The sequence below is a fragment of the Emys orbicularis genome, chromosome 9, assembly GCF_028017835.1.
Source record: "Emys orbicularis isolate rEmyOrb1 chromosome 9, rEmyOrb1.hap1, whole genome shotgun sequence".
NCBI lineage: Eukaryota > Metazoa > Chordata > Testudines > Emydidae > Emys > Emys orbicularis.
Window position 1 is genome coordinate 82,408,086 of NC_088691.1, and position 482,345 is coordinate 82,890,430.

A 482,345-nucleotide genomic window follows, 5' to 3' on the forward strand; every position below is an offset into this window, starting at 1 on the left:
CTGTTGGAGTATGCAGTTCTTTGGAAATGGAAATGTCTGCACAATTGGGTTCATTTTGACTGAATTTCATTTTGAAAGAAAACAAGAAAAAAAATCAGATAATGCCATTTCAACGTGTTGGGAATGAAATATTTCAAGCTTTTGTTTTGAAATGTTTTATACTTTGTATTATTATACAAAATAAAGTTAAAATTAAAACTGTTCTTTAGATCATCCTGAAACCATTTTCCTTCACGGAAACTTTGAAATAGCCAAATCCTTTGTGAAACTGAATTTCCATCCTCCACACAGCTCTAATTTTCACATATTTAATTATTGAATAAAGCTAGTGAAGAAATTAATTATAATTAAAGCTTTAGGAAGTAAGCTGCTTAAAAAGTTGTTTATAAAATACATTTATAGGCGGCCATTCTTTTACTTTCAAACAGGTACATAACTCATTTTGAAGTGTGGTTTAAAGGATAGTTTGCCAGATTTGATTAGATAACCCGTATCATGTTCTTGATTAAAAACATGCACTGATTGATTACTCTTGTGATGCATGATCCAAGTATGACTATCACATGAGGGAGCTCACACACAAGCACTCTGTTGATAGTAATCTTCAACATGCAGCCAGAAAGAAGAATGTTCTATTGCAACTATAAATGTGACATCCTGGAAGCATGATAAGATAATGTTATGCTTCTTAGGGAAAATTACAAGAAGAAAGCATCCCAAAGAGCTGTAGTTGTTGCTTTCATTGAAGTCAACAGGAGCTTTGCCACTGAGTGGAGTCAGAGTAGGACTGAGTTTAAGATTTGACACCTCCAAATATTCTTGCACTGTAGAATCAGTCAACTTTAGGAAGAAGATTTTAATCACTGTGGGTGGGATTTGCAAAGGCGCCTAAGCAAGTTAGGTGCCCAACTCCCACTGAAAATCAGTAGTCTCCTCAAAGGTACTTAGGTGCCTAACTCTCATTAAAATGAATAGGAGTTAGGTGTCTACATACTTTTCAACAACTGAGTCTAGGGGACAAACAATTAGGTGCTTTTGAAAAATCCCATTGTGGGTCTTTTTAGTGTGCATTAAAAACATTGTTTTAGGAACAATGTAATTTTTTAACACCTCTAAGTACTTTGGATTGGACTTACTATGGCTTTGCCTGCTGCGCACCCAAATCAGTAGTAAATCTGGAGGAAGATGGCATATGTTTGTGGACCAGAAGGAAGTTTTTCCTATGTAAATAATTCAAATGGTCCTATACTCTATGGACTACATGTTACAATAGTAGAAATACACTGAAAAATGCATAAAACTAAATCTCTTTTTTACTTGTGTTTTGTCCTTTCTAGGGAGGTCTTGGATAAGTGTACTCACACAGTACAACGCTGTATTGTGTAAATGTTTACATGAAAACTGCATGTTCATTGTCATTTTAAAAGAGGTAGCAGTAAAACAACTTCAGATACATTGGGTGTGATCATTTCTAATGCCTTTGGCATTGTATTAACAATAATAATATTTTTATTGTAGAAGAATGTACTTTTTTTGTGCTGGAGGGAAAATGCAGCCATATATACTACATACACACATATGTCATGCAAGTAATTTATCACAATGAAAATATTAAGTGATGTTAAACGTTAATGATTTAGAAGTAGGTTGAATTTTTATTCACAAAATTTTGAAAATTAAAAACACATCCCTTAGGATTTTACCATCAAGTAGCTACATGAATTAAGAGGCAGGAGCAGCAGCTTATAAGTAATTAATGACAGAGAGATATTAACACAATGCCTTGACTACGTGATTATTTAAGATCCTTTTTTTTCCCCTCCCAGAGAGAGGTGTGTTTGCCTTGCTCTCCTGGCCAGATTCCAACTCTGTAATATTGCATATATTTCTTATCTAGGTGGATAAGACTAAGATTATGCTTGAACGGGGTAGACATTGGTCAATTATATTTGGGTGAAAGTGTCTGTTTTTTTGGGATCACCAAAATCTTGAAGCTGGACCTTTCATTGTGCACTCATGGACCCACACAACATTTATCTGCCCAATTTCATATGATCCTTCATCCTATCACCTGAGTAGAGTTTCACCTCTATTATAGTTACGTATATAAAGAATGGCAGCTTTTTGTAAAGGACTGCAGGTGCAGGATGAGTAGCCACTTTAATTTAATAATACTTTACTTATATGCACCTTCAGAGTCCTTTCAAAATTAGTTACATTTCACAATACTCCTGTGAATGAGGTAAGTGGTGTTATCCTACTTTACAGATGAAGGACCTGAGATAGACTGGCTAATTGACTTGTCCAAGGTCACACAAGAGGTCAGTGGCAGAGCCTGGATTAGAACCTAGGAGTGGTGTCTCCTTGTCCCTTGCTCAAACCACTAGAATACACTGGAAAAGCTGTAATGAGACAGTGCCTCTTGTAAGTAGCTGTGGATAATGTTTGAACGTAGCATTTGTCATAGTACTTTTGAGGTAACTTTATTCCACTGCACTATAGTAGACTCTCTGTGGACTTGTACCTACTACTGGATGAATGTAATTAAGTGGTACTGTGTCAAGCAGCCCTGCAATGAACCTTTGATTCTAAGAAAGATATTTCTGTGGCTGATGGGAAGGGGACAGTATTAGAGACTAATTAGTTACCAAGGACAAATTAGCACATCAGTGACTTGGCTCATCTTGCTTGTTGCATTTCACTTTTCTTCCAAAGAAGGAAATAGAGCACATCTGTCTCCTTGAGACCTGAGGATTCAGTGACTTTTAATAGACCCTCTTAGATATAGTTTGTTGTTTTCTTAAGGCTAAAGATCACCTATTGATTGATGAAATCATTCCATGCTAAAGTATTCTAGTTAATCTATAGCTATGTTCTTAAACCTGAATAAACCTAGATCTACACTTAAAAAGTTGCAGTGGCACAGCTGCAGCACTTTAGTGAAGAAGCTACTATGCCTACAGGAGAGCTTATCTGGTTAGTGTAGTTAATTCACCCCCCCACTAGAGGCGGTAGTTGTGTCAACGTGAGAAGCCCTCCTGTGGACATAGCGCTGTCTACACCAGGCGTTAGGTCAATATAACTGTGTCGCTTAGGGGTGTGGATCTTCAAACCCCTGAGCTATGTAGTTATATTGATGTGAGTTTATAGTGTTGACCTGGCCCTAGTTAGACAATTTGGTGAAGCCCAGTTGAGTGAATTCGGTACATGAAATACTATGCAGTACATAAGATCCCTAGGAGAGAAAAGTATTACTGTGCACCACACATACACACATGAGATTTATTGTGTAAGTCAGATAAAGAAATACCAGATAAAGGATAGATTTAATAGCTTTAGAAAAAAGCATAAAGTGATGCCATCAGTGCAGCCAGCCATAAGGACCAAACACAGTGGAAATACAGCAGTTCTGGTATGCTAGTGAGTCAGAAGAACATCAACTCTCTCAGAGAAACTCCCATCCCTGCACACCAAAAAGCAGGCCCCTGTGGCTGCTCTCTGCTGAAGCAAGCCATGTCAGTTATTTCCTCATGTGCTGCACTAGTTGGGCATGTGCCAAATACATGGCTTACAGGCTCTGAAGCACAGTCTGGGGTTGAGGATTCATTCCCTCAACTTGCTGCACTTCAGAAAGACCCTTGGAACAAAGCCCATTTACTCTCCGCCTTGGATCAGTAGTGTAGTCATAGATTGTGAGTTACTCACGTCAGGGATTGTATTTGTCCCCTATGTTTGTACAGGGCCAAGCATGCTGCTGATGTTCAATACATAGCAGTAGGAGGAGGACTTGTAGGCTTTGATCGAACACTAGCGCAGTTCCAACATTCCACCAGTAGAGCCTGCAGTGCACATATTTAGCACATTAGTCTGTATACTACACTAGCTCCCATTAAGGTTATTTAGAGGTTCCTTGCCCCTAGGAGTGTTCTCCTTCCTGCCTCAGGCTCCCAGTATTTGTGGGAATCATATGGCTAAATTGTCACAATGCTGACTAAATATTTACCCCAAAACGTGGACAAAAACTAAGCTATTGCCGGATAAGGAGCTGATGGTGCCATTTATCTGTCTATGGATCTGTGCCTGCCTCTGAGACCTGTGTAGATTTAAATAGTCCTGATTTACCTACAGCACATCTCTCTCGAACTGTGAAAGCATCAGTTTCCACTATGGGAGGACAAAGGAAAACTAAAAAACAGATCCACACAATAGAACGCCAGTTTTCCACTCTATCTTGGGTATCCTGTTCTCCTGCATGACATGGAAGATGGCAATGGTGGCTTTTCTTCCCAAGATGATGATGTAGTTCTGATATTACATTGTCAAGGCCACAGGCTTTCTGTGTTTCCATTGATTTCAGTGCCGCTTCTATTTCTTCCCTAGAGAATGGTTGGAAGTTTTCATCCTGGGTGAGCTGCGGAAATGGTAGCATTGATGCCACTCTTTTTTGTATGGGTTTTCAAAAACATTATCTTTGTGTGCTTTAGCAAGGTGGGTCAGGTGTGTGGCAATGCTGGTTGCAGAGCCCTTCTGTAACTGGTGGATTTTGTGCTGCCTGATAAGTGTCCCTGTTTTCCTGCTAGATCGTGATGTCCATTTCTAAGATTCCTTTTTCCCAGCATGCTCTTTGAGCTGCATTCAGGCTCTCTAGGAAGTGGTTGGCTATTTCTGGATCACCAGATTTTTTTGTACTGTTTAAGGAAGTCTGCATGTTCTTCATGCAGACTGGTGTATAGATATTTTGGCAGCCATGTGGAATGGACTTGAAGATTGCTTTTGGTAAACCTTAAGTATGATTGATCTATTGAGATGTTCTGCAGGATACAGACTGTATTTTGATCAATGAACTTAGTGTAAAATTGTCTCAGTCTGCCTTCCTGTAGTTCCAACCTAGCCTTGGGCTAGTGGTCACTATAGGTCTGGTAACCCCGATTAAGATGAGAATGGGGCAATGCTGGCTATGGTGAAAATTTCCAAACCCCCTGACAGTGGTTGGTAAGGTGAGGCCTCCAGCAGAAGTGACCAAACTGAGATCAGGGGAGTAGCCCTGGTTCCAGCGGGGGCAGAGTGAAAAGTTGCTGGTTGCTTAAGGTCACGAAGAAGGTGTAGTCCATTAAGGGATGCCTCATTTTGGACCTATCCCACTTTGATCAAATTCTCTATAGCCCCAGGTAGCCTGCTACAGCAATTACAGTCTCCTGCATAGATGGCAGGATGTTGCAGTGATGATAGAGCAGAAGCAGGCCACAATTGAGCAGAGAGCTAGTATATATTAGCTACATTAAACTGACTCATATGATGTCACAGTAGTCTGCTGTAGGTGGTAAAATCTCCACATTAGCTAAGTTGGATCTTACATAAGGGGTTCAGCCATATTTTTCATGCAGGCTGTTTTTCGTACTTTATCAGGTCAAACACAGGGATCTGTGAACTGACGGGCAATAAGGGAATTAACATGGGTTTCCTAAAGGCAAATGACATAGGCATTGTGTTGGGAAGCAATGTTTTCCAGAACAGAGCACTTTGCAGCCGATAGGCTACAAGGCAGCTACGTTCTTGTTGTGTACCCTGTGATTACCCTTAGTGGGGAACCAAAGCAGCAACCAGAGAGCCAAATCTACTGTGGACTCAGACAAGGACAAGGAAATTGCTATTGTCTGTTCCTAAACACTGAGGGCTCAGTCCTGCCAGGTTCTGAGCACTGTGTCTCCAGTCCAACAAAACACTCAAGCACATGCTTAACTTTAACAATGAACTCGATGGGACTGCTCAAGTGCTTGAAATTAAGTGTCAGACCAGAGGAAGCGTGCTCAGCACCTAGCTGGTTCAAGCTCTCAGAGAGCATTATTCTCTTATAATATAGCTGTGTAATCATGAATGAATTATGACTTACGCCATCCCTATAAAGGAGGTGAGGATTATAATTAAGATTGCTGGGAAAAACTAGACCTAGATCCAGACACTCTTGCAAAAAAAAAAAAAACACGGTACGTTTTTGTTTTTTGTTTTAAGAGTCAGGTTTGTCAGGCTGAAACAATTTATCCAAACCCTCCTGAACTCTGGAGATCCAATCTTGTTCACCTCCAGTTTTGGCCAAGTGCACTGTGGAGTGGACGGTTTGGATTTTTTGCTTCCTCTGCTGAAGTAACAATCCAAAAAAAAATGAACCAAGAGGTTTGGTAAGGGGTTCTGTGTTGATTTTAGGAAAACATTTTAGAAAAGATTTTAGATGCTCCTCGGAGCCTTCTGAAACTCACTCATTACTGCAGTCCTCCCTCCCCCGCATCATGTCCATTCATAAGAAAGAAGATGACTTAGTGATTTACACATGAGGTCTGATATGCATCGACTTCTGGGAACCATAGGTTCCTATCCTGGCAGAGGTAAGTATGAGCCCGTCATCCTCCTGAGGCAGTAAAACCGAGTGCAATGCAGTTTTACAGTGTGAGTCTTTTGGATGAAACCTTGCACACTGAGGTTCTGCATGGACTTTTGGTATTCTTCAGGAAGGTGCTGTTTAAATGTGTTCTCTCCCATAGCCCAGCTGTACAACAGTACAATGGTGCAAGCAGAATCCAAAGACTAATAGATGGAATCTAAGAGGGGGGGAAAAAACCCAAAAAACCTGGGAGCTGACACAGACCTGAGAGAAACCTATGATATTCATTAAGCCTGCACCTGTATAGTGCATCTCCCCATATTAAGTCCTAAATTGAAATATGCTGAGATGGACAAGCAGTGAGTCCCTTGAACTGTTATATGAGTGGCATATAAAGGAGAGAGGCAATAATCTTCCTGCTGTGTCATTTCTCCATGGGACTATATAGGTTTTAATGAGGAATTAAACAGTGCCAAAGATCCCCACGATACTTCCTACAGGTGTGAAGATTGAATCATTATTTAAATTCTGATAGCAATACACCTGGGAAGAAAAAAAAAAATCAAATTCATGTTGGAAAGGGTAACTCAGGGAGTAAAGTTTGTTCTTCTGTCTGCCAGCTATTGATTCCAGCCATTGGAGCAGACTGCCAATTACCAGATCCTTTTGGTGACTGGATTAAATTAGTGTATGTCCTACAGTTTATTCCATCTGAGACTCATATCAGGATTCTCCAAAGGACCTGTGGACCACCAGAGACCAAATCAAGGATCTGTATTCAAACATCTTTGAAATTTGGGGAGTTCAGAATCAAAACTTAGGCCTAGTTCTAAATTTCATGGCTGGTCCCAGATCTCCAGCCAATCTATTCTGTCCAAAAGCTGCAGAAGTATGAGGAATTCAAAATCCAGACCTGAATACTGCAGTTTGGGTCCTTCTCTATGTAAAACTGCGATATGCACCAAGGAACGCCACATTTGATTTTTAAAGTTCTGTTGCGTGCTAGACCAACCAATGCAGTACTGGCGCCATCTTGTGTTACAAAAGAAGAATAACAAAGTTCAGTAGCTAGCTATTGTGATGTTAGATTAGAAAAAACTGAAATGTGAACAAAAGTTAATGCTTCTATATAGAAAAGCCAGATAATCACCGTAGTCAGTTGTGTTAGATTTCTCACCATTTCATTAAAAGAAAGGACTGGTTCACACTAACCCCCCAGTTCGAACTAAGATACGTGAATAACGTAGCTGAAGTCTAAGTATCTTAGTTCGAACTACAAGGTACTTACCACTGGTCCACACGCGGCAGGCAGGCTCCCCCATCGACTCCGCGTACTCCTCTCACGGAGCAGGAGTACCGGTGTCGACGGCGAGCACTTCCGGGATCAATTTATCGCGTCTAGACAAGATGCGATAAATTGATCCCAGAAGATCGATTGCTTACCGCCGAACCCGGAGGTAAGTATAGACGTACCCAAAGACCTGGATTTCGAAGGGGATTCACTAAATTGCTGGAGTCACAGAATGCCTTTAGTTGTGGATTCTGAGGAGCACCCAGTGGCAAGAGCAGCAGGCAGGAGATAGGGGAAACATGATGGGGATAGGAAGGAGCAATGTGTGATCTCCCCGGAATAGTGTTTTGTGATGCCTAAGCTCACTTTCCTTATGGTGAGATGTATGTTAAATGATGGCTTTTGCAGGATTCAATGCTAAATCAAAGCAATATTCAGGAATGTAACATTCTGGAGAAAAGACTAGAACTGATTTTTATTCCAAGGGATAGCTCAGTGCAGTCTTCTCTGGTAAAAATCGTAGGGAAAATATCACATCCAAATAGAATGATTTTTTTCATCAGCCATTCCGAATGAATTACAACAATCTCCAGTATCCGAGTTAGTGATGGAATGAAGAGTGACCAAGAGTTGTGTATTGATTCATCGTCATTGTTATTCTCTCTCCAGGTAATTCATTGTTGTTCACTGGCTGGCAGGGAATGAGGATGTTTTGGTGACAGTGCATTTAGACTGTAAGGTCTTTGGAGCAGGGACTGTCTCTTTGTTGTGTGTTTGTACAATGCCTAGAACAATGGGGCTCTTCAGTCTAACAGAGAAAAGGAAAACATGATCCAATGGCTGGATGTTGAAGCTAGACAAATTCAGATTGGAAATAAGGCAAAAAATTTTAACAGAGTAATTAACCATTGGACCAGTTTACCAAGGGTCGTGGTGGATTCTCCATCACTAACCATTTTTAAACTGGATTGGATGTTTTGTCTTAAAAAAAAAAACGCTCTAGGAATTATTTTGGGGAAGTTCTCTGGACTGTGTTATACAGGAGGTCAGACTAGATGATCACAATGGTCCCTTCTGGCCTTGGAATCGATGATTACTGACTGCTATGGAGGCAGCAAAGTAACACAATCATCCCATAATGCATTTAACACTGTGTGCAATTTAGAATACACAAATCTCACAGCAATAATAAGGGAGCCACAGGAGACCCTTCCACAAGCACTGGCAAGAAACCCTCTGATATTTCAAATCCTACAGGAGTTCCCAAGAAGATCAGGGCTGAGGTGAACCTACTTGTCAGACAAACATTTATTTATACTTGTTTCATGCAGATAAATTAAGGAGATGTAGCAGCACAATGATCACTATTTGAAATGCTAAACATGTTGAATAGAAATCACTGCTGATGTCCATTAATAATTTTAAAAGCTTTGCAAACATCACTAAAACCCTTTTCCATTTTACTACTGCTAAAAAGCATATATTTCTTCTCAGTGAATAGAAAGGTCAACTCTAACCATGGCCTCATCCTGCTCCCTTTACTCATTCACTTAGGATATGTCTACACAGCAAATGAAGGAGTAATTGTAATGCAGAATACCTGTGCTAGCTTTAATCTAGCTAGCACGCGGAACAGTAGTAATGAAGATGTGGTGGCACAGACTTCAATATGGGCTAGCAACCCGAGTACATACCCAGGGTCCCTGGCAGGCTTGTTCTGGGTCACCTTCCCCATGCTGAAGCCTGGCCACCATGTCTACTCTATTATTATTATCCTCTCTAGCTAGGTTAAAGCTAGTAGGGGTATGCCAGCCTGTGCTACAATCACACCTTCATTTGCTGAGTAGATATACCCATAAACCCAAGGCAATGGGACTGAGTGCAAGCAGGATTTGAGACCACTATGGGGTCCCTCATATGGGATTTGTAAAGATAACCAGTATCTGTATAAAGTTGTAACTGCAATACACTACTGCTGTGTTTTCCTGTCATTCTTCTCTTGCAGGGATAGGCAGCTACGTTAAACTACTCATGTTTAAGAGCTTACAAGGAGCTTTTTCAGGCAAATAATATGATCTTCCTTGAAAGAGTTAATAAGGCACTCAAAGTAAATACTGTACCAAGCACAGCAGCATTTAATTTCCCATAATTGTTCTGTCCCCTGTTGCCTAAAATGCTTTTCATATCCTTCTGGGTTCAGGTGTTTCTGTTGCTGGAAGGTAAAGACAAGTAGTGACAAGTATATTGTATTGTGTTAAAAACTAAGAAGATCATATGACCTAGAAAGAGTGAGAGAGAGGCTCACGCACACACAGTGTTAGAGCCCATCAGCACATTAAACAATGGAGAAATGGTTTGTAGCTGATAGGAATGAAGAGCAGTTAATATGCAGCAGGAGAAGCAAAACCAGAGAAGAATCTGCACCTATTTCTGCATGCATTGAACAAGCAGCACATTTCTCTAGCCTTTAATTTATCCTTTTAAAAAATGGTGTGGAAATTTAGTGCTTGCGTAAGGTCTAAACTGAAAAACCAGGAGACTGATGTCCTCGAGCCACAGGACAGGTACAGCACAAGGCAGCAGCAGCACAAACTTCACCCACATTGCCCTGGCATGGTGTCTCCATTCTCACCCAGAGCAACCATCTCTAAGCCTGAGACAATATAGCAGTCTACGTGCCCATTCAATCCATGGCCTCTCTGTTAAGGTCAGCAAAAATGCCAAGTAGTGTCAGTTATGAAGGGTTTTAGACATTTTAAATGGACATTTGCATCTGATCCAAATCCCAACAAAGTCAATGGAAGTCTTTCCCCTGCCTTCAGTGTGCTTAGGAAATGGCATGTGTTCTTCAGGAACTGTACTGAGATCGCCAAACTCATGGCATGGCCACTGAACAGTATTTTTCTAGTTTCTGTGGTGGGCCCTGTGGTGGAGTTCCACTTACATTTACATAACATTTCAAATAACAGTTAATTAGATGTAATGCTCACAAATCACTAATGTTCCCCTTCGAAAAGAAACTAAAATAGAAATCACGAATTGCATGTTTTGAAGGTCATTCCCAGTTCAGCTCTTTTGTGTCTTATTTGTCTCATGATTTCTCCCTGCATTTTTGTGCATACTTAGGTGATTCTGTGTTAACTGAATTTGCAAGTGGGTGGTAATGTTTTCCACAAGAACAGAAAACACATTCTCAAAGGCACTAGGAGTTTCTCTTTCAACAAAATATAGAGCGTGATTGAAAGAGCGAAGGAGGCTGATGGTAGCTGAGCTGTGCCACAAGTTTCAAGTGTTATGTGCCACAATTCGGAAACCCAGTAGTCGTGATGAGCAGTATTTTTTCTAAAATCTGGACATTATAAATCAAAATATTTAGCCAGACTACAGTGAAAAGATGAACTAGTTTTTAGGGACAAGGTACCCAGGTGCTGAGGTATTGGTGAATCTGATTGTTGAAGCTCAAATGGGGAGCAGCTGGCTCTCAAATCCTCTGGAGCCTGATCCTTATTCTAATCTTGTCAACATCTATCTTTAAAGAAACACACCCATAATATGTGGGGAGAGGTTCATCCACACCAGCAGGATCTCTGATGAAGGAAGTAGGTAGGCACCCCCCAGTGCATCCCTATCATCACCAGACCTCAACTGCTTGTTTTACTGAGTGTCTAATGCCTGCAGCGGACACATCTGTATAAAACATAATAGGATCAGACCTGTTTGTCTCCTTCTGGGATGTGTATTAAAAGGAAGTGCTTGATCCTGCACAGTTTTCCTACTTACCTCAGTAATAGCTCACCTGAATAAGACTTATGAAGAGATAATTAAAAAACATTCTCCTGGTACCTTCCAAAAAGGATCCCTAAGTGTCCTAACTCATTATGGAAACATCAGAGCCAGAATTCTGTCACTTCAGCAGTAGAGAGCACACAAAATAATACAAATAACTTGTTTCTAGCACTTTATTTGGTTATTAAGGAACAGGGCAAATTTTAGGTACTTTTCAAAATAACAGCATAACCCTCACTCTATATAGCGCCTTGCAAATGGGATGTGACTTGACAGTTAGGTAGTGAGGACAGCAAGCTATGTCCCTGGGGAACCTACTTATTCTTTCATAGGCTAGTAGACGTAAATATATGTTCAAGGGCCTCATAAAGGCTTGAATATTTTTTTACATTGATCATTTCCCCAAATTGGCTCCTAATAAAATGGCCAGCATGAAGTTGTACTTGCTTCTAGGATTGTTTGCATTCTTTCTGCGTATGCTGGTCATTCAAGGTGCAGAAGGTACATGTAGATTGCTAGGAAAATTTGATTTACATGGCTATGTGGAATCTGAGAACCATATGCTGATAATAGGAGGAATGTTTCCCATTCACTTCAGGACTATACCAGAAAAAGAACCAACTACTTCAGAGCCAGTGTCACCAAAATGTGAAGGGTAAGACATTTCCCCTCCTGTGCAGGTAGCAGCTTGGCAGATAAATAAGGTGTGTGTGTGTGTGTGTGTGTGTGTGTGCCAGTGCAGGTGTTTTAGTACTGGCTAAAAATGGTAGAATTCGTAAGATGTGCAAACAGTGGCTTCCACTTAAGAGGAGTTGAAGGGTAGCTTTGAGTGGCTTGACCAAGGAAGAACTCTTTTAGACTCACCCGTCAGAAATGCTATCTACAGACTAGACATGGCTCCTTTGGGTATAAGAGACAGATACAGCAAGTGCATCCATTTTTATGGAAGATTTTGCTCAATATTGTGCATAAAGCTGACTCCAGTGTCTAGCCACCAATATGCAGTCAGCAGAATGCCTGTGTTAAAACCTGAATTTTCTAGCGTCATTTATTAATTATTCTGAGCAGTTGTGATGTTCAGCATCTGGCCGGAGGGTACTGGGGATGCTCAATAGTTCCCGGACCCAACAAAGCACTTAAACGGATGCCTAACTTTATGCACACAGCTAATCCCAATGATTTAAGTGGGAATATAAATGAGTTTTAAATTAAGCATCTGCTTAAATGCAGTGCTGGATCAGAGTCTAGGTGCTCAAACACCACTGCAGCGGTTGCAGCATGAAAAACTTGATGGAATAAGGTAGAATAGCCAATACACTAGAAAGGTGTAATTTCTTCTCTAACGCCCCATCATTTACAACACAGAGTAAAATCACACCTGTTTTTGTTGTCCAGTAACCATGAAATAGTGTCTACATTGTGGGGGCACTAAAATGTCACAGATTTTATTGATACATCTTTGTGCTGTTCTGGAAAGGCCATTCTCAGCAAAGAGAGAGCATTATGTACGCTTAAGGGGTTTAAGACTCAGTTTAAGCCAGGGCTATTCACTGCATTCAGTGAACTGTATGGTAGTCTGTACTGTGAATTGCCCAGGGGGACTCTACTAAGACCACTGCAGCGAGATTATGAATAAAGGTAATTGCATACCATGTATTAACCATATTTTGTTCTGTATGTCTTAGGAGCCAATAAAGTTGATTCTGAAAGGAGACAAAAATGGCACAGAACACTTTGCTATTGCTAGTATCATGTGTCCAATGCAGGCAGGTGCTGTGTTCCTGAAGTTTCCATTGCTGTCAATGGGGATTGCAGGTGGTCAGCACCCCTTTTCAGGATCAGACCCATATTGCATACTATTTGAATATAGAACAAGGACCTAATCTTCTTCCCACTGACTTCAATGGATGCTGGTTGGAGGCTATATAGACCCTTGTTTCTTGCACAGAACTTCCATTGAAGTCAACAGGAATTTTGCACAAAAACTGACAATAGAATATGGGCCATAAAAAAGAATCCTTGTAGCCTCAAGCCTGAAAAATGCTAATAACACTTTGTTCCACTAATTTTATTGCATTGTCCTTTTAAACAATATGTAATTTTTATACTTGTTAAAGTTTGCTAGCGAGTAATTCCCTGTAAACCTGCCACTATGATTACTTTGTTGCAAAATGTTTTCTATTATTCTGTAGTGGTAAATAAAGAATCCTAATTCTGAGAAATGCTGAGTGCCAGCAACTCCCAAAGAATTAATTGTGAGTTACATGGGTTTAGCACCCCTCAGGATTTTATCCCCAGTAACTATCACAATAAAGTATTTGTTAAAGCTTCTGGCATTGCTTTAGAAAATAGCAGCAGTATTGCTGGAAATAATATCACATTTCTGAATGTATTGTAAAACAATTGTGCACACATCCCACAGAATGCAAAACAGAGCAGAAATTATGCTTTCTTCTTCTCTAAGGTAACTACAACATAGATTGGAATAGCAATAGATCCGTTTATGTTTCCTCAGGGATTTCTATTGCTGCTTTTGAGAAAGAGGAAGCATATCATATGGAAATAGGATTGGTATATGAGTTGTTTAGATTTTTTTTTCCTTCTCAGAACAAATTGCAAGTAAAGCTGGGTGAATAATTCATAGTGTATAGTTTACATGATGAATCTCACCCCTTTTTCAGTGTGAATTGTCTGTGAAGAGCCATTTTTCTCAAGTGTATTTATTATTTGAAATTGTTCACCATGAATAAGGTCTATAGATTGCATCTGAGCATTTCATTAAAATTTTCATTAGAATTTTGTATCCTGTGTTGGTGAGTCTGGATTGAGCACAAAGGACACATATTTGTGTTAGGTTTCTATTCCCTAACTGAATGAATGTAGTTCTTTGAAATAAAAGTACGGATATAAAAACTCAGGCTTTCAGTATCAGAATTCACTTTCCATTAAGGTGAATTCTCCAGATGGCATGGGTCTTTGGAAATGTTTCCTCCTGTTTCAATCAACAAGGTTTTGCACAAGTGCTTAATTTGTAATTGTGATAAATGAAGGGGGGGGAGGGGATAGCTCTCTTTTATGGACACCCAGCCAGTTAGCTACAAAATCCCTGTTCGTAGCTATTCTTTACTTGCTTTACCTGTAAAAGGTTAAAAAAAACCATAGGTAAAAGAAAGGGAGTGGGCACCTGATCAAAAGAGCCAATGGGAGGGCTAGAAATTTTTAAAATTGGGGGGAAAAAAACATCCCTTTGTCTGTTGTTGTTCTCCGGTCAGAGCAGGACAGGGCTGGAGCTATGCTGTAAAAAGCTTTAAAACCAGGTATGAAAAAGCATCAAATCATACCTCAACCCTACTTATCTGAAACGCCAATTATGTAGTAAATCAGGGAATGTCTAGGAAAACACAATTAGGGTTATTTCTCTTATTTCTTATAGGCTTGTGGACTCCTCTGTGCTAACCCCAGATGCTTTTGTTTTGCTTGTAACCTTTAAGCTGAACCTCAAGAGAGCTATCTTGAGACTTAATTTTTGTAATTGTGTTTTTTAAATCTAGCAAAAGCCTAAGTTCCAAATGTATTTTCTTTCTTTTTTGTTTTTAATAAAATTTACCTTTTTTAAAGAATGGGATTGGATTTTTGGTGCCCTAAGAGGTTTGTGCACATGTTGTTTAATTAGCTGGTGGCAACAGCTGATTTCCTTTGCTTTTCTTTCTCAGCTCTTCCCTGGAGCGGGGTGAAAGGGCTTGAGGGTACCCCACAGGAAGGAATTCCCAAGTGCGGCTTCTGGGTTCTCTAAAAAGGGTTTTTTTGCACTTGGGTGGTGGCAGCATCTACCCATCCAAGGTCAGAGAGAAGCTGTGACCTTGGGAGTTTAATACCAGCCTGGAGTGGCCAGTATTAATTTTTAAAATCCTTGCAGGCCCCCATCTTCTGCACTCGAAGTGCCAGAGTGGGGAATCAGCCTTGACAGTAATGAAAGAGGTGCTGGAGCTAAAGCAATTTTTTACATTCATAACTGATGCAGCAAGCCCAGAGGTCTTGGGACTATGAACTGCCAAGCCTAGAGGTGCCCTGGCACAAATTAAGCACTGGTTTGCACTAAAAAGTGGTTTTAACCAAAATGCCCAGATCTGAGCATCTCTGAAATGTTTGTAGATCTTTGTAAATTTTCCAACCAGTCTGGCTTGAGTTTTCAAGGAAAGCTAAAACTAAGCAGATTTCATGTTTCATGATGACAGCTTCTAATTATTCTAATTATAGCCTGGTCAGAAAGGCTGAGAGAAAATTCAAACAATCTGACTAATCTGCTGAGGGCTTTATCTTTCAAAGTGCAGAGGGCCCTCTACTGTCATTGGAGTCCAACAGAAGTTGAAGGCACTCAGCCGCTGTCAGGATTAGCCCTCATTCTCTGGAAAGGCACTGCATATTTATGACAAGTGAATTAAATTCATCGGCCACAGTCTTTGGTCTGGCTGTGCCATGCTTGGCACAAGACTGGGAGGTGGGAAGAGATAGAAGGGGTAAGAATATTTTCTGATAGTGATTTGTTGTGTTAGTGGAGTTTTGTTTGAGTGTAAATTTATCCTGGGATCGATCAATCTATCCTTCCTTCCTGGAAATACAAATCCCATCACCAGTGGGCCCCTCAGGATTGTTGTCCAGTCATGGGCACATCTTGGCCATGTCAGCTGAACATGTCACAAATAGCAGGTCTGCTGCTGCTACTGCTTCCTGAAGTCCAATAAAAGCAGCAGGGGCTGGAATGCTTCTGCTAGATTTTCTTGGTGACATCCTGGCTTCTTTTTCTGTTTCCCAGGAAGCACCAACATCAAGTGTAGGTTTTAACCCAGAGTGCTAGTTCCAGGCACAGTTTGGACTGTGACTCCATTAGAATGGATTGCATGGATGTGATTGTGGCAACTGGTGCTCCACCTAGAACAGTTAAAGGTTTAAAGAGAGGAAAGACTTGAAGCCTAGGAAAACACTCCTAGGTTTGAATTCATGTAACTTTCCCAGAACATTTCCAGGGGATTGGTGTACATGGTTTCATAATCTCTGAGTTTCTTATTGAATCTCAAGACAAAACTCAGAGGGAAAGGGCACGTTTAGTTAATTAATTAGTTGTAATATTGGAGGAGTATATTGGTTCATATTGAAACCTCAGAGATGAAACATTACAGCTTCTCTATTTTGGTTCTACTTTCCATAGGCAGGACTTTTACAAATTATTATCATTATTAAAGCTTCTAGGGTGTTTGTCTGTGTAGTACCTGGGCACCATTGCACCAATACATAAGCACATCAGCTTTCTCCAGAACAGGAACAAAACTTTCCTTTACTGCTTTACAGATCAAAGCCACTTTAGAAGAGTCACATTGAAGTGGGTTATTTGGTGGCTTATTACCTCCAAGCTCATCACTGAGTCAGTATTTTCCTTATGAGCGGTTTGTAGCACATGCAGTCTGTTAGTGAAGAGAGAGCAGAAGTTGGTTTTAAATCTCAGAATCACATGTTATATAGAAATCAGACAAGTACAATTGTTTCTAATTATGGTGATCTTTCTCCCCTTAACTCTTTATTAAAATAGTTACAATGTAAGAAATGTACTTTTGACTCTCGTGCAACCAACAGCAGTGATTGCTTCTTTTTGTTTTGGTGTCTTGAAAGACTCATAAGGTGCAGTATGAAATAATTAAAGCATTTTCCCTCTGGGTTTGCCCAAATGATGGCAAAGCAGAACAGTAGGGCTTTGAGTGGAGCATGGATTTACACTCAGTTCTGAATAAACCATAATTTCAAAGGCTGAAAGTAAGACAAAGACAAAATTCATAATTTATAAGTTTGCACAGAGCTCCCGCTAAGCTACTGAGGAGATGTAGGTAAAGGCACATGTCCATGGGAGATAGCTGTGAAGAATAAAGGCAATGTCAACTTTGCTTCTGTTTACATTGTGACCTCCTATGTTTCTCTACTTGAAAGAAATCATCTACTGGGATTCTTGGGAGGAACTCCACTGCTGGTCTGATGCTAATGACAAGCTTTTGTCGAGGTGTTCTTAATATAAGATGAGGTGGGTGAGAACAAAGTGTTACTAGAAAATGACGTATCAAAAAAAAGTGGCTGGTTCTCAGCCAGTTTGGCTCTGAGGATGATGGAGTGACTACAAAATAAGGACCTGCTCCTGTAGTCATTACTCAGCTGAATGGTCAGTGATTGCAATAGGATAACAAAGATAATGAGACTACTCATGAGTAAGGGCTGCAGGATTAGACCCTCCATGATCATTCACTTAGTATTCATTTTGGAGCTGATCCTGGGAGGTGCTGAGTGCCTTCTAGGAAGTTTCTGAACATTCTCCAAACAGATCAACTTTTACAGGATCAGATTTCATCAAAACCCATTACTTTTCAGGGAAAACCATGCACTCACAAAATGTGTTGCTTTGCTTTCAGGAATGACACAAGACGTGCGTTCCATGTGAAGTGCTTTTGGCAAATGTATTCAGCACTGACAAATACTTTGTCTTTGCAGGTTTAACTTCCGAGGTTTCCGTTGGGCCAGAGCTATGCTACATGCCATCCAAGAGGTGAACAATAGGCTAGATATTCTACCAAATATAACACTGGGTTATCACATCTATGATACCTGCTTTACAACATCCAAAACTGTTGAAGGGACTTTGGCATACTTGACTGGACAGAATGAAACAATGCCCAACTTCAGATGCAGTGCTGGTGCACCTCTTGTAGCAGTCATTGGAGCTGGTGGATCAACATTGACTATTGCTTCTTCAAGAATCGTAGGGCTCTATTATTTCCCTGAGGTAACTGAAGGTTGTATTTGTTTAAAATCTAAATATAATGAGCAATATTTGAGACAAAGTGGGTGAAGAAATATCTGTTATTGAACCAACTTCTGCTGATGAATGAGACAAGCTTTCGAGCTACACAGAGCTCTTTTTCAGGTCTGGGAAAGGTGCTCAGAGTGTCACAGTTAAACACAAGGTGGAATTTCCCAGACCTGAAGAAGAGCTCTGTGTAAGCTCAAAAGCTTGTCTTCACCAACGGAAGTTGGTCCAATAGAAAAGTTATCTCATCCAACTTGTCTCTCTGAGTTAAGACACCATTCAAGGTGAAGTGGCCAGTCAACACCTTGAATGCTCTTCACTTTGAATGATCTAACACATATTGTAAGAACTTTCCACCATCTTACTGGCTACAAAACAGGCTTAACTGGCCGCTGGAGGACCACTTCTGTGTAGGGGAATCCTTGGCTGGCTCAAAGCCACCCAGTAGCTCATACACTGTTTCCTTCCCAGCAGACAGTGCAGGGACCATGGCTGGGCAAAGAGTGGTGTGACCAAGACTTCTCTGAGTGCTGGTGACCCCTGGCTCCTCATAATTACATTTTCATTGCTAGGCTTCAGAGTGCACACCCAGTTGACTTGGAGCATTCACACTTCTCTCAGCGCTATTGTTTCACGCTGTCTGTATTGCATTGGTTTACACTTGGTTTACCTTTTGAAATTTTTCACCATAACCATAAAGGCTTGTTATTTAGTTTTATTTGAAATGAAAATTTAGGTTCTGGAATACACATACACAGCAACATAAAAATAATCTCTAATGATGCAGCCTATAAAAGCGGCCGCCCAGCCAGGCAGCGGCACAGGAGCCGGCAAACAGGGCTGCTAACAGGGGAGTTTGCGTGGGAGTTGGAAGGGGAGGCAGGAGGGCGCGGTGTCCCGTGTGCTGTGTTCCCCCAGGTGCAGTGGGCAGAGACCACAGCAGCCATGAGCCAAGCAGTGGGGGACACAATGCAGATGATTGCATGTGGCAGCTGCGGTATGTACATGGTCCTAGCGGGGGTGCCTGACCAGAGGTATGTCTGCATGAAATGCCGCCTAATAGAGCTGCTGGAAGAAAAGATCCGAGGTTTGGAGATGCAGGTAGATACCCTGGTAGAGTTTAGAAGGGGGTTCGAGCAGCTAATGGAGCAAAGGCAAGGAGTGGCTGAAGGGGAATGCTCAGGGGTACAGGTGGAAGCAGGGGATAAGGTCTGTGAGGGGGGAATGTCGGGGGGAGAACAAGGGCAGTGGAAGCATGTGACCGTGAGAAGCAGGCCAAGGAAAAGGAGGGCCAGTGAAGGAGAAATAGAGCTCAGGAACAGGTTTGGGTGTTTGGATAACGGGGAAGGGGTGCAGCAGGTGGTAACTGTAGGGGGAAGGGTGAGGAAGAAGAGAAGAGCGGCTAGTCCCATAGAAAGAGGGGAGGAGTTGATGGAGACAGCACCAAATCTGGGCCCCGGGAGGATACAGAATGGCATAAGGGGGACTATAAGGGGAAATAGGAACGGACAGGGGTTGCGACTAGAGGGAACAGGGGATAGATTAGTAGATCGCACTGTCACCAGGCAAAGGCAGGTTTATGTGATTGGGGACTCCTTACTGAGGAGGTTAGACAGGCCTGTGACCAGGGCGGACCCAGAGAACAGAAGGGTGTGCTGTCTGCCGGGCGCTAAGATACGGGATGTGGACCTGCGGTTGAAAAGGATCCTAAAAGGAGCAGGTAAGAACCCCTTGATCATCCTTCACGTAGGAATGAATGACACGGCTAGGTTCTTGCTAGAGAGAATCAAGGGAGATTATGCCAGGCTGGGGAAGACGCTTAAGGAAATCGAGGCTCAGATAATTTTCAGTGGGATTCTGCCTGTTCCAAGAGAAAGGCAGCAAAGGGCTGACAGGATTGTGATGATAAATAGTTGGCTAAGGGAGTGGTGCTATAAGGAGGGCTTTGGGATGTATGGCCACTGGGAGGCTTTCGGGGACAGACAACTGTTCTCACGGGATGGACTTCACCTAAGTAGGGAAGGAAATAGACTTCTGGGAGGGAGGCTGGCTCATCTCATCAAAAGAGCTTTAAACTAGGAACTTGGGGGAGATGGTTGGGAGATGTCCAGTTAATCTCCACGCCAAATTACAACATTGAGAAGGAGGGTGACGAGACAAGAACTGATATAGCCGGGGGGAAGAGATTGGACATAAGAAAGACGGGGGGGGGGGATGGATACTAGACTAATAGGTCATACTGGTGGTACGGTGTCCGTACCAAATCGGATAACTAATGTGAGGGAGGCTAAACGGCATAAATTAAGATGTTTATACACCAATGCGAGAAGCTTAGGTAACAAAATGGAGGAATTGGAGCTCCTGGTCCGAGAAATGAGACCGGATATTGTAGGAATAACCGAAACGTGGTGGAACGGTAGTCATGACTGGAGTACAGGTATGGAAGGGTATGTGCTGTTTAGGAACGACCGGAACAAAGGTAAAGGTGGGGGAGTAGCATTGTATGTCAATAATGAGGTAAACTGTAAAGAAATAATAAGTGATGGAATGGATAAGACGGAGTCTGTCTGGGCAATGCTCACATTGGGTAAAAAAACTACTAGAGCCTCCCCTGGGATAGTGCTTGGGGTGTGCTATAGACCGCCGGGATCTACCCTGGATATGGACACAGAACTCTTTAATGTTTTTAGGGAAGTAAATACTAATAGGAACTGTGTAATCATGGGAGACTTTAACTTCCCGGATATAGATTGGGGAACAAATGCTAGTAACAATAATAGGGCTCAGATTTTCCTAGACGTGATAGCTGATGAATTCCTTCATCAAGTAGTTGCTGAACTGACGAGGGGGGATGCCATTTTAGATTTGGTTTTGGTGAGTAGTGAGGACCTCGTTGAGGAAATGGTTGTAGGAGACAACCTTGGCTCAAGTGATCATGAGCTAATTCGGTTTAAACTAAATGGAAGGATTAACAGAATTAAATCGGAGACTAGGGTTTACGATTTCAAAAGGGCTAACTTTAATAAATTAAGGCGACTAATTAGGGAAGTGGATTGGACTAACATATTTATGGATCTAAAGGCGGAAGGCGCCTGGGATTATTTCAAGTTGAAGTTGCAGGAGCTGTCGGAGGCCTGTATCCTGAGAAAGGGAAAACGGATCGTAGGCAGGACATTTAGACCGAGCTGGGTGAACGAGCGTCTCAGAGGGGTGATTAAGAAAAAACAGAAATCGTACAAAGAGTGGAAGAGGGGAGGGATCAGCAAAGAAACCTACCTTATTGAGGTCAGAGCATGTAGAGATGGAGTGAGAAAGGCCAAAAGCCGTGTAGAGTTGGACCTTGCGATGGGAATTAAAACCAATAGTAAGAGGTTTTATAGCCATATAAATAGGAAGAAAACAAAGAAAGAAGAAGTGGGACCGCCGAAGACTGTAGATGGAGTGGAGATTAAGGATAATCTAGGCATGGCACAATGTCTAAACGAATATTTTGCATCGGTCTTTAATGAGGCTAATGAAGGGTTTAGTAATAGAGGCAGCGTGACAGAGGGGAATAAAGGAGGGGGGGTTGACATTACAGTATCCGAGGTAGAAGCCAAACTCGAACAGCTTAACGGGACTAAATCGGGCGGACCAGATGATCTTCATCCGAGAATATTAAAGGAACTGGCACGAGAAATTGCAAGCCCGTTAGCGATAATTTTTAATGAATCTGTAAACTCGGGGGTGGTACCGTTGGACTGGAGAATAGCTAATGTGGTTCCTATTTTCAAGAAGGGGGAAAAAAGTGATCCGGGTAACTACAGGCCTGTTAGTTTAACATCTGTAATATGCAAGGTCTTGGAAAAATTTTTGAAGGAGAAAGTAGTTAAGGACCTTGAGGTCAATGGCAATTGGGACAAATTACAACATGGTTTTACGAAAGGCAGATCGTGCCAAACCAACCTGATCTCCTTCTTTGAGAAAGTAACAGATTTTTTAGATAAAGGAAATGCGGTGGATCTAATATACCTCGATTTCAGTAAAGCGTTTGATACGGTACCACATGAGGAATTATTGGTTAAATTGGAAAAGATGGGGATCGATATGAAAATCCAGAGGTGGATAAAGAACTGGTTAAAGGAGAGACTGCAGCGGGTTGTACTGAAAGGTGAACTGTCAGGTTGGAGGGAGGTTACCAGTGGAGTTCCTCAAGGTTCGGTTTTGGGTCCGATTTTATTTAATCTATTTATTACTGACCTCGGAACCGAATGTAGAAGTGGGCTGATAAAGTCTGCGGATGACACAAAGTTGGGAGGTATTGCCAATTCGGAGAAGGATCGGGATATCCTGCAGGGAGACTTGGATGACCTTGTAAACTGGAGTAATAGTAACAGGATGAAATTTAATAGTGAGAAGTGTAAGGTGATGCATTTAGGGATGACTAACAAGAATTTTAGTTATAAGCTGGGGACGCATCGGTTGGAAGTGACGGAGGAGGAGAAGGACCTCGGAGTCCTGGTTGATCGCAGGATGACTATGAGTCGGCAATGTGACGTGGCCGTGAAAAAAGCGAATGCGGTCTTGGGATGCATTAGGCGAGGTATTTCTAGTAGGGAAAAGGAGGTGCTGCTTCCGTTATACAAGGCACTGGTGAGACCTCATTTGGAGTACTGTGTGCAGTTCTGGTCTCCCATGTTTAAAAAGGATGAACTCAAACTGTAATGGGTACAGAGAAGGGCCACTAGGATGATCAGAGGAATGGAAAACCTGTCGTATGAAAGGAGACTCGAGGAGCTCGGTTTGTTTACCCTAACCAAAAGGAGGCTGAGGGGGGATATGATTGCTCTCTTTAAATATATCAGAGGGATAAATACCAGGGAGGGAAGAGGAATTATTTCAGCTTAGTACTAATGTGGACACGAGAACAAATGGATATAAACTGGCCGTCGGGAAGTTTAGGCTTGAAATTAGACGACGGTTTCTAACTGTCAGAGGGGTGAAGTTCTGGAACAGCCTTCAGAGGGAAACAGTGGGGGCGAAAGACCTCTCTGGCTTTAAGATTAAGCTTGATAAGTTTATGGAGGGGATGGTTTGATGGGATAACGTGATTTTAGTCAATAAATCAATAACATGCCAGCGCTGGTAATTAGTATCAATGGTCAATGTGGGTCTGGCTGGAGAATCTTGCCCGCATGCTCGGGGTTCTGCTGATCGCCATATTTGGGGCCGGGAAGGAATTTTCCTCCAGGGTAGATTGGCAGAGGCCCTGGAGATTTTTCGCCTTCCTCCGCAGCATGGGGCAGGGGTCGCTTGCTGGAGGATTCTCTGCGACTTGAAGTCTTTAAATCATGATTTGGGGACTTCAACAGCTGAGTCAAGGGAGAGAATTATTCCAGGAGTGGATGGGTCAGATTTTGTGGCCTGCATCATGCGGGAGGTCAGACTAGATGATCATAATGGTCCCTTCTGACCTTAAAGTCTATGAGTCTATGAGCAGTTTGAGGCTGCATAGTCACATTATACACTGGGCCCCCGCTTTGGTGAATGTTGCCCTATAAATACCAAAGATAGCTAAATAGAAGAAAGTGAAAAACAAAGCGGTAACTGGGCCAGTAATCCCTGCCTCAATCCTTTTTTTTTTTTTTTTTTTTTTGTAGGTTGGTTATTCCTCCTCCTGCTCGGTTCTTTCTGACAAATACCAGTTCCCTTCCTTTCTGCGCACTATACCGAATGATAACCATCAGTCACTGGCTATGGCAGAACTTGTTCGACATTTTGGTTGGGTATGGATAGGAACAATAGCAGCAGATGACGACTATGGAAAATATGGAATCAAGTATTTTAAACAAAATGTAGAGAAATCTGGAATCTGCATTGCTTTCTCTGAGACCATTCCAAAAATATTTTCCAGGGAAAAAATACTAGCAGTTGTGGAAGCTATAAAAGAATCCACAGCAAATATCATTGTAGTGTATTCCTCTGATATTGACCTCAGTCCCTTAATGGAAGAAATTGCAAACAGTAACATTACTGGCAAAACCTGGATTGCAAGTGAGGCCTGGGTTACATCAGCACTAATTGCTAAACCTGAATATTTTTCATTCCTTGGTGGGATCATTGGTTTTGGAGTACGGAGAGGTGACATACCAGGATTAAAAGACTTTCTGCTTGATGTGCATCCAGATAATGATGCTAGTGATGACTTGACTATTGAGTTCTGGCAGACTGCTTTCAATTGCACTTGGCCTAACAGCACGGTACCTTATAATACAGATTTTAGAATAAATGTAACAGGTCGAGAGAGTGGAGTACATCCTGTTTCTGATCTGCTCTGTACTGGAAAGGAGAAACTAGAGGACATAAAAAATACCTACCTGGATGTTTCAGAGCTCAGAATAACATATAATGTCTATAAAGCTGTGTTCACTGTGGCCCATGCCCTTAACAATTTAGACACCTGTGTAGAAGGAAATGGACCATTTCCAAAAAATTCCTGTGCAATTATATATGATTTTGAGCCCTGGCAGGTAAGCATTGCTTTTCCCTATCATAATTTTACATAATGAATTAAAGAGAGAACTTTAATGTGGTATCTGCAATTGCATTTAACTTTCTTTTAATTTTTAAAAGTGTAGCTATAAAGAAAATAAATTCAATATTAATAGCAGAAAAATTAAATATAAAATGAGTAATAGGTAAATTTGAAATATATGCTGAAATCAAGTGACGAGTTATGGTTTGCACTAAATGAGCCTGATTCAGATTTTGCTTACACCTGTGTAAACCGGGTGGAAGGATGGTATTGTGGTTAGGGCCTCTACCCTAAGAGTCAGGAGACCTGGCTTCAGTTCCTTGCCCAACCACAGACTTCCTGTATGACCTTGGGCTAGTCAGTCTATATATGAGTTAATAATAGCACTTCCCTATCCCACAGGGATGATGTGAGGTGCTCAGATATTATTATTTGATTTACCATAAGACCAGGAGCCTCAGTCATGGACCAGGACCCCGTTGTGCGAGGTGCTGTACAAACATAGAACAAAAAGATAGTCCTTTCCCTAAAGAGCTTACAGTCATGGGTCAGACAAAAGATCAATGGCTACAGACAGACCGATAGGGGAGTACAAGGAAACAATGAGACAATATTGGTCAGCATGATAGGCTGTAAGTAGATAACAGAATGGAGTTATGCTGGTGTGAAATCAGAATCAGGCCCTTTGAACATAAGGTCGTCATTAGCTGAGACTGTGTTTATTATGTTGTCTGTGCGCATTTTGTGATGTCTTTTCCTTGCTTTCAAGTTCTTGGGTTTTGTAAATGATGTGAGAGATAACTACTCTAGGCCAGAGTCTGATACTCTTACACTGAGTAGCACCTTGCTCCACAAGTAGCCTCACTGATTTCATGGGGACTAGTTGAGGAGTAAGGTTCTACCCAACATGAGTAAGGGTGGCAGAAATTGGTACAATGTTATCACTTGGACACACCAGACATAGAAGGTATATATGTGATGGGTTGGATCACAGAAAACCCCTTGGGAACTGCCAACTGATGTGCTGGGACTACCTCTGAGCCCGCTTTCCCTAGCAGCTTGGGACTTCAGAGCTCTGCCTGGTTTGAGCCAGACATGCTAGCCTGCTACAAACTTGGATCCAGGTCTGAACAACGTCCCCCAAAAGTTGCAGGCTTAACTGAAAACAGCTTAAGAAGTGTTCCTGTCCCCAACACTCAGATGCCCAGCTCCCAATGGGGTCCAAACCCCAAATAAATCCGTTTTACCCTGTATAAAGCTTTATCCAGGGTAAACTCATAAATTGTCCCCCCCCCCCAGTATTAATACATACTCTGGGTTAACTAATACAGGGTTACCATTCGTCCGAATTCCCCCGGACATGTCCGGCTTTTAGAGTTAAAAATAGCGTCCGGGGGGAATTTGTAAATGTCCAGACTTCCCCCCCATGCAGAGCGCGCGCGGCTGACAGGGCAGCTGGCCGGATGGTGCCACTTACATGGGGCTCCGACAGCCAGAGAGAGCCCCTCCTCCACTTCCCCCTCCTCTCCCCTGCAGCTGAGAGCACTCCCTCCCTCCCTCCCTGCATTCACAGATCACCAGCCGGCCGCACCGGCAGTCTGGAGCTCCTCCCCCTGCTCCTCCTCCCCAGCACGCTGGTCGGAGCGGCAGGGTAAGGGGGCCAGGGGGTCGGAGAAGGGGCAGGGAGGTTCTGGAGTGGGCAGTCAAGAGACAGGGAGCGGGGGGGGGGGGGGGGTCGGGAGTGCGGGGGGGGGCTTTCTGGGGGGTGTGAATAAGGTTTTGGGCAGTCAGGGTACAGGTAGGGGGTAGGGTCCGGGGGGGGCAGTTAGGGTGGGGGGGTCTCAGGAGGGGGCAGTTAGGGGACAAGGAACAGGGAGGCTTAGGTAGGGGATGGGGTTCTGGAGGGCAGTTAAGAGCAGGGGTCCCAGGAGGGGTGGTCAGGGGACAAGGAGCGGGGGGGGGGGTTGGGAGTTCTGGGGGGGGGCTGTCAGGGGGCAGGGGTGGGGAGAGGGATCGGAGCAGTCAGGGGACAGGAAGCAGAGGGGTTTAGATGGGTCGGGAGTTCTGGAGGGGGCTGTCAGGGGGTGGGGAGTGGTTGGATGGGGCGTGGGAGTCCCAGGGGTCTGTCTGGGGGTGTGGATAAGGGTTGGGGCAGTCAAGGGACAGGTAGGGGGTAGGGTCCTAGGGGGCCAGTTAGGATGGGGGGAGGGTCTCAGGAGTGGGCAGTCAGGGGACAAGAGGCAGGGAGGCTTAGGTAGGGGGTGGAGTCCTGGGGGGCAGTTAGGGGCAGGGGGTCCCAGGAGGGGTCAGTCAGGGGACAAGGAGCGGGGGGGAGGGTTGGGGGTTCTGAGGGGGGCGGGAAGTGGGAGGGGCGGGGCTAGGGCAGGACAGGGGCGGGGCTAGGGCAGGGCTCCTCCCATCCTCTTTTTTGCTTGCTGAAATATGGTAACCCTAACTAATAAGTAAAAAGTGATTTTATTAAATACAAAAAGTAGGATTTAAGTGGTTCCAAGTAATAACAGACAGAACAAAGTGTGTATTATTACCCAGCAAAATAAAATAAAACACGCAAGTCTAAACCTAATACAGTAAGAAAGTGATCACAGATGAAACCTCACCCTCAGAGATGTTCCAGTAAGCTTCTTTTACAGACTAGCCTCCTTCTAGCCTGGGTCCAGCAATCACTCACACCCCTGTGGTTACTGTCCTTTGTTCCAGTTTCTTTCAGGTATCCTTTGGGGGCGGAGAGGCTATCTCTTGAGCCAGCTGAAGACAAAATGGAGGGGTCTCCCAGGGGCTTAAATAGACTTTCTTTTGTGGGTGGAGACCCCCTCCTCTCTCCTATGCAGAATCCAGCTCCAAGATGGAGTTTTGGAGTCGCATGGGCAAGTCACATGTCCATGCATGACTCAGTTCCTTACAAGTAGCAGCCATTGCTTACATGCTACCTTGAACGTCCCCAGGGAGACTTCTTATTTGGATTAGAGTCTTCCAAGGTTCCTATGTCTCTTAAGTGTTTCTTGATTGGGCACTTAACTTGCAAATTCCTTTCTTAAGAAGCTGACCAAATGCCTTACTAAGGCTACTTAAAATCAAACAAGTACACAGCCAATATGTATAACTTCGAATACAAAAATGATACATGCATACAAATAGGATGAATATATTCAGTAGATCATAACCTTTTGAATGGCATATGTAGCATAAAACATATTCCAGTTATATATATTCCAGGGAATGAAGCAGCTCCTTAGCTATGTAAATTTGTCACAGGCCCACTTAAATTAATGGGTTTAGGATAATTTATACTAGATGAGGATCTGCCCCAATATATGTCAGAGGAACTTGAGGCCATTATTTTTCCCAGAGAGTGGAGAATGCTGTAGGTGAAATGAACTTCCATCTGAGGTGGTAAAATCAAGTAGTATTAATGGACCTGAGCAGAATTACACAGAAGTTTTACTACATAGAATTTAATGAGTTAAAAGGAATATTATTCAGTTTGGTAGCGTAATAAGCAGCAAGCAGCCCATCCTTTTGGGGACACGGAAGGGGATTTTTCATCAGTCATGCTTTTCTTCCTATGGGAGGGATTACTTGACCACTTATCTGGCACAAGATTATATGTACATATATTTTAAAACTTATCTTACTTTAAGTTTTTAAAATCTTTGAGGCAATTCTAGACATGACAGGTCCATGTCCTACTTCAGATCCTTCCCAGCTATGTAACTAGTGTACATAACTCTGTAAATTAATTTGACAATCACTTTCCCCCTGTTTTATAGTTAATGTACTATCTGAAGAATGTTAAATTTACCACCTTTGACAATGAGCTAGTAAAGATAGATGACAATGGAGATGTGTATGCGTCATATGACATTATAAACTGGCAGTTGAATGAGACTGGAGAAATCTCCTTTGTGAAGATTGGAATCTATAATGATACAAAAGATGGGCATGAGATGAAGATATATAATAACGACTCCATATTCTGGAACACTCCAACATTAAAAGTTAGTAATCTTTGCCTCTTTTCTTCTTAATGGACCTCTGTGACTACTGAGACTGGTGTTATGCAAATTAATTTTTTTTACTGTTACTTTGCCTGCTGTTATCCCACCTCCTAGTCATTTCCCTACCTCTATTTGTCTGTTTATTTAATTGCTGTGTATAGTCAAAATACTAGATTGTAAAATCTCTGGGGCAGGGATTGTAATTTGTGTTGTGTGCACAGAGTATAGGTACAAATGGGGCTCTTATCCCTAATTATGGTCAGTAGGCACTGCTGCGATAGAAATAAATAATAATAATAATAATGATTAATAAAAGACAGTGCAGACTAGCCTGTGATTACTTAGTGTTGGCCATATCATGAAGTCCTTACTCACTGACTTAATGGGAGTGTTGCCTGAGTAAGGATTGCAGGTTTTGGCCCCTTAGAAAGCTTTTTTGAACATTTTTCAATGTGTTTGAAGTCACATATTTAATAAACAAATATATCTGTTTGTTCAAATACATATATAATATCTTTGTTTAGAAACCAATCTTATCTAGAAACCAGTCTGTTTGGTTATGTACAGAGCTATAGAGCTTTTTGTACAGGATATTATTTTCATTTAAAATACAACCTGTTTCTTCTTTATAAAAATGTATTCTTTTACTCTTTGGGTGACGTTTGCTTCCTCTCTCAGTAATGGATAACTTTTTTTTTTTTTGCATTTTTAATGTTCCAGCAGCACATTAATTATTTAGTACACACTGCTGTACTTTAGTCTGGCCAGCACATCTGGTGGAAAAATAACAAATAATACATTTGATCTGGAGCACAAAGCCGAGCTCTTAAGTTTTAGGGGTGGAAAAAAGATGACAAGGTTCCAATGATAATAAATGAACTTTTTTGGGAGCCCAGGTTTGCACATTGGGAATGATCCATTTTTAGCTACATATTTATATACCTAATGCATTTCTCTGTAGAAGAAATAGATTTGACATTGTATTCTGTTCCTTTTAGCCTCCTCGTTCTGTATGTACTGAAAACTGCCAACCTGGTGCTAGAAAGGGGATCCGACACGGGGTGCCTGCATGCTGTTTTGTCTGTATTCCATGTGCAGATGGAGAGATAAGTAATGAAACAGGTACAGCACAAAAGCCTCATGCAGGGCCGGCTCCAGGCACCAGGCACCCAAGCACATGCTTGGGGCGCAACTGATAAGGTGCGGCGGGGGGAGCGCGGCACGGCATTCCGCGGGGGGGGCGCTCCGTTGGCGCGGCGCTCGGCGGGGGGGCGGCGCGGGTGCGGTGCTGGGGGGGGGGGGTGTTCCGGCGGCGCCCGGCGGGGGGCGGGGGCGGGCTCCGGCGGCGCGGCGCTCGGGGGGGGGGTGTTCCGGCGGCGCTCGGCGGGGGGCGGCGCTTTTTTTTGCTGCTTGGGGCAGCAAAAAAGTTAGAGCCGGCCCTGGCCTCATGTAAGAATAAATAGGTATAGACATATCACTGATTTCATCCAGATAATATAATAGATCATTCAGATCTATATGAGATAAAATTAGAATGACCAGAGTCCTTTCAGATACGGTAGAATTTTTGTAACAGGCAAACTCAGGGCTTCATAAAATCTCTCTCTGTCTACGGTATTTCTAGAACACCCTTCACCATTGTATTGAGGTACTTATACCTAAACACTCCAATTCAGTATGAAAATATTTCTGAAAACTCAACATTTTCCACAAAACTGAAATTCAGTTTCCCAGCTAGCTCTATTTTAAATACCAGCTGTTAATTCATAGATTATACAGCCAGAAGTGACCATTTTGATCATCTAGTCTGATCTCCTAGGCCATAGGACTTCTGAATTAATTCCTGGTTGAACTAGAGTAATCTTTTAGAAAAATATCCAGTCTGATTTAAAAATTGCCAGTGATGGAGAATCTACCACAACCTTTGGTAAGTTGTTCCAATGGTTAATTATCTTCACTGTTAAACATTTGCACCCTATTTTGAGTCTGAATTTCTTTAGCTTCAACTTCTAGCCATTGGATCTTGTTATATCTTTGTCTGCTAGACTGAAGAGCCCTCAGTTACCAAATTTCTGACCCCCATGTAGGTACTTAGAGTGTGATCAATCACCCTTAACCTTCTCTTTGGGTAGTAAAGAGATTGAGCTTCTTGAGTCTTTCACTGTAAAGTATGTTTACCAATCATTTTATCAGTCTCATGGCACTTCTCTGAACCCTCTACAATCCTTCAACTATTAGGAACATGTCAACATGAAGAATGCTATTTAAATGACATAGCATGCCTTATACCAGCTATTTTCAATTAATGAAATGCATTGGCTAAATTTTATCCCCAGCAGCTATCCCAGTTAAGTGGGGGTGAGATTCCATTAGCAGGCGGAATCCATCTGCCCAAACTTCTTAGTGGTTAACTTCTGTGCTTCACCGGACTGGAAAAAGCTTTATTTTGTATCTCCCCGCCCCCAGAAAACACACATCTGTAGCAAACTTGGTAATGAGAGTCTTTTTCAAACAGATACATTTAACAGTCCATGCCTAAATCAATTAAAAATATTTTATGTATTTAACAGATGCAAGAGAATGCTTTCCATGTCCTGATGATTACTGTTCCAATACACTCAAGAATGAATGTGTGCTAAAGGAGGTGGAGTTTCTGGCTTATGATGAAGCTTTAGGGACCACACTGGTAGCTCTCTCTCTATTTGGAGCTTGTATTGTCCTTTCTGTGACCATTGTTTATAGGATGCACAGGGACACTGCTCTTGTGAAAGCCAATGACCGAGGGTTGAGCTTTCTCATTCAGCTATCTCTTGTCATTACTTTGTTAACTTCCTTCCTTTTTGTTGGTAAACCAAAAGAATGGTCGTGTCAGATCCGCCAAGTGACTCTTGCCCTGGGGTTTTCTCTTTGCTTGTCCTGTATACTGGGAAAAACTATTGCACTCCTGTTAACATATAGAGGTAGCAAGTTGAAGGCTGCAGAGAAGCATGACCATATATCCATGCAATCTTTTCATCAAAAACTTCTTGTGCTAATTTCTATGATAATTGAAGTGTGTATTTGCACGGCCTATCTCACATGTATACCTCCATATGTGTACAAAAATATGGAATTCCAAAATGTAAAGATAATTCTTGAGTGTAATGAAGGCTCCATAGAATTTTTATGTACTATGTTTGGGTTTGATGTATTTCTTGCTGTATTATGCTTCATCACTGCCTTCATAGCTCGCAAGTTACCAGATAATTTTAATGAAGCTAAATTTATCACTTTTGGGATGCTGGTATTCTTCATAGTCTGGATTTCTTTTGTTCCAGCCTATTTAAGCACAAGAGGGAAATTCAAAGTAGTTGTTGAGATATTTGCAATTTTGGCCTCAAGCTTTGGTTTGCTTGGTTGCATATTTCTGCCAAAATGTTACATTATTTTATTGAAGCCAGAAAGGAATACAGAGGAAATAATCTCGGGCAAAGCCACCACTAATGACAAGAGTGCTCCATCCACCTCAGCTTCATGCACCAGTGAGGTTACCAACAGTACCCTCTCCACAATGGTACTTGATGAGTAGTAGTAGGTTATTTTAGTCCTTGCTCTTCAGCATTTACTGTGATGATGTGCTTTATCTTCCTCAGTACTGATAGACAATTCCAGTGGATTCTCATGTATCATCAAATTGCCATTATTTCCAGTGGAAGTTATGGATTCTGGTTCTCGATGACACAACCAAATTCACACCATATTACATGTGCTGAGAAAATAATGCAGGTCATCACTGGGGAGCTTTTATGGTTGGATTTTTGCTTTTCTGATAAATAAATAGGGGTGTGTGTGGACAGTGCAGGGTGAGAGAGATGGAATGAGAGAAGCATATGTTCTTGTGGGATATTAAATGCTTGTCTTTAGGGCTGTGTGAAACCTACTTGCTCTGATTATGTGTTTCAGCAAACGTTACCTTTAGGTATGCTTGCCAACTTTCTAATTGCAAAAAACCGAACACTATTGCCCCACCCCTTCTATGAGGCCCCACCCCTTCTCCGAGGCCCTGCAACTGCTCACTCCACCCCACCTCCCTCTGTGGCTCACTCTCCCCCACCCTCACTCACTCACTCATTTTCACCGGGTTGAGGCAGGGGATTGGGGTGTGTGGGGGGGTGAGGGCTCTGGCTGGGGGTGAGGGCTCTGGGGTAGTGCTGGGAATGAGGGGTTTGGGATGCAGGAGGGGGCTCAGGAGTTGGGATGTGGGAGGGGGTTCGGGGTGGAGGCTCCAGGTGGCGCTTACCTCAGGTGGCTCCCAGGAAGCAGTGACATGTCTCTCCAGCTCCATGCACTGCCCCCGCCCACAGGTGCCACTCCTGTAGCTCCCATTGGCCACGGTTCCTGGCCAATGGGAACTGCGGAGCCAGCACTCGGGGTGGGGCGGTGCGCGGAGCCCCCATGGCCACCCTTATGCCTAGGAGCTGGAGGGACATGCGAGCTGCTTCCTGGGAGCCATGCAGAGCTGGGTAGGGAGCCTGCCAGCCCTGCGCCAACCGGACTTTTAAAGGCCCAGTCACCAGAGCCACCAGCATCCCTTTTTGACCAGGTTTTCCAGTTGCACAGGTTTGGTTTACACAGGTTTGGGACAATCAAAATTGATATTAAATTTTGGCTTCATTTCAAAAAAATTAAAAGGGTCAGATAAATCTGTGCAAACATTCTGAGCTTTATCAGTTCAATTTAGAAACTAACAAAACTCACTTGGATTCCCCTACCAAAGTTCCTTCCCTTCCCCTAGCAGGCTGTGGGCTCCTCCCTTTTCTTTAGTTGTCTTCCAGCATCAGAAGTCCAGTGGCCTTCTGTTCCTCTGATGTATTCAAGGGATTTGCACTTTTCCCTAATCTGGCTTTTTCCAGCCGTGTAGGGTTTGTTTTCCATCTAATTTAATTTTTGGGACAGGAAAAGGGATGTAAACTGATAGGACGATTCCCTCCACACAACTTTGTGTTTCCCAGTGGATCTGTGCCTCAGCTGCCAGAGAATTAAAGGGCTACTAGCAGCAGCAGTTTGTAATTGTGATACGAGATTGCTTTACAATAACTACAGAAAATAAATGTTAAGTTAAAAAATTAAACATATCAAACTTGTATAATTCCATTTTAACTATCTGCATAAAATGCACACTTGTAGTATTTTATAATAAATATAATCTATAGTTACGTATTGCTCTTTGTGGTTTGTAAATTTTTTGTAGAAGCTTGAAGGTAATATTTCTTTTGTAGTTGATTTTTGTCCTCCTAGTTGCTTGGATAAATATTGAACTTTGCTGCATTTCTAATGGAGCATAAACCTCAAGACTTACACTGTTTTTAAACTTCTCCATCTATATATATTTCCAGTTCTGGGTTTAGCACTTGTTAAAACAGCAGGGAAATGCATGCAGTGTTTTCTAGTGTGTCATATCAAAATGTCAACTAGTGGTTATATTTTTAATTTTTTCAGCAATAAAGAAAAGAGTTTCTAAATAGCAATTATACCTCCAGATACAGGATATGTGACTTTGGAATCTGTGCAACTTGTGAAGGTAGCTTGAAATAAAACCTGTTCCCAATAAACCAAGCCAATAAACAGAACTACTATTAGCCTGATCTGTCTGCTTGTCTGTCTAGCTTTTTATACTGTGCCCATTACCTTAGTATTTGAGCAACTTACTCTAAAATATTCCTTTTGTCATGTATCTATTATTGTACTTTGTGATTATAACCATGTAATTATGTGCTAAAATCTGTCCTCTGATCAACATACCTACCCTTCACCACAGGAAAACACGTTTAGGCTTCCTCCTTCCTTTCCTTTAAGATTACGTGTTGTCCTTTTGTCAGATAATCTCAGTGAACTGTGGAAGATGTGAGGAATTAAAATCACCTCTATGCCCATTAGACTATGCTGTGGTGGCACTTGCAGTGCTGTGGTATTTGCTGTTTTCTGTAAACACAGACACACAATTCTACTCAGAGAGCTTGCAAAGCCATCTAGCCAAAACACTGAAGACCAATTCCTCCCCCCCCCCCAGTCACAAATATTGTAAAAACATAGATTTTGGTCCTTCCCTTTTTCTTAGGACTATAGGTACCAGCCAGGCAGCCTCCTCCTGACAATACATAAGACTATGTCTCTGGGAAAGACCAATACATTTTATACATAAAATATTTCATTCACATTTTCCCTTAATAAAAAAGAAATAATTTTAAACAGTTATTATTTATGAGCGCTGAAAATATAGTCAATCAATGCAACCAGATCATAAGCATTAGACTCTTCGCTACCTTACTGAAAATGTGACCTCATCATACACCTTAGACAAAGATTTTGCTACTTTATTTCAGTGAAAGCAACAAGAAACATAATATAGGGAAGAGTTAAGGTTAACTTATGTTCTCAGTTCTGGACTCTGTTAACTTCTAGTGACCTCAAGGTATTAGTAATGGATACAAGGTTGTGCCCTCAGTGCATTAGTGATAAATTAAATACAAACATGGTGATACCGACTGATATGAAATTTCTCATATTTAGAGATAGTATCACCAATGATTTAATAATGCCTGTGATATACAGTATCATGTCACCTGATGAACCCAGGCTACTTGCATATCATAGCACTGTGGCCAAGATACCTCAATGGAAATAAATAAGCCATAACAAGTCAGCGTCATATCCTGTGCATTAAGGTTCTGTTGATTTTCTTTATGCAATGCTGATAGACCGATAAGCCATGTCAAACATCTGTGTCTCAGACTCTTGTGCAGCGTTTGACACTTCCATACCCACTACTAGAATGGACTATGGATAGTCAGTGTGGCTATCACAGTTTATTTTGTGGATATTTTTTATCCTGGCCTTCCCCAAGTGACTTCAGTATCTTTAATCATTGACTGAATCACTTTCCCCCACAATGGGACATCATATTCAGTATTGGTTTGGTTGCGCTGTTTGAGAAGACAGGCAGAGCTGCGTGAACCCTGATGGGATCTGGTTACAAGCTGAACTCTGCTGTTTGATTTGCAAAAGTGGGAAGTAGAGAAAACCCTGCAGGTTTGCTTGAAGATTAGAGTTGTTTGAACTCTAACTTCCACAAGGAACATCCCATAGAAGTGGCTAGCTATGGGCTTGTTGGGGGTGGAGACACGCAGTTGTTAGTGGGGAAGGGAGGTTAGCTGGACTTCACATGAGGGACACCTGTGTGACAAAAAATGTCCCATCTTCACAAACTTTTGTTTAATGGACAAGATAGTTGTGTGTGAGGATTGCTTCTGTGCATCAAAAATACAAAAAACCAAAAACCCCTTCAAGAACAGTAAAGTGTGATGACTTCAGCTTCCACTTGTATTTATTGGGAGAGAGATTATCAGGGGGTATGGGGAACTATCTGTCTTAGATTCAACTTGCAATCAGGGGGACAAGGCTACAATTTCACCTGCACAATGCATGCACAGTAAGCACAGATATATGTTGCATGTGTATTTTTGTGTGTATTCAGTAAATATAGGTGCAATATATGTGCATACATTTGAAAATTTCACCATAATGTGTTGAAATCTACCCATTTTACTGCATTAAAAAAGGGAAAGCTAAAAAGAAATAAAGTTTGTTTTCATGTAGAAAATTAAGCCTGGCAGTAACCAAAACTGCTGCTTCAGGTTTACATTTAGCAGAGCCTGTTGCATAATATCTGTTTCAACTCTATGTACTGTATATTGTGAAGAAGCTTAATGGCACTTCTGACACACTATATAGTTTCCAGGTGCAGAATTCTGTTTCAGTACACCTAGAAATCCAATACTTGTCCCCGAGTCTCAGTGGAACCTTGGCAACTGACAGCAGACTTTGGTGTGGTAATCTGTTGCTGTGGTATTCTCGGGGCACATACACCAGAATGGTTCAGTGACTTTCCAAGTTTATGCTGAAGTTCAATACTTCAGTACAAGACTTGTTATATTAGGCAGTCACAGAGTAGTTCTAACTCCACAGACATCCACTAAATGTTCTCATTATGACATTTATCTCCTGACTTCTTAAAAAGGACCTTGCAAAGAGGAGATTATGTATTTCAGCAAAGATAATTCAGGAAGGCATATCTTGGAATGTAGTAGGTAAGTTAGGGCATTGTTTGGCCCAGTCAAAAATTGGAACATTCACTTTGCTTGGCATTTAGCTTTTAGTGATCCTGCCAGCTGGTACACTGCACACAGATCCAGTAAAATAACCATGCTAATAACTGTTAATAAGGAATAATGTATTACTGTCTCTATAGAGAATTTTAAGTAAACTTTTTCCAGTTTTGAAGATCCTCATAACAGTGACTGGCAACGATTCCTAAAGTTTCTAGATTCCAAAGAGAAGCATTTACACATTTAAAAACAACAAAAACTACTGATTAATGTGATAGGAATTACTGATTTTAAAATAGCATCACAAAACAACCAGGAAATCTTCAGGGTTCTAAGGCCATAATTAGATTATTAAAAATAATAGTGTTGAGATCCATGTGGTACAACCACTTTTTCTTAGACTACTATTGACTTTCAATGAGAGTTGGTCATCTAACTGCTCTTTGTGTCTTTGACAATCTCCCCCATAATTGTCATGGAGTTTCTAATGAACAATGGATATAGCCATCCTTCAGTGTTTTCTACTGAAGGATCAGCAAGGAAAAGAAATATGCTAATTAAAACCCTCAAGAATTCTTCTTTGACTGGTATTTGAGGTGGGCAGTATTTGACCCAGAGGCTTTTTGACTAGAAACTGCATGGAGGAGATACAAATAAATTCTCAAACTATGCAACAGACAACTGATTTCCACTGCAGTGTCTTAATTACATGAGATTAATTTGCTGCAGCTGAAGATTCTTATGTACATACAAAGTTGACCAACTTCATTATACCCTACAAAATGATGAAAGCCAAGAACAGAGAATTTTTCAGGGCACAATCTTCAGTATTTATTGCACATATTGTAACACACAAGTTCTGCATCTTTGTTTGGTGAAGAAATAAGGCCCTTTTCATAGTCTTTCACTGTTAATTACACTGGTCTTTCCATCAAATGTAATAAATCTAATTGGAGCAACAAGCTAGCAACAGTGCAGCAAATAGTAAATGGCTGTAATTATCAGCAGATTGGTTCTAATGATCTTCCTTTGCTGTTCAGATTCCATGGACCATCAGTGGGTTAATTTGCTGACAGTATTATTTACTATGTACTGCAGTGCACAGAACACTATCTACATGAGATATGTCATGACAGTAACCAAAGTGTGCATTTCTTTTCCATTGCCCTGTGGTCGGTAACTGGATCATTAATACAGGTATTTTTTTGGAAAACACTTTCATATCAGACTTAATCTGTGGAGAGGGACAAATTTCATTTTTAATTATGATCCGTGGTCTTTGAGATTACATACTGTGATGTGGTGTAAACGCCATACTAGCACTGAAAAGGTTAAAGGGCACTGTGACCTCAATTAGTGCACCGGATTGCACATGGAGGCTGGGCCAGGACCAATTTAAGATGAGACCCAGCTGGAGAGGAGCTGCGTGGCTCTATAAAGGAAGGATTTCAGGCTAAGTACTTTGCTGGGAGATTATACCTTAGGATCTTTTACTAAGAAGTGCTGGCACAGGGTCAGCTGAGATAGGCAGCTGCTACTAAATGGGACAGGGGTATGCTCTAGTGGTGAGCCCTGATAAGAGCAGGATCTGGACTTTTGGGAAGAGAGCCCTGGCAGGTAGTCAGCAGAGGAATAAAGCAGAGGGAACTTGAAAAACAAAAGCTCAAGCCTGAGATGGGCAGAAAGTAAAAATTTGTATCCACTACAGGTGGGATATATTGGAGGATTGGGGCAGGGGGGTAAGCCCTCTGAGCCCAGCCCTCAAAGAAGGGTGAATCTTGAGTCTATGGAGCCTGAGAAGAAGAATACAGGTACACAGTGGGGCCAGCAAGGGGCTGTGGGAGAGGGGGAAGGAGAGTCTGACTAGACAGACTTTGCCTGCTCACTACAGGGCCCCTACAGTGGAACCCAGAAGAGAGGGTGGGCTTGGGTTCCCTTGCCAGCTACCAGGGAATGTGGTGTGAAGCCCCTGATATAAGGTGATAAGGACTTTTGGAAATCTGGAGGGGAGAAGGTGTAAGGACCACAGGGCCCAGAGGCAGAAGATCTCCAGTAAGGACACTGGACTCTTGTTTGCTGAACTCTGTTAGCCTGGAAGAGGAGAAACTTTAAAGTAACCTGGCTAGAGGGCTGAGTCATGAAATGAGACCAGTTGCCACAGGGCTGAAGGAGGTGATCTCTGGCCATGAGGGGAGGTGCCTTTGGTGAGTTCACTCTTCTACTCGGCTCCTTTTCAATCTATGGGGGGGTCTCCTAATGATGTCAGTGGGAGCCTTGTGCAAAATTCAGTTTGTAGAATATTGTCTCTAGGGGTTGACTTTTTTGAGTGACATGATTTTGGCTGTGGCTGGAGCCAGGCTCATGAGGTGAGAAACTCCAGCCCTCTAATGAAATTGAGCTTTGCATAGACTGTCTGGCCCCCTGCCTCCTGGGGCAGAATAAGCACCTAGTGCTGCTGTGAGCAGAGCTCTCTCCTCCTCCTAGCAACCCAAAGCTAAAGAGCCCAGCTGCTCAGGACCGCTCTACTCCTTCTTCCCTTTCTGTTCCTGGGAGCAATGGTGATGGGCCTGCTCCTCCTTCCCTGCAGCACCCGCCTCTGAAGGGGGTGGGGGCTGTTAAGAGACCCTGCTGTAGCTTGGAAGGGGCACAGGAGACCCGGTGTCTGAAGAACAGAGGTGAGGATTGGGGAGAGGCTGAATTGATAGGGATGGGGGATCAGAATAAATTGCCGTGCAGGGGATGGGCAGCTGTGGGGATGAGAGCTCTGTCAGTAGGGCCAAATACCTTACTCAATACATTTTTGGAGAGTGGACAATGCTAATTCACACCCACCTGCTAGGGATGGGCAGGGGGAGGTAAAACATCAAGACAGACTGACCCCTCCCATATAGTCTCTTAAAAAAGCCTGATTCTTTTTGGTCCAATTTATGACTTTATGATCTCTTGAGGTTGGCAGGACTGTCTTTACATGGTAACTGAGGCATGTAACAGGACACTGGCTCTTAGGGCACATGCATGTATCCCATGGTGCTTGCTATGGCCCTTGAGCCTTTTAAGACTGGGAGGTATAATTGCAGGTCACACGCATGCTCCTGGTCATGTGTCTGTAACTTTAGCACCCTCGTGGCCAAGATGGAGTCTGCTCTGCAGGCAGCTCTGGCCAAGAGACGGCGCGTGCAGGAATGCAGCAGGAAAAATCCCTTCCACCCCAGGGGCACCTGTTCCAAACCCGCCAGAGTGAACACATACCCCCACAGAAAAAGTACAATGGATATAAGAAAAGGACATATTTAGTTACAGAGGGATGAGAGGAGAAAAACAACAAGGGGAAATATAGGGGGAGCAGTAAAACAGGGATGCATCCAAGCCGAGGGCCCAGTGGTAGCACAGTCTGGAAGGGCAGACACTGAGCAATGTGTCTGCACACAGAGTTCAGGAGTCCTGAGCAAAGTTCCAGTCCAGTGGTGAGCCTTGGGTACTCCTGGTCGTCTTCGGTGCCAGTGAACTTTCCCTCAACAAACCCCTCCGGTGCCCTCTTCTGCTGCTCTCTGCAAAACCACACAGAGCGACCACCTCCCCACTTAACTAGCTACAGCCTCCCTCCTTGTTCCCAATGCAGAGTTACAAGCCCCAGTACTCTCAGCCCCATGCAGCTCTGGGCAGCCATGATACTGGGTCCAGCTCTGGCCTGTCCTTCTCGGGCAATTCCTCCCTGACACAGTGCTGCTCCTGTCCTGGGGTATCCCCGATCGGCCGCCCTGCCCTTCCCAGGCTTCAGGCAAGTTCTCTGCTGCTTCCTTTGCGAGGGCCTGCAGGCTGCTCCCTCTCTCTCCCCCTCTCTGCTCCAGAGCCCCCTGGAGTTTCCCTCCTTTTTTCTCACTCTTCCCCTACCCCCCCAGGAAAAAGATTTAAAGGGGTTACATGTCCTATAAACCCCAAAGGGGTTACATATCCTCTCTCTAAACCCCAAAGGGGTTACATGTCCTATAAGATGAATGTAGATTTTCCTGCCTCTTCAGCAGGGGAGACCCTTAGTCAGGGAAAGTCCCAGCAGGGTGCTCTTGCATCTGCCTGTCAGGCAGAATCCCAGAGAGAGTCACCTGCAGTGAGCAAGAGCCAGCTGTGGGGCAAGGCTCAGCTGGGGAGGGTGGTTGTAGTAAAGTGGCTACAATGGGGTTACTTGGGATACCCAGAGTATTCTGAGATGGAGCCATGCGCCACCCCTCCCTTATGTCCTGTTTTGTAAGTGTTGGGCAGTAGGGAAAAAGTAGCAAGTTCCCAGCCTGCAGTACTGTAAGAGTTTTTGTTGGACTGGGTAGTACTGTCACCAAATGGCAGCTTATGGGAAAAACGAGATCAATGCAGTAAACTAGAATAGGCAGCAATATATTGAAAGACTGAGCCATTCTTCTTGCAAGTGAGATTACCAGTAAGGACATGCAGAAATCAATATTCCTCTGCATCTGTAGCATTAAAACCGAAACTCTCTAGAATTTGGTTACAAACTCAGAAACCAGAAGATGAAGGTTTAGAAGACCTGCAAAATGTCTTGACCGAGCACTAGGCACCAAAGCCAAACAATACAATACAGAATTTAAAGTCTCATGGTTGGATGAGAAGGCAAGGTGAAACTGTAGCTGTGTATGTTGTAGAGCTAAAAGACTAACTGAATATTGCTCATTTGGAAACTTCCCTAGCAGATGTACTGTGGGACAGATTGGCTTGTGTTATTAAGGAGAGACTACAGAGATGATTGCTGGCAGAAGGGAACTTAACTTGACCCAAAGTACAGGTTGACCCTCTCTAGTCCAGCACCCTCGGAACCTGACTGGTGCTGAACCATGGAAGGTCAATGCAGAGTGCCCATGGGTCTCCATAGGTGCAGGAAGTGTGTGTGCGCAGCGCCCCCCCCCCCGGCTTTGTGCCCAGCGTGGCCCCCGTGGTCCCGGCTGCTGGCCCTCCACCCGGAGGCTCCGGTGCTGGTCCTAGCTGCCGGTCCCAGGTCCTCCCCCTCTCTCCCGGAGCTTGAATGCTGTGAATCAGCTGTTTGCTGCGCTTCAGAAGTGCTGGGAGGGAAGAGTGCGAGGCTACTGGCGCACAAGAGGTGATGGGGGAGGTGGCAGCTTGGTGCCGGTGTATGCTCTGCACCCACTAATTTTTCCCCATGAGTGCTCCAGCCCCGGAGCACTCACTGAGTTGGTGCCTATGCTGGACCATGGATGTTGCTGGACCAGGGAATGCTGGATTAGAGAGGTTCAACCTGTAGTAGAACTAGCAACAGCAATAGAAGCAGCTGAAAATTCCCTCCCCCCCACCCCCCCAAGATTTGCACTTAGAAAATAGGGCCAATCAAGCTGACTAACCAAACAAATGCAAAACGGGTTAAAAAGGGGGTCAAGCTTCTAAGGGGGTTTTCTTCTGTGGAGAAGCTCATTTTGTATCTATTTGTAAACTTCTTATGGCCCAGTGTCCTAAATTCCTCAAGATTGGACACTTAGTCACCTTTGCGTTTTCTGGCTATAAAACAGCATCTCAAGCTGAAGAGATTAAATCTCATAAAACCAGAAGTAAATGAATAAAGCAGAGGGGATTTTATGGGGGGGAAGAGGAGAGGTGGAGGCGGTACACTTTGTGTATGGTCAAAAGGGAAAGAATGAGACCTTACAAAGTAATGGTAGAGTGAACGCCTAGTGACTTTGGGCTACTGGATAGACAAGGAGGGAATGCACCCTGTGGCAGACAAAGTCTTAGCAATTGAATAGGTCCCAGGCCCCTAGAACACAATTGAACTATGAGCATATGTTTCAGCTCTTAAAGTACTTTATCTCCTGGGGAAGGAGACCCCCTGCTATTGGGGAAAGACCAGAGAGCTTTTAGAGTCCAAAAAGCTATTGAAGCTCTCGGCGCTCGCTGTTCTTTTTGGCCCAGGCAAAGAATTAATGCTGTCATGATAAAGTGTCACATATGGGGTAAGGGCAGTTTTGTCTTATAACAGGGGTTCTCAAACTGGGGGTCAGGACCCCTCAGAGGGTCACGAGTTTATTAAATAGGGGGTCGCAAGCTGTCAACCTCCACCCCAAACTCTGCTTTGCCTCCAGCATTTATAATGGCGGTTAAATATAAAAAAAGGGTGTTGAATTCATAAGGGGGGTGGGGGTCGCACTCAGAGGCTTGCTATGTGAAAGAGGTCACCAGTAAAAAAGTTGGAGAGCCACTGTCCTAGAACATGAGGGATGTCCGAATGACCAATTGGATACGTTCCCGGTCACTGACTAACTGGGAGTAAACCCATTCACTTTTAGTCTAGCTAGTTTTGGAATACCAAACTTCCCTCACTACCTGTATGGGAAGCCTTTTATCATTCCAACAGATAACCCACTTGTGGGACTCTTCTGTGAAAACACAGGCATGTTGGCAATAGCAGGTGCCTAGCTACAGCTCTGAGCTTTGATCTTAACTTCCTATGAGTGTAGGATAGTCTCTGAAGGCATATGCCTTGGCCCTGCCTTAATCAGTTGTTCTTACCAGAACAATGTGTTTCTATGCATCTTCCAGGAGAGATTGGAACACATTGACCCCTAGACACCAGTAAAGGCTTCTCAAATAAGGTAATGAACCAGGCAGGATCCTGTCCTGGCTGCAGCAGCACCTACCAGAAGGTTGGCCAAAACATTAGGGGAAAGAGTTCTACCTTTTAGTGCTAAGAGTACAGAACTGGATATATTGTGTGGCACAGGAGTTGTTGATCTTATCCTTGTGGGGGGAGAGGGGGAACCAAGTCCTGACAGAATTGTACCCTGGCATTTCTTGTTCGACTCCTTTGACCTGGAGCTATGTGTCATGGCCAAATATGGATGAGAACCTTGAAAAAGTAGTGAAGAGATGTCACCAATGTCAAGTACACCAGCAGACTCCACAGTGGAACCCCCTTTCCCTGAGAATGGCTGGAACGCCCATAGTTTGCACGCATGGAGACATGGCAGGACTAGACATGGGAAGAATGTTTGAAATGGCTAGAAGTGTTTGTGATGACCTCTGCTGGGCTGTGCTACACATGAACTACTGAGTAGTACTTGTCATTGTTAGAGCAAAGGTCAACTACTCGCCTATTATCCCAGCTGTTCCCACATGCACATAGCCCCGTTTCCCGGATATATGTATAGCAAGACAATCAATCAAGGAAGTCGGACATATGCATCCTGAAGACCCCCTGAAGAATAATCAATCAAGGAGGTCCAACAGATGTATCCTATTTACCCCTAGAAAGGAATTTAAAAATTCCATAGGTTAGCAGAATGTATGCACGCTAAGTTGTTTGTTACTGGGTATAAAAAGGCCTGCTTTGCGCTTGTAAGGTGTGTCTCTCTCTCTGGCACTAGCCGAGGAGAGCACCCACTCAGCTGACTGATCAATAAAGAACTTGAAGCCGTCTTCTAGACTCCCGTGCCTCCTTGGGGTAATTGGGCAGCTCCAGGGGGAAACGAGCCCATTTGGCTAACATCATGGGCAAGAAACCAAATTTTACAAGCGGGGAGCTTAAAGACTTTCTGAACAAGAATAGGATTCAGCCTATTCAAACTTACCAGTGTTATCCAGATTCCGAAAGCCTAGCGCAGAGGGCTGTTGGCCCTTTTAATAGGGCATGAAGAAAAGGATTAACGGGAGCTTGGAAATCAAGCTGGATTGATTTCTTTGATTAATGGAGAATAACTCCTCAAACTATGAAGGCACAGTTCTGGCCCTGCTTTTGATGGGAAGTAAGGTGAGAACTCACTGGAATTTAACACTTCCTCCCTTTGTGCTGGGATGGATTAAGGATGCAAGCTGGTCAAAAACAAAACCATGACTATCTTGCCAAAGAGTTGGCTCAAAGAACATAGCCTATACCAAAAGTTTCAATATTCACCAGCCAACAGAGGCAGATTTACAGTGAAACACAGGGTGCCCTGGCATGGGGCCCCCCAATGACAGCAGACCCCAGGGCCAGGCAGCTGCAGGGGCAGAAGCTTGGTCCTGCTGGCTCCTGGGGCTCCTGCTGCAGGCTCCACACCCACTGGAAGACAAGCTCCCTCCTACCCTGAGTGGGCTGTGTTTCCCCCCCCCCCCCCCCCCGTCTCTCTCCCAGCACTTCCCCTGCTGCCAAACAGCTGTTTGCCAGTGCTCAGGTCGCTTCGGGAGGGAGGGGGAGGAGCGGGGCTGCAGCACACTCGGGAGGAGGCGGAGAAGAGAAGGGGACAGGGCCTTGGGGAAGGGGGTGGAATTGGGGCAGGGAAGAACAAAGGGGGGGCCCCCCTGCACTCTCCCTATACATAACCCCCCCTTCCTGCCATGAGCTGCAGGGGACTGAGGCAGGGAGTACCCCCAGCCCCCTATCCTGACTCCTGAAGCCCTCCACATCCCCCCCACCCTGAGCACCAAATGGGAGCTGCCCCTGGTAAGCGCTCCACACCCTAACCTTCTGCCCCAGCCCTGGGCCCCTTTCTACATCCTAACTCCTGGCCCCCTGCACCCCAGCCTGCTCCTGCACCTTAACTCCCTCCCAGACCCTGCACCCCCATCCTTGACTCTTGCACCCCTCTCATGCACCCCCTGCCCACTCTGACTCCTGCCCTCCCTCCCCCCCCCTGCTCACCTGCATCCCTTGCACCAAACAGGAACTACCTCAGGTAAGCGCTCCATGCCCCAGCCCTGAGCCCCCTCCCACACCCTAGCTCCTGGCCAGACCCTGCACCCCAACCCCCAGCCTGCTCCTGCACCCTAACTCACTCCCAGCCCTGAGCTGCCTCCTGCACCAAAAGTCCGGGCCAGACCTGCACCCAAATGCTTTTTTACTTTTTTATTTATTTATTTATTTATTTATTTTAAAAGCACTCTTATCCAAAGGGCTTTACAATAGTTCGCTAACAGTACAAATAATATTTGGAAAGATCATTAAGTGGTCCACTGAGACCCTCAGTGATTTCCCCCCCCCCCCCAAGTGGTCTCTGGAAAAATAACTTGGACTATAAGAACAATCAAGGTACCTCACTTTATTTTCATTTTCCTCCTATTAGTTATAGGAGGAGGATGAAGGGGGAAAAAATGAAAAATGAGGGGAGGAGGTAAGAGACTGTTTGTTTTTTCTTGGCTGGGTGGGTCCCAAGGAGGGGCCCCACTAACTCTAAATCCACCACTGCCAGCCAACATGGATTTCAGGTACTAGCTGAGAGCAAACCAGACTCTTGTCTTCAGAGTATCCATACTGCAGCTGGAAGCCACCTTCCAACCTGGGTGTACAGATTTTCACTAGCTCTGCTTAATGCTAGTGTGTTTAAAAATAGCAGTGTGGATATTACAGCATAGGTGATGGCTTGGGATAGCCACCGAGCTTGGACCAGTACGGAGGAAGAGGCAGGTAGGCTTGGACTTGGGTGGCTAGCTCAAGCTACTGCCTATGCCAGATCATCCACACTTATCGTTCGCATGCTAGCTTTAGGAGAACCAGCATGAATTTCTTGGAGGCATGCTCCTGGCTGCAGTGGAGGCATACCCTTAAAGTCCATGTGGTGGTCAGTGTGAAAGAACATGAGGCTTGTGCTTGCTTGTGGAGCAACATGCAGACACTGAAGACTTTGGCCATCATCTGGAGGAGCAGAACCAGAACAGAGCGCCGTTTTGCCAGGAATACAGTAACTCCTCACTTAAAGTCATCCTGGTTAACGTTGTTTCGTTGCTGATCAATTAGGGAACATGCTCATTTAAAGTTGTGCAATGCTCCCTTCTAATGTCGTTTGGCAGCTGCCTGCTTTGTCCACTGCTTGCAGGAAGAGCAGCCCGTTGCAGCTTGCTGGTGGGGGCTTGGAACCAGCGTGGACTGGCAGACCCCCTATCAGCTCCCTGCTCCCCTAAGTTCCCTGTGCAGCAGCTGCCCAGCAGGCTATCAATTGCCAGTAGTTCAGCTGTCCCTCCCCCCACTGCCATGGGCTGCTCCTGCCCTCTGCCTTGAAGCTGCTCCCTGAGACTCCTGCTTGCTGTGCAGGGGAGGGAGGCCTGTCAGAGTGTCCCCCTCTCCCTGCTCCTGCACCCAGCTTACCCCATCTTCAATAGAGCAGGGGGGACACACAACAGGGCTCAGGATGGAGGGAGCTGTCTTAGCAAGCTGATCTAATTAATGAAGCAGTGTACTTAACAGTAGGGTCAGCGTACTTAAAGGGGAAATGTGCATCTCTCTCTCACATGGTGCGTGTCTCTCTGTCTGTGATGGTGTCTCCCCTCCCTCCATTCCTGCCTCCTTGTAAAGTGTGAGAGTTAACCCTTGAGGGCTCCGCCAATTGCTAGTTCATCATTTAGCAGTAAGGCATTCCCTGGGAAATATCCCACCCTGTGACTCCTCCACCTCAACCAAGCTTCACAATCATCCTCACTGTGTACCAGTATTATATAAGTTTTTAAACAATTTATAATATAGCTTTTTGTCTGGTGAAAACAATTTCCCTGGAACCTAACCCCCTCATTTACATTAATTCTTATGGGGAAATTGGATTCGCTTAACATAGTTTCGCTTAAAGTCGCATTTTTCAGGAACATAACTACAATGTTAAGTGAGGAGTTGGGGGTATCTACTGAGCTGTTGGACTAGGAGACTGAGAAATGAATCTCTGCCCTCAGAGGTGGCCCTGGCTGCTGTGCAGAGGTGCCTGTTAGAGGGAGGAGAGACTTAATTTGACACCATCTGGGCTATAAATTATAAGGGAGAGATGTAGTGAAGTGGCCATAAAGGGGTTAATTGAGCTGCTCAGAATATTATGGGCTGGAGCCATGCTCCACTCCCTGGCTTCTTGTTTTGTGGGGAGAACTTCCCCCCCAGTGACTATACTGTACAGCTGAATAAAGAAGCAAGTTCCCATCCTGTGGTACTGTAAGCAGTTTTTGTTGCAGAGCCTTCCCTTTACAAAAGCAAAGCACTGAAGCCTTCCAGACAAGGGCTAGAAAATCCTCTGATGGGAGGTGATGCATGTTTGGGTTGCTTTGTTTTGCACTGTTTAAGAAAAGCCTTGGGGATGGGTGGGGCAGGAGGGGACAATCATTGCTGGAAGCATGATTTCACCTTTGCTTGCTGTGGGATTGTCCTACTAGCCTACAGGGAGATTTTTTGAAGGCACAAATTGCTGTGTTGCTGCTTTTTGGCTAATGACTCAGCTCAGTATTCAGGGCCTTGCTGGGTTGTTTCTGTTGCCAGGAGACATTGATTACATAAGTCAGCTATTTCATAGTGCAATTCTGTTATCTTACAAAATGTATACATTTCCTGCATCCACCTTTCTGTCCCTGAAAAAGGTGGAAACAAACACCAGCTATTTTCCTTGCTTACAGTTTTCAAGCCTGCCTCTTCAGCCAGTTCTGAGCTCTTTCTCCCTGCTTGCTTCTTCACAGGGCCACTTGAATATCCACTGCTGCTTCCTACTTACTTTCTGCCTCAGACACACAGCTGCAGCCAATGAGTCCCCTGGCCCCTCCACTTGCAGTCAGTCCCAGGAAACCCCCTCGACCACCTGGCTTAACTCTGCTCAGGCTTTGCCATGTGCTCTAGTGCTTGGGTGGTAGCTGTCTTCTTTTCAGCTCTAACTAAATGAAAGGTCTATGGCTCCTTCATTCAGGCTAACCAGGGGGGTTAGCACACCCATCCGCTTCCACCAGTTCTGTGATTAATGGCTGCTATTAATACAGTGCCACATAACAGGAAGTTAGGTGCCTAGCTCCCATTGACTTCCCTTTGAAAATTTTCCCCTGAGTTTTTTAGGGCTAGATTCACAAGGGGAACATATGCCTGGTCTACAATAGGAATTTACTTATGTATACCTACGTCATTCAGGGATGTGAAAAATCCACCCCCTGGAAGAGGCAGCTATACTGACCTAACCTTCACTGTAGACCAGCAGTAGGTTGATGGAAGAGTTCTTCTGTTGACCTAGCTACCACCTCTCAGGAAAGTGGAGTACCTATGCAGATGGGAAAAACCCTCCATTGGGGTAGGTAGTGTCTATCCTGAAGCAGCTACAGCTGTGCTGCTGCAGCATTTTAGTGTAGACCAGCCTTTAGGTGCCTAAACTTCCTCTTCCCCACTGGGAAACTTTTGCTATTCGTCATGCCTAAAGCTGCCAAAATCCAGACTCTACAGAGTTGCTTGGTGCCTAACTCGCACCTAAGTGGGATTCACAAACTAGACCCTCCCTGCCCAGCAGCACCTGCTCTGGTACAAGTGCTCAGAGCATGCTGAACTTGCACATGTGATGTGGGGGTAGGTAGGAGGGGACTCTGCTATAATAGGGCATCCTGGGATGGTGTCAAGCTCTCCTGTTGAAGCTATTCTACTTCCTGAAATACTTCAATGTACATTGGGTCAGTGAGAGGGACACTAATGCCTGGTGATTAGGGTACTCGTGTGGGAGGTGGGAGCCCTGGGTTCAACTCCCTGTTTTGAATCAGGCAGAGGAAGGATTTGGACCCACATCCTGGCTGGGAGTAACTACTGTGAATGGGGCGTAAGGGGGTGGTACTACCTCCGCCTTGCCCTTTTGTGGGGAAAGACTGACTCAGCTTATGCGCCTAACACTCCAGGAGAGGGTTGGTGGCTGTGAATCCTGAGCAACAATGGGCGCCTCCCTCTGGCCTGCAGTTGGGATTCTGACTCCCTTTGAGGGCTTAGGCATTTCTGACAGAGTAGCTTAGATTACACCCAAAGTGAGGAGCTGGTTTATGGGAATCCCTTTTTCAGGTGCCTACCTCTCCCCATATATTGTATATGGAGCCTGTCTTGGGGCTGTGAATTCCACTGGCCAGCAGGGACCTAAAGGTTTGGGATTGCAACTCCTAAAACCCCTTGTGGAATCAAGCCCTTAGTTACTATCATTTATAACTTATTCAGGCCCCTATTGTCTCCTTAATGGATGACGTGCCCACCATTCCAACCACTATTGTCTTTGCATCTCTCCCCAGTAAACTAGAGAGAACTATTTTTATCTTTATAAAACACTTTGAGATCTGGGGATGATAGATGCCGTCTAAATGCCAAATATTATGGAACTTGATCATATCCTTAGGCATTAATATGTAAGTGACTTATTGATGTGAATAACATGGCTTGTAATAAATCTGAGTGAGCCGATTAATCTCCTATCAGGTATCTTCTGTACACTGAGGAAAATATATACTATATGAGATGAAACATTGAGTCCCACAGGGAAATCTTTTCCAATAAAATCTCTTCCATAACGAATGTCTGTGTGGAGAGACTGTGGTATTAAATTCTCCAAAGAGCAGAAGGTAATAAAATCTATAAGGAGAATCTCCTGAATTAACTGCAAAATTCACATTTTTCTTCTGACTAGAAGACCCAGAATGGAATAACACCAATCTAGTTGGGGGGGGAAATAGGATTTAATTGAAGATTAATTTTTAAATTTTTGACCCTTGACCTTCAATTTGAAATGTTGCATGCGTAGGGTCAGAACACTAAGAGAATTTTACTATCTTCTCAGCTTTGAACACAAGGTCGCTTTCTCCAGATAGAGGTTTTTTTATTTGCTATTTTGTTTAAAAACAAATTTAATTTTTTTATTTTTTGGCTTTTATTACCCTGTTGCAGCCATAACCTTTGGTTTTTATTTAAAACATTTTAAATTTTATAAAGCATTAAGTTACTTTAAGGATTAAATGCTAAATACCATATTAAACAACACTAGTTTTTTGTGTTTTGCAAAAGTATTTTTGGTTTTGCAATTTTAAATAATATTAATTTATTTTAAACTTATAAAATACAGATTGTACACAGCAGGAGTGGTTTTTTTTAGCAAATTTGATTAACTTATTTATAGTTGAATAATTTTACTTAAATAATTTTTTGCTTGGATTACTTACAGACATTTTTACCAAGTTTTATTGCTTGATTATTTTTTAGCAACTATAGAGTTAATTTTTTACTTTTTTTTAAATTATTTGCTTGTTTTTTAAAATGACACTTAATTAATTTAGATTTTATTATTTTAATTGTTTTGGGGATTTGAAATTGTTATGCTTATAGTTTTTTACTTTTTTTTATTATGCTCTTAAAGTTTTTAATTTGTTTTTTAATTTTTTTATTTGTTGCCTGCCCACTTGGGCTTGATTTTGCATTTTTTGCTCAACCGTTTTTTTATGGGCACTGGCTTGTTTTAGTACCAATTTAGCTAGGAGGGTGGGCTTTATAACTAGCCCCCACCTTTTTTTTTATTATTATTATTTTTTATATTTTTACTTATAAGGCTATCCAAGTGTGTGTGTGTGTGTGTGTGTGGTTTTTTTTTTTTTTGTCTTTTTGTCTTTTTGTTGTTTTTTTTTGTGAGGTTTGCCACCTGGGCAAAAACGCATGGCCCATTGGCGTTTGTTTATTTAATTTTTTTATTGCTTCGTTTTATTATGATTGGGTATGACAGATGTTAGCGTGACTCTTGCTAACAAACCAAACTGGCATAACAAAAAGTACAAGTGGTACACGGTAGCGCTGCTCTTTCCCTCGCATTCCTTGCCTAGGTTTTGGTTAGCACCTCTTAGTTCTTTGCCTCATTCACACTAGGCAGCTCCAGCTGCTACACCTTCCATGAGTTGCTTCTGAATGCTGGCTGGCTGGGAGTTAACACCCACAGCTCTTAAAAATCCCACTGGAAAGGGAGACAGGAGCAAATGCAGAAGACTGGTTACGCTCTCAGTTGCACTTGCTAAATATACACCTCATGTAAAGCAGTAACTGCATGTGCATAATGAGCAGTAGCATGTTCAAACCCCCTCTCTCTCCCCAACCACTCACTTTTGCATTTTACAGCATATTTCATAGGCACAATGCAGTAATGTGGCAACCTTAGGGGCTGACTCGGTCTGTAATATGTAAAATCACATGGAAGGTGATAAAATATTTCTATGACTGTGAAGCCACAGAAAACAGAACAGACATCACCTTCGGGGAGGGTCTTGTAGGCTCCTGGTGGCTGTGGGGAAAGGGGCCAAGTTCCCAGTGGACAGCTGAGTGGAGGATAACAGTTCTGGAGAAGGAGCTTAAACAACCGGCAGCATTAAACTTTGTGGGCATATAGAGAGCCTGCCTTCCAACTGCAGCCTTCCTCAGTGCTAGTAGGGTCACCTCTAGAACTCATGGAGTGGCAAGGTCAACTGAGCTGTAACTACCATGGCTTCGTTTGTTTGAGAAATGCTACTGCTTTGCTGTGTTAAGATCTGCCATTCTAGTCTTTGGGATGTGCTGAAGTGTGTGTGTGTGTGGGGGGGGGGGGGGGGAGAACAATGGTCCCATCTCTTTCCATCACTAGAAGCTTTATGTTTGACTTGCTCAGTGAATCTAACCATGTGTGCCAATATTACAATGATTCTTTAGTCTAATGTGCTAGGCCATCCTGCTTCCATTCATATTCTCAGAGGAAGATGTTTGTGGCGTAACTTTAAAATATCCTATAGCTAGGCAAATAGGTGTGTGTGTGTGTATGTGTGTATATGTATATGTGTATATATATGTGTATATGTGTGTGTGTGTGTGTGTGTGTATATATATATATATATATATATATATATATATATATATATATATATATATATATATATATATATATATATATATATATGTGTATATATGTGTGTATATGTATATATGACTGCAGCATATTTTCTATGATGTATCGAGCAGTCTTAAGTATCTAATGTGCATACACTTAAAGCTTAATACCATTCAGATCTCTGTGCTAAAGGCCAAAATTGACAAATGTTTTTTAGGCACCCAAATCCATAAGAGTAGTTATGTAACAAGTTAGCAGAGTTCTCAGATATAGGGCATTTATTATCCTGTGATCAGAGGGATTTATTTGAAAACTTTGGTTTTATCACATCTGAATAAAATGAAATTTTTAGCTTATACATGTGAGCTCCCTGGATGGAAGTGACACAGCATAGAAATGGAATGGCTGAGGTGAGACTTACACACTTGGAGAGAGAATGTTTTAAACATAAGCCAGAGATTAAACATTTAAAACATAAAACAAAGCTGTGTCCTACCATCTAGTTATTTGCAATGTCACACAGTGAAAATGCACTTTGCTTTACCTGGGAGATTCATTCTCAGAAAAATCTGCATTTTTCTGTAGCTGTGATCTATTTCCCGTGCCCCACCCCTTCACTGAAAATGACTCCGCTTGAGGTCACTATGATTTATCAGGGGTTCTGTCTACAATGTGTCGTCACTAGGCTTTGGCAGTTAAATGAGGGCGTTTATTTATGGTCCATGAGCATAGCTGAAGTAAAAATACTGTAGCTGGGAGCCAGAGGAGACCTACTGGTGGCCAGGAGTAGTTCCTGTATTAGCAAAACTGTAGTCTTCAGCCACAGTAAGTTTGTGTGGAGCCCCAGATTAACACTTGTCTAATGATAGCTCAGTGGTTTGAGCACTGGCCTGCTAAACTCAGGGTTGTGAATTCAATCCTTGAGGGGGCCATTTAGGGAACTGGGGAAAAAAATCTGTCTGGGATTGGTCCTGCTTTGAGCAGGGGGTTGGACTAGATGATCTCCTGAGGTCCCTTCCAACCCTGATATTCTATGATTCTAAGGTGACTGAGAGTCTGCAGTTTCATATGCGTAGTACAGTATGTCTCAGACTTGAGTTATCCCACTTGGAAATGACTCCCTCATTTATTCCCAAAAATCTAATGAACCCAATGGTCAGAGGGGGTATGGTGAGCTGACTTTGAATTCAGTTCAAGGGAGGTCTCCAATGTGCACTAACTTCTTTGTCTTCTAGGCAAGTGTTCTAACATCCCTCTTCTGACAAACCCTGATTTACTCTATCTAAGATGAGTGTCCTAAACAAACATGGATTTCTCAAACAATGCTAGTTGAATTCTGAAGACCTTCTTCTTTGCTAGTAACTCTTTTCTTGTTCTGATAGTTGGGAGAAGAGTAGAGCCAGATGTCATCTAACTGGGTGTGCACACTTTGCAGTGAGACTGATACAAGAGTCACTTTTGTCAAGGGAATGGGTCACTTTGTTACACCAATAAAATAATACCAACAGGATCTTATAAGAGGGACAAGGCAAAATGCCACATTTATTGCAAATACAACAAAATACTTTTGTCTGTTGTTATAATCATTCACTCACACAAGCATTCACATAGGTTCTGCAAAGATGATTATAGTTACCAGCCTAAGAGTTGTTCGTGCCAAGTCACTGGCCAGGTGCCCTGGACATGAGGGTGGAGCCGAGTCGTGTCAGATGCGCATCCGATGCTCCTGGAGGGTGGTCACAGAACCAGACTCAAAAAGCTCAGTCCCCTGGTTCTGTTCTTATAGGTCCTTGGTTCAATGTATGTCTATGGAAGTTGCTTCATCATGCTGAATTCATGATTGGGGTAACCATTAATCAGCTTGATCAGCAGATGGCACGTCCATGCCGGTTAGGCGTTATCTTCGAGTCTTCTATCTCTCCTTGATGCGCTTGGGTGGGTTCCGGCATGCCCTCCGGGAGTCATCCAGTTGCCTCTGCCCTGCATTATCTTCAGCCCATTGATACTGGTGTTGCAGTTCTTGGGTTTCAGCTGGTACCAGTTTCTGATCAATTATTTACCTGTCACAAACACTCACTCCCATGCACTCAGCATTCTTCCATGATTTTCCAGATTTAACAAGTTTGATTTAATTCTTTTTCCCTCTTTCCATTACTAAAAGATGTACATAAGCATAATCACGCTCCCATGGAATAAGAGGATCATTGGGTGTTGCTTAAGAAAACATCATTGTTTTCCCAAAGTCCTTATCATTCCTTGGTACAGACTTTCTATCCAGTAACAGCATTCTTATCGGTTACTTCACATATTCAATCCCTGTACAGGCCTTAGATCATTGGTATTTTGGCCTTGGGCTTGTTACAGAGATTCATTCAGCAGAAGGCAGACAGAAGTTGACTTAATGCAAAGATTCATTTACCAGAATACAAAAATCCCTTTAATAATATTACTTCTTCTAACATCTATTCTTATTCTCTTTTACCATTATATCGGGGGGGCATGGGCATGGTCCAATAACTTTGACACTATTAGAGCGGATAGCATGATCTTTAGGGATGGAAGCTACGATGAAAACAAACCATTTGTTGAACCCTAATAACAAAGTTCTACATTATTCCTTCTGGGGGAAATCCTGGCCCCACTTAAGTCAATGGGAATCTTGCTATCCAGTTCCATAGGGCCAGGCTTTCACCCTCTAAATTATGTCTTAACTGTCACATGGCTTCAATGTCATGTCCTTTCTCGTGTGTGTGTGTGTGTGTATACACACAAATCCCACTTACCAAAGGACAAAAGAGAGCAAAGTAATCACATGATACAGGACTCCAAAATCTGTGGCCTGTTCTGGCAAAAAGGCTTTGGGCCAGATCCTTTGCTGATGTGATTTGGTGTCGCTCCATTGTTATCTGGTAGGGAACTGGGTCAGCTTGCACCAGCTGAGGCTCTGGCTCTCTGTTTATACAAGTTTACTAATCAGCTACTTGTAGACCCTGCCCAGTCCAAACACCTTAAATGAAAACCATGGCCCAGCTCATCCTCTTCATCCCATCTTCTTTCCAATCATGGAGGGCCCTCCACTGGGGGACTGAGCTGTGCAGGATTTTGAGGGCAGGGGGTAGAAGGGAACTGAGTAGGGCCTATTCTTTCTTTGCAGTAAAGACCTCTGCTCTACCTCTGTTAATGCTACTTGAATCCCCTCTTTGACTGCTACTGAGCTGCTCCAAGGGACTCTGCTAGCATGGCTTGTGCTGGAGCTGTGTTGCCAGGGGAAATATGGGCCAGTGAAGCCACATAAAGGAGCAGCTATCCATACAGGAAGGCTCCTGCCTTTGCGGTAGGGTTGCTAACCCTCCAAGATTGGCCTGCAGTCTCTAGGAATTAAAGATTGTCATGTGACACAAGCTCCAGGAATACGTCCCACCAAAATTGGCAACCCTGCTCAGCAGATTTCTCACTGGACCTTGAAGCAAATTTAAAAAAGAAAAAATTCTCAAGATCAAGGCAAATACAGCACTTAGTCTTGCCCCTAATTCTTTTGTGACCATTTTCTGGGACAAAACCCTGTCACTTGTGTTGCTGTTACCAAAAAATAACACTACTTCCCCCAAATAAAAACAGGGCTAGAGTCTGATTTCAATTGCTCAGGTTTGCCAAGTCAGTGGTTAATCCAGCTTTACAGCTGTGCAGCTGGAATTGGAACCTGGCCATTTAAATACCTCAATATAGTCATGGCAGGGAAGAATGCAGCTCAGTATTTTCTAGTTGAATGGCATCGTTATGAGCCCCATTTGGAATTGTCTTTAATTTATGGTAGAAATATTTGAGTCTTCTTGCCAGCAGAGGGCCAGATAACCCAGAAGAAATGATTATTCCATTTATTGTATAATGTATACTTTTAAAATTCTTGGATACATTTGGGTTTTTCTAATTCATTCATAGCAGTTATCTGAGGAGAGCAGTTTTTCACTTTCCAATACGTGCTGCACTTACTTCTGACAGTAGGTCCTGTGAGGCTATGGTGTACTTGGAATCATAGAAGATGAGGGTTGGAAGGGACCTCAGGAGGTCATCTAGTCGAACCCCCTCCTCAAAGCAGGACCAACCCCAACTAAATCATCCCAGCCAGGGCTTTGTCAAGCCTGACCTTAAAAACCTCTAAGGATGGAGATTCCACCACCTCCCTAGGTAACCCATTCCAGTGCTTCCCCACACTCCTAGTGAAATAGTTTTCGTAATATCCAACCTAGACCTCCCCCACTGCAATTTGAGCCCATTGCTACTTGTTCTGTCATCTGCCACCAATGAGAACAGCCTAGCTCCATCTTCTTTGGAACCCCCCTTGAGGTAGTTGAAGGTTGCTATCAAATCCCCCCCCCTCGCTCTTCTGCAGACTAAATAAGCCCAGTTCCCTCAGCCTCGCCTCATAAGTCATGCTCCAGACCCCTAATAATTTCCATTGCCCTCTGCTGGACTCACTCCAATTTGCCTGCATCCTTTCTGTAGTGGGGGGGCCCAAAACTGGACACAATACTCCAGATGTGGCCTCACCAGTGCCGAATAGAGGGGAATAATCACTTCCCTTGATCTGCAGGCAATGCTCCTACTAATACAGCCCAATATGTCATTAGCCTTATTGGCAACAAGGGCACACTGTTGATTCATATCCAGCTTCTTGTCCACTGTAATCCCCAGGTCCTTTTCTGCAGAACTACTGCTTGGCCAGTTGGTCCCCAGCCTGTAGCAGTGCATGGGATTCTTCCGTCCTAAGTGCAGGACTTCAAGTACTGTATGTTCACTTAATGGGAACTATGCAGTAAGAAAAGGGATCTCCAAAATTTTCAAAAGATTGTGTGGTGGAGCGGCATGGGAGCTAATATGAACAACTCATGTCTGCAAGGATGCATCTTATATTTCAGCTCTGATCCCAAACCTTTCATATAGACATTTTAGAAAAAGCCACAATGCAGATGGGATATTTACTGCTTTGGAAAAAAACACTTCAGAAAATGAACCATTTACTCCAGTAAAATAAGACAGTTAGGTTTACTTTGTCTTGTCTCCTGGAGTTCATCCACTGATTAATGCGAACTCTACACAAGATCAGGGGATAAATTAGTTGAAGTTAAATAAGCAATATTCATCCATTGATCTCGGGCACAGAAACTACCCCAAAAAGGAGCAGAAAATGTCACTAATATACTAAGTAGCCTTAAAGAGCCTATTAATGTATTCTTTTCTCTGTCACCTCCTACAGCCAACCTCTACAAGTAAAACTAACTGTGTTGGAGAATGCTGGCTGGGGGGACTCTGGTTCCTGGCATCCTTTGCTCTGATGTATTGCTAGACCAGGGGTGGGCAAACTTTTTGGCCTGAGGGCCACATTGGGGTTGTAAAACAGTATGGAGGGCTGGGTAGGGAAGGCTGTGCCTCCCCAAACAGCCTGCCCCCCGCCCCCTATCAGCCCCCTCCCACTTCCTGCTCCCTGACTGCCCCCCTCAGAGCCCCCAACCCATCCAACCCCCACTGCTCCTTGTCCCCCCTGACCACCTCCTCCCAGGACTGCCCCCTATCCAACCCCTCCCCCCTGCTCCCTGTCCCCTGACTGCCCCGACCCCTATCCACACTCCCGCCCCCTGACAGGCCCCCCGGGACTCCCACGCCCTATCCAACCCCCCCCTGTTCCCCCATCCCCTGACTGTCCCCCCCCCCCCCAGAACCTCCACCCCATCCAACTGCCCCCTGCCCCTAACCGCCCCCAGGACCCCACCCCCTATCCAACTGTCCCGATTGCCCCCCAGGACTCCCTGCCCCTCATCCAACCCCACCGCTCCCTACCCCCTTACCATGCCGCTCAGAGCAGCAGGACTGTCTTTTTGGAAAGTCTGGGAGGTGGGCGGGTGCAAGCCACGCAGCCCGGCAGGAGCAGCGGGCCAGAGCGCTCCCTGCGCGGCAGCATGGCTGCGGGGGAGGGGCTGGGGGCTAGCCTCCCCAGCTAGGAGCTCAGGGGCCGGGCAGGACGGTCCCGTGGGCTGGATGTGGCCCGCAGGCCGTAGTTTGCCCACCTCTGTGCTAGACTATATCTCCTCTAAGCAATGGTGCTCTGGGTTAAATGTTATCTGAATAAGTCTTCTCCGGTGGAAGGAGTGGATTTACGGTAGACTGTCCATAAGGCTAGGAATGAGTTAGACATTATGGGCCTGATCCTGCACCACTGAAGTCAATGGGAGTTTTGCCAGTGACTTCAGAGTCCTGGATCTGGCCCTACATATTTTTCTTTTAATGTGGAAGGAATATTCAGAACATTTAGTTCCAATTCTGAATATCATACATATGGCAAACAGTGGCTCAAATCCTTCACCCCACTGGCTGATTTACATCGTACTGATAGTGCAAAGCAGTCATAAAGCTGGCCGATTCAGTTCCCTGAAGAGTCCCCTGACTGGAGGTATCAAGTGGTGTTGTAGAACTGGTGTAGGAAATGTGGCCAGGGAGAAGTGACTAGCCACAATGTTCCTCTGCCCCAGCGATCTCTGACTCCTGGACCAGCCCTGGGGGCTATAGGCAGCAAGTCAGATCATCTGCATTTGCCAACTTCTGGGCTTGCACTGACAACAGCTTGGCCGACCAAAGGATCTGGCCATGTCAGTTTTATAATCGTAACTGTGCTGCAGAATCAGCACTCAGAACACGTGCTCTCACATGGCTCCCACATGGGAGTGAGGTAAGTGGCTTTAGTTTATGCTTGTTTCTCCATAGAAGTCCAGTTGACAGACTGCTGAACAGATGCACTGATCAGCAGATCCTACGGACACTTGGTCATGCCCAACACCATTATTTCTTTTCCAGCTGTACTGGCTCCATACAGAATTTGCAGGCCAGGGAGATTATAGGCACTTTCTGCTGCCATAGTCTGCTTCAGAGAAGGCTTTCTTTTTTGGGGCTCCTCACTGCAATTTGCCAGCATAAATGATGGGTGAATTTTGAGCCCCGTTCTAGGGAGGGAAAACTTTTACCTAATGGATTTGACCTCAATTATAAGAGAAACTCTTGATCTGTTTTCACACAGATTGCTGTAACTTCAGATTATTTGTGCTGACGGTCACTTTGCTCTGCAGAGCATACAGTTCTGTGCAGCTACTGCAAAGCTCAATAACTGGAAAGGATTGACATAATTAAAAAAAAAAAGTACTTTAAACTCTCAACTATGCCAACTTCAGTTGGATACAGATAATCCCTTTGGCTGTAATCCACAAAAACTCTAACTCCTTTGTAGTGCATTAAATCTGTAAAGGTGAAAAATATGGATCTTTAGAGTCTGATCTCATAGGATCTTTGTTTTCTAACATCTCTAAGATAAGGCCAGATTCTGATACAGAATAACCGCAGCAGTTTCTCCAGGAAGATGAACAGAAGTGTATAATCCAATCTAGATTTATTTCCCACCTGCCGTGCTGATCTGTCTTCTATATGCATCACTTTCCAAGGAGATGGCAGGATCATTTCTAGAATAAGACCAGCCTCCCAAAATCCTCTTGACAATTTAGTTTTTCTCTGATAGCAAATTTCTTGGTGTGCTCTATACACTAAAACAATCTTTCCTAATCTAAACCTAAGCAGAACAGCAGCGTGGGGGGAACAGCATGTATGTTGCGGAGGAAAGCTGCTGCTACTGTCTGTTTTGGAAGGATAGATTTTTAGATATATTTTTTTTCTACAAATGTCAGCGGGGCCACTAGAGCATGCAGGGGCTGTGCCTGCTTCCTCCTCCATTGTTGTGGGTTACTGTCAGACTTTGCTCTGCAATCCAGAAATCTCTTAAACTCAGAGCTGATGAAGCGTCTACATGAGAATGTGAAATGCACTGAATCTGCTTGCTCTTTTGTGCTGCTGAATGGAACTCTGACTTGAAAACCTGAATCTAATACATGCCAACATTCTCTACTCTGATTCTACAGTCCCTATGCAAGCAAAACTACTATCTATCTCCAAGGAGAAGCTCTGCCCATGTAAGGACTTTGGGATCAAAGCCTTTGTTTACAGAGGGAAGCTGATTTTTGAAAAGCACAAACTCAACTTATAACATTTATTATTTTCTAAGTTCCTGATCAGCTCAGCCTTATATAAACTTTGCCTAGTGTCCCTTCTACTCTTAACCTTTTAAAAAGATGACCGACAAAGGAAAGCTCATGTGTATGACTCATAATTCTGATAACTTTGCTAGCCAGTTACCAAGGCAGTGAAAGCTGATTCAGAGGGGTAATGACTTTTTAATTCAGTTTTAACACTTATTTGACTCAAATATTGGAATAAATGGAAGAAAAGCTGTTTCTCTAAAGATGCAACACCTTCCCTTCCAACTAAAAGCTGAGAGCTTCCAAGTCCCATATCTGCAAACATCTACAGTGCCACTTAAAATGCAATTGTAACATGCGTAGGCATCACTGCGTGAGCTTTCATGGGGATAACAATAGCTTTGAAGACCTGGTGGCACTGGCTTCCATGCAGGCTAGCCACCCCAGTAGAAGTCTAGTGGGGAGCCCAGGTACATTCTCAGGTTGCTAGTTCATGCTGGGGTCTGTGCTGCATGGCTTCAATGCTACTTTTACCCATGCTAGCTAGATTAAAACTAGTGCTGGTGTGCTTAAGTTACCTGTGCTTCAATCATGCCTTAAATCCTGTAGACAGTCATGCCTGTAGACATAACGGCTGGGTTGTCCAAGAAAGACTAAAACAGGGAAGATCATGCCTGACATTTCTAAGGGCTTGTCTACACATGGAATAACTATTCTGGAATAACATCCTGTGTAAATACTCTTATTTCAGTACAGCTACTGCAGTAATTTTCCACATGTAGACAAGTCCTGATGTAAGGAGAAATAGAAGTAATAAACTTTTTCTTATACGTCCTAAAGAAGCAAAAACAGGCATAAGTTCCTGGCCTCTAATTAATACAATTCAGTGCTAATTAATGAGCATTGTTTCCTTACAAACTGACAGCTCAGCTGAGACTTTTATTGAATATTCAGAGTTAGTCTCAAGCAGCCACTTGCTGTCTAGTCTTACATTTCTCTTAGATACTAATTTTATTAAAGCTGCTGTAAAAATTTCTTCTGATCAACAAGGTTTCAAAGATTGGATTTAAAAACCAACCCTAGCTAAAGTAGAAATAAAATCTGTTTGACTTCCCAAACTGTAGAGTGCGAAAAACTAAAGTCAAGTGTGCTGGGTTCTGATGAACTTTTTCTCTCCAATAACTAAAAACTGTCTTGATTTGCTAAATCAACTGTAGTCTGACCCCACATACATGGGCGGCTCTATGTATTTTGCCGCCCCAAGCATGGCAGGCAGGCGGCTTTCAGTGGCGCGTCTGCGGGCGGTCCGCTGGTAACGCGGATTCGGCGGCATGCCTGCGGGAGGTCCGCCGGTCCCGCGCCTTCGGTGTGCCCGCCACTGAATTGCCGCCGAAGTTGCGGGACCGGTGGACCTCCCGCAGGCATGCCGCCAAAGGCAACCTGACTGCCGGCCTCACGGCAACTGGCAGGCCGCCCCCCGCGGCTTGCTGCCCCAGGCACACGCCTGGTGCGCTGGTGCCTGGAGCCACCCCTGCCCACATACCACTAGGGTTGCCAACTTTCTAATCGCACCAAACCAAACAACCTTGCCCCAGCCCTTCCTGAGGCCCTGCCCCTGCTTACTCCATACCCCTCCCTCGGTCACTTGCTCTCCCTCACCCTCACTCACTTTCACCTGGTTGGGGCAGGGGGTTGGGGGTGCAGGCTCTGGGGTTGTGCCAGAAATGTGGGGTTCAGGATGCAGGAGGGGTCTCTGGGCAGGGATGTGGGAGGGAATGAGGGCTCTGGGTGTGGGAAGGGTCTCTGGGCAGGGGGTTGGGATGCAGGAGGGGGTGCAGGCTCTGGCTGGGAATGGGGGCTCTGGGGTGTAGGAGGGGGCTTAGGGTTGGGATGCAGGAGGGGATTTGGGGTATGGGCTCCGGCTTGGCAGCTTTTACCTCACACGGCTCCCAGAAGTGGCTGGCATGTCCGGCTCTTAAGTGTAGGTGCGGCCAGGGGGCTCTGCCTGTTCCCACAGGCACCACCCCCGCAGCTCCCCCTGGCCTCAGTTCATGGCCAATGGGAGTTGCGGAGCTGGCGCTCAGGGAGGGGGCAGCCTGCAGAGCCCCAGTGGCCTCCCCTGTTCCTAGGAGCTGAACATGCTGGCCGCTTCCGGGAGCTGCATGGAGCCAGTGGCAGCAGGGAGCCTGCCTTAGCCCTGCTGTGCTGCTGACCGGACTTCTAACAGCCCGGTCAGAGGTGCTGACCAGAGCCGCCAGGGTCCCTTTTCAACTGGGCATTCCGGTAAAAACCAGACACCTGGCAACCCTACTTACCACTACCGTGTGGTGGTCCAAGCTGGAGTCCTGAGAACAGTTCCTCGCTTCCTGGGGCAAAAGGTTGTGGGGGTGTTGCAGAGGCCTTGAAACATTCCCTGAGTGGATGAGGTCTGGCATCACATGCCAGTATAATCTCCCCATACAGCTGAGTGACTGCAGGAGCAGAGCTAATAGACTGTAGAAGGGACACCTTATAGTGGACTGGGACCGCTCCAAAGGCAGTGGTCGTTCAAGTGGAAAAAATGTTTTGAGGATTGTCCAGTTACCTAGTCCAATGAGCCCAGAGGAATATCAGCAGGACATATGCATCTTTCAAGTTGCTCTTGCAGCTCTGCAGTTTAGTGGCTCCCCAAAGTTTTCTCTCTTCTGTGACTTGGAAGCTTGGTGCCTGAAAACAAGGGCCGTTAGGCAAGTACTGTGTGTGTTTTCTGTCATGTTCACAGCATGCTCATAGAGAAGTTAGATAAAAATATAAAATACTCTTGCTGGAAGGCTGCAATGTAACATTACCTTAGTTCTTAAAATCCAGAACTCTAACATACAAGAACCAAAAACAGAAGTAAAGCAGGCTGTTATTTAAGGCAGAGGTGTACAACTCACCCCATCTCACTCCATCTTTCTCTAAGCTCACTTCTTGTAGAAGTGAAGATCCAGAATTACATGCTTCCCTACAGACCCCTCTAGCCTGCACGGAGCACCAGGAAACCCCTTACTCTTAAAGTGATAGCTTGTAGTTTTAACAGTTTTCCATACACTACAAATTCAACCTCCAAAAGTAAAAACTGAACACCCTGAAGTAAGCTCTAAAGGGTATGAATCTTGGTACTCCCATCTGGGAACAGAGCTGCTTCAGAATTCTTGGTGAGCAGAATCTCCAGAGGGGAGGGAGCTCTCTGCTGGCATATCTTAGTGGACTGGATGGGCCAGGCCTCATTTTCATTTATGTTGTGACAGGTTAGGGTATTTGGTCAAAATTCAGTTTAAGTTCTAAGGGTAATAAAATAGTAGTATTCCTGCGGGGAAATGAAAGGACAGGAGAACGGTATTGGAAGTGCCTGGGGCGAGGGCTCTCTTACCCAAGTGTGCCAGCCTATGGTTTTGGGAAGGGAGCCAAGAGAAGCCAGAAAGGGGGGCTCCTGTTGTCCAGTTGGTGTCAGTCTTTCACTGTCTGTCTAGCATGTTAAGCATTAGTTTTAAAAACAAAAAAATTCCAAATAACTATCAACAAAGGCTTTAGATTTTGACTCTGGCTGGGTGCGTGGACAAGGGGCATGAGGGAGAGTAAGAAGCCTTAGGCCTTTGGACAGGCTACCTGAACCATTGAACCAGCTGCAGATGGGTCAGGGGTCTTGCACACCCACTAACTCTACTCCCCCTGAACAAGTGGAGTGGGTGGGGAGTAGGTGAGGTGTTGTCCCTGTCCCTGATTGTGCTAGTCAAGAGAGGTGAGCTGGATGTGTAGGGAAGGCAAAGTTGTTGTGAGACAGGAGTAAATAGTAGGTGGCATCGACCTGGAGTAAGCAGGAAGTAGGGAGGGAATCATGACTCCCAAAGCTACACTTCCTTCCCTGGGATGCTCCTGGGGCAGTACAGCTCTATGCTACTGTAACCCACACACCTTCTGGGTGTGGTGCTATGTCTCATGTAGTGGCACCAAGACCACTTAGAGATAAAATGGTTTTTAGTTCATGCGGTAGAGGCTCATGCACTAGGCTCCAGAGGTCCCAGGTTTGATCCTGCCTGCTGATGGGTGGGGTCTGTTGGCGTTACAATACCCCTTGCTATGAGTTTGTCCTTGAGACACAACTGAGCTCAAACTAATTTGAAAGTGTCTTGAAATACCAGAGACTGCAGATTTAATAGAGCAAAAGGCGGGTTTCAGCCTAAAGAACCTAATCCACAAGCTCATTGTGAGTAAAAGGCAGGCAGATACCTACAGCATCTTCCCCCAGAAATATTTTCCATCTCTTACAATAATTTTCTAATTTTTTGCCTCCAGATGTGGACTCCACTAGTTCACTTCCCCCTCAGGCGATCACTGATACATCCCTGTGAAACCAGGTCATGAAGGAATAGAGGCCTTTGAGAGAAAAGAATTAACAGAGTCTAGCAGACATTGTAGGAAAAGTGTGAGTGGGTCACATTAAGGGCTTGTTTACATGAGAAATTCACCGGGAAGTTAGTGAGGAAAAGGTAAGCTGTGAATTTAAAGCTCAACAATGACTTTTCACTAAATTCCTGTATGGACACTCTTATTCTGCACTTAGTGGTATGAAGTGTCAACATAGCCTGGCAGTGGAAGGTAGGGTACATGTGGGACTACACACTGCAGTGAAATGCAGGCTGAGTCCATACTGTGCTGTGTAGCTATATATGTCAATGAAAGGCTCTGGTGGGGGAGGCAGCGGGGGAAAAGCTCGGCAGTGGGTGTTATTGGAGCCTTCCCCTTAGCCCCGGCGGAGCCTTCCCAAAAGTGGGGGGGTAGGGACCGGGGCCACGCCCCCTCTGTGGTGCTGTCCTGCCCCTTCTGCCTGAGGTTCCGCCCCCGGGAAGGCTGGAAGCCAGAGCAGGCTGGGAGCCGCAGATCCTCCGTCTGCCCGGGGTGAAGGGGCTGAGAGCAGCCCCCAGCCCGTGTCCCTGCCCAGGACAGGTGGAGGGTTCAGAGCTCCTCACAGCTGCCTGCGTGGCTCTTACCCCAACCCAGCTCTGGTCAGCGGACGGGGCTTCAGAGCCGCAGCCTGGCCATGGTAAGACCAGCTCGGCCAGGCAGCTGTGAGGAGATGTGGATGCTCCACCTGCCTGGGGCGAAGGGGGCCCAGGCGTGGGGGAACAGGCCAGGGGCTGATCTCAGCCCCCCCCCCAGGCAGATGGAGGGTCCGCAGCACCCCCCACTGCTTGGGCTCCCTGGATGGGCTCCAGCGGCTGGCGGGGCAGGGCTTCAGGGAGGAAGGGGGGGCATGGTGAAAAGTGGACAGGCCAGGCCCATCCACTTTCAAAAAGTGGGAGGGCCATGGCCCCCTGGCTCCCCCCATTCTGTGCTGATGCTTCTGCTGCTCTAGGAATCTTTTCCTGCTGTGGGGAAAGGTTCCTGCAGGTCCCTTTGGAGGGGAAAGCCTTTTGCTGCTGCTGAAGCCTCTTGCTGCAGCAAGGAAAAACTTCAGTAGCAGGACAAATACTGCTATTTTTAGCAGTTAATGGGGGTGGGGGCACTGCTTGAGGGAGTAGAAATACATGCAAGGTACATACTCACAGGGTTGAGGCATGTCTTTACTTGCTTAAGCAGTGCCTCACCATCTACACTATTCATATCCCTGCTCGGGGAAGTGTAGTGTATATACTCTACACACTGCCAAATGGCGCGTACAGTTAGATGTACCTTAAGAGTGCCTTTGTGTGGTTCAGCTTAATCCACGTCCAAAGCTATTCTGGGCTTTTTCACCATGACTACAAGCCCCAAGTGAAGCAGAGATTTACCATGTGATCTATGAAATTGTGGAACTATCTACAGTAATGTTTTCTCAGTTTCAGGACATGGCACAGGCATTTTTTGCCACACTGTCTACACTAGCACTTCTCCAGTTGCTACCCCAAGTGGAGCTGCACCAGGGCTAGACAGGTGGGCAGAGCTGGTCAAAATGTTTTTGATGGAACAGTTTTCCATTTGAAAAAATGCAGTTTCTTCAAAATCTAAATGTTTCACAAGAACATGTTTTAGATGAAATTTGTCAGTGGCAAAAAGTTGAAACGTGTTTTGACTTTTATCCTATATTAAAATTTTATATTTAAAAGTGCCAAATATGATAAAGTAGAAATGAAACATTTTGGTCCCAAATAAAAAAATTGGAATTTTTTAGTGGGACACTTTTGAAACTTTAGCTTTTTGTTCCAAACTGGAACAAGTTTTTTAAATGTTGGAATTTCCCATGGACCAGGAATTCCAGTTCCTGACCAGCTTTACTGGTGGGAGATGTACTGAAAATTCCCTGTCTAGGAACCTCCCTTGTGTCATATGATGAAATCCTGTCAGGTGTTCTGGGTATCTAAGTGAATCCTCTTGGCACAGTGAACCTCATCAGTGTGGTCTAAACACCTGCCTATTCCCAGAACAGTCACTGGCCCCGAAGTAATGAAGAGCAGAATCCTAACTCTTCCAGCAGTCAACAAGCAAAATAAATATTCATATCTCTAAACGTCATCAGAGCAGGGTGAACACCTTTATAAACAATTACAGTAATGAATCCTCCCTTACTGGGGTTTCAATTACTCTAAGTAGAAGATAATACAGAGCAAGATTGCTGCTCAGCCCCTACCAGGGCTTCTCTCAACAAATATTTTGGTGACCTCACAGTGCGGCCACCAACTCTTGCTGGTGGCTGCACTGCCACTTTTTCCTAAAAGACTTAATTAACTTTAGGAAAAACAAATGTGCACATATACACCTCCAAATCGTTGTAATTTATTTATGTAGGTTCTTTTTGCAGACTAAATAATAAAAATAATGCTATGAAAAGTGATATTTGTGTGGTTAATATCACTTTTCACAGGACACTTATTAGCTACCTGGGAGCAGGGCCGGCTCTACTGTTTTTGCCGCCCCAAGCAGCGCGCCGAATTGCCGCTGCGGATGGCGGGGGCAGTCCGTGTGCCGTTAGGGCGGCACGCGTGTTTCCGTGGCGGCGGCAATTCGGCAGCAGCTTCTGTCTTCAGCCGGAAGACAGAAGCTGCGCCGCCATGGGCAGCTGAACATAGAAGCTGCCGCCGAATTGCCGCCGCCGCGGAAACGCGCGTGCCGCCCTAACAGCACACGGACTGCCCCCACCATCCGCGGCAGCAATTCGGCACGCTGCTTGGGGCAGCAGAAACGCACAGACTGCCGCCCCTTGCAGATTGCTGCCACAAGCACCTGCTTGGAATGCTGGTGCCTGGAGCCGGCCCTGCCTGGGAGCCTGTGAAAAGTGATATTAACAAACATGCATGTATCACTTTTCACTGCAAGTTTGTTAATATCACTTTTCTCAGCAAGCCCCAGGACAAATTAAGCCCTGGATGCGGGGGTTGGAGATGAGGACAGTGATGGGACAGATGCAGGCCGGGGGAGGCAGTGGGGGGCCAGGTGAAATGGGGGTGAGTGGTGACCCCCACTGCCATATGACCAGAACCAGGAGTCAGTGCCCACAGCCAGAGCCCATGGTTGGAGTCAGGGATTGGGGCCTGCTGCTGCATGGCCAGAGCTGTGGGTTGCACCCAAGGCCAATGCCCGCTGCCGCACAGCCAGAGCCCGGAGCTGGATGCCGGAGCCATTTTGCCAAAGCTGGGGGTCCGTGCCTGTTGCTGTGTAGCTGGAGCTGGCACTTGTGGCTGTGTGGCCGGGGCCAGGGGATCCGCGCCAGGGGCCAGGACCATGTGGTCAGAGCCTGAAGCTCCATGGCTGGAGACCAGGGCAGTGTGGCTGGGGGCAGAGGATCAGTGCCAGGGGCCATGCGGCCAGAACCAGGGGTCGGCACCCAAAGCTCCACAGTTGGAGCCTGCTGCCGTGTGGCTGGCACTGGGGGTTGGCGCCTGGAGTCAGCACCTGCCACCACATAACTGGAACCAAGGGCTGAAGCCCAGAGCCCCACAGCTGGAGGATAGGGCTGTGTGGCCAGAGCTGGAGACCAGAGACTATAGCTTCGACTTTTTTCTCACTGTACCATGCATTTGAATGTGTTTGCCTATAGGATACAATGGATATTATGTGTAACTGTCTGAGGTTTGATTTTCTTTATTTATTAAAAGCACCTTGTTAAATATAGTCTCACAAGATACCTCCTGCTCCTGGCTTATGTCGAGGAGCTGTGCTTATTGAACTGGCTCACTTGCGGTGATAGTCTATACAATATGTGTATATATTCTAATCCTAGATATTACCGCAAGAAATTAATGGGGAACCTGAATGGATAGGAGGACTGCAGAGGGATGGACTTTAGACCAATGTATATTAGAACTGCTGAAATTTGGAATTCCCATCTCTTGGGGAAACTTTAACATCTTGAAATTTGTCTTGTTTTGAAATAGCTTAAAAACAAAATTTTGAAATTTCCTGCAAAATGAAAATTCTGGAAAAAAAAATTTCAATTTGATTTTTTTTTTTTTTTTTTGCAGTATATACATCCAAATCATGACTTCACAAAAATGTTTGGTTTAGTCAAATCCGCTTTTTTCTGTTGGCAAACTTTTGATGGAAATTTTATGGTCGGATCTAATGCTTTTTTGCATGAAGTAAAAGTCAGTGATGAGAACCCATTCTCATAACTAGGTGAGAACCTTGCAGTGGATTTTTGAGGAATTTTATATAAGGCACTGTTTAGAAATATAAAAAGGATCATGTCTCTCACAATAACTGAAAATAAGTTAAGCTTAATGAAAACGGTACCTGACCTGGAGGAAAACATATTCAAGTTCCAGTCTGACAATTTGCTGGGCCTATTTACCAAGGCAGTGTTCTGCTGGAAAAAGTGATGGAACTATATATATATTTTTTTCTAATGACTTTTCAACAGAACAGGATTGTGGAGAACAGTTATTCTGTATGTTGAGGGGCACTTTATTATCCCTTTGAAGTGGGTGGGGTGGTGATGGATTCACCTAAACGATGTGCATTTTAATACAGCTATATGCCAGGCATTATATCTAGGAACCAAACTCTCGTAGGAAGGCACTGTAGTTTGGAAATCAGTGACACAGAGAAGAACCTAGGTGATATGGTCAATGACCAATGGAACATGCGTTCATAGTGCTGGCTAAGGCAGCAAGTATGATCCACAAATGTATAAGTAAGGAAATATCAAGTAGGAGTTGGATGGTAGTATTACCTCTGTATATAGCATTAGTGAGATCGTTACTGGAACACTGTATCTGTATTAGCAACACTTGAAAAGGAATGCTGTCAAATTGGAAAAGGTTCACAAAGAGCTACAAGAATGACTTGAGGTCTGGAAACCCTGCTTTGCAGTGATAGTCTTAAAAAGAAACTCAATCTGTTTAGCTTAATAAAGAGAAGGTTAAGAGGTGACCTGAGCACAATCTAGAATATCTACAAGGGGAGAAGACTTTCTCTAGTAGAGGGCTTTTTAATCTAGCAGACAAAAGCACAAGAGCCAATGGTGGAAACTGAAGCTAAACAAATTTAAGGTGCAATTTTTAGTGAGGGTAATTAGCCAAACAACTTACTGAGGGAAGCAGTGGATTCTCAATCACTGGAAGTATTTAAATCAGGACTGAATACCTTTCCAAAAGATAAGCAATAACTCTACCAATATTTATGGGCTCAATGCAAGAATCATGGTGAAATTCTATAGCCTGTGTTATACAGGAGGGCAAACTAAATGATCATATCAGTCCCTTCTAGCTTTAGAAATCTGTGACTCAACCAGGTACAACTATGAGCTTTCAGGTATGAAGCCATATGTTGCACAGTACAGCTTAGTTCGGATTCTTCTGGGTTAAGCTCTTTTATCTAGTCAGTAAATCCTTGCTTTGTGTTTTAGGCTTGGTATCCTAGTGCCAGCTCCTGTTGCAGTGTGGCAAAATCTTCTGAACTTCCAAAACAGGATTCACTCTGATAGGAGTGTCTCACTCACAAGGGAAGTGAAGCTTAACCAATTTATTTAGAGCTACCTACAAATTAACTAAACTATTGTGTTGCAAACATGTGGGTTTGAAACTTAATAATCAAGGTTACTACTGAGGACCAGAGAATTCTGAACACCATTTTACCATATACGTCTTTCAGGCGCAGCTGAACCTTTTAGATATTGAGGATAAATTTACTGATCCATAGCATTCTACACTGCCTGCAGTGCCTTCGGCAGCAAGGCTTGTCTTAGGCCTACATTCTCATTCCCTGCTTTTCTTACTCTAAAAGGAGAATCCCTCCTCCCTCTTGCATCCCCGACTCCTCCCATCAGTGTTTATTATAATACTTATCCCTTCTGTAGCTGCTTCCATCTAAATACTGCAAAGCGCTTAGCAAACCATAAATTAAGCCTCCCCGCACTTGTGTGGCAAGTAGGCCTTAGCTGTCCCATTTTTTCAGAGTGGGAAGCTGGACATCAAGAAGTTAAATCCGTTGGCATATTGTGTGACCGTAGGAAACTAGCATGTCAGTAACAGAGCTGGGAATAGAATCTGGATTTCCTAATTGCTAGTCCTGAGCGTGAACCCCAGGTCACAACTTCCTGACTTCACACATTCCTGGTGCTGATCCAGGCCACTTGCCCCTTCTGCTTCTTGCCTTGAAGGACGGAGCAGGAAGGACCCTGCGAACAGGGAGAGGCAGGGTCTGTAACTTAGGACACTCCTTATGTAAGAGTCTTGATGTGGCTGTCTCCCAAAAGCCTCAGATCTTCTCTTCTTGCTGCAGCACCCTTAGGGTCCACTTATCCCTTTGGGAAACTAGCCAGCAGCAGGTGACTAGGAGAGCAGTATTAGCTTTGTGCAGGCGTGCGGGCGGGGAGGGGGGGAGCTCATTGTTTGTTCTAGCATAAATTATATTGAAAGTTTGGCCACCATTGCTGTGTTGTCTGATAATAAACCAAAGTATGTGTTTGAATACAGTGGCAGAGTCCTGGTATCAATATTTAAATATAATGTTGCTTCCAGAAAAGCAATCCAGCTATCTGCTCACTTTTCAGAGGTAGGTCAATTACCTTCTCTGGCTAATAAGATACTGTCACTTGGACAATTTATACGTGCTATAATGTTACCTAGCTAAACTGACAAGTTAAGGGAACATCTACTTTGACAAGTCTATTATAAAACGAACAATGCCCTGTTTAGAGGGGAACTAATTGCAAGCATGTGCTTTTGATTTATTTCATTTATTTTTGGTGTGATCATTACCTTTTTAAGGTCTGTACTGCATTCAAGAACAAGTAGTGTCCGTTTAATGTAACGGAAAACCTGAAACCAAATGCCAGCTTGCTTTATGAATACATACTCAAGAATTTGTTTGAGCTGTGAGTAGTCAGCTTTCCAATGAAGGAATCTAAAGAAGTTTGTAAGGTTTGAAACTGGACATCTGTAATTTGAGTATACTTATACTTTAGTTTAGAAATGTGGGGTCTGATCCAAAGCCCATGGAAGTTAGTGGAAAGTCTCTCATTGATTTCAATGGGCTCTTGCTCCGGCCTTAACCCTTATGGGGAAGTGGTGTAGGAGTTAACGACACATCCTGTAAAGGTCTATAATAGGGATAGAATACTTTTATATTTTTAAAGATGGTTTAAAAATTCTATAGAAAGGAGATCATTCTCTGTTACATTTGGGAGGGTTTTAGAGTAATTTTTATAGAATCTCTATTTAATTTTCAGGAGACTTATTAGTTTAATCATTCCTCTTTCCATAAAGGAATGGACCTGATTTATTAAACAAAATTCCAAATGTTTTTTTATTTGTGTGAAAACTGTTTGTTATGCAAATACCAGAAAAATAAAATAACAGGTAGAACAACAAGCCTCAGAAGCAATTGGTGAAGGAATTGTGGGGGAGGGACAGAAGGCGTAGGTGGGTATACTATACACTGCTACCTCAATATAACGCGACCCGATATAACACGAATTCTGATATAACACGGTAAAGCAGTGCTCCGGGGGGGCGGGGCTGCGCACTCTGGTGGATCAAAGCAAGTTCAATATAATGCGGTTTCACCTATAACGTGGTAAGATTTTTTTGGCTCCCGAGGACAGCGTTATATCGAGGTAGAGGTGTAGTTCTGTTTCTCTTTGCTGTCACTCAAAAAATAGGGGTGGGGGGAGCAAGTTTTAAGTAGGAATAATGCCCAAGCCACCCCAAAGGGGGCAGAGAAGAAGGGAAACCCTGAAGCTGCTCCCTTGTTTCACCAGCTGAGAGATAGGTTGACCATATTTCCCAAAGGGAAAATGGGACATTGTTTGGGACTAACCCGAGCCCCCTTCCCTATGTGGGCCTGGCCCCCGCGCCAGGCTGAGGCTGGTGTCGCTGCTCGCCCAAGCCATGCCTGACCCCTACCCCAGTCTTCCCTCACCCCTTGCGTAGGGCTGGCATCACCACTCACTCTCCCTCACATGTTCCTCCGCACCCCATTTTTTGACAAAAGTGGGCATTTGTCCCATTTGCTTTTGCCAACTGATCAAGTTGGCAAGAACAAACGGGACAAATGCCTCCTTTTGCCAAAAAAGTAGGGACGGCCAGGACAGGGCTTAAAGGGACTGCCCCGGACAAAACAGGATCTATGGTTACCTTACTCAGAGGTAACCTAGCACACAGTGGAGTAAGGCACAGTCCCCATCCTGATCAGTGGGCTTCAGGAAGCACAGTCCCACCCAGCATTCCTCCTGTACCCGGGTAGCTCTGACAGATCTCCAGAGTTCAGCATATAAGGGCCAGGCACAATTGGTGTTCCTTCACTCAGGGCACTCTGGAGCTGCCTTATCTGTGTGGTCTGTTAGGGCACAGGGTGCCCCATAGTGGATGGGGAGGGGTAGGATTATGGCCCTTTTCCCCAGAAACAACCTGTAGAGAGGGACTAGTGTGCATGGAAGGAGACACTCTGCACCCTAAGAAGCAGTGCAGAGCAGACCAGAATGCCTCCTTGTTCTTCCCCTGGGCAGAGAAGCTCTGTACCAACATCATTGCAGGTCTGTGTCACAAGGCCCATAAAGTAGCCGCAAATATACATGCACCCAAAGAATACTCACTCATGCAAGTAGACCTCTTCAAGGCAGATGAATTACTTGCCTGAGTAAGCCCTAATCTTGTAAGAAAAGGTTGTGGGACCCAACATATGAATGGAGACTACAAAAGTTACAAACAGGTTATAGAATATTAAACCTGAAAGATGGGGACTACTCAGCGGTAACTGTAAAACTGTATCATGAAAGCTTATCAGCCCATATAGAAAACTCACTTGATCATGATGAAAAAATAATCTGCTTCTTGTCAAGACTGTCTAGGGACAGTGAATAGAATTTTAAATGCCCCCTCTACAGAAACAGGATCTAAGCGAACTTGAAACTTCCAAGAAATGTCCTGACCCAAAGACAGGCTGTCCACATTAGGGAACTCTATCAAATAATTCCCAGTGGTACTACCGCTGATTCAATTTTATCAGCTGTTTGCACTAGTGGCAACCCTAGTCTATACAAGACTGGACTGGCTACCAGTGTAGTTAACCTCTGTCAGTTAAAGCTTCAGGTATTCGCCTTAAAAATGAATAACATGATATGGTCCAATGTGGGGATTAGTTCTAGAGCTGGAGACTTTTCATCCTTCAAACCCAATGAACAACTGGATGATTTGTCCAAAATGTTTATTTTTTCCCTGGGATATTTTCATGGGTTCCAAATATCACTCTCACAGCTGATCTGTGCAATAAGCAGACTGCATTCAAATCTCTCTACCATCTTTTATATCCTAATAGTGAGAAGGAAATGGATCCAGCTTTGGGATCCATTCTTTTTATTTACGATATTTTTACTTGCCCTAAGGCCCAGTTGATAATCTCTGGATATCAGAATAACCATTAACAAGCATAACCTTCTATCATCATGTCCAGAGGTATTAAATTATTTTTCTCAATCTTCAGAATTCTTCTGTGGAATATGAAAAAATTGCTACAATATGAAAGAAGCCAGGGAACCAGAGGACTGATTACTTTTTTCAGTAATTTCATTCAGCAGGATTTCTCTTTATTTAAAAGGGAGTAAACGTAAAATTAAAGCCCAATCTTGTGAAAACTTATACACGCAATTAACTTTACACACTGTAATTTTCCCCATTGACTTCAGTGTGACTATTCACATTATATAAAGTTAAGCACATGTTAAATCTTTGCATAGTTGGGGTCTAAACTGCTAAAGTTGTTTTCAGCTGGATCTCAATTTCAAATACACATGATGAAAAAGCAATTCAGTGAAACATATGCAGGTGAAATTGTTTGCTTTAGTTGTAACTATACATAAAAGGTTATCCACATCAAACAAAATTGTTCTTGTAAAATGATAGTGTGTTTACCAGTGGTATTTGTTTATTATGAAACCTGGGATACTACTACTTTGTGTATTCAAGTATGTCAACAGGTAGGAAGTTTACAGATTTTCCCTATGAAAAGGTTACAGCTATTCTTTCTGGCTAAGCCCTGTAGACACATATCTAATTACAGCTTTGTGGCCAGGATAAGGTTATAGAGGGAGGAAAGTGCATGCTGAAATCAGTTTAAATGACTTGCAGACAGTGACTTAGTGCTAGGTGGTTCCTTTGCAGACAGGCAAGACACAAAAATGTTTGCAGCACGCACTGGGACAGTGGGAAGTAAAAATCTTGATGAGACAGCCAAGTTAAGGAAACACTCTGTCCTTTCTTTAGGGAGTAGAGAAAAAGCCCCAAAGAGCTCCTCTGAAAGCAGCAAGGACAATAGACTCAACACCACAGGTCAGACACAGCAAAGGGGCTGGAGACTGGCACTCATGCGAGAACTGGAGATGAACTGGTATCTGAAAATATGTAACTTATCGTATGAGCATACGATCGCGTACACCACCGGAATGCCTCACAGGTAAGAAAGCTAAACTTATTCTTCTTCAAAAGACATTTCAAATAAGTGTTTCCACCCACAGCCCCTTCCCCCCTCCCTACCCCCCCCCAAAAAAACAACAACAACAAACAAACCCATAAGGCTCTGTGTTTTGTACCTGGTTGGTTGTTAGACCATTTTCTAACCACTTTACAGTGGGGCTGGTGGCAGGGGGGTACTGTTACATGCAAACTACAAAAGTGACAATTATAGGCAATTGATTATTAGTCACTTGAATGTCACAAAGTTGCTGAATCCTCAGACTTGTATCTCATCAGCTATCTTGTCAATGTGACCGATTTCAATTGAGTTTAGTGCACAATATACTGCGAATGTGCAAGGATTATGGAGGCGAACTGAGAATATTGAATGAAAGCAATTGCAAACCCTTGTTGTGAGTTTTCCCTAAATTGTGAGGGAGTGTATGAATGCCAGCTTGAAAGCAAACCACTTCTGGGAAAGAAGAGAACATTTTCATTTTATTCAGTAAATTGCTTCTAATCTAAGCCCTTGTAAAATCTCAAAGCATAGGGGAGCCTGATTTTCATTAATTCTAAATGTAAAGGGGCCTCACCAGTGCAAATAAGACCCAGGCTTAGTTTTATGGGTCTCTAATATTGAATCTCTGAGTCTTAATTAGGTAGGGCTTTTATATAAATTGGTTATTAATGTTTCAGCCCAGCTGTCAGAAAATGATACAATCAGTAGGCTAGGTTCTGCCACCCCTATCCATATTGAGTGGGATCTTACTTGATAACCCTACTTACTTCAGTAGGTGGCAGAAGGAAAGAATTTAACAAGCATTTTTATCTAGTCCATCTCTGAATCCATGACTGTTGGAGTGTCGGGTGTGTGTGGTGTTTTGCCCTGCCCAGCTCTAATACGTTTAGCAGACAACCAGGCTTCTAACCCCATTGCCAGGCAAAATCATCCTAAATCTCAAAGCGAAGTGTCTAAAGTGACTGACGTGAACGTGAGATCTTTCCACAGACACTAGAATCAGTAAGATTTCATCGGGAGGAAAAAAGGTTGAAAATAGAAAGTAGCTAAAAGGAAAATGTGTGCAAGTTAGTACAGAAATGAGAGGTTTTGCATACACTATTGCTAAGAAATTAGTAGCCGACCACATCCAATAAGGAAAATGTTATTCCAGTGGCTAAATTTAGTTGTCAAATAAATGTGGTGTGAAAAACACGTTAAACCAGATTGATTACTTATGTGAAACTCATGGTCAAGCTACCTAAACACTGAATGTTGTGTTAACAGAACACTATGAAGGATGCAATTATTTGCAGCGCTTGAGTTGCTAATGTTAATGTAGTAAAGTCTTTACATATACTTCTAAAAATACAATAGTCTCATATTTTAAAACTCATGAAGAACCAGTAGTAATATTTACTTACCACTGGAGTAAAGCTGCATGCAGGATGCAACGTTAAGGAAAATACAATCAAGCCCTTCAGGATGTGGTAACCAGGGAACAGAAGATCTTTTTGAGGTGTTAAGGACATGTTTGGATGAAGGGAGGCATGGCTGAGCAAGGATGAGTTTATCAGAATTAAGCTGCAGGAAAGTGTGTAGACAAAATCATAAGTTTTACACTATAGTGACAAAACCCAGAAGATGGAGATATTTGGGGCCAAAAGAGTTGAAAACCAAGGGAAGTGTTTTCTTTTGGCAACCTATTGAGCATGCTTGTGTATTAAAAATGTATAATGCAGCTTGAAAATATTTAAACTACATTGGCGTTGATTGCTAGTGATTCCCAGTGAGTCAAAGCAAGGAACACTCACTTGAGTTGAGGCCAAGATGTATTACTTGTATTTGCATTTCCAGCCCACCAAAAATGTGGGTTTAGACCAGGGGTTGGCAACCTTTGGCCCGCCGCCCGCCAGGGTAAGCGCCCTGGTGGACCGGGCCGGTTTGTTTACCTGCCGCGTCCGCAGGTTTGGCCGATTGCGGCTCCCACTGGCCGTGGTTTGCTGCTCCAGGCCAATGGGGGCTGCGGGAAGCGGCGGCCAGCACATCCCTCGGCCCGCGCCACTTCCCGCAGCCCCCATTGGCCTGGAGCAGCAAACCAAACCTACGGACGCGGCAGGTAAACAAACTGGCCTGGCCCGCCACGGCACTTACCCTGGCGAGCCGTGTGCCAAAGGTTGCCGATCCCTGGTTTAGACCAAAGAGTTTTGTTTGAGTCCTTGTAGAGGTAGGGTCTGATAGTGAAAGATCAGATGTAGAACCATGTTTGTCTCGCCCAGGGACGCTCCGATGTAGTGTTTTGGTTTGGTCAATGCAGAGAGACATGCCAATGGTAAAACTCTAATTTGGGTCCGGTTTTGGATTCTGAATCTCCCTTCCCCCAAAGTCTGGTAGTGTCTGGATGTGGGGTTTGGTTCTAACCCAGGTGTCTTCTTTATAGAAGCAATTTCTTTGTAAACTGGATATGAACTGGACTTCCAAATTTTCAGCCTCCTTTTCTTTAAACTGAACTCTGAAAGCTATCCAATATACAGCTCCATGATAAGTCTCTGCTATTTCTAGCTAGGATAACCAGTTACATTATGCTGTTACACTGCATTGCCATGAAAATATTTGTATATTTTTTATGTTACCTGAGTGGTAGTAAAAATAAGGCCGATTGGTAAATGATATATTTAGAAACAATGCCAGTGACTTCCCTAGATCATGATCATTTTAACTGCTGTGAAATCTAATTTCAGAGAATACAAAAGGATCAGATTGGCACATGGATGTAACTTGTTGGAAACAATCTCCAATGCCAGTGTTAATAACCTGTTCCCTGAAGCTCCATGTGTTTTAGTATGCCTTTCAGAGAGCAGTAAACAGAACTTACTGTTACTTGAATCTGAACCAGTTTTTATATGCAGATCTTATAAGGTCCTAAACTATTTTTAGAAGATAACATAGAATTGACTGAATCTGAATATAAGACATTGATGAACCATTACAGCAACTGGTGCTGACAAGGTCATCTGAATTCCTTAGGTCTTTGGTCACCCACAGTTTGCAGAGCCAGAATAATTGGAGTCATCCAAATTTCCATGCAAAAATCACCCTCTGTGGCATTGAATTACAATCTTTTCAAATATGTTCTCTTCTGAGATCAGTCTGTTTATCTGCTTTGAAGGATTTGAGGATTAGCTGAATCCATGGCACATTAATCTTTTGATGATCTAATCATACTCTGTACTAGTGATTGAAAGAGAGTTGTAACAAAGGGCTGCAGAACTGTGATTCTGTGAGATGACAAAGTAAAGGTATTCCTTCTTGCATTATATTGATTCATGCTCATTGAGCTGTTTGTTTGGCTTGGGTGGCTAATCTGGGATCTCTTAATTCTCTTGATATAATAATTCAGGTGCTCTATAAATATAAAATATCTTAAACACATTACAAATTACATACTGTGGGTACCATTAAAAAGCTAACATTTATCTATCTTTGGCACACAGTGGGGTCTGAAATACCAACAATTCTCTAGCTTTAAGACTAGAGAATTATCTGCTGATTCGTTTGACAAGTGTTGATTTTTTGGGGGAGTGTGTATGGGGGGGTTTAAAGGCAACTCGTGTGTGTATGTGTGTGTGTATATACCTCCTCTGAAACACTGTCTAGACTCTAGGCTAAAGGGTGAAGGAAGGCAGTAAGACTGACAATTGATGCATTGCATGCAGGGCCGGCTGTAGGCACCAGCGCTCCAAGCATGTGCTTGGGGCGGCACTTTCCAAAGGGGCAGCACTCCGGCTCCTTATTTTTTTTTTTTTTGCTTGGGGCGCAAAAAGCCGGGAGGCGGCCCTGAGTGGAGGTGAGCTGTGGCGGTGGGGGGCGCGGGGAGGGCCGCAGGAAGTAACCTGGGGGGGGGGCAGAGGAACCACTCTCCCCCAGCTCACCTCTGCTCCCCCACCGCCTGCTCCCCCGAGCGCGCAGTCACTCCGCTTCTCCCCCCTCCCTCCCAGGCTTGCCGCGTGAATCAGCTGTTTTGCGGCAAGCCTGGGAGGGAGGGGTAAGGAGGGGAAATGTGGCACGCCCGGGGGAGGAGGCAGGGCCTGGGATTTGGGGAAGGGGTTGGAATGGGGTGGGGAAGGGGCGGAGTTGGGGTGGGGCCGGGGGGGCACAGGAAATTTTTTTTGCTTGGGGCGGCAAAAAACGTGGAGCCGTCCCTGATTGCATGCTACACAAAAATGCAGGGGAAAGGGAAATTTTGGCTAAGAATGCAGGGACAACCCCCCTAATCTTGTTAAAGCACTGTGGAATCTTTAGGGTTCATACAGAACACATGGGGCCTTGTTTTTACAGACCCAACTGTAAACCCTGCTATCTACATAGTCTACAGAAAAACTGCATCGTACTCTGCTCTTCTCCCTCAGAAGGATGAAGAGCTGAATTAATACTGACAGGATTTCAGTTTGATTCCAAAGAATCTGGGTATATCAAATCTGAGGCTTAAACCACTAAGCCAACCCCTTGGTTTACTTCCTCTGAAGGCAGAGCAACATGCCAACAGACAAGGCACTTAGAGGCATATGCAAATATTCTCCTCTGGAGCCTGTCAGTACTATTCAAAGCTCCAGGCAAAATAAGTCCCAAGAGAGCCGGCAGCTGCTGAATAGCCCACCCAGCTGCTGAGCATGCTGCTACAGCCCATTCCCAGTTCCTAGCAGGCTAGCAGCAAAAGACCACTCTCAGCTGGCATGTGCTACCACTAGACTGCCCCCCAGCCACAGCTGCACGTTAATTAACCGTCTGTCCGTGTCCAGAAAAAGAAAAGTGTTTCAATCTTAGGGAGAATTTGTATTGATTACAATTATAGAAAAGTTTTTGATTTAGGCACACTAGCTTCTAAAAATCCCAAGACGTTATTTGTGTTACAAAGGCCTAGAGACACCATTTATGATCCAGCCCCCTTTGCAGTAGGCACTGCACAAACAAAATAAGTCTCTGCCCCAAAGAACTTACATTCTAAGTAGACCAGACAGGATTGTGGGAGCTGCAGAGCTGGCAAGAAACTGGAGCTGTTGCTCCTTAACTATCTCCCAGCCCTGTGCTTGCAGAGATGGGGAGGGAGCACTGCCTGCTGCTGCACGCGCTGAGGGTCCAGGATGTCCAGTGCCATATGCAGCAGGTCTAATTGGCTGGGGGTAAGCTGACATTTCATAGTGCACATTTTCACAGGAACTTTTCTCTTCCCGCTTCTGACATTCCTGACCCTTTGGCCCCTCCCCAGTTCTGCCATTTGCATAATGGTCAAGAACCCTGAATGGACCTTTTGATAATAGGAAAAGAAATTGAGAGCCCAACACACCTGATTTATGTGAGGCTATAATGTACTCTGAGAAACCAAATTGCCTTGATGATTTGACTAAGGGTATGTCTACACGACGAGAGTAGTTCGATTTTACTTAAATCGAATATGTGGAATCGCTATTACAAAGTCGAATGTGTGTGTCCACACTAAGGACAGTAATTCGACTTTGTGAGTCCACACTAACGGGGAAAGCGTCGACATTAGAAGCGGTGCACTGTGGGCAGCTATCCCACAGTTCCCGCAGTCCCCGCTGCCCATTGGAATTCTGGGTCGAGCCGCCAATGCCTTCTGGGTAAAAAAAATGTGTCGAGGGTGCTTTTGGGTAACTGTCGTCATCCGACCGTCACTCCTGCCCTCCCTCCCTGAAAGCGCCGGCGGGAAATCAGTTCACGCACTTTTCTGGTCAGTGACAGCGCGGACGCCACAGCACTGCGAGCATGGAGCCTGCTGCGACCATCGCTGCAGTTATGGCCGTTGTCAACACCTCGCACCTTATCATCCACCTTTCCCAGAGGCAGATGCTGAGAAATCGGGCGAGGAGGCTACGGCAGCGCGGTGAGGACCTGAAGTCTGAGAGTGGCACAGACCTGTCACAAAGCACGGGATCCCGCGCCGAGGACATCATGGTGGCAATGGGTCATGTTGATGTTGTGGAACGGCGATTCTGGGCCCGGGAAACAAGCACGGACTGGTGGGACCGCATAGTGCTGCAGGTCTGGGATGAATCACAGTGGCTGCGAAACTTTCGCATGCGGAAGGGGACTTTCATGGAACTTTGTGAGTTGCTGTCCCCTGCCCTGAAGCGCAATGACACCCGGATGCGAGCAGCCATGACTGTCCAGAAGCGAGTAGCCATAGCCCTCTGGAAGCTTGCAACGCCAGACAGCTACCGGTCAGTCACGAACCACTTTGGCGTGGGCAAATCTACCGTGGGGGTTGTTGTCATGCAAGTAGCCAACGCAATCGTTGAGGTACTGCTCTCAAAGGTAGTGACCCTGGGAAACGCGCAGGTCATCATAGATGGCTTAGCCGCGATGGGATTCCCAAACTGCGGTGGGGCTATAGATGGAACTCACATCCCTATCCTGGGACCGGACCACCAGGCTAGCCAGTACATCAACCGGAAGGGCTACTTTTCAATGGTGCTGCAAGCACTGGTGGACCATAGGGGACGTTTTACAAACATCAACGTCGGATGGCCGGGCAAGGTTCATGACGCTCGTGTTTTCAGGAACTCAGGTCTGTTTAGACGGCTGCAGGAAGGTATTTACTTCCCGGACCACAAAATAACTCTTGGGGATGTGGAGATGCCTATAGTCATCCTCGGGGATCCAGCCTACCCGCTAATGCCCTGGCTCATGAAGCCCTATACTGGCGCCCTGGACACTGAAAAAGAACTCTTCAACTACCGGCTGAGCAAGTGCAGAATGGTGGTGGAGTGTGCTTTTGGACGTCTCAAGGGGAGATGGAGAAGCTTACTGACTCGCTGTGATCTCAGCGAAACCAATATCCCCATTGTTATTGCAGCTTGCTGTGTGCTCCACAATCTCTGTGAGAGCAAGGGGGAGACCTTTATGGCGGGGTGGGAGGTTGAGGCAAATAGCCTGGCTGCTGATTACGCCCAGCCAGACAGCCGGGCGATTAGAAGAGCCCAGCAGGACGCGCTGTGCATCCGGGAGGCTTTGAAAGCTGGGTTCCTGAGTGAGCAGGGTAACCTGTGACTTTTAAGTTTGTGTACAGAGAAGCTGAACCTGCCCCCGTTTCTTTACCCAGTAAATGTTCAGTATCCTCTCCAGTTACATACCCCGTTCCCCCCCTTTCAACACACGTTTAAAAATAAAATCACTTGAATTTTGTTAATGAACACTGTTTTCTTTATTACTGTTTTCGCGGGAAAGTGTTGAACCTGGGACGTAGACTGTGGTGGGGAGCGGGTGTAGTGTAGTGATGCAAATGACGCTTCTAAACTCCAGGAATGACAGGCTCCGCAGTGGTGGACTGGTTGTTTCAACGGAGCCTGCCACCCCTCCTGTTCGGGACTCTGTGTGTGTGGGGGCTATGTGACTTTGTGGCAGGGGGAGGACGGTTACAGATCCCCTGCTGTGTGGCTCTGTGATCCAGGATAAGGACCGCTGCATAAGATCAATAACTGCCCTCCCCTGCCACAAAGTCACAGAGCCCCCCCCCTCCCTCACAGAACATGAAAACCACCTCCAGGGTAACTAGTGACTGCAATGTGTGTGTGCCCTGCTGCTGAACCTGCCCCCGCCTCTGTACCCTGGTAAAGGTGACTGTCCTGTCCAATTACCAACCCCCTTCCCCCCCTTCAGACAGACTCTCCTCTAAAAGAACATGATGGAAACAGTAATTAACAGAAACGTATTTTTTATTAGCAACTACACATGAAACTGGGGGGTGAAACTTGGATGGGGGCTTGGGTGAGGCGGGAAGGAAAGGACTTGTCAAATTTTGGGGAATGAGAGCCTTCTGGTACTTGAGCAGTCTGCAGGGGTGGAGTGAGAGTTTTCACGGACTCTGCCGCCCCTCCTTCTTTGGACTTTGGGTGAGGGGGGTATGGGACTTGGTGGCGGGGGAGGGCGGTTACAGATACACTGCAGCGGGGCTCTGTCCTCCTGCCTCCGGTCCTGCAGAACATCCACAAGGCGCCGGAGCGTGTCCGTTTGCTCCCTCATTAGTCCAAGCAGCGTTTGAGTCGCTTGCTGGTCTTCCTGCCGCCACCTCTCCTCCCGTTCCATGTGTGATCGGTGCATTTGGGACAAGTTATCCCTCCACTGGGTCTGCTGGGCTGCCTGGGCTCGGGAGCAGCCCATAAGTTCCGAGAACATGTCCTCCCGTGTCCTCTTCTTCCTACGCCTAATCTGTGCTAGCCTCTGGGAGTGTGATGCCAGGCTACGTTGGGAGACAGTCGCAGCTGTGGGATGGGAAAAAGGGAGTGAATTCCTCAGAAAGATAAATTTAGTTGTGAACAAAGAACATAGTCTTTCTCTGTGAACAAGACCATGCACAGCACGTATCACATGCGCACTCAGGACAAGGTCGAATTTTCGGCCTTCGCATTCAGTGCCTGGGGTCTTGCAGTGCAGATCAGAGAAGCGGGGCAGGACACCGGAATTTGTGTAGCAGGCTGACATGGTAAGCCGTAGACTTGTGGCTGCTTAAAAGTTTAATAATAGCACTAGCCTCCTTTCACGTTCAAAGCAATGCCAGTCCCTGCTGCCAGCAATCCGGCAAGCATGAACTCTGCCCCTGTCCCACCCCCTCGCGGCTGTCCCAGGGAAAGATCCCTGTATGCTGCTCCTCTCCCGCCTCCACCGCGTGGCTGTAAACCGCCGGTTACAGTTCTGTAAAGGAGCAGGCAAGCAGTCCCAATACTAACATTCCCCTACCTAATTCAAAGCAGGTCACCATGAGCGACATCACTCTGATGAGGATTTCAGAGACGGAAAAAGAAAGGATGCTTCGGGAAAGCCTGCAAAGACCAGGGCCGTATGCCGCCATGCTCTGCAAGGCAATGATCCCGGAGTACTTGCTTGTCTCCTGGCGCGGAAATGTTTCCTACTACGGAGGACCCAATAAGGCCGCTCTCCCCAGGAACCTGATGCAAAGGCTTTCCAATTACCTCCAGGAGAGCTTCGTGGAGATGTCCCTGGAGGATTTCAGCTCTATCCCCGGACATATAGACCGGATTTTACTGTAGCTGCACTGGCAGGGACTAAACAGTAGAGCGGCTTGGGCAGAACAATCATGCTAAACCGGACATTGTTAGATTTTTTTCAGTAGTTGCACTGCCAGGGACTGAAACGTTAAGCGCCTAGGGCAAAGTAATCATGCAAAACCCATTGTTAATATTGTTAATATTCCTGTTCTGTTAAAAATAAATGTTTAGATGTTTTAAACACTTACTGAGTGATCCTTCCCCTGATCCTGTGTCCGGGTTAACGCCTGGGGATGGTTGGTAGGGGATCTCTGTAAGGGTGATGAAGAGATCCTGGCTGTCAGGGAAATCAGCGCTGTCGACTGCCTCGTCCTCCTCATCTCCTTCCTCATCTTCCCCGTCCGCTAACATGTCCGAGGAAGCGGCCGTCGACAATATCCCATCCTCAGAGTCCACGGTCAGTGGTGGGGTAGTGGTGGCGGCCGCACCTAGGATGGAATGCAGTGCCTCGTAGAAATGGGATGTCTGGGGCTGGGATCCGGAGCGTCCGTTTGCCTCTTTGGTCTTCTGGTAGCCTTGTCTCAGCTCCTTGATTTTCACGCGGCACTGCGTTGCATCCCGGCTGTATCCTCTCTCTGCCATGGCTTTAGAGATCTTCTCGTAGATCTTTGCATTCTGTCTTTTCGATCGCAGCTCGGAAAGCACGGACTCATCGCCCCACACAGCGATCAGATCCAAGACTTCCCGATCAGTCCATGCTGGGGCCCTCTTTCTATTCTGAGATTGCATGGCCATCTCTGCTGGAGAGCTCTGCATCGTTGCCAGTGCTGCTGAGCTCGCCACGATGTCCAAACAGGAAATGAGATTCAAACTGCCCAGACAGGAAAAGGAATTCAAATTTTCCCGGGGCTTTTCCTGTGTGGCTGGTCAGAACATCCGAGCTCGGACTGCTGTCCAGAGCGTCAACAGAGTGGTGCACTGTGGGATAGCTCCCGGAGCTATTAGCGTCGATTTCCATCCACACCTAGCCTAATTCGACATGGCCATGTCGAATTTAGCGCTACTCCCCTCGTTGGGGAGGAGTACAGAAGTCGAATTTAAGAGACCTGTATGTCGAACTAAATAGCTTTGTGGTGTGGACGGGTGCAGAGTTAATTCGATGTAACGGTGCTAAATTCGACATAAACTCCTAGTGTAGACCAGGCCTAAGGGACATTACAACATTCAAGTATCCTGCCCAAGGCCTTAAATAAACCCCATGAGAACTTGCATTTATCAGCCTTGTACTGAATCCAGAACAAATATTTTTTTGTCTAAATATAAGACATGGGAAAGAGTTGGCATTCTCCTCCCAGTGGCAATACACAGTCCCTTTTGAGTAGTTGACCATGAGAGGTTTCAACTGATGGGGGGGGGGGGGGGGGAAGAGAAAGGTCACTGATTCTGGCTAGGATATATCTTAGGCACCAATTAAAAGGAGCCAGTAGCAATAAGGTACGGAGTGACTGGGAGGAAAACTCTTTATAGTCCCATGGTGCTATTAGGCAGACATAACTAAGTTAAAGCTGCATCTCCTAATAGAAATATAATGGCAACAGACTAGCATTCCAAAAGAACATAGAGAAGCCAGAAAAGCAGAAACTACCAAGAATCTAAATCTCAAATGCTTCATTGGACTTTGAGAATCCTTGTGATCAGCTTTTATCTTGGAATATGCATTTGTACAGACCTTCCTGCACGGAAATCCCACCCCACAAGCCAAGTGTGCCGAAATCCATTGAAGCACCGTTGAGGGGTAAAAGGCAAAGCGCCACCCTTAAAGTCTGCCTTCCAGCAAAATGCTGGGCTGGAAGGCTAAGTGGAGCAGCAGAACTGAAACAACTAGAGAAGTTTTTGCATATGCATGGAGTGTCCTTACATGAAACTGTCAAAGCTGGGACAGGAATGATATACAGGTACTTTCATATACCCGTTGTCAGATTATTTCATAGTCAAGTACAGTAAGAAACAGCTGAAATGAGGGGAGGTCTGGCCCAATAAAACTCTTGCAGCAAAGAATGACAACAAAATGGCTATAAATAGATTATATGTACATTATACATAATGTCTTAAAGAACATATCTTTGCAGTGTTGTAGCCATGTTGATCCCAGGATGTTAGAGAGACTTGGTGGATGTGGTAATATCTTTTACTGGACCAATTCTGTTGGTGAAAGAGACAAACTTTTGAGCTATACAGAACTTTTCTGGTGTGGGAAATGTACTTAATGTCACAGCTAAATACAAATATATCCATTTATAAATGTCTTTGATAGAACATATCTATAGTTCATTTACATAGTATATGTACCTTTAAAATCTGTCTGCCTGTTCGTGTGCTCTCTCTCTTACATATACATTTGTTGTTCATTGTCTAGAGTAAATGTACTCTGCATAAGGGATCATCTAAATTCAGATCTTAAATTTCCTTGGCAAAACTAGGACAAAAGAAAAATACAATGAAAAACATGTAAGTAAAATGTTGATTCCAAGGAGTATGACACTTTACATTCTAGCCAATTGTTATTGAATGCATAATGCAGCGCCTGTCTAAAACAGACATATGTATAGAATTATGAAATTTGACTGTTTTTGTGCGCTAATTTGCAGCTTTTATTGAATTTGTTTATTGCATGCTTTTTAATGGATATATTGCAGGTGTGTACCTCACTTTAGATAGTCACTTGTTGAAGAAACACACATTACCAATTCTCTTAAAAATAGTATTTGACATTAAAAGGGAAGAGAATATTATTCCTTTTTGTCTGGATATGTTGAACTGTCCCTGAGAATTGGAGGGGGGGAGTGGGGGGAGAGGGACAGAAACTTAAGAGAGAAATTACCATAGACCACTATGTGCTCTAGTCTAGATGGTGCTACCAATCTAGACTTGGAATCAGAAACCTATCAGTTAACACTGATTTTAAACAGTACGCTTAATCTTTCTGTTGCTAGCCTTATTAATATCACAGCACCAGTGCAGACCGAGCTTTGGTTAATTATATTATCACTAGGGAACTGGGAAACAGATTGAAAGGTATATCTCACAAGTGGAGTCCAATTGAGATAATTGTCTTTTTTTGAATACACAGGGATTTATTGTGACCTGTTAATGTTGTAGTGAGTGTGTTGTCTTGCTTGCTGGTCCAATGGCGCAACCTTTTGGGTGAAAGTGGAGGGCCTGATATTGAATGCTTATTCATGTTGAGTAGTTCCTAACTCCATGAGTATAGTCCCATTGACCTCAGTAGGACTAACCAAGGAGTAAGGTACGACTCATTGTAAATGTCAGAATCAGGCCCTTAGTGTCTCATCATTCAGGTAGGGCTGATGGGGTGAGGTATGTCTTACATGACTAGCCAGGGAAGAAACATGCCTCTGTGCATTTTACAGTTCTTCATGGGCCAAATTATAAAGAGACTGTTTCCATATTTCACATAATGTGTTCTTAAACAGGTATCCTGCTTAAGGCTAACGTTTAGTCAGGGGTATTTTTTGTAAAAGTCATGGCCAGGTCATGGGCAATAAACAAAAATTCATGGCTTGTGACCTGTCCGTGACTTTATGAAAAATACCCCTGACTAAATCTTAGCTGCTCTGGGGGTGGGAGGTGGGGGGCGAAGGCTGGGGCGCCGCTGCTCGGGGAGGGGAGAGGGGTGCACCAGTCGCTGCAGCTGTGGAAGTCCATGGAGGTCCCAGAAAGTCATGAATTCTGTGACTTTCTCAAGATCAATCTTATCCTTCATCTCACATTCTCTAGTCAACACAATCAGAAGTGATGTGCTAAACTGGGACATGGAAAAACCATAGAAAAGTGATCAAAGGAGGAAAGGAAACTTGCTAATATGATTTTTGGCAACAGTATTATTCTGCGCAACTTTGCAAACACAAGCCAGAGAAAATGTGAAAAATCAAATCAACAATCTAATTGTTCACTGAAATTAATCAGTAAGGATCCTGTACCATCTTATGGCACTCCAGAATCTGCCTGGAATCCATTTGCATCTGGGAGAGACTCTAGCTAAAGTAAGCCTATATTAGCACTGGGTAAGCATGAGTGACCCAAGAACCTCTTAATGCCAGCTGGCAAGGGGGTGCAAAGGGGTTACAGGCATCTCTTTTGGGTTTGGCATGTCATTCTAGTTAACCAAAGAGTGTCATGCGGGGGTCTCAAAAGTCACACTGGTCACTGATACCATTGTGAAATGCATGTTTGGTTGTTGCTTGAGGAGTTACATTTATACCATGAACATTATGTTCTTAGTCTTTCTTGGGACTCATCACCAGCAAAGAGGGGGAAAAAAACTTTGCTGTCAGACAAATGTTTATCTAACTGGCTGTTTATAGGTAAACTAAGTATTGTATGTTTCACAAGGGGTCTCCTATCACCAGTCTAAACTGAATGTAAATGAGGTATTGTGAGAACTTCAAAGAAAAAATAACAGGAAGAGAAAATGGGGGAGGAAGGATATCTAGAGGTACATATCACAGGTTTGCTTCGCTATATTTGGGGGACAAAGAAGATGCCTTACCATCTCTCACCTAGAAAGTAAATGGACAGTAAATTTGTTTCATGAAAGTGAGATCTCAAGCAGGCTTGGATGAAAATGCTGGATAGAACTTTGGGTGAAAAGTTTTAACCCGTTAGTTGAGTGTTGTCTGATTTTGTTTTATATGTAACCATTTATTTCCAATATTCTTAGTTGATATCACCTGAATCTCTAATCTTTGATAAACTTTATTCTTGTTTTCACTATAATAAGTGCTGTGGTGTTAAGCAAAGTGCTGGTCTTGAGTTGAATCTTAGAAGCTGGTGGGTTCTGTTCCTTTGGGAACATCAGGCCTGGTAATTCTGGGAGTGTTCAGTGGATAAGGGGCTGAACACAGCAGGGACACTCTGAGGACTTAGGCATTGGTGTATGATGATTGCTATCTACGCAGAGAGAGCGAGGCCTGCGGGAGCTGAAAGGCAGTGCTTGTGCTGCTGGAGGCTAGTGTTTCAAGGAGCTAATCCACAGCAAGCACAGACAAGACTTTTTTACACTAAAGGCAGGTGGTGTTGAGGTGTCTCACAACCATGCATGCTCCTGGGGAGCACAATGAGATGCCACTGGCCTACTTAGTGCTCCCCCTTCTGCTTGTGCCTACGTATACTGCACTTGGACATGCTGTGCAGAACCTATCCAAGCCTCATTCCCCCATGGGTCCCTTGATAACTTTCCTGTACACTGAAGAGCAGCAGCAGGTATCAGGCAGTCATCTGTTCTTACCCTGGGCCCTGAGGCGGGGCTAAGTCAGAACTGTTTCTGCCACCTGGGGCCGCCTGTCCACATGTAGATTGTTCAGTTTTCAATCTTCATGGGTGAAATTAATTCCAAGTGCAAATCTCTCTGAAAGCCCTTTGCACCACACAAACTCCACTTACACCAGATTTATACCTTATGACTTATAAATGCCACAAAAGGCCTTGCGCTGCTCTTCTACATAGGGGTGAAATTAACTTTTTGGAGAACATGAGGGTTTTCTTACAATCTAAGGCTCTGATTTGTATAGAAATATACCTGCGCAGAGGACAGGAAACTCTTTGACATTACCATCACAGATGTCTCCCTTGCATTCTTCTATAGGGCCATTTCCATCTAGTTCTCCTAGCTAATTAGCATTCATGTTGGATTACTTGATGAAAGTTAGTTTGCAGTTTAAACTAAACAGCAAAACTCAGGCCTTGTCTTGTATGCGAGTTGCACTTTTTTAACTAAATCATTCTTTTCTTAAACCCCCTTGTTGGACACTTAAACTGGTTTTAAGATTTCCTTGTATTGACTTAGCTTACATCCATTCCTTACAAATTTAAGCTAACTGGATACAAGGTGCTCTAAAACGGATTTCTGAGTGTCTGTGCAAGTTGCATGGATTTAACTAAACAGATTTCTAAACTGGTTAGGTTAAATCAGTGGAACTCTGTGTAGACAAGGTCTTGGGATCTTATCCTGCTGAAGTTCATGGCAAAACTCCCATGGACTTCTATGGGGACAGGATTGGCAGGGGCGGGGGGGGGGGGGGAGAGAGGGCAGAGGAAAAGGGTGACATTCTGAGGTTCTTTCCTGGTCTTTTCTCTGGCAATGGGACTCTGGGTAACAACTGCCTAAAACCTAGAAGAAAAATTAGTGAAGACTTGAATAGTTTCTGATTTAAAAACCCAAGCTTCCTTAGGGCACAATCCAACTCCCACAATGGGAGTCCTTGCTGTTTCCTCCCCTTCTCCCATTGTTTTCTTTCCCCCTCTAATCATACTTACTCTAGTGCATACAGATAAGGAAAGGACTGAGCTCCCTGAGCTGAGATGAGGAATCTGCACAGCTGAAGGAAAATACAGTTTATAATTACTTGATAAAAAGTTAGTTTCTGCAGCCTAAGTGAGAGAGGAACTTTTATAGTGAGCAATGAAACATAGTGAATTGTGGAAATAACCAATACAAAATAGATGTTTTTAGACACGTTACTAAAAACATCTAATAGGTCTGAATTTATTGCCTATTTTGTGGTAAGCAGAGTGATAGCTGTGTTTATCTCAAAATGTCAAGTGCATATCCTGCATTAACTGATATTACAATTTTCAGACTGTTAAATGTCTATTGCTTGAAAATGAATGTTAGGTGGTTGAGTTTATTCTTTTATCTTGTAAAAGGGTCTTTACATTCTACAGTTGATTTATCTTTGGAAAGAATCTGCTTTAATCCTCTACAGTTCATTGACCTTGGTGTTAAAGTGGGGAGATTTTGTTACCAAGGCATGTGCATGTGTGTGTGATTAAGCCCTGCAAATATGGACAGGTCAAACTTTTTGTGTGTGTGTGGCTGTTCCTTAAAGATGGGCTTGAGCCACAAAATTAGGATCCAAACTTCCCCAATGGGAGTCTTGCTCGAGTAAGATTCTGCAAGATCAGGCCTTTAAACTCTAGTGCCCCCCCCCCAAGTTAGCAAGCTGACTTTTGGTTCAACATTTAGGTTTACACTGATGCACAAGCTGAAAAAATAGGACCAAAATAGTTCTCATTCCCATATATCTCCTAAGACTGCATCAGGAAGCATATAGTCCAAAATATCCACCAAAAACTATCCTATTGATCCACAAAATCATCTCAAACTACACACGAGCCAATAGTGCTACTGAAACCATAAGGAAACTTTCAGAACATAATTTTATCTTGAGCTCTTCTTGCCTATGATTATTTTGTTTGGGTTAGGTTCTGATCTCATTCACATCAGTGTAAATTTGAGTACCTTCTTTGTCTTCAGTGGATTCACCCTGAATGTGCAGCAATGTAAGTGACACCAGAATCTAGCTCAGCCTTTTTGTGTTGTGAAGATGTTGCTTGCATTAGAGAAACAGAAAGCATGGGGAGGACCGCTTTCTCCTTGCTGTGTGGGGTTGGTGATGAGGGCACTGGTTAGGCTGGGAGAAAGAAGGTGAACTGAGGGAGGGAGAAATGAATACATGAATGACCTCCCCCTCTTCTCTTCCCCCCCCCCCCCGCCCGTGCGAAAGATTCATTTAACTGATATTTTACATCGAACAGGGATGGCAAATAACTTTTCTGTACTCACAATAAAAGGAAAATGGCTTTTCAAAATGTTTACTTTCCTTGGAGATTCCTTTTGCCTGAGACCAGTCAGAAAACTGTGAGAAAATTGAAATAAGAGAGCATATTTTCTTATTTAAAGCTGTCACACAGTTCTACTGTTTACTTGCCAGCCAGGGAAATGTGGTCTTTTTCAGAGACTGACTGCCCAGGAAAAGAGCAGCAAAGCCAGGAAAGCCCATGTGATCTTGAAGCAGTATAAAGAGGCAACACAGCCAATGGCAATAAAACAATGCCACATAAATGTGATAAACAGTTCCAGGAGTTGAATGGGGCTACTTTAAAAATATGGGGCAGAATTTATCCCTGGTATAAATCCATTAACTTTATTGGAGATGCACTGTCCATGCATTTGTCCCCAAATGCACTGACTAACCAATTCTCTTACACTTTTCTCTCTTCATTGAGAGAGTTTCTTTTAGCTCCCCCAAAGATTGGTCTTTCATCCTTAAATAATTTCTGATTTGAATTGGTTGGTTCAAGTATAAATTTAAAAAGAAAAATGGCTTCCCCTTATTAGCTTTATTACTTCAACAATAATTCCCCACTTTCCATTTTGTCCTGCCGTTTCCATTCATACATTGGACACTGATTTTTTTTTATTTTTATTTTTTTATTTTTTTTAAAAGGCAAAGGGTCAGGTGAGCACCCCAGTTCCTGACCTGCTGGCAGTTTTTTAAATTATACAAGCAACTGACTGTAGGGCTGCAGCCACTTCATAGTCACGTCTTGCTTCCAAAAATGCAGCTGTGGCACGCTCTCAATTAAGTTTATTCCATTAGAGGTTATCCTGCAAATGCATGTTTTACATATACCCTGCTGATGGAGGGATTGGGTTCCCACAAAGTTAACAAGATATTAGGCCAAAAATATGAAGACCTCTCTATCTCCGCCCCATGCCATATAGAAAACATACCTAAAATAGAAGAGCCAGCTCTAGTCTAAGATTAGAGAGAAATTTTCTATAGGGGTTCCCAATACCAAAACCCACTCAAGGTTCCATTTATAACACAACAGAGCAAAAGCCTCTGAGATCTGTAATTCTAAGGTTTATAGGAGACACATTGCATCTGTACCTTGTATACTTACACTAGTCAGACAGCATTTTGCTCAGTGATTGGGTTCTATGCCTGGCTCTGCACTGGTTCACTGTACCACCATTAGCAAGTCACTGTCTCTCTGTGCCTCCATTTCCCCATTTATAAAATGGAGGCTTTGCCTTTTGTAAAGCTCTTTGGCCCTGGTAAGAGCATGCTTTTCTTTAAGTCCCATTGAAGTGAGTGGGATTTAGGCACATATATACGTTTTGTCCTAAATTTGAGACTTTAAGATCTACCGATTAAAAGTTATATAACTTTTATATTGATTTATATTTTTTCTTATTTTCAGTTATAAGAGTGTGTGCGAAGTATTGACTATGAAATATAAAACTATCAGAAAATCAATGTTTCATATTTCATTGAGAGCATTGACCTATTTTTGCTGCAAGATACTGAGATGCTAACTTTTTTGTGTGCAACAATGGGTCCACTTTGCTTGAAGATAAATTTATTTTCCAGGTGGCCTTTGTGTTTGAAAATGGGTACTTTAACATATTTAATAAGAACATGCAGTTTGATGAAAGCAAGAAAAGGACTTGGGGATGTGGGGCGGATGCAGGGTACACAAGGCCAAATAATTTTTAAAAAATCCTGTGAAAATGTGTAATATGAATGTCAACTTACAGCCAATTCTAGAAAGAAATTGTTAGAAGTGAAGTAGGAGTCTGAAAATTTTAAACGACTGCGATAGTTAGCTCATATTTTATAAATTATATACACCAGGCCATGCCTTAATAGTAGGAATTTTGCAGTAAGATTTCCTACATCATTGTGAAAGACCGATCACTTTGACACTCCAAGTGAATGAAGTGAGTGAATGTGTGAAAGCAGAGGTGGTGTTACACTGAACTAAGTACTGGGAAATCGACATAAGAAACATTTTAAAACAAATAGTGAATGAAGTTGAGAATGTTTAAGATTGGGTCTCACTGGTGACACTACAGAGGCAAACAGGCATTTGTGACGAGCAGACTTCTAAAGGCTTGATTCAGAATAGATTAAGCACCTCAAGGTTTAGATGCTTATTGGAACTAGATCAGTACCTCTTGGGTCTCTCACTTAAACTAGTGTAACAAGATCAGAATTGGGCTGTCTGCCTCTGCACCATACACTGTTCTGCCTCCTCCATTAGATCATCTGGGAGCCAGTCCCAGACTGCTTTTCTTTAATTAATTAATTAATTAATAAAAGGGGGAGGGGCAGGTAAGTGGGATGATAGAGTTTGACAGCAAAAAACTCAACTGGTGGTGGCATTTGTCACATTGCTGAGGATTATTAACATCCTTCCTGGACTACAAATAAGTGCAAATAAGTGATGGTCACATAAACACCACCCTATACCGGAAACCTACTGACCGCTATACGTACCTACATGCCTCCAGCTTCCATCCAAGACACATCACACGATCCATTGTCTACAGCCAAGCCCTAAGATACCCTTCCCTTTATAGTTATGACAGTTGTAACAGCTCTCCTGTGTACAGTACTATAAAATCCCTCCTGGCCAGAGACTCCAAAATCCTTTTACCTGTAAAGGGTTAAGAAGCTCGGGTAACCTGGCTGACACCTGACCCAAAGGACCAATAAGGGGACAAGATACTTTCAAATCTTGGGGGGGGGGGGGAAGGCTTTTGTTTGTGCTTTTTGTTTAAGGGGTTGTTCGCTCTTGGGACTGAGAGGGACCAGACATCAATCCAGGTTCTCCCCATCTTTCTAAACAAGTCTCTCATATTTCAAACTTGTAAGTAAAAAGCCAGGCAAGGCGTCTTAGTTTTACTTTGTTTTCTCAACTTGTAAATGTACCTTTTACTAGAGTGTTTATCTTTGTTTGCTGTACTTTGAACCTAAGACAGAGGGGGGTCCTCTGAGCTCTTTTAGTTTGATTACCCTGTAAAGTTATTTTCCATACTGATTTTACAGAGATGATTTTTACCTTTTTCTTTAATTAAAAGCCTTCTTTTTAAGAACCTGATTGATTTCTCCTTGTTTTAAGATCCAAGGGGGTTTGGATCTGTATTCACCAGGAGTTGGTGAAAGGAAGGAGGGGGGAAGGGTCAATTTCTCCTTGTTTAAGATCCAAGGAGTTTGGATCTGTATTCACCAGGGAATTGGTGAGAAGTTTCTAAAAGCTTCCCAGGGAAGGGAATGGTGGCAGCGGACCAGAACTAAGCTGGTAGTTAAGCTTAGAAGTCCTCATGCAGGCCCCCACACTTGTACCCTAAAGTTCAAAGTGGGGATACAGCCTTGACAACAACCGAATTTGCTCCAACCCCTCAGACAGAGACAAACACCTACAAGATCTTTATCAAGCATTCTTAAAACTACAATACCCACCTGGGGAAGTGAGGAAACAGATTGACAGAGCAAGACGGGTACCCAGAAATCACCTACTACAGGACAGACCCAACAAGGACAATAACAGAACACCACTGGCCATCACATACAGCCCCCAGCTAAATCCTCTCCAGCGCATTATCCACAATCTACAACCTATCCTGGAAAATTATCCCTCACTCTCACAGACCTTGGGAGGCAGGCCAGTCCTCGCTTACAGACAACCCCCCAACCTGAAGCAAATACTCACCAGCAACTACACACCACACCACAGAAACACCAACCCAGGAACCAATCCCTGTAGCAAACTTCATTGCCTACTCTGTCCCCATATGTACTCTGGCGACACCATCAGAGGACCCAACCACATCAGCCACACCATCAAGGGCTCATTCACCTGCACATCTACTAATGTTATATATGCCATCATGTGCCAGCAATGCCCCTCTGCCATGTACATTGGCCAAACCGGACAGTCCCTCCGCAAAAGAATAAATGGACACAAATCGGACATCAGGAATGGTAACATACAAAAGCCAGTAGGTGAACACTTCAATCTCCCTGGTCATTCTATTACAGATTTAAAAGTCACTATCATTGAACAAAAAAACTTCAGAAACAGACTTCAAAGAGAAACAGCAGAACTAAAATTCATTTGCAAATTTAACACCATTAATCTGGGCTTGAATAGGGACTGGGAGTGGCTGGCTCATTACAGAAGCAGCTTTTCCTCTCCTGGAATTGACACCTCCTCATCTATTATTGGGAGTGGACTACATCCACCCTGATTGAATTGGCCCTGTCAACACTGGTTCTCCACTTGCGAAGTAACTCCCTTCTTTCCATGTGTCAGTATATAATGCCTGCATCTGTAACTTTCACTCTATGCATTTGAAGAAGTGAGGTTTTTACCCACGAAAGCTTATGCCCAAATAAATCTGTTAGTCTTTAAGGTGCCACCAGACTCCTTGTTGTTCTTCCTGGACTCGAGATTTATAGAGATGGATTTTTCGGGGGGCAGGGGATTGCACTCTCCTCTATCTTTTCCTTACTATCTATGAAGAAAATGCTCTTTCCTTTCTGATTTAATTATTGACAGGTTGCTGTAGTTTATAGCTCTGCCTTTCTTATGAGGGGAAAACTAGACTTTCATTTTTTTTTAAATGAAGTATAAAAGCAGGGTTGGTTTGAAGGAAAGCTAGTGCCCTTTGTGAAGCCATTGGCTCCAGGATTGAGGCCCTGACTGAGGATGAGTGCTTGGCACAATTCAGGACAGGGGTGCCCCTCCCTGATCCTAGTCCACTCCTCCGGGGAAGGTTACAGCTGCTTTAAGGACTTCTCTATCATTTGCTGACTGTCAACAGGCCAAAGGGCTGTTGTAGCACCCAGGGATTGCTGAGGTGTAGTAATGTCCTAGCCACTCCTCTTTTCCCCCCAGCACCCCTCTTGTGCCATTTGCAGGGAGTGATGTAGGGAGCCTCTACTACACCCAAGGATTCCACTGTGCAGGAAAGTTCCACTAGGCACCAGAATGCCAGATGTAGGGCTGTTTTGGGCCCTTGGAAAAATGCTAAGTGTTCAACTAGGGTTAACTAACTTTAACTAGATGGGCACTAACTTCTGTGCATCATATACTCTCACCTGTAGGTTTTTCTAACTAGGTTAAAATTGGGCTCAATATATGGTCCAGCCATGCCCCCCAACAGCATTACTGTAAATAGTTTGCACCAGGACTCCAATATTATATGTACAACATCCATTTCCAGCCGTACGTACACAATAAAAATTGTTGGCTCAGAGCGTTTACAAACCTTACCAAGACCAGCTCTAGGCATTTTTAGTATGGTTTTTGACATGGTCCTAGGTGACATTCTCATAAGCAAACTAGGGAAATGAGGACTAGATGAAATGTCCTCTAGATGAGGACTATAAGGTGTGATATTACTCTGAGTATAATCTTTCATCAGTGGCTCATTGTTGAACTGGGCAGGCTTCTCAAATTGGGGTCCTGCAGGGGTTAGTCCTAATGTCTGGAACCAGTCAATATTTCCCTTAATAACTTGGATAAGGGAGTGAAGAGTGTGCTCATAAAATCTGCAGATGATACCAACCTGGGAGGGGTTGCAAGCACTTTGGAGGACACAATTAGAATTCAAAATGACTTTGACAAATTGGAGAGCTAGGGAAAGGACATTGGACCAAATCTTGAAGCTTTTACACAGGCCTTATTCATATCAGGTGAAACCCTGTGCAGAGGGCTGGCACAAGGCCTATGCAATTCTCAAAATAGGGCTCAAGTCATGTATAGGCTTTGTATTGGCTCTGTACACAGTGGCAAATTTCAGCCATTCTGAAGGGCTGAATAAGGACTTTTTGGACCATTGGTTTGGAAGGAGAGAACACTGCTCCTCCCATTGAGGATCTGGAGATGGTTTTAAATAGCTCTGTAGTAGGGTGACGACTCACTGGCGCGGCGCCTCCTGCTGGCCGTCTTGGGAATTAGCTCCTTCCAGCCCAGAGCACCCTCTGCAGGCTCAAGTCTCGCCTGCTGCTGGACCCTCCTGCCCTTTGCCCAGGGGTTCTGCCCACTGCAGTACCCCCTCACTCTGGGTCTCCCCTCCCAGGGAAACCCCAACCCCCTATCCCCACCTCGCCTCAGTGGCTACTGCCAGTCATCATCTAGCCCCTGCTCCCTGGGGCAGACTGCAGTTTGTAAACCACTTGTCATCAGCAAGGGGGGCTGGACCAGCTGCCTCTGCCTACATCTGGGCTGCCCCTCTGCAGCCCCAGTACCCTTTTGTGGGCCCTTAGCTCAGCCTGCGGCTTTGCTAGGCTGGAGCTCCCCAGCTCCCTCTACCCTTCCCCAGCACTGCTGCACCCTAGATACCCTTCTCAGCTTCCCAGGCAACCAGGTCCTTCTCCCTCAGAAGCTAGAGAGAGAGTCTCTGCTTCTGGCCCACTGCCCTCTTATAAGGGCCAGCTGGGCCCTGATTGCACTGGCTACAGCTGTGGCTTCTTTCTCAATCAGCCCAGCCTTTCCCCTGCCACAGCCCTCTCCCAGGGCTGTTTTAAGCCCTTCAGGGCAGGAGCGGGGTAACCACCCTGCTACAAGCTCTTTCTACCTTCCCCTCCCCCCCCCCCCAACCTGTATTCAATTTAGAGTTCTGCTAAGCTGAGATCTTTGCTGGGTTTGTGGTGACTTTGGAGCTTTTCTTTTTACTTTTTTTTTTTTTTTTTTTTTTTAATATGCTTGTTTACCTGCCAGATCTGTTTCCCAGATTTTCACAGGTCTAAACTCACTTAAGTTATCTTATCTCACTTAGGTAAAGGTAAGAAGAAAACTCTTTTGTTATTAAAAGCTGTTTAATTTAATATGGAAAGTAATGAATTTTTAATAAGGAACACTCATTATATACCCATAAGCTGGTTTATTTATAAGTCTTTTTTTCCTTTCATTGCCTTAACAAATGCAGCTTAGTTCAGCCTATCTTTGAATATCTGAAACTACACCAGTGTTAATTTTGCTTCTGATAATAGTATCCCTCTTTGATGGCTTTCAGTACATAGCACCAATTGCCTTATATGGCAGGGCTTTTATTACATATAGATTTCTTCTACATAGTTGTTTAACCTTCTAAAGACTGAAACAACCTGGGCTGGAACTGAACTTGTATCAGGTGCCAATTTAGTACTATCAGGTTTAGAAAAAACACCAATGTGCATTCTGACTTTACAGGGTTACGGTGGATAATGGGGCCATAGATTGCCATAGTGTTATATCTTGCACAAATACACTCGGCTCAGTATTTTAACAAGTGTGCCAAGGCAACGTGTGCAAAATGTGCAGTTCCATGTGAATATATGCAGTTCCTAAGTTTTACCTATTACTATGAATTCACTTTTTATAAAATGCTTGTAATGTCTAACGCACATTGACCCTTAACCTAATCCTCACAACAGCCCTATGAAGTAGGGAGGCATTATCATCATCTCTATCTGGCAGATGAGGAAACTGAGGGAGAAAAGTTGAGTGAGCAGGCCAAGGCCCAAAAGGAATAATTGCAAGAACTAAGAAATGTTTGATCCTAAGCCTGCCTTGCTTGTGTAATTGCATGTTTCTGCAGAGATGACCGATACCTGCCGATAGCGGAGTGGGGGGCCCAATTTAAAGGTTTGGCCACACCTAGAACAGCTCGAGTCTGGCCCCTCCCTGCAGCTGCCAACTGTTGCTCCTGCCTCTCCACACTGGGTGCAGCTCGCAGGCTCTGGCAGCTGTTGCACAGGGAGCAGCGGCGGCTCCAGGCACCAGCGCTCCAAGCGCGTGCCTGGGGCGGCAAGCCGCGGGGGGCGGCCTGCCGGTCCCTGCGAGGGCGGCAGTCAGGCAGCCTTTGGCGGCTTGCCTGCGGGAGGTCCGCCGGTCCCGTGGATTCGGCGGCAATTCAGCGGCGGGTACGGCGAAGCCGCGGGACCGGCAGACCTCCCGCAGGCATGCCGCCGAATCCGCGGGACCGGGGACCTCCCACAGGCATGCCGCCGAAGGCAGCCTGCCTGCTATGCTTGGGGCGGCAAAAAAGCTAGAGCCGCCCCTGACAGAGAGGGGGCCCAACTGCACCGTGTGACCAAGCAGGGCACGGCAGAAATTTCAGGGGCATGTGACCCTGTGTGTGCCCTCATGTGTTGCCTCTATGTTTACAACATAGGTTGACTACCCTACTTAATTTATATGGGCCATGGGCCAGTAGGGTTACCACATGTCCCAATTTTATAGGGACAGTCCTGATATTTGGGGCTTTCTTATATAGGCACCTATTAACCTCCACTCCCATCCCGATTTTTCACACTTGTTATCTGGTCACCCTATGGACCAGCGTAAAAACACAGAATGGCCCTATCTGCAAAATGAGTCAGATGCCTTGTTATAGACATGTAGGGCTGGAAATGGCCTTGAGGTCATCTAGTCCAGCCCCTGTGCTGAGGCAGGACCAAGTATACCTAGACCTTGTCTGACCTGTGCTTAAAAACCTCCAATGATGAGGATTCCACAACCTCCCTTGGAAGCCTATTGTAGAGCTTAACTGCTCCTATTGTTAAAGTTTTTCTTAATATCTAATCTAATCTCCCTTGCTGCAGACAGATAGTCCTACCTTCAGTGGACATGGAGAACAAATGATCTTTATGGGGAGGGATAGCTCAGTGGTTTGAGCATTGGCCTGCTAAACCGAGGGTTGTGAGTTCAATCCTTGAGGGGGCCATTTAGGGAACTGGGATAAAAATCTGTCTGGGGATTGGTCCTGCTTTGAGCAGGGGGTTGGACTAGATGATCTCCTGAGGTCCCTTCCAACCCTGTGATATTCTATGATTATAGCAGCTCTTAACATATTTGAAGACTGTCAGATTCCCACTCGGCCATCTTTTCTCAAGACTAAACAAGTTTTTTAAAACTTTACTCATAGGTCAGCTTCTCTAAACCTTTTATCATTTTTTGTTGCTCTCTTCTTCACTTTTTTTTCTAATTTGTCCACACCTTTCCTAAAGTGTGGTGCACAGAACTGAACACAGCTGAGGCTTCACCATTGCCAAGTAAAGCAGGACAACTGCCTCCCATGACTGACTTACAACACCCCTGTTAACACATGCCAGAATATTAGCCTATTTCACAACTGTATCACATTGACTCTCATTCAATTTGTGATCCACTATAATCCCCCAAATCCTTTTCAGCAGTACTAGCACCTAAGCCTGTTCCCATTTTGTAGTTGAGCACTTCATTTTTTCCCTAAGTGTAGTACTTTGCATTGTCTTTATGGAATTTCATCTTGTTGATTTCAGACCAATTCTCCAATTTGTCAAGGTTGTCTTGAATTCTAATCCTATCCTCCAAAATTCTTGCAGCCCCTCCCAGTTTAGTGTCATCTGCAGATTTTATGGCATCTGCCCATTAAACTTCATGGCCTGCTCAAAGAACATGTTTATCCTTATTCCATTCTTTCACAAGATTTTTAAAGAATGAGTGCTAAATTTCTGTCCGTAAGTACATATTGAAGCACCTAAATAAATGGCCTGATTTTCAAAAAATGAGCACCTTGTAGCTCCTTTTGGCTCCAGTAAGAGTTATTTGCTGTTCAGTGTTTTTCCCCCAAAAAATAAAATAAATCAAGTTGTATATTTGAGTGCTTAAATATGATTTTAGGATACTAATGCTTGGCTCCTGAGCTGGGATTTTCAAAGGAGTCTAAGATTGTTGGGCAACTGCCACTGAAATTCTTGAGTTCCTTTGAAAATGCCAGCTTTTTTTTTTTTTAATCTTAGTCCAACTATTTGGGTTTTGTCCAGGAAAATGAATGTCATTCTAGGGGAATTCAGAAAAACATTGGCAAAGTCCATTTGTTTTTGCAGAGTATAAATATTCTTTTCTCTTCCAAAATTTGCTCCAGTAAGTCTCTTAAGAGAATTGGAAACTATAATTATTCAATTATGAAAATATTAAAAGAGAGCCTGTAAAAAGCATCAGACATCTACAAATATATATTGCTTTTCTTCAAGCTAATTAAACCAGGAAAATTAGATTTGTCACCATATAGTTATACAATGAACATATAGTCAATATTTTAAGTCCTAACATTTGTATTTCTTTATCAGATCAAAGCAATAAACTCCCGATGCTACAGAATTAGGGCACAAAAAGTCCATAGGTTGAACAGAAGTTAAGTATTTTTCAGTTATTGGATGTTTGACAATTGTAGAGGGTATATGAAGGTATAGGAATTCCATATTAGTGACTCTATAGCAGGGGTAGGCAACCTATGGCACGTGTGCCGAAGGCAGCACGCGAGCTGATTTTGAGTGGCACTCACACTGCCTGGGACCTGGCCACCGGTCCCGGGGGCTCTGCATTTTAATTTAATTTTAAATGAAGCTTAAACATTTTAAAAACCTTATTTACTTTACATACAACAATAATTTAGTTATATATTATAGACGTATAGAAAGAGAACTTCTAAAAACATTAAAATGTATTACTGGCACGCGAAACCTTAAATTAGAGTGAATAAATGAAGACTCGGCACAGCACTTCTGAAAGGTTGCTGGCCCCTGCTCTATAGAACGAGTTGTAAATAGAGCTGGTCAGGGAATTTTTTTGACAAAAATTTTCATTGGAAAATACAGATTTGTCAAAACCAAAACTTTTGCCAAAACATCAGTTTTGATGAAACATTAGTCAGGATGGTTTCTCAGGTCCAGGATAGAATTTCTGGTCAAAACCAAACAGAGAGATCCCAACCCCAGAATAGTCAATAGCTCAATGGTTAGGGCACTCACCTGGATTCTGGGAGACCCTATTTCAAGTCCCCAGCCCACATTAAGGGACTTAATCTACCTTTCCTACATTCCAGATGTGAATCCTAACTGCCAGGCTATTGACTACTCAGTGGTGGGTCACTTTTTTTTTAAGTCTTGGTATTGTTCCATTGTGGAACAAAACCAAATGCCAAAATCTCAAGCTTTCACAACATGCAATTCTTGCTTTCCAGCCAGCCTTAATTGCAAATGTTACTGTTACATAGTGAAATTCACTCCTGTCTCACATATGCCCTGTTTTGAGGCCTAAGTGGGATTTAGCACAAGGGCTAGGCAGTACCTAATTCTGAAGAGAGGTGAATTTTACCCATTGTGAAAACAAACTCCTAAAGGCAGACACAAATCAATGGCTGGATTTAAATGACTGTATCCCTACTGCAGTGTGTTACCACCCACATATACAACATTGTACAATAATGCTGAACATTGAATTGCAGAAGCAAGGAATTGCAGCCAATATTAAGTTTAAAGAAAAGATGAGTAATCATACTGCCATGATGTCCAATAATTCTGTATATTTGGGTACACCTACTAGAAGTGAGGGTCCACAGGCGAAGGGGTGGATTAAAGGGTGTTTCTATCAGTGAAACTTGTATTAAAGTCTGCATACTAAAACTCTTCAGGAATGTTTACCTTAAAGAACAGAGGTGATGTCAGAGTGTCTTTGGATGGTTTTCTTTCCAAAATAATAAAGATGTCTTCAGTTCACATAATGGACTATCCAGCACATGCTGGTGCAGACCCTTGGCACAGGTGTCAAACAACAACACTGTCAGTTTGCAGAGACACAGAGAGGACATAATCTCAGTTATGGGGTAGGACGGGAGGGCTGAGGGGGAACAAAAGAAGTTAAAGCTGTGGAGTGCAAGGCGTTTTCTCTGGCAGAGAGAAGTGAAATTTGTATTCTTGTTGCAAAAGCTTTGCTGAATTTGGCCCAGTAGTTGTAAAACACTGTATTCTCCCCTTATTTTTATGCTGTTATTGTTACACAAAAATGATCAAATTGCTTTAATCAAATATCTGCAGTCTATCTAGCCTAGCTACTACTTCCTTGCAGTTAGAGATGTGATGCAATTAAATAGCAAGGAGACTGTCCCTAGATAGTTTCACCTATTAAACATCCATAGACTGTGTGACAGGCATAGAAGCTGGCAGGACCTGGGGGAAGATCCACCTAATAAACAAAGTTTATTTTGGGTGAAAAATACCCTGAGAATAACTTGTTCTATCCTCATTGTTCTGTTCTAATATAAGTGAGACTAATTGAAATCAATGAAGAATTTGAAAGTAAAGAAAAACATCAGAACAGCAAGAAATAATATATGTTGCGCTAAAAGAAATTCAGGAAAAGCCAGAGGGGCCTCATGCCAACTGTCATTGATTGCAAAGGATGGAGTATATCAATTGTAAAGAAATTCATAAGGGACTTGTGATGCAGAATGGGGAAGTGTCCAAAATGTTCAAATACAGTTAAGCAGCTAGAGGAATTTTTCAAAAGCACCTATATTCATCTTGGCTCCTAAATACCTTTAAAGATCTGGCCTTTGCTGTTGATCTAGTTAGCAATACTAATAGATATTCCACCTATTCCCCACCCAATCTTAGCCCAGCTGTAAATGAACAAGGGCCTTGATGTAGCTAAGAAATTCCAAAAGAAACCAGTTCTCAGATTTGCAGTTTACTGATTTACTAGAAAGGGTGGGTGAACATGCTTGGATTAAATAAGAACCAACTCAAACCAAAACACATCTGTTTTGATGTAAAAGTTTTTTTGATCAGTTTAATATCTGTATATTAAATGCAAACAATTAAGCTGATGTGTATTGCAACCTTAACTGTACAATTAAAAACTGGGAAGGGTGAAAGCTAAGATTCTTACAATGTAAACTGCCACATTGCACATATGTAGTATTCTCTAATGCCGCTTTTCTTATTTAATATTTAACTACATATTTTTCTAAGAGACATAATCTCTCCCAGAGCTCCTCTTGAGGCAGGAAGACTTTGCACCAACCCCTACTCAATGGCATGTCTTACTGACACTGTCCCAGGGGCAAGAGGGGGTGCATTGCACGAGGGGGAGCCCTATCCAAGAACAGTGGATCAGAGAGTGAAATCGTTTCCCTGTTGGAATCAATGGACGTTTTGCCATTACTTTCAACAGGAGCCAGGATTTCACCTTGCTCCAATGGGGAAGTAACTTAACACTCCTGTACAGGATGTAGCTTACTTTCCTGTTCAGTTCTGCTGGTCAACACCTTTGAGACTTGTGCAGAGCCAAGGCTTCACCCACGTCCGGCTTTTTGGTCCTCAAATCCCTGTTCGGGAGGAATTTCCAAAAAGCCGAACATGTCCGTGAAAATAGGGAGGCATGGTAAGGGGACCCCGAGTGCGAGTGGCTGCAGCAAAACTTACAACTCCTGCGATCTGCCAGGGCACAGAGGCGGCGGGTGGAATCCGAGCACGCAGCCGCCTCCTCCCCGGGCTCCAACTTTCCCGGCTCCCGCCGCTCTCCACCGCGCGCTGGGGCCGAAGCAACTTCCCCAGCGCAGCAGCAGCCGGAGCCCGGGGGGCGGGAGGTAGGAGGGGGAATGCGGGGTGCTCAGGGGAGGGGGTGGAGTTGGGGCGGGGCTAGGGTGGGAAAGGGGTGGAGTTGGGCGGGGCTGGGGGCGGGGAAGGGGCAGGGAAGGGGCGGAGTTGGGGTGGGGCCTGGGCCCCCGTGGAGTGTCCTCTTTTTTCAGTGTTGAAATATGGTAACCCTATATTCACTAGCCTGGTATGCAGTCTGGCTGCTATTCTATCTTTAAAACACAATTGGCCCCAGGCAGGCAAGGCACTGTAGAAACACACATGAAAACATGATCCCTGCCTCAAAGATCTCTCAGCTATTAAGAAGTGACGGATCAGTGCTTTGTTTTCTTTTATTGGTGGTATTTTATCTATTTATTTTTACAGTGCTCGTGGTGCTAGGCCCTTTGCTTTGGCTTTGAGATACTAACCTCAGTTCTCAAACAGCTTCACATCGCGCACTGTATTTTACCAAAGAGGGACTGATGCTTTAGGTGACAGAAAGAATGGGAAACTGCTGTTTCCCCTCAGCCTCCTAATTATGTCAGTCAGAAATTTAAATGCTGCTAACAGGCTACAATAGTGTGATGTCTTTTTAAGAAGTCACTGTAATGAAAGATTCCATGGGCCTGAGTCACCCCTCAGGTCAGATTTAAACTGCTGTATCTCTACTGAATCCTGATTTACATCAGCATAAGTAAGAGAAGAGTCAATCCCAGTGTCTCTTTTCCTTAGAGAATGACTTGATTACAATTGTCCTACCATGACTGATTGAAAAGATTACTGGGGCTGGTTAAACAGCATTTCTTTGTTCTGAAAAATAAAAGTACACACAGAGATTAAAACAAATACAATTAGAATGAAAAATTCAAGGGACAATAATATTGCAAAAGGGTAGGATTTGTTTTTAATTTCATGTACAAACTAGTTTTTGCAATTGTATTTTACTAAGACCAGCGAACAAGGAAAATATGCAGTTCTGCAATACTAAAACGAGTGCTTTACCTTGTCAACAAAGTTAACTACTTTAACTAAAGCAATTACAAAAAGACAGCATGTGCTCACTTTGCTAAGTCCATTAGAACAGTGGTTCTCAGGTAGGGGCCCGGGGCCCCCTTGGGGGCTGCGAGTAGGTTTCAGGGGGTCCACCAAAATGAACTAGAGAGCAGGGCCGGCGTTAGACTTGCTGGGGCCCAGGGCAGAAAGCCAAAGCCCGAGCCCCGCTGTGCATGGCTAAACCCGCAGACTGAGCAACAAAGCCTCGAGGGGCCCCCTGTGGTGTGGGGCCCCAGGTAGTTCAGGGCCGCCCGGGGGGGGGGGGCAAGTGGGACAATTTGCCTCGGGCCCCACAGGGGCCCCCACGAGAGTTTTACGGGGCCCCTAGAGAGGGGTCCTTCACTTGCTCCGGGGGCCCCGGAAAAATCTCGTGGGGCCCAGGCCCCACGAGCTTCTTCCGCTCTGGGTCTTCGGTGGCAATTCGGCGGTGGGGGGTCCTTCCGCTCCGGGACCTGTCGCCGAAGTGCCCTGAAGACCCGCAGTGGGGGGTCCTTCCACCCCGGGACCCGCCGCCAAAGCACCGGGTCTTCGGTGGCAATTCAGCGGCAGGGGCCCCCTGCCGCTGAAGACCCCAAGCCCCCGAATCCTCTGGGCGGCCCTGAGGTAGTTGCCCTGCTTGCTATCCCCTAATGCTGGTCCTGACCTTTAAGCTACTGGATACGCACAAAAAGAGTGGTGGCACAGGCAGGCCGAGGAATTTTTATAGCATGTTGGGGGACCTCAGGAAGAAAAAAGTTGAGAACCCTTGTACTAGAACAGCTTGCTATTTTCCTAGCTTACCGGACAGATTTGTAACACTTCAACAAAAAGGTCAAATACTAACTTAATATGCGACAAAAGATACCTTTAGAGCCACATTGTCTAGTGGTGAGCACAGGATTGGGAGCCAGGAAAGATATAGGGTATTTATCAAAAACATGAAAATACAAGATACTCCTGAGGGTTGCAGATGAGGAGGGAATATCAATGAAAAGACTGACCAAGTTTCTCAGAGTCAAGCCTCTTCTTGGTTGCTGGCTTTACCTTTGCAGTGGCCACACACTGAGAAATGGAAGTTGGAAGCTGTGAGTCATTGCAGTTTTGTTTTCTTGTTTTCTTATTTGTATTTGATAGAGCTTTTCTATTCTAGAGGAGGACCTGAATGAAAACCCTGCTGCTCAATACCCCCAAATTTGGGCTGCTCGAAAACTGGATCTGAATTCTGTAGCTATGACCATCTCAGCTCTGTTCATGCAAACTAGCAATTCCAAAGAGGCTTGTACAAAGAGCATCTGTCTTGCATAATCCTGGATACTTTGGCAAACCTCTATCCATTTCTTCCTCCACACTCAGAAAGGAGTAGCTCAGAGAAGGGCTGTTCGAGGGCTCTCCATGGCTGTGCATCCATGGTGGTGCTGGGGTGGCCCCTGCCTCTACCCAAATACGAAGAGCAGGGTAGTGCCCCCCTTCCCTTCCAACAGTAATGGCAGCAGCAGGGCCCCCCTCTCTCCTACAGAGAGGCTGGGCTGGTAGCAGGATGGCCCCCAGTATGTACCCCAGCATCAGGAAGAGAGTAACATGTCTGTGCAAGTGGGCTAGGCCAGCTGCATATTCTTTTCCTGTGACACACAGCCCTCAGGTGTTGTGGAGTTGGCACTGCGGGGCTCCCCAGGACAGTGGGCCTTGGTATCTAACACTCCATTGAGATGAATGGGGCAGCAGTTCACATCAGTCAGAGCCATGGTTTTGGGGGCCTCTGGCAGACACCGCTGCATTGGTAATGCTCATTTCACAGTTCAAAGCTTTCTTCACAACCATGAAGGCTAGATACTTTAATTTTAAAGCTCAGATTCTGATGTAATCACATGACGCCAAGGCCCTAGACATGAGCCTATAATACCTGTGAGATAATCCAGCCCTAATTCAGACATCTGTAACATTGGTCTCGGTTTCTTTGGGTTCAAATGAAAATGTATCATGATGGGTTTTTTGTGTGTGTGTCCCTTTGAAAGTCTCTGAGCCATCAGTTCAATGAACCTTGGCGCTTCCTGATCCATTCAACTGACAGCACAGTCACACTCATATTCATTTCAATTTGGCTTCAATTGTTTAACTGTTTTCTTTTCCCCCTATACTGATTGGTCCCTTTATCCACATGTTTTCTTCTTTAAATATTTAGTCTTTAGTCTCCACAGGTCTTCTTTTATTTTCCAGCTGTAGGATCCAAAATAAACCCACCCATCCGGGTCTCCAGCTCTCTTTACCCCCCCCCTCTTCCAGTTAGACCCCTATTCTCCTCTCTCCTTTTCTAACTGCCTTCCCTTTCACTACCATTGTCCCTGGCTTTCCCCCCTCCCATTTGAAAACAAAGCATGTAATTGAAAACCAGGCACAATGGAGACAGGAACAGTATTGGGGTGAGGGTGAGGAGAGAGCATCCATTAAGACATTCTGTTTGTATATGGTTCATTTCACATAGCACTAAACCAAATTCCCTAGTTTGACTTTCAGCAGGAGGAGCTCTTTAGCTAAGAGAACTTGCTTGTTCGTATATAATCATGATGGCCAGCTTTTTTAAATAAAATGCTTCTATAACTGAAAGTACATCACCAATGCCTCTGAATGTGCTACAACAGAACAACAAAATGTGCATATATAAGTCTGTCTAACTCTGCTGTACATCAGGCACTCATTTCCATACTTATTCACAAATATGCCAGGCAGGGTTGAAGTATATAGATGCCATTTTTCCATGGTAAACATGGGAAATGTGATTTCTTCATAACTTATTTCTGAAAAAGTCACAACTGCACCCTTAGCATTATGTAGAGAAACAGCTTGTGCTGGTGGCAAGTGATTTGCCTGCTTGCTCTTATTTGTCACATACCTTCTGGCTCTGTCAGAAACTCTAGTTTTAAAGCTTACTTTGCCAGATACTGAAAGAGTCATCAGCAATGTAGGCAGAATACTGCCTGTTGACTGCATTTCACTAGTGTCCATGGAGTCGTTTGGACAGGATTTGTTGTTTTGTAGTATTTTTCCAGCAGGTAGACTTGAAAGTTTTGGACATTTTGATGTAAAAATGACCTAGCCCATCAGAACAAAAATATAAAGGTTTTTAATCCTTGAATAAACTTATTTTCTTCTAAGCACTACTGAGCGTTTGGCTATTCTATGCAAAGTGAGATAAGTGACTTACAGCTCTCTTTTGTTGTCCATGTGGACAGACTTTCAAGTCTATTGGACTTGTCAGGTAATGGAAATTCTCTATGGGTGAAAATCATCCTTATTTTGAAGGCTTAAGCAGTGGCCAGGGGTGAATTTTGCCTTTAGTGTGCATGCTATGGGGCCAAATTCAGTTAAATGCAGCCTGGAGTAAACTGTTGCCTTCCTTTGGAAGTTACTGAACTGAATTCAGCAGTGATATAAATGGGGGTGCTAAATACACATTGAATGAAAGTTTATCATAAAATGGTTGTAAATGTAGCTTGCTGTTGGCAGCAGAGCCCATGCCTAGACATTTTGCACATTAGTATTTTGTGATATAAAGAAGAAAGTTGTTGCTTATAATAGAGACTGACAATAAGAATACCAAGCATTTCTATAGCTATGTTAAAGTCCTATGGCCCTGGGCCTATACATAACATACACAGCAACTAATGACTATCATGACTGAGTGGAAGATAACTGAAATGCTACAAAAATGTAAAGGCTTTTTAAAATTTCTTAAATGCCTTGGTGTAGTAAAGTACAGTATCACGCCTCAAACAGGTTTCAACTAAAATAATTTCACTGTAAATTACACTGACACAAGTAGACTAACAGAATAATTTTAAAAAAATGTTAAATGCATGATGCATTTTCCATCAGCTAGCAAGTATGTTAGCTTACTCAAGAGTGTCAGTAGAGTTCAGTATAAAATACAGGCTCTGCAAAGGTTTTGAGAAGTGTGTTTTGATGGTGTAATTCCTAGCTTCATTCTTGTCCAAGTGCCTTTCTCTGTACTACCAGCTATAATGTATGTTCTGATGATTGAATCTGAGTCTCTTATCACAGCTGGCTGAACTTCTTCAGATGAAATAAAAATTTAGACCCAAACTTCAGCACAAATCTTGTATTGATGCAAGCTCAAGACTTTTGGAAGCTTTGATTAATTCAAGTAAATAAAATAAACCCAATTAAAAACTGCTGTCTCTAAATCTTTCTCCTTTCCAGCAGTTAGATCCTTCCTTCCTTTCCCCATCTATGTCCTTTTCTTCAAAACAACTCTATTCCCTCTCTTTCTGCTAGTTATGCCAGTATTTTCATACAAATGCCTCTTAACACTTAGCCTAAGATAAATCCAATGTACCAGGAGTTTATATGCTCCAAAAGCTACTCTATTTATTTGTTTTCTCACTAAATGAAGCAATACCACTTTGCAAACAAATGTATATTAGTGCATTGGCTGGAAGCATTTGGAGTTTGTTCCTGAAAACTATACTGAGCATATGATAGTCCAGCAAAATTGTGGATAATGTGGCTAGAAGGCAAAGTGAAGGGGGGCTGAGGACTTCTTTACTTGATAAACTATATGGAAATATCTGACACTTTTTTCCAAGCTCGCCTATTCCAAAGGCAAAACATTTGCTCATAATTTAGTCCTGAAGCTCATTTAAATACTTCATCTCTGGTATGGATTTAGCAGAATCCAAAGAATTGGTCCTACCTGAGTTAGGGAAATAGCAACAACCCGCCATTCAGTTTTGTGACAGAACATTTTTAAATGGCTCTGTGAGCCCCCATCAGTACATCATTCCTTTCCCTTTCCTAGGAATCAGACAGGGTCCAGATCAGGAGAATAAATACGATGATGAGCAAGAGAATCTGTCTAGAATTGGAGAACAAAGAAGACAGTAAGGACTAGGAGGCAGCAGAGTCAAGCCAGTGCTTGTTGTGAAGTATGACATAATTTAGGATAAGGGTAGGAGAGTGAGGAGAGAGCCAGAGGAAGAGAGAAGTATCAAAGTCAGAGAGGAAGGTGGAGGCAGACTTCTGGGGACAGTAGATTATGGTCACCCCTAGTAAGAAAGGAGAGAGGAGTAGGTGTGTGGACACTTCAAATGAAGAGAGAGGGTGGGGAGGAGGGTTGAGTGGCTGTAAGTGGCAAGTGCAGGAGTCCCACGAGCAGGGTTGTGGGAAAAGAAACCTCCAAACAGGGGCACAATAAGGGGGGGGGAAGGGGGCACAGCCCCTATTTCCACCTTTGGCCCATGCGTCAAACTGGAAATTTGGCCAGGTTGTATTGCCACTCACTCAGATTTGGCTTGGTTGCCCCTCTGTCATGAAGGAGAGGTGGTGGGCCAAATTTAAGTGAGGAGCATTGCAAACACACATGCCTGCTTGGCACCCCAAACTCTAGAGTCTTTCCAGTGCCCATGGGCAGTGGGCACCCCCAGGAGGGTGGCAGGACTGGATCTGGGCTTTTGGTGCTTCCTGGGAAAGTAGAGGTACAGAAGGAGGATGGGATCTTGGGCTGCCAGAACTGCCTGGCCCCTGGTGCATATGGGGTTTTTCGGCCTGACCATCTCTCTGGGTAAGAGCTTGGGGCTGGATGTGGGGGGAGGCTGGGAAAGAACTTGGGGCTGTGGGGAGGGGAGGGAGAGCTCTGGGCCATCTCATTAGGAAAATTCTGGTTGTGCCCCTGCCTCCCAAGGAGAAGGCTGCAATGGGAGGAAGGGTTGCCTTATGATCAAGGCATTAGACTTGATATTCCATTGTTTGCTCTACCATAGGCTTCCTGCATGACCTTGGGCAAGTCATTTAATCTTTCTGGGCCTCCATTTGCCAACTGGATAAATGAGGATGATAGTCCTTCCCTACTCCCATTCTTAGGTTGTCTTCCCTATTTAGACTGTAAGCTCTTCAGAGGTGGAACTCTTTCGTGTGTTTGTACAGTGACTAGCACAATGGGGCCCTGATCTCAGGTTGGGCCTCTGGGTGCTTTGTAATAACTATACAAATAAATAATAATGTAGAATCAGAGGGAGGCCACCAGATTCCATTACATTAGAAGGTTGGTGCAGAGTGTTCATCCCCAAACATTGAATAAATGATTCCACTTTTAATCTCATTTTAAAGTATACAATAATATTTCCTTTAAAACGTGCAAGAATTTTGTTGCAAGAAATCTCATATAGTGAAGGCACACTTGCACGACTTCTGTATATATTGCTTCCTAGGAATTATTATACATAATCCACTGAGGAATAGGCGAGATCTAATTTTATCATTATTTTTCATCTTCCGGGCTATCTGTCATTCACAATCTGAATATGTATCTTTTTTGTGTATTTATATAAAAACTGCAGCTCACTCTGTATCACCAGTGAATGAGTGATGTAAACACAGTGATTGCATGTGCGATTTGTTAAATTATAGATTGCATTTTTACAGCTTGATTTGGTTTCTTTTGACCTACACAAATGCATTTATTCCTCATTTTTGTCAGAACTGGATATGCATAAAAATGTTAAGCTGGTTATTTGTCACAGTAACATTGGAAAGGCCACTCAGAAGCTCCAATCACAGGCTTAAAAATGGTGTTTCTCAAATTCTAAGTAGTTCTCTATATTCTGCTGTTTAAGAAAATTGACTTGAAAGGCAATTTTTCACTACTTTGTGTGGCTGAGATGCCTGCTGAAGAACTGCTCTTTGCTGATATGGTTTTACTAGTTTGTTCTCCTCCTGTTTAGTATTTTCCTGTGCAAGAAGAAACCCAGAAGACAAAATTCCAGGCATTTGTGTAATTCCAGTAGCACAAAAACCATTTCTTAAGGAGTCATTTAGAGACACTCTGGAGCAGTTGGACCTAGGGTGACCAGATGCCCTGATTTTATAGGGACAGTCCCGATTTTTGGGTCTTTTTCTTATATAGGCTCCTATTACCCACCACCCCCATTCCAATTTTTCACATTTGCTGTCTGGTCATCCTAATTGGAGCTTGTTCTGGAGAGGCATAGCTTTAAAATTAGCAATGGACTGGACCAGTTTAGAAAATCAATGTGTGTCCAAGGGTGAGGTAATACTGACTAATAATTAATAAAAGCAAGCAGTGAAAATGAGAGCAGATTAAAGGAATTATTAACTATAGAGCACAAAATTTTATTCTTTTATGGTCCATTTTAGAAGTGTAGCGGCTCATTTACATAACCTTCTAATGCTACTTGCAAAAAAACCACCCCCAATCTATCACAGCTTTCCAAGTGTATCTGGATCATTTTCTACCCAGAACACCTTTATCTCATTACACCTCAGCAAATTCAAGTGGTGGATTTAAGTTAAAAATGTAATATCTCAACTTGGCTGTACAAATGCTCATTAAAGGCACTTTTGAAAGTGCTTCACAATGCTCTGTTCTGGTTGGTGGGCTATTCAATGATGTTGCTGATGCAACTTTGGAACCTTCTACAGGAATTTGTGTGATACATTCTGGACCATTGGAGCAGTGTCCAATATGTACAATCTGGAAGCGCTATTCTGTTAATTTAACAGCTCTGAGTAACACCTAGACTAGGGATGAATGTAAATTGATTTTACTGATTTTATTTTGTTTCTGAGTGGGACAGTCTCCCACATACCTCAGTGGCAGAACCACTGCTGACCCAAACTTATTTTTCAGTTCACCTGCAATTTGGCAAGTCTTTTGACACTCTGGTTCAAAGCTGACATTGGAAAACATATTTTGTTACATTGTAGAAATGCAGAAATAAAGGCACAACATAAAGTGCAAGAATGTTTATTCTCGGCTTTTTGTAGCTAACACGAATCCAGCCTGCTTCCTACCCCCAGTGAACAGACATAAAGGAATACTGAGTCCCAAAGTCATCATAATTTGGAAATAGCCCAATCTCTCATCATAAACACCTGTGCTAAGTAAATATGCACTGATCCAGTGTGAAAATGTGATCAGAGTACAAAATCATTCAAAATCACTTCTACTTTGCCTGTAGGAGAGATGGGCGCTTGTCTTGTGGCTGTACCATTTGCTGCAGTATGAAATGTGGGACAATATTGGCTCATGACTATTGAAAAGCTCTTACATAATCTGAAAGGCCCAGTAAAAATCATCATCTTATATCCCTCAATACCCTATTTCACTCTTCCCACCTCGCCCTCCACCCCATCAATAACTCAGGAAACACCTGCTAGATATACCTTTCGGCATGCCCTGAGGTACCAAAAAAATAAAATAAAGCTCAGCTGTCTTGGGGAAAGGAGGGAAGTAAGTTGCAGAATTGAGGACCTCTCACAACAAATGAAGTGCTGCCAGCTCGCCCCCTTTTCACCAAGCGGCAGGGCTGTTAACTTGAGCACCTCCTCTGATCACAACTTCTGCTGTATCACAAGAGAGGAGTGGTGGCCTTCTCCACAGCCAGCTCCCAAATTGTACAGCTTGACCATAATAATGTTCCACACTTTTAACAGGCTGTAGATGCCTTTGTATTGTATGCAATTGTACACTCCAGTTGTTCCCAAACTGGGGTTCGTGAACCCTTGGGGGTTCGCGAAATGTTACAGGGGGTTCTCAGGAAAAAAATTCCCTAATGGCGGACAGAGCTGTCCCTAGGGACCGCGGGCAGCACAGGGCCAGCAGCCCGGAGCCCCTGGACTTCCAAGAGCTAAGCAGATCAAAGCAAGCATATCTATCACACTGAGGAGATTTAAACTTCAAGACTCCTTATAAGAAATGGAAAGGGAGGGGGATATATTTTGCTGTTTTTAAAATTAAATAGGCAGCTAGTATTGTTTTTAAAATTATTATGAAGAACAAGTTTTAAGCTTTGTTGTAACGTGCGTTGTTTGCCTGGACTGTTCAAGACCTGAATGCTTGTGTAGGAGGAACTCTTTGAGTTGGCTTCTTAAATACCTTCATGCTGTTTCACATCTAGGAGCCTTGTCTTAGAACAAGCTTATTCAAAGCGATACAAGCTACAAAAGTGAGATCCTGGAAGAGTGTTGCCGTTTTCATAATGTAATAAAAATACTGTAATGATCAATAATAATTAAAAATAAATAGTGTGTAATAAGCATGCCATAAATACAAATTTTATATTTCCAAGATCACTGCTTTTATAATTTATACTCAGGTAAAGGAGAAAATCCCTGGAAATATTCATTTTTAGGAGGGGGTTCGCGAGACTTGATATTTTCGTGAAAGGGGTTCACAGGTTGTTAAAGTTTGGGAACCACTGTGTTAGACTAATAGGATTGGCCCATGAATGTGTACCACTGTGTGGAGCATGATATGTGGGATATTTTAGGTGAAGGCAGGGGCTTTGCCTTGAAGTCTGTTTTAGGAGCAGTCACATTCTTTTGTATGTTACTGGCTTTCTATTAGTACAACACCGCTTATTTTAGCAGCCCCAATTCAGCTTTGAATGTTAGTGTTCAAACTCAATAGAAAATGGGGAACAAGATTCTGATCCCTGCTGCAGCATTATATATCCAGAGTAACTCAGTTGATTTCAGTGGAGTTACTGGATTTACACCAAGATCTGAATATGGTCCATAAATTACTTCTTGAGAGCAAATGTACATCTTTATGTTTTGCTTGTTTGGCAATATTTAAAAAGCTCTTGCTTGTTTAAGTTATAAGTGCTCTGAAGTAAAGTATACCCCCACACAATTCAGATATTCACTCATTTAGAACATTCTATAGCTATTTAAAGACTACTGTTTCTGTGCTGCTTGCAAATAAAAGTAATAATGGAGGCTTTTGCTTTTTATTACTTTAAGTGGTTTTAGCAGCAATGGATGTTGCCTGATGATTTGCAGATACATACATATATATGAAGTATTCTTTTTGTGTGTGCAGCCTTTTACTGCAATTGGTGCTATAAACACATGTAAAGACTTCATGATTGAGCTTCAGTGTGTATAGTTAATATTAAGACCCTAATTCTCAAGTCTAGCTGTACCTCTTCATGGCATCTTTGCTTTCACTGAACCTGGGGCCTGCGAAGGGGCGGTTCATTCCCAGCCACAGCTTGGGCTATTTCTACACTACACACCACTTTTGGTGGCATGTAGGGTCTGTGTAGCTGCACACTACTGTGAAAAGCACACCAGGTATTCACTGTGGTGTGCGTCTATGTGTGTCAGTGAAAGGCTCTGGCAAGAGGAAGGCAGTGGGGAAAAGCTGAACCTGTTCCTCACTGCCTTCCCTGCTGTTGGAGCCTTTCCCTGTGGACGAGAGATGCTCCAGCAGCGGGGAGCTAGCAGCCATTCCCCACTGTTCCACCACCTGCTGCCAGAGCCTTTTCCTGCAGAGGAGAAGGGGACTTTACAGTGCTCAGAATAGTAGTGGAGATGGGAGGTCTGGCTTGGGCCAGCAGAGAATATGTAGGGTATGCACTCTGGGTACAAACCCATGCCCCTCAGCTGTGTCTTTGCTGACTTAATCCATGCCTCGCTATCTATACTGAAATTTGTACCCATACTAGGAGCGTTACAGATGTAATGTACACGATGCCCTGCTGAACCCTGCAGCGTAGATGCACCCTTAGGGGAGTACCAGGGCTGTGGTAAATTGTGCCTGGCTGACTGTGGACCTAAAGGGCTGTTCTGGCAATTGGGGAATGCCAGAGTTCAGAAGCCCACTGCTATCACATCATACTGAGGGCTGAAGACGGGGTGTAATTTCCAGAAGGGTATTTAAGCTAACTCTCTGGGCACTTTGCACTTTTATTCTACCCAACTTACACATTTTTTTCCTCAACAAAATTTGCAAAATATATGTAATAAAAATATTCAGAGAGTTATTAGCCTTCCTTTTTCTCCCTGTGATTCTCATGGGGCCCTGTGGCAGATCCACTTCTTTTATTAATTAAGCTTTTTAAGACTTCCCAAAATATTTTTTCTTTGAAATAAGATAACCTTTACAACAGATTTCTATTACTGTGAATGGTATTTCCCCCCTACATAGTCTTTGCTCATTTTTCTTGAGAGATTCCTTGAAAGAAGCATTTTCAAATATCTGGGTGTTCTAATGTTCCTTCTGCATTGTGAGCAGAAGACTTGGCAAAGATTGTCTTGAAAACATTTCAGAACTAGTCAAGAGTGTTCCTTAGGCATACTCTAAACCCTCTCCTGACCTACAGAATCTTAGCAAAAGCAGAGCTTGCAAATCTTGATGCACCTCTGTAACCACAGAGGAGTCCAGATGTGTTTGACCTTGTGAAATTCCACTGAACAAAGGGAAGCTCCCTCATTTTCTTGTACTGTGGGTATTGGGGACAGAAATGAGCTGGAAAGAGAAGCAGCTTGGGCTACTCAGCTTCCTTTCCCTCCCCAGCTTCTGTAGAACCCTTCTGCTCCAAGCCCAGCAACTCTTGCTTAGTGTGGTAAGGGAGGGGCTAAAGGATTGGAACTTAAACATGCCAGTAGACAGGGCTTCATGGGATTTTTAGGCTGAGCACATTCTAATTTATCCCTGGTTAAAAGACGCAGAACTTGAGTCAAAATCAGACATCTGAGTTCTCCTCTTCCACTGAACCAAAATTTCACATCTTCAATCCCGATGTCTTAAAACCCTACTCCTAGGTTTAGCAGTCTACAAAAGTTCCTCATAAAATTATTCACTGATTGAAGATTGTTTCTGAGGCTTGCTTAGCATTTGATGCATTTCAGCAAATTATTATATTCTGGTTTACATGGTAATTATCTGTAGAGATTAATTTACGCAATGCACATTTAAAATTTTTTTTAGACACCTGGCCAACTTGATGGGCTTTCTTTCTACAGTGTGGAATCAGCTATTGTATCAGTTAAATAGTAGATTAAGCAGATACAGCCACATGGATTTTTTTTGTCATAATGGACTGCATTCTTATATAATTGCACTTAGTTTAATAACTGCAACTGTTACACTGATAGAAAATGCCAAAATGAGAGAGAGAGAGAGACACTCTTTTTACAAAAGGCTCTGTATGAAGAAACTGCTACTTTAATAGCACTCGACTATTGTGTGTTAGTTTAAACACAGCCTTATCCAACTCTGAGTCACTGGAAAGACTCCATTGACTTGAGTAGGAGTTGGACAGGGCTTTTGTCAGTTTGCATGTAACCCCTATGTCCTTTAGCCTATAATGTGAAGCTAAATATCAAGGGAAGCTCAATTAAAAGCCAAAGGTATATGAACAAATGTGACATTTGACTGGGATGTATAGTATGAACAATTTTATTCTAAAGAATATAATCTCAGATGCCTCGCTTTACTTCTAAATTCTGCCAGACCTTATATCAAATCAGTTTTTCTCAATTATCAGGCATGCAGCTGCATGCAGCGTGTCCAGGCGAAGAAGTAGAGTGGAGTTTTCTTACTATTCAGTATATGAGACTGAGACCTTAGCTACATCTTTCATTATATACCCTGACTTAGGGGTTTAATATCTCAGCATTTTCAAACGATGCCGAGCTGGTATTTGATTATTCATATGTCAAAGGTTAGGCACATGTGCTTAAAACATCATCTGTTCCTGATGAGAAAGGGTGTAGTGGGTTCTGCTTGTTCTCAAGGAGATGGCTTGTTACCCCTACCTGAATAGAAGGGAGGTGGGAGTGATTCCCTGGAGAGACACAGGATCAAGGGCAGTTCTGAGGGAGACAACATAAAAGCAGCCAAGTCTGATATCATTGTTAACCATTCCAACTTTTCCAAGCCTCAGGAAGAGGTTGAGTTTTTGACTTTATATGGTGTGTGGAACTTGCTCTAGAGCAGGTTGGAAAGAAACCTGCTTATGACATGTTATCAGCTTGGATGCATGTCCTGAACCCCCAAATCATGTAATATCATTATGGCTTTTTACATTAGAGAAAACAGTGGACTTCTTTTCAGACATTTTTCTTAAAATTACCAGCCAAAAATATTTAGCTGTTTTTTGTTTTTTTTTTAATCCTTTTTGAGAACAATAGACATGTGACTCACTGATGAAAAATACTTGAGCTGATCATGTTGTAGCTGCTCCCTAGGCTAAAACACTGTCAGCTCAGTGTTCTTAAAAGTGTTAACCTGTGTCCACATGGCTGTTAGGGGTTTTTTCAATTGATTCAGTTTAGCTCATTTGAAAGCTCTTTTTTTTTGCTTGTGCAGATATGGTCCATGTGGTGCAATGCTACAGGCCTAGCAGAGCTATATTTGCAGGCACTTTGCAGCTTCAAACTATCACTTTATAATGCAACTACTTTAATATATAGTGATTGGAATACCATATAATTTTTAAATAAATGAACAAGTAAAATCAAAATGCAATGATTCACTGAGTTTCAAACTATATGCATTATTGCAGCATAGTTGCAATGACTGAAATGTAAATCTCAATACACCACATTTATACTAAAGAAAAACAATAAAATAAAGCTTCAGTTAGGCTTTCACGCTGAGACCACCATCAACTGATAGCTTTGAAAACATTGTATATCAATGTGCACCACTTATAAGAAATATAAATCAATCAATACCTTGGAGTCACAATAGGGATTATTTTGTCCCATAATGTAGGAGATGTGCAAAAATGCCCATTGTAACTGGTATGCTCTAGGGTTGTTAGATAATATATTATAGATGATAATGTAGACAATAGTAAGGGAATTCAAAAATCATTGTGTTTCCTAAGGCCTTTCCGCAGTTCCCCTCCAGATAAAGTTTTAGCAGGTCTGCTGACGAGTAATACCAGAACTAGTGCATCTACTGGTATATAGCATTGTGCTTGGAATTCCCTCCCTCGGAGAATGTATGTGGCTCTGCGCTGCTCCTGATTCTGGCCTATGCCTTAATGGCAGAACAGATTGATTGTTTTTATCACCTATAGATTGGACTACTGCAAAGCATTTTGCTTCGGGCTACTTAATCTATTTGACGCTACTCATGAGCTCGAGCCAATGCAGAATGCAGTAACATATCTGCTTAGCAGTATAAGCCTTTTAAATCAGACATCAGCTGTGCTGCTTGTACTGTCTGTGTGTTGCGTCGGGAGCTCACGATATACTGTTCCTTATTTCCTGGCCCCAGTCAGATGACATAGTCAGGGTGACAAAAGCTGTCTCTTGACTCCTCTGGCCGCAGTTACACTCCTTAAGCTGCTTTGGCTTATTTGCTTCCAGCTGCAGTTCAAGATGGGTACATCAAGATACAGCTATATATGGGTCAGGGCCTGTCCACATCAGAAACCATCCCTGCAGTAGAAATCCGCTGAAATGCCCCTGGTGATATCTCTTATATGTGAACGTAGAGGGGAGGAGGTGAAAGTGTTTTCAATAGCGGGTCCTCCACACTCTGTATTTTATTTTCCACTTCTGGTGCAAGAAATCCTGAGTAGTTTGACCTTTTGGACACGTTATACGGTCCATTTGATCATTTTTTGCTCAGCGGGGCTGGGAGGATGGAGTGTGTGGGGGGTCATCCCTGGAATAGATGTTATAGGGTCATATTGTTTAATTTAGTAATCTTGAATATTTGTTTGTTTTATTAATCGTGATACAAATTATATCAGAGAAATGGGAGCTGCCATTTATAGGGTGGGAGCATAGTGAGTGAGCTCCAGAGTGTAGAGAGCATACTGCTGCGGCTGGCTTGTAGAAGTGCACAGAGGAGGTATTTGTCTGCAAGGAGCTTTTAAAGAAAAAGCTTTGGATTCCAGTATAAATGAAGTTCTCCTTAAAAACCCTTCATCACAAGATTCAGCTATAACAGGTGCAGAATGCAGTGGAAAGGTGGCATAGAGCTACCTTTCCCTTCGCTCTCCTATGCTGCGTCACATGTAAACTAGAGGGCCTCAGGCTAGGGTTAGGGAGTAAGACTGGGTGATGAATCTGCTATGCAGCACATGACGACTCGCATGAGCCCCCTCCCCACCGCACATCCTTTTCCTATGGCCGGGTAGGGGGAAAGGTCTCGTGGCAGGAAGTGGTTGGGCTGTATTGGGAAGCAGCAGCTGCATGGTGAGCCAGGAGCTGCAGAGAAGCTGGATGCAGAGAGGGACCCCCGGGAACTGTATGCAGGGCCATGTGCAGAACAGGTTGTGACTTCTGGACCTTACAGCAGAGTGCAGGTCTGTGTGGGACTTGGCGGGGGGGGGGGGGGGGAGGGGAGCAGCAGTAGCTGTAATATTAATAATTGCTCCCTAAGCGCATGTAGTGTCTTTTAAAACTATTATGCAGGATCATTGTTGGGGCTGGATGAAAGCAATTCAGGGCCCTAGGCACACCTTCATGGGTCTCTCCACTGCCCATCACAATACTGAAACCCCTTCCCTCTTTAGGGTTGCAGAGGACACTCATACAAGAACTGTCTGCTAGACTGCCATCTTTTTGGGTAGGCGGTTAAGCAGATGATCCAGTCCTTCCTCCCCAATCTCCGGACTGCTGCTGCTTCTCTTTAGGAAAACTGGGATCTGTCCTGCCCCCATGAGCAAAGGACTGTGTGTATGGGGGGGTTCCCTGCTGATACCACACTAGCAGAGCCATGATTGGATGGTAGCAGCAAAGTTTTCCAGCCCACATGCACAGAGCTCTCTGCTGGGGTAGTGTTAGTGCGGGCACCACCAGAGCAGAGCAGCAGGCATCAGAGTTAAATGAAAATGAATGAGTTAAATGAACAGAGCTATTGGCTCAGGCTTTCTGCAGAGTCTGACAGATGTTATTGCATTGATTAAACTTGGATCATGTTTTTGAGTTTGTCTTTGCAGCCATCAGGACCCAGAAACAAGCTCTTTTTAAAAATGAAAGCGGAGACTATGACCTTCTCAGGTAACTCCAGTAACTAGGCTCCTTGGCAAGGGCATATGCTTTGATCCAGCCATGAGTCATATGCAGAGCCAGATGGCTCAATAATGAAACACTGAATATTTTACTAAAAACACTGGATTCTGTAAATATTAGAATTAATTAAATGTTTATAAAATTGTTTGAAATTCAATTGGTGCACTGCCACATGCCATGGCTTCAAGGGCATTTTTGTTTGTTAAAATTCTCAGGCCTTTATTGAAGCATGAGACCCTTCTATCATTTCTATTAAAAACCCTGTCCCCCCCTCCCCAACAAAACAAATCAGTTTCAATTATTTGCTGCAACTTGTAGAGAAAAGAAAGTATTCATAATGAATTGTATGCACATAATAATGTGGAATCCATGGATACAATTCAGTATTATCTTACTGATTCTAAAGTTGATTATCAGATATTTTATTTGTGAAAAGACTTGTTGTGTTCATCCTTAGCGTTTGAGCAATAAGGGAGTTGCAGGAAATTTTTTCTTGCTGACAATATTAGGGAACAGGACCTTTTGAAGTTTTTTATGTTCACTTTGTGTTGTCTTTTGCTCATTACGCAACAATAATTTGAAGAAACCACACTTGCACAGCTAAGTTCCAAATAACCATGTTTACCAACTATGCACAGACACACAAGTCCCAGCTATATATATCCTGCTGCTCTGCTGGTTTCTAAAACATAGAACATAGTGAGTGCCACTAGAGGGCTCTCACACTATGGAAAGCTTGCTCTTCCTCCCTCTTTATGAAAAGGGACATAAAGAAGTTACAAACACATTACTAACAAAACTGCTGTCACTAAATATACGACCTGCTACAAAATGAGTCCCAGAGATGGTTTCTGACTTCCTTCTGGATAATGCCTTGTAGACATCACAACAATATTTGGGCAGTGGCTGCATTTTCTGATGTAGTTGAATCAGTAACATCTTCCTGCTCTATAATGTTAGAATCACAAGTAGCAGAAACAGGGATAGGTTCACCGGTATCATCTATGGCGATGTTGTAGGCTCGGTGTTTTTCATAGGTGTTATTGGTGTAGAACATCCTGCTGAAATTGTGTTTTAAAAACTAGTTTATGTATCTTCTCCAGGATACATTTGGTGCCATTTCTATCTGATAAGACAGAGTGGACCATTCTGATGTGATAAATCCAGATTTCTTGAATTATCTCTTAATAAACATTTTTCTCCTTTGCAAACTGCACAGTTGAGTGTGACTGTGGCCATTTCATCACACTCTTTCTTTTGAATGTCTCTCTGTAGATTGAACTTTAACAAGTTCAGGTGAGATCTTAAATTCCATCCCATAAAACATTGCTGCTGTCTGATTTGTAGTAACATGGACGGTGTTTCTGTAGGTTGGTAGAAAATTTGCAATCTTGTATTGTAAGCTGCATTTATCTGGGATTGTAGCATTAATTGCTCACTTGGCTGTCTGGATAAATCTTTCAGCCAATCACTTTTTTGTGATGGTAGGGAGCTGATGCACCATGTATGATACCTTTTTTTTTTTTTTTGACAAACAACTGAAACTCTTTTTGGATGTGAATTGAGTTTCATTGTCACTAAACTCCAGCCGTCCAAAAAAAAAATCATAATACTTCTATCATCTGCACTAAATTAGTTGAATTCATACCAAATACTTTGGGCCATTTAGAATGGGCATCTACTGCAATCAAAAGCATGTTCCATGTATGGTCCATTGTAATCTATGTATAAACTTGTTGCCACAGAATCCTGGTCTCTCTCAAGGAATGAAGGAGCATGTTTAGCATATGTTATTTGCTGACAACTTTGACATTGTTTTGTTTTTCCTCTATTTGTGTATCAGTCCCTGGCCATCACAAATAGCTCTTGGCAAGGATTATCATTTCCCAGAAGGCCTTATTGTAATTCTTGAAGTACTCATGACCTAAGGAGTTTTGTGGGAATAACTGCTCTGGTGTCACTCACAGGCAATCTTGATATACACAAAACTGTTGTTTTTAGAGCAAAGAATGTTGGAAATGGTTGTTTTTGTGCATAATTCCGTCCATTCATCATACTGTGCACTTCAGCTGTCACTGGAACATTGCTTAGTTTTGTGTTGGACTGTGGTAGTTGTTACTGGCAAGGATTCGATTAGAGCTTTATAGAACATGTCTACTCTGTCTGGTTCAATTTCAGTATCCTTACCTACTGCTTCCAAAGGCAAGCTTGACAAGTGATAGACATTCACATGTTGTTCAGTACCTTTGAACTCAATATCATCACAGTGAATGCTGAAGAATAGAATCCATCTCTGTGATTGTACGGCTGCCGTTACTGGTACGCCTTTCTTTGGGTTAAACATTGATGATCTGTAACCGGAATAAATTGTTTCCCACGTAGATATTGGTTAAACTTTTTAACTCCCCAGACTAAACTTGGATCCTCTACATTTGAGTATAGTGTTGAGCTGGGTTAAACGTTGTTATGGATTGGGTGCAACCACGAAATTCATCCTGAAGGAAAGGCAAAGTGATTGAAATAACAGCACAACAACAACCCAAAGCACAGGTGCATGTCTCTGCCCAAAACAAAGGCAAGTTCAAGTCTGCTCAGAAGTGTGTGTGTGTGAGAGAGAAAATCAGGAGACCGCACACAGGGTGAGACAGAGGGTATGTCTACACTGCAAATTACCTCCTGTGGCAGCGAGTCTCAGAGCCCAGGTCAACTGATTCGAGCTCATGCTTGGGGCTAAAAATAGCTGTGTAGATGTTCCCACTTGGGCTGAAGCCTGGGCTCTGAAACCCAAATGTGGAGTGCCTTAGAGCCCCGGTTCCAGCTTGAGCTGGAACATCTACACGGCTGTTTTTAGGCATGTAATGTGAGCCCTGTGAGCTTAAGCCAGTTGACCTATGCTCGGAGACTCAGTGCTGCACGTTTTTTATATTTTTGTTTTGCGGTGTAGATGTACCCTGAGACAGAGACCGCCTGGACAAGCACAGTGTGTGACCCTGAGAGCAGCCTAGCGAGGGGGCTTCTGGGTGTGGTGCTGGCTAAAGAGGCTTGGGGCTATAAGCAAAGAACTTATCTCCTGTGTAGCTCCTCCTGTGTTTGGGGAAATAGGTGTCGGGGCAGGGTCTGGGCAGCCTGGCTTAGGGGTTAGCATCAGATGCGGGTACAGGAGCCAATTGTCAGGAATCAGGCTGGGTTGGAACACCAGATCAGAATTGAGAGACATACAAGAGCAGGAATCAAGAGTCAGTCCAAATCAGGATACCAGCAGGCCAGTTTTGGGTGACAGAACTAGAGAGCAGGAACCAGGAGGCAGTTACCAAGAGTCAGGCTGAGAGTAAGGATACCAGGAAGGCAGGAACAGGTAAACACCAGACCAGCAGTCTGTAGCAAGATGAAGCCTAGCTCTACAAACAACTTCCTGTTTCCTCCCCTGGCTTGAATAGGAGCTAAGGCCCCAAATCAGGAGCATTGGAACTCTCCTAATTGGGACGTAGGGGCAGGGCTAGTGCTACCTAGATCCTATCCCAGTATGTCCCTTGGCCCGTGCCGCTTCCAGCAGCTCCCATTGGCCCAGAGCAGCGAACCGCGGCCAGTGGGAGCCGCGATCGGCCGGACCTGCGGAGGGGGCAGGTAAACAAACCGGCCCGGCCCGCCAGGGGCTTTCCCTACACAAGCGGCGACCCCAGTTTGAGAAACACTGATCTAGACAGAGGAAAAAAGTTCACAAAATTTTAAGAGAGATCTGGTGGGCATAATTTTTTTTGAAAAACTGTTAATGGTAGCAAGTATCAGAGGGGTAGCCATGTTAGTTTGGATCTGTAAAAGCAGCAAAGAGTCCTGTGGCACCTTATAGACTAACAGACGTATTGGAGCATGAGCTTTCGTGGGTGAATACCCACTTCGTCGGATGCGACGAAGTGGGTATTCACCCACGAAAGCTCATGCTCCAATACGTCTGTTAGTCTATAAGGTGCCACAGGACTCTTTGCTGCTGTTAATGGTAGAAAACTCAGTGGAACCTCAAGCCAAAGTTGATCTGAAATATGCGTGACGGGTCTCTAGATGATGGTGTCATTCAAAAGCAAGCAACCTGAGATGTTCTGAGAAATAAGATATTTTTCTAATAACCTATTTTTTGAGTCTGTGACCTCCACTAAGGCTTAGTTACAGCATCACTCAATGCCATGGTGATGGGCACAATATCTGAATATAAAGCAATGGAACTTCCATAAAAGCTTTATGAAGCTTCATAACATATTTTTGGCTAAATTTCAAGTGAATTTTTACTAACTTTTGATTTAACCGGGGCTACTGTATGGCGTCAAGTGAAAAACATGCAAACTTCTGAATTTTCACAAGCCATTCCAGGCAAAGTGTGGTCACTCAAGTTTTGCTTTGGGAGTTTAACCTTGTTTGGGTCTGAAACCATCGAGTGTGAACACACTAAAACTGAAAAGGGAAAAAGAAACTTGAGTCAAGCCCTGTCCACTCTAACCAGTGAGTTAGAGGTGGCTATAGTCACAATGCATTTCTTACTTAAATTCAGATTTAACCTAGACAAATCAATAATTTTACATTAAAACAATGGTCAATTCTGGTTCCAATCCTGCAAACCCCTGCCCAGAACTGCCAAATCAGGCTTTTAGTCTTCAGGAATATGAAATGAATAATGCAGATAAATTGAACTGCCAGCCCTGGAATAGGCAGCAGAATAGTTAATATTGTAAATGGTATCAGTGGTGGTTTTTTCCTGCATATTATCAATTGTTGATTAATCATATTCTGTCCAATAATTTTTTTGTGTCAGATATTAAAAGCTATACGTCTATGTATTCCATCATTGAATCTTCGGAGGTACAAGCTCAGCTCATTGCATTATTTAAGTAGTGTTGGCAGTAGAGCTGGGTGAATAATGCAAAACACTTACACAATTACCCTCTCAATTTATTAAAAATGGCTGCACTTTGATTATATTCTCATCCCTTTATCATGTTCGCTTTCTGTGAATATTCCAGCAGATGACTTTACTGACAGGAATGGTCAAAGAAACTGAATTATGTAGCATATGTGAATTCATGATAAGTTTTCACAAAAGAAATCTTATTTTAAGAGTTCTCCAGTTGGATAACTGAAACAAACCATGCAACCTCTGTGTCTAGTCCAAACAGTTTGCATATAAATATTGAATACCCTCAGTGTAAACCAGGTCAGGCCAATAATTATATGCAAAATTATACAATAATTTCAAATATCAGATTAATTCAAGCAAATTGTGCTGTTCATGAAAAATTCATGAATTGCAACAGAGATTAAATTGAATGTATAGCTATTTTCTGATCTATTTGCTCAAGTCTAGTTAGCATTGAGATGTTAGAGAGAAAATCCAACGTGTAATTAGAAAACCTGATAATTAAAATATTTTTTTCTCTTCACTTTTCTGGTCTTTTATCCAAAAATTGTGCTGAGGCAGATTCCAGTCTACAATTCTACTGTTATCGAAAGTGCCAAATCTATAGTGACGTGTAATAGAAATGCTGAATCAGATTCTTGTCTTGTGCTGTGTCTACACTGCACTGCACTTCACTTCCTGAAGGGTGCTTTAAAATTTGCCTTTGGCCATAAACTGTGCATTGAGGAGCATATTGGGTCATTGCTGCTATTACCATCTGGGGCTATACTTGTGGGCAGAATATGGCCTTATGGCTGCTCTCTGGGTTGGGGAGCATTCCATAGCTACATGCATACTTTCCTGGATTCCAAGGCCAGAAGGCACCATTGTGATCATCTATTCTGGCCTCCTATATTACACAGGCCATAGCACTTCTCCAAAGTAATTCCTAGGGCAGATCTTTTAGAAAAACATCCAATCTTGATTTAAAAATTGTCAGTGATGGAGAATCTACCATGACCCTTGGTAAATTGTGCCAATGGTTAATTACCCTCCCAGTCAAAAATTTATGCCTTATTTCCATTCTGAATTTATCTAGCTCAATTTCCAGCCATTGGATCGTGTTGTATCTTTTTTTGCTAGATTGAAGAGTCCATTATTAAATATTTGTTCCCCATGTAGGTACTTATAGACTGTAATCAAGTCCCCCCTCAGCTGACTTTGGAATAGATTGAGCTCTTTCAGTCTCTCTTCGTGTTTTCTAAACCATTAACCATTCTCATGGCTCTTCTCTGAACCCTCTCCAATTTATCAACATCATTCTTGAATTGTGGGCACCAGAATTGGACACACTATTCCAGCAGTGGTCACACCAGTGCCAAATATAGAGGTAAAATAATCCCTCTATTCCTACTTGAGATTCCCCTGTTTATGCATCGCAGTGTCATATTGGGAGCTCAGGTTCAGTGGATTGTCCTCCATGATCTGCAAATCTCATTCAGAGTCACTGCTTCCCAGGATAGAGTCCTCCATCCTGTAAGCATGGCCTACTTTTTGTGTCTAGATGTATACATTTACATTTAGCTGTATTAAAATGCATATTGTTTGCTTGATAAACTGGGTGCAAGCAATTTACATCACTCTGATGCAGTGACATATCCTTTTCGTTATTTTACCACTCCCCCAATTTGTGTCACAGCAAACTTTATCAGTGATTATATTATTCTTGGTCATTGATAAAAATGTGAACTAGCATAGGGCCAAGAGCCGATCCATGTGGGGCCCACTGGAAATACACCTGCTTGATGATGATTCCCTGTTTACAGTTACATTTTGAGACCTATCAGTTAGCCAGTTTTTAATCCATTTAATGTGTGCCATGTTAATTTGATATCATTCTAGATTTTTAGTCAAAATGTCATGTGGAACCAAGTCAGTGCCTTACAGAAGTCTAAGTTTATTAAGTCAACACTATTGTCTTTATTAACCAAACTTGTAATCTCATCAAAAAAGATATCAAGTTAGCTTGACTGGCTCTATTTTCCATAATCTCATAATCTCATATTGACTTGCATTAATTAAACTACCCTCCTTTTAGCTCTTTTAATTGAGTCCTGTATCATCCCCTCCACTATCTTGGCTGGGACTGATGTCAGGCTGACAAGCCTTATAATTGGGTCATCCCATTTACCCTTTTAAAAAATTGACACAACATTAGCTTTCTTCCAGTCTTCTGGAGCTTCCCCAGTGCACCAAGACTTATTGAAAATCAGCTTTAGTGGTCCAATGAGCTCCTCAGCCAGTTCTTTTAAAACTCTTGGATGCAAGTTATCTGGATCTGCTGATTTTAAAATGTCTAACTTTCATAGCTTCTGTTTAACATCCTCCAGAGATTAGTGGAATGGAAAGAGTGTTATCACCATTTATGAACTGAGTACTGTAACAAGTGCTCCATTATCTTGTCTGGGATGGATGTCAGGCTGACATAATCACTTAACAAATGGGGGTGAAGTGGAGTGGGGTGGTTGGTTGATGTAAGGAAGTGATTGAAGTATGGATTGATATGCCTACATTTCAAAAAGTGGTCACCAGTCCTTGATTGCCTGCTCTTTCCAAATTGGCCATACATTCTGTTGCCACAGCTTCCTGTGATCTGCTGTGTGGGTGGGAGGCTGAAGAATTGCTAATAATGGGAGATGCCCACTATAGGACAAAGCTATACTGCTGATGTGAAACCTATCTTCTTGTCTGGCTGTGGCTTATTGATATCCATGCTTGTCCTGAAACAATTTCTTCCCCATTAGCCAATATACTATTAGCACTGTTACTGCTGCTGGTGCGACTTCATTTCTTCAACGTATGTAGATAGCTCAGTTGAACAGAAACTATGGAGGGCATTTGCCCTTAGGTCTCAGTATTCTAATTGTGACAAAGGTAGGAGATAGTTAAAATATGAAACCAGTGGCAATGCCATAGACTGTCAGGGTATGTCTACACTACATTGTAAGCCCAAGGTTAGTGGATTTGAGTCAGCTAATGGTGGGTTAGGAACTCAGGGTTTGAACGTCTACACTGATAGTTAACCATATGTTAAGAATTTTCTAACCCAGGTTGGAACCTGGGGTTCTGGCATCCCTAAAGCAGCACATAGACTCCCTATCACCTTCCTGAAACGTGCCCACTTCAGCCCTTTGACTGTGGTGCACTGTGGGAAAACTTGACTGTCCACTCTGCATGTTACAGGAAGCAGCCCACCAAAACATTCTGCAGAGTGCTTGCTTTGGTCTATGCGTGTCCAGCTGCTAGTGTCAGCAACATGGAGAAAGGCGCATTTTTGAAGAACTTTTCTTGCTTGTGCTTTCACTCCTGTGACAGGAAATGGGCAGAGCTTCTGAGGCACACTGGTGGACGTTTTGGTGGCGTTTTCTGACCCACCAATGGCACTTGACAGAGCGTATGGAGGAAGAGGACACAGACATGGTAAACTCAGATTGGCTGATGCTGTTCATGACACTCTGCACAACCGCTGATGCCCCCTGCATAGACTGGAACTTCTGGAGCAGGGCCACAAGTGCATACTGGTGGAACCGCATCATCATGCAGACATGGGGTGAACAGCAGTGGGTCCAGCACTTTTGCATGAAGAAGCTACATGGAGCGTTATGAGCTGCTTCCTCCGACCCTCCAGTGTGAAGACACACAAGAGGGCGGCCATCCCGGTCCAGAAGCGGATTCCTAAAGCCATCTGGAAGCTGGCTCCCCTAGGCTGCTACAGGTCCATTGCCAACCTGTTTGCCATTGGAAAGTTGACTGCGGGTAAAGTGGGAGTGGAAGTTTCTGAGGCAATCAGGCATGTGGTTTATCCCAAGGTGGCAGGCATAAAAGGTATTTATGAAGTAATTGCTGGCTTTGAGAGAATGGAGTTTCCAAACCGCTCCAGGGCCATTGATGAGACTCTCATGTGCCCATCGTTTGCCCTCCTCAAGGAGCACATGAGCCAATAAACCACAAAGGGTACTACTCCATTCTTATGCAGGCCCTCATGGACTACAGAAGTCTATTTATGAATATCAATGTGGGTGGCACCTGGAAAGTTCATGACGCCAGTGTTTTGCCGATTGGGAGTCTATTGACATGGACAGCCTAGAACACTATTCCCACTGAATGACATTGTCATACACGGAGTTACTGTCCCCACCATTATTCTGGGGGACCCCACATACTTCCTTTTGCCTTTGCTTATGAAACCATGTCTGATTTCAGAGGCCCTGGCAAAAGGTTTAATTTCACTCTCAGGTGAAGTGGTCATTGTAGCTTTAGATATACAGTGAATGAAGAGCAGATAGATATGGCGTCTGTACTGTTGGTGACTTCAAAGGGGACAACTTGTGCTTAAATACTTAGCTGAATCAGGGCCCATGCCATTAACTGAAATTAATACACTGATAATTTTATTTGGGAAATGCACTGAAATTTAGAATGGCTGTGGTTTTTGTCAGTGGTCAGTTTTTTAGATGGTAAAGTTCAGATGATTGTACTTATAAAAGGTTTTAATGTTCTACTCAATCATTTATTGGAACATACATGTAATGTAACTGGCGTGTTGATATGCCCTGCTGCTCTCTATATAAATGATTATCCAAAACATTGAAAATAAATTGGTTCTTGATATTACATTGATAACTGTTATAATGTATCCCCGTCTTGAGAACTCCCGTTCAGAAGAAAAGACTGAGATGTTCATTGAAGTGAGACAAAATGTAAAAAGACAGTGCATTGTGGATTTTGGAAATGCTACTGAGGGAACACAGCTGCATAAATGTATAGTCCCTTACACAATCAAATCAACTTAAAGATCTTTTGAAATATGAATTTAGAATTGAAAAGCTCCCTGAGCAGAACTGTGGTTCCATGGGCAAGATCATGTAGTAGTTACACAGCTGACTAAATTTTCTCATCCATTCCATGAACATTTATAAAGTTTAGCTGATCCAATTATGCTGCAAGTGAAGCCCTGCAGAGAACCTGTCAAAACATCTAACGTAGTTAAAATTATAGTACAAATGATGAATTCATATTTTTAATGTGCATCAAACCTGAAAGTAGCTACAGTTTTATTTTTGTCTTACTGCAATTTACCAGTGACTTCTTCTGGTTTAGACCCTGGAGCAAAGTGCAGGTATAGTTCAGTGTTTTATGCTGTGTGTATCCTAATTTTAAATGATGAACTAGAGCCTTTATTCTCCTGTCACTTTTATGCCATGTACCACTACAGTTGGTTTGGATCTTTGAGAGAGACATGGAATAGGATTGTCATTAAGTGTGCAACAGGTACTGTGCCACTGTAAATGCCCACACTTCAGAGCTCTGTGTCAAACAGCAAGAAAGAATCTCTTAGGAATTGGTCTCTTGACCAAAAAGGAAATTTTCTCACTCAGAATCTCTTCTTTTAGAATATAGATGTTTTTACACACTTGCACCTCCTCAGCCCCCAAAAACATTTTAATTAGCGCTCCCCCATGTCACCTCTAGCTTACATATAACAAACAACTTTTAATTGTACGCAGTATGGCATTGCTGTGGGAAACAAATAGAAAATAACAGTAATGATGGGACGTGAAAAGTTGCTTTAGGCTGGGTACATGTCACCTTCATTTATACCATTACAATCTCAAGTTCTGCTCTCAGATACGTGGGCAGAGGCTTTGCTGCAGATCTTTTAAATACAGTTACAGTGGAATGCAGTGGCTGACTTTACAAACTCTGGTGCAGCATGTACCTGTGCATCTGAGAGCAAGATAGTGTCCTAAATCAGAGGCGCTGTGCTTTTCTACAGAAATAAATGGTCTTGAAATTTCCAAGTTGCTCAGCTGACACACGTAATTAAGTTGAGATATGTTGCCAAAATGCATCTAGAGAGGAATAGTAACCAAAAGGAGAAGGCCATTTCTTAGGCAGTGAGGAAAGTGGTTTAGATTTCCCATTTAATGTTGCATGTAATTACATAGCACTGATGTTAATGTGGATCATATACATCCCCTGTATAAAGTAATGTTAACCCTAAACATTTAATTGCATACAATAGTGCAGTGACCTGGAAAATGCAAAGGGTAAGAATTGTTGTTTTCTCTACAAGCATTTACATACATGTAAGACAGCATTATAGGAAAATATTAAGTCAATTGTTGTTTAGGGCTTAATCATACCATTTAGGCACAGCACAGTGTAAGGAACTCTGCAGAGGTGCACTGGACCAAGGGCGGCTCTGGGGGCAATTGTGCTTCAGGAATTGTTCTTGGAACTTTCTGGCAGGTAGGGGGAGCTCCACACCCATAGTTACAACCTATCCAGGGGTACAGCATACTCCTTCCTGTGTGTCAGACCAGTTCTTCTGGCCACTGTCCTGGAGTATGTTTATGCTTTTGGTACTGGTTATTTTAGAAACCATCCTTCCCCTTTGCCTTTTCCTCTATTCATCGTCCAGGCAGTTTGATTGCCACATGAGCATTATAAAATAGGGATAAGCAGACTGGTTAGGAGGAAACCATGACTTTATTGAACCAAATCCTAGCCATATTGAAGCTTTAGCTCTCTCTTCAGATAAAACATCCTCTTCTAATATTTCTTGAGACCAGAGAAAATAGAAGAAATAGCACTCCTAATATCACTCATTCTCCCGACTTTGAATAACTTGAGTGGTTAGTGTTTGCCACTATTTGCTTTAATATAAGGAGGGCAAGTATTAGTGGTAGCTCTTCTCTGGTTCCTCATGTGGTCCTGCAGTGTTTCCTCCACTGCATTCACTAATTCTTGTAGGTCTCAACTTGTATTTTGATGTTTCTAGTCCTTTTTTACATTAGACATGAGAAATAAAGGCAGTCAGGATACTCCTCATTCAGTAGTCAGAGTTTGTGCTCCTGCTCCATGAAAACAGCCTTTAACACGTGGTAACTTGACCTTGCACATCAGCAGTTCAGAGGCAGAAAATGTAGGCATGTCTGTTTTGAGTAGAAGAACCACAGATTAAATCAAAAGCGAGCTACACTGGGACAGAAGATACAGAGTCTAGAACTACTACTATGCAATATTTAAAGGGGGGGGAGAAGAGAGAAGTCTAGTGTATTGTGGGTATGTCCCTGCCAGTGTGCCTTTACTTCTGACCGTGAATAATAGGGTTTTTCTAAAGCCCAGTTGAGGATGTCCTATTAAAAACGTCAGGGATCAAATTCAAAATCCTTCAAGAAACCTGTAAACAGCCAATTTAAGACAAATTAGGAAGAACATGAAGCATCATAATGTGTATTTGTCTCCAACCTTCCTGTCCAGGTACTCATACTGCCCCTGTTAGCATAGTCTGTTGATACCTCCCAGAGATTAATGAAATACCAGCTTGACACCTCTGTGAGGTAAGGAAGCGTTGCTTTCCCCGTCTGACAGATGAGGTCCAGTGACTTGCCCAAAATCACACAGGAGATCAATTGTAGAACTGGACAGAGTTCACCTCTCCTGAGTTCCACAGCAGTGCCGTACACACAAGATCATCCTTCCTCCAGTGCCACATGAAGTAACCTTAACAAGCATTCAGACGTGTTCAGTGGAGAATAACATATTTAAATATGCCACTCTACATGTTAACTTACCAATTTTCATAAGAATTTATTAGCAGTTCTTTTTGACTGATTCAGTAAGTTAGCCTTACATTTTTATAGAAGAGTTTTTGAAAAAAAGGAGGACCTGATTCTTCTCCCACTTCCACTCTTTTCATGTTGAGAAGACTCCATTGACTTCAGTTGAGCTACTTTAGATTTACATTAGTGTAAGGGAAGGCAAAATAGGGCACTTAGTGTTCAGAACAAATGCTTTTAGCTGAAATAGCAACCTTTCATTTCTGTCTATTTTCCTAGCCATAAAGCAGATGGATTATTAGCTGCTGTGAACTTGGCTAGGGGTTCTGGCCCTATTCCCACTGCTGTTATATAGTTAACCTTATAATAGGTGATCTGAAGATAACGTTTTTCAATGTTATTTTCTTACTAAGTAGGAATTCAGTACCTACAGGGTAACAAAGTGAAACTTCAATTCTGTATCTTAAAATGGCTGACACTGCACCCTTATCTTGGACAGTTGTATGGTATGGACTGCTGTTTACAATCCAAAACCTTTAACTAGTTAAGGAAATTAATGATTGGTGTTTAGATGCCATTAGCATGGGAGATTGATGACACACACACACACACTGCAGCACTCAGCCCTTAATGAAGTCAATTAAACTGCAGATAGCAATAATTAGGGACCTACCAAATTCAAGGCCATGAAAAATGCATCACAGACTGAAATCTGAGCTCCCCCATGAAATATGGTCTCTTGTGTGCTTTTACTCTATACTATATAGATTTCACGGGGGAGACCATCATTTCTCAAATTGGGGGTCCTGATCCAAAAGGAAATTGCAAGGGGGTGGGGGGATCACAAGGTTATTTTAGGGGGGCCGCGGTATTGCCACCCTTACTTTTATGCTGCCTTCAGAGCTGGGCGGCCGGAGAGCAGTGGCTGTTGGCTGGGTGCCTAGCTGTGAAGGCAGCACCCCACCAGCAGCAGTGCAGAAGTAAGGTGGCAATACCATACCATGACACCCTTACTTCTGTGCTGCTGCCTTTCAGAGCTGGGCAGCCAGAGAGGGGCAGCTGCTGACCAAGAGCCCAGCTCTGCCGGCAGCAGCGCAGAAGTAAAGGTGGCAATACCCTACTGCTGGCAGCGGCTCTGCCTTCAGAGCTGGGCTCCCGGCCAGCTGCCCAGCTCTGACGACAGCGCCGTCGCCAGCAGCAGCAGCGCAGAAGTAAGGGAAGCAGTACCATAACTCCCGCTACAATAACCTTGCGACCCCCCCTCCAACTCCTTTTGGGTCAGGACCCCTTCAATTACAACACCGTGAAGTTTCAGATTTAAATAGCTAAAATCATGAAATTTTCAATTTTTAAACCCTATGACTGTGAAATTGACGAAAATGGACTATGAATTTGGTAGGGCCCTAGCAATAAGAAGATGCCAGCATATCAGGACGATATTGTACTATCAGTCAGAACATCCCAATAGACACATGAGGCTTAGCCCTCTTACTCTTCTTTGAGGCTTGCTCACTCGCATTTCTGTAGCATCTGTGTGGGTGGAAGGGTTTCATCCCAGTGTTTTATAAAGAGAATCCATCAACTTGAGATGTGCCCATCACAAATTTCTGTTTCTGTTGAAAAGTCAGAACGGATTAAGTTGATCGGGGTGATGTTGGCAGTTGTCTGTAACATTAAGGATAGCTCTGAGAGGATTTTTTTGGGCCTAACCCTAGACTTAACCATCTCCTATCCACACAGTGATCATACTGGCCTGTGACATTTGTATGGTGGCAATGTGTCAGACAGGGAAATGATGTGCCTACATGCCCATTCAGTCCAGAGAACTTGGATCCATACTTTTAAAAGACAGACTACAAAACTGATGGGATTAAGGATCATTCTGACCAGCTCTGTAAGAGAACAGACAGTTCAGTTGTACCGAACAATTACAACTGCTGCTCAACATTCTAAACTGGAGACCATTTTATAGCAAAAAGACGTATGTTTTTTTTTTACTAACAAATCTATGGGGTCTGCTTGCCACAAGATTAATCACACAACATGGGAAGTTATAGACACTCTGCTGCACTTTATGCCTCATAATGTCCCAAAAGAACAATTATCTGATGATAACCCCATTCCCTATTCAGCACATATTGCTTAATTAAGGAATCTTGCTATTGCTAATACTGTCTGCTGTGGAATTCTAAGCACAAGAAACAATAATGTTAAGACCTGCCATGTTAAATGATCAACATACATTTCTATAGTCTGTATGCAGCATATCAATACATTCCGAATACTGGTCTAGCTAACAACCAGTTAGTTGATTTTTGTTTGTTGATATGCTTCATTTCAAAATGGAGCTAAGGCAACACAAACAGATTAAATGGTCTGTAAATGAGCCACTGCAAAGCAAAATCTGAGATCAGATGCAAACTGTGAGGTCAGAGAGCCACATTAATACCATTAAATTTTTATAATGTTGGGATGTATCCTAGCAGTAGGAAGTCATTTTTTACAGTTCTTCATCGGTGAAAAAGGTGCTAGTCTAACCTTCTTAGTTTAGGACTAACAGGTACCTTAAAAAATAATGCTATGATATTGGAGGTAGGATCAATATTTTTCAATTATGTAATTGCTTTCTTGAAGGAAAGGAAAAAGAGATTTACAAAAATTAGAATGGGAGAGATTAGAGAAGACTGACCAGTTTAAAATAAGCTTTTGGCTGAGGAATGTCTCAGGACTTTCACTTTTAAGTTTATAAATCACATTCTATCGAACAAGACAAAGGCAGTAACTCTCAGTAAAGGTACTCAAAGCCTTAGAAAAGATGACTCAGGGCCCAATACTTTTTCTCTTTAAATCAATGGTAAAAGCACTCATTGTCTTCAGTGAGCTAGGATCTGTCTCGCTGTCTCCCACAACAGTGTATTAGTCTGATGGGGATCTCTTGGAATAACTCACGGGATGTTTATGACAAGGCTGAACAGTAGGGCAGATTCTCAGCTAGTGTAAACTGTCACAGCTTCATCAAAGTCAATGGAACTATGACAATTTACACTAGTTGAGAATCTGCCCCTAGAAATCACCTGCCTATGCAGAGTGAAACATACAAATCCACTTCATATCCATTCAACCTCAGTATACTTGACTGGGCCCAACCCCTTCTCATGCCAGTAATCTTTAGTCATGTGACTAGTCCTTGGCACTCATTGGAAACTAGAAAATTGAGAATCGTTTCCCCCCTCCCCATTTTCACTAAAATTTTCCAACCAGATCGAGTAGTCCCATTGCCTCACCCATCTTTAAAAAAAAAATTACAAGTTGAGGCTTTTAGCAGGAAAGCAAGGCCTATGTTCTGAAATCCATTGCGAGACTACTAAAAGGGCTGGAATAGAGCAGACTGGCGCAAGCAGGTAGGAGACAGAGGTGGAGAGGGGAAGAGAGAATGGTGGGGGGAGGGAGAGAAGTGAAGGAAAGCAAGAAAAGAAAGCAAACACTAAAGATATAAAAGAGACAGGAGGAGAGAGGCCAAATCAGAAAAGAGAGGTTTGTAGGGGAAAAAATTAAAATTCCAAATGGATGTCAAATTGTAGAGCATGCCCATGAGAGAGACCATGGGTCTGAAGTGAAAACACAGCAAGCTACAGAAGGAAAAGTGGGCAACTCTTTCCTCATTCAAATCCCTCCTAAGAACTCACTTAATCTATGATGTCCACAACTAGTGCATTCATAATAAGTTATATATACACTTATGCTGTGTGTGTGTGTGTGGGTGGGTACGCACGACTGAAGGATTGACAGAAGGATAATTGTTGTTGCAAGTGTTGTGATTTTGCTTGACCCTTGTGAGAGCAGTGTAAGGGAGGGGAAGGAAAGCCCCTGCCATTGCTCTCAATAAGTAACTAACCACACTGAGAGACACAACTCTTCTACTTTTCAAGCTATCCCTGGTGGTAGAGGAGAGCGCTTGTTTATTGTTAATTTCAACTGCACTCAGACAATATGGTGAGGAGGACTATATAGGTACCTGGTTAGGTTAGATAGAACTGCACCCCAGGGGTATGTCTAAGCGTGGAGCTGGAGATGTAAATTCCAACTTGAGGAGACATACCTACGCTAGCTCTGACTGGGCTCACGTGCTAAAAATACTGTAGCTGTGGTAGTGTGAGCAGTGGAAGGGGCTAGCTACTCTAAATATGTACCCATCCAAGACAGTAGGTATATACTAGCTCGTCTCACCACTTGCACCAATTGAGCTACACTCTACTTTTAGTGCACTCTCTCAATCGGAGCTACTGCAGGTGTGTCTCATCGAGCTGGAGTTTACAACTTTCCAGCTCAAGGTGTAGACATATCCCAGGAGCAGGCCAGGCACATCTGGTCTGAAGAAAATTTTCTGTCCAGAGACCTCCACCCAACCCTCCAACCATCCCAGCCCTCCCCAGAATCCTGAGCAAAGAAAGGGACTTTGCAGCAAGTCAACAAATTTATAATAAATACAGGGGTGAAAGTAAAGCCGAAGACTTACTGGTATGGGGGCTGGCTCTGGCCCCTGGAAGGGGCGGGGCCTTGGGCAGAAGAGGCGGGGCTGGGGGGTCAGCATCCCCCAGCCAGCCCTTCCACGCTGCCTGGCCCGTGCCACCCGGGGCTCCAGCAGTGATTTAAAGGGCCCGGGGCTCCGGCCGCTGCTGCGGGCCCTTTTAAATTGCCAGCCCCAGGACAGCTGCTCCTTTTGCCCCCCCACCCCTCCGTCGGCGGCTGGGGGGAGAGGGGGAAAGGGGCAACAACATTAATGGGCTGTCGCGGCAGTGCTTTAAGGACCCTGGTTAAAGTGCTGGGTTAATGTCATTGCTCCTTTTGTGGGCCCCCCCCCCCCTCCGTCGGTGGCCCTGCCGGTAGGGACCCAGCAGGGCCACCGACGGGGGGTGCAAAAGGGCAGCGATGTTAAAGGGCTGCTGCAGCAGTGCTTTAAGCAGGGCGCTTTAAAGTCAGCTGAGTACGGGCTGGTACTGGTGGCCACTTTTTCCGGTACACCGTACCAGCCTGTACCGCCTTACTTTCACCCCTGAATAAATACATATAAAACTGAAACTATTTTCGCTTCTGAATTTCCCAGAGTATCCTATCTTCTTTATGTTTGTTTGGCAGACACAGCTTTTATGTTTGTGTTAGTACAGCAATGAGTGCATTGCCATGAATAGCAAATAATAAATAGTAGTAACAGAGAAAATGGAAAAAGTAAAACAGGGAAATATAATTAGCTCTTGTATGTTATAGAACATTTGCTTTATATTGCATTTTGAATCTATTATTTAAGGGATGATTTGGCTATTTGTACTGGGGGAAGAAATTGGAATGTTTTCCTGGACAATATTTCCCTACCTAGCAGTTTGGTATAAGTATAAAAGAAATGCAAAGGGATTGACTTGAGAGAGCTAGGAAGCTGATAGTTAAGTCTGAAACTCCATCCTTGAATGAGCCTTTTGTGTCTAAGTACTGCTGGGGGCCATTATATCTCTCTGAGATATAATACAAATTACTTTTCCTATGAACAGTGAGGTTAGATAGAGATGCAATTCTACCATTTATTTAAAATCTACTTGCTCTGGTATGTTGTAAATAGACATTTAGGGACAGATTTATTTTTTTAAAATCTGGCTTGTTTATGCACTTGGAGACCCACATTTTTACCAGCCCCATTTTTCACTCCAAGGAACTTGTGAGGACCTCTATTGTCACTTAGATGTGTAACCACACTACTTGACTATGTCTGTGAAGAGCAAAAAGCACAAACCAGGAGGCAAAGTTGTGACCCTTTTAAAAATAACACCCTCAATGTCAGTTTAACAGTTGGTATCACCTTTTCGAAGTGGACTCAACAAGGCCTCTGTTTTGTGCATATCTATAGCTACATGTGCCACTTACTGTTCAGTGTGCTTTGTGTCTCCCTGCTAACGGCTGGTTGACAGGGATAGCTGGCTGTCACAGCTGCCACGTGTTGGATTTAGCCCTTTAGCTCAATCTATAGGCTCATGGTCATCACTAGGGAGCTCTATAGGATGAAGAGTTTTTGACAACAAGTTTTGCTTAATCAAAGTTTTGTTTTTTGTTTAATACCTGTAAGTTTCCAGAGACAGCAGGAGTGGGCACTTCATCTGCATGTGAGTCACTGCAAAACACCTAGGATTACGTTTGTAGACACGTACGATATGCAACCCACGCACCCACTCTCCCTTAAGATACACTTCAGGTTGTCAACAAATATTAGTTATACTAGAACACCACTGTCTGAATCTTTAAAAATGTAAAGCACTGGAAATTCAGGTTAAGATACAAGATAGAAAATGAGTGTTTGAAAATCAGAAAATGCAGCCAGTCCTGGAACCCACATGGGGAGAGGCCATTCTTGCCTTAGTCTTAAGTGGAGCACAGGATCTGGCCTAAGAGGTGAATATAGCTCAACCGCTATGACAATAATGTCATTAAATTTAACATCCTTGTTGGGGGGGAAATACCAAAGAAGGCCATCACAGTCATAAGCGCCAACTCCGTGGGTGCTCTGGGGCTGGAGCACCCAGGGAAAAAAAAAAGTGGGTGCTCAGCACCCACTGGCAGCCTCCTGATCAGCCCCTCCCCCCAGCGCCTCCTGCCTGCCAGCGGCCCCGCCGATCAGCTCTTCCCCCTCCCTCGTAGTCCCTCCTGTCCACCGTGGATCAGCTGTTCAGCGGTGTGCAGGAGGTGCTGGGGAGGGAGGGGGAGGAGCAAGGGTGGGGCGCATTCTGGGGGAGGGGGCAGAATGAGGCGGGAAGAGGCGGGGTAGGGGTGGGACTTGGGGGAAGGGGTGGAGTGGGGGCAGGCCCTGGGGCAGAGTGGGGGTTGAGCACTCCCTGGCAACTCAGAAAGACAGCACCTCTGATCACAGTAGCATTTAAATTCAAAAAGGGGAACCACACAAAAATGAGGAAGCTAGTAAAATGGAAACTAAAAGGAACAGTCACAAGAGTTAAATACCTCCAAGCTGCATGGAAATTTTTAAAGACACCACAATAGAGGGTCAAAATAAATGTATACCCCAAATAAAAAAAACCCAGTAAGAGGGCCAAAAAAATGCCACCATGGTTAAGAGTAAAAGAGGCAGTTAGAGGCAAAAAGGCATTCTTTAAAAATTGGAAGTCAAATCCTACTGAAGAAAAGAGAAAGGAGCATAAACTGGCAAGTCAAGTATAAAAGTTATAATTAGGCAGTACAAAAAAGAATTTGAAGAGCAACTAACAAAAAACTCTAACAGCAAAATGTTTTTTAAGTACATCAGAAGCAGGAATGCTGCCAAACAATCAGTGGGGCCACTGGGTGATCAGGTGCTAAAAGGGAAGAAAAGGCTGTTGCATAGAAGCTAAATGAATTCTTTGCATCAGTCTTCACTGCAAAGGATGTGAGGGAGATTCCAACAGCTGAGCCATTCTGTTTAGCTGATAAATCTGAGGAACTGTCCCAGACTGAGGTGTCAATAGAGGAGGTATTGGAATAAATTGGTAAGTTAAACAGTAATAAGTCACCAGGACCAGGTGGTATCCACCCAAGAGTTCTGAAGGAACTCAAATATGAAATTGCAGAACTACACCTCTACCCCGATATAACGCGGTCCTCGAGAGACAAAAAATCTCACCGCTTTATAGGTGAGACCGCGTTATATCGAACTTGCTTTGGCCCCCCCCGTTCCTTGTTCCCTGACGCCCCCTCCAGAGACCCCCGTCCTTAATCACCCCCAGGACCTCATCCCCTACCCAACCTCCCCTGCTTCCTGTCCCCTGACTGCTCCGACCTCTATCCACCCCCCACCCCCGCGCTCCCTGACAGGCACTCACCGGCAGTGGCGGGAAGTGGAGCAGCCCGGCCCCAGCCCTCTCCACTCCGCCACCTCGCAGCCGCGGCGCTCCACTTCCCGCCACCAGTGAGTGCGGGGAGGTTGGGGAAAGGACGCCCCCCGTACTCACCTGCGGCGGAAAGCGGAGTGCGCGGCTGGGAGCTGGCAGAGTAGACCGAGCTGGGGCTGGGCTGCTCCGCTTCCCACCACTGGTGCGTGCAGGGAGGTTGGGGAAAGGACACCCTCCGCACTCACCGGCAGCAGGAAGTGGAATGACGTAGCCCCAGCCCACTCCGCTTTCCTTGCCCCGGCCCCAGCCGTGTCGCTGGGCGGGGGTGTGTGTGTGTGTTGGGGAAAGGTCCCGCACTCACCTGCGGCAGGAAGCGGAACGCCGTGGCTGGGAGCTGGCGGAGTGGAGCGGGCTGGGGCCGGGCTGCTCCACTTCCGCCGCTGCCGGTGAGTGCGGGGGGGATCCCTTCCCCCAAGGCCCCTCCCCCGAGCGACATGGCTGGAGCCGGGGTGAGGGAAGCGGACTGCTCCTGGGCCCCCCGCTAATCCCCCGGACCACTCTGGAACTGCGGGGCCCCAAAAAGTGCCCCCCCACAGCTCCTGCCTCCCAGACCCTGGGGGGGAAGCCCCTGACCGCTCCCGAGACCCTCTGCTCCTTATCCAACCCCTCAGCCCTGGCCCGGCACCCTTAACATGCTGCTCAGAGCAGCGTGTGAGAGCTTTACCACGTTGTATGCGAACCCACGTTATATCAGGGTAGAGGTGTACTTACTGTGGCATAAAGAACAGGAGTACTTGTGGCACCTTAGAGACTAACAAATTTATTAGAGCATAAGCTTTTGTGGGCTACAGCCCACTTCTTCAGATGCATATAGAATGGAACATATATTGAGCAGATATATATACACACATACAGAGAGCATGAACAGGTGGGAGTTGTCTTACCAACTCTGAGAGGCCAATTAAGTAAGTGGAAAAAAAACTTTTGAAGTGATAATCAAGATAGCCCAGTACAGACAGTTTGATAAGAAGTGTGAGAATACTTACAAGGGGAGATAGATTCAATGTTTGTAATGGCTCAGCCATTCCTAGTCCTTATTCAATCCTAAATTGATTGTATCTAGTTTGCATATCAATTCCAGCTCAGCAGTCTCTCGTTGGAGTCTGTTTTTGAAGTTTTTCTGTTGTAAGATAGCCACCCGCAGGTCTGTCATTGAATGACCAGACAGGTTAAAGTGTTCTCCCACTGGTTTTTGAGTATTATGATTCCTGATGTCAGATTTGTGTCCATTAATTCTTTTGCGTAGAGACTGTCCGGTTTGGCCAATGTACATGGCAGAAGGGCATTGCTGGCACATGATGGCATATATCACATTGGTAGATGTGCAGGTGAACGAGCCCCTGGTGGTATGGCTGATGTGATTAGGTCCTATGATGATGTCACTTGAATAGATATGTGGACAGAGTTGGCATCGGGCTTTGTTACAAGGATAGGTTCCTGGGTCAGTGTTTTTGTTCAGTGATGTGTGGTTGCTGGTGAGTATTTGCTTTAGGTTGGGGGGTTGTCTGTAAGCGAGGACAGGTCTGTCTCCCAAGATCCGTGAGAGTGAGGGATCATCTTTCAGGATAGGTTGTAGATCTTTGATGATGCGCTGGAGAGGTTTTAGTTGGGGGCTGAAGGTGACAGCTAGTGGTGTTCTGTTATTTTTTTTGTTGGTCCTGTCTTGTAGGAGGTGACTTCTGGGTACTCGTCTGGCTCTGTCAATCTGTTTTTTCACTTCAGCAGGTGGGTATTGTAGTTTTAAGAATGCTTGATAGAGATCTTGTAGGTGCTTGTCTCTGTCTGAGGGATTGGAGCAAATGCGGTTATATCTTAGAGCTTGGCTGTAGACAATGGATCGTGTGGTGTGTCCTGGATGGAAGCTGGAGGCATGTAGGTAAGTGTAGCGGTCAGTAGGTTTCCGGTATAGGGTGGTATTTATGTGACCATCGCTTATTAGCACAGTAGTGTCCAGGAAATGGACCGCTTGTGTGGATTGATCTAGGCTGAGGTTGATGGTGGGATGGAAATTATTGAAATCATGGTGGAATTCCTCAAGGGCTTCTTTTCCATGGGTCCAGATGATGAAGATGTCATCAATGTAGCGCAAGTAGAGTAGGGGCGTTAGGGGACGAGAGCTAAGGAAGCGTTGTTCTAAGTCAGCCATAAAAATGTTGGCATACTGTGGGGCCATGCAGGTACCTAACTATCACTTAAATCAGCCTCTGTACCAGATGACAGGAGGTTACCTAATGAAATGCCAATTTTTAAAAAAGACTTCAGAGGTGATCCTGGCAATTAGACTGGTAAGCCTAACTTCAGTAACAGGCAAATTGGTTGAAACTACAGTAAAGAACAGAATTATCACACACATAGGTGAACACAATTTGTTGGAAGAGTCAAGTTGGCTTTTGTAAAAGGAAATCATGGCTCAGCAACCTGTTAGAATTCTTTGAGAAGGTCCAAGTATTAAGAGTATTACCACTGGTACTACGCGCAGAGTAATGCACTACTGCCCATGAACAAGGGTAGCAGAATAAGGCTGATAGTCGCACAAAGAAAATAAAAATAAAAAAGCTCAAAAGCTTGTATTTTCCCCCAGCAGAAGTTGGTCCAATAAAAGATACCTCACCTACCTTGTCTCTCTCGTGTTCAGGTAACAGATTTTAAAAAATCTAAACAAGATTCTTCAAGCCTATTTGTGTTACAATTTAAACAGTTCAAATCTAATTTTTTCAGTTTAATTAACATGTGACCTGTTAGTGCAAGGTGATGAGGGCTGAAAGCTTTTAACACTGAATGTTAGATTTCTGTGCTCTAAAGACTGGTTGCTTCATTTCTACAGAAAGCACCTGTGTCTGTAGTATCATCATCAAAGCTGCTGGCTTGATACCAGATTACCCCTTTCAAAGCTTAAAACAACACACTAAATTCTAAATAAGTTTAGTTTGGGATGATCATGTTACTCTGTCCTTTGACAGAGCTTTGATTCTCTTCATTAGATATATGGTAAACATCAGAAACATGACTGGAAATAAGCTTGCAAAATAACATTTTTAATAACCTTTTTTTTTCTTTCCTGGGCATTCAGCAACAGATGTTTGTATTTTAGACTTCTGTCTAGTTAGTCAGCTCATAACCTGCTTGGCTCAAAGTTAACTTGCATCAGAGAGTAAGGCTTACAAAGCATAACTATAACTTGGGGTTGAACCCATCAAACCAGGTCAGCCTTGCTCTCTCACTCGGTTTCATCTATTTAGACTGTAAGCTGTTGGGGGACAGGGACTGTCTTCTACCCTGTGTTTATACAGAGCCTACACAATGTGGCCCTTATCTTGGTGTGGCCTTTATGTGCTACTGGTAATACAACTAATTACACTCTAAGAACCCTCCTCCCCATTTTGAAAAATAACAAGAACAATTCTTAACACTACTATAGTGCTGTTCATCTTAGAAGCAATGTACTGTACACACATTAACTAATCATTAAGTAAATAGGCTGAATAACTTATTAAGACTCCTCTACAACCAGTCAGCATTAGTGTGGCTCTTCCATGTTCACTGTTGAGTTGACATTAATCTGCTAAAGGCTAAGCTGTCACAAAGAGCCCTGCTTTAAAAGGTCCAGATACACATGTGTACTGCGTCCTGTAGGTGGTCACTCTCCTGTACCTCCAAGGAAACAATCGTTTTGAATGGGTTTTGAATGGCTGAAAATAACCTTTAATCAGTGATTCCAAGGTGTATGTAACCCATGCCTTCTTTGTGTGGCGCTCTGTCTCCATCTAGTGGCAGCCAGGCCAGCTAGATGATGAGTCTGTTGATTGTAAATTGATGAGTCTATAAATTGATGTCTGCTACAGCCATGGTGAAGAGCTATGTGCCTTTTAGCTCATGCAGTCGAGGGTGACCAGATGTCCCAATTTTACAGGGACAGTCCCGATTTTTGGGTCTTTTTCTTATATAGGCTCCTATTACCCCTCACCTCCTGTCCCGATTTTTCACACTTGCTGTCTGGTCACCCTATGCAGTCGAGGCTTATATGCTGAGCTTCAGAGGTCCCAGGTTTGATCCTGCCCGATGACTGGGGTCTGTTGGTGTTACATGTGCACTCAGAGTTCGGCTGTGCTTACAACACAGGCATTTTGAAGATTTGGTCTGCTTCTCTGTGCCTCTTCAGGGCATCTCCACCTCTACACCCATGCTGGTCCCTGCAGTCCCAGGAGTATGTGAGGTGCCACTCAGTTGTTCTTGTTCTGCCCTTTTCGCTACTCTCTAGACTTTCTTTATATATGTACCAGGAAGCTAGGTAGAAGGGGATGGGGAAGATTCTTGGCAGAACTTTTGTGGAAAAGCAGAGTCACAGGAAATCTGCAAGCCTCACAACAGCCAAGGAACCGCTTGCAGGGCCTCCTGAGAGGCCAGTTTTTAGAAACTGTGCCCTACTCTGGCTGAATGAGTAGGGCTCTGTTAGCCAAGCCCCTACATGGTTCATAACATTTGCTTCTAAGAAGGGTTGCCAACTGTCCAGGATTGCCCGGGAGTCTCCTGGAATTAAAGATTAATCTTTAATTAAAGAGTATGTAATGTGAGGAAACCTCCAGGAATATGTCAACCAAAATTGACAACCCTACTTCTAGGTCACTATCATTTTAATTGCTGCATCCCTAAACAAGTACAATGCAAGATATGCTGGGATTGAATTAGGTTGGATTGTGGCAGCTCAGAGAGTGGGTTTTCAGTTGGTTGGTTTTTTGGACACTGCTGCCTTGTATTCCAGAATCGTAGCTTTCTTTTTTTAAGCATCTTAGTCCTTTTGAAGATAGCTTTGAACACGTGACCTGAGTGTTACTGATCGCTGCTTGACTCTCAGTTGTGTGGACTTAGGGGTAATTAACATTGGAGCCTAGCAATCATTATTTAAATGTTAATATAGTTAATTGTTTCATTGATGATCAAAATGCACGAGGAAGAGGAGGGCCAGGCATCTCATTTTGACCTATGAGCAGATGGCACTTGAGTTGTGAGTGAAGTTAGGCAGAGTACACGTAATCACTTTGTACCGACTCTGTTGGCCCATTACTGAGCACTGTGTTTACCCCCAGATCAATGTCCAGCCAGCAGAGGGGCTCCATAATCCCTCCAGCACAGGAAAGGGAAGAACTACAATAGAGCAGAAGGGGGCCGGTTTGAGAGAGTGACAGAGGCTGCATGAGACTAGGAACAGCAGGCCAGAGGCAGACGTCTGGGAGCTGGCTCTGGACGGAAACGTCTGATAACAGGCCTGCGAGCTGGGCTGAGGACACACCCTGTTGCTGACAAGGGCCAGCAGTAGCTGCATTTGCCGATACCTGGCTGCGGCTTGTTGTCAAGAAGACAATGCAGAGGGATTATACCAGGACCTTGTTACATCTTATCCCCCTGGCTTGGGCTTCCGGCTAGGAGATGAGTTGGGAACTGTTGAGATTATCTCATTTGTTTATAACTGTTAAAGTTGCTGCATCAAGGGTACTTGCAACTTTTCTTTCTGGCAGCGCTAACAAAGGAATCCTTAGTTAAGCAAAGTGTGTGAGTGTCCACCCTGGGCTAGACCCTGAAGAGCCCATGCCTGGAGCACCTCCGGCACGTGCACCCAGCATGCTGCCAGACACCTACGAGCTGGTGTAGCACAGCACTCACCACAACAACTTGCTGTGGGGTTGGGTGCAATAGACTGAACATCTGTACAACCTGCTGTGAGTGAGGTCTCATTTTTATTTTTGCATCTCCAGGAGTTTAAGGCTGGAACGTGATTTATGGGCGGAGCTTGGGAAAGTACCACTGCTTATTTTTTCCAGTTCGACATGCCAGGTAAAAGGTATGAGGCTGGAGCTTCCTAACCACTTTCTTCCAGTGGTTTTGAACTACTGTGCTTCCTCTAACTCATTCACCTCCGAGCGAACAATTCCAGTATTGCTCTTGGCGCTGAGCTCCCCCTCCAAAAATCTTGCTTGCCTCTATCTCCCACAACCATCTCCACCCCAAGAATCTTTTCTTTCTCCTACAGCCACATACAGAGAGCCTGTCTGTCTTCCACATCTAATCCATAACACTGTCGCAGTTCTTGTGCTCATCACCATAGGGGCTGGAACTAGTGGGTGCTGCTAAACCCCCTGGCTCGAAGTGGTTTCCATCATATACAGGGTTTACAGTTTGGTTCAATGGCTCTCAAATTGTTCCAGCATCCCTGCTCATCACCATGGTATCTGAGCCCCTACTATCTCCTACCACTACTCTGCCCCCATCTCATCATCCTCCAGATTCTGTCTCTTTTATATTGTAGTGGTTGGCAGCAGCGAATGGAGGGCTAATAAGAATCTATCTATGTCTCTGCTTTACACCTACCTGGCCTGTGACTAGTTCTTAAGCATACCCTGAGGGGGTCCTGGACAATTCTGAAAATAGGTTTTATGTGCCTACCCCCTGGGCTATGCCCACAACTCAGCCATTTGAAAGCACCTCCTCAATGTGCCCAGCATGCACATTGAAAATGTGGCTCCATAGCAGGGTGGAGGATGGTCAATGACTTGTCAGCTTTGTGCCAGTCTTTCTTTGTTTAATTGCAACCTGATTTGCAGCAAGTTGAGAGTCAGAATTGGTTTGAAGAGTTTGTACCACAGCTAATTTAGCTGGGATTCTTATATGAAGAAAAGATTAACACTGGCATGCTGATACCATGGGATTTAAAGCAGTATTTTAGTGAGCCAGACAAGGGATTAATGTGTTAATTCACCAGCACACATTAGCAGAGTGTTTCCCCCCCTATTTTTATAGTTAACGTGTTTTAACGTCAATTTGTTCTGTCACTGTGATGAGTCCTCTCCTTGATTAGCAGTGCTGCCAATTATTTTTATGGGAAAAATCTGCTTCTAGTGCCTGTCTCTATGTTGCACACAAAAGAAAAAGCAACCGTTCCCATGCTTTCTGCATGCTTCTTACAGGGAGCTCTGCATGTTCCACAGAGCAGCTGCAAAACCGTATCGGTGCAGACTTACAGCTTTGTCTTTACCGGGCTTGAAACTAAGAATGTGTGAAAAGGGTCCTGATTAGATGTTGTATTTTGCAGCATCTGACAGAGAATAGATGGATATTCCTGGTCTTTAGAGACTTGCTTGTGATTAGATATTTCTTCAGTCCAAAGCTTGCCTGTTCAGCATTTTGTGATCCAGAGGGTGTTCAAGATACATCTTGCAGTATGCCTGCATTGATTTAAAACCAGCAAGCAGATGCAAGCCTGCATCAAGACGGAGTGGATGCTGCTTCTTGTGGTTAATCATGAAGGTACAGCTTTATGTTTCTGAAAGCACTTGACTAGATGGATGTTTTTGTCTAAGCAGTAGATATTATTGCAAAGGAAGATTTTGAAAATCAAGTTGTCTGCTCTCTTGCTTGTTTTACCAAGTTCAGTGCTTATCTGTTTACTTGTATCCCAGGGACACCGTACTGTTCTCCTCTGCCTGCACCATCTACCACTGCTGCTTCTACTACTTTCAGTCATCTTTTGAGTCCAGATTTGAAGACTCGTTTAGCAGCATTTGGGACTAAAAACGCCAGCCATTCAGTGTCCTATAGCCCTGTTCTCAGAGTCTGAGAAGGTTTGAGTACTCTCTAAGATTTGGATTGTGAATAAAGATTTATTGCGGGAGCAATGCAAGTTTCCATAGCTTGTACAGAACATAACTTGAAGAATCGAAATGGTGAAGACAGGCTTATCAGCAAACAGAACACCACTACCCCAAACGTAGTGAATGCAGCCCGGGCAAAATTCCGGACGGTGGCTATTATTGCTCGCAGTCTGGGGACATTTACCCCTCAGCACCATATCTCTTTAAAAGAATCAACTGCAAAGCAGACTGGCATGAAATATAGGTATGGGCACAATATTCACTGTTCGTAATGTGTGTCATATCTCTTTACCCTAGGTGAGTCATCTGCTTACAAAGGAATTCCCTTTTCCAAAATCCCAGAGTCTTTTTAAAAAGGGACATTAAAAAAATCCTACTAAAATACTAAGTTTTAAACTTACAAGAAAACTAGCTCTCTTTAGTGGAATTTGGGTCCTAGTGTTTCTGCAGGCATACGCGTTTGCTATTTGATACAAAGAGTTTTCTTTTCTTTAGTTATGATACCAAACATAAATAAATTGAGCACCATTATTTGTGGATGGTGTTTGTTTCATATAGCTCGTTAGTATTTATATGTAAAAAGACTGAATTACAAATGATGTTCAAATATCTGCATAGAAAAAGTTTTCATTTTTACAGCACATGTTGGGTAGAATGTCTCTAAATTAGTTACTGTGTCTTATCCTAAAGATCACTTACAGACCTTTCATCTGACTTGCTAAGTGAGGACAAGGCGGAATCTATTTTAAATGAAATGCAGACAAAATCATAACCATGTTCCTAGAAAATCTAATGCTTCTTACAAAATTTTTTCTTAACACAGAAATGTACAAGAGTGTAATTAAGAGTGTCACTTTAATCTTTCTCAGATGTTCAGTCTGCTATATCTGGAAAGCTTCCTTGTATCAACTAATACAAGTACTTATTAAGGACTTACTTTAATTTGGAAAATTTAGCATTTTTGTATTTTAATTTGTATGTATTCGAGACGTTAGCATATCTGTTCTGCTAGACCTTGAACGTATCCTTTGTGTGGTGTCGGAATTACTTGATTCCTAGAAAGGAGGAGGTGGCAATCTAAGGTCAGATTCTGCTCTGAATTATTCCATAAGTAGCCCCATTGAAATCAGCAAGGCTATTTGTACAATGGTACTACTCAATAGGCGTATGAATGGCAGAATCTTGTCCTTAGGAGTAGGGGATGGAGTGTGACTGTGTGTTTAGAGTTACTGGTAACTTTTCTTTTGCATATTTGCAATTGATTAATTTTCATGCCCAGCAATTTCTGCCCTTGCAAGCTACCCTTTTTTTATGGAAGAGGTATTTGGATACAATGGAATTTAACGTGACCAAATTAAGGCCAAATTCTACTTTTATTTAGACTGATGTAAATCCAGACTGACTGTACTGAAGTTACTCCAAATTTACACGTGTGTGTACCTGAGCACAGAGTTTAACGTAAGGCATTTGTGCAGTTATGATAGTTTAACAGAAATGGCACAAAAGGTTGGCCCTTAAGGGATTGCATTTGAGGGGCAACATAACTTCCTAATTTACACGGTCAGGTGTAATTTGTCATTGTAGAATCTGGAATTGCTAGTAAGTAATATCCCCAAAGGATCTGGGAGACTCTGAAGAACCCCAGTTGTCCAGAATAATTTCTCAGTGAGTTCGGGTAGTTTAATCTGAGCACCATTGTTGAAAGATCATTGGACACCCTCACAGATTGGGTTATTTTTAACACCAGTGTTATAAGTAAGTACAGGCAACACAGGTAGTGGATCTGTAAATGACATTGCAGAGTCAGAAACCTGCTGATTAATTTTGACTGTGACAGATTCCCAGAAATACTGCCCTCTGAGAATGACATCACAGTCTGGCTGATCAGGCTCACTGGGCATGCATGGGTTTTCAAAGAGGGGAGGTGGGTAAACCAAAGCTTACCACACAGAGCAGCTCTTAAACCCTGGTGCATCAGACTCTCTTATACCAAGACCTGATCTTGCAGTTCTTATGTTTGCAAAGCTCCTGTTAACTCTAATGGGGATAATATGCAGGTGACAGTTGTAGGATCTGGCCTCTGCCAGGCAACACTAAAGAGGTTATCGCATCAATAGAATGCTCTTTTGTAACTGTTTGATAGCTCAGTAGATTCTAATAGCCTTAGTATGAAGTGAGAGACAGTATAGGCTAGTGGAATGAGCGCAGATTTGGAGTCAGGAACTCCTATCCATGCCATTTTCTCATTGTGTAGCCTTGGCCAAATCACTTCACTTCTGTGCCTTAGTTTCTCCGGTACATGCCTACCTACATGGCAGGGGTGTTGAGAGAATGTTTGTTTGTAGAGAAAATAAAATCACAGCTTCCTATGAGAAGTGCAGCTGTTACATTTACAGCCTACAGTGTTTAAATTGGTAGTAATTATTCCTGTTGGTTTTCCAAAGGAACATTATGCTGCAGATGCATGAATGCAAATAACTGCCCCTCTCTTACTCACCCCATTCAGGGACCCACACAGGAAAAGATCTTTGGCCCCTTTCAGAGACATTTATAGCTTATTTCTAGAAAAATTCTGAAATCTGAGGCTAAATTCTGCAGACCTTATTCAGGCTAAACTGCTGTCGACTTCAATGGGAGTTTTGACTTCTTATTTTCTGAGTAAGGACTGCATGATTTGGACCTAATTTGTAACCAGGTTGATGTCCATCCTTATGATTAATCCTTATTTACAATCCCAAATATACCCAGAACTGGAAACAGTGAGAAGCAATTCCTTCCTGAGGAGAAGAAATGGGCAGGAAGTTTGGAGAAAGAGATGATCCAACTGTAAAGGATAATTCTGACATTGGTGAAAGGACACAAGGAGAACCCTAAGTCTGAGGAGATGTTGAAGCTGATACATGTTAATAAATGCACTCTGGCTCCTCTGCAAACGACATGATTATCACACAGATTTAAGGCCTGATCCAACTCTCACTGAAGTCAAATGGAGTGTTTCGATTGACTTTAATGGGAATTGTGCCAGGTCCTTCCTTCCCTTATATTTCAGGTTGAAGATTCTTGTTCTTCCCAGATAATTTTCTGCTTTAATTAGGTCATTTATGACAAACTTGAATGCTCTCTAAAATGATGTGCTAATGAAGATGCCTTGTTTTATGCTAAAAACAAATACTTCCCCCTCCCCCTTAAAGCCTCTGTAGATAACTAGATAACTTTAAAGATATAGCTGGCTGTGTTGCCATGCATATTTCACAGCATGATTTTTAATGCTTCTATCTCAGCCACAGCGCTTTGCCTCCTACGACTGCTTGGCAGTTTTTGATTTTAGGCAGTTGAAGAGAATGATCCTGTCAGTGGATTATGTAAAAGAGAGAGACAGTGAGTATGTGTGTGACAGAAGTGGAGGTGGGAGAAGAACCAGTTCTGAGGCTCCTTATCAAGTCAGTGTTTTTGAGCCAGTCCAGATCAGAAACCAGCTTGGAATTTTAAGTGCAAAGTGTACTGAAAATAAATAAATGCACCGTGGAATCTTTAAAATATTAGGACCCGGTCCTGTTCCCATTGACATCACTGGGAGCGTTGCTGTTGGCTTCACTGGGAGCATGATCAGGACCTTACTTTTAAGATTTTATTTAATTTCATTTCAGTGGATTGGAGGCATCAAGTTGCCATCAAAGAGACTGGTGGCAGGAGGGCAATCTGATAGTTGGCCAGCTGCTGGCTCCCAGTTCCTTTGCGTTTGAAGCATAATGGAAATTAAGCAGCACATGCACCCAGCTTCTGTGTGAGTGCTCCACTTGCAGGCTGCAGAGACAGATGGGGTGTGGCTTAAACCAATGCTGTTCAGGCAGAGCCCTCTCCAAGAACAAGCACATATTGGGGGGAGGGAAGGGGGACATTTTATTTTATTTTAAAGGCATTGTTACCACCAATTACATTTGCATGGCTATTGGTTTTACATTCTTTGTGAAAAATGGAAAAACTGTGGCCTGACAAACAAGTGAAAATGGCTACACTCCTTTTCATTCCATTAATATTACAGTTCAGTTACGCTGGAGAATCTGCCCATATGCTCAGATAATGTTCTCTAGAGCGCTGCAAATCTTTCCTTGAACATAATTTCGTGATGCTTGGCTTGGAAAATTTCAATCTGCTGCCTAATTTTTCAAAACAAATAATATATTTCTACATCCATCTGATGTACAGCATATAAGGAGAGACAGAAAACGAGGGCAGGAAAAAAGACGAGTACTGGGACTCAGCAGTTTTTCGAAGAACAAAAGATCTATCCTGACTTCTCCTCCTTCCTAACTTCCAACTCTGGTGGGTTTCCCCCCCAGATTTCTATATTTGATGCTCTATATACAAATTTAAGCAGATCTTTGTCAATGCAGGACCCTCACTGGACTTGGTACACAAGATTATTTGGAATATCAGTCATTACAATTAAAAAAACAACCCAAACAAACCTCAGACTTCTGCCAGCATCAAACAGCTGTGCAAGCCTTAACATTGCCTGATCTGTCTGGGATGAAAACTCAACTGTGTGATTTTCAGTCCTGAGCTCTAATTCTGTAGTTTCCTCATTCACTTTGCTGATGATTAAGGGTCTATCAGCATTTCTAAAATAGGCCTTTATTCCCACTGCTTCTTGAAGCTGGCTGAAACTTGACATAAAGAGCCCGCTTTATAAAACTAACCTCCCTGTTTGTAGCCAAAAATAACTGATGCTATCTCAACTTCTGGCTCAAATGAGGGCATATAGAAAACCAACTACACCTCTACCCCGATATAACGCTGTTTTCGGGAGCCAAAAAATCTTACCGCGTTATAGGTGAAACTGCGTTATATCGAACTTGCTTTGATTCGCCGGAGTGCGTAGGCCCCCCCCCCCCGGAGCACTGCTTTTTCGTGTTATATCGGGTCACGTTATATTGGGGTAGAGGTGTACTTGATTATACCCGCAAAAAAATTACATTTTTTCAGTCATTATTAATTGGCATGTCATTTATTTAAATGCAGACAGTGATCTTGGTCCTATACAAGACACAAAATGGATACAGTCCCCAATCTAAATAAGACAGCATAGATAGTTTAGAGAAGGATGGATGGGCTAATAGGGGACTGTTCTGGAACTCCAGACCTAGCTTTGATGCCTAGCTCAGCCATAGACTTCCTATGTGTCCTCAGGCAAGTCACTTAATCCATTTGGTGCCTTAGTTTTCCAACTGTAAAATGGGTACAGTACCTCCCGACAGCTATTATGGTATCATCCTGACACAAGTGTTGTGAGGATGAAATTCTTTAGTTATTGTGAGGCACGTGGATACTCTAATGACGAGGGCCATATACGTCAAAGAGATAGGTAGGAGATGAACCAAATAGCTTAACGAGCCCAGCTGTTCAGTGCCACAGAGCCACCACTATCTCCCACTCCTTTTGGTGGTAATATGGCTTAGCTGTTCTCTTTGCACAGTTTCCCTTCAAGGTACCTTTAGCTTTAGCTTTGCCTCGGGATCACCAAATTCTTCTTCCAGTTCAGACATCTCCTCTATCTCCATCAGTTCCCCCTAATTGCTCATCCACAGGATCTAAGCTATATTCTACAGATTGAGGGTCTGAGAAATCACTGCAACTTGTGTTACCTGGTGAGGCAGCTGTACATGAGTGTGTCCTAATGTGTAATATTTGCTGCAACATATCTTTATCATGTTCACTTAGAACTTTTAACTGGGAATTAGGAGATGTTTAGAGAAAATTAATAGCAAAGCTTGGGAAATCCATATGGAGGAAGTAGTAACTCAAATACTTGCAGTAAGGACTGCCAGTGTATTTCATGACACTTTAATCCAGGCGTCTAGCCTGGCTGCTTCTAGCTAACAGGGATAAATAACATTTATTTTATTTATTCAGTGTGCATCTAATACGTGGGGATTATATAGCACATCATGTAACCCATCAAGGAACTATGGACAATTTCAGAACATTTCACCACAGCTCTGATGTACACAGATGCCTTCCTAAATACTAATATTACAAACACTTTATTACACTTGCTATTAAAGTGTCCCAGAGATGGGGGTTGGGGAGTGGTGGTGGTGGTGAAGGAGATAGAGTTCAACTGCAGAGATGGCAAATGCTTTTTTGACCCTTTCTTCTTCTTCTTCTTCTTCTTCCTCTTCCTTGTGCAAACTTCCTGAAATGGGGTCTGCTCTACAAGCCCTCTCCCTCCAAAGTGTTCTGTTCAATGCCATATCCTCGCTCACACCACATGCTGACATGTCTTTCTTTATGACATCCCACCACTTCTTCTTGGGTTGGCCTCTCTCCCTTTTTGTTTCAGTATTGATCGGTTGGACTCTCTTACCCACATAATTGTCAGGACTGCACTTTACATGACCGACCCATCTGAGTCTGTAGTCCCCTAATTTTTTCGTTTATGGGTGTTACTTTGAGCATGTCTCTAACTACGTGTTCCTCACATGGTGTTTCTTACTTACATCCTTCATCCATCTCAACATTCACACCTCCGTTGAACCGATCATTTGCTTATGCTTCTTCTTTGTTGCCCAATGCTCAGTGCGACACACTAAAACTGGGCAGACCATGGTTTTATAGACTTTCCATTTTAATCTAACTCGTATCTTCCTGTCACGTACTACTACATGATTTATCTCTCTCCACTTGAGCCAGGCACTTATTATTGTAGTCCTAACTTTGTCCATTTTCTTACTTGAATCCTGATAATCTGAATGTCAGTATAACAAGTGCTTCTGTGTAAATGGTATTTTAATAGACATTGCCGTTTATTCAGAAAGAGGGAGTGAGACCTTTTGCTATTAATCATGACCATATGGCTTAGTTTAAAAGTGCCTTGTATTTATAAAGATTCTGTTATAGTTTTTCTTTAGCTGGTTGATCTGGGTCCATTTCACAGAGACCTGGATATCTGTTGATGAAACTCAACAGTCACAAGTTCTTCTGTCATACTGCATAAAAAAGACAGACTGTACATTATGAACCTAATCCTATTCTCCCTGGAGACGCAAGAGCAGCTGGCATCATATTGTTACTCAATGAAATATGGGGGTGTGCACTTACAAAAATCTATGCTAAGGGTCTGGATTAAACAAAGATAATTTAGAGCTAAAGGATGAAACTCTGTATCAGTGCAATTTCTTCCGCCTAAGCACCATTGGTGTCTGAACAGTGCGTCATTATACGCACACTGCTGTGCCTAGGTAGTACAGGGTAGGTTAAGAGTCTTTCAGCCTTAACTGGCTGTTCGCCTGTTTTCTTTGGACTTGTTTACAAGCTGCAGATGTAGCAGTTTGCACTGCAATCCTGTCTGATCTCACAAACTAAAAACACCATTGGGGCACATCAGTATTTAGCGGCAAGACCTTCTAGGAAGTGCTCAAGGAGAGTCAGTGGCTCTCTGAGCCACTGTTGAACTGGTGCCTCAACATGGTGATATCAGGGGACACTGCTGCTGGAGGTGCTGTGCTTTGCATGAGATGTAAAATGGAGGTCTTGACCACTTGTGATATTGATGTTCCCAAGTCTCTTTCTGTGTCAGCAGTGGTGTAGAGTCTGGTGTCCTGGCCCAGTGCCAACATGGATAATTACATTCTGCCTCCTTAAACTCCTTTTGCAGTTTTAAGTGGGTAAGGCATTTTTCTTCACTGCTTGCCCTACAATGTTGGGTTATATTGTGAATTATTAAATGGACACAAATGAGTTTTGCCCCCGTGGTGGATGCATTTCACTGGTGGATACAGTGATCACCATTAAGCTTATAAAGCTCTTTATTTAGGTTTATAAAAGCCTCTATATGTGCCCATCCTATCTCCTGGGCATACTTAAGATATACAACAGAAAGAAATGTTCTGACTTTGCACATAATTATATTTGCAGATGGATATTTATTTAATAATATAGTTAACTCAAACCTCTCCAGTCCTTGGGGCCACTCTAACCCCAGAAGTATGTGTGTGTGTGTTGGGGGAGGGGATAGATAAGTTTTTCAGTGTGTCTAGAAGATTAACAAATCTGAGATCTAGAAGACCAAGGTGGGCAAGGAGTTGGAACGTCGAAGACCCCTCTTGCAGAATGCCCTGCTAGCATTCCGCTCCTCGATGGAGTGTGGGAACATCAGCTTGAGCATCCCCACTGATCACAAGTGTGACCACGTGAGTACTTCGCTTTGATTTTTAATAAGGATGATAATATGGATTAATTAATTAATTAATATGCATGAAGGCAGTACAACTGATGGAAATGAGTGCCTAGAAATAAAAATTACCACATCTGAGATGGAAGAAAAACATAGAGCTTAATGTGCTCAAACCAGGGGGGCCAGATAATTTCCATTCCAGAATACTGAAAGAACAGCACATGAGAGTGCTAGTTTGGTAGCAAGGATTTTGAATCAATGTATCTATTTGGGGATAGTACCATATGAGTAGAGAATCGCTAACATCATATCTCATAAACAGTGATCCAGGAACTCAGGCCTGTTTGTCTGACATCAGTAGAATGCAAGACTTTAGAATAAATTGTGAAGGAAAGACTAATTAAATTCATGGAGGTAAATGGGAAAAGAGGATGTAATGCAACATTGTTTTACCAAAGGTAGATTATGTCAGACTAATCTGATAAATTGGAGAGGGTTCAGAGAAGAGCCACAAGAATGATTAAAAGATTAGAAAATCTTATGGTGATACATTCAAAGAGCTCAGTCTATTTATGTTAACAAAAAGAAGGTTAAGGGATGACTTGATTAGTCTGTAAGTACCTACATGGGGAACAAATATTTAATAATGGCTCTTTAATCTAGCAGATAAGGGTATAACATGATCCTATGGCTGAAAGATGAAGTTAGACAAATTCAGACCGGAAATAAGGTGTAAATTTTTTAATCATTTGAACAATTTACCAAGGGTTGTGGTAGATTGTTCTTCACTAACCATTTTAAAATCAAGATTGGATGTTTTTTCTGAAAGATCTGCTCTAGGAACTATTTGGGGCCAATTCTATGGCCTGTGTTATACAGGAGGTCAGACTAGATGATCACAGTGGGACACTCTTAGTTAAATTAGGGAAAATCTGTATCAGACTAGAGGAAGGTTACTAGTGTAGTTCCTCAAGGATCCGTTTTAGAATCAATCTTATTTAATACTTTTATGAATGACCTTGACACAAAACGTAAATGTGCATCTATGAAGTTTGCTGATGATACAAAGTTGGGAGGCATCGTCAATACAGAGGAGGATCGGAATATTATACAGGAAGATCTGGATGACCTTGAAGACTGGAGAGATAGAAATGGGATTAAATTCAGAATTACACAGTACAAGGTCATATACACTTAGGGTTTAATAAGAATTTCTCTCATAAACTGGGGGTTCATTAGTTGGAAACAACAGAGCCGATTGCCTGGATATGTGCATTGGTCACAGGATGACTATGAGGAAAAAGGCAAATGAGATCCTAGTGTAACACTGTTGCAAAAAAAGCAAACACCATTCTGGGATTTATTAGCAGGAGTGTTGTAAGCAAGACGGGAAAAGTAATTCTTCGCTTACTCCACGCTAATTAGGCCTCAACTAGAGTATTGTGTTCAGTTCTGGGCTGTTTCAGGAAAGATGTGAACAAATTGGAGAAACTCCAGAGAAGAGCAACAAAAATGATTAAAGGTGTAGAAAACATGACTTATGAGAGAAGACTGAAAAAAATGGATTTATTTCTTCTGGAGAAGAGAAGATTGAGAGGGGACATAACAGTTTTCAAGTACATAAAAGGTTGTTACAAGGAGGAGGGAGAAAAATAGTTCTCCTTAACCTCTGAGGATAGGACAAGAGGCAATGAGCTTAAATTGCAGCAAGGGAGGTTTAGGTTGGATATTAATTCCCAGACAATGCTGGGACCTCAGGCATTGATGCACCTCTGCCCCTCCTATTCTATGCCTGTGGCACCAATAGTCTAATCTCCTGTGACCTATAATACTTTGATCTGATTTTGGGTGTCAGGTTTAGTGTGTGGGCGCTGGGTGGTGTTGGTGGCCTGTGATATACAGGAGGTGAGACAAGATGAGCTGGTGGTCCCATCTGTCCCTAAACTCTATGACTCAATCTCTCAGGTAATCAGGTCCCAAACCATGACTGTAACACCTTGTAGTCCACCCAGAAACCTGCTGGCAGCCAGTGCATATTCCAGAACACTGGAGTGACAAACTGTTGACATGAAGTTGTGTAATAAGCTGTCCACTGCATTCTGCATTAGCTTCAGTTTCTGAGTTGTCTCAAAAGGTAGCCCCCACACAGAGTACATTACAGCAATCTAATCTAACCTCAAGGTGAGAGAGAGAGAATTGTGTCAAGATCCCTGCATTGGACAACATAAGTCACACTCCTTGTCAGGAGCTGATGGGGGGGAAAATGCCTTTGGCCACACATGCCAAATACTTTATGGGAAATATTTGCTGCACTCTGAGAATGGAGCTTTGCAAACATTCAAGGCCATTTATGATATTACCACCAGGTAAGTAATTTTTGCACCCATTATTGCAAGTAATTTCTTCCATGCATTACAGTGTGCATTGCATGAGCAGCACTGGGCTATGGCCAAAAATTGTTTAAACACAATTAAGATACAATATTGTCATGTAGAAGGGTTAGTAGTTTATTAACTGAGCACTAATATTGTGCTCTGCGCTGTGCAAATTCAGGGGAAGATGTACTCCTAGTCCCATGTTTTTTTTAAATATTGTTTTGCATGTGGAGTCTATGAAATATACATGGAAGTACAACACCCTATAAGTGAGGTGTTTAGATGTTATAAGCAAACTTCGGCTGATTCTGTCAGGTTTGGATAAACACACACAATTTTAGATGCTTCTCTAAACCTTAGGAAATACTCTTTGGTCTGCAAAATTGGTTTGGAAATAAGAGAAAATACTCTCATGAGATTTCAGGTATCTCATGCTTCCAGAGAAATGGCAATGTTGTGAGGAAAAGCTTCCTCACTGATTTCAGGACTTGTCTTCCATCCCCACATATTATACTTCATGCAGTGGTCATAGCAGCCATCACGTAAATTCAGAGATTCATATTATGAATACCTTTGTATGGCAGGTGGGAATGTTAATACGCCCCTCCCATCCAAATGCCATAATTTTTTCCAAAGCCCCCTATCCTGAAGTCTTTGTAGAGTTAATCCTCAGGCATGGGGAAACTTCCAAAATAAGCCTGACTTTCTTCAAAATCTGACCTCACTTATATGGGTGAAAATCCAGAGCAACTCCAGCAAAGCCAATGGACTTACTCTGGATTTACACTGAGGTTGGCCCAATGACTAGAGCCATAGTAATTAACATACTTGAAACAGGTTAAAGAGGAAGGAGACATAAAATTAAAATGAAAAATGAATAACTGAATAAACAACATTTGTACTGGTTTGCACTGCTATGAAATTCTTATTGCTACCACTTTGAGGAGACCTGAATAACTCCCTCCACCACTCATAAACCCATCCCACACTTGTGTTAATAAAAACTGTTTAGTACCTACACCACACACTATATATTTGGCTTGATTTTGATCTCATGTACACCAGTCTTGCACCAATAACTTCATAATGTTCATGTGCCTGGCTCTCCTCTGAGGGCTTGTTTCCATTAACATTTAGTTCGCAGCAAGCTGGGGTGTAAATCTATACTGTCCTACCTTGCCGCACACTAAGTGTCTGTGAACTATGCACTAATGGGTTCCTAGTGTGCTTTGATCTATCTACTGGGTTTCAAAGTGGAGTAGATCGAAGTGCACTAGGGAACTGTTAGTACACATCAGCAGGGTCCACACCGACGCTTAGTGTGGGGTAGAGTTACAGTCAAGCTTGCCAAGAACTAAATGTTTGTGTATGCAAGCCCTGAGTTACCCCAGTGTAAATTGGGAGTAACTACACAGCAGTCAGTGGTGTTTCACTGAAGAGAATTAGGACTGTTGGCTTCAATGGGAGTTACTCTGGATTTACATTAGCATAAGGCCTTGTCTTCACTAGGAGAAAATGTGTGTTTTTAACACGGTAAGTAACAATGTTAAATACTAATGTAAACAAGGCACATTGTAGTTTTAATGTATTAGTTGGTCAAGGTAAACTCTAAACTTAACCAACTAAAATGTTAAAACTACAATGCACCTTGTCTACGTTAGGATTTTAACACGTTAGCTAATGTGTTTAAGACATGCCTCATTTCCTAGTGTAGACCTGGCCTGTTTTTTCCTGCATTCTGGCTACTAAGGTAATGCATACGCTTTCAAAATGATGCATGAAGAGCTACAGTACGGTGCATACTCTGTCAAAGGTATTTATTTTATCTATGTATAAGTACCTCTGTGGTGCTCATGACTGCAGTAAATAAAACTTTTGCAATTAATAGGCACACAGATTGAAAATGTACCTCTTCTTGCATGTTCCACAAATAAAGGTTTAAAAATTAAGGTTTCAGACAGAAAGTGAAGGGGATATGTAGATATGGCTAATAGATCTAGCACAGGAGTTCTCAAACTGGGGGCCAGGACCCCTCAGGGCATCATGAGGTTATTACATGGGGGGTCACGAGCTGTCAACTTCCACCCCAAACCCTGCTTTGCCCCCAGCATTTATAATGGTGTTAAATTAAAAACACTTCTAAATATATTTATAAGGGGGGGGGTCGCACTCAGGGGCTTGCTGTGTGAAAGGGGTCACCAGTACAAAAGTTTGAGAACCACTGAAGCAGGAGGGTAACAATTCCATTTTGCAGCACTTTTAGGGTTTTAGAAATTTTGTTTTTGTTCTACCCTGGAAGGAAAACAAAACCTTTCATATGTTTTCAAGAGGGAGAGGAGGAGAGTGTCTTTCTCTTTCTCCCCTGGTGGTTAGTGCACTGGCCTGGGATATAGGAGACCCAGGTTTAAGTCCCTGCTCTTCCTGATTCAGAGCAGTTTTTCGTTCCAGACCACTCAGTCAGGACAAGCAGGGAGCTATATAGCCTCTCTCTCTCCCCAGGCCCAAAACCCTTCCCAACAAAAGTTCTGTGGAAACAGGTCAACTTAGATGAAACAGTATATTTCACCATAATGAAATTTTGGAAAAAATGTTCCAGTTAGGGTGACAAGACAGCAAGTGTGAAAAATCGGGACGGGGGTGGGGGGTATTAGGAGCCTATATAAGAAAAAGACCCCAAAATCATGACTGTCCCTATAAAATCGGGACATCTGGTCACCCTAGTTCCAGACATCTCTAATGGCTACCTTTTCTTTGCCTCCTTTAAAGGCAAGGAAACAAAAATAGGCACCTGACTCACAGGAAGCTGTAGCAAGTGGCAAATTATGATCCAGCAGCACCTCACATCTGCTATACAATTTGTGACATACAGTAATGTTCTAAATTCCACATTAAAATGTTTCCAAATCATTAGGCTCATTGAATATACCTGTCAAACAAGCTTAATTATATATTCTCTGGAAAGGTTCCAGTTTATGGAGAAGTACAATACAGTACTGAGTGACATACATTATTAGCATATAGGGATGGTTATATTAGTACATGGGGCTGGATTTTGCCATTTTATATAAATTCAGTAACATCTCTTCTCTATGGCAAAAGCATTTCTAGTTAGCTAGATCTAATACAGTATGGCATACAAAATACTTCTCTTGTCAAATGAGCCACTATCCTCTCCGAGTCATAGAAGACTTGCACAATAATTCCCATTCAGAAATTGGAAGGCAGTACTAGCTGACTAACAAAATTTGTTGGTCCCTTGACTTGCCAAAGTGGTTACTTTGTGGACATACTTGGTGCTGTGGGAAACATTGTTACTGACAAAGGGATTCTGCTCACTTACAAAACATGCAGATTCCTGAACATTCTGCTCCTGAAAATGGCTCCCAAAGACTAGGCTGATGTGGTTCTATCTGTCTGAGAGAGAAACTGTTTGAAGTTCAGTACTAACCATAAAGAAAATAAAGATTTTGAAGTTTTCCCTTGTGCCATCCTTATTTTGCTGTTGCAGCAAAAGATGGCTACTATACAGTAAATATAAAATATGGCTGAGCATAAATTCATGCCACTGACTACATGACCAGCATTACCTCCTTTCTGTGTTATATGTGGGTTGATCTTGTTTAGCATACATATATAACACACAATGTCCTTATGTGCAGGGCCGGCTCCAGGGTTTTTGCCGCCCCAAGCGGCAAAAAAAAAAAAAAAAAAAAAAAAAAAAAGCCGCGATCGCGATCTGTGGCGGCAATTCGGCGGAAGGTCCTTCGCTCCAAATGGGAGTGAGGGACCGTCCGCCGAATTGCTGCCGAATAGCTGGACATGCCGCCCCTCTCCAGAGTGGCCGCCCCAAGCACCTGCTTGGCAAGCTGGTTCCTGGAGCCGACCCTGCTTATGTGGCTGTGCAAATCACTATTTAATGGCTTTTTTTAAATTGCTACATAATTGGGCTCCAGAACATAAACATTTATTTATTTATTTACATCTCTAGCTCTCATAGTTGCCGAGGTGATCTTCAATATGTGAAGTGAATGAAGGCAAGATAGTGATGTCTACCCCAGTCTACAAACAGCTGTGCTACCTGGTGAATGGGGAGGTCAGAAGGCAGAGCGAAGGCTCTCCTCAATCTTCCACTTCCATGCCCCTGTGTTTAGAGGGGGAGTATTTGGCAAGCAGATGTTGCTCAACTTTGCTGCACTCCATCTAGGAAGCAGGGAACATGGGAGGGGACTTGGTCCCTCTCCTCCATAAAGACCCCATTCTCATGGTCTTCTGTCTTAGGCAGGTCCTTGCATCGTAATCTTCCCAAGGGTTTGACAAATGAGGACCTTAATGTTCAGTTCCTCCCCCACCCCTTGTGGAGGGAGTGTAAGGAATATCTGCATAGTTGTTCACCAGCAATTTCATCCTGCTCCCTGTAGGGTTTCTGGAACGGTTCCTTAGATAGCTCCTTGCCAGACCACTGCTGAGGAACTTCCCTGAGGTAGTTCACAGCCTCTCTGGCAGCCACCCACTTCTGCCTGAACTGAAGCTAGTCAGTTAATTAGTAACCAGGTGCGGAAGTAGCTGTTTTGTCCATTAACTCTTTCGCTGTTGCAGCACAGGATTTATACATCTCGTAACTGAGCACTAATGTGGTTGTATAGAGGGGTCTTACTCCCCTTTGCTCCCCAGTGGGTGACTGCATTAGGGTCAGTCATAATTTGGTGATAAGTGAGTACAGTAGATGGCCTTCCCTATTTAACTACTGCTGACACCACGATGGCAAGATGAAGTTAAGGACAGTAAGGGCCCACATATTTTTCAGAAAGTGAGCAGAAAAGGATGGCTAAAGACTCATGAGTAACTGTGATAGGACATAATTCACCATTGACTTGCATACCATCTCAAATTATAGTCACAACAAAAAACTTAATTTAACATTAATTAAGGTTGCTCTTCTCAATAAACTCAACAATAAAAAAAATGAATAGAAATAGAAAGTTAAGAATTAAAAAGTATTAAAAGGTTGCAAATCAAGCACTCTCAAGTTTGGAAATGCCAGAATGAACATTGTTCTTGCAACCTTAATTTGCTCCCCTTGTATGTGTGCATTATGATAGTCTTTTATTACATTATCCCATATTCTTTTTGCCCCTGGTTCTTCATTCATTGCACAGGACGGATCTGCTCAGGGGATGAATCGGGGTTGTATAGTGCAGGAGTCTGCTGTCTGTAGGACCCTTACCTCTTTTGTGCAGAAGTTGGAAGGTTTGTAGTGAATGAGGAAGGTGATTGCAGAAACAGAAATGATATTTTCTTGGTTAAGGCAGTTGAATGCTGACATGGAGACTTGGATTCTATCCATGCCTCTGCCCCTGAGTTCCTATGTGATGCTGGGAAAGTCACTGACATCAAATTTTTCATAGATAGTTATTTCTTTATGCAATTAAAGATTGTATCCTAATGCATATGTGCAATGGAGCTGAATTAAGCTTGTATGGGCAATGTTCATTTGGCATTTCCTAACCTGAGTGCAGCTTTTTAATCCTTAACTTTGTATTTCCCAAGTTTTTGTTCAGTTAAGGTTGCTCTCATAAAACAAATGAAGCTTTTTGTTTGTGAATTTTTGTTTTTAATAAAAGGAATATCTTTTATATATGTGCTGTTTAAATAATAAAGCACTTACGCATTTGTGGCCTTCAATGTGTATTTTATTGCTATTGTAAAATTTTTGAAGCTCCATAACTTTACCGCTCAGTGCCATATTGACCAATATATTGAAAGCGATTGAATTCAAACAAAACATTTTGAATGCAACTTCTGGTTTACTGCAACTTCTAAATTACATCTTTAAAATAATGTATAACAGAAAATTGAGTAGGGGCTGGTAGCTATAATGTCCCACTTTTTAAAAAAGAGAAATATTCAGAAAGCCGTAACCCCCCAATTTGTAAGAAGCGGATACAAAATTCCAGCTTTTTCCTGTATGTTTTATCTTATTTTAATGTAACCTTTTTTTGAAGAAAATAACAATTACCCTTTGAAAAGAAACCGTGTAATGTACCATAGTACAAACCCGCAGGAACTTATTTAGACCCAACCTGCTTCCATTACAGCTCCTCCTGGGTCCCTCCTTTGTAATAATATTGTGGTTGTCTGAGGCAAATTGGTTGTCAAAGGCAGCCATTCCCATGACAACCAGGGCAATAGTGACTCTCTCCAAGTATGCAGGTGAACTGGAGGGAGTGACTGATGAGTGGCCGATTATCTCCGATGTCACCAAGTTACTGCTCGGACAGCAGCATGGGGCAAAAAACATGCATTGTGTGTGGGGGGTGGGAGTCAGGCTGTTCCAGTGTTCCTTTTCCCATTTTTCCTTTAAAAAGAAAACAACAAAAATCCACCAACATATAAACACAAACAGCACGTTGGAGAGCATTCCACACACACAAAAATTAGTGGCTGTAATTTGATTCAAATTCCCTATGGCATGATTCATCCCGTAAAACAGAAAATTCTGATGCAACATTAACTATGGTCTCCCTACTGTGAGACCATAATATCCATATGTCAGAGTGGAAAAGCAAAGCCTGCCCTATTCTGTGAGTCTACATTGGCACAGTTCATGGCTATGTTTTCAACAGAAGGCAGGAAAATAGTTTGTAGACAGTGCATGATATCGCATCTGCTTGCTGCAATGGAAATGATACTTAATTTTTCTAAACTTTTCTAAATTTTTCCAGTTTACAACTGCAAGACAACATCAATGCTTAAATGGATGGAAGAAAAGGTTTAATGTAGAAATACCAATAATTTAGTTACTTGTGTGGTACATAGTTCAAAGTATTTTAAAGTATTATATTATCCAGTTTGAATTTTGAACAGCTTTATTTTTATTTTAGACTGAAACCATAAAAAGGTAATCTGTGGAAGATGTGCCCTAAGAAATTAATTTTTGGTTCAGTGAAAGAAAGTGCTCCACCTGAAATATCAGATGTGATCCCAGAGATTAAATTTGTAGAGAGGCTTTAGAGAGAGAGACAGTTGTTGTGCTATGCAAAGATACAAGCTTTGGGACTATGGCTGGATCCTCAGCTGATGTACGTAGGCTTCGCTGACTTAATTGGAGCTATGTTGCTTTAGATCAGCTCAGAATCTGTCTTAAGAGTTGAATAGTTGTACTTTATACATTTCCTGTAGAAATTATTTGTAGATGTTTGCGGTGAAAACCTTGCCCTATTGAAGTTGGTGGGATTTTTTTCTATTGATTTCAGCAGGGCCAGGATTTTACCTCGATCTTTTTCAAAGTGATTGGCACACAAGTTATTGGGATTCTTAGCACAAACATTCTGTTTTCAACCTGATGATTCATTTACCTCCCTAATCCTTTCTTCCAAAGAACGAGGCCTCCCCCATGTGTGTAATTACTCATGTCAGGCCAGGCCTACCTACGCAAGTAAGCATGTGAATGGATTTGGGCGGCTACAGCAGAGAAACATGGAAACAAATATGTGGGACAGAGAGGAAATGACTATATGGATCCAGTTCTGCAGTCATTATTTGGTCAGTACTCCATCAATTTCATTGGAAGTTTTGCCTGACAAAGAATGGCAAACTTGGGCCCTGTGTCATTTAACTATTAGGCAGAAACCTAATGTCCGACACAAAAATTCAGGAATCCAAACCCTTCCTGTTTCTATAGTTCTAGTTTCCATGTGACTGCAAAACGTACTCCTTCCAGTACCTTTGAATACTTAGTGTTTGGTGGATAAAGGGAACTTCTAGTCACCCATGAGAGCTGGTTTTGTGACACACCATGACAAAATGTTGCCAAGCAAAGATAAAACCCTGCCTTTTTTTGTAGTGCACTGAAGAAATTTAGAATAAGCATCTCCACCAATTCAGTTCAAAGGAATACTGGCATTTCAACTGGCTTTTATAAGCCCAGTTTTGCTAGTCTTACTACTAAGTAGTACCTCGCTCCCTGGTGAGTTCCACTGAACTCAGTGAGATAACTTGTGGAGTAAGGTACTACTCAAAGTGAGTAAAGTGGCAGAACAGGGATCTATGTTTACAAGATGGCATCTCTGATTTTCAGTGCAGTTGTATACCTAGCCATTCAAGGAAAAAAATGTATCAGGCTGACAACAATATAATTGGATGAGAGACTATAGATAAGTCCGACTGGATCTTGCTAATGTGAAAGTATGTTAGTAACATTGTTCCATTACTTACAAATAGCCCGTGTTGTACATTTTGTCAGTTGGCTGGAGCAATAATACCTAATTAACTGAGTATTGAATATTGAAAAGGGTCAATCAAACACATTTGTGCATAGTGGATTTTAAAGTATAAAGTAAACATTGTTGTCTTTTAAAGGCTAATGCCAAAGCCCTTCTCTGCCTGTATCTGTAATAGTTGTGTTTGCTACTTCTAAAGTACTGGAAATGGCAGCTAGGAAGTAAGAATATAGCAGGCCCCAGGCTAAATATGGAGACTCTAGAGTCTAGGTATTAAACAGATATCATACATGTTTAGGGACAGATTGGGCAAATCCATATATGATCTGAAATAACTGGGAGTGAGTGAATGCTGAAACTAGGGTTACCATATTTCCACAATCAAAAAAGAGGACACTTGGGGGGGGGAGCCCTTCCCCCATCCACTCCCTCCCACTTCCCACTCCCTGACTGCCCCCCTCAGAACCCCAACCCCCCCGCTTCTTGTCCCCTGACTGGTCCCTGCTGAGAACCCCCACCCTAACTGCCCCCCTAGGACCCTACCTGTCCCCTGACTGCCCCGACCCTTATCCACTTGCATGGGTGGCAGGGTTGTAGAAATTTTGGTGGGAAGGGGGAGGGGGTTTGGGAGGGAGTTTGGGGATAGGAGGGGATGCAGGGGTGAGGGCTGTGGGTCTGAGGATGAGGGGTTCATGATGCAGGAGGAGGCTCAGGGCTGGGGCAGAGGATTAGGGTGCGGGGGGATGAGGGCTGGGGCTGAGGGGTTTGGGACGTTGGAGAGGCTCAGGGCCAGGGTGGAAGGGCAGGGTAAGGGCAGCCTGTCTTCCCATTAGTGGATGGGGGACGCTAGGACCCGGGGGCAGCAGACAGCAGTTGCTGGTGGCTCTGGCAGTACAAGCAGGCAAGGGAGAGGCAGGCAGGGAGGGGGGTGCCCACGGGGGGGGGGACGCGCAGAGGGGGGGGCAGGTGGAGGCTGGGAACCCATCCAACACTCCCCGCTCCCTGACTGCCCCCCCCCCGGACTCCCCTTACCATTCTGGCTCCACGTGTAGGCAAAACACGCTGCCTGGTGGGTCGGTTTGTGTGTTACACAGGGCTGCAGACAGAGGGAAGGGGGAGCAGGGGAGGGCTCTGGCTGCTGGAGACCAATGGGAGCGGCTCAATCGGCCCAGCCACCCAATCAGCAGCCGCACTCTGCATGGAAGGGAGGGAGGGAGGCGAGGGAGAAAAAACCCCCGGACATTTTAACCTTGTTACCAATTCCTCCCGGACGGCTATTTAGAGACGCAAAAGCCGGACATGTCCGGGGAAATACGGACGGATGGTAACCCTACTGAAACACTCTGCCCATGTGTCCCAAAGCAATTATTCTGACCTTTTACTATGGGACATTACCATAGGACAGGGGTGGGCAAACGTTTTGGCCTGAGGGCCACATCTGGGTGGGGAAATTGCATGCAGGGCCATGAATGTAGAGGGTTGAGGTGTGGGAGGGAATACGGGGTGTGGGAGGGGGTGCGGTGTGCAGGAAGGGGCTCAGGGCAAAGGGTTGGGGCAGAGGAGGGGTGCAGGGTTTATGAGGGAGCTCAGGGAAGGGGGTTGGGGTGCAGGAGGGGGTGTGGAGTGCAGGAGGGGGCTCGGTGCAGGGAGGAGTGCAGGAGGGGGCTCAGGGCAGGGGGTTGGGATGCAGGAGAGGTGCAGGGTGCAGCAGGTGGTTGGGGTGCAGGCAGAGGGCTCAGGGCAGGGGGTTGGGGTGCAGGAGGGGTGCAGGGTGCAGCTGGGGGCTCCAGGCAGGGGGCTGGGGTGTAAGAGGGGTGCAGGGTGTAGCAGGGGGCTCAGGGCAGGGAGCTGGGGTGCGGGGTGCAGGAGGGGTGCGGGCTCTGGCTCGGCGCTGCTTACCTGGAGCAGCTCCGGGGTGGCAGCGGTGCGCACCGGGGCCAGGGCTCTGAGAGGCGGACGGCACCACGTCCCTGCGGCCCCTCGGGGAGTGGCGGGGCAGAGGGCTCCGTACACTGCCCTTGCCTGTGGGTACCTCCCCCGAAGCTCCCATTGGCTGCGGTTCCCCGTGGTTCTCCGTTCCCGGCCAATGGGCACTTCGGGGGAGGTACCCACAGGCAAGGGCAGCGTGCGGAGCTCTCTGCCTGCCCTCCCCCGGGGGCCACAGGGACGTGGTGCCAGCCGCTTCCCGGAGCACGCAGAGCCCATGGCACCATGGGGGTGGCAATCCTGCAGGCCAGATCCAAGCCCTGAGGGGCCGGATCCAGCCCGCGGGCCTTAGTTTGCCCACCCCTGCCATAGCAGCTTCACCCTCAATGCCACAAAAGACGCACACATTATCATGCATTCATCAAATTGACACCAGTCCCTCATGGTATTTAAATTTTTAAATAATATTTCTCTAAAACTATGCAGTGGAAAGAATTGTTCCTAGTATGTGGGTTTGTAGAATGGGTTAATAAATTCAAGAACTATTGCTGTAAAGAATGAGTGAGTGACTAGAGGAAGCTTTGATTACATCTGCACTTAAAGCTGGGGGGGTGTTGTTCCCTGCTTGAGTAGACATGCTCATGCTAGTTCTCAGAGATGCCAACGGTTGGCTGTCCTTAAGAGTGAGATTTAAGGCCAAAGAGTTAGACTTTCCATGTGGTGTGTTAGGTCATAACTTAAGGCATCTCATCTTTGGTCCTTGGTGACATCCAATAGTCCAGGTTTTTAATCCAACCAGCACTTAATAGTTCGTTTTAAAATGTAAAGTGCTTAATAGTGCATATGAAACACTTAAATGTCCTAATTCAGACTATAGTCGAGGGCACACGAGAATTCTATATGCAATGCAAACCATAATTATTAAACAGTCAACTTCCTTTATCAGGGAGGGGATCCACCAAAGGTACAAAAAGAATTTGTGGTTGTGAAGACACTGCTCTGCTATTTGTGCAGTGTATTTCACTTTCCAGATGACAAATTACATCTTTGTCTTCTTGATGGCCACAGGACAGCTCCCAGCAACACATTGCATATTTAAAAAAAGAAATCTTGCCTGCTACCAGGACAATGAAGGGCCATGAATTTGTCCAGTGTGGTTTAAATTTTGAACTGTATTTTGCAGAACCCACAAACTTTCAATCAAGTCCTGCTCATTTTTGGGGTAAACTCATTTTTTTTGGACTGTCAAGTATTCTCACACACAACAATTCTTCCTGCCCCTTCCTCATGTAGCCTCCTCTGATGCATGTATAGATAGAGCCCTGCGCAGATAAAAAATTGTGTCTCCGCATCCGAGCCGCAAAAATTGTCTGCAGATATCCGCGTATGTGGATGCAAATATCTGTGGATTTGCAGGGTTCTATTTACTGTGGCTGGGCTGAGGCTCTGAGGCACAGCCCCTCCCACCCTGCCGGAGCCGGGTTGGGGGAAGCCGCGCGGGCAGCTATGGGGAGCTGGAGCGGAGTCGCGGACCCTCCACCGGCCCTCGGCTGGGCAGGGAGCCTGGGAGGCAAGGATACGGCCGGGGGCTGATCTCAGCCCCTCCCACACCACGGACAGATGGAGTGTCCACCGCAGCTCCCCATGGTTCCCGGGCTAGTCTCCACGCTGGCCTGGCCACGAATAAGGGAGGGAGCTCAGGGGGGGAAGAGGAGGAGAAGGGGGAGGAGTCCACCCCTGAGAAGAATGGATGGGTGCGGCCCCCTCGGTCCCCCCATTCCGGTGCCACTGGTCACTGCTGTGCGGTGACCTGTGGGGCTGCCTGGGCACCCCGCACAGGGCAGGTGGAGGGTCCACCGCGGCTTCCCACAGCTGCCAGGCTGCAGCTGCGGAGCTGGGTCGGGGAGAGCTATGCTGGCAGCTGTGGGGAGCCATGGCAAACCCTCCACTTGCCGTGGGCGGGGGGCCCAAGCATCCTCTGGCCCATGTCCCTGCCCCCCAGGCCACCCACTGGGAGCTTTGGGAGCAGCAGCGGACCCTCCCCTGGGTGGGGGGGCCCAATCAGCCCCCAGCTCGTGTCCCTGCCCCTCAGGCCCAACGTCCAGGGCAGGTAGAGGGTCCGCACCGTGGTTCCTCACAACTGCCCTCCCAGCTCTTACCTTCAGAGCCTTGCACGGATACAAAATTTGTATCTGCATCTGAGCAGCTATCCGCAAAAATGGTCCACGGATATAAAGCAGATACCGCGGATTTGCAGGGCTCTATAGAATGTGGGTCTGTATTCTCCATGGTTAGCAGAGTACACAAGCTTGGAAAACGGCTTTCCAAGCTCTACACCCCAGGCCTGAGGCCCCGGATGTATTGTTGTTTCTTTCAGTGCCCAAGTAAACATATTTTAAATCTTTATATATTTACTCAAAATGAGTGAGATAAGCTTAGGAATTGTATGAGAGTGAGATAGCATGCTAATGAGTGAGTCTCACACCCAGTGAGTGAGACTTTGCACATCTGAGCTCTCATTGAGCAAGCATGCTAAAAACAGTAGCGTAGCTGCGTTAACATCTGTAGTGGCAAGTGACCGCACAGATTGGCTGCCCTGACGATGTACCCAAAGCATCCAGGCCATGCTGCTATTTAAATGCAGCTATTTGAAACTGTTCAATGGGTGGAATGATATAGCAATTCAAGCAGAGAAGTGCAAAGCCAAAACTCAAAGCAAATTTCAGGAGATATAAACCCACATGAAATGAAACCAATTAAAATATTCCTATGAACCCTGCTAAGCAAAACCATGGAGTTTCTCACAGCTGTAATGCTTATCTCGGAGTGCCCTAGATTGATTAGAGGAAGGTTGTCATGCTTGCTTCAACCTGATTTGGATATAATTAATCTGAATAATTCAACTAACTGTCCATTGACATAAAGAAGATAGAAAAGGACTAACCTAGGGTTAGGGAGTAATGCACATGGTGAGCCATGGTATTTGTTTCTACTGAGCTACTATAATGTATTGTCTAGTGTGTGGAAATACTGGGTGGAAATGGAAAGACCCAAATGTAAAACACAGGGCCTGATACTGCTGCAGCTAAAGAAGGCTTTATTTTAGCTCAAGTGATAGGGGCCTGTTGATGGGAAGTGGAAGGCTCTGAGTTGTTACGCTACTGACACTAATGGTCATGGTCATGAGTAATATATTTAATGGTCATGATATGTACAATGTATTTCTGACTGTAAAGTTCTAGGCCTCTCTGTCCACTTCTGTTTTGGTCAGGAACCTTATATTGGAATGGGAAAAGGTTCAGAAAAGGGCAACAAAAATTATTAGGGATATGGAATGGCTTCCGTATGAGGAGAGATTAATAAGATTGGGACTTTTCTACTTGGAAAAGAGATGACTAAGGGAGGATATGATTGAGGTCTATAAAATCATGACTGGTGTGGAAAAAGTAAATAAGGAAGTGTTATTTACTCCTTTTCATAACACAAGAACTGGGGGTCACCAAATGAAATTAATAGGCAGCAAGTTTAAAACAAACAAAAGGAAGTACGTCTTCACTCAACACCCAGTCAATCTGTGGAACTCTTTCCAGAGGATGTTGTGAAGGCCAAGACTATAACTGGGTTCAAAAAAGAACTAGATAAATTCATGGAGGATACGTCCATCAATAGCTATTAGCCAGGATGGGCAGGGATGGTGTTCCTAGCCTCTGTTTGCCAGATGCTGGGAATGGGCGACAGGGGATGGATCACTTGATGATTACCTGTTCTGTTCATTCCCTCTGGGGCACCTGGCATTGGCTACTGTCAGAAGACTGGATACTGGGCAAGATGGACCTTTGGTCTGACCCAGTATTTCCGTTCTTATGTTCTTAACCTTCAGTTGCCTGGTTCTTGAGTCCAAGACAGAAGCTCTTATGAGGTGATCTTTGCTGAGAAATGTTTCTCATTTCCCCCCAATTTGCAGAATACTCCCTTTCCAAGAAGATTTGCACCTGCCTCCCAGAATCAATACTGTCTAGATAAGTCACCAAGCATTTATTTTTGAATTTCTTTGCTCTACCTAGAACATATGAATGGACATATACACTGCAGGGTGTGTGTGTGTGTGTGTGTGTGTGTGTGTGTGTGTGTGTGTGTGTGTGTGTGTGTGTGTGTGTGTGTGTGTAAAAAAAAAAAAAAAAAGAACATCCTTCATGCAGTGTATCACAAAAAGATGGCAACAATAAGATGAAGAGGAAACCGGTTTTAGAACAAGATTTAAAAGGCTGCTGATGGAGGAAAAGAATGAATGAATGGTTGGCATCTCTGAAGGGGGACTCCTTACAAATGACAGAATGTGCCTTTAATAACACATTTATTACATGCATTTTTGATAACAGGGATCTGCAGATACATAATGTTGCATTACTCTGAGCTGCTCAAAACATTTTACCTGCTGCAATCTAACAAATAAATCTCACTATTTCAACCATGATATTGGTTGCATTATTTTTTCCCAGCTATTGCACAGGATCTTTCAAAGCAAAATCTTTTATTTCTTTGTTGCATCCTTTGTTCTGCACAGTATGTAGTGAATCTATTCTATAGAATTAGCTAATGGGTGAGGCCAGGGTTTAGACGTGAAAAGAGAAAAAATGCCATATAATCCCCTGCTAACCCACAATCAGATGGAGCCAATTCTGTCAGGCCTTGTATGCTGAAGAGCTTTGTTATTTCCCATAGAAATGAAAATAACAGTTTAATTACTTTCTTTTTTGGCAGGCATTTTACAAGCTTGCGTCCTGCTGTGAAATGTCACTTTTAAAAAGGACTAATTTCACAGTTATCTTTTGTGGAAAAGTGACAGAACTATTGATTTAAAAACTAAAGAACCATAATTATTTGTCTAATTCATTTTTTTTAAACTAGAGCAGATTTCAGGATGGCAACAATTGCTGTACAAGTACACGTATTCCAGCACTTTATACCAAGTAGCAGAACCTGTTCATTGTGTATGTAAAATCACACATATATGTTCATCCTTTCTGAGCTTCCCAGTGCATTCCTTCCCCATTTCACCTTTTGGATTGTAAGTTCTTTGGGGTGAAGGCAGCTTTCATTTTATGTCCAGTATGACACCAAAACACACTGTCAGCACTCAACCCATTCTAACACCATTGCTACTTTGCTCTTTTCATCTGTAAGTCTCAGTGCTTTACAAAGGAAATTAAATATTGTTATTCCTATTTTTATAGATGGGTAAACTGAGGCACAGAGCAGTGAAGTGACTTACCCAAGATCACTCAGCAGAACAGTGGCAGAACCAGAAATAGAATCCCAGTCTCCTGTCTTCTTGACCACATTGCCTTCTTTAACAGTATAAAAAAAAAAAAAAGCCAGAATAAATGCTACTGTATATTATCGCTCGGTTTGCTGAGTTTAGTTCAATGAAATACATTTTTCAGGTTTGGAAGTTCCGCAGTCATCAGCATATTTTGTCTGATTTTAATATTCATAGTCTACAGAAATTTAAAGAACTAATACCATACCATAGAGCAGAACCTGAAAGAAGTAACTGTTTGCACCTACCAATAACAGCAGACACACCAAAAATAAACAGCATGGCAGACTAGATGGCTCAGAGAAGTGGTAATGTGCTACCAAGGCTTTCATTGCTAGGTTGGAATTCAGCATAGTAGGGACCTTAAGCTGTTACCATGTGATGTATATTTTATGGTTCAGGTGAGTTCGTGGTGTTCTAGGTGCTTTACAGACACCAAACAGGTTCCCACCCCAACTGTTTGCAGACAAAATACAAAGTGTGTGAAAAAGAATGCAGAATACCAAGTCCATGTCATAAAAACTGCCACCGCAACTGATACCTGTAAACACCATTTTTGGTGTTCTTCGAAGAGAGAGCAAGTCTTTTCAAGGGCCTGGAGCAATCCATACAAGTCAGGGCCCAGAGACACTGCCAGTGTGAAGACAAGTAGTGTGAAGAAGAGGACTTTGCTCCTTCTGTTCTGTGCAAAGTGGACCTCCGACCCTAAGGGTGCCATCGATTCATCCTAACAGTAGTAGTAGTTTTATTTTTAAGTAAGTAACTTGCCATCTTCTCTGGCATTTTGAATTCTGCACTTTAAAAGCATTGCTACAGAACTGCCAAACCTGGGGGGGGGGGGAAGTACTTAAAGGAAGAGCCCACCGGCTCAATTTTGGAACAGGAATTAGTTATAAGGGTTAAAAAAATAGGCCATACGTAGCAAGAGAGTGCAGGACTCAAAATGGTGTGGAGAACTGGCCTGTGAAGGTAACCAGCAGTGTTCTGTTTGATGCTTCCAGTTCTAATACCATCTCTATAATAGAACATAGTTGCCCCAGTAACCAAGCTCTACTCAAAGCTGACCTTCTAACATCTCTTTTTATGAATAACAATGATCAGGGTAGTCTATTACTCCCACATGAGCCCATGCTTAAATATCACAACAATGAAAAAGGTTCAGACAAAGAAGTCCATCTACTAACAGTAGGCCAAATTCTATGGTTTTAATCATGCAGTGCTTGTAATCAGTGGGAACTTGACTTGATTAGAATTTATCCCTTTATCATTTGGAGAGCTTGCCCTCTCCAAGTAAAAGACCATTGGGTCTTCTGTTTCTTCAGTAGTCCTGCTCCCACTCATCTCCCTAGTGGCAATGATATAAACACAACAAAATAATATAAGAGGACTATGATTCATTGCTAGAGGATATCACTGACTACTCTACTTATTCTCTTGGGAAAATGGGTTTTTTAATTTCAGTTCAGATTGCATTCAGACAGAAGAGGGAACTCTGACAGAGTGGGAGAGAAAAGCAGGAAGAAAGGAAAACTACAGAATAATCTCAGGAACCAGAGTTATTTCCTGCAACAAACAACTGGGCTGAGGACAGGAAAAAAACTTTCCTCTTCATTTTCACTTGTTGGTAGTCTGCCAGCACTAAAGCCTCCTGTATTGTGGTGGCTTGAGACCAACTATAAACAGTCTTCCTTTGTTTGCAGTATCTATATAGCGAGCTGAAAGTTCGTGGATCTCACTACAAACAACATATCAGTAGAGATCATAGGAAGTTCCAGCACAACTGGGAAAAAGCATTGCATACTATACCCTCATTCATGACATTGATCTGGCTTTGAGGTAGAGGTTGATTGCATTGGCAAGTCTGCACAGCATCCACTTATCCCAGTTCCTGCTGTTGGCTGCGGCTCATTCATGCCCTGAAGCAGGGGGACTGATGCCATATGGGCATTACTGAGACCTCTATTGCCATTTGCAAACCAGCTGTCTGTGCCTTACCTGCTGCCAAGTGTTTACATATTTCTAGGACCCACTTCCTTCCTTTTGTGTGTGTGGTTTTCTTTTGGTTTCGCTTGTTTTGTTTACTATGACCAGTACTTTTCAGTTTCTCTTTGATCCATTCCTCTGGCTTCTTTTTTTGACTATCTCAGTTGCTGTACGTAGCACCTAATATCACTCTGAAAATAGTAAAAGAAAATGTTTTTATACTACTTGATAATTCCATGCACTATCTGTCCTGGGATCTCAAAGTGCTTCACATACACTAGAGTTTGGCCTCACAGTGCCTCTGTGAGATAGGGAAGCGTTATTATTCACCTGTGACATATCTGAAAAAGAAGGCAAGAGAGAGAGGACATGTCTTGCCCCAGATCACACAGGACATCCATGAATGAGCCAAGGGGAGAGAAGACACATTTCCTAACTCCCTGTCTTGTGCTTTAACCATAAAACCATCCTTCCTCCCAATGGGCCTAACGTAACACAATAGGAGTCTTTCCATTGACTTTAAGAGTTGGATCAGGGCATGTGCTGGCAATATGCTATACACACAGATAAAAGTGAACCTGAAACTTCAAGTATGACTAAGTTTAACAAGCATCTGTCGTTCATATTTTCTTTATATAGCCCTTCCTGGGGCACCGTGATTTCCAAAGATGATAGAGCACTTTATTCCTTCTCCTTCATGGAGTCTATAACCTGCCTTCGGACCAATGGACCCTGGGGTATTTGTGCCTGGTCCTCCATGTAGTGACTGTGTACATAAACTAATAGAACCCCCTTTTACCTCTAGGATATTAGAATTTATAACAGGGAATCAAGAACCAACAAATAGAGGTAAACAACATTTTAGGTCTGGAAAAGATGGGGAGAAATTAAAAGGGGAAGGGAACATGCAAAGGAATCCAGGATGCCTAACTAATTCCCCAACACTAAAACCCCCACATCTAGATGGTAAAGTTGGAGACTGACGTAAAAGGTGGGTGTCCCTTGCTGGGAGGCTGAGAACTCTCCTTTGGAGGCCCTGGCAACCACAAGCCTTGGCTATTTCCTGTCTCCCAGGGCAGTAGAGGCCTACCAAGTGTTGCTACTAGTCAGTCCTTTGGTTGCTCTAACCTGACTCCCTGCAGCCAGCTCTCTCTGGTCACAAGGTCCCTGCCTGGCACAACTCGCAAGTCCAAGCCATATGCAACCTTTCCAGGGCTTGCAGTTGGTCATCCACACATGCCAATCAGGCTCTAGCTTAAGTAACGCCTCCTCTTTCCAAACATGGAGCCTATCAAGCACAGCACATGTCTGTGTGGTCCCAGCCATGCATGTTCTCTGTCAGGCTACTGGGGTGCAGCCCCCATGGGTTGTTAATGTCCCTGAACCTCAGGCTAGGCATGCAGTTTCAGCTGCAGTTCCCATAGCCTCTATGCTGTTGACTGTGAGCTGCTAGGAGCTCCTTGCCTCAAGCCCCCAAACTGGTAAGGGGGCTAAAGTTACAAAACAACATTCAGTAGGCCTGATTCTGATCTTATTCTAGCACTATACGGCTGTAACCCTGTTATCGTTAATAGTGTCCTCCTGCTTTACCCTTTCTGGTTTAAAGTGAGATTAGAACCAGACCCAGTGCACACCCAGCAGAAGCAGAACATCCATGCTTTGTTCACACTGACTAATTGCAGGAAAACGTCAACCCTGTCAAGTTGATCTGATTTGTTATAAAACCTTGAACTCAATTAGGACTCTTTCAAAATAGCGGGTCGGGGGGAGTGTTATTTATCATGGTGAAGCTACATCAAGCTACTGCAGAGACAAATGAATCAAATCCAATTTTATCTATGTAACGCCTTATGCAGAAGAGTTCACAAAGCACTGTGCAATTATTGCGCAATAACAAAACAGAAGTACAATCAAATAATTCAGGCATGAAATTAGACGCTAAAAACAAACTCAAGAAGGTGTGCTGTTAAACAAGAAAATAATTCACTGATTTCAAGCTACCAGTGTGAGGACCAGCATAGAGATGTGGTATGGATAGTCATTCACAACTTTGCATACTTACCCAGACTTTGTTGGATTAGAAACTGGGATGAAAAATCCGAGATCAGGTTTTCTCCCAAAAGTGCCAGTAACTTGCCCCAGTGAAAAATAGTACTTAAGGTCTGTCTTTGCTGAAAAGTTAACTTGTTTTATAGCTCGAGTGTTGCCCTTAACTTGACTTTTGTCCACATACAAAAATCCCTCACTCAAGTCCAGTAACTTGCGTTGACCAGCATGAGAGGGGGTGTGGGCGACAGATCAAGTGAGCATAACCTGTCAGCTGCTAACACGTGGACATAGGGTGGTGCCACTTGAGTGCCATTAGCCCTCTGGTGCCTTCCCACAATTCCCCAGCTGTCTCCATTCCTCCATCTCCACATGCAGCTTGTGTGCTCTTCTTAGCAAAGCACGTCACTGCTTTTCATTGGTAACAAGCTGCTGCTGAAAAGCCGACCATCACATCTCGTGCCCTGCATCAGCCTCTATTTTCCAAAATGAGGGCCGTGTGTTGAATTAATGCCATTTCCTTGTTGTCAGAGGTAGCTTGAGGGACGACTGTTAATTTTCTAAATGCTGTGGTGCGGAACAGTCAAAAGAATACGTCAAAATCTTTATACAGTGTGACACCAGAAACCACTAAACTTAATTAAAGGAGAGAACTAACATTACCACATTGCAGTTGAATTTTGTACAAAGTAAAGCAGCCAGGACTGTAGCAGCCTACTGCATAAGGACAAGTAGTATTTGTAGAGTACTTAACATTAATTAATCCTCCCAACACTTCTGGGAAGTAGGTTTTATTTTCCACATGGGAAGACAGAGGGGTTAAGTGACTTGCCTAAGGCTGAGAGGGAGTCCATGGCAGAATTAGAACTCAGGAGCTCTCAGTCTCTGGTATTGTGCTGAGACAACTAGATAATTTCTCTCCCCAAGGACAGTCATGGACAAATGAAAAGTCTTACGTAAACTGCAGCTATAATGTATTGATATATTTCTTTCCGCACACAACACTCAAGCCAAGCACCACGATCTCAAACTAAACAATAAGAATAATGCCAGCATTAAATTCAAGCCCTCCAGAAGTAGATCTTGACACCTCAGGGCTTGTCTACATGGTGCTTTAGTCTGCAGTATTGGTGTGTAACTTCTAGTCATCACCAGCACGTCGCCCACAACCTGGTCCATGTGGACCCTGCAGTTGCATGCTAAAAGTTCCTTAGTGCATGTTAATGTGCTCCTGTTTCTGGACTAGAGAACTTTTAGTGTGTGCCAGCAGGTCCATACAGGCCAGGTAGTGGGTGACATGGTGGTGGGGACTAATGCACTGTTTAGACAAGCCCTAAGCGTAACATGTTCCCTGGAAGCAGCAAATTAAGAGCTAGATTGTGCCTTTATGGACAGCCTGGAGCAAGAGGTGGTGTTTTAGCTGCACACCCCAAGAAAGCCTGGGAGGTGTTATTTCTCAGAGACACCACACAGTTCCCTCCTTGCTTCCCTCTTACTCCAGAGAGTAGTAACTTGCTGCACCAAATTAAGACACCCCTGTCTGCTGGATCAGTAGTGCTAGTGAGCACACTGGGGGAGGAGAAGACACATTCCCTGGCGCTCCCTGCCCTTCTATCGGGGGGAGTAAATTCAAGGTCTGGGTAGCTCACATGTGGGTTGCTTTCTCTCCATTACTCTAGGAATTGCCATCCTGGATCAATCTGGGGTGTGTCTAGTCCAGTGTCCTGTTTCCCCTGCATAGTTGTAAAGCCTGTCACAATCTAGTCATAAACATAGAACTTCGGCTAACAGTGAGCATTGCAAATGTAGGGTGCATTCCATCTCCGCCTCCTCCAGTGGCAGATGAAAGCACTCAGCATCTGTAAGCATTTGGCAAGTGGCAGGATTGGGCCCTTAATCTGTTTCCAAGGTGCTAAAAATGTACTTCTTAATCGTTTCACAAAAAAAGGAAGTGTAGGAATAAATTCAGGCTAAGTAGCACTTACAAGGATTTTTTTTTTAACATGTATACCTTGAAATCAGTTTATAAAGGCAGAAATCGTGGGGATCTGAGCTGTAAATCATCACAATTCCAAGAGTGCTCAGATAAAATGTAATCCAAAACATTAAATAACACTGCACCAGAGTGAAAGAAATAGACTGTAAGGAAATGATCTCAGGACCAAATGCTGTGGTACAACAGATTTCAAAGAGCAACCTTCAGCAAATTCCTCTTTTGAAGTAATGCATTTGAACATATTCCAGCAAATGGGGACACAGTCTAGAAATAATCATAGGGCAAAAAATGCCACGATGTCTGAATGGCTCAGCAAAATATCGTTGTTAATAGTATGAAAGGTGTATGATAAAATCTCCAGAAGTAATAGGTAGGTTATTGTAAATAAGTATTAATCATATCGTCAGCAGACTGCAATTAGTGACCTCTTACAAATGTAAGATCATTGCTATGGGAAACATGGAAATCAGATTGTAAGGGAGACAATTTTATTAAAAGGCAAATTGGCAATTGGCTAGCTAGTTAAATCTTTTCCAGATAATAAATGTAGTAGTATATCAGAGATGAAAAGACCAGCCAACAGAAGGATGCTCGGAAAATTAATTTACAAAATAAAAGAAGTCTTTTAGAATCAGTGTTATTCATCTCAATGTGGCTGGAATAGTAGTTTTTGCTTTCTTTAGCAAGAGGCTGTATTGAGAGGATTGCTGGCAGTGCATGCATTTGACTTTCAAAGCCATAGCTTCCATCTCTTCTCCACAATGTCACTTCTGGATTTTTCAGTTTTTTAACTTGACTTTAACCATAGTGATGCTGGAGAAAAAAAAACACCTGACAAATAAGAGGCGTTAAAAGTATATAGAAGGCTTGATCAAACAGAATTATGATGGCATACCTTACAGCCATATGATGGAACATGATTAGAAACAATGCATACAAATGTATGATTTTTTAAAAATATTTTGCTATAGAGAAGCATTGTCAGGGCAATGCTTCTATTCCTGGCTCTGGCACTAACCTGCTGTGTGACCTTGACCAAGTCACTTCCCCTGTCTGTGTTCCCCATTTGTAAAATGAGGGATAGCAATACCCTCCTTTGTAAAGTGCTGTGCGGTCTATAGGTGAAGTGTGCTATATAAGGACTAAGGCCTGGTCTACACTACGAAATTAGGTCATCTTAACTACGTCGCTCAGGTGTGTGAAAAATCCACACTCCCTGAGCGGTGTAGTTAAGTCGACCTACATCCCCATGTAGACAGTGCTAGGTTGATGGAAGAATTCTTCTGTCGACCAAGATACCGCCTCTCGGGGAGGTAGATTACCTGTGCCGATAGGAGAACCCTTCCCGTTGGCATAGGTAGTGTCTACACTGTAGCGTTCCACCGGCCCAGGTGCAGTGCTGCAGTTGTGCTGCTGTAGCATTTCAGGTGTAGTAGACAAGCCCTAAGTGTTATTATGTTATCACATGACACAAAAGTGTATGATGGTTGGGTGTTGCAGGATAATGGGATCCAAAGACCAAATCCCAGAAACTTTCCCATTCAGGTTTTAATGGCCCCTAAGACTGCAGGTTTTGTGTTTGTATTTGCAGAGAAGAAAAGAAAATGAGATGAACAGAGGGTGAGAAATCCTTTACTAGCAAAGGAGAGAGAACTATTTCTCACAGATTATGATGAACTGTAAGATTTGTAATTTGAAGACTATATTTTATTTTTTCATTTGAAACATTCCTCCCCCCATTTTAAAATGACACGAGTTTTGTATCCCACTCTCCACCGTGTCCCAGAATGCCAACTGACAGCTCTGGAAACTAAAGTGCTCTGTTTATAAAACAGGTACAGCCTTGGCACGAGTGGGGTAACTTCTATACTTCCCTTCTCACCCTCGCCACTGCTCCCAACACAATAAGAGCCTTTATAGAGCACTTTACATCTCCAAAGCACTTTGTGGCCATTAATTAATGGAAATCTGCCTGTTCATGAGGGACAGACTCTGAAATCTAGACATGAAAGAGTAGTTCAGCCTGAGACCTCTCTGCCTGCAAGGGAGAACCTGCCTACTAACTAATTTCATATGTACCAATTACCAGATAGAGCAAATGACATGAGTGAGTAACTGAGGCTGTAACCCTAAAACATGTGAAGACTTTGAAACAACCACATTTATGGGGAAGGTTGGAGAATAGGAGGAAATACATATTTACCTATAAATAACTAAAAGCTAATTTACTACCTTTTGGCTTCATGTGTCCGGTACTTGACCTGCCGTAGGAGAATTGGCACCTCTGCCTAGCAATCAGCATGGTCAAAAGGAGCTCAACAGCATGAGATGATGTAGTCTACAGGATTAAGCAGTAGAGAGTGAGCACTGGATTCTTATGTTCTAATCCCAGCTCTGACACGTCTGACTTCAGTTAAATCACTCAACCTCTCTCTCCTAGTAACCCCATCTGTAAAATAGGGACAATAATACTCCCCTATCAATGTCAGATGTGGGTTGTCAAATATCAGTAGTTAACGTTTGTAAACATTACTATATAAATGCCAACATTTCCCGACTTGCACCCAAAATTCTCCTATGGCAGGGGGTCCAGCAGCCCCACACCCCTAATTTATTTGGGGAACTGGCCTTTGAAAAACTTTTCTAGTTGTTGGCAACCATGCTGGGCTCTACTTCTCCTACAGTGGGAGGCTGGTGATGGTATGCTGTTGGTCCTCAGGCCCTGTTACATAAAATGAGTGGGTAAAGTGTGAAGGTGCAACAGATCATCTCACTGACCTTTAAAAAAAATACATTAAAATGAACTTCCATGGGATAGAGACGCAGCTTAGCTCCACTGACTGCCGGAGCATACCAGCTGAGGATCTGGCTCTGCGTCTCCAAGTGTGTCTTGTCTTCTAGACTAAACTCATCAGAGGAAGGACTATCTAATTTTTGTGGCCATGTGTTGCACGAAGTTTATTGTTGGCACTTAACAAATGGTAAGTAAATGATCATTAATAATCACAGTGACCAGGACAGGAGTTGGTTACTTTATGGAGGAGGGGATAAGAACTTGTTTCACAGACTCATCCAAAAATGCCAAAGCCAGTTCTGCTTCCAAGTACATAAGAATGACCTTGGATAACAAAAGCAGATCCTACATTACAAGACCATACTTACTGCAGAGTTTATTATACAGTTATACATTTGCGCATGGAGAGTGAAAGAATAAAGCAAATAATGAATCAAACTGAGAAGAGTAGAAACATAAGAGCTACAGGGTTTTAGATTAACATAAGAAGCCTAAATCAAAAGGATGAGTGAGATTTCAGATCATGAAAAGGCCGACTAAGTAAGCAAGGGAAAACATCCAGGCCGGGTGTGAGAAGAAGCATAGGCTGGATGTAAGAGTACATTGAGTTGTTTTAAAACCATGATTATTTAAGCATTAGCATTATTTAAAAGCCCAGTGTTCTACTTTGTTGCTTCCTACCTAAGTGGTCTCACTAGAAGGGTATAAAATATTTATAATGAAATAAGAACTACTGTATTTGAAATGACTTTTTTTCCATTTTGTGATCAATTCAAAATACACCTCTACCCCGATATAACGCTGTCCTCGGGAGCCAAAAAATCTTACCGCGTTATAGGTAAAACCGTGTTATATCGAACTTGCTTTAATCCGCCGGAGTGCGCAGCTCCGCCCCCCCGGAGCACGGCTTTACCGCATTATATCCGAATTCGTGTTATATCGGGTCACATTATATTGGGGTAGAGGTGTAGTTGCATTTTTGAAAAAATCACATTTCATTAATTTTCTGTACAAAAAAAATCCCTGGGGCATGTTCTAAGCAACAACAGGACTTAGAACTGGGTGAAATTTTTTGGCCAAAACTTTTTTAGGCAAAAAATGCAGATTTAGTGTCACTGAAACATTTCACAATTTTGTGTTTTATTTCACTGAATTTTTTGTGTTCTAAAACAAAAATTTCAAAAAAGTCTAAATGTCTCATTTGTACTTTTTAAAGGCAAAATGTGTTGATTTTTCAGGTCAAAGCAATTTTGTTTCAAAATTCCTTCAATTTTATTTTAAAAATGAAAAAAAAAATTTTTTTTTAATTCAGAATTGAAATATTTTGGTTTGGGTCCAACAAAGCATTTTGTTAGAATCTGTGAATCTTTTCTTAAACAATTTTATGTAACAGGTCATTGTGGCTTTTCATGAGCCTGTACTGACTTTCCACTGGTTAGGCTCACAATGAAAGTAGGCCTGCTAGACCCCAATTATCACAACAGTAGTGGAGGTGCTGAGTGGGGAATGAGGACAGATGTACATCATTCCTCCCAGAGCCCCAGGGATCTTAGGTGACAAAGATATACAGCCTCAGACCATATATTATCATTTCAACATAGTCTCCTCTGGGGGGAAAATCTGGTAGGGAGAACTTACCAGGGTACATAACAAGTGCAGATGGCTCTGGTCTTCCACAGAGCCCTCAGGATGCCCCAGGTTTGTGATGGGCCCAAACTCTACTACCCATCAGGATGATATGAAGAATGTCGATGAGAATCCTTGTGAAGGTTCTCTCATTCAAAGGCTCTGCCCAGAGGTGCCCCCACTGCAGGGGGAAATCTGGGCCATTGTATTTCACCAAAACTGTTTTCTTTTTGTGGCAGTGGGGTTTGTTTTATGCATGTTTTATGGCTCATTCCATTCTCTCTCCTTTATGTCCTCGTTGTCCTTCAGTCTCTTGGAAACTATTGGTTAAAAGAACAGAAAGATGCTACAGACTGATCCTGCCAGCCCTAACTCTTTTGAGTAGGCACGCAAGGAAAACAACGCGACTCTCTAGTGTAGGAGGATTACCCTGGTAGCTTTCAGGATCAGGCCCTAAGGACTCAATTCCTGCTTCTGCTTCTCTCCTCTGCTCTGTATGAAGCTACCCTTTTCCTCCCCCACTTTCTTTCTTCTGTCTCTTTTTGAAAGTCAAAACACTTAAAAATGCCGTTTGAGTGCTCAATTTATACCACCCCCACAATCCTCCCTCTTGCTGAGGCAGTCAGCAGTCTGGCCGTGGGCTTGCCTCACACAAATTCAATATGAGTTCATGATGCAGATGTGATATTGTGTGGTGAACAATGCCTTCCATTTCAGCAGCTCTTCCCTAGCTCAGAGCCCTTTGTTACCACTCTCTCACTGGTAAGGTTTTTCTATTGCTCTCTCTTTCTGAGGGTCATTACACATGGCAATTCAATCTTAATGGAGATTTTCAGGCTTGTGATTCAGAGCAAGCTTCCCTATTGAGCAAGCTTCCAGATTGTTGTACTGTATTCTGGGCTCTGGAGGGTAATTTGCATCCAACCCATTTGTTTGAACAGGACTGACCAATCAGGGATCTGTCCTTGCTACTTGGCATTGTTATCAAGAGTGACTCAGGTATAAGGGCCTTAATTTAAGTGACTTGGAAGATCAAATTTGTATTAAAAAAAAAAAAACAGCAACCAACCAAACAAAATTGATTTGTGTAGAGCCCTTTGAAGCCTCAATATTCTTCTATGGCCCGAGCTGGCCTTACCATGAGGCGAACTGAGGCAGCCGCCTCAGGTGCCAGACTGTGTGTGTGTGTGGGGGGTGCCACTAGGACCCAGAGTGTAGAAAATTGTGTCTGCTGCTGGTGCCTATGTATTCTCTCTGCTCTAGATGCACAGAGATGGAGGAAGGAGGGCACAAGAGACATAACAGGCAGGCAGGAGAAAAGCTGAGAGGGAATAACAGAAAGCGGCAGGAGCTGCAGGGAGAGAGATGAGGAGGAGCCTCTTATGTACCTCTCTAGCACCCCCAGGAGCCTGGACTGATTAACACCAGCTTCTCAAGGAGTTTCCTGTTTCCTGCTGCTTCCCTGAACCCACTTGAGGAGAACAGGCAATCAACTGAAGTAGTAGGAGCCAGTTACGCCCTTAAGACGCTGATCTCTTCCCTCACTCAGACCCTGCTACCAGCCTGCTTATTTGTCCCTTTCAATTGAGTGTTGAGAGCCACTATAGCTGGCAAGAACAGCAGTCATGAGTGAAAGAAGAAAACGCCCCTCTGGGGCAGCATTCAGAAAAAGAAAGAAAGCAAAGGAAGCTTTTCTATCTAAGCAGGAAGGAGCTCTCCTGAGATACATAGACACAAATGTTCATGGTGAGCCTTCTGGCCCCAGTGAGGATGTGAGTGGTGAGGAGATGCCTGATCTTCCAGTTAGTCAGAGTGCAGGTGACCTGGCAGCTACTGCAGCATCCATATCTCCGTCTCATATGGATGTAACCATGCACCTTCCTGAAGAAAAGAGTAGATCAGAGAAGAGTGTGGTGGAGGTGCAAGAAACAGCTGTTGCTGAGTTTAGTTCCTTAAGTCTAGATGATCCAGGACTGTGGGCCCACTTGAGCAGTAGCCTGAGGGACTTCCTTGTACTGCATGGGCCACAGCAAGTGAAAAACTTCATGTTCCCCAAAGTCAAAGAAAATAGAAGTTTCCATACAACACATTACTGGTGTGAAATCCCCAATGGTGACAAAGTGGAGAGGCCGTGGCTTATGTACTCAAAAACCCAGAATGCTGCATACTGTTTTTGTTGCAAACTCTTCCAGTCTAATGTTCCAGCCACATTGGGTTCTACAGGACCAAAGGACAGGAAAAATCTGGCTAGAAATCTGGCATGCCATGAGAAGGCAGCAAATCATCAGAGAGCATTCCATAGGTGGAAAGAGCTTGAGATGAGACTAAGGTTAAAGGCCACCATAGATGATCAGCATCAAGAGAAGATTGCATCAGAGTCTCTTTACTGGCAAAATGTTCTGAAAAGGCTCATTGCCTTTGTGAGAATGCTTGCTACCCAAAACCTAGCATTGCGTGGCACTTCAGATCGGCTGTATGTGCCAAACAATGGAAACTTCCTTAAAATTATGGAGCTGATGGCTGAGTTTGATGCTGTACTCCAGGAGCATCTAAGAAGAGTCACCACCCAAGAAATGTACATACACCACTACCTTGAAAAAACAATTCAAAATGAGATCATACAGTTACTGGCAACAAAAGTCAAACAGAAGATTGTGACAGATCTGAAGTCAGCAAGATATTACTCTGTTATTCTGGACTGCACACCTGAGAGCAGCCATACGGAACAAATGACTTTAATGGTGCGTTTTGTAACATCAACAGAACCTAGTGAAAATGTCCCTGCAATGGTGACTGTCAGAGAGCATTTTCTAGAATTTATTGACATTGATGATACTACAAGAGCTGGTATGACAAATGTGCTTCTTAAAAAGCTGGAAGATACGGGAATTGCGATAGCTGATATGAGAGGTAAGGACTATGATAATGGTGCCAACATTAGCTACTTGGCAGGTACATATACATAGAAGTCAAGAGTTTCAAATGTAGGAGCCTGAAGTAAGGCTGCTAAATTCAGTTAAGCACCTAACAAGCACCTAACAAGAGGCCTAATTTTCAAGAGTGCTGCATATGCAGCAGCCCCAGTTGAGGTTGGGGCAGCTGCTGGGTGCTCAGCACTTTTGAGAATCAGGCCACTAATTTAAGCACCTAATTGTGAAACTAGGAACCTAATTCAAGGCTTCCATTTTTGAAAATCATGACCAGAGTGCCATGTAATTTTGGGGTGTTAAAACTGGAGGGGAAAGATGATGGGGAGTAGGTACCCAAGGAGGCATGTTCTGTCTTCTCAGTTCCATGTGGTTTCTGGGAGTGGAGCAAAGTTTCTACTTCCCTAGTTCTTGTACAGATGCAGACTAAGGACCAGATTTTTAGGCACCTAAGGATGCAGATAGGCACCTAGTGGGATTTTTTAGAGGTATTTACTTGCCACCTAAATACCTCTAAAAATCTGGCCCTGAGTGACCTATAGCTGTGTGTTCCTCAAAATGATCATACTGCCTGTTGATGGAGGCTGGGACAGTATGTAAAGGACTGTCACTCAACAGGGATGCCTGGACATCCCTGGTGTGGGGCCAGGATTTCCTGTGGATTCTCTGGCTCTGAGGTTGGCAGGCCACAGCCCAGCCTGTATTCTATGATATCCCATCCTATTTTCAAAAAGGGTAACTATGAAAATGTAACCAATGTTTCCCTATCCAATCCCTCCACTGGCTTTCTCTCGCCTTCTGTGTTCAATTAAAACGTGTCCTTTCCTTCAAAGCCCTCCACAATTTCATTCTTGTCTCCATTAGATTTTTTATTTCATTTCCTTTTGGCTCCAATATCAGATCCCTTTCCCCTTCACCTCTTTCAGTTAAGCCTACTTCAGTGCTGACCCCTGCGTCTGGAGGTCCCACTTCCTTTCCCAGTGTAAGGACAGCCATTTTCACTTCAAATCCCTATTTGAAACATGCTTCCTCCACAAGGCCCCTAAATGCTAACCCACATCAATAAAATGCTGTCAACACTGTGGGCTAACAAACAAAAAAACCCAACCTTGAATGTTGCACCAGGATATTTCGGTGTCTGATCATTGTCTGTCATTTACAGCCTTATTCCAATCTCGCATGCATGAAAACTCCCCTGTCAGTCGATTAGTCTCGTCTGAGTGGCTCCTGGTTTACATCAGTGCAACTGAGGGCAGAGTTGTGCCCTTACCTTGTAAACTCATCAGGGTAGAAATTATGTATTCCTTTGAGTTTTGTTCAGCTGTGACTCCATTGTCAGCATGCATCTTACGGCTAAATAATAATTCAGATAATAGTGATCACAGAATGCGTTAAACAAGTACTAGTTTAATGCAAGATGTATTACAAGGAACTAGGACATAACTCAGTGACTAGTGTAAGGATCTGAAATAGCTATGATAAATGAGGTTTATGTGGTTGCCAGCCTATCTTTAATTTGAGTTAAAACCAGTACATTTTTCATGTGAAAAATTTTCACTTGCAAAAATTTTCTTAGCATGAATTTTGTGGACCTTTAATGAACAGCAAATTATAATTGGCGCACCACAACACACATCATGAGTTAATCAGGGAAACAGGTGATCTAGTGAGAGGATATTTTATTTGATGAAGAAATGCTTCAATGTTACTTAAGGGAGTTGAGGAGACTTGCAAATAGCTATTACAGTGAAAATGCCGTCCCAAATTACTAGGAGTAATGGGATAAAATCAAGCAAAGAAAAACTTAGGCTAAATAGTAGAGAACATTTCCTGACCGGGAGATGCATTGGATTATGGCATAGTGTCTCAAAGAAAGTGACGGAAGCCTCATTGTATGGGGCATTTAAAAGCTGGACTGAACAAAGAAAATAAACTGAAGGGAAAAATCCTACATTGCACTTAAACTTTTTGCATCTCTGATTTCTGTGATTCTGATTACATTTAAAAATATTGGGCCAGATTCTCAGCTGTGCCAAGGTTTATAGTTCCTGCAGTGAAGAGAGCAGGGGTGGAAGAGAAAGGTGGCTCCTAAGTTATCTTTTCAGCTCCCCCAATCATGGGCCAGCCAGGGACCAATTCAGCCCCTAGTGTATGAAAGTTCCTGGAGGCTGTTTTAAAATACACGGGCTGAAGCAATCCCATAGAAACCACTGTGCCAGCTGAGGATCAGGCAGAGCACCATGAGGTGCACCTTGCCCACCCTCACTTGTCTCCTATGTGGAGTGTGGGGAGTGGGAGGAGTACAGACAATGTAGCCAGCTCTGTGGCATCTGATGATTCTTCTATGTTGGAATCTATGGTGGCTCCTTTTAGGAGCGTTTTCTGCCTGCTTTCTTCTGTGCAGTAGGGGATGAGAATCTGGCCCACTTATTTAAGACCTTATTAAATATCTTTTAATGTCAATGGATTAGCTGACATTTTCCCCTTTGCAGGTTGTGTCTTGGTCAGGTCTGGTCAGATAGACTCACAGTCTCTCTTGCACACACATGCACACCCAAAAATTAACAAAGGAAAAGATAGCTACTAAAATACCCATCTGCTGCCTATAGCTACCCTCCTTTCTCTATGCTCTAGCAATCCTACCTCCAGCCCAGTCCCGTGTTCTGCAACCTCATTTCTAGAAGGCTGAGCTTTTCTGGGAAATTATGCTACATCGGAGCCCAATTTCGGTGCTGTTCCACCATGTGTATAATTCCAATTAATTTGATTATATGCAATTCCTGATGACCTCAGTGATGGCACTTCCATGCAAGAAGCAGCAAAAGAATCAGATCCTAAGAAGCAAATCCATCCCACCTGCCATAGGTGCGAAAGGTCCAACAGGCAGCTTGTATGGTTCTGCAGGGAGGCCCCAGGAATGTGGGGCACCCACATGGGGAAGTCTAGAATCGTGGTGTGCCTGGGTGCGCCATGTGACTTAGTATGCTGGGGAGTGGAGAAGGCTAAGGAAGGTGGAAACATGGCTTCTACATCTGTCACTACATGCATCTAGAGGCTAAGCCTCCTGGTGCATTCCCTTTCCAGTGTGGCTTCTGCAGTTTTGTCCAATAAGAGTCCTGAAGGATGGGAAAATTCCTTCTCTCCCTGAGCTCTGTGGAATTCCTCAGCATACAGCCCATTTACTCTGGCTGCAATTTCACTTTTAGTGAATAAGCATTTCTGGCACTGTGATTCATGCAAACGCTACCTTCTGTGAGTGGCAAGCCTGGCATTCCACCCTGGCAAAGATCCCAGCATTATTGTACCCTCACAGGTTCTGGGGGAGGGTCCATGTGTAGAGTTTCAATATGAAGACGTCAGTTACAACTAGAATTCTTTTGTGATGATGGGAGTTCAGAATTTCCTGTTTTTATAATATTGTGAGAGCCAAGAGATATCATTAAGATGCAGAATTATTTACTTTTCTTTGGGCTATTTTTTAAATGTTACATAATTTTGTTTAAATACAGCGATGCAATGAAATTAACATGAGTTATTACTATGCTTTTACATGCAGATTTTTTTTTTTTTTTTGGACAAGGGGTGAGTTTTAAAATGGTTTGTAGTGGATTTAGTGCTGGTGAAAGATTCTTGGTGAATACCTTTTACAGAATGACCTTACAGAACAAATAAAACATGCTGCTTACTCACGTTGTATCTCAAACTTGTTCTGGAGTGGTTACTTCTAGGAGAGGATAGTTCAGGTTCCATACAACTATCTGGGTGTTGGCCTGTCCACTCAGACAGTCAATTAGTACTAAATAGGTTGGTGATTTTGTGACCTGGACACCTCTCTGCTAGGAACTAAATTAGATTTTGCTTTGAAACTGGAGTAGGTCAATGCACACTGGGGAAATTTTATCGCACAGTAGCAGGGTCCACGTAGATAGGTAGTGCACAGCGGGCTAGTGTGCTGTAGATTTTATATGCCAGCTTGCTGTGCAGTAACTGTTCATCTAGATAAGCCCTGAGGCTATTACCTTATTTTGAACAAAGGCTGCCGTACAATGATCACAGCTTTGGTACACTGCGTTACTGAGCTAGATTTGAATAGGTGACTGGAAAGTCTCACACACACCAAGATTTATACAGGTGTGTGACTCCCAGTGATTTGTTGGGTGCCTTGCATACTTATCTGAGAGCAAAAACTGGCCAGTAAGTTCTTAATATTTCCAGTATTACTGTACATAGAAATAGTAAATATGACTTAATACACCATGAAAAATATTTGTACCATAAATTGAATAATTTAATTTTAATTGTAAAGAAGTTTAAATATCTTAGATTTGTGTTGTCTTGAAAATTTCACTCTTTCGTGATAAGGGGCCATTTAATTGCTTTTGTTCTTAAAGACATTTAAAAAAATATTTCCAGTAGTCTAGGATTATTTTCTTTGCTGCTCAAGTGTCATTGATAACAGTGGATCTATTGCTTCCTGTGGCCCAAAATGTGTAAAATGTTAAGACATAGAGAATTTAAGTGTCTTGCCAAAGGTCACACAGCAAGAAAATGTCATTATAGTTGATAATTGGGCAGGGGGGTGAGGCTGGTTATGAGAGAGAGAAGGGGGGTGGTACGGAACAGATGTTAATTTGTTCTTAGAGAAATATAATTAGGCTTTGAAGGATTAGATTTTTATCAGCAAACGGTGGTAAATGTCAATGTCACTTTTCACACACAGACCGATAAAAAATTATTTTCAGCAACAATAATAGAAATGTACAGATAGGCAAAATAAAAAAAAATGCTATTTGAGAACCTACTTGAGTTTGATTTAAGGCTGTTTACTTTGTATTTTTTCATATTGCCAATTTGTGTTTTAACAGTTATAAAGCTGCAACTTTTTGACTCTGTGACCACTGTCATTAAATAATTATTGTCTGACCTCCCCCTTAAGTTACTGCAACTGTGGACATTTAAAATAGATAAAAATAGAGGGGAAAAGCTTAAACCCCATAATTTTGTGCAATTGTGAAAATTTAAATAAATAAAAATTGGAAAATATGCTTAAAATAAATAATAGCCATCAAAATTATAAAAAAATGGAATTCTGCCAAGCCTAAATATAATTTGTGTTCAAAAGCATTTCTAATACTGCAAAAGAGAGTATAACATAAAATTTCTAGGAATCATAGTTCAATTTTCCAGATTTCTATAACTACCATAAAAAGTGTACCCACAAAGGGGTACTGTGTGTTTCTTCAGAAAGGAATTTGTGTTCTAGAGAAGCAAGCGTAGGTCATTTACTCCTGGGGCAATTCCACACCACTGTGCTTGTGCGTGCAGAATTCATGTCCCCTGCTGATTTCTTTGCTTCCCCACAGAAAAATGACTTCATGGAACTTCTTTCTATCCACCATCCCCTGAATAAAATACTCTCATTAACACCACTAAAATGAAACTGCTAATTTCCTTATTTACAAACTGCCAAGAATTAGCAATAGGACAACAGTGATTGAGCCTGATATTCTCTGTCGGGGGGGGGGGGGGGGGAAGGGGGTGCTGCAGGGTGATCTCCCAACTCCATGCACCCATTGACCTGTGCTCCCCACTGCCATGCTGGAGCCTCTACATTTATTTATTCACAAATAAAATATGCAGAATTTTAAAATATTGTGAGCGGAATTTTTAATTTTTTGGCGTAGAATTCCCTCAGGAGCAATCATTATACCAATGGTGGGAATCTTAGATCTTGTATTCATTGGGAAGAAAGGTGTGCTCTTAGCACACGTTAGGTAAAATCCACACCTTTTTTCCTAGCGTGGACGCACCTTTGGAACTATAGGGATTAGACATAGTAACAAAGCTCTAAGCAAACACCTATGGAACACACCTTCTTCCTGTGAATTAGAAAAATCCAAGAGCAGGTCAGAAGTAAATCAGCAAAACAATTTACTAGTAAATGTATCATATAAGAATAGTGACAGGACAGGAAGAGACAAACCACCCAGCTTAATGGATACAATGGGCCTGATTCTGTGTTGCCCTGCACCCTGGGCAGTCTTTTTTGCCAGTACAAAATGAATGGAACATGCTACCAGTTCAGAATGAGAGCATTTTTGCAGTCACTTTACAGAGGTATAAATGACTGAATGAGGTGCAGGGCACCAGAGAATATCAGGCTCAATCACTATTGTCCTATTGCTAATTCTTGGCAGTTTGTAAATAAGGAAATTAGCAGTTTCATTTTAGTGGTGTTAATGAGAGTATTTTATTCAGGGGATGGTGGATAGAAAGAAGTTCCATGAAGTAAATCGATTCTTCAGTAAGACACTGAAATGGGTTGCCCATCTGTCCAATTGCTTGGGAGGCTTCAGCTAATCTGACAATAAATTTTTAAAAATGAAGCAGGCACCTGGACGAAAACTTTGCAGGGACTCCTGCAAATTAAAAATGTTTATAAAAATTAGGAAAATTATTATTGTCTTAGAGATGGCCAAGAAAAACAGAGGATGTTGTTTCCATTGATAAAGAGTAAAATAGGTTTAGAGTTGCTACTGGTACAGAGACAATTAGTTCTCATTATTTATCGTCCATAATTCTTCCTGATTTCAAAATCCTAATTTGTATCTTACCTTTTTAACAAACATGGACATTTATTTCAAATCACAAGTTAATAGCAGGCATAACCTAATCTTCCTACCTTGCCCCATCACAAAGAAAATCCCACCGGGCACACTGTACTTCAAGTGAATGAGTGATATTTTTTCAGCTTTCAAAATTGAAATCTCAGAATAATGAGACCTTTGTTTTGGAGATGAAAATTTTAAAAATAGCAGAAAAGCTTAACTTTAAATGCAGGAATGATCATTACTCAGAAAGCTGTTCAGTGAGTAAGCATTATAATGACTTAAGCACTGGAGTCCCGGAAGGGTGAGCATCGCAGGTGGGTTGCCACGTTCTAGGCCATCTAGAATTTTTTTTAATGGATTGCATATTTATTCCCAGGTATTGGGCATTTCAATAGTCAAGCCTGGTAGTCATGACAGCATGGATGACTGTGACTAGGCCTGTAAATCGCTATGTTGGGTGCAGTCTCCTGCCCAGACCCAAATTGAAGGAGTAATTTCTAGCAGCCATTGCTATGTAGCTACTACTATGAAGACAACCTTAGCTCATTTCATGAGGAAAAACCCTTGTCAGGGGAAATGCCTTTCATGGCAATAGGTTATTTCCATGCCTTAGTAATTTTTTAACAATGTCACTAAATTGCAATCTGCCTTTTCAATGAAACATGCATTGAACTCATGCAACTCATTAACCCATCCCAATCTAATGAAGATGTGAGCGACTCTAGAATTATCTTGTTAACTCAAGAAAATTGCAAGTTGTGTGTGAGAAATAAGGGTAATTTGTCTTCAGTTTGTTTTTAAAGCTATTGTATATTGGCGGACTGGGTATATTTGTTAGCAAAGGACAGGGACTGTTTTAGAAAATTATATCATGTTCTGTGTACTGACAGGCTGCAACAGCAGATAAAATCTTTAAATGCCCGTTTCCTTTATTTACAGCATTCTGGGTCAGATCTTTGCCTGATGTAAATAGAGGCACAGATTGATAATTTACAATGGAGCTGTGGTAATTTACATTCGTTGAGGATCTGTCCTTTAAAGTCAACGATGTTTAAATTTTAGAAAGTATAAAAAGCATAGTATTGTGCCCATACAAATGTTTAGCAAAAATGTTTTTTAAAAAGGCACATAACTTGACAAGTTATCATATATAGAATCATAGGACTGGAAGGGACCTCGGGAGGTGGTCTTGTCCAGTCCCCTGCACTCAAGGCAGGACTCAGTATTATTATGTGTGGGTGAGTTACTGTACTTTTTAGGGCAGGTCTATGCTACAGACTTTTGCTGGCATAGCTGTGTTGGTCATGAGTGTGCGGAGGTGTGAGATCCCTGACTGACATAGCTGTGCTGGCAAAAGTTCCTAGTATAGATGAGGCCAGTGTTGGGGACTATATACGTAACTTTAGGCCAGGTCTAGACTAGGAGCACTATACTGGTAGAGGAATATAAGTCTACCATACCAACAAAGCACTTCTAATGTGGATGCAGCTATACCAGCAAAGCTCTACTTTATACTGGTATAGTAAAACCACTCCCCACAAGTGAAACAAGCTATACTGGTTAAAGCACAGGTTTGCCAGTATCCTGCACAATCTTTAATATATATATCCTCACAACACTCTTGTGATTACTATTATCATCCCCGTTTTACAGATTGGGAACGAGGCACAGAGACTAAAGCCCAGATTTTAAAAGATCTTTAGGTGCCTAGAAAAGCAGATAGGTGCCTAGCAGGATTTTCAGAAGCACCTGGGCACCTCACTCCCAATTGGAGACTTTGTGGACTGTTAATAGGATTACCAGTTTTGTGTTATTACATAAAACAATAGTGTCTGTAATAGCAGAAAACAAAAAATTGATAATCCAGTAAAGAACTGCTGCTAATACAACATAATAGCCTCTTCCCTTGAGCAAACTGGTAAATTTGGTATTAACCTATGTAATCTTGCTTAAACATGGACATGTTGGAGGGGAAGGGGGATGGGCACTGGAGAAGGGATATGCTTAAAGAAATATTAAAAAGTAGGTCACTCAGGTAAGGAAAAATAACTTTTTCAGTATCTGTTCTCATTGTTTTCAGTCAATTAAAGCATCTCCCCTAGGAAACCTTAGAGATTTGATATCACAAAGACACTCAACCTTTAATATACAGTCAAACTGGCTTTGTCTTGGGAGAGTTGCCCCACTCTTTGCCGATGTAACAAGAGTCTAAATAACCAGGGCCGGCTCCAGGCACCAGATGAGAAAGCACGTGCCTGGGGCGGCAGATTGTAAGGGGCGGCATTCCGGCCAATCTTGGGGCGGCCAGCCCAGCCCTGAAGGGGCACGGACCCCGACAGGGGGGGCAGGAACTAGTGATCCTCGCTGCTCATCGTGCCGCCGGGCTCCCCGGGATGCGCCACTCCCCGCCGCCTGCACCGGCCTCCGCCTCCCGCGCCGCTCTGAGCCCGGCCCGGCCGAGCCGCCTTTAAAGGAGCGGCTGAGCCAGCACTTCCTGCAGCCCCCGGGCACTGGAAGGAGGGAGAGTTCTGCGGCGGCCCGGCGGGCAGCGGTGGCAGGGACGGTTCTGCGGCGGCTCGGCAGGCACCGGAGGCAGAGAGGGAGGATTCTGCGGCGGCCCGGCAGGCAGCAGAGGCAGGGAGGGAGGGTTCTGCGGCGGCCCAGCGGGCAGCGGTGGCAGGGACGGTTCTGCGGGGGCCCGGCAGGCACCGGAAGGAGGGAGGATTCTGCGGCGGCCTGGCAGCCAGCGGAGGGGCGGGCCCCACTGCTCCCGGCGTCGTTTGCACTGTGCCGAGCCCCGCTGCAATGCCGGCCCCACGCGGAGGTCGCAGACCCCAGCCAGCGCTGCCTGTGTCGGCCCCCTTGGAGCCTGCCCGGCCGGGAGAGGCACCCCAAGGCCGGAGGGAGCGGGTGCCGCCCTTCACCCCCCTGCAAGCCGCCTTGACCACCCTCCTCGCGCTCCCTGTGGCTGCTGTTTGTTTCTGTTTTGTTTTTTTGCTTTGGCAGTCCGGCCGCCTTTTTTTTTTTTTTTTTTTTTGCCTGGGGCAGCAAAAAAGCTAGAGCCGGCCCTGTAAATAACACTGTCTGCAGTACCATATTTGTAGGTCCAGCGCATTTTAGAAAATCTCTCATATGTGGGTCTGTCTGTTTTCTACAAACAAGTGGCATGGTAATGGGCCAGATCCTCAACTGGTGTAAATCATTGTAGCTCTATTGAGTTCAATGAAGCCATCCTGATTTACACCTCTGATGATCTGGCCCTCTATGTATAATTGTGGTAGGTCATGGGATTGAATAGTTTAATCAAAATTGCAGTTGCTCAGTGCAGTTCCAGATCTTGTCCATGAATGTCAAAGAACTGCTGTGGGTAGGTGGTAGGGGTTTTTGGTTACCATCTATGGTAAACACCCATGTTTCCCACGGATCAGTGGATGTGACATATTTGCTACCACCTGAGTAAAGCCTGGATTGTTCAGCCCATTCGCCACAAGAGATATACAGGGAATGCTATCCATGCATTCTGTTCCCCCAAAGTATTATAACTCCTCTAAATTGCTACTGAACTCTTCACTACTGCCATTGTTGTTTCATCTGACCCTCATTTGTGAACTGTTTTATTTTTTCCATGCATTTGCTCTTAAATACACTTAGTAGTAAGAGGAGAGAAAAAATACAGCTTCTGCATCACTGTTTCTTTTCCCTACACCCCTTCTTTCTTCCGCATGAGCTTTTCTTTCACAGTCAGCTTCATGTTGGAGTCCCACAGAAAAAGGCCTCCTTTTCTCTGAAAAGCTGGGTCATCGAGTTTTGTCAGCACAAGTTTTTCTTTGTCACGTATTTTGCTTTATTTTGGAGTCTATGAAAATCATCAGCGTTATCTTGTGACCATTTTGTAGCCATTTCACACAAATGTAAACTACGACACATGGTGAAGGGCAATGGAGAATTAGCCTCAATATCTTTTGTGCTAAACATCTAGAGCTATGTGGTCTAGTGGCTAGAGCACTGCACGGGGACTTGGGAGACCTGTATTCTAGTTCTGGCTCTGCTACTTGCCTGCTGAGAGACCTTGGGCATGTCACTTCTGCTCTCTGTGCCTCAGTTTCCCCCATGTAAAACAGGGATAACGATACTGTCCTCTTCTGTAAAGCACTTGGAGATCTGCTCATGAAAATCATCGTCTAAGAATACTGTGAGTGTTACAGTACTGTGCCTAGTAATATTGTATTACCTACATGCTTGCATTGCAACGTTTAGTGGTGTAAATAAGGGAAGAAACAGTGCGGAGGACACACAGTTTTTGTTTTGGGGTATTCTGTACACCTGCACACTTACCAGAGCCTAGTGGGTTGACTATTGGGTGGGCCAGAATAATTCAGAAGTTGAATTAGTGGGCAGTAGACATGTTCATTAGCTGTTTCTAGCTTCTTAGGTGATTTCCATTGTGGGCAAGCAGCCTGTCAGGACTCACTCAGAGTCACTGTCTGAGAGTAGAACCAATAGGACTTCAAGGGGAGGGGGAGGAGTTTATAAATAGTTTGAGTGGGAACCAGCCAGAAGAATTCAGCTGTGGAGAAGTGCGAGGACCAGAAAGGTCTTCTGTAAGGATTGCGTTCCAAGGACTTTGCCAGTTTTGCTGGATTCAGACTGCAGGCTCCCTCATCCCACTGAAGAAGAAGAGGACTAGAATTTGCTGCAGGCTGTGCAGATTGCAGACTATTGTTGCAAAGACTCAAGGGGCGTTTGAAATAGACTGTGGGACTATCCCTGGTTTCCCAACTTTAAGGAGCTGGCATCCCTACAGAGGGTTTGGTCACCATTTCTCAGAGACTGAACAGGGTAAATCCTTCCAGAGAAGGCCTATAAGGAAGTGTACATATGCGTTTGCTATATTTTACATTGAAATTGTGGTCTTAGCAAGTATTAAAATTTTTTTTGGGGGGTGGACACTGAAAGTTTTTTTTTTTTTAAATTATTGACAATATTCACATGGGTTTCATGGATTATAAGTGAGACGAGGTGGGTGAGGTAATATCTTTTATTGAACCAGCTACTGTTGGTAAAAGATACAAGCTTTTGAGTTTACACAGAGCTCTTCAGTTTGGGCTAAAAGTAACAGTTATGCACGTATGTCATATATATATAGACCTATGTATAGATTTAGTATATATTTTTCACTGAGAGAATTTTTTGTCACTTTTGTTCTCTCAGTGTAAATTCTGTATAATATATACAGATAAATATATCAAAGTCCTAAAAGATTAAACTCTGGTCTGTAGCTCAGCAGAGAAGTAAACTGAGGGGAAAGAAATGCCAAATCTAGCGCACTGTGCTTTTCCTGTTACAGTTGCACTAGTGTAGCCTGTTAATCATGCATGGGGAATTCTGCAAGATTAACATTCATGATGGAATTTTATACTGGAGTAAAGTTTCAGATATTTCAGGCTTAAATATAAAGGTCACATTCTCAACCCTGATTCTCTAATTTTGCCCGTTTTAGCATTGTGCATACACCAATTCTGTCTGGGTAAATTGAGCAGTTTAATCCCTTATTGTGTAAATAGGAGAAGGAAATGCACAGTTTAAAAGGGGATAAAGTTGTGACCAGACAAACAGCTTGCTAGCAAACTAGCCCTCTCCTGTCCCACCTCCTTCATTTATGGATCTTGCAGTGCAATCGCGTGTGACTTCACTTTAGTTTGCTTCCCTTTTTTTGTGAGGTCATAAGCAGTGAAGTAGGACTTCACGGCATCATCAAGCAATAGGAGCAACTGGAGGCAGTGCAGAGTTGCAACAGCCAAGGAGGAGCTCTGGGAAGGGTTTGCACTCAGAGTGACGTGCAATCCCTGGCACACAGCTGGAGCATATCTGCTGTACCATCCCTTAATATGATCCAACATTTCCCCCTCTGCCGTGGCAAAATCCTAGTGGAGGGCTGCCATGTCCGTGCTTCCTTCCTGGGTTCCCCTGCCTCTTTTGGGGTGCTTGTACCACCCAGAGCCTTAGGAACGAGCAGTATTGCCATCCCCAAGTATTCAAAAATTATGAATCAGGTCCCCAAAAATGTGTTTGGTTTAAAACTTATTAGATAAAAATAATCATGAGATGGGGGGGAAAATGGTCTATTTTTCTTTACCATGTGGTTTTGAGCCTTTAGGAGTCATGTTTTCTAGCTTTTCACCACAATCAAGAGGGTTAGAAACCTTTTTTTTTGTAAAGCTGAGGTTCTCATGTAATCACGTAACTCTAGCAGCTGGGGCTCTAAGAAAAACAAATATACCACAAGACTTGGCAATACTGGAAGAGTAGTCCCTGCACTTGGGCAGTGTGGGGGCTTCAGCAGTGCCTCGTTATGTTCATGGGGAGCAGAATGAGTAAGGTATGTTGGCCCCTCCTTTCCACGCAATGGACAAGTACAATCTGGCCCCAAGTGTGCCAAGCCACTAAGCCAGGGCACATTCACTGAGTTGAAATGAAAATAAAATTTAACCTCTTCTCAAGACATTTAATCCATTTTGGCCTGCTTTTAATTTTAGTCTGCAGTGTTCTGTGGATTTTAGCCATTTTGACTGGAAGCAGTGTGAGACAAGATAAAATTGATCAGAAAGTTGGAAAGAAAGTTGATCAGTGTAATGGATAAAGATATATGCTCTTGTCTGTTTCTAAACACATGTATGGACTAATCACGTGAGGTGATTGTGCCAGACCTCACAAGCAATACAAGATCGCTATGGAAAACCTAAGTGCTACAACCAATGCTCTGACTATGATGCAGTAGGTGCTGTTCTTTCCTGAGCTGTAACTGACTAGATATAATTTTGGGCTACTACAGGTACTATCTTTTAGATGAAGCATAAAAATGAAGCTCTGGCCACTTGTGTTCACTAAATGTCTCATGGAACTTTTTGCAGTAGCCCCAATATCCTAACTCTGGGGATAGACCTTCTCAGTTATAAGAAATAAGGAGAAAATATATAATAGGTACTAAAGGACTTACTAGTTAAGAGAGAAAGAAGTATAGCCTGTAACAATCAGCTGCAGAATGACAATATAAGAGCTGAAGATGTCTCTTCCATATTTCAGACGATCAAAAAAGCATGCTGGGAAACTCGCCTATAAAAGGGTGAATCCACGCTGGAGACTTTAGGAGTGACAAGATGGTCACAGATAGTAGTGTGTAAGCAAGGGTTAAAGTCCCATGTTCTGGAAGACTAGGGAACTGCATGGAAAACATCTCCAGGTTTGTAGCGCTTGAGCTTGGTATGTCTAAGATAGTTATGTCCTTTTCTGTTTCTTTGATATTACATTATTATGGGAAAAGTCTAGATATTTTTAGAAATCAGGTTTTTTTGGGCACAGAGTTACTTCTGCCACCCTTATCATATGGACCAAATTCCACAGTGGGTAACTATATTCTGTCTGCCAAAATTCCCCAAGTTATATAAAAAGGCATCCTTTTCTTTTGCTCAGGTCCTAAACTAATGTGTGGCATTACTGTGAGATACTTTCTTCTTATCGGGTGCGGAGCTTGCCAAGCCAATTTGCGGCAGCCTCATCAACGAAGTGCAGAGCCCTTAGACCACCATCAAAAATGGTCAGAGGGCAGTCGTCAGTGATATGTGACATTGTCTTTGGCCACAGCTGCATGTGGGGTCCCAGGTGTGAATGCTGGCTGCACATTGACCCTGTCCTGTTTGAAATTGGTTCAGAAGGGCCCATGTGCAGCCTGGAAAATCAAAGCCAGGTACATACATGGTCAGGTCAGTTATAAGAGACTGGTTTCTGACATCAGCTCTAGACTATTCTTCATGCCACAGTGACATTGCAGAGAAATCCAGGTAGAGCAAGTGGGGCTACAACAGGTGCCTCGATGACAACCGTGGTCTTGGGTGGTCAAAGAGGTCTGTGTAGTGGCAGGCTCGGGTTTGCCCTGATCTTCTCCCTATTCTGGCTGAAGCATCCTCACAATACTAAATATGAATGTGAAATGTAAATATGAGATACTAAACAGTTGCTATTCTGCTCACAAGATGCATACAGTGATTCCTGTGTGTTTAAAAAAACCTCATAAAGATTACATCTACTGTACTGCAATGAGGACACATCCGGGGCCTGATTCTCTTCTCACTCCAGTTTTACTCCATTGACTTCACTGGAAGTGAGAGCAGAATCAAGCTGGACAATGACACAGCCAGAGAAAAGGCACTTCAGGTTACATTCGGAAGGAAGGTATTGTATAAGATGTAGTTAATTTTTAGTGAAAGACTTAGAATGGAAAAAGATTTGGGTGCAGAGCATTCAGGTAAGAGACACTGTGTCTCATTCTCCACTCACAATAATTTAACACCATTCTTCATTCACAATCATTTCCACAATAGAGTAACATCTGCTTTATGGTGCAGGGACCTGATCCAGCTCCATTGAAGTCAACAGGAACCTTTCCATTGACTTGAATAGGTTTTGGGACCCAATCTTAAACAACAGAAGATCAGGCCCTATTATAAAGCAAACTCGTTTTCTCTCTTTTCCTAATTCTGACTTTTGCCTCCTTGGTTTGTCTTTATTCTTTAACACATTATTCTATGTTTTGTTTTTAAATCATATTCTATATATTCATTTTCTACTGTGGTCTGATCTAGCACTCGCTGAAATCAGTGGCAAAGTTTCTGCTGACTTCAGTAGAAAGAGGATTGATTCCTTAGTGCATTAGCTGGCTTTGTATGTTTTGTATGCCATTTACCCACTTCAGTTATTTAGTTTCAGAACTGGCACTTTGCCCACCCTACTGTGAACCTCCTCTGGGATCTTGTATTGGTCTATAGATAGCTTTTCTGGCTCAGTGAGTGCTTATGCAATGCCGGTTGTTTTAGAGTGAACTATGTTCAGCATGTATGCGCTGCTCACTTCTGTCCGTGAGTAGCATTACCTGTGGGTTGTGAGGTGGAATGACAGTCATACATCAAAGTTAGCCCATCTCCTAATCAGAAATGAAGTACTGACTCTTCCAAAGACACAATTTTTGCTTAGTAATTGAATTTGGCGGGTGGGGAAGAATTCATCATATGCTTTAACTTAGACATAACATAATATATGATGTTAAAGAACTAGGATTAAAGTACCTGTGACACTTTCACAGGTCTGCCAACACAACTCATCAGAAATGGCTACATCCTGTATAGCATACTGACTGCATCTATTTAAAAGAAAAAGAGTGGGGAGGAATTTACCCTGACCTCACTCCATCTTTATACAAGTGTAGCTCCCTTAACTTCATTTGTCCCAAAGATACAATATAAAAGATTCCTTGTCTTTAGAACACGAGGATTGCAGAATTCCATCCAGAGTTTTTTCCAGTAGCCACATACTGAATTCTGATCTAATTACTCTTGATGAGATAGAGTGAGATCAGGAAGAATAGATCACTATTTACTGTTAACATGAGTTTATTGAAGATTACCCTAATCAGAGGTGAAGTAGATCCTGATAATTTGCATGCAAGTAGGGAAAGTTGAATTTTGTCTGAATTATACACAGAACTGTCCTAGGAATGTCAAAAGGTTTATGAAAACCTTCGTATAGCTGCACCCAGAAACATTGTTATAGTCAAGGGCCCATTGTTGTTTCCACTTCTAAGCCTGATTTTCCACAGCTTTGTGCCTTCTGTTGTCATTTACACCTGTGCAATGTGGCTGCAAAGTGTGACCAAATTAGATTGATAGGGATTCCACCTGTCATGGTTTCAGGACTACTTTTCCATCTGCCCCCTTTGTGATGTCTCTGAGTGCACCCCCGCAGGTGATAGGCCTCCTGCCTTTACCTCTCCTGGGGTGGGATTCCATAGTTCTCTCACTCTTAGACCAGGCCCTGGGCTGCAGCACCCTGTGTGTCAACTGCACTTACCCAGCAGGTCCAAGTCTGGCTGCGTTCACACACCTGCGGTTCTTCCCTTTGGAAGTCTGTGACCACTGGTATATGCTGACCAGACATCCTTCTTAATCCAAGGCATTGTGTATTTGAACAGTAGGAACAAAGCTTTTATAGAAAAGAATTTAAATAACAGTTTACACATATATCTATCTTACCTAAAGTCTTACCATGATAGTAATGTAGGCAGGACTACCTTCTCCAGAGATACCCCATCAAGGTCCCTGTGTCTGTCTGGTTGCCCTGAACAACTACTTCATTTTGAGAGAGAGAGAGAGAAAACCTTTTAAACCCTGCTATAGCTCTTTTGTATTCCTCGGCTCTGGCCCTTCTGGATAAAACCAGTCCTGTGGGCTCAGCAGGAGATAGAGCCACTGTCTCTAAGGCCTCTGGTTCTGCCATTGTCCCTTAACCTCCCTAGTATTTGCCGAGGAGCCATTCTTTCCCTTCATGCTTGTTTTCCCCAACAGCCCTCTGTTAAATTAAATCAGTATATTCATATAGCGAACCTCCCCATAACCAGGCCAACATACAGTATTCATAAATTATTACAGAGCAGCTCCAAATCCATCACAATATCAACCTACCACAGGTGAAAACGACTACACAAGGTACAAAACTGTGAAGAATCAAGCACCCACGTTTTTAATAACAAGGGACCAAATCCTGTTGCCCTTTCTCAGTTTTCATGCAATCTTTACTTATATAAATGGCTTGTTGAAACACATTCTCATCTGGGTCGGGGGAGGGAGGCATCAGAGTTGGGGCTGCATCAACAGTTCAGCTAATGCCCTACTGAGGTTGAGGTAGGCTGTGGTTCTGGCCAAATCAGGTGAATGAGAGCTTTTGGCAGATCTGTGCTGATGCAGTTTGCTTAGTGGCGCCCTTTCCTCCCATCCTGTATGGTCTATTTCTCCACTGCTCACACAGGACCCAAGACTGCCCAACCCCATCTTACCTGTTTTGCCTGTGGAAGGGCTGGCTTCCTGAATTCCCCTCCTCTGGCTCCCCATCTCAGATTCTTAAGGAAGTTGCAACCTGGCACCCCCTAATCTTCTCACTCATGGAGGGCCTGCCTGGTACAGTGTGCTGCCATCCCCACCCCTTTTAGCATCTTCCAGGGAGTCAGGAAGTAGCAGAAATATTCCCTCTCTATAGCCAGCTGGGTCCTGGACAAATCTGTATCAGAAATGGGGGGGATGTTACTTAAAGTGCAGATTTAGTATATATCATTGACATGCTTACATAGGCACCATTTAGATATGCAGTTTGTCATTTGTCCACGTCAGTGGTTCTCAAACTTTTTTTTCCACAGACCACTTGAAAATTGCTGAGGGTATCGGCGGACCACTAAATGATCTTTCCAAATGTTGTTTGTACTGTTAGCTAACTATTGTAAAGCACTTTGGAGAAAAGCGCTATATATAAAAAAACGTAATAATTGTTTTTTGTTCTACAAATGAAAGCACACAACTCATATTTTAATATCAGTAGTCTTACCTTTCTAATGCAATGGATGTGCCCTCTCTCCCCCATCGTAGCAGCCCCCGAGCTGGGGCTGGGAAGGAGTGGGGGGGTCTCTCCCTCTCTCCCCCACCACAGCAGCCACAGAGCTGAGGCTGGAAAGGAGGGCCGTCTCTCCCCGACAGCCACTGCCCAGGAGCTGGGGAAAGTCGCCTCTTTCTCTGGTCACTGCACATCCCAAATTCTCCCCACCCCCTATTCTCACCTCACTGCCCCCTCCCACTTACCCCATATTCCCCCCAAGGCCACCACCTCACCTTACATGTGCGTCTTCTCCAGGGTCCAGGCACCTAATTAGTGGAGCCACACCTGCGTGGCTCCACTAATTAGGTGGGTGGCCCTTCATTCTCTTGTGTGCGGCTATCCGTGGACCACCTGAATGGAGCTCATGGATCACTGGTGGTCCACGGCCCACAGTTTGAGAACCTCTGGTCTATGTGGACCCCTGTGTATTTTTTGTTGCCAATTCTCACATCTGAGCAGGTCCCTGCAGCACAACCTCTGGGAAACATTAATCACCCATAATGCCTGTCATGCTTTACCAACAACAAAGAAAATATTTTCCCAGAGCCCCTAGCAAATGAACAGCCAACCTTAAAATTTCTTCGACTCAAAGTGCTAATTGTACAGACGCTCCCCAACTTACGCAAGTGTTCCGTTCCGGAATGCCTTGGGTAACTCGAATTTTGTGTAAGTCAGAAATGTATACCTGACCATTACACAAAAAACAAACAAAAAAACCCCTCCTATTTCTAGCTTACGGAACTTTTTGCGTAAGTCAGGTTTGCGTAACCCGAGGCGCGTCTGTAATAGGAAACTAACTTCAAATACAAACATCAGTTCTTACTGTACATATTGAGTCATGTTGCTCCCTCTGCAATCTTCCACGACATTGTGCTGAGCAAAATGGGTGCAGTGTTAGTCTAGCTGCACTTTACATTCACATCATCATCCACAATGGTGCCACAGTGCTTTACAGACTACAGAGATGCTTTCACCCATAACAGAAATGTCTCTTGAGAGGGAGAAAAGCAGCAGTTCGGTGATACCAAAGCCCCGCAACCATGCTTTGAAAAAGGGGAGTGAATACCATATGTACCTGAATCTACAAGGGCTATAGCAAGTAGGCAGGATGTAATTAGTAGAGTTGGAAATTGGCCAGGACACCAAGGTTCCCATACCAGGAGAACTTAATGAGCACCATCACTTAGGGCCTCAGTTTTATTTTTCATCTGTGAGAAAACACCTGGAACAGTACAAGGGCCTCTTACCTGGCTGGGGCCTTGGTTCAGAACCATCTTAAAGGGAAAAATACCTCCTCTTGAGGGACTGTTCCAAAGCGCAATGAACTCAGATTATGTGAAATGTGCCACAGTACATATCTATAGTACAGCCCATGGCCCTCTAAAATTCTTCGTTTTCTGGAAGAAGTGGGGTGGGCTGGGACTGTCAAGCTCCTGTTCTTTGGGGTATTGTTTCAGACCCTCAAGGGATTGGAGAATTGTCGCTGCACTTGCTTCTGAAGTTTAAAAACAACATCTGAACAGACTGTGGGCCTGATCCAAAGCTCATTAAAGCTGACGGAAAGTCTCCTACTGACTACAACTGACTTGTGTACTATTTATAGGTGAACAGGATGGCTTTTCTTTATTTTCCCTCTACTGAAGTGATATGTAGAGAAACAAAACCAGTAAAACTTTAAGGTATCAGGCAAAATGGTATCATTTCAGCTTCAGCTTCTGGACCGTGAATCTAGGGGAAGAAATCATTTGTAAGGAAATAGTTTTACCGATACATCAACCCAAAACTCTCTCTTCTAATCAATTGTCAACAGGTAGGAAACAAAGGAAGAAAGGCAATTTCCAGCTGGATTTTGCACCCCTTTCTCCCCCCCCCCCCATGCTGGCTTGAAACCCACTGGCAGTGGCAAATCTTAGGTTTTTGGAAGGCTGCAGTTATACTGCAGTTTGTCACCATCAGAACTGGTGTGAGGTTTCTATTTCCTGACATCTATACAGGGTGTTTGTCTCTCGGGTTCTTTATACTTTCTTCTTTGCAGAGTGGAAGTTATTTGGAGCAAGGGTATTCTTTTAAAAGAGCTTGGTTTTTAGGGGGTGTATATTTTTAAGGGTCTTTTTTGTTGTACAGGTTTGGGATGAAGGAAATTGAAGGCAATATTATATTTGCAGTTTTGCAGTCTAATTATGCTTGCGGTTAAAGCACTGGGACAGTCTACCCCAGCCCTCTCACCACTGTGCAGTCAGGTGGGGCTGCAGTGGTGCTAGAGCAATGGTAGGAGAAGGATGGTCTTATGGTTAAGGCACTAGACTGGGACTTAGGAATCAATCCCCAGCTCTGTCACAGGCATCATATGTGATCTTGGGTCAGTCACTTAGGGCTTAAAATGCTGCAGCTCTGTCATTGTAGCGTTTCAGTGAAGATACTACTTTTGCCCATAGGAGTGGCTCTCCAGTCAGCATAGATACTTCACCTCCCTGAGAGGCGGTAGCGAGGCTGATGGGAGAATTCGCCTGTCAATCTAGCGCTGTCTACACTAGGGGTTAGGTCAGTTTAACTGTGTCACTCAGGGGTGTGGATTTTTTCACCCCGGAGCAACATAGTTACACTGATCTAATTTCCTGCTCAGATGGTGGAAGTGCCTTATTGACTTCAGTGGGACTTAGCATGGATACAGGAGCCTGTCTGTACAGATACATTTAGGATTGGGATTTTAGACTGTAAGCTCTTCAGGGCAGGGACTGCATCTTACTATGTGTGTGTGTACAAGAGCTGGCACAATGGGACCCTGATCTCATTAGGGAGCTTCTAATCACGACTGTAATACAAATCAATAATAACACTGGAAAAATACACACAACCCTTTTGAAAAAATCTTCACGGTAGATGCAACCACTGAGAAAATAAAGCAAAGTTCAACTGCCAGTGATGTTAGGAAACAAGAACAATGAGAGATCTCAAAATGGAGAGCAATTTACAAAGGTTGATTTTATTAATTGCTTATATGACAACCAAAGAAAGAAGCCAAGAAAGCACTAAGAGGAATTCAAGGCCCCTGCAGTACAATGTTGTTTTTTATGATTATTTAATTCCTTAGCAACTCCAATTTAAAATCCGAACAGATATTTATTTATAAAATCATTACAATAATATCAACATAAACCACGTCATCTGCAGCAATACTGCATATCTTTGAAATTGATTAGTCTGGATTTAAAAATGCTTCTTGCTCGCCATAGTAAAGTCTGTGGTTCAAAGAGACAAAATAACAATAACATGCTCAGAGCCTAATTTAATAGCATTTAATGATTCTTTTAAATTGTTATACAAGCAGAATGTGGGACATATTCATTTTCAAAAGGTTATGACTGCCAATTGAAGAATCTCATATTTTCTCTCTACCTGTTATCTTCAAATGAGGAATAAAGGAAGACAAAACCACATCACTAATTTTCTTAGCAACTAATTGCTAACAGAAATATATTTATGAAAGTATAAATCCTTTTGTCTCCTAAAATGAATCCTGCACCCTTTATTCTGCTCTGTAAGTACTTCAGCTGCATAGGTAGGATAGGGTTTTGGCTACCTGTGCCCATTTGGAATCACCAAAGATAGTCACATTGTTGACACCACATCATCAGAATTCTGCACCTCCCATCAAAGTTGTTCTGTCTGGAATGTTATTGCTCTGTCTTAAATGCTTATTGGCTGCCTCTGTGCCTCTTACAGAGACCTAGGGTACGTCTACATGGCAAGAAAAGATCCGTGGCAGACAGTCTCAGGGTATGTCTACACTGCAATAGAATACCTGTGGCTGGCCTTTATCAGCTGGCTTGGGCTGCAAGGCTATACAATTGCAATGTAGATGTTGAGGCTCAGGCTGGAGCCCGAGCGTCTATGCGGCTATTTTTATCCCCGCAGCGCAAGCCCCACAAGCCCGAGTCATTTGACCCGGGCTCTGAGACTCACTGCCATGGGTCTTTTTTTGCTGTGTAGACATACCCTAGGTCTCTGTAAGAGGCACAGAGGCAGCCAAACAGCATTTTAGACATAGCAGTAACATTCCATGAGAGTTGTACTGCCTGGAAAGGATGGATTTTTTTTTTTTTTTTTTGCTGTACCCCTAGGGCCAGATCCACCCCCTTCTGAAGTCCATTGAAAGGTTCCCATTGACTTCAGTGGTCATTGGATAATGCCTTTAGGTCCTGATTAAGCAAAACAGTTAAGCACATGTGTGGTTAAGTGCGGGATCAGAGCCTCTGAGAGATTTAATTCAGTAACATCTGTCAAGTGCTTTGAGATTCTCCAATGAAAGACATCTACAGAACTGCAAGCTATAATAAAGCTAAGGGGTTCTTATTGGTGGCATGAACAATAGAATAATAATAATACTCTGCACTTCTAGAACACATTCCTTCCAAAGATCCCATCATGGTTTGCAAACATCGTCTCAGCGTCCCCACCACAGGAACAGGCAAATAGGATTTGCTCAAGATTACATGTGACTCGCGAGGTATGTGGCAGCTCTCCTGACTCCTAACCCAGTGCTTTAAATGAAGATCACCCTTTCTCCCCAGCGATCCTCCTTTGTACCCATAAAAAACAAATGGCAAATTTCTTCAGTAACTCACACCACACTGTTCTCAACATTCACAGTTTAGCTTGACAATTAAGATGCTAAACATGGGTCAGTTGTTTTTTGTAATCTCCCAGAAAATCAAATCATTCTCATTTATACCAAGAGACACTTTTGCTGACTGAAGGAATTTGATTAAGGGGCTGAAGATATTTCAGCTCCTAAGGCTGAGAATTATGAATGATGTAAGCTTAATTTTTTGGTCTTCCCTTATACTGTACAAAGGCCAATTTTATTCTGTTATTTTTGAAGTTGGACAAAGAAAAGATGCTGTAGGAGTTGCGGATATTCTTACTCAAATGTAACTTGGAAACAGCCCAGGAATGAAATGAATGTAATAATTAACTGTCAGTCATCAGGCTGGATACAAAGCTGCTTACTGCAGAAATCCGGACATTCTTAAATAGCTGGAGATCGAGAATGTATAATATCTTTAAATGCAAACTCTCTTATGTTATACTGTCTTATTTGTACAGGGCTATGCTGTAAAACTGAGCCTTTATAATTGATTCCTGTTCAGAATTTCTAAACTAAGGCTCTCTAGGGCCAACCTATAATCCATGATGTATAATGTTTTAAGCTAATTATTGGTACCCACAAATAAAGTACACAACGTGAGTTTTATACTCTATCAATATATTTGCAGACTCTCTCTGCAGTGTGGAAGTGCTGCAGATGGATTTCTGATTTCTCAGAAGAGTTCAGTTTCTAATATATCTTTCCAGTGAGGAAGGACAAAAATATAGGACTAAATCCAATTATTAAAACCTAGGATGGGGGCGGGGAGGAAATCTGGGTTGCCACCTCTGCGATAGACTTATTGTGTAACCTTGGGCCACCTAACTTCTCTGTTTTAGATTACCTATGTGGAAAATGGGCTCAATACTTACTGTGTGTGTGTGTATTTTTATTTAATTTATGATATATATAATGTGATAAGATGAGGCCCTGAAACATAAACCCTTGGTATTACAGGCCTGGTATGAGGCCTAAGGCCTGAACTAAAGTAATGGTCAAGACTTTGCTAACATAAAGCGAAGTTAAGCTGTGAGCCAGAGGCAGGCCCTGCTCACAGAAGCTGGCAAAGAAAGGGCTAAAGTTGCAAAAATACACATACCTAAAAGGTACTAGACACTAGAAATACAAACATATGCCAGGATAAAACCAAAACACTCCGATACTTGCACATTACACAGTGATAACAAAGAACAGGCGAACCCATCCTAAAGGCACGGGCAAAAGGGTAATATAATGGATGGAGTTGTTTTGCTATTATCCTTTTTAGGTATATAAAATAAAAATGTGTTTTTTATTTACACACACACACACACACACACACACGCTTGGCAGAATTCAATTTTTTCCCCACAATTTCAACGGATAATATCAATATTTATTTTAAGCAATTTTTCAGATTTTTATTTATTTAAATGTTCACAGTTGTAGGAAATTAAGAGGGGTCCAACAAGGGAGGGGTCAGACAATAATTATTTAATGACAGTAGATTTAATGGCAGATTTAAAAAGTTAAAACTTTGTAGCCATTAAAACATAAATTGTCAACATCACATGCCAAAATATACAAAGTAAATATCTTTAAATAAAATGCTAATAGGTTCTCAAGCAGTATTTTTCTTTCTTTCCCTATCGGTAAATTTTGATTATTAATGGAAATATTTTTTCATTGGTTTATGTATATATGGCGAAATATGTTAACTGACATTTACTGATAAGACTCTAATCCTTCTAAGCCTCCCCCCGAAATAAAAAAAGACATTTCTGTTACCTTCTAGGAAACTGGGTAATCCCCATGTGGACTTCACCTTTAGGACTGGCTATGTTGAGGTTTTCTTGATCTTGTTTATGAATGTACTTGCCAGGGAGAAGCAGGGCTTAATTTGTGCCAGGACTTGCCAGGGCTGAGCCCCGGCACCTCTGGGCTTGCCACGTCAGTTATTAAAGCAAAAAATTGCTTGAGCCCCAGCACCTCTTTCATTACAAATTAAGCACTGGGGAGAAGGGTTGGCTGCTGAGAGATGGAGTGGGTCACACAACCCACCTTGTCTCACTCTTCCCCTAATTCTTTCCACAAACACACACACGAGTTTCAGACATGTTGTTTTTTGCCCCTCCTTTTCATCTCTCTTTGTATTGAATTTCCAATTTCACGTGGCAAAAGAGGTGGGTTAGGCTGCAGTAGGGCAGGCAAGTCAGATGGTAAATCCTGGGCCCTGGACCCAGGAGCGGCGCCAGGGTTTTTGGCGCCCTAGGCAGGGGTCCTTCCGCGCTCCCGGTCTTCGGGGCACTTCGGCGGCGGGTCCCGGAGCGAGTGAAGGACCCACCACAGAATTGCCGCCAAAGACCCGGAGCGCGGAAGGACCCCCCGCCGCCGAATTGCCGCCAACGGCGGCAAAATGACGCCCCCCCCAAATCCTGGCGCCCTAGGCAACCGCCTAGGACACCTAAATGGAAGCGCCAGCCCTGCCTGGACTGAGGAAAGGGGCCCTCATCTACTTGAACTGGCACTGGCTGATTTGCCACCGTGTAACTAAACTCACTAGGGAGTATTATGACTTAAGCTTCTTAAGAGATTGGCACTGAAACACGAAGGATTCTTACAGTCTCTCACACTAAAAACAAATCATCTATTTCAGCAGGTAGTTTTGCTGCGTCCATTTTTTTTCATTCAGGGTCCCAAGGTCCTTCACTGTTTGGGACAAAGCATTGATCTAAAGATAACCAACACGATAACTATGTACTTTATAAATAACTTTAGGCCAGGATTGAGAACCCGTTTTAAATACACTTTGCTATGTCCTGTTCTTGTGGCAGTGGCATATTTATGCTCAGTCACTTCAGTCCACATTCCTTTCATGTTAATTAGAACAGGCAGCTGTGACATAATCAAACACATATGGCAGAATTTAAAACATTTGGAATGGCTTCTGGCTGCTAATCTTGCAGTATTCACTGCAAGATATTTGTGTCCATGGTTTAAAAAAAAAAAAAAAAAAGTCTGCCAAGCAGCATTCAACTCCATGCTTAGAGGCACTAGAAACTGTACAATATTTGCATGCAGTCAGAAGATGATGTTTGGTCCAGCTTTCAAACGCGGTGGATATATGTTATATGGTACTGGGATTATTAAACAATGTACGTAATTTCCACGGGGCGGCTTGCTAAATATTTCATATGGTAGCATTCTGAAAAGTTTGTGGGAACTATTGAAGCAATTTACCTTCTTTATTTCCACGTACCATGACATGCAACATTCCCTACCTTTAAGCAGATAAAATTGCTTTACTCTTGACAACTGTAATGAAGATGACTGTATTTTCTCCATAATCCCTTCTGTGGATGAATGCAAAACCTCACAATTCTTCAACAGTACTGTTCTGCTAAGAATCTCGCCCACACGGTGAATAAGCACCAGCTTACCATTGCATATTAGTTACAGCTGTGATCAGAAAGATGAAGCTGTAGGAGAGGTGGTTTTTCAAATATCCCTTCTTTTTCCTTCCATCCTCTCCTCTTTAATTTGGCCCTTCTGAAATGAACACTACTACCACCATGCAGTGACCGTAACAAGACTGATCTCTGATTTCATCTCCTGACCAATGATCCAGCTCCACAGTGCAGATCTTGGGGGTTTTTTCTGCTTCCTTTGTAGGGGTTGACTTAGCAGTGTGCGATGGACAACTTTCGTGACTAAATTTGTGCATTAATTCTCAGGGTGTCACATTTTTCATGACTGTTTTACTGTATGAAAAATGTGTGTCCTGCAGTTTGCTTATTTTTTAAATATACAGACAAATGATTTTTCTAAAATTTTTAGTTGCTGTTGTGTATTTAATATTATGGATGTGTTTGTATAAGCTGCCAAGCAGGCACTGAACTATACCTTCAAAACCTCATTTTGCAAGCAAGGGTCTTGCACTAAGATAACGGTTAGCTGATGTCATTCAAAACCCTCTTTATTGTGGGTGTATAATCTGTCAAATATTCTATTCATTGCAGGTTGTACGCTAAGTGAATAGCAATAGTGCCTGGCAAAGAGAATTGCTGGAAATTCAAGCAGGGCTTCTCCTTCAGTAGTCATAAGAAGTGACTCAGAATTCACTAAAGGCTAGTTGAAATTTTCATGAGTAGAAAGCAGCTTCTGTGTTCCAACTTAAAAACAAAAACTAAATATACAGAGGGACAAACCCATGTCCGAGTGTTGCAGGTCAAGTAAAAGACAAGGTGACAAAGTGTGAGCTGCTGTAAGGGGCTGTATCTCCACTGCTGTCAGGTTTTTTTTTTTTTTTTTTTGAATAAAGGCAGCAAGGTGGCTTAGATTAAAAAGAGGTGAAATTTGGAAATTGGATATTTCTTGGTGTGATTAAAAACACCATTAAATTATAAAATGTTGGAAATCATCTATTTTCCCACTATCCCACTACGCTGCATTGACAGAGATAGCACTTTGTTCTCTGGATATGCCTACAATCACCCAGCAGAAGTGTAGCAATTACTTGCCATTCTATTCTAAGCTACCCTGGAGAGGTAATAAGATTTCACATGGTGCTACCTACTAGTTAGAACAGGAAACTGCTACTAGGTGACTGCACGTCAAGGCTGCCCAAGGTTCAGATGATAGAACAAGGAGTCCCTATTACAATTTCCGTATGTAAAAGGACCACAGTTGTTGTTGTTGTTGTTCCCTGCAAACACACCATCAGTCAGTGCAGTAGGAGAAGGAAAGGTTTCTAACCGAACACTGTTCTGAATAGATGGAGATAAGGGTAGGGAGGTGTATGTCCTCATGAGACAGATATGTGGGATTTTAGTGATTATATTTAGCAGAGCCTTCAAACTGAATGGCATTAAACTCCCAAAGCCAGACCCTCTGCGCGTGTGATTGAGCTTTGCTTCATTGAAGTTAATTTAGCCCTTAAGATTCTGGGTTCTATTGCCCTGGTCTGTAATCTGAGCAAAATCTAGAGCTGCTTGGTCTCTCTATGCTATTTATGTTTGCATTATTACAGTTCAGGGATGAGCTGCACCTGCAATCTCTCTTTCGGTGGGCAAAAATTGTGGAAGCTAAAATCATAGGCCACTTTTGAAAACTTGGGCCCAATTAACTTGCCCAGGTTCACACAGGAAGATTGACAAAGCCAGGAAGAGAACATAGATCTGCTGGCTCGCAGTTCTGAGCCATAAGCACATGACCAAACGATAGCGCTCTATGTGACAAATTCTTCCCTTAGTTATATCCATGCAATCTCATTACTGATATCACTGGTTTTGCATATAGGTAAGTGAAGGCAGAATCTGACCCTGAAAGGTACAGAATCTCATGACAAGGACTGTGGCTTTTTATTTATTTTAAAAAATAACTATAAACTGTTTAGTAAGGCAAATTGGAATTTGACTTTCCTAAAGAAAATGCTGTAGTGGGTGGAACATTTCAAGCAGTAATGCAAAACTCTAATCCTCTGAGACCAATATGCATCTCTTCTACCACAAATGTTATATCTCTGTATCTAATCCACATAGACAGCTTTAATATATTTGCATTTTAATTTTTAAGTGCTAGACTTTGATCAGGTAGTGATGGGTTTTGTGTTACCTTCAGGGTCCATCGATATTTTCATCTTAAAAATTTATTTGTAGTTGTTTACAGTGCAGTCATAAAAACTCCCTTACACATTTCATGTCAAGGCCTTAGCCCAAAGGCATCTTTTTTTTAATATAGGAGAATGGAAAATGGGGGTGGGGTGTGTGTGGAAGATGAGTTAGTGGTTTAAGATGGTTTATTGTTTTCCTTTCCTTTAAACTCTCCCAGGGACAAAGAAGTTACCAAAAGAGAACAGAATAATGGGCCATCTCGTCCGTTCTCTGTCAGTCTCTTCTGTCAAATGCTTTAGTGGCCAGTGCCTACTGTACCTGGCCAATTACCTATGCCATGGAGGGAAATTCCTTCTTGATGCCACGTGGTGATCAGCTTGTAAACCCAAAGGGGGACGAGAGCTAGCTTTTGCCTAGTGCCCATCTTTCTTTTCATGTTGTCAATCCCTCATTCAAGGTCAAAATGTTTGAAATCCCATTCCATTTACTCTAAGAGTAAAAATATATCTCTGATAACACTAATAATCTATCATTTATTTGTGTCTGGGTTTCAAGAGGTCGACAGAGAAGACTTGGCCTTGAAGTGTAAGATGCGCAGGTTGCGGGGCAGTGAGGTTTTTTTTTTTGCTTTAGTTTGTAATAATTTTTTCAACACCTCATGCCCTCCCCCCCCCCCCGATTGTCTTTTGTGACCTCCCCACCCCAGGGCTTGCAACCCACCAGCTGAGAAACACTGCCTTCGGGTAGTTGTAAGTGCTGTTTTAATTCGTATGTATCTCTTCCTTTTTTGCATCTTACTGAGCTATTCCTCCCATTTTGAGGTCAGCCCTTCTGTGTTATTTACAAGGCCATTGTAAATGCAGCTCCACAATGTAGCAGCTCCACAATTTGAAGTCTAAAATTTTACTTCCCTGCACATTTTGTAATCTGTTAGGAAGTGTACACCAAATTTTGAGGGCTACTATTCCTCCCCTTGCACAGGAGCACTAGACTGGGGAGAAGGCATGGGGAGCCCTTTGGTCCTACAGGACAGGCTATAATTTGGTTGCAGTACTGGCAAGGGGTCACAAGGAGGGAAGTGCTGTTGATGCTTCTCCTTGGGCTCCCTCCAAGCCCTGTAGAGGTATAATGTCTTTCAAAGGCACAGTGCCTCCAAGTGTGTCTGCTCCAGAGGCGCTCTGGCTCGTAAAAGCCATCACTGAGTCCTAAATATTTTATTAGAAATAAATCCACCACTCTAGCATTAAAAAATGTATTTGTGGGTCAATCCTGCTTTCATTTGTACCCAAGAGACTTCCGTGGAAGCCCATTTGAGGCAGAACTCGGCCCCGGTGTTCATGCGACACCTACCTAGAACTAAATAGTGCTCTCACCACTGTGGTGGCGTTGATATTGCATGTGCATAGACAAAAAGATAAAACAAAAGAACCATGTTAATAACAAACCAGGTTATAAAAATCACTGGTTGCGGTAAGGTCTCTTCTGTTGCCCTTTTATATGCAAAATTCTAGACTCTATGTGGGTTGGACATATGGAATTGAGTGCGGGATCAAGCCTTTGTGAATGGAAAGGGCTGAACACAGTAGGCATACACTTAATGTTGGCTTCCTTTCAATGTTCTATGGATATACTTTATCCTCACTTTAAAGGGACACTGTCAACTGGAAAGCTAAACAATTTTTTTAAAAAGTCAAAGCTAGTATCAGATACTACACCTTCCCCCAAATCCACCTGCCAGTTTTCGTGGCTATACAATCGTATTTTCCTTGATTTTTCTCTATCTTATTGTGTGATAGACCCACACATGTAACAGAGAAAACTAACTATGGAAGTAATCTGTTATATACAATTGCTGTCAAATTAATGAAATACGCTGAAAAAATACAGAGAAATATTTGTTACAAATGTCTCTTGTGTTACTTATGACAGTAGTTGGCAAACATTTCCAGACAGGTGTGATAGTTTTTAAGTTGACAGTGTCTCCTTAAGGTACTACCTTTTAATGTTGCTATAAAAAGTTTTAATTCTTAAGGCTCATTCATTCTATACATTTAGTTTTTGTTTTTATGTTAGAAGGGAGCAATATTTAAGAGGATGGGGATTAATCTATCTAGGTGGTAAACTAAGCAAATTGTCTTAAATGGAAAAAGTTAGGGATTTTTGTGTGCGTTAAGAGTACCCAGTAGGATGGTCCAGTAACTGGGGGTACTAATAGGACTTGAGAGGCCTGTGTTCAAGTCCCTGCTCTGTCAGACTTTTGGTGTGACCTTGGGTAAGTCACTTTGTCTCTCCGTGCCTCAGTTCCTCATCTGTAAAATGGGGATAATAGCACTTCCACACATCACAGGGGTATTGCAAGGATAAATTCATTAGGCTGTGAAGTACTAGATATTATAGTAATGGGGGCTAAATCAGTACCATAGATATAACAGTAACTATTAGTAACAAAATTATGCTGAGATTTTCTGCCTTGGAACATGGGTCAAAGAAACAAAGAGCCATCATTTTTTCTCACAAACAGATCATTCATTTGAGACTTTAGATAGAATTTTAAATATGTTTCTCAGTAAGATTTCTCTGAGCTGGATGGCCAGTAATTTTCACTAAATTATCTAGATGTTAACACAGCTGTTTTCAGTTAACCTTCTTAATGAGAAAATGAAATTTTACATGCCATTACGAGGTCTTCCTAATAACCTCAGATGGGCATGATGTAAATATTTAGATGGTTTAGATAGACACCTTTTAACTGCTTGGATTTCTCACTTCCCTGGTTCATTTACCACTTTTATGCATTTGAAGCAAAAATATTCAAAGCAGAACAACTGAACATAAGATCCCTGTGTGGTGATGTGGAAAAAAGGGCTCATGCAATCCTTGGATGTATAAACAGGACAGTAGCCTTTGCATATAGAATTAGTGGGACTGGAATACGGTATCCAATTCTGGTGTCCAAAAGGATATTAAATAATTGGAGATGATACAGAGAAGAACCATACAAATGGATCAAGGACTGGAAAAAATGCCTTACTCTGAGAGACTTAAAGAGCTTGATCTGCTTAGCTTATCAAAAGAAATTCAAGAGGTGACTTGATTATGGTGTCCAAGTACCTTCACAGGACAAAAATACTGGGTATTAAAGGGTTCTTTAATGTAGCAAGTAAAGGGATAACAAGAAACAATGGCTAGAAGCTGAAGCCAGAAAAATTTGTATGAGAAATCGGACACACTTTTTTTTTTAAACGGGGGATGATTAACCGTTGTAACAAAATATCAAGGGAAGTGATGGATCTCCATCTCTTGATGTCTTCAGATCAAGACTGTGGATGCCATTCAGGAAGATGTGAGTTAGTCAAACACTAGTTATTTGACTCATTGTAGGAGTAACTAAGTGATATTCTATGCCCTGTGATATACAGAAGTCAGACTTGGTGATTTAATGTGTTCCTTCTGGCCTTGAAATGTATTCATCTGTGAAGAAAACTGAAGCAGGCATGGATAAACTTTTTCTCATGAAACAGCTTCAGTAAATACTCTCTTAGCCAGCCATCAGCAATTTCAAGCCCTATTAGCCAGGCTTCCATACTCCTATTCTTTACCTGTCATTCTGCACATCACAATCAGTTTAAACTTTTCCCTTAAGATTTATATGCTGTGTATCTTATGGATGATTGTGTGATAAATCTAGTATCCATGACCGTGCACCTGATAAAACTTAAAGCTGGGATTTGCATTAAGGGAGCTAGGCACCCAACTCTCTTGGGCTCTTCTAAACATCCCAGGCTTAATGGGCATGGATTTGGTCTGACCTTACACATTGGGGCCATGAGTGAATTATGCAGGTCACCCTCTATGAGTAGCAGTGCATGTTTGTGCCATCTGACACCAAACTTTTTTTTCTAAGTAGCATATTTTAGAGAAAAATAGTTTAAATATTATTAGTTAATATTATTTTTTGCATCCTCTGCTTAGAAAGCTTGGTTGCCTTGGTGATATACAAGCCACTGAGTGACAGAAAAGTTAGTGCTAGTACAATTTTAAGAACTCTTAAATCATGTTTTTGTAAATCAGGGTTTATAATTGTTAGGTCCAGCATCATGCACTCTATCAGGTCAGAAATTGATGCTGCATTACTTTGACAGGTATGAATCCAAGCTCTCCAATGGGGTACTTTAAATCATGTCAAGTTGTGGATATAATTACTAGAGCTGGTCAGGAATTTATCAATGAACTTTTTTGTTTTGTTTTGTTTTGTTGAAAAGTGCGTATTCATCGAAACTGAAAGAGTTCACATGAAAGGGTTGGTTTTGATGAATCTCCTGATTCAAAAATGTTTTTGAAAAAAGCTCCCAAATTGTTGAAATGTCCCATTTTGACATTATCTAAATGGAATTTTCATTTTTGATTCATAATAACATTTTTGAAATTAAATAAGTTAAGGTCCCAATCTAAATGAAATATTTTGAAATAAATGAATTTACTGAAAATTTACAGTAAATGAAATTACTGAAATAAAATGTTTCTATTGACTCCATTTGGATTGGTTTGTCACAAAACATTGAGATTTCCACTTTTGGGGACAGGGGGAAAAAAATTTAAATCTCAAACTCTTGGACAATAGGAAAACTGTTTCCCCACTAACTCTAATAATTACCTGTTGTTTTTACAGCATCATAAGTGTACATTAGGTTTTACAGACAAATATCTGATCAGGCCCAAAATGACAGGGTCCTACCCTGAGAACCTTACACTCTGAATTATACTGAACACAGCAGCAGATAACACTGAACAAAAGTTTGAAGGGGAGGGGGTAAGGGAAGGAGGTTGCAAGATATGAGACCTTAAACCTGTCACTGGTCCAGGACTGGATATTGTAGGTTAGGACTTCAAATCCAATGTAACTTTGAAGGAAAATTCCACATTTTTGGGGGGGAAAAGGAAACATTTTTGTGGTAGGCCCTTTTTACTTAAAAACCAGCAACTGTCTTGTCTTATCCATTAACTAATACAGTGTTAAGCGACAAAGAGTCCTGTGGCACCTTATAGACTAACAGACATATTGAAGCATAAGCTTTCGTGGGTGAATACCCACTGCGTTTGACGAAGTGGGTATTCACCCATGAAAGCTTATGCTCCAATACGTCTGTTAGTCTATAAGGTGCCACAAGACTCTTAGTCTGGATCTGTAAAAAGTGACAAACACGGCTACCCCTCTGATACTTAATACAGTGTTATCACTTTAGACTCTGAACTCTCAAATTAAAATCTCTTGTATTGTTATACTACAGTGTTTCCAACTTAAATAACTCCCTATTTTTACAGAGGTTCACGTAATACATAAAAAGAAATTAAGCTGACAAATGTATGCAGAAAGATGCACATCACTTGTTAATCGGTGATTGTTGCATGAGTTTAGTACAACTATGTAGTCAGATAGAAGGAGGTAGAACTAAGACTCAAGAAGCTAGAAGATTTGGTATTACGTAAGTAGATCTCGGTCAAGCAAGGATTGTTTGGTTCCTAGTGGGCTATGGGTAATTACAGTGTTAAATTAACCCAGCGCATGATAAATTACATTTAAACTTGGTCCTCACCTAAAACAAGCAGTGACAAAAGAAAAAATACAAATAAAGGAGATGAAAGATTTTCAAAGTCTCTTTGTGGAAAAATATGCGGGCTCTGGGCCGCATAGTGGTGTCACGGACTCACAGATCGTGCCCACTCGTGGCCCCGTGTGGTCCGTGGAGGGAGCCCCTTTCAGTGAGACAGCCCTTCTCGGGGGTCCACTCTCTCTCGGGGTCAGGCCCCACCACCTCCTGGAGCCGCACCTCTCTGAGCCTTAGAACGTCTGTCTCTCGCCGTGGGCCCCCTCAGGGAGTCCACTCGCTCTGGACCCCCCGGGCCTCCACCCCCGAAGGGGCTGATGCAACCCTGTTTTCTAGACCAGAGTGACTCCCAGCCAGCGTAAAACAGGAGGGTTTATTGAGAGTTGAACACAGCACAGGAAACTCTCAGGGCCTCAGGCCTGGCCTCCCTCAGCCAAGCACATCCCAGTCTCTCTGCATCCAGGTGGGCTCTGCCTGCTCCCCGTCTCCAGCCCCGAGCCCCCCTGCTTCCCAGCTGGGCATCTGAGATCCCCGGCCCCAAGCCCCGCCCCAAGCCCCGCCTCTGTCCATTGTCTTCTCCCCAGGTAAACAGGGTCGTAAACTGAGGCCTCCTCTCCTTGCTTCTGTCCTCTGGCTGGAACCGGCTGATTAGGTCACTGGGTCCTCACTCTGCAGCCCATTGTTCTCCCACTGGTCAGAACCGGCTGCAACTCTCCGGGTCGGGGTCTCAGGTCACCGGTCACTGGGGTATCTATCCTCCAGGCCATTGGCTGGGATCCCAAGTTCCCTCTCCAGTCCTCTGTAACAACAAACTCCCTCTCCCCTCACCTCGTTAAACCAGTAACACCCAGGGAAATTGAGTCCCACCTCCTCCGCATGCAAACCATTGAAACCCCACCAAAAACAAGAAAATCCCCCACTTCGTCACAAGTGGTATTTTCCTTTCCCCATGATTTCCCCCAAAATCATCTCCCATCCAATTCCAGGAACAACAAAGTTCCTTATCGTACTCTCAATTCTGTCTGGAAAGGTGACTTTCTGCTGAGAAGATACAGAATCCACTGTCTAGCAAGATAATGCACAGTTATAACCATCAGGATGCTTTTGTTGAGTGCCAAGATTGTTTGATTGCCCTCTGACAGGTTATGTACTTAATTCATTGACTAATCTCTAGATGCAGTGTCAGGTATGTTGCAATGTCGGATGATCTTGATTGGTTGCAGCTGAGTAGTTTCTGAAGTGAGATGTCCAAAGTGGCGATTCTGTCTATCCAACATATCAGTGCACATGGGACATCTTTGTGGTAACTATTGGCAGAAGACCAGGTTAGGCAGTGCTCCACTTATCTAGTCATGAAAATGCCAATTAAATAAAGAAATAAATTATGTTCATTGACAAGCAAAACACAGAATGGATTTGCTGCCAAAACAAATGGCAGCAATACGGAATGTTCTGGTGAATTACAAATAAAAGGGAACGGCCCTACCTGGATATCATTAGGCAGGGAGTTAATTCCAAGATCAAATCTCATAGATGTCCAGTAAGAAGTAACAAAACAAGGTGGGGTTGTGAAGGCCTAGTCTGCCACTCAGTAAAAGAAGAGCACCCAGTTTGTTTCCTGGTTTCGGTTTCTTAAATTTTTCACAGGGCATGAATGGAAAGACCACATTTGTTTCCTTTTTCCTTTGGGTTTTAATCCACTTAAAAAATCTATTCTAATTGCAGATGAAAATCCCAGTTACATTACTGTATGTACAAAGTTTATCTCAATTATCCTACCCTTCTAGGTTTCTTTCCTCTCTTTTTTCATGGTGACTGTCCAATAAACCTCTGTTCTTAAATCTCTGGCTTCCCCTGTGTTGGGAAGGCCTGTAGTGATTTGATGAAAGGACAACTCTGCCATCTCAAGACCAGATGGCTTTAGATATATTTGTGATATCACCTCAGTACAAGTGAGAAGAAATAAATCTTTCCCCGTTCACTGCAAAATAGTCCCAAACCTCCTTTAAAGTCTTCAACAGTCCCTCTTAATTTATTTATGCCTATGTCTCCTCATTCTGGTCCTCTTCCTGCAGTACTACTTCCTTCAACCTGCTGGAGGGCCATGTTTGTTCGCTGTTCCACTGGTGATCTGTGTGTTTCCTCTATGCTCCAAGAGGGTGAAATCCCTGGGTAGCTTCTTCCTGGTGGCGTGCAGCCTCCTAATCTAGAAAATTAGTGCAAATACAAATCTTCTATCCTTTAGAAGTTTTCTAAGTTGGAGAATTCATGTACACTAGCAGCTCTCAAACTCTGGCCTGCAGCACACTGAAATCTCTTCCAGAGCTGTCCTCTCTCCGGAAGTGAAGAGGCCTGAGTTTGTGTGCTAATAGTTTGCAATGCAGGGTTTTTAATGGCAACTATTATGCGTAAATAGATATTCCAACTTGGCTCCATACCTTGGGCTCCCGGCAACCCACCGATGCAGCCCTTGGAGTTGCAATTTTTGAGCCCTGCGCAAGGTAAAACAAAATCAGAGTGATCACCAGGACCTTTATTTTTGTATTTTGCTTTTGAAAACTGCATGAGTCAGTGCTATAAAGGATAATAACGGACCTCACTGTGTTTAGGGTTGCCAACTTTCTACTTGCACAAATGTGAACACCCTTGCCCTGCCCCACCCCTTCTCTGAGGCCCTGCCCCACTCACTTCAACCCCCCTTCCCTCTGTCACTCACTCAGGAGCGCCGCCAGCTTTTTTGCCGCCCTAGGCGGCGGAAGGTCCCGCCCCCGAAATACCGCCCCCGACAGAGGTGGCCGAAGGTCCCGCCCCCGAAATACCGCCGACAACCTGGGCGGCTGAAGATCCGGCCGCCGTGGTCGCCGCCCCCCACATGTTAGCGTCTAGGCGACCACCTAGGTCGCGTAATGGGTTGCGCTGGCCCTGCACTCACTCTCCCCACCCTCCCTCCCTCACTCATTTTCACCCGGCTGGCTCAGGGGGTTGGGTTGCGGCATTGGGCTCCAGCTGGGGATGCAGGCTTGGGGGTGGGGCCAGAAATGAGGGATTTGGGGTGAAGGAGGGGGTTCTGGGCTGGGGCTGAGGGGTTTGAAGTTCAGGAGGGGGCTCCAGGCTGGGGCAGTGGGTTGGGATGCAGGAGGCGGTATGGGCTGTGGACTGGAGGTGCGGTTTCCAGGGTGAGGCCAGAAATGAGCTCTGGGCTGGGATAGGTGGTTGGTGTGGGGGGGGGGAGTGGGGTTGAGGGCTCTGGCTGGGGGTGCAGACTCTGGGGTGGGGTTGGGGATGAGGGGTGTGGGAGAGGGTACGGGCTGGGATAGGTGGTTGGTGTGCGGGGGGGGGGGGGTTGAGGGCTCTGGCTGGGGATGCAGACTCTGGGTGCGGTTGGGGATGAGGGGTGTGGGAGAGGGTATGGGCTCTGGGCTGGGGGTGCAGGTTCTGGGGTGGAGCAGTTAGGGTGCAGGAGGGGGCTCTGGGCTGGGGCTGAGGGTTTGGAGGGGAGGAGGGGGATCAGGGCTGGGCAGGTGGTTGGGGTGGGGGGGTGAGAGGGCTCCATCTGGGGGTGCCGACTCTGGGGTGGGGCTGGGGATGAGCAGTTTTGGGGTGTAGGAAGATTCTCCAGGGGATGCAGGTTCCAGGGTGGGGCCAGAAATTAGGGGTTCAGGGTGCGGGAGGGAGCTCCGGGCTGGGGCTGAGGGTTCAGAGCGTGGGGGGGGGGGGATCAGGGCTGGGGCAAGGGGTTGGGGCATGGGGTAGGGGTGAGGGCTCTAGCTAGGGGTGCGAGCTCTGGTGTGGGGCTGGGAATCAGGGGTTTGGGGTGCAGGAGGGGGATCAGGGCCAGGGCAGGGGGTTGGGGCATGGCAGGGGGGCAGGGGTGCAGGCTCCGGGTGGCGCTTACCTCAAACAGCTCCCAGAAGCAGCGGCATGTCCCCTCTCTGACTGCTATGCGGACGCATGGCCCCGTCCACAGGCACTGCCCCCGTAGTTCCCATTGGCTACTGTTCCTGGCCAATGGGAGCTGCGGAACCGGCGCTTGGGGTGGGGGCAGCATGCGGAACTCCCTGGCTGCCCCTACGCATAGGAGCTGGAGGGGGGACATGCCGCTGCTTCTGGGAGCCACGCAGAGCCACAGCAGGCAGGGAGCCTGCCTTAGCCCTGCTGCGCCGCCAACCAAACACCTGGCAACCCTGTGCATACTTGGCAGTGTTGCCTTGTCTTCCAAGGTGCTGAGTTTTAAATGAAAGTCACTGTCATCAGTCGGTGAAACTCATCAAGCTATAAAACTTCCATCCTTCATTTTTAAGATAACAAGCATTCCGGTCTAGATACTAAAGAAAATAAAAAAAGACTTTTGCCATGTACAGTTTGTTTTGAAATAAAGTATTTGTAAACATACGATCATTCTTAGCCCTACAGTTTCTATCTTTTCCCCAGCCTAAATGATGCAAAATGAGGGCCCTAACCCTGCTTACTTACCTGAAAAAGGATTTTCAGGATCAGTACCTCTGAGTTGTTCCTAAGAGAGGAAAGGAGGAGTTTCCATCATGCTGTCCAATAACTCTTACGTAGTTGGTGACAAACTTTTTGCCAAAATTAAGGTGACCTTATTTCCAGGACACTTTTTTGGCAACCTTTTTAGAGTCAAAAAATGCTCCTACAAAAGCTGACAGTACCATTTTTTGACATGTGCTGGTGTCACTCCTGTTAGTTCTCAGCAGCGACACATGCATTTTTATTGAAGTGCAGGAGTTTTTCCAGCACTGAACAAGTGTCACTAATATTCACTTGAGCAACAGAACTGCTTTGATAGTGTTTATGCTCATTATCTTTTTCTCTTCACTCCAAACACTCTTCCTCATGCCAACCATTCATTCCATGTGGGTCTTGTAGAGGGTCTGGGGTGGGGCTGACCCCCTTGCTTCTTCTACAACAGAGCAAAGCCTGCAATCCCAGTCAAATAATTTGGAGGTGATCCCCCACACATGCATAGCTGTACACACATGGAGTTTCCTGAAGAAAGCAGTGACCAGGGCCCGAGTATAGACTTGAGGCTTTGACCCATAGAAACTAAACTTTGCTGTAAGCAAGTGAGGAGGCTGTTCAGCCTGTTTTACTTTAAATAGCTCACTAACAGCTGCATAACTCACAGTCATTGTTCAAAGGCTTCAGCTCTTGAAGGGCTCTTGAGTAAAAGATAGGTACATGGTTAACAAAATTATACCTTAACCTTGGCAACCAAAAAAACAACAACCATGGATACAGTTCAGAATTTACAGATTAACGCAGGAGGGTATAATTAAAAGGGTGTTGTGGACTATGCTGATCGTTTCAAATCAGGGTAAGGGTTTAATGTGGCATATTTCTTGGCCTCACAGATAATTTTCTTGTCTACAGTCCTGTTAAGGTTATTGTCTTTCTAGTATGTCATCTCACTGTGTGTAAACCCACACCCTACTACAGATAAAACTGCACTCTTCCATTGCTCTTCAAAATCTGGGCTTTATTGGTTAGTTGAATAAATATACTTGTTTTGATTTCTTGTGACACAATCCTCTATTGATCATGTAGTTTACTTTAATTGTTATGGATATGGATATTTTGACAAGTGTGAAGGTGAATATGAAAAATGAAGACACTCGGTTATGAGTAACGCAAATACATTAATCAGTGTTACTACAATGAATACTAAATGATACTGAAATCACAAGAAACATGGATGTGTAACTCAGAATCACACAGAATATTAAATGTTACACAGATCTAAATATAGCCATTTTTATTTTTATTCCCACTACAAAATATAATTTCTCAAAACGATGTTCTGGGTATGAAAGATTAGAGATACTAGATGTGCAATTTGTCAGACTTAAGCAATGTGACATGTCATCATTTTAATAATACAATGTTTCTTATGTACTAATACATATTTCCTTATGTGATTATAGACACAGGTTTTTATGTGTAATTTATATATACATGTCTGTGTTAAAAGAACATGATTAAGGTTGGTAGTCAAACTCAGAAGTTAGGAAATGCCAAAATTATGGTTGCCTGCAAAACTTTAATTCGACCTTCTGGTATGCATGCATTAACAATCTTTAATTACATGATCACATACTGTTTTTCCCACAGGAGGACTCCTGCCTCATTCAGTGCGCAGGATGGTTTATGCTTACTTAAGTCTTGTCTACATTGGTGGTGGTGTGTAGGATACATGTAGCTACATGCCCAGGGAAAAGCAGGCTGCATCCACGGTACAGTGTGTACCTACACGCGGCAGTGAAAGGCTCTGTCAGGTAGGGTGACCAGACAGTAAATGTGAAAAAACGGGACAGGGGGTGGGGGATAATAGGAGCCTATATAAGAAAAAGACCCAAAAATCGGGACTGTCCCTATAAAATTGGGACATCTGGTCACCCTACTGTCAGGGAGGAGGCAGTGGAGAAGCTGCCAGAGCCCTTTCTCGTCCACCTCCCTCCATTAGAGCCTTTCCCCACTGCTGGAATCTTTCCCTGCTGCCTCCCGCTGCCAGACCAGGGAAAGACTCCGGCAGTGGGCAGGCAGTCGAATGCTACACTGCTAAAAATAGTGGTGTAGATGGGGAAGGCACTGCTTGGGCATGTAGAGAGCCATGTAGGGTATATACCTACAGGGTTCAGGCATGTCTTTACTCACCTAAGCAGTGCCTCACCATCTACACTGCTATTTATACCCCTGCTTGGGGGGCATGTAGCATATGTTCTCTATATGCCATCGCAAGTGTAGATGTAGCCTTAATGAGCAGTTATTCACTATTTTGTTTTCTCCTCATTGTTCAATGTGTGGCCAATGCCTTATTTACAGCACTCTATTCAAACCCTATTCTGAATACAGAATTATTAATTTCTTCATGTGCTTTTCAGTGCTGCTCATCAGTATAATACTGAAGTGCTTCACTAGAGCTGTCTGGAAAACAGAAATTCTCTCTATATGAAATATTTTCCATTTTGGAAAAAATCCTGAGGAAGATATCAATGCTATTGAATCAGCATTTTCCCACAGAAAACTCTTTCAGAAAATTTTCAATCAGCTCTATGCTTTACAATCATTAATGAATTTATTTTCACAATATCCCTGGTAGATGAGAGGGTTGTATTATCCCCATTTTACAGATGCAGAGCCGAGGCATGGAGATTAAAATCAAAAGTGTCCACTAACTTTAGGTGTCCAATTACAGACACTAAGGATCTGATTTTTGAGAGTATTTAGCATTATACAGCACTTTATATGTTCAAAGCACAGCTCGCATTGACTTCAGCTGTGAGAGCTCACTGCTTCTGTAAATGAGACCGCAGGGTCTCAAGTCAGGCACCCAGAAATTGAAGAACACACTGTTAGTGATCACTGTGAAAAGTGTGGTTCTTCTTTGAGTGCTGGTCCTACAGTGGATACATATGCGTTCTGTGTACCCAGGACCAGAAATTTTTCAATAGCAGCGTCCATTGCTCTGTGCCCGCACCCTTCACCTCCTTGTGCTCTCAAGCAAGGGCAGAAGGGGTGGCCTGGACTGACCACCCCTCATGTTGCTTTCTAGCACTCCCAGTCTGGGATGGAATTCTTGTGTCCGTAGCTTCCAGCTTTAGCTCTTCTACCCGTAGCATATTGTAATCAGTTTATTCATTTTAGTAGATAGTTAGTAGTTTGCTTAAAGATAGTTGGCGGGGATTGAGGGAGTCCCCACCTGTTGTTCTCCCACCATTTGGGTCATTTAAAATGCTTCCAGTCCTGCCTGGCCTCCCCTTGGGTCTTCCTGGTGAGTGATCCACAGAGAAAGCTGCCTGTATTGCGTCAGGGAATCACACATTCCATTGAAACATGAGATCTGCTGCTCCTTCCCCCCTCACACTGGCCAGTCTCTGGAGTTTAGACTGCATGGGCATCTAATGGAGCTCTCCATGAGGCACCTGTCTGATCTGGGACCCTCCCCCCAGTCTTTGCCTCGTTGGCCAGAGCCAGCACCAGCACCTTCCATTCTCGAGCTTTGGACAGCTCACAAAGTGTGCAAGAGATTCCAGCCTTTCATGCGGTCCACTCATGTCCAGGTCAAGCTGGACAGTATGACCACTGTTCATTATATAAACACACAGGGGGAGAGTGAGGTCTGCCCCCACACCGCAGGGAAGTGATCCAGCTCTTGAAGTGGTGCATCCAGCATCAGATAATCCTCTCTGCAGTGCGCCTACAAGGGGTAATTAACTCCCTAGCGGGCAGCCTCAACAGGCATTATAATGGGGATTATGAGTGGGAGCTCCACTCATCAGTGATCCAGTGGATATTTTGTCAGTGGGGATTTCCCTCCTGGAACCTCTTTTCAACCCAAGGAAATGGGAAGTGCCCTGCTTATTGCTTTTGAAATGCTCAGGGGCACAACTTCCTAGTGCAATAGTCAGACCTCTTGCTGTATGCCTTCCCTCCCATCCCCCTCCTGCTTCACATCCTCTGAAACAGGGGTGGCCAACCTGTGGCTCCGGAGCCACATGAGACTCTTCAGAAGTTAATATGCGGCTCCTTGTACAGGCACCGACTCTGGGGCTGGAGCTACAGGCGCCAACTTTCCAATGTGCCAGGGGGTGTTCACTGGTCAACCCCTGACTCTGCCACAGGCCCTGCCCCCTCCCCTGAGCCTGCCGTGCCCTCGCTCCTCCCCCCCCCCTCGCCCCCTCGCCACCTGCACACCATGAAACAGCTGATTGGGAGGTGTGGGGAGGGAGGGGGAGGCGCTGAGTGGCAGGGCTGCCGGTGGGTGCAGTGGGGGTGGGGAGGGGTAGCTGATCGGTGAGGCTGCTGACGTATTACTGTGGCTCTTTGGCAATGTCCATTAGTAAATTCTGGCTCCTTCTCAGGCTCAGGTTGGCCACCCCTGCTTTGAAAGATCAAGTTGGATAAGGCAACAGGGATCTTAATAGCACCATGGTGGCCACAACAGGCTATCACCTTCGGCCAGAGGGTGAGTAAGCTCAGGGCCCTTATGGCGGACCTGCCTTATATGATCTTCCACAGAGACAAAGCAGACCCGAAATTGTACCCCGAGCTTATCCCCAAAGTTCCTTCTGACTTTCACTTGAACCTATCTGTAGGGCACCCAAGTTTAAAATTTTTGGCATAGTGTTATATTAAACTTTGTTAACTAATACCTGCTCTAAATTATAATTTGTACCATCTTTAAATTGAGAGAGAGAAAATACCGTGGGAGAGCTTTAGGGGTCACAGTACAGCTGTCATTAACCAAACCACTGTTTTTGCTCCATTTCAGCAACACTAACATGGATAGAATAGGAAAAAACAACTTTCAATGTAAAGCAGTAGTGGGAAGTTAAAATAGTTTCACACACTTCATCATCCATCTGGTAAGCTGTTTTACAAACCAGTCTAAATCCACCTGGGCAGAAGACTCCCCGTTCCAAAATGACCACATTTCTAATATTATCCCAGCCAAGAATTTAGTTTTATTTTTATGGGGACATGAATTGATGTTCGAGGTGAGAACATAGCCTTTCTGCTGGAAAGCAATTTGTTTAAACAAAACTAGATATCAGTATTCTCAGTCTGCTATTTTCCTTCTTGAAATATTGCGTGTGTTCCGATGGGATCTGATACTACTCTCTTCAAATCATTTTCTTGTTTGTTCTAGAAATCTTGGGAAATCTGGACTAAGAGTTTCATGCCTGGGCCTTGGTAAGTAGGTTTAAATTATTATATATAGTATTCCAGCTTGACTTCAGTTGGAGTTATGCCCAATTATGCCAGGGCAAAATTTGAACCTACATTTATAAGTGTTTACAGAGTGACTCTTGCATGAGAATATGAATTCCTGTGGACCTTAAACATTTGAGATGAGCTTCCCCTGACAGGAGGAGGTTGTAACACACTCACTAAGTGTGATGTGCCCCTTCTCTGGTGGCTGGCTCACCGAGAAGATGAGCCTAATATAGCTTTCAGTTAATGGAGTTACTCTTGTAGGTCAAGCAGTAGAAATCTGTTCTTTTGGTGCTGAAGGTCCAAGGTTTCAATCTCTGCATATGACTCATGGTGGTAGTGATTACATATAATATAACATATTAGGAGAGATCCTCGGTTGATATAAATTGACTTCAACAGCACCTTGGGATCTGGCCCACAATAAATATAAACTCTTTTTTATATCATTTTTCATCCATAGATCTCAAAATAGAGCTGTACCTATTTATATCTGCTGAGGCTCTAGCCCAATATGTTTTTATATTACATGTAATATGTATGTAATCACTACCACCATGGGTCATCTTCAGAGACCTCACAAAGGAGTTATCATTAATCCCATTTTACAGATGGGGAAACTGAGGCACTGGATTTTTAGATACAATGTCTGTGTGTATTTGCGCCTTTATTTAGTCTTGCAAAATGTATGTTTAGTTACATTTATATTACATCTGATTTGAAAAATGAAAAAAAACACAAAGTTGTTAATTAATCAAGAAGTATTATGCACATTCTGGTCCTGTAGGTACGATAATGACAAAGGCTAATTCCCCACACACTATCTTGAATATTTTATCCCTTAAACTAAAACTCACCAATGAGAACATGTACAATGTTTTGGACAAATCCTAACGTCTTGAGTCTTGCAAATAATATCTTTGACTTCAGTGAGACTGCTCATGTGAATAATGCCAGCAGAATTTCATCCTAATATTCTGCAGGGAAAAAAAAATTAGGATCCAGGTTAGTTAAGAAGTTCATATTCATTTTTCTAGCTGCAAGTACAGTTCTGTGGTGAGAAACTGAAGTACTAGATATCTGGAAGAAGTGAGGAAGACAGCACAGAGAGAGCACATGAGCTTGTGCTCAATTTTTGCTAGAGGTGTGTTGAATGAAGCATTAAATGTGATTCCCTAGAAATCCAGCTCTGCTATGATGTTGGTCAAAGGTGAAAAAAGGTGTTAAAATGCAGTAACGTGGATGAATGATTAATAACAAAATAATGTAGGCACATAATTTAAGAGTGTGTGTGTGAGAGAGAGAGATGAAAGCTCTGTATAGCCCCTTCCCATACAATGATTGTCACTCATTACGTTCTTTCCCTTCCCAGCATGATATGAATATATGTCATAACAGCATTTCAAACCATATTCCTCAAGTGATGGAACATATGAATGAAAACCTACTTGTTTCTGTGATCTTCATTTCAACCTTAATTCTGGTATTTACTAAATTAGAGTGCTTGACCTTGCAACCTTAACATCTTTTAACCTGGGTTGTTTGGGGTCTTTTTTTGCATGTAATTATTTATATCATTTCCAAGCTGTGCCTGATGCTAATTACTATCATGGTCTGTGCCCAGAAGGGAATCTTCAGCCCAATCTTCAAAGCCTCTGAGTGGTAATAAAATTACTCTGTGGCCTGTACTGCAACCTCAGAGCTCCAGTAGCTTGTATTCAGATTGCAATCCCATTTACACAGTAGATCAGGGGTAGGCAACCTATGGCACGCGTGCCAAAGGCGGCACGCAAGCTGATTTTCAGTGGCACTCACACTGCCTGGGTTCTGGCCACCGGTCCGGGGGGCTCTGCATTTTAATTTAATTTTAAATGAAGCTTCTTAAACATTTTAAAAACCTTATTTACTTTACATACAACAATAGTTTAGTTATATATTATAGACTTACAGAAAGAGACCTTCTAAAAACGTTAAAATGTATTACTGGCACGCGAAACCTTAAATTAGAGTGAATAAATGAAGACTTGGCACAGCACTTCTGAAAGGTTGCTGACCCCTGCAGTAGATCATAGCCAGACAATCTCTGTAATTATGGAGCCCCCGTCTTTACCTGTATCCAAAACCCTCTCTGTGGCTATGCACAGTGAGGCCACCACAATGCAGAACTCTGTAGCTAGTGAGAGATTCAGCCTCCTGCCCAACCTCAAATAAATTCCCCTCCCTGCCTTTCTCCATTTTAGTGCACATCTTTCCATACAGCAGAACCATAACAGTCCTGCTGCAGCCAGGGCCCTTTGTGACCTCAGAAGAGAGGCCAGGGTGATTGGCCTTTCTATGTCCTGTTGCACTGCTTAGTCTGTTGCATCATGAGGGGACATGATAGCAGTTTTCAGGTATCTAAAAGGGTGTCATAAGGAGGAGGGAGAAAACTTGTTCACCTTAGCCTCTAAGGATAGAACAAGAAGAATTGGGCTTAAACTGCAGCAAGGGAGGTCTAGGTTGGACATTAGGAAAAAGTTCCTAACTGTCAGGGTGGTTAAACACTGGAATAAATTGCCTAGGGAGGTTGTGGAATCTCCATCTCCGGAGATATTTAAGAGTAGGTTAGATAAATGTCTATCAGGGATGGTCTAGACAGTATTTGGTCCTGCCATGCGGGCAGGGGACTGGACTCGATGACCTCTCGAGGTCCCTTCCAGTCCTAGAATCTATGAATCTATGAATCTTTACTCAACTATCTACTGTAGCTGCTTGCGGGATACGCTGGATGTTGTGGTGAAAGAGATTGGGCCTGTTTGAGGGTTGCTGGGAGAGCCATTTGGGAACCAGATTTTCTGTCTTGTGGTAAATTCTGTTGTTTAAAAAAAAAAAATTCATCTCAGAATGGAATGAAAACAACAAAGCAAAACAAAAAACAAGTAAAATTTTATTTGGCTTGATCAAACTGTTTCATTTAGATTTTGACTTTATTTTCTATTGTAAATGTAAAATGTTTAAAAATTGAAATGAAAAGTAATTCATTGCATTACAGTTTTATCAGAATGCTCAGGTCTGTGTTTTGTAAATGAATTTTCAATGCAGTCGACGGCTGTTTTGCTTTGGACACATCAGCATTTTCCAACCAAAAAAATCCCAAACATTCCATCAGAATATTTCCAACCAATTTAGTCGCTGGCTAGACAGTGTGCAATACATATAACAAACCCTGCACCCTGGTCTATCACTAAACAACGCCATTAGGAAAGTTGGTGGCATTCAGTGGCATTCAGTGAACTGTCCTTTAGTCAACAGGACTAAACAGAACAATATCAGTTTTGTGGGGCATCAGTAAAAATGCTGATTCTTGCTATGGTGATGTAGATCAATAACACCAAACAGCCTGGCTTGTGTGTCACAACACTGTCAGTACTCTGCAAAGTGAACATGTCAGGAGATGGGCTAGTCACATCCTTATTAAGTCCTTGGCATACACAGATATTTATGGCTACCTTATGCAGTAACCTTGATGATTCAGTGGGAGTTTTAATGTTTTTGGGGCAGGACTTGTTGTCAGTGATAGAGTATTTCTAGTAGCTAAAGCAGCAGACTGGCTCTGCGGTGAGAGAGAAAAATACAACCTCTTTGTCTTGGCTTGCCACCCACAAAATGGTACTTACATATCTCAGAGGGGTGCTGTGATCATTAGCTCAGATTTGCTCTGAAATCTATAGTTGAGATTTAAAATAAAGGGAAATGTGAAAAATCCCTCATAATGACTGTACAATATGGAATGAAAAATAAACTCCATTTTGACAAAAAGACCTCGCCTAGAAATAGATCTTGGATTGCTTAGAGGATTTGACTCGTTACCCAATGCGGATGTGCAGATAGTCACATCATGAGCAAATGTTGTCATGGTGAGAAGAAACGGGGGGAAATTATGATAACGTCGGGAAAAGCTGCTTGCAGAGGCTTTCGTTCATTTAAAACATACAGAACTATAGAGACATTTAAATGTATTGCTCTTTTATGAGTGCAGCTGCATGGGACAAGTGTTCCGCTTTAGCTAATTTTGGGTTTTGAAAATGAAACAAGTGGCTGCCACTCTGTTATTGACAAAAGGAATGTAAAAAGGAGACTACTGGGCATGGATCCACAGATCTGGGCAATTAAGTCAATCGAGTAAGTGAGGATCCATATATAGCCCCTGACATGAATGAGGCAGTAAAGAAAGTTTTTCAATTGACTGGGCAATTGTCTTTTGCTCTCAGGTTTGCAGACAGAAGCATTCTCCTGTACTTTAGCACCTCTTCAGCTTCCATAACAGATATATCAGATATCTTTGCCATGTCAAGTGTTAGCTTAAATGACTTTTCTAAACAGTTTCTGTTGTGCTGTTCTCTAAGAGATCAACTTATTTGCTTAAACTCACAACAGTATCATAGTCTAGTTTAAGGTTTACTAAAGTTTCCAAAGACCTAGTAATCTCCTCTAACAGTTTCTAAAATCTCACCAAGATAAAAGTATGCTTCATGCTCTACTGTAAAAAAGAAAAGGAAATAGAGAAAAACATGAGACAAAGGAGAGATAAAAGGAGGAAGGTGATAAGGGAAATACATATTCCTTAATTATTCTGTAGTCTCTCTAAAGTCCTGGCTCTCCCACCTCACACTCTCTCCAATGAATTGTCATGTATCACATGCTGCTAATGAATCAGCAATGTCTATCTGGGGCCTGAGGCATTTGGTAACATATATAAAAGGTAACCTGAAACAGCATGATATTGGTGAATAATCTCCACGGTTACTGCTCAAAGAGAGAAACAGTTAATCCATTAATCATCCCACACAAGCTTGGTACATGATCCAGGCTTCTCATTTCCTCCACCCCTAGATCCTGAGTCACTCTTCAGTTGTTTTGGCTGGCATGGAGCAGGTATATGTACCACAAAATCCAGTACCTCTATAACCAAGTACCAGAGGAGAATTCTTTCACTGTAAGGGTTAGGGGTTAAAGACCTCGTATAGTGGAAGAAGTAAGACAGTCACGGGACTAAGTCTTGTTCAGTATTGGCTTGGCTATTGTCTCAGTTTTTTAAATAGATGAATGCAAGGCCCAGTTTAAAGCTCAAAAAAGGCATGATCGTTGAGGGTGCTTCAAAATCCAATCTAAAGTGGATGAGCAACCACTCAAAGGCCACTTTGAGTAGCACTTGGGCGAGTAGAATTACTCCCCTATCTCAATTCAGGCGGAAAAGGTCACTCTTTTGTCATCATGAATAGATGTTCAGAGCAAAATGTCACAGTCTCCGACTGTGGAAACTGCCTGTTCATTTTAGGAAAAGTTTGAGGCAAACCCCAACAAGATGACTGTGTTGGAAAGGCAAGCTATCACTTTAAGAGTGTGTTGGCGGGGAGGGGGGTGCTAGGAGGCTGTGTAGGGAAGTCTGCATGATCAGGGTCAGTCTGGAAAGAGCCAACTTAAAGCAAGGTGGGGTGAATTGTGCCTCCCTGCCTTAGGGAGCAGCCTCTTTTCAGGTTCTTGCGTACTGCTGTTCTGAATTGTAAGAAATAAAGCAAGGTTACGTTGCAACCTTCCAACAAGAGTATTTTAGTTTTTATCTAACTTCCCTTTCTGAGTACTGTGAACATAATGACTAGTCCAGCTTCCAAGGAAAGAAATAATTAGACACACCTAACCATGTAACCATGGTAAAAAGAGGAATTAATCCAGCTCACCAAAGGGTACAACAGAAACCTCTCACAACAGGCTGTTTCCACAGCCAGAGACCTTCTTTTGCCATGGAATGATGAGGAAAGGGTGACCTTTTGCTCTTGAAATGATCCCAGGTCACATCTATGATTTTGACTTTGGGTAAGTTTTTGCAAATTAAGGTGATACTGGTAAAAATGACATCATTTGGCTCTAGGATCAAATTTGCAGTGAAACTATTCAGTTTTGCACACAAATGCACATAAAGCAAAAACAAGACCACTTGCTGAACTTCCAGCACCAGTGTGCACTAGCCAAATGCCACAGCTGATCCATCTGCAAAATGTGTTTCATGGCAGTTACTTTATTTTGAGTGAGTTAGGAGGGGTTAAAAAGGCGGAAATCCTGGTTGTCTTGCTTACATGGGGCCAAATTCTGGCATTTAGCCAGTAGCCTGTGTTCTGAAAGGTGAGCTGTGCAGTCATGAAATTGTGCATTGCCCTTAGACATTCTCCATTTACCCATGTGCTTCCATAAAAATGAGTCACAATTTGGCCCATAAGTAGTTCCAGAGATAAGATGGAAACAAAATCAACCCATTTTACATGATGAATGCTCTGCTAGACTGACGCTGGAGGTTTTCAGCACAGGAATAACTTCTAACTATCAAGGAAAAAATTATTATTATTCCTCTTCTTGAAATCTACTCATATTTCTGGGTCACTGAAGCTGTTCAGTAAGACTTCTGGTTACCTGCGCTGTCACTGATTGATGAACTCCAGGATATCTTCAATGAACCAGAAGTACCAATGTATCTCTGAGGGGATGCAAAACTTTTTAAAAGTTAAAACTTTTGTTGTAAGCTACTTGTCCCTGATCTCATGAGGGTGGCACTGAGCACATACCTCTCAGGTGGACTCATCATTCATTTTACCTTTGTAGGCCCTCTTTAATGGCATGATTTTCCTGCTCCCCTAGTTTTTCTCCCCCAAATTTAAGTTTTCATTGAACCTGAAAAACTTTTACACATAAAAACAAAACAGCTTAGAGCACATCCTAGCCCTTGGTTGATGGAAAATATACAAAGAATGACTTAAATGTAGTGAATCAAAGGGCTTGCCTACATGTGGAGTTATTCCTGATTAATTATTCCTGGTTAACTTCATCTGTGGAAACTCCGATTCTGGAATAAGAGCGCTTTATTCTGATTTAGTTTAATCCACTTTGGAAATAAATTGATAATTCAGAATAAGGCACTCTTATTCTGGAATAAGAGCATGCACGTATAGTGTTAATCAAGAATAGTTATCCTGCTTTAAATGTACACCTACCTTAATACAAAATAAATTGCCTGTGTAGGCAAGCTCAAAGATAGGGTCACCACTCACCCCGTCTTTAAGGTTTCTTATCTATTAGTATATATGATGCAGTCACCGAAAATAGGTGATTCTTTAATGAATGCTGAAACCAGGAGACATGGTCAGAGGTGACATTGCAGCCCAGGGTCTTCTTTAGTCTTCTTGCAACAAGGTTAGTTGAAATGACCTTGTTCTGTTTTTTGGGTTTGTTTTGTTTTTTACAATGCCCAAATGTGCCTCAAATTGTATCCGTAAACTTCTTCAATATTCTTACTTTCCTTCAATTTTAAATTGCTCTCCATCTCCACCCTGATTTTCAGGGCCCAATCTGCTTAGTTACAGTACTCTGGTGCAAATTTGGAATAACTCCATTGACTTCAATGGAAATACTCAAATTTACACAAGCTTAATGGGGACCAGAATTTGGCCATATGGGCCAGATCCTGCCAGCTCTTACTTATGTGACTTGTCCTTGCTCATGCCTGCAGTCCAATGAAGTCAAGTGAGTAAAGACTATGCTGATGAGTAAGGTTTGCAGGATTGGGCCCTTTGTTTGTAAGTGCCAGACTGATGCAGCATTAGTTTCTTTCATGGCGTTATGGGGGCAATTTTCAAAAGTTGGGGCTTACTTTAAGCATAACTTTCTTCTACTGAAGGAAGCATAAGGAAATGTAGAGAAAAGAGGGAGATACTCAACAGAGGTTAATTGTTTAAAAAGAAGTAAAGTAGTTTGTTTATTTATTTTATTTTTTTCTCCAGTATTTTCTTTCTTAGAAACAGGGCTGTTCACTGAGGTTGTAAATCATCCTTAACCTCATATGCATTGTTTGAAACACCAAATAAGCATTTTATTTTCTGTTGGGAGCAATGTGTTTATACTAACATAACCTGTAGCATTGTGCTTCAGGGCTTATAATATCCCAAGCCAGCTTTTGTGCAGTTTGTACTTCACAACAAACACTGTTTCCCTCCTGGGATGCAGTGAGGGGGGATATGTGCACTTCTCTGACAGCACAGAGGCGAAACTTGTTGCATTGTGTGTTATCACAAGATAAGGCCAAAGCATCCTACAGCTGTTCACATGGGAATTAATGCTTCAGGATTCCAGAAATAATTAATGGCTTTGTATGCCCTTGCAACAACTTGCAAAACTGCCGGCCATGCCACTCAGGAAAGAAACAGATTGCATATGTACAGTTCACATAATGCTGTCAAACTTGCTGCTGCAGGCATCCCCTCTTCCCCATGTTATGGGGGCCTCATTACTCCAGGAACAGCTAGCGCGATGATTATTGCCCATTTGCTAGTGTTGTGTGCTGTGGAGTAAGTGCTGCTTTGAGCTAACTGAGAGCTTTGTGGTGATACTAGCTTGAGCTTCCCCCAAAGAATCAGGGAGCATCAGACCAGGTAGAAACTGGTGTAGCCAGACCATCTTTAATAACAGTTCTCAAACTCAGTTTGATGGGCAGGGTAGATGGGGGCTGTTATTTATTGGAAAGAGAGCACAGCTATTCAGCATCTGTGCCTAACTTTAAGTAACTGCAGGCTTCCCATATTCAGGGGGTGGCCTCACAGCTATAATGAGTATCTAAGAAGAATGCACCATTCCCAAAAATTGCAAAAAGAGGTGCCTAAAATCAGGCTCCTACATCTTTCCTTCCAGTCCTAAATAAGGCTTTGTCTACACTACAGACCTTACAGCGGCACAGCTGTACGGCTCCAGCTACACTGCTGTAAGGTCTCCCGTTTAGCCGCTCTATGCTGGCAGGAGAGAGCTCTCCTGCCAGCATAATTAAACCATCCCTAATGAGCAGTGGTAGCTATGTCGGCGGGAGATGTCCACTACGCTTTTGTTGGTGAAACTTATGTCGGTCAGGGATGTGGTTTTTTCAAAAGTGCTAGCGTAGACAAAGCCTAAGTGACCTGATTTTTCAAAGGTGTGGAGCACCCAGCAGGAAGCATGTTTGAAAATCAGGTTACTTACTTGGTGCCCAAACATGAATTTTGGAGCTTTAGGCTCCTATGTTTTTAAAAATCTTGGCTAGGGAATGTGTACTGTGTGTGTGTGTGTAGATGTACTATACACATTGGGCCAAAGTTTGCTCTCAGCTTTGACTTAATTGGGTTACACCAGTTTAAGGGAGCACAGAATTTTCCCATTATGTCTAATATTTTGAAAGTTATCGAACAAAAATGTGTTCTCTGTTTACCAGGAGTTAATTTTCATAACTCTCATTCCCCTTGCTTGGTCTGTTGGTTTTCTCTCTGCCTGAGTCAGAGCAAATATTGATTTAATTTCACATTAACAACAATGAAGATGCTGGGGGAAGTTTTCAATAGCACAAATGGTGGGTAAGTGCCTATTTCCCACTGCATGTCAGTGGGCGTTAGGCATCTAAACACCATTTATGCCTTTAAAAATCTCCCCTGCTGCAAATATGATAAAAAATTTATTGGGGCCAAATTTTGAAACTTTGATGTCTGTTAGGCACCTAAATTCATGTTAGTCATGTGAATATCAGAGACTAGCTGAAGTCAATTGGAGCTTCATAACCTCTAAAAATCAGGCCATATAGATAGGTACCTATGTTTGTGCTGAGGCACCTATCTTTAGGCACCTGTGTTTGAAAATGTGGCTGGTAGGCTCCTTAAAATAAAGTGCAGCAAATAAGCACTTTTCCTTTTGCTTACATGCATTTTGATTCTTGAAGGCTATTAGCTTAGCTTACAAATTCTTTAAGTTAATTGTTTTATCTTTTGCACAGCATGTAATTTCCATTTGTGACTGTTTGTTTCCCCAGTCACCTCTTTGCTCCTTTATTTACATGCATTGCACTGTGAAACCTTTTTTCAATTTTATCCAATTAATCAGCTGGGGTGCACTTCTCGAACACATACCACTCAGAGAGGGAAGTTACTTAGGTTTGGTATTTGTTTTCATTGCTCTAGGATTTGTGCATGCTGCTTGAATACGGTATGCCTGTCCAGGGATATTTTGTTTATGGTCATTGTTCATCTTTAAAAAAATACATTGTCAAAGCACTGTTCAGAATTTTTTAAATATTTTATCTTACTGTTCAGAATAACCCCTTCAAAGCTTGGAACTGATCTAGCTTTCCTAAGCAATGTAGTTTTCCCTCCATCATGTTTCTAGTTTGCTATTGTGAGGTTGCTTGTGAATATTAGGTTGCTGGAACAGATTGTACATATAGCAGTAAAACAAAATTGAAGTATTGATTTTGGGAAAACAATTTCTCTAGATAAAGGTTTCCTTGAGCTTTGCAAAGGGAAAGAGAGAGAGAAAGAGAGTCCCCAGTGGTGACATTTGGAATCAGGAAATGTGGAGGTGGATTCAGGACTGGATTTCAAGCCCCCAAAATTCAGGGGCCTTTTGGATCTGGGGTTCTTGTATAGGCTCATATCAACTCTTTAACTAGAGAAGGGTCCATGCCATGAAGTCTGGATCTGGAACTTTTCCCAAGTTTGAAAATATTCTGAGCCTTGTCCAATTATGAGCTCACATTGCAAACTTCAGATCTGGATCCATTTCAGACATCCTCAAACACACACAGGAGGTTGAATCAGAGCAGGGGTATGCAACCTATGGCACGCGTGCCAAAGGCGGCACACAAGCTGATTTTCAGTGGCACGCACACTGCCTGGGTGCTGGCCACCGGTCCGGGGGGCTCTGCATTTTAATTTAATTTTAAATGAAGTTTCTTAAACATTTTAAAAACCTTATTTACTTTACATACAACAATAGTTTAGTTATATATTAGAGACCTTCTAAAAACGTTAAAATGTATTACTGGCACGTGAAACCTTAGATTAGAGTGAATAAATGAAGACTCGGCACACCACTTCTGAAAGGTTGCCAACCCCTGAATCAGAGGATGCAGTGTGGGCCTCTCCCTACTGCCTAGTTTAGTTCTTAATAAGCACGTGTGGTGTTTTAATGTTTGTAAATGCCCCTAAAGATGGTGTAGCAGATCCATCTTACACATCAGAAAAATAAAGACAAATGAATTACTATTTATATTATAGCACCCAAAGAGACCACTCCTCTCAGGACCCCATTGAGTTAAGTGTTGTGCAAACACACAGGGAGATAGGATCCCTGCCTTACAATCCAAGGCCTTGATCGTGCAGTGAGAACTGTGTGGCCAGAACCCTGGTCCCACAAGGCGTCCCATTGCACCCACGTGGTTCTCCTTGCAGGAATGGAGCCTATGAAGATAAGCAACATAGACAAGGTGGAGTAGAGGAATGCAGAAAAATATATACAATTTTACATATATTTGCAAATTTTAAAAAACATAAATAGAGAAATTCTCCCCATCTTCCCCTTGAGCTAATATTATTTGGCAAAATGTGTGTATATGCATCATGGCGAAGTGGGTCCTGAAAAATCTTTTGGAACTTTTGTTTAGATATACAAGGATTAATTTTAAGCCAAGAACTATAGTATTAATTCTGATTAGATTTTATTGGAAAGCTAGCTGTGGAACTGGAGTATTGAAGCAAGCACATATTATTATATCTGCACTGCAGTACTGTGCATTTATCCTAGAGCAATTAGCCATTTCTAAAGTAAACAACAAAGAGAGACTTTGCCCGTCAGGTTAGCACAGATGAAACATCTCCAACATTCATGCTAATCTCCATATGTCTAAACATTTGAGTTTTTCTTCTCTAGTACTTCTTTCCTCAGTGAGACACGATTTATAGTATAGATTCATGGTTATCTATACTCAGAAGAGAATCTCTAATCCACAAAGTATATAAATAAGTCTGTTGTTCTCTTATCTGTATTTGAGACATACACGCATATCTCAACAGTAACTTACACTTAGACTGTAGTGGTAATAAAGATTAGTTAGAAGGACACTCAAGATATATTTGTCATAGTTTTTTGCTATTTGAAGCTATTTGAAGCTTTGACATTGAAGTCTGCTTCCATTTGGATTTCCCCCCTGCATAACAGATGCATTGGGTTGCCCACAAATTAATAAAACTGATTTTCTTTTTTAACTTTATTATTGTTTGGGATGAGAGCCCTACTGTGATAAGCACTGTACAAACATAGTAAGAGACCGTCCCTTTCCCGAAGTGTAGAAGGAGAAAGTAAGTATTAATATCCCTGTTTTTCAAATGGAGAACTGAGGCGCAGAGAAGTAAGTGACTTGCCCATGGTCACACAGGAAATCTGAGGCAAAGCTGGGAACTGAATCCAGATCTTGTGAGACCCAGTCCAGCTACACTAAACTCAGAATTAGAGGTGCCTGGAAATGGTCAGTGTATTCAGTGAACATTTTTGAAAGAAATGAAAAAAAAACCACACCCAATTTTGTTTTTTTCATAGAACTGGAAAACTTCACAATTTTTGTTTAGAAAAAAATTATTTCCAAAACGAATTCAGAACAGAAAAATGTCAGCCTTCTCTACTCGAGATCATTCTTCCTCCGTCATTTTCTTATCAAGAAACACATTGTTTGTTCTTGGGGTAAAAGAGCCTTTAAATTTACTTTTCTGTTGAAGTTTCAAGAAGATAAAAGAAAAAATATGAAAACAAATATCATATATATATATATACACACACATACACAATATAGCAGGTGACATTTTAAGCTCATAGACCTGCCATGTGTAAGGGTTTTCAGATTTGTGGGGTAGAGAGGGGTAATTTTAAATCATGCCAAGTAATTTTATTTAAAAAAACCCCTAAAATATTTAGTTTAGAGAAACAGGAAATGGGAGGACAGCTCTTACTGTTTCTCTTATTGCCAATTCAGGGATGTGACTCCCACTATTTTAGTCACAGAGGCTCATTTATATATCGTAGGGACTCTATGTTTAAAACCAAGCAAAATAATCACAATTATTAACTATGGCTATTTTGCTATTAAAAAAGGGAAAAGACAACATTAAACAAAACAACACAAATGATATGCAATGCTTCTTTTCATTAAATCTCTCCTGCATGTTTCTCCGTGGAGTGCTTTTAACAGAGATTACCACTTGAGTGAACTGCGTCTGGGGAGGCGTTCTTCGTGTGTTAAATTCAAACCAAAGTATACTGTTTCCCCAAATTATTGTGAATCCAGTTTTAGTATCTAATTAGATAGATAACTAAACTGTTTATAGTTGGGCAAAATAATTTGTTTAAGGACAGGTGAACCTTGTTGGTTATTATTAATAACCAGACAGTTTGTAATTGGGCAAAGTAAACAATCTTAACTAAATCCTATGAAATTGAAGACAATATTTAAATGAGTTATTCAGAAGATGCCATTTAAGGAGCTATCATAAGAAACACCAATTAACAAATATTAAGAATCTTAAATCCTGTTAAATCCCATTATTTCTCTATTTACCAATATTTAGCCCCGTCTCCTCTCCAGAAATAAATGGGTCTCACCATTTGGTGATTAAAGGAGAAATGGTTGGAATTTTAATTTACAACAGCATTTCTGTATACCAATAAAATCATTACAAGAGCTTTAAAATCTAATCCCTAGTTAAGTAATTTAGTTAACTTGATCTCACTAATTCATGTTAAAGTCTTGGGGAAGTTTTCCTTGGGTTGGCTTCTTTTTGATTTGTCTTAGCTGTCTTTGGTAGCTTGTTTGTAGAGAGGTACAGGATGAGTTGTGGAGTGCTTGCTGTGTGAGCAGGGTAGCAGAGGATGTGTGTGTGTGTGTGTGTGTGTGTGTGTGTATATATATATATATATATATATATATATATGTATGTATGTATGTATGTATGTATGAGGGATGCTCACTTCAGAGTTTTATACGCTTCTCCTTCCTAAGTTCATGGAATTTTAGGAGAAATCACCTATTTTGTGCTTGTTTAGTATCAAAATTGGTTGCTGTCATCCTTTTATTGGCTCCATGCCATGTTCTTAGGAGCCTCTTCATCTTATGAATATGTAGTTTGTTAATGCATATGTACATTCTTTCTTGCCAGTTCTATTTCCTTTGTGTTCGGGAAGGAGAGTTTCAGAACATCTTTAAATTTAGAGTTCTGAATCTTTCTTTTTATTCAGTCCATTGCTGAGATTTCTTTAGTTTCATTGGAGTTTCAATGAAATTTCGCTTTCAAAAAATCCAAACACTCCTGTTCTTTTTATAAAGGTTTTTTGAGTTCTCAAAACAGTGTTTTAAAAATGAATATTTTTTGGAGAGTCTTTAGCTTAAATAGTTATTAAAGAAGTTGTTGATTTTTGCTACAATTTTTGGAGAGATAATTCTTGTCTTCCTGAGCTGGGTGAAGGAGTTGTTTGAGCACTGTCAGTAATTGATTAACTAATTCCCCATTAATATAAATATTCTACACTTAAAAGACTTCTTATATTAGTAATTAGTTCACTAAGATCATTAGCCTCCACCCATGTTGGTACATAAAGCATTTTACCATTTACATGGCAATGATATTAGCAAAATATATTAGATGGTTTGCATTTAGTTTAAATACTTGCAAGTATGCCATTCCAAATGGTTTGCCATCTCAACATTTAAGAAATAAACACAGGTTTTCTACAGATCATTTCCCAGCTCCACGTTTTCTATAAAGTTTTAAAAACACGAACAGGGGTTTTTCTTGCAAAAGGGTGGGGGCTGGAGGAGACCCACTTTACTTCTAGATTTTGTGGTTTGATGAGGATCTTGGGCGTTACTTCTCTTTGAAATCCTTTTCGCCACATTGTGTTTACCCAGTACAGTCTTTACAATTAAGACTCCTATCAAATATTAAGGTTCCCAAACTATGTGGCACTTCCTCCTGGGGGGCACGACGAGGTTATTAGGGGAGCAAGAGGACCTGATGGGCTGTGCTGAAGGGCCGGGGTCAGCAGGGGGCTGTGGCTATGGCTGGCAGGGGAAGTGGCAGGGGATGGGCTCTGTGTGGGCGGTCTCAGCTTCTGGGCATAGGTTCCCTGCCTGTCTCACTCCCCTACTGCCACAGCTGCCAAGCAGCGGATATCCTAGTCTGCTGGGGAGGCCTGCAAGGGCTCTGGGAGCAGCTGGCTGAAGGCTCCACCCACAGTACTGACCTGCTGGACAGAGCCCCTCCTGACTGTGGCCCCAGGGCACACAGCCCCAGCTGCTTCCCCTGCTAGACAGAGCCTGTGTGGGGGAAGTGGATGGGGCCACGCTAAAGGACAAGGGTCAGGAGGGGGCTGTGTCTTGGGATGCAGCCTTCCGCTTCCCTCCTCACCCCAGCCCTTCAGCGCGGCCATGTTCCCCTGCACAGGGGGAGCGAGGTGAGCAGGGTCCTGGCAGCCCGACTGCTACAGGGAGTGGAAGGCTTCCTCGAGTGCCGCCTGATGAGTATCGCCCACATACCCAATGGGTACCAGGCAGCCCTCCCTTCTGCCCCCTGTGGGTATTGGGTGCCCCCCATGGGTACTGGGCACCCCCTCCTGTCTCTGCCACCTGTATGTATCAGGCATCTCTCCTGTCCCAGACCCCTGTGTGTACCAGGCAGCCCTCCTGCCACCCCCCCCCTATGGGTACCGGGCATCCCTTCCTGTCCCTGCCCCTCTTGGGTACAAGGCACCCCTCCCTCTCCCAGCCCCATACATACCAGGCACCCCTCCTGCTTCCCAGGCCCCTGTGAGAATGGGGCATCTCCTACTGCCCCCATGGGTACCAGGCAATGTTCCTGCTTCCTTGTGAGTACCGGGCACCCTGTCCTGCCCCCCGTGGGTACTGGACACAGCTCCCACCACCCCATGAGTACTAGGCACTACCCTTGCAGTACTGGGCACACCCTCCTGCCCCAAGCCCCCACGGGTACCATATGCCCTGCCCCTGGGAGGAGGGCATGCATGGGACATGAACCTCCAAAGGAGACTCCACAAAAACAGTTTGGGAACCTCTGTCCTAAGTCTCAGTGAAGGTACAGGCAAGCTTAGTGACCTGACACTAAAAAAATTATAAAAATTGTATTAATTTCATAATACTCATTCACAGAATCACAGCGATGTATTGAATGCTGCAGGTACCAACTCCAGTGCACATAGGCAGGACTGACCTTCCTGCTAACCCATGGCAGATCAACAACTTAGTAACAAATGAGACAACTTGCCTCAAGAACACCAATTCACTCATTCCACTATGTGCATATGGGTTTTCTTGCTGTCCAGTGTATGCAGGTTTGGTCTCAGCCTTGCCAGTGTCCCTTAAAACACTTTAATCTCAAAAGGCACTCTTGGAAGCAGACATGTTCAGTAATTTAATAATTAGGCACTTGTATATTAAATTCAGTGGCAGATTTCTGTAAAGTGGGAGTTTGTTTTAAGCACTGATGTAGTGCCATGGTAATTTCATTTTTATGTAGTCCTTTATTTGGGCATTAATCGCTAGTGTATTACTAAAAATAAATAAATAAAAAGTGTGTGTGTGATACTGTACTATATGTTAATGATAGATTTGTAAAAATGCATGACTATCCTGTAAAGATGCAGGAGGGGTCAAAAGAAGCTCTTCACAGAGACCAGCTGTAACTTTAGTTTTGAACACTGTCTACAGTGGGCTGAAGACCAATTTAAGAAATGTAATTTAAACACAGTTCTAGCTAAATCACTTTCTAACATGGGGCTTAGTCCTGAAAACACTTATGACCAGGTGCTGTTCTGCCGAAGTGAGTGGACTATAATCAGTAGTAAGCACTATCCCTTGTAGTGTTCACAAAGACACTGTGGATAAGGCTAAATGGTGTTAAATCACTTTTAATACCATGTTCTAGCCCCTGTCACTGTCTAGGCTAGAACCTGTGTTTTTGTTGACAGTTCTAACACCATTTGGTGCCTGCCAAACCATGTTAGAAAATGTTCCAGTTGCAACAGAGCTGAAACATGGTTCCATTAGGGTCTACTCTGACTTTTTCTGTAAAATGTTGTACCATTGCATTTCTGCCAGTAGTAATAATAGAGAGTACAAAAGGGTGGAGAAGGCTACAGACAATTGCTGGCATTTTAACCACCGTGTCATTTAACCCTGCTCAGAGAAGATCTAGATTAGACAGTGGTTAAAATGCAGGTGGCTGCTGACACCTGGTCTGCACTTTTATTTATATCATGGTATCACCGAGTACCACAGTGCTAGGCACTGTACAAATATAAAGAAACTGTCCCGGTCCTGAATAACTTACAATCCAAGCAAACACTAGTGCTGATAGCAATGGTGGGAAATTTTAGGGTAGCAATGAGGGGAAATTCTATGGTAAACATCTCCTCTTCAGTTCCTGGCCGAGCATACACAGGGTTATGGTCTCTCACATTCTGTCCATCCTCTGGGACAACAAAACACCACCTTGAACGACATGAAGAGATGAAAATGTGATTGTTGCTGGCATGCTGACGATGTTGAACCCATAATGCATTCATCTCAGGATGCATTTCTGAACTGGGTATATGATTAGAGATTTTTAAAACAAGCATTTAAAAGAATTATGCAAACTAGAGAGCATTGAAATACAACTGAGATTCAAACATACAGCCCCATTGACATATGATTCAGTGGACGCTTCCATTTCATTGTGCAGTCTGACCAATGGCCTTCAAAGTGTAATCCATTAGCGTCTCTGGTAAATTTCACTTTGCAGCCTCTGGTGCAAACGGAGCACAAAGAAGCTGAGGGAGCATCTGGAAACTGGATATCTGATGCCGATCACTTGAAGAAAGAAGCAGACTAGGGAGGATATTTCCTGTGGGACTCTTGAGTCCTCTACAGCTGCTGACCATGAATATGGGGATTGGAGGGGCCGAATGTCTGCGATCAGGGTGAAGGACCACGAACGGAGAGAGCAGGAGAGGCAAAGGGACAGAGAGGTGCGGTGGGAAGTGAACCAAGACATTATGGTTTTGCTCAGGCAACAAACTCAGATGTCGCAGGATATTATTGAGCTACATGCCCAAAGACCCTGGACACAACAGCTTTTCCAATCCATGGAAAACTCTATGGTCGCTGCTCCCTATATACCCCAACATAACGAGGGTCACCATGGCATGAACCCTTCCCCCTGCCATTTCATGCTGGGGAAAATAAGGAGAACCATAACTACATGTACATTGACCTGTGATAACTAGAGGATCAGCCACCAAGCACAGTGCACTACCTGTTTTGCCACATGAATAAAACATTGTAATATGTTTTTAATATGTAAAACTGTATGTTTGTTGTTTAGTTGTTTTTTTATAAGTATGGGTTATCCCCTCAGACTGCTGCTAATTTTTTTTTAGCTTGTGTATTTTTACTTTAACTTTGTTTCCCTTTTTTTGCACACAATAAAGTTCTATTTTTTGAAACACAGAGTACCTTTATTAGTTTACTTTACCTTAGTTCCTCCTGTTCCACTGACACATTGGGCAGGCCAGTTCCTCCATTGATTATGGTCACTCGCTAATTGTGATACTTCTTTCTAGGTGATGCCAGTGCATTTGTTGTTCTCTGTCAGTGTCTTCTGCCAGCTTTTCCTTGGCCTTCCTCACTTTCTCTTTCCTTCATTGTAGGGTGACCACATTTCCCAAAGAGAAAACGTGACACCCTCAGCCGCTCGCCCAAGCTCCCCTTCCCCCCCCCGCAAGACTGTTGCCTGTGGCTAGAACCCTTGGGGGGGGGCCCTCAGGAGGCTGTCGGCCTGTCACTGGAACACTGCCGTGCCTCCCCCCCCACTGGAACACTGCATCCCCTCCCCAGCTTGTCCTCCCCACTGGGGGAGGAGGGGCTGGCATCTTTGCTTGCCCCTCCCCCCCACGTTCCTCCACTTTTTGACAAAAGTGGGCATTTGTCCCATTTGCTCTTGCCAACTGATCAAGTCAACAAAAGCAAACAGGACAAATGCCTCCTTTTGGGGAGAAAAAAAAGTCAGGACGGCCGGGACAGGACTTAAAAAAGGGACTGTCCCAGCCAAAATGGGACATATGGTCACCCTACTTCATTGTGTACCCAATTCCATGCTTACTTAGCATATCTCCCATCTTTCATATGCTGTACATGTCCCAAACACCTGAGCCTTCTTTCTTTGATGATATTTTTTAACATGTCTCCTGGTCTGTCAGCTCCCGTATGCTTGCATTTGTTATTTCATCTTTCCACATGTGTTTATACCACGTATAAATGCCACTTTACAAAATTCATAATAGGCGTCAATAGCCCACCCCTATTTAAACACTATACACACGAACAGGGGCGGCTCCAGGCACCAGTGCACCAAGCGCGTGCCTGGGGCGGCAAGCTGCGGGGGACAGCCTGCCGGTCGCCGTGGTTTGGCGGCAATTCGGCGGCAGGTACGCCGAAGGCGTGGGACCGGCGGACCTCCCGCAGGCATGCTGCCGAATCTGTGTTACCAGCCAGCGGACCTCCCGCAGGCATGCCGTCGAAGGCTGCCTCACTGCCGTGCTTGGGGTGGCAAAATACATAGAGCTGCCCCTGCACACGAAGGCACACCAAAGTATTATTCATCACTACTATGACTAATAGTTAAAATTGTCTTTTAAGGCCTCCCTCAGTTGGCTCTTTTAGTAGCCTTTGTATCTGGCTGTTCAAATTCAGCAGTCAGTCTACCTTACCCCTCCACCCTGCCAGTAGCCCTTCCCTCTTCACCTCACAGATATTACATAGTACACAACATGCAGCTATAACATTAGGAATGTCAAGAATCAGAGGGGTAGCCGTGTTAGTCTGGATCTGTAAAATGCGACAAAGAGTCCTGTGGCACCTTATAGACTAACAGACATATTGGAGCATAAGCTTTCGTGGGTGAATACCCACACATGTGTCTGATGAAATGGATATTCACCCACGAAAGCTTATGCTCCAATACGTCTGTTAGTCTATAAAGTGCCACAGGTGCCACAGGACTCTTTGTCGCTTTTAACATTAGGAATGTTTGCCTCACTGACACCTAGTCATTAAACATCACCAGCAAGCTTTTAGCCTACCAAAAGCACAGTCACCTGTTGCTGAATCTTTCCTTGGTGCCGGGAAGGCAGCCAGTGTACAGTTTCATGAACAAGGCGTAGGGTGGGTCCTCCAGAATCACTCTTGGAATTTCAACATCACCAATGGGATTGCATGGTCCCTGTTTGCAGCTTTTGGAAAAGTCCTGCGTTCTTTAAAGACACAAGCATCATGCATGTCAGTGAATCATCCCTGCTGATCCACTAGCACTTGCATAACCCAGTAAAAGTATCCCTTTCCCTTTATGTACTCACTGGCAAGATGGGATGGTGGCAGAATAGGGATATGCATCCTGTCTATTACCTCACCACAGTTCAGGAAGCCTGTTGCTTCAAATCCTTCTATTTGCTGCACATTGCTGAGGGTCAGAGTCCTGTGCAGCAGGATATGCTTAATGGCCCCTGCACGCTTGGATGACAGTGGCCACCACTGTACATTTGCCAACTCTGAACTGATTGCCCATTGACTGACCAATAGCAATCCACATGGCAAGCTTCCAGAGTGCAATCGCCACTTACGTCACCACTGTGAATGCAGCTCTCATTTAGTGTCCCTGTACTGGAGGGCTGGGGCAGGCTCAGCACACAGATCCAGGACCATGGCCTTTCACGTCCAAAAGTTCTGCAGCCACTGCTAGTCGGGGCGGCTCCGGGCACCAGCGCAGCAAGCGCGTGCCTGGGGCAGCAAGCCGCGGGGGGCGGCTTGCCGGTTGCTGTGAGGGCGGCAGTCAGGCAGCCTTCGGCGGCATGCCTGCCGGTCTCGCGGCTTCGGCGGGTATGCAGAAGGCGCAGGACCGGCAGATCACCCGCAGACACGCCGCCGAATCCACGTGACCAGCGGACCGCCCGCCGGCATGCTGCCGAAGGCCGCCTGACTGCCGTGCTTGGGGCGGCAAAAAACATAGAGCCGCCCCTGCTGCTAGAAATCCCAAACCTCCATTACGATGCAATCCCACCAATCAATGCTCATTTCTTGGGCCCAGAAGCATCAATCCACCATGTGGAGTTGCTCTGTGAATGCCAGCAGCAACATGACATTTTTATTCACTGTGTCCATCAGCATCTAGTCATCATTGTCAAATGTCTCTTCCTCCTCTTCACCACACCATTTGCTGTCATAGTACTCATTGAAGTTCCATGAATACAGGAGAATCGTGCATCCTGTATTAGCAATGGTCATGTGAATTGTGCTGAGCTCTGAAGGGTCCATACTTTGGTCAGAGAAATGGCGAAGACAGAAAAATGGCATGAAAAATTATGGGATGGAATAAGCCTAATGGGTTGGAGAAAGTGGCATTGTGGAAACTTGATCCCTTGTTCTCAGAAATCCCTGGACGAATTGCTGGTATCACACAGAGCACTGCAAAATGCAAAGCACTGCATTGTGCCAATGGTAGTGCAAGGCACTCTGGAATATCTACCCGTGGTGTACTGCATTTTCCATCAACACAACCACTCCTGGTGAGGACGTGCAGCACCCATGCAAGCAGTCAAGTGTGTGTGCACCCACATGATGTACAAAAGTGGGTGGCTGCATGCCAACGTAACTTACATTGGCCAAACTTTGCACTGTAGATGCAGCCTTAAAGACTTGCTAAGGTGGGCTGCTGCACCCACTTCCTTTCTGCTGCATGTGCATCAAAACTTACGAAAGGCTTGAGTTTTCCTTTGAAGCTCATTGATTGCACAGCAGCACAACAGGGTAGAGCACTGCAAGAGAAGAACCAGAGAGAAATGACAAAGTGAGAAGCAGATCAGTGCGGGAAGTGAAGAAGAGTGAGAAGGCTAGACAACAGACCAGAGGGGGAAACAAAGGTAAAGGGGAAGGGACTGTGGACCCCAGGGCTAAAGAAGGGGGTAATCAAGAGACGGGTAATGACTCTGTTACCAAAAATAAACTTCCTCTTACAATCTTTACTGACAGATCAGCAACTGAACATACAGGTCATGTTCTGTTTTCAGTTCACTGGTATAAATCCAGAGGCTCTCCAGTGAAGGCAACATCATATTACTCTGGGTTTACAGTGCAGCAACTGAGATCACTACTGTAATTTTTTATCTTGGGAAATAGCTTAGGCTTGCTAAGGTAAACAAAAACCATTGTTCAGAGCAGATGGAATGGCAGCTGGCAAAGAAGTGGAGTGGTAGCACCCAATCTGCTAAATGTGCCTGGGTGGTGCAAGCAAAAAGCTTCACTGCATGGTTCCAGAATTATTCTGATAGTTGTTGGGTGCACACGTTAATAAAATGAATGCATATTCATTAGGGACTATTATCCTCTTACTGAAAATGGGTAGATCATAATTGTACATCCATTCCTGTTAATGGCTTACTTCCAACATCTGGGATAGAAGAAGAGTTAAATGTCAGTTTGGTACCCTGCCCCTGTTGATCCCTAACAGTCCTCAGAAATCAGCTAAAATTTTTCAGATGGGAGGAATCAAGCTTGCTCAAAGTGGCATAGTTCCTTTCAGAATTATTAATATAAAATATTAACATTCAGAGAGACAATAAGCAGGCACCTATCCCAGCATACAGATAATTTCAGATTAAATTAGGGTTACCATATTTCAACACTGAAAAAAGAGGACACTCCACAGGGGCCTGGCCCTGCCCCAGCCCCGCCCCTTCCCCACCCCCAGCCCCGCCCCTTCCCCAAAGCCCCTGCCCCAACTCTGCCCCCTCCTCTGAGCACCCTGCATTCCCCCTCCTCCCTCCCGCTCTGATCTTGGTTGGGGGTTGCTAAGTGCTTCCCTGCTCCCCACTCGCCCTGCAGCCCCTACACCCCCCCGCCCCTGCAGCCTCTGCGCCCCCAGCCTGCCCTGCCCCTGCAGCCTCTGTGACCCCTGCTCCTCACTCGCCCTGCAGCCCCTGCACCCCCCCGCCCCTGCAGCCTCTGTGACCCCTGCTCCCGACTCGCCCTGCAGCCCCTGCACCCCCCCGCCCCTGCAGCCTCTGTGACCCCTGCTCCCGACTCGCCCTGCAGCCCCTGCACCCCCCTGCCCCTGCAGCCTCTGTGACCCGTGTTCCCCACTTGCCCTGCAGCCCCTGCACCTGCAGCCTCTGTGCCCCCCGCCTGCCCTGCCCCTGCAGCCTCTGTGACCCCTGCTCCCGACTCGCCCTGCAGCCCCTGCACCCCCCGCCCCTGCAGCCTCTGCGCCCCCCGCCTGCCCTGCCCCTGCAGCCTCTGAGACCCCTGCTCCCGACTCGTCCTGCAGCCCCTGCACCCCCCGCCCCTGCAGCCTCTGCGCCCCCCGCCTGCCCTGCCCCTGCAGCCTCTGAGACCCCTGCTCCCGACTCGCCCTGCAGCCCCTGCACCTGCAGCCTCTATGCCCCAGCCTGCCCTGCTCCCCCGCTCCCCCGGCAGCCTCTGCCTGCTGGGGGCTTCAGACGCTCGGCAGCGCGGGTCCCTGCAGCCCCGGCCGCAGCTTCCTTCCTGCCGCCGAGCACGTTCCCCGGCCTGTCTGTCCCCGCCGGAAACAGCTCCCGCGGCGCCGGGTTCCAAGCTGCACGGGGCAACGGGGCCACAGGAAGGGTCCCCCAGTGGCCGGGGGGTCCCCGCCCGCGAGGGAAGCCCGAGCCCCCCCCCCGTTCCCCGTCTGAGCATTGTAGCTGGGGCAGCTGGGCTGCGCTGCGGACCCGGCGGATCGTGCTGGGCGGACCCTGGCTTATGCCTCCCTATTTCCCCGGACATGTCCGGCTCTTTGGAAATTCCCCCCGGACGGGGATTTGAGCACCAAAAAGCCGGACATGTCCGGGGAAATCCGGACGTATGGTAACCCTAGATTAAATATTATGCTGGAAGTAGACAAGGAGGTCTTCAAAAGTAGCACTACTCCCATTTAAAGATGAGAAAACTAGTGCAGAGAGAGATTCAGGACAACTTATTGAGGAAAAGATTGCAACATTTCTCTCACTGGCTGATTTTCTTAAAAATAGTAGCTGCTTGAAGTCTCTCAAAGGGTTGGAATGTTAAGTATTTAAGAGTGTTAAAATGTTTCTAGTCCCTACTTAAGAATCACTTCTTCCACGATGCCCACAAGAAGTGAGTTAAAAATAAATAATACTTTTTATTTATGTATTTAAATTGTGGTGATATCTACAGGCCCCATTGTACGAGGTGCTATACACACATCAAGCACAAAGACCGTTCATGCCACAGAGGCCAAATCTATTTTTGAAAACAGCTTTATGGTGAACCAAAAGATATGCAATTACCTACATCGAACGTGTGATCTTATTAGTGTAACCCTTGTCCTCTTGTTCTTCCACCCGTCCCAATTGTTTGTTACGGAGTTTGTCAGGTCACTACTAAGTTGTAAACACTTTTATACATTTCAAATGTGATTTTTGAGTTGAATATTTGCACCTGATACAGATTCTGCACTTGGTAAAATAGCAAGATAGAAAGGCAAATGCCCTGGCTATGTTTACCAAATCTCTTTTTCAGAAGTGCTAGCATTCCCCCCCAAGCAATTTAGGTCAGCTTTCCATACATTATCTGAATGAAATGAACCCTATATAATTTTCTAGTATTAAGGCCTGATCCTGTAATGCTTATTCACATGAGTAATCTGATTGCCGTCAATGGGAAGGTTTGCATGGCCAGGTTCTATATAGTTGTTTCAAATTGAAAATGTATAATATATGCTGTGCTTTGTATAAGTAGGTTCTCTATAACATTTTAACTTCTAACTATAGTATAACTAATTCTTCACTGTGGCAAATTCCATGTTAAATGTATAGGTGCCCATCATAAGTAAGTGTGTCATCATATTTTATGCACACTACATGTACAAGTGTAACCATGAAGTTCATAGTAAAAGATTATTGTATCTGGATGGTCCTCATTCATGTATTAAAACAATAACAAATAATTGTATATGTGGTAAACATGTAATTCCTGAATAGCTTCAAAAATAGTAACTGTGCTGTACATCAAACTGACATGGTAACTAGGTAACAAAGAGCAAAAGACAGTATGATATGATTCCCTTTTTTCACACTTCAACACTCTGCTTTCCGTGTCATGTTGTGTAGGCTCAGATATTTAGGACAGAAGCAAAGGCTGTCAAAGCATATACTTATTACTTAATTGTAGTATGCAGTGTGTGACTTCGATACAATTTAGAGGCACAGTAATTTTACTTACAGACGGTAAAAAGTCGTACTTCATGAAGCAATCTTCTAAATGAGGATACCACAAAGTCTGTGTTTTAATAAATAGCCAATTAAATCTAAACATTCACAGTTCCCACTGAAACACATTCTCGTTAGAGAGACAGTGCTTGTTAAGGAAAAAATGACTCAAAGGAATTTTTTTTGGGGGGGGCGGGGGAAGCTCAGTCGAAATGTTTTGTTTTGACAAAATCAAACTGATATATTATCTTATAGATCAAGGGTGGGCAAACTTTTTGGTCCAAGGGCCACATATGGGTATGGAAATTGTATGGCGGGCCATGAATGCTCATGGGGTTGGGGTGCAGGAGGAGGTGAGGGCTCTGGGGTAGGGCCAGAAAAGAGGAGTTCAGGGTGTGGGTGAGGGCTCTGGGCTGGGGCAGGGTGCGGGGGGAGTGAGGGCTCTGGGGTGGAGCTGGGGATAAGAGGTTTGGGGTGTAGGAGGGTGCTCTAGGCTGGGACTGAGGGGTTCGGAGGGCTGGAGGGGGATCAGGGCTGTGGAAGAGGATTGGGGTGTGGGCGGGAGTCAGGGATGCAGGTTCCAGGCGGTGCTTACCTCAAGCAGCTCCCGGAAGCAGCGGCATGTCCCCTTTCTGGCTCCTACATGGCGGCGTGGCCAGGCGGCTCTGCGTGCTGCCCCGACTGCAGGCGCCGCCTGGCTGCCCCTAACGTGTGGAGCCCCCTTGCTGGTTCCAGGAGCCATGGCACACACGCGCATGCGTGGAGCGGCCCCCGACCCCGCTTCCCAGCTGGAGCGCGGGAGCAGGGCAAGCCAGAGACCCCGCTCCCTAGCAGGAGCTCGAGAGCTGGATTAAATCAGCTGGCAGGCTGGATGTGGCCCACAGGCTGTAGTTTGCCCACCCCAGTTATAGATGTTTATATTATAATACAAAATTAAATAAAATTTGAAACAAAAAGTCATTTCAAAACAAAAAACCAAAAAGTTTTGTTCTGAAAATGTCAGAATTAGATGTTTCTACATTGCCAGAACCCTTTTTTGTTTTTTGTTTGTTTCCAAAATGAAATTCTGGTGAAATCTGAGTCGATTTCAGGAAGCATTTTAATTTTGCTGGAACTGTATATTCCCACAAAATATGGTTGCATCAAAGTTCTCTGACCAGCTCTATTTATTAGTCTTGAATCTTCCCTCATTGCCTTCAGCCCCCACTGCTCGAATCCCCCCAGCTCATTTTGAAGTTTGGCTGTGTGTGTGTGTTACTCCTTTAAATTTTAGTGACATTTACAAATTCAGTCACAGTTGAGTTTACAGTTTTCCCCAAAGAAACACATGGCAAAGAGAGATAGAAAGCAGCCAAAAGGGGTGCAGAGAGGTGCATGGGGAGTTGTTTTATTTAGCTGGTCAAAAATGTATGTAGTAATCCTGTAAGATTCCTGAACTGTTCTGCAACTAGCAGCAAACATCCCTACTGGAAAATTGTTCCAAGCATAAGAGGCAGCAGGGATGGAAGCACAAAAACGAGACTGGGAAACAGATACAAAGCGGCTGATCAGGCAGGAAGCTTGAATGGAGCAAGCAGAGTGCTGGGGCACATCCTCAGCTGGTGTAAATTGTCATATCTCCATTGACAGGCAGTGGAGCCATAACACTTGACACCAGCTGAGAATCTACCCCTGTGAGTGTGGAAACAGGAAGAAAGGAGAGCAGAGATGGAAGCAAGAGTACGGTTGTGCAGTCTTGAAAGCCAGATTCAGAAACTTGAACTTGAGGGGTGGTTTAAGAAGAAGCAAGGCCTGTTGGATGTTTATGGAGAAGGAGCTATGGCGATTGCTAGGAGATAGGGAGATGAAACCTATCCATCCTTGACAAAAGTTTTCAACTGAGCTCAGTATGGGGATTGCTTTAGTTTCAGGCCATTTTCAAACTGATTTAGCCATCAGCAGTGTGCTCTTCTTAAGACATTTCATCCTCCTCCACATCAGATGGAAGAACACCCTACCCTTCTGTGACACACCTCTTTAAAAAATGAAAGCACAGACTTTCTGTGATCACTGGACAATTAAATTTAGACAAGCACATCTCATTACAGAGATTGGCCATTAAAAAAAATCATCATCAAGAGATTACCTGAGGAAAAGTCTCATAATTATAATGTGTACTGTAAATTTAAACAAAATCCTTAACAGTAACAAATGATTTTATTCTTTCTAGGGACATGGGTCACATTTGGAGGTCAAATTTCAGATGACGTAAGTAATGTTTGGTTAAAGTAAAACTCATAAAATGGAATAAATGTTTTGTACAAGTCAAGTCAGAGATAGCAGAATAAGCGGAGTCTATTTCTGTAACAGGAAATGACAGAGAATTATCATACACGGGAACAGAAAGTTTGCACTTCTGCTACGTTTCACAAAGTCTTAGTGATTATGACATTTCCAAAGGTTAAATTTAATAAAAAAAACACCTTTCCATTAAAAAAATATTCCAAACAGCTATGAAAAGAAGGATCAGCATTTACCACTGACAGTTGTAATGAGAATCTGATTGTTCCCACAGTAGAAGTATGAACTTTTTTTTTTTTTTGGCATAACGTAAGTAATCCAGTACAGTCATAAATATAGGCACAGTGTCAGCTTATAATGAGGTGCTGGATGATTTTTGACATAAAAAGTATAGATGAAACAACTGAAAATATCTTTGGGCTTTGCACTGACAACACTGACTCTTGGCCGTAACGGATGGTTCTGAATCTCTTCTAATAACCCTTTGAAGGTGCTGCGTAACTCATGTATTTTACTAAGCTTTGGGAACTTCATGAACATTAGTCACCCATAACAAAAACTTGCAGCAGCCTCACTTGAAACACCAGGAGAGAGAAAGTGGAAATAACCTTTGCGGAAGGAGAGAGGTATTGTGTGTTAAGATGTAGAGGATTTTTTAAAATAGAGACAAACCATTTTATCTTACAAATGGTATGTAAGGGAATGATGAAAATATACAATAGCATAACAAAGGGGATTCTTCTTTATATTGCAGCATTGTAAACACAGAGGGTAAAAACCTGGCCCCATTAAAATCAATAGCAAAAATCCCATTGACTTCAGGGGGCCAGAGTTTCAACCTGAGCGGCTATTTGTAGGATCAGGCCTTTAGTTATCACTGATATTGATCATTTAAAAACTCCTAATGACTTCTGGTGTTTTTCTTTTCATACCCAGCCCATCAGCTAAAACTAGAGTTGGGCCCAAACCAAAATCCAAGATCTGAACTTCTGCCCTTCCTCTCCCAAACTTTGGGAAAGTTCAGATCTGAACTCTGCAACTCAGGTCCATCTCTAGTTAAACAGCAAATCTAAGTAAAACAATTTGAATAATTGGTGCTTTCAGTTTTATAGAATTCCTGCCTTGGAATTCTGTGATTCAGTCAGTCTAATCTTCGACATTAAGTCAGGGGACAAGGGGCTGAACTCATCCCTCGTTGAAGTGCATTGACTTCAGTAGGATTACCCCAGGATATATCTGGCCTAATAAGTCTTGTACTCTCACCTATCTAAACATGGTCATTTTAAAACATTTTAATAAAGAAAAAAACTGTTTCAAAATACCGATGCAACATTGGTTCAGGTCTGTCCCAGGTTGGTACAACCCAAAGTTGTTATCTGATAGCTTCTCAGTGGCCATTGTGAAGTGGGTTGGTGATCTTGGTACCTTTTTTAAATGGCACGTGTCCATGTCAGTCACCACTACATTTGAAACTAATTTGCATTCTACCAAGGACTGAATGAGCCTTGGACTGAACTCCTCTGTCATCCGTAAAGGCACTCCTTCTGAGTGGGAGTTGTCATATTGGCAGGACCATATGGGGAAGCTCACATTGCTGTGATCTGGCTGGTGGATCAATAGAAGACTTCAGTCTCCAAGGCTGTCAACCCAGCATATTTCATAAGTGATAAATTCACTAAAAATCAACATAAATGGAAAACCTCTCTTCAATAAATGTTAGGAATCATATAGAATTGAATGGGAAATGATGGGGTTTTTAGTATCCTATGAAATTTATTGGAGAATTAAATCTCTGCTATAGAATTTTATAGGAAGATTAAAAAACTTAAGAACTATATCCTTTCTATATTACATTCTATTGTTACAGATTAATATCTATAGGGCCCTATTACATTTCTATTGGTTTCATCTCTATTAACTGTAAAAGGACTTTTCCTTCAGGAGAGAAATTTCTCTTAACATAGGTAAAAGGGATGTTGATATAAATCTATATTCTGGCTCTTCTCGCACTAATGCACAGACATCACGTGCATATTACTCTGGCTTGTAGCAGCTGCATGGGACTAGGTCAGGTCATTATGTCTAACACAAATGGGCCATGTCCTTATTTCCTAAGCAAGCTGCTGTAATGTTCCTCCCTACAAAGCATCATCTCAGGTTTGTGGGCCAGCCAGAACTAAAGTGGACTGGGGTTCTGTTGTGATTACTGAGCCAACAGATTTACCCTAAATTCAACTGTGAAAAGTATGGGAAAGTTCATAAGATGTCACAATAGCCTATGACTTTTTGCCTGCCTGAGAATTAACCACGCAAAATAGGTGAAGTTTTTTCCATACATGAATGCTATGAACAGGTGCCAGAAAACGAGGCAGAAAAATTGAATTAGCCCAAAGAAAAATGGCCTATTGACCATAGTCCAGGACTATGGTGAGATCATACCTGGTAAACAAGAAAATGTGGGAATGAAGTCACTTATGCCAAGTTTGGCTTTATGGAAATGAATTTAATTTTACTCCTTTTGGGAGGTCTTAAAAAGAGACACTGGGAAAAAAAGAAGAATCTTCTTCCCCACAGTGCATCCCCCAACCTGCCAGCATTGCAACTCATCTCAGCCCCTTCAATCTCAAGTCGTGAGAAGCAGACCAGGCCAAGGGACTTTCTTCCCGAGAGGAAAGCAGGCTGGCCGTGGTCTTGTTTAAGGAACTTTGTTTTCAACTGTGAGTGCTGAAAGTCAGCACACTATCCTGGAACCAACATGGCTAAGACAACAACACTGCATATCACATTATCATGACATCCAGTACTCAGCCCGGCAGTGGGGATATCTAATTGCCTGCACCACAGAGGCACAAAAGATCCTGTATTGTTTTCCCTTCCCTTTTTGAGTTGCTTTTGCCACTGCCTTCCCTCCCCTTTCTTCCTATTCTATCTCTCACGCTCTTGGCTTTTCATCGAATCCCGACATCAGCTATGCTGCATTCATCCAAGCCTCTCTTGTCTAAGGAGAAAGGATCCAAACAGATGATGTCCTTGACCAGAACATGAACCAGAGTCCAAGCAGCAGGTGTCGTGCTCAACTTGCCAGCCAAAGCATCCACTCCAGTGGTCCAGTATTCCAAAAACATCAACAGCCATATTTCCCCCATCTTTTCTATCCTGTCTCTCCTCCACCTTGTGTCTATGTTAAAAACAGGATAAATGAATACCCTTCACACATCAGGACTGTGTAAAATTAACTTTCTTTTTCATCAAAGGTTGTTAATAAAAATAAGGGACTCTGATATTTTAACTCCAAAAGGAGAGAGACTTTGATAGGGTCTAACTAAATTTGTTTTGTATAATCACTAAACTACAGTTTTAATATAAATGCTGGTTTTAATTCCGTGCTCCTTTTTTGTATGTTTTAATCAATAAACTTTCATCTTGAATGAATGCTTTTGGGAGTTGGCCAAGTAACCGAGTAAAACCAAGGCCTTTGTAGAAAATAACCATGACCCTATTGCTGTTAAATGTTACAGTGAAAGATTTTATAAACACCTTTAACTCTGTAGGCCTTTGAGATCAATATCAGTTCTCCACCTGCCCCCAGAGTTTCAGGTGTGCATTTATGTGCAGGCCTAGCCAGACGTGGGGGCCTATTTGGTGTGTGTGGAAGAGTGCAGTGCAGTGCAGTGCTGCATACAACTCCCACCATCATTTCCCATCAAGCAATAGCAATGACCCCAAGAGGACCAGTATTTCCTCTCTGCAAAGTGTGTGATTCGTGATTTCCCTCAATCTAGGGATCAGAGTCCAAAGGGCACTCCTAAACCTGGTCTCCAACATGCTGACTTGTGCATGAGCTTATCTTTACAGGCAGAAAAAGTTGCCATTGATTTCAATAGGATTATTCAGGTGCGTGAAGTTATTTGTGCAGGGTTGGGACTGTCATTGCAGCTCGCTATCCATCAAGTTTTCATCTGAAACTCCATATTTTTAAAACATTGTTAGTGGTATGTTTGTTGTCAGATTGGAACTAACATTGTGGCAGGTTTGAGTCTGTTTTGAATAAGTTAAGAAAAAATACCCAGTCTTGAAATGTCCTGCTGTCCCAAGACTTCTACTCTGCTCCATTTGTGATTCTAATTTTTCAGTGCTTAGGAATTCATCCTGAGTCTCTGAAGTTTGTTCTTCTGGGAGCACATTTTCTGATTCTTGATTAAAAAAACAAATCAAGTTATATTGTATATATTCTGTACAGTATGTATCATTTAAATATTTTATATATTGTAGCCTCAGTTCAGGACACACTGAAATGGTAGATATGTCTTACTTCCTCTCAAATTCTGATGCACGGGTGGACAGGAATATATGGCTAATATTTCCAGAAGGTGAGTAGTGATTTTGGGGGGCCCAACCTGAGACTCCATACAGTATGAGAGGAGCTCAGCACTTTCTGAAAATCAGGCCTTTTTAAGGTGTCACAAGCTGGGCACCGAAAATCGAGGCACCCAAAATCACTAGTCACTTTTAAAAGTCTTGTCCATGTGTTCCTTGGGGATCCGATCATAATCACACTGACTTCTGGGGAGTACACTCCGTCTGTGACATGAAATTAAGTTTCTAGGAGAGGGGCGCCTCTAGGAGCTGAAGAAATTTGATTCCTCCTGACATTGGGCAGCTCTGTTAGCTGGACCACTGTGCCAGCCCACTTTACATTTCACCATCCATTTTGATCAAAAACTAATTGACCATATAACCAACTGGGGCTGGCTGTGGTTGCGTGAACTACTTGCATTAAAACAATTGTTTTCCTTTAGAAAACTGGGAGGGTCTGAACTGCTGGCTCCTCTCCATCTCTCTTTTTTGTTGGCGAGGGCTCTGTGCTTGGTTGCAGCTGCTCTCCATTGAAGCACTTGGTGCTTTCAGAGGAGTGCAGCAGTGATTTGGAAATGCAATGCTGGATTTTAATAGTCTGTTAAAATTATCATCAAAATAAAACAGTGCACAATCAATTCACCGCTGCAGTGCTGCCATTCACTTCAACTGGAAAGCAGCCGAAACCAAGCAATTACCTTAAAATCAGCCCACAGTTTGTCTTCCAATCTCCTGCACAAAGAGCAAAAGAATAGCACAGACATGTGCAAAAGTCAAACGTGCTCCTAAGTCTCCCTTATTTAACAATTGTAGGTCCAGGCAATGTTGCAAGCAGCTATAGTTCATCTCACACCACCATATTCTGTCTCCTTTGGGAACTGCAAAATGTACATCAAAGTCCAGCCTCAGCTGCAAAAACAGCACAGTGTATTTTGCAGAGAGAAAACTGTTACTTCAGATGTGTTGTACAAACATAACAGGAGTACTTGTGGCACCTTAGAGACTAACAAATTTATTAGAGCATAAGCTTTCGTGGGCTACAACCCACTTCTTCAGATGCATATAGAGTGAAACATATATTGAGGAGATATATATACACACATACAGAGAGCATGAACAGGTGGGAGTTGTCTTACCAAGTCTGAGAGGCCAATTAAGTAAGAGAGGAAAAAAAAAAAAATTATCATCAAAATAAAACAGTGCACAATCAATTCACCGCTGCAGTGCTGCCATTCACTTCAACTGGAAAGCAGCCGAAACCAAGCAATTACCTTAAAATCAGCCCACAGTTTGTCTTCCAATCCCCTCTCTTACTTAATTGGCCTCTCAGACTTGGTAAGACAACTCCCACCTGTTCATGCTCTCTGTATGTGTGTATATATATCTCCTCAATATATGTTTCACTCTATATGCATCCGAAGAAGTGGGTTGTAGCCCACGAAAGCTTATGCTCTAATAAATTTGTTAGTCTCTAAGGTGCCACAAGTACTCCTGTTATTTTTGAGGATACAGACTAACACGGCTGCTACTCTGAAACTTGTACAAACATGTCCGCCACACAAACAGCATGGACCATAGCTGCTGTTATTGCTTTGTGCGCTAATAGGAAGAACAGGGCTATACAATTCCTCTTTACTAGAATCAGCAAGGAGTAACTTGACCTTCATAACAGCCTTTAGAATGGCTAAGCTTGTCAGCCAGCCCTAATGACTGAGGGAAAGGAAAGAACTAAGCAGGGCTTGTGGAATTGTTGTTTTTATTAGATAGATTTGCTGCAGTCTAGCTGTTGTTGAAAACACACACAATCGCCATGCTTAAGCAACATCATTGTGTTAGAAACCAACAATGGCAGTTACATTCGGTGCTAAGCCTTCCTCACCTAGATACTGTATTGCAGCATATCCAGGGGTAATTCTCTGCTCAGTATATATTGGTAACTACTATAAATGCCCACGGGAAATTCTCCTCTCAGGTGTAATTCCTACCCCTCCTCCACACATATTGGGGTTCTAGATGGAGTTCGACCCAGGTGCTTCTGGGGTAGCTGTGCAAGAGACCCTTTAGTAGGGAACATAGCGCTGCAGCAGCGCAGCAGCCTGTAGGGAAGGATTCTTTCCCCCCACTTCCCTGCAGAGAATCTGAGCACACATGCGGCGTATTCGGGGTGAATGCTGACTGCCACTCCCTCAGTAACACTGCTGAAAATCCAGGGAAACTTCACTGTCTTCAGTAGAATTATGTTGGATTTAAACCTGTGAAACTGAGAACAGAATTTAGCCCTATGCTTTTTGCCTGTAACAACTTATGTTGGTTTAAGAGCAGTGCCCAGGCACAATGGGACAATTTAAGGACACAGCCTTAAATCAGCCTCAATTCCATTGGTTTTTGTTATGTGCTGCACTGCATTCCCCCCTCCCAAGACACAGATGAGGCCCTAACATACCATAGTCACTATTAGGAACACTTCCCACTTCGTTCTGAGTGCAAGTCAAGGTGTTAAGACTGTTCCATAAAGTCCCAGCTACCTGAGACTGCCTCTCCACTCATGTGCTTCTGTCACTTTTGAAATCAGCTGAGATGCTCCTTCTGCCCCTCAATTTGAATATCTGCGGGATGGAGTCAGGGCACTGCGGATGGTGGGCCTTTGGCTCTGGAACTTGCTTCCCATACTATCTGTCCCAGCCTGCCTTCTGGCCTTCTTTTGGCTGAATGCAATATGGGGAACTCTGGGGTTGCATCCTGGTTTCTACATGAGTCAGTAAATTCTATTACATTTGTACATGCACTGAGTGACTCTGATTAGAGCACTATATAGCTAAAAATAAATAAATACAATCGGAGATGTCTCTGACCTTCGGATAACAGGGTTTTAATTAACTCTGGTTCAGATAATCACGTTTTGACCATAATGACACAGGGAAAAGCTCCAAAACTGTCAATAAAGTAATCAAATATTTCCACAACTTTGCATATCCTGGAACAGATACATTCACTGCTCCACTCCTGGATGTGACATAGGGCCAAGATACACCAGCTACCCTAATTGGCATTGCTGGGTGTTGGGAGTTACAGTGAACCTGTTGTGTCAGATTGGCTTCCAAGGTCCACAGCCCTGCTCCTTGGGCCAGATGGTGAGTAGCATGTCAGGCATGCTGGGGATTGTTTCTGCAGCCACTTGACTAATCGTATGCCTCTGGCTTCCCTAAGGTTGCTGAACAGCTAATGACAATCGCTTATGAGAGTGGAGTAAATCTGTTTGATACAGCGGAGGTGTACGCAGCTGGAAAGTAAGTGTATGTGTGGCTCAAGGTGTTGGAGTGTTTTACCAAGCCAAGTTTCACTTTGTTTAACTCCCTATTTATTCACTGCCAACCTAACTCAGCCTTTAAACAAATGCAACCACAGAAGCATATCAGGTTATATTTTCAGTTACTCTGGTGTAAATCTGGAGTAACCCTATTGACTTTATATGGAGTTACTGCAGATCGGCACTAGTGTCATTTGAGGTATATTTTGACTCAGATATAAATGTATATTGGGACGCACTGGAGTAGTGCACTAAGACTTCATAGGAGGATGATCTGCCTTGGATTTTGGGTGTTCCCAGTCTAGTTATGTGTTCAAACTCTAAATTAAACATCCTTGCGAACAAGAGCAAATCACCCAACATGGGGCCTTGCTTGTAGAAGTCTGATGTCCTACCACTTTGCCAATGTGAAAGATTGGCTTTAGATACAGGTAAACCCTGATGTTACATATTTCCTTTTTATGAAATTGAGTTTGATCCCAAGTGCCTTTGTGCCCCCACCCTCTTAGTAGGTTATTGAACTTCACCCCAGTTTTATCTCACTAGAGGTTTTGGGTGTCCTCCAAGAACTTAGTAACATTGGGGTTTAGCTTTTACCCAGGTGTAGCGGGGTGGTTACCCGCTCCGGCCCTGAAGGGCTTAAAACAGCCAGGAAGAGGGCTGTGGTGGGGAAATGCTAGGCTGATTGGGGAAGTAGCCACAGCTGGGCCATGCCCCAATCAGGCCCAGCTGGTCCCTATAAAAGGCTGTGAGCCAGAGGCCCAGAAGAAGTTTCTCTCTGTGTTCAGGGAGAGAAGGGCCTGGCTGCAGGGAGCTTAACTGAGTGCCTAGAGTGGAGCAGGGCTGGGGAAAGGCCAAGGGAGCTGGGGAGCTCTGGCCTATGAAAGCCCCAGGCTGCAGGTCTAGGGTAAGGCCAAAGGGGCACTTGGGTTGCAGGAGGCAGCCCACAGGTAGGCAGAGGCAGCAGGTCCGAAACCCTTTGCCTGTGATGAGTGGCTGATACTGCAGTCTGCCCCAGTGAACGGGGGCTAAATGGAGACTGGGCAGTAGCCAAGACTGAGGCAAAGTGGGGATAGTGGGTGGGGGTTCCCCTGGGAGGAGGAGACCCAGAACTGTGGGGGTACTGCCAGGGGGCAACACCCCAGACAAAAGGGCACCGGAGTCCAGGGGTGGACATGGGGGCCAGAGGTCAGGTGGATCACTGGCCTGCAGAGGGCGCTCTGGAGCTGGAACAAGCTAATTCCCGAGATGACCAGCAAGAGGCGCCGCAGGGGTGAGTCCGCTCCTCTATACCAGGGTAACAAAGTGCCACAAACTCTGTGGAAAACCGGGGCTTTTCTTTCATAGTGCTTCATGTGAAATGTTTTTTCCTCTCCAGTTTGCAGAGTTCACTGGGTGCTTTTAAGATCCAGCCATGCCGTATAATACAATGAGCATAGCTCAGGTTTGCAGACTTGGCCAAGTCTTTCAGCAAACCTGGCCCAAGCACCTGATTTGGCGATTGGATGTGAAAATTTGGCACTCCCCTCCAGGTGAAACACTCACCATGCTGCTGGGGTGACTTCTGCTCTACTCCACAGCCTACCCCCTTGTCCTATAATGACGCCTTAATAAACACCAGTTTTCTAAGAAACAAATGCTGCTTATGTGGAACCTCATATTTCCTATGAGAGAGACTGGGACATCTGTGTTCTTCTTCCACCTCTCAGGCAGGCACCTATCCTCTTGCCAGGAATGTAGGGTACTTGGCTGCATTTTTCCCTGTTTCAAGTTGAACAGGGAACAGAGAGGGCTCCATATGCAGGGCCACCTCCTAAAGAGTGCATTAATCACTTCCGCAATGCCTACAGCCATGGCCATATTTAAGCTGGGGGGAGAGGGGTGGGACTCTTTGTCCAGTGTCAGTTATATGTAGTTACATCAATGCCATTGTGTTGGCAAAGAAGAAAGTGGTCTCCTGCCAAGAACTTTTAAATGAAGTCCTGATTTTTTAGTGGAAGATAATGGACCAGACCCCCAGCTGGGTAAATCATCCTAACTCCATTAATTTCTGTGCCAGTTTACACCAGCTGAGATTCCGGCTCAGTATCCACACTGAGAAAATAAATAGAGAACCTATTTTTGGGGTCCCATTCTGGAAGGAGAGAACTGGATTAGGCTAACAAGTCTAAATGCATTGCTCGTATCTCACATGTAAACTACTCTGTGCATTTCACTATTGATGTCTGGATAAAAACATCCGGAATAAATGAAAAGTCAGCACACCTCTTGATGATGATGATTAACAGCACATGATGCTGACAGCATTGAAATCCTTATCCAAAATGTCAGGAAATGGCTTTTATGGAAGGGGGACTAAGGCTCTTAATGCCATGGCTTAATTAAAAGAAGAAGAAAAAGATTCTATACAAATATTAATCACTCACTTTATTCATTTGGGCTAGACTGTGAGATCACAGCCTGCCCTGGGTAAGGGGCAGTGTGCAGTTCAGCTGCCCTAGCTGCAGACCAGGGGACGGATTGTGACTCTGAAAGTCACAGTTCATTACCTGGTCACCCCACTGGCTCTGGGCGGGGAAGTAAAGTGCTGTTGCTTTGCAGATTACCTCCCTCTCCATGCCAGATTAGCTCCTGGGCCATCATTAGAGGAGGTGGAGCCAAGTCTCTGCCCAGGTCCCGCCCTCTCACTGCGGAAGCTGTTCTCTTCCCTGACATCCCACATAGTCTGAGGAAGTGAGTGTTTTATGTCCCCTTACTCCCCTGCATCAGCGCAGTTAAACCAGTGTGACTTTCTTCTATAGACAAGTGCTAAGAGACCGGAAGCAGAATCTTTAGCGAGAGGGCATTTTCCTGCATTCTCCACTTCAAATAAATCCTCAGTCTGTTCTCTTCCTTTATGGGCTCCCTGATTCTTACAGAAAAACCAGCACTTAAAAGTGCTTTCATCCCCCTGGTTTGTGCTCAGTACATGCTCCCCTTCATTTCGCTCTATATTCAGCTCTGTTTCTTGCATGGGACAAAATGACCTTGAACTGACTTTGCATACACACCCAAAATGTCGTGGGCCTGATCCTGGCCTCCATGAAGGCGGCTTTGCACCACTCAGCCTTAAAACTGACTAACTTTCAAAAGAACATAGCCCTACTTGCAGGGTTGTGTTTTGGATGAATATGCTCTGATGCACAATGGGGCTGAAGGAAGAAAACCCTAACATCAACACATGCTTCAAGGGGATACTGGCAATGTAGTCTGTGCTGGCCATTCTCCCATTTATGGGTAACAGGCCAACTTCCCTCCTCCACATCACCCTGTGTAGACCCACTATAGATGTCACTTGAGCAGTACTCACTCAGGCTGATGCACAGTTTCTCTGCTGCATGGGTCATCTGCCAACAGAATGTCATTTCTGCAGCATTTGGGCCACATAGGCCCGTGCAAGACTATTAAGGATTTGGTTTATAGTTTTCTGCAATGTATTTGGTAGACAGTCTATAGCTAAATTGAAACTGCAGTGTGTTTCTGTCCAATCACTGTCTGACTCTGTGCTGACATTTGGAGAGGGGAGACATGCCACAATTAAAAACAAATCAGTTGACTCACAGTTGACTTTACAAGTGTGACATTTACATTGATTCTGTTTAGCACAGACACTGAATTGTTAAATTACACTCTCTGCCTCATAAAGACAGTGCAAAAAAGGCACATTCAGGTCAGCAAGGACATGGAGCAATAAGCCATTTGCCAATGTGTCAAGTAGAAAAAAATAAAGGTTGAATGTGAGCAGATTTTTTTTTATGTAACGTATCAGTGCGTATGGCAGAGAGTTCCGATGAATAATGGGTTTCATGATTTACTTTATGTTCAGTGCATTCTTGTCTTTAAAGTATTTTATACTCAAGTGCATTTTTTTCCTCCCCAGGGCTGAGGTGATTCTGGGAAGCATAATCAAAAATAAGGGCTGGAGGTACTGTATAGATTTTTAGAGCCTGCCTGACAATTACTGCAATTGAAGTCAATGGCAAAACTCCCTTTTGCTTCGGTGGTAGAAGATCAGGCCCACAGAACATATCTGAATTCTTTTGTTTTAAAAAATAGTAGCTTTTTTAACATGTGCTGGACCCGGCAGCTGGTTGGAAAAGTTGGCATAAAAGTCATAGGCAGAGCTGGTAGCACTTCCTATTACTAAGATTGCCCAATGCTTCCCATTATGAACCCCTGTTTTCAGTTGTTGTTTATAATTTTGCCAAACTTTGTTTGAGCTTAACGTTTCCATACCAGGTGTCTGCCTTGGTCTGAAATTTTTTTGGAAAGATTCAGCCATTTTTTGAGAATGAGGCTGGGGAAAAAATATGTTGTTTTACTGTTAGGAAAAGTTAGAAAATACCAGAATTCAGGTTTTCTGTGCAACCATAGTTCAGCTCCCTTGGGTGTTACATTATGATAGTCTTTAATTACATCATCATCACGCTGTTGTTTTTTCCATAGGACCCCTGCCTCCTTCAGTGCACAGTATGGACCTTGGGATCAATCAGGTTGCAGTGAAGGAGACTCTTGTCTGTAGATCCCCAGCCTCATTTGTTCTATAATAATAATAATAAATAATAATTAATATATGGAGATATCCTATCTCCTAGAACTGGAAGGGACCCCGAAAGGTCATCGAGTCCAGCCCCCTGCCTTCACTAGCAGGACCAAGTACTGATTTTGCCCCAGATCCCTAAGTGGCCCCCTCAAGGATCGAACTCTCAACCCTGGGTTTAGCAGGCCAAACCACTGAGCTATCCCACCTCCCCTTCTAGAAGCTGGAATGTGTAGTGAATGAGGCAGGGGATTGCAGGAAGAGAAAGGATGGTCTCATGGTTAAGGCAGATAATGCTGCTCTGGAAAACTGTGTTTTATCCCTGCCTCTTTGACAGAGTTTCTATGTGATGCTGGGCAAGTCACTTAAACCAAACTTTTCATAGGTGGTCTCTAATTGCATGTTCCTCGTTTTCTGGGTGCCTGGCTTGAGACTGCTTGACTTTGCAATCTTAGCAATGTTTTTTTTTTTTCATGTAATGTTATATATAAAGAGTTAGAAAGCATGATGGGATTTCTTTTTGGATACCTCATATGAGATTAGACCTAATTTAAATGATTCATTCCTGTGTGTATACTAGCATATGTTTGTGTAGTTTAAGTGGCATTTACATAATCTTTAAAGATCTCCACAATCTGTCCTGTTCATCCCTCCACTAAGGAATTATCCCAATGGCATTCCATTTTTCAATACATCAGATATAAGTATCCTTTAGTGGGATGATTATTCAATAGAGACTCAGTGTGCTGCAGAACAAAGTGCAAATACAGATTAAAAAATCCTGTCACTGCTCTATATCATGAATATATCTCCAGGATCTATGCAGCATTTTAAGAGTGAATACAAATTATTTTAATTTTAGAGTATCTTAAACAAAAATGGGGAAATTTTCTAAAAGGATGCCTTAACCCACACACTGCTACATGTTTTTGCCCCTTTGAATATATTCAATGTAGGCACCCGGGACAGATTTTTAAATGTATTTAGGTGCCTAACTCCCAAGGGAGTTACAAATCTGTCCCCTAGGGATAAGAGCAGAACCTGTTCTTTTTTAAGTCAGTGGCAGAAATCTCATTGACTTTATCAGGAGCAAACCCCTGTTCTTGAAAACTTGCCCCCAAAATGTTCAGGCTTGTAAATGTAGTGGAACTGTTTTGTTCAACTGTACATTCTGTGTGTGCATATTTAATGGCATTCACTGTCAGCAAGTGTGTCTAATACTTGCTGTATTATTTTCTTAAGTTTCTTCATTTTAAACTGAAACCTATTTTGTTTAATCTTCCTTGCTGTGGTCCTGCAGCTGATTGAAGTCTCAACAAAATACTGGGCCCTGTTCAATGTTCATTTAAATCATTGGCAGCCTTTCTATTGACTAATAGCCATTGGGTCAGGCCCTTGGAGCAGGGTTGACAAAGATTCTGTAGCATACAGCAAAGTATTTTCCAGCCAATAGATCTTTGTTTTAGCAATACATTGGAATTTATAGACAAACCTAGCAAATGGATCATTCTTTTGGTTTTAATATCTCAAGGTCACTGTATAACAATATTCATACTGCTTCTCATTGAAGTAGTTTCATAACAGTAATTTACATCAGATGCTTTTGGTGACATTTTCTACACTTTTCTCTTAACACAGCAGCATTATTGAAATTGCCAGAATAGTTTGATGTTTATCATTAATCAGTGTGGGTTCTAAGTGCTTAGCAGCAGCTACAGCAGAGCATGTGATTTCATAAATCCCTTATCTGTGAGCTCTAGAATTGAGCCTTTAAAACCATGACTAATATGTTTTGTTTTTCTGGAAGAGTTAAATGCTGAACTGAGCAGCTCTGATGTTCCTCTCGCTACCATCACTTTCACACTAGTTAACTCCATTGATTTCAATGGAGTTGCAGCTGATTTACACAGTTGTGAGAGGAGAACTGGCCCCTAAATCTGCAAGAAAATACTAACTTTGCTTATACCTCAGAGTACAGAAGCTACTTTCCTTATTTATTTTAGGGTCCACATTTTGTTCATCAGACAATGAAAGTTGGATGATCTACACTTGGACTGGTATAAAAAAGTGTATAGTTATTCACCAGAAGCAATCAGAACATAGAGCCATAGTTATGCATTGTCCTGCAGGCCAAAGTTAAGAACCTTGAATTGAGGGACTCCTTTAAAGACCAACCTTATGACTGCTTTAGCTGTAAATAAAAAGAAATTGCCACTTTGGGAGTGGTACAACATCTAAAGAGGGTGGGTTTTTTTGCTTTGATTTCTACTCCATATGCCTGTTAAAAACAAAATTGCAACATGCTTTTTCTTTTTTATGTATAGGAGGTCCAGTCTGGTCATAACAACAAAACTCTACTGGGGTGGAAAGTAAGTTTTATAATTGTATGGTTATAGAGAATAGTTTGATTCTGCATGTCTTTATCCCTTTAAGGCAACCAAGTTATATACAGGTTAGTGAAATCTTGGGGCTAATTTGTGCTCATTTGAAGAAGACTTTTAAAGAAGTCAGTGCTCAACAAAGATATCGACCTGGCATTAGACCCTAGCAAATGGCACCAAAAGGAATAACCCAGCTGCACTCTTTTGATGCAAGATAATTCATTTAGATTGTTCAAGTGCAGTCTCTTAAACTCCCATTTCCAAAACATGGATGAAATCAGAAGGAGCTCAACCAGCATAATACTCCACAGGAGAAAAGCCGCCCAATCCTGCCAACATGATAGCATTTTATTTAACACATTGTTAAAAATATCTGCCTGACCTGTGGGTTTGAGTTAAGCTCACTCCCTGCAGCGAGCTCAGATAAAAAAGACCATCTTGTTTGAGATAAAAATGGGCCATTTCTCTTAGTGTTGAGCTAAAGGAAAGAGAGTTTGCCCTCTGTTGTGGGCTTGAAGCACAAATTTTACTGGCTGAATTTACTTCTGATGTGTTGCCAGTGTTTGAACTATTGGTTAAATTATTTAAAGAGATTTAACGGGTTTTGCTTTTCAAACTCTGTACAATCTTTCTGTCTGTCTGCCTTTCTTCCAATTTGATCTGCACAGTGCATTTTGAAACGCACTGAAATCAAAGGCTACCAGAATGTCTCAGAAAAAATGTAAAGTTTACTCCTTATCATAATTCATAAAAAAAACTGCAACGTGTTGAACTGGGAGTTTTTCTTTGGACATGTTGTATAAAAGAATAAAATGATCTTCTCATTTCACTGAAGTTATTTACCATAAATTCTGAAGCTGGAGAGATGGGATGTAGGTTTTGGGTTCTCCGGCAGACTCTGGATATAAGTAAGAGAATGCTATGCATTTCAGTACTGTAGATTATAGTAATGGTCTTGTTTCACTTTGTGTCATTATAAATTATAAATAAATTATAAATTAATGGAGATATCCCATCTCCTAGAACTGGAAGGGACCTTGAAAGGTCATCGAGTCCAGCCCCCTGCCTTCACTAGCAGGACCAAGTACTGATTTTGCCCCAGATCCCTAAGTGGCCCCCTCAAGGATTGAACTCACAACCCTGGGTTTAGCAGGCCAATGCTCAAACCACTGAGCTATCCCCTCCCCCATATTTGCTTCAGACTCAAAATATGGTTGATATGTTGCAAACACATACAAAATTAAACAGTCTGCAAGAAAGATTATAAAATGTTATATTGCCTCTAAATCTAGTTTAGATTTGAAATATGGGCCACATAAAATGTATGTAATTTCTTGTAGTTTTTCCTTAGAAGTGGGATGTCTACAAAATATACAATACACGATGAGACTGTCATCGTTTAATAACTCTGATCCTGATCCTGCAGTCCTTACTCAAGCAAAATTCCTATTGACTCGTCAAGTGGAGTTTTGTCTGAATAAGGACTGCAGCATCTCTGAAAGCCCAAATTAATTACTTTGTTGTAGTTCATAAAACTGACAGTATGTCTACATTTGAGGGAAAAGCATTAATTCTATTTTATATCCTTTTGGAATAGTTGTCAAAAGGTGGTGTGAACAAGAAAGTTTCAATAAGGTTGTTCTGAGGCGACCAGTTAAGACAGGGGATTAGATCAAATCCTAGTCCATCAAATTTAATTGAAGCTTGTATTGGGTTTTGCTTCATCTTCCAATGAAACTTAATCACTGCATGCTCCCACTTCTAAAAGAATGATAACTTGCATGTCAGGTTGTACATTACTATAGAAAGGATGAACGTTACTGGGTATTATTAATAGGAATGTTGTTGCTTCTGGATGCTATTGTCTCTGGAATTTGGTTGTTTCTTCTCCAGTGAAGGGTAGCTCTGTTATTTGAGTTCTAATTTTCTCATTTCTCAAACATTTAAAGCTTGTTCTGACTGGAATATAAAATTAGCAAATCTAAGAACATCAGTTCTTTAGGAGTGTTGTTATTATTATTATTATTATTATTATTATAACACCCACACTAATAGTAATTTTACCTTTGCAGAGCTGAAACAGAAAGGGGACTTTCAAGAAAACACATCATTGAAGGTATGTGCTGTAAATGTGCCTTATCAATTCCAAGAATCCATCTGGCTTAAGGAGCATCTTGAATAAGGGGGAAAAAACAACGCGGAGATGAAGGAAGAAGGGGACATGCATCAGGGCCCTAGTTGTGCCCTGGATGATCGTTACTTCCTAACACAGATGTAATGAGGTTGAGTAGTGCCCATATAAGAGAAATTAAAACTACTCATTCCTCAAAAAAAGTTTTTAATGACCTCCGGCTGTAAAGGCAACACAGACAAAATAAGAAAAGAGAGATTAAAGACCAGCCCTGAATAAGGATTAATATAAATGGCAAATTATACTGAAGACAAACACAAGTACATATAAAGTTATTCATTAGCTACTTACTACTAGTCTTAACACTATAGTATCAATACAACTTGAGATCAATTCAGCTTGAGCAACCAGACTTCTTTACTCCATAATCTTACCCTGCATTCGTCCGAAAATACGTTATCCTTCAGTCGGCCGTTTTCCACACTGGCCAGGTACAGACAGTCGAAAAGTACATGTCCCTTCGGTTCAGGGGGTGCGGGTCAGGTTTCCCTTATGACCGAAACACACACCTTTAGTCCTGTGCCTTCGTACTTTTTATCTTATCTGTCAGCTGTGTTTTAAAACAGACCATCCAATCAGGGTGGGCCAAATTTTTAGTGTGGTTGCTTCGATTTTATAAGTTATACGCCCGCGCATCTCCATGTAGCCAATTGCCTCAAATGTGGTAAATGTGGATTTTATAAATTATGCGTGGGTTAATAGATTATCTCAATACATAATGAGTCAGCCTAAAGTGTTATTTGGTTGCAGTGCATCCTGACCACAAGTTTGTTTAATTCTGCAAGGCTTGCTTTCTGAAGCTTCCAGAAGTTTGAGGCCTAATCATGACAATACTTTTGTTCATATTAATCACAACAAAGATGAGATTCACTCCACTTGCATGAAGCCCAGGTATTCGGACTCAGTGCAGATGGAGTGTGAGGATGAAGAGAGGTGAAATTCATGTCACAACCTGGGCCAGTGTGCAGAGCTGCTTCTCCAAACTGTGGGTTGGAAAACAGCCATAGTCCCTCCATGGTAGTTTTGGGCGTTTGAACATAAAAATGGATCCACAGCCCCTCCCCTATGCTGGCCTCCCCCAAATTGATCTTCCATGCCGGTTCCATTTCTTGATGTGGAGATGAGTTTGTGGCAAGCTGGGGCTGCTCAGGCACCCCACTGCAGCTGCTCAGACAGCCAACCTCTTGTGCAGTCCCAGTTTGGAGGCCTAAGTGGAGCAGAGGGCCTCATGCTGGATCTCTGCACAAGGGGTGAAGAAATGCAATGCATACAAGAAACTTCAAATACTTTACATCTACATCATCTGCTTTTTAATCATTGACTTGTTAAACAAATCCATTCAGCAATCTGTGACACATATTATTGGATACAGTTTTTTCAGGGATATTGCTCACCTAAACCCCTCATTAATTACACCCTATCTCCCAGTATTGCTTGCCTTGGGCAGACTGCTGGAGGTTTAAAACATTGTTCTTGAGAATATGCCCAATCCTATTCTTTATAAAATGAATAGGAGTTCAATGGGATCAGCCCCAATATTTGCACTTGTGAAGTCCGACTGAATTTTAAATGATCCTGTTGTCGCCTCTTGTTGGCTGTTTACTGGCTGGGGATTTTGATCATGCTAGATAAATCTCCTTTCACCTGATCTGTTCAATAAAATGGCAAAAATGACTGGATATGGCAAAAATGGCTGGGAAGAATCTGTGTTGTACAGACCTCTTTACTGAAACAAGAGAAGCATAAAGGAGAGAGGGAGAACTTGAGAAGGGCAGGACCTGAGCACACAAACCGAAACAAAGAACTCCTCCTGGTTTTGTGTATTTGAAAAAGTTTAAAATCTGTGGGCAAGACCCCGGTTGGTGAATGTTACTCCATTGAAGTCTCCGGAGCTTTGATGATTTACACCAGCTGAGGACCTGACCCATAATCTCTTGAAATCTTTCTTTTATTCTCCATTGTTCTTATCATTTGTTCCATTTCTCATTTGTGTATTCTTCCCATTTCTCCTCTGTATGTGGTACTTCACCTCCTTCTGAATGCCTCTGTTCTCTTTTGCTCTTCTCCCGCTCAGTCTAAATGCGGGGGCAGCTCTTCCCTCCCTTCCAGCCTGTATAAGAGGGTTTCATACCACTAGCAGCACAGCACCAAGCTGAGCTATGATTAATCAGGAGGGGCAAGCAGTCCCTGGCGTATACCCTGGGAAACCCCCAGCAAACCCAGTCCAGCCAGTTGCCACCCCTATCACCTTTTGAGTCTCTCTGGATGATGGGTGACCTAAGGGGGTGGGGCCAACAGCTGATCTGAAAATATTTAATGTTGTTTTTGTATGTAATGTGCCTATAGAACACAGAAGAAAATCCCAGACTCAGTTATCTGGTATTAAGTGTGAGCAGTCTCAGCTGCAAACTTCCTATAGGGAGAATGCAGCTTCTTGGAAAGGTTTATGATTTCATCCAAAATTGACATCTTAAAAGCATTCTTGAAGCAATATTGGAAGCCCTTTGTATTTAAAACCCTGAGTACAGATCATAAAAGGAAAATGAATGTTAGTAAAAAGAGAAAATAGAGGAAGGGAGTGATTGAGTTAATACCAATAGTTCAATAGGATGCAAGTCATGGAGAGGAGGAGGTGATAGCATTGCTCTGAGTCACCTGAAAGAAGAATGTTGGAGGGGCATGCAAAAAAGGAGCTGAAACATGAAATAGACCAAATGGGTTTGGTCTGTTTATGGGACTGAAGTGTGAGAGTAGACGAGAAGGCCCATAGAAGCCAAAAGTTTAAAACCAGCTTCTAACTTTTAATGCCCAAAATTATGTGGCCAGGTTTTTGGCTTGCATGCCTCATCCCTTGAATACGTGCACATGTCTGGACAGTGCCTTGCACAATGGGCAACCCAGTTGGCTTCTCTGTGCTCCTGCAATATACATGTTTAATAATAATACATATCTGTATGTACAAAATTGAGTTTGGATAAATACTTGGGCAATACACAATTATGGGTGCTGAGGCTGGTTGAAGTTTCTGCAGATTTGTCTCTTGAGATCTTCATATAGTGTACCAAAATATTAAGGATCAGATTGTGCCAGACAAACTCAGCCCCATGTTAAGCTCCATGAGCCTTCTTGCCACTCCGGGGAGAGTGTGTGGGAGGATAGTGCTTCAAGAGGTGCATTTTTGTTATAGAGTTTGATATGGAAATTAAGCAAGGACAATACAGAAGAGCTTGGCTGCTTAACAGTACATGCCAAAAACTGCTGATTATATTTTAGCACCCAGCACATGGTGTCCTTGTGCTTTAGAGTAAGCAGATTAGGTGTATAACATACAATTTCATAGCAGTGTAAAGAATATGCAATACAAATTCCATTCACAAGAGAAAGCAGAAGCAGGTCAAATAGCTAGGAGAGATGGGTAGACTGAAATCCCTCTGGCTAGTTCCTGACCACAGAGGTACAGTGCAATGTGTACACTTCCCCTGCATGTGGAGGCACTCCCCATGCAGGCTGGTCCCTCACCTCTGCAAGTTATTGCAAGGAATGCAATACAGCCAGGGCCCCACAATTCTGTACTTCCCAGAGCACAGAGCTGCTATTGTGTTTGGTGCCATCATGAAGGGGAGGGAACTTACGGGAAGGAAAGCTCCTTCTACATTACAGCAAGAAAGAATCTGCCCCTATAGCTGTGTTCATACACTACACAAAGGGATTTCAAGCCACCCATTTCTTGTGGCTATTTGACCTGCTTCTGTCTTCTGTTCTGAAAGGAATTTGTATGATATGTTTTGCTACAAAATTATGTGCTATGTCAGCCCGCTTATTCTAAAGCTAAGAATTCCATGCACTATGTGCTAAAATAAAATCTTGCAGATTCCCACAGAGAAATGTTTGGTGTGCATAATTACACAACCAAGCTCTTTGCTAAGTGATACTGATCCTGTTAAATTTCAATATCAAATTTCATATGAAAAATATGCCACTTGAGTAGATTTTATTTTGCAGTAATTGAAATTTACAGGCATGGCGAAAAATGAAATACTTTTTATTGAGTTGTGAATCTTGGAGATGATTAGTCTTGCCTCTCACATATGAGATAAAACCTAATTGTGTCCGGTGGCTATTGCAAAAGCTGTTAAAATGTATGCCCTGTTCTTCTAGGTGTATTCACATTTGATCCAAAACATTGCTAGTGTTAAAAATAAAGCAAGTTAGAAAAAGAAATGTTCAGACCTATAACTATTAATTATGCATAGTAATAATATACTATGCTATAGAGATGGGCTCAAGCCTCATTGCTGATCAATTAGAGACCATGTTTGTTTAAAGTTGCGCAATGCTCCCTTATCATGTTGTTTGGCAGCCGCCTGCTTTGTCCACTGCTTGCAGGAAGAGCAGCCCGTTGGAGCTAGTGGTGGGGGCTTGGATGGACTGGCAGCCCCTCATCAGCTCCCCACTCCCCTAAGTTCCCTGTGCAGCAGCAGCAGCCCAGCAGGCTATCAATTGCTTAGCAGTTCAGCTGTCCCTCCCCCCACTGCCATGTGCTGCTCCTGCTCTCTTCCTTGGAGCTGCTCCCGGGAGCTTCCTGCTTGCTGTGCGGGGCGGGGTGTGTGTGTGGGGGAAGGGGTGCTAATGTCAGGGTATCCCCTTCCCCACATCCTGCCCCCCATCTCCACGGGGGGGGGGGGATGGGACACGACAGGGCTCAGGATGGAGGGAGCTTGCTGGCAGCAGCTGCTGTCTCAACTTGCTGATCTACTTAAAAAGGCAATGTACTTAGTGTGGGGTCAGCGTACTTAAAGGGGCAATGCGCATCTCTCTCTCGCTCTCTCCCTCTCTCACACACACAGTGTGTCTCTGTCTCTCTCTGCCATGCTGTCTCCCCTCCCTCCATTCATGCTGCCTTGTAGACTGTGAAGCTATATTAACAACAATGTGTTAATCCTTGAGGGCTCAGCTGAGTGCTAGTTCATTATTTAGCAGTAAGGCATTCCCTGGGAAAATATCCCACCCTCTGACTCCAGCACCTCAACCAAGCTTCACAATCATCATTGCTGTGTACAGTATTAAATTGTTTGTTTAAAACTTATACTGTGTATGTGTGTGTGTGTGTGTGTGTGTGTATATATATATATATATACACACACACAATGTCTTTTGTCAGGCAAAAAACATTTCCCTGGAACCTAACCCCCTCTATTTACATTAATTCTTATGGGGAAATTGGTTTCGCTTAGCATTTTTCAGGAACATAACTACAACGTTAAGCGAGGCGTTACTGTAGCTGGATCTAGGGTTTTGGTTTGGTTTATTATACACAGCATGCATAGCAAATTATGAGGAGAAAATGTGAAGTAGTAGTTGTGGCAAATTATTTGCCACCAATGCGCAAGCTGGAATACGTTTGTATGAACCATTCTTCCACTAAACCTGTTTACAGATAGTTCACAAGCAGAAAAAAAGGCTGAATACATTTAATGAATTGTTCACTGCAAACCTTTTGCCGTGTTACAGTTAAGATACTGATCATTTTAGACACAAAAGAAAAAGACAGGAAAAGGACCTTTAACCTTCATATGGATATAGTATATCATGGAATGCACAGCTTTACAATATTCAAAGAGAACTTGAACTATCTGTCCCTAGTTCTCTTTGAATATTGTAAAGCTGTGCATTCCATGATATACTATATCCGCACTAGCCAGTGGTAGTTATACTTTAATTCGAGGTACAGTGTGCCTGTGTGAGGTGTCACGAACAGAGGGTTTTATTTATGAAGCTAGACGAGAGGTCTTCACTGTACAACTTCCTGAAAGATTTCTAAAACATTTTCAAACAAGATAAGCGCTGTGATTTGTAGCAAAGGGATGCAGTTTGCTTAGGTGCTTACAAAAATGATCATTCACTTTTTATAACTAATTTAAATGAGCCAGGTTCTCCATTTAAAAATATAGTACACTAGTTCTCTGGAAATATATATTTTATCTGTTTTCTGAATTGTTGTTATAATCGTGTCATTATAAACACCCCACAACTTTTATTTATAGCTGATGTAGCTCTGATTTACACCAGCTGGGGATTTAGCCCTCTGGAAATAAGCCAGTTTACATCAACCAAGGTTCTAGTCCTCTTTTGGGGGGGGCAAGGTAGGGTATTAAACAATTTAAAATAAATTTAGCATTACAGTACACTATGTGGGAGCACTCAGACATATTACATATTCACCTTACTGCTATGAAAAGACCACATAGAGTCTTGCATTCCTATAGCATGATCAAACTATAGATCTCAAAGCACTTAGGGCATGGTTACACTTGCAGTTGTAGAGCGCTGGGAGTTAAACCAGCCTTTGGAGACTGCAGCAGGGAAAACGCTGCCAAGTGTTTACACCCTCAGCTAGAAGCGCACTGGCGTGGCCACATTAGCAGCTCTTGCAACGCCACAAAGAGCAGTGCATTGTGATAGCTATCCCAGCATGCAAGTGGCTGCAACGTGCTTTTCAATTGCGAGGGGTGGAGTGGAGTGTGACAGGGAGTGTGTTGTGTGTATGTGGAGGGAGAGAGAGTGGGTTTTTGTGGGGCTGAGAGCGTGTCAGCATGCTGTCTTGTAAATTCAGACCCCCCCCTTCCCCCCGCCTCTCTCTCACTCACTCAAAGCAAGCAGCATTCCTTTTTCCCGGAGCAGATAAGCAGCCAGCTGTCAGAAATGGAGCTTTGAAAGGGCATATCCGCCTTCCTACAGCGAGTTCAAAACAATGACAAGAGTGGCCACTTGACTTAAGGGGATTATGGGACGTTTCCGGAGGTCAGTCAGAGTGCAGTAATGCAACACCTCATTCACACTAGCACTGCGGTGCTCCAGCGGGGGCACAGCAAACGTTATTCCACTCGTTGAGGTGGAGTACCAGCAGCGCTGTAGCCACGGAGTCAGAGCGCTCTACGTGCCTTGCCAGGGTGGACGGATAGTGAGCTAGTGCGCCCGGGGCTCCTTTATTGCGCTGTAACTCGCAAGTGTAGCCAAGCCCTTATATAATGAATTAAGCCTCCCAGCACTCGTGTGAAGTCAGTAAGCATTAATGTTATTCCCATTTTATAGATGAGTAAATTGAGATACAGAAAGTGACTTTGTCCTGACACATAATAAATCTGTAGGAGTCAGGAACAGAACCCAACTCTTCTGGCTTCCAGGACTAAGTGGCCACAAGCCCGTAGCCTGGCTATTTGTGCAACGTTATGAGTTTAGCTTGTTGCAATTTGCTGGATAACTTTTGCAAATAGAGGGTAAATTTTGTTTAACTTGGTAGAAGGAGCCTGTTCGGTATCGCATTTTTTCAGGGTTGTAATAGTCTTGGTAATCATAAATATGTAACAATGTCATGATTCCTTTCCCCTGGGTTTTCATTTCTGGAAAGCCCCTGGAGTGGCAGGGCTTAATTATGTGGAACCATACCAATGTAATGTGCCATAGGGTGATGCAAAAATACTCTCTGACAGGATTTTGATTAGATTAACTCTGAAACAACATCAGTGAACGCTGTCCCTGGAGGCTGCCAATTGACAGGCTCACCAAGATGGTGTCTTTTCCAATCCAAATTTGAGTGTAATTAAAAAAAATTCTTGTGGAGGGCTATGAATTCAGCATGAAGCCAAACTTTGATATTTTTTTAATGTGGCTGAGCAGACATGAGACATCATCGTCCATCTCCAGTGTACATTTTAGAATAGTCCAGTGATATGTCGGAACTGTCACCTCTTCTGTGATGTGTTCCAAACTTCATTCTGGCTATTTCTAATGGTATATATATTTTTTTTCCTTGCTGCTTCTAGGATTAAAGGCTTCTCTCCAGAGATTGCAGCTCGAGTATGTGGATGTTGTCTTTGCAAATCGACCAGACAATAATACCCCCATGGAAGGTTAGTGAGAGCTTTAACAAAAGATTTTAATGTGATTGATTCTGGATAAAAGGCTTGTACCAATCATGGTGGAAAATGAAAATCTATTTTCTAAGTATTCAGGTGAAGCAGATTCAGTATAAAACACCTCACTCTTGAGACCTTGGAGTCCTTAATATTTACACTTATTCTAAATGCATTCATTTCTCTTAAAAAGGAAGGTATTGAGGATTTGTTTATATCACTGGGGTGGCTTTAATGCTGTTCATTTCCCCAAGTTTATGTCCTTTTTCTGATTTCATCAAACACACCTGAAATGAATTTGTGTTTGAATCTTGTGCCGAACTTCATGCCTAATGAAATCTGCCTGTCCCTTCCTATAATGTAATAAATCTTCTGCCCTGTTTATGTTTTCAGGATGTGCCTGTGATATTAAGTTTAAAATGGTTTCTGAGGTGCCCATCTTAGGGGCCAGTTTGTGAATGCCTCACTGCCATTGATGAGCAGTAATTCCCATTGACTTCAGTGGCAGTACTCAAGCAAGTACCTGCTTGCCAATGGAAATAAGGGGTTCAAAAATTGGCCCTCAGTGAGGGAATGCTGTATAGCTCAATGCCATAACTTTATTCTTATTTTAAAACAAGATAAAATAGATTGCATTTTTTCTGGGCGGTAGATAGCTGAAATTCTTCTCTTGTCTTCTGCTCATAAAGGACGTGATTCTGCTCCCATTGAAATCGGTGGCAAAACTCTTATTGACTTCTATCGTGCAGCATGAGGACTGATTAAAAAAAATATTTCTCAATATTGATCAGTGGTGAATTACTAGATAGTATGATCCGGAATGCAGCACTTAATATAGGGGAGGCATCATGGGTAAAACTAGGATAAATTTTATTTTTAATTATGATCCATGGGCTGGAGCTACATAGTTTGTGACCAAGCTCCTACCACTGTGGAGCTACCACAGACGATAAATGGAGGTTGGTAGACGCTCAAGGGTAGATCGGGTGACCAGATGACAAAGATGAAATATCGGGACGCCGGGGGGGGGGGCGGGGCAAAAAAAAAAAAAGCTGGAGCCCCCCCCGCCGCCAGGCGGCAGTGGCACAGCCCCGTCTCCACCCAACTCTCGGCTCCAACCCCCGATACACCCCCAGCTCCCCCAGCCCCTCGCTCCCGGGCCCAGCCTGGGCTCCAAGCTGTGCAGCCGAGCCGCGCTCCGGGCCCCTCCTGCAGCTCCTGGCCTAGCTGCTCCCGGGCTCCGTCGCCCCGGCCCCGCAGCAGAGGCTGCTCCACTCCGCCCCGCCTGGGACACTCGCCCCCGCAGCCCCGGGCAGCCCCTCTCCGGTCGCGGGGAGCTCGGGGACCCACCCGGGCAGGGGGCGAACCAGGCAGCCGGGCCCAGCCCCTCCCGGCAGGAGCGTGTCTGCCCCACGCGTGTCTCCGCCCACCCGGGCCCTGCCCGCTCAGCGCTGCCCCCAGACCCACCACGCTGCCTCGGGGGCTGCAGGGCTGAAGCAGCCTCCGCGCTGCGCTCCTGGCCCCGGCCATGGCCCGTGTGCAAACCTGGGAGGGAGGAGGAATGCCGCGTGCTTGGGGAAGAGGCGGGGCCAGGGCGGGGATTTGGGGAGGGATCCAATGGGCCAGTGAGGGGGCGGGGCTGGGGGAAGGGCTAGGGTGGGGATTTGGGGAGGGATCCAATGGGGGATGGAGGGGGCGGAGTCGGGGCAGGGGGGGCGAGAGCCCCTCCGGGCTCCGCCTGTGCGCCGGAGCGGAGGGCAAATTTGCTTGTTTGTCCCGTGTCCCGACCGAACATCGGTCGGGATGCGGGACAAACAAGCAAATATCGGGACAGTCCCGATAAAATCGGGACGTCTGGTCACCCTAAGGGTAGAGTGTGGCCCTTCTAGGCCTTGTCTAGACTAGAATTTAAAGGTGTGATGTTAGATAACATCTTCTAACAAACATGTTTTTAAAGTCTAGTGTGTACAAGGCACCCTTTCTTCAATGCTAGGGGAAGCCTCAGCTTTGTCTTGACCAGTTTAGCATACATTAAAGGCAGTGTGCCTTGTCTGTGCTAGACTTTTAAAACATGTTTGTTAGCATGTTAGCTGACACATGCTAACATCACACTTTTAAATCCTAGTCTCAACAAGTCCATAGTTGACAAAGTCACAGTTACATTCAAGTGGGGGAAAATGACTGCTATTCCAGCCCTTTGTTCAGTTGTCCATTTGCATAGTCAATTGCCTGATTTGTATGCACAATTATGGTAATTAGATATGTATATCAGGAACACAGTCATCTGAAAATCTGGCCTTTGAATTATAATTAAACTTCAGAGTTAGCACCCTATTGAATGGGGACCGTTAAACACTTATCTTAGATGTCAGGTGTTTTTCAACCTAATGTTGAAACCCTACACAGGTTCCAATTCAGAATATTATCTTCTCAACCATTAGAACTAAAAACTTAATTAAAAATACCAAACCAACCTTGCCGTCTGCAGAATCTGATTCTGTCATGGGTGGTAGAATAACTACATTAAACAGCCCAGGAATTTGACAACCCTGTTTTAAATTGTTAGCTTGAAATTCAGAGGTTTTGAAGCCCATTTGTTAACTAAAATAGGCTCCAGTTCGAACTCTGGGTAGATTACATTAGCGTTACACTGACTGACAACTCCCTGCAGCTAGAGGATTAGGAGATTGGCCTAAGATTTTAAGACCAGGGGAGATTTACTGATAGGTGATAAGGTCAAAAAACATGACATGTTGTATCTTGGAGGGAGAAATAACCTTTTTGCTCAGTCAATTATAATATAAAACAGAGTAGAGAGTATTTTATGTGTAAGCATGTTATGGCTGCTCTCACTTATGGCCTTCATGTTTTTTATTGAGCAGAAGAAGAAGAAGAAACTACAAGTGATTTTCTGAGTCACTGTTATGGTTGTCAGCTGTATTTAGAAAGTATCTGGGCCTAGCTCAGAAAAGAACCTGTTCTTCTAAGAACAATTCACCAACCGATGTGGCCTACATTAGAGCACAGCAGACATGGGCAAATATTGCAAAACTTTGCTATGAATATTTGGTTCACTCTTCTAAATAAATTCTCTTTGACTGTGTTTGTGCTTTTTGTGTGTGTTCACTTTCTGGGAATATTCTAAGAAATGGGTTTACTGGGTCATGATGTTCGTGCAAATAACAAATTTTAAGTGAATGTTGGAGAATATTCTTGGGAAGTGAATTCTGAAGTTGTAAACGTGACAAGCCAGAAACCTGATTCTAAGAGTTATGTTCATTCAGCATAGGCACAGGGACTTCAAAACAAGATTTTCCTTTGGGATTTAACTCATTCTCTCTCCTTCCTGCTGGACTTAACCTTCACTGAAAACCAAGGGCTTCATGGTGGTCAGAATGAAGCTGGAAAGTTATCCTTCCTCCTGCCATATCTAAGAAAACACATACTCTTAAAAGAAAGAGACCCATTGTTAATGCCACTTCATCCCTGTCAGACAAGGCTACTCTGCATTCTTACTCTACTGTTCCATCTGACAATGTCTCTTTAAAGAGCATGAGTCATTGTCCCAATAAACCAGTTAAGAGAGGCCTTTCCATTACTCTGCAGTGTGACCAATGACCTCTTACAGTACAGACCTAAGTAAACAGACTTATCTAACGAGGACAGGCCCAGAGAAGAAGTTCCTGACCAGTCTGTGTTGTATCCTCCAAGACCTGTCTGTCTGAAGCCAAAATACCATTAAGCTGCTGCCCTCAGTGGATCCAAAGTTATTTCATGGAATGCAGTAGGCCAATTGTGCAGTGCCTTGCATGGAGTGGAGGGAATTCCTTCCTGAACCTACAAGTTCATTCTCTAGATGGATACATCTACACCATAGAGCAGATTAACTGCGTAGGAAGGATTGCTAGCATAGTGTGCACCAGAATGTTTTCACAACCCCTTCTTTGGCTCTAATGACAGCTTGTATACATCTATAGATAGAAAAGTAAATGATTCCACTTGAATCATTAAAGACAATCTGCAATATTATCATCAGCAGAATTATAGTTCCTCTACAGCATTCTACAACCCTAGGGTATCAGGAAAGATTTCTGGAGAAGGGAGGCTTGAGGGAGGGATTTGACTATGAATGGTGTGGTGTTTACTCTTTTCATGTACTTTTTTTTTTTAATGGTTCACCTAGTAAGCTTCTTCTATCCCACAGCATCTGTTGAGCCATCTGTCAGTTCTGCAATATCTGGCATGCACAATGCATGTTAAACTTCCTTGGGGAAAAAATATAAACCCACAGTCATTCCTGATTCCTACTCCTTATTTATTCATGTTTTCCCCAATATTCTCAATGTTAGTACCACAAGTAAATAAAATTATCCTTTGCTTGCTCACTTTTGAAACATTTGAAATAACATTTGAAATAAATAGTTACCCAGTCACAGCAGAGAGAAGAAATTCCTTCTAACATGCACAGTTATATAGGATTCCAGAGAATGGCACGATATGCAGCTAGAATTTAATGGTAAGGACACACTAGTTTTTTGAAGGAAGTCAGTAGTTTCAAAGTTCCATGCGCATTCTTCAGTTTGTGTTCTTTTCATTAAAGCTGCAGTTGTTTTCCTAGGGTGCTGCTTTGGTTCCAGTGGAAAATGGTTTATAGACTGTAAAAGAGTGTGTGCATACCATCAGACTGTGAGGTAAATTCAGTAATCGTAAGGCATTCATTGTTTACAGTACCAGTGGCCAAAATGTCAGGAACGTACATGTGAGTAACCATGTTGTTTCTTTGTGGGTGGCCAAACATGTAGGGAATTTTATCTGTCAATAAATGGTAAATAATAAATGCTTTAAAACTATTGAATTACTCCCTTAGCCTGTCAATCCAACTCCAGTATGTTGTATTCTTGAACTAGGGCCAGGCAAACTGGTTTAGGAATAAGTACCGACCTCCTGTATTAATAGTATAGGACTCAACCTAAAAGTTCTGAAATTTTAACTTTTTTCCTCCCTACCCTCTTCCTTAACCAGAACTGCCAAAATACTGGAGGAGGCCATTCCTGGGGTATTTCCAGATTGATTGGAAACAGTTATCATCAGAAATCCTGAGTTAAAATCCTCCTTGCTTGGACGGTTGTAGATCAGTTGTATATAACTAGCCGGCGCATCTCGCCCTGGTAATGGAGTTTCATTTGCTACCGATGCCAGGGTATGCCTCAGTCCCCAGGTTTCAAGTCCTGTGCCTCCTGCACAAGCCCATGCCTGTGAGTGACCCACACTCCAGTTGTCTGAAGTGCCTGGGAGAGACTCATATCAAGGACTACTGCCAGATCTGTCGGGACTTCAAGCCCCATACAAAGAAGGACAGGGAGGCCAGTTTGATGTCCCTCCTGACGGAGGCTGCGCTCCATCCCTCATCAGAGCTGAGCTGGCTCGACTCGGCACCCAGTAGCTCAGCATCGGTGTGGCATGTTCCTCCCACTATGAGAGTCTCTCAGCACCATTCTCCTTCACTGGAGCTAAAGAAGAAACATGAGAAGCAGCTGGCCAAGAGGGGATATTTCCCAACTCTGAAGAGAGCCAAGCACAGGGAAAGCAGGGGAGGGCGACCTGAGTCTGGTCACTCCTCTACCCCTGCTCCGAGGGTGACACCGTCGACTCCACCTCGTATGCAGGCTCCGTGGAGTCAAGTCCTGGACCATCCCTCAGCACCAGAGGGGCAATGTGGCACCAGCAGGATCATGGTACCTTGGAGGTGTTCATTGTGGCCAGAGAGCTGCTGGTTCTATCAGTAGCCACCGCCAGCGGTACAAGAGGTGGCAGCAGTGGTGCTGGGGAGCAGAAGGGAGCATGTGGTCTCGGACTCCTGTTCGGTACCAGCCTCCTTGGTACCATCTAGAGGGAAACCGACCCTGCTCGCCTCTATGCAAGTCTTCCCACCTTGGCAGTGTTCCCTGGCACAGATGGGTACTGTCCCTCCAGGGTCTCCGGAGGATGGCCCATTGTCAGACTCAGAAGTGGGGTTGTATTCCCACTTGAGGAACTGTTGCCAGTTTCCCCCCCAAGCAGCCCTAGCCCCCCCAGTTGGTGGATCCAAGTGCAGGGGTACCACTGAGTACTTGGCACAGTGGGCACTGGCCTATGCAGATGCAATGACCATTTTGGAATGCATGAGGGATTCCCCGATACAAGGGCCCTCTTCCAGATGCTCGTACTCCGTAGTCTCAGAAAGAAGAGAGGCCCTATCCCTATGACCGGCACCCAATCTGCATTCCTGTATTGAGCTTTAGGACCTGGCTCTATGGACCCGGTCGGGGCAGAAGGAGAAGAGGAGGACCCCCTGCCGGTGCAGGCCTCTTCTTCTTCATCCCTGGATGAGGCAGTGTCTGGGGCGTGCGTATCCCCCCTCACAATGACTTCGCAGCTCACCAGGTGCTGTTGAAAAGAGTGGCCTTGAAACTTGGGCTGGAAGTGGAGGTAGTCAAAGAATCCTCCCACAGCCTGGTCGATATTTTGACCACTGCGGACCCTTCAAAAGTGACCCTCCCTCTCAATGAGGCCATTATAAGACTGGTTAAAGCCCTGTGGCAAACCCCATCCTCCCTGCCTCCTATCACAAAAAGGGTTGAAAAGAAGCACTTTGTTCCCGCTGAAGGCTGTGGGTACTTGTACTCCCACCCCCATCCGGGGTCCCTAGTGGTCTCTGAGGCCAGTGTGAGGGACAGACAGGGTTAGTAAGGAGTGACCACTAAACCAAAGGATGCAAAGAGACTAGACCTTTTTGGCAGAAAGGTTTATTCTACAGGGTGTCTACCGCTCTGCATCTCCAACCAACAGGCTTTGCTGGGGAGATACAATTTTAATGTTTGGGATTTGATGTTGAAGGACTCTGTTCCCCAGGAGTCAAGACAGGAGTTCTATGCGCTGGTGGACAAAGGAAAATCTGTGGCCAGGGCCTCCCTACAGGCTACCCTGGATGTGGCAGATTTGGCAGCTAGATTCATGGTGTCTACAGTGGTCATGTGCAGATATTCTTGGCTCCAATCCACACCTCTGCCAACCGAGATCCAACAGTCCATCCAGGACCTTCCATTTGAAGGTACTTCATTCTTCTCTGAACAAATGGATGCGAAGCTTCACAGCCTGAAGGATTCTAGAGCCACCCTCAAGTCCCTGGGTCTCTATGCTTGGTGTCTTCGATGAAACACTTCAGGCTTCATCAACCGGTCCGCTTCTCAGCTCCACCACTGTACTAGGACTTGTTTAAGAAGCAAAAAGGGGCTATAAACCCAGACAACTGTTCCCACCTGCTTCAGCTACTGGGCCCTCAAAGATACTTGGGAAGCTCCAAGCAGAACTTTCGATGGAGTGCCTGAGGGCATTATACTAGTTCCTGCACTGGATCCTGCCCCCTTTGGTTTTCAGACCGTTTCTCCCGCTTCAGCGCAACATGGTCCCTCACACTAAACTGGGAGGAGTGGTACATACGCTGGAGGGTAGGGATAGAATACAGAGGGACCTAGACAAATTAGAGGATTGGGCCAAAAGAAACCTGATGAGGTTCAACAATGACAAGTGCAGAGTCCTGCACTTAGGACAGAAGAATCCCTTTCACTGTTACAGACTAGGGACCGAATGGCTAGGAAGCAGTTCTGCAGAAAAGGACCTAGGGGTTACAGTGGACGAGAAGCTGAATATGAGTCAACAGTGTGCCCTTGTTGCCAAGAAGGCTAACGGCATTTTGGACTGTATAAATAGGGGCATTGCCAGCAGATTGAGGGATGTGATCATTCCCCTCTATTCGACATTGGTGAGGCCTCATCTGGAGTACTGTGTCCAGTTTTGGGCCCCACACTACAAGAAGGATGTGGAAAAATTGGAAAGAGTCCAGCAGAGAGCAACAAAACTGATTAGGGAGCTGGAGCACATGACTTATGAGGAGAGGCTGAGGGAACTGGGATTGTTTAGTCTGCAGAAGAGAAGAATGAGGGGGGATTTGATAGCTGCTTTCAACTACCTGAAAGGGGGTTCCAAAGAAGATGGATCTAGACTGTTCTCAGTGGTACCAGATGACAGAACAAGGAGTAATGGTCTCAAGTTGCAGTGGGGGAGGTTTAGGTTGGATATTAGGGAAAACTTTTTCACTAGGAGGGTGGTGAAGCACTGGAATGGGTTACCTAGGGAGGTGGTGGAATCTCCTTCCTTAGAGGTTTTTACGGTCAGGCTTGACAAAGCCCTGGCTGGGATGATTTAGTTGGGAATTGGTCCTGCTTTGAGCAGGGGGTTGGACTAGATGACCTCCTGAGGTCCCGTCCAACCCTGATATTCTATGATCACCTCAGACCGTTAGGTACTGAGTACAGTGGAGGAAGATTACACTCTCCAGTTTATTTCCCTCCCTCCCTCCCTCCCTCCCATCCCTCTTCCCCGTCCCTCTTCAGGGACCCTTCTCATGAGCCACTTTTAGACCAGGAGGCGCAAGCGCTCTTCCGGGTAGGGGCCATGGAGGAAGTACCTCAGAGCTTGAGATGGAAAGGGTTTTACTCCCTTTATTTCCTAATCCTGAAGGCCAAGCAGGGGGTCTCAGACCCGTCCTAGACCTGTGTTTCCTTAACAGTTATCTCAAGAAACTGAAGTTCCACATGGTCTCCCTAGCCTCTGTTATTCCCTTCCTGGATTCAGAGGACTGGTATGTCACCCTCGACTTAAAAGATGCCTATTTTCATATCTCCATATTTTGGGGCCACAGAAGATTTCTCAGTTTTGTCATGAACCAAACCCATTACCAGTTCACCATCCTCCCCTTTGGCCTGTTGGCAGCCCCTCGGGTATTCATGAAATGCATGGCAGTGATGGCAGCCTTCCTCAGAAGGTGAGGAGTGCAAGTGTTCCCTTACCTCGACGACTGGATGGTCCAAGGCCCAGGTGAGGGCTGGCCTCCACCTGGTCTAAGCTACTTTCCAAGCACTGGGCCTGCTGATAAACAAGCAGAAGTCAACACTCATCCCCGTTCAGAGGATAAAGTTCACTGGTGCAGTGTTTGATTCCACCTGGGCCAGAGCCTTCCTCCGAGAGGCTTGCTTCCAGATAATGTCATCTCTGATATCGCAGATCAAGGCCCGCCCCATCACAACAAGCCATTTCTGCCTCAGACTATTGGCTCATATGGCCTCATGCACATACGTGATACAGCATGCGAGACTGCACCTCAGACCCTTTCAAGTGTGGCTGGCCTCGGCGCACTCACCAAACTGTCATCATTTGGGCTTCATGGTTACAGCTTCCACCCAGGTCCTTGCCGCCCTAGATTGATTTAAGATAATCTAATTCAGTTTACCTGTGACTGAGAACAGGTTTGAACCTTTGGAGCGCTCCAGAGTTTCTTATTGAATCATGCAAATTAAAGAGGAAAAAACCTCTGAGTCATCTAGTCCACCCTCTGCCAAAGCTGGATTGCTCCCAAAAGTTCTAAGGTGTATCAAATCACTTTAAATTCTTATGTTAGGCATTGGATAACTGAGTCTTAAATTTTTATCAGAAGACTAATTAATTTACATTCAGAAAATCAGTTGGTGCAGATGATTGTAGTCTCCAAGGAGACAGACAAAACTCTGCTAATCTAAAAAGCTGAGACTCATGGTTACTATTATTAAAAAGTCATTTTTCTGTACCCTAACCCAGTGGCTCTCAACCTTTTCAGACGACTGTACCCCTTTCGAAAGTCAGATTTGTCTTGCCTACCCCCAAGTTTCACCTCATTTAAAAACTACTTGCTTACAAAATCAGACGTAAAAATACAGAAGTGTCACAGCACGTTATTGCTGACTTTCTCATTTTTACCATATAATTATAAAATAAATCAATTGGAATATAAATATTGTACTTACATTTCAGTGTATAATATATAGAGCAGTATCAACAAGTCATTGTCTGTATAAAATTTTAGTTTGTACTGACTTGGCTAGTGCTTTTTATGTAGCCTGTTGTAAAACTAGGCAAATATATAGATGAGTTAATGTACCCCATGGAAGACCTCTGTGTACCCCTGGTTGAGAACCACTGCCCTAAGCAAATACTAGAACATTTTTATAATGAAAGTAATTCCATATCAGGTGCAGTATTCAACCCACATTTATTTATGAAAGGCTCAAATAGTTCACTTAAGAACTAATCCCCTTATTTCACTTCCTCTCAACTCCCAATATTGTCATTGTTCCATTTCCCACATCCTTGGTGACTCTCCAAAGTGCCAGGTCCTCTTTTACCTTTCCCAACTTCCCTCCCTCCCTTCTTCTCTCTCCTTCTCTCTCTCTCTCACTCCCACTAAAAAGCATGAAGTGGGGGTAGGCCATGTGCCATGTGAATTACGGCTACTGAGTTTGCTAGTGCAGACAGTGTCCAGTAGGTTCCTCATTTCTGTGAGTCATCTGTACAAATGCAGAGCCCACTATGTTCCGTTTAGGCAGCCTCTCTGATTGGCTCTGGGTTCCCAGTTAAAATCTCAGGAGTTTTGTAATGGCAAGTACTCTGTGGCAGAATAAAAAAAAATAGCATAATCTTTTACAAGCACCTAGAAATCTCTATCCAATTTCATAGAAATATCTAAATAAGTAGAGACAGGCCCTGGCCAAAACCCCAAGTCAAGATCTGGATCTGAATTTGCAGCTCAGAATTGTCTGTCTAGTGGTCTGGTGTTGCACACTGAATGTGAACACTCCAAAATTTAGTAAAGTTCAGTATGAGTCCAAGACTCTTTGTCAGAGATATTTTTTCTCTCTTTTGTAAAATGATTTTCCTTTTTTTAATTATTATTATTATAATAATTCCTTTTGAAAAAGAAACAATTCCTTGATGACAAAAACAAGTATTGAGGCTTCTGGGTGGGTATATTGCATTCTTGAAGCTCCATGCATCATTAATCAGGTTTGGTTTATTATCTTGTAATTCTAGAGTGTGTAATTTTAACCAAGAGGCCTTTTAGGAGACCAGCACTTCCGTTATGGATGTTCTAACATGGGGATTTAACAGTTCACAGTTTTAAGCAGCAATAACCAATCTAAAGAATGCACTAGCTCTTTACATTGAAATTAAATAATTAATTAAATAATTTAAAACAACCTACAGAGCCAATTTTGGAACCTTCATTTCATTTCTTTTTTTAAAATAAAATATTTCTGGATTTCCATGGAGGCAGCTCATCCTCTGTGACAGAACCTGTGGGAGGTGCCCTGAAAGAGGCAATCCCGCCAAGGATCCCTTTGCAGAGTTCATTCTCTGTCATTCCATTGAAGGGGGCCAGGAGAGTGAGGTTTAGGCTGCAGGGCCAGTCCACAACACATGAGGATTTGCAGGAGGCTTGGGCCATCTATGTGGAAGTGCTTTGCCTCTGCACTAGTTCTGCCTCCTTGAAGCCCCCACCTCCATTGGAGCCATGCTACCAGGGATTTCAACATCTGTGGCTGCCTCCATGAAAAGGGGTGCTCTCCCGAAAAGGTGATAGAATGCAACCCGCAGGTATATTATTTTTACTGCTTAAGATTCATGGAGCTGAAGTGGGAACAGTGTACATCTGCCCTGCCAATGGCCAATGACTTCTCTCCCCTGCCAGCCTAGTCTTCACCCTTTAGCCCTGCGTGGACCTGAGACCCATGGAGAGGGTTGGCTCCACAGAAGTAACTCAGCCCTGCTTCCTCACATGAGTGAGATGATCAGTGTGTGGAATATGTCCTCCCTGTTCAGACAGAAGGAGGATGGATCTAAGCCTTGGGAAGAAAAATATAATGGGGACCACTCCTCTTCTTTCATGTCTCAGAGAGACAGGCAGGGGGGAGGACATTCCCTGTGATTAATAAGACACAAAAGAAGACTACATGGTTTTTATACTTATTATACCCTTCATGTCATGGGATTTTTAAACACAGTTTTTGTAGCAGTGGTTATAGAAAGGGGAGCTTTTAAGAATCTTTTTCTAGCTAAAAATAAATCACTTTTGTTCAGGGTTATCAAGTGGGAAGTTATGTTGCTGTTAGTCTGCGGCCATGGTCTGTGGCTTTGGAATGAGTTATTGCTCTCTCCTGTGCAAGGAAAAGCTTCATGGAATTGGAATTAACTTTGACTTTAGCTCAGAGGTGACAGCCCACCTGTACCAGAGTGTTACTTATAAGAGCTGCTGTTAGGTGTAGAAGAATCCCAAGGGGCACACTTGGAATTTCTTAGCAGTATGGTTGTGTTCAGCAGAGAAAGAGAGATTCCCAGAGTGTAAGATCAAAACAGCAGCCTAACCAGCTTAGCAGCCCGCACTCTTCTCTGAAGCTGAGAATGCACCTTAATAAGAATACAGGTGCAAGCCGATAAACAACATTCACTGTTGAAGCCCTAGTCACCTCTAGTCAACTGGAAAATAGCGGCTCACATGAGTTCCAGGTTAACCCATGTCTATTCATTCTGAGGAGTAAGGCCCTGGCCCAACATCTGACAATGCACACCTATAGAGAGCCCTATTGAAGTCAATGGAGATCTGCACACATTGTCAATGGTAGGATCAGGACTAACTCTTTAGGTGCTAGCTAGATTATAATATTCTGCAAAGCACATGCTAACAATACTTTATTTCTAATACATCACAGGATTCACAGATTAATAACATGGATTCCAAAACTTATAGCAATTGCTTGTGTGCTGTGTACACAACAGCATTTCTGTACAAAAGGGGAGGAAATGTTATTATTTGTGGTATAAATATCTGGGGCTTGTTTTTATACTCTAGTCTAAGTAGTAGAATAAAGTAAATTATTGCAGTTAATTATAAAATAATTATTTTTGTCTTAATTTCATCTCCTGCCACACACACCTATTATAAAATACTGCTCATCTTGGGCCAAATTTTGCTTAATAATAACAGTAATGTAATAAATTAATAACAAAAACAATAAGCACTTCCATTCGGCCTTTCATCTGAGATGTCACAGCAGTTCACAAACATTTCTAACATTTGTGGTAGCAGAGACACAGGCACCAGGATTTGACCCATAGGAAATAATTTTAATCAACTTCAAAATTGTTACAGTCTGGAGGGGATTGTGTTACAGATTCTAAATAATCATTTATTTACAGTCGATCAACAACTTCCACCCCCAAACCTGATAGCCACTGTTTCTGTAGGACCCTGACATATTTATGTTCCCCTGTGCAGGGAGCCAGCTAGCTAACAGAGGGAGCAAAAGACCTATTCCCTATTCACAAGCTTCTTCCCAGAACTATTGAAACATCACTAAGGTTGCATTTGTTAGACAAGATATACACTTTGCCATGCTGGCTTTGTGTTCTAGTTTTTCAAGGCTAGGGGGAATAAAAATCATCATTCACCAAAGAGGGTAGAAGACAAAGGTTAGAAAATGTTATATTCAAACTTCCAAGAAGATATTACTGCAATAAAGAATAAACAAAGCCACCATTAAAAAGTAGGCACTCTTTGAATGACTATTTATCATGTAACCCACTGTTTGAACATACTCAGAATTTTTTCACCATTCACTGCCACGTTAGTTACCTGTTCATCATGCTCTTTATTGGATCAGAGTATGCTCACAAATTTAATTAGGCCTTTAAAGTGGGTGAAATACAGTGTGGCTGTGTTCAAATGAAAAAAAATGACTGCAGGATCTTCTGCATCCTTCCCTTCTAAGGGGGAAAAAAAGAGTCTAATCAAAATAAAATGTAACAAGCTACCAATGAAAAAATAAGCTGTATATAAAATATACAGAAACAGAGGCATGGCAAGAGGGATAATTTCTAGTTTGGTGAGATTTTTTCTAGGAGTATAGATGGAGACTTTATGTTTATCTGCTTCTCACTACCTGCAGAAGAAATCTCATAAAAACTCCAAGATTTTCAGAGTAATCTATCCTCTGCCAGGCTTCTTTGCTTGATCCCTTTACAAAGAGGATGAGAATGCTTGTGATATAAAAGGATATATGTCTTCAGGAACTGATACTCTAGACAGTTATATATGCAGCTACAAATGTAGTGCATAATTTAATAAGATGCCACACACCAGGCTTTCTCAATCCATCTAAATGATCAATAGCTATGATTCCATAATAACTTGACTGCAATTTAATAGGTCAAAAATCCATCAGATAGATTTAAACTCCAATCAGTTTCTTGCAACTTTGTTCCTTGAAAAAGACAGCTCCTGCTGGTTGCAAGACACCCTGTGCTTTACTGATAATATGCTACTAAATATTAGGGACAGTTTCTTATGCTTCTCAGACCTCATCTGGCTTATTTTTGTCAGGTATCTTTTAAAGGATATGCTATCAGAGTGGGTAAAAAAATCAATCATTAGGATAAATTTTTTCTACATAATGGGTTTATTTCTTTTTTAATACTGAGATGATGTTGGCTGAATTGAGTTTCTGGAAAGAGGTTTAATGCAGCATTAAGTTTATAGATAAGCAAGGAAAGGGGTTAATTACTGGGTCTTGTGCTACAGAGGATTAAGATCTAATAGGAAGATTAAAGTTGTCAGACATCCTGCAGGATACTGTGCAGTGTGAGTCTCTTGATATTTGGAGTGTTTTTAAAGCCCCCGCTCCTGGAGTCATGTGAATGCATAAACATCTCAGTTCAAACTAAGGCCTAAGTGAGAACAAAGTGGTGTTAGGCTATGTGAGGGTCCTCTGTGCAGTGGTGAATTTCACCCTCAGGGAGCAGTCATGGTACCTGTTGGCTGTGTGTCCAACTGCTCATTTTTGCACACACACACAGTTCTGAATATATGGGCCCAAGGACTAAATTTGCCTTTGTTTGTTGCTAAATTAACAATAGTGATTCTGAATGAATGACATATTCCATCCAGAAAGGCCGCTGTGCCAAAGCTCAGCAATAGACATAGCATTATTAAAGGTGGCCAGGATAGTGATTTTACCATGATGATTAATCATGAAAATAACCAACCTCTTGTGGGCCTGCACTGGGACAGAGCAAGAATGGAGACAGGACAAATTTGGTTTCCCATGAGCCTGAGTCAGCTGGCATGGGTGTTTAATTGCATTGTAGCCATACCCCATGACACTGGGAAACCCAGTTATCAATACATGTGGTGTGCACTGATTCAGTGTCCGGGGGCTTTTCTATGCAACCAGGAAGGCCAGAAATTTAACTTTTTTTCTTTTAGTGAAAGCTGTGATTCCCACACCATCGCTTGACTCCAGGAGCTGATGCTTTAAAAAAGCCAAAACACTGAATGGTCAGTAGAAGGCCTAAACACTACTTAAGTCCTACTTAATTCTTTAAGTGATCCACAGGTCTTGTGCTGGCCTTCTGCACTGGGGTGAATTTCACCCTGATTGAATATATTGCCCCACCCCATGTGATGTAGCAGATGTCACAGTAGAGGAGCTTCGAAGTGCAGCCTGCAAGCTCAAGAACAGCCATGCTATCAATATTTGTGGTACAGCTGCCAAGCTGATCAAGCACGACAAGGTTTCTGTCTTGGGGTGGCTGATCCATGTTATCAACAAAGTATGGATTCATGAGAAACTACCCAATACTGGCACCGTGGAATTATTCTCTCATTTTGAAAAGGGAAAGGTAATGCTCTGGTGTGCTCTAATCACTGTGGCATCACGTTGCTTTCCATTCCAAGCAAACTGTTCATGCTGGTTCTTCTTGAGCGTGTTAAGACCACCATAAGGAATCTATGCCATCTACATAAAGCTGGGTTTATGCCCAGCCAATCAACCATGTAGCAGATTTTTACCATTAGACAAATTATTGAAAAAGTCCAAGAGTTTTGGTGCAGGAAGGATGAGGTTATATAGCCTTTATTGATTTAAAATCTGCCTTTGACTTTGTTGATCGTCATTCACTTTGTCTTTGCCTGTAAGCTGTTGTGCCTGGCGAGCTCCTCAACCTTCTCATAGAAATGCACCACCAAAATAAGAGCTGTATCCACTGACGTATTAGGGTGTTCAATTAGTTTGAGTACAACAGCGGTGTCTGTCAAGGGTGCATGGCTACCCCTGATCTGTTCAACACTGTTATGGACCAAATGATGGAAGCCCATGACTAGCTGCATACTGGAGGTGGTACTGCATGATCTTTACATAACAGACCTGGAATATGCAGATGACATGGCTATATTCACATCCTCAGGAATTAATCTCATTAATGCTCTGAATATATTGACAGATGAAGCAAATAAGCTTGGTCTTCAAGTCAACTGGAAGAAGACCAAACTGGTGAAAGTGGCTGATGGACCTCTACTCCTACCCATCGTAATTGATGGACAAAAAGTTGAATTTGCTGACTCACTTGAGTATCTTGGCTCTGTTGTCGCCAAGAGGGAGGTTGCCTTTCAGACATGAAACATTGATTCCACCAGCTATGGGTGTTATGCCTACTCTTTGGAAGCCTCTGTGGCATCAAAACCACAAATCAACTTTGACTAAAATGCATATCTGTGAGGCAGCAGTTGCTTCTGTCCTTCTGTATGGCTCTAAAACCTGGGCGACCACAGAGATACAAGTATGCCAGCAGGATGCTTTCAGCATGAAACAACAATGACATATTAAAGGCATATGATGGTTTCATCATGTTATGAATGAGGATCAGGTGTCAGATCAGCCAGCCTCCAATGTCTTCTCAAGTGATTCAACACCGGCTCAGGTGGCTTGGCCATGTGCTCTATATGCCAGAGGCCATACCAGCTTTATGTGTTTGAGCCAACAAAAGTTGGATGGAGAAGACCTCATTGATGGCCTCACACACCCTTGAGGGATGTTGTGGCTTCCTATGACATCCACCTCAACCTTAATATAGATCAGGCCACAACATTGGCCGGAGACCGAGATCTCAGGAAACGGATGAATTGGATGGATGGATCCATTCATGATCTGACGTGCACTTTATGCTCCACGAGAAGGAGAATTTTTGAATGAATATATTGCAGTCAGTGAGCTGGAGGCATCTGATGTGATTCTCTTAATTGTATTTCCTGATGTGGTGAGTCAAGGGCACCTGATATGGTTCTCCATGCTGGATTTCCCAATGCAGGGGCAGACTAGGAGACATCCAATTCAGTGAATCTGAATAACCTATTTTTACCAACCCTAGGATCTCATGGAATTCAATGGAAAAACATGGTGCTCAATGCACTTTTTGAGAATCCAGAGCATTAAGACAGAAAAAAATTACCATATTTCCCATATCACTTTCCACTTTTTAAGTAAAGTATTGGAGGGAAGACACTGGTTTTCAAGTTACAAAGTTGTTGTCAAAGATAGATATGTGGGATGAACCATATTCAAGTGTCCGCTACTAATTCACACTGCTAATTGTTGTGAATCTTCATGTTCAATACAAAGTATATTCATGAAAGAGGATATTTTGTGTTTTTATTTCCAGAAGTAACAATAGCTTTTTAAAAATTGGAGTTATAAAATTAAAGCACCAGAGAAAGATTCTTGGGTACAAGTATTCTGGAACATTTAGAACTCTAGTGCAATCATCCTTTATTCTCTCAGCCTATCAATTTCAGTTTATTCCCCCTAGCACAATAAAAAAGAAAAAAGGTTTGGAATTCTGTTAATCTTTTGGCTCCCCAATCCTATGGAAATTAATTATACAGTATGATTACATAGGTAGTTATAAACTGTAGGGACCAGAGTCTCAGCTAGTGTAAATTGGCATAGCTACATTAAATCACTGGAGCTACACAGATGATTTACACCAGCAAGGATCTCGCTCTAGGCCTCTAGAAATGTTAATGTTGCACACACCAGCTTTCTCCATCTTTCTCCATTTCTTTCCCTTTATTAGAATGAAAATCAGCAGCCACTTTCATTTTAAGGTCAATGCAACTTAACAACTGCAAACTAAACCAGGTTGTGGTATATGCACACATAACTCTATATATCATGGAAAAAACATCGAGTCCCCTAACTTACCAAACACAAAAATTGGAACCACAAGATTCATGCTAAACATGAACACTTGCTGAGTTTTGCTTATTTGCACCCCATTACATAACTGTCTTCCTGCTTCCTGTCCAGATTATTGGGACAGGGAATTTGTTCATTTCTAATGTACCTGACATGCTTTGGGCATCCTAAAATTAATAGGCCAAGATTTTAGAAAACCAGTTGTGTCTCAGAGTATGTCCACACTGCAAAACAGTTGTGTTCTTAACTCAGATTAGCTAACCTGTGGTAGGTAACTGAGGTTAAAATAGCAGTGAAGACATGACACCTCTGCTTTTAACTCGGGTTAGCAGCTCGAGTTCAAGCCTATAGGGCATCCTGAAGTTGAAATCAAGCTGCTAACCTAAGTTAAAAGCCACGTTGCCATGTCTTCACTGCTATTGTAACCCATGTTAGCTAATGCTGGTTAGCTACTCCGAGTTAAGAACACATCTTTGTTTGCAGTATAGACATACTCTAAGTTTAGGCATCCCTAAATAAGTGACCTTATTTTTTTTTTAAAAGTGCTGAGCACTCCACAGCTTCCATTGGTGAGACCCAGAGATTTTGCCCCTTTCTCAACCAGTGAAGTGAAATCCATTTGACAACTTGTGGACATCCACTTCTGGGTCACACCCCTGGTTGAGGCATTCTGATCTAATGGACTGAGCAAGGAACTCAGGAGTCAGGATATCCAAGTTCTGTTCCTGGGGCTATCGCAGACTCTCTTTGTGACTACGGACAAGTTAGTTAAACCTTCTGCACCTCACTTACTCCATCAGTAAATGAGAGAAAAATGCCTACCTATATTTGGAAAGGTCTTTGAAGTCTATGGAAGACAAAGTACTATATAAGTGCTAAATTACGTTATTAATGATAAAAAATCACCTCTTCCATAGTTGCACATACAACTAATAAAGATTGTAGAATTTGGGGGGAGGGGGGCAGAAGGGGGAAGAGGAAGGAGGTATAATCTAATACTTTCACTGATACACCGTGAGGTGTAAATGGATGACAAAAAAAACAGGTGTACTGATATAGCCAACAATCTGATTAGCCAGCTTTATATTTCGTCACTGGCATCTTAACAATCTTAGTAAAAAGCAAGAAGACAGAGTGTACACTTGTGTTTTGTAAAATTAAATTAAAAAAAATCTTTTGAACTTAAGTTTTTAGCAGAGGTTTTTAGTCATTACATTCCCCAAACCTCTTCTACAATGCTGCCCTCTTGTGGTCTTAAATTTTAGAAAAATAATGTCATGAATAAGCATGAGCATACTTTGTTTAATACGAAAATTTACATTCATTATTCACCAATGTAATTCTCCTAAAATTTGCGCATGTCATGCGACTTCATCCACAAACAGGAAAAAAGATGCGAAGAAGGGTGTTTGAAGATGGAATATATTATTACATAGGCTACAAAGCTATTATTTTAGGGTTGGTTTTAATTATAATTATAATTAATGGAGATATCCCATCTCCTAGAACTGGAAGGGACCTTGAAAGGTCATCAAGTCCAGCCCCCTGCCTTCACTAGCAGGCCCAAGTACTGATTTTGCCCCAGATCCCCAAGTGGCCCCCTCAAGGATTGAACTCACAACCCTGGGTTTAGCAGGCCAATGCTCAAACCACTGAGCTATCCCTCCCCAAAGTTTCATGTTGATCATTTTAGTTTCATGTTGATCATTGACCAAAACTGCTTAGCCCATTATGAACTATTAATAGCCACATATTTACTGTAAAGGTGGGTGAGCCCAGGGAAAATCCCTCCATCTGGACATCATCCAGCCTTGGGAGATTCACAACCTCAACCTGGATCTAGCTGCTAACTTAGCAGCTGCCACCTATTACTATAGTAGCCTGAACTCAGGGCCTTATTTCTTATCTCATGCATATCTTCTATAACTGGAACTCCATGTCTTTAGTGGTTACACCCAATTTACATTATTAAAAATGTATCCAAATCAAGTTCTAACACGTCAGTTCCAAACACCTAGAATTGTTGAGTTTGAAATCTGAAAACAAGCCTCGTAGTTTGGGCCTGACTAACCTGTAAAGTTGAGTGCATGTACTAAAAAAGCAAACATTAATGATGGGCAATATTAACATCCTGTTTTAGGCTGGTATTTATTTAGTGATCTCTATATAATGTACTTGCACGTGTAAACCATTGTGTGCTCGGTTATTTACAATTGTTTGTAAATATTGTAGTAATTTGGGTGGTAAATAGATGGATTCATATGAAATGTCATAGAGATTTCATCTTTTTCTTCTTATTCAGAAATTGTCCGAGCAATGACACATGTGATAAACCAGGGGATGGCAATGTACTGGGGAACCTCACGCTGGAGTGCTATGGAGATCATGGTAATGTAGCTTTTAAAGAAGTATCATCAATTTCTGTTATGTACTCTAGATCACATTCAGGGCTGCAGAATTTGCCAAAATGCAATGCAAAGGTTGAACAATAAGCACCTGTCTATGCTGGGAAAGTTTTTGAACTGGTTTTAAAATCTGTTCAGCTAAACCAATTTTAAAACCAGTTACAGTTGTTGTGTAGACCCACTTTTAGGTGGATTAAGGTGGCCTGACCTGTTTTTACTGAACTTTATTTCACAACTCCTGTTGGAGTTCTCCAGACGGGCTCAGTAGTCCTGGATGCTTCAATAAACTTCCCCAACAATAGTATCTGTGAATGTGTCCCATCTGAGTGCCAGGGGATGATGTTGCACTGAATATGATTCTAATACTGGGGAGAGTTTCTCCATGGATAACTCAGTCAGCTGGCCACACAGCCATATTGAATAGATTTGTCAGCATTACTATCAATTCCAGAAATCTCAAGACTAGAAGCAGCCACTTTTCTAGTAAAAGACACTGTAATTGTGATGAAAAAAGTTAGACCTGCAGAATATGAGTCCTGACTGTTTAAGTCCCACAGGCATTGAAGCCAGTTTTTCAATTCTGAGGAGTTCTTGCTTCATCAACCAGGGCCAAAAGACGAATGAGCCTGGCATCAGTCAGGAGATCAACAGGAGCTCAATAATGTATCAGTAAATTATAAAATCATTTGGCTCAAGTCTGAGCCTGAAGTTTACTGTGACTTTGGACTTGACTACATCAGAGATTTTTGCAGTGGTGTGGCTATCCTCAATGCACACCAGTGTACATGCACTGCACAGATACAATTCGGCCCTCAAACCAGGATAAGTCGCACTGACACAAGCCCCACTTGACACCAGAGCTGCGCATCTACACTGGGCATTTGTATGGGTACAGCTATGCTAGTGCCCAAATGTAAGTCCCGAATGTAGAGGAGCCCTTTGAAAAATAAACAGTGAAAAGAATAGATTCCACAGAGGCTTGGTTCTTTCAGACATACTCTAGGCATCCACTGTCTGTGCATTGGTGAAAGCACAACCCTGGTGACCTTGTCTAGGATAAGAAAAAGGCTTTGGGCTCTTTTAAAACATAATAGCTGTGACAATCTCCCCAGGGAGCCAAGAATGGTAAGCTGCTGTGTTACCCCTCTGCCTCAGCAAGGGAGAGCCTTGCTGGAGCTTAAACTGAATGACAATTCACTGCCACACCAGTTTGTCTGCCTCACCAGCGAACTCCACCTTACCTAAACCTTCACAGTGAACCCCCCTTCCCAAGTTCTCCAGAGCATCTCTCTGCAGTATCCAGCCCCTATCACTGGACGCTCAGTGAAATTACCAAGTCTGCTGCCTCCAAAGAAAGTGCACACACCAGCCTGTTAAGTTAGCTTTAATATACAGCACTGAGATGATTTTATGGTAAAACCAAAAAGAAGTTTATAAATAAAGAGCAGAGATTTAAACGACAGTAATTAAGGATAATAGAAACCGAAAATGGTTTAAAATAAAGCAAATATAAAAACACTTTCTAGTGTCTAACACTTAACAGGTTACAATCCTGATCTCAGGCAATTTCTCACTTACTGTCAGTTCTCAGCACCTTCAACCCACATGGATGGGGATCTACCTTTCAGAAAGTGCTGGCCTCTTTGTCCCTTAAGTGATGGCTTTTTGCTTCGCCTTATATTTCCCAAAAATCATTGTTTTGTCCCCAGAGTGAGGATGCCCCCTGGGGTTCAGACTCTAGTCATCCTGTTTGTTCTTCAGCAAGCGGGGACCTTCATCCCATTGGTGTGATCACTTAGATACAAATGTATGTCCATTATCTTTTGCTTGTAATCAAGCCATGCTGTTTCCTCCTTCCCCTGTTAGCTCAATCACTCTGTTTACCACAGATGCATATATTATCCACTGTCTTTGGCTTACGAAGCTTGGTCCTGGCGGACTGTCCAATATACATTCCTTTGTCTAGGACAAATCTGTTAATGAACTTTACTTGGATTGCTTGGTCTAAACATATTTTAGTAGCATATATCCAGCACACCTACATAACTCTTGACATGCTAACTGTACATACATCATAAAAGAATATTAATCACCAGAAAGTCACCAGTTTTCATATGATATCTTATGAGACACTCGTTGGATAAATATGACAACAGTGTGTTATGCGTAATGAGTTTGTCAGGCATGTTAACAGTTGTAGTCAGACAGAGAACCCTTTGCCAGTGGGCATTGAGAGGCTCATAGGGTCACAGTGGATAACCCATGTTAATTAACTGCTGTTTAAAAACTTCTTAGCTCCTAATGTAGACAAGTTGTAACACCTTTATAAACATGGTTTGTTGGTTGGTTGTAGTCATCCCAAGGCTGCTGGGTATTGCAGCAGTGGAAAATGTAATGCACTTCTGGGATGGAGATCCATCAGTCTGAGGAATTTTGATTTCACCTTGTACAGAAAAAGGAACAACTGTGTGTGGGCTTTCAGAGCTAAGTATCATGAAAGCAATGTGAGCGTGTATGGTCAGCATGCCACCTATATTTCACTGTAGTGACATCATACCTTATACACACTTACAGGTTAGTTCAGGTGTGAAGTGAGTAGAATCTACAATTGCTGGGTATTTTTAATAATTAATTCTTAGAATTACTATTAACCAGTAAGGGTTTGATCCAAGAACCTCTGAAGTTAATGAGTCTTTCCATTGACTATAATGGGAGTCCAAAATGCCCTGAGAATTTGTTGCTTTTTTCTTTGTTTGAATATACAGAAAACAAAACATTAAAAAGCTATTTGAAAAGAAGCTTGGGAAACGTGAATATATATATTGCATCTGATGAGAATTTGGGAATCTACTTTGCAGCAGATTCTTTATACCTAAAGAGGTCTGGGACATGCACTGATTTTATGGATGCTTAGTTGATTGATATGTTATATTACACAAAGATAGTCTCTGTTAATACTTCATTTTATTCTATTGATTTTGTACAGGAAGCCTATTCTGTAGCAAGACAGTTTAATATGATTCCACCAGTATGTGAACAGGCTGAATATCATCTTTTCCAGCGAGAGAAAGTGGAGGTTCAACTGCCAGAATTGTACCACAAAATAGGTAAAGTTTAGAGATTTGCTCTGTTCTCTCATTTCTTACTCTTGAGGAAACGATAAGCTAATGGCAAGGATACAGAATCCTTTCCTGTATGTCCCGGCTAAATAGAAGTGTGGCAGAAAACAAACATCTGCCTAGCAATCCAAAGAGAGAGACTGTCTCAGTGTAGCTCTAAAAGTAGATATCTGTTACTTTGAGATGCTAATTTCTAAAGCCCAAATGGTACCCCAGATCTATGCAGAAAGGGGAGCCACCCTACACTAATCTCATCTCTCCTGTGCTGAAGGGAATGCATCTGCCTCCACAGCACAATCTGCCTCTTCAATGGCTCCAGGCCACTCTATGGAGTCTGTGGTCAGGGATGGGGTTGAGACAAAGTGGGCTGGAAGAGGAGCAGATTGGCCTGGGTGCATTTTATCCTCCCCTCTGCTCCTGTGGAGAATGCACCAGCAGGACTATCTTTTCTGCAGCTCCACTCCCTGAGGAGCTGCCCGATGCAGTGCAGAAAAAGGGGTTGGACAGCATAACAAAGAGAGGTAGGGGGCTTCCCCGCCCATCAGTGAGATACAGGAGCCATCTAAGACAAAGGACAGGTTTGGGATACCTCAATAAACTGGGAAGAGGAGGAGCCAGCATGAGGCAAGCAGCTGCCACAAATAGGACTGTGCCAGTTGCTCTAAGAGGGCTCACACAGCCTTTTTAAAAATATGAAATAACCTTGTCCAGGTTAGTTCAGGAAGAGACCGTTGTTACCATTACACTGGCTGAACATCACTAACAACTATCATAGGAATAAGCAGTAAACTTGGTCTTTCTCTTTGCAGACAGTCACATTTATGATGTACCAATATGTCGCCAATTCATTGTAATTTCCTTATCCGATTGCTTTGTAGGGGTTGGAGCAATGACATGGTCTCCACTTGCCTGCGGGATCATCTCCGGGAAATATGGAAATGGGGTTCCTGAAAGCTCCAGGGCTTCACTGAAGGTATTTCTCCTGTGCTCAAGAGAAGTGGGTGCATTGCCTTTGTGAAGGCTTGAAATGAAAGATAAACTGATTCATTATAATAAAGCTGCCCCTATACCCAGCTCTGTTGATAGGTCAGCTCAGTTTCTCTGGCAACCATAGTCCAGCAGGAGTGAAAATCTGTGTTATAAGAAATTCTCAGTTTCACTGCCACAGTTTAATCCACCACTGTGATCCTGTTGATTAGCTTTATGTGGGTATTCTGGGCCAGATCCTTGCCGATGTGAATTGACCTAGATGTACTGAAGTCAGAGCTAGACCACTTTACACCAACTAAGGATTGATTTGGCCTTCTTTATTTTTCTTCATTCTGATAACAGGGTTTTCCAGCCTCTGAGAGCAGAGCCTTAGAAAACCATCTTGGACATAAAGATATAAAATATAGGGGAGCCCAATTCTGGCAATGCCTGTGCCTTACCCTATCACTCTCCTGTTTGAAGGAATTTGATTATGCAGGCTACGCCTACATGATCATAACAGATAATCCATGTCCAGGACTCCAAAGGAAGTAGAATAATGCTCTGCAGCTGTCTAATTGAAGCAGGAATTGTAATGGTTTGTGCTCTCAAATGTATGTTTATTCAAGACAGAGAACTTTATTTCAGAGGGTTTTATCACTAATGTTACCCAGCAGCAGGAGAGCACCAGGCCATAATTACAGGTTGGAGGACAGCAGGATTTGTCCTCAGCATGACCCACATAATTCCTCTGCACAAAGCCCAGTTACTCAGGCATTGCATGAAGACTCAGAATACACCCCTAGAAATTAGAAATGTAAAAGACCCACCAGGTTGCATAGTCCATCCCCTCTGCTAGAGGAGGAATACAGCCTGCTAGGCTGTTTGGAGTGGCTCATGACCCTTAGTGCCTATCTCAGGGCAGACTGTCAGAAAACTGGCAGAAACCCCAAACTGCTGGTGTGTTCCATAATTAGATTTCACCAAGCCAGTGACAAATGTGAATTCCTGGATCACAATACCAGTCTTACCATGGAGTCACAGACAGTCCCCTTAGACTCTCCAGTTTCTCTTGCCACCCAGACAAACTGGACTTTGTGATAAAATGGTTACTTTCACCAAAAATCACATCACATTTAGGTTGGTTCCAATCCCAAGAGACTAGTCACTTACTCCAAATCAATTGGTAACCTAGATCTTACACCAAACATGCTGCTGGTAGCCAATTCTATAATAAACTAACTAAAGGTTTATTAGCCAAGAAAAGGAAATGAGAGTTATTGAGAGGTTAAAACAGGTAAAATATATGCACGAGTCACAGTTTGTCATTCCAAATGGTGGCAGTGATGAAATAAACTGCCAGTTTCCCAAAAGTCTTTTCAGGGTACCCAGATTGTCTCTGGGGATCTCTGCTTTGCATCTGGTACACTTCCCTGTAGGAGTCCAAACAGTCCAGAGATCCAGGATCTTTCCTTGAATCCATACTTACAGCTTCTTCTCACAGAAAATAAGCTGACAGTGTCACTACCCATGTGGACTTTTCCTTTGATGACAGAGACTGAGGAATGCATTTTGAATCTTTGACCTCCGATCATCACACACAATTAGCACTTTTCTGTTAAAGTTCTTCATTTGCATTCCACAAGGCTTCTTTCTTGTTTCATGGGTTATTTAGTTTCAGGGGTATACACAATGTAAATGTTTGCTACTACATTATAACAGGATACAGATAAGTGAGAACAATGCAAGTAACATCCCTCTAGTTTTCACGATGTTTAAACACCAAATACAGTTACACATTTAACAATCACTTTGACCTATACTAATACACAAGTGAATTGGCCTGGGGCTCTGACACCTGGTCCACAGGCCACAGAGTATTTTGTATTGTCCTATCCAGTCCAATAGTTCTAAGATTTCATTGTAACCAAAAGTACTTTGCAGCTGTCTCGTTCAAAACATATTAAAAACCAAAATGGCTTGGTTTGTCTACACTGCACCACAGTGCTCACTATGGGTAGTATCTAGTTTGCGTTAACGTAGTCCTGTTTGAATGAGGACTCTGTTAACATGCACTAAGTTCCTTTTAGTTTGCGCCAGCAGCGTCCAAACAGGGCAGTTACAGTGCAACACTTGGGTGCCCTTTGCACCTGTTGTCCACATTGCAGCCCGCTGTAGACACAGCCTCAGATTCTCTCCTGCCAAGAGATCTGCTTGGTGCAGGAGTGAGAAGGGGCATCAGGAAACCAGTTATGACTCCTTGATTCTTAGGTCGATCTGTGCTGGCCTGGGCAAAGGTTAGGACAGCCTAGAAACCTTCTGAACCTATGCTAGCTAACTATAGTTCCCAAGGGAGTGTATGCCAGCTGGGGATTGCTGGAGTGCAGTGTGCTTCAGTCACAGCCCTCCCCATCCCCAGCATAACCACTATGCCAGGGTGCTAAGGAGAGGCAGGCTTAGGAGCTGGGAGGAATCAAGATAAAAATGATGGAATGCAAGGGAATCTAATCTTGCATTAATGAGAGCACTGTTGCTTGGCCACTGGGGGCAAGATTCACAAAGGGACTTAGGTGCCTATCTGTTATGTTAGGTGCCTAAGACCCAGATTTAGGTGCTACTGGTATTCACAAAATCCCCACTCAGCTGCCACCTCACCCTGTAGGCACCTAAACTCACTTAGTGACTTCATTCTTGTAGTAAAAGTTCCCTAGGCACCAACATTTCTGCCTCTGAGCATGCGCACGGCTGCCTCACTCTAGGCATCCACACACCTATCTCCCACCTAAGTCCCAGTGTGGTTCACAAACCAAGGAAGATAGGTGCTTGGTTCCTGAAATCACAGGCAGGGCTTGATCTGGTAGGCATGTTCGGAGGCTGCCTAACTCCAGAAATAGAACAGTGGGAAGGGAAGCCAGTAGCAAGACTGAGAATTACTCTATAGCCTGTGGGTAAGGCACTCAGCTGTGAGGTGGGAGACCCTGGATCCAGTCCCCCTACTGCAATGACTATTGATACACACTGATACAGCTTTAACAAGAGAGATTGAGGGAGCCCCATATCAGAATATCCCATAGTTCAGTGGTTGTTAGGGTGCTTGCCTGAGACGTGGCAGATCCCTGTTCAAATCCCTTTGCCTCATCAGGCAGAGGGGGGACTTGAGCTGGGGGTCTCCCACATCCCACGTGAGTATCCTAGCCACTGCACTAAAAGTTATGAAGGAGCTCCCCCGCCTCCTCCTCTTGCAGGAAACACCTTAGGTGCCTAACTCCAGGAGAGGGTTCACAGCTGAGAATCCCAAGCAGAGCTAGGCGCCTATCTCAGCAAAAGGGGCGGGGCTTGGCACAGAATCTGCTAGTCATCATCTCCCATTGACTAGCTTAAGTGGCTCCCTACCCAGGGTGCTGGCTTTTGTGGATTGCATTCTAAGGTGCCTCTCTCCCCATGCATTGTATAAGGAGCCTAGGCACCTTACTCAGGCTTTGTGAAGCAGTGCTGTTCCTGTGATTTTCTAGGTGCCTAAAAGTTAGGTGTTACGTCACTCAGTGACACACTTCCTAAATCCCTATGTGAATCTAGCCGTAAATCCCTTCTGCATAGTAAAAAGAGCAGGACTTAAGAAGGGAATGCATAGCTAAGTGTTTTATTAGCATGATGTGAACAGTGCTTCATCTCTATCATCTCGGACTTACACATTCTCCACTCACACCCCATTTTGAATAATGCACACTTGCACATAATGAAGTAAGTGCACAGGAAACTCCAGCCTTACTACTATTGTTCAGAGTGGAGGGCTACACCTTGTGCTTAACCTTATATCCTTGCATAACTCTTACTTGCACTGTGCTGGAGTGCAACATCTTACACGCCTGGCTGTGCACTGAACAAGGGAGCAAAGACCAAGGCATTAAGCCTCCCACCTTCCCTCTAAAGATAGTAAATATAACTGGGTCAGATATATCCATCCCTGCCCATCCTGGCTAATATCCCTGATTTATCTTCAGTTAATTCCATAGTGTTGCACCAGAGATTGATTTGGCCCACTATCACCGTTTTGCATGAGGAAGCTGAGGCAGAAAGATGGTAGTGACTTGCCCAAGCTCATACAGGGAGTCTGACATGCCAGAGATAAACCTCAGGATCCTAGATTTCTGTCCTGTGCTTTTACCTCAAGGTTTTTCTTCCTCTCTTGTCTAATGTTTTAGAGCAGGGGTCAGCAACCTTTCAGAAGTGGTGTGCCGAGTCTTCATTTATTCACTCTGATTTAAGGTTTCGCGTGCCAGTAATACATTTTAACATTTTTAGAAGGGCTCTTTCTATAAGTCTATAATATATAACTAAACTATTGTTGTATGTAAATTAAATAAGGTTTTTAAAATGTTTAAGAAGCTTCATTTAAAATTAAATTAAAATGCAGAGTCCCCCGGACCGGTGGCCAGGACCCGAGCGGTGTGAGTGCCACTGAAAATTAGCTCGCGTGCCGCTTTCAGCACATGTGGCATAAGTTGCCTACCCCTGTTTTAGAGCATCTCAGAGCCCCAGCCCAGTCATTCTTATGAAACTTCTCTATTATTTTCTTTCAGTGCCTGGAAAAAAACCCTTTTATGAAATGTATTTGAAGTTTATTGCAGCCTAGTGGCTGACAAGGCACCTTCTGTAAATAGTAAACGTTTCGAGTCACTCAGCAGCTGAAAAGCAACTACTCATAAAACAGGTTTGTTTAGCGCTATTCAGTTCTTCCAGCAGAATTTTTAAGATGACAAAAAAATAATCTTGAATTCCTAAGAGATACAGGGTACTGTATTCTCTAGAGAAGAGGTTTTCAACCTGTGGTCTGTGGACCCCTGGAGGTTTGCACACTAAGATTTCCAAAGGGGTCCGCACCTCCATTCAAAAATTTTTAGGGGTTCACAAATGAAAAAAGGTTGAAAACTATTTCAATCAGCCCTCTGTGCCAAAGGTCTTACGCTTAATTTGGCCATGTAACAGCTCTGTTCAGGATGGGGCTTTTGGCAATCTGAAGATTAAATAAATAATAGGGGTAAAGATGCTTCCCAGCAGTCCCACCAGTCTACATTACTCCAGCAAGCCATACAAAACCTTTCATTTGCATAAATACAGGTTTTGTCAGCAGCACTCACAGACGGGGCTTGGATATGGTAGGAGTATAGGGAATTTATTACATAATATGAAATGTCAGGGCATTTGCAAGGTACATCAGGAGGCTTTTATAACAAAGGGAACAGCAGTAAAGGATTCATGTTTTAAATGTGAATATATTCCCCTACCACAGAACTGTATTTAAACAGTAGTTGTTGGAAATAAATTCTAAATATATAGCAAGGATAGCAAACGGGTATTTTGTCCATCTTAAGCTACTGTTATGCTGACATAGTATCTTGAAAAGCACCTTGCACTGGTAATAAAAATGGTTCATAGTTCTGATTTATTATGCATGAGTTAAGTGGAGTGCAGCTTTTGCCTTCATTAGTTTTCTTGCAGAACATCCTAATTTTATATCTCCTTGCCCACTTTTAAATCCTCATCTCTCTATGCTCCCTATTAATTAAATTCAAAGTCCGAGGCTAGATAAGACTACGTTTAGAAGCCCATCGTTAAAGAGTAGCAAAATTCCTTAAAGAACTAAGAAGTAGTTTTTAAAATTTTAAAATGATGGAACATCACATCATACTAGACTCAGATACAATTCAGTCATTGGTTGGTGATATGTAATTCTCAAAGTGAGTTATTTAATCTATTTAAATATTGTGTTAGCCTCATTATTAGAGTTTAATACCATAGATTGTTCATAATGCAACACCTAACTTCACTACACTATACTCCTGTACGCTTTAACATTACACGCTCTGCCCTGCCCAAGCTGTAAAATGGGGAGGAAGGAATAACTTTGTGGGTGATGCTCCAAACTGGGTTCGTGGATTCCAACGGGAGCATTCTCTGGCCAGAGTGAGGGTCTCTGTAACAAGGAAATTGAGAGTGTTGGGGAAGAAAAGTGAGGTAATGGGAGGCTAGAAAGGAGTTTAGTAAGAGTTCACTGTTTGAATGTTGGTATTAGCTCACTTACCCACCCTGGACAATGAGCAATCACAACAAAGCTAGGAACATCAAATGCATTACACTTGTCTTTAATTCTTTGTCATGCTGCTGTCCTACCGTTAGCACCAATTCAAATCTCAAATTATACACAGACATTGCACAAACTTGTTTTATCTATTAAGATGCAGATATGTAACTTTCTGCACCCTGGACATGCTCTGGGGTTAAGTGCGTAAGAAAACAGCAGAGTAAGGTTTTTCCTCCTGATCTGTACCATGAAGATTAATGGTACTCTGTTACATTACAAATGGAATCAATCTGACATGCCAGAATCTACGTGCATCCAGAACTGTTCATTTTTCTGGCTTGTTTCACTGTAAAAATATTGACCTCTAGCCCCAACAAAAGGCAACACTTTCTCTGGTTATGAAGCCTACTTAGTACTTGCTGTTATCTGTGATGTACTGTCCTTACTGTGGCTGACAGTTTGAAAAATGGCAGCGCATTAAGACATCAGGGTTTTAACATCATTTTAAAAGACTCAAGATGTTTAACTAAAGAATGTCTTTTGTATCATCTCATGGGTAAAAATCAACCTTCTGCAATAAATGTAAAAGGATGAAGGATGTCTCCCTGCATTAGCTCTTCTCAACTTTTTGAGGCTGAGAAATAATAGAGCAGCACTAAGATGAGCATCTGAAAGCATTTCACACATACGCTCTTTTATAGACACTCGTGTATGGGCCAGTGGAGTCAGCAGACCTGGGTTGTGTTCCTGACTCTGCCATTGAATTGCTGTGTGATCCTGTGCCTTAGTTTCTCCATTATAAAATGAGGATAATGCTTAGTCCACCACTACAAAGCACTAAGAGACCTATGGATAGGAAGCACTATAAGAGCTCCAAGGATCTCGAAATGCTTACAAATATTAATTCATTAATGCCTTGCAACAATCCTGCAAAATTACCCGTTTTGTTATTACTAATTAATTACATACAGACAAAATGCTTGGTGCTGTACGAGACACAAAATAAGTCACTATCTTTGCCCCTGAGACCTTGGAATCTTAGTAGACAGACAACAGACTTTAGGTTTCACAGGTAAAAAAGTGAAGCACAAAAACCTGACTTGCTCAAAGCCACACAATTTATGGAGGAACTAGCAATAGGATTCAGCTCTCCTGTCACCCAGTCTTGGATTTCAACCAGTAGGTCATTCTCACTCATTTCTTATAGCCTCTATTAAATTATACTCCTTTTTAATTACAGGTTCTTTGCCTATTAAATAGATTTCAACCAATCTGCTTAAAGAATAGAATTCAGCTCTCTATTACACATATGATATGCATATAGAACAAGTTTAGAATTATCTAAATATTGTATTTGATTGTAAAGAATCTATTTCCTCCATGAAATTCACAAATCAAAGTATAAAGATATCTGTTGTAAACTGGCAGTGTTCAGATGTGGATCCAAATTAGGTTTACATTAGAGTTCAAGGTTGAGGGTGAAGGTTCAGGGTTAGACTAGTGGGAACTGAAATCTCAAATTGTTCTGATTAATTTTTATAAACATTGAATGGTGATCGTTCATAAAATCAGCTGTTCTTCCAAGATCCTAACACCTTGAGCCAACATCTAATGAGAAGGGCTGAGATTTTGCTTGCATCCTCCCCAAATAGGAAAATAGAACCATTCTGGGTTTGGATCCAACCAGGAACTAAAAGTGAATGGGGTGGTTTCACATTCCAGGGTCCATATTCCAGGTTTTAGTTTTAGCCCATCTGTCGTATAAACCAAACAAAATATCAGTGTGGAATCTACAAGATGACTTATTTTTTCCCATCATCATTTTCATGCAGCAGCAGTTTTGTATCATTCAAGCTCAGTTACTACCTCCTGAGTGGGCTAAGATTTAAAAAAACAAAAACAAAAAAACAAAGCTGCCCATAACAACTCTGAATTTTTAATTGAATTTGTAATCACTGTCTGCAGTGTGGTTGTAGAGACATGACTTAGGCTTTATCTACACTACCCACCTTTTAGAGACACAGGTGTGCCGTTAAAAGGCGCACAGTATAGCTGCTGTTTGACGGCAGGAGAGAGCTCTCCCGCCAACAAAAAACTTTCACCCCCAATGAGCGGTAGCAGCTTTGTTGGCAGGAGAGCGCTCCTGCCGACAAAGCACTGTTTGCATCAGCGCTTTTTATCGGTAAAACTTTTGTCGTGCGGCGGTGTGTGTTTTTTTAACACCCCTGAATGACAAAAGTTTTGCCAACGAAGTTTCAGTGTAGACAAACCCTAAGATCTCTGCGGAGCTCAAAAGCTTATCTCTTTCACCAACAGAAGTTGGTCCACCCACCTCATCTTGGTAATCACTGTTAGTTTTAACCTTCCAATATACTTGATTCCTAGTGCTACCAGTGGCTAAAGGAAAAAATTGTAAGTGAAGAAGGAAGAAAACAGCAAATAAAGCTGAAAGACCTTTCCCCAATTGCAGATCGTCTTGGATGCACACTACCTCAGCTAGCAGTTGGTAAGAAATACTGAAAGTATAATTTATTGCTGCTTTCTCCCCTCTTGCTTGATACTTGATTTGGTTCACATCATAGTATTGAGAAAAAAAAAACCACTCTAGAACTAGTACAGTAATTCATATATACCAAATGTTGTGCTTTGCTGATCTTTGGCAGATCATCGAAAACTGTCTTGCTCAAAGCCATGAAACCATGGGTACTCCATTAGTATTCACTCATTCCATTTACGTCTCTGAGAGAGGGATAACTTAAAAGCCTTAATAGCCAGAGAACCAGCAGTATCTCTGGGACCTGCTGCATTTCAAATGGCACATTCAAAGTGACAGCCAGCAAGGATAGCTTTCTGCTTCAGAATGAAGTGATTTAAATCAAGTCATCACTCAGAAAGACAGATTAAGTCAAGTGATCATTTAGATAATAGAAACTGTAGACCAGGATGCCAGGGATGGATGACGATTGATGATGTAAGATGCAGTGCTACTTTATAAGGAGGCATGCACTGACCGAACATGATGAGTATATGAAAAGGAAGAAATGCTTTAGAATAAAGTAAAATGCCAGTTTAAATTACTACTCTCTATTCTTGACTCATCATCCTCTGGCCAAGACAATATCCATTTTCTTATAAAACCGCAATAAAGTGAGCTAGCAATTACTATGAAATAATCATGAGTGCCTTTGTTTCTTGCAGTGTCCCAGGAATCTGGTACCTTTGAAATAGCCACAGACCACCTGCTTAACTCATGCTTTATAAATACAGCTAACAGAGAACAGAGATACCTTTTTTCAAAAGGAGAGGTCATTAATCATTTTTAAGTGTGCTGTCTTCTCTATGCTTGCCTTGAGTCATTACTGAAATGTTGCACACAGATGGCTGTCAGAGAAGTGATCCTGCAGTTTAAATAACTTAAGTAACCACTCCTGTCCCCTAGCACCAAAAAACCTGCTCCAGCATCAGTTTATTAGCAGCTTAAGTGGTCAGATGATTCTGATGGAAGATCTATTTCATAGTTTATCTTTCAGTATTATGCACAGGAACTAGATATTAAAGTCTTACCTATAATCACAGGGAATGAGTAAATGCTGACTAAATCAAGATGCTGGGCAATTACCCTTTCAGTGGTTTACCAGTATAGTATATAAATCAGTGGTACATGCTCATTGGGAACACTTTTTTTCTGGTCATCCATCTCAAAAAGGGTATAGCAGAAATAGATGGAGGTTGGATTAATACAAATAGAGGCATGGAAAGACTTTCATATGTTAAATAGTTTGGGACTGTTTAGTTGAAAGGGGAAATAACTTAGGAAGAAGATAAAGCTATACAATATAATGAATAATATAGCAAAGGTAAATTGAGCAGTCCTATTTACCCTTTCCCATAACGTGAGAACAAGGAGACATTCAATAAAACAAAGGCAGCAAATTCAAAACTGAAAAAGGGAAATATTTACACAATGCGTAGTTAGCCTGAGGAACACATTACAACAATGTATCAAGTGCTTATTAACATTTTTTAAAGGATTTGACATTTACATGGATAATGAGAACATTCAGTTATATTAGATGGGATCTTTTTAAAAAAAGAAAAAAAATAAGGATATAAACTTTCATGCTTCAGGACACAAACCAACCACTATCTGACAGGGATTAGGAAGAAACTGGCTCTATGGACAGGTTATTCTATAGTTATCTACTAAGGGGTTTCCTGCACCCTTCTCTGAAGCATTTATTGACCACTGTCCTGAGATAAATGATTCTGGACTAGACTGATCTAGATGCAGTATGACAATTCCTATGTTCCTAACAGTCATGTGATTTTATTCCCAGCATGGTGCCTGCGAAATGAAGGTGTGAGTTCTGTTCTTCTAGGATCTTCCAATCCAGAGCAACTGATAGAAAATCTTGGAGCCATTCAGGCAAGTAGTGTACGAATAAATCCTACTAGTATCAAAAGCGTTTACTTACTTTTCTTTGAAGTTGTTTCAGGGTAGCATTGTACATACCCTGAATCTAGTATGTTCAGTATCCTGAATTTAAAGGTTTACTACATTTTCAGTTCCTCTGCAGTTCTACTGACACTTTAATTAAAGAAACAAATATACTCTACTTCACTAGAGCCCACAAATATTATTTTCCAATCTCCAGTAGTCTTCTACAGGAGAATTTAAAAACCGAGGTCTGCGCTGACATTAAATATCTCATAGCATTTTTCATGAGGGGCTTGCTCGGATATCCTTGACCACAAACTTCCCTCCCGTCACTGTTCAATGATGTTTTACATGTGTATAGTTTACAAAATGCCCTGAGATCCTTAGAAGAAAATTACAGCAGACCTTCTAGTATACAGTCATTACAATTTGGGAAGGAAGGAAGGCAGGCACCATATAAATGTAAACTATTTACCATACAGAGACAGAGAGCTCTTACATTATTTTATACAATTGGTTTAATTTTGGAAAACCTGTTTAACCAAGAATAACCATTAAGCAATCCTGTTAATTTGTGGGCTTCATTTTTTCTTCATCCTTAGGTTCTTCCAAAGATGACATCACACATTGTAAGTGAAATAGATAATATTCTAGGGAATAAGCCCATCAGCAAGAAGGACTACCGATCATAATGCAATGCATGGTTACACAGGACTGCATGGTTAAAATAGTGCTCTGTATATAGTACAGTACTGAATTAATATCCAGTCATTAGAATCATGCAGCAGCTTGCTGCTTAGTCTCTATTGTTACTGGATTTTTTAAGGTGTGTGCTGTTGCTACCAATCTGCAGTAAAATTCAAAAGCACAGTTGATCTCTCATACAACTGAGAATATTCTTTGTATTTTCTTATCTCTGACTAAAGTCATTGACTCTTACTTTTCTCTTAGCACCTCATGCTTATGCAGTAAAATACACATATCAAGCAAAAAACAAAATACAAAAACTATTTATATCCTTTAGGTACTTGGTAATTAAAGAAGGATGTACAGATATATTTTTTCAATGAAAAAAACAAAACTTACGGTTTTAGTAAAGACGCATTCTAAGAAATTTCAACTATAAAAATTCTTCAGCTAGATCATAGAATGAGTGAGTTCAAAATTTTCAAATGCAATTTTTATATAGGCTTTAGGCTGTAGCTGAAAAAGGACCTTACAGTAAAAAGTCAGAAAATTAATTACTACATGGTTCAGCTTCTAAATAGTCCAGTTAAGAATTTTGCATATTGAGTGTGCTCAGCTGTTCATTATATAATTCACAGTTGCTGTAAAATATCAGAAAACCAGATATTTGTTTTGGTGAAAAGGTTACATTTGCTCTGACTGTATCCTGGAAATCAGCCATAAGTAGTATTTTTGACAAGGTATTTTTAAACAATGAGTTTTGTGAAAGTGTTTCATCCTTACACAGGAAACACTGGTACATTTATCAGTTAATCTGCCCATTTTAAGAACAGCTTCATAAATATAGTAACCTCACTTTGCTTTGTAAAATGCATTTACTATAACTTCAGTAAGTGTATTTCACACATGTATTGCACACATATACACATCCTAAAGAGTACAGTAATGTACAGTACATATAGGGCCCTTGTATACCATGTTTCCTAACTTCATAACATAGGAGTGTTGCACACATTTTCCAGATGACACATGAACAGAACATAGATACTGATATTTTTAAAGTTAAAATGTTTTTCTTCTATTTCATCCAATGATCTATGGTATGTGTAAATGAACTTAGCTTCTGTATATTAGAACTACAATCTAACTTCTGCTTGTACACAATAAAAGCATTTTGTGCATCTAACCTTATAACTAGAACATTTATTACAATCAGTGATTTTGTTTTTAGGACAAGAAAATACATACATTATGCTCGGCAGCAAGGTGAAAACAATTTTGCAAGATCCATAAAAATATTAAATTGAGATTTTTCCATTGAAATGAATGAGATATAAATGATCTCTTTGGCCCACCAAGATCTTACTACTTTTTCAGTGATCAGCCGCCCAAAAGAGGGCACATGGGGAAGAAAAAAGCCATTATTTATTGTTAGATGATGAGGGGGACATCCCGTACAGTACGTTTCACCCACAGCTGTTTACTGATCAGTGCCACATACTTAAAATGTTTGATGCATATTTTGTTGATAAAAGATATTTAAATAAGAAGCCAAGAAACTGCACTGATTTAACTCTTGTGTGAAGTGGAAGGGCTTCAAGAGTTAGTATACCTTACAAAGGTGAAAAAGTGAAATGCACTCTTTTGCAGGGTACCGACTGAACTATTCCCTTATTTATGTACCAATCCCTTTTCTCTTTTAGGACACATTCCTTAGGTTTTCCCCTCAGTCATACAGGAATCCTGCACTCTCTGTGTGTAAGCCAAAATTAAAAATTCTTGCCTGTTATACAGATTAATGTAATAAATGCTCATTAAAAAGGGAGATGGCACTGTCCTTTATTCAGAGAGAAAACTAATACAAAGAGTCAAGTGGTCTAATAATTTGGCAGATAGCAATGGGATGCCAAGCAACGAACAACTTTTAGGCTAACCTTCATTCTACTTATGGAATTGGGAGCATCTCTAAACCAGCTGTCGGGGGCCGGCGCAGGTTACAGTATCACACAATCTTTGTCACTTTAGACACTCCTACCATCTCTGTGATTTATAGACACTGACCTCCTCTAAAGGGAAAAGGAGAGCGAGGGAAACACGTGGTTATGCAAGCATGACAGGATTTGGAGAAAATGATGGGGATTTAAATTAAGAGTCCAGAAATGATTTGGGTTTCAAATATTTGTTAAGCTGCTTATCCTATAACATCCTATAATTCTCAGGAGAAACTCTGACCTTACAAAGATGGTCTCCAGGCCTTAGAAACATAACCATTCCAAAAAAACTAAGCTAAAGAGAAAAAGTTAGTAAAATATTCAATGAGCTGACAGTAACAGCATTTCATTGTTGGTAACCTGTCACTTAGAGAAAAATATCAGCAACTTCCTAAAAGGCTGAAAATCTAGGTCCCTCTTCTGCAAATACATGTTCTTAACTATGCATGTGAGTACTGTAGTCCCATTTTAAGAGTCAATGGTACTACTTGTGTGTTGGATGGATTAGGGCCCAAAATGTATTCTGCCTTGTTCTTCCTTTTTGGTTTCTATCCTCCCCACAACTCTACCTCAGTGCAGAAGTGGGGGTTTGTTGTTGTTGTTAAAGTATAATGAATCCCATTGTGCTAGGCCCTGTACAAACAGAGTAAGAGGCAGTCCTTACCTGTGATGTCAAGCCTACCGTTCTCCAGTGGCCCAGGACAGAAAAGACCACAATTCAAGGTGAAAACACCTGAAAGTCTAGAACAATTTTTTGAAAGACATCTTTCTGCAGCAGAAAAAAACAAAAACATACACATCCAAACTTTTTCCCCTCTGAAAGTCATCTTTAAGCTTCTCCATGTAAAATACTTAGACAAACCCTGCATACTCTAAGGCAAGCCAGACCCAATACCTGCCGCACTCGAACTGCAAACTGGAAGTTCTGCAGAGGCTTTATTTAAATATTAAAAAGGCAGTTAATCTTCCTTGTAGATGAAAATATAGTATAGTATCACATCTCGTATTTCAGCATTGCATTTATTTTAACCTGTCCCTATGTTCAGTTTTTAGGATGCCACAGATTTGTATAGGCAACATAGCCATTGTGTTAGCTATAAGTTTTGGTATTTAGAGAGGGGGGGTTGGAGGGGGGGGAAGAGGAGAGCAATTGGAGCTTTGAGCAAATAGCAGAGCAGTTTGGGGTTGTTGACTAGGGACATTGGTAGGAAAATCTAGCATATCCCCATCCCAGTCAAAAAGGGGTTAAAGACATCCTCTGGGCAGTCAGCCCCAATCCAGCACACCAGTGAGGTATGTCAAACCTGGAGAAGGGCCGGTCCTTAAAAGGGAGGATCCCAGCTCAGCTGGAGGCGGCACACTAATGGAGCAGGGTTGGAATTCAAGCTCCACAGGCCCAGGATGTAGGGTTGCAGACTAGGGGATACCACTTGAGACCCTTGGTTGCCCAGGACCCTTCAGAAAGGAGAGTGGGTGGTTCTTTTTCTTCCTTTGCTTTCCCAAAACCCTGGACTCTGCCTTTTGTAAGCTCCTGACTTTCATCTTGACTACTTTACCTCTTCCCCCACATGCACACTGGAAAGGAGGCAAATGTCCTGGGCAACACTGCTGGAAGTCTCCAGGACAACCCCCAGCAATACCATGGTCAAGGATACAAGAGCGTTACCCTTCCTCCTTTGTCCCAAGGGGTGCCAGAAAGGTATAATCTACTACAGTTAAAATATTAACATTTTGATTATCACCTTTAGGTTTGACTTAACCCATTTATCCCAATGGGTTAATTCACATTCACAGCTGTTTCAGGATATTTTCCAACAGAACTTTCTTTAGGCTTATTCCTGGCTCATACTTTCAAGGTTCTTTGCTAGACCAGGGACTTGGTTTATTTTAAAAAACAACATGGAAGCTTTTACTCTAAAGCACAACTCCATAGGGCAAGGTGAGGCTGCCACAATCACAGAGCTCTACTGATAGTCTTCCACCTGAAAACCTTAGAAATTTAGAAGGTAAATATCAAGAAGCCCACTACAGTCAGTATTCTTGAACTTTTTATTAAAACATTTCAAATTATAAGTATTAAGAGATGGATTGTCACTTTTTGTAACTAATGGGTTAAGCTCTTTTATACATATCAAAAAAAACATCATATTTGCAAGTCTGCCATAGAGTTCAGAGCATGGTTATTTTCTGTGCTTTGGAGTGGTAGCCTAATTCAGTTTATGGAAACGCCAACGGAAACATTTGACAAATCATCCTAATTATGATTACAAAGTACTTCCAAGGAGTTAAGCTTATTACAGCTTTTGATATGGTATATTTCCTTCCTTCTGCCACTTAAGTTTGATTCATTCAATTTTATTTCAACACTCTCTTATCAAGTAACCAAAGCTAAATTCAAAGTTTGCTTTACATTTATTGTTGTAAAAAAGCTCAAGTTTTCAGACTGTTTATACCTCCCACACTTAAGTCTTGAATGAAATTGGATCCACCCACAAATATGAACAGACTGTTTTGTCTATTTGGAGCCTGTAGACAGCAGGGCGATCAGTCCGGATGAAGCGCTTATAGACAGAATGTAGTTTCTGTGGGGAAAAGGTTAAGGATGTAAACTTAAAGCTACCACAAGTAACATCTCTTACAATAAACATTTATAGTAGGAGTCTGAAGAGAAAGGGTGGAAACAGAGTTTTGCAATAGGTACTGCAGCATACTTGATGTCTAGTTTAGAGACAGACGCTATTAGGAATTAAGCCTATTTATAAGTGTGCGTTAATTTTAAAAAACAAAGCCTAGACTAGCCCCGAAAGAGAAGTTTTAAATGCTGTTAACAGGCATCCTATCTTGAATACTGCATCAAATTAGTGCTGCATAAAGTAAGCGACTTCAGCTCTGGAGGAAATGATTTCACATTCAAGAAATTACTGCAGAGTAGGAAAAAAATATCCTGTAGCACAACAGCCCACAACATTTAAATTTCCTGACAAGAATATACCATAGGGCAGTTCCATATAAATGTTAACTAGCTCTTACTGCAGCACACACCATTGTATCGAGTTATCCATACCACGGCAGCTTCTTCATAGAGTTCAAATGAGACACCCAAGCACGTTCAATGCTAAATGAGAACAAAAACCATCAGCATGCAAGTACGGGTTGGAGCTGCCTTGGTAATCTCTATTTAGACTGTTCTATAACTTAAAGCCCAAATGTTACTGGACAAACTAAATTATGAAACTACATGGCTATCAATAAAAAACTTGTGAACAGTTCTCAGATTGTTTACAGTGAAATAGTAAAGGATACACAGTGGGGTTGAAATTCTTCAATAGAAAAAATGAAGCAATGATGACCAAGACGAGAAAGAGGGTGTTGTTGTAGAAGATAGAAAATGTCGTTGCTTCGTAATCTGCAACTTCGTTTTTCTTCCACAGAATTCTATGTATAAATGCAAATAAATTATTTTAAATATTTGTAGATTAATACAAATCTGGATACTAACACCACTATTGCAGCACTCCTTCAGAGATGGCACCTTTTATGTCAGTAAAAAAAGGACACACTGAAACCTCTCGATAAAATACCTTTTACCATGACAGAATGAGTTACTGAACATCAAAAGTCACCATAATAGGATTATATGTCATTTCTGTCACTGATAAATTAATAAAAATCAGATGCATGCAATGCTGTTAAACACTGTTGTCTCTTTTCTTCTTTACATAACTGAATATGAAAAAACCACAAGGGCACAATTGGGTCACAAATAACCAAGTTTATTAACTATACAAAGACATTCCCTGCCTAACTGCATACATACTGCTTCTAATAGAAAATGCAGTCAGTGCTACTTGAGGCCTGACAAGCTAGTACAGGAATAACCTATATTTATTGAGTATACATATACATACTTAAGTCACTTACGTTTTTCAAGAATCTGGGTCCAAAGGTCACAAAAACTGAACCTTTATTACTAGACTGAGATGAATACTCATTATTTTGCAGGTACAGTGCCCATGCTGTCAATCCAAGGGAAAACATGGTCCTTGCTCTAAAAAACTGATGGTTCAATTCCCAGAAGTATTCGTCATAAGTTTGTGTTTTTTTAATAGATATTAAACTAGAAAGTATTCCTAATATACCCATCACTCAAGTTTTTAGTCATTAAATACAAATTTGAGATCCACTTTGTCTATACTAACACGGCTACCCCTCTGATCCTTTATAGACAAAGTGTCAAGTATCTAACCTTCACCACTCCTTAATACAGCTGCTTTTTTTTTTTTTTTTAATCTATTGTTCAGACTCAGTTATAGGAAGGCTTTTGTGAAAAGCTGAGTTTTCATGTTTCAAAGACAGTCAGTCTTGGCCTCTCTGATCCCCTCTTGATAAAGGGTTCCTGTCATAAATATAAAGGGAAGGGTAACAATCTTTATGTATGCAGTAACGTCAAATCCCTCCTGGCCAAAGGTACAGAATCACTTACCTGTAAGGGGTTAATCAGTCAATTAACCTAGTTGGCACCTGACCAGAAGGACCAAGGGGGAAAGAAGATACTTTCAAATTGTGGGGGGGCAGGGGCGGGATTTGTTTTTGTTCCCTCTCAGGACAAAGAGAGAGACCAAGCAGGTAACCTAGCTCTTACTGAAATGATACATCTAAAATTACAGAAATTGCAAGTAATAGCAAGGAAATGTGTTAGATTATCTTTTGTTTTACCTTGTGAATTTTCCCTATGCTAAGAGGGAGGTTTATTCCTGTTTTTGTAACTTTGAAGTTGAGCCTAGAGGGGAATCCCCTGTGTTTTAAATCTTTTTATTACCCTGTAAAATTACCTTCCATCCTGATTTTACAGAGGTGCTGCTTTTACTTTTTTCTTTATAATAAAGTTCTTCTTTTAAGAACCCAATTCGTTTTTAGTGTCCTAAACATAAAGGGTCTGGTCTGTACTTTTATTAAAGGCAATTTGTTGGTATATTATTCTCAAGCCTCCCCAGGAAAGGGGGTGAAGGAGCTTGGGGGGATATTTTGGGGAAATAGGAACTTCAAGTGGTCCTTTTCCTGAATCATTTGGTGGTGGCAGCAATACCGTCCAAGGGAAGGAATTTGTGCCTTGGGGAAGTTTTTAACCTAAGCTGGTGGAATATAAACTTAGGGGGTCTTTCATGTGGGTCCCCACATCTGTACCCCAGAGTTCAGAGTGGGGAGGGAACCCTGACAGTTTCAAAGACAGACTTTCTGTTAACAACCCTGCCTCAGCTCAAAAGTGCTTCACCATGGGCTCCATCAGCTGCAGAGTTCCCACTGGCTGTAGATGTCTTCTCAAGTCATGAAGACAGAGACAGTGCCTGATATCCTATCATGGGCCTTTAAAATTAGGATCCTATTCATTTTTACAATGCGAATCAAAGGAGATTACCTCTCATCCTTCTCTTTGCGAGACATCTTCCTATTGTCTGCCTCAGAAAGTTTGCGAGTAACTTCTTTGGAAACAGCATCTTCTCTCTTTTGGGCTACTCTGCAAGGATATGAGTTTAGATCAGAATCAAAATATGAAAGTTCAATAACTACAGTTTCTTCCCATTTACATTATGGAGTCAAAAACAAACCAAAACATTTAGCAACTTTGTATCACGTTAAACAGACACCAACTGAAAGCTAGTTGATTTTTAAAGAATCAGTCAAATGTAGTTTCTGGCCGGGGGGGGGGGGGGGGGGGAAGAGTTTTTTTTTTTCCTTTTAGTTAATGTCTTTCCACACACAAATGGGATAGACCTACACAAACAGTAGAAATCTATTGCCAATGTAAGGGAAATAGTACGACCTTTCTTGTATGTTTGGTGTTAAGGCCATCAAATCACAGACAACTAACAAAAAAAAAAAAAAAGGTTTCCCTCTGATCTTTCAGCTACAGTGATCTCAGGAGTTACATGCAACAATTGTAAAAACAGACTTAAGCATGATTTTCAAGTAATAGTCTCATAAACCCTCAGCACACTGACGTTTTGAGAGAGCAGTCATTCACTTGGCTGAGGATGCTCATCTCCACAGTGAAACCAATGACATTTTAATTTTTCTTCTGTTGGTTTAGGATTTTCAGCAGAAATTTACCATGCAAAATCTGAGCTTGATGCTTAAGAACTCCATTCAATCAAGATTTAGGACAATTCACTGACCAATGCAGTATCAGAAGTCATGGAAAAGCAGATCAGAACTTCCGAAGCTACTCCAATCCTTATGTAAAACAAAGAATTTTTTTTTTTTAACTAGAATTACATTTTGGAGCAGAAGAGGAGATGCGTTCTTAGAGAATCTCCTTCATGCAGTGGACACCCCATGGGTCCTTTAAGATACTCCTCCTAGTGGCAAACGATGCCTCAGGGAGTTGAGCCTTATTCAATATACCAGAATTGGGTAAAAATTTGAATAAACAACCCACTGTAAATGTTAATTTCACTATCTCTGTTATGAAAAGATGCATTCAAATTGTTAGCAAGCTTACTTGTGTTTGAGAACAAACTTGACGTTCTTGTACGCAAAGGCTACCAGATATGTACTGACAAGGGTCATTACACTGTACAGGACTGCAGACTGAACAAGATCCATGTGCCATATCCGCCAGTACAGCCCTAAAAAAACAGAATATTCATAAAGATTTATTCAGTCCCCCATTAAGTGAGACAGGTTACTAACACTTTTGTCTTCACTACACTTGATCTAGAATTAGTCACATGTGTTGGATAGAAATAGGACAGAGCTAAGAGGACAGGGCTGTCCATTTTTTAAAAAGTCACTTCCCTGAGGCAGAGAAGATCTATGTTTTATGGGGCTCATCTGTGACACTCTCACAGCAAGGGTGCTAGAACTAGGGGTGCAGAAGCACCCCCTGGCTTGGAGCGGTTTCCATCATATACAGGATTTACAGTTTTGTTCAATGGCTTTCAGCACCCCCACTACACAAACTGTTCCAACCCCACGGCCACGCAGTTAGGCGCGGGGAAGCTGAAGGCCAAAGTAATCGCGGCAGGATTTGGAGGCGATGCCTCCCTTCACCTTGCTGGAGCAGATGCCTCCGAGGGCGCTGCAATTTCAGAGCGGGCGGTGTGAATCGGGACCCCCCTGCTTCGCATGGATACTAACGGCCCCACGTCTCCCTTCTCCGGGGCAGGCGGTAGCCGGCTGCCAGCGCCGGAACATGGACTCAGGGGGTCAGCGCTGCCTGAGGGCCCCGGCTCAGGACGTAGCCGCGATACGCTCACGGCTCAGACCCCCCCCCCCCCCGCAACGTGCCACGTCGCCACCACGGAGGCTGCCTCGAGCCGCGACCCCCTCAGGGATGGGGATGGCGGCCCGCGGAGAGCCCCGCTCGCTCGCCGCGCGGGCACTCACAGATGGGGATGGCGGACACGATGAAGGCGTTGCCGAAGAAGAGCGCCGAGGACTTGGCCGAGAGGTTGCGGCTGAAGTCCTGCAGGAGCAGGTCCTCCTCCGACTGCTGCCGGGCCCCGCTACCGCCTTTCGGAGCCATCGCTGAGACCAGCCGAGCGAGCGACCCTACCGCTGGTCCTGCCCGGGACCCGTAGCTGAGGCAGCCAACGTACACTCAGCACACAGCCGAAGGGCGGGGGCGCCTCTGCCCCGAGTCCTTCCGGGGTCAATTTGCAGCCTCTCCGCTCCTCGCGGCCCCGAAACGCCCCGGAAAGCGGCTAGTTTCCGCTGTCTAAACGAGCGGATCCCCCCGAGAAGCGTCGTATCAAACAAACGCCAGAGAAAATATTTCGGACTCGCAGCAGAGCGGGGATCACTTCCGGGTCACTAGGCCCGGCCGACGTGGAAGGCGATGGGTGCGGGGGAGGGGTCACTTTCCACCTGCCTCCAGAGAGGTGGGCGCGGGGTGGAGCGGCGTAAGCGCGCCGAGATGTTGAACAAGCCGGCCGGAGGGCGGAGCGTCCCCCGCCGGTATCCGGGCCGGGGGAAGGGGCCCTGGGTCGCAGCTGGGAGGGAGCCCCGTGTTCATGGCCAGCCCTCACCCCGCCGAGCCCTCCACAGCCCTGGGCCACCCAGTCAAGGGAAGCCGTTATCGTTCGCTCCTTTCACGGGCAGCTAAGCGGTGGCGCGAGCCAGGTCTCTGATGTGCCGGGGTCAGTGCTCAGCTCCGCCACGGCCGCTCTCTGTCACCACCAGCAATTCACTGTAACTAGTGAATTCGCTCCTGCATCCCTTTGCATAAAGTGTCACAGGTGCCCCTGCGCAAGACATGGCAGCTGGGACTGGCCCAGTGGAGCTGCCTCAGTCGGTCTGTCCCACGGTACCAGTGCAGTCATTGGCTCCTCCCGCTGGTCGTGCTCTGAAGTGCCACAGCAACGGCCCACGGTGACCTCACCCTGCTGGGTCATTGCTGGCCTTGTAGTGGTTTCACACCTACGTGTCAGCCCTGCACCACAGCACACTGACCTCGCACCGAAAGGGCTGCGCTGCACCAACATGAGCATGCAATATCAAGAGGTCGCCACTCTACGCACAACATGGTAAAGTCACATAAGAACGTACGGACTGTATTACACATCATGATACTGTTTCCTCAAGATCTCATCGCCTTGCAACACTGCTGTTGCCACCTGCTCTGATTACTGTAACTGAGAGCACAGAGATCTGCCAGCTTGCAGGATTGGGGACCACGTTTTTTGTTTAAGGTAATGTGTGAGTACCTCCTGTGATAATGTCAAAGGACATGCCCCACTAGGACATTTTGAATTATGAATTCTAAATTAGGCTAAGTACATTGAAAAACTAAGAAACCAGGAACAAAGCTTGTGTGTGAGAAACTGGAGAAAAGAGAGCACTAGTAAACAACATTTACTGTTTGTCCTAACGCCTAACCACCCTTTTAAAATGTAGTTGGCATAGCTCCTTTGCAGCTATTTCTGTCTCGCTTCTTTCAACTTTTGGAAGTTTCACCAGTAGTCTTGGGAGAATATTCCATAATCTAATCGATCTTGCTATTAGGATATTTTTTTTGGTGTAATTTTGTTCCATTACTCCATGTCCTCTAGGACAAAGCAGTTCTCTCTCTCCTTAGTATTTACACATACATGAGGATAATTTACAATTTCTTTATTATTGTTTAGCCAAAATAGAAATTGTTAATTTTTAATCTTTTCTCATAAATCAATCCATCTTGCAGCTCTCTGCTTAATTTTCCAATTTGTCGGTATCTTTGATGTGAGAAAAAATAGGTGCTGTAGGGAAGTGGTACCTGAAAGTTTCAAAATTAATTTGAGAGAGACATCCATGAAAAAATCTAAGCATGGTTGAATCTTTCTGGACCTCCTTTTGTTAAACTGCAAACTCATACTGAAAGTTGATTTAATGATTTGAAATTTACCAAAATGTAGACCACCAAGACTGATATTGTGATAGCAGGGCTAATGTCAGTGATGTCATGCTACCTACGGGCCAATGGGGAAACAACACATCGGCAAATGAGTCCCTCTCCCAGTTCTCAGTCATGGCTTGAAATAGAACTAAGGCATTTATAACCTTTGGGTGGTGCTGTTACTTCTTCTCACACCTAGTACCCTTAGTCTGCAAAAATTGGTTCATGCTGTACCTCCCTCCTATTACAACACTATTTTATTTTAAGCACTATTGGTGAGGTTTTTATTTTAAGCACCATTGGTGAGGTTTTTAGCGCTGTTTTGCATTTTCACTAAATTGTAAAATCTAGTAATTAGTAATGGGATTCCCCATATAGTCCATTCACCCCTGTCTTAAAGCCATTTTTTTTTTTGCCTATCTCCAGACAATACAACTGCACTAGCTTGTAGTTGGAAGGATTTATTCACACCCCAAAAGGGTTAAAAAATTAATTAAATAACAAAAAGCATAAATTCTTCAAAAAAAAGAAGTTCCATAGCGCCAAGTTTTTTTAAGGTATTTAGGCACCTAAGGATGCACAGCAGCACCTTACTGGGATTTTCAAAAACACCTAGGTGCCTAACTGCCATGGCACCTAGACATTTTTGAAAATCCCATTAGTTACCTATCTTAAGGCACCTAAATACCTTAAAAAATATGTCCCCTAGTGTCCCAGTTCATCGCTGCATCTTTAGGTTACACTAAATGTGTCCTGGAAATGCTTTATACCTGCACCCCAACCCCCTGCTGCACCACGCACCCCTCCTGCACCCCAACACCCTGCTCTGATCCCCCTGCTGCACCCCTCCTGCACCTCAACCCTCTGCTGCATCCCACGCCCCTCCTGCACCCCAACCCCCTGCCCATAGTCCCCTCCCACATGCTGCACCCCAATCCCCTGCCCTGAGCCCCTTCTTGCACACCGCACTCCCTCCCGCACCCCAACCCTCTGCCCCAGCCCTACATTCATGGCCCTGCATGCAATTTCCCCACCCAGATGTGGCCCTCGGGCCAAAAAGTTTGCCCACCCCAGTACAGTGCAAAACTCAATCATCTCAACCATGTATTCTAATATAGGTCTACAAAAATGGTATTTCATCAATATGAGGGGGACCTCACCAAAAGAGAATTTATAAGGACTTTACTACACACAAAAATTGCACTAATTTATCTACATCAGTTTAGAAATTGGGTGGGCACTCTCTAAACCAATTTAAGAGTGTCCACACAAGGGGATTACACCAATTTCACTAAATCAGTGCAATCCCTTTGAGTGGACACTGTCAAATGGGTTTAAGAATGCCTTATATCCATTTAGCTATATTCGTCAACTAAACCAATATAGGGCACACAAACCGATTTAGTTAAATCTGCACAACTTTTGTGTTTAGACAAGGGCTAATTCTATGCTACATGTGACCTCTTTCTAATAGAAGGGTCCTATCACATGGTAAAAATGATTGTGTGGATGGCAGCCCCATGTTTCCTTTCATGTAGGCTGGTGCCTATTTAAACTAAACTGAGTTGGAACATTCTTGGTTTTATAGTTCACTTTAATTTATGTCAAATAACACTAACTTAGAAACACTTCCAAGAATTTTAAGAACTAACCTGAGTAGGTGAGTTACTGTCTCACATATAAGTAACAATCGGGGGTGAAAGTAACTTAAAGGACTTACCGGTACTCCAGAGTCCTGTGGAGGGGGCAGGGCCTCAGCCGGAAGAGGCGTGGCCTCTACCGGAAGAGGTGGGGCCTTTAAATCCCGGGATTTTTAAATCAGGATTTAAAAGGGCTCGGGGATCCAGCTGAAGCTAGGCGCCCCGGGCCCTTTAAATCACCCCCGGAGCTCCCAGCTGCAGAGGTGGCTGGGAACCCGGGTAGGGTGACCACACAGCAAATGTGAAAAATCGGGATGGGGGTGGGGGAGGTGCCAGTGCCCTTTTAAGGGGTGGAGGGGGGGAGACAAGTGTTTCTGGGCTAACACCTCAGGAACTTCTGCTTAATGTGTGCTGCTTAATGGAATCCGTCCTTCCCCAGGGGACTGTTGGTCCAACTCCTACACTGAAGAGCTATCTTTTTTGAGAGATCCATCCATACTGTACCTATACATTTAGAACATACCTGGATCAGAGTAGATTTAGATCTGTGAAGCAAGACAATAAGATTTTGTTTTCCCAGGAAGACATTCATATGGATGTTCCAAAGTTAGCTTTTGAGTGCCATACCCCCACATGGTGGGAGCCAGGGGGGCAAGGGACTGCGTTGCACCATGCCCACCAGTGGCCCGCTTTCCCTAGATCCTCCCTATTTCCTAGCAAGTCAGATATCAAGGATTATTTAATCTCCCTTCCAGGCACATAAAAGAGTGCAGGGGGCACACCAGTGGGTGGCTAGTAGTAGGGGAAGGCAGGGCAGGGATGAATGAAGGACAACTGGAATAGCCTGCATGAAATATACAAGATTCTTAGAGAAAGTTTTGTCAATTTCAGCCACTGCACTCTGCAGGCAGGACAAAACAAAAAGAGATCTGAGATTGCACCCTATGTTCTTATGCAGGCAGCTAGAGGGGAGAGCCCCTGCTGAGTTGGGGGTGGGGAGGATTTAAGCAGTGCAGCCAAATGCTTGTATTTGTTGTGTATATTAGTATTGGAGAGATCCCCTCATCCCGGGGGCAGAAAAGAACTGCCCCTGCCATGGTCAAACACACCATCCCCCGGCCCCTCCCCCCAGCAACTGTGAGTGAAATTAACAAGGATGCCATAAACGGCTCCTAACCCTGGGGGTTGAACGGCGGCTTGCTTCTCCCTCTCAGCCAGTCTCCCTGCTGCAAGCTAGAGGGGAGCCCTTGCAGCCGCTGCTGAGTGCCAGGCAGGGGGAAAGCACGGAGCCTAGCATTGTCAGCCTGGCTGGAGGAGGAGTCAGACTGCACCTTTTCTTACCAGTCCTGGTCCTCCATACCGGCTTACTTTCACCTCTGGTAACAGTCATTCACTAATCATAGTGTATTAAACCTGTAGTGTATTAAATTGCTCCCTGTAGGAATGTGCTACTTACGATGTACTACTTTCAGATGCCAGTCCTGGTGCTCTGAGCGGCATGGTAAGGGGGCAGGGAGCGGGGGGGTTGGATAAGGGGCAGGGGGTCCCAGGGGACAAGGAACAGGGGGTGTTGGATATGGGGTGGGGTCCCGGGGGGCGGTTGGGGTGGGGGGTCTCAGGAGGGGGCAGTCAGGGGACAAGGAGCAGGGGGGTTGGATGGGTGGAGGGGTTCGGAGGGGGCAGTCAGGGGGTGGAAAGTGGGAGGGGGCAGCCCTGGTGCTCTGAGCGGCATGGTAAGGGGGCGGGGAGCGGGGGATTGGATAAGGGGCAGGGGATCCCAGGGGACAAGGAACAGGGGGTGTTGGATATGGGGTGGGGTCCCGGGGGGCGGTTGGGGTGGGGGGTCTCAGGAGGGGGCAGTCAGGGGACAAGGAGCAGGGGGGTTGGATGGGTGGAGGGGTTCGGAGGGGGCAGTCAGGGGGTGGAAAGTGGGAGGGGGCAGCCCTGGTGCTCTGAGCGGCATGGTAAGGGGGCGGGGAGCGGGGGGGTTGGATAAGGGGCAGGGGATCCCAGGGGACAAGGAACAGGGGGTGTTGGATATGGGGTGGGGTCCCGGGGGGCGGTTGGGGCGGGGGGTCTCAGGAGGAGGCAGTCAGGGGACAAGGAGCAGGGGGGTTGGATGGGTGGAGGGGTTCGGAGGGGGCAGTCAGGGGGCGGGAAGTGGGAGGGGGCAGATAGGGGGTGGGGGCCAGGCGGTTTGGGGAGGCACAGCCTTCCCTACCTGGGTGTAGTGTATTAAATTGCTCCCCGTAGGAATGTGCTACTTACAGAGTACTACCTATGGCTGCCAGTCCTGGTGCTCCCTAGGTAGCACATTCCTACGAGGAGCAATTTAATACACTACACCTGGCGGCTCTTGCAGCCGCACTGCTGGGCAGGAGCTCACAGCCCTGCTGCCCAGAGCGCTGGTGGCACGGCGAGCTGAGGCTGCGGGGGAGGGGCTGGGGGCTAGCCTCCCTGGCAGGGGGCTCAAGGGCCGGACAGGACGGTCCCACGGGCTGTAGTTTGCCCACCTCTGCTTTATACTGTACAACAGTCCTCAAAAGTCCTTTGGCAAATGCTGTTTGCCCCTAGATGGCACTCAAAAATTTCTATTAAATATAAAGCATTACCCAAGTAAGAAAGACTGGGAATACTGAGATTTGCTTGTGGGTTCTTCTTAAAACAAACACTAAAACAACTACATATTTACTAATAATACTGTTTATTTATGTGACTAAGCAGTGTGCAAATGTTCTAGTCAAAGGAACTTTCTGTCCAAGACATGTTATTACTCAGAGAATTGACCAGAGCTTTACTTGTGGGGAGATTTCAGGGTGGGGATGTTTTGATATAGTAGTGCCTTGGCAGTGCTTTTCCGTACACACACATTTCTCTGTTTTAGTAGTGTGGGTAATTTTTTTTTTTTAAACAGTGTAACATGTAGGATAGGAATCCAAGTTCCTGTCCTAGAACTGGGTACACACAGGAGGGAGAACATCACTTTGGAACACTATCTTCTTCCTTCTGGTCAACTAGACCATTTGCTTTTCAAATCCAAACTGGCTGAATAAGTCATATTGTAAGTAGGGATTGTTGTAACCACGTCTGAACCATGTTTAAATATGTTTTGAAACATAGTTACATGCAAAGTCTAAAAGAGTTTTGTCTCCAGTCTGAAGAGGCTTCTAGAGCATGTGGTAAGGAAGTTAGTTTTCCTTTATTATAGTTTGATAACTTTGTTCGCTTATGCCATTTGTTGAAAGCTGGATGAGAGAGAAAACGTATTGTAGTAAAGTGGTTATAATTAAGGCTACGTTTTAGTCATGGGTATTTTTAGTAAAAGTCATGGACAGGGCATGGGCAGTAAACAAAAATTCATGGCCTGTGACCTGTCTATGACTTTTACTATATACCCCTAACTAAAACTTGGGGGGGAGGTTATGCTCTGGGGGCGGGGGCGGGGGTGGTCCAGGAGCGCTGGGGGAGGTGGCCTGGGACCCCACTGGTGCTGCGGGGGCTGGGCAGCGGCGGGCAGCCTGGAACCCCCGCTGGTGCTGCTGGGAGGGGAGAGGATGGGCAGCGGCGGATGGCCTGGGACCCCCGCTGGTGCTGGGAGGACAGGGGGGTAGCGGCAGGCGGCCCGGGACCCCTGCTGGTGCTAGGGGGGGCGGGCAGTGGCAGGCAGCCCAGGACCCTCGCTGGTGCTAGGCGGGGCGGGCAGTGGCAGGCGGCCCGGGACCCCCGCTGGTGCTGGTGGGCTGGGCAGCGGCGGGCGGCCCGGGACCCCCGCTAGTGCTGTGGGGAGGCAGTGGCGGGTGGCCTGGGACCCCCGCTGGTGCTGGGGGTGGGGTGGGGCTCCCTACCCAGTTCCGCCTATCCTGGCTGCAGTTCCTAGGTGGCGGAGAGGCCAGAGGGCTCCGCGTGCTGCACCGGCTATGCAGCTTCCATTGACCGGTAACCGCAGCCAATGGGAGCTGTGGGGGTGGGGCCTACGGGTGTGGGCAGCGCGCTGAGCCCCCTGGCCCCTCCGCCGCCTTGGAGCTGCAGAGCCATGCCAGTGGAAGCCGGGGAGCACCCCACCCCAAGGTAAGCACCCACCCCCCAAACCTCCTAACCCTGAGCCCCCTCGCACACACCCAAACTGCTGCTGCTGGCCGCTGCAGAAGTCACGGAGGTCATGGAAAGTCACGGAATCCGTGACCTCCGTGACAGACTTGCAGCCTTAGTTACGGGTTAACTGGGTTACCCAGAGTATAATGGGGTGGAGTTAGGCTCCATCCCTTCCTTCCCATTTTGTACATGAGTTTTCTCTCCATTCTTTTTGTTATACACTTGAATAAAGCAGCAGGTTCGCAGCCTTCAGTACTGCGAATAGAGAGGGGTATGTGGGTTTTTTTTGTTATACTGAGCAGATCCTTTACAAAACATATGGTGGTTCAGGACTGCATGGTACACCCCACCATGGATCTCACCCTGTTTGGGAGCTAGTCACAATATGGTATTTCTCAGTACTATTAAAACATTTGTGTATCCCAGTGTAGATGAGGCAGAACTATGTTTTCATCATGCTCCGGCATTGTGACACAGCCCTGCAAAGTTCAAGACTGTAGCTAGATTTGGAAATGGATTAAAATATGGCTTGGTCTCTTCTGTAATGCAAGAGCAAACCATGCTTTATCCATGTTGGGCACTGTCACAAAGGATTTCCATAGTGGAGAAAAGAACTTTTATTTAAGCCACTGTATATAAATAATCTAAACAAATACCATCCAAAGAATTTGAATTTATCAGGGCTTTTTATTTAATGTCTATTTTGACTGATGTAGCCTCGCCCATCTAAGGAACTCAAAGTGCTTTATTAATGTTACACTATTGAACCTCAGAATACTCCTTTGAGGGTGTGATGCAGTAGGGAGAGGGGTGGACTGACCTGGGAATGTCATCTAGTTTTACTGGGACTTTCTGCATGGGGGATGGGATAGCAGGGGATGACTTTTCTTAAGGGATGATACCTGAGCCTGTAACCCGAGCCGGGAGGAGGGTTGGGCCAGGTGACACCTTTGCCCGGGAACCTGGACAAAGGCTGGAGGAGGAGCCGGGGGTTGGGGGAGTGAGACTGCTGGAGTGGGTTCTTCAGTCTTGAGCTGGCTGGGGAATCGGAGGGAACCCCAAGGTTGGGGTCTAAGCTCCCTACCTCCCAGAAGGACCTGACTAAGGGGTCCAGTTTATGCCTACAAGCTCTGGTTTAGACTGTGTTCCTGTCATCTAATAAACCTTCTGTTCTACTGTCTGGCTGAGAGTCACGGTGAATCGCAGGAAGCCGGGGGTGCAGGGCCTGTCTCCCCCAAACTCCGTGACAGAGGGACGTTTATATGAGGACATCACAAACTACTGAAATGCAGCCACCTCTGGAGTGGAATACAGTAGCTGTTTAACAATGCACAGCCACACTGCACAGCAGTTTAGGAAGAGGAGAATTCTGAATCAATCAGGAAGAATTTAGAGAGACAGGATATAACTAATTACCTGGATTGGAATTTTTCCAAAGACACCATGTCTAACACTCAACTCTTACTAAAAGTGAAATAATTTCTATGAGCATAAGTAATCAGCATCCTCTATTTTGTTTTGGTCCTTTCTGGATCATGGAAACTCCAATAGCACAGTGCCCTTAATGCTGTGTTAGGGCCTTGTTCAATACTAAATAGACAGAATATGAACAAATCACAAGCCCTAACACCGACTGCAACTAGGAGTACCTTGGAAGAACATAAGAGTTCTTTGGTGACTTGCCCCACCCTGCCAGGTTCAGCTAAATAGTTAATATTTTGCTGTCAGAACAGTGTGTGTCAGAGGGTGTGTTTATTCCATATCTGCTTGAGCTCGTATTGTAGGCCTGATCCAAATTCTATCGACATCAATGGGAGGCTTTCTGTTAACTTCAGTGGGTTTCGGATTAGGCACATAGTCTCTAGAAATAGGGTTAGAATACCAATCCAGTCTTAATGCTGTGTTATTTTGAATTCAAAACTATGTGCAGTGGCTGGGCTGATGGATTTCTGGCACTGTTACAGCACATGGGAGGGTCTGAGTTTGGATCCTGAGCTCCCAAGAGGCTCAGTCCTGCATTGACATCACAGGGAGCTTTGGATGTACAAGGAATGCAGGATCAAGCCCAGGCCAGCCAGGGTTGCTTTTCAGTGTCTCAGTTACTTTCCAGTCATTCTGCTCAGACTCCGAAGGAAGTGACATCCAGCGCAGGGATTGTCACTGTGCTATGGGATGGTGAGAAGAAAACACATGATAGGAAAGGGAAGTAGGAATGAGAGAGGCCTTCCAATTGGAAAAAAAAAAAAAGAACCTTGAATTATTCTAAGATGTTTGAAAGCATTTCAGGCCCAATTTTGGTTTAAATTTTCTGCCTAGAACTATTAGTATTTTTAATATAAATCCTGTAAGTACCACAGGATACTTTTTTTATTGAAAAATCCAGGTGACATTATTTCAGTAGCTTTCATGCACATCTTTCTTTCTGGAAGACACACTGCTAAGATTTATTTGATAAAGTTAAACAAACAAACACTGTAAAAAGGAATTTAAATTAGAGGTGAATGGGCTTCGAGTCTTTCTGCAGGCAATGGAACAATATATGTTTCTTGAAAAAACAACCTGGCATTTTTCTCTTTTAATGACATTGTCACTGGCAGCAGGGCTGGCCTTACCATGAGGCGAACTGAGGCGGCTGCCTCAGGTGCCAGACTGTGAGGGGGTACCACTAGGACCCAGAGTGTAGAAAATTGTGGCTGCTGCTGGTGCATATGTATTCTCTCTGCTCTAGATGCACAGAGACGGTGGAGTGCTGTGCTGGAGGAAGGAGGGCACAAGAGACATAACAGGCGGGCAGGAGAAAAGGTGAGAGGGAATAACAGAAAGCAGCAGGAGCTGCAGGGAGAGAGAGGAGGAGGAGCCTCTTATGTACCTCTCTAGCACCCCCAGGATACTGGACTGATTAACACCAGCTTCTCCGGGAGCTTCCTATTTCCTGCTGCTTCCTTGAACTCATTTGAGGAGAACAGGCAGTCAACTGAAGTAGTAGGAGCCAGTTAGGCCCTTAAGATGCTGATCTCTTCCCTCACTCAGGCCCTGCTACCAGCCTGCTTATTTGTCCCCTTCAACTGAGCATTGAGACCCACTATAGCTGGCACAGAACAGCAGTCATGAGTGAAAGAAGAAAACGCCCCTCTGGGGCAGCATTCAGAACTCTGGGGTACAGATGTGGCGACCCGCATGAAAGACCCCCTAAGCTTATTTCTACCAGCTTAGGTTAAAAACTTCCCCAAGGCACAAATCCTTCCTTGTCCTTGGATGAGTACTGCTGCCACCACCAAGTGAGTTAGACAAAGATTCAGGAAAAGGACCACTTGGAGTTCCTGTTTCCCCAAAATATCCCCCCAAACCCCTTCACCCCCTTTCCTGGGGAGGCTTGAGAATAATCTACCAACCAGATAGGTAAACAAGGTGAGCACAGACCAGACCCTTGGGTTTTTAGGACACTAAAAACCAATCAGATTCTTAAAAAACAAAACTTTATTATAAAGAAAAAAAAAGTAAAATAAGCACCTCTGTAAAATCAGAATGGAAGGTAATTTTACAGGGTAATGAGATTTAAAACACAGAGGATTTCCCCTCTAGGCAAAACTTCAAAGTTACAAAAACAGGGATAAACCTCCCTCTTAGCACAGGGAAAATTCACAAGCTAAAACAAAGGATAATCTAACGCATTTCCTTGCTATTACTTACTATTTCTGTAATATTAGATGTGTCATTTCAGTAGGAGCTGGATTACTTGGGGGGAGGGTTAGCTCAGTGGTTTGAGCATTGGCCTGCTAAACCCAGGGTTGGGAGTTCAATCCTTGAGGGGGCCACTTGGGGATCTAGGGCAAAATCAGTACTTGGTCCTGCTAGTGAAGGCAGGGGGCTGGACTCGATGACCTTGAAAGGTCCCTTCCAGTTCTAGGAGATGGGATATCTCCATTAATTTCTATTTCTACTTGCTTGGTCTCTCTCTTTGTCTCGGAGACAGCACCCACACAGAGCACAAAGCAAAAACCTTTACCCTTAGATTTGAAAGTATCTTCTCCCCTTATTGGTCCTTTTGGTCAGGTGCCAACCAGGTTATTTGAGCTTCTTAACCCTTTACAGGTAAAGGAGGGATTTACTGCTACCCTTAGCTGTATGTTCATGACAGAAAGAAAGCAAAGGAAGCTCTTCTATCTAAGCAGGAAGGAGCTCTCCTGAGATACATAGACACAAATGTTCACGGTGAGCCTTCCGGCCCCAGTGAGGATGAGAGTGCTGAGGAGATGCCTGATCTTCCAGTTAGTCAGAGTGCAGGTGACCTGGCAGCTACTGCAGCATCCATATCTCCATATCAAATGGATGTAACCATGCACCTTCCTGAAGAAAAGTGTAGATCAGAGAAGAGTGTGGTGGAGGCACAAGAAACAGCTGCTGCTGAGTTTAGTTCCTTAAGTCTAGATGATCCAAGACTGTGGATCCACTTGAGCAGTAGCCCAAGGGACTTCCTTGTACTGTATGGGCCACAGCAAGTGAAAAATTTCTTGTTCCCCAAAGACCATGAAAATAGAAGTTTCCGTCTAACACATTACTGGCGTGAAATCCCCAATGGTGACAAAGTGGAGAGGCCATGGCTTATGTACTCAAAAACCCAGAATGCTGCATACTGTTTTTGTTGCAAACTCTTCCAGTCTAATGTTCCAGCCACATTGGGTTCTACAGGACCAAAGGACTGGAAAAATCTGGCTAGAAATCTGGCATGCCATGAGAAGGCAGCAAATCACCAGAGAGCATTCCATAGGTGGAAAGAGCTTGAGATGAGACTAAGGTTAAAGGCCACCATAGATGATCAGCATCAAGAGAAGATGGCATCAGAGTCTCTTTACTGGCAAAATGTTCTGAAAAGGCTCATGGCCATTGTGAGAATGCTTGCTACCCAAAACCTAGCACTGCGTGGCACTTCAGATCAGCTATATGTGCCAAACAATGGAAGCTTCCTTAAAATTGGGGAGCTGATGGCTGAGTTTGATGCTGTACTCCAGGAGCATCTAAGAAGAGTCACCACCCAAGAAATGTACACACACCACTACCTTGGAAAAACAATTCAAAATGAGATCATACAGTTACTGGCAACAAAAGTCAAACAGAAGATTGTGGCAGATCTGAAGTCAGCAAGATATTACTCTGTTATTCTGGACTGCACACCTGGCGATCAGCCATATGGAACAAATGACTTTAATGGTGCGTTTTGTAACAACAACAGAACCTAGTGAAAATGTCCCTGCAGTGGTGACTGTCAAAGAACATTTTCTAGAATGTATTGACATTAATGATACTACAGGATCTGGTATGACAAATGTGCTTCTTAAAAAGCTGGAAAATACGGGAATTGTGATAGCGGACATGAGAGGTCAGGGCTACAATAATGGTGCCAACATGAGAGGAAAGAACAGAGGAGTGGAGACACGGATCCGAGAGTTAAACCCTCAAACTTTTTTTGTCCCATGCAGTTCTCATTCATTGAACTTGGTGGTCAGTGATGCAGCATCAGCTTCTAGTGAGGCTGCTGAATTTTTTAATGTAATTCAAAGCATCTATATATTTTTCTCTTCGACTCATCGATGGCAAATTTTGAAGCAATATCTGAGAATATCCTCTCTGACACTGAAACCACTGAGTGCCAGACGATGGGAAAGTCAAGTGGAGGCGATAAAGCCTATCAAACACCAAATTGGGAAGATAGATGATGCCATAGTTGCCATTATGGAGGATAATGCTATGACAGGAACTGTTCGTGGGAGAACAGTGGCAGAGGGAAATGGACTCACCAGAAACATACATAACTTCAAATTTCTGTGTGGCTTAGTGTTGTGGCATGACATACTGCTTGAAATAAATGTTGTAAGCAAGAGACTCCAAGGTGTTGACCTTGATATATCTGGAGCAATGGAACAACTGGACAAAGCAAAGTCCTACCCACAGTCTTACCGGTCAGATGAGGGATTTCAAAACGTTCTGAAGAGTGCACAGAAGTTGGCAGAGGAACTTCACACTGAAGTTATTTTCCCACCCATTCAAGAATACAAGAGTCACCGAAGAAGAAGACGTTTTGATTACGAGGCACGGGATATTCCCATAAGAGACCCCGAACAACAATTCAAAGTTGAATTCTTTAACCAGGTGCTAGATTGGGCAATACAGTCAGATGAAGAACGTTTAATGCAGCTCAAGGAACACAGGAGTATATTTGGATGTTGTATGATATTCCAAAACTCCTCACTATACCTGAAGAAGACCAGCAATGCATGGCACTAGAGACAGTGTTGACACATGATGACATGCACGATATTGATGCGAGTGATTTAGGTGATGAACTGAAAGCCCTTTCAATATACATTTCAGCAGGATCAACTCCAAAGGCTGTTCTGGAATATATGTGCACAAATAAGATGACCACCCTCTTTCCAAATGCTTTCGTTGCTCTGTGCATACTTCTAACACTTCCTGTAACAGTTGCCAGTGGAGAACGCAGCTTCTCCAAGCTGAAGTTAATAAAAATACATCTACGCTCCACAATGATACAGGAGAGGCTGGTCAGCCTTGCAACCATCTCGATAGAGCTTGAGCTGGCCCAGACTGTGGACCTTCAGGAAGCAGTTCAAATCTTTGCAACCAAGAAGGCACAGAAAGCACTACTTTGATTATTCAAATAGATAAAAATGCCAGTGTTTTCTATACAGCGAAGAAAAGTTACATTTGCTGTTCAGACGTTTGAAAATTAAGTGTTACTTAAAATTTTTGAACAAGGCATTTTAAGTTGTTAGTTCTCCTTTATTGGGGTAGGTAGCAGAACAGTACCATGAGAGGAGTAGAACAGGAAGAAGGCAGAATTGATTCCATTCCATGACATTGCATTTCTTTAACAGACAACCTCACATTTGCACTTAGATTAATTTATGATTAACATAAACACAGCAATCTAATGTAATGTATTGGATTTTCTTAGCATAATCAGTATTTTCATGTACTTAAATAGTCCAAAATTCGGGTGAAAATCACTAAAAACTGAGTAATAGTTTTTGTAAAACCTGGGACCTTTTCAGTAAAAATTGAAAACCAAAAGTCTTATTAATGCAGAAAGCTTTTATGTACAAACTATTAACCTCAAGGCTCTTTTCCATGGTCGTGGAGTTATCATGAGCTTTTGAATTAAACTAGAACAGTATACGTTATCAGGCTGTAAAAAATATTTCATCATCTTAATAGAGCGAAACCAACACTGAAATGATACAGGATGTTTGGAGAGCTTGAGAAGCAATATTCACAGTACTCTGCTACCTGCAGAAATGATCTCTTTCTGTTCCCAAGCGTTTATATAGGCATAACCAAGCAAGTGTAATCAGAATCTGTGAAAAAGGTCATATTGTATAAAAGGGAACAAAGGGAAATGCCTTCATAGCTTGAAATAATCACTATAAAAGATTTTTTAATACATGAAAATAACATTGACAGAATGGGGAAAAGTCTCACGTTGAGAGTACAGGCCCAAATGACAGACTGGAAATACTGGATGATATATGGACCTACGGCACAACAGTCAGGTCTGCGGCGGATCATTTGGTCTACTACAGGAACTGGGAAGAGACACTCACCAAGTTTAGATTCAGATCAGAACTGAAAAGTTCTGGTGTGTTTGGACATAGTTTTATTTTGATGATCTGTAGCACATGCATAACTTAAGGCCCAAATCCTCCCATCCAGAACATACAGCCCAAGCAACAGGCTGGGCAATAGATATCTGTGCATGGGGCTGGTCACTGGGAAGAGAAGGAATGCTCACCCAGTCTAGGGAGCAACCTCTGCACAGGCCCCTGTAAATCCTACCCCTCCTTTGCATATCAGAACTACATCAGCTCCACTGCCAGAAAGTTTTTCACACCTAAGGAGCACTTAACTCTGAGTGAAAACTTCCAAGTAATATTAATTATGGAGTCACTAGTATTGCTGCCTCTATAATTAAAGGAATGTTCAAGTCTGGTAAGGACTTAGCTTTTTTTAGGCTGTCATACTGATGACAATCATTCTTGGGCATTGAGAAATAAAGATTCACATTAAGGCAAACAGATGCAACTGTCCTAAAGAGATGACTGATTTACTATTAATCACAAGTCTCAGAAAATTTTGCTTTTTAATCCAACATTGATTGTGCCTGCAGCCTACATTTAACACAGATAAACAAGACAATGAAATAGACAAAACAAATCCCATGTAGGAAATAACAGAGTCCTCGTAAAACACTTTGAAATGTTTCCAGTTTAGAGATTCAAAGAAAGTAGGAGAGTAGCACAGTAGTACAGATAATCTCTGCATTTTCAGAATGCTTACTGCTATTCCCGGTGTTTTACAATTTAAGAGGAGACCTACTTTCCATAAATAACAGAGCTGACAGCATTAACATTTATATCGCTAGGCAAAATTCTGCTCTTGGGTCAAAATAGCTCATGTTGGCACTGATATTCTGTACTTTTGGTATGATGGAAATATTTTGTTTTCAGAGAAAGCACAGAACTCTTGGGAATTTTACACATATAGGGAGACTATTGCTGTTGAACCATGGGCTAAATATTCTCCTCTGTGCACAACTTGAGTAAATGGGCTTTACGCAATACTGCTGTGCAAGGGTCCATTAGACAAAATCCTCCACTTCAGGTTGAAATGTCAGTACACCACTTAGTGGCCCTTTTGGAGCCTCTAGGGCTGCAGTGGCCTCTATGATAGCGTTTGTCTTGTATGAGAGGGTGGGTTTGGCAGAGCAGAACCCTTCAGTTTCACTACCTTTATTGCTGTCTGCATCTTCAGAGTGTACTAAGCTGGTAGCACCACTATAGTTACGGTTGAGACCTGCTTACCCTTTAAGAGCTGATTTTTCTAAGTACTCTAAAACCCACAGGCATACTCTGATTTCCTTGAAATTTCCTTTGTCTCGTTGGGGGCTCTGTGTAGGGGTTAATGGTACAAATCTGTGGTTGTTTCAGCAACATGTTCCTGAGATACAACATCCCCTAAAAAACATCATGTGATATCAAAATGATAGTTCTTATAACATTTTTTGCATACACCCGCTGATCAAACTAGGGCACTGATCTACTCCAAACTAATATCACCAGGGCAGGTTTCAAGTCTGCTAGAGTCTGGCACCCACTGCCCCTTTAGGGAAGCAATATTTAAAAAAAAAAAATTAGGATTAAAGTTAGATCTACAAGCTGGCCCAAGCCTGGGTGATGCACTGGAGAATGATTTGCACATGTACTGTGGGAGTGCTACTCTGTGGCAGGTAAGAAGGCAGACCCACCAACTTCCCTCCTCTCTATGACCTCTCCAAGCTTACCAGGGCTAGAAGGAGAGTGGAGCCTGTGTATAGAGAGCTGGTAGCTGAATGCTGGAGAGGTGTCTTCACATGCACAACAGGGATCTGGGTACAATCTGTGATGCAAATCTGGGGTCATTTGGTTAAAAGGTTCCTGGGAAATAGGCTCCCCTGCCCCCCAAACAAAAATGAGTTGCTTATAATGTTCAAAGTGCTCCATTTAATTGCCTAAAAAACTGATATGTGGCAACCAGGGCTGGCATTTGTGGTACAAATTTGGTGTCACTGATCATGGGGTTCCTAAATTCCGGATCCCCACAAAATAAGCTTCTTTTAATTTTCAAAATGCTGTAAAATTCACAAGCATGGTGAGATTATCAGGGAAAGGGTGTTCTTTGTTGTGCAAATTGGAGTCATTTTGTCCAGGTGTTCAAATACATCAGCTACAGACTGCCCCTCCAATAAGGATTTTTATATTTTAATATTCAAATTGCTCTAAAATCCATCTGTATACAAAGATTGTCTTGAAAACTGGTATTCAACAGCAGAGCTGGAGTAGACTTTGGGAGAGGCGGGCAGAGAACACCATTGAGATGAATGGGTCAGTTCAAATCTCTCTGAGCTACTGGGCCAGGCTCTATTCATCCCTATATTCTTATTCAGCTGAGAACATTCCATTGAGATGAATGGGGTATGTTACAACGCTGAAATCCTCCTAGGCTGAAAAGACCTTTCCCCTTACACTAGCCTCCTTCCCCTCCCCAAGAGTGGAGTAGAGTCTGAAACTCTCTTGCCTTCCCCCTGCTGCATTTGCAGGTAGCTCTGCTCCTCACAGTCCATCGGTTATCACGTTCCCTCTTCCCCATGGACCTCCAGTCCTACTGGGTTATGGAGGGCCCAAGAGGGGGGCAGAGCTGGGTCTGAGTTGTCGTGTGGCGTTCCCAGGGAAAGCCATCAATCCTCACTCCTCCTTCAGACACACACAATGCCCCTCAACCATGCCTCCCTCACTACCACCACTGCTTCAAAAAACAACATTCACTGCCCAAAACCTTCATTAATGCAGAGTTAAGGCTGATCATCAGTGACTTGTACCATTCTAGAATGTGAAATGCACCTCCACTTAAGCCTCTGAAAACCAAGAAATAAAGAATTATGGAAAAACAAACTTAAATGTCTGAAAACCAGGAAATATGCAATTGTCACTCACTACACAACCTTAGCTCTGCATTAAATTTTTGTGAGTGCTATGTGCAGGATTCATCACATTATTATTAAGGGTCTCTCACTATTTCACTATATATTCCTATCTGAAGGCACTCAGACACCAGGAATGATGTGCATGGCATAAATGCATAGACAGACAAAATGAACTGTTAACTGAAAAGATTTTCAAGAACTGTGCATGAAAACCCTCTCAGGATGGGAGATATTTTGTAGTTTAGGCAAGACTGAACTAAGGTCCTGATCCTGCAACTGGATCTGCTTGCATGATCAGGGACTAAGAAGTGAAGAGTAATTCAGGCAACACGTCTTGGCTGATCTTCCAAAGTTTCCTTATGCTGTTGTGTCTCTGATTTTCTATGATAGTTTGAGTAAAGGACAAAGTGTTAGAATTTTAGCTATAGGTCGGCATTTCTTTACCAGATGCTAATGAAGATTATGACATATGGCCTAAAACTAGTCTTCCTTTCTCCTTTTGCATATATAAGCAATAACGGCTTGGCCATATGCAAGCTTGGAGGTTTTTTCATAGGTTTGTGACAATGTGGGAACTAGTTGATGGGCAAAAACTTGCCAGTTATACTAGTAAACAAACTTTAGTAGAAAGAAAAATATTAAAATTCTACCCTGGAGGAAAAATGACAAATTTCTAAGACACATGCCCCAGATGAAAATTCACAATTTTTACAGGGAAAAAAAGATTATTGTTTCTAAAAAATAAATTGGGTTGGGTTTTTTTTTTAGGAAAATAGCAAAACACAGAAGAGGAGGAATAACCTTGCACTATGTTCCAATTTTGGCAAAATCAGTGAAAATGTTGTTTTTTTTAACTGTTTCGCCAGAAATGTAAATTAAATTTTTTGCACAGATCCATTTCTTTCAGACAGTGATTAATACCAAAACTATAGGTCTGATCTTGCAAATCCTTCCTCATGCAAGTAGACCTTATGAGAGCAGTCCTTAGGCCTGTAGTCTCATTAATTTCAATGGCATTACTTACATGAATAGGGACTGCTGATGAGAGTAAGTCTTGCAGGGTTGTGACTGGACCCTGTATTGGATGTGACTTTGTTTTGAACCAAAGGCAAAGGTGTTCAGAAAGGAAATGGCTGTTGTTGAGTTTTTCTTTTCATGGGAGTAATTTCAAACAACAGAAGGAGTGCTCAATCCTACACATATCACTTACGTGCAATCAGAAAAAAAAAAAAAAAAAAACTCATGCAGAAGGGTCATAAAAGTCCTAAAAGGTTACATGTTTCTGGAGCAGTTGGACTCTTGCAGTTATTCAGAATTTACTGAAACATTCAGGAGATCAACATGAGGCTGCTCATGGCTCAATAAAAAATGTTTTGTAGTGAAATCGAAGTACATAGGGAGTAATTCTGCCAGGTGCTGAGCCCTGCTAAGTGTCCTCTATTCCCCGGGGTTTCAGAGTTGAGAGCATTCAGCTCTCACAGGCGGTGCTCAATGCACTGCAGTCAGGCCCTTAGGGAAAAGCAATAAACTCCAGTAGTTTTGACCAAACACCTTGGACTCGTTTCCTGATTTATTTTTTGTCATACAAATATGACACAATTGAAAGTGAACACACAACCTTTATGGAGTTTTGTTCCAACCAAGGCTCTACTTAAAGCTACAGCCTGCCAGTCAGGGCCGGGCCACAACATTTTGGCACCTGAGGCGGGGAGCTCAAATGACGCCCCCATGCCCCCCTCACTTGGGCCAAAACTTTGAAAAATCTGATGAATTCCTGGGAAATTTTAAACAACTTAAAAACTGAAATTGAAGAGGCTTATGTAGTGAACAGATTGAGTAGAATCATTTTTGCAATCACACAGCATTTACATTAGAACATTTCTGTACCTCTTATAGTCCATTATATTACTCTGTCCTTTGTTATGACAATTTCTCACATCTTGTATAATAATATAGTTTTAATTAAAATACTGTATAGCTAAAGATTTTTAGGCTAGGGTTATCAAATTCCAACTTTAACAATTGTGCCAAAAAGAAATATGAACTAGAATACATCCTCTGAGAGAGCTATGAAAATCCCATCTGTGATTAAACAGATGTCACCTTTTTGGTGAAATATACTATCCCAATGAAGTTTGCACAATTTGAACTATCTTAGAGACCGTATAAAACATGGTGTCCAGTGTGGAAGTTGCTAGGGTCCACACCCATATAACATAACAAACCATATGTCCCTGACGTGGACTTTAATATGCTCTTTCTGTTCTTTCCCTTTTTAACATGACTGAGTAAATCACAGAACATAAAATCTAGAGACTACTGATATTTTAGAACTACTTATTTTATTCCAGCCAGCTGCAGAATGTGAGCTAGCAGTGCATCTATCCTGCTTTTAGAACAGAAAATCCGTATCAGTGATATTTTTTTCTATTGCATTAGGAACAAATCCTGTCAAATGCTCCTCTCTTCAAATCAGTTTAAAGATGAAACTCAGTTATTTTAATATGATCAGCAAGAATTCATTGAGTGTTTCCTACAGATTTCCTGCACCTGTGCAATCAAGTTTTATGTCTCAGCTTGTGACCTCTGTTCCAGTATGATATATTTTCAAACTGAATCACATTCATAATACCACTAATACCAAAAGTACCCACCTCTTTCTGTTGACTGAAAGCTACCCTTTAATCAGCATCCTAAGCTAAGAGGTGCACTTGGCTGACTTAGCAGCCATTAGTTTTCCTGTCTGGCAATCCTCTGTCTTGCTCTGTTCCTCCAAGAGTCATTCCTTAGGCACAAATGCAGTATCTTTTACTTGGTTTCAATAAGTATTTCACCACTAAGTCCTTCCTCACACAGGCATGACTTCTTGGACTTCCATCATTTCCTTTATCTTTGTAATACGCTATTTGTTCTAACCTCACCGTCTGTGGACTGTGTTGGCCACTAAAAGCATGTCTACACTGCATCTGGGAGAAAATCTCCAAGCCCAGGTCTATAGTCTTGTTCTAGTAGGGTACGTGCTAGTGCTCTAAAAATAGCTGTGTAGACTGCTTTGACGTGGTTTGGGTTCTCAAGCCCACCCCCCACTTTCTCCAGGGCTTCAGAGCCCGAGCTCCAGTCTGTAGTGTGTACACATGCCCATTGGGTATGTCTACACTGCAATTGGGAGGTGTGTTTGAAGCACATGTAGACATATCTAGATCACAGCTAGCTTGACTACCAATAGCAGTGTAGCCGCAGCAGCATGGCCAATGGCATGAACTAGGCCCCTGAGTACAACTCTGCCCAGGGTCTTGAATATGTACTCTCACAGCTAGCCTATGCTGCTGCCCCTGCTGCCATAGCTACAATGCTATTATGAGTGAAGCTAGCTTTGATTTAGTTAGATCAAAGCTAGCGTGGACATGTGCTGCAATCACACGTCTTAGTTGCAGTGTAGACACCGTAATAAGTCCCTTTAGCCTGAGCGCCTTTATCTTTCAGACATTTTCTGTCATCCTTTCTTGAGGAAAATTGTATGTAATCCCGGATAGTGATGAATTTCCGCTCATTCTGGTTCTGATTGCCTCTATCAGAGACTCCTGTATTAATGTCCTGAACCAAAACTAGAGACCCAAACACCACTGAACGTTGGTTAACATCAGATCTAAATCCAAATCTGGACTTTGCAGCTGGCATCTCTTCATGTAATAATGGGCTAAACCTGGACCTAAGTAAGGAGAGAATTTGGCCCTAATTTAGGATTTGTGTGTGATTATTTTTTTCCCTCACCCCTACACAAACATATATTGCTGAAAATTTACCCTTTGTGCCTTCTAGATTAGTTTACACCAAAAATGAGGCCCTGCATTGTTTTCTCAGACAAATAAGGACTTTACTCAGTTCTGAATAAGGATGGCAGGATGAGGTCCTAGATTTGTTTCTGGGGTGGGGCTGTGGATGAGGAGTTTGGGGTGTAGGAGGGTGCTCTGGGCTGGGACCGAGGGGGTTGGAGAGTGGGAGGGGGATCGGGGCTGAGGCAGGGGGTTGGGGCATAGGGAGAGGCTTAGGGGTGCAGGCTGCGGGCAGCGCTTACCTCAAGTGGCTCCCGGAAGCAGCGGCATGTCCCTTCTCTGGCTCCTACGTGGAGACGCGGCCAGGCAGTTCTGCAAACAGCCCTGTCCGCAGGCACCGCCCCTGTAGCTCCCATTGGAGCGCCGGAGGGGGCCATTGGAGCAGGTAGGAGTGGAGGGGGGCCATGTTGCTGCTTCTGGGAGCCACATGGAACGACCCGTGACCCTGCTCCCCGGCTGAAGCGCCAGAGAGGGCCATGCCGTGGCTTCCAGGAGCCACGTGGAGCAGCCCCCAACCCTGCTTCCCGGTTGGAGCACCGGAGCGGGGCCATGCTGCGGCTTCCGGGAGCCAGTTGGAGTGGCCCCCAACCCTGCTCCCCGGCTGGAGCACTGCAGCTGGTCAAGCCCCAGATTCTGCTCCCCAGTGGGACTTCGAGGGCTGGCTTAAAACGGCTGGTGGGTCGGATCCGAAACTTTGGTGGAATGCCTCATAGGTGTAAAGGTATATACATGCAGAGCCTTTTCAGAATCAGCCTCTGACTTAGCAACTGAAGCTCTATTAAATATTTGCTATAGTAACAAAAGTGTTAGCAGTCATTGTCAGACACAATATACTGCAGTGCTGCCATCTTCCAGATGGCCACTTTTGAATTCACTGAAACTATGATTAGTGAATGACTGTTACTTATATGTGAGACAGTAACTCACCTACTCAGGTTAGTTCTTAAAATTCTTGGAAGTGTTTCTAAGTTAGGGTTATATGACATAAATTAAAGTGAACTATAAAACCAAGAATGTTCCAACTCAGTTTAGTTTAAATAGGCACCAGCCTACATGAAAGGAAACATGGGGCTGCCATCCACACAATCATTTTTACCATGTGATAGGACCCTTCTATTAGAAAGAGGTCACATGTAGCATAGAATTAGCCCTTGTCTAAACACAAAAGTTGTGCAGATTTAACTAAATCGGTTTGTGTGCCCTATATTGGTTTAGTTGACGAATACAGCTAAATGGATATAAGGCATTCTTAAACCCATTTGACAGTGTCCTCTCAAAGGGATTGCACTGATTTAGTGAAATTGGTGTAATCCCCTTGTGTGGACACTCTTAAATTGGTTTAGAGAGTGCCCACCCAATTTCTAAACTGATGTAGATAAATTAGTGCAATTTTTGTGTGTAGTAAAGTCCTTATAAATTCTCTTTTGGTGAGTAGACATGAATTTTATTTAAAGGCCCCCCTCATATTGATGAAATACCATGTTGTTAGACCTATATTAGAATACATGGTTGAGATGATTGAGTTTTGCACTGTACTGGGGTGGGCAAACTTTTTGGCCCGAGGGCCACATCTGGGTGGGGAAATTGCATGTAGGCCCATGAATGTAGGGCTGGGGCAGAGGGTTGGGGTGCGGGAGGGAGCGTGGTGTGCAAGAAGGGGCTCAGGGCAGGGGGTTGGGGTGCAGCATGTGGGAGGGGACTATGGGCAGGGGGTTGGAGTGCAGGAGGGGCGTGGGATGCAGCAGAGGGTTGAGGTGCAGGAGGGGTGCGGCAGGGGGATCAGAGCAAGGTGTTGGGGTGCAGGAGGGGTGCGGGGTGCGGCAGGGGGTTGGGGTGCAGGATGGGTGTGGCAGGGGATTGAGGTGCGGGGTGCAGGAGAGGTTCAGGGTACGGGCTCTGGCCTGGCGCCGCTTACCTTGAGCAGCTCCGGGGTGGCAGCGGCGCGCAGCGGGGCAAAGGCAGGCTCCCTGCCAGCCCTGGCCCCGTGCCGCTTCCAGAAGCAGCCGGCACCACGTTCCTGCAGCCCCTGGGGGAAGGAGGGCAGAGGGCTCCATGCGCTGCCCTCACCTGCGGGTACCTCCCCCGAAGCTCCCATTGGCCGTGGTTTCCCATTCCGGCCAATGGGAGCTGCGGGGGGCGGTGTCTGCAGGCGAGGGCAGCGCGTGGAGCCAGGGCCAGCTCCAGCTTTTTCGCCACCCCAAGCGGCGGGAAAAAAAAGGAAAACCCAATTGAGCTGCCGCCGAAGAGGAAGCCAGGGAGTGAAGGACCCGCCGCTGAATTGCCACCGAAGACTCAAGCGGGCCGATTGAGCTGCCTACAAAGTGCTGCCGCTGCCGACCCGGACGTGCCGCCCCAGGAACAGACTAACTGCCACCCCTTTTTATTTGCCGCCCCAGGCACCTGCTTCCTTTGCTGGTGCCTGGAGCCGGCCCTGCGTGGAGCCCTTCCCCCCCCCCGGGGCCGCAGGGACATGGTGCCAGCTGTTTCTGGGAGCGGGCAAGGGCCCGGGCAGGCAGGGAGCTTGCCTCAGCCCCATGGTGCCACAGGGGTGGCAATCCCACGGGCCGGATCCAAAGCCCTGATGGGCCGGATCCAGCCCGCGGGCCGTAGTTTTCCCACCCCTGGACTAGAATCTAGATGATCACGGTGCTCCCTTCTGACTTTTGAATCTGTGAATCTATGAACCAGGCCCCCCACATTGGTCAGAATTACAGTGTAGACAGGACATGAATTTCCCTCTCTGATTAGTACCACACTGATGTTTATAGTTGCAGTGGAAAAAATCACCTAGAAAGACATCCTTAAAAAAGGCTGAGGGATTTGACATACAACTGAGTGGCTTTGTTTGCTTGATAAGTTAATGGCAAGCAATGTCTATTTGAGGCATAAAGGCAGTTTTTATTGTATAAAGTTCTTTCTTTCATAATAAGGAGTTTTCAGAATTTGGAGCAGTTCTTCAGGTGACCAACTCCCATGGCAGAATTGATACCTAAATTACAACAGAAATTAATTACGTATTTCCAAAAATCAGTACGTTTCATTGTACTAATAAATTGAAAACATTGGATCATCTTGCAGATATATAGGCCAGTGTGCTTCAAGGCCCACAGTCCTCAGCCCGCAACCCTAAAATAGCAAGATGTGTCTGTAAAAAAAATGATCAACAGCTAAATATTTTCAGGGTAGAGACTGTCTGAATCATTAATTCCACATCCCCACAAATGAATCAGACTACACACACAGATACTTCTTATGAGCAAGCCAGAAAAGAGTGATCAGAAAATGTATATTGTATCTGTGTGCACTGTATATTTTGGGTAATACAGTGGTTTCACTAAGCATTCAAGACCTTATTCGCTAAAAAGAAATGCATAGCTGGGTCACATTCTTGATATGAGATTTTGAGCACCGATGGTAATGTGGAATTTATGATGCATAAAGGGAAACACACTTTTGATGTGGTTCCATACTAGCACAAGGGCTGAGCTCCTACAACCCTGGATACCACGGGGTTCTCACTCACTGTGGTTTTATGATGGGGTAATTCCATTTACTTCATTGGAATTGCTCTTGGTGTCCATCAGTATAAATGAAAAGAAAATCAGACCTATATTGTATACAAAAAAAATAATCATACACGTGTATTTATTTTTAATTCATCTGAACTCTTAATTTAAAAATACAAATTAAATTAGCCAACTTTTTCCATTTACACAGTAAGACCAAATGGGTGGCACAGAAGGAAACAGACTAGTCTGAGACTTGATTCTGATTGTAGACTTGCTCGTGGATAGTACCAGAAATTCGAATAATCTGTGTGTCTGATGGGTTAACAGAAGTGTCTGCTCAAAACTATTGCTGCAGTAGGACACTGCTGTCCTCCCAAAAGACAACACGTGTTAATCAGATATACGATAGTACTGAACTATATGAGATTTGTGACTGCATCAGTCAGCAATGGGGTACAAGTAGGGCAAGTAATTACTTCTTTTTTATGTATTGTCAGGTATATCGTTAATAGGGGTAGCATTTTCAAAAGCACTCAATGTTGGCCTAACTCTGCTGCCATTGAAGTAAATGCCTCCTGTACAGGAGTCCATCCATGCATCTGAAGAAGTGGGTTTTTTACCCACAAAAGCTTATACCCAAATGAATCTGTTAGTCTTTAAGGTGCCACCAGACTCCTCATTGCTTTTGTGGATACAGACTAACACAGCTACCCCTCTGATACTTGATACTCTTATGTAAGTTCAGCATGGTGTACTTTATTTACTGTGTCTTATGCAGCTTCATGTCCCATCACCATAAGACTTTTACCAAGCTTCAGCCTACCTCCTTGGCACAGGAGATGAGAGGTCTCACCTCTCTGAGATCCTGGTCTCCTTTGCCCTTCCTTCCTGTCCCCCATTTAACAGTCCCCACCTAGTAAGCTGAATCCCCTTGTTAACTGGTTAATCACTCAGTCCTAATCAATTGTCTCCCAATTTGGCCCATGCAGGGAGTGGGATGGTTACAAAATACGGAGTGATGAGCCTGTCCTAGACTACTCTCACTCTGTCACAGCTCCCAGTAGGAGCAGAGGTAGGTCAATGCTAAGCACTCAGATTGGAAGCAGACTTAGAAACAATTTTAGGCTAATGCTGAGAGCTTTTGAAAATCTCACCTCATCCTGTTTGGACCTTGCAGTTTCAGCTACACCGGGGCTAAAGCAACATTGGGAAAAATTATGAAAATGATCAGTGTAGAGAAGGTCAAGATTCGCCCACTAGGTGGCACCAAAGCTAAAGCTAATGCCCTGGACCTATTTCACAAACCTTTGCTGCCTTCCTCCTGCGGATCTCCATTACATTCAGAACTGATCTTCATCTTCTTCATTTCCTTTCCCTCATGTGAGCATTCCAACCACATCGTTTGATTTTTGAAAAACAAAAATTAAAATCACAGCCTGTAGGGTTGCAATTATCAAGGCTAGGATAAAGAGGGCTGGTGGAAATAGACATCCAGGAACTGGAGTTTGCCAGAAGTCCACATTATTTATTTATAGAAAGTGCTATAATTTCTTTTTTTTAAAGTGGCAATCTTTAAATATAACAAAACCCAGACTATGAAGTATTTTGCACTAAAAATGGACCCAAATAAATTAGAGTCCCCAAAACTAGATCATCTACCAGATTCAGCACATCTCACTGACATTATGAACTGAGATATCTCAGAGTTTCATTTTCCAGTTGTTAACTTGTTTAATGTCTGCATAATTAACATTCCTTTTCTCTTGGAATGTATATAACCTGACTTGCTGGCACATGTCCATATCAGAACAGGGCTGGGGCATTCATATTATTACTGGGGTTAATATTAGCATTTAGAAACATAAAATCATAGGACTGGAAGGGACCTCGAGAGGTCATCTAGTCCAGTCCCCTGCACTCATGGCAGGACTAAATATTATTTTGAGCATCCCTAACAGGTGTTTGTCTAACCTGCTCTTAAAAATCTCCAATGACAGACATTCCACAACCTCTCTAGGCAATTTATTCCAGTGCTTAAATATCCTGGCAGTTAGGAAGTTTTTCCTAATATCCAACCTAAGCTGCCCTTGCTGCAATTTAAGCCCATTGCTTCTTGTCCTATCCTCAGAGGTTAATGAGATGGTACCTTTTGAGGCCATTAAGCACAGGCCTCAAAAGATACCATCTATTTGATTACTTTATACAGAGTGACAGCTTGTTAATAAATATTAGTTTGTATAGATGAATTATTTCCTTGGATAGTTAGCTTCACTCCTTGGCTTCTGCACAATGTATTTACATCTCATTTATCCAAAGCTTTTAAACATTAGCAAATTATATTTAATGGATGTGAAATGCTGACAGGAGAGTTTTGATAAAATATTAAAGTAATTATGGCTTTGTACGCTACACTTCTTACTGTAAATAAATAATTAGTAGCTACTCAGCGGTTTAATTAAAGAGAACAGGAAGTTTATCCATTCCTTTCTCTCACTTTCTACCACCTTTTCATAAGAGCTGCTACACAGCAAAGAAAAAAGGCAATTCTACAGAATCCTTTACAATGATGAAAGGGCAGTAGACTTGAGAGTCAGGAGACCTAGTTTCCATTCCCATTGTCAATGGTTTGCTGTTTGACCTTGGGTGAGTCACTGCTCTGTGTTCATTTTCTCTTTCTGGTAAAAATATACAGCAGACCATTTAAATTGTGTAATATTGATAATATTTATATTTAGATAGCATTTTGGCTCAGTAGATCTCAAAGTGCTTTACAACAATAATGATACTTTCCTATTTTTTAAAGCACTTGTAGAGCTAGTTGTGAAAATTACTATATACAGTAAATGAAAAATATGATATGGCAGTTAGATCAAGGAAATGATACAGGAATCCTTGTGTGAAATTCTGGCCCTATTAAAGTTATTGGGAATCTTGCCATTGCCTTCATTTGAGACAAGATCCCATCCTTGAGCTGTATTCTTGATTCTTCTGTTGACTTGTATAAACTTGGGAGATCACTTAACCTATATTTCCAATCTATAAAATACAAAGTGGGAACAATAATGCTTAAGTACCTCAAAAGATATTGTGAAGCTTGACCTTTGTAAAATGCTTTAAGATCCTCAGCTGAAAAGCACCAGGTAAGTCCAAGTTTTACAAGTAACCTAAAACTACTTTCCTATATTAACTTCAGTATTATTTGGGCTTTCTTAGTATGGGTGTTAGCCACTGAGCTTCTGTTACTAGTAGCTAAGCTCTTAAAATAACAAAGGTGTTGCACTCACTCATGATCACACTGTAATTTCACAAAGGAACGTAGCCTTCTTACTGTACAAACTGGTTTGCATGCTGACCTTGCAACACCTTTATCTGAAGGGACCGGCTCAGGTGCTATACAGAGATATGTGCTAAACAAGACCTTCATTCAGAGCCTTTTCTTTTCAGTAGTTTCAAAGTTCACCGGTCCCATATTTGAGAAAATGAAAATGTAAACACATAAAGTTTCAGGCAAATGACTAAACTAGATAATGCAGTTGGGAAAAGTATCTTAAAAGATGAAAGTATTTTTCACTTCACTAACTTGTTTTCCTAATTATTAAGAAGTCAGTAAAAAATGTGTTTAAAAACTTAGGGCCATATGCTTCCATGGCTTGTGCCCTGGAAAGTATAGTAACATGCTGTGAAGCCTGCCTCCAAGTTCTATGCATAAACTAAAATCTCCTATGTAGTATTCTGACATACAAAATTGTGGACAATCTGGAAAAGATCTAACAACTTCAGAAAGAAGGCATAATCTGAAGAAGTCCTGGAGTGGGTGGGACAAATCCAGAGTGTTAGCTCTGGGAAAATAAAGAACGGATCCTGTCTTGCTGCTGTAAAAGTAATTGTCAAATCTCCTATACACTTAAAAGATCATGCCCTAAATCACTGAAGAAATCTGATAAGTTAATGCTGCTTTGACTTAACTTGCTGTTAGCAAAAATCTTGCACCTTGGTGTGGCCAAAGATAAATGTTTCTGAGGGTGTCTAAGCATATAGAGACCATCTGTAAATGGTGTGTGAAGTGATGGGAAACTGATCGCAGACAGCAAGGGATTTAGAAAAGTTTGCTGTATGTTTTCATATGGCATGGCCCCTTGCTGCAGTTTCTGCCCAACAGCTCCTGTAGTAGAGCCCTGCTACATAGCATCCCCAAAAGTTTAGCTATGGGTTTTTAATCTTTTTAGTAGATGTTTCTGGCGCCATCCACTGCTGGTTATTACTAACATTGTTTCTACCTGACTTGATGGCACAATACCTATTTAGTAACAGCTCAGTTTGATAGTCATGTTCTGGGAATTTTAGCCCTTTTTGCACCTTTTTATTACAGGTAGGAGCATGTAGCTCAAAAAGTTGCTGTATCTTCAAATTCTCTAGGACAGCTCTGTTTCCCCTGAAAAGCAATAGGAGGAGGAAAAAACCTGAGCGTCTCCTCTCATAGTTTCTTCTGCAGCATCCAGATCAAGCAAGATGGGATTGCAGAGTGAGGTGAAAGAAGTGGCTTGCAAGCTCTGTGGATCCTGAGAACACACACAGACAGAACACATACACGCCCCCATCATCCATGTGATTAATCAGACTTTTTTATTGTAGGGCCTCCATGGCAGGAATAAGATGGCCAACTTTCTAATTTGTGAAAACCAGACACTGAGTGCCAGAAGCTCCCCTACCCTCTGCCCCACCTCTTCCCCCAATGCCCCACCCCTGCTCCACCTCTTCCCTCGAGGCCCCCCACTCCTCTTCCCCTACCCACCTCTCATCATTTGCTGCTCTCTCCACCTCCTTCCCCCCGCCAGCTGAGCGGTAGAGGGGTGACTGGGGCAGGATCGGGGAGGGAGAGCTGCGTGGGGATGTGTGACTGGGGCAGGACAGGGGAGGGAGAGCCGCGCTCTAGGGGTGAAGGGGTGACTGGGGCAGGACAGGGGGCAGCACACCAGAGGCGGGGCACAAAGGAGGCTAAGAAGGTGACCCTGGCAGTGAGCCCAGCCACCGGTATCGATCCTCAAACGTCCTGCCCTTCAAAGATCCCTCCCCCAGATGCCAGCCACCGGTACCTCTTTCTACCAGAACAAGGAAGTTCCTGAGTGCTCCTCCAGCTCCAGCAGCTCTTCCTGCCCTCCCAGCGGCAGAACGGAAGCCAATTGTGATCGGTTACTGAGGTAACTGGACTTTTGGTGTCCGGTCAGTAGTTCGGACTGGACACTGTCAGGTCCCCTTTTCGACTGGACTTTCCGGTCGAAAACCGGACACCTGGCAACCCTAGGCAGGAGGGGTCTTTTGTGAGCCTTGCTGCCATTGTGAGCCTTGCTGCCATTGTGAGCCTTGCTGCCATTGGCTGTACCTACCATTCATCTTGTAGGCTGGGGTAGAAGCCATGGAAAAGAAATAATGAGCATTCTCTTTTGTTGGGATAGCCAGTAGAAGTAAATTGAGTTAGGATAGAAGCATGCCACAAAGTGATTCTTTCTTGGCTCCTGACTCACCCTTCTTCACCACACCCAGATTTACAGAGCCCGAGTTGTGTAGATTTGAATATCAGAGGGCCATAAGAGGGAAGGAAGCAAGCAGCACATCTGCTGCTCCCCCTTCTCCTGCAACATTCTCCCAAGTTGCACCCACTTTAGCTTCCCTCCATGGCAGTAAAATCAGCTTAACGTGGTGTTTTGGGAAATTATACATGTCATTCTGCAAGTATTCAAATGTCAAGGAGATTTTATTTTTATCAGAAGGATGCATGTTGGAGCCTGAACCCTTCTTTTTATTTTATTTTTTTAAATCGGAACATTTGAGGCTAAAGCTGAGAAGCTTCCTCTCTGACTCCAATATAGAAATGAAGTGCACATATTGAGTATTCCATTACTTGGATGTCAAAATCGTTAATTACAGCACTCTCATGCATTTTACCATTTGAAAGAATTAATTAAAACACACTTGCTATTGCCAAGGGCTGGAAACATGTAAATAGAAATGAGATCATATCTTCATGGTGGTCAGGGTTTCTCTTTGTATGCTGTGTAGCCTCAGAAAGTGCTGTGTGATCCTGCACTGTGCCAGGCTGTATCTCCTTAAATTATGTGTCTATCTACAGAAAGATAGATATTCTGGGCCACGTTCTTACCTGATTTACACTCTGTCAACCCCACTGAAATGAATGGGAATTGTGCATGCTTCTCTAAGTACAGAGTTTGACCGTATGTGTTATTTATAGCTTCCATATAAAATATGCTGTCCCAAACCAATTAGATAATTTCTGTGTTGGTAGTTTTTGAAAAATAAACTGAGCTGTGTAGTTAGTTCAGTCTGACATAATTGCAGACATGGCAGCATGTTCCATATTCTCATTGCCTGCACGTTGTAAAGCTCTTGTTTTGTTAGTCAAAGTATAGTGTCGTTTACAAAGAATAAAGGCTTGATCCTGTGTAACATTTTGGACACTCAGCACTCCATAAACATGTAATAATAATTATAATGAAGATTTGAGTTCCATTTATGCTACAGATGGGATACCCTTATAAATCCACTCCTTAATATGCTATTCTCAAATGAAGTCAGCCCCCAGCTCATGAAGATAAATCCCTTAGTTTTAATATAGCAATGACATAGAATAGTTTTTCTCTCTGCATTTAAAATACATTTTCAAATTACAGTCTGAGGTTAGTTATTTAATCTAAAAATGACCTACATAATTTTGGGGCCCAATCCTGCATTTTCCTCTGCGTCCAGAACTCTCACTAAAGTAACTAGGCATCTGGGTGCACAAGGAGTGAAGGATTGAGCCCTTGTCTAAAAAAAAATATTAATTACACTACAATGACTTGTATGTTGTATTACTAACCTCATTATAATTCACTATATCTGGGGAGTTAATTACCCCCCAGGTAAATGGAATTCTGGTGCTATTAAGTCCCTTAAAGTTGATGGACACATAGCCAGGCCTTCTGCTGAAACCCACTAATCAAATATATGTATATGACTCACCATAGAAACATCTCAACCAATGGCACCAGCATATTGAACTAATCCGTCATGTTCTGGCACATGCACAAAGTATAGCAACAAAAATGACAGCATGGTAACGGCTGCTGCACAAAAGCAAAATTAGAAACATATTATTTACAAAACCATATATAAAATATACGAGATAAAGATATCCCACGAAAAATGCAGAAAAAAAAACAAATTTCTTGTATAGTATAGTAATAGTACTTCTATAATGTTTTCTTCTTTAAAATGCTGTACAAATATTAATTAATGGCTTTAGCCCCAATTCTTCAATGAGCTCAGTGCAGGCCCATGCCTGTGCCACATGGTGCTCCATTACAGTAAAAGGGTCTCTGCCTGGTTCAGAGATCTGCCCACATGGAGCCTCATTGACTTCACAGGGGCTCCACACAGACATGAGTCCATCCACATGTGGCTCATTGCAGGGCCCTTATATTTGATCTGATCATTCATGGTGTGAAATCCTGGCCCCACTGAAGTCAATGGAAATTTTGCCATTGACTTCACTGGGGCCCAGGATTTCATCCATGGGTTTTTGTCTCTTAAACTAGTGGTTATCAATCAGAGGCATGCTCACACAGAGGTCTTCCCGGGGGTACATCAACTCATCTAGATATTGCCTAGTTTTACAACAAGCTACTCTACACTAGCGAAGTCAGTACAAACTCAAATTTAATACAGACAATGATTTGTTTATACCGCTCTATATACTATACACTGAAATGTAAGTACAATATTTATATTCCAATTGATTGATTTTATAATTATGTGGTAAAAATGAGAAAGTCAGCAATTTTCAGTAATTGTGTGCTGTGACACTTTTGTATTTTTATGTCTGATTTTTGTAAGCAAGTAGTTTTTAAGTGAGGTGAAACTTGGGGGTATGCAAGACCAATCAGACTCCTGAAAGGAGCATAGTTGTCTGGAAAGGTTGAGAGCCACTGTCCTAAACGATGAGGACTGAGGTCATGTTACATTTATTTAGTTTTAAGAGAGCAGTTTCCATCTCTCTCACACACACATATACATCTAAGCACATATTTTATTCACATATAAATAGCTATTTGGGGACCTAATCCTACATTCTTTGCAAACCCTAAGCTCCCATTGGCTACAGTGGGAATTTGTGGTGTACAGGGAATACAGGATGGGGCCTTTATATCTAAAATTATTTGTAAAACCAACAGTAACAAATCAAATGCTCAAGGATTTCTATTATCTCTTTATTGTGTGTTGTTAAATTACCTCATTACTACCAAACTTTTAAGCATATTCGACTTGCTTTGCATAGACTAATAATGCTTGTTAGCAAATGTCCATCTCACTATAGGCAGGGCCGGTCCGGTGCAAGGAAGTTTCGCGCCCTAGGCGAAACTTCCACCTTGCGCCCCCCCAGCCTGGAGGCGCCCTCCCCCACGGCAGCTCCCCGGGGAGCTGTGCGGCAGCTCCCAACCCCAGCTCACCTCCGCTCCGCCTCCTCCCCGAGCACGCCACCCCCGCTCTAATTCTCCTCCCCTCCCAGGCTTGCGGCGCCAAACAGCTGATTGGCGCCGCAAGCCTGGGAGGCGGGAGAAGTGGAGCAGCTGCTGCGCTGGGAGAGGGAGTCTGAGCCACACGTATCAGCGCGCTGCCAGCAGCCCAGCCCAGGAACGCTGTAAAAAAAAATTGGGGGCACCGCTTTTTGGCACCCCCAAATCTTGGCACCCTAGGCAACCGCCTAGTTTGCCTTAATGGTAGCACCAGCCCTGACCATAGGATAAGGATTTTAGGAACATAATTTTTAGAATAGTTTTAAAAACAACACACACAGGATAAATATACTTAAGGCTGTCTTCTTCCACACTGCTTGTTTATTATTTTAAAGATATTTCATTTAAAACACTTAAAGGAGAACTTCCTTTGTGCCAAACCTGCTAATATTAGTTAATGTAAATAGTATCACTCCCTCTCCACTTCTGCATTCCCCATTTCCCCTGGCCCCTTGCTTTTTGTCCTTCCAGATCCGACACTCATTGTAAGCTACAGGGAGAAGCTGACTCTTTTCCCAGGAAATTATGTCCAGCGGGTGGGTGGGTGGACCTGTGTGTGTGTTAATTACAGGATCATTACTTTATGGGAACCTTCCAGTTCTGCTCTCTGTGTTTTACTGGTTGGGTGGTTGGTTTGTTTGCTTAAAGTGCAGCTCTGATTACAGTGAAAGGGGAGGGGAGGACTAAAACATGATGATTTGTTCAGTATGTGACCGAAAACGGAGTCTTTCCGTGCATACTTCTCTCCCTGTCTGTCTCCAGAACAAAGTGACCCTTCAGTCAGCCCCCGTGGGGCTTTCAGCCGCACAGAGAGTACAGAATCCGAGCTATACAAACAAACAGGAGCGTTCTCTCTCTCCCTGTTTCACTCACACACACTCAGGGTGGGAGAAAGGGAGGGAGGGAGGAGTCTGGATTCCTGGTACGGAGAGGTGCAGAGCCGATCCCTTGCCTCTTCATAGCTCCTCCCAGAGTCGTGCAGCTGCCTGGCAAGTGCTTTCAGGAAGCAATATTTAAACAGCTACAGTGTAACATGTGAGAAGCAGCGGGATCTGGAGGGCCGTGGCGCTGCGGCTCCTGAGGGCGGAATGGGTGGTTTGTCACGTACAGATCGGCAGGCGGGAAGGCTCTGAGAGCCAGATGAGCTTCACACGCTGCAGAGAGCAAGCGGAAGAAGGCGGCTGTCGCTCTCTCCACAGCCCCAGCTCAGCTGAGCCCCGGCAGCCAAGTGAATCGACTCCGCTGCTGACAAAACCCAAGGCACTCTCTCCCGCTTCTTCTCCCTGCCTCTCACCCCGGGCGCTGCTGCTGGCTGTCGGGTAAGCCACAGAGCAACTTCAGGGCTGTGCTGTGACAGGAGAGTCCGGTATTGTGGAAACAATTGATCGGAGGGAAAGTAAATGTCTGCTTGAAACAGGCGGACAGTAGAAGCCTTGTCACCAGCCTACGAGTCTTGTTTTAAAAGTGCCTTGAAATGAATCCCGAATGCTGGAGCCTCCCTCTAACTGAGCGCGGGGTTGGCCGGTCCGGGCGTGTTTGCGAGAGGGTGACAAAAGCAGTGTGGTTGGCAGGTCAAAGCTTGGTGAGGATCTGCACTTTGTGTTGCTGCTGATTGTGTTGCTCGCTGCCTGGGAGGCGCAGCCCCGGAGGAGGCAGAAAGTCCCCAGGTGACCAGTCCAACCGTGTCTTTGGCTGGTTTGTTTGTTAGGGCGGCTGGGGAGTTGCTTCCCTAGCAAAGCGAAGGGCAGTAGGTTTCCTTGATGGCAATTCCTAATTGTCAGGGGCTTAGTTTGCAACCCATGAGACCTGTCTCTGTGCTGATACATGGCACGCAAGGTCTCAACGCAGAGCTACTTGAGTTCAACATTATTTCAAAATAAGATGGGTCATTTTGTGATGTTAGAGAGGTGCCTAAATATAGATCTCTCCAGATTGTAATGCTTATTATTCCCATTGGTTTCTGTTTTTATAGACATGTTGAAGAACTCAATTCTATAATATAAAATAAACTGTTCTTTTAAAAATATAGCACAGACGCAGAAAGTAGTCGAGTAAGCAGTAGCAGTATTGAAATAGCATTAAAGATATAGCTGAAAATGTTTTTAAGTCCCCCAGTTGTTCCCTGGCAGCATAAGGCTCCCGATCCACTTACATACCACACAGGCTGCTAAACTTGGGTGTAGCAGAATGCAACTTCCATAACTCTGGATCCTCTTGTATTTGAGGGTTTAAACCTAAGTCAGATGGCCCTTTGAAGTTATTTGAAGCTTTAAGGTGTTATTTTATGGTTCAAGTAGAGAACTGATTGATAGTGACTGTGGAAGAGTAAAAATGTGTTCCAGCCAAACTTGTGTTCTAGTTGGCAGACTGGTAGAGTCACCTTTCAAAGTAACCCTAAGAATCTAAAATCAGAGGACACAACAGCATTTGCCTATTTTTATTTTATTTTTCCTGACAGTCCTGATAACACTACACTCAATTTAATGTGAAATGTTTGTAAATAAATACTTTACTGTAAAAGTATGCAACCAAAACTTGATCATTTTGTAGAACAGACCTTCAGCATGAAAACAATAATTGGATCGTATCTGAGTTTTCAGGGGTTTTACTTCAGAATAATCAGTTACTCCCATTTGAATGCATATTTTCAGTAAATCATAATCTTTGATGTACTAAACAGTACAATTTTAGGCTACATGTGATGAGTTTGAATAGTTTTTACTTAAATGTAATCAAATATCAAACTCTTGGCTAATAATCAGTATTTTGTCTTCCAGTAACCCTCTAGAAATGTAATTATGTATTTGCATTTTGGAAACATTTGGTTTTTCCCTCTTGTAAATCATTGACATTTCCGTTTTTTACAAATGTTTCCCTTATTCCTGAGAAAGTAACACACTCCTTGATGTCCTTTCCTGAGCAGTGCAGTTCTAGCTGGACAGCCCTGCAGTAGGCAAGCGAGCTTGTTGGTGTGTCACACAAGGGTGATTGAGTGCGGTATGTATGTGTGAGTCAGACTGTGAGAGAGTATATGGGCATGTGGGACTGTGAAGCTGTATCTGGGCATAAAATGGGAGTGTCTAGGCATGTATGAAACTGTGGTGTGTAAGTATTTGCAGTACTGTTTAAAGACTAAGGGTGAAATCCTGGCCCGTATTGAAGTTAATGGGAGCTTTGCCATTGACTTTAATGAGGTCACGATTTCAACCGTAGCATTAAAAGTGTGTGTATGTGGGCTTATGAGACTGTATGAGAGAATGTATCTGCATGGAGTGAGAATACCTGTGTCAGAGAGAGAGAGAGAAAATGAGTGTGTGTTAAAAGTGGTGGGGACATATTACATTGTATGTGTGAGGGTGTGAATCTCTGGATGGGTTTGCGTGTGTATGTTTTTTATATATATATATAATATATATATATATATATATGAAACAGAGAGAGAAGGAACAGGGCAATGCTTACTTCATATACAATATGAGAGCCAAAGCCCTGTTTAGTAATATGCATTAGGATGGGAAGAAGGGCATCAGTTTTCCCTGCCCTGTCCACGGTCTGTGGGCATGTCTGAGTGTGTCTCTGAGACTGTGTGTGAGAAGACTGCAAGTGTATGGTTGGGATTAATTAGTCTGAGTTTAGTTGGTTTCATGCTTTACGAGCCTGGGGGCTACCCACAGACACAGAAAGAGGAGGAGTTTGCTGTTGCCGGCCTGAACTCCTCTCCAGGAGTGATCTTGTTTGTGTCAACCTTGAGCAATTAGAGAGCTTAACTGTCTTGTTTTCCCTTCTGCCCTAGGTTGGCTCTTGTGAGGCTCTGGGAGTTTGAAAGTGATTTGGAAAGAGCAGAGTCTGTGTCGGATGGATGCTGAACTGGAGCCAGCCTGTGTTGTGCAGCAGGCCCACTGTCCAGGGATGAAGTGCCCTCCTTCAGAAGACTTTCCCCCCCAGATAGGGCTGTCTGATAAGATCCCACCAGTAAAGCCTTGCTTCAAGAAGAAGCAGCAAGGGCAGAAGAGGCTGGACACAGAAACTCTCAGGGCTTTGCGGCCAATCTTCACTAGTTTGCTGGGAGCTGGGAGCCTGGATGGGGTCTTTGTGCACAGAGGCCAAAGTGGAGGTCATAGCAATTTATGTGAACCCGTTGTGAAAAAGGCCCTCGGACTCAGTGCCCCCTGTCCCCAGCCAGGCAGCAATGTGGCTGTGCTGATGCCAGGAGCTTCAGATGTTCAAGGTCAAATGCCAGAGACTCATCCCCCCGCTGGTCACCCTGAGCAGGAGATTCAGTCTGGGGTTCAGGGCTTCCCATCAGAAACCAATCCTGGGACTGCTGCTGATTCCACTAATGAATCATTCCAGCATCACCCCTTTCACTCAGTCTCAAGTGATGCTGCAGCCTGTCCAGTGTGCCCAGACAAGATACTGGAAGGCTACACATCTGGATTATTCCAGGAGAATAGCTGCTTGATGCAGTACAATTTGAACCCAAATGATGAATTCAATGCTGGGCTCTTCCAGGACAAAAGTGAGGAGGCTTCACTTGATCTTGTGTTTGAACTTTTGAACCAGCTGCAATATCACACCCACCAGGAGGATGGGATAGAGATCTGTGTGGATTTTCTGCAGGGCAATTGTATTTATGGCAGTGACTGTCCCAAACATCATACAGTGTTGCCATATCACTGGCAGATCAGGAGGACTGCTACTCAGACCTGGCAAAGTGTGACCAATGACTCTCAAGAGCATCTGGAAAGACTCTATTGCAACCCAGACAATGACAGGATCAAAGTGAAGTACCGGTAGGTAATTGCATTCACTTACTAGCAAAGCCAAGTGCACGCAGCTAAACAGCAATTAAGGAAAATAAAAGTCAATGCTGTTTCCCATACATCTGGGGAACAGACTGTTTTTTTTTGTTTTTTCAGATATTAAAATATGCCAGTATTTGCTGAAATGTATGGTAATATTGCCTTTAGTTTCCCTGTACTGAGCTAGTTGGGTCCTGTGCAGAGTACCATTTTTTGTCATTTATATGCTGAGTGTTAAAGTTCAAACACTAGTAATGTTCCACTCTCCTCCAGAGACACACCACTACCAAGCCCCTTAAATTATTCCTTCCCCTCCAAATACACTCCTGTTTTCTCTGTATCTGACTTTTAGACTGTGAATTTTTCAGGGAAGGGACTGTCTTTGTCTTTTATAGCATGCAGCACATTGTTATTTATCACTGGGCTAACATTGACAATACCTGGGAACAGCATATGTTTAAGGAAATTTTAGGTTGGGAGAAAAAGAATGGTGATAATCTACTTATTCAAGATCTGTCTATAATCCCAAATTCAGTCCACAGTACTGGAACATCTGAATACCTCTGCTAATATGATCAAGGTGATACTTATCAGACTTGAATGAAACAGCCACCTGACATGAATGGGGTCATTTCATACCTCTCCTAGGGTCCATAGCCCATTGAAGTCAATAGAAGTGCCCATTGAAGTTATTGGCAATACTCCCTTTTTAGTCAATAGGCACTGACCAAATCTAAGAATTTAATTTTATGCCTGTTTGCAGGCTGAGTAAGACTGACACACATGATTTACATCTAGAAGGTTTGAAAATGAAAGCTTACATTCTATAGTAACTGACATGGTCAACAGAGAATGTTGGAATGGCTTGTATTGTTCAACACTGGCTCATCAACTCCTGAATTCAAACTTGTCTCTGCATTAGAGACTACTCACTTCTGGCTATTTAAAGAGGACAACAGAATGACTGAAAGCACTACTGCATTATTTCTGTCTGAATCACTTATAATGCTCAGTTAATGTGAATCCAGGTTAACCACATACATTCCACATACATTTTTCATTAGTACATTCCAAGCAACTTTTCAAATTAAACAATTGGTCTGTTCGATTTAGGAATGGTGTAACATTCACCAGAGTAGAATGTTTGGTGATAACTTAGCTATTTGAACATGAATATTCTTATTCAAAACTTTTTAAAGTGCTATTCTCCAACTTTAGGAATTTCACCTAGGAATATCATACTGCATATTAGAAGTCATAGTTTCCTCTATAGACAGTTTATTGTTCTCTGAAAATCAAAGACGAGGATAAATATTTTTCAGATTCAATTCTCACTTTGGGCTTGATCCCACTCCCAGTGAAGTCAGTGGCAAAATTCCCATTTACTTCTATATTGCAGGATCAGGACACAGGCTCTTAGAAATAAGTGATTGGAAAAGATCTATTAGATCATCAAGTCTGTACCCCTGTAAATGCAAGATATAGGCCAGTTCTACACTAAAAAGTTAAGTTGACCCAACTACATCACTCAGGGGTGTGAAAAATCCACCCCCCCTGAGCAGTGTATTAAGCCGACTTAACCCCCAGTGTACACAGTGCTATGTTGACCTAAGAATTGTTCTGCGACCTAACTACTACTTCTCACGGAGCTTGATTACCTGTGCCGAAGGGAGAACAGTGAGTGCCTATGCCAAAATGCTACAGCAGCACAGCTGCGTAGCGTTTCAAGTATAGACACCTTTCCAATGGAGGACTGAGATATGGAAATGAAACTATACTTGTATGAGTCCTTCTACTGGAAAGTAAGTCTGCTGCATTAAATATTTCCCTGTCCTGCCTCAAATGAAGGCCATTGTAGAGAACTCATAAATGCAAAGCTCAATGTGTTGGAGATATGCTGAAGGAAATCTGTTACGTATTGTAGTTTCTCAGATCTTTTTCTTATTTTCCTATTGCTATCTTTTGTGCCCTGCCTCAGAAGCCTGCAGTGCCACTTATTCTGATGATAGAGTGCGGAACTACCCTTTTGTCCACATACATAGAATAAACCTTGAGTTTAGTCTCTAGTATCTGCATCTCTGTGAGTTTGTTTTCCCCCACACGCACTTTGAAGAGTGTCATTCCTTCTTCCTTAATGTTTCAGGGTCAGAAACATTTCAGTTACAATACTGAACTTGCCTTTTAGATACCAGAAGCCCAAACCATTGCCCAGTGAAGTCAGTGGGAGTTTTTCCATTGAATTTATTGAGCACTGGATTAGCTTCTAAGGCCCTAGCCTCATCAATTATAACTTCTCACCCTTTCACTGAGAACACCCTGGAAAATGACAGCACCTAGGTAGTTCATAACCTGCATTGAAAATTAAAGCAAGGTAGAGAAAAAGAAATTCAATTGTATATTTTGGGGAATAATCTAGATCCCATGATACAGAATAAAGTCTCAGAAAAATATGCCTTTTTCCTCAAAAAATCCTAACTTACAAACAGAATCCACTATATTTTAATTTTACAATGTTGTGGCTTACATTTTTTTCAGGTAGTTTAAACTGTATATAACTGGCTATGGAAACTGAAAATAAATCAGCCAAAAAAAAAAAGTCTTGAAATAAGAAAAATAGATCGAAGTAACTAAAATCTGAGCTCAGCTAATAACAAAAAAGTTCCTTGTTAAGTTTTTTTTTTTTTTTTTTTTTTTTTTTTAATAAAGGAAAAGAGAAATTCCATTGCTATACACATGAGATGGCTAGTCTAAATCAGTGTCAGGAGTGAATAATTAAAAAAAAAAATCAAAAACCCCTTCACAGCCACTTTAATCCTCCAGATTGTAAAACTGGCAGAATAGTGCCCTCCCCTTTTACGCTTATGATGCTAATTTCCAGACTGGAGAGTATTTTGGCATCTTGGTACATGGAGTTTCTGTCTGTCTAAACTAGTCAGGAAGAAATTTATCAGGATTATTGTCAAACACATTATGTTCTGTTGCCATGAGTAAAGTGAGAAAGGCAGTGTAATCCTGGAAAATCCAGAAATGCTGAGTCAGAACTACTCTGAACGTTCTATAGCCTGCTAGAGACTTGCTGAAGTACAGAGATAGATCTTTGAACATCCGGAATTGGATCAGTTTTAAACAGCCTCTCAGTGGGTATTGTCCATTTTATTTTTTGGGGGGATAAAAGAGGAGGTAGCATACTGAGAGTATAAATATGTTTAATTCTTTTTAGTTGCAAAACTTCCTCACCAAGCTGCTGATCCTGTAGTCTTTACCTCAGTCTCTCCATTGACTTTGGTGGAGATCTTGGCCTTAGTCAGTACTACAGAATCAGGCCCCAGAATAAGGTTTAATGTACACTAGCAATTTGCAACATCCTGTACCCTTTCTAATAAAAGATTTATGTTAAATGTTATTGTGGAATCAAGATCTAGCAAATGCTGTACATCCAACTATTTAGTTCCTTGAGAGATCTACCTTAGAAGATAATTATCAGCATGTGCCTAGACACACAACTTACTCAGCATTGGGACTTCTAGTTTTGAACAATGAATCTGAAAAAGACTTTTTAAGGGTTGCAGTGTACAGGAGGAAGCTCTCTCTGACAAACAGTATCTCTTTATGTCAGAGACGCCTCCTAATCCTTTGGATATGGATTGTTTGGGGTCAATATGAGTCTTCATGGAGTTCACTTGTGGTCACTGCAACCTGACTTTTCCTGTATTCCAAAGCGATGTTGTGTTTCCTGGCAACAAGATGCAGATAGCGGCATGCTGAACCTTGCTGAGAGGCTCACAAACAAGCTAGAGCAGCTCATGGTTCACATGGTTACCACATTATTTGGCTAAAGCTATTAATCTCTTGTGGTCAGACTAGCTTTACAGGCCTATCTATGCAGATTGCATAAAACAAGGAAATGTCTGTTCAGCAGTTTGCATGTCCAAGAAAGGCCAAGCAGAAACCAGCCTCACTAGTAACCAGTGAGTGGTAGTTGTTTTACCCTTGTTTTGTACATAGTTTACATGGCATAGTTACTCATTATTACACTCTGTATCCATAATATTTTCATTGTGCAGAGCTTCAAGAAAGTTCATGGTTCTGGGCCATTGGCTCAATGAGGGATTAATATCTAAATTAAAATTATTGTATTCTTTAGGTATATATTTATGTGGATCTTTTTCCTCATTATCTGTTATGTTACTCATCTAAATAAACATTCAGTTGTTGGATTTTACCTAAGGGAATGTGATCTTAAAATAGGAAATGTAATGCACCTTGTTTAATTAGTTCATTGTAATAAGAATGCCTCAGACCTTCAGTTACTGCAATGTGGCCTCCAACTGAATATATAATTTCATCATAAATGGGATCTCTCTGTTTTGCTCTCTTAAATGTTGAATGTGTTTGGAAACAAATATCAACAACCCTAAGGTAGTTGGGGATATGAACTTCAGCAGATTCAAAAATTCACAAGCACTTAGTCTTCTTCCTCATACATGCAAGGAGAGGCCCTGAAGAATGTCCAGATGCAGGCTATGAATTTGAGAGAACAACGCCAAGTACCACTTTCCAGCATGAGAGTGCCCAGGCTATGATATTTTAGGATACTCTTCAGTAAGGGATAATATTTGGCTGCAGAGTTAAGCAGGGTTTTTTTTCAGTGCTGTATAAATTATGCATCTGTTTCTGCAGAAAATGGGAAAAGTTCAAAGGCACTATATTAATCAGCTTTTCAGAACTAAATTTATCATTACTTTATTGCATTATGGTCTTCAAAAAACCATCATGTAATATTCAGCTAACCAGATCCCTCATTTGACTGAACATCCCAGCCCCTCTGTTTGGAAAGGAGACATCCTTGCATGCAATGGAATTTCTAGCCATCCATTCCGTTGTACTCTTCTCCTTTTTTTTTTTTTTTTTTTTTTCTCACATTCCATGTTACTGTGAGACAAGAACAGCTCATGGTTCTTTTCGTTTGTTCATGTGGACAGAAGCACCCTAAAACTGGACAAATATAAATTAACATGCCTCTGACACCTTTTAAAAATGTCATTAGGGTGTTTCCATATGGTTCTAAAGTCACTTATAGCCAAATAGAAGCCTTTTTACCCCCTCAGGGACTTCTGACTTAAGTCCATTTGTGTTATCTCTGATCTGTACAGCTGTTGCAATCTATGAGATAACTTGTTATATGTTATTGATAATACCAGGGATGAGAGAACAGCTGAAATTTACTATGCCTTGCCACTTCTTGAATATGCACAGCTGAATGGATTTGAATTTATTTTTTAAAAATTCTTTGCTATAAAGAAAGCCAGAGAGAGACTCTAAGCAAGAAGTGTGTGAAGTGATTTTTAAAATGTGCCTTGTGCTTTATGATAATGCAGTCCAATTAATTATTTGCCCCTTGTTATACTACCATTTACGTATGAAATAAAACTAATTGGCTTCTAGCTATAAAAATCTGGAGATGTTATAAGGCCTATGTAGAGCTGCCATAGGAATCAGCAGCAATCACTCATTTATTCCTTTTCTCCTTTTGCATCAATAAGCAGATTGGAATTTTGAAAGCAGCTGTCACCTGGCTTCTGGTTTAGGTCAGTCTGTTCCTTGTGTACTTATGGTAATAAAACAATCCTTTCTAAAAGCAAAGATTTATAAGTGTTTAAATCAGGTTGCTTGGAAGAATTGTTTATAGGTAATCCAGCAGTCACAATATTGTGCAATTGCCAACCAGTGCAGTTCATTAAGGATGAATAGCAGAAAAGAATTCACTAAAATAGTTTGTTTAGTTGGGGCCTTCATCCTGAAGTCCTCTATAACTTAGACCAAGTACTTATTCATATCAAATGCCTACTGATTTCAATATGTACTGTACAAGTAGGCCTTTGCAGCCAAATTTTCAAAAATGGCCTGTGATTTTTGGGTATCTCGGTTGAATGCCCAACTTGAGATGGTAAGTTCGCCACCCAAAAACTGAGGCCCCCAGAGTCAGTGGCCTCTTTTGAAAATGTTACTGATTTGTAACTGATCATCAATCATAAAATACTAATGCACTTGGTACAATTTTACTATTTGCCATAAATCTAGTTTCATTTCAATATTCATGAAGTTTGATTTAGGAGACCAATTCCTACTTGCCTAAGTCTCTTTTGAAAATTGGACTTTGGGTGCTTTTGAAAATTCTATCCATTATCACTTTTAAAAATGAATGTATGACTCTTGAAGCAGTTTGAAAGCCTTGGGGACTAAAGTTCCCTATCCACAAAGCCGCTTTCCCAGTGTCACCCTTCTAATATGCCTCTGTATTGTTCTGGAGAGTTCATATTCAGTAGAGCTGGTTGAAAGCTTTTAGATGGAACAGTTTTCTGTCTGAAAATGCATTTTCATTGAAATCAGAATATTTTTGTGGAAACATTTTATCTAACAATCATTTTGAATTTCTCGTTTTATTTCAGTTTTGTAATTTTGATTCATTTTGTTTTGACTCTTATATTTTAATGATGCATTTATTATATACATGAAATATTATTTTGAAACAAAAAGATTCAAGCATGTTATTAAAGCAAAACATTTCAGTGGTCCTGAATCAGAATTTTCATTTCATGGGAAGTTTTGAAATAATTTCTTTGAAGTGTTGGAATTTCCTATGGAATGGAAATTCCACTTTTCCAACAAGTTCTAATATTTAGCAGTGACAGTTAAATTTTCCCCTTGCCTGGTCTGTCCTTGGAGACTCTGAGACTATCAATTCTGAATACCTACTGTGGTGGTAGTTTACCTGATATTGACACCTTTAAACTGCAACCAGTGAGCAGAAACTCCACCCCCAAATGAGGATTTATATTCTACCACCTGGGACTGCATTGCACTGATACCACTAACCTAAGTCTGTATAGAGCACCTGACAACTTTCAGATTCTAATGATTTGGTTCTACTGATCTGTGTTAGATTCAAACTGCTAATGTAGAAGTGAGTTACCAGTCCTTGAAGGAAGTCCCCCACACCCCCAGCATTTGATTTTTCATTGGCTTATTAGCAGAGAAATGAAAAAACACCTAATATGTTATAACCCTTGTATTGCTGTGGTTTAAAGTCCACAGTATAAACTATGAGGCCATCATCCCATATGGTTATAAAATAATCCATGTGATATTTTCCTTGCTTGCTTAGAGCTATAAAAAATTGTGAGAAACTTCAAGGGAAGAATACTGGCATATATAATGGATAGGAAAGTGCATCTGACAACTTTTGACCCTATTGTTAAGATAGTTTATTCATTATTTTTTCCCTATTCTTATTTGACATTTTTTATAAGTGGTCCGTAGACCTCATTTGGTTCAGATTCACAAGCCTCAGTTTGAATTTTATGATTCATCAGCTTTCAGTAGAGAATCTGAACAGTCAAAAGTTAATTGGTTTACATTAGCGTACTCCTGGGAGGTGCAAAGAAAAAATCTGGTATCTTATTAGGCTGGATAGTACTTTGAGATTATAGCAACACACATACATTAGAACTAAAGTCACCCTGTAAGTAGAAAGATGCAATTTTATCAAAGTCAATAAGGTTGTACTAGTACTTTGATGAGCAGAATTTAGCCCATTCTATACAAAATAATAATATGGGTTTTAGATTTATTGTATTTCCAAATGAATAGGTCATAGTTCTAAGGCTGATTGCTTTGGTGAAACCTTGCTTATTTTGTCAATGTATATAGTTACTGTTGCTAAGGTATAAAGAGTCAGGCAAAGGGGGTTTTAACGAAGGGCTCTGTTTACCTGTTTCTTAATAGCAAGTAAGCGAGAATTTGTCTCCTTGATTATACTTAACTGCTATATTTTGTTTATTTACTGGGAACACCCCACTTGACCAATGATGATGAATCAAAGCATAGTCATCACAAGGAATAGATCAAACATGAGACCAAAGATGTTTGGGACAAGGTGCCCTTTCATTTGGCAAAAACCCATCATTCAGAAGTGCTCTGATTAATGTGTTGCTGTACTCGGGGGGGGGGGGGGGGGAGAGCACTCTAATAAACTGCACCTTTTTGAGGTGAGTAGATATACAGGGCCAGATTCTGCTCTCTGTTAAAACAGTGTAACTTCATTGACTTAGTGGAGGTATTCCTTGCTTGGTACCTATGTGAGAGCAGAATCAGACCCATTGTTCCATATTTTCAAAGGTTGATATAACAGGTTGATAACCCTTGAACATGAAGGGTTCTTGCATGTGCATTTACACTTCTTGTGCACACATGAGGTTTTATGGGTTGAACAGGTAGGTGTGCATTCCTGAAGGTTGCATTGACCTTTAAAAAAACTGTCCCACATTAGTGTTTATTAATGACAGAACTTCGCACTTATTGAGCGCTTTTTCATCTGAGGATCTACAAGTACTGGAAAAAATTATTAACTTTTAAATGTTTTGAGTAAAAATATTGGACCAGATTCCTTTGTTCATTTGGCCTGCTTTTATCCCATTCTGGTGATACAAAGCAGCCATGAGCCCAGCCTACCGGTCAATTACTCTTGGTTTCTGGCTGGTTTGTGACACCACAGTGGTGCAAAGCAACCAGAATATTCCAGTGAATCTGGCCCATAAACTCTACAGGCCATATCCTCAGCTGATGTAAATCCGAGTACTTTACTGGTGTCAGTGGAGCTATACCAACTTACACCAGTTGAGGATTTAAATATAAATCTTTGAATGCAAATAGAAGGGACAACTGGGAATTGCACTCCGAAAACCAGTACATCCAGTAATGTTTGGAAGATTTGCATAAGTCTGACATCAGCAATGTATTCATTAGGAGCTACAGTCTCATCTGAATTACACATGTATAAATCTGGAGCAAGACCATTGTCGTTATTACACATTTACAGCAGTGCAACAATAAACTTTGGCCTTTTACTTCTCCACCCCTCCCACCCAGTTTGTGAAGGAAAAAAAAAAAAAATCAGCTGATGAATTTTTGCAAAGTTTGTGGGAAGTAGTAATGCTGACTTACAGTCGGAAAGTAAAAGTTTTGCATTATTGTTGATGAAGGAGGTTAAGATTTAGAGGTGAATTTTGCTTGCTGTGATTGGGTTTTTTTTTTTTTTTTTTCTCTTTTTTCTCTTTCTGAATCTTATTTACTGTATATGATCTGCATGGCTTACAGTCATAGCTGAGAGAAGCTATGTGACATGATGAGAGGACAGATTAAGCAAAATACTCACCAAATATTTTCCTGCCCTGCTTGTCACCTGCCCTCTTTCATTTTTTAGTTTAAGAATGTTGAAATAAAGATAAGACCATGAGTGAACATCATGTCTGCCATATTTAGTGTTAGCAATTGCCTCCATGCAAGATATTGCAGCTGTGGGGGATGCTGTTCATTCTTCTGATAGGAAGCACCCAAAACCCAATCACATGCTCTATTGCTACACTACCAAAACCATGAGAAAAATTCCTTTCCTTAAGACTCATTGCAACTAATTGGCTTGATATTTCACAACATTTTGCTAAATGAGACAGTGTTGCAATGACTTTTTTTTTTTTTTTTTTTTTTTTTTAATTTGGGGGTGGGAAATACCTCAGAGGGCTTAAAGGAGGGAATGGCTCGGCTGGTCAGACCAAAGAACTTAAGAGTCAGGATTCCATGCTCTGTTCTTGACCAGGATCACACAGGATTTCAATGGCAGAGCCAAGTCTCATAACTTCTCTATGCCTAGCTCACCATTTGAAGAATAACGGGGATGATAATAATACTTAACTGTTACTTCCGGTGGGAGTTTTAATTACTCACTTTTGGATAGAACTTTCAGATCCTGCGAGCTGATACTGTACAAGTATTTCAGTAAAAGAGGCCTGATTTTTGAGAAGAGTTAAGTACCTGTAACTTAGCAGACGACACCATTGAAAATCTTGCTGAACTTGCCAGATATATATTCAGGAGCCTAACTTTGGGCACTCAGGTTTGAAAATTGACTTTAAATTTTTTTGGTAGATCATGAAAATATTGCAAAATTAAAAACCTGAAATATCCCATTCAGTCTCTCCCTCTCCATTTGCCAAATCCAGGCCTGGTGTAACTAGGTGCAACTCTGAAGAGTTTTTAGAGTTACACTTGCTTAAACCAGTTTTGAATTTTGCCCTTTCTTTTAGTTAATTTGGCACTACAATTCATGAGGTTCTGTCCTGATCTCATTAATGTCAATAGCAAAACTTACTCTGCTTCTCATCTAATCTAAATATATAAAGCCTGATTCAAAGCCTACAGAAGTCATTGGAAAGGCTCCCATTGACTTCAGTGGGTTTTGGATCAGGTACTTATAGAGCATGACTCAGTGTGGTATCTGGGCCCATATCCATTTCAATAGGAGCAGAGTTGGACCCATGTTTTCCAGGATCTGAGGCTGGATGTTTAAAACTACTAGCAACCTCACTTAGAAAAATCTACTAAAATAATTTCCTTTGGGTGAAATTCAGCCACATACAGTGCAGCTTAAGTACAGTAGTTCATAAACCTTGTGCTTGCTATCTCCAAAGCGCTGGATTTCACCTTATAACTTTGCACAACTATTTGCTTTGAATAAGAGAAAATAGCACTCACTTTAAAAATTGGCAGGGCTACCCAGGAGGTGTGAATACCAAACCAGTATTCTTGTGACTTATATTTGACTGAATTTGATTTAACCAAGCTTGCAAATTTTAGCACAAAAGGACTTCAAATCTATTTGGAGACCTAGTTGATCTGTTCTCTTGAATAGCTTTTAAACTTTTGCTATTTCAGGGAAGAGCAGGGTTTAGTCAGAGAGGAAATCAACAGTTACATACTTTTAGATAGTGTTTAGCTCTTAATCTTGGTTCATATCACAGCTGGTCTGATGGGAACTGAGTTTCACTTCCTGTACAGACCTTTGTTGATCAGTGCACCTCCCTTTTTTTTTTTTTTTTTTTTTTTTTAATTTTTTTTTTCTGTTGTCTAACATATGTGGTAAGTTTCATGACCTGTATCTGAACTTAAGAGCAGAGTTTAAAACCCACATACCTTTTCACGTTACTTCTGATAAAAAAAAATCTTTTTCTCCTAAACTTCTGTTTGCACATAGTGTATACAGTACAATCGCCTGATTACAAGGATAGTCTGTAGATAGTTCACTCCTTAAACTTAAGTTCATCATAAGAATTAGAGGGCCATATTCCTTGAACAGAGCAGCATGTGATTTTAATTTGCTGTTAGTAGGTGCATAAGAAACTTGCTGTAAAGGATACAAAATAAATATCCGATGGCTTCGTTGCCATTCTCTATGGATTGGGTGCAGAGGAACAGTTATCCAAATTCCGTTCTGCATTGCACTGGGGCAACTTCATTGAAGTCAACGGAGTCTCATGGTTTAATTGAGTACAGAATTTGGCCCTCCTTGTGTGTATGCAATACATATACTCACTTAAGTGATGCTCACTGAAGAGAGTACAGAATATTTACTCTCATAATGTAAATAAAATTCCATTAAACAGCCCAGTTTTATAAAGAAGGAGCACGATCTAGTTAGTGGTTAAAGTACAGAGCAGGTTATTAAGAGGTCTCTATTCCTATAATCTGGGGGAATTCTGCACCACTGCGCATGCAGAATTTGCACAGAAATTAATGTTTTTTGCACAGAATTTCCTTTTCCTTCCCAGAAATGGGCTGCAGAACTGCTGGCTGCCATTAAAGACTGCCTGCTGGACCCAGCAGAGCACAGCTGGCAACTAGAAGACACTGCCAGAGGGAGGGGGAGGGAGCTGGAGGGTTCCTGGCAGCTGCAGTTCCTGGCATGCCCTGAAGGAAGGAGGCAACGTGCAGGAATCTCCACACGAGCCCAGGACCCAGCATCAGGCTGTTTCTCCCTCGGGATCTCGGGGGTGCGGGTGTCTGGGGGGGGAGAGTGCGCAGCTGGCATCTGGGGGGGACGTGTTGCAAGCATCTGGCCGGGGGGAGGGGCGCGCAACTGAGGGCTAGAGTGGGAGGGAGTGTGGGGGTCTGGGCTAGGGAGCACCCTGCGGCTGGGCTCTGATGGCTGGGGGGAAGGGGTGCATGCGAGTGTCTGGCTTGGGGGAGAGGGGGTCCTGCAGCTGGGCTCTGGTGGGGAGCAGTGCGGGTGTCTGGGGTGGGGGATGCCTTGCGGCTGGGCTTTGGGGGAAGGAGGAGTGGGTGTCTGTTCCCCCTGCTGGGCCCTGGGGGGAGGGGGCAGAGAAATAGGAACTGGCATGTGGTAGGGGTTTCTTTAACTCTCCACTCCTGGAGCATTTTATTTTCTCTGTATTGTTGCTGATAGGTATTTTGAAATAAATTACCAAAATAATTGAAACTGGTGTGATTATATAGTGCTGTTTTGACAAATAAAATATGCAGAATTTTAAAATATTTTAAAGTATTGTGTACAGAATTTTCAATTTTTTGGCACAGAATTTCCCCAGGAGTAATTCCTAGCTCTACAACTGATTTGCTGAGTGACTTTGGACAAGTCACAGCTTCTCCACGTTTCAATTTCTCTGGATGTAAAATGGGGATGAGAATATCTACCTACCTCATAGGGTTGCTGTGAGGCACAATTTGTTAATGTTTGTAAAGTGCATTAACCGTCTCAGTTGGAAGGTACTACAGAAATACCAAGTATTGTTTTATTATTGGTTACATGTTGTACAGCTAAATAGGCAGTGGGAGTAGCTCTTGACTCTGCAGAGTGTTCGAATGAATTTCCTGCTTTCCCAAATCTGTACCGAACTGTTGTCTCCACCATTTCCTTTCCTGTTATTCCTGCTAGTGCCATTTCCAGATAAAAACTGAATAATGTAACTTGACCAACACTGATGGGGGTGGTCCTTTGATCTCCCTCAGAATACAATATATCCAGGAATGGTATTGGAACATGGAGGACTCTATTGCATGGAGTTAATTGTTTGGAGGAAAGCTCAAGGAGGGGTTGAGAAGGTGCCCACTTTATCCCTTCCCCATTAGGATGGGTTTTAATTCCCAATCCAAACATTGTCCATTATACATTATGTAGGACCACCCTCATTTTATATCCACACTTATCTGTCCCACGCTTACCTGCTGCAATCTCACATTGTTAATTATTTACATCAGAAATATTGAATCATGATACTGAGGTTAAACATGAAGTTATTTTGGCTAAGGAGTGGATCCCATATAACGTTAAACTTCTGGCACTCGTATTTTTCCTAAGTCCCTGATTTTAGTCTTTGTCTCACATTTAGGCCTTGCACAATTGAGAGGTACATTGTCGTATTTAGTTTCATCACCAGTATCTCAGAGCTAACCCAGGAATGTAATCATGCAATCACCTGCTGTATCAGTCACAACTAATTTTGTTTCTGGGCTTTGCATTACATATGTTTGAAATAGGTCTTTTTGAGGCACAGAAGAAAATGTTTTAAATGAAGCGCTATTAACAGACAAATAACTTTATGGACATTTGTTAAGGTTGCAATGCATGAGTACCAGCAAATGTTACAATTGAAAAAGTTTAAGCATTTTAAAATAATGGAAACATTTATAGAAAGGTAAGTAAATATTCAAAGCCATCCACAGCACTTAAATAAAAGGGTCTGTGTTAAATAATACCTTGCCAGTTCTAAACATTTTCATTCCTAGATTTTAAATGTATGTCAATTTTGAAGTTTTACAGTCAAGGTTTAGAGGGACCTCAAAGTCAAACATTTTGGGATATTCAAAGATGTCTAGGCAACCTGGGCCCCCAGCTCCCACCAAAATTATTGGGAAGTGGGCATCTAAATGTACAACTCAGTTTTGAAAACTTCATCCTTTTCAATCTATAGATTGAAAAAGTGTCATTTTTAAAGCACCCATTATTTAAGAGAGATTTGATTTTCAAACTTTTTAAAGAAAAATCTACTATGCTGTATCCCTGAAAGAAATCACTGAACTTCTTCTTTTGCAAAGTTCTGAGGGAAATGGGTAGTGGATTTCATTTTCATGGCAATGCAGGAAATGAAAAATAAATAAATAAATTAGGTCCTATTCATGTTAAAAAGAAAACCAACTCCCAAAACACCCACAATGACTGGATGTATTACACAACCATGCAGAGTCATCTCAAGGACCCTGGTCTCCTAGCTTCAGAAATATAGGCCTATACTACTTGTGCTAAGGGAAAGCCCCTGGATGCCACAGTGGAGAATAGGAGGGCTCTTACGTTCTATCTAAGCTGCAGCCAGCCACCAGAGGACAAAATTCTCAGACTGTAAACATTACAATTAGATACACTGATTATTACTAAATTTTCTTAATTACAACTTGTTTTATCCACTAAGAAGAATGTCTTTGAAGGGGGAGGCGGAATAAGCTGTGTTTGAGCTGGACGGATGGGATCTCAACCTAGGGATTGCCAACAAGTGTTAAGGAGCTGCCCTTCTATTGCTAAATGGGAGGGGAATTTGGTATGGAAAAGGCTGGGAACCATTGAGCTACAAATTTACAAAAAACATTGCACACCAGTAAAAATCAGACTGATTTTTCAATAATGATCTGAAACTAAGAAATAGCTTGACTAATTTAATGAAAGCTTTTCAGAACAATTCTCCTTAGCCTTCAGAGTAAACAGCAATTTTCAGGCCAAGCTATTTTTGCTAGCCGGAGTTATAAGGATACTAAACATAGGACTTATAATGGGAACTAGTTGCAGACTCAGCTGTGAATAGACTCTCCATAATTACAGATGTAAGTGCGGGGGAAAGTAATTGCAAGTCAGTTTATTGGATCAGTATCTGACAATGTAAACCTCATAGTTACTATGGGAAAGAATAAATTGACCTTTTGCTCTGGCTGAAGAACTATCAGAAGAAAAGCCATAAGAAAAACTCCCAAGTTCCCATTTGCTGGTGCAGTTAAATGATTTGTGCATGAGGGTTTTCTACGTACAGCCATTATGCTGAGTTTGGAAAGTTGACCCGTTAAGTCTAAGTTGCTGCAATCAAGACATTACTAAAACAACCACACAGTTCAGTATATTCCCCTAAAATTAATAACGTTTTTCCCTCATACAGCTCATCAATATTGCATGGTACTTCTTTATTTCTCATCACCTTATAAGTTGAAAGTGTATGTCAGATTCTGTATTTTAGTACAGTTAAATATGTGATTAGAAACATCAAAGTCATGTATCAGTAACCAGCCATTATTTGGGTGCCTGTGAAATTTGTTTATCAGCATTCAACATTTTATAACTTTGGTCCTCCAAGGAACTTAATCACTTATGTGATACTTTAGGAAGGGCTGTGGCCTTGAAAACACATTTTGTGTGGCAAATATAACTGTGTTTTTGGATTAAAGAAAATATTGATGTATAAATAGAGCTGTATAAATAATTCACCAAACATTTTTAAAACTACATTTTTATTTTTTTGCATTTCACTGCGATTATGTGAATAGGGCTGAATTTTGTGGATTTAAAAATTGCAGTGTGTCATGTGCTTTGGCTTCAAAATAAGATAAATTGGGAGTGAATCTGAGCCCATGTTTTATTCCAAAACAGTCCTATTGTGAAAAGGAAACAAACAAAAAACCCTTGATCTTTTCAAAATTAGATATTTTATTCAAAGATGAATTTGTGTCAAAATATACAAAGGTAAGTGTATATTTTAAGGTTAAAAAACTAAAATCCTCTGAAACAGAATTGCAAATATTGTCATGAAAAATTTTACACACACATTCACATTTACAATGCTGCTTGCAAATACTTCAGATAATCTAGCTCAGCTTTTCAACGGAAATGATATCCTCATGATTTCACGCATTGTTTTCAAATAAAGTAGTTTACAGCTTATTGTTATGGAACAAAATGACTGCATACCAGGAAGGTGCTTTTTTCACTCCAGAAAGTGTATGTATTCTTGACTTGCATTCAGTTTCAGCAGGTTCACACTGGTAATTTATTACAAGAGTGCTGGTTTTCTTATCATTGTTTATTTTTTATTAGGGCTGTCAAGTGCTTAAAAAAATTAAGTGTGATTAATCGCGCTGTTAAACAACACCAGAATACCATTTATTTTAAATATTTTTGGATGTTTACTACATTTTCAAATATATTTTCAGTTGTAACAGAATACACAGTGTACAGTGCTCACTTTATATTTATTTTTATTACAAATATTTGCACTGTAAAAAAACAAATTGTATTTTTCAATTCACCTCATACAAGTACTGTAGTGCAATCTCTTTATCATGAAAGTTGAATTTACAAATGTAGAATTATGTACAAAAAAAACTGCATTCAAAAATAAAACAATGCAAAATTTTAGAGCCTACAAGTCCACTCAGTCCTACTTTTTGGTCAGCCAATCACTCAGACAAACAAGGTTGGTTATAATTTGCAGGAGTCACCTGAAAGTGAGAACAGGCCTTTGCATGGTACTGTTGTAGCTGGTGTTGCAAGATATTTACGTGCCAGATGCACTAAAGAGTCAGATGTCCCTTCATGCTTCAACCACCATTCCAGAGGACATGCTTCCATGCTGATGATGGGTTCTGCTTGATAACGATCCAAAGCAGTGCGGACTGATGCATGTTCATTTTCATCATCTGAGTCAGATGCCACCAGCAGAAGGTTGATTTTCTTTTTTGGTGGTTTTGGTTTTGTAGTTTCTGCATCAGTGTTGCTCTTTTAAGACTTCTAAAAGCATGCTCCACACCTCGTCCCTCTCAGATTTTGTATGGCACTTCAGATTCTTGAACCTTGGGTCGAGTGCTGTAGCTGTTTTTAGAAATCTCACATCGGTACCTTCTTTGCGTTTTGTCAAATCTGCTGTGAAAGTGTTCTTAAAATGAACATGTGCTGGGTCATCATCCAAGACTACTATAACATGAAATATATACAGAATACGGGTAAAACAGAGCAAGAGACATTCAGTTCTTCCCCCCCCCCCCCCCCTCCAAGGAGTACAGTCACAAATTTAATTGATGCATTATTTTTTTAACGGTCATCATCATGGAATGGTGGCCGAAGCATAAAGGGGCATATGAATCTTTAGTGCATCTGGCACGTAAATATCTTGCAAAACCAGCTACAGCAGTGCCATGCAAAGGCCTGTTCTCACTTTCAGGTGACTTTGTAAACAAGAAGCAGGCAGCATTATCTCCTGCAAATTATAACCAACCTTGTTTGTCTTAGCGATTGGCTGACCAAGAAGTAGGACTGAGTGGACTTGTAGGCTCTAAAATTTTGCATTGTTTTATTTTTGAATGCAGTTTTTTTTGTACATAATTCTACATTTGTAAATTCAACTTTCATGATAAAGAGATTGCACTACAGTACTTGTATGAGGTGAATTGAAAAATACAATTTGTTTTTTACAGTGCAAATATTTGTAATAAAAAATAATAATATAAAGTGAACACTGCCCACTTTGTATTCTGCGTTGTAATTGAAATCAATATTGAAAATGTAGAAAAACATCCAAAAATATTTAATACATTTCAATTGGTATTCTATTGTTATGAGTGTGATTAATGGCGATTAATTTTTTTAGTTAATTGCATGAGTTAACTGGGATTAATTGACAGCCCTATTTTTTATCATTTACATGCAATGTTTGGTTTGTACATACTGTTCTTACCTAAAGTGTAGGATATTACTCTTAAAATAATGCTGGATAAGAGGACACATTTCTGAATCAGTGTGGGTGTTTGTGCATTATGCATTGATGAAATATCCTGTGGATCGTCAGATTTAATTAGTGTTTCAAGATTTCATAGGGTAGGAGGAGGTACTGATAAGACGACACAGAAAGTACTAAAGTAGCCCTCCTTTTCAGGATTTAGTTATTTTTCATATCCAGATTCAGGTTGCAATGATTTCATATTTTGGCAACATGTGTAGTGAACAAATGGTTAATTATTCTAGTGATTTTGCACATTATACTATCTTCTCAACAGAAATCCTTTTAGAATCACAGCTATGACATGACATCATTTAGATAACAGTATTGATTGACTTGCAAAATGTGCCTTATATGTAGCAATTTATAAATATGAAAGAGGTGGATTTTTACCAGATGGAGACATTCTATTACACAGTTCTACTGCTGCAATGAGACTGAAAGTTCTCAGCAGTGAGTCTCTGAAATGGAATGGGCCAAATTCATCCCTGGCGTAACTCCATGTTGACTTCAGTGGAGTTAGAAAAGGGGTGAATTTGGCCCAGAGTGTTTAGCTGGTGGAACTGTAAAAAATGTAATTTAGTATTTTTCTCATACCTGTCCTTAAAGACTATATAAAAGCATATTGAAGAACAAAGAGAGCTAAGCTAAAACAATACCATGAACCATTCATTCAAATAACACTGGACCAATTTCTTAGACTGGGAGCTCGTGGGAGCAAGCACCATTGTCCCTTCTTGTATGTCTGGGAAGTGCCTAGCACTTCAGGAGCCTAACAGCAAACAAAACACACAAACAATAATACTAAATCCTGAAATGTGCTGCGTGCTTACAGCTCCCATTGGGAGTTCAAAGAGAGTTGCTTGTGTTCAGCACCTCTCAGGATTTAGACCCATTCCTTGTGATTCTTTGATCGAAAACCACAGATTGCAAGGTGAATAGCAATGATGTGAGATACACTGCAATCTCTTCTGGCTTTCTCAAGCAAATCAATAAAGTGCCGCTAACCCATGTTTAAGTACCCATTACTTTTGCCATAACAAGTGTCAAATATGGCAGGGTGTTTTTCTTTTTCTTTTTTTTTTTTTTTTACAGGTTTAACATGCAAGAGTTTTTAAACAAATTATATACGTTTCAAATATTAGCCATATTTTTGCTGGCTATTGTCAGTGCAAAAAAGAAATACTTCACATTGGGTTAAATGCCATGTTGATAATACTCAAAAGATTCATTCATCTGAGTTATTAGCTCTAAGTGGAAAAACTATCGAAATGTGAAAGCGTGTAAATAGCATATAAGTGAGAACCAACAGCATTAGCTGGGCAATATGCTAATCCTAGTCATTTTACTAAGAAATCTGATTCTTCTTGTAAGAGTGGAGTGATACTGTGTAAGCAGCTTTGTGCAGGCCTGTCAGGAATTGATCATTTATTTTATACAGACAGATATAGGTATGCCTGATTGTATGCTTTGATCCCCACAAAGCTGTCTCTTTGCACTGTCATCAGTGTTCCTGTGGAATCATTTGTTCCTTGGAATGTCCAGGTTGAAGCTCCAATTTGCTAATAAACCACTGATCTTTGAAGTATTTCTCGGTTGGCTACTAAGCAGTAGTTTTTAAGCTACTTGGTTTTATTTATTTATTTATTGGCTGACAACACAAACTTGCTGTAAATTAATTTTATGGCAGTTTATAGAAAATGGAATCCTATTTTCAAAACAGTAGGCAGAAAGTCCAGTATATGCACAAATGTTGTGAGTTGTTGCCGGGGCTCCCATAAACATCTATTTTCAAATGACTATGAAAGAAGAAATACTATCCTTGTATTACTAAACACCCATGTATTTCTGTAAAAATTTATACTGCACTTTACAGAACATAGATAAGACATATCCCCTGCCTAGAAAAGCTGACAACCTAGGGGCGAGGTTGTGATATACTCATGCAAGAAGTAAGGCGCTTCTCAACATGAGTTAAAATCTAACATTCTAGCCCACCACTGTAAATAAAGCTATTCACATCTGAGTCATAAATATTTTATCTAAATAAACCATAACACATTCATTAAGGATAATGGAATATTTTAAGGTCTTTGAAGGCTATTATCAATGAGGTGAAGTTCATAATTTCATAAACCACTGCTTAGCCCCATTCTATAGTCTCGCAAGCAAACTCCCATACTCCCTGTCTCTACTGGCTTAGGAACTGTGCTTGGGATCTATGTACATGCAGCTTCAACTGGAGATGGGACTTAAAGACTTCATATGAATAGCCTTTTTGAACACCAATCCAAACACCCTCAAATTAGAGAGATGGTTAGATTGGATCAATTCAAAACTTTGAGGGTCAAGACCATCTTTGCTGTTCCTCTGAAACTGGTTTCAAAAAGTTTGGCTGGCTAGTAGGGATTGTTTGCTTAGAGCAAAACATTCTGTAAAACATTGGTTATTTCCCTCAATAATGGCTGGTGAAGTGGTGTTAGAAGCCATTTTTGCTGAACCATACTGACGCCACATTTAAACATGACTCCTACATCAGCATAACAGCCTTATATTTTTCCTTGAGGTAAAGAATATAGGCGCCGACTCTTGATAGGTAATCTCAATTTTCTCTCATTATACTTCTGAAAGCACCAAATTACTTTTATATAAAGTTGCATGTTGAAGTGTCGATTTTGTAGCAGCAATACAGCTAGCAGAACAAAAAGCAAATATTTCTCTGGGTAAGCTTCATAATAGTGAAATCAGTTTTTCTTTTCATATTATGCCAGTTCTTTTCTGCTGCACATGTGATGAAAGATAAGTGAACTCTCTGGTGGATTAGCAGCAGATGCTCCTCATCTGGAGACATTTACATTTCCGCTTCTTCCCTGAAGCACTAACTTTCACAAGAATAACCTTTTGAATAGTATTTGGCTGCTTCATCAAACAGGGTTGTGTGATGTATTTGCTTGATAGTATGCTACAAATGTCAAGGATACATATATTGATCTTTCCATAACTCATCTATAGTGAACAAATATCTCTGTACGAGGAAGGTTTCTTTTCTTTCTATGCTTATACAATATTTCCTCACCAGTGTCCTTATCGATATATTAAGGGTTAGATTGCCCATAGTCTGTGTGTTTGTTGGAGAAAGAACTAGGAACCTTCCCCTCTTCTATTCTCTAAGCAAGGAACAGGTGGTCCCTATAATAGGAGGATGAGTGCAGTGACAACCCCCTCCTAACACTTTCTACAAAGGGGGTGGAGAGAAAGTGGGGTTGTGGCTCCATTGCTTTTCCTCCGCATTGGCCAGCCAGAGAGAGTGAAATATCCTGCAGCATCCTAAGGCATGGAGTAGTAGATACACAACCTGGAGTTCTGGAACTTCCTGACCCCCCCCCCACCCACAGCCCCAAGATGGTACAGTTCCATGCTGTACATAGCCATGTTTTGTCATAATCTGGCTATAACTAGGGAGGCCCAAATTGTGTCCACTTACATCCCATGCAGCCCTGCTGAAGACCATGCAGTTGCTTGAGGTATGAGTACAGAATTTGACCCTGAGTGCTCAGAGTTCCACCTTCGTTTGGCTTGCCAGTAGTGGATAAGCCTGGTGCAATTGAGACATGTTGTAATAGCATTGTTTCCAACCCTCTCTCCCCCAAGGTGTCCTTGGATGTATTAAAAATTGAAAATTCTTTGTTTTTCTTATTCTTTCCAGGGGACATGAGTTTTTGGTAGATCTGAATGTTATGAACTTGTATGAAACCATTGAGTTTGACCAAATGCGGAGGCTGTCCACACCATCCTGCACCAGTTCCAATTCCAACTACTACACAGTCTGGAAATACTTCTGCCGGGACCATTTTGGCTGGAGAGAGTACTCAGAGGTATCTGAAACTTTCCATAAACCTGTTTTGGACCAAAATCAAAAATTATATTGGAAATACCTGCTCAGGTGGAGTGGGTATCACTCCTTCTTGATCTCTTTGCCCAAAACAAGTGTAGTATCTGTATAATATTTGATATGTCCTTTCTCCGGGGGCCAATACCCCTCATTTGCAGGGGGCTGAATAGTTTTCATCTCCACCATGAATCTATTGGTGTATAAAATAGCAAAGATTTTGTTTCTCTGTGGTCAAAATTCACCCTGCATCTTATGGCCATAGAAAGCTTCCAGGACTGCAGAACACCTCAGTCCTTCTGCAAGTGCAGAGGCTCTGGGTTGGGGCAGGGAAGGAACAGGGACTTGGCCAGTGGTTCTGTCATTGGCCTGATTCATTGACCAAAGTGTTGTGAAGGTGCTTCCCATTGGTTTCATCAGCTACTCTAGTGCAGAGGTTGGAGTAGCAGCTGTGTGACTACTTAACCCCTACCTATAGGTTAGCAGTGTATTTTAGTTCTGCCCAGCCCCAGTCTCCACGTAATTCCCCTGCTCAAACTCATTTACTTGGTCTTAGTGAACTGGGGCAGGATAGTGAATTTCATCTGCTGGGCTTAATCTTGCCATAGGGGCACCTGCATTGGGGCAGCGTGGAGCCACATTGCCCCAGGTTGGAGCGCCAAGAGGGACTGTGCCTCAAGGAGGCAGAATCCTTCTCAGAGTTCCCCAGCATGCAGAAGCAGAGCACCCATTCAGACAACACCGACTACAGGTCTGTCTCATCTTACGCGGGGGTTCCGTTCCGCAGTTAGCGCGTAAAGCGAAAACCGCGTATAGCCAAAACCCCATTGAGTTCAATGGCAGGCAAAATTGCCCGCACTACAGGTATAGTATTAAAACTGTTTTTTCTTTTTTTTCTTTCCCGACCGTGTAAAGTTGAAATCACGTATGTTAAATGCGCGTAAGATGCGACAGACCAGTACTCCCTCCTGTGTGCCCTTTTCCCCTCGTATATCTGCAGAGCTGCTGAGTACAGGCTGGTCCTGTAGGATTAGATTTATTTTCAGCTTGCACCTGGCTTAGACTTGTTCCTGTAAAAATACAGAAGTAGAGAACCACAATCTAAAGAGTTTTAGTAAAACAGAGCCACTAAACCTCTGTAATGTTTTCCTCTTTTTGAGAGTCTATTAGCTCAGGGAGCAATGTTTCCAAAATCCTCTGGTATTAGAGAATGAAACTAGTTCGTTCCAAGAGCATCACCAGAATCATGAGAACATTATTGCACGTTGCTACACAAAGGTTTATAATATTTTATAATATTAGTCTCCAATTCCTCCTTTAGAAACAGCCACAGAAATGTAGAAAATTACTTAAACATCAGGGTGACTGTTGAATAGAATCAATATTGCATACAGCCAGCAGAGACAGCAATAAAATGAGAACTATGCTCTGCTGAACTTTTGTTCCACAAGTGACTTGTGATAACATTTTAAATGTGGAAGCTGACTAATAGGTACTATCAAATTTAAGAGCAAATTAACACATGCTAGTTTCAGGGCAGTGTGGCTAAACCCTCAAAAACTGATTTTAAGATATGAGAGAATATGTTATAGAGACTTATTCTTAAAGGAAAACTCTTTTCATTTTGATCAGTTCATTGTTCTGAAAACTCACTTTGGGAAGGCAGATGAATGGTTTTAATGCTGGGATTCCTGTGTTCAATTCTCATCTTTACCAGTGACTTGCTGTATGAGCTTCAGCAAGTCACTTAACCCTTCTGAGCCTCAGTTTATCCATCTGTAAAATGTGGATGCTATTATTTCTCACTCTCACAGGAGTATAGTGAGACTTATTTTATATTTGTCAAGCATTCTGAGATCCTTGAATGAAGAACAATCTAAATGCAAATAAATAAAATGGATATAGAAATCATATTAAATGTAATTCTCCATTTTATTAGTGCTTCTGAAGCAGACATTTGAGGTTTATAATGTGATTAGACAAATACCCATTTAACCTTTTAGCTGGGTAGTTGAATTGTTATATTATTAAAAACACTTTACAAAAACAGTTGAAGATAGAAGCAGCGTTAGTTCTTTTGCTTTGTTACCATAACTTACTTTTTTTCTTTCTTTCTCAAACAGCCTGTTGTACGATTGATAGAAGAAGCCAACTGTCGGGGTCTGAAAGAGGTCCGGTTTGTTACCTGGCACAATCAGTATATCTTGAACATCAAAGATGGCTTCCAACAAAATGCATGTTTCCGAAGAGAAATCAAGAGGAGACCCCTTCTTCGCTCATGTGTTGTGCTGATGCCATTCTTACAGTAGGTATCCTGGGGGGGTGAAAACTTTTTACTGTGAAAGGGTACTTTTCAAAGGTCTTTCAACAATGGTTACTTTCCTTCTTTAAGACATGACAGAGGGAATTTTTCCTTACTGGCTAGGAAAATCTAGAAATAATAGGTATGTCCAGTATTATTTACTGCAGGCCACTGAACTCAAATTGTGTGCTTTGGTACTCAATCTAGTAGGATTTCTGAATTAGTGATACTTATTTTTTATGTATAAATATGGGCCCTGATTTAGTAAAGCATTCTTATAGAGGAAAGGTGCTTAAGCACATATTTAATGCTAAGCTTATGCTTAAGTGCTTTCCTGAACCAGGACCATAGATTTTTCACTTAGAAAGAGCCCAAAGCTTTGAAAACTTTACCAATAGATTTATAAACATGTAGCAGAATCACTTCACCCCGCACGCAGTTAGTGCAGCCATCTCTGTGGTGAAACTCTGCAACTATTTAACAGCCCACAGCAACACTGCTCAGCAGTTTAGAAGTAGAAGCAAAGAATAACCCTAGTATTAGGCTTAAAGTTCTTTTCTCTGACTTTCTCATGCACAGTGTAGATTTCCTTGGGCTTGTACTGAAGACGTTCACTGAAAAGTAACTTAAGTAATAACAGTTTTAGCAAAATATCTCAATTATAGCACTATACTGTAGTTAAGTGCCAATTCTGAAATGACCGTCCATTGTCCCACAACAGGAATCAGCCTGAGCTGTGAATTCCTGAGCTCAATGTGCATTATGTTTCCAAATGTTTGAAGCTGAGGTTTAAGTTCAAGCCTATCTCTGAAACATATTGATTTATTGATCATGGAGGATTGTGTTCCATGACCAATGGAGCGGGGAAATGGCATGCCAACGCTTAATGGCCTTCTCTGGCCTGGCACTTTAGGAGTGAATGCCTACAGGGCACAACCCTACTGTAGCTGAGCACAAACCTTTACAGTCCCCAATCCATTGAAATCACTGGGCGTTCTGCCTGTGAAGTAAGGCCTACCAGCAAATAGTTGGAAAGTGCTGGCCACAAAATGTAGGGGGATGTGATAGGAAGAAACTGAGTCTATATTTAACTTACTGCACCTCTGAGTAGCCATTTTCTCTCCTTGAATATGATTTCTAGCCTGTACTCAAAATCTAACCTTCAATAGTGCGCAACTCTACACAGGTGCACACGTTTGGTAGAAGGCATCAGGAGCCTTCCACTCTCCCCAGCCCTTGGATCCTTTCTGCTCGGGCAAAGTCTTGTTTGGGAGAGCAGGCCCGGATTTCTGGTAGCAGCTTGCGTTGTTGATTAGCTACCTAAATGGGATCGCTCTTGTACTTCTATCTAGTGCATGCTGCAAACCGTGAAACAGTAGAACTCCAGTGCATGGGGTGTAAGTCAGGGCAGATTTGGGCCAGCGTTTCAAGAAGTCAGCCCTTTCAGAAATGCCACCATCATATCAGCAATGTTGGATACTGCAATGTAATTTCTGTACTTCTACTGGCTTGGCTTGGCAGCTCTCAGCTTCCTGCTACTAGGTGGTACTATGGAGAGCCAACCTTTAGCTGACTGCTCCTCCTTTGTCACCCTGCCTCAGCTATTCCGTGAATTCTAATGCAAGCAGGGAGTGGAAGGGAACACTTGGCCCCTGGTTCTGAGAGTGGATGAAAGGTGGGGAGGACCAGTCTGCTGTCATGAGGGAAAGCCTGTTGTGGGATGGAGTGTTGTAGGGATGTAGGAGCTTGGGACCTCCAGCAGTTTGGATGGACATTTGGGTGTATATCTGAACTCCAGACACACTGTATCCATATTCATATGAAGCTAACGTTCACCCCAATCCGTCGTGGCCCTCCTGTGGCTGAGTACCTTCCTGTCCCCAGGCTCCCAGCTTATGTAGAGAATCATACCAGCCAAGGCTTTCACAATGCTGGCATCTATGCGCTTAACACCTTGCAGGATGAATAACATCCTTCTCACTAGGGGATGCTGGCTGGCTTTTATTTTATTATTTTATTTTTTTTAAAGGATATAATTTACAGATGTACCCAAATTTGGGCTTCTGAACATGAGAGGTACAGATGTACTTGAAGCTTGCCAAACTGTTGTCCACATTTCTGCTTCTCACTCTCTTTAGTGATCACCAAGCCATCAGTTCTGGGCTTCATAAAAAACAAATGTTTAAAAACACTTTATCATTTTCAAGAACAATTAGAGATAAAGCATGCCTTGTTTTATCATCCTCTGCATTGGGGGTGAACTTGTTCACCCAAAGGCCAAATGAGAAAAGTGTTGCATTGTAGTCCTTTTTGATTAGAACTCATAAAAATGCCATTTTTGTGATCTCACCAGCATAGCTGGAAACATTATTGTCAGAGTCCAGTAGTTAGGAACATATTGTCCTCTTAGCAAAGGGGTGGAAGTCGTCAGTCTGACTGGCAGCTTGTCATGCTGGGCCAATCAAAGAAGTTTTAACTGCTGTATTAGGTCTAGAATGCTCATTAGCTTGCTGAATTGTTATAGCATCATAATTGTGAGGTGAAAGTTAATTTGTTCAGGGCCTTGAAACAAGTAATTGTTGGAAATATTTTCAGTTATAGTCTGGTGTGGGGAAAACCAAGAACAATAAAACGATATTGGGAAAAAAGAGTAAATATATAAAAACATGGACTTCTAGTTATAATACTTTTGATTCTAATCTTACGGGGAAAATAAAGACATGAGATGTTTTCCTTCATAGCCAACTGATATTTTGCTCTGAGTGCCTGTTTTACTACAGTTTAAGGGTCTGATCCTGAAAGGTGCTGAGAATCTGCAACTCCCAGTGACTTTAGTGGACTCATAGTGAAATTTCCACTGTCCTGTCATAAACCTCCTTAATTCTTAATGCAGTACCCCTGAGACTTTTCGCAAATAAACCAGTGATCTCACACCACTTATTAGTGAAAGACAGCAGTGTGCTGTAGGGGGGGGATCTTAGTATTCAGACTATTACTTCATTAGTTCACTATTAAGTACAGTGGCTGCCAGTAAAAAGTCAACATTTGCCACCAGTTACAAACAGTGATTGCCCCTTTTTTCCTATACCTAAAATAGAGAGGATAGGATCCTAAGTTTAGGATAGGATATTTAATATAGGAGTTGTGATAAATGTCTGATAATGGTTGACAAATGTTGACTTTTTAATGACTTTTCATGTAGTATAAACGCTTACAATTAATTTACACTTGTCAGAATAAAGGAACAAAGTACATTAAGTGATGCAATATCCTTAATGATTTTATTGTTTGCTTGTTTACTCTCTCATCTGTAACATTTGTTAATTTGCACGGGGTCTTCCAATCACTAGCATGAATTAATGAGGTTCTATTGTAACTTTGTTACCCACTGACACTTTTCCCTGTCGAGCAAAAAAACAACAAACCAACCCCCATTGTAATATCACAGACAATTACTACAAAATCATTAGGAAGGTACATTTACAATCCATCCTCTGGGTTTCCTTTAAACTATTAATGAACATAGTGGGCCAAATTCTGAGCTCAGTTAAACTGGTATAAATAAATCCAGAGTTGAAGTCAATGGAGTTGTTGTGTTTTTAATAGGGCTGTAACGGAGATCAGAATTTGGCTAGTGGTTCTACTTTTCAGCATTGTACAACAGATGAGAGCTATGTAAGGAGATAGATTTAAGTATAGTTCTACTCTGAAAAGTATCTGGTTAAAAATGGTGTTACAGGGATCACTGTTTGTTGTTTCTCAGAGACCCAAATCAAATGTGATAGAAAAAGCTGCTTATTTTTTAAAAAACCTAACTATTTTTTAGCCCTGTAAGTTCAGCCTTTAATCAGAAAGTCACGTTGCGTTCTTTCTAGCTTACACATCACCAACAATAAAGATTCTGCAATCAGAACTTAATTGACAATTCTGCTGATAATGCACGAACAAGAATAGAAGCCAGCTCCCATAATTGTGTTGGCTCTGCTGTGAAAAGCAGGGAGAACATAACTTAGTCGGTAAAGAGTCTCTGAATACACACCGAGCAGACTGGTTGAGTAAGAAATTGCCAGTTTTACACACTTTTCAACTAGAACCACACTTTAACCAAAGGAAATTGGCTGCAATAGTATTGCCTTCAGCAAATTCTTAGATAGATATAGTGCCATAGTAAACTTTTTTTTACAAAGATGGCATAGGGAGCTAAATCTTGCTTTCCTTTCCCATCCAGTGAGTTTCACTGACCTAAATTCAACTACTTATATAAGGAAGGCAAGCAGGATTTGGCCTGAGATGTAGACAAAACTCAACTCGCCTCTAATGTAGCCAATTGATAAACAGAATGTTCTCATGTCTGTCTTTCCTCCTAGCCAGAGCACATAGATTTTCCCTGTTTCAGTAGGGATATGTTTTTTGTAAAATAAAAGTGACCTAGTAACTTTAAGGGTGTGATTAATATGAGTTCCACTGCTTGGGATTAGATACACAGCTGTACCTTGCGTGTCAAAGCTCTAAATCAGAGATTGGCAATTTCATAATTTGACCTTGGCCAAGTGGTATTGCTTACTCATGACTACTCTTTACTGATCACCTGTGCCATGGCTTGGCCCTGGAATCAGAGGGAAGTGTCCATATCAACTTCCTTCCTTCCTGCTTCCCCAGTGCCTGAGTCTGGCAACTGTAAAATGAGTTCAGGTCAAGTGCTTAGCTCATGCAAACTGACATAGCTGCATTGACTCCATTGACTTCAGTGGAGCTACACCTATTTACATCACCTGAAGATCTGGCCCTCAAATTTTAAGCTCATAGAACCTGACTCTGCACAGCCTTATTCGACCATGGGACTACTCAACTAAGCAAGCATAATTCAGTTGAATAAGGCTTGCAGCTTCAGGTCCCTAATCAGGTGAATATAAGCCAGAAACTATGCTAGTTATCTAAAGTTAGCCAGTCTTAAATGTACCTGCCCACAATCCTGAAGCATGCTTCAGAACTGGAATTATTCACTATGGGTGAAATCTTGGCTCCACTGAAATCACTGGCAAAATTCCCATTGACTTCAGCAGGGCCAGGATTTCACCCTCTGTATTTATTTTTGTGCATTTTAAAAATCCAGCCAAATGGACGTGTAGCCAACACTTACAGTTTTCCTCCTTCTGGCTTGAATGGTCCTTTGCTGCCACAGCTTTTACAGACAGCAGCATTGCTCCTCCCTCCCATGTGTCACCTCTTACCTGGCAGCACTCCCCGCAAAAGAGGCTGGTCCAAGGCATGAAAATAAACACATGCAGATATGCAAGTAAAAGCAACTAATTCTAGACAGCTTTCCTCAGGACATTAGAGCAATAATAATGCAACACTGAAATTCAGCTATCTTTTGTGGTCTTAATTATGTTTACCCATTATTTATCCAGGATCATAAATCATGCATGCCTTTTCTTCTTGAAAGGTGTTCTAAGGGAGTTATCAAAATGTTCTTTTGTTCTTATTTTGTATGTTGCTTGTTCAACGGAAATAGTTAATGAATCACAGAAAGTTTGTAAAATAATTCCACTTCCATTTGGTAGCGTTCTGTCTGTCTGAGAGATTTAGAAACAATTATCTGCCACTGACACATGTAGCAACTCATTCTAAGTTTTTCTTCAGATTAGAAGCCTTACTAATTACTATGACAATAGGTTTCCAGTGGTGTTTGCACTGAGATTTTCCCCCCTTAGTGAACTGATTCTGTACTCGGGCAAGCTTATGAGAATTTTGACATTGGTTTGAATGGACGCAGGACTAGGGACTAAACAGATAAGATGTTTGGCATGCTCTTTTTAAACAAGAATTTGAGCTATATAAATTACTGCATTGCCATATAGCCGTAAAGCAGCAATAGTTTAAGAAGAACAGGAGTACTTGTGGCACCTTAGAGACTAACAAATTTATTAGAGCATAAGCTTTCGTGGGCTACAGCCCACTTCTTCGGATGCATATATATGTTCCACTCTATATGCATCCGAAGAAGTGGGCTGTAGCCCACGAAAGCTTATGCTCTAATAAATTTGTTAGTCTCTAAGGTGCCACAAGTACTCCTGTTCTTTTTGCGGATACAGACTAACACGGCTGCTACTCTGAAATAGTTTAAGAGATTCTCATAGACTAACGTCAGAAGGGACATTGTGAACATCTAGTCTGAACCTTGGTAACTAAATAATTGTAGTTTGAAAGTCTTATTTCTGATTTTTTAAATGCAAACTCTTTCTCTTTCCCAAACTAGGACTCTGGGTGGCAATCCTCCAATATCTTCTACATCAGCTGAACCAGCCTCTTCACAAGTCTTATCTCCAACTGCTATTACCTCTCCAAACCTTTATCCTGAAACTTGGATTAGTATGGATCCAGCTCAGGACTTCATCCAAGTGCCTGTTTCTAAAGAAGATAAAAGCTACAGAACCATTTACAATCTGTTTCACAAGACTGTGCCAGAGACCAAATATAGAATTTTGAAAATACAAAGAGTGCAAAACCAGTTTCTCTGGGAGAAATATAAAAGGTGAGTCCATATAAATAGTCTTCTTTTATCATGTTGGAAAACTTCCCTTCTGAAATAAAAAAGAAATGATGGTGTTGGCCATGAAATATAATCTGATTGTTAAGCAGAATATATAAACTTCATCAAATCTCTTCTTTTAAAAAAAAAAAAAAGCAACAGCTTTAAGTTGAATAATTTTGCTTGAAAAATAAACATCAGTATACATATTTCCTGAAAAATTTTGTGTAAGGTGGTTATATGCTACATTTTGACACATTGAAGAAGTGTTCTAATTTTCCCTTTTGCAGTTCTAACCTTCAAGATAACACTAATATGTGGAGAACTTTTTATCCATAGAGCTGCACTGAAAATTCATCCTTTTTCTTTTTCTATTCCAGGAAAAGGGAATATATGTCTAAAAAAATGACCGGGCTTGACAGAATAATGAATGAAAGGCACCTGTTCCATGGTACCTCCCAGGATGTAGTGGATGGAATTTGCAAGCACAACTTTGATCCACGAGTCTGTGGGAAGCATGCCACCATGTTTGGACAAGGCAGTTACTTTGCCAGGAAGGCGAGCTACTCTCATAACTTTTCCAAACGGTCACTCAAAGGAGTTCATTACATGTTTTTGGCTAAGGTACTGACAGGAAGATACACAGTGGGCAATCATACTATGAGAAGACCGCCACCTGTGAACCCTGGCAGCATCACCAGTGACCTTTATGACTCTTGTGTGGACAATTACTTTGAACCTCAGATCTTTGTCATTTTTAACGATGACCAGAGCTACCCTTATTTTGTTGTTCAGTATGAAGAAGTTAGTAACACTGTCTCCATTTGAAAATCCTCCATGCTGCTAAATTATTCATTATAATGAACTTTTATCTGACATTTGTAGTAGTTTTTGTGGAAAAAATGTGGACTTTGCAGAACTGATTAAAGTTAGTGGCTTGGAGGAGGGCTTAAAAAAATAAAAAAAGAAGAAATCCTGAAGTGACCAGTTATGCACTTGCTGTTTCATTATGTATGTGCAAATTGTAAATATTTTCCCATCCTTTTGTTATAAAACCCTGTTTATTTATGTTAGTAAATATTCATGTTTAAAAAAATGTTTGGGTCAAATTATTTAAATTATGTTGTGCTTATGCATATAATTGTTGGTTCATAGTTGACTTGAAAATTTATTATGCCCTGATCCCAAACTCTTTAAAACTTTTTTAAATGCAGGATCAAGATACTCTTGGTTGCAAGTTATTACAAGAATTGGCTGAGAAGCTCTCTGAACTAATAATGTTGACTTTTAAACAAATTTTGGAACATTAAGGAAGTTCTTGAGGACTGAAAAAAAGCTAATATGCCAATACTTAAACTATGTGTCATCCTATTTAACTGGCCTATATTTAATTAACATAGATCCTGGGCAAAATTATAGAAAGGCTGTTATGGGATGCAGTCCATAAAGAATGAAAGGATGGTAGCATAATTAATGCAAATCAGCATGATTTCATAGAATCATTGAATTGTAGGTCTGGAATGACCTTGAGAGGTCTTCTAGTCCAGTCCTATGCACTCAAGGCAGGACTAAGTATTTTATGGGAAATAGGGTCTTGTCTAGCAAACTTGATATTTTTTTTTATGGGATTACAAGTTTGGTTGGTAAAGGTAACAGTTGACATTATATATTTGACTTAGTCCTGTGTGACATTCTAATTTTAAAACATTAGCTGTCTTCAAAATCAGTGTAGCCCACATGAAACTGGCTAACTCATAGATCTTAAAAAGTAATTGTAAATGAGGAATCCTTATCCTATGAGATGTTTCTAGTGAGGCCCCATAGGGATCTGTTCTTGGCTCAATGCCATTTGATATCTTTAGCAATGATCTGGAAGAAAATATAAAATCATTGATGGTAAAATTTGCAGGCAACACAAAAACTGGTGGAGTACATAATGATAGGACTAGTCAATTACACAGACCAATTTGGACTGCTTGGTAAAACAGGCTTATTTTAACAACACGCATTTCAACACAGCTAAATGCAAGGTCATATATGTAGGAACAAAACAAAACAAAAAGCTGGCCATAGTTACAAGAGGGGAGATAGTATCCAGGAAGGCAGTTAAACTGAAAAGGATTTAGGGATTATGGTACGTAACCATCTGCATATGAGCTCCCAGTCTGATGCTGTAACTAAGAGAGAGAACATGATCCTCAGGTAGATAAGCAGGGGAATATCAAGTAAGAGTAGGGAGATGGCATTGCCTCTATGTTAAAATACATATATTAGTGAGTCTCCAGTTCTGGTTTCCACATCTCATAAAGCATGTTGAAAAATTGGAAAAGGTACAAAAGAGAAGTACAAAGAATAATTTGAGGTCTGGAAAGCCACCTCATAGTGAGAGACTTCATCTGTTTAGCTTATCCAAGAGAAGGTTATGGGGTGATTTTGATCATGGTGTACAAGTAGTTGCATGATTCCTGATAGTAACTCTTCAATCTAGCACACACACAAAAAAAGCATAATAAGATTTAATGGTCAGAAGCTGAGGTTAGACAAAATCAGACTAGAAATGTAGTGCAATATTTTAACAGTGAAGATAATTAACTTTCAACTTACCTAGAGACATAGTGGATTCTTTCTCACTAGAGGTCTTTAAATCTTTCTAAAGTCTTTCTTTAAGTCTTTCTAAAATATATGTTGTAGCCCAAACAAAAGTGTGATGCAGAAATCACCGGATGAGGATCTAGGGTCTGTGTTAGGCCAGAGGTCAGACTAGATAATCATAATGGTCCCTTCTGACCTTAAAATCTCTTAACCTGATCTTCATGAGCAGAGCCTGATTGGCTTCAACTGAGCTCCGCACGGATGCAGGGATTTTTCTCGCACAGATCTCATTGAAGGATCGGGGACTTATTTTTATTTTAAAGAGTTGAACTAGGGAAGAGAAAGCATTCTCCATCCCAATGGTAATAGAAGTGCAGCAATTCCTATATTAGTATAACTGAAAAGAAGTCACATTTAACATACTAGTAACCATTATGGACCTGATCCAAAGCTCTCTGGTGTTATGGGAAGACTCCCATTGACATCAGTTAGCTTTCAATCAGGCTCCATTAGTTGAATTGTTCACAATTAAGTTTGATTACCTGAGCCCATAACATTACATTTAATCTCTCGTAGATCTATAGATATTTTATTTATGAATCTTTAAACTGGAATCTGAAGTCGTTTTAGAACTATAATTAAAAATCCATTTAAGTCTGAACAAGTAAAGAGCAATTATGTCCCCTTCCAAGTCTTCTAAGCGTATCTTGGTATCCTAATCTACTAGTTTCACCTGAGTGACTCATGAGATGCTGTTGTAAAACAAAAGGGGACACATTCTAGATCATTTAAAATTCTACAAGATACTCCACTTCGTGCAGTCAGCTGAACAATGAATGTATTAATCAGCATTACTGCACACAGTGCTATCCTAGTGTTTAACTCAGTCTCAGTGCAGTTGATAAATACTTCAAGGACACAATCTGGAAAGTTTTTCACAAGCTCTGTCTACACTAGAGTTTTAAGAAGTGATTTTACAAAGAACTATTGCGTTGATTTTACAATGTTAACTGAGTGTAGACAGAGTTGTAGTTTCACCTTGATATAGGTGGTTGAGGTGAACCCTACGAATATCCCCTCAACCAGCTACATTGAGGTAAAATTGCAACTTGCCCTGTCTACATTCAGATTTTACAAAGCGTTAGCTATCGTGTAAAAAACGCCTTTTCTGCTAGTACAGACATGGCCTAAGAGTATATGTCTTGGGGTCACAGTGCACAAATGTAACTCCACTGATCTAAATGGAAGTTCTCCTGATACCCATTGGTGTGAGGAGAATCGGGCTCTCAGGTCTTTGCATTGCCAGGGATCCTCATCAGGCATCTTTGGAATGGTTCCTTTGCTGCCCTGCAATACTCATTTTTGCCTCCACGTTCTCCTTGTGTCCTCGTAGAACCAATACTTAAGTCTGAGACACAAGATTCCCTCCATCACCAATGCTGCATACTCTCACCCTCACTGCCCTGCTGTTAGTTGCCCACAGGCACTGACTTATTTTTCCTGGTGGGTGCTCCGCCCCAAGGTCCCGGCCCCCCTCCACCCCTTCCCCATGCCCCCACCCCTTGCTCCGACTCTTCCCACCACTGCTGTGCTCCCTACCACCAGGTCCCCTGCTGGCCCGCCACACTCCCCCTAGCACCTCCCACCAGCCACCAAACAGCTGATCAGCAACTGTGGGGCTGGTGGGTGCTCAGCACCCATTATTTTTTTTCCATGGGTGCTTGAGCCCTGGAACGTCCACGGAGTTGGCGCCTATGTAGCTGCCCCAGTAGGAGAACACTGCACACTATCAATTATGCATGGTTTGGCTCGCCAGGCGGGTGTTGAGCTTGGGAGCTGAAGCTCCACATAACAAAGTTATCAAATTTAAGTAGCAAATCTTGGCATAAATTAACACTACTCATTGTAGCACAGCCCACCCTCTGCTCCACTGAGATGTACAAGTAGTTTGGTAGTTGCACACCCACTCACCACCATCCCAGCCCATCCTAAGCATTTCCCTCTGTCCTGGAGGAAATCTCGGCAATATGCAAAAGGTGCTGAGTGTCTGAACAGATCACCACAGATTGTTCCCCCACCTGCACAGCAGAACCCAGGTGTATCCTCTATGTAAGGATCCTTCATACCTATACAAAGCAGCAGGAAGGATTCTGCCTTTTATCTGAGTATGGCTGACTTAGCAAAGAATCATGCTAAATAGTGTAAGCTAAGGTTCTTACCACAGTGTCACTACTCCAGGGCCCTGTGTAGATTGGCTGGCTGATTCAAGGAGCAGATTTCATAGGTGCCAGACAAAGCAGCCCTCTTTACTTGGGCGTGGGAATGTTAAGGGAGAAAATAAGGGTCAACTGGGTTCCAGGATTGTTATGGGGTGTGCAGGCCTCTGGGGTGAGTAAAGCCACAACCACCACATGCACAGTTGGAGAAAAGGAAGGACACCAGTAAGGGTTAACTGGGCACAGCTGCTTTTTTGCAGTGGCTCTGATTGCAGGAGGATGGTAGGCAGCAATGTTTGTTTGGCCTAGAAGCCAGTTGGGGAGCAGCCTTTCACAGACAGAGAGGGGAAACCAAGAGAGACAGGAGAAAGATTTTGAGAAGCACAACACCAGCAATGACCAGGTAAGGATTCCTCTTTCTTCTGTGCACTTGGTGCTATCTATGTTGCAAATGTACTGAAACATACTACCTGGCTGGGGGACTCAGACATCTCAGGACTTGTCTACAGGGGAAAGTTACCTTGGTATAACTCAAAGTGTGACTTTAGACCCGTCTAGCTCCCTCTGTGGACATGTTTAGCATAGAAGTGCCTTTTTCACTTTACCCTCTGTCACTTTGGAAGGGGTTTAAATAAAACCAAAAAAAGCCACTCTTCCTGTCCCTAGGGAGGATTATACCAATATAAAATGATCAGTATAACTACACCAATATCATTATAATGATACAACTGGTAAAGCTTTCCTGTGTAGACAAACCTTCAGAGTTATGGCCTTTTTACACTTTTGTAGGTCTCAGTCTCAGAGACATCATGCCTGCTTCTCCCTTATCTGAATCTGTCCATCCCCCCTCCCCCCTCTGGTGGTCTATAGGGAGCTTCTAGAGCACATTTCTAAATGCAGCTCAAGGACAGTTAGTGAGAATCAAACTGGCAGTCAGGTTTGCTGGGAAATGAAAACCTGACATGTGGAGGCTGCCACCCAGCTGTGTTACCCCACACTCTCTCCTTTCTCAACTGGCAGCTTCTTCTAAATCCTCGGCAAAACTGTTCATGGATTGAAATTACCTGCTACAGTGGCCTGTAGGATATAAAATCAGAGTGGGATTTTAACACTGTGTGCTCCATAGTCCTCCCATGTGGCAGTGTTCCCTCTCTACTGGGCTTCTTTTAAGTAGTGGGGACTAATTGTGGGGGGTGGGAGGACTGGTACTCTTTCAAGCTCCACTCACAGGATAAGCTCCACCCACACAAGTCACTCCCTATTCTTCATCATATGATCCTCCCCACCCTTCCTTTGCTGTGATGAGCCATGAAATAATTAACAATGTTGTCTTATAAGGTGCTGTCACTGGGAATCACAGTTAGCACCCACTGAAATAAACAAGGTAGTTCAACACCTCCCTGAATTATTGCCTAGGTTGGAAGAACCTGGAGCAGACATCACTACCTCAGTTACACTCCATTCACACGCTGAGACTATTTTGTCAACTGTAAGAGCTGCTAGGGACAGGTATGTCTTCACTGCAATTAGCCCAGGCTAGGCTAGCTCTGGTGGGGCATCCCCACTACCAGTCCCTACCCAGGACAGACCCAGGTGGCTGTGTCCACACTGGTGTGGCATTCACCCATGTGAGGCGCTAGGATTTCTCTGGGGATATCCCATGGCTTTTTGAGCTTCCCTAAGCTGTGGTGCTCTATCAGTTCTTTTGCAGTGTATAGTGGGAGACCATGTCTGTCCTTTGTGGGCCCCTGTGTGGAAGTGCTCTTAGCCCAGCAACTCACTGAAGTAACCACTCCCAGTGGGTAGCAAGGCCTGGCTCTGACTCAGGAGGATGACCTGTCCCTGCTGTAGTGATTAATACAACTCATTTTGGTAACAGGCAGCAGATGCAAGGCATTAGACATGGAGCAGGGCATTTTGGCAGCAGCTTGTTCCTTCCCCACCCCAGAAGGCAGCAGCGGCTGTGTGCCCGGCTGAGATCACACAGGCTGTATGCAGACATAGAGTAGTGGAAACAGCTAATGTGGGTTTTAATAGCTATGGAATCCCCCTGTGCTGTCAGCGCTGAGGCGATGGAAGCTGGAGGGGCCTACTGAGCTACAAAGGGAGATATGGGAAGTTGGCTCTGCCTAGAAACCTGACAGACTGTATGAGAAGTCCTCCTGCCTCATAACCCAGGAGTGGTGTAAAATTTGGGCCAACGTCATCAGAATTCTGAAGTAGGAAGCAGCAGCATAGAATCACCACCAGGTATCCCTTTGCAACCCCCCTCTCCCACCCAGGGCAGCCGAACCCCTAGACCCGTAGTATTGTTCAATCTTAATAGTACTCTGGTCTCCATACTCCCACAGGTCATACCGTGGTCTTAGTGTTTAGGCTGCCTCTGAAAACACTTTAATGTTAGTGTCAATGTGAGAAAAAGCACACTGAAAGTTTACTTACCTACCTGCTCGTGCTGCCTGTTTGTGGGCATTGCGCAGCTTGCGCTAGTAATCCCTGCTTTACAAGTGTGCAGTAGTGTGTGCCACCCTAAATCACAAGTTGCACGTTTAGCTCCCCAGCTTAGAATCCATCTTGGATCGCATGTGGCTGGGGAGGGAGAGGAAGAAGCAGTGGCAGGGAAAATGGAGGTTCATCCACCCTCAAGTGAATCTTTGTTTACAGATTCCACCTAATAGCATGTAACATCCCCCACTGAAGTAGTGAGATTAGTCATAAGCAAAGCAATCCCCCCTTGTGTCAAAATGCCCCCTAACAATAACATACTGTCAGTGGCAGCCCATGTCTTACTCAGCTACAGCGATGCTAGTTCTCTGCTTCATCCTCCCTGGGCTGTTCCCCAATTTCCGCCCTTACCCCCTCCCCAAGACATCCTATGACTCCAGCCAGAGATTGTCCTGGCTGAGCCCTGAAACAATCAGCCTCTGCTTCAGCTCCTCTGATCCCTCCAGCGCCTCTAATCCCTAAACCCAACCAGCAGGGAAAGGGAACTCAGTGCTTGGGGCTATGCCAAGCACCTCATCATAGAACAGGCCCATTGTGATCCTGGATCTTTAGGGCTTTGATTTTCTCCCTGCAGTGAGAAGCCTTCCAGTGAATCTCCTCCTCTGCCAGCTTCTTGGAGGTGTGCCGTGTGGGAGTTAAACGCCAGCCTGGTGTATAGAAACTGGAAGAAGACTTCTGGTGCAGAAGAAGAAAGTAGGTGGAGGGGAAGAAAATATGGCCTGGGGGAACTGTGGGAAGACACTGCAGGAGGGTCAGCACGTGTGTTTGATTAGTCTGTGTCTTTACTGGAAACTGGGTGGGTTAAAGTGGAAACCAGGCTCAAGCGTAAATCCCCTGCCAGTCCAGCTAGCCCAGGTTTAAAGCACCACCAAATCCGGACCAGAGGTTTTCGTAATTGGAGGGCAGGTTGTGCTAGGGACAATACCAGGGTTAGGACTCAGGCTTACTCTGTACGAAGACATACCCCTACAGACATTCCCCTCTTCCCCCCCCCCCCCCCAGTGAAAGCTTAGATTATGGAGAACAAGAAGGCAGCATGGAAGAGATGCTTGCATGTCATCTGCCCCAATCCAAGCCCTGCGAAGTGTTCCAAGTGATGGGGTACCACTAGTTTCCTTGGGAGACTTCCATAATCTAATAGATAATTCTGGCAGGAAGATTTTCCCATCAATCTTGTGGTTTATTTAAAAAAAAAAAAAAAGCACGTTTCCACTGCAGAATAGTACGTCCAAGGAGAAGAAGGTGCAAGATGGAGAATTTGCTATAGCAAACAAAATGTAAGCGTGCTCTGACACTACATAGAGAGCAAGGAGGTGGGAAGGTAGCTCATTCGCTGAGCCCAGTCGTCCTTGGTCTCCCTTTTGTGACTGACAGCAATACCACTGAGTGTGACATTTGTGATATGGATGCTCATTCAATGGGCACTGGACTGAGGCCCTGGACACTCACTTCATTTGGGACAGCAAACAGCGTTAGATGTTAACAGCTTCCTGTTGCTATTGGTCAGGTTTGGGTTTGAAGTGGTGACTTGGAGGTGAAAGGCTCTGGAGCTCTCTATCAATAATCCCCTGAAAGTGGATTGTATAACCACTTTCCCCAGCATCCTACTAACAGACAAGTATGTGCAAATACTTCCAGTACCTAACACACATTTGCGATATTTCTTAGCTGTTCATTAAATGTTATGACATCATTAATATCTCCTCAATTATGGTTCTGTGTTTCCCAAGTATAGGAACCAGATTGAGTGATTTGAAAAGCACAGTTTGTAATGATTATTTTCTTCATTTCCCCCCCATGCTAACAGTGCGTTAGCACTTTCTACTGCCGTCAGAGGAAATGCTGAACTTTCACATACAGCTTCCTCTAAGGTCAGAGGACCTGATTCTCTTCTCTCTGACCCAATGTAACACCCCATGTAACTCCACTGACTGCACTACAGTCACTCCCAATTTACACCAGTTTAAGTCAGAGGAGGAACTTGGTTAAAGTCAGTGTAGGTACGTGGGTGTAAAACTGTTCTTTAGTGAGAAGAGAACCGAGCCCAGAGTCTTTCGGTGGAACCCAACAGTCTGATTCCATTTGTCTCATTGCAGAAGTACAGATGACCTAACTTTACTTATTTTTCAGTAGTTCCCCATCAAAGGCTTCTGACCAACCTACCATTCAAAGAAACAGGATGGCTACAGAACATGAGAATGGAGAAACATGTGACCAGATAAACTCCTATATTCACACACCATTGTAATAATCTTTGTACAAAACATGCCTTGTAATGTAAGGTATCATTTGAAAATTAATAACTTGCTGATCAATAATATCATGGGGAGATGTATGTAGCAATATTATATGTAAAGTTATGAATATGAGCTGGACTCATGACTGAAGTGTGGTTACCAGACAAGTCTGGGGAGTGGTTAAATCTGTTTCTCAAAGACAAAGGACAAGCTGACGCCTATAGCCAGATGTCGTCAAAGTTGATGGGAGGTCACCTGTCAAGTGCCCATTCTTTGGCAAGGAAGGGGGATAGGAGCAGATTGATCTGCATATTAGCAAACAACAGCATGGAACCTCTTTCACCACCAGACCCTTGTCTGGGGCAGTGCAGAACACACATTTTTGGGGAAAATCTGGGACTGGGAGTGTGTTGGGATCACCCTGCAAGTGGTAACCAAGGCTGGTGACATTAAGTGGTCCCCTTCTGCCCCCAGGGAATTTCTACAAAATCAAGCTTTTGTTTAGTGTGGCAGGGGTTCTGTGGGGTTTGTGTGTAGGAAAACAGATATTTCCGATCATATGTTGGCAAATGCTTGTTGAGATTAGGCAATCAGTGATACTGCCAAACTGTTCCTGATTTATTTGTTTTAAAAATGCACTTTCCCCTAAACTTACATACAATTAAAAAGAGAGAGAGTGAGAGCAGATAGATAAATACCCCCATTCCACCTGTTCTTCAGTTGATCTGTCAATCCACCCATGACAACACTCAGTACTCAGCTGGTCTAGGGATGAGGGCATTGGGCTGGCACTCAGGAGACCTAAGGTCAATTCCCATATCAGCCATTGGTTTCCTGTGTGAACTTGGGCAAGTCACTTAATCCAGTGGTTCTCAACCAGCAGTACGTGTACCCCTGGGGATAGGCAGAGGTCTTCCAGGGGGTCCATCAACTCATCTAGATATTTGCCTAGTTTTACAACAGGCTACATAAAAAGCACTAGCGAAGTCAGGACAAACTAAATTTTCATACAGACAATGACTTGTTGATACTGCTCTATATACTATACACTGAAGTGTAAGTACAATATTTCTATTCCAATTGATTTATTTTATAATTATATGGTAAAAATAAGCAATTGTTCGGTAATCATGTGCTGTGACACTTCTTTATTTTTGTGTCTGAATTTGTAAGCAAGTCATTTTTAAGTGAGGTGTAACTTGGGAGTGTGCAAGACCAATCAGACTCCTGAAAGGGGTATAGTAGTCTGGAAAGGTTGAGATCCACTGACTTAATCTACCCACTACCTCATATCCCCATTTGAAATGGGGAAAATACCCCACAGGTGTGAGGATAAAATCCATTAATGGTGTGAGGTGCTCAGATCCTATGGTGATGAGGGCCACATAGAGACTATTAATATCTTTCTAGACCCCCTTTGTGAGCCTCCACTCACTCCTCTTCATATGCCTGGGAAAAGAGGTGTCTCTTACAGCATACCCTGAACACTAGCAGCAGCCTTGGGATCTGCCAGGCTGAGAGGGGAAATGAATTCCAGACTTGAGGAACTTCCACTGAGAATGCCCTGACAGCAGTCCCCTTCCATGTTAAAGTAGAGGAGCAGCTTGCGTGACCTGTAATATGGTAGGTGTCATACAGGGTTAGCAGACACGGTATGATATGAAAGCTCTCTTCTATTGGATTGAAGGCATTATAGTGACTATTTCCTCCATACATCAGCTTGAACAGGGATGCTGGAACTAGGGGTGCTGGGAGTGCAGCAGCACCCCCTGACTTGAAGTTGTTTCCATCATATACAGGGTTTACAGTTTGGTTCAATGGCTCTCAGCACCCCCACTGTACAAATTGTTCCAACGCCACTGAGTTTGAAAGCTGCCAGCAGAAACCTTTGCATACAAGCAGCTGTCTTGCTCTGCTAGACACTGTACAGCCAGCCTCCACCCACACCTGAGCGATGCAAAACTCCTTATCATCCCAAATGAGGCCTGGTCCCCCAGTGAGTCTTATATACATTGGCAACTCCCACATTTCTCCACGATCCTAACTAGCCAAGTGCACTGACTGCCCCCCTATGATTTCAGATGATTGAGGTTTTCCTATATTCTGCCTCATTTTTTAGAATTTCCCTTTTAGTTAATAAAAATAGCTGCAAGTGCTGATGATAAAAAGTCCTTGCTTGCACTGCAGGGTATTGACAATATTTATGTTGTTTCCATACCAACGTGTTTAGAAAGTACAGAGTATCTTTCAAAGACTTATCAAATTAGCAACTCCTTACCAGATGGTGATCAAGTTACATGATCACACTGAGCGCATAGGGCCTGATTCTCCTCTTACTCTGGCGTAAGGCTGAAGTAATGTCACTGAGATCAGTGGAGTTACAGTGAATGTGAAGAGAATTGAGCCCGTAGTTGCAGTTAAAAACTCATGGACCCCTAAAGGTAGGTCCTCACTGCAGAGTTACTTGGGCTCTTATGTGGGTGTTGCTCCTAACATCACTCCTATCCGCATCCTAAACCCTCTCACCCAACTGTGGTGGGGCTTTAAACCCAGGCTAACTGGCCTGGCTGGTGGTATTATCTAGAGCCCCAGTGCCACGTTTGCTTGTATATTACCTCAGACTTTGTAGTGAGGAATGTTAGCTAAATCACTCGAGTGCTGATAGTCCTCAAATGCCTTCCCTCAATTTTCCCCCGAAGGGCAGACAATTTCTCTCACAATTCATAGAATATCAGGGTTGGAAGGGACCTCAGGAGATTATCTAGTCCAACCCCCTGCTCAAAGTAGGACCAATCCCAAGACATATTTTTGCCTCAGATCCCTAAATGGCCCCCTCAAGGATTGAACTCACAACCCTGGGTTTAGCAGGCCAATGCTCAAACCACTGAGCTATCCCATAAGAACCATAGAGTGGCTCATCTTACCACAGGACAAAGAACCAAGGGATATGCCCCCAGAAGTCTTAGCAACACACACGGGTGAGCACTGCACCAGTCAGGATACTAACTTGGGTAGGAATTTGCAGTGTGGCTGCTGATACCCTGATGATCACCCAAGTTAATGCTGCAGTGAAGACATACCCTGGGAGTTGCCTACAAAGGTTGAGCTAGTCACATTCTTAAAGCAATGCAGTTTAGTTTGCATAAGAGACCAAGTTCTGTCCTTAGTCACAGCCATACAATAGGTCCATGAAGGAGTTCAAAAGGTTTGCCCGTGCGTAACTGAGAGCAGAATTTGGCAGAAGGAATAGGAGACACCAATAGATGCTAATTATGTTGGTTAATTGCTTCACACAAGCATCTTCACCTTTCTTCCACACAACCGCTTGCACAAGGGGCACCTCCTCACACAATCTTGCCCCTCTTCAAACCCTTCCTCAGGACCCACTTCTAACATAATAGCTACAAGAATAATCAGAAGATAATGGACTTGATCCAAAGCTCACTGAAGTCAGGAGGAGTCTTTCCACTTACTTCATTGGGTTTGGGATCAGGGCCAGTGGCTACTTATAGGGCCAGTGGGGATAGCTGATCTCTATTTATATTTAAAAAAAAAAAGATCTGAAACCCACAAGTTGTGGTCACAGCTGGCTTGTCTCAACGTGTTGCTGTTACTTTCCCCACCCTCCCCACTTCCCTCTTATTATGTGTTAAATTAACTTGTGCCTTGTATTAAATTAGAGGGTAGGCTCTTCAAGGCAGGGTCTATGTCCTATTCTGCGCATGTACAGCACCTTGAATGATGGGGTCCTGATCCTATATAGGGCCTTTTGGTCCTACCACAGTACAAATGAATAATAACATTAATTCTTGCATCCCAGTAGAAGAAGAAATGGTGCACAGGATGTGTCAAAAGTCAAGGGTAAAACTAGATAAAAAGTATCATCTGTGATGATAAAGCGCTTAAAGACACATGTGTTTAACCTGTAGGTGACGGTGTATGCTTAGGAGGAAGGCGTTAGAATGATCAGAAAATGTGGTTAATTTATAGCAGAGATGATCCATGGAAGAGAGCAGTAATAAACATGTGTTTGTCAAGAGGGAGTTTCTAAATTGGGTGGGGCCGTCAGGCTTGGCTAGATTTAAATAGTTATTTCCAGACTTGTGGGAAACTTTAGGCCAGACTGTAAAACATAGTGTGTACACTGGCAGGGCCCTGGCCCCACAAGGGCTTGATTAACTTGCAGTTTATTCACACACACTGTATGCTTCAGAGGATTCGCTTTTGCCTTTTTCCTCTGGGAACTTAAGTCCAAATCCTGATTTAGGCCAGAAGTGAAAATTAACTTGGTTGTCTCTGCTTTAGTCATTAGAGAATGTCTATAAACATCACAGAATTAGCACCTTGTTCCTTGTCGTGAAATTAGTTATGCTGGCACGAAGGCTAAAGACATATCACTGACTTGAAAGGGAAAAACACTTCAGAAGAGTGTTTTAGGCTTGGAAATTGAACGGAAGAAAACCAAGATATTCCAAGTGAAGGTTACACTTAAACCCCAGACATCTGAAATGCAGAGTAAAAGTAGCCAGATAATTCCAACCATGTCCCCACCACAATCTGAATCATCCTCCTAACACAGGGATGGGTCTAGTAACATTGTAAGCTCTCTGATTCTGGTCTCTTTACGTTGCTCCTGTGATGTACAGGGGCCAAAGGTGGCCAGAATTTCCCACTGGGGAATATTCCTGGAGTCAGGAGGTCCCTGGGTGGCGCTGGGTTAATAGAATGGCTCTGCACCACAATCCCTAACAGCCCCTGGAGCCAGAGGCATGTCAGGGAGCAAGTCATTTGAAGGGACTTGGGGATGGCGGAAGGGTTCATGCATAGAGAGCCCAGCTGCGGGCTATTGCAGCCTGCTTGTAAATTAGAACAGCCACTGTTATCTTGCACGCCATTTCTAAATTCAGTGCAATGAGTGTTGGAGGCATTCGTGGGGTAAGCGAGAGCATAGACAGACACAATGAGTGACTTCCTGACGAGTTTGCCCTGGGTAGCTCTTCCAGTGACTGCCGTGGAGTTTTCACAGCAATAAGAAGAGCAGTATATAATGGCTGAAATATGTAATTCAAGGGAAACAGAAATGCACCCCTGAAAGAAGTTACTGAACAAGCCTGTGAGATGAAATGCTTGGGCTAATGCTATGATTCAGCGTAAGTATTTTGACTTTGTGTGGTGTCCATTTTATTGCCCATGAAGAAAACAAGGTGACAGTGGGTAGACATAGCTGAGAACAATGTGCACATTGATCAAGGACTTTTTTGATTTTAAACCCCGCCCCCCACCCCCCCTCCACACACACACTGTTACTGTGGAAACTGGGGCTTTAAGAAAAACACCAAATATTGTGAGAGTTGTGATAAATTTGTGTGTGTTGGCATCCCTTGGAGATCCTGCTCTTCCAAGGGGGCTCTGCCACATAATATTAAGGAAGCACTTTGATATCATCAGCTAAAAGATACTTTATAAGAGGGGGGAAATTTCCATCAGAACTTTTTTCAATAGAAAATGGCTTTTTGAATTAAATGAAAACTTTCCACACAGTATTTAAAAAAAAAAATCAAAAACTGAAATGTTTTGCTACTGGAAAAGATTGGGGGAGGAAAAAAAGAGAGGAACCAAAGGTTTTGTTGTCTATCATAAAACCAATAAATACATACAAATTCCCTGCCTCTCCATTCCCCAAATTACCTTTCTTGTCCAGCCTTGTGCATAACTCCAATGCATTGATATTTTTACCCAATTTTGGTATAAAAATTTGGGTCCATTTGCTGAGAATTAACTGCACCCTGAAAATGCAAAAACTCTGGACCAGATTCTGTTTGGTTTGCTTCGATGCAATTGTGACGGGGTGCTGGGCAATGGCCGCTAATCCAGCACTCTGATCAATGCAACTTCAGTTAGTTGCCAGGTACATTCCTGAATGTGGGAACTGTGCCAAACTGGTAGATTGAAGATAGGCTGGAGAAAGTTAAAAGCTAATTACTTCATTAACTCAGAAGGTACAAAGGCACAGGAAGGAAGTGCAAATGGGGGAGCGAGAAAGTGGAAGAGCTGTAGGGTCGAGAACACACAGGAGAACTCTCCCCTGCTGGGCTCAGGAGCCTTCCAGGCCAAGGAAACTGTTAATGCTCCTGCACAACCTGTAAAGTTGGTAGGAATTCACTTTGTAACTAAATCACTGCGTGTTTTACCTGAAGATCTCCGAATGATTTATTTGTCTGGAAAGAGGCAGGAGTGGAGAATGCCCCTGCCACATGAACTGAGGACTAAGTCCAGTTAAGTGAATGCTGTTTCACAGGTGTAAGTCTAGAAGAAATCAGATCAGAATCTGGATCTTCGCATGTTACTAGTGACCAATTATTTAGCTTCACCAATCCACAGCAGTAAACAATGTCTCCTTGTGAAAACCAGCTTCAGAAGGCACTTCTTCCTGCTCAAGGCAACATGCAGGAGGCCAAAAGAGAAGGGGAAAACAGACTGTCAAATGTTCAAAAATAATCAGTTATTTATATTCCAGTTACCACTTTATTCCAACTGACAGAAGAAAATCTTTCCCATCTTCAGGAAAGTGCATTTCCTGTGTTGCAGGCTTGAAGCAGATTTGTGATGACAGAATCCTCTAACACTGTGACAACCGTGTAAACAGTGCTATTTCAGCCATAAGAAGAATATTGTTGGGTAAGGAACTTCTGGATCGGAGCTCACTTGCCAACTAGGATGGAGGGAAAAGTAGGTCTTTTATTAATCTAACTGTATCCTGTTTCAGATGTCTCTGGAAAATGTCAACTAAAAAACCCTGATATTAAAATATGTTGAAATAAATAGGCTTATATTTATGCACTCTTCAAGCACAATGTGTACTTGGGTAACATGATCCTCTCTTTCAATAGCTTTCATTGCTTACGCAGTTACAGAATTAGTGGGAAGCAATACATGCAAGTAAAATCCAATGATTTCTGGGTATTGAGTGTCTCAGTGGTAGGCTGGGAGTTCAAACCCAGCTCACGTTAATTAGGGCATATTTACACTGCAATGTAAGCCCAGGGTTTGTAGAAAATGAGTTAGCAGATCCTGGGTTTGCTAGCCTAGGACTTGAGCAGCTATACTCATTTATAACTCTAGGTTAGGAATTATTGAATCCTGGGTCCCAACTTGGGACTCCAATGTCTACACTGCATTATGTGGGCTTGAGTCTAACCACCCATATCCCAGCCTTCCTAGTGCCTTCCCAAAATGTGGCTGTTCTTTTCTTTATTCTTTAGTTCATGGTGCAATGTGGGAAAACTTGACTGTCCACCAAACATGACTGTCCAGAGGACAAAGAAAGTTAGCTTGCAAGATTGTGGAATACTTTTGGTGGACTCCCAGCGCACGAGTCCAGTGGGGCTGTGTCCACTCTGCAAAGCAATAGGGATTGAATTCTGGATACCGGTTTGATTCAGACTCTGTGGGGTCCGGGCTGGGTCCAAGCCCTGGGTTAGCGCAATTTGTGTGTTGATAGAAGGGGGATTAGGCTTGAAGCTGTGTTTACCCCTTAGGGGTCCCAGAGCCTGGGCTCCAGCTCAGGCCTGGACATCTACACTGCAATTTTATAGCCCTGCAGCCTGAGCCACATAAGCCTGAGTCAGCTGACCTGGCCAGTGGGAATTGTGCCATTGACTCCAGTAGAGCCACAGTCTGTGTTACACATCTTGTTGGCCATGGTCCCAATTCTTGACATCATGAATCTATCACCACAAGTGACAGTTCTGTTGGCAGTCTCAGCGGAGAGGTCAAGAATTGGATGGGCTTGACCAATAAACTACCCTTTGACCCTTAGAGATGGTCCTTCCAAGTCAAGTTTGAGGAACGTTGCCAAAGTGGTGTGGGAAAGCTTACACTTTTGTTGTCTGTGGTGCAGAGTGTCACAGTTGCAGGACTAGCTGCACCTCTGTCCCCTTTGTGGTCTCTCTGAGTGTGCCGCTCAGGTAACAGGCCTTGTGCCTTTACCTCTCCTTGGGTGGAATTCCACAATTCTCCCACTCTTAGACAGAGTTCTGAGCTACAGCACACTATATATCTACCTTTCTTACCCAGCTGTGTTCACGCACCCATAGTTCCTCCCTTTGGGAGTCTGACCAGTGAGATATGGTGATCAGACAGCCTTCCTAAACCAAAGCATCATTTATTTGAACAGGAGGACCAAAGCATTTAGAGAGAGAGAGGATTTTAAAACAACCAACCATCTACAAGCATGCCTATCTTACCTAAAGTGTTATCATGCTCTGATGGTAACCTATGCAGGCCTACCGTCTCCAGACACCCAAAGGGTGTCTTTGGTACAGTCCCCCCGCCCCCCAAACAATTCCCTGAGCAGCCCTCTTCCTCTTGAGAGGGAGTCCCTTTTTAAACTGCTAGAGTTCTTTTGATTTTCCGGCTCCCGGGCCTTGGCCCTGTTGTCAAAACCAGTTCTCTTAACACCCCTTCAGTGTTTGTTGAAAAGTGACTTCTCCTGAACCATTCTTCTTCCCTTCCTCCTTGTTTGTGCCTCCCATTAAACTAAAAATAAATTAATGCAGCAGACATCCCAGTAACCAAGTCAACACACAACATTCATAAATTATTACAGAGGAGCTCCAATTCCATCACACGTAGATGCTTATGGATTAACAGGGGACTTCGGTCTTCCTGGTGGTTATCATGGCATCTCCTGTGAACACAAAAAGGATCTGTTTTGCAGCAACTGAAATATCTATTCAAAGTTGCAAAGTAATAAGAGCTGTGAATCTAAGGACAGAGCGTACTGTTAGATTTGTGAATGTGGACCTGTGCTCACTTCTGATTTATTTTAATACTGCATTCGACAGAGTGCTTTTCATAGTTCGTGTTCCGTCTAGCTGTGTCTCAAGGGCCCAGTCTCAATGTGGGAAACCATGGACACTAAAGGGGGGGAAATGAAGATAATCATGAATGTCTGATTCTTATAGCAGCCTTGACAAATGTTCATCCTTCACAATGGCAAAGCCGTCCATAGAGATGTGTCACAGGAGCTGGCTGAGAACACCACACTGCATAGCAGTAAACATGCTGCCTTTTATTTCATGGTCACCAAGGCTATAAACACAGTCAGTCATTCCTTTGGCTCTTGCCATATTCTGAGCCAGCTGAACTGAGACACTCTAATACATGCATTGATGTGAATTTGGACAGAGATGAGCAAATTTATTTATTATTAACACTGTTTGTGCCACATACAATCAGATATTTAACTGGGTCATAAACAACTGTTGAGGTCAGAATTAGGCTCTAGGACTAAGAATTCCAGTATGACAGGGGGTCAGTGTTCTTCTATCTATTCCCCTGCTCACAGGTATATCTCCTGCTGGGAGATGGTCAGTGACTACAGTTGACTCGCTGGGTTGCATGTATATGGCTTGTTAAGCTCCACCTTGAAGGTGGATTTTTAGAGGGAGCAGGAGGGCAGGTCTGGACTGTGAACAGTCCTTGCTGAAGATGTGTGCTGCTACTACAAGAAGAAGTCAGCTTAACTCCTCATGGTGCCAAACATATACTTCCCCTGCATCTACTTTTACTTCTGCTTCAGTTCTTAGTCATAGGCTTGGCATCGCCTTCCTGAATAAATCTTGCTTAGCAGATGAAAGGAAATCTGAGACTTCTGTGTATAGCCTTGATCCTTCCATCTCTTGTGCAAACATCTTGAGGACAAGCAGTAAGCTAGGTGTTCTGAAGCACTAGAAAGAGGCAGGGTAAAGCTCACTTCACTTCTCCTGAAACTCTAACACTAATTTAGCATGTCACAAATCATTGTAGTGCTTTTTATAGTATGCATGGCCTCAAGAGCCAAGATTAATCCTGTCAATCATTCTGCTCAGGGATTCTGAAGTGAACACAACCACTGGAAAGATCTTTTCCCCACCAGTTTGCATTACTTAACTATCACAGAGGAAACTGTGGTTTTGACTGGGACACTTCTTTATGCTCATTATCCTCCAGTGTGCTTTGCACATACATGGCCAGATGACTGTGTGTCTTATGGCTGGATCTGGGGATTTGGCAACCAGATGTTTCAGCTTATAGTCACAGGTCACCTGGATATTCATGCTGCTGCGTTGTTTAGATTTCCTGTGTAGCTCTTGCCATGTGTGAACAGTTCACATTCCTTAGCATATTGGTAAAGCACAAGCTGTAAGATTGCTGGTCTGTGCACTTCCATCTCGAGCATTGGGGATGTGTCTGTTTAGCATAGTGAGCAAGCCTTGCCTTCAGGAACAAATGTGTCAAATGAGACTGATGCCTAATACTGTGATTATTGCAGAGTGCAGTGTCACTAGGGTTTGGTCAAGAGTCCCAAAACAAATGAACCCTACAAGTTCTCAGGGCTAAAAGAACACAGGGTCTCTGGGTGAACATTAGGTGATCCATAGTCATAAGAAAAGTCAGATTCCAGTCTTGCACTGATACATTCTGGTATCCAGCTTCAAACAACACCTCAACCATTAGGACGTGACAATTGTACTTATTTGTGGAATTAGGTCAAGATAAGTCTTGATAATTTCTCCCAGCTGGCACCAAGTTAGTTTCACCCCGACAACTTCTCTGCAGGGACTTGTATAGTCTGTGCCCGTGAGGATTTCATAGGAGCTCAATCCTTACACTCCTACCATCCATTCATCTCACACAGCTGGCAAGCAGCCTAGCTTGCCTTTTCCATGCTATGTCTCAACCCCAATCATGGCCACCAATCAGGAACAGGTTCTTTCTGTTTCAGCCCTTTAAAAAGTGCTGCCGCGGGGGAAAGGAGATTCCCTGTTAGAAGAGCAGGCAGACGCTTGCTGGCCCTACACTGCTCCTCAGCAGCCCCTGCGCTTTCTGGCGGTGTTTCCCAAGCTGGGGAATTGGCCAAACCGCCATGCCTCACTATGGGGCAGAAAGTGGACAGCTGGCTGCACCAACAGCCAGCAAAGGCAGCTCTTGTTCAAGGGTCCTCTTCTTTCCCTATGACCAGAAAGTATCGGGACTGGGTAAGTTAAACCCTGTGCTCAGATGCTACGGTGATGAGGGTCATGTAAGTACATGATGGTGGTGGATATAACCTAGCAGCTGTTATTCTTGTCCTCTGATATACACCTTCAGTTCTCACTGATGCTAATGGAGTTTGCATGTGAGGCAGAACTTGGCTAGTCTGTGTTCAATAAATCAAATGTGGGAGCTTTAATATCAGTGTTTAACTTTTTAAAAAATATGGTTAAATCCTCATAGGATAATGCTGGTTGATAGATTAACATTTTATGGATTTATTATTGGTGTGTACCCAGGTGAATCTTTGCACCTACACACCCATGCTTTCTGATCTTTGATCTAAACTGTTGAACTATTATGGCCAATTAAAAAGCTGTGCTTTGTCACTTATACAGCACCCAAATTGCCCAGTGAAATTAATATAGTCAAAAAGTTGCTCAAATTCTAGTAAACTTTACATGCAGGGAGCATTTAAAAGCATGAATTTACTGGTGTTAACCTTAGAAATATCCCCTCCCCGCCTTTTTGTGTGTGTGTGTGTGTGTGTGTGTGTGTGTGTGTGTGTGTGTGTGTGTGTGTGTTAACTTTGCAATGTGAGCCAGAGGTCTAGGGACTTGTGTTTATAACATCACCATGACAACATAACACCTAATATTATTACAAGTAAGCTATAGACAATTCTCCTTTCAGATCCCCAGGCACATTTTGATTATGATCTGTAGTTCTCCCTTCCTGTGTGTATATATATATATATATATAGGAAGAGCTGAATAGTAGAGTCCAGATCTACTGTGCAGATCTGAGTGGAAAATTTTGCCTTAAAGTTAACTATCAAGATTCTCAGGCCTTGTTGTAATTTAGTGGAACACAATCATGCCAACATTCATACACTTTTCTTTTGTTTAAATTTCTACTAGTATCACTACATGGATTATTAATAAACCAATTTAAATCTAATTCACTATTCCTCTTATTGTTTATGCTGTTATAATGGGCATATACACCCTTTGGATAGTGAATCAGTTTCACTTTTGTTTGGTCACTTTCATTTTCTAGAATTCATGTATTACCAGCTGGCCTCAGTAATTGGGCTGCAAGAAATTCTGATTCCTTACATACACTTTTTACACTGGACATTTGATTGATTTTCCGTTTCTTTGTAAAGACCGGGGTTAAATGAAACGACTGACTAGATCTTGGCGTGGGAGTAAGATCTCGAATGCATGTTTAGGTGCAAAGAGTTATCTAGGTTGCAATTGGGGCTCACTGCAATTGCACCTGCAGTTGCTTAGGAGTGCAAAATTGGAAGCATTTAAAAACAATTAGCCCCCAAAAAAGTCCCATGATTTAATATAACAAAGATGGTGTAGAAAGTTTTTGAAGAACACAACATCCACTAACAAATTTCTCCTTCTCCTAATCCTCTTCCCCCTCCCCTCATATAACAGCAAGGACAGCAGGGCCCCGTACTGAAGGGATGTCTTTGCTGCTGCTCTCTTTGCCCTCCTGGGAAGACCCTTTTGTATGATTCTTCCTCCCCCTGCTCCACCCTAGGGAAGGGAATCTAATCTCACATATGCTGTACCTCCCCCATAGCCTCTCTCTAGGGGTTGTTGGATGAGGGGCAAACTATGGAGAGATTTCTCTACCTTTTAGCTAAGTAGTACATCTGAATCCATTTGCAGCACCTATGCTGTGACTTCATATCTTGGGCCAAATACACCCCAACACAATGGGTTGTGACTTCAGTGGTGTGGCCCCAGTTAACACCCAGGGTGAAGCTAGCCTCTTATCTCTACGCATAGAATGTGCCGGATGGGTTGAGCATCAGTGTACAGGTTTCAGAGTGGTAGCCGTGTTAGTCTGTATCAGCAAAAAGAAGGAGTCCTTGTGGCACCTTAGAGACTAACACATTTATTTGGGCATAAGCTTTCATGGGCTAAAACCCACTTCATTGGATGCAGGAAGTGGAAAATACAGTAGGAAGATATATATATACACAGAGAACATGAAAAAATGGGTGTTGCCATACCAACTATAATGAGACTAATCAATTAAGGTGGGCTATTACATCCATTAGCATTACATCTCTTCTGGCAGTAATAACTCCAAGGATTCCAACTAGTAAGTGAGTCATGACATTTCTCTATAAAAATCTTGTGAGTTATTCCTGATCCAGATGAGTGCTCTTCTACAGTTCAGTGATTTATACGTATAATTTACAGCCCGTTCTCCAAAGCAAGCTGACCTGTACTCACCTTTAAAGTGATCAGACAGGCAACTCAAGTGACTTTGTTTATTGGGAAAAGACAGGATGTGGCTGTGGATATCTAAATGGGGATTAAGGGCACCTCCTCTGGACATTTCGCAAAGGGAAATTGAATCCATACGCAGATGTATGTGGGTGGGCTCTTAGGGAGCCTGATGTCGTGAGCTGGAACTAATTGTAGGGAAGCAGCAGCTCAGTACTTGCCCATGGACTGGTTACAATTTATTCCTATCAAATAAAATATTAGTGGTCCTGCCACAAATAAAACGGAGTTTCAGATGAGACTTTCTTCCCCATGGACTTCAATAGTGGAAGATCAGGCACCAGCATCTTGCTTGTGGGAAATGCTGAGCCAGGATGCTCAGCCCCTCCTAGGAGTTGCTTGGCAAAGTGTGTGCCCAGCTCTCCGGTATAAAGCCTTGGGGCTTTCTTCTTAGGAAAACCTGCTCATTTCCAAAAGGAAGGAAAGAAAACAGCCTGTGAAGAAGTTTAAATATCAGCCATGAAGCCTGAAATTAAACTTAAACCACAGTTCCATTGTATACTGGAGAGCAAGTTTCTTTGAAGTGTTTGGTGTATCCATTGTTAATTTACGTAGAAGCAGGAGCGCCGCCAGCTTTTCTGCCGCCCTAGGCGGCGGAAGGTCCCGCCCCGAAATGCCGCCCCCCACAGAGGCGGCGGAAGGTCCCGCCGCTGAAATACCGCCGCGGTCGCCACCCCCCAAATTGTAGCACCCTAGGCCTAGGTCGCCTAATGGGTTGCACCGGCCCTGGGTAGAAGGGGGGGCGGGGGGTTGGGAGGGCTCATTTTGCCAAATTATACCCAGGGGTGGATCCAGGCACCAGCACACCAAGTGCGTGCCTGGGGCGGCAAGCCGCAGGGGGCGGCCTGGTGGCAAGCCGCAGTCAGGCTGCCTTCGGTGGCAAGCCTGTGGGAGGTCCGCCGGTCCCGCGGCTTCGGCGGCAATTCGGCGGCGGGTACGCCGAAGCCGCGGGACCGGCGGACCTCCCGCAGGCATGCCGCCGAAAGCCGCCTGACTGCCGTGCTTGGGGTGGCAAAATACATAGAGCCGCCCCTGATTATACCCATTCAAAATCATGGTCAGGTCTCATGAAATCCACACCTGGCTGCAGCATTGGGCTCCAGAAACTGCGCTTTCATTTTAGAAAAGCAAATTTTCTACCCATATGGCGACAAAGAACCTTGACAATGAAAACCGAATATAACTGGTGCAGTGTCAAGTATCAGGGGGTAGCCGTTGTTGCTGGTGCAGTGTCGTTTTCCTAAGTCTGCAGACAACTTGAAACAATAGCTCGGTTATGTGAATTTGCCACATTCATCTCAGTGGATTGACTCTGAAACCTAAAGATGACAGTTTAAATGTCAGTATTAACTATTTCAGTGATGATCCTTTGAGCAGAAACATCCCACTAATGTGCTTATCCCAAACTGCCTCCCCAGGTACCCAAATCTCACCCCCCTTCTGAACCTCCAACTGCCAAAACCTCCAGCTTCTTCCCCAGGAGACCCTGAGTGCTGCTGTTGTGTGTTCTCACTACAGAAATCATTGACATGTCAGAAACAAAATGTGAAGACAGCATGAAAAACTGAAACTAATCTAAAATTAACACAGGCTACTGTGTGGATTGTATTCATTTTCATATTTAATCTAGCAGGGACTGTCTACTACTGTTCGGAGAGTGCTTAACACAAAGGGGCCTTCTTCTCAGTTGGTCCCCTACAAATAAATACATAATTCCAATTTGGGCCCTAAATATTCCAAAAGTGGCTTGAAATTTTGGGTGCCCAGCTTGAGACACTTTAAAGAGTCCTGGTTTTTAGACATTACTAAGCATCTACCCTCTGCAAGTCAAACCCCTTTAAGGTGCCTCAACTCGAACACCCAAAAATGGAGGCACTTAAAATCACTAGTCACTTGAAAATGTAAGCCTGCATTTAAAGGGGATCAAGCTGTTGTGGGATCACCAGTCTGCCTCCCTGAGAACTGCAGAGTCGAGCAATCCTGCTGAGGCAAATCAGCCGGCTTGGCAAGGAGAGCACAGGAGGGGCCTTCAGCACGGTTTCGCCAGCTAGTGCAGAATGCAAAACCATGGCGGTTTCAGTTGGCTCTGGCAGCAACCTGAGTTCTGAGCTGCTGTATATTTGTTTTTCTGGTTTATTCCTCTGGTAGCCCTGGAAGCAGGGGAAGAATGACTTTCAAACAAGAATCTTTATTCTTTTCATAGCACGGACTCCCACTTAGCTAGAAAAACATGTTCTTTATTATTTCCCTTGGAAAACGATGGTTTAGATTAAAAAGAAAAATGTTTAGCAAACGTCAGAAAGAAAGCACCACTGAATTCTCCCAGCCCTAGGCCTAGCCTTGGAGATAGACATTTAATTAAGAATATGTCAAATAATAAAATACAAAAGACCTGGTTGATAAGATGATATCATCAGGGTGCCATTTAGCCATCAGCTCAGGGGCCATGGAATGGCCCCAGCACTGCTGTGATGGTCCTATCAGGCAGTGGGGGTTGAGCAGCAGCAGAACAAGGATAAGAGGATCAGAGCGGGGTTCTGGGCAGCTGTGTGTAGCCCTGCGCAGAGCAGCCGTTGGAGGTGAGGGGTATAATCCTTGCATCTGCCGTTACTGTGCGAGCACATTCTGGATCTGTGTGGTGATTCTTCCAGCTGAGGAAAATAGCAGGCTAGAGCGGTTGCCCTGGAGCTGGGCCAGTCCCTGCTTGTGGATTGGAGTGGATTCTACTTTCCTCTAGCCCCCACCCGCCCTCACCATTCCCTAGACAAAGCCAGTTTGCTGAGCTCTGTATGGGGTGGCCGTGCTGGTACATTTCATTATAGCAGAATATGTGGAACTTTACCTTTGAAACGTGGTGATCTGTCACTGTAATCAGAGGCTTTTCACACGACGACCGACCGTGCTAGAGTTCAGGGGCCTGTGTGCTTCCACAGAAGGAGATGGCAGGGAGTGGTGTTCTTAGCAGATGATTAAACCTGGAAATACCTCTTCATCTGTATTTACTGGTGACTTTTCAGAGACTTTTTGCTCTGAGAAACAAAAAGGCATCTTAATTGACAGATCTGCTTCCTGAGCATATTCAGAATTGGGGACAAAACCAAGTGCCTACTGCTTTCTACTCCTGTTAGCACGGCAGAGCCCACATAGCTAAAAATGAGCTGGATTCTGTTCTTTCTTGTCCGTCAATAAAATGCCTTAACAGGCTCTGATTTTTACTTATATCTACTGAAGACAAATGGGGTTGCACAAGTGTCTTTTGTTAGCAGAACCTTTAGTACTGGTCATGTGCAAGAAGGAAAACACCCAACTTGACTACTCAGCTCCCAGGTTGGCAGATGTGGGGTGGGGAGAATTTTCCTTGTAAACTCCAAATATCTGATGTGGAAATCACTGGGGATAATAAACCTGGAACTCCACAATGCCATTTAATGGTTGATTTGCAGAGCTGAATGGCATTCTTTCTCCACACACACTGTTCTGATTTAGGACCTTGAATATTCCTGATTGCTTTAAAATGTGATAGTTTTCATCTTAGCCCTTATTTGAAAGATGGCCTAAAGGGAGTGTCTGGCTTCATCTGAACCACTTGGGGATAGCTGCATAGAGTGAGACCCATTAGCCCTGCGCACTCTCGCTATGCAAAAGCAGTAGAACTTTTTTCAAGAAGTAAGTTTTATAGAACAATTGCTGAACATCTTGGGTGGTGGGACAATGTGCTAGATGTTGTGTGGATAGGCTGGTACAACACAATTGCACATCCAATGTGGTCCAGTGAGTATGGCCCTAGACTGGCAGTCAGGAGACCTATGTTTTATTCCCAGCTGTGCTAGTGATCTGCTGTTTGACCTTGGCTGAGTCACTTTCATCTCACTGGGCCTCTGTTTCCTCGTCTGTCTTGTCTATTTAGAGTGTTATCTCTGGCACAGGGACTTTCTCTCACTGTTTTGTACTTGCCTGGCACAATGGGTCCTGGTCTCTGTAGGGGCCTGCAGACACTACTGTCATACAAACACCTGGGTCTTTGCTTTCATATTGAGCAGCACACTTTCCACATTCATAGTGGGAGCCAGGGTGGCGTGCTGCATCATTTTTAGGTAACCTTTCGACTGGCACTGGAATGTGCAAGATCTGCATCAGTACCCTAGAGAACAAGTCCAGCTTAGTCAGACAGGGTGTCTGTACTTGTAAATGGCAATGATTTAAATGTGCATTGAATTTAAATTTAATAAGATTCCTTATTAATTAAATATTAACTGATTATTTAAAAACAGCTTTATTGAAGATTAACCTCCAGGAAAGAGATAAGCATCAGCACTTAGCTAGACAACAGCTGTTCTTGATTAGGGCTGTGAGAACTTGTGAAAATTACCCTTCCTTTGCATGCAGACTCTCTCCCAAAGAAAACGATCCTCTTAGCTCTGCCAGTTTTTTCTGCTTAACCTGGAACTCTTCTGCTGGCAACTGGGGGGCCTATGGAAAGGCTGCGTGTGTCTGGCACAATTGCACCTCATCAGTACATATGTTCCTGATCACCTAATGGCATTCATTTAAATCAGCTGTCTGTTAAATCTGACAGTAAGAAAGGATTTGGAGACCATTAACATAAGGTGTTGCCAAAACTGCTCTACCCGACTGCATACAGAGCTAGTTAGCATATTTAGCACACATTGGGTTAAATCCTGCCTTTAAGCTCTATCATGAGCTGAGGAAGGAGACCCCTTATGCACCCAAGGGCTGTGGAAGAAGTCATGACAGAAAGTCATTAACTGCAGGGGTCCCAGGGTGAACACAGTATGTAGGGGGTCTTGATGCTTCCTAAGGGTACCAAGCGTTGTGAGGCACCTCACAAACACCTGCCCTTTTGTGAGGAAGCCGTGTCTGTGCCTGCCAGGTGTCAGCTTCCCAATTCCACTGGCCACAGGCAACACAAGCCCTCCCCCTAGGCCTACACAACCTGCCTCTTTGCAGGTTAGCAATAGGCACACCCAAGCCCTCCGAGAATCTCCCTGGAGTGTCCAGTCCCTGGTCCACTGGTTGCTTACAGTAGTCACAGATTTGCTGTTTCCAAAGAAGCCGTACGCCCCAGCTTGCCAGTTCTATCACAGATCACTGCTCCACTTAGCACACAGCACTGAGATATGTTTGTAGTGAAAACAAGCAAAAGTTTATTTTAACAAAATATAGATATTCAAGTAGTGGCAAGTAGAATTTTGGGAAATCATAACCGCACACCATACAACAAAAACACTAACCCAGGAACCTATCCTTGCAACAAAGCCCGGTGCCAGCTCTGTCCACATATCTATTCAAGTGACACCATCATAGGACCTAACCATGTCAGCCACACCATCAGGGGCTCGTTCACCTGCACATCTACCAACGTGATATATGCCATCATGTGCCAGCAATGCCCCTCTGCCATGTACATTGGCCAAACTGGACAGTCTCTACGCAAAAGAATAAATGGACCCAAATCTGACATCAGGAATCATAACATTCAAAAACCAGTAGGAGAACATTTCAACCTCTCTAATCACTCAGTGACAGACTTGAAGGTGTCAGTTTTGCAACAAAAAAACTTCAAAAACAGACTCCAAAGAGAGACTGCTGAACTCGAATTAATATGCAAATTAGACACAATTAACTTAGGCCTAAACAGAGACTGGGAATGATTGGGTCATTACACTAATTGAATTTTTTTCCCCCCATGTTAAGTTCTCCTCACACCTTCTATGGGTCATCTCGATTATCACTTCAAAGTTTTTTCTTCTGCTGCTACTGATAGCTCATCTCAATTGATTGGCCTCTTACAATTGGTATGCGTACTTCCACCTTTTCATGTTCTCTGTATGTATAAATATCTTCTGTCTGTGTGTTCCACTCTATGCATCTGAAGAAGTGAGCTGTAGCCCACAAAAGCTTATGCTGAAATAAATTTGTTAGTCTCTAAGGTGCCACAAGTACTCCTGTTCTTTATTCTAGAACCTAGACACTCTTAACTAGACACTTTCCTTCTTAGAGAGCAATGCTCACCCAAAGTCCTTGGCTGTAATCTTCTGTTCATGGACTGGGAGTCAGTCAGGAGACCTATGTGTTATTCCTAGCTCCATCACTAACCTGCTGTTTAACCTTGGTTGAGTCACTTTATCTCACGAGACCTCATTTTCCCCTCCCACCCTTCGTCTGTCTTGTGTATTTAAACTGTAATCTCTTTGGGGCTGGGACTCTCTCTCACTGTGTTTGTACGTGCCTGGCATAATGGGATCCTGGTCTCTCATGGTGTCAGTTTGCCTCTTCAGTGAAAGAACCCAAGGGTCTATTTGTATCCCCAGGTATATAAGAACAATTCATTGTCTTTATACATCAACAGGACACATCCCTCTCCCCACCAATGATGGCTGTTTTTCCCTGTATACTCCTTTCTTGTAGATTTTGCAATTTCTTAATCAGCATCTGGCTTAGTATGCAAACAGGCACACAGTATGAGGCACACAATGACCAGACAGGGAGATAAGCATCTGTTACCCCCTGCCTGAAAGGAACCTGTCCAAGGCATGTCTCCTCCTGGTTACTTGCCTTCATAACATAACTCTTCGTATAGACACACAATTCCTTAAATCAGGGGTTCTCAAACTGGGGGTCGGGATCCCTCAGGGGGTCACAAGGTTATTACATGGGGGGTCGCGAGCTGTCAACCTCCACCCCAAACCCTGCTTTTCCTCTAGCATTTATAATGGTGTTAAATATATAAAAAGAGTTTTTAATTTATAATGGGGTCACACTCAGAGGCTAGCTATGTGAAAGGGGTCACCAGTAAAAATTTTTGAGAACCACTGCCTTAAATATTGTCCGTACACACATTTTGCAATGATTATGACGACCAATGGGCTACCAGCTCTCAGTAGAGACACCATATGCCACCCTTTACTGAATTATTATGCTTATATCCAACCCAGGGGATCCCTGTAAAACCCTATGCACTCCCTATGCCCTTTGCCAGTTGGCATCAAGAGGTTCCTGGATCACGCTACACCTGCAGAAAAGGGGAAGTCTATATTTCCCTGCCAGCAAAGCCATGGCCCTGCCCTATCCACGTACTCCCTCTAGGCCTTCAACAGTACTAATGGGACAACTTGTGCCCCCCTCCCTCCCCAACAAAACTATGGTTGCCTCCTGTGTGAGTGTGCTGAGTGTCTCTTCATGCCCTTTGTGCCCAACGTGCACCTAGTGCCCAATACCAAGCCAGTCATAGTTTGGGTCTCTGCTACTGACAGGTCAAATTGTGGGTTCTTCACTCATACCAGTAAGCAGTTACTCACATGAGTGATTTCACTGAAGTCAGTGGGACTACTCGTGTGAGTAACTGCTCAGAGATGTGAGGAATGAGCCCCGGCCAACCCTTCTAGTTGTGGAATGCAAAGATAATTGAGCTTTGTAGAGTCCAAGGGCCAATCCTGCATTCCTTTGAGCACTCAAGTCCCCCTCCACAGGGAATTCAGGTTCAGGCCCCCATCAGCTGTATAATCAGAGAACCAATGTAATCCAGTGCAAGACAAAAACATCCACAGCTGGCTCAGATAAATTGTTCTTCTGCAGATTGCACATGATGCATTGTTACCCATCTATACATAGTTTTTGTTGAACAGTGCTCATAGGGCAAAACCAAAGTGGGGTATTACCAAAGAGTTGTCAAAACAGCTCCGAAGTTGAGCTACATGTATATGGATTAGTTCTGCCTCCAGCCTGCTTAAATTATAGCCTGCACCCCTGCAATTTTTGGTAACTGTTCTAATGTATTTCTTTGTGCACAGGCATTAGAGCACCAAGGCTTCCGGTAGCACCACCTGCTGATGCTTTGTTCTCAGATACTGATTTACCCTTCCAAAGCCCTCTTCTAAAAACAACCTGTGGTCTGTTATGCACAAGGCCTCATGTGGTCTTTCTATGGCACTCTCAGACAGAGGTATGACATCAGCATGCGGGGGCGGAGGGGGGGAAACAGGCTACTTAGCCTGAAAGCTCCATAGGAAATAGTTGCAGTGAGGAATCAATGAGGTGCGTGCAACAGCTTTCAGCACTTTGTGATGCCCTGTGTCAGGTTAGAATGAATTGCATTGTATTGGGCCAAATTTTGAAATGCAGATGCCTAAAACGGTAGCCACAAAGCATGCAGCCATTGTACACACAAAGCCATATTTGTGCTGGACAAGTGTGCCTTGGTGAAAACTTAGGCACAGAGTCACCCACTGAAGGTTTTGCACAGGCACCAGGTACACACAGCTTTCCCTGGCCAAACATAGGTAGCTGCCTTTAGCGCTGTGCTCCTGTTCCTAGCAGCCTTCTTTGGAAAATGCAGACTTTTTTGTGAGGTTCCTCTCTGTGGAAATCACAGGAAACAATATGCTGTGAGGCACATCTGCTTGATTTCCTCCAGAATCTCATCAATGTCTCTCGGCAGGGATTTTTTTCCTTTTCAAAGGTCTCCTCTCGGCACCATGTGAGATGTGGTATGGCACATCCCATTACGCAGTGCACTATACTGTAATGCTGACTAAAGAGCATTTTTTGCAAGTCTCCTACTCACGCTTTCTTTCATCCTGTAAAACTTAACACCCCTGTAGTATCTTAGCTAAAACATAAGGCAGATTTGTCTCCTTCCTGAGATGAAAGGCCTCTGAGCTCCCATTCTTTCATTATGCAAATGTCTAGGGCCAGATTCTCATCTCTGCTGTGTGTCTTGTATTGCAGCATGACTTTAAACAAAACACCCTCTTGTGTCCCAGAAGCATGGACAATCGCTGATTTTATTAGCTACTCAGCAAACTGGCTCTAAATTAGGTTTAATTAAAACTGTTGGATTGAAGGGGTCTGTTCGATTTGCAGTCACTTCTTGGTTGTGACTCATCTAGTCTCAAGGAGCATCTAAGATGAAAAGAAGTGTCACATAGGGCCAAATTCTATTCATGTGAGTAGTCCCACTGAAATCTGGGTACTATGAGTAAAGAGAATAGGATTTGGTCTATAAATCGTAGATCCCAAGGCCAGAAGGGATCCCTGAGATAATTTATTTCACAGGCCATAGAATTTACCCAAAATGATTCTTAGAGCAGATCTTTTAGAAAAACATCCAATCTTGATTTTAAAATTATCAGTGATGGAGAATCCACCATGGCCATTGGTAAATTGTTCCAGTAACTAATTACTCTCATTGTTAAAAATGTATGTGTTATTTCTAGTCTGAATATGTCTAGCTCAACTTCCAGCCATAGAATCGTGTTATAGCTTTTTTCTGCTAGTTTGAAAAGCAAGTTATTAGATATCATAGACAGTAATCAAGTCTCCCCTTAACCTTCTCTTTGTTAAACTAAATCAGGGGTTCTCAAACTTTTTTGCTGGGACCCCCTTTGAAAATATTTCAGATGACCCTCCCCATACCGTGCCACCCTTACGTCTTCACTCTCCAACCAGGGCCGGCTCTAGGCACCAGCAAAGCAAGCAGGTGCTTGGGGCGGTAAATTTGCAGGGGCGCAAGAATCCAGCATGGGAGCTGAGAACCAGCAGGGGGCCCTGGGAGCTATAGTTCCTTGGTTAGCTCCCAGCTGTGGGCTCTCCCCCCACCCACACCCCCTGCCACCCCTGCACTGCCCCCATCCGCACCCCCTGCCGCCCTGGCCCCCACCCACACCCCCTGCTGCCCCAGCCCTGGGCTCTCCCCCCACCCGCATCTCCTGCCACCCCAGCCCTGGGCTCTTCTCCCCCCCCTGCACCCGCACTCCCTGCCGCCCCAGCTCTGGCCCCCACCTGCACCTCCTGCCGCCGCAGCCTGGGCTCTTCCCCCCCCCCCCCCCCCCGCACCCACACCTCCTGCCGCCCCAGCCCTGGGCTCTCCCCCAAAGAAAGAATTGGGTGGACTAAATGGACAGTGCACCTCTCTATCTGAAGCCTAGCAAGGGAGGTACATGGATCCCACTAGAATTTAAAATGAAAAGTAAGGGAGGGGAGGCTCTACTAGACTGGGCAGCTTTAGATACAGTACCAGGCACGTAGGAGGATTTACACTTCTGAGCCATGGAAGCAGAAATTGACTTTTCTTTTCCAGATTTAGCTAATATTCAGAAAGCGAATCCAGCACCTGCCTTCCAGATTTGAATACCCTCAAAATTCAGGCGTGCTCAAGCTCAATTTGGGCAGCTGTTACTTCATTTCTCCCAAATCAAATATACTGATCCACTGTAACTTGCTGTAGAAAAAGTAGAATAAATTGAGCAAGAAATGCTTCCCAGTGGTTATTAGGACTGGAATTGCTATTTTCAACAGCCATTGCTTTTTTATTATTATTATTATTATTTAAGTTTTAGTTTTATTTGTTTAAAAGGAAGACAGTGATATTGCATTTCCAAATTCCTCATAGAAACAAAGAATGGAACAAAAGAATAATAAAGGCACCTCAACTTTTCCTCATTTATGTAGGACAGTCTTATAATATGCATCCAGATAGCCTTCAATCACACAAGCTGAAAATTGTTCCACTTTACTGCAGTTCTGTAACCATATGGGAACCAATCCTGTCTGTGTTCTGTGCACATCCAAAATTCCTGCTGAATGACCCGCCCTGGGAGCGAGTTACCAGTGACCCAGGGCTGGGGCGGCAGGAGGGTGCAGTGTGTGTGTGGGGGGGGGGGGAGCAGACAAAATTTTTTTTGCTTGGGGCAGCAAAAAACCTAGAGCCGGCCCTGTCTCCAGCTTCCCAGCTCTGAAGGCAGTGCAGAAGTAAGGGTGACAATACCACAACCCCCCTACAATAGGCTTGTGATCCCCTTTTGGATTGGGACCCCCAGTCTGAGAAACGCTGAGCTAAATAGATTGACTATCACTATAACGCATGTTTTCTAATCCTTTAATCATTCTTGGGACTCTCCTCTGAACCCTCTCCAATTTATCACCATCCTTCTTGAACTGTGGTCACCAGAATCGGATACAGTATTCCAGCAGCCTCCTTTCCACTGCCAAATACAGAGGTAAAATAACCTCTCTATTCCTACTTGAGATTCCCCTTAGGGTGACCAGCATTTTAGCTGTTTGTCCTGCGTCCCGATATTTCGCTCCGCCGGCAGTTTTTTTTTTTTTTTTTGCTCTGCCGGCAGTTTGGTGGTGGTGTTGTTGCTCCGCCGGCAGCACTCGGCTTTTTTTGGGCCGGTGTCCCTATATTTTCTTCCTCTCATCTGGTCACCCTAATTCCCCTGTTCATGCATCCCAGGATTGCATTAGCTCTTTTGGCCACAGCATCACTCTGGAAGCTCATGTTCAGATGATTATCTACCAAGACCCCCCAAATCTTTTTCAGAGTCACTGCTTCCCAGGATAGTCTCCCATCCTGTAAGTATGGCCTTTCTTCCCCCCTCCCCCATCCCCCAGAAGCATGTATTTACATTTAGCCATATTAAAACGCATACTGTTTGCTTGCAACCAGTTTTCCAAGAGATGCAGATCACTCTGAATCAGTGACCTCTCCTCTTCACGATTTACCACTCCCGCATTTTTTTGTCATCTGCAAGCTTTATAAGTATAAATTCACAAGTATACATGAATGATGTGCATCATTTTGCTCCAGCCAGAAAGCTGAGAGTTCGCTCTTTCCAGCATTTTGCTTTGTGTAGAATACCCACATATGAAGGAATTAGAAACACCCCTTTCTGAGATTATGTTATCCAAGTTTTGGCTTGCACACCCCATAGCTGAAGCCTGAGGAACTCAAATAGCAATGTGGCTAATAAAATCTAAGATGGCATTTTGTGAATAGGAAATAGAGGATATGAAGGATCGACCCAAAAGTAATCAAGGCAATTCTAAAAATTCCCTGTGATGGGAGAGTAAAATGTATCAAAAAATTACATAAAAGTGGAGTCAGTGAGCCCTTCCTCTCTTTTGTGACTCATAACACTTAAGGCTAAATGGCCCTCATTGTCTGAAACAAGTCATACTGTTTCTTACCCCTGACAAATCCAATAGTTCTTTTATAAAAGACGTGTAGCAATTTGCTGCTGGTGAGAAATGTTAATGTAACAGATGCTGTTTCATGTAGGTGTCTGCATTCTCTAATATTGCAGTCACCCTGTCCTTCCTCACCACCTGTCCTTAGGGGATTACTCATCCCACTGGTAAATGAACACTTTTACCTGCAGGGTGGGTGGCAGTGTTCAGCAGAATCCTTACGTCAGCATCAATGCACTTTCTGGGAAGAAGCTCCCAGGTACACGCGACAGCAGCAGAGGTACATTTTTTGCCTCATATTCCTGGTACGTTATGCAGCAGGAAGCATTTAACAGACATGTATCTGACTTGAATGTAGGTAGTTTGTTATGGCATTCAATGTGTTGAAGTTTAAAAGGTGACTGTACTTTAGGCCATGTCTACACTAGCACTTATGTCGGTAAAACTTTTGTTGCTCAGGGGTGTGAAAAAACACCCCATGAGTGACGTAAGTTTTGCCGGCATAAGCGCATGTGTGCATAGTGCTATGTCGGCAGCAGACCACCATAAGATTGTAAGTACAGGGCCTTACATACACTTGGGCGTACATGTTACAGTCCAGCTACTATATGTGGATTGCCCAAAACCTATTTTGTGTCCTGTCATGCCTGAGCAGACAGCTCTGCGTGGACTAGGAAAACAGGGTTTCTGAAAGGGTTCTCGTGAACATGTTTTCAGACAAAATTCAACACTTTAAAAAGCATATTAGCTTGTCCATACAGTCATTCATGATCAGCTAACAATGTTTTTACTAGTCTAGCTTGGGCTAGTGAGGTGTGGTGGTAGCAGATACCGAGAGCTTTACCAGACACTCCGGATCTCCAAATATTGACTTGTACAGACAGATAAATAAGACGTGAAACAGGAGCTGTGATATAGAATCAGGAAAGATGGCCTCATGTCATCACTCAGGGAACAAAAGTTCCATTTCTACCTATCTTCTCTAGGTGACTGATTAGGGAGGTAATAGAACCGGACACTGCGGCTCTAGCCCATGGGGGAGCGGCAGATATGTTTAGGTCGGAGAATGAAAGACAGAAACAGTCTCAGGCTCATCCATCACCTCCCTCATACTACCTGAGGGAGCAAAGAGCTTTTCTTTCCCATCGGAGCTGCTTCCGAAAAATGAGAGGCTGCTAGTAACTTTTCTCTAGAAAAGGTTTAGGACGAGTAAGCACATTTTTCTAACAATTTTTGCTGAGGACAGCATTGGCTTCACCTTTGAAGTGTGCATAGCAGCCAACATTTGACTCCTTCTGTGACATTGTGCAGTCTATATGGTTTTATAAAAACATGATAATAAGTGAATATAATGTAACTGGGATAGTTTTAGAAAAATATGGTAAAAAGTGAATATAACGTAACTGGGATATGCTTCATGCAAAAGGTCTCTTGTAAGGTATCATTACAAAGCTTGTAATCTACTGAGTGTGATCATCCGATTTGTATAAATGTACCACTCTTGTATCTAAAACTAGAAATATAAAATATAACTCTGAGGGCCTATTGTAATTATGTAAAGTGTGGGCCATTAAGGATGGTTTGGAATCTTGATGACTCCCATTGTCTGCAGATGGTTGTGTTTACCTGTGAGTCTTCCTGTATATGTGTGTGCTGGCAAGTGAGTAATGAAGTCTTGCAGTGACATGTGATCATGTCACCTGAACTGGAATCCATCTTTAACCTGGTGCTTTTCCAGTGAGGGGGGTGGAAACCCAGAGGGACAAAGGGTTCCCGCCTTATGCAAAAGATATATAAAGGTGTGGAAGAGAACAAAGGACGAGAGGAGCCATCATGAAGAATCCCCTAGCTATCACCTGAGCTGGAACAAGAGCTGTACCAGGGGAAAGAATTGTGCCCAGGCCTGGAAGGTGTCCAGTCTGAGAAAAAACTTACTGAAGCATCTCTGAGGGTGAGATTATCTGTATTCAGTTTGATTAGGCATAGATTTGAGCATTTTATTTTATTTTGCTTGGTGACTTACTTTGTTCTGTCTGTTACTACTTGGAACCACTTAAATCCTACTGTCTGTATTTAATAAAATCACTTTTTATTTAGTAATTTACTCAGAGTATGTATTAATACCTGGGGGAGCAAACAACTGTGCATATCTCTCTATCAGTGTTATAGAGGGCGAACAATTTATGAGTTTGCCCTGCATAAGCTTTATGCAGGGTAAAACGGATTTATCTGGGTTTAGACTCCATTGGGAGTTGGGCATCTGAGTGCTAAAGACAAGCACACTTCTGTGAGCTGTTTTCAGGTAAACTTGCAGCTTTGGGACAAGTGATTCAGACCCTGGGTCTGTGTTGAAGCAGACGGGAGTGTCTGGCTCAGCAAGACAGGGTGCTGGAGTCCTGAGCTGGCAGGGAAAACAGGAACAGGGGTAGTCTTTGCACATCGGGTGGCAGCTCCCAAGGGGGTTTCTGTGATCCAACCCGTCACACCTTCTTTTTGTTTTTCCTCCAACTAAACCAATGTTCTGATGGCTGCTTCCGCCTTCTCCCCCCACCCCCTCTGCTCTTTCCCTCTGTCCCATGCAAGTTCCTTTCCCAGCAGCAGGTCAGCTGGCCCCTCCCTGCTCCTTGCCAGCTGCCCCTGTCTGGGCAACCACGGCTCCAGCTCTTCCTTGCACTGTGAGTAGCTGATGGGTGGCTGCAGGAACAGGGGCTGGACCTGGCTGCTGCTGAGAGAGGAGAATAGGCCGAGGAGGAAGGGAGCTGCTGCTGAGAATGGAGCATCTGAGAGGAAAAAACTACCACAACACAGCCCCAGGGCACTGACCAGGACAGCAGCTCCCCTGGACTGTCCCAGCCAAACTGGGGCTGTCTCTGTGAACAGTGTTGTTATTAGCTCTTCTCCTTGTTCCAAAGATCATTCTTCATTTTGAAAGTTGCACACAGGCCTTTCCCACTCCCCTCTTGGAAGGGCACGACAGTCCCCCTTGCTAACAGCTCCTGGTTTGGCTGTACGTACTTCCTCTCTGCTGTGCTGTGCAGTGCAGAGAGGATTTCAGTTATAAATCTCTTCCCTATTTCTCGGTTGTGCTTCCAACTTTCACTAGGCAGCACAGACTTGCCCAGCACAGTCCCTCCTGCAGCCGGGCGACTCCCTCCCTTCACTCTGTGAACAGCTAGTGTTTCCTGTGTGTGCTGGAGCATGGCTTCCCACCCTGCTGCTATAGGGAAGGGTGCCATGCAAACATCTGTAACAAACACTGTGGAGCTATTGCCATCTTGCATGAACATGACATGTACATGAAATGTGTAGTAAAAAACACTGAAACCTCTTTGAGTAAGATGACCAGACATCCCGTTTTTAAAGGGACAGTCCCATATTTAAGCCTTCCTGCAGGTGTCCCAACTTTTTCTTTAAAACGGGCTAATTGTCCCATATTTTCTGTCTCCCCTCGTCAGTACTGGTGGGTCCTGCTGCTGGCCAGATCACTGCTCGACAGCCGCCTGCCCACCAGTGGTGGGGGGGGTCCAGTAGCCGACTATGGGGGTGGGTGTGCAAGGCTGGTGGTGGAGCAAAGCTGCAGTGCACGGGACCAGCTGATCCTCCTGCTGGTCTGTCAGCACAGCCCCCTGCTGCGTGCCGGCTCTCAGTCAGCAGGGTCCTGCTCTCCATCCCATTTCAGGCAGGCATTGGCTGCACGGTGCGAGCTGTGGTGGCTGGTGAGTGCGGGCAGGCACCAGGCAGCGGCTCGTTACATCACCTCTGCTGCCCACCCATCAGCCCTTTACATGCTCCCCCTCTTGCTGTCCTCTCCCTACTTTGCCCCTTCACCTCCCCTCAGCCCCACTGCTCCTCCATATCCCTCCTGGTGGGACGCATTCCACTCCCAGCACTGTGCAGAGAACCAGCCCCTGTTGGGAGTGCTCAGCTCACCAACAGTCCGGCCGGCAGGCTCCTTCCTTCCCCCACTACCTCTGGCTGGGCCAGCGCCATGGGAAAGCCCAAGACCCTCCAGCCAAGCTGTGTGTGCCAGAGCACCACACAGCACTGGCACGGGGAAGTCTCTCCGCCCCTCAGCTAAGCTCTGGAGTGGCGAGGGGGAAAGCGATTTCCAGCCTGTTCATGCCCCGACCCTGCAAGCTCCACAGCAGCCCCCCCGTGCAACAGCTTAACACCCTCCTCACCTGCTCCCCACTGCCCTGGGTCCTCCCCCCAGAGAGCACGGGGCTGCTCCATCCCCTAGGCACCTGCTGCTGCTGAGCCACCTCTCTGGCCAGGTTCACTGAAGCCCCTGCAGTCAGGTTCCCTGGGCCCTGGTGCACTGTGCAGCCTTAGGGTTTAACCCATTTCTGCCCGTGCTGTAGCCGAGGGACAGGAGACCGCCGGGTTATGTAGGTGGCCAGCAGCAGCCTGGAGGTGTTAACTGCCTTTCAATACTGTGGGCAGGAAGGGACAAGCTGCTTCCAGCCACAGGGGAGTGGGGGTTAGGGGCAAGAGATGAGCTCTGCAAAGTCACAGGCCAGGTCATCCCTCCCTGCCCTCCCCTGTGGCTGGAAGCAGCTCCCGTCCCTTCCCTCCCGCACAGTGCAGAAAGGCTGCTGCTGGCCACATTCTGGTGTGAATCCTGGCAGAAATCTGGGGAGGGGAGCATGTGACCCTGCATGGCCCCCTCCCCCACGTGTTGCCTCAGGAACACACGGCACCAGGTACCAGGAGAGGTAGGTCCATCCCGGGGGCCCAGCCAGGCATGGAGGGCAGAGATCACCGGGCAGGGAGGGTTGGGTCGGGCAATCACCCCCTCCCCCCTGTGTGAGAGAGGTGTACAGGAGTGTGTGCATGTCACCCCTCCCCGTGTGAACCCTAAAGCCTTAAAGATAAGAAGATAAATAAAAAGAATCCAACTACGCAGGATTTCTTTTTAACATCAATCAATTTGCTGTTAATTTGAACATGTGTACTGCATAGTTCTGATTCATTGCCATTGAACTCGCTTGAATACGAGTAATTTTACCAGGTGTCCTGTATTCAGCATAAGGAAATATGGTCACCCTATCTTTGAGGCACAATTACTGAGCACGTCCATTGGCCATGTATCAAAGCTTAATATGAATCTTCAGCCAAAGAAGAGAGGACGTTGAGGCACCAACCTCACTGACCACAGTATGGACTAGCAACCTGCAAAGTGTAACTTTATTAAATTGAAGCCATTTAAAAAGTATATTAGCTCCAAAATAATTGCATCACTTAAAACAAACAAACCATGTCTCCCAAGTTTCCAGTTCATCCATTTAAAATGAAAATAAGACTGTAGAGCAGACACCATGAAAAGTCTCTTGGCTGTAGTAAAGGGCAACATAACTATTTAATTTTCATGACCTTGCAGCCATGTTGTCTTAGGCTGTGTGTGTGATCTGATCACAACTACAAGCTAAGCAGTAACACCAGCAGCTTGACCAATGTTAAAAAGGGATTCCTCTGAGGACTATTGCAGGAAGTGGAGTTGGTAATTCAGTGGGTGGTGGTCTACCTACCTTCTGGGTCAGTACAGAACAAATACTCCAGTGTGGCAGCAGGGGTACTGGAGGAGCTGTAGAACTTGACTTCTTGTGGGCACTCAAAATCCCAGAATGAGGATGTTAACCTTCATGTCTTGGACAAATTCCAGCTTAGATATTTACATTCTGTCCACCTAAAGTCCCCTGCAGTTTCAACTGCACACAGTGTTCTTCACTTCTAACCCTAAACTGCTGCTGTGTGCCTTTAAAGATTTGCTGCAGCACATTTGCGAGGTGGAAATGTTTTAGTGGTGGGTGAAGTGATTATTGTATATCAGTCACAAAATCTGGATCCAGACTTCATATACCCCAAAGTTCAGACATGTTTGGGTCTGGAATTTTGATGATAAAAGTAGAGGCCATTTGAGACATTAATATCCAGATCTAGGTTCAGAATACTAATAGCCCTCAAATTTAGAGATGTTCAGGTAATGTCTATTCTGTGTATGTATGGCTTGGTTCACCTCTGCATTCTACCAGTTTTATGTGGATGTCACTAGACCAGTGTAATGGAATAGTGAATCAGGGCCAGAGTTGGTAAAACATTTTGTAAATTTTCAGGAAGAAAGGCATCTTAGAAATGTAAGCAGTAATATTTCAATCTTATACTATTGCAGGATTTCTCTTGTTACTCATTTCAAGATAAGTTGTGGGGGGGGAAAGAAATATTAGGGTCCTTTTTTTTCTGAAACCTTGAGAATGAATCAGTACAATACTACAAAACAATAGTCCAGAGCGCCGAATAAGCACAATTGGACAGCATCTTCCTTAAAACACTTTCATGGAATTTCTGTCATATCAAATTGCGTGAAGGACTTCAGTGGATGTGGGAGGGAATCTTACGACAAATACCCTGATGGAATTTAGTTCCTTATTTCTTTTCCCATGAATGCAACATTTGCTTAGTCAGACTAGAGAGCCCTATTCATTCTTATAGTTACGGAGTCTATGCACAAACTAGTCACTTTCCCATTTGGTCTGAGGGTGTGATCTTTGATGTCAATGCAAAAACTCCTATTGACTTTAATGGTTATTGGATGAGTCTTTCTTACTGTAATAAATCTGCCCCATAAAAACATTCAGTATGTGTAACAGAGGCTAGAAATGAAAATCATGAAAGCTTTTTACAACATTATGGGGCTGTTAACTTTTCTAATTCACAAAAATGAACAATTATTGAGAGCAATATAGTAGTTAGATGACAAACATTGTTTTTTGTATTTAAAAACACACTGTGCATTGTAGCATGGCTTTCTGGCTCATTTATCACATCAGTTGAATACTACAAGACATTCGCCACTTGAAGCAGTCAAATGAACAATACTATTGGCAATCTGGTTGCGTAATGGGGACCAGCTGCACCTACTAAACAGTCCTGTTTGGTTTTGATCATTTCAAATTCCCAATATAAGCTCTAAAATGATGACGCCCAAATATGGGCTGAGCCCTTTAGTGAACTTCACTTAACCTTTCACAAGCACACCCAGTCACATCTGATCCCATCAGCATTGTCTGTGAGCCAGAAAAAGAAGGCTCCGTCCTTCTACCACACACTCTAATGGAGGATTTATAGGGTTTCCTTGTAAAAGATCTATTGTAAGGGGGCAAGCCAATGTTTTGCTTTGCTATTTAGCTTCCAAAACCTCTTTTTGCAATAGTCGGACATAGCGATCAGTCACAAAATAATATTTGTGACTTGATAAAATGTATTGAAAGTAAAAATGCAGAAGGTAGACTCCGAGACCACCGTTTCCCCCCTAAACATTGTATATATCAAGTATACTTTGCTTTAAAAGGCAGCCTTATGTGATCTTACAAAAGGAATCTGAACAGCTGGCCACAAGGAAAAGCAGTCTGAAGTAGGACAGTTGCTGTTCCGCTAATGAATTGTGGGTAGCTGATCATGCTTCTGAGGAATAAGACAACAGGGGAAACAGAAGTTCTTTTGTTATCTACAAACTGGGTACAGTGCATGCAACTACAGTACAGTGTGACTTCTCCAAACCAGTATGTAAATTCCTTCACACTGGAACTAGGAGTGATTAAGTTTCACAGTGTCTCACTCTCACAGCTCTCGGCATGCTGTGCTGGCCAGAATAGCATAGAAGAGTTTCACAAGGCAGACTGCTATCCTTTGAGTGCTTAGCTGAGACCGTCAAATTCACTTCATGTGGGACTGCAAAGTGTGCTTATACCAAGATCTACATGGCTTTTAAGAGGGATGAATTTAGGCATCAAGAGCACACAGTGATAGATTTTACTTTCAGAAATTACAGTAGCTCTATGTAAGAAAATGGGGAACTCCTTTGAAAAGGGGAAAGTAAAAGCTATACCAGCTGAACCCTTATCTGAACATACTTGCTTTTCCACTACCCACACAGCATAGACTTTTAGCTATGGGTTCATACACGATAACTAAAACTTAATCAAGATAATGTGAATGATTAGATTATTAATCTGTATGTTCTAAAATAGTAGAAGAACTTTGTTCTCCCAGAATGAAGGAGAATTCTGAACTGTCAATGACAAAATAAAGATGTAGCAGCATTTAGTTGCCTGGATGGAAAGTTCTGCATAGTCTACAGCAGGGGTAGGCAACCTATGGCACGCGTGCCAAAGGCGGCATGCGAGCTGATTTTCAGTGGCACTCTCACTGCCGGGGTCCTGGCCACCAGTCGGGGGGGGAGGGGGGGGCTCTGCATTTTAATTTAATTTTAAATGAAGCTTAAACATTTTTAAAACCTTATTTACTTTACATACAACAATAGTTTAGTTATATATTATAGACTTATAGAAAGAGACCTTTGAAAAACATTAAGATGTATGATTGGCACACGAAACCTTAAATTAGAGTGAATAAATGAAGACTCAGCACACCACTTCTGAAAGGTTGCCGACCCCTGGTCTACATGCTTATTTAAACAAGTTTCTTGAGGCTCCATCAATGGCTGACTGTAATTTTTTAAGTAGCCACTGCTCCAACTTTGCTAGACTTTTCTCATTGGACTTGCCATATTGCAACAGGCTGATGGCCCAATTAGTTTGATGCCCTTTGATTCTGCAGCCGTGATCTGTAGATGATGACCAGTTTATTCTGTAGTCTGTATTTTAGATATTTCTAACATATCTTCTTTCCTTTTATTCTCTTTAGGCCAAATTCTTCTCTGTTATACCCTGTAAAAACATACACTTCAACTCCTTGACTACCCTGTTCTGTTACTAAACTTCATGTAACCTCGCTGGTAACAATGGGATTGCACAATGTAATTAAAGTAGAATATGGCTCATTATTTTTCATCTCCCTGTGCAGATGGCTTTTCTCTAGCCACTTTCATTGCTTTTCCCTGGACCCTTCTTTTTCTGCTACTGAATGTCCTTTCTCAGATGAGGGACTAAACTCATTTCTGAAATAAATAACAAGAGAGCTCAGCTCCCCTGCCATTATGTTAGATTTTAATTTAAATGACCAACGCTGAATGTAAAGCTATAATCCAGGAATCTTCATTGGCTTACAAAGTGCATCTAACAACTATCACTATCAGTCTCTGTGCTATTCTTAATGCACCCTAACATCCGACCTAGTCCCTTTTTGGCAGTCACTGGAAACTGGGAACATGGTCCTGTTGGCTGTCTACAAGGATATTGTGCCTGGCAAGATAGTGGGGGTGGATGGTCACACCATGGGTAAAGGTGGCTGCAGTACCTGATTTAATTCAAGCACAAAATGACGGCTTCTGTCAGCATTCAAATCGCCATAGAAGGGTTGGATCAGCCAATACTCAAAATAAAGCACAGGTCCAAGCCTCACAGCTCACAGCAATGGAGGAGGAAAGGGAAGAGATCAGGAACATGCTTTTTGGCTTCTTCATGCTCCCAATACAGCTTCTAGGCTTGATTCACCCTGGGAGTGTGGGATGAATGCAGGGTGGTACACCAGAGGGAAGACTGACCCTGATGAAGGCAGGAAGCAGAACTGTTGCTCTCATCCCCTGGGGGTTGAGCCAGGGAAGGGCAGCTTTAAACTCTAGCAGTGTAGCCACAGGAGCCTGACAGGTGGGGGCTGCTCAGGAAGCCCTACCTTTGTCTGGCCAACTCGAAACTTCTTGACACCCCAAAGGATTGAGGAGGCTCATGCCCCACTGAGCCACTCCCACCCATCACTTAACTTTCAATGCTGAGTGCAAGCAGTCTGGGTTCTGCTAGAGCAGCTGTGTCATCAGGTAGCTGCTGGCAATTGGTCGTAAGCCACTGGGCAAACTCATGCCTGAAGTCCGCGTACTGACATCAGCAATTAATTTGGCCCAAGGAATCTTCTAAGTGATGGGGACAGAATGCTGACAAGCCATATTGCTGGCAGCCCTTGGGGGATCTCTGACTGTCTGAGCCAAGGTTCTTACCTCAGGCCTACTAGGCAGCATGTACAGTTCATCCACCCCTTCCCAGGTGCTTATATTTCCTCCTCAGTAATTGCTACAACAATTAGAACTCAGTGTGTGAGAGCTGTGCAGCTTGTTCTTACAACACACATTCTCTTGCCCATGTCCCTATTGCATTTCATATGTCATTATATTGCTCAAGTACCTAGCTTTGTTAGACTCTTCTTGAACTCCTCCCAGATTTCTTCTCTCTTTAACAAATTGTGCCACCCTGCTGCTCATTTCATCATCCAAATCATTAATAAATATATATTGGACAACACTGTGCTTAGCACTGATCGCTCTTTCCAGAAAGAGAATGGGCTATTTATCCTCCTTTTTGCTTCCTGTCTCTTAATCAGTATTTAATCTGTGAACAGATTTTTTCTTTCACCCAACAAATAGTATGTTTCATTCACTGGATTGACTTTATATTCTCTCTTCACAAGAATGCTAATAGGTTAGGCAGGCAAAACTGAACTCACAAAAGCCATATGGATTGTTTTAACTGCTTTGTTACGCCTGTTTGATAGGCAGTGTTGTTTGGTGGTTAGAGCAGGCGCTGGGAGCCAGACCCTGTGGTTTCTAGTCCTGATTCTAAATATAAGCCCTCTGATAGTGTTGTGATTAGGTTGTAAGTTAGGGCTAGTGCAAGCAAAGCTGAAGCCTTCTGCAGAGCCATTTGATCAGAATCCCGTCTGCAGGATGCAAGATTCAGTGTGAAACTTCTGTGCATCTGCCCTGCCAGGCCATCTGGGGGGATTCAGCTCCACGGAAGGGGAAGAACTTTGAGAACATGTCCAGAACTGGGTGGGAGGCGTTGGTAGAGTGTTAGGGGAACAGAATGTGGATGGAAAATTCCTGTTGAACAGGAGGAGGTAGAACCAGTGATGTTAAAGAGGAAGACACCTTGATTTCCCCATGGGGTTCAAATTCTTATCACAGTCAGCATCAAGCAGTTCACACCCTGCACTGCACAGCTCTAGCACATGAACATAGTAAACATGCCAGCATTCCAACCTGACCCTGGTGGGGTGGGGTCCTCACAACACAGGGGACCTCCGCAGCTGCAAGTTTGGAAGCTTGTCTGAACTGGCCTGGAAGATGAAAACAGGCATCACCCGTCACTGTGAATTACATATCTTTTAAGTTTGTGTTGCAAATTTTGATGCTATTTCAACATATGGTAGATTTGGGTTCTTTCCCCCACCTTCCTTTGCATTTTAGTCATTTCTACCATGCTCTAAACTGAAACAGAGAACATCTTTCCCTGAATGAAGCAGGGGTAAGCTACAGGAAGTGAGTCTAGCCACAGCAAATCTGTACTTGTTTTGTGAGGGAAGATGGGAAGAATGAATATTGCCCTGTGGCATCCATTTCCTGTCTAATGTTCTCCAAAAGCAGCTGGAAGATGCCCAAGAACACAGATGTATATACATAGCATAGGCATCCTGCTTGCCAGGGTGGAAAGGAAAGTCTGTGGGCTTTCTGTCCATTTGTAAGGGGCCTGATTTACCTTCTCTTCCTCCCTGTCCTCTAACAATGGAGAATTACTTGATTATCATGCTGTGGATTGCTCGACCTCTAGACAGATTCAAAGGTAACTGCTGAATTTCATGCACGAAATGAGCCCAAGTGGCGAAACCTGGATTCTGAAGCAGAAGAATGAGTAATAGCAATGAAGTGGGCCAGCAGCATGTGTGAGGCTATGTCTACAGTTGGAGCTAGAGGTGTGAGTCCCAGCTTGAGTAGACATACTTGTGCTGGCTCTCATTGACCTAGCGTGTTAAAACTAGTAGTGTAGCATGGGCAGTGGCAAACAGCAGCACAGACTAGCCTCCCCCCCCCAATACAAACCTGCCCAGACCTCATGGGTACAACAAGAGCTAGCTGGTAATCACCGCCCCCCAGCTCCGAGTGTAGACCTACCCTTTGTTTTTGCAGTACATGGTAGCTGAGAGGGAGCCTAAATAGCCTTTAATGGAGTTTCCAGACAAGGTACATAATAAATGGCACCTCTGAAGATGCTGGCAAACCTTGTGATCTTTGTCAGGTCACCTTTAAACTCCTTGACCTTTTTGTTAACTGTAGTGGATTTTAACCACTTCCTTGTGAGAGTCTGAATTTCTTGCAGCATGCTAATGCAAGCTACTTCAGGTCAAATTCACTGGTGTATTTCCACAGAAGTCAATGGAGTTACTCCAGAGAAGAATTTATTCCATTAGCCTAAGTGAATTGAGTCCCACTCCTGTCCTGTGCCAATAAAAATTAACCTACTTAAACGCTGGCTTATCTAGGAACAAAATTTTGTCTCAGGCTACGTCCTCACTACTGGGGGGGGGAGTCGATTTAAGATACGCAAATTCAGCTACGCGAATAGCATAGCTGAATTCGACGTATCCGAGCCGACTTACCCCGCTGTGAGGACGGCGGCAAATCGACCTCCGCGGCTCCCCCGTCGACAGCGCTTACTCCTACCTGCGCTGGTGGAGTACAAGCGTCGATTCGGGGATCGATTGTCACGTCCCGACGAGACGCGATAATTCGATCCCCGAGAGATCGATTTCTACCTGCCGATTCAGGCGGGTAGTGTAGACGTAGCCTCAGGTTCTGCGCAAATGGCTTCTGTGGGAGTCTTGCCTGAGTAAGAACTGGGATTTAACAAACAACTGCTGGGTTGTATGGCCCTGCTGGTGCCAAGCGCAGAGGCACAGCCTTCTGAAGTGTGCTTGCTCAACCTCAAATGCTGTGTGTTCTTTTACATTCAATAAGATCAAAGCAAGTGCTGACTCTTCATTCCTGATTGTGTTTTAGATTAAATCTATTGGTTATAATATTTGAATAGGTAGCTTTTGAATTCTATTTTGTTGGTATGAAACGGCTCATAAATTGGGTTTCTAATGAAGTATTGGCTAGGCCCCTCTAGATCAAAGTAGTATTTGGCTCCTTCCCAAACATTTCTCGTGTTCTTTTCATGGGGACACAAACAGGAAGCTCTCCTATTATAGCCTCTTTCACTATGTACAAAGGCACCCCTCTCCCTTGTGTACATATGAAGTAGGTCATTCTATGCGAGGCACGTGCCAACTGGAGAAGGTGCATTTCCTAACCTAAAATGGAAACAAATTCTCCCAATCTGTTTTTACTAGAGCTGCTAGTTACAGGAAACGTAGTCACCAAACACTGTGCCTTTTACTATTCACAAATTGTTTGCAGACTTCGATTTTGTGAATCTGATGGTTGTTTGAAATTCTTTGTTTGAATGCTTCATGTGAACAAATTTCAACCTATGAATTGCTTTGCTTCACTGTCTGAGTCTTCAGGCTGCTCTAGCCTGGTGCAGGGGACTGGTACCGTACAGAGCTTCTCCAATATTAGGGGAGTGCAAAGGTGTAGCTATTACATGCCAAAATTTGGCCCTCTAACTGCGGAAAGCAGGCTGGAAGGGACTGTGAAGGCCCCTTGTAAGTGTAGAGGGTGAGGCCTAGGCTGCTATTCAGTTACAGGAAGATGGTCAGCATATCTAGAGGGGAGTACTCATTTGTGGATGAGAAGGTCATGATGTTAGCACGGTGCCAGAGAGAAGGAAGAACATAACGACTGTGCTGGGGAAGAACCACAGTTAAGATGCATTCGTTGTATTATGGTAGTATCTGGAGCCTCAAAAAGATATGGGCCCCATGGTGGTAGGCACTGTAAAAAAAACCATAGTGAGACAACCACTGCCCTAAAAAATTCACAATTGAATTGAAGACCATCCATGACAAATGGGGAACACCCAATGGAACTGGTGAGGGATGAAGACTAGGCTAACAGCAATAAAAACACAGCCACTTACATCAACTATATGCCTATACGGTTTAAGTTTGTGAGAGAGAATCTCTAAGAGGCCATGTGCCTAGCCATTATCATTGGTCATCATGTTAGAGGTGGGGCTTGAGATGGGATTGGAAGGACAGGGTAGTAGTAGTGGCTTTGCAAACTTATTTGGGGCTGGTGTTCCTTGCTGAAAGGGCAGCATGGAAGAAGGCGTCAAGGTTCTGTGCTCACTGCCGATGAGAAGAAACAGCATCCTCTGCCAAGACATCCAGCTCAACTCCAGGGTGAGTCTGTGGTGTCAAAGAGGTCATTCTACTGTCCTCGGCATGTCTGCCTCTCCTGTGTTTCACTGGTGCTGCTCTAATTTATGCTCAGGGCCTTGTCTGTCCTTGGATCGGCCCAAAATTTCAGATGTGCAAAGGTGGCATGATTAATTAAAGTATTTAAGTCCCATTGGCTTCCATAGGAAGTTAAAGTTAAGCATGTGCTTAAATGCTTTCCTCAGATAAGGCACTACTACTGTAAGTCTCTTACAAATATCCCAGACATCCCACCTTTCAGTTACACGATGATTCACATAACACATGAACCCGGGGTCACCCAATGAAATTAATAGGCAGCAGGTTTAAATCAAACCTAAAGAAATTATTCTTCACACAATGTACAGTTGACCTATGGAACTGATTGCCAGGGATGTTATGAAGGCCATCAGTATAACTGGATTCAAAAAAAGAATTAGATAATTTCATGGGGGATAGGTCCATAAATGGCTATTGGCCAAGATGGTCAGGGATGCAACCCCATGCTCTGGGTGTCCTAAAGCTCTGACTGCTAGAAGCTGGGATAGGAGCAAAGGGGATGGATCACTCAATAAATTGCCCAGTTCTGTTCACTCCCTCTGAAACATCTGGCACTTGCCACTGTCGGAAGACAGGATATTGCTTTAGATGGACCATTGGTCTGACTCAGGGTGGCCATTCTTAAGTCCTTACCGTAGCTTTCCTTTTATTTTATTTTTAAAAATCCATGCACTATTATGACATGAATATGGGACTGAGTTGATCTGGCATGCCTTCTCTCTGCCAAATATCTTGTGGGTTTTGCAGGGATACAGCAAAGGTAGTTACAGCTATTTCTCTAAATAAGGATCTCAGTAAGTCCCAGCTGTTGAGCACGTGATCATTACCAGTTTGGACAAATAAGTGGGTTTTCCATCTTCTGAGGTACATTCTCCTTTTGCTACACCTGGATGACTCCAATTAGCATTAATGGGATTTGCATGCACACACCCAGTGGAGAATACACCCTTATACTGCAGAATCTTGTGAACTCTCTCAGGCTGCTAGACCAATTCTGGGTTACCAAATTTTGGAGATAAGCACATAAACACTAGGAAAAAACAATCCTGGATACTGCCACACAAAATTCGCTTTGTTAATTTATTGTGACAAGGCACTTGTAAGAATGAATTGGTGTGTTCATGTAAAACTGACCTCCTCAAAAAACTGTGCCCTGATGTGGAAAGAGGAGAATTGTGGAAGCCTACCAGCAGCTGTTCAAGGCCTGTTCCTGCACTGGTGAAGTCCTTGCGAGCAGGAGCAAGGTCTTAGTGAACGTGCGCAGAGTCCATGCAAATGTGATATGCTTATTGGCCCTAATTCTCTGCTAGTCTATCCTTGTGTTGAGCGTAGGAACAGAAAGGGGAAGGGTGGCTTTAAACCACCTTTGTGCTTCCTGTAGTCTAGGAACAGGGCTGGGGTAGGTCTTCTTGGAAACCTCTATACTAGTGTGAGAGCCTCCTTCCACTAGTGTTCCCCAGAGCCTATTTCTGCCTCCTTATCCTCAGGCTTTAGTCAACAGAGACAAGGCTTCATTGTTTCCATCTTCATGAAAATTAATTTAACATGTTTTGAGTTTGGCTTCACTGAGCTGCCCTTGACCAAACTACATACCAGCCCCTCCCTTATATGAGAACTACCCACTTGGGGGCAGGAAGTGGTGCTGGCACTCTTGAATAAGAATGACAAAACCATCCCAATGCACACAGCAGCTGTGTTGGGGAAGCCATTCACATTTTTAAAGAGGCAAGATTTCATTATGTCAAATAAGTTTGTAACTTAACAAGAAAAAAGTCTGTTCGTACTAATGATAAATTCCAGCTCATATTGTCAGTCACACAGGTAATGTGCTCCACTGTACAGGATACACAAATTAAAGACTACTTACTGACCTCAATCCCCTCACAAAATGCCCATGACATGGAGAACAACCTGTGTAAAATTAAGGCAGTATCTGACCCTTATAAATTCAGCTCAATCTTCCTTTAAAATGGAAGAAAGCTACTTTAGTGCTGTATTATCAAGAGACTGGAAGAAATAAATTATCTAATTCAAAATCTTCTGCTTTATTAAGCAGCTCCATTTCCTTCCTTGGGGTCATTGTACAAGGTGTCCTTGCTCTTTTCTCTTCCTTTGTGAAGTATTTTTCATTCTTAAATTGATCATTTGCCCCTTCTGATAAGTTGGCCCCATCCTTTTGGGGTAACACCCTTCAACTAGAAATTTAAAAAAAAATATGCTGGATTCTACAAGCTATACAGTTCTAACTGAGTGAAATGAAACTTTCATTATTTGCTTCCTTTATGTAACACATAAAGGACGTCCCAGTCCCTGTTCCATGGAGCATACACTAAAAACTTTGTCTACATGAGAATTGTACTAATTTAACTTGCCTGATTTTAAAACCAGTTTAGTTTAATTGGTGCAGTCCCTGAATGGAGAGAGACACTTATTTTGATGTGTGTGCCTTCTATTGAATTAGGTGATGTCAGTAAGGAATTTAGTTAAATTGCTACAATTTTTTTGTATAGTGTCAGGGTTCCTTGTTACCCTTCCCTTTATATTTATGACATATAGACAAAATATAAAGGTCAGAGGTGACCTGAAGTTGCCATGACGTGTTGCTAACTCAGTATAAATTGGTGCAAGTGGGTGTAATTTGAGTGCTAAGGGGAAGGAGGAAGGCAAGGCTGTAACAGGGATTCTGCCAACAAGAGAATATAAAATGAAAGATCAAGTGGCGCAAAGAAGGGAAGGGAAGGTTTTATTTTGTTGGGTGCTTTTCCTGTTACAGCCCTGTCTGTCTATTCCCTCACCATATAAGTTACTTACTAAGTCAGTGTAAGGTGATATAATTTACAATACCATTTGTCAATGAATAGGTGAATGGCAGAAGGAAAAGCTGCCGATGGGGGAATGTATGTAAAAGCAGGCTTCCCGGATATATGTCTTACACCTTCCAACTAGTTGCTTTGCTGCTATAACCCAGCCCTTCTGCCCCCTTGGTGTATAAATTACATTCATACAGAGCATGTCAACCCCACTGGCTTCCTTACATAACTTACTCAGCCCTTTGTCACCTCTGAATTTGGCCCTATGTGTGGAATTTAACAATGTTCTCTTACAACAAATATAAGACGTTTGTTTATTTTTTATCCAGTTTTTCTTTGCTATTTTTAGAAATCTACATTTTAACACTGTGGCCCAAATAGCTGGGATTACCCATCACCAACAGTGAAGTGACTGTTAATGCCACAGTGCAAAGAGCCTGTCAGAAATCCATCCTTAGTGCCAAAAATTAGGTCCTTGTGTTTTGTCTTATCTACTTTAATTTCCTTGTGTAGCCATGACATTCCAGACCAGCTGCACTGGTATTGTCACACATTATGTAATGTAATGTAATGTAACACGATAGGCTTATTTGGAAATGATGGGCTCAACTCATCCCTGGTGTGTGCTGCTTTGAAGACAAGAGAATTATACCAGGCATGCGGATGGCCCAATACATCAACTCACAGCTGGGATGCATTGGTCTGAGAAAAAAACTGATTTAAACAAGAGCTGGCAAAAGCGGTAATTCTGTAGGGATATTTTTAATGTTTTAAATATAGATGAAGATATCCTTGTGACTAATATTCCTTAGCAACTACAGTGGAGTTAACTTTTACTGATCATTTATTACACATCAGGGGCAGCTATTGCTGGTATAGTGTTCTGAGATTGGCTGGAAGTCAGGAGATCTGGATTCTATTCACAACTTGGCCACTGACTTACTAAATACCTTGGTAAGGATACGGCTGTTGTAGAAGGAGTCCTAAGTTGCTGTAAATTCCAGTACACTCTGGATGATCCTTTCTTGGAGTAGTGGCTAAAGGGGATATGATGGGCTTTGTCTCCAATTGTTCTGATCCCCTTTGCTATCTTCCGGACAAAGTAGAGGGGTCTGAAAAGAGTAATTTAGAGCAGCCCTCACACTGCTTTAAGTGTTGACACAGTGAGTGCTCAGGCCAACATTGCTCACAAATCACCAAGATACACCATACATTATGACCCTCTCAGGTAATCAGTTCAAACACGATAGGTGCAAATCACATGCTTCTCCTATTCCTCTGAACATGTATGTGCAGTGCTCAGACAGCAGCCAGTGAATCGATTATTAGAGATCTAAATTCTCCCCTCACCAGTGGATCCCTAGAAGCTAATGACATCACAATGAGTATGCTGGCACCAATGCCTGAGTATTCTGTTATTTTGCAGCATGATAACATGTGTATCTGAAAATAAGCAGGTCACAGGGCAAGCAACAACAAAAAAATGTACTGAACCGCAATCACACCAGCAGCAGTATGTACTGAACTCTATTCAGCTCTACGCGAGAGGTCTGGCCTGCAGTGTAACTCACTAACTCTCCATTGCCAGCAATGGGGATGATCTGAGCAGTGTACTTTAGAGCTGCAATCAGAGTGCATGACTTGCACATCTGGGCTTCTGTCTGCCTCTTCTGTTTATTGGTCCTCAGGCTTCAGGTCATTCTCTCCTGCTCCTGCATGGTGTGCTCATAGTCTTCAACCTCCCCACACTGTTGTTCATGTGAGCAGGCTTGCTGGATGGCTTGTTCGCCAGCAGGGTTGCCGACTCTCCAGGATTATCATGTAATCTCCAGGATTTAAAGATTAATCTTTAATTAAAGATTATGTCATGTGATGAAATCTCCAGGAATTCATCCTACCAAAGTTGGCAACCCTATTTGCCAGAGGAGTCAAGTTCCTTAGTTACCAGATTTGCCCATTAATTTGGGGTATGCTCATTTATTAGGGTAACTCTTCCAGGGGTGGGGGGGTGTTCTGTAATTCTATCCATGTACTGCTTGTGTCACTTGTGTTTTCCTATGGAGCTCTACTTCTCCCTTCTGCAAGTTCCCTCCCAATGGAGCTATCCTGCAGGACCTAGGTTCCCCAGGGCTGGGTTCCTCCAGCCCAAGAATCAGATGAACACACACACACACACACACACACACACACACACACACATTAACAGAGTGTGTCTGAGCGGACCGGGTCAATCAGCACTCCCAAGATGACCCCTTATATGTCCCTGGATTCAGCAGGCTGGGTCGAGCAGCACTTCCAAGCTGCCACCCACCTATGCCACAGGTTCAACACGTCCCTATCCCCACTTTCACATTACAATTGTTCTGGTAGCAACCCACTTGATAAGCAAACCCCACAGGATTTTTGGGTGCAGCAGGGATCTTTAGCTTAGGGGAGCATTGCTGAAGAGCGAATGGGGAAGCCAAAAACACACCCACAAAAAAGAGAGAGGGAGGGAAGCAACCAGTTTAACCATAAAAGTTAATTATTGCCAGGTAATAACCATACAAGGAGAGCCAAACAAACAAACAAACAAAACAATTACAATATTAAGTCTAGCGTAAATTTGATTACAAAAGTCAGGTTTAGAAAATTATACCTGATCACACAAGTCAGGATTAGAGAGCTACACCTAGAGTAGAGGGAAAAATAACAGAGAGAGAGAGAGTTGGGTTCTCACCTCTCTGTGAAGCTTGAACCAGTTGGAGTTCCCAGGTGGTGGTGGTAGCTTAAGGTCCAGAGTGCTGGAGAAAGGCAGAGCCCCCAGCACGATCAGTCAGGGGAAGAGTCATAGACTTTAAGGTCAGACGGGACCATTATGATCGTCTAGTCTGAGAAGATGAAGTCCCAATGGAACTGATGCAGATTTTGGATCCAGGCATCAGAACATTCTTACTTGAGCGTGGGTAGGGGGTTTTTGTAGGGAAACAACAATGGTTCAAGGGAGAACACTAGATTTGTTTTTGGGTAAACTGATGGCTCAAGGGAGTATACCAAAGTTGTTTTGTTCAGGCTAGACAATAGGAACTGATCGTTCCTGGCTATGGGCGGTGTTCCTTCGAGGGAGCTCACAATGCAATTAGGCAGCTTCAGTATTTTGGATACCAATAAAGGATTTATTACTAGAATTGGTCTGATAACTACTGAGCTGGGTGTGTGCAGGCATGGGTTCATTAACGTCTGGAGCAGAGATCCCCCATCATGCAGTGCTTCCCTGCTTTTCTGGTCCCAGAGTTCAGTGCAGTTCTTGCCTTGGAATCTCTGTTCTCCATTCTGTATGCTAATAGAGATGCCTCCCTGTCCCATCTCGATGCAAATGAGGCTAGGGGAGTTGCCTTAATCCTGTCACCCTTATCCAGAGGGGTTTAGGTGCGTCTCTCCCTGCCTTTCCATTGCTTTTCGTAAGTCTTTCTTCTGATCGGCTTTGGTTCAAGCAGAGGCGAGGGGTGGGGGGGAAGTCTTTCGTGAGTCAGACAGGCTGGATACTGTGCCCTGGTTCCCCAAGAACATAGAGCTGATAGGTAACAAGTCCCCCCGTTGATGGGGTGCTTGTGCTGAGCGAGAATCCCCATCACATCCTTGCTCCCTGGTACCGGGTCTGATCTTCAATCCGTTACAGCCGCCGCATCAGTCACAGGATCCCGCAAACCAGTAGAACCAGACCAATTGCTAGTATAATTTGGAAACAGATGATCACCACATCTGAAGCATAATATTCAAAAGACCTGTTGCACTGGGGCTCCACCCAAGCAAAATCTCCCACTAGGAGTGATGGCCTGTGTTTTTTACTGTAGCTGCTAGCCTACCGATCTCCTGATTGTGGTGTTGAATCTCGAGTTTGCCATTCTCCCCCAAAGTTCAGAGCCTTTGCAGCTCAGCTTGTAAGGTGGGATGAGTTAATAGTCCCTTAATGACAGTGAGACCCATTCTCAGTGAAATGGGGGAAACCTCCTTGTAGAGCTCAGGATAGGCATTCAAATATTGTACAGTCCATATAGGCACAATAAACTTAATATCACAACTAACAATGGTGGTTACATTACAGAAACAGCTATTAACATAAGGCAGCATGGGTTGAATCCAATGTCTGTTAATCAGTACAATATTACATCTCATTTTCACACACACACATGCTTTACCAACATAGACAATAACAGACCCCTCTTCCTAGATAACATCGAAGGAACAGGTTGTGGGAAGAAGCATTCATCATGTTCCTCCAATGCTTGGTCTTCACAGATATAGCCCAAACCATCCTTTTACATTTACTGTGTTCCACACATTATCTTTCTGCAAAGCCCAAGTGCTAGGCTCTCTGGAGTACATTACTGCATTATCATTAATCTGTAATCCCAGTGTGACTATTGGGTGGATTACTCTAATTTCTTTGCCTGCCACATTTATCAGGAATAACTGCAAGCTTTGCTGGTGGTGATTGTATGAAGCGTTACCTAGTCTCCACCAGGGCTGGAGGACTAATTGTTCCTCCATTACATGGAGCTGAATCAAGTTGATTGCCTCCAGGGGAATTTGTCCTGCTATGGCTTGCCAAATCATTCCCATGATTACGTTCTGGGTGAGAGCCTGAGCTTGCTCACATGCTGAGGTGAATGAGACATTATTCTGGAGAGACTGTACACCAGACATTATTAACTCTTCATCTTTTTCTGTGAGTCTTTCCCACCCAGGAAATACCTTACTAATTAATTACTGTTCCTCGCTTAACTGTTTCAAAGATGCTGTTAATGGGGTTCCCATCTGTCCTATATTTTTGGTGGCATATGAAGAGTTTAAGAGATTCCTATTCCTACAGGTGCAATCCAATCACTTAATTACCTTTTTACTCTACTTACATGGTCTGAGGTTGAAGGGGGAACTTTTCCCTCAATCAAAATTTCAGCATTAATTTTTCCACACTCCCCCTTATTTTTAGTCCATACACTGGAAAATTCTTGTACCCATGGATTACTAACGGAGATTAGGGTTGCTGTGGATGCCTTGATAGCAGCACAATGATGCACAGCAGAGATCTCTGCAGGCCTCCCTTCTAAATTGCATAACACACCATTAGCTAGATCCACAGTTAGCTGAAATGTTCGGAGGAAAGGTACACCTAGGATTTCCTTCTCATTTCCTTTATGAGCACAGCATTCTACTTGTCCCTGTAGTCTATCAATTTGCAAGGGAACATCCTGCCAGACCGGAGCTTCTGGATTTCTCCTCCATACCCTCTGAGCTGAACCTGTTTAGCAATGGGTCTCCTTCCAGAGATCCCCCGGGGACTTAGAATGTTTACTGATGCTCCGGTGTCCACTAGCAATTGGGCTAACATCCATGGGTTCCCCACTGTAGCCCTCACAGTGGGTCTCCCCCATAGATCACACTGAAGTCTTGCGATCATCTGGGGAGGCCCATGGGGAACCGGGCACCCCTAGTGATCAGCAGACTCCCTCGAGAGCCTCCACTCAGAAGAGTGGGCAGGGATCTTGTTTTGACAGGGAGTGGGCATGGGGGACCCACTCCGTACCAGGGCAGTGGGCTGAGGGGGGGCTCCCTGCATTAACTCTGTTCTCCCCATGACCTGAGACAAAGCATTAATCAGGATGCTGAGGGGTTGGTGATCATATTTTCCCATATCCTCCCCTAAGTTCACCATCTCCTTCCAAATCATGTTCCTAAGGGTCTCCTTGGGTCAGTGCTGCCCAGGGTTGTGGGAGGTAGGGGGATTATAATTGGGAGGGTGACTGGCAGAGTGAGGACCATTATTCACAAATGTGATAGCCTGCATGGGCTCTGAGGTAGTCTTTTTGCTGATTTGTCTTTTTAAGACACCAGTTTCTCACAGCAAATCCCCTGCTTGTTTGATTTTTGCCACTAGTTCATTCCAGGTTAGGTGTTCTACATCCACAGCCCCCATGGTCTTTTTTGTCTGAGAATTTAGTCCTGCATAAGTGCTCTGTACTAATTCGGGTCCCTGATAATGGGAAGTGATAATCCCGTTCTCTTCTGTCTGGGGTAATGAATCAGAGAAAGCTGCCAGCATCTTCTTTCAAATTAGGTAAGCTTCTAGGACCTCTTTTGGTTTCTGCTTTTCCATTATATATAGTTTCTTAAGGGAAGAAGCAGGCAGTAATATTTTAAGAGCACTTATCATCCATTCCCAGGGTCCAGCAGCAGTCTGGTCCCAAGAACCTACGCCTATGTCTAGAGAATCTGCATCATAAGGAGAGGCACATAACTAAGCCAATTGGGTTAAGTCCATGCTGTCAACAGAGGGGTACATTTGCCCAACACAAGCCAGCTACGCAATGGCAGTGTCACTGTTCAGTGGCCCCAGTCTCTCAGCAAGGCTTGACTAGGCGACCATCTTACTATGTCCGTGACCAGCTCCATTGTGGGAAGATGGCTCCTGCAACTGTGTGATTAACCTCCCTTGTGGAAACAGGGGCAACATTATGCATGTGTGGCCAGTCGTGGTTAAATGGGTTTTTGGGACCAGCATCAGGGGGTATCTCTGTTTTCCCAGGGGGTTCCAAATCGCAATCCTCTCTCAACCTTACAGCTGCTACCACCTCCTTATGGGCGCTAAACTGGGCATGCAATTTACTAATCGGTGCTTCACACTCCTGATGGCCTGTTGCTGCCTTGGCTGCCTTATTCTCATCTGCCAGGAAGTGAGTTGCTGCTCTCGCTTCTTCTAACAAAATGTTTTTGTGTGTTAAATCTTTCCTATACTGTTCTGCATTCCTGCTGGCCTTGTCTCTCTCGTCTTGCATATTTCTAAGTACAGTCACCATTTTAAGCTTTTCTGCTATAAATTCACACCTGCCTGTCTCACATTTGTTCAAATGCTGTTGTAACTGCTTTTTCTCCAGCTCCAGTTCCTGCCTTCCCTTTACCATTTCAACCATGTCCAGAAATGCATAAAATAATGGCCATGCAGCAACCGCATCCTTTGCACTACCCGTGGCTTAATGGTTGTGCAATATCGTTCAAAGCTCACACTCTCTTCAATCAGAGGATACTCACCCTTAAAGCACCCCCTTTTCCAGGGGTATGTCCCCTTCTTCATTACCCATCTCTCTAACCTGTTGGTTTTCTCCTGTCTCAAGCAAGCAGCCAAGAGGTTTTTTTTCAGCCATCTCTACTTCCCTTCTCTCACTAATGATCCCTACCAAAATCCCTTTCACACAGTCACAGTATTGCTCTAAAATCTTTACTTTTAAGGCACAACTCTTAACTCCTTACTGCACAGTCCTACAGTTATTCTAAGCACAATTCTTAACTTAAAAGTTACAGGACGTTACCAAATCTTCTAGGAGAGAGGAACCTCGCTAAAGGAGCTTAGTCTGAAAAAGGAAGGGACAGTTTGCTCAGGTCTGTGCCTCAGTTTCCCCACTCCACAGCAACTACACAACAATTACCACGTGATTTGGGTCATGTGCTACCCACATTCTCCACCAACTTGTTACCAGATTTGCCCATTACTTTGAGGTACACTCATTTATTAGGGTTACTCTTTGGGGGGGGGTGTTTCTGTAATTCTATCAATGTACTGCTTGTGTCACTTGTGTTTTCATATGGAGCTCTACTTCTCCCTTCTGCAAGTTCCCTCCCAATGGAGCTATCCTGCAGGACCTAGGTTCCCCAGGGCTGGGTTCCTCCAGCCCAAGAATCAGATGAACACACACACACACACACACACACACACACACACACACACACACACACACACACACACACACACACACACACACACATTACCAGAGTGTGTCTGAGCAGACCAGGTCAATCAGCACTCCCAAGCTGACCCCTTATATGTCCCTGGACTCAGCAGGCTGGGTTGAGCAGCACTTCCAAGCTGTCACCGTTATATGCCCTTGGATTCAGCAGGCTGGGTTGAACAGCACTTCCAAGCTTCCACCCTCATATGCCACAGGCACCGCACTGCAATAAAGTACGCCTGAGCAGGCTGGGTCAAGCAGCACTTTCAAGCTGCCACTCTTATATGCCCCTGGACTCAGCAGGCTGGGTCGAGCAGCACTTCCAAGCTGCCACCCACCTATGCCACAGGTTCAGCATGTCCTTATCCCCACTTTTACATTACAATTGTTCTGGTAGTAGCCCACTTGATGAGCAAAACTCACAGGATTTTGGGGCGCTACAGAAATCTTTAGCTTAGGTAAGAGGAGCGTTGCTGCAGGGTGAATAGGGAAGCCAAAAACATAAAGAGAGAGACAGGGAGGGAGGGAAGCAACCAGTTTAACCATAAAAGTTAATTATTGCGAGGTAATAACCATACAAGGAGAGCCAAACAAACAAACAAAACAGTTACAATATTAAATCTAGCTTAAATTTGATTACAAAAATCAGGTTTAGAAAATTATACCTGATCACACAAGTCAGGGTTAGAGATCTATACCTAGGGGGGGGAGGGGAACAAAGAGAGAGAGTAGGATTCTCACCACTCCATGAAGCTTGAACCAGTTGGGGTTCCCAGGTGGTGGTGGTAGCTCTAGGGTCCAGAGTGCTGGAGACAGGCAGAGCCCCCAGCAATACAGTCAGGTGAAGGTGAAGTCCCAAAGGAACTGATGCAGATTTTGGATCCAGGCATCAGAACACTTACTTAAGCACGGGTAGGGGGTTTTTTGTAGGGAAAGAGCAATCGTTCAAGGGAGAACACTAGATTTGTTTTTGGGTAAACTGATGGCTCAAGGGAGTATACCAAAGTTGTTTTGTTCAGGCTAGACAATAGGAACTGATCGTTCCTGGCTATGGGCGGTGTTCCTTCAAGGGAGCCCACAATGCAATTAGGCAGCTTCAGTATTTTGGATACCAATAAAGGATTTATTACTAGAATTGGTCTGAAAACTACTGAGCTGGGTGTGTGCAGGCATGGGTTCATTAACGTCTGGAGCAAAAATCCCCCATCATGCAGTGCTTCCCTGCTTTTCTGGTCCCAGAGTTCGGTGCGGTTCTTGCCTTGGAATCTCTGTTCTCCATTCTGTATGCTAATGGAGATGCCTCCCTGTTCCATCTTCGATGCAAATGAGGCTAGGGGAGTTGCCTTAATCCTGTCACCCTTGTCCGGAGGGGTTTAGGTGTGTCTCTCCCCGCCTTTTCTTTGCTTTTCGTAAGTCTTTCTTCTGATCGGTTTTGGTTCAAGCAGAGGCAGGGGCAGGGGAAGGTCTTTCATGAGTCAGACAGGCGGATACTGTGCCCTGGTTCCCTAAGAACACATAGGTGACAGATAACACCTTATAGAGGTGCAGATGATTTGGGAAGCGCCAGACGTATGGTACCAGATTTTCTATTTTTGATCTTGTTCCTTTAGACTGTGCTCAATGCCCAGTCTGGTGAACTTCCCTAATACATTATGGGTCACTAACCAGTAGGTCAGTACTAGAGGGGAGCTCCACCAGAATTGCCTCATCATTCCACAACCCAAGTCAGGCGTTCCCATTGGCCCTGTGACAATTCAATTACAGCAAGTATTGTAGGAAGCAAATGCCATGAGTAGCTAGAACAAAACATTCAGTGATCTCTCAGCTGTGGCTACTGATGAGATTTAGGGGTATGCTGTATACTTGCCTGCAGCGAGTACTGGGAATCATTTAGCCTAAGTGAGAGAACAGAGTCTGAGGAACCCAAGACATGTGATCATACTTCAAATATCTGCACAATCTGTTGTACCCAACCCCACTGTAGGTGTTACTGTGAGTGCTGCGCTACACCAGTCCCTAGGGGTCTGGTAGTAGGCTGAATGCACCACATGCTCAGGGACAAGTGCAGTAGGTGCTCCAAGCACTGGGCTCTTCAGCCTCTAGCCCTTGAGAATCCACTCAGGGCACTCTCACTTTGTGTAAGTGCAGATTCCTTTACTAGGGCTGCCAGAAATAAAAGATGTGAACATCCCAGGCTCGCTTGCTTTAACAGCTACCAAAAAGGAACCCAAAAGTTCCCAACCCAGCTCCTAGGGGCAGTCCAGGCCAGGCATATGAAAGTAACAAAGAAGTCCCATTGTAACCCCTCCACACTGTTCTGGCTTCACCCATATGTCTTCCTGTTAAGGCTACATCTTCCCCCTGCCAGCAGCAGGTCCAGCTCTGGTCTGTCCAGCTGTCAGACCGTCCAGTCCCACCTCCAAGGCTGCCTGCTCTCCAGCCTCCTCTCCACAACCAGCTGCCAGGCTACTGTCTCTGGCCAGTGCTTCTGCTCTAATCCAGCCCTCTCTCCTGAGCCTGGACTTATTTTCCATTCCTGTACTCTGCTGGCTGAGTGTTAAACTGGGAGTTAACACAGTGCCTTGTTATGAGCCAGCAGGATCATTACAGTATTGTGTGTGGTGCCTGTCTATTGTAGGTAAATTCCACAACCTTTAATGTATTTACCCTCACAACACCCCTGTGAGGTAGAGCAGAACTATTATCCTCATTTTATAGATGAGGAACTGAGGCACAGAGTAACTTGTCCCAGTCACACAGGATGTTCGTGGTGGAGCAAGAGTTGAACCTGGATCTCCTATGGTCTCAATTAGTGCTCCAACAACTGGACCATCCTTTTTCTGCAATGAGTAGTGTAAGTGGGTGGAGCTTGTTTTATGGAAGGAGCCTGGAAGAGTACCACTACTTTTTTGTTTGTTTCCATTTTTAACGCTGTCCATCCTGCTAACCACAGATGATAAGTCTGGTATCTCAGGCGCTAGGCATTCTCGACAGAGGCCCCTCAGCTGTAAAACTTGCTGCCACCAGAAGTCAGGCTGACAGAGTCCTGCAGCCTGCAGTGCCTGATGTAAGATTAATCTCCTTTGACTTGCCTTCTAACAAACAAAAGGGCTGCAAAATTGCTATGGCAACAGTGCTCTGGCAAGTAACCACCTAAACTTAATTTGTGGATATAGGTCGGCTGTAAACTCCTTGGGGCAGGGACTGTCTTTTATTTTGTGCTTTGCAGTGCACCAAGCACGGAGGGCCATAACCCTGGTTGGAGCCTCAGAGCATCACTGCAGTATAAATATTTAGCAATAATAAAATGCCTTTAATAGTAGGGTGGAGAATGTGGTTTGTTTCCAAACAGGAAATGGTCTTTTAAATTTGTGACTGTGTCTAGATACTATAATGAAAGGTGCACACTAAAGAGAGCAGACAGTAGTGTGATAGTGTCATTGCTCTGCAGGCATTAATTCCAACTAACCGAAAAAAACCCACCTCTGTACAGCTTATCAAAATTTAGGGTCTTGAGTCATAGCTGTGTCCCAGAAACTAGGTTTCTGCTATTTAAAACCTCTAATCCATGTGACAGGCAAGTCATGCTTGAGTAACGGGATAAATGAAGGACCCACAATGGAAAAGCTGAGGAGTGGGGAGCATAAAGACAGTGAGACAAATTCTGTCCTGCTGGACACCCTCGGAATACCTGCATCTTAAGTCACTAACCCTATTTCGTCTCTCCACCCTGTACACCTACATGATGCGTACGGTGGGAGTCAGCTCCCAGCTTGCTAGACTCTAGACTGTCACAACCCCACTGAGGGAAATGGGAAGAGGCATTCACCCATTGTACTGTTGTGTTTGTCTGGCTAAAGATGGCTTTCTGCACACCTTGTGTAACACTATGGCTGTCTTTCACTCACATGCAGTAGTAAATGGCAAGCAGCAAAAGGTCAAGGTGCTTATTTTTTTATATAATTTTGTATTATGTAGGGGGGGAAATCATTGACTGAAAAAAAATCCTATAAACTATAAAATATGAGACTTAGCTCCCAATTTTCTTGTGGCAATAGACATGACTAATCCACAGTGACAGCACTGTGCTTGGGGCCTGCTGCTTGTACTGGTACAGCTGGGGACTCCATTGTTTTTACCACCATAAAGTGAGGTAATTTCTTTAAAAAATGCTAATGGAATCAGAACAGGAGATGGCTAAAGCACCTCCTAAAATTACTGTGAATAAAGTGATTGTTTTCTATCTGTGCTAATATAATCTGTGCAGCATCAGAGTTGAGAATATTATCTTGTTTTTAAAACCAGAGACATTGACTTAAAACTAGACACTTTGGGCACCATCTTCTTCTTATTTACACTGGTGGAACCCCATTTAAGGCCTTAATTAATCCCTATCTTGGTTCAGAGCCCAGCCCAGTGGGAAGTGGCATATACCTCCCTTATCCTAGGGCTGGTAGGGGCCCCCAGCTCATGTTAGGGCAACCCTCAGAGCTGCCCTAACTTGTACCTCAGCCACCCTGGTCTCTGTAGGCCTTCAGCAGACAGGGAAAAGATGGGGTGTAAGAATGCCCTGGTCATGCCTCCTCCCAGCCCATCCTGACACAGCCTCAAACTTCTCCTGCACTGAGGGATCCTGCAGGGGAGCAAAGATCCAGGCTAGCCAGCTCTGTGCTTGCATTAGGGGTGTTCTGCAAGAGAATACTTTATTGTTGTTTTGCAGCCCCTCTGTCAATGGAGCTGGAAAAATGGGGCTGCAAGGTACCATTGATGTTGCCTGAAGTCACTGGAGAAGCACTGTGTAACCGAGAGGAAGATGAACTCCCTTTATAACTACATATTGACAGACTAATGTTGTTTTAATTTTAATTTCAAAATGTTTTGCTCTTATAGGAAAAGTTTTATTCACATGAGTAGGGCAAGTAGGGTTTACATTTGCAAAGTGCTGCACAAACATTGCATGCTCCCTCTACTAGACCACGCTGCCTCATTAAAGGTTTGATCCTAAAGGATCAAAGTAATTGAAACATCTATTCTGACCTCCTGATTTCCCTGGAAACCAGTTGCTAGGCAGCTAATACACCTGGAAAGTTAATATATCACAATCCTTATCCACAAATGAAGCGGTGTAGAAGTCAGGCATCAGAAATAATGAAGCCACTGTCGATGCCATATGTATCGTAGACTCTAAAAACAATGGTGGGAGAATTCACTGCTCATGAAAATGAGGGACACAAAGTATGGAATAGAGCTAGGCATAGTGTAGGCAGGTACCGTAGGTGCTTCTTGACACATAGCTCTGCCAATACACGTCAGCCTCAGCCAGTGCACCTGAACACCCTACTGTCCTTGGCCTCTCGCTGCCAATTGTGCCAAATTGTTTGTTTGGTAGCTTTTTTAGATGAATAGCAAATACTCCTAACGACTCTTATGCAAGCAATTTATAGGCTAAAATTCGCTTTTACAAATCATTAGGACAATTACAAATAATAAATGTGCAGTAATCATGACCTGATCACAGATAATTCACAAACAGTAATGACAGCTAAATTAATTGTTCACGGTGCATAGATCACCTGGCCAGGACTGGCTCTAGGCACCAACAAAGGAAGCACGTGTTTGGGGCGGCACAATTCCAGGGGCAGCATTCCGGCCATTCTTTTTATTTTTTTTGCTTGAGCAGTTGCGCTCTCGGAGCTTGGGGCGGCAAAAAACCTAGATCCAGCCCTGCACCTGGCTCTACTTTTGTGCTGACAAAACTCTTCAAGGTGGATGTTTTTCTTTTTCCTTGGGTTTCCATTCCAAGCACATCATAGAATCAACCTGCTTGATTCTGTCCCACATGCATCATTTAACTGTCTGCTTTTCCCTTTTGTTGCCAGACTAACCAATATCTGAATCGAAATGCATTTAAGGTTAGTTACATTACACAGTCACAGGTCCTGATTCTGATCTCAGGCTGATTTTATTCTGTTGTAACTTCATTAACTTCAGTGGAGTTAACCCTAGTTTACACTGATATAAGTGTGGGTAGGCTCAGGTCAACAGTTTTCTTTTTTTATAGGGTGTTCAATATACTTATATTGGCTGTCATGCCATATATCTATTTCTATTACATACATCTGTTATGTTTTAAAGATGTAATTCTTTGCCTTTTAATAAACTGCATGCAAGTTATTAATCTTTTTGTTGCTAATATCATTCTAATCATATTAATATATGAATAAATTGCACAATAGGCCCTGATCCTGCTTCCATTTGAAGACAATGAAAGTTTTACCAATGAGTTTAATGGGAGCCAGATCAGATTCTGAATTATAGTTCTTATTGTACAACACTGTCAATCTAGCTTCACTGCAAGCTGTAAGATCATGATTAAGTTTTGTCAACCATCCAAATGTACACATAATTAAAGTACATCCTGTGCTATCCTACTGTAGGGTTGTCACCTATTTACAGTTGTCCTGTGGGACATGTCAAGTCACTTCAACAATGCAACATTTACATTTTTGTAACATGATGAGTTGATGCATCACATTGTATTGACAAGTCATGGTGTAACATCACCAGGAGGAGGAGGAAAGGTTAAAACAACCTAGAACAAAGTAATTAATACCACCATTATTAGAGGTGGTTGATTGGGTCCATCCATAGCAGCAGAAGGTGAGTGGAAGTCCAGAATAGTATTCATCATAATACAATTTTAGGAGGGCCTACAAGCCTTGACTCATGTGACTAATCCCAACTGATTACTGATATAGGTTGGGACCTTATTTAGATATATAATCTTTCATGAAATCTGGATCACAGAATGCTTTATGGAAACAAATACAAGGGAGTGGGCACTATATATTATAAGTACACTCCACTGAAGCTGCTGTCAATCATATCTATAGTGATGACTTCCTGGCCAAATCCAAGAGCTTCTTTCCCCTTACCTTCCAATCTGTCTGCTGGAGTCATACTCTCAGTCACTCCATTCTCTTTAGTACTCTCTCCTTCCTGACTTTTCAGTGTCTTTCTTGTTGGTGGTTCCTTTTCCTATCTAACCAGTTCTATACAGGTTCTTATACCACCTTCATTATTGCAGGATCTGAGCGCCTTCAGTAGTGCATTAAACATCAGGATGAGCATCTGTCATGCATTCCTTCATACTCTCCATCCTCTCCTGAGAGGGAGAACTGTGTGTGCAGTGGAGCATTTTGTTGTGGAGGGGGTTATGTTAGGTTTTTAATAACCACACAGTAGTGTGTATAACTTAGACAAGGCAGGTCATCTTGCACTTGGAGAGAAGGAAGTGAGATTTGTGTTGGTCCTTAGTTCCTGTGGGAATCTTGTCCTGGCCCCTAAGAAAGCTCCCTCCCTTTATAGAGGAGCTTTATCCTTATGATAGAAAGTTCCATTTTGCTTGAGGAGGAAAGTTGTTGACCACAGTCCTCATCCTGCAGTTTTGGGTGTTCCAGCTTTGCTGGGCCCAGGCCCCTGAGCACCTTGAAGATAAGGACCAAGACTTTGAACTCCTTTCCACTGGTGTCTCTGGGGCTTGGTCTGTGCCCCATCCTCCTCTCCCTTTACACTGAAATGATGGGAGACTATCTGAGCTCTTATGGCTTTAACTCCCATTTCTGTGCTGATGACCGCTACACCTGTCTCTGTGCTTCTGACTTGTCCCTCACTTCAATCTTACATCTATGAAGCTTTTTCTGACATTTGTCCCTAGATGTCCTGCTGCCAACTGAAATGCAATATGAACTCATTTCCCTTCATATCCTCCCTTCTTTTTCCATCATGGTCATGAAATACGCTCTCCTGCCTGTCTCCCAAGCAGGCACCCCAATATCATGCTTGACACCTCTCTCTCCTCTCCTAACATCAAGTCATTGCCTAATTCTGCTGATTCCTTTTCTATAACATCATCTACATCCCCGTTATCTTGTCTTTGATTTGGTAATGTCCCACCTAGGGTACTGCAACCTCCTTCCCTTCAGTATTGCCATATTTCCACTCTTCACTGGCATCACATTGCCCTCGGCATCAAATGCAAACTTCCTGTCTTTGCCTTCAGTGCTGTGTGCACAGTTTTGCCCCATACTGTTCTACTCCCTGACTCCTTTATGCTCTGGCAGCTCCACTAGCTTTCATACCCCCTGTGAGTCCCGCTCCCACAAGCGTTTCTGCACTTTCGCCTACACTGTCCCTTTGTCTGGAATTACCTTGCTGGCCCTGGTCCCCATCCAGCCCTCACTTTCAATTCCCTCCTTCCCATTTCTGAACCCATCCTTGTTGCAAAAATGTAAAATGGGGCGTAGCCACGGGTGGGCCAGGGTGGGCTGCAGCCCACTCCCTTAGCATCTAGGCCCACCCAAATCTGAGCAGGGGTGTAGTGCTGCCACAGCGGTCCCAGAGCCTCACTAGGGCACCTGAAATCCAGGATGGAGCTATGCGCCCGCCCTTCAGAAAGCTACGCTCCGGCAGCTCTGCCTTGCCATTTTCTGAGCTGCCCCATGCGCATGTTCAGAGTGGCAGGTGAAGCCATGTGTCTGGAGCACCAGGGCTAGGAAGAGGGTGTGCTGTCAGGGGAGAAGCTGAGCTAGCAGTCTGTTATTGCCCGTCCACCCGAAAGTTGGGGTCCACCCAAATTTCCACTCCTAGCTACGCCACTGATGTAAAAAAACCAAATCAAACAAACAATACCATTTAAAAACAGGAACTAACCTGCTGTGTATCTATAGCACCAGAAATAACTCATGTCATGACCTTCCACACTGCCGAAAACCTTCTCCTTCCTTTGACCCCTCCTACTTTGTCTCACCTCACTCTCCATTTGTTAGGGAGACCTAGACTGCAAGCCTGCAATGCCAGCACGGGGTCTTAGTTTTTAATTCTCTGCAGAGCGCTCTGCATACCTATGGGGTGGTAAAACTAAACAATAGCTTTATCTCTCCATTTCCCTAGCTGAGCATCTGGAATGATAAGGAATGTCACAGCAGAGTTGATTTAGGGTAACAAGGAAAGGCTGCTTCTGTAAACTGTATTAATACTAGTTATTGGATTAAAAACCCAAAACAAACAGAACAGCCCTAAAAGCACAAAGCCTTCCACCTATGAAATAATAGGCTTTTGACCAGAAAAGATAAAGTACCTGTTATATGATTACCATCTGCCTATCGGGCAAGCAGACCTAGCTACTTATACTGAGAAAAAGCTTCCACCGCGCACCCAGCCGGGTTCAGAATCCTTTCCTGTACCTGGGTTCTGCTTGGCGCGCTGTGTCTATTAGACTGACTCCTGTAAATGACCCTGCCTTGTGACGTCGAAGTACTGTGCGAAGTTTCACCCGAGTCTTAGGGTATGTCTACACTACAGGATTAATTCGAATTTATATAATTCGAATTTAGGAAACCGATTTTATAAATTCGAATGTATTCGGCCACACTAGGCACCATTAATTCGGTGGTGTGCGTCCAAGCTACCATAGTAGCATCGATTTCCAGAGCGTTGCATTGTGGGTAGCTTTTACATAGCTATCCCATAGTTCCCGCAGTCTCCACCCCCCTTGGAATTCTGGGTTGAGACCCCAGTGCATGATGGGGCAAAAAACATTGTCGCAGGTAGTTCTGGGTACAGCCTCCCCCTCCCTCCCTGAAAGCAACGGCAGACAACCATTTCGCGCCTTTTTTCCTGAGTGAACTCTGCAGACTCCATTCTGCATCAAGCATGGATCCCGTTGTGCTCCAGAACGCAGTCTTGAACATTATAAACACCTCGCGCTTTCTCGTGGAGTTTATGCTTACACAGGACCAGAAAAAAGAGGCGAGGAGGAGGAGGAGGCGGCGATTGCAGCGCAGCGACCAGCGTGATGAGGACATGGACACGGACACAGAATTCTCTGAGACCGCGGGCCCCGGTGCTTTGGAGATTATGATGTTAATGGGCCAGGTTATAGGCTTTGAACGCCGATTCTGGGCCCGGGAAACAAGCACAGACTGGTGGGACCGCATAGTGTTGCAGGTGTGGGACGATTCCCAGTGGCTGAGAAACTTTCGCATGCGTAAGGGCACTTTCATGGAACTTTGTGACTTGCTTTCCCCTGCCCTGAAGCGCCAGAATACCAAGATGAGAGCAGCCCTCACAGTTGAGAAGCGAGTGGCGATAGCCCTGTGGAAGCTTGCAACGCCAGACAGCTACCGGTCAGTCGGGAATCAATTTGGAGTGGGCAAATCTACTGTGGGGGCTGCTGTGATGCAAGTAGCCAAAGCAATCACGGAGGTGCTGCTACGAAAGGTAGTGACTCTGGGAAATGTGCAGGTCATAGTGGATGGCTTTGCTGCAATGGGATTCCCTAACTGTGGTGGGGCAATAGATGGAACCCATATTCCTATCTTGGCACCGGAGCACCAGGGTACCCAGTACATAAACCGCAAGGGGTACTTCTCAATGGTGCTGCAAGCACTTGTGGATCACAAGGGACGTTTCACCAACATCCATGTGGGCTGGCCGGGAAGGGTTCATGACGCTCGCGTCTTCAGGAACACCAATCTGTTTAAACGGCTGCAGCAAGGGACTTACTTTCCGGACCAGAAAATAACCGTGGGGGATGTTGAAATGCCAATTGTTATTCTTGGGGACCCAGCCTACCCCTTAATGCCATGGCTCATGAAGCCATACACAGGCAGCCTGGACAGGAGTCAGGAGTTGTTCAACTACAGGCTGAGCAAGTGCAGAATGGTGGTAGAATGTGCATTTGGCCGTTTAAAAGGTCGCTGGCGATCCTTATTGACTCGCTCAGACCTCAGCCAAACCAATATCCCCATTGTTATTACTGCTTGCTGTGTGCTTCACAATCTCTGTGAGAGCAAGGGGGAGACCTTTATGGCAGGGTGGGAGGCTGAGGCAAATCGCCTGGCTGCTGATTACTCGCAGCCAGACACCAGGGCGATTAGAAGAGCACACGATGAAGCGCTGCGCATTAGGGAAGCTTTGAAAACCAGTTTCATGACTGGCCAGGCTACAGTGTGAAATTTATGTTTGTTTATCCTTCCTGAAAACCCGCCCCCTTTATTGACTCATTCTCTGTAAGGAACCCACCCTCCCCCTTCCCCCAGCTTGCTTTCAAAGGAAATAAAGTCACCATTGTTTAAAAATCATTTATTCTTTATGAATTGATTATAAAAAGAGGGAGAGAACCTGAGTGGGGTTTGGGAGGAGGATCAGCGGGAAGGAAAAGCCCAGTAAAAAAAGGTTAAGAAAATGGCAGCCTTTTGCTTGGGCTGTCCACTGGGGTGGAATGGGAGGGTGTACGGAGCCTCCCCCCCCGTGTTCTTACACATCTGGGTGGGGAGGCTATGGAAAATGGTGAGGAGGTAGGGGGGTTATACAGGGGCTGTAGCGGCACAGAACCTGAGTGGGGTTTGGGAGGAGGATCAGCGGGAAGGAAAAGCCCAGTAAAAAAAGGTTAAAAAAATGGCAGCCTTTTGCTTGGGCTGTCCACTGGGGTGGAATGGGAGGGTGTATGGAGCCTCCCCCCCCGTGTTCTTACACGTCTGGGTGTGGAGGCTATGGAACATGGTGAGGAGGTAGGGGGGTTATACAGGGGCTGTAGCGGCACTCGGTTCTCCAGCAGCCGTTCCTGAAGCTCCACCAGACGCCGGAGCATGTCTGTTTGCTCACGCAGCAGCCCCAGCGTTGCTTCCCGACTCCTCTGATCTTCCTGCCGCCACCTCTCATCTCGAGCGTCTCTCCTCTCCTCACGTTGGTCCCTTCTGTCCTCACGTTGGTCCCTCATGTCCTCACGTTGGTCCCTCATGTCCTCACGTTGGTCCCTCCTGTCCTCACGGTCACTGGCTTCTTTCCTATACTTGCAAACCGTCTCCTTCCACTCATTCAGATGAGCTCTTTCATTCCTGGTGGATTGCATGATTTCGGAAAACATCTCTTCTCTCGTTTTTTTTTTACGACGCCTTATCTGGGATAGCCTTCGGGAAGGAGGAGGGAGGCTTGAAACATTTGCACCTGCTGGAGGGAGTGAAAAAAGGAGAGAATTTTTTTAAAAGATACATTTTTCAGAACAATGCTTATACTCTTTCACGGTGTATACTATTCACATTACATAGCACATGTGATTTCTGTGCAAGGTCGCATTTTGCCTCTTAATATTGAGTGCCTGTGGCTTTGCTGCTAGAGATCACAGACGCAGGTCGGGGCAACAGAATTCACCTTGCATGCTGCCATGGTAAGCCACTGTCTTTAGGCTTCTGCGCCCTGCTTTCCCACATACCAAGCAAAGCCCGTTGTGCTGCAGTTTTCCTGTTAGCTTGTTTTCTGCTGCTGAAGGTTAACACCCCCCCCCCCATCCAATTCTCTGGGATGAGTGCTTTATCCCTCCCCCCACCGCCTGGCTGGTATCAGGGAAGATCCCTGCAGGAACCAAACTAACACCCCCCCCCCCACCCGCCATGAATTCTCTGGGATGAGTGCTTTATCCCTCCCCCCACCGCGTGGCTGGTATCAGGGAACATCCCTGCAGGAACCAAACTAACACCCCCCCCCCCACCCGCCATGAATTCTCTGGGATGAGTGCTTTATCCCTCCCCCCACCGCGTGGCTGGTATCAGGGAAGATCCCTGCAGGAACCAAACTAACCCCCCCCCCACCCGCCATGAATTCTCTGGGATGAGTGCTTTATCCCTCCCCCCACCGCCTGGCTGGTATCAGGGAAGATCCCTGCAGGAACCAAACTAACCCCCCCCCCCACCACCACCCGCCATGAATTCTCTGGGATGAGTGCTTTATCCCTCCCCCCACCGCGTGGCTGGTATCAGGGAAGATCCCTGCAGGAACCAAACTAACCCCCCCCCCCCCCCCGCCATGAATTCTCTGGGATGAGTGCTTTATCCCTCCCCCCACCGCCTGGCTGGTATCAGGGAAGATCCCTGCTAGCAAAACGCGAAAAGCTCTGGGCCAATCCTCCCCCCCCCCTTGCACTTGGCTAAATGCAGGGAAGGATTTCTTTTCAGCCACAGGCAAACAGCCCAGTAGGAACGGCCACCTCAGTCCCCTTAATTAAATTCCCTTATTTCAACCAGGTTACCCTAAGCGATATCACTCTCCTGAGGATTACACAGCAAGATAAAGAACGGATGTTGCTTGAATGCCAGCAAACACCGGGACCATACGCTGCCAGGCTCTGTCAGGCAATGATACCAGATTACTTGCTACTAGCATGGCGTGGTCAAGTGTCCTACCATGGAGGACGGAATAAGGCTGCACTGCCCAGAAACCTTGTGGCAAGGCTTTTGGAGTACCTCCAGGAGAGCTTCATGGAGATGTCCCTGGAGGATTTCCGCTCCATCCCCAGACATGTTAACAGACTTTTCCAGTAGCTGTACTGGCTGCGAATGCATCCCAAGTGCTCAGGGCAAATTAATCATTAAAAATGCTTGCTTTTAAACCATGTTTTATATTTTAAAAGGTAAACTCACCTGAGGTCCCTTCCATGGGGTCATGGTCTTGGGTGCTGGCTTGGGAGGCTTGGGAGGGTACTTCAGTCAGGGTGAGAAACAGTTCCTGGCTGTTGGGGAGAACGGAGAGCTGGGTGCTCTCTGCCAGCTCGTCCTCCTCCTCCTCCTCTTCCCCTTCCGCGGAATCATCAGGTGTCCCTGATGAGATTATCCCCAGCTCGGAATCCACAGTCAGAGGTGGGGTAGTGGTGGCGGCCCCCCCTAGAAATGCATTTAGCTCAGCGTAGAAGCGGCATGTCCGCGGCTCTGACCCGGAGCGACCGTTTGCCTCCTTTGCTTTTTGATAGGCTTGTCTGAGCTCCTTGACTTTCACGCGGCACTGATCTGTGTCCCTATTGTGGCCTCTCTCCATCATGCCCTTGGAAATTTTTTCATAAGTTTTGGCATTTCGTCTTTTCGAACGCAGTTCAGCTAGCACTGAATCCTCTCCCCATATAGAGATCAAATCCAGTACCTCCTGTACGGTCCATGCTGGTGCTCTTTTTCGATTATCAGCCTGCATGGTTACCTGTGCTGATGAGCTCTCTGTGGTCACCTGTGCTCTCCACGCTGTGCAAACAGGAAATGAAATTCAAATGTTCCCGGGGCTTTTCCTGTCCACCTGGCCAGTGCATGCGAGTTCAGATTGCTGGCCAGAGCGGTCACAATGGTGCACTGTGGGATAGCTCCTGGAGGCCAATAACATCGAATTGCGGCCACACTAACGCTAATTCGAATTGACAAATTCGATTTTGGCGCTACTCCGCTCGTCGGGGTGGAGTACAGAAATCGAATTAAAGGGCCCTTTAATTCGAATTAAATGGCTTCGTTGTGTGGACGGTTCCAGAGTTAATTCGAATTAAAGCCACTAAATCCGAATTAAAGGTGTAGTGTAGACCAGGCCTTATGTGTGAGCTGCTGCCTCCTGGAAGGGGCAGGCTCTGGCTGTTGCTGCGTCCCTTGCACTCATTTTCTTGCCCGTCCGTTTGGCCTTGAAGCCACCCGTGCCGCCTGCAATTGGTCTTCGCATCGTAAATGGTGATTCCGCCTCACAAACCGCACAAAAATCGCCCCTTCAAAGTTATGCTAATATGACCAGGGTCGGGATATGTCTACATTCATGCGGCTTCCCCCCCTTCCTTACACACTTAACTGCAGGATCACGTGTCTAGTGGGACGAGAAAGCCGGGGGCTGGGGTAGGTTTATTCTTGTCAGTGCCCTATGATCGTTTCCAGGAATAGGCAGCCTATAAAGCGTGATGGTGGGTGCGGTGTCAGCTGTTTCTGCGCCGATTTCTGCTTTAGGATAATTTGATGCTACATTTAGAAAACACCACGGGTCATTTCAGAGCAAAAAGCGATGGCAGTACCAGTTAATCATGCTGCATTTATGTGCCTGTTCCCCCTACCCCCACCCCAGCTTTTCTACCTCTCACGTTGTGTGCGCGTGTGTGTGTGTTCAATACCGAGCACTCCATTTCCCGAGGTGTGACTGCTTTACTGCAGGCTGAATCACCTCCCGCTGTGTAACAGCTTGTGTGTCTCTCTGTGTGTGTGGTATAAGTGACAGGATCTCCTCTCACACAGCCGCAGACTCGACTGAGCGGGGGGGGGGGGGGGGGAGGAAGAGCCCTGCCCTTTCCCTACAGCTCCCGGTTGCTGCGTGACTACTCGCTTTCACAATCATAACACTGTGGTTATTTAAACGGATCTCGGCGCTGATCTGCACGACACCCTTACCCTGAAATGTACACTGCAATAGCGTGACAGAAGCTGACAACGGTCCCCAGCTCTCCACCTCCTCAGCGCCTGCAGGGCCCCCTGCATACAAATCACTCGGCCGGTCTCACGCAGGCGGAACATATGTTCAGAAGGCAAACCAAACGCTGGAGCTCTTTTGTTTTTAATCAAAGGAGCGGGCGGCCGGGCTCTCCCTTTAATACGGCGCGCAGTTAAATACCCCCCGCTTCCTAAAAATGTGGTTCGAATCGCTCTGTGCTGCTTCACACGCAGCGCCACCTCCCCCCACATCATTCAAGGTGAACCCACTGAACCGGGTGCTTTGGGGTGATGCGATTGCACTGCCTCGACACTAAGCTGCCTCCCACCCCGCTTCCCCCCAGAATGTGCTGGGTAGGGGAGGTCAGTTTCCACCTTGGGAAGGAGGGGGGGTGGGGTGAACCGGAGATGTTCATGTATAGTGTGTAGAAAGGACGGAGGAACCCAGGGCTTTCGATCAGGATTAAAAGAACTCGTCAGCCCTTGATTTTGACCTTTGAACATATGTTCCTACTGCGTGAGACCGAATGATTAGTTAGTTAATGTTTATAAAGCGCTTTGAACGTGTAGGGCGCTACAGGCATTACATGGTGCTGGATTATTAAATGGGTCTGCGGGTGGGGGGGCTGTGGAGAGGCGGGTTACTAGATCGGGTTCATCACGTTGTTAGAAACACACGCAGAGAGCCCATACGCCGTTTTAATAGCTGCCTAATCCCTGTAGTGATTTTTCAAAACCCTAATGGAAATCAGTGTGTGTGTAGATATATATAGAGAGACACCATGAAGCCTGCGTGCGACATCTATATTTGGCTGTCTCGTCTCCAGTTAGCGACAGCCAGTCCCGTCGTAATTACCTAATTTCTAGCTCTGCTGTTTTGAGATAAAGTGATTCAGTGACGTTTCCACCCTCCCATGTAAGTAGGTTAATAAGAGGGTGGACGCTTCTTTCGTGTCCTGGTGTCGAAAATTCTCTTTATTAGCTGCCTCGGTTGCATGTCTGGCTTGATCGCGAAAATAAGAAGCTCCCCTGGAGATGAAAGGGGCCCGGCGTGGGCTACGCTCAGGATTAGCGAGTTAGCCCAGCTTTAAGGTCTGCACGCAAAGTTCCCAGCAGCGCCTCAGCCTATGGGGCGTTAGTCACCCATGGATACACTGGAAATGCAGCCGAGAAATCGGACTCCCCCAGGGCGGAGGCACGGGTCATGTACTGGAGACCAGAGCCGGTGTGCCTGGGCGATGATGGCCTGCCCTGACAGGGAGCCGGGCAGCTGGTGCCCAGGACCTGGGCATTGTCCTGCGCTGCCCATGGAGCTGGGTGCCTGTGGTACCCACGGAGCTGAACCTTCGAGCTCTGAGCACTGCCCTGGTACCCAGAGGTAGGCACTGTCCCGGGGGCTGGGCAATGGCCCGGGAGGTAGATGCCCTGGCAGCTGAACCACACTGCCCTGCCCTGGCAGCGGGCGGGGTCATGCCCTGCAGGAGGAGTTGGGAGCTGCGCTTTCTGAGCGGCCGCCCTGTGCCGTGACATGTATGCGCGCCTGGCACGCAGGGGCTGCTGCGCTCCGGGATTGCGTGATGTGCAGGGATCAGCGAGCTGCTGAGGCACACGCACTTCGTGCTCCCGCCCCAGTGACCCCGGAGACCTCTCCCTGCTTCCGGGCTGGCGTGCAGGTGCTCTGGGGAGGGAGGAGCAGTTAATCTCTAAACGCTTAGCTTCTGCTTTCCGAGCCCGGCCCAGAGAGTCACGCTATTGCTGGGACAGGCAGTGAGTTCACTAGGGAGGAGGAACACACAGTCTGCTCGTTATCAGGGGAGTGTAACAGCTGGGAGAGAAACCCGCTTACAGCAAACCTAGTGGGAGCTCTGCAGGCTGCTCTCCATCTCCCCATAACTCACAAACTTCTCAATGAAACGTCCCCAGACCTGCTCCGGGGGAGGGAGCCTTTCTCAGTTAGGGATCAGGCTTTTCAAGTCTCTGCAGCTGGTGAAAGAGGATTTTGAGCGGGGTGTGCGTGTGTTCGTTCCACTGAGGGATGTAAATCTTATTCTATCATTTAAAAATTAAAAAACCCTCCCCCATTCAAACTGTTCCTGTTTGACCACACTGCTTGGAAGTAACCAAGTGTAAATATGCCTCCCTTCCTCTGCACATGCTAAGAGGGAAGTTTTTGTTAAGAGTTCAAATCAGATCTCTAACAATAAAAGGAAGAAAATTTAGTTACAGCTGCCTTCTGATCGTAACAAACTGTGCCTAAGTATACACTGTGTTACACCGCAGAACGTCCCCATTTTAGGAGGGACAGTCCCTAGTTTTCAGCAAAACAATTACCATTTCCCACTCTCTGGTAATGCAATCAGTTTAAAAGGGGCTGGAAATTGTGTCTATATTTCTCCCTAAATATTCTTGTCAGTGCCGGCAACCAGCTGGGTTCTGAACAAACTTCACACTGGCTGGATCCTGAGAGGGGTCAAGCACACCTATAACTCCCAGGGTGGATCCTGCTCCAATTCAAGTTGATGGCAGAAATTGCTATTGACTTCAATGTAACTAGGATCCGGTCAATAGACTTCCATGGGTGTTGCATCTCTCTATTTGGCCAGCTATACCGTGTTAAAAGGTGAAATAGAACCAGGCAGAAACCCATGACTCTATATTGCCCCGCCTATCTCATTTTAATTCATGCACTTTATTTTAATGTAATATTTTGAAATGTTAAGAATTTCACCAAACAAACAAGGGTACTTTGTTCATATTTGTAAAAGAAATGCATCAAAACTCTTTTGTGGGATCCCTGAATAAATGCTCACACATTGCAGCGCTCAGCTGTAGTGTATTGGCAATGCTGTATGCTGAAGTTTGCACAGCAAGTTCTTTCCTTATGGTTCTGACCTTGTTTGGACTGAAGTCACTGATTGATGAGGATGGTCAGCACCACATTGGGTAGGGAGTCCATCTTCAGTTAGTTTAAACCTTAACGTTACCTTAGTGCAGTTGTTTTATGCACATAGTTTTGTGCTAGACATAACCTCTCTCTTTCATATAGAAATAAGTAGAATTACCAAGTAATGAATAGGCCATACACAAATGAAATCAGTTTGATCAACAACATTGTGCAAGGATTGTCTTATTTTTCATATAGGAGACTTGCTGCTAGCCTTTTTGCCAGTTTAGAATTCCAGCAGATGTTTCATCACGTATCATGTCTTTGCTAAATAATGAGATCCTCTGCTAAGACAATTTGTCTACTTTAATATCATAGTTTAAAAATGAAAGGACAGTGTTATAAGTGCATATTGCTTAGGTCGGAAATGAACAACTTTTAAAGATGCAGTCATGAAGCCAGGAGGACATTCTGTGGTCAAAGCCTCGTCCGCAGTACCAGAGAGCTATATGGGTTCACATGAGTGCAGGAACTAGACAAAAGGTCTGATTGACCACAACTGTTTAAAAAAAACCCAACAACTTCACCAGTGTGTGAACTAAACCCATGGTTTGTTGTGGCAAGGCTTACAAGACACAATAAAATAAAAAGCCCCAGATTCCTGGCATTGGTGTAGATGCGGGAGGCTTCACATAAAATAATACCAATGAAAAGAAGCTAGTGTCAGATATGAAATTAATTCAATGGAAAGAGTCATCATAAAAACTCCTACTTTGATTCTCACATCTTTCATTAATTTATTTACTTTTTGTTGCTCTACTGTAAACTCAAACAGATTTAATTCAGGGCTGGCAAAGCAGACAGTTCATATAGAGGGTGAACAGATGTCCTACTTTACAGGGATTGACCCAAACTTTAGAGTCAATTCTACGGTCACAAACAGCTCAAGTGAAATCAGGATTTTCTGTTTTCAATAAAACTGGGTAGGTAGTCAGCTGGTTATCCTCTCCCTGTCCACACCATCCTGGTGGGCCTGAATATACTGCTTCTCCAACTATTGACCACTAATGTTAAATTGAGCCCATGATCACAATATGAATTAAGGTGTGGAATCTAGGTCACCACAATCCATCATGCAGCAGTATGGCAAATTCTAAAGTAGCAAATGCTTGAGATGACATAGGTAGGCCCCACGCACATGGGAGCAACAGCAAAATACTAGTTTTAGATTCAGTTAAGATTCTGTAGCTGAGGCTCTCTGCAAATCTCTGTAGAACAAGAGGGGTGGTGGCAAGTATCAGAGGGGTAGCCATGTTAGTCTGTATCCACAAAAACAATGAGGAGTCCAGTGGCACCTTAAAGACTAACAGATTGATTTGGGCATAAGCTTTCATGGGTAAAAAAAACCCACCTCTTAAGATGCATGGAGTGAAAATTACAGATGCAGGCATAAATATACTGACACATGAAGAGACGGGAGTTACCTTACAAGCGGAGAACCAGTGTTGACAAGGCCAATTCACTCAGGGTGGATGTGGTCCACTCCCAATAATTGATGAGGAGGTGTCAATATCAAGAGAAGGAAAATAGGAGTGGTGGTAGTTGTACTCGATTATTAGGGGGGCCTATCACAAGTGGTGATAAAGCAAAGTCTTGTCTGCCCTTGTTTGTGCCTGTCCAGGTGTAAGTTAAAGATAGTACTTTTGGAATAGCAAGGGTTAATTCTGGTGTGCTAGTTAACATTTTCTCACTCAATAAAATACAGTAACAAGTTGACAATTCACACCTTTACATCAGCCATGACTGGAGTGATCATACACAATAGCTACACATAATCATTGCTATTATCTCATTGGCTTTTTGTTTTTTTAATATATAAAGCACACATTAAAATGTATTAACTGTTGCACATTTGTTTTGATGGAAGTACATGCTGTCTCTGGACTACACCCCAATCAGTCTCAGTGCAGACCGGGCAGTCTCACTGGATATTATTTCCTAACTTAAAGTAGTATATAATTTGCCTCTGCAAACACAGCCACCATCTGTTTGTACACAGTTGCATCACCTCTTGCCCCTCTCCTTTTCCTTATTGGCATTATCTTGGCTAGGGAAAACATAAATAAAACGTGTTCCTAACGTGAGTTAGCAAACGAGTTAAACTCCTAGCGAAGAGACGGAGGTTTGTAATTTCCACACGCGCAGGAGTTACCGCCTGAGCGAGCCCAGTTTTGATCAGTTAGGTCAGGTGAATACACCCACCCGCACTGCCTCCCCTACCTACTCGCAACAGCCTCTCCCGCCACCCCCAGCCTCAGTCTTGTCTTTCGCCAGGCACGTGACTCTCTTCCGCTTCTCGTACGTCAACCGACGCGTCAGTACGTTCCTCAATGTTGCGCGGTTGCTGTGGTTACCAGAGAAGCCGTAGGAGTCCCCGGCGGCGCGAGGGACGCCGAGGTAAGAAAATGTCCGATCCCCGCCCCCCAAGTCCCGGCGCGTCCCCCGCTCCCCGCGGGCAGCCGCTGCTTTTCCCCTCGGGGCCACCCACCCTCAGAGCCCGCAGGCCCCGCTCGGAGTCCGGGGCAGCGTCCTGCGCTCGGAGCGTCGGGAGAGGGAGGGGTCCGCTGTGCTCGGGGATCGGACATTTGGGGGAAGGTTGAAATATGATAACAGTTTTCAAGCATGTACAAATAAAGTAGCATCTTTTTACAAAAGCGGTTTCTTACAATCTGTACGTATCACTAACTGCTACAGACAGCACATTTCTATGCGTAGCAATTTCACACACGCTATAGTGCAAGAAACTGCCACCTGTAGGCATTTGCTACGTCAGGTAGCAGTTTAATACAGGTTTCAGAGTAGCAGCCGTGTTAGTCTGTATCCGCAAAAAGAACAGGAGTACTTGTGGCACCTTAGAGACTAACAAATTTATTAGAGCATAAGCTTTCGTGGGCTACAGCCCACTTCTTCGGATGCATATAGATAGCAGTTTCTTACAATTTATACCTATCGATAAGTGCTACCGGTAGCACATTCCTACGCGGAGGCTCAGCGCTGCTTCCCCGCCCCCCGGGAGTCTGTGGGCCAGCGCTGTACAGACTGGCGCGGGAAGACGGCCCCCTCCTCAAGGCACTTACAGCCCGAGACAAGGCCGCGGGACAGTAGGAGGAAGCAGCACACAGCCTCAGTTGGCACCCTAGGCAGCCCTTTCAGCTCACCAGTGGCCGTATGCTGCCTTTGTAGGCATCATGAGCCAGGAGACTTGTCAACAGGAGGAGTCAGCTCGTGCTGGTCCCAGCACTGCCGCACTGGGCTAAAGTCTAGCTTGTTTCCACCCCCACTGCAGTCAGTGGCCAAAATCTGCTCTTGCTCTCCCCCACTATGCCCCACTGAGCTCTCACCTACATGCACCAGCTCTATCAAGGCAGTGGAACAAGATTGGGCTCTGGCTCATACTTATGCACAGCACCACTGAAGTCACCGAGCTAGATTGTGCTCACCCTCATGCCTGTGTCACCCTACTGGCATCCCTGGGCCAAATCTTGCTTATGTCCAGCGCTGCTGCACTGAAGTAAATTCTACTCTCAACTGAGAGAAACAGCGAAACAGCAGAGGGGAGAGCGGAATTCTGTTGCTGGAAATGAAGGTGGAATTTGACCTGATATGACTAAATAATGTTAATGTTTATATAGATGGACAGTTTCCAATTTAATTTGCAAATTTCATTCTTAAATTCATAGGTGAAAACAGAACAGAGTATCAGTGGAATAATTCTCATTTGTGGGCTAGTCTACACTAGAAGCGCTACAACTGCTCTCCCATCAGCATAATTACTCCACCGAGGCGAGAGCTGGAAGCTGTGTCGGTGGGAGAGTGGCTTCCGCCGACATAAGCACTGGTGTGGACAGCGCTTAGGTGGATGTAACTTGCATCGCTCCGGGAGGTGGCTTTGTCACACCCCTGAGTGACGTAAATTACATTGACTTAAGCAGTAGTGTAGACAAACCCAGATCCTTTAAGCTGTAGGAGGACAAGAGAGAATGGGGCTATATATGGTGTGCGTAGTTCTGTCTTGTCAAGTTGTACAAAATGACGAAGCCTTGAGCAGGATTGAAATAAAATAGGAAAAAGTACACAGGCAACTCCTCTGAAAATGCTGCCCAAGATAGTTACAGTTTTTTTACCCCCTTGTTAAACGAATTCTGACCATTTAATCTCCAGGGGTTTTGTGTGGCCCTGCTTCATAAGTGTGCCTGAATTTTGGAAGGCCATGGATCGACATGTTCCTATGCATGCATTACCAGAAGAAATCCAAAAGGTAAGAAATATTAGAAATATAACAACATCTGGGGTCAAAATTCTACAATGACTTATGAATATTTCACTGGCTGGAAGTCATTATACATAGACTAATAACACTCTACAAATACAGCATCTGATCCAGTATGATGATTTCTATGTGCCGATATTTACTGCCATGAGTTTGGGATGAGTGCAGAACAAGTATGTAATAGTCTTCTCAAATGAGTGCCAATAAAAATTATATACCC

General features: G+C 43.4%; 4 protein-coding genes across 8 annotated transcripts; 3 read left to right on the plus strand and 1 right to left on the minus strand.

Annotated features, from left to right (window-relative positions):
- Positions 1 to 11,875: 11,875 nt before the first annotated feature.
- LOC135884133 (vomeronasal type-2 receptor 1-like) lies at positions 11,876 to 32,395 on the plus strand. Its single transcript, XM_065411425.1, has 6 exons — positions 11,876 to 12,108; positions 17,982 to 18,273; positions 23,937 to 24,806; positions 28,600 to 28,827; positions 29,826 to 29,949; positions 31,398 to 32,395. Exons 1-6 carry the CDS (start codon positions 11,876 to 11,878, stop codon positions 32,393 to 32,395), a joined length of 2,745 nt encoding a protein of 914 aa, XP_065267497.1.
- Positions 32,396 to 75,232: 42,837 nt separating this feature from the next.
- KCNAB1 (potassium voltage-gated channel subfamily A regulatory beta subunit 1) lies at positions 75,233 to 321,324 on the plus strand. Of its 5 annotated transcripts, none has more exons than XM_065410541.1 (14): positions 75,233 to 75,507; positions 233,457 to 233,500; positions 260,886 to 260,923; positions 268,520 to 268,599; positions 272,539 to 272,583; positions 275,523 to 275,567; positions 277,652 to 277,695; positions 285,594 to 285,680; positions 305,922 to 306,007; positions 309,011 to 309,131; positions 310,022 to 310,116; positions 318,580 to 318,700; positions 320,532 to 320,620; positions 321,235 to 321,324. In XM_065410541.1, exons 1-14 carry the CDS (start codon positions 75,233 to 75,235, stop codon positions 321,322 to 321,324), a joined length of 1,260 nt encoding a protein of 419 aa, XP_065266613.1. The 5 variants fall into 5 exon arrangements, with proteins under 5 accessions (XP_065266613.1, XP_065266617.1, XP_065266614.1 ...); XM_065410542.1 differs by lacking the exon at positions 75,233 to 75,507 and adding an exon at positions 86,241 to 86,482; XM_065410543.1 differs by lacking the exon at positions 75,233 to 75,507 and adding an exon at positions 150,497 to 150,717.
- Positions 321,325 to 325,345: 4,021 nt separating this feature from the next.
- SSR3 (signal sequence receptor subunit 3) lies at positions 325,346 to 331,103 on the minus strand. The gene is made up of 5 exons (XM_065410284.1): positions 330,697 to 331,103; positions 329,810 to 329,936; positions 328,727 to 328,825; positions 326,614 to 326,745; positions 325,346 to 325,892 (listed from the first exon to the last, which is right to left on the minus strand). Exons 1-5 carry the CDS (start codon positions 330,833 to 330,835, stop codon positions 325,826 to 325,828), a joined length of 564 nt encoding a protein of 187 aa, XP_065266356.1. The 5' UTR covers positions 330,836 to 331,103; the 3' UTR covers positions 325,346 to 325,825.
- Positions 331,104 to 366,092: 34,989 nt separating this feature from the next.
- TIPARP (TCDD inducible poly(ADP-ribose) polymerase) lies at positions 366,093 to 401,097 on the plus strand. The gene is made up of 6 exons (XM_065410959.1): positions 366,093 to 366,180; positions 368,655 to 369,654; positions 391,030 to 391,198; positions 393,336 to 393,517; positions 399,774 to 400,049; positions 400,427 to 401,097. Exons 2-6 carry the CDS (start codon positions 368,717 to 368,719, stop codon positions 400,872 to 400,874), a joined length of 2,013 nt encoding a protein of 670 aa, XP_065267031.1. The 5' UTR covers positions 366,093 to 366,180; positions 368,655 to 368,716; the 3' UTR covers positions 400,875 to 401,097.
- The last annotated feature ends 81,248 nt before the right edge of the window (positions 401,098 to 482,345 follow it).

What these genes read in the sequence shown, in the direction of transcription:
- LOC135884133 (XM_065411425.1), top strand. Translation starts at nt 11,876, where the DNA reads ATGGCCAGCATGAAGTTGTACTTGCTTCTAGGATTGTTTGCATTCTTT. An exon ending in GTGTCACCAAAATGTGAAGG is followed by an intron (nt 12,109 to 17,981) that starts GTAAGACATTTC and finishes TTGTCTTTGCAG; the next exon opens with GTTTAACTTCCGAGGTTTCC. An exon ending in GGAACACTCCAACATTAAAA is followed by an intron (nt 28,828 to 29,825) that starts GTTAGTAATCTT and finishes TGTTCCTTTTAG; the next exon opens with CCTCCTCGTTCTGTATGTAC.
- KCNAB1 (XM_065410541.1), top strand. Translation starts at nt 75,233, where the DNA reads ATGTTTGCAGCACGCACTGGGACAGTGGGAAGTAAAAATCTTGATGAG. An exon ending in GAGGTCAAATTTCAGATGAC is followed by an intron (nt 260,924 to 268,519) that starts GTAAGTAATGTT and finishes GGCTTCCCTAAG; the next exon opens with GTTGCTGAACAGCTAATGAC. An exon ending in CAATAATACCCCCATGGAAG is followed by an intron (nt 285,681 to 305,921) that starts GTTAGTGAGAGC and finishes CTTCTTATTCAG; the next exon opens with AAATTGTCCGAGCAATGACA.
- SSR3 (XM_065410284.1), bottom strand. Translation starts at nt 330,835, where the DNA reads ATGGCTCCGAAAGGCGGTAGCGGGGCCCGGCAGCAGTCGGAGGAGGAC. An exon ending in AAGTTTGTTCTCAAACACAA is followed by an intron (nt 328,826 to 329,809) that starts GTAAGCTTGCTA and finishes ATATCCTTGCAG; the next exon opens with AGTAGCCCAAAAGAGAGAAG. An exon ending in AAGAATTTCAACCCCACTGT is followed by an intron (nt 325,893 to 326,613) that starts GTATCCTTTACT and finishes TTTTCCCCACAG; the next exon opens with AAACTACATTCTGTCTATAA.
- TIPARP (XM_065410959.1), top strand. Translation starts at nt 368,717, where the DNA reads ATGGATGCTGAACTGGAGCCAGCCTGTGTTGTGCAGCAGGCCCACTGT. An exon ending in GCTGGAGAGAGTACTCAGAG is followed by an intron (nt 391,199 to 393,335) that starts GTATCTGAAACT and finishes TTTCTCAAACAG; the next exon opens with CCTGTTGTACGATTGATAGA. An exon ending in GTGCTGATGCCATTCTTACA is followed by an intron (nt 393,518 to 399,773) that starts GTAGGTATCCTG and finishes TTCCCAAACTAG; the next exon opens with GACTCTGGGTGGCAATCCTC.